The sequence below is a fragment of the Apium graveolens genome, chromosome 8, assembly GCF_009905375.1.
Source record: "Apium graveolens cultivar Ventura chromosome 8, ASM990537v1, whole genome shotgun sequence".
NCBI classification, from domain to species: Eukaryota; Viridiplantae; Streptophyta; class Magnoliopsida; order Apiales; family Apiaceae; genus Apium; species Apium graveolens.
In genome coordinates this window covers 108,862,924-109,439,639 of record NC_133654.1, presented here as the reverse complement: position 1 = coordinate 109,439,639, position 576,716 = coordinate 108,862,924, and the positions used below count along the sequence as shown (strand labels likewise).

General features: G+C 36.1%; 1 protein-coding gene and 1 non-coding gene across 2 annotated transcripts; both read right to left on the bottom strand.

Moving 5' to 3' along the window:
- Positions 1 to 416,684: 416,684 nt before the first annotated feature.
- LOC141679853 (uncharacterized) lies at positions 416,685 to 418,765 on the bottom strand. The gene is made up of 3 exons (XM_074486232.1): positions 418,378 to 418,765; positions 417,273 to 418,157; positions 416,685 to 417,139 (listed from the first exon to the last, which is right to left on the bottom strand). Exons 1-3 carry the CDS (start codon positions 418,763 to 418,765, stop codon positions 416,685 to 416,687), a joined length of 1,728 nt encoding a protein of 575 aa, XP_074342333.1.
- A 133,028-nt stretch (positions 418,766 to 551,793) lies between these two features.
- LOC141681360 (small nucleolar RNA R71) lies at positions 551,794 to 551,900 on the bottom strand. Its single transcript, XR_012558800.1, has one exon. It is a non-coding gene; the product is annotated as a small nucleolar RNA R71 (small nucleolar RNA).
- Positions 551,901 to 576,716: the final 24,816 nt, after the last annotated feature.

Below are 576,716 nucleotides of genomic sequence, written 5' to 3'. Positions count from 1 at the left end.
TCTTCGTCTTTGGACACTCATATGATGAATGTTTGAATAATCTGCGCGCCGTACTCAAAAGATGCGTGGAAACTAATTTGGTGCTTAATTGGGAGAAATGTCATTTTATGGTGCGTGAAGGCATTATCCTTGGGCATAAGGTCTCTAGCATAAGGTCTCTAGCAAAGGTCTGGAGGTGGACAAGGCCAAGGTGGGAGTCATTGAAAATCTTCCCCCACCTAATTCGGTGAAAGGAATCCGTAGTTTTCTCGGTCATGCGGGTTTTTATCGACGATTCATCAAGGACTTTTCAAAGATATCTAAGCCGTTGTGCAATTTACTTGAGAAAGATGTGCCTTTCAAATTTGATGATGAATGTTTGGCAGCATTCGAGACTCTCAAGGAGAATTTGATTATGGCACCAGTTATTACAGCACCAGATTGGACAGAACCGTTTGAGATGATGTGTGATGCGAGTGACTATGCGGTAGGTGCAGTTCTGGGACAGCGCAAGAAAAATCTCTTCCATGTGGTCTACTATGCGAGTAAGACTTTAAATGGGGCCCAATTGAACTACACCACTACTGAAAAGGAGCTTTTGGCTATAGTCTTTGGCTTTGAGAAATTTCGATCTTATCTGCTTGGTACGAAAGTGACAGTATTCACTGATCATGCAGCTATTCGCTATCTGGTTTCTAAGAAGGATTCAAAGCCGAGACTCATTCGTTGGGTGCTTTTACTTCAAGAATTTGAGTTAGAGATCAAAGATAGAAAAGGTACTGAGAATCAAGTAGCTGACCATCTCTCTAGGTTGGAGAATCCCGATTCTACTTCACAAGATAAGACGTTAATCAATGAATCTTTTCCGGATGAGCAGTTGTTTGCAATTCAGGAGGAAGAACCATGGTTTGCAGATATTGTAAACTATCTTGTTAGCAATATAATGCCGCTTAATTTGACATCCGCTCAAAAGAAGAAGTTTCTGCATGAGGTGAAGTGGTATATGTGGGATGAACCATATTTGTTTAGACAGGGAGCTGATCAGATCATCAGGAGATGTATCCCGTTCTGTGAGACGGAGGGGATATTACGAGACTGCCATTCCACGGTTTATGGTGGACACTATGGAGGTGAGAAGACGGCAGCTCGTATTCTGCAAGCAGGTTTTTTCTGGCCTACTTTGTTCAAGGATGCTCATCAGTTTGTTTTAAGGTGTGATCGTTGCCAAAGAGTGGGAAATTTGTCAAGGAAGGATGAGATGCCATTAAATGTGATGCTTGAAGTCGAGGTCTTTGATGTATGGGGAATCGATTTCATGGGGCCTTTTATCTCGTCTTGCAATAATCAGTACATCTTGCTGGCAGTTGATTATGTCTCAAAATGGGTCGAAGTTAAAGCTTTACCGACAAATGATGCAAAGGTAGTACTAAATTTTCTTCATAAGCAAATTTTCACAAGGTTTGGAGCGCCTCGGGTAATCATAAGTGATGAAGGATCGCATTTTTGCAACCGTAAGTTCACTTCTATGATGCAGCGTTATAATGTGAATCATCGAGTAGCTACTGCCTATCATCCGCAAACAAATGGTCAAGCGGAAGTGTCTAACAGAGAGATAAAGCGCATTCTAGAGAAGGTCGTTTGTCCGTCAAGGAAGGATTGGTCTTTAAAGCTCGATGAAGCTGTTTGGGCTTACAGAACAGCATACAAAACTCCACTTGGGATGTCACCGTTTCAGTTGGTGTACGGTAAGGGATGTCATCTACCGGCGGAGCTTGAGCATAAGGCCTACTGGGCATTGAAGAAATTGAACCTGGATTTAGATGCAGCTGGTAAGAAAAGAATGCTTCAGCTTAATGAACTTGATGAATTTCGACTTCAAGCGTACGAGAATAATAAAATGTATAAGGAAAAGGTGAAGAGGTGGCACGATAGGAAGCTACATCCTAAGTTATTTGTGCCAGGGCAACAAGTTCTGTTATTCAACTCTCGGCTCCGACTTTTTCCTGGGAAGTTGAAATCAAGGTGGTCTGGACCTTTTATTGTCAAAATTGTGTTTCCACATGGAGCGGTGGAAATTTTTGAGAATGATTCGGACCAAGCATTCAAGGTTAACGGTCATCGGTTGAAGCACTACTATGGGGACATGGCAAACCGAGAGGTGGTTAGTGCCATTTTGTTGACTACTTGAGAAAGGTACGGAACGTCAAGCTAATGACGAAAAAGAAGCGCTGCGTGGGAGGCAACCCATGAATTGTTATTACAGGAACCCTTAGAAGTTAATAACCTATCCAAAAACATAAAAAAATCAGAAAACAGGGGCTGAAATTTTTTTTTTCCAGAGACCCTCTGCGCGCCCGCGCAGCTATGCTGAGCGGTCGCGCAGCTTGCTGCGCGCCCGCGCAGAAATGCTGAGCGGCCGCGCAGGGGTCGAGTTCCAGAAAATTTTTTACAGTTCAGAAAAAAAAAAAACAAAACACAAAAACCCATCACAGCCCATAAACCCACGAATTCTTTTCCCATTACCCCATGATTTTATCCCTCAACCCCACTCCTAATCTAATTTAACCTACTCCACACCCTATATATACATACACCTATCCCACATATCTCCCACAAACTTCCTACACTTAAACCCTCTCATAAACATCAAAAATCAGTTCTTACACACTTTTATTCACAAATCAATGGCACCCAAGAGAGCACGCACTATTGACAGCAGCAGCACAGTTCCTACTGCTGATTCATCAAGGGGTACTGCTGCAAGGCCTCGGTTAACTGACAGAGCTGCGGAGGAGGAGTACACTAGGCTGTTGGGGAAGCCGATTCTGAAGGAGAGGGGGTTTTTACCATCAGGGAGGGATGGTGAGTTGTTGCCCATGATTGCAGAGAAGGGGTGGATAGCTTTTTGTGAGTCACCCGAAGCATTACCGATGAGTGTTGTTCGCGAGTTCTACGCGAACGCGAAGGCTGAAAAGAATGGGTTTTCTGTAGTTCGTGGGCTGACGGTTGATTATCATCCTGCGGTGATTCGCCGTGTGATTGGACAGCGAGAGAGGAAGCCCGAGGAGGAGAATTGGAATGAAAAGACTGCTGAGGATTTTGACTTGGATTTGATTTGTGCGACTCTCTGTCGACCGGGCACAGTTTGGAACCGCAGTCCAGCCAATAATGAGTATCGTCACTTTCCGACGATCGCCATGAACAGGTATGCCTGTGCATGGAATGTATTTATATGGGCTAATATTTTGCCTTCTTCACATGCACACGAGGTCACAGTTGAGAGAGCACAGTTGTTGTGGGGAATTCTGAATGAGGAATACTATGTGGACCTTGGTGAGTTTATCTACCAAGGAATTCTGAAGTTTTTGAGGGGAGCAAAGCATATGAACATCCCTTATGCATCCACGGTTACGAAGCTATGCCGAGCAGTAGGAGTGAACTGGCTGGCTCATGAGCAGTTGCAGTTGCCAGTAGCTCCGATAGATTCTGGCACTCTGAATGGGATGCAGGAGTGGACCGGTGGTGAGCCTGAGGAGCATGGGCTGGGTTATCGTCTTCCAGGAGGACGTCCAGCATGAGGTGCTACTATGGCTAGGCCAGGGCGTGGTGAGGCTGCTTCTTCGAGAGCTCAGGAGGGTGCTGGGATGGGTGATGCCCAGTATAGGAGGCTTTCACGGCGGATGGATGCCATGTATGAGACGCAGAGCAGGTTTGCTCAGGAGCTCACTCTTGCGTTAGGGACTGCTTTTCGAGGCCTTGGAGCTGATATCCAGTGGCCAGTTTTTGGTGAGGACTCTGCATACCCGCCGCCTGATACTCCACCCACTGAGGGTGATGATGATGATGACTCCGAGTAGGTATACCCTGTGTTCCTTTCTACTACCTTCACTAGGGACAGTGAAGATTTTAAGTTTGGGGGTGGTAGTTAAGGAATATTTTGTGTGTGTCATATAGCTGCATATTCATGATAGTTAGTTCATATAGTTGCATAATTTTTGCCATATAGTTTTTTTTATATAGCTTTATTTGTTTGTCATATCATATAGCTCATGCATATACCATGATCCCTTTTGCAATGATTTATCGACTGAATTGTGATATTGATGCGAGTGTAGTGATAGCATTAAAGTGATATTAAGTTGTGTAGGTTGATATGCATGCTAGAAGCACTTGTATTTTCACTAAGTCTTAGAGAATGCTTAAGGGCTAGATTGTTGTTATGATCTGATTATTTTCGAGGATAATCTATTTATTATGCTTAGAATTTGATAATAGGTTCTTAGTGGTAAAGGCATGAAAAAGAAAAAAAAGGAGTAAAAATGGAATTTGTTGCTAGTTGTGGCTAGGCGTCAAATGGCTAGTAGCCGGCTCGCATGTTATGCGAGTAGTCTAGGGTTGAGCAAGATGGAGCGAAACGCACTTGCTCAGAAAAGAAATTTTTTTTTTTTTGCATAATTGATCAAGAGTGGGCTCTTTGGTATTCGAGTTATTAAGTTCTTAGGGGACTTTGTGCCTAGTGACCTAAGGCTTTTAGAGTCTGGGATCCGCTAACCTAACGCTCGTTACATGGATACCATTGTATAAGTCTTTTGTGGACCTCACTCATTGCACGGTCAAATAAGCATTTGAGTTGTAAATAAAAAGCACGATTCCGTAGTAAGCTCCAGAGTTCTTGTAGTGTTGTATATCACTTTGTGCCTAGAATTTTTATTCTTTGTATAATCGTAGGATTGCCTTGAGGATAGTCTAGTCATAGTAATTGGTCTAGTTCCGAAGCATATATGTTAAGCATTTGCACACACCACGTTTCTGGCTGTATGTCCGTTTGCATGAGTTTATTGATCTTTAGTGTCTAACTGCATTCGTTGAGACGTGACAATTTGGTTGGTTAATTGTAGTAAGGGGGATCGTTGCATTTTCATATAGATTGCATTCATGCATATTTTTATTTGTTTTGAGTCTGTGATGCTTGAGGACAAGCATCGATTTAAGTTTGGGGGTGTGATAAGTGGCATTTTTTACCACTTAGAACGTCTTAAAATGGCTTAAATTGGTGTCTTGAAATCAAGTATTTTGTGTATTTGATGCGTTTTTCTAGTGTTTATGCATTTCAGGGTATTAGTTGCATTTCGGAGGAGGAATCATCAAGAATAAGCCTTGGCATGTGTTCACCATTGCGAGAGGAAAATAACGGGCAGATTACGGCGAAGAAACGGAGCAAACCTGGAATTTTTCCAGTAGGGTCCTGCGCGCCCGCGCAGCAATGCTGAGCGGCCGCGCAGCAGCCTTGCGCGCCCGCGCAGAAATGCTGAGCGGCCGCGCAGGGTCGGGGAAAAAGCTGAATTATTTTAGACTTCTACTTCTGTTTGGCTTCCAACTTCTATGTAATCTGAGTTTTATGGGACTATTATATAAGTAGATTTGAGACGTTTTCATAGAGAATATGAAGGAGATTATGTTTTAGATTGTGTTTGGCGCAAGAAGCGAAGGAGATAAGGAAGAAGACCGATTTAGCACACTGCAACGAAGAGGAAGCATATTTTCTTGTGATTCTTGTTTCGTTGTAACGTTGGATGCTAGTTTTCTTGCTTTGACTTATTTACTCTTGTGACGTACTCTGGTTTTAATATAATTAGTTTAGTTATTATTTTCTTGTGTTGTTTATCATGATTTCATATGAACCCATGATGGCGATAAGTTCTATTATAGGCTAATCGTGATCATGGGGTTGCAACGTATTTATTATGGAATTCTTTAGTTAATTGTTTAATACTTTAGTGTGTGATGATTGCATGATATCTAGTATTGGTTGTGCGTATTCGTCTTATGTGCGTCGCGAACATATAAGATAGGGTGTTAATCTCTTGTGAAGCGACGGTGGATCTTGAGATTTAGAACTTGCCATGCTAGCATAGGTTCATGTACGTTGTGCATGATTAGTGGGTAACTCTAACAGTTTTATTTGCCCTATGTAATCAAAAGGGATAACTTGTGCTTAAATCGTTGTGTTGTCAATTTCTGTAGACATATAGGAACTCAACATGATTGATGACTATTCAACTTCTATCTTAATTGTGGATGCTTGGTAGAATGGTATTAGTACAATGAAAGTTGGCTTTTATGAGTTTCGTGTTATTCGATTAATGTCATCACTGTCACATGCTAAAGGTAATAACAATGGCTATAGAAGGAAGTAATAATGAAGTTGTGATCTCATGAGTGTTTTATTATTGATAAATTGAAGTGTTAGTTAAGTGGTTAATTAAGTATTTAATTATAGTTAATATTTAATCAACAATTTTAAGTGTTATTATCTTAACATTGAGAAGTAGTCATACATTGGTGAGTGAGTTTAATTAGACAATAACTTAGTCCGAGTCTCTGAGGGAACGAACTAGAAAGTATTATATATTACTTGCGAACGCGTATACTTGCGTGAATATTAGTGCATGTTTTCGCCCTAACATTTCTTTTTGTTTTGTTTTTTTATTTTTTTGTTTTGTTTTCTTTTTCCTTTTTCCTTTTTCCTTTTTCCTTTTTCTATTTTCTTTTTTTCTTTTTCTCTTCTCCTTTTTTTTGTTTTCTTTTTGTTTCTTTTCTTTTTAAGTTTAAATTGTAATGAAATTAATTTATAAAATTAACTTAAATAGAACTTATATAAATAAACTAATTTAGATTTATAAAATAAACTTATTTAAAGTTTATCAAATAAATCATTTAAAGTTTATTAAGTTTATTAAATAAATTATATTAAAGTCCATTAAATAAATTTATTTAATTTAACAATTAAACTTTGAGCTTCGCCAGTCCCCTGAGCTGTTTAGCTGTATACCCCACACACCTCCTCTCGTACTTTAACAGATAAATATTCAATCCAAGTACGTTCCTCAACTTAACAATTCTTCTAAAAATAATACCCAGATTTCTTTCACGAGCTGTTGACGCCTAGTGCAACTGATCTGGTTCATAGACGACTAACCCCGATTTAGGTCTTCGTATTATAGCCTTGATTACGTTGTTAAGTTTGCCTAAACTTTATTGCTTCAGACACTGACTATCAATAAACAACTGTACTTTCACTGGAATCCTTTCTAGTACTTTAGACAACGTCTTCATTAACCTCTGTCTATACCCTGTATTCAATTCTTCAGATTCCTTTGCTTCAAACACTGTTTATCTTCAATGAATGCCAATACACAAAAATCTTCCGGTAACACTTGTATACAGAATCTTCAACATTTCCGAAACTCTTAAAGTCTTTAACCTTTGTTCTTCACTGAGGCATGATCATATTAATGAACTTCTTTTAGTGACCTGTAAACAGACTTTAGGCCTTCTTCTAATCTTCTGATTCTTTGTATTTGCCTAATCTTCATTCTTCCTGATTTCTTGTGTAGATGTAGTATTATTAACCTATCATGTTCTAGTGTTGTTATTGTGTTGAGTTATCACGTAACTGGTTATTCAGCTATGCAGTCTCACCAATATTTCTCTTTTCATATCTGGCCACCAATAATTCTCTTTAAAATCTCTATACATCTTGGTACTTCCTGGGTGGATGGAATACTTGAGTTGTGAGAATTTTATAGAATTTCATTCTTCAATTCTGCCACTGATGGTATCCAAATTCTGGATGAAAATATGAGTATACCTTGATTGTCCTTTTGAGTGCATAACTCTTCTCCAATCAAACAATTGATATCCTGATCCATTATTTCCTCTTTACATTTTCTTATCTTATATAGCAATTCTGGTTGAAAGGTCATACTATACATCTTTGCTTTATTAGGATTGCAAATTCTGACTTTCAATTCCAATTTCTGAAATTCCTTGTATAATTCTTCAGGTATCATCAGCATGTTCATTCTTTCCTTTCTACTTAACGCATTAGCCACCATATTCGCTTTTCCTGCATGATTGTTAATTGTGCAATCATAGTCCTTGATCAGCTCCAACCATCATCTATGTCTCATGTTAAGCTCCTTTTTCGTGAATATGTACTTTAAACTTTTGTGATCCGTATATATCTCGTATTTTTCTCCATATAAATAATGTCTCCAAATCTTTAAGGCAAATACTATCGCTGCTAGTTCCAAGTCATGAGTATGATATTTCTGCTCATGAGGTTTCAGTTGTCTAGATGCATATGCAATGACTTTATCATGCTGCATCAAAACACAACCTAATCCCTTATGAGAAGCATCATTGTATATTATGAAATTTCCTTGATCATCTGGAAGTGACAAAACAGGTGCCGTGATCAATCTCTTCTTCAATTCCTGGAAACTTTCTTCACACTTTTCGTTCCATATAAACTTCTCACTTTTCCTGGTAAGCTTCGTCAAAGGTGTCGCAATCTTCGATAAATCTTGAACAAATCTTCGATAATATCCTGCTAATCCCAGGAAACTCCTCACTTCTGTTGGTGTTCTTGGCCTTTCCCAATTTTTAACAGCTTCAATCTTTGATGGGTCCACTTTGATTCCTTCATGACTTACTACGTGTCCTAAGAATTAAACTTCTTGTAACCAAAATTCACACTTTAAAAACTTTGCATATAACTTCTTCTTTCTTTAAACTTCCAAAGATATTCTTAGATGCTCCGCATGATCTTCCGTTAATTTTGAGTAGATTAAAATATCATCAATAAACACAATTACAAACTTGTCCAAATATTCCTTAAAGATTCTGTTCATCAAGTCCATAAATGCTGCTAGGGCATTAGTCAATATAAAAGACATCACTAAGAATTCATAATAACCATACCTTGTTCTAAAAGCTGTCTTTGGTATGTCTTCAGGCTTGATCTTTAATTGGTGATATCCGGATCTCAAATCAATCTTAGAGAAATACTTGGCTCCTTTCAGCTGATCAAACAAGTCATCGATTCGAGGTAACGGATACTTATTCTTAATTGTAAGTTTATTGAGGTCTCGATAGTCGATGCATAACGTCATGCTTCCGTCTTTCTTCTTAACAAATAATACCGGTGCACCCCATTGGGATATACTGGGTTGAATCACTCATTTTTCTAATAACTCTTGCAATTGGTTTTCCAATTTCTTTATTTCAACATGCGCCATTCTGTATGGGGCCTTAGATATTGGTTCTATTCCGGGTGCTAAGTCGATCACAAACTCAATTTCTCTATCTGGAGGAAGTCCTGTTAATTCGTCTAAAAACACGTCTGTAAATTCATTTACCACCGGAATATCTTCCAGTTTTGCTGGCTCCTGACTTCTATCTATTACATAGGAAATTAAATGCTCGCATCCTTGTTGCAGCAGCTTCTTGGTTTCAATTATCGTCAAAAACTTCTTTGCTTGCTTCTGACCTTTAAACGTCACCACTTTCTCGTCTGATGTCTTGAAAATTACCATCTTGTTATGACAGTCTATCTGAGCATCATACTTAGATAGCCAGTCCATTCTTAAAATAACGTCAAACTCTACTAACTTAAATGGTATCAAGTCAGCGTCAAACTTATTGCCAAAAATTTCAACCTCACAGTTCTTACACACTTGGTTCACAGATACACGCTCCTGATTTGCTAATTCTACCGTCATAATTTCACTTAGCAATTCAATTGGACAATTCAGGTTATCAACAAAATCTTGAGAAATAAATGATCGAGTTGCTTCCGAATCTACTAGCACGTTTGCACATAAAGAATTCACAGTAAGCGTACCTGCCACAACATCAGTGTCCATGATAGCATCCTTCACAGACATGTCATAAACTCTAGCTCTAGGAGGTTCATTACTGTTGGAGGGGCTCCCATGATTCGTAGTGTATTATTGACTGTAACTGGTGCCTTGCAATCCCTGGCTATATGCCCTGGCTTTTCGCACCTGAAACAGGTATACCCCATTGCTGAAACTTTGCCTGCCTGATTCCTGGTAGGCTGATCCTTGTTGACTGGCTCCCTGGCTAGCTGATTACGGCACTCCCTTGAATAGTGCCCCATCTAGTTGCATCCGTAGCAGACCACATTTAACTTGTTACAAACTCCACCATGCTTTTTCCCGTAGATTTGGCAATCTGGTATAGCTGGCCTCTACTGGGTTGGCTGATTCCCAGTGGCTGGACGGTTACTCTGGCCTCCGTTGTTGGCATTCTGTTTGTTAAAATTTCTTCCGGACTGGAACTTTCCTTTACTCTGATTAAAATTTGGAAACTTCCCTGCTTGTGACTGTCCTTCATTCCCTTCAAACTTTCTTTTCTTACTTTCCCTCTCCTTCTGAGACATTTCACTTTCTATCTCCGTAATCATGGTTTTATGCATAACTCCCGCATACATGTCCAATTCAAATATGGCCACCTTCCCTCAGATCCATGGCTTGAGTCCTTGTTGAAACCTTTTAGCCTTGTTCCTATCATTGTCCATATAGGATGGCACAAACCTAGACAATTCCTCAAACTTGCTTTAATAATCTGCCACTAACATATTCCCCTGCTTGAGCTGCAGAAATTTCAATTCCATTTGATCCTGGAAAAACTGAGGGAAATACTTCTCTAGAAACAACTCCTTGAATCTATTCCATGCAACATCATCAATACCTTCCAACACTTTAACAGTTTCCCACTAGTAGGTGGCTTCATTCTTCAGATAGTAACTTGCAAACTCAGTCTTCTGTTCCTCCCTCACCTTGACTAAGGCAAATGCCTTCTCAATCTCCTTCAACCAGACCCTTGCCTCAATCGGATCTACAAAACCTTTAAACTCTGATAGATTCACCGCCTGAAAGGTCTTAAAGGTTACCTGAGGGTTAGTCTGCCTCTGTTGTTGTTGAGTTAGGTGGAATGTCTATTGGGCCAAGATCTGAAGAATCTGGGCTACAGTTGGGTCTATGGGACATTGATTCACATTCTGGTTATTGCTGTCTTGGGTATTGTTGTTATTGTTGTTGTTGTTGTTGTTGTTGGTTTCTTTATTTTGGTTGGTAGCGCGGGTGTTTCTTCTAGGAGGTATTTTATGTAAAGACCTAAACAACTTATTTAGCCTTTAAATCAAATCCCTTTTTTTGAAAAGATTTTTGTAAAACAGAAATATCTCTTTTTGAAAACATTTTCAATAGTCGAACTAAGTAAATTGCATGCTTCTTTACAGAATATAAACAGTTGGGGGAAAAATACAGGTTATCACAAGGGTTTTATAACTGATGCAATAAAATAAAACAGGTGTAGTAAAGTAGATGACCATACTGGAAAGGAAAGGTACTGGTGTATATTAAAGTTTGGTGGTACAAGCGTGAAATATTTTATTAAAGGAAAAGGTACAACAGGCCTATCAATTAGTCAGCAAGTCTTGTTTATTTATATTCCCACCAAAAATCTGATCTTACATATCACACATTATTATACATATATCAGCTGTCACATCATATCCGTCGTCTAGTTTCAAGTACTCTCCGGGTCACCTAAATCTCATTCTGAAATTCCTTCACATTCCTGCCGACATCTATAGTCCTAATAATGTGTTGTAGTTCCCGGATCTGTGCCCTACAGGGCTTCTCGCTCCAAAAGAAGAGCCTCATACCGGAGATTACTGAAGAAATTCATTATCATAGAATACCAAATGAAATTTCAAAATCAAGGAAATTGAATGAGAAGGAATAATGAAGAAGATGTAGGTATGACTGAGAGCAACCATACAAGTACAAAAGATGGCCAGTCTTAGTACCGCATAGTTCATAAAACATAATTCGATGGCATCCCACCAGACCCTTTTGTCACACATACAAATAGTGAACACATATGCATTATTTGCCTCAATCGTTCGATAGATCACCGAGGAAAGAAACAATGTTTAGATAGAAAATTTCACGAATAGGGAAGGAGAAAATCTGATTTATAATGGGATCAACAAAATTCTAAGATGCACCCATAGACGAATGTCCAATAGAGTCAAAATCAGCAGGTAGAGGTCCTTGAAGAGGTGGTCTCATACTTGGAGTTAGAATAGTTTGCATTGGTGCAACCGTCGCAACAGGTATTATGGCTGACACTGATGGAAGAGTAGGATGCGGATCAGATGACGGTCTTCCGACTGAAGGTTCCGAATAATCAGATGATATTGAGATAAAGGAATCTGCCATCGACGCTATCTGAAAATTACACTGCTAAGTAAGAATCTCGAATCTCGTCATGAATCATACTAAAATCTACTATTTAGTTACACTCAACCTCTCGACGTTCTATTTCTTTATTTCTTAATTCTAATCTTAACCCTCTACCCATTCCCGACAATCTAAACTTGTGGCAGTGACTTTAAACCGTAGCTCTAATGCCAAACCTGTAACGCCCTCCAAACCCGGGTCAGAAGTTTGGGGTCCACAACACACACACACATACCATATTTAGACCTGTTTATGAATATAATAATATTTAAAAAGACCTTACTTCCCATAATCCACAGATCGCCGCAGTTTAAAGTATGTCCACAAGCCACAATCTTATTTATTTTATAATCATACCAAACACCAGTTTATTTATCTTACAACTGAATTTTAAACTTTATTACGAAATATCAACACAACCAAGCCAAACATCATCTGCTAGTCTATTCCATTTCAACCTGGATATCTAGCTCACACACTTGTCTGGGGATCCTCGCTACCACCAGTTTCCTTTTTTACTGGAAAAGAATATAAACAGATTTACAAGAGTGTGCTAACTAGCTCAGCAAGTCACAATGACAACACTGAGACTAAACAATGATCAATTGAAATGGTATAAGTAATTAAGTTTACTGATAAGAAATGATTAGAATTAGATAATCACTTTTATTTTAAAAACCAAGGTGATAGGGATAAATAAGTCCTGATTTTATTAATAATGGGTTGCTGGACCCAATAAGAAGGTGTATGGTATTCAGACCAGAAAGGTTGAGCCTGATGGACCAGATCATGTCTGGTGGAATAAAAGAAACAGGCCCAAAAGCCCTGATTATTAATTAAATTCGTAATTAATCAATAAGGGAAAAATCAGCTATTGAGTAGAGTCCTGATAAGGATATAAATCCTTATAGATTAGCCTCAAGGGGACCTAAAAGGATAAGGAATCAGTTTCCTACTATCTAGGATCCCAAAGTCCATTCTAATTATGAGACTTGCCCACCAAGTCTCCTATACCAAGTCCAATTCAAGGACTCCCAACATCTATATAAGGGGTCTCACCCCCACCAATCAGAACTACGTTTTTTGGCTTGATTCTCTAATACACAGAGATACGTAGGCATCTCGTAAAGGCAGATCGAGCCACGAAACACGAGAGCAGCCATTAAAGGCCTTGAGCTCCCGAATCTTAGTAATAAATACAGCATATAATAACTTTCATTTTTTATCCATAACATTTGGCGCCGTCTGTGGGAAGTACGGAACAATAACCATGGCGAGAACACGGAGAACAACCAGCACTCTGGAGGAGGGAACACCATCAGGGGCAACTCAGGTGATTTCGTCAACCGTGGAGATTCCTCCCCACTCAACTTATGCATCTACTCAAGCGGAGGCCCAGATAAGGGCAACTCATCCTCAGCCACAAGGGACAACTCCCCCGACTATTCAAGGTACGAATCCTCAAGTTCAACAAGTACATATACCTGTGAATTCTCGACCCGTCGGGTATGAATATTCAACTATTGTTACTACTAACCCCCCTTATGGGATGCCCCTTCACCCTGAGGTTGGAGGAAGCGGATATGCTGGGCGAAGAGAAGCACGAGGGCAGTCGCCCCCCTACATACGAGGTTTGGGTCCTATCCCTGAGGATCGGGAATTTTCTGGTCCTTACAGTGAAAGAGACTCCGAATCTTCGGATGATGAAGTGGCCCCGAGAAGGAGGCGTCCTGAAAAAGAGCCAATGGTCGATGGAAGGCAACGCCCCCAAAGCACCCCAGGGGTGAATCCCCAAGAAGTGCAGGACAGGATCAGGGCTCATGAGGCTGAAATCCAAAGGCTGAGGCATGATTTGGAGGCTCACCAGGCCACCAGACCCCACATTCCTCCTAGGGGAAGAAATCCTCCTCCTATTATAGACCTGGATGGTCCGGTAGGAAGAAGGGCTGCTGTCCCAAGAACTGATCCAGGCAATCTCCTTCCCCTTGGAGATCCTGATGATCCAACTCCACCTTTCACAGAAGAAATAATGAATGCCCATATTTCAAGAAAATTCAAGATGCCCACTATCAAAGCCTACGATGGCACGGGAGATCCCGCTAATCATGTTAGGACATTCTCTAATGCACTATTGCTGCAACCCGTGAATGATGCAATAAAGTGTCGGGCCTTCCCTCAAACCCTGTCGGGTATGGCTCAAAGATGGTACAGTCGCCTGCCCCCAAATTCTATTGGATCGTTCAGAGAATTAAGTCAGGCTTTTATTAAGCAATTCATCAGTGGAAGAGTCCATGAGAAAAGCTCAGCATCTCTTATGAGTCTTGTGCAGGGAGCTAAGGAATCCTTAAGAGATTACCTGAATCGTTTTACAAAGGAGGCTTTAAAAGTCCCAGACCTTGATGATAAGGTAGCCATGATAGCACTGCAACAAGGAACTAGGGATGAGTTTTTCAAGATGTCTTTGGCCAAACGACCCCCTGAAAACATGTTGCAACTCCAAGAGAGGGCAGGGAAGTATATCAAGGTTGAAGAAAGCATGAGGAAGACCGTAGTGAGTAATGAGCCCACTGGAGGCAAGAAGCGAAAAACTGATCTGGAGTATATCGCTAAGGACAAATATCCTAGAACCGAACAAAACCCTGATTCAACCCCCAAGAAGGGAGGACCTGGGCAAAAGTTCACTGAATACGCTAAGCTGAATGCTCCCAGAAGTCAGATTTTGATGGAGATTGAGAAAGACAGAGATATTCGCTGGCCTAAGCCCTTGAAGGCTGATCCCGCCAAGCTAGATAAGGGCAAGTATTGCAGGTTTCACAAAGATGTTGGCCATGACACCGATGAGTGTAGGCAGTTGAAAGATGAAATTGAGTTTTTGATTCGAAAAGGACGATTGAACAAGTATACTGGAGATGGAGGAGACAAAAATAATAATGGAAGGAAGAACTTTAAAGATCGTAGGAGGGATCAAGATGATCAGGGGCGGAATCCCCAACCCAGAGGGCCGGTTATAAATGCAATTTTTGGAGGACCGCGACGCCCTCGAGGGCCAGTGATAAACACGATCTTTGGAGGTCCAACTGCTGCTGGATTGTCCAAAAATTCCAGAAAGGCATATACTAGGGAGGTTATGCATATTGTTGGAGAAGCCCCGAAGAGGGCCAGGACAGAAGTAACATTGGCTTTTGATGATTCCGACCTAGAGGGTGTGAAGTTTCCCCATGACGACCCGCTGGTCATAACACCGATAATAGGAAATAGCCCGGTTAAGAGGGTCCTTGTGGATAATGGTGCTTCTGTGGATATCTTGCTCCACGACACCTTTCTAAGGATGGGGTATAACGACTCCCAGTTGACACCAACCGACATGCCGATATATGGATTTGCTGGAGTAGAATGTCCTGTGGAAGGGATAATTAAATTGCCAACCACCATAGGTACGGAGCCAAGGCAAGCAACGCAGATGCTGGATTTTGTGGTGGTAAAGGCTAGTTCAACTTATAATGCTATCGTGGGGAGAACAGGGATACATGCCTTCAAGGCAGTCCCCTCTTCATACCATTCAGTCATGAAGTTTCCCACCCGAAACGGGATTGGAGAAGAGAGAGGAGATCAAAAAATGGCTAGAAGCTGTTATGTGGCCTCTTTGAGGGCAGATGGAGTCGGGGGGCAGGTTCTTCCTATTGAAGATATGGATGTTCGAGAAAATGATGAGAATAGAGGAAGGCCAGCAGAAGAATTGGTTTCGGTTCCTTTAGATCCCAAGAATCCTGAGAGGATGACTTTCATTGGAGCCACATTAGAGGAGCCCCTTAGAGGGAAGTTAGTGAAATTTTTACAAGAAAATAGTGATGTGTTTTCATGGTCAGCAGCTGATATGCCAGGCATAGACCCGGAGTTAATTACTCACAAGTTAAACGTGGATCCAAGCCGGAAGACAGTGAAACAAAAGAAAAGAAATTTTGCCCCGGAAAGACAAGAGGCTATAAAGCAGGAAGTGGAAAAGCTCTTAGAGGCTGGTTTCATTGAGGAGATTCAATTTCCGGAGTGGTTAGCAAATCCTGTAATGGTGAAGAAGGCTAATGGAAAGTGGAGGATGTGTATAGACTTCACCGATCTGAATGATGCATGCCCCAAAGACTGTTTTCCGCTGCCTAGAATTGATACTTTGATTGATGCCACCGCTGGACATGAGATGCTGAGTTTCATGGATGGGTTTAGCGGATACAACCAGATCAAAATGCATAAGGATGACATTCCAAAGGTATCATTTATCACTGACTTTGGTGTTTATTGTTATCTTGTTATGGCGTTTGGTCTCAAGAATGCAGGAGCCACCTATCAAAGGTTGGTGAATAAAATTTTTAAGGATCTTATTGGGAAGACTATGGAAGTCTATGTTGATGACATGCTAGTCAAGAGTCTAGTAAAGACTGATCATATAACCCATTTGAGGGAAGCTTTTGAGGTCCTGAGGTACCACAAGATGATGTTGAATCCTACGAAGTGTGCTTTCGGAGTAGGATCTGGAAAATTCTTGGGATTGATGGTCTCAAAGAGGGGAATTGAGGCTAACCCCGATAAAATAAAGGCAATCCTGGACATGGAACCCCCAAAAACTGTCAAGGATGTTCAGAAACTCACAGGAAGGGTTGCTGCGCTAGGACGATTCATCTCCAAGTCAGGAGACAAGTGCTTGTCATTCTTCAAGTCATTAAAGAACATTAAGGACTTTGTATGGAGTGAGGAAAATCAGAAGGCATTTGAAGAGTTAAAGAAGTATATGGGCCAGGCCCCGTTGTTGGCCAAGCCAGTTCTGGGTGAAGTTTTATTCTTGTACTTGGCTGTTTCAGGAAGCGCCTTGAGCGCGGTGTTGGTTAAGGAGGAACTGAAAGTCCAGAAACCCGTATACTATGTCAGCAAAATTTTGCATGGTGCTGAGTTAAATTATTCAGCCATTGAGAAATTCGCTTTAGCCTTGGTAATGGCTTCAAGAAAGCTGCGTCCTTATTTTCAAGCTCACCAAATTGAAGTGCTAACAAATCAGCCACTGAGAAATATCATTCACAGTCCCAAGGCAAGTGGGAGACTGATTAAGTGGGCAATAGAGTTGGGAGAGTTCGATCTCAAGTATAAGCCACGTACGACCATTAAAGCCCAGGCACTAGCTGACTTCGTGGTGGAATGTACCATACCCAACCAAGAAGTCAGGGGGCAGGAAGATATCATACCTCAAGACAAGGGAGTCGACAATGGGGACAAAGAGAAGGATGATAAAGAATATTGGGTTCTCTATTTTGATGGGGCATCAAAAACAAACTCCAGTGGAGCAGGATTGGTTTTGCAAAGCCCTGATGGATTCTTAATTGAGTATGCTATGAAGCTAGACTTCCCAACCACAAATAATGAGGCAGAGTATGAAGCCCTGATTGCTGGCCTTGGTCTAGCTGGGACACTTAGAGTCAAAAACTTAAAGGTCCGTGGAGACTCGAAGCTGATCATATCCCAGGTAAAGGGAGAATTTGAGGCAAGAGATGATACGATGGCTAAATATGTTCGCCTAGTAAGGGCTGTGATGACCCAATTTAATGAATGCCATGTTGAACACATTCCAAGGGAAGAAAATGCTAAAGCAGATGCGCTATCAAAGTTTGCTTCATCTGAGATTGAAGAAAGTTCAGGAAGTGTGTACTTCCGTGTTTTGAAGACACGAAGCATAGATGTTAAGCTTGTGGCTCCCATAGGCCTGGGGGCGTCATGGATCGATCCCATTAAGGCTCACATTCAAACTGGATGGTTGCCAAGCGATGCAACTGAAGCACGAAAATTAATTGTTCGAGCACTAAGGTACTCCTTGATAGATGGAATTCTGTATAAGAGATCTTTCGTGGTTCCTTACTTGAGGTGTCTCAGGCCCGATGAGGCACGCTTGGCTCTTGAAGAAGTGCATGAAGGTATTTGTGGACAACACTTGGGGGGCAGGGCCTTGGCTCATAAGATAACTCGTTTAGGCTTCTATTGGCCAGAAATGATGGCTGATGCCAAAGAATATGTAAAGAAGTGTGACCGCTGTCAGAAGCATGCACCAGTTGTTAGACAACCCCCCGAGATGCTGACCTCTATCAACTCGCCTATTCCCTTTGCCATGTGGGGGATGGATATTCTAGGGCCTTTTCCTATGGCCACGGCACAAAGGAAATTTCTGATTGTAGCCATTGATTATTTCACCAAGTGGATTGAAGCCAAGCCCTTGGCCAAAATCACAACTAAGCACGTTGCACAATTCCTGTGGGAAAACATTATGTGCCGATATGGAATTCCCCGTATCCTCGTCACTGACAATGGAACACAATTCAACAATGAGGAATTCAAGAAGTATTGTGAAGAAAATGAAATCGAGTTACGATTCACCTCTGTGGCTCACCCGCAAGCCAATGGACAAGCAGAGGTAGCAAATCGGATAATCCTGGATGGACTAAAGAAGAGGATCGAAAAGTCGAGAAATAATTGGGTAGATGAGATACTTCCCATATTATGGGCTTATAGGACTACCTGTAGAGTCACGACAGATGCAACTCCTTTCATGTTGGTATATGGGGCGGAAGCAGTAGTTCCTGTGGAGATATCACATTCCTCTCCAAGGATTCAGGCTTTCGATGAGAAAGAAAATGAGGAAGGGCAGAGATTAGCCCTGGATTTAATTGATGAAGTGCGAGATAAAGCACATGCAAAGATAGTAGAATATCAGAAAAAAGCTTCATTCTACTACAACTTAAGGGTTAAAGAAAGGTTTTTTAAACAAGGCGATCTAGTCTTGAGGAAGATAGAAGCATCTGGTGTAGGACAAAAAGGGAAGCTTGCCCCAAATTGGGAAGGGCCGTACAGAGTCAAGAGTGTTCAAGGTAGAGGAACCTACAAGCTCGAGACTATGGATGGTTTTGAAGTCCCGAGGACCTGGCACGCACAAAACCTGAAGGTTTACTACGTGTAAGATAGGCGAAGTACGATTCTCACTTGTCATTGTGACAAGTAGGTTTAAAAGCACCTGGAAGCTTTGCTTGCATAGGATTTTATATTCCAGTAGAATTTACATTGTCTAGTTATTATTGATTAGGGTCGAACCCATGCTATGTAAGGTTTTGAAAAACCAGACTTCAAACTGAAGAAATCGAAATTATTTCAACCTATGGATGTTTGAGTTGTGATAACACTGGTGTGGCCAATTAGTTCAAGCTTGAATGCATATTAAAGTATCGGAAAGATAAAGGAGAAAAATACGAATAAGGAAAGAAGCATATAAAATAACCCCGGAGGGTAATAAGATCTGATACAAACAAAAGTCCAGACATAAATTAAGGATCAAATTACAGAATAGAAAAACTACTCCTCCATGTGGGAGCCTTCATTCTCTTTCTCCTTATCAGCGCCTTCAGCGTCCTTCGCAGGAGAAGCGGGAGGAGAAGCAGTGTTAGGATCCAAGATGCGATCATCTGGCTGAGGGGAGTTAAAGAGGGCATCTATGCTGTCCTCCGACTCAGCCTGCTCAGGACTTATAAAGTCCTTAGGGTCGACTAAGCCCGGGTACTTCTCAGAAACCGCCTTCACGGCCGCGTCCCATCCCTGAGTAAACTGTAGGGAATAAAGACCCTCATCATGAATCTCCATGAGATTCTTAAACTTGTCAGAATCCATGTAGTCATCGATGAGCTTATCCTTATCGCTCCTAAGTTTCACCAGCTCGGAATGAGCCTGAGCCAGCTCCTCTTTCTTCGTGTCCAGCTTCTTCTCCAGGACCTTGGCTCTCTCCTCCCATTTCTTCATCTCTTTCTCAAACCCATCTGAGTTACCCTTCCAGGACCTAGCCTGATGGAGGGCCGCCTGGAAGTAGGTATTACTCTGCAAAGAAATATGTATGAGTTAGCACAAGTTCGTTGGAATACAAAAAAGTTGGGATTCAAAGAAGGAGAGAAAGAAAATTACCGCAGCTTGGGCTTGAGAACCCAGAAGCTCAATAGTCTCAATATCACTCCCCGTAACAATGTCAGTAAAGTCATGGGGAGTGACGGAGTGATAAGACCAATCTTTAGCGTGTTTGGTGGATCCAACCACCGTATCGCTCCTCCTGAAGCCCCAGTTAGGCCTGAAGGAATGTGCCTTAAGTGGAGGATCCACATCGTCCCCCAGCTCGACCACCGGGACGTGGGGCTTAAGAAAAGAAGGACCGTCAGGTTTGCTCCTAGGGTCCCTGTTTAGCTTGGCCCTTTTCTGACGACCTGACTCCCCCTCCTTAGGCCTGTTAACATTATTGATGGCCTCGCAAGCTGAAAGGAAAAGTAGAAGGAACATTAAAATCCAGAAAAAAAAAAGAAAAAGTGCGATTAAAGAGAAGGAAAAATAATTACGCAGGTATAAATTTACCCTTATCACTGGCCTGGGAGAGACCAACTTTCTTCAAGGAAAACTCCTCTAAAAGGGTCCAGGTATCCGTTTTCCCATCATCTGAAATTAAGGCCTGGTAGGCCACCTCCTCCTCATCAGTCAATCTGATACTACCAGGACTACCATCTGATACCTTGCAAAATGGCCTACGGAAGAGTGTGGCCCAATCACCCCCAGCCCAGGTCAGCCTCACAAACTCATCCCTCCATTTAGGGTTGTTCTCGACTATAGAGTTACTATCAAAGATATGGGGAACTTTGGGTCGTTGGCGAATTAAAACCCATCCCGGTTGACTCATGGAGCTATTATAGAATTGGAAAACTTTCCTAAAGACAGCTACGGAAAGAGGGAAGTTATTTCTGAGACAAAGGACCATAAAACAGATAATATTCCTCCAGGCGTTGGGAGGGAGTTGACAAGGGTTGATTTGTACATCGGCTAATAAACGAGGAATAAATTCGTGGAATGGGAACCTAAGACCTGCGGTCAGGGCTCCTCGATAAATGAACAGGGTATCCCCCTCCCAATTACAAGTCCTATCCCCAGGGGCGGCTGGAGTGATCCTAAGGTGGGGTGGAAGTCTGTACAGGGTGTTCATATACTCTATTCTACCATCTAACTCATGAAAAGTGTTACCATGATTATACGAATCTAACTCAGATAGAGAAGGATATTCATCACCTCTCGAGTTAATCATGTCAATGAGAGAAGTATATGGAGATTGAATTTGAATGTTTGTACCTCTCTTAGAGACATTCATCTTCTGCAAACGAGCCAAGTCGCGGTCCGCCATTGATATACTTCGTTTAAAAGCTTGAAACCCAGAAATACTTGAGAATGGTGGAGCTACGGTGGCTGTGTGCTCGCCGGAAATCGCCTACTCAAAGGGAGAACTCTAGAGAAGTTTGTAGAAGAAAATGAGAAATGAGAAGTGAAGTGAGGATTCTCACTTCACACTACACTTATATAGGCGAAAAGCTCGGAATACGAGGCGTTTCTAGGCCCATTTAGCCAGGCCCAACCTAAAAGCCCGTCTACTAGAAATATCAGGAATAATCTAGAAGCTCATATGGAAAATGAATGGTCAAAAATCGACCAGAGTTTTAAACTGGATCGATCGGAGTCCTGATCGATACAAAAAGAGAATCCTGGTCGATATATTATTCGAACAGAAGGGAAGAAATCCCCTAAGATCGATCAGAGTCCTGATCGATACAAAAGAGAATCCTGGTCGATATATTATTCGAACAGAAGGGAAGAAATCCCCTAAGATCGATCAGAGTCCTGATCGATACAAAAGAGAATCCTGGTCGATATATTATTCGAACAGAAGGGAAGAAATCCCCTAAGATCGATCAGAGTCCTGATCGATACAAAAGAGAATCCTGGTCGATATATTATTCGAACAAAAGGGAAGAAATCCCCTAAGATCGATCAGAGTCCTGATCGATACAAAAGAGAATCCTGGTCGATATATTATTCGAACAGGAGGGAAGAAATCCCCTAAGATCGATCAGAGTCCTGATCGACACAGAAGAAAATCCTGATCGATATTCCATTCGATCAGAATGATAGAAAATCACTTAATTCGATCAGAGTCCTGATCGAAATCGATCAGGAATCCTGATCGATTAAGCACGTGTAACAGTCGACTAGGGTGTCACTTTGAAGATCAATTCGATCAGAGCCCTGATCGAAATTGATCAGGAATCCTGTCGACCAGAGTGTAAGATCCTGAGTTAATTCGATCAGGATCCTGATCGAAATCGAGCAGGAATTCTGATCGATTTGGCTGAATCCTGATCAATTTCTTCTGCATCCTAATCAATTTTGTATGCATTTTAAACCAGAAATTACGGATAAATCCAGAAAATTGCGGATAAATCCAGAAAATTACGGATAAATCCAGAAAATTGCGGATAAATCCAGAAAATTGCGGATAAATCCAGAAAATTACGGATAAATCCCAGAAGTTAAGGGAAAATCCCAGAAAATTAGGGAAAAATCCCAGAAAATTGGGGAAAAATCCCGGAAATAAGGGAAAAATTCCTGGAAATTAAGGTAATTCCTGAATAAAAGGAAAATTCACTGTAAATGTGTAGGTCGCTCCACACTTTACGGAAAAACGAAACCCTGTAAGGGAACGAATAGATTTAACTTCTGTGAAACCTAATCAATGTTTCCCAAAAGTTGGGGGGCAAATGATAGGGATAAATAAGTCCTGATTTTATTAATGATGGGCTGCTGGACCCAATAAGAAGGTGTATGGTATTCAGACCAGAAAGGTTGAGCCTGATGGACCAGATCATGTCTGGTGGAATAAAAGAAACAGGCCCAAAAGCCCTGATTATTAATTAAATTCGTAATTAATTAATAAGGGAAAAATCAGCTATTGAGTAGAGTCCTGATAAGGATATAAATCCTTATAGATTAGCCTCAAGGGGACCTAAAAGGATAAGGAATCAGTTTCCTACTATCTAGGACCCCAAAGTCCATTCTAATTATGAGACTTGCCCACCAAGTCTCCTATACCAAGTCCAATTCAAGGACTCCCAACATCTATATAAGGGGTCTCACCCCCACCAATCAGAACTACGTTTTTTGGCTTGATTCTCTAATACACAGAGATACGTAGGGATCTCGTAAAGGCAGATCGAGCCACGAAACACGAGAGCAGCCATTAAAGGCCTTGAGCTCCCGAATCTTAGTAATAAATACAGCATATAATAACTTTCGTTTTTTATCCATAACACAAGGTTAGGCTGCTGATCAGTCACGCACTAACCCCGAGCAAAGCTCCCAGCTTTGCTCTATATACTGGATTCAAGGCACACATTGGCCTACTATGACCACGAATCTGGTCCATATTTAAAAACAATCCAATTCTAGAATAACAATATGATAAACAATGTAAATAAACTGAATTATAACAACATTTATCTCGAAGCATAGGGTGATTCAAGATTCCAAGAAGGTATAACAATGGAATCATAAAGGTTGGTTTTCAATCAAGGAAAGAATCAGAGAGTAGAAGACCAAGAGTTCAAGGGTTACAAGGATTGGTCTTCTGTTAAACAAAGCAAAAGGGTTGGTATATCAAGAAATTCAGTATTAAGAATCAGTATGTGGTATATATGTATTTGTGGAGTAGTATCGTATAGGTATGGTTTGTATTTGGGAATTCAACAATCAATAGTTTATGAATAATTTGGCTTATGGCTCAAGATTAATAAGAATCAGGATTTAGGGTTAAGTATTTCAAAGTACTTGCAATATTGAATACAGAATATTTGGAATGATTGCAACATAATGAATAGAGTTCAAAAGTATTTGCAATATAATACGAGAAAGTTTAGGGACACTTGCCTTATCAATTCGCTTTCCTTTTACTAGCACTTGTCAAGTGGTTCCCACTCACTGACTACCTACTTTCCCTACATCTTGCTTCCTCTGTTAAACATCACATGTACTTATCAATACTCATTCTCATCTCGTTCTATTCATTACAAGCTTCTAACTACCATTCGTTTCACCCAAATCTGATATACGGATTGAAAGTTATGAATAAAACAGTCAAACAAAGCACATACAATCACATTATGCATCAATCAGATCACATATAACACGTAACAAGATATTCAATTAAAATAATTTTAATCGAAGAAGATTTTGGGTTAAAATGATTTTCCAGGTATTTAATACGAATTTTTGAACATTTTTCGGAAATAAAACAGGTCTCCGAATCAATTTATAATCAAATAATAGGATTTAAACACCCGAATCTAACTTTAAAATAATTTTATAAAAAATTTTGAGCTTTGAAAATAATTTTAAATAATATTTTAAAGTTCGAAACTATTTTTTGAAATTTTTAAATCTAATTAAATGATTAAATCTAATTATTAAATCAATTAAAATAAATTAATAAATAATTAAATTAATTAATCAATTAATATTAAATTAATCGATTAATTAAAATAATTAAAAACTAATTAAAATTAATTTATAAAATAAATCATATTTGTTTTTAAGTTAATAAATGATTAAAACAGTTTTCTGATTTAAAAAAATAATTAAATTATCATTTTATGAATTTAAAATAAATAAATATACATTTTTTGATTTTTAAATTTAACCAAATATCACTTTTAAAATATTTTTAAACAGAATTCCATTTATTATAATTTTTTAAAACAGAAGGGACTAAACTGTAAGCTTTTGCAAACTACGGGGGTTGAAATTGTAATTTCACCCCCTCCTCCTTCTTCCCATCCATGGCCGGCCGGAACTCCATGGCCGCCGCCATGGAGCTTTTCCGGAGGCCGGAAATTCTCCAGGACCTCACCAAAATTTACGTATTTCAAGAGCTAATTACCAGGAACTCTATTATGCAAACAACATCAGCAAATACTTAACGAATAGGCCGATAATTGTTGGAGAAAATTCGCCGCTGTTAAAACATAATTTTCCGGCGACCTGCTATAGTTAACCTCCGATCAAACTACTAGTACCAATCGAATCCTTGAACAACGATCTATAATCTGATGTAACTCGTTTCAACCCAGAATCATCACAATAGAAACCCCCAATTTTAAATTAAGAACATTCAATCTATTAAAACCCAAATTTCAATTTCCAAAATCAAACATCATTTTTTTATGTTATTGAACTCTATTTTTGAAGTATAATATACCAAAATGACCAGAAAAAGATTATCTACATGATGGAATCATCAAATCATATCAACAACATCAAGAACAAATTTTCGTAATTTAATCTTTAACTAATTCGAACTAAGACAATTAAATAAGAAAAATACCTTGATTTCTGCACTTGAATAGATGGTGGATTCAGAAAGAGTTTTTCGAGAGCTTCAATTTGATATATTGCACGCTTGAATCAGAGTTCGATAATGTCTTCGTTTGTGCGTTTGATTTTCAAGAACGTAACGTGTTTAGGGTTTTTCTCTATAATTTAATAGTTTTAACTGACTGGTTATGATTGTACGACTAAAATGATATAATAAAAGGTCTATATATATTTATAGAATATTGGATTGTGTTGGATCGATAAATTAGTTGCTTAGCCGCTAATTAACTGCGAAAACGATCCGTTTTGATACCCGTATTGGATAATTATCCAAACCGGGCTTTTTATAATACACTTTATACAAAAATAATGTCATAATTTACCGTCTTTTAAGAATACGGGTTTTGTTGATATATCGAAATGTTTATCGTATCGAAAATTGTACGCCGGGAAAGTATGAGTCAAACTGTAATCCAGATCGAAAAAGTTAAAACACGAAAAATGTCCGGAATTACCAGATTAGGTTAGGAAGGAGTTTTAGGAAGAATTTCGGTTGTAAAAATGTAAAAACGGTTGAGGTCGGACGATTCCCGGTTTTATAAAATAGTTTTATAATTATTCAGAAAATAACTGTTAAATCTGTAAATTAATATAAAATCAAATAACGATCCAAAAATTACCAGAAAAATATCACAGTCATCTATATTTTATTCTGGACATAATATAATTAATATACTCACATTTAATCACATATATACATCTATTTATCAATATCAATCAACAAATAATTCACATAATAATCATATAATAATCATTTATTGATAAAATAATTACAAGCGATATTCCGGATATTACATTATGCACAGATTTCTCAGTAGAATCAAAAAGAAATGGCAAGTTAGCCAACAATTCAACTATAAGATGATGCTCACTTGCTTTGTATTTTGGCTCCTCCATGAGAGTTAAAGATGGAAAATCAGGAATTTATGTGTTTATCATGTCCACATCCAGTGAGTTTGTGGGAAAATTTTGTGTTTGAGGTGTTTCAATTATAAGAGATTTTGGCTGTGACTCCACATTTATTGGAGCCACATCAATCTGACTTTGAGATGGTGCAGTAACTGAGTCTTTGAGTGCAGTTCACACTGTGTGTGCACCTTGTGACTCCCCCATAGGTTTAGATTTCTTCTTTGTAATATAAGTTTGAGGTTGGTCTGTGACCCTTCCCCTTTTGGCATGTGCTCTTCGTTGAGAGATTGTTTCAATTGTCACGTCCTTTTGGGAGGATGCAACTAGTAAAGAGCTTATATCCTGATTGAGCACTGCAGTCTGTTGGGAAACTGTAGTATGGCTGGCTTAGGTCACACAAACCTCACTCTCCTTATCCTTAGGGTTTCTTTGATGTTCACCCTGTCCCTCACCAAATTTACTCCCCTTCACACTCCTCTATTTGGGTTTAGTAGTTTTTGAAACTAGTCCCTTTTAAGAGGAACGAGAGTGGGGTTTCTTAGACTTGGATTGTGAAACTTTTGATTTTGTGGCTTGGGTAGGCATCTATTTTGGTCATCGTCATAGATGCCATTGCCACAGAAGTTTGCAAAGAAACTGGTGGTTGGGAAGTAGTAGAGACAGAAGTGTTTACCTTACTTACCTGAGGTTCCTCCATGATTGGTAAATAGAAGAGGGGAACCTCATTGTGGTGATTTGCGCTGTTTAAATCAGCAATAACTCTCTTCTCTTGGACCCAACAATCAAGCTTGTTTGTTGGGTTCTCAATAAAGAGATCCTTAGAAACATGATTAGCTATCATCATAAAGAATCTAGCATAATAGATATTCTTATTTCTCTTCTTAATGTCTCCTAATATGAATCCTAACTCATACATGACAAACTCACTAAAGTTATAGTACTTATCACTAAGTAGCATATATAGAATGTTAACAAGTGAGTATGTAACTGTATCAAAACTGTTTATCTTACCAAAAAATGCCTTAACGAAGGAATCACAGAGAAAGCTCCATTTTTTTCGAAGGCCCATCCTCCTAACCTCACCTAACTTGGCAGGGTTAAAAGCATAGCCCATTGAACCAAGCATGGCACTGACATCTGTGCCTGTGTGTGGAACTAGTGTATTATTTCTAGGAAATTGTAAGAAAGCTTGAATTTAATCATTATTTATACAGTAATCATTACCTTTCAGAGTGAAGGCAATAATTTTATCTTTGGAGTTGTACACTTCCGTAGTCCATATCTCCTCCACAACTTCACAATAGATTACTGGTGATGCCTGAAGGGTTTCGAGCACATAAACGCAACAGAAACAGTAATTAAAAATGTAAAAAACCAGAATTTTCGAAACCCACCGCAAGATCCATGCAAAAAAAAGATACTTAATTCATAGATCCAATTGTTTACCTTAAGAAGCTTTACAAATTAGTTGAATAATGGAGATCCAAAGATTGTTCAATCACCACGCATCCCGCTCTCGCGATCTACGCTTTATCGGTATCCACACGAATGCTTGAACTCAAGGATTGGATGTGTACTAGCACAAACTCGTTTATTCTTGCTCTCTCCATCTTCTCTCTTGGTGGCCAGGGTTTTAGTAAAAGTCTTATCTTAAAAAATCAGCCACTAGAGATATTATATAGAGAGTAAAAAAATGAATTATAACTCTTAACTAATTAGGAGTTATTATTAATTCAAAATTTCTATTTGTATAATAGTCAAGTCATACTTAATTATTTAACAACTGAATTTCATAATTAATATTAGTAAATTCGAATATCAATATTTATCTAATTAATTAAGCCATACTCAATTAATATTATAAATAATTAGAATTACTTTAATATAATTTAAATCCAATTTAAATTAAATAATCCTTCAAACATTCTTTGTGTGTGACCCTATAGGTTATTATTACGTTGGCAACAAATTTTAAATCTAATTTAAAATCGTAAACAATGAGTGGCCTCTAGTAATACATAATTTCTATCCAAGTAATAATAATTCAATCGGTGATCGATTTAACCTTTCGTGAATAATGTACAATGTAATATAATCCCTTTAACCACATATTATAAATTAAACTAGAGGCATGTAATGTGTCATCCTCATCAATATTTAATTTAGGATTCCTTGATCAATGAGTAGACTATCATATCAAATTAATATTTGAGCGTGGCCACGCATTTCATAGTCTAGCTCACACAAGAGGCCAATAATATCACTCCTAAAATTAGGAGGGTTAAATCCTTTATAGGTCATTCATATTTCTCATACGATTCATAATATACCTGAAATACACTTTTATCATTACCCTGTCAAAGGTAACTTTTAATGTAATCAAAGTACATTAATTCTCGTATAAAAATATAATGATTTCAACTCTAAGGACCATTACATCATTATTACAGTGAGAATTACTTATGCCACAACATACATGTAGAATTTCACAATATTGGGTCTGTCCAGCACCATGTACATATACATCTTCCTGTGTTTTTTACTTTAGTATCACTATACCTATGATCAATGAGACGTGATCATCAGTCAACAAACACACCAGTCTTAATTCATTATTATTGTCCCTTAATAATAATACTTGACTAGGGACCTTTAGGAATATTGATATTATTCTCATAATCTCATTTTAAAGTCACGTACTTAGAGGTATATAATTCATATCATATTCCAAGGATATTTATTAATCTAACATTTATATCGCATTAAATTAAGAATTAATAAATTATAAAAAGAATAATCGATAGAAAATAAATATTAATAATCCAAATGTCTTAAACTAAAACATCATATTATTGTCTCTAGGGCACAAACACTAATAATCTCCCACTGGCACTAGAGCGAGTCACCCATGTATCTAACACTCATGGAACTAGTATGACCATCTTGCTTCTGCTACGACAAAGCCTTAATCAGTGGGTCTGAAGCATTATCATTACTATGAACTTTACATTTATATCTCCATGATCATTAGTCTCATTAATAAGGTGATATCGCCTATGGACATGCCTAAACAGTCTCCTTGGTTGTTTCAAAAATATCAATATATTCGGCTTCCATTATAGAATCATCAATGTTCTTGCTGTGAACTATTCCGGCTAACATCGGTTATATTTAGACAAAACACAAAATAGACATAAACACGTAATCATCCTTGTATGTCCAAAAATTAGGTTCAGGAACTAGCATCAGTGTAAACCTTTACAACTAGTTCCCTATCTTCTCCATACACCAAAAATAAATCGTTAGTCCTCTTTAAGTACTTAAGAATATTATTGAAAATTATCCAGTGACCCTGACCTGGATTAAACTGGTATCTGCTCGTCATGCTCAAAGCATATGAAACATCAGGATAAATACATATCATTGTACACATTTTAGATCCAATGCTAAAGCATATGGAACTTTCTCAAACGGCCCTTATCATCTAATGATTTAAGGGGCAATTATCTTTTGAAATCACTATCCCATAAGATATCAAAACATATCCTTTCTTTATTTCCTGCATCCTAAAATGATGCAATATTTTTCAATGTATGTACTCCGACTAGGTCGATTAATCTCTTTAATCTATATGTATAGAGTTTGATCCCTAATATATAGGTAGCATCGCCTAAGTCTTTTATCGAGAAATTATTTGTCAACCAAGTCTTAATAGCCTATAGAGAAGGTATGACATTCCATATATGTTATATGTCATCTACATATAATACTAGGAATGTCACATGGCTCCCACTAACCTTCTTGCAAACACATGGTTCATCTTAGTTTTAAATAAAGCCAAACTCTTTGACCGTTTCATCAAAATGAATATTCATTCTCCTTGAGGCTTGCTTCAATTGATAAATAGATAGAAGGAGCTTACAAACCATCTTAGTAAACTTTGGATCGACAAAACCCTCAGGCTGTATCATATATACATCCTCTTCAAGGCTCCCATAAGAAAGCGGTTTTGACATCCATTTGCCAAATCTCATAGTCAAAGTAAGAAACTATTGTTAACAAAATCCTGATGGACTTAACCATAGAAACTGGTGAAAAAGTCTTATCATAGTCTATACCATGAATTTATTTAAAACCTTTTGCCACTAGTCGCACCTTATAGGTCTGTACTTCACCATCCATGTCAGTTTTCTTCTTAAAAACCCACTTGCACCCTATAGGTGTTACCCCTTCGAGTGGATCAACTTAAATCAATACATTATTTTGATACATAAATTCCATCTCGGATTTCATGGCCTCTAGCCATCTCTCGGAGTCTAGACTGTTCATAATATCTTGGTAGGTAAGAGGCTTATCATTATGCGTAAGCCTCGCATTACCATCTTGAGTCAAAAGAAATCCATAATTTATCCCGGACTCATGGTGAATCATACTAGATTTACAAATAACCTGTGTTTCCTGAACATGGTTACTTTCAACATTTTGATGTACATCCTGATCTTATTCCAACTCCGGTTCAATGTTATCATGTGGTTCTCGATCTTCATTGATATGTATTGTCCTCCCACTAATTTTCTTAGAAAGTAGTTCTCCCTCAAGAAATACAGTGGCCCGAGCAACAAACACTTTATTCTCGGAAGGATTATAAAAACTATAACCTAGTCTCACTTGGGTATCCCACAAAATAACATCTATCTAATTTTGGTCCAAGCTTTTCAGAGGCTAAACGTTTTACAAACGCTTCACGTCCCTAAATTTTCACAAATGACATGCTATGACGTTTATCATTCTATATCTCTTATGAAGTATATTCAACCGCTTTAGTCAGAATTTGGTCAAGTGTATATGCAACCATTTCTAGAGCATAACTCCAGAAACTGAATGGAAGATCCGCTTGACTCATCATTGATCTCACTATGTCCAACAAGGTACGATTTCTCCTCTCAGAATCTCTATTCCATTGAGGTGTTTCAGAAGGAGTAAGTTGTGATACAATATCACACTCTTTCAAGAAACTCTTAAATTTGAGGCTTAAGTATTCTCCTCTATGATCTGATCGTAAAACTTTTATACTTTTCCCTTGTTTTCTTTTCTACTTCGGCCTTATATTCTATGAACATTTCAAAAGAATCGGATATATTCTTCATAAAAACCACATATCCATATCTATTGAAATCATTATTAAATGTTATGAAGTAGCATAAGCCACCCCTTGCCATCATATGCATTCGACCACATAAATCATTATGTATAAGTCCTAATCGTTCAGTGGCCCTTTCACCTGATCAGGTAAAAGAAGCTTTATTCATTTTTCCAAAAAGACAAAGTCCGCATCTTCCGTATGATTCAAAATTAAACTTATCCGAGTATCCATCTATAAGTAACTCAGAAATGCGTTTCTCATTAATGTGGCTTAACGACAATATTAGAGGTAATTTTTGATTTGAGTCATCTTAGAACATATAAATTATTAACTAATTGTGCAACATTATAAGCCTTGGCATTAAAATAGAATAAACAACTATTTTTTATTTAATTAAAATGAAAACCTTTTTTGTCTTGACAAGAAATTGATTTAATGTATCCACTAAAGGCAGTCACATAATAACAATTTATCAAGTTCTCAATCTCTCCTTATGGGCAAAATTAGGTATCGAGTTCCTTCAACTAGAGCAATAACTTTTGATCCAATTCTAACCCGATACCTAAAGCTTGACCATTGTTAGGCTTCTTCTTTAGATCTTCCAAACAAGCTCGATAATTTAACTTCAATCATCCAGTAATTTCCACAGAAGTGACAATCATCTCCTTTAGAAACACCACTATCAGGCTTCAAAAGCCCTTTGGGATTGAACTTTGATTTGGCACCGAATAAGATCAAATCTTCACCTTGCATGTCCACTTTCCTTTCCCATTTTCATTCCATGTGTTCATCATCAAAATGGAAGTAATTCATGCCTTTACCGTCTTATTTTCAGAAGTTTTAAACATGCTTAACAACTCAGTGAGTGTTCTGTCTATCTCATTTCTTTTATTCTTAACAAACTGATAATAGAAGTTGTTCAAAGATTGTTTGATCAAATCAAGCTGAGTCTCTAGACTAATCTTGAAACCCAAAATATCAAGGTACATATATCTATCGTCTTTAGAACATATGGTCCAACCGGATATCATTCTCCCATTAACGCAGAAGTATGGTGCCTTATTATTGTCAAATCTTTCTGATGAGCCTATCCTTCAAACATCCTTTGAAGGTGCTCAATCATACCATAAGCATCATTATGCTCTTGTTTCTTTTAAAGCTCAGCACTCATAATTACAAGCATGAGACATGAAACATCAGTTGCATAATTAATTTGCTTCTGGTAAGTATTTTGTTCAGCACATGTTTCATTCTCAGCTAAAAGAAATAAAGGACGGGTTTGAGTGACATCCTTGAACCTGAGGATAATCCTCAAGTTGCCATTCCAATTGAGGAAATTATTTCATGTCAGCTTGTCCTTATCAAGGACTATTACATAGAGAAGTCATTTATGTTATTTGTCATTTGATATCTATAATATTAAATTACACAAAATGAATTAGTCTATAGATGATCATTAAATTATGTTCAAGTGATTATTCATATATATATATATATATATATTCATAATATATAACTTCCACTATTTTTATCAAATAAATAGCACTAATGTAACACCCCCAAATCCGGGGTCGGGGATCCGGGTTGTCACGAGTTCCATTTCCCTTAATAACACCCAATCTTAATAAATAATCAACTACTCTGTACTGTGACCCCACAATAAACACACACACCACAAGTTATAGTCTCAGAGATGAAAACTCAAAAATAACACAAGTCCTTATATTCCACAATTATAAACCATTACACCTTAAAAAGGTTCTGAATAAATTTACATATTCCTTGCCATTATTATAATTCATATTATACATAAGTCTGGTTCATCAATAGTTGAAAACCTAGCCTATTGGTAGCTCCTACCTCAGCTACGGCGGCATCAACGCTTCCAGAAGACTGCGTAACGTTTTCTAACCGCTTGCGAATCGGGAGCTTGGTCCTGTTCATCTTTTCTATCTGTTGTTGTGTGATGAAAGAAGAAAGCAAGGGTGAGCAGCAAGCCCACCAAAATAATATGTATAATGATTAACAATATATGAGCCTTCTCATAGTACTCATGAAAGTCTTGGTCAAAAGAAATGGACCAAGTTTGATATCTTAATGCGATGAAGTCGCAAAATATTCAGTATATATACATATATACTTTTCAAAATCTTGGAAGTCCTCTTCCATGCATAATATACACAGAGTTCCAGTTTATAATTGTATAAAACTATCGTTGCAAGGTGATCTCATATATCTAACCTTGTCTCAACGTTTTTCTAAAAATCTTTGACATGCAAAAGATAATCATTTACTAGATATAAGTTTAAAAGATGTTAGGTCCCAATTTGTTTGTAGAAGGGGGGGTTGAATGCAAACAATACCGTTTCGACGAATAAAATGCGGAATAAAATTGTGAAACAAAATTCAAGTTAAATAAAACTTTTATTAAAATTGAAAGGTGTTACAACTACGGTATCGGTTACAAGGGATTAATCTCAAATCAATTATTACAAATTTAGAATAAATTCGACATGAACTTTTTCTATTTTTGTAATTGAAAGATCAAATGCTAAAAGCGATTTGAGATTAAGTTCTAGGGATTTTAATCCGCTAGATTGATATACAAGAACAAGATAAGTAATTCTAGTGGTTTGGATTTAACATTAACAAACTAGAATATTGATCTTGAATAAGCAGATGAATGATGAAATATTTTCCTTTTGTTTTCTGCTGTGTTCTCTCTTGTTCTGTATTGGTTGCTCTCTTGATTTTTGATGATATTTTCTTCTGCTTCTTTTTAATCAATCACAGCCGAAGTTGTTGAACTGGTGTGACAATCTTTTAGAGCTAGCAAGACAATTAAAATGAACTAGCAAGACTTTTGGTATGACTATTAATTGTCATACCGATTGTCATAGTAGTACAATTGAAATTGTTTTTCTGAATAAATAATTGATTTTAATCTAATTAAAAATTCTATCAATACAATCAACTGAATTAGCATGACATTCGGTATGACTATCAATTGTCATACCGATTGTCATACTAGTACAATCAGTTGTCTTTTTAGAATTAACACAGATTTTAATCAATTAACATTCTGAAAATCCTCATTATTAATTCTAAATTAATTAATCAATTTAATTCAATTAATCAATAAATTAATCCTTGCAGATATAATTTATTCTCTTAATTAAATTATATGACTTAATTAATTAATAGAGAATTAATACTATCCCTGAGCAGCATCCATTCTTCTGACAATCTTCTGAAAGTCTCTGAGACTTATGAATCAATTCCGTCACTTCAATGCTGACACTCGATGTACTGTCTGGTTCATGAGTGACTAACTTTCGTGACGTTTCTTCATGTCTTGACTTTGTTGTTCTGATTGAATCCTTGTAATAAATGATACCTTGACGAGATCTCTGTCACTTGATTAAATCCACGATCTTGATTTATATCACTGAGGCATGATCAAATTCTTGAACTTCTTCCAGTGAAACTTCAAGTCTGCAGATGAACAATGTTTCTTTATTCTTTGACAGATGTTACTTTGTGAGATCTCTCTGATGATTGATCCACTATTTACTTATTACATTCTTATTTGAGTTGAGTTAAATACTCGAATAAACGAGTAGGCTATGACATATGCCTTTCAATCTCCCCCTATTTGCTTGTTAGACAATAACAACAAATACCTAGAGGATAACTCAACTAACAAATAAGAAAAAGATATAAACAGTAATGTAAAGTAAATAGCAGAAAAGTTCTGGATTATATTTAACATTTTCCAGATTCCAAATGAAATTTACAAGTGAATACAAGATAGATGTTCCTCTAGCCTGAACATATAACTACATTAGTCTATCTTGATTCATAACGCTCTAATCATATTACATTGAGTTTTGAGCTAATTGACTTTAGTTGTCTTCTCTTCTGACTTCACCTTCTTCTAAATCTTGAAGCAATTCCTTGTCAAAGACACGATCTTTTTCTGAAGTGAAGCTTGCAGGTCTGACTGGTTGAACTCCAACTGACTTCAACTTATTCTTGAGTTGATTGTACCTTTTAACATTCTTTTCACAATAAGCTTGAATCAAGTCAGCAGCTTGAGTCTTCAACATGGATGAATATCCAGCAGTTCTCAAATGATGTTCCATCCAGACCAGATGCTTAGCTGAGTAGTCTTTAAGAGATTGTACATCTAGCTGACAGATTTGAAGACAATCAGACTTAAAGAATCTCACTTGATGAGGATTGTTGACCACTTGAGGACTAGCCCTTCTGGCAAACTCTTTAAGCCTTTCCCGAAGAACTTCATTCAACTCTGAGCTTCTTTTCACTTTGTTTAAAAGAACCCAAATCTCTGACAACGAACGATTCTCAAATAGATGAAGTGACACCTTGAATGATCCTTCACTCTGACAGTATACAAAAATGCTCATCTCATTTAGGGATCTATCAAAAGCAGCTGTGATCCTTGAGACTTCAGTCTTGATAGCATTCATGTACATGTCATTGTTAGGATTTGAGATTTCCAGCTTGTCAAGAAGATGTAAGAACTGCCTATCATTGTTAGTGCATAGCTGAGGCATATCGAGTACTCTCCTAGCTTCATCCCACTTTTCACCAATCTTTAGTCTGACATCTCTTCTCCTTTCTTGAGCTTTAATGTCATGAAGACGTTGCTTTTGAAGAGTTTCTGTTCTTTGTATGTCTTTTCTCCTGTCAATGATCTGTGAGACCTTCTTGAGTTCAGCTTCTTTTCTTTGCATCTCTGACTGCTCTTTCTGAAATTCTTTCTCAAACCTAGGATCCACTGTATCTTCTTCTTCCCAATCTTCAAAATCACTTTCTTCTTCAGCTTCAAATAACCCATCTTTATCTTCCTGAACTGGTTCAGTGGGAATGTCAAAAATATCGAAGTCATCTTGTTCTCCACTGTAGTAGGCATCATCAGCCTTTCCTTTATCTCCAGCAGAAGTATCTTTTTCTTTCCCTTTGGTACTACTCCCTTTCTTCTCCCCCTTAGTTGAGGGATCCTCTGCTGACTTTCCTTTGAAACCTCCACCACTTCCAGAGCCTGATCCTCCACCAGACGGTCCTTCAAAATAAGCTCTTTGTTCTTCATTAGGGCAATGAGAATTCTTGATCATGTAATATAAGTGCTTCATGCCTTCATTTAGATGTTCCATGCCCGTCTCTATCTTTAGAAATCTTGAGTTGTCCAGTGAATGATTCATCTCAACGAGGTCTTCAAGAGAAGTCATTCTTGTATGTAGGGAGCAGAAGTTGGATATGTCATCAGCTGATAAATTTGGAGTGTCCTGAATAGAATTGAGCTTTGGTATTACAGTAGTCTTTAAATCTGAGATGTCATTCCTTATGATTGCAAGCTGATTGTCGACAGAGGTGGAAGAAGAAGACCGTTCAACCACTTGTGCTTTGAATGCTTGAGCTTCAACTTGACTTTTAGCAAGTTCTTCTTTCAGGGCAGCAATCTGAGCTAACAGGTCGACAGTATCAGTGTCTGTGTGTGCTCTCACCTGAAGTTCACTCGTGTTTGGTTCACTCATCTCACGTGCATGTGTTTCTCTCAATATGATTGCTCGTGAGGAGTCTTCCAATTGCTGTTCTTGTGTACCTGCATTAAAAATCACCCTAGCCTCTTCAAGAGAGGTCAGTGGTGGTGCAATGGGAATTCGCGAGTCCCGATCCTCAGTCAATACTATCAAATCTTTTGGAATAGATGTCTGAATTGCTTCAGGGATAGATTGACCGAGTTGCCCTCCACTTTCTCCAGATAAATCTGTGAGTGGAGAATCCCATAAGGGAGCCAGAGGTGTTGGATCTGGGAGGGGAGAAAATGACTCTATTAAAGATGGCGGAGAGTCAGATTTTCCCTCTGAAGCATGTGACTGCTCTTCTGCCGTAACTATGGCAGGCACTGTAACCGACACTACGTGCACTCCTCGCTGTGTGTCCTGAGTATGATCTGGGGAAGTGTATGGTTCCATTGTGAGTAATGGAATTGTGCTTGACTCAGTACAAGATGCCATGGCCCTATGGCGAATTTCAATAGATGCATCCTGTTGAGAGAATGCCTCTAGTAACTGTTCATTGGCCATTTCAAAGTCCATGTCCTGTTGGGAGGACAAGGATGGGCTTTCAGATGCCTCAGAATAGGTTTTTCTTTTCTTAGGAGGAGGCAGAGCTGAGGGTTCACTCATATTTGACAATGTACTACTTCCTAGTAATCTCCTGGGTAACATTTTAGACAGTGGGGGAGAGGTTGAGATAGAATGAGACTCTGTGTTTGGCTCTATGACCTGGGATTGAAGCTGTGGTTCTACAACTTCATGGTCAGCCCTATCAACCACTGAGGGTCTGTCAACAGAAGTAGGAAGAGAGTGAGAGTGAGGAATTACTACCTGTAATGGAAGAGTCTGGGTGGCTTGTACCACTGGAGGTTGAGGTTGCTGTTCATGGCCGGGAAGATTAAAAATAGGTAAGGGTATATAATTGGCCATGAAAGCAGATACAAGTACTGGAATTTGCATAAATTTGAAGGTTGTGTCTTGGCGAGTGTAGATCTTTTTGCTAACTGGTGGGGGTTCGGTTACAGCAGAGTTAGCAAAAAGTGCTTTGTGTTCAGGGGTGAGTAGATGATCTGCTATAAGCATAAGAAAACGAGCATAGTAACATGATACCCTACGATTTGTAGAATGATCACGTAAAGCAGAAGTTAGACGTCTCAAGAGAATGGGAAAAAGTAGTTTGCCAAAATTGATCCTTTGATTGAAAACAACCGCAAGACCAATATACTGCAGGGTGGAAGTAATGTTATGAAAATTAGATTTTGTGCAGTTGGCAAACACTTTGGAAAGTGTATCGAAGAATATATCCCATTCAGACACCAAATTTGATTTAGAAAGTTTGGTTAAATTGATCACCCCCTGATAGTGAATAGCATTGAAAAAATTTGTGATATCATTTTCAGAGGGTAAATTACAGAAATTGTCTAGTGGAAAATTTAACGCTCGATTGACGACTGTTTCATCAACTACATACTGTGTGTTTGCGATGGTGAATGAAAAAGATTTTGAATCATCGACCACAGTAGAAGTTGTGCAAATCAGTCTAAGTAGATCGACGTTTAAAATCACATTTGATTTAATAGCAGAGCTAACAATCAAATGGTCATTTAAAAATCTAATCCATGGCTTAAATTTTTCAACATCACATTTTTCCGGATTAAAATAACCAACCTGATTATGCGCGACAATTTGGAAATTGAGAGCCATTTTTTTTTTAAAGAATAATAATAAGACACAAGCTTTTCAGAATTTTAAGAATAATATTAAGAAAATTCGAATTAATTAAATTAATTTAATAATTCGAATTAAATTAATTATAATCAAAAAATTTAGACAGAAATGTATCTCGTTAAAATTTTTAACTCACAAACACAGTTTTGACAAACCAAAAGACACAAATCAGAAATTCAAATAAAAATAAAAAGTTCAAATTCAACAACACAAATGGAATTTGAAGGGGCAAACTGATTTTTATTTGATTTTGCGTTTTTTATAAAAATTTTTATTTAAGAAAAATTCAACAGCACTTCTTTATGTATATACTTGTATGTATATATCACAAAGTGATGATTTTGTGTGCTGAGTAAAAACTCGAGCAAGGAAGGAGACAGATTAATGGTTTTTGTTCGAGGAGAGAGAAGAGAGAAAAATTAGGAGTGAAAAACTGTTCAATTTTTTTTTGAAATGAACTGTTAAGTTGAATTGGTGTAAAACAACACAGCAAAAAGCTTTATATAACAGCTGGTATGACAATCCGGGATTGTCATACCGATTGTCATACCGATTGTCATACCAGGCAAAAAGAAGGAAATGAAATACACGAATAAGTATTAAAATTATAACTGGTATGACAATCTGATAGTCATACCGATTGTCATACCAGGCAAAATAAAATAAAATAGATATATATATAATGTTTATAACTGGTAAGACAATCAATAGTCATACCGATTGTCTTGCCAGTATAAAACTAAACTGAAATAACAATTATATTCGCAAATGACTTTCAGCAAGACAATTTTAATTGTCTTGCCGATTGTCATTCTGGAAATAAAAGGTTTTCACACAGAATTAATATGAAAATAAGTATATATATATATAAGTACTGAAATGATTTTCAGCAAGACAATTCAATTGTCTTGCCGATTGTCATTGCAGTAGAAAAAACACTCAAATATGTACAGACTTCTATTTATGTACTGAAACTATATTTCAAAATAGTAAAACTGAAATAAACACTTAAAATTTTTACAGAAACAAAGATAATATATCAGAATTTATTATTTTTATTCCAAAAATAGATTTCTATTGAATTTTAGCAAATAAAATTCATAGAAAAATATTTTTAGAGGAAATAAAATGTTCTGAGATATTTTAAATTAACAAGTAGGGAAAATAAAAATAGATAAGATAATATATATTACATAGAAATAAGCAAGAAATATGATAAAATGATAAAATAAATTTGCAAGTGAATTTTTCATTTATGAAAAATTCATTTGTAAATTCATTCAAGAACAGATCCCAGATATTAACTAAATTAATCACTAAAACTATTCAACATGCCCAATTTACCAACTAATCCGGTAAATGTGGATTCGTCAAGTGGTTTAGTGAAAATATCTGCTATTTGTTCTTCTGTTGGAACAAAAAATAGTTCAACAGTACCATTCATGACGTGCTCTCTAATAAAATGATACCTGATGTCAATGTGCTTTGTCCTCGAGTGCTGCACAGGGTTATTGGTGATGGCTATTGCACTTGTGTTGTCACATAAAATAGGAATCTTGTTCAATACAGAGCCATAGTCTCGTAGTTGGTTCCTAATCCACAAGATCTGAGCACAGCAGCTTCCAGCAGCAATATATTCAGCCTCGGCCGTTGAGTTGGAAACTGTTTGCTGTTTCTTGCTGTACCATGAGACTAGCCTGCTTCCTAGGAATTGACAACTTCCTGAGGTGCTTTTCCTATCAACAACACTTCCTGCATAATCTGAATCTGTATATCCGACAAGGTTAAAACCAGATTCTTTAGGGTACCAAATACCTAGATTTGGTGTTCCCTTAAGATATCTTAAGATTCGTTTAACAGCAACGAGATGAATATCTCTAGGATCCGCTTGGAACCTTGCACATAAACATGTAGCATACATAATATCTGGTCTACTTGCAGTAAGATAGAGTAACGAGCCAATCATACCTCTGTAGCTTGTGACATCTACCTTAATGGAGTTTTCACATGGTCCAAGCTTGACAGCTGTAGTTGATGGAGTCCTTGCTGATGCAGAATCCTCTAGATTGTACTTTTTGAGGAGTTCCTTGAGATACTTGGATTGACAAATAAATGTTCCATCTAACCTTTAATTTACTTGTAATCCAAGAAAGAACTTCAGCTCTCCCATCATGCTCATTTCAAACTTGCTGTGCATTAACTTAGCAAATCTCTTACAGAGATTATCATTAGTAGACCCAAATATTATATCATCCACATAGACTTGGACTAATATAGTATCATTCTTATGTTTTTTAGAAAAGAGAGTTTTGTCTATGACACCTCTAATAAAGCTATTTTCAATAAGAAATTCAGAGAGAGTGTCATACCATTTTCTTGGAGACTGTTTTAGCCCATAGATAGCCTTGAAAAGAAAGAAGACAAAATCCATATGATCTGGATCTTCAAAACCAGGAGGTTGCTCTACATATACCTCTTCATCCAGCTTTCCATTCAGAAAGGCGCTCTTGACATCCATTTGATAAACTTTAAAATTAGAAAATGCTGCGAATGCCAGAAATATCCTGATGGCCTCAAGTCTAGCCACTGGAGCATAGGTTTCATCATAATCAATACCTTCAGCTTGAGAATACCCTTTAGCTACCAGTCTTGCCTTGTTTCTTGTAACCACACCATCTTCATCTAGTTTATTCCTGAGTACCCACCTTGTACCAACAGCTTTCTTGTGTACAGGCCTAGGTACCAATTTCCAGACTTGTTGACTTTCAAACTGATTGAGTTCATCTTGCATAGCAATCACCCAATCTGGATCAGTCAGTGCTTCCTCAATTTTCTTAGGTTCCATCTCAGAAAGAAATCCTGAGAACAGACACTCATTTTGAGTAGCACGTCTAGTTCTGACTCCAACATCTGGATCACCAATAATCAACTCAAAAGGGTGAGCTTTATTCCAGACAGTCTGTCTTGGAAGATTTGATCTTGATGATTCGCCTTGAAATTCATTGTGATGTTGTGTCCTACTAGATGATCCTTCAGCATCTCCCCCCCATGTTGACTTGAAGATTCTCCGTCAGTAGCAGTGGTATCTCCATTGTTGCCAGAGTTTCCATCACTATTACCTTGAGTATCATCAGGATTAACAGGTTCTTCACCAGCAACAACCTCAGGTTCTTGACCATGTTCTGACTCTGAATCTGACGTATCATCAAACTTCAGTTTCTCAGAAGGATCTTCAGTTTGGATACTAGGGAGTTTAGTGTCATCAAATGTAACATTGACACTTTCAGTTACTTTGAGTTGATCAATGATATACACTCTATATGATCTTCTTCCATATCCAACAAAAATACCCTCATATGCCTTTGCCTCGAACTTACCACGACGATCATCTCCATCCTTGAGCACGAAGCATCTGGCACCAAATACATGAAAGTATTTGATAGAAGGTTTCTGTTCATTCAAAATCTCATAAGGAGTTTTCATGAAGTCTTTGTTGATTAGAGTTCGATTCTGAGTATAATATGCAGTATTGACAGCTTCAGCCCAAAAGTACATTGGAAGACCTGATTCATTTAACATCGTTCTTGCAGCTTCAATCAATGTACGATTCTTCCTTTCTACCACTCCATTTTGCTGAGGGGTTCTAGGAGCTGAAAATTGTCTGGTAATCCCTTTGTCTGTACAGAATCCATTGAGAAGTGCATTCTTGAATTCTGTTCCATTATCTGACCTTATTGCTCTAACAGGGACGTTAGAATCTAACTCAATCATCTTGATATGATCAATCACAACTTGTGGTGTTTCATCCTTAGAGTGAAGAAATAAAACCCACGTATACTTGGAATAGTCATCAACTATCACAAGACAGTAACACTTCTTTGACATAGAAAGGATATTAACTGGACCAAATAAATCCATGTGCAATAATTGCAGAACACCAGTTATGGAAGATGTGTCGGTGCCTTTGTGACTTGCTTTCTTTGACTTTCCTTTCTGGCAAGCCTCACATAGTCCTTCTGGGGAGAATTCCAGCTGAGGCAGACCTCTTACCAATTCTCTTTTGACAAGAGAATTCATTGTTTTGAAATTGAGATGGGAAAGTCTCTTGTGCCATAGCCAACTCTCATCTGACGATGCCTTTGCATAGAAACAATTGACTTCAAGATTGCTTCCAGAGTTCATGTCAGCTACGAACAGATTTCCTTTCCGGATTCCCATTAAGGAGGGTTTTTCACTTTTCTTGTGCAGAATCTGACACTTCAGCTTGTCGAATAAAACATTGTAGCCGTTGTCACAGAACTGACTAATGCTAAGCAGATTGTGTTCAAGTCCTTGCACAAGATATACATTTTCAATGATAACATTTCCAGCTTGCAAACAGCCATATCCCTCCGTTAAACCTTTGCTGTTATCTCCAAAGGTAACCACTGGGCCAGCTTTCTCAACCACATTTGATAGCAGGGCTCTATCTCCGGTCATATGTCTTGACGATCCGCTGTCAAGAATCCACACTACCGGTTGTACCTGTTTAATGCCCTGCAATACAAATGGATTAGAACTTCTTCGGAACCCAAGCTTGGCTGGGTCCGGCATACTTGTAAAATTGGCCTTTATCAGGCAAAACAACATTCTTAATTTCACTATTCTCAACATTCTCAATGACTGAACATTTGACCTTTAAAACAGCCTTATCAGATTTATATTTAGGCTTAGGCACAAATGTCTCCTTTCTAGCTTTAGGAGGACTAGCAGTCTTAGACCTATCATGCTTTCTATTATTCACATGCTGACGAGGAGTAGTCTTATCATTAGAAACATGCTTACCATTAAAATAAGCAAACAACAGATTAAAAGCACAAGACATACAATCAGGAACACCACATGCTTTATGAGAAGGATTAACAATAGGCAACTTATGCATGGTAGACATGGCATTTGTGTTATCCAACTCATGTGTGTCTGAGTTAGTCTCAGTTGCTTTCACAACCTTGACTGGAACTTTTGACACACTTGTCTTGGAGACAGCTTTCCCATTAGCATTATCTTCAGCACGGATTTCTTCTTGAATAATAAAAGAGGTCTCATCAAATGGTTCAGCAATTGATTCCTTATAGAGGGGTTCATCAACACCCTTAAGCACATGTGGTACTTCCCTGCCTTTAGCACATACATGAGGAGGGGAGTTTATGCCTAATTTTCCAATAGCAGCATTGTAATCATAACCTATTCCATGTGTTTGATTAACAGCTTGCTTATTGTAAAACTCTTTGGACTTCGAACAAGAATTAAAGTAAGCTTTAACTTTAGCCTCAAGACCGGTGATCTTGTCTTTGAGAATAGTTTCGAGTTGTCTATAACAGTCAACTCTATTCTCTAGAAAAGATACTTGATCTTTAAGTTTATCTTGATTAATGTGCACAAGTCTTAATTCATTGACCTCTTTCTCAAGGTCTTTGATTTGTTGATTTAACAATTCATTATCACGACGAGCACAATCTAAGTTACCTCTTAGATGATAAACCATTTCAGCATCAGAAAGTTTTACCTCTTTTCTTGACGATGAGGTGCTTGCATCACTAGCCATGAGAGCAAGATTCCCAACTTCTTCATCTTCACTGTCAGTATCATCCCAGCTTCTTCCCTTTGCCAGGTACGCCCTTTCAGATTTACTCTTCTGATTAGAATCGTAAGAGTTCTTCCTTGCTTGTTTTGGCTTCCTGCATTCTGTGGCAAAGTGTCCCAACTCATTACAGTTGAAGCATCGAATGGTGCTTCGATCAACCATCCCTGTTTTATACCCACCACTGCTGGTGTTAGAGGATGAAGATCCACCTTTCTGGAATCTGTTGTAGTTGGACTTGTACTTGAACTTGGGATTCCTTTTGAATCTGACATTTGAGAATCTCTTGACAATCAGGGCCATTGACTCATCCTCCAATTGCTCCAGTTCTTCCAAGGAATAATAATCATCTCCTGATTGATTTGTAGTAGGAGAATCAAATTCTGCTACTATCACATTATCTTCAACCTTGGAAGACTGTACCATTCTATCTGACTGTTGAGATTGTTGTTCATATAGTGGTTGTTGTTGCTGTTCATCAGCTACTAGAGCAGTAGACGTGCTGACCACTCTTCCTTTCCCGTAAACTTCCTTCTGCTGAATCTGCTCCAACTCATAAGTCTTTAACACACCATAGAGCCTTTCCAAAGAAATCTCACTCAGATCTCTTGCTTCTCTTATGGCAGTGATTCTATGTTCGAGATGAGTTGGCAGTGTCAAAAGGAACTTTTTGTTGACCTCCCTGATGGAATAGTATTTACCATTAATGTTCAGGTTGTCAATGCATTGTACCTCTCAAACACTTCAGTGATTCCTTCTCCTGGATTGGATTTAAAGTATTCATACTCAGAGGTTAGGATTTCTAGTTTGTTCTCCCTAACTTCCTCTGTGCCTTCATTAATAATCTCAATAGTTTCCCAGATATGTTTGGAATCTTTACAATTCATCACATGTCTATTCATTAGGGGATTAAGGGAATCTACTAAGATTAATTGAAGGCTAGCATCCAGGGAAGCTTCTTCTATTTCAGCAGGAGAGAAGTCCTCAGGATCCTTCACATAAGTTCTCGCTTTGGTGATCACCACATCATTTTCTATTACCTCTGGTTCAATAACCATAGGTATTTTTGGACCCTTCTTCAACACTTGCAAATATTTGGGATTAGCAATCTGTAAAAACAGTAGCATCTTCTTCTTCCACATAACATAATTTTCTTTATCGAAAAGTGGAATTTTAACGGTTCCAACTTTTTGTGTAGTCATTATGAATTTTTTGAGTGAATAAAAAATTCAAGAAGTGAAAGAAACACAAAAGTCTAGGATCTAGATTTGTACGTTAATCAGAAGGCTCTGATACCAATTGTTAGGTCCCAATTTGTTTGTAGAAGGGGGGGTTGAATGCAAACAATACCGTTTCGATGAATAAAATGCGGAATAAAATTGTGAAACAAAATTCAAGTTAAATAAAACTTTTATTAAACTTGAAAGGTGTTACAACTACGGTATCGGTTACAAGGGATTAATCTCAAATCAATTATTACAAATTTAGAATAAATTCGACATGAACTTTTTCTATTTTTGTAATTAAAAGATCAAATGCTAAAAGCGATTTGAGATTAAGTTCTAGGGATTTTAATCCGCTAGATTGATATACAAGAACAAGATAAGTAATTCTAGTGGTTTGGATTTAACATTAACAAACTAGAATATTGATCTTGAATAAGCAGATGAATGATGAAATATTTTCCTTTTGTTTTCTGCTGTGTTCTCTCTTGTTCTGTATTGGTTGCTCTCTTGATTTTTGATGATATTGTCTTCTGCTTCTTTTTAATCAATCACAGCCGAAGTTGTTGAACTGGTGTGACAATCTTTTAGAGCTAGCAAGACAATTAAAATGAACTAGCAAGACTTTCGGTATGACTATTAATTGTCATACCGATTGTCATAGTAGTACAATTGGAATTGTTTTTCTGAATAAATAATTGATTTTAATCTAATTAAAAATTCTATCAATACAATCAACTGAATTAGCATGACATTCGGTATGACTATCAATTGTCATACCGATTGTCATACTAGTACAATCAGTTGTCTTTTTAGAATTAACACAGATTTTAATCAATTAACATTCTGAAAATCCTCATTATTAATTCTAAATTAATTAATCAATTTAATTCAATTAATCAATAAATTAATCCTTGCAGATATAATTTATTCTCTTAATTAAATTATATGACTTAATTAATTAATAGAGAATTAATACTATCCCTGAGCAGCATCCATTCTTCTGACAATCTTCTGAAAGTCTCTGAGACTTATGAATCAATTCCGTCACTTCAATGCTGACACTCGATGTACTGTCTGGTTCATGAGTGACTAACTTTCGTGACGTTTCTTCATGTCTTGACTTTGTTGTTCTGATTGAATCCTTGTAATAAATGATACCTTGACGAGATCTCTGTCACTTGATTAAATCCACGATCTTGATTTATATTGTAACACCCCCAGATCCGGGGTCGGGGATCCGGGTTGTCACGGTCTTTCTTTCCACAATATCACTTCACTTAATTAATAATAAATAACCTTATGCTGTGACCCCACACTAACACACACCACAACCCGTTATAGTCTCAGAGATGAAATTGAAATAAGTACAAGTCTTTGAATCCACAATTTAAAAGTTATTACAACCCAAAATGATTACTTGATAAATTTACAGTTAATTGCCATTATCTGCCACAAGTTATAATTATACATAATTGATTCTCAAAAGTAGATGGTCGGATCTACAATAGATCTACCTCTGCAGCTATAGCAGCTACAACATCAACAGGAAGACGCGGGACGCTTCCCACGCGCTTGCGCTGGGTCTGCTGGAGTCTGGCCATCTTTCCTAACTGTTGTTGTGTGATGAAGAAATAAAGCAAGGGTGAGCAGCAAGCCCACCAAAATAATATGTATAATGATTTACAATATATGAGCCTACTCATAATACTCATGAAAGTCTTGGTCAAAAGAAATGAACCAAGTTTGATATCTTAATGCGATGAAGTCGCAAAATATTCAGTATATATACATATATACTTCTCAAAATATTGGAAGTCCTCTTCCATGCATAATATACACAAAGTCCCAGTGTATAACTGTATAAAAAAATATCGTTGCAAGGTGATCTCATATATCTAACCTTGTCTCAACGTTTTTCTGAAAATCTTTGTCATTCATAAGACAATTATTAATTAGATATAAGTTTAAAAGATGAGGTTACCAAATACCCCAATATACTTATATCTTTCCCAATACTACTTGAACTACCACCGTTCAAGTTATAATCAGTTTCAAAAGTTCATCACATAGATGAGACTACAAGACAAGATTTGAATAGATTCAATCTTTGAAATATTATTGAATGAAATAAAGTTACGAGATACTTTATTTAGTCCCGATATATATATATCCACATATATATATCTCTTAAACATTTCCTGGAACCTCTGTTATGTAAAGTATGAACAGAGTTTAAAACATCCAATGAATTTTGGAAAGGAAAAGAATTTTGGCATAAACCCGATATCTCGCTGATCAGGCAAAGATACCAATAAGTAACCTTTTCTAATGTAGATGGATGAATTCCTCACCGGTCATCACCCTGACCGCATTAGGACCTCACGCTAGACCGTACCCCGGCCCCTCACGCGTTGATGGACTGCCACCCAGCCACTTACACAATAATAGACTGTACCCCGGCCTGTCGCTTATGCCGACTCAATGAGATGGGCTTACTTCCCGAACGTTGGGCAAGTAATCAATTCATTTACCAAATCTGCAACCTCGTTGCGAATATAAAATACACCACAGAGCCGGATTCCCCAGGTTTTGAGCGAGTATTTAAATCCCCTTTAAAAAGGAAGATCTTAAATATAAAAATGAGTTTTGGGATCCGCTCTGACTTTTAAAAATCATTTTGAAGACTCGAAAACACTTTAAAGAGTGTTTGGAGTAAGGCTGATTTAATGAAGTAAATCAGTCCCCAGAATATTTAGAAAATGACTGAATATTATTATTTAAATAATATTCCCATAAGAATAATCTTTATAAAAATAATTGAAGTAGAAGTATTAAAACTTATACTTGAAATAAACATTAAATAACCAAAGAAATACTTATATGAAAGTATTATCTTTATTTGAATAATCGAAAATAAGTTTGATTATTAACACCTTACTCTTTAATAAAATAAAAAATATATTACATCACATAATCGGAGTCATAGATCCTCAAATGAATATTCAAATAATATTCAAAAATACTATAAAAGAGTCATAAGCCTTCGAATGAATATTTAAATAATATTCAATAAATAATATAAAAGAGTCATAAGCCCTCGAATGAATATTCAAATAATATTCAAATAAATAAATAAAAGGAGTCATACGCCTTCGAATAATATTCGAAATAATATTCAATAATAAAATAAAGTTAAAGTTATCGAATAAACCTTATTCGATTAATAGTTTTGAAAACTATGACCATATATATATATAAATATATATATATATATATATCCATATCCATATATACAAAATCTACTCGGGATCCTCGACTCCCGGTTTTAGAAAATATTTTCACCTTTGGGTCCCTATACTAAGGGTATATGCAAGATACCGCTATCCTCTAGCATAGATATTATCAACTGAACCAACAGATATATATTTCAAGAATATGAAACAGGCATGCATATATACCATATCACATGCTACAATATATCGCAAGAATTTGCTAAATAACCAACATGCATCTATCGCAAGATAATGCATATACAAGTGTATACATCACAACAACAGTATAACGGATAGAATACTTGCCTGAGCGACTTGGGGGTTACGAATGGCTCGGGACGAGTCTGGTAACCTATAAACAACAAGTAAGTTGGAATTAAACCAAAGTCACTTGTAAATCTATAATTTAACTAACTTAGACTCTAACGCTTGTTTTGCGCTCACTGATTCGCTTAAGTCACTCGGGTACCCGCGGTTCCACCATTTTTAATAATTTAACCTTTACGAGTTTTAAGGCGATTCCTTCGTGAGTGTCTTACTAACTGCCTAGGACACTTACCATAAATGTTTCATACATTAATTAACCCTTTTTGGTCTTTAACCTGTGTTTCAAAGTAAGGCGAGGGAAAAAGTTTCGTTCGCGAAACGCCGTTACTTGAAACGGTCGTTTCTCCTAAACCGTGCATCGGAATCGAACGAACTACATATCAAAACGAAGCTCGTAACATGAACTATCTAATCATGGCAATGGTCAAAACCTAGCAGTGAGTTCAAGGGTTCTGATCTTAAGAACAAAAAAAGTCTACGGTAAATCGGGCATTACGACGGCTATGTTTACGCGATTTCCCAATTTTATACCATTCAATTCCATCACCCAACAACCCCAATCCCTTCATACAATCAAAGTCCATCCATATCACATCCTAACAGCCCCAAAACTCAATATTATGAACTTTATACTACCCTCAAACATGAACTAAAAGCTATACTTAAGTTCATTAACCAATAATCAAGATTTACAACTTCAAACTCATTACAAATCCAACCACACTCTAAGTATACAAGGATCATGCTCCTCATGAATTATAACAATCAAAACCATTCCTAATACTCAAAAGTAAAGCTAGGGTTTGAAGTTTTATACCTTCTTGAAGCTTTTAATCAATGAAAGATCCTTGGAAAGCCCATGGAAGCCTTGATCTATGCTTAAGCTACCTTGTCCTTACAAATAAAATCAAGAATCAAAAATTTGTTCTTGAAAGTTACTATTCACCCTAAACTTTTAGGAGTTGATTAACTAGGTAAACCTTGGATTCTTGGATCCAAACTTATAGCATAACTAAGTTATGAATTATGGAAGCTAAAGAAACAAACCTTATAATTTTTGAAGGTGTGTAGCTTGAGTTTTTGAAAACTCCTCCTTGTTTTTCTTGAAAAGGCCGAGAGCAAGATGAAGAAGAAAGAGAGATTTTTGTGGTTTTGCTTTGATTTGATTTTTGGTTGGTTGTTTTTGTTTTGTTTTAGGTCAATTACCCATTTACCCTTGATTTTGTGTGGCTAATATTCCACCACATTTCCTTCCCTCTTATGTCATGCTTGCATCACTTTGTGATGTCATCCCCCTCCTTTGTCCTCTTTCTATTGGTTGGATGACATCATTCCCACTAATCCCTTTGATTAACTTCCTAATCGTTTGCCTAATGACCGCTGATCTGTTATACGGTTCGCTTAACTTTCGTTTTCGTTTATCGTTTGAGGGATCATACCCGGGATCTTATTACTTAGGTTCCCTTAACCTTTCTCAATATATTATATTCCTTTTATGATCCTCTCCTATAATCCTTTAATTTAAATCCTTTTTATCCTGTTACCTTTTTCTCAAATCTTTCCGTATCTAGTGTATTTCCGGGAAAAATCAAAGTGTTCGGATTTGGATTCTGACGATCTTTACATACACTTATATCCCATATAAAGTACTAATAAAATCTCAGAATATCCTTATCAGAACCCCTACATAGTGTGGCATGAACAGTTTTCTCATTCAGCAAAAACACTATTCACAAGGGTTACAAAAAGTTGAAAAATTTTGGGGTTATTACAGTCTCCCCTCCTTAAAAGGATTCCGTCCCGGAATCAAACAGAAAACAAATGGGGGTACTTTCTTAGCATTACACTTTCTAACTCTCGAGTCAATTTTCCCACATTGTGGTTCTACCACCAAACTCTGCCTAGTTTGATAATCCTTCTCCTAAGCACTTGTTCCTTTTCACTCTATAACCCTTCCTGGTTGCTCCATATAGGTTACGTCGGGTTGCATATCTATGCGCTCCTATGCCTCTATTTATCTGGCATCTGAATTACACTTCCTTAACATTGATACGTGAAACACGTTACGACCTGCTACATGTTCGGGGTTAGGGCTAGCTCATATGCTAACTTCCCAAACGTCTCAATATATCCAAGGGTCCAACAAATTGTAGACTTAGCTTTCCTTTCTTTCCGAATCTCATCAATCTTTTCCAAGGGATACCTATAACATTACTAGGTCCCTTATTTCATACTCTTTATCCTTTCATGTCAAATCAACATACTTATCATGACCATCTTGGGCTACTACCAGCCGTCCTCTGATTAGATCTATCATATCCTTGGTCCTTTGGACTACTGCGGGTCCGAGCATCTTGCGCTCTACAACTTCATCCTAACATAAGGGAGATCGACATTGTCTTCCCTCAAGGATCTCATAAGGCGATACCTCAATACTGACATATGATCTATTGTCGTAAGATAACTTAATCCGCGTTAAATGATCATTCCAAATTCTTTCAAGTCTATTGCACAGACTCTCATTATAGCTTTTAGCATTAGAACTTTTGCTTCTCAATACCCATTCTTTCCCAGTTCGTAATCGCTATCACCTTTCGTTCCTAATATTATACTGGTTATACTTTTGCTCGCTAGCGTTCTATAACTTTTTAATAACCCCGTCAACCTTAGTATCATGAATGTGTTCCCATTCCGCATACTACCACCACTTTATTACTCCTTTTTCAGTTGTTTCTATTTTCCAAAGTTTGATTAATCATATAGAAGTAAAGGAATTTGTTGAGAGATCACTATGATCATGAACACTTGTTACATCGCATAGTTAGTACAGAAGGTGGCCAGCCTTTAGTACTTGACAAGCAATTAAACAACATGTGGTATCCTACTAGGCTTCTATCACAAAGATAGATAGTCATTCGGCAATACCTCCCCTTCTGGAAGGGTTGTTCTTCTCAGCTTACATGAAATGAAAAGAAGAGAAAAGAACGAACTGAAGAGAATTGTATATTCATAAAAAATTTTATTGCCATAAAATATCTGGCTTGGAATCTACCTCTGAACTATAGAGGTTTGTCATAGAAGAACAAAACATATATGTATTTATATCAACATCAAGTATTATAGCCTCGCATTTCACGTGCCTAAATATTTTCGCTATCCCGTCCATCATTCTATGGACCCATGCTCTTCCTCGAGCTTATACACAATCACCTTTGAAACTCCCTCGACATCGAAAATCGAATTTGGGATCTTATTCTATATATCACCGTTACTAGGATTCTATGCTCGCACCGCAACCTTCCTCGTATAATAATACGACTCTCTATTGATAAGAAAGAATAATTATTCACCAGGTAGATACTCTACTTAATTAGTCTATCAATGATAACTTATACACTACCACGACCCGATTAGTGGTACTCAATCTCAACACCCATTCCAATACAACTCTCACGGTTGTAATCAGCTCACTACTCGCAGAATCATTGCTGCCTTACTATGGTCCACCACTGACCCACTGTCATCATTCACTTTCCATGAAATCTTAATAGCTAACCATACGGAGTCCATACATGTCGTATCAAATCCTTCTAAGGAGGTAACATAATCACCATTTCTGATTCATGAAGAACACTCCTGATCCTGACATACATACATGACATGAAGCAGATAAAAGTGCAGAAGAGTTTTAATCAAAGCAACGATAGCAGGTTAATACCATTCGTAATCATATGCCTTCAATAGAAGACTTAACTCAAAGGTTTGTTTAGTCTTTTTTTTTTTTTGAAACATGGTCCTGGCTTATCTCAAGATAGGACCTCCTAAGATAGATAGCCCGTTCATGGCGATTACGCGAATTAAACCTTTACCAACTACTATTACGGTCGGGTATTGCACAGTCATCAGAAGGAATGTCAATCTTCCAAACCATAATACAACCTTCACAGCTTTAACCATCATCACTGTATTCCTCTCGCACGAGCGCCTATAATTATCCTCTTACCTTTAAAGTGTCGGCCACCTCTTTGGCCTTTCCTGATAGTAAAATTTCCTTACAGTCAATGTCACATTAACCACCTCCAATAAATTTCTACCTTATTTCAATCACAGCTTATGTGAAAATGCTTTCCTTAAAATCTGATGAGTAAAAAAAAAAATCACCATTTTTCCATAAGTTATTGCCTCAGTCTTTAGAGGCTAATCACTGTCAAGACTGACTCTCAATCATACTTAGAACATTTTTTTTTATCTTAAGTCCTAATTGCCCTGAACAATTTCGACCATTACTGGTTCGATCCATACTTTCTCGTGGTTTAACACGTGCCCCACTTGGCATCATTATAATTACGTCATATTTCCTTTATCCACATTTCTATTCTTGAGAATTTTGAATATTACCTTTTTCCTTATAAAACCTCTAAGGTTATCCTTCAATCGTTCCTCCTGTATTCCCTAGATACAGGGCATATCAAAATACCATTTACTAATACTAGAACCATTGTCTATATACTTCTGAAAAATTTCTCCACTGATTCTTAAAGGTTGTTGCTACCTTAACCCTTTCCCAATCATACTGTCAAAACTCATACTGTCCCTATTAAGGGTGAAATGCAAACCTTTATGCATTCCCCTAGGATTCATTTTAAGTTACCGATGTTCTAGCCTTAATTCCACCTTTAAAAGGTACCTGCATCCATCCATGGATAAATCAAGTCATATATCCTTGACAGATTATCTTATTCATCATTCCCACCTCGATAGTCGATACCTAATTTCATAATAGCATCCTTATTCAAATTGAGGTCAATCCATATGGCCTCCAAAAGATAACAATGGTCATCCGCTTTTCTTGCCTAATTTGGTAACGATAACAAGGATGTTCTGGAGGATATTGGTCGTGTTCAACGTGAACTTCTTCTTAATAATTCCTTATTTACTTTTGTTGTTTATCTCAACAGTCACCTCGATGTTGGGATATCTTTCATATCTGGCGTCTCCCTTTCTGGGTATCATGCCACCGGTCTTACACTTCACCTTCTTGAAGGTCACTTCCTTCATCCAATTTTCTTAATTTATTACTTTCTTGTCTCCTCAGTCTATCCGCGTCTCCTTATTTATCCTTCGAATTATCTCAAGGTTTCCTCGAATCTTCCCAACTTACGGGGGATAAAATATATGTATCTCTTATGCCCTCAACCATCAATTTTAACTCATGGTGAATCACCCTCATCCTGACGATTACATACTCTTCTATTTCTATTTCTACGAGTCTTTAGGGTTTCCTCATACCCAACTCCCTTATCATTCCTCAAACTCTATTGCCGTTATATTCATTTCTCTTATCATTATTTCATGAACCAACACAACATAAGCATTGATTCCAAACATTCCGTCATTCTGGATTCGTGTCTTCAGAACGAATCTTGACAACTTTTACAACTTAAATTCACAATTCATCATACTCGTCTGCCTTTGTTCTGGCTCTAAAGCTTTTACTCTATCTCTATAACCTTGGGAAGTACTTTCCTGAAAACAATTGACTGAACTTAAATCAGTTTATTATAATCTCTTGCTCCGTGCCTTCCTTGGTCTTTCACCAGCGGGTGGTCTCTCTCTTAGGAGGGTAAGTGATAAAAATAGTCTTTTGTGATTCGTCAATCATTTAGAATCTCAAATAATTCCTATATTTCCTTTAGCCAGGCTCTTGCCTCGACTGGGTCAGCTTGTTCCTTGGAACTCTGAGAGCTTAGCGATTTAAAGGTCCTAAAAGAATTTCTCACCGCACTGTCTCCTCAGGGTGGTGGTTGGGGATAATAGTCTAAGTTCTTTTTAGACAGGTCCATGAATTGCCGTATAGGAGTACCGTCTCGGGTCTCCTTTCCTTACTCGACTTTCTGTTTCCTTAGTATGAAATGTTTCATCCTACTCCCCATAATTGGGGTCATCTTTTAATTTAAAATCCTCATTTTCCACTCCATTATGTCATGGGTTCCTTCTATCTTGATGGTGACCTCCCTGACTATCACGTTCAGGGTTTGCTCTAAATCTTATTCCTCAAACTATGGCTCTCATCTAAATTCTCATCCTTACGCTCTTGAACTTTCGGAACCCAAATTCTATAGGAATACCTCATTATTCCCTTATCATCTTTCTCGATATTAATCTTTTATCTAATTGTTGGCTCTCTGCCTTCATTCATAACTTTTTCTGGCACAATATGATCTTTTCCAATAATTCGGGCTGTATTGCAATCTCAAACAGCTTTTCGGTACCGGCTCCGGTTACCTTCACTACTATTTCATTTTCTCAAAATCTCTTATCAACTCTCCCAAAGACATTATCATCTTGAGTCTCTCCTTTTTACTAATGGCATCAGCCACCACATTGGCTTTCCCCGAATGATAAAGAATCTCCCACTCATAACTCTTGATTAGCTCTAACCGCCTCCTCTGGCGTATGTTGAGCTCTTTCTACGTAAGAATGTACTAGAGCACTTATGGCTTAGGTAATTCTCGCACTTCTCTCCATACAAGTAGTGCCTCCAATCTTTAGGGTAAAACTATTGCCACGAGCCTAAGCTCATGGGCGGGGATATCGAATTTCATATTACCTTAATTGTCTTGACGCAGACGCGATTATCTTCCTGTGCTAAGAAGCACCCTAATTCCTTGTGCGAAGCGTCACTACACTTCACAAAATCTCCTTTTCCATCCGGTAATGCCAGCATAGGGGCCATCACCAACCTCTGCTTCAGTTCTTGAAAGCTGTTCTCGCATTTCTCTGTCCATTCGAACTTCTCAGTCTTACGAGTAAGCCGCGTTAAAGGGGTTACTATCTTTACAAACTTGAACGAACCTCCGGTAGTGACCGGCCAATCCTACCTCTGGTAGTCGACCAAACCATGGTCATCAATTCATCAGTGGTCCTTTATCCAATCCTGTCAGGATCCTCCATGGGGTCCTCCTCAACAACTATCCCTACTAGGACAACATCCTCAATATCAACATCATCTGGTCCTGCATTAGGACACTCTATCGGATCCACAATCCGATCTCCAATTAGTAATAAAATATCATCACGATGTTGCTCCTCAACCTCAGGGTTCGGAATCCCGCTACCATATACGATAACGAACTACGCTCCTATCACGATATTTATAAGGGTTCCCATAAGGGTTTTAACTGTCAGTGCTACGTTAGGTAGCCCGACTATGAACTTGGCAAGAGTTCTTATTATCTTAGTTAACTTATTATCTTAACGTCCCATCATCTCTGAGGTTTATAACGCTTAGCTCTGATACCATTTCTGTAACACCCCCAGATCCGGGGTCGGGGATCCGGGTTGTCACGGTCTTTCTTTCCACAATATCACTTCACTTAATTAATAATAAATAACCTTATGCTGTGACCCCACACTAACACACACCACAACCCGTTATAGTCTCAGAGATGAAATTGAAATAAGTACAAGTCTTTGAATCCACAATTTAAAAGTTATTACAACCCAAAATGATTACTTGATAAATTTACAGTTAATTGCCATTATCTGCCACAAGTTATAATTATACATAATTGATTCTCAAAAGTAGATGGTCGGATCTACAATAGATCTACCTCGGCAGCTATAGCAGCTACAACATCAACAGGAAGACGCGGGACGCTTCCCACGCGCTTGCGCTGGGTCTGCTGGAGTCTGGCCATCTTTCCTAACTGTTGTTGTGTGATGAAGAAATAAAGCAAGGGTGAGCAGCAAGCCCACCAAAATAATATGTATAATGATTTACAATATATGAGCCTACTCATAATACTCATGAAAGTCTTGGTCAAAAGAAATGAACCAAGTTTGATATCTTAATGCGATGAAGTCGCAAAATATTCAGTATATATACATATATACTTCTCAAAATATTGGAAGTCCTCTTCCATGCATAATATACACAAAGTCCCAGTGTATAACTGTATAAAAAAATATCGTTGCAAGGTGATCTCATATATCTAACCTTGTCTCAACGTTTTTCTGAAAATCTTTGTCATTCATAAGACAATTATTAATTAGATATAAGTTTAAAAGATGAGGTTACCAAATACCCCAATATACTTATATCTTTCCCAATACTACTTGAACTACCACCGTTCAAGTTATAATCAGTTTCAAAAGTTCATCACATAGATGAGACTACAAGACAAGATTTGAATAGATTCAATCTTTGAAATATTATTGAATGAAATAAAGTTACGAGATACTTTATTTAGTCCCGATATATATATATCCACATATATATATCTCTTAAACATTTCCTGGAACCTCTGTTATGTAAAGTATGAACAGAGTTTAAAACATCCAATGAATTTTGGAAAGGAAAAGAATTTTGGCATAAACCCGATATCTCGCTGATCAGGCAAAGATACCAATAAGTAACCTTTTCTACTGTAGATGGATGAATTCCTCACCGGTCATCACCCTGGCCGCATTAGGACCTCGCGCTAGACCGTACCCCGGCCCCTCACGCGTTGATGGACTGCCACCCAGCCACTTACACAATAATAGACCGTACCCCGGCCTGTCGCTTATGCCGACTCAATGAGATGGGCTTACTTCCCGAACGTTGGGCAAGTAATCAATTCATTTACCAAATCTGCAACCTCGTTGCGAATATAAAATACACCACAGAGCCGGATTCCCCAGGTTTTGAGCGAGTATTTAAATCCCCTTTAAAAAGGAAGATCTTAAATATACAAATGAGTTTTGGGATCCGCTCTGACTTTTAAAAATCATTTTGAAGACTCGAAAACACTTTAAAGAGTGTTTGGAGTAAGGCTGATTTAATGAAGTAAATCAGTCCCCAGAATATTTAGAAAATGACTGAATATTATTATTTAAATAATATTCCCATAAGAATAATCTTTATAAAAATAATTGAAGTAGAAGTATTAAAACTTATACTTGAAATAAACATTAAATAACCAAAGAAATACTTATATGAAAGTATTATCTTTATTTGAATAATCGAAAATAAGTTTGATTATTAACACCTTACTCTTTAATAAAATAAAGAATATATTACATCACATAATCGGAGTCATAGATCCTCAAATGAATATTCAAATAATATTCAAAAATACTATAAAAGAGTCATAAGCCTTCGAATGAATATTTAAATAATATTCAATAAATAATATAAAAGAGTCATAAGCCCTCGAATGAATATTCAAATAATATTCAAATAAATAAATAAAAGGAGTCATACGCCTTCGAATAATATTCGAAATAATATTCAATAATAAAATAAAGTTAAAGTTATCGAATAAACCTTATTCGATTAATAGTTTTGAAAACTATGACCATATATATATATAAATATATATATATATATATATATATATATATATATATATATCCATATCCATATATACAAAATCTACTCGGGATCCTCGACTCCCGGTTTTAGAAAATATTTTCACCTTTGGGTCCCTATACTAAGGGTATATGCAAGATACCGCTATCCTCTAGCATAGGTATTATCAACTGAACCAACAGATATATATTTCAAGAATATGAAACAGGCATGCATATATACCATATCACATGCTACAATATATCGCAAGAATTTGCTAAATAACCAACATGCATCTATCGCAAGATAATGCATATACAAGTGTATACATCACAACAACAGTATAACGGATAGAATACTTGCCTGAGCGACTTGGGGGTTACGAATGGCTCGGGACGAGTCTGGTAACCTATAAACAACAAGTAAGTTGGAATTAAACCAAAGTCACTTGTAAATCTATAATTTAACTAACTTAGACTCTAACGCTTGTTTTGCGCTCACTGATTCGCTTAAGTCACTCGGGTACCCGCGGCTCCACCATTTTTAATAATTTAACCTTTACGAGTTTTAAGGCGATTCCTTCGTGAGTGTCTTACTAACTGCCTAGCACACTTACCATAAATGTTTCATACATTAATTAACCCTTTTTGGTCTTTAACCTGTGTTTCAAAGTAAGGCGAGGGAAAAAGTTTCGTTCGCGAAACGCCGTTACTTGAAACGGTCGTTTCTCCTAAACCGTGCATCGGAATCGAACGAACTACATATCAAAACGAAGCTCGTAACATGAACTATCTAATCATGGCAATGGTCAAAACCTAGCAGTGAGTTCAAGGGTTCTGATCTTAAGAACAAAAACAGTCTACGGTAAATCGGGCATTACGACGGCTATGTTTACGCGATTTCCCAATTTTATACCATTCAATTCCATCACCCAACAACCCCAATCCCTTCATACAATCAAAGTCCATCCATATCACATCCTAACAGCCCCAAAACTCAATATTATGAACTTTATACTACCCTCAAACATGAACTAAAAGCTATACTTAAGTTCATTAACCAATAATCAAGATTTACAACTTCAAACTCATTACAAATCCAACCACACTCTAAGTATACAAGGATCATGCTCCTCATGAATTATAACAATCAAAACCATTCCTAATACTCAAAAGTAAAGCTAGGGTTTGAAGTTTTATACCTTCTTGAAGCTTTTAATCAATGAAAGATCCTTGGAAAGCCCATGGAAGCCTTGATCTATGCTTAAGCTACCTTGTCCTTACAAATAAAATCAAGAATCAAAAATTTGTTCTTGAAAGTTACTATTCACCCTAAACTTTTAGGAGTTGATTAACTAGGTAAACCTTGGATTCTTGGATCCAAACTTATAGCATAACTAAGTTATGAATTATGGAAGCTAAAGAAACAAACCTTATAATTTTTGAAGGTGTGTAGCTTGAGTTTTTGAAAACTCCTCCTTGTTTTTCTTGAAAAGGCCGAGAGCAAGATGAAGAAGAAAGAGAGATTTTTGTGGTTTTGCTTTGATTTGATTTTTGGTTGGTTGTTTTTGTTTTGTTTTAGGTCAATTACCCATTTACCCTTGATTTTGTGTGGCTAATATTCCACCACATTTCCTTCCCTCTTATGTCATGCTTGCATCACTTTGTGATGTCATCCCCCTCCTTTGTCCTCTTTCTATTGGTTGGATGACATCATTCCCACTAATCCCTTTGATTAACTTCCTAATCGTTTGCCTAATGACCGCTGATCTGTTATACGGTTCGCTTAACTTTCGTTTTCGTTTATCGTTTGAGGGATCATACCCGGGATCTTATTACTTAGGTTCCCTTAACCTTTCTCAATATATTATATTCCTTTTATGATCCTCTCCTATAATCCTTTAATTTAAATCCTTTTTATCCTGTTACCTTTTTCTCAAATCTTTCCGTATCTAGTGTATTTCCGGGAAAAATCAAAGTGTTCGGATTTGGATTCTGACGATCTTTACATACACTTATATCCCATATAAAGTACTAATAAAATCTCAGAATATCCTTATCAGAACCCCTACATAGTGTGGCATGAACAGTTTTCTCATTCAGCAAAAACACTATTCACAAGGGTTACAAAAAGTTGAAAATTTTTGGGGTTATTACATATATCACTGAGGCATGATCAAATTCTTGAACTTCTTCCAGTGAAACTTCAAGTCTGCAGATGAACAATGTTTCTTTATTCTTTGACAGATGTTACTTTGTGAGATCTCTCTGATGATTGATCCACTATTTACTTATTACATTCTTATTTGAGTTGAGTTAAATACTCGAATAAACGAGTAGGCTATGACATATGCCTTTCAAAAGATGAAGTTACAAGATACTCCAATATACTTATATCTTTTCCAAATACTACTTGAACTACCACCGTTCAAGTTATAATTAGTTTCAAAAGTTCATCACATAGATGAGACTACAAGACAAGATTTGAATAGATTCAATCTTTGAACATCATTATAAATAATGAAGTTACGAGATACTTCATTAAGTCCCGATATATATATACACCTATATATATATACATTTCATACACTCCTTGAAAACCTCTGTTATGAAAATTATAAACAGAGTTGCAATATCCAATGAATTTGGAAAGGAGAAAACCTTGGCATAAACCTGATTTCTTGCTGATCAGGCAAATATACCAATAAGTAACCTTTTCTACTAGTAGATGGACGAATTCCCCACTGGTCATCACCCTGGCCGCAATAGGACCTTATTTTGGACTGCCACTCAGCCACTTACGCATTTGATGGACTCTCACTGAGCTACTTACACTTTCATGGACGCCCACTGAGCCCATGTTGCTTATGCCGACTTAATAGATGGACTTACTTCCCGAACCTTGGGTAAGTAATCAATTCATTTATCAAAACAGCAACCTCGTTGCGAATATAAAATATACCACAGAGCCGGATCCCTCTGGTTTTGAGCGAGTATTTAAATCCCCTTTAAAAGGAAGATCTTAAATATATAAAAATGAGTTTTGGGATCCGCTCTAACTTTTAAAAATCATTTTAAAGACTCGAAAACACTTTAAAGAGTGTTTGGAGTAATGCTGATTGAATAAAGTAAATCAGTCCCAATATATTAGAAAATATCTGAATATTATTATTCAAATAATATTCCCATAAAGAATAATCTTTATACAAATAATTGAGGTAGAAGTTGTAAAACTTATACTTGAAATGAGTATTAAATAACCAAAGATATACTTATACGAAAGTACTATCTTTATTTGAATAATCAAGATAAGTTTGATTATCGACACCTTATTCTTTAATAAAAAAAAAGAATATATCTCAGCAAATAATCGGAGTCATAGATCCTCAAATGAATATTCAAATAATATTCATTAAATAATATAAACTGAGTCATAAGCCCTCGAATGAATATTCAAATAATATTCAATAAATAAAATAAAAGAGTCATAAGCCCTCGAATGAATATTCAAATAATAAAATAAAAGGAGTCATAAGTCCTCGAATGAATATTCAAAATAATATTCATTTAATAAAATAAAGAAGTCATAAGCCCTCGAATGAATATTCAAAATAATATTCATTTAATAAAATAAAGAAGTCATAAGCCCTCGAATGAATATTCGTAATAATATTTATTTAATAAAATAAAGGAGTCATAAGCCCTCAAATGAATATTCGTAATAATATTCATTATATAAAATAAAGTTATCGAATAAACCTTATTCGATTAATAGTTTTAAAAACTATATCAATATATATATATATAAATATATATTATACTCGGGAGTCTCGCCTCCCGGTTTTAGAAAAAGTTCACCTTTTGATCCCCTATACTAAGGGTATACGCAAATACCGCTTATCTCTAGCATAGGTATTATGCAACGAATAAGCATTTGAACCAACAGATATATAAATCAAGAATACGAAACAGGCATGCATATATACCATATCACATGCTACAATATATCGCAAGAATTTGCTAATAACAAATATGCATTTATCACAAGATCATGCATATTCACATATACATCACAACAACAGTATAACGGGTAAAAAACTTGCCTGAGCGACTGGGGGTTACAAATGGCTCGGGACGAGTTTGGTAACCTATAAACAACATATAAGTTGGAATTAAACCGAAGTCACTTGTAAATCTATACGTTAACCAAATTAGACTCTAACGCTCGCTTTGCGCTTACTGATTCTCTTAAGTCGCTCGAGTACCCTCGGCTCCACCATTTTTAATAAATTAACTATTACAAGTTTTAAGGCGATTCCTTCGCGAGTGTCTTACCAACTGCCTATTACATTTACATAAATGTTTCATACTCCAATTAGTCCTTTAAGGTCTTTAACCTATGTTTCAAAGTAAGGCGAGGGATAATGTTTCGTTCGCGAAACGTCGTTACTTAAAACGGCCGTTTCTCCTAAACCGTACATCGGAATCAAATGAACCACATATCAAAACGAAGCTCGTAACATGAACTATCTAAACATGGTAATGGTAAAAACCTAGAAGGGAGTTCTCGGGTCCTAATATTATGAACAAAAGCAGTCTAAAGTAAATCGGACCTTACGACGGCTATGTTTACGCGATTTCCAAATTTTTTACCATTCCAAATCATATCAATCCAACTACCAATCAACAACAACTCAAGATACACATCAATGCTACTGATTTCAGTCATAATAAGCTCAAGGATCTCAATCCAATCATATATTATAACATCTCCAAATTCAACTAAACTACTTAACAATTAAGCTCGAATTATGCTTATCATTCAAATTACTACTCATCCATCCAAACCATCTCCAAACTTCAACATTCAAACTTATTACTAAAGGGTGTGAAGATTTATACCTTTCTTGGAGGGTGGAAAGTTACTAGGAAGCCTTATGGAGCCTCCTACAAGCTTGATCTTTCCAAAGAAATCAAGAACACAAAGTTAGGCTTTGAAGTTTCTAAAAGTCCGATTTAAAGAACTGTAAAAATGAGGATCTTACCATACTTATTTGGAAGAGACTTATGAACAAGAGTTATAGGCCATCTCAATACCTTTCCAACGAGATATAGAACACAACATTTGAGTGAGTATTGAAGGAGATATGGCAGTTTGAAGTTTCTGGGTTTGTTTTAGCCGAGAGCTTTCTTCTTGAAATGGGAAAGTCAACTTTCAATTTGTATTTGTGTTATGATATTTGTTGGTTAGTAGCTTCCTTTTGTCTTGGAATTAAATTAAATTTTTACCATGGTGAAAAATGTGTGGCTCACAATCAACCAACCAATCCTTCCCACTTGTCATGCTTAGGTCATCAAGCTTAGGTCATCTTGTTACACTTGTCTTCTTCTTGTTGGTTTGATGACATCATCATCCCTAACCTCCTTGATTAACTCCTAATTGCTTGCCTAATGACCGCTGATCTGTTATACGGTTCGCTTAACTTTCGTTCTCGTTTATCGTTTGAGGAATCATATCCGGGATCTTATCACTTGGGTTCCCCTAAACCTTCCTCAATATTTTATATTCCTTTTTATGATCCCCTTTTAAAATCCTTGAATTTAAATCCTATTTATCCTGTAACCTTATACTCACTTCTTTCTGTATCTGGTGGATTTCCGGGAAAAATCAAAGTGTTCGGAATTGGATTCTGACGATCTTTACATACACATATATACCATATAGAGTACTAATAAAATCTCAGAATATCAATAACAGAACCCCTACATAGTGTGGCATGAAAAGTTTTCTTATTCAGCATAATCAGCAAAATCACTATTCATAAGGGTTTCAAAAATTCCAAAAATTGGGGTTATTACAACTAACTATTAATTCGGAAAGAATATCTTCTATATCCTTTCTAGTGAGCCAAGATCCATTTTTCACCATGCGTTATGTCAGCTTTGGCTTTCCTCCTAAAACATGATTATTTAGGTAGACAACATTTGTCAATTATATAAACTATATAACTCTTGGATAGCTTGGTGGAACAACATTTGTTCATATTTATCTAATAAATCTCGCCAAACTCTATGCCTCTAAGTTCATAATCCTATTGTGGTAACTTAGTTAAGTCAAACCCAATAGTCAAAAAGTATTAATATACTTCAACACATCTCCCACGATGGATGGGAGTACTTCGCTTTGACGAACCCACTCCTTATCGATCTATGGGTTAACGCATTGGACTCATTGGAAGACATCTGAACAACTTAATATTAAATTTAGGGTTTTTGTTAATTTTAAAACGATCATGATCCCATCATAAAGAGATTTCCAATTGTTCATTGAATAAAATACTTCAAATCAATATTCGTCAATGGTTTGATTTCCAGGTAGTGAGGGAGTCACAACAGTCTCGCTTAAAACCCACAACCTTACAAGTTCAATAAACTCGCTTTTGACAAAATCGCCCTATGTCAGGAATAAAGAAAATTTGTAATTTATTCCGTGTTTCATAAACACGAAAATCTCATAATTGTTTGTTCATTTTAAAATCTTAAGTCATTACAGATTTTATCTTGTTTAGAAAGCATGGCATTGGTGTCGTATCTAATACATACATCCTTAATCTAATTAAGCATGCATCTTTATAAACTACTCTACACATACATTTATCGTATGAGCATATATATGTAAAGTGTAATAAATTCAACATGGTTGGTTACGGCTTCATTTTATGTGATCTTTATCAAACTAATGACAAAGATCTAGGTCAATCTAAGGTGGAAAATATATACATGCTAATTATTACATGTCTTCTTTCTTATATTGCTTCCTTGGATGGCTTCCATGCAGGATTACCCTTCCTTGATCTTCAAATCTTTATGTGTTCGTGTACATTACGAGAATGAAATATAAAACTAATCTAATGAACTACAAGAAGAACTCAAGTTACATTCGAGATTTAATAATTACTAGATGGAACGGCATGCAAGCCGTATTTAAAAACCCAAAACCATTAACCTAAGGTCATAAGACATAACCATACACCATGCTCAATTAACACATGAGAACAAGTTGGAACATATAATATGATCTTAACATATCATACCCATCATGATCTAGTCATAAAAACAAAATATGGAAAAAATCAGAAAATTTGAAATTAAATTTGATAACATTAAATCGCATATTACAGGGTCTAAACGGCGTCAAATGCCTTAATATTTCAGCAAATCGGACAAAAACCCAGATTACCTATCGAATAGGGTATTTGTTTGTGAAAATCAGACACCATACCCAGATTTCAGCAACTCCGCTATATCCAATTCAGAATCGTATCAAATACGATTCTTATATTAAGAACAAAAATAAAACATGTATACATCAGTATATATATATAATATATAATCATTATATGATTATACAACTCTCATGAATATCATATATTCAAAACATATACATACATATGCATATATAAACATAACAACATGTAAAATATATAAAATCGTATACCTAACAGTCATGAAATATTGTATACATGTTATCATCATAAAACCAGTAAACACATAAACGAATTAAACACTTTTCGCAAGTAGCTCTGATGTCATTGAAGGGTTTCGAGAACATAAATACAACGGAAACAATAATTAAAAACGTGAAAAACCAGAATTTTTGAAACCCATCGCAGGATCCATGCAGAAAATAGATATTTAATTCGTAGATTGGATTGTTTACCTTAAGAAGCTTTACAAATTGGTTGAATAATGGAGATTCAAAGATTGTTCAATTACCACGCATCCCGCTCTCGCGATCTACGCTCTATCGGTATCCACACGAATGCTTGAACTCAAGGATTGGATGTGTACTAGCACAAACTCGTTTCTTCTTGCTCTCTCCATCTTCTCTCTTGGTGGCTAGGGTTTTAGTAAAAGTCTTATCTTAAAAATCAGCCACTAGAGGTATTGTATAGAGAGTAGAAAAATGAATTATAACTCTTAACTAATTAGGAGTTATTATTCATTCAAAATTCCTATTTGTATAATAATTAAGTCACATTTAATTATATAACAACTGAATTTCATAATAATTATTAGTAAATTCGAATATCATTATTTATCTAATTAATTAAGTCATACTTAATTAATATTATAAATAATTCAAATTACTTTAATATAATTTAAATTCAATTTAAATTAAATAACCCTTCAAGCATTCTATGTGTGGTTAATTACACTGGCAACGAATTTTAAATCTAATTTAAAATCATAAACAATGAGCGACATCTAGTAATACATCATTGCTACCCAAGTAATAATAATTCAATTGGTGATCGATTTAACCTTTCGTGAATAATGTACAATGTAATATAATCCCTTTAACCACATATTATAGATTAAACTAGGGGCATGTAATGTGCCATCTTCATCAATGTTTAATCCAGGTTTCCTTAATCAATGAGTAGACTATCATATCAAATCAATATTTGAGGTGGCCACGCATTTCATAGTCTAGCTCACACAAGAGGCCAATAATATCACTCCTAAAATTAGGAGGGTTAAATCTTTTCTGGGTCATTCATATTTCTCATACAATTTATAATATACCAGAAATACACTTTTATCATTACCCGGTCAAAGGTAACTTTTAATGTAATCAAAGTACATTAATTCTTATAAAAAAATAAAATGATTTCAAGTCTAAGGACCATTACATCATTATCACAGTGAGAATTACTTATGACACAACATACATGTAGAAACTCACATTGGGTCTGTCCAGCACCATGTACATATACATCTGCCTGTGTTTTGACTTTAGTATCACTATACGTATGATCAATGAGATGTGATCATCAGTCAATAAACACCACAGTCTTAATGCATTATTATTGTCCCTTAATAATAATACTTGACTAGGGACCTTTAGGAATATTGATACTATTCTCATAATCTCATTTCTAAGTCACGTACTTAGAGGTATAAAATTCATATCATATTCCAAGGACATTTATTAATCTAACATTTATATCGCAGTAAATTAAGAATTAATAAATTATAAAAAGAATAATCGATAGAACATGAATATTAATAATCCAAATTTCTTAAACTAAAACATCATAGTGTTGTCTCTAGGGCATAAACACTAACAATGCCAACATTGCATACTCAGTTTGCAGCCTTCAATGAAGTCCATCATATTTTGATAGGCCTCAGAAGCATCAATACCCTTATTCACCAGTGCTACAAAGTTGTTCTTTTCATACATGGATCCAGATTGAGATATTATCTTGACTACAGGTGCCATTGTCGTGAATGAAAACAGTTACAGAGAAGAGGGGTTTTGGTTTAGAGACGAAGAGATAGTAGAAATTGCTTTGAGAAAGATAAAAGTAAAATAGAAAATGAAAGGGGGCTTTTATACTTTCTCAGAAATAAACAAGTAAAAAAATTAAAAAGTACAATAAAGTACCCAATGAAATTTTTCCAAAATAGCCGTTTAAAAATAAGCAAATTGTAGAAATTCTAGAAATTATCCATCGAGATATACTTACAGACTATAAGTAAGTTCAACAGTTAAGGAATATAATTAACGACTATGATGAAAGCAATTCAACGAATATAGATTAAACAGATATCCTTCGAGATATAAAGTACACAGATTTTTTTTTGATTTTCAACAAATCATGAAATTCAATGGATATTCATTTTTAACGGACAATGAACATCCGTCGAGATGTTAATTTTGACTTAGCCAGAATTTCATCTTAATAAGAAAAATCAAATTTGATTCTGGCTGCAATACAAATTGCTTGGACATCAAAATAATTCATGAATAATTAAAATACCTAACCCACTTACCAACCTAGTGAAAGTGGACTCATCAAGTGGCTTGGTAAAGATGTCTGCAAGTTACTTCTCACTTGGAACAAATTGAAGTTCCACAGTACCATTCATGACATGTTCTCGAATGAAGTGGTACTGGATGTCAATGTTCTTTATACTTTAATGCTGCACATAATGGCCTACTAGGATCAGCTTGAAATCTAGCACAAAGACAAGTTGAAAACATTATATCTGGCCTACTAGCTGTTAAGTATAAAAGTGAGCCAACCATACCTCTATAACTTGAAATGTCCACAGACTTTTCAGTAGTGTTCAATTAAAGTTTGGTGGCAGTGGCCATGGGAGTTTTTGCAGATGTGCAATCCATTAAGTCAAACTTCTTTAAAAGATCATAAATATATTTGGTTTGACTAATGAATATTCCATTTCTAACTTTCTTAACTTGTAAACCAAGAAAGTAAGTTAGTTCTCCTATCATGATCATTTCATATTTACTTTGCATCAATTTGACAAACTTTTTGCAAACTTTTTCATCTGTAGAGCCAAATATAATATTATCTACATAAATCTAAACAAGTATAATAGAGCCATTAACATTTCTAAATAAAAGAGTTTTATCAACAGTACCTCTTGTTAATCGATTTTCTAAAAGGAACTTTGACAAAGTATCATACCAGGCTCTAGGTGCTTGCTTCAAACCATATAGTGCTTTTAAAAGATAGTAGACATAATCTGGAAAGTTGGAGTCTTCAAAACCAGGAGGCTGACTCATCATCACAGTTCATCTCATCATTGTCAAATTTGAGGCTTTCATGGAAACCCTCATCTTGTAGTCCTTCAATCTTCTTATCATCAAACATAGTATGTATAGATTCCATAACAATGTTGGTTCTAAGATTGTAGACACTGTATGCTTTTCCAATTGCATACCCAACAACGATAAGTTCATCTGCTTTGGAATCAAATTGTCCATGCTGTTCAGTTTGATTCCTTAGAATATAGCATTTGCAGCCAAAGACATGAAGAAATTTCAGTGTTGGCTTGTTGTTCTTGAACAATTGATAATGAGTCATGCATTTTGCTTGATTGACCAAATAAATATTCTGAGTGAAGCATGCAGTATTTATTGCTTCAACCCAAAAGTAAGTTGGTAACTTTGATTTTTCCAGCATTGTCCTTGCAGCTTCAATAAGAGATCTGTTCTTCCTTTCCACTACTCCATTTTTTACGAGTCCTTGCTGCTGAAAATTCATGCATGATTCTTCACAAAACAACCTCATAACATAATTCTTGAACTCGGTTCCATTGTCATTGATTCTTCTAACTTTGAGATTAGGATGATTATTGACTTGTCTTATATGATTGATAATGATTTCACTAGCTTCATCTTTAGTTTTGAGAAAATATGTCCAAGTAAACTTTGAGAAATCATCAACAATCACTAGGCAGTATCTTTTCTTTGAGATTGACAAAACATTGATTGGTCCAAACAAATTCATTTGTAGAAGTTGCAGAGGTTCTTCAATTGTAGATTCAAGCTTCTTCTTGAATGATGCCTTGATTTGATTTTCCTTTTGATAGGTATCACACAGTCCATCCTTCGAGAACTCAACTTGAGGAATGCCTCTAACAAGATCTTTCTTGAATAATTCATTCATAGTATTGAAGTTCAGATGGGACAGCTTCTTGTACCATAGCCAACTTTCATCTTGACTTGCTTTGCTGAAAAGACAATTATTAGAATTTATACTTGATGAGTTGAAGTCAGCTAAATACACATTTCCTTTTCTCACTCCAATGAGAACCACTTTGTTGTTCTTCTTATTTGTAACAACACATGCTTTAGAATTGAATGTTATTGAGTTGCCCTTGTCAATTAGTTGGCTGACACTCAAGAGATTGTGTTTGAGTCCATCCACTAGAGCAACTTCTTCAATGATGACATTGTCTTTTGAAATCAAGTCATATCCACAGTATACCATTTGCTGTCATCTCCAAAGGTAATACTAGGGCCAACTCTCTCCTTAAACTCAGTGAGCAAGGTAGAATCTCCAGTTATGTGCCTTGAGCAACCACTATCCAGATACCAAAGATTCTTTTTGTTTCCCTGCATATAACAAAATAAAATCAAGTTGATTTTGGTACCCCAAGTCTTCTTGGATTCTGCTTTATTAGCCTTTTTTAGGTTTCTTAGGCTTTTCCTCATTTGACTTAAGTTACTGAGATTCAACCTTAGTCATTAGAGTAGGGCTTTAAAAATCATTCATCACAACAGAATTATCATGAATAGGTTGGTTAACATGAAATGGCATACTTTGTGCAAACATGTTATTCCAATAAGGCATGTTAAATGCAGCATAGTAAGGATTTTGTGCAAATGGTATATTAGCAAATTGTGCATTCAGATTTTGTGCAAGCATAACATGCATGACATTCAAAGGCAATGTAGGCATGTTGGGAAATGAGGGGGTGCAGGCATGGATGCAGGCCTAACAAATGTTCAATTAAAAGACAAGTGATTAACACTACCACACTTAACAGATTTTTCTAGGAGCATATTTGCTAGGTGTGTAGTTGTTATATTTGTTAATGCCCACTTTTCCATTCCTATTATTTTTCCTTTTTGAGTCTGCTTTAACCTCAATTTTCTCCAATTTGTTATTTAATTGCTTAATTGACAGATGTCCTATATTAGCTCTTTTTTTTCTTTGACTTGACTTGTCTCTCTTATAACAAAGTTCTTGGAAACTGATCCATATTTTTCATTTAACTTATCTAGCTTGACTTTGTTAACTGGATTTCTTTCACTCGATGGATGTGGTTCTTTGTCTTTCGATGGATAATCTTCATTATCCATTGAATCCATATCCGTTGAAAGTCCTTCTACCAAACTAGGATCCAATTTCTCTTTACTCTTTTTCCAGGCTTCCTCACAGAAAGACTCTATACCTTGAACTCTAGTAATTTTAGCATGGACACATCTAGATGATTTTCAAGCCTTAATTAACTCATGTTCTCGTTCAAGTTGCTTTCTCAAAATCTCCTCTTTCTTTAAGGATTCAGTCAGTTCCTCCTTAGCAATTCTACACTCTAATTTCAGTTTCTCAAACTCAATAAATTGAGTTTTTAACACAGCATTTCTCTCACTTAAAAAGAGATTATTATCTTTAATTCTTGTGTTCTCTTTATTGAGTGATTTAAGTGTAACATGCAAATGATATAACTCTGTGGACATGTCATTTATAGCATCATTACACTCATCTTTAGAAAGATGTGATAGGTTAGTGGTGATTACCTAATTTCTTGAAGAACTAACTTCTGCTTCATCTGATTTAGCCATCAGGGCTAGGTTGACATCGCTGGTTTCTTCATCTTCATCTATCCCATCAGCAACCCAGTCATTTTCCTGAGTTAAGAAGGCCCTTTCCTTTTGTTTGAGCAGTTCAAAGTACTTCTTTTTGTAATCCACAGGCTCAAACTTCTTTTTCTCATTATCAGGCTTTCTGCATTTAATTGCAAAATGACCACTCAAGCCACATCTGAAATATTTGAATTTAGATTTATCCACCATGTTTCTATTTGGCTTTGTTGCTCCAAAATTCTTTTTGAATTTGAGCTTGGTAAACCTTCTTGACAGGAAAGCTAGATGCTCATCTATAACTTCCATTTTATCTTGAGTAAGATGATCTTCATGCTTAGCTAATAGCCCCTTTCCTTTTCCTTCACAAACCCTAGAGCTTGGTGTAGATTCCACAACTTCAACCTTCATCTCTTTCCCTCTCTCTTGCTCAGCCACCAGTGCTATAGATCCTCCCTTCTTCCTTCCCTTATTTATTTTCTCATCTTGTTCTAACTCAAGTTTATAAGTTTTTAGAATTCTATACAGTCTCTCCAAGGTGAATTCCTTGTAATCTTGTGAATTTCTGAGAGAGACAGTCATAGGCTTCCATTCATTTGGTAGAGATCTAAGGAATTTCAGGTTTGAATCTTTTTTCTGATAGACCCTTCCATGCAGCTTCAGTGCATTCAGTAGTTTTTGAAATCTACTAAAGATGTCACTTAAAGATTCAATGTCTTCACAATGAAAATGCTCATACTACTGGAATAAAAGTTGCATCATATTTTCCCCCACTTGTTCAGTTCCATCACATATGATTTGAATTGTATCCCAAATTTCTTTAGCAGTTTTGCAATGATGGCATTGTCATACATATCTCCATCTAGACCATTGAACAATCATAGGCTTCCATTCATTTGGTAGAGATCTAAGGAATTTCAGGTTTGAATCTTTTGTCTGATAGACCCTTCCATGAAGCTTCAGTGCATTCAATAGTTTTTGAAATCTACTAAAGATGTCACTTAAAGATTCAATGTCTTCACAATGAAAGTGCTCATACTGCTGGAATAAAAGTTGCATCATATTTTCCCTCACTTATTCAGTTCCATCACATATGATTTGAATTGTATCCCAAATTTCTTTAGCAGTTTTGCAATGATGACATTGTCATACATATCTCCATCTAGTCCATTAAACAGAATATTTGTAACGACCGAGAAAATTTCGCTTGTATTATATTATAATAAAGATATTTATGTGTATTATTATGTAATTAAATGTGTTAAGTCGTAAAACCCTAGTTTCTATGTGCTACGTGTTGTCTATTATGATCAGAATGTGATTCATATATTTATTAAGTGTTTTATCGTAAGTTATATGTTTTATATTAAAACCCGTATAGTTCAAACAGTATTTTAAAAGACATATTTCAAACTAAATTATTGGCCCTATTTTGCCAAAAACGACCTATACCATATCGCTATTTTGAACCCCTAGACGTTTTACAAATTTACCTTTTTCGCGAAAATTGACTTTTCCGGACCCCTTCGGGAGTCAAAAATCCCACAAAAAAATCATATTTTTATTTTTATATGATCATGAAATTATCAAATATCATTTTTCTTTGCATTTCTGTAATATTCATAATTTTTGGGAATTTTTGGCATTTATTTTATATTTATTGGATATTTAAAAATTCATTATTAATACCCAATAATTATAAAAATTGAGGCCAAATATTTTTATTAGATGTGTTATTAGCCCCTTAATTTTATTTAGGAGTATTATTTTCCATAGTATAAATAGCTTAATTAGTATTAATTTTGGTTAATTAATTATTAAAAAAATCAGATTATTAAAATTAGAAAGTGTGGGTGACATTTGTGTTCTTGGAGGAGGGAGATGATCAATCCATGATTTTGGGAGATTCACTAATCCACTGAAAAAGCTCGAGTAACCAATACAATCCTTGTGAAGAGACGAATCGATTGATATTAATATCATCAACTCAGGTTTGTTTAATCTTAAAATCGATTTTTGTGTTCTTGACATTAATTTCGGTTTTTAAGTTTGAAGAATCGTTTGATTGTTTGGTTGATTTAGTTAGTTTTGTTGTAGTCTCAGGAGTGATTGGGTATTTTTATTTTGATTTTATAACCCCTGGATCGATATGTCGAGTTCTTGGATTTTATTATTTTTGATTCGTTTTCTTTAAGATTTATAGATGTTCTTGCTTGTGTTTGAGGTTGGGGAATGATTATAGAACTCTGTAGCTTTAGTTTGGCATAAGAATCGCGTTGTTTGGTACCGGATTGAGCAAAATCGATGTTGCCAGATTCTGGATTGAAGCTCATCGGTGTTCATGGAAGTTTTAGCCGGAGAAGAAGACGGAAGAAACGGGGATGGAGGAGGATAGTGGCGTCACGTTTCTGGAAGGCTGAAGGATAAAACCCCCCAGTTAATTCGATCATTTCATCGCTGTGCCAGATTAAGTCGCCGGAAAAACCCACCGGAACGATGCCAGTGGGCTGCTCTTCGTCGACCCGTCGACCTGGTTGTTAACCCGAAAAACAACCCGGGTTTGATCCATGGAAACCCAAGATCAATTCTTGTTTTCTGTTTCTGATTAAATTATTATTTAATTTATATTTTATTAAATCAAAATTAGTTTTATTAATTCCAAAAATCTATTAAAAATTAGTTTTAAATTCTGAAAATTTCTATAATTAATTTCTAAATTATGTTATTAATTTAGAAATTCGAAATTGATTATTTATTTAATTATTTAATTACTTATTTAATTAATTAATTATTTATTATCTAATAATTAAGTAATTAATTAATAAATAAGATTAAAAATATATTGAATAATAAAATTAATAATTCGATAATTATCCGAATAATTCGAGTAACTCGTATTTATACGAGTAGTTGATCGATGAGTTGGATTATTATTCGAACGATAGTTTATTTATTCGAAGAGTGTTGTAATAATTATTCATATAGAATAATTATTCGTAAATAGCTGGTTTAGTCGTATAGTTGGTAATAATTTGTGATTAATTGTAATAATTTGTAATTAATTATAATAATTAAGGATTAATTATTTTAAAATACAATAAATATTAAATAATTATTTAAAAATATAATTAAAGTTTATTTAATTATGATTAATTATTTATAATTGATTTATAATTAATTAAATCTTGATTATTATGTAGTAATTAAACCGTTAGTCCGATTTGAGTGAAATGATGACCCTTAGACTCAGAAAAATGACCCGATTCCATTAGAAATAATTATAAATTATAATTTCTTCCGAAAGCGAGTCGTCTTGTGATAGTTAATTATTTGTAGGCCCTATTAGGGGTATAACCGAGCTTAATAAATTCCTAAAAATCAGGATTAGAACCAGATAGGGTTGGTTAATGCAGGTATAAGCTTAGTATCGATTCTAATAATAATTACGAGTCTAAAATAAACTATGTGCCTTATGTGCTATGTGCTTTATGTGATTATGTGAACCTTATGTGTTATATAATTTTATATATTTATATATACGAGTCTGACAGAATCGTATGGGTAGACGATTAGGGCTACGTGATATCAATTCGAGATACGCGTATAAAGTAAGTTATTTAAAAAAATGTCTTTCCATGATAGATTCTGTATCAACAAGGCAAATCAAGCAGGAGACAGAAGGAGGTGAGTCATACGAGGTTAAGTACGCGCCAGACAAGTTTTTCCCCTATTCTAAGTTCAGAATAGTGAAATATACCCTACTTTCCATACTAATTACACCTTGATAATTTTTGTTCATATACACTGATACACAATTATTGATTCTTGCTTCTAGTTCATTTTGATTCTTGTTTTTTCTTAATTTATTGAAACCTCCATTAATATTCTAATACTTTTACCCTTGTTACATATACTCTGATATATCCTGATGTTGGGATATATCATAAGTAAGCTGATTGTTCCGGATGATAAGCTATGGACTGGATGGTTACGATACGGGGTGGGTATTATCCAGACCTTTGATTATGAGGCCATGGTTACCTGGGTACCCCTTATGTTGGTTGGGTCTATGCAGTTGGGTATAGATCCGTACTGTATCCTGACTGATCAGCAGGTTATAGTGCATAGGTTAGTTCTTGTTTCCAGTTTTATTCATTTGGCACTCGCCAGTAATGGCAATTATTATTCTATAGAGATACAAATAGTTGTCAAACCAGCAGATTACCGGTTCATTTATTCTTCTCTCTTTACACTATATATATTGTTACAAGCTTGTTGAGCAATTTTGCTCAACCCTTTTTTTGTTATTCATATTATTTTTCAGTTAAGGTAGAGAATGAAACCCATCAGAACCCAAGTAGTCAAGAAGCGAGTCAAGCAGTGGGACCCTCTTATACCAAGGGTGTTCGTCCCTATCCCAGAAGAGAGCTTTGAGTTACCAGATCAGGTGTAGCAGGATAAGTAGTAGTGATGGTTGGAATAAAAGTTGTTTAGTGTAAAATGTAAATAGAATAAAGTTTTATAACAAAGTGAGTTCTTGAGACAGTTGATTTAGTTGGTTTGTAATAAAGTCAGTTTGTCGTTCTTATTTTCAATCCTTAACCTTGAAAAGATCCTGAGTAGTTGTAGTTAGGGTTAATTATTTTATTTATATTATACTTGTTCAGGTTTAATGAGTAGTTAGTGTTAATAATGCCCCAAATCTATACCCGGGATTTGAAGGGTGTTACAGTTGGCATCAGAGCTTAGGTCTTGGCCCTTGAAAACAAGAACATTAGCGTTAAGATAAGATAGGAAGATCACATGAGATAGGAGTATTGGTATTAGGGGTTTTTTGTTTATTAGACAAGGAGTATGTGAGTTCAACAAATGTGATTTGATTTTTCTTGTGTTATGGTTATTGTGTTAGATGGCTTCTTCAGCATCGTCCTCCGAGCGTACAACATCAGACCCAGTATTGCCCCCATCATCAGTTCTGGTGTTTCCACCAGTACCTCCACTATTGCCATAGGGACCCGCACCAGGGTAATTGCCAGTACCCCCTGCACCAGAGTGGGAGAAGTTACAGCGGCAGATTCCAGCACCACAGCCAGAGATTCCACAGTTACAGCCAGAGCCACCTATGTATGCACCTCAGGAGCAACCTGTCTTATTTCCCGCACCGTTGGCCATTTATGCCCCTGTACCTGGGATATACCAGTTTCCATAGCAGGAGTTTATAGATGAGGTAGTTGTGGACCAACCATTACCTACCTAAGGTTCTAGAGTGAGAGGGAGGATAAAGTGAGATGGCAGAATCAGTGCCGAGAGATCCTTGGATTATTTGAGACTAGAGAGGATGGACCAGTCAAAGCACTCCAGCCAGATTATATATTGAGGGAGAGACTTCGTCAGATATATTGAGCATGTTCTCAGGAGATTGTGGATTTGAGATAGCAGGATGTGCACACCGAGGCCGTATATCATAGGGCGATAAAATTGACCGAGGCCGTACCAGCGGCGCTACAGCAGGAGTTGAGCCGAGTGCCACCCGAATGTTGATTTTAGATGACAGTATAGTGTTGTACCACATATATTATATGTAGATAGATGAAGTATAGTATAGTATGAACTTCTTTCATGATCAGCTTTATAAGGTAATTGTTGAATCCCTTTCAAATAATTTCTTCTTCAAAATATTGTTTTCTAATTGGGACAAACAGTGACGTGGTGTGACGATTTGTCGAAATGACAAAGAGTCTGGTGGGACACCACCTAATCATGTGCTGTGTGCCATATGGTATGATAGACTGGCCATCTTGAGTACTAATATGGTTGTCTCATTCCTATTTAAATCATTATTCATTATTTCTTCATAAGATTTGTTTATTCATGAATCTTTCCGATTGTTTCCTTGTACTCTTATCCCTTACAAAAAGTTTCCAATCAGAATCATATACACAAATTCCTTCTTGTGTAAGGTCTATCTTTTGAATGTTTTAAAAAGAAAGTAAAATGAACCCGTGTAGCAGATAAAGTTACGTAATAAGTATGGACAATTACAAGCTGATGGATGGTGGACATTTACGTGCAGAGAAGAATCATTATGTCGATAACGGGATAGTTGCGAGGATATCAAATCAAAGGTGGGGATCTGCATGCATGATATGTTGCAAGTATGAGATTTTTGCGTAAATTAGAGTAATTAGCAAATCGCATAAGGTAAAGTAACTAGAGAAATAAGAAAGTAAAGCTGCATGTATCAGATGAGGCAAATGATCGATTGGACAACGGAGAAGAATGAAGAAATCCATAATAGTAACCAGATAATCAATTAACACGTTGTGAAAATGAAGAATACCTCAATCATGTGGGAGATATTTGCTATGAAGATTCAAGATCGAAGAAATGCTAGTTACGGATAAACTTTGAGTGCGTTCGTCAAGGAATGATTGGGCTTTCACATTCAAGTAAGTTAGTTATGGTAAAATTAATGCTTGTAGCTAGGTCGGTAAAGAAGGTTCAATGTGGAAAGACATAAGGGGAGATGAAAGTATGGTGGTTTGACTGCTACAATTTTTAAGATGTGAAGCTTTAACACTAAATGAACTCATTCACAAGATTATAAGAGGGTTGGTTGAGACCAGGTGTTGGTCATCAAAAGATGAACAAGTTAATTAATAAGAACAAGTGTATATTGCCAAGGATGGACGAATTGTTAAGTAGAGAGCTTGATTTGAAATATGAACTAGAAGAATTCTAGAATAAATTATAATTAAACTCAGTATTGATGTTCCGTTATAATCAGAAGATATGAGAAAGATCATGGTATCATCAGAATTGTTTGTTATAGTCCTAGATTGAACTAAAATACGAGTTGTACTGGTTAGTAGTATATGCGGTGATGACATAATAAGTTTAGAAGGTGGCAGTGAATTGGTATATTTGAAGGTTGATTGTTGTTTGTTTGAGTGACTGTTGGTTTCTTGATTAATTGTTGGGGTCGGCTTGAGCCCGACTGGTAGTCAATAATATAAAGGAGATGCTGCCCAAATTTTCAGAAATTACCCTACTTTTGAAGAGAGAAAGTATACTTTTGTGTGTTATTGATATTCATGCTAATACTCCAAACAATTGTGATATCGATTCTTGAAAGAGATTATTACAACCAATCCGACTATATATAATTGGTCTTTGATTTTGTTTAGCTAGTCATCACTTGGTGCAAATAATCAATTAAGTAAGTTAATTGGTTAATCTTACCAATTAATGGTTGGTTAGACGGAAATTGATTCCAATTAGATTAAGTCAAATTTTGATGTGACTTTCTAATCCAAAATCAAAGCAATGAGGAATTTGGAAATGGTATGAACACTAGTAGAATTCAGAAGTTGCTGCAAGTGCATAAGGCTTTACTTGGATGAATATGCCTTTGTAATAGACAAAAGAAATAAAACTTTGTTTGTATGGACAAGTGAGAATAAATGTTTTCAAGAACTAAAGATTGAAGATAGAGCAAAGAGAAGGAAGGAAATGAAGAAGGGAGGCGGACTAAAGAGGAGATTAATAATCGCACTAATATGGATTTTATAGCCAGTCAAAGAGATTTTATCATCCGTAACAAAGTTTTATCAAAGGACATCTTGTTTTTAAATTGTTTTGATAATCATACAATAAATGATTTGTCAAGTATTTCTATTTTGGATAAAGTGTGAGATATAGTTTTAATTCAGTTTCCGATTGATGTTGATACTTAGGTTGTTGTTAAATATCGAAAGTGGTCTTAATATAGATGATTGATGTTTACTTCAGAATGGGATGTTATGAGCATCAAAGTTCGTATTAATATCTAATTCGATATGACAGCAAAATGAGTATTAATGTCAAGAGTTCGGTTTGAAATGAGCTATGAGAATGAAAAACGAAAATAAGAAAGGAAGTGGAATCAAAAAGGGTGATGAAGAGACTTTATAAGATGTCAGGATTACCTCCGGATTGAGAAATCAAATTCACTATTGATTTGGCACCAGGGACTGAACCAATTTCAAAAGCTCCGTATCGAATGGCGCCTGTTGAAATGAAGGAATTATCAAAACAATTGCAGGATCTTCTCGACAAAGGATTCATAAGGCCCATTTTATCCCTATGGGTCGCACTAGTGTTGTTCATAAGAAAAAGAAGGACGGTAGCATGCGATTATGTATTGATTATCGTGAGCTGAATAAATTAACTATCAAGAACAAATATCCTTTATCCCGAATCAATGACTTATTTGATCAACTGAAAGGAACGACATGGTTTTCGAAAATTGATTTAAGATCGGGTTATCATCAATTGAAGATCAAGGCGGAAGATATTCCAAAGACTGCGTTCCGAACGAGATATGGACATTACGAATTTCTTGTGATGGCATTTGGACTAACTAATGCACCCGCGACAGTCATGGATTTGATGAATCGAGTATTCAAGAAGTACCTGGATAAGTTTATCATTGTATTTATTGATGACATCTTGATCTATTCGAAGACTGATGAAGAACATGCAGCACACTTGAGAATGACATTGGAGACATTGAGGAAGGAACAGTTTTGTGCGAAATTTTCAAAATGTGAATTTTGGTTGAAGGAAGTGCAATTTCTAGGATACATCATCAGTGTTGAAGGAATTCAAGTCGATCCAGGGAAGATTGAAGCTATTTTAAATTGGGAAAGACCGAAGACACCGACGAAAGTCAGAAGTTTCTTGAGATTAGCAGGTTATTACAGAAAATTTGTTAAAGATTTTGCAAAGATAGCCATGCCATTGACCAAGTTGACCCGGAAGAATGAAAAATTTGAATGGAAGATAAATGCGAAGAAAGTTTCCAAGAATTGAAGAATCGATTGGTAATCATGCATGTACTTATTTTACCTGATAATCAAGGAGACTTTGTCATTTATAGCGACGCTTCTTATCGAGGACTTGGATGTGTTTTGATGCAACATGGCAACGTAATCGTATACACTTCTAGACAATTAAAGCCTCATGAGCAAAAATATCTGACGCATGATCTAGAGCTAGCAGCAATCGTATTCGCATTAAAACTCTGGAGACATTATCTTTATGATGAAAGAAGTGAGATTTACACGAATCATAAAAGTGTGAAGTATATTTTCACACAGAAAGAGCTCAATATGCGACCGTGACGTTGGCTAGAGCTAATCAAAGATTACGACGTCTCAATTAATTATCATCCAGGAAAAGCTAATGTTATAGCAGATGCGTTGAGTCGAAAAGAAAGATTGAACCTGTTAACATCTTCAGAAGACTTGATCAAAGAATTCGATAAATTGGAAATTGAAGTTCGTGTGCCAGAAAGCTCTACTGAAATGATTTATGCCATGACTTTTCAGCCAGAATTATTGGAGAAGATAAGAAGATGTCAAGAAAAAGTAATGAATCACGAAATCGACAATTTGTCAGGAGAAGATTACCAATTCCAAAGATGCCAAAAGAATTTTTTGAGTTGCTTCGAGGATCTGGATACCTAATGTACCGGAATTGAAAGAGGAAATTTTGCAAGACGCTCATAGCTCAAGATATTCAATTCATCCCGGAAGCACCAAGATGTACAGAGATCTGAAAGAAAACTTTTGGTGGCCAGATATGAAGACAGAGATAACAGAATGGGTCAGTAAGTGTTATACGTGCCAAAGAGTCAAAGCTGAACATCAACGCCCGAGCGGATTACTACAACCACTAGATATTCCAGAATGGAAATGAGAGCACTTAGCGATGGATTTCATAGTGGGACTACCAAGGACTAAAGCTAATCACGATGCGATTTGGGTTATTATTGACAGATTAACGAAGTCAGCACATTTCCTTCCAATCAATGAAAGATTTTCGCTTGACAAATTAGTGCACCTATATCTCAAGGAAATAGTGATGCGTCATGGAGTACCTGTATCGATCATATCAAATCGAGATCCCCGTTTTAATTCGAGATTATGAAGATAATTCTAGGAGTGTCTAGGAACCAAGTTAAATATGAGTACCGCTTATCACCCACAGACGGACGGGCAGAGTGAAAGGACTATTCAGACAATTGAAGATATGCTACGTGTATGCGCGATAGATTTCGAAGGCAATTTGGACGAGCACTTACCGCTAGTGGAATTCTCTTACAACAACAGCTATCATGCGAGTATCGGAATGCCACCTTATGAAGCTTTACATGGAATAAAATGCAGATCACCTACATATTGGGATGAAGTTGGAGAATGCAAGATTCTAGGTCCAGAATTAATTCAGCAGACCAAGGAAAAGGTAGAACTCATTCGAAAATGACTCGAAGCAGCACAGAATCGACAGCGTAAATACGCAGATCCATCCAGAAAGGATATGGACTATCAAGAAGGAGAGCATGTACTTCTTTTCAGAAAAGTATCCTCAGTTATTTGCATAGCGTGATTTTGAGGACAGAATCCTATTAAGTGGCGGAGAATGTAACGACCGAGAAAATTTCGCTTGTAATATATTATAATAAAGATATTTATGTATATTATTATGTAATCAAATGTGTTAAGTCATAAAACCCTAATTGCTATGAGCTACGTGTTGTCTGTTTAGATCAGAATGTGATTCGGATATTTATTGAGTGTTTTATCGTAAGTTATATATCGCAAGTTATCAAAACCCGTACAATTCAAACAGTGTTTTAAAAGCCACATTTCAAACAAAATTATTGGCCCTATTTTGCCAAAAACGGCCTATACCATATCGCTATTTTAAACCCCTAGACGTTTTACAAATTTACTTTTTTTCACGAAAAATGACTTTTCCGGACCCCTCCGGGAGTCAAAAACCCCACAAAAAAATCACATTTTTATTTTTATATGATCATGAAATAATCAAATATCATTTTTCTTTGCATTTCTGTAATATTCATAATTTTTGGGAATTTTGGCATTTATTTTGTATTTATTGGATATTTAAAAATTCATTATTAATACCCAATAATTATAAAAATTAGGGCCAAATATCTTTATTAGATGTGTTATTAGTGTAATATCCGGGGAAATTATGTTAATATTATGTGTTAAATAAATATGTATTAGGTGTTTTATAAATTTAAAGTTATCATTGCCATGATATTAGATGTACAGGGATTATATATGTTTCGTGCGGGCCAGAAAATTTTTCGATTGATTAATATATGTTTAAACTGTAATTATATAAACTTATCTGCAATCGGGACGCGTATTTATCAGCGTATTTTATGCGCGTTTGAATGTACTTTACGTATTTTCGGGATTTTCTGGTAATTTAGGGATCGTTTCCGTTTTTCAAAAATCAACGGACCGGGACCCCACCGGGACGACAAACCCCACAAAATCGATGTTTTTATTTTTATAAAATTATTCATATTTTAAATACCTTTTAATTTTGCATTTTTAAATTATTCGTAATTTTTGGGGAATTTTGACATTAATTTTGTATTTTATCGTTTTTAAAATTATTCCCCCGTAATTATTATTTTGGGGCTTAATTATTGTAATTTAGGTATAAAAACACCCTTAAATAATTTATGGGATATAATTTGTTATAAGTATAAATAGCAGATTTATGGTATTTTAGTTTATTTTTATTTCAGAAATTATTAAAAATAAAACAAAAATCCAGAAATTCAATTTGGGGGTTAGGGTTCGTCCTTAAACAAATTCAATCGATTGATCCTTTTGTAGTGATCGTTTGTTGACGAAATTGATACCAAATCAACGAGCATCTCAGGGCCGATCTTTTGGTACTAATATCTTGATCTATCGTTGCGTATTGATAAAAATCGAAGTTTTAAGTTCTTCGTTTTAATTTCTTAATTTCTGGACTGTTGATTGATTGTTGGTTGATTTTGAAGATTCTAATAGATTCCTGAGCTTGGTTGTAATCGATTTGTGTATTTATTTCAATCGTTTTAGTTCGAACTTGATTAATCCGAGTTTTAAGTTTTTAGATTTTTTTATTCGAGTTTATGATTTTATCGTGATGTTCTGGGTGATTTTAATGATGGGGATAGTTTGTAATCGCTCTAAGCTTTATGTTGGTATGAAGAAAGTGATTTTTGGTTGAGGTTTTGGTGAATTCGAGTTTTCGCCGGTTTCTTGGCCGGAGGAGAGCTCAAATTCATCGGAAAGGAAGGAGCATCAGTGGTTTGTCGTTGTTGATGCTGTTTCTATGTTGCTGGGTTCGCGTCGAAGGATTACGGCTTGAAAAACTGCAGAAACCCCGTTGTTTTGGTCCTAACCGGAGCTTGGACGAAATCCCCGAGGTGGCCGGAAACCTCCCCGGTTTCTGGGTTTTCCAGAAATTCGGCGGGTTGTTCTTGGCGACCCGGCCGGTTCTTGGCAACCCGGAAGTCGACCCAACCCTGACCCGTTTTTAATCTGATTTCCCCTAAATGTAAAACCAAGAACCTGTTTATGATTTAATTCTTTTTACTTTATTTCAAAAATTCATTTTCTTATTTTAAAAATCATTTAATTTGTTTCAAAAATCATGTAATAATTATTTTAAATACCAAAATTATTTTCTTAATTATTTTAAATTCCTAAAATTATTTTCTTTAATTATTTTCAAAAATACAATTTGATTTAATTATTTATAGTTTATTTTAGTTAATTATTTATGAATTTAATTAATTGATTAAAAAAAATCAATTAATCAATTAATTTTATTTATAAATAGTTAAATAAATGTAAATTATTTATAATTAATTCAAATAATTCCTAAAAATTATTTTTAGGTTTTAAAAAATATATTTTGGTATTTAAAAATCAATTAATATTATTATTAATTGATTTAAATCTATTTATTTTTTATTTTATTCATAATAATTAAACCGTTCGTCCGTTTAATACGAAACGAACGCGTACAGACTTAGAAAAATATTGTGCTTCCAATAAAAATACTTTTGAGACCTAATTTCTTTTGTATTGCAATTCCATTTGATTTATGTATTAGTTTGAGTCAGTATTTGATCGATAAATGCTAATATTGACCTGATTTTCATTCTGAACGCACTGAGACGTATCTTTTAATAATCTGACATATGTATTACATGAAATATGTGATTACGTGATATACAAATTCATGATTATGTGTTATGTGATAATTATGCTATATGTTTACAGTTTAATATGCCATGCTTAGTTATAAACGGTCGGGTAGATGTCAAGACGTATAGTTACATCGATTGAGTTTAGTTCTGTCACTTAAGATAGTCCTTTTGTTTATAGAATCGAGTAGCAAGGAGTGTAGTCAAGTGTTAGACGAAGATAGTAGCCAGCAGTTAGAAGCAGAGTTAAAGTAAGAGGTTATTGAGCATACCAGGCAAGTACCCCTAACTTCACTTATCGTTCAAGTGATGTTTATTTCGAATTATATTATGCAAGTAACCCTAACTTCACTTATCGTTCAAGTGATGTTCATTTCGAATTATATTATGCAATTACCTATATCTTTATTTATCATTCAATTGATATTGACTCTGGACTTTATTCTTTCAATATCTATGCTATTCTAAGTTCAGAATAGTTAAACGTTTTATGTTTCGCTATAAATTACTCTATACAGCAAAGCTTTGAATTGAGATTAGCGAATAACTAATTGTTCTTGTTATTTCGCCATTGGGTGTTGAGAAAACTCCGGACCATGAGAAATGGGGAGTTATGTGGTTAAGGATGTCATTTGATTCGACTCCTTTGACGGAAAATTGTTTTTTTATGGGATGGATGGTTGCGTAGGAGGCCGTGGCGGTGGTTCAGTGTGAGCTATGTGTTATACAGGATATAACACCTTGCTAGGCCAATATGTGCCTTGGGTACCTTTTGTTTAGTTGGATATGCTTCGGCATACCGGTGTTGCTCCGCGGCTGATCACCGGCGGCAACACACCGTCGTTCGAGGATTCCAATCCCAAAACATAATATATTGAAAATATTGTTTATTAACAAATTTATATCAGTTTTGATACTGTTCAGTTATTGTAATTTGGTTTTGTTCATCAGATATACTGTTGTTATTCCAAATCATAAGCTATTTACTGCTTGCTGAGCATTTCTTTCTCTCATACTTGTTTCTTATTTTGATTCTTCCAGCTAGACCAGGGCAAGCTTGAGTTCCAGGTCGGACTAGAGGTTGTGTGCTTGTAGATAGTTGGTGTGTTTCCAGGTAGACAGTTTGGGTCACTTAATTAGTCTAGAGGTGTGTAATAAAAATTTGAATAAGTTGTAAAACTAATTAGACTATGGTTTGTAATATCAGTTGGTTTGTAATAGTGCCTGTTCCATACTATAACTTGTGATCGATCCAGTTGCATGCAAGGGGTCATATTTATTATATTATTCCGCTGTGATTATTTTATTTTGTTTTATTGGCGAGTGACCCCCAAATCTAGACCCCGGGTTTGAACGGCGTCACAATTAGCCCCTTAATTTTATTTAGGGGTATTATTTTCTATAGTATAAATAGCTGAATTAGTATTAATTTTAGTTAATTAATTATTAAAAAAAATCAGATTATTAAAATTAGAAAGTGTGGGTGACATTTGTGTTCTTGGAGGAGGGAGAAGATCAATCCATTATTTTGGGAGATTCACTAATCCACTGAAAAAGCTCGAGTAACCAATACAATCCTTGTGAAGAGACGAATCTATTGATACTAATATCATCAACTGCGGTTTGTTTAATCTCAAATCGATTTTTGTGTTCTTGGCATTAATTTCGGTTTTTAAGTTTGAAGAATCTTTTGATTGTTTGGTTGATTCAATTAGTTTTGTTGTAGTCTCAGGAGTGATTTGGTATTTTTATTTTGATTTTATAACCCCTGGATCGATATGTCGAGTTCTTGGGTTTTAGTATTGTTGATTCGTTTTTTTAAAGATTTATAGATGTTCTTGCTTGTGTTTGAGGCTGGGGAATGATTATAGAACTCTATAGCTTTAATTTGGCATAAGAATCGCGTTGTTTGGTACCGGATTGAGCAAAAACAATGTTGCTGGATTCTGATTGAAGCTCGCCGGTGTTCATGGCGGTTCTAGCCGGAGAAGAAGATGGAAGCAACGAGGATGGAGGAGGATGGTGGCGTCACTTTTCTGGAAGGCTGAAGGATAAAAACCACCAGTTAATTCGATCATTTCATCGTTGTTGTAGCCGGATTAAGTCACCGGAAAAACCCACCGGAACGACGCCGATGGGCTGCTCTTCGTCGACCTGTCGACCCGGTTGTTAATCCGAAAACAACACGGGTTTGATCCTTGGAAACCCAAGATCAATTCTTGTTTTCTGTTTTTGATTAAATTATTATTTAATTTATATTTTATTAAATAAAAATCTGTTTTATTAATTCTAAAAATCTATTAAAAATTAGTTTTAAATTCTGAAAATTTCTATAATTAATTTCTAAATTATGTTATTAATTTAAAATTCAAAATTGTTTATTTATTTATTTATTTATTTATTTATTATCTAATAATTAAGTAATTAATTAATAAATAAGATTAAAAATATATCAAATAATATGATTAATAATTCGATAATTATCCGAATAATTCGAGTAACTGGTATTTATACCAGTAGTTGATCGATGAGTTGGATTATTATTCGAACGATAGTTTATTTATTCGAAGAGTGTTGTAATAATTATTCGATATAATTATTCGTAAATAGCCGGTTTAGTCGTATAGTTGGTAATAATTTGTGATTAATTGTAATAATTTGTAATTAATTCAAATAATTAAGGATTAATTATTTTAAAACACAATAAATATTAAATAATTATTTGGAAATACAATTATGGTTTATTTAATTATGATTAATTATTTATAATTGATTTATAATTAATTAAATCTTGATTATTGCGTAGTAATTAAACCATTAGTCCGATTTGAGTGAAACGAAGACCTTTAGACTGAGAAAAATGACCCGATTCCATTAAAAATAATTATAAATTATAATTTCTTCCGAAAGAGAGTCATATTGTGATAGTTAATTGTCTGTAGGCCCTATTAGGGGTATAATCGAGCTTAATAAATTCCGAAAAATTAGGAATCGAACCAGATAGGATTGGTTAATGCAGGTATAAGCTTATCGATTCTAATAATAATTCCGAGTTTAAAATAAATTATGTGCCTTATGTGCTATGTGCTTTATGTGATTATGTGAACCTTATGTGTTATATAATTTTGTATATTTATATATACGAGTCTGACAGAATCGTATAGGTAGACGATTAGGGCTATATGATATCAATTCGAGATACGCGTATGAAGTAAGTTATTTAAACAAATGTCTTTTCATGATAGATTCTGTATCAACAAGGCGAATCAAGCAGGAGACAGAAGGCGGTGAGTTATACGAGGTTAAGTACGCGCCAGACAAGTTTTTCCCCTATTCTAAGTTCAAAATAGTGAAATATACCCTACTTTCCATATCAATTACACCTTGATAATTCTTCTTCATATACACTGATACACAATTATTGATTCTTGCTTCTATTTCATTTCGATTCTTGATTTCTCCCAATTAATTGAATCCTCCATTCATATTCCAATATTTTTACCCTTGTTACATATACTCTGATATATCCTAATGTTGGGATACATCATAAGCATACCGATTATTCCGGATGCTAAGCTATGGACTGGATGGTTACGATACGGGCTGTGTATTAACCAGACCCTTGATTATGAGGCCATTGTTGCCTGGGTACCCCTTATGTTGGTCGGGTCTATGCAGTTGGGTATAGATCCACACTGTATCCTGACTGATTAACAGGTTATAGTGCATATGTTAGTTCTTGTTTCCAGTCATATTCATTTGGCACTCGCCAGTAATGGCAAATTATTATTCAATACAAATACAAATGGTTGTTCAAACCAGCAGATTACCGGTTCATTTATTCTTCTCTCTTTACACTATATATATTGTTGCAGGCTTGTTGAGCAATTTTGGCTCATCCCCTTTTTTTTATTATTCATATTGTTTTTCAGTTATGGTAGAGAATGAAACCCATCAGAACCCGAGTAGTCAAGAAGCGAGTCAAGCAGCGGGACCCTCTAATACCAAGGGTGTTTGTCCCTATCCTAGAAGAGAGCTTTATAGTACCAGATCAGGTGCAGCAGGAAAAGTAGTAGTGATGGTTGGAATAAAAGTTGTTTAGTGTAAATTATAAATAGAATAAAGTTTTATAACAAATAGAGTTCTTGAGACAGTTGATTTAGTTGGTTTGTAATAAAGTCGGTTTGTCCTTCTTGCTTTCAATCCTTAACCTTGAAAAGGTCCTGAGTAGTAGTTCAGGGTAATTATTTTATTTATATTATACTTGTTCAGGTTTAATGAGTAGTTAGTGTTAATAATGCCCCAAATCTATACCCCGGATTTGGAGGGTGTTACAATATTCATAGCCTTTTTATCTTTATATACTTGCTCAATGTCTTTATCTGTCCATTCTGCTTGTGGCTTTGGAACAGTTTGCTCATTGCCTACAGCACCATCAGCATTTGTACCAGCTTTTCGAGGAACATAAGGGCATTTCTCAATACAATTAACATACCTTTCATCTTCAGAGAGAATATGTAGATGCATTTTCATCTTTTAATGGTGATAATTGTCTTTATCCAAGAACGGGATCTTTACTCCAACATCCTTCCTGCTTATGTTGTTAGTTGCTTTGATATTTAAACTCTTAGTGTGTTAAGAGCTTGCTCTGATACTAATTATTATTCCCAAACAATCTAACAACTAGAATTATAGAAGGGGGTTGAATGTAATTCTTGGTTTCTTTTCGATTTTAAGAACTTCTCACAAATATAAATATATCAGTGTTTGAATATGCAAACGTGCGAAATGAAAATATAGATGTATTCAAACACAAAGTAATTAAACACAAGGATTAAAAACTTTCTTATGGATTAAACTTATCCACCACATATATATATTGATGAGAACTCCGTGATGCAAAAATGAACACAGCTGCTTACAAGTATGATACACTTAAAACAGAGAAATTCTTAACATATACAACTTTTTCTATTTCTTAGTTCTTGCTTGCATAGTTTTTGACTTGCTACTCGTGGTTTATATATCACCAAGTTATATGATAAAAATACAAACTAATAAGAAAAAAGTGTCTTAGTCTAATTACATGCTGCTCCATTTCTCCATCTACCATTTTTGTATTTCTTCAAGTTAGCATGGAAATGGAAATGCTTCTTGGTTTTCTAAAACCTGTTAATAGGCTGTCACATTCCATTTACATACAATCAAGCCATGTGACTTTTAAGTCACTATCAACTGCTTTTTGAATTTGATCATCCGTTGAAACTCTGTTGGATCATCCGTTGAGACTTTGTTGGATCATCTGTTGAGAGTCTGGTTGATGATCCATTGAAACTTTGTGGAACATCCGTTGAGAGTATCTTCATAGTAGTTAGCTCTATTTTACTTATGCAAGATTACAAGGCATCTAATATTTATAATTAGCAAACATATTTTGTATATCAATCTAGTAGTCAACATGATTTAGAATATCCTACAACTTCTATTTCTCTAAGACATTACAATATGCAGGAATGTGCTATCAAAACATATTTAAACATAAGCTACTCTTTTAATGGATGATAGAGTACATTATCCGTTGAAAGCTACAATTACACTTAATCAAATCTACTAAGGAATTTTTGTAGCATATCATCAAGTTTACAACATAATCCTAACAAACTGAACAAGTAAATCATGAGAATGGAAACTCATCTCAAATACCTAAATTTGATAGCACAAACTCAGGGGGAGAAAGAGGAAAAGATTATGCAAGTCATGCTAATGGTGAAGAAAATGTAGAAAACTCAAGTCAACAAACTCACACCAGAAAATGGGGCAGAAGTCACACAAAAGAAGCAATTATTGGTGACCCAACTGTTGGAGTAAGGACTAGAAGTGCAACTGCAAATAAATGCCTTCATGCATGTTTTCTTTCACAAGTTGAGCCTAAGAAAATTGAGGAAGCTCTACTTGATCCTGATTAGATATCTGCTATGCAAGAGGAGCTAAATCAGTTTGAAAGAAAGAAAATTTGGGAGTTGGTTTCTGCACCAAATAACAGAAGTGTAATTGGAACAAAGTGGGTGTTCATGAATAAAATGGATGAAAATAGAATTGTTATCAGAAACAAAGCAAGGTTGGTTGCAAAAGGCTACTCATAGGAAGGAGGAATTGATTATGATGAGACTTTTGCTCCAGTTGCAAGACTTGAAGCAATAAGGATCTTTCTTGCATTTGTTGCACATTAAAATTTCAAGGTGTATGAAATGGATGTAAAGAGTGCTTTCCTTAATGGTGAGTTGGAAGAAGAAGTTTATATGCAACAACCACCTGGCTTTGAAGATCCATAATTTCCATATTTTGTATACAAATTACTCAAGGCTCTCTATGGACTGAAACAAGCACCTAGAGCTTGGTATGATACTCTGTCAGAATTCTTGATCAAATATGGTTTCACTAGAGGTACAATTGACAAGACTCTCTTCTACAAGCATCATTGTGTTGATATGATCCTAGTTCAAATCTATGTGGATGATATCATTTTTGTTTCTACTAATGAAAAGCTATGTCAAAGATTCTAAAAACTCATGCAGAGTGAATTTGAAATGAGTATGATGGGAGAATTAAGTTACTTTCTTGGACTTCAAGTTAGTCAAATGAGTGATGGAATCTTCATCAGCCAAACTAAGTATGTCAAGGATTTATTGAAAAAGTTTGGTATGGTTGATTGTTCACATACATGTACACCTAAGTCTACAGCTACTAAGTTGGATGAAGATAAGAAAGGAAAATATGTAGATATTTTATGTTATAAAGGAATGATTGGATCTTTGCTATGTTTAACTGCCAGTAGACCAGGCATTATGTTTGTAAAATGTCTATGTACAAAATTTCAAGCCAATCCAAAAGAATCAAATTTGATGGCTATGAAGAGAATTTTTAGATACTTAAAAGGGACTCCAAACTTGGGATTGTGATATCCTAAGGGAACAAGTTTTGAAGCTGTTGGATACATAGATGTAGATTTTACTAGATGCAGGGTTGACAGAAAGAGTACTAGTGGATGCTGTCAGTATCTTGGACAAAGACTTGTATCCTGGTATAGCAAGAAACAATAATCTGTGTCAACTTCCACAGTTGAGGCTGAGTACATAGCTGCTGGAAGTTGTTGTACTCAAGTGCTATGGATTAGAAATCAGCTAATGGATTATGGCCTAGTGTTATACAAAATTCCAATTATGTGTGACAATACTAATGCTATATCTATTATGGCTAATCCAGTTAATCATTCTAGAACAAAGCACATTGATGTAAGGTACCATTTTATTAGAGAACATGTTGCAAATGGTACCATCAAGCTAATTTTTGTTCCAATAGAAAAATAATTAGCTGACTATTTTTTGCTGATTCTCAATGATCAGAAGGAGCTCAGGATCTGACTGTGTTTAGATGTCATCAATATTTGATGTTTCATCATGATTTGATGCATCATCAGTATTTGCATGTCATCTGCATCTGAAGGCAGTCTGTTATGAAGATTGATTATGTTCCTTATTTTGAGAGATAGATATCTGTTACGTTCTGAGTGATAGGACTTTGTGTATTCAGTTAAAGATATTTATCAATTTCTGTTAGTATTTGATAATACATATCTTAGATTGATTTGTAGCAGCCGTGTAATATATAAACACAGTCTAGGTCATCACAAAGTGATTAACTCGAGTATTGTACGACCTAGCAGCTCTCAAGAATATCAGTATTTCTTGAGAGAGTTTGTAACAGTTTTTATCAGAAATATAAAGAACTTTTATATTTTTATACTTGTTCGAAACATCAATACAATTGTATCCAACCCCCTTACACAATTGTATTACTACCGGAAAACAATTGGTATCAGAGCAGACTGATAATTTACTATCAGAAATGATCTAAACATGTCTCTAAACAAGTATGAAAGTATCAAAATTCCCATTCTGAAAAAGACTGAGTATCTCACATGGAAAGTAAAGATGCTCATGCACTTGGAAGCTACAGATCCAGACTACCTCGACGTAATTAATGATGGACCCTACAAGCCAACAAAACGGGTGCCTGCAACTTCTACTGTTGCTGAACATCTTCAGTTGAAAATGAAGAGTGAGTGGTCACCAGAAGAAAAAGTTATTGTGCTGAAGGAAGCAAAGGTAAGAAACATTTTGCATAACAGTCTTGACTCCGTGATGTCAAACAGGGTTATAGCCTACAAGACTGCCAAGGAGATCTAGGATGCTCTTGAGTCTCAATGTCAAGGAATCATGGACATCAAGAAGAACAGAAGGGTTGTTCTAATTCAAGAATATGAACATTTTTGAGGCCAAGTCTGATGAAAGTCTCACTGGCATTTATAATAGGTTTCCCACTCTGCTAAATAACCTATCTTTGGGGGGAAAGGTGTACGATCTGGAAGATTCAAACACCAAGTTTCTGAGAGCTTTGAATGACGAATGGGAGACTCAGACTTCAATCATACGACATCAGTATGATTTGGAAATAGTCACTCTGGATGAAATCTATGGCATGCTGAGAACTCATGATTTGGAAGTTCAGAAAGAGAGGAAAAGCAAGAAGGGAAAATCAGTTGCTTTGAAAGTGAATGCTAAAGCTTCAAAAGATAGGTTTGTTGAAGCTGCAAGGAAAAAGAACAATCTGCCAGAATCAGATACTGATGATTCATAATCAAATCCTGATGATGATACTGATTCTGAAGCTGATGAGAACGTGACAGATTCTGATGTCATGCAAATGGCTGCATTACTATTTAAAGGCTTCAAGAGAATGCAATTTAAAAAGTCTCAGAAGAAAGGAAGCTTCATGAAGAAGTTCACTGGAGGAGAAAGGAAGTCATCTGGAAGAAGAGTAGGAAAGGACTCTAAATCTGGAAAATTCGACAGGTCAAAAATCAAGTGCTACAAACTATGATGAACCTGGTCACTTTGCTACAGAGTTCAAAAAGATAGAGCATGAAAAAGGAAGAACAAAGTCTTAATTACTTCAAGCAAGGATTGGATGGATTCCACTGACTCTGAAAATGAAGAAACATGCTATGTAGTGATGTCTAGCTTTGATGCTCCTGCTTCCTCTGATTCTAAGTTATCAACTTCCTTCCTCTCTCTTGATACTGAAGATATATCTGAATTAAAATCTATTCTTAAGTCACTACTAGAAATAGTGCCTATGACATCACCCCTTTAACATCGGTTAAAAATGTCACTAATGTTAAAAGTAGTTTTAACATCACTATCTTAACTAACCGATGTCTATAATCATTTTAAAAAAAACAAAAAAATCCCGCTTCTTACTTCCCCCATTAATACACCAAAAAATTCCCCCCTTAACCAAAATTTTTATTTCGCCCATCAGAACTAAAATTTACTTTTCCCTCTTCCTACTTTTTCATCGACTCTCTCTCTCTCTCTACTTCATCTTTACCTCTATCTCCCTCTGATATCTCAAACTTCATCTTTACTCTCTCTCTTTGTTCTCGTTTCTCACTCAACTCTGTCTCTGAATCCAAATTTCCTAAACCCATCTCAAACCATAAGAACCCTAATTTGAAGAAACACCTAATTAAGCTTGTAATTTTTGAAATCGAGCTTGTAATTTATCTGATTCTTGGTAAATAACCTTCAAAGGTATTGGATCTGTTCGATTACTGTGTGAACAATATATAAGCTTCTAATTTATTTTCAATTTTAATGTTTTGATTTTTTAATTGGGCTCTGTTCACATATTTGTAGATTTTTTTAGAGGTGGAATATATATACACACGCACTACTAGAAGATGGCCATGTCAATGTCCCAGAAGTTAACATTGGGTTATGCCGCCCTGGTTGGATTGGGTGGGCTAATGGGTTATGTGAAAAGTGGCAGTCAAAAGTCAACTTCCCACAAATCATGTTTTTGCATCATCAATTGGTTTTAGCATATCTGCTGCTCTTTTGGGAGTAATGGGTACTCGCTTTAAGAAGTCAGGTAAAATATTTCCAGCCGGTGTTGTGTCTTTGGTGTCCTTTGTTATGAGTGGCGGGTACCTTCATGGTATTTTGCCTGGTATGCACTGATGATGTTTAAAATTGCCCAGAATAATGGATTATATTTGGTTTGGGTATTTTGAATAAATGTAATGCTAGCAGTATTATCAATCTTTAATCTCTATATCTAAACTTTCTGCACAAGCATTTGTTTGATGCATTCTGTGGCGTTTCTTCTGTTCACCTTGTTTGTTGAAGAGCCTAGATTTTACTGTCAGGGCTACTTTTTATTGAGAACTACATTTGGCGATTAGGTTCTGTAATTGCAGTTAGAGCCTATTCTAGTTTTAAGAAGGAAGAATCATAAATAGTGTACAAGTTTATAAAGATTAGCTTGTTTTTCAGTAGCACTGTTGTGATATCCTCTCCTCACCACTGCTATGGTGCTCATGGTGCTGAACATCCATGGATCATGAGTGTCAGTTATACTATTTTCTGTAATCTGTACTATTATCACTAGAAATCATAGAGCATATTATTCAGGGTCCATAATTTTATTTATAGTGTACGTGACTTAAATTTATTGCACATCATATTATAAACACTATCAAGTTCCAATACAAGTGTGATGAATTTGTTGAATATAATTTGACGGTTTGACATTGGTTTATAATCGATGTCTAAGGGCATTTTTCTAGTAGTAAATCATGGGCAAAGTGGTGGTGATAGGTAAATGAACATGGTAAAAAATGACTATTTCATGCTTGGAAATGTTTGACATATGGAAACTTTTTATTGAAATAATTCATGTTTTGCATGGCTTCTCTAATTAAATATGCATCTAATACCAGGAGAATAGCTTTCAGGTCTGAGAGGTAATTTACAACTGTTGAATTCTATTTTGCTATAATCTCAGAAACTTCGATTGATTTGGTGTTTGGAATCTAGGTTACTTTCACAGTTACATTTCTGTCACTAGAGATTTCTAATTTTGGAATTACAACCTTATCAAATGAAAATTAAGAATATAGTGGTCCAGGAAATAAAGATTATTCCATATTAAGCTAAATATTTTAACAAAGGAATGCTTTTCTGGGTTGTGTGTTTTGTCAAGTAAAAAGACCTTGTTAGAACCATTTTATTTGCTTTTGCAAATGAATTTTGTTAGGATGGTTTGGTAATGGATTGTGCTTTTCTAATCGATATTAGTAGGTTTTAACCTCTCATTTCATTTTTATCAGTTTCAGGTGTACCATAGATGGCAGTCACAAGCTTTGTTATCTTGTGCCGCTAATCATTGCTGGCGACCTGCTTGCAGTTGTCATTGCTGTTAAACGTTCTAATGGAGGACTGGTGTGGTCGAGGATGATTGATCGACGTCCCTTTATTATTCTTACTTCATCTGGAATAGTTTATGCAGGGTTAGTAGTTGGTACATTTTAATTTTAGCATTCATCTATCCAGGCTAAAAAATGATTTGAGCATCTGACTTTTTAAATGAGTCCAGCAAGAGCTTAATTTTTTTAAAGACGAGTAGAGTATCAATTGGTTAATTTCTATAGTTCCAACAAGTTTGAGATCTCATTTTCTACTAAGTTCTTGAATCAAGTAAATTTATTTTTAGATTTTAATACCAGATACCAATTTATAAATGTTTAACGATATTTTCTTGGTGGTTGGACACCTTTTTTTGGGATTCTGTAAGGCCAGATTCGAGAGTATACTGTCGATTAAAATCCCATAATTTTGAACTTATAGTGTACTTAATCTAATACTTTAGGTGAAAGAATGCACATTAGTGTTAGTTCATTTTGCTGAGAAGACAAATATCCCTATGTTCATTGTAAGTCTTAAAAACTATTTGTTAGTTAAGCAATAGACTGACTGTGCGGTAATTAGATACCATAGCAGACGAGTTACATGCTTGGAATTTCACCCAACTAAATATAACATTATTTTATCTGGTGATAAGGTTGTAGTCTGGGATTTTGAAAAAGTTTATGAAAAGACAGTTTATGGGAACATACATAGTTGCATACTCAATCACATGAATTGAGTCATATTTTTCTCCTTACTTTTTTTATGATTATTCTTGTACAGTTTCTACATACTAGTGAATTTTTTATTTTTGACATACTATAAAGATGACTTTTATTTTAATATAAATAGGTTCAATCTAAGAAATGATAGTACAATATATGGGGCATCCTCAGATGAAACACTCAGTTGCACAGACTTGGAGAAAGGACTTTTATCATCATTGATGAATATTAACCCTAATGGATGGCAGGTTTGGCTTGATTCAAAACATATTTTTCTATTAATATTTAATACGACAGGCTTGGGCCTCCCTAGATGAATGTGAGTGCGGTTAGTTTTCTATGTTCCCTAAGTTCGGTCTTTGTGCAAACCATCTCCAATATCTTCATCTATAGACTGTTCTTCTATAGCAAAAAATCTCGGTTTATTTTCTTTTTTCCTAATTTTTAGTAGCTAGTTTTCTTCCATATACCCTAGTTTAGTGGCGTGTAACTTGTGTGTACTATGTAATGAATTACAATGCCATGGTTTTGATTGTGATGCGAAATTAAAGTTCCAGCCAGTCTACTACATATAAATTCAGGGATTTGTTAAATTTAACTTGGTATATATGGACATTTTGCATATCAAATATTTTTTACTTTGGACAAATTCAGGGATTTGTTAATTTTTTTTGTCTTTCTTGGTCTCTTGTTCATAATTGTAATTTCCAATGTAGTACTGAACAAAAAGATAGTGCTGAGAAATTATGGTGCAGAACCTCTTGACTGTTTTAATTTGATGAATATAGTTGCAAGAATTGTAATTTTTTGATTTGCTGAATTTGACCAACTTCATTATTTATGAAGATTTAAAAGAAGATGGCTCTGCTTTTTGGAGGAGTGATCAGGTCATTGCACACAAGGAATCAAATATGCAGGGAAATTTGTCTGTTCTTCCTGGTTCAGCATGGAGATCATTATCAATGGGAGAACGAGGCCCTTTGGCCTCGCCTGATTTGAGAGATCTTCCTTCTGATGGCCGGTCAAGAACATCAGATTTTGGCTGACAACAGTCGTGGAAGGACCTAACTAATGATTCAGGAAGTATACCTAAATGGATATTTGGTGATGAGCCCATCATTAAAAGGCAATTGTCTGCAGTTTTGGACAGGGAGCAGGAATAACATAATCTTTCTCAGCCCCCACCTGAAGAATTGGTCCTCTTGTACAAAGATCCTCACGGAGAAACACAAGGGCCTTTTTCTGGTATTAATATTAGAATGAATTTTCATATGTATGTATATACTTTTTTGGTAACAATAATTATATTACTAGCATTATTAATGACAATATCATTTTTTTTTATTTTTTTTTTGTTTTAAATGCTTCTTTTTATCTATGGTTTATATCACTTTCCACTCATGAATATATGTAATGAAAATGATGTCTAAAATGATAAAACACATCGACTTTTGCAAGTGAAATCGATGTCAAAAGTAAAAGTTTATATTAAAATAATTGAAATAAACCGATGTCTTTCACTATATTGCACAACAGTTCTATTGAAAAATGATGTTAAATAAGAACTTTGACATCGCTACATCAAGGAAAACCGATGTGATATATAACATATAACATCATATTTTGGAAGAGAACTGATGTCTAAGGTCCTCTTTAACATCGCTTCCACAGACCAACCGATGTACTATAGAATTTAAGATATCATTTTTTTAAGAATCTGATGTCTATCAGTTAAAAGTTCTTCCATGTTATATATTTATAGTGCCTTTTAACCTCCTAAATACCATTTTTCACAATCTAGTTTTAACATGTTATTAAAAAAAGGGCTAATTATACATCAGTTTGCTCAGAAAACCGATGTCTATGTTAATCTTTTACATCGGCTAAAAACCGATATTAAAGACCCCTGCCTTTCTCTACACATGCGAAGACATCGGTTTGAAAAAAAAAGACATCGGTTTATAACCGATGTCTAAGGGCATTTTTATAGTATTGAGTCTCTCCATGGAAATTTTAAAAGTAAGATTCTAGAGAACAATAGACTGTTGACTGAAAATAATGTTTTAAAATCTAGGAATGATTAGTTGGAGTCTGACTTAGTAAATCAGATTGAAACTCAAAAAGAATGTGAGAAACCTAAACATACAGCAAAGATATTGGAAGCTAAGTACAGTATGTTAGAAAATGAATTAGGAATGAGAGGAAAACCCTTAAATCCTGAACTGTTTCAGGCAAAAAGGTTCGTGAGATGATCTCTAAGAAAAGCTGAAAAGAATTTCTTGGTTATGTAGATGGAGTTAAGGATGTTGACACTGAAAATAAAATTAACATTAAGACTTCTGTTAAGTTTATCTCTTCAGAAGCTGATGAACCCAAATCTACCTTTGAGAAGGGTTCAACCTCAGCATCCCAAGAAAAGTTAGTAAGTGATAAATCTCAAATAAAGGAAAACAAGGAAATCATTAAGACTGTTAAGAAAGAAAAGAACATAGGACTTTTGTCTAAAAGACAATTGAAAAAGAAATTATCTGAGGTTACTAACAAACCTCAAGTAAAAAGTCCTAAAAGAAACAGGAATGGTAAGCAAGGTATTTCTAAGGATTCTAATTATAAGTTTGTTCCCAATGCTTCTAGAAAAACTTGTTTTAACTGTGGTAATACTAATCATCTTGCTATTGATTGCAGGAGGAGTAAGAAAATGAAAACTGCTATTCCTGAGTCTGATGTTAGGGGTAGATCAGTATTTTATAAACCACAAAATCCTTGTTTTCATTGTGGTAGTAGTTGGCATTCAATTTACACTTGTAGTTCCTATCATATGCTGTATCACAACTATTATGAACCTTTTCCTAAATTCAATAAAACTACTTATGTGCTTAATTCTTCTAGTTCTACTAAATCTACCTCAGATAAGACAAATCCTAACAAGGGAAAAACTGTCAGAAGTGATCCTGAATCACAAAGACTTAAGTTGTCCAAAAAGAGGGCCCAACAAGTATGGGTCCTTAAAAATCCTTCTAATTAATCACTCCTCTGATTGCAGGGTAACAGGAAACATACTCTTGTCTTGGATAATGGATGTTCAGGACACATTACTGTTAATAAATCCCCGCTATCAGAATTTGAGAGGAAGACTGGCCCAGATGTATCTTATGGGGATGGAAATATAGGATACACTCTGGGATATGGCAACTTGATAATTGGAAAGGTAGTAATAGAGAATGTAGCTCTAGTGTAAGGACTGAAGCACAATCTTCTAAGCATCAGTCAAACCACTGACAGAGGTTATCATGTGGTGTTCTATGACTCACACTGTGGAGTTATTCATAACAAGTCAAAGAAAATTTTCTTGATGGGATACAGACATGGAAACATGTATGAAGCAAGACTGCATAAAAGTCTTGAGCAAGAAGCTACTTTCCTTATCTCAAAGGCATCAGTAGATGAGAGCTGGAATTGGCACAAGAAGCTCTCATATCTTAACTTCAATTCAATTGATGAACTTGCCAAGAAGGAGCTAGTAAGAGGATTACCAAATATGCTATACTCATCTGATGGTCTTTGTGATGCTTGTCAAAAGTCCAAGCAAAGAAGAGTATCTTTCAAAAGTAAAATATAATTCTATATCACTGAGCCATATCATATGTTACACTTGGATCTCTTTGGACCAGTAAACATAATGTTTATCAACAAGAAAAGGTACACACTTGTAATTGTTGATGATTTCACTTGATACACTTGGGTTTATTTTCTACACAAGAAGGATGAAACTCCAGAAATTCTTCTGGATCATATAAGGCAAATTGTGAATGGATCCAACTGCAAAGTTAAAATACTGAGAAGTGATAATGTCACTGAGTTTAAGAACTCAAAAATGGAGGAAGTCTGCAAGTACAAAGGCATACAACAACAGTTCTCAGCTCCTAGCACACCCCAACAAAATGATGTTATTGAGAGAAAGAATAGAACCCTGATTGAAGCTGACAGGACTCTGCTAGAAGAAGCCAAACTACCCACTTACTTCGGGGCTGAAGTAGTAAATATAGCCTGTTATACTCAAAATATCACACTGATAAATAGACATGGTGTCACTCCTTATCAGATGCTGAAAGAAAAGAAGCCCAGTCTCAAACATCTTCATGTATTTGGATGTAAGTGCTTTGTTCTGAGAACTCATACTGATCGGCTAGGAAAATTTGAATCAAAAGCTGATGAAGGAATCTTTGTTGGTTACTCACTATCAAGAGCATACAGGGTGTTCAATCTGAGAACAAATACTGTAGTTATCTCTATCAATGTATTTTTTGATGATAAGAAGATTCCTGGCTTTGAAGAAGACTCTCATGAAAGTCTAATCTTTGCAAATGAAAAAGCACTGTTGGAATCTACATCAAACTTTAATGGACTGTCAATTACTGATGATTCAAATCCTGATACTCCTTCAGATCCTGAAGATGATCATTGTACTAATGAACCTGCACATGTTGATGAGGAGCAATAGCAAGGTTCAATTGGTAGTACTAACACTGAAGAATCAACTCAAGGTTCTTTTCAATCTGGTCATTCAGAATCTAATGCTGATTCAATATCAGATGTACATGAGTCAAGTCCTAATACTTCATCAGGAGATAACAACACTGATTCAGGGGGAGCCTCAGATATATTTGATGAGGCATATAATTCAGGGGGAGCATCTATCTCAAGAAGGACATTTCCTAGTGCCAGAAAATGGACTAAAGATCATACTTCAGATCTAATCATTGGACATCCTGATGAAGGTGTAAAGACAAGGAGTGAAACTCAAAATGAATGTTTGTATCACAATCTAATTTCAAAAGAAGAGCCAAAGAAAGTGGAAGATGCACTCAAGGATGCAGATTGGGTCATAGCTGCAAGAAGAATTGAATGAGTTTGAAAGAAATGAAGTTTGGAAGCTGGTGCCTAGACCCAAAAATAGGTCAATTATAGGCACAAAGTGGGTCTTCAGAAATAAGACCGATTCTGATGGAACCACTGTCAGAAACAAGGCAAGATTGGTGGCTAAAGGATATTCCCAACAGGAAGGCATTGATTATGATGAAACTTTTGCTCCTGTTGCTAGGCTAGAAGCAATCCGAATTTTTTTGGCATATGTTGCACACAAGAAGTTCCAAGTTTTTCAGATGGATGTCAAGAGTGCATTTCTCAATGGAGAACTTGAAGAAGAAGTCTATGTTGAATAGCCACCAGGTTTTGTGGATCCTAAACATCCTGACTATATTTATAGACTTGACAAAGCACTCTATGGACTAAAGAAAGCACCTAGAGCATGGTATGAGACCCTTGTTCAGTTTCTGCTTGAAAGTGAATTCAAAAGAGCTACAATACATAAAACTTTATTTAATCTAAATCAAGGTAAAGATCTGCTTTTAGTTCAAATTTATGTGGATGATATCATTTTTGTATCAACTAATCAAAACTGTGTGATAAGTTCTTAAAGTTGATGCAATCAAGATATCAAATGAGTATGATGGGAGAGATGAGCTATTTCTTGGGATTGCAAATTAAATAGACTAATAATGGCATCTACATTAATCAGTCCAAGTACACAAAGAATCTTCTGAAAAGATTTAATATGCAAGAGAGTGCAACTGCAACTACTCCTATGTCAACTGCTACAAAGCTTTATCCTCATGAAGGTACATCAGTTGATGTCACAAACTATAGAGGTATGATTGGTTCTCTTTTATACCTAACGGCTAGTAGGCCAGACATTATGTTTGCCACCTGTTTGTGTGCAAGATTTCAGGCAAATCCTAGGGAGCCACATCTTATTGCAGTGAACAGAATTTTCACTACCACAAGGGTACTGTATCACTTGGTCTCTGGTATGCAAGGGAAGCCGATTTTGGATTATGTGGATATTCGGATGCTGACTTTGCTGGCTGCAAGATAGACAGGAAGAGCACATCTGGAAGCTGTCAATTCTTGGGAGGATGAATAGTCTCATGGTTTAATAAGAAGTAGAAATCCATTTCTACTTCAACTGCTGAGGCTGAATATATTACAGCTGTGAGTTGATGTGCTCAATTGCTATGGATGAGGAATCAGCTCATGGACTATGGATTATCATTTTCTAAAATTCCTATTTATTGTGATAATCCAAGTGCTATTTCTATGATAGGAAACCCAGTGCAACACTCTCTTACTAAACATATCAACATCAGATATCACTTTATAAGAGAGCATGTCATGGAAGGAACGATTGAGCTTTATTTTGTTCCTACTGATCAGCAGCTGGCTGATATCTTCACAAAGCCTATACCTGAAGCAACATTTACAAAGCTTGTTAATGAACTTGGTATGGTTAGTTGGGATACATAATTTCTTTTGAATTTATATCTGATCAAATCCTGATGTATATTGATCAAATCCTGATGTGTCCTAAATGTTGTTGAAGATATTACATTGGGAATTTTTGATGTATTTTATTATATGCATGATAAATTAAGTGAATTTATATGTTAAATGTGCATGTATGAATATATATCACTGTCATCATTACAAATCAGTCTAGGGAGACGCGCTTCAATAAGATATTTTTGGTTAAATCATTAATTTAACTCCACACTTAATTATTAATCAAACCCCTAGTCATTAGATATCCCCTTTCTCTCTCGGTTATTTAAACCATCATTTATCATCAAGTCGAATCATATATTTCCCAACATAAATCGTTCTCATCACTCTCATTTCTCACATCTCCTTCTTCTCTCGATCAATGGCAAATTTTACTTGGTTCTATAGTGTTGGCACTAATATTGTGACACTTTTTCATGAGGGACTGCAAACTCAATATCATATCAATGCCATTCTACATAATATTTGGGTTCAACTTCCTGAAGTCACCAAAAATAATTTTATGGGGTTTCAAAGAGATCTTCATCTCTACATCCTTCTTCAGCAAGAGAGGATCATTCGTCTTGCTGTCCTCTCTGTTGAAAGCAAGAAGAAGTCCTGAACATCCTCTGGCTGTTTCTCTTCACCATCAGCTTTGTCAGGATTCTCAGACCAAGGCTGTTATAGCTGTTCTTCTCTATTAGACTATGATTCTCTTGTAATCACCTATGCATGTAATCAAAACTTTCATAAAATGTACTCTCTTGAACTATTTTTGAAATTTTGTTTGTTCAGTTTACAAGACCTAATCTATGTTCCTTAGTTGTGTATGCATGTGCTTGTTCTTAATTGTAGCCTGGTAATCTCTAAATCACACACTTAACATGTATCTTTTGATGATTCTTAAGATTAAAATTATGGTTTTCTAATAAATTTGAGTTGTTTTGACAAATCCTAATGAATTTGAATCGCCAAATCATGACATTGTCAAATCCTGACAGATAAGAGGTTCCAAATACTGACGATAGGTCAGCATGTTTTAATTTAGAATATTATTGAAAAATAAGTTCAGAATTATTTAGTGCTGAAAATTGAATTTTTCATTTAATTATTGTTTAATAGTGGATAATCTGTTGAACAAATTCACACAGTAATTTACTGAAAGAGCTGTGCGTATTTTGTTACGAATTTCGCACTTTCCTCCACTTTCAAATCCTGAAGAATTACCATATGTCAGAAGTCTAATTCACTAAGCTTCCTTCTTTATGTGTGTTAGATACAGCTCAGCTTTGCAAACTTATATATACACACGCACTTCTGTGATATAAATCATCATACACACAGCCTCACTATTCACATCTCACGCATATTCTTCCTCAACTCCTACAAACATCATGTCATCTTCTGAGGTTTCACCGTTCTTCAGTCAAACCACTATCATTCATGGAAACATATTTGGCACAAATAATTATTTAGCTCTACTTACACATTAGCAGTTTCCACAATCTTTTCATGATATACAGGATTTCTTACTCCAATGTCCAATTGGGTATGCTCTCACAAATCCTACTAAGGAGTCATACACGGCTGTAATGCAGGTATGGAATACAGCTCTAGTTAATGAAGCAAACACTGCTTTCACTTTTGAATATAAGGGATGCAGGTATGAGGTTGATGCTGATGTCCTGGTTCAAGCATTGAGATTGCCTACTTGTGATGGTGCTCCTGATAATTATGCAACTGAGCAGCTGTTTGATATGCTCCGAACTCTGAGCTATAAAGGTGAAATCAGAACAATTGGCAAATTGACAAGGACAAAATTGAAGAGAGAATAAGTTTCTTCTTTGACTACATCAACAGGTATTTCTTGAATAAAATAACAAATTGTGATGCTCTTCCATCTACTACTCTGAAAATTGGGTACTTGTTTTTTATGGATTAAAAACTAGGGTATATTAATTACTGTATTTATTACTAGATTTCGTGGGCTTTAAGGCTCGATTTGACTTCTCTTGTGTCTCGTGACTCGATCTGCCTTAACAAGATGCCTACGTACCTTGCTGTTTACCAAGGATCAAGTTAGAAAACGCCATTCTGATTTGTGGGGGTGAGACCCCTTATATAGGTGTTGGGAGTCCTTGAATTAGACTAGATCTAGGAGACTTGGTGGGCAAGTCTCAGAATTAGAATGGACTTTGGAGTCTTAGGAAGCAGGAAACTGGTTCCTTATCATTTTAGGTCACTTGGAGTCTAATCTACAAGGATTTATATCCTCATTGGGACTCATCTTAACAGCTGATTTCTCCCTTATTAATTAAATATGAAATTAATTAATATTCAGGTTTTTGGGCCCTTTCTAATTGGGCTTCGTTATTGGACTATATCAGGTCTAATTGATTTAACATTAATTATATTCCTAGGCTTATTTTTAGGCCCATATCATTTTCCCCCCAACTTCTGGGAAATCGTAAAAGATTTCACAGAAGTTAAGTTCATTTTTCCCTTACAGGGTATCGTTTTTGCGTAAAGTGTGGAGCGACCTACACAATTACAATGATTTTCCTTGCACACGGCTTTAGGGTTGTTTTAGAACTTCCCTATTATTTTCCTTACCTTTTTCCTTTTTTGGAACTTCCTGGTATTTTTCTAGGAATTTTCTCTTAATTTTTGGGATTTTTTCCTAATTTTCAAGAATATTCTGATACTCAACGGTATATATTTTTTAATATTTCAAGATTATTTTATCAAAAATAATATTTTTGACAATTATTAATTATTTTCTAGTTTTCCAGAGTATTCTGATTTTCAAGAATTTTTCTCAAATTTTCAGCTCTTTTCCAACCAGAATCCTAGTCGAAACTTCGACCTGAATCCTAGTAGAATTTTGGGCCAGCTCCTGAGCCCTGGTCGAACAATTTCGACTAGGATTCACGATCAGGATTTCGACCTGGATCCTAGTCGAGTTAACGACCTAGGTCCTGGTCAAAATTTTGGCCGCCACATGATTCCTATTCGTGAAACTTTGACTAGGATTCACGACAAGAATTTCGACCTAGATCATAGTCGAGTTTATGACCTGGGTCCTAGTCAAAATTCATGCCACCTTTTGACTCCTGTTCGTGAAGCTTCGACTAGGATTCACGACCTGGATCCTAGTCGAGTTTACGACCTAGGTCTTGGTCGAAATTCATGACCCTTTTTTTACCCTATTCAAAAGATTTCGAGCTTGACTCATGACCAGGATTTCGACCTAATTCGTAGTCTATCTGATGGGCGTTTTTCTGGCTCCTGTTCGAAAGATTTTGAACAGGATTCACGACCTCAAATACGACCTCAATCCTGGTCTTTTTGATGTTTTGATTCCATTGGGCTTTTCCTAATCCAACTTGGATTTGGGCCTCGTCTTTTTCCTTATTAAACTTTAATTAGGTCTTTTCCAAATTCAAATTGGATTTGGGCCATAATTTGGGCCTTTTCCAAATTCAACTTGGATTTTGGCCGTGATTTGGGCCTTTTTCAATTTCAACTTGAATTTATATATATATATATATATATATATATTTCCTCTAGAGTTTTTAAGAATGCTCGGGAATATTCTGGAATGTTCCAAATTTTTGGGCTTTTTCTTTGGGCTTCCAACTTATTAGGCTCTTCTTCCCTTTGTCTTCCCTCTTCTCCATATATAAAGGAGTGAGTGGAGTTGTCCACTCCTCACTTCTCATTTCTCAATTTTCTTCCTCTCTTCTTTTCTCAAAAATCTTGGAGGTTTAAGGATTACTGTAGGTCGGAGTTCTAGTTCCACGAAGCTTTCTTTCTAGCAGATCAGTCATTATTTTAGGTAATATAAATACTTCATTTATATGTAGGTCGGAGTTCTAGTTCCACGAAGCTTTCTTTCTAGCAGATCAGTCATTATTTTAGGTAATATAGATACTTTATTTATATTATTCATTTTTATGCACGCTTTACGTATAAAGTTTGTGTCTAAAAACTGTTTTCTTTTCTGCGCTCTTAGATGGCAGATAAGAAATTAGCCCGTTTGGCTAAGATGAATGTGGCCAAGAAGTTGAACGAATTCCCCATTCGAATAAGGTATACTTCCTTGATTGATATGATCAATACCCGAGGGGAAGAGTATCATTCCAATGCCCATCTAGACGCGTTTGATCATGTCCACATTTTTTGGGATCCAAAGGAGTTGGACAAAATGAAATCTTTCTTCAAGATCAAGGAGACCTACAAGCTGGTTCCCGAAGGTCCAGCCGACAGGGTCTGTCACTGGAAGAAGGACTCCTTATGTGTATTTAGGGACACTCTAAGGGCAGGTATCAGACTCCCTCTTCATCCTTTTATTCCAATTTTGCTAGCTGATGTGGGCATTAGCCCTTGCCAACTTCCTCCAAACTTCTGGAGGTTGATTCTCTGCTTTTTGTCACAATGTGCCAAACACGATGTATCTCCAACGGTCACCGTGTTTAGAAAGATTTTTCAGTTTAAGAACAGCCCGGACAAGAATCCGGGGTGGGTTTCTTTGAACCAACGCCCTACTATCCCCCACATAGTGAATGGGAAGTCCATTCCTAACAACAACTTGGGATGGAAAAAAGAGTTTCTTTATGTCCTCTAGGAAGGTGGCAACTGGGGGACTCTCTTTCGCTCGTACTTTGGGCAAGCTGTAGATGGAAGCTCGAATGACATTGTTTTGACTGAGGAGGAGACCAGGGCTTTCAATCTCCTTACTCAGGATAATGGAACGTCGCATTCCTGGGATCTCTTTAGAGAGACGGTTCTTGTTTAACGCGGTCTTTATCCTGTTTCTAAGCAAGGTATATTTCTTTATAGTGATTTTCTATTTTCCTTATCTTTTACTATCTTTCCAACTCTTTTTCCTTTAATTTATGCAGTGGCCGAGAGGATCGAAGAGGCTACCTAGCCCAAAGACCTGGAAATAACCAGGATGAAGTGTGTTGGAAAGGTCTTCAAGGACCCGCACCTCGAGGATCGCTTCCCTGTGTTTTTACTTCAAACAAGAGATGGGGATGAAGAAGGCCCCATCCAACCCCTGCGTACCAAACAGAAGCCCGGGGCCTTCTTTTAACCTGTATGGGGAATTCAGGGAAAAGACACAATCGTTGGCAATACTAAATACGCCAAAGAGTGGTTAATTCAGTCTATTTCCCCGGTAGACTACCAAGACTTTTTCCTCTAACAAGACTTGGAGGCTAATGAGCTTTTTGGTGCTCAGGCTCTAGCGACGGTATATTTCTTCTCTCTCTTTTTTTATTACTATTACCTTTTCTCATAATTTTCCTTATTTCTCACTTCTTTATCACTTATAGGCAAACATCCATTTTCAAGGGGCGCTTCACCAAGCTAAGGCTTAAAAGGTTGGCCTAGAGGATATGACTAATAATTTGGAAGAGGCCAACTAAGAAATTGAAAACCTCAAGGCCCAACTTGCCTCCTAAACTTCTGACTTGGAAAATTGAAGAACCACATCCATGAGTTCGTTTACTAATAGGAGGGAACCTTGAGTCACAGCTCGGGCAGAGATTGTGATTCTCAAAAATCAAAAAGATAAAGCCTTTGATGCCTAGATGGACACTCGGGAGTTCCAAGACCTGATGGTGGAGCATGACGCACTTACTTACCCCGTGAGCTACAAGGAGGGTTGGGATGCCGCGGTTGAGGCCATTCTGGCTGAGTACCCAGAAACGCTTGAGGCAGACTCCTTCCCCTGCCCTTTCAAGGTTCCAAGGTTGGGGGGAGTAACTGATAGGATTATGTAGCTTGTTCGGGAAGAGGAACGATCAGCTCCTTTTCTTGATCACAGAGCTTCTTCATCAAAGGCCCCGGTCATGAGCCAAAGTCAAAAAAGAAAGGAGCCTGAGTCCAGTTATGGGGAAGAGGAATCCTCCTCCGAGGAAGAGGCTGAGCCGAATGTGAAAAAGGTTAGAGTAGAGGAGCCCCCAAAGGCACCTGAGGCGACTGAGGATAGTTCCGAGGACACCTCCGCGGAGACTTTTGAAGAAACTTCTAAGGGGCCAACTCAGGAGACGTCTGAGGAGACTTCAGATAGTGGCTCTGAAGAATCTGAGCCTTCTAAGGCCTAACTCCATTATCTTATGTAGTTTTCTTTTGTTCAGAAGTTTTCAGACTTTGTAATAGACTTTGGATGTTTTTACCTATTTTCTCTTGTAATCCAATCTCAAATATTATCATAGTTCAACCTTTTGAGTTTCGGAACTCAAGTTTATAACTTGGTTTTGTCTTTCAGAATCTAATAATGCAACAAACTAGATTAAACTGAACGTTTTTTATTATAACTTGGCATTTTCAACACCTTACACGAGATGGATTCAACCTTGATAAAACTAAAACATATCTTCTATCGAATTTATAAAAATCCTAAGCAAGCAAAGCTTCAAGGTGCTTTTCAACCTACTTATCAACTTGACAAGTGAGAATCGTGCTTTATCACTTTACACATAATAAACCTTCAGGTTCTGTGCGTGCCAGGTTCCGGGAACTTCAAAACCATCTATGATCTCCAGCTTGTAGGTTCCTCTATCTTGAACATTTTTGACCTTGTATGGCCCTTCCCAATTTGGGGAAAGTTTTCATTTCTACCCTACACCAGAAGCTTTCGCCTTCCTCAGAACCAGGTCACCTTGCTTGAAGAACCTTCCTTTAACCCTTAGGTTGTAATAGAACGAAGCCTTTTTCTGATAATCCACTATTTTCGCATGTGCCTCTTCTCGTACTTCATCAATTAGATCCAAGGCTAATCTTTGCCCTTCCTCATTTTCCTCAGCATTAAAAGCTTGGATCTTGGGAAACGAATGTGATATCTCCACAGAAACAACCGCCTCAGCCCCATATGCTAACATGAAGGGAGTTGCTCCAGTTGTGACTCTACAAGTAAATCTATAGGCCCATAGTACTGGGAGTATTTCATCCACCCAGTTATTCCTTGATTTCTCGATCCTCTTCTTTAGTCCATCCAGGATTATTCGATTCGCCACATCCGCTTTCCCATTGGCTTGCGGGTGAGCTACGGAGGTAAACCGCAACTCGATCTCATTCTCCTCACAATACTTCTTGAATTCTTCATTGTTGAACTGTGTTCCATTATCAGTAATTAGGATACGGGGAATTTCGTATCCGCACATGCTATTTTCCCACAGAAATTGTGCAACCTGCTTAGTTGTGATCTTGGACAAAGGCTTGGCTTTGATCCACTTAAAATAATCAATGGCTACAATCAGGAACTTCCTTTGTGTTGTGGCCATGGGAAAGGGCCAAGTATATCCATTCCCCATATGGAAAAGGGGATGGGAGAGTTGATAGAAGTTAACATCTCGGGGGGTTACTCAACAACCGGTGCATATTTCTGACATCGATCACACTTCTTCATATATTCTTTGGCATCGGCCATCATCTCTGGCCAATAAAAGCCTAAACGGGTTATGTTATGAGCCAGTGCTCTACCCCCAGGTGTTTCCCACAGATACCTTCATGTACTTCTTCAAGAGCCAAGTGTGCCTCAACGGGCCTGAGACATCTTAAGTATGGAACCGCATAAGATCTTTTATACAAAATCCCATCAACCAAGGAGTATCTCAGTGCTCGAACAGCCAACTTTCGTGCTTCAGTCACATCATTTGGCAGCCAACCAGTTTGAATATGGGCTTTGATGGGATCTATCCATGACGTCCCCAGCCCTATAGGAGCTACAAGCTTAACATCAATGCTCCGTGTTTTCAAAATACGGAAGTATACACTTCCTGAACTTTGCTCTATCTCTGATGAAGCAAACTTTGACAATGCATCCGCCTTAAGATTTTCCTCCCTTGGGATGTGCTCAACATGGCATTCATTGAACTGAGTCATCACAGCCCGTTTAGGCGGATATACTTAGCCATTGTATCATCCCTTTCCTCGAACGCTCCCTTAACTTGGGATACGACCAACTTCGAGTCTCCACAGACTTTTAAGTTCTTGACTCTCAGTGTCCCTGCTAAGCCGAGGCCAGCTATCAGAGCTTCATATTCTGCTTCATTGTTTGTAGTTGGGAAGTCTAGCTTCATAGCATATTCAATCAAGAACCCATCGGGGCTTTGTAAAACTAGCCCTGCTCCGCTTGAATTTGTTTTTGATGCTCCATCAAAATAGTGAACCCAATATTCCTTCTCCTTAACTCCCTTTTCATTGTTTTCTTTATCACCTTCTGTGTTTTGAGGTATAGTATCTTCCTTCCCCCAGACTTCTTGGTTGGGTATGGTACATTCCACCACGAAGTCAGCCAATGCCTGGGCTTTTAGTGTCATTCGTGGCTTATACTTGATGTCAAATTCTCCCAATTCTATTGCCCACTTAATCAGTCTCCCACTAGCTTTGGGGCTATGAATAATATTTCTCAAGGGCTGATTCGTTAACACTTCAATTTTATGAGTCTGAAAGTAAGGACGCAACTTTATTGAATCCATTACCAAGGCTAAAGCGAACTTCTCAATAATTGAATAATTCAACTCAGCTCCATGCAGAATCTTGCTAATATAGTATACGGGTTTCTGGATTTTAAGTTCCTCCTTAACCAACACAGCACTCAAGTCATTTTCTGAAATGGCTAGGTACAAGTATAAAGTTTCATTCAGAACTAGCTTGCCCAACAACGGGGCCTGGGCCATATATTTCATCAATTCTTTGAATGCCTTCAAGCTTTCCTCAGTCCATACGAAATCCTTAACCTTCTTCAAGGACTTGAAGAACGACAAGCACTTGTCCCTAGATTTGGACATGAACCGCCCCAATTCAGCAACCCTTCCAGTTAACTTTTGAACATCTTTGATAGTCTTTGGTGGCTCCATATCCAAGATTGCCTTTATTTTATCGGGAGTGGCCTCGATTCCTCTCTTGGAGACCATTAGTCCCAAAAACTTTCCAGATCCCACTCTGAAAGAACACTTTGCATGATTTAGCATCATTTTTTGGTATCTCAGGTGCTCAAAAGCTTCCCTCAAATGGGTTTTATGGTCAGTCTTCACTAGACTCTTGACTAACATGTCATCAACATAAACTTCCATGGTCTTGCCAATAAGATCCTTGAAAATCTTATTCACCAACCTTTGATAGGTGGCTCCTGCATTCTTGAGACCAAACGCCATAACAAGATAACAAAAACCACTAAAGTCAGTAACGAATGATACATTTGGGATGTCATCCTTGTACATCTTGATCAGATTGTATCCACTGAATCCATCCATGAAGCTAGCATCTCATGACCAGCAGTAACATTAATCAATGTATCTATCCTTGGCAATGAGAAACAGTCTTTAGGGCATCCTTCATTCAGAACGGTGAAATCAACACACATCCTCCATTTTCCATTAGCCTTCTTTACCATCACAGGGTTCGCTAACCATTCCGGAAACTGTATTTCTTCAATGAAACCAGCTTCTAAGAGCTTCTCTAATTCTTGATTGATAGATTTTTGCCTCTTCGAAGAAAAGCTTCTTTTCTTTTGCTTCATAGTCTTTCAATTTGGACCATATTCAGCTTGTGAGTGATCAGTTCTTGGTCTATGCCTGGCATATCAGCTGCCGACCATGCAAACACATCACTATTTTTTTACCAAAATTTCACCAACTTCCCTTTAAGGGGCTCCTTTAGTGTTGCTCCAATGAAAGTCACTTTCTCAGGATCCTCGGGAGCCAAAGGAATTGGGGCCAATTTTTCTGCTGGCTTCCCTCTTTTCTCGTCATTCTCACGAATATCCAGATCTTCAATAGGCAGAACCTGTCCCCCAACTCCATCTGCCCTAAGAGAGGCCACATAAAACTCCTTGCCATCTTTTGATCTCCTATCTCTTCTCCAATCCCATTCCAGGTGGAAAACTTCATCACTGAATGATAGGAAGAAGGGACTGCCTTGAAGACATATATCCCCGTTCTTCCCATTATCGCGTTGTAAGTCGAACTAGCCTTCACCACCACAAAGTCCAACATCTGTGTTGCTTGTCTTGGTTCCTGACCTATAGTCGTTGGCAGCCTAATTATCCCTTCCACATGGCACTCCACTCTTGCGAATCCATATATCGGCATATCAGTCGGGGTTAATTGAGAATCATTGTAACCCATCCTTAGAAATGTATCATGGAGTAAGATGTCCACCGAGGCACCGTTATCTACAAGGACCCTCCTTACCGGGCTGTTTCCTATTATTGGTATTATGACCAGTGGATCATCATGAGGAAATTTCACACCCTCCAAGTCAGAATCATCAAATGCCATTGTCACTCCTGTCCTAGCCCTCTTCGGGGCTTCCCCAACAATATGCATAACTTCTCTAGTATATGCTTTCCTTGAGTTCTTGGATAATCCAGCAGCAGTTAGTCCTCCAAAGATTGTATTTATCACAGGCCCTCGGGGTCGCGGTCCTTTAAAGATTGTAATTATCACCGGTCCCCTAGGCTGGGGATTTCGCCCCTGATCGTATTGGTCCCTCCTATGATTATCAAATTTCTTTCTCCCATTGTAGTTCCTATCTCCTCCATCTCCAGCGTACTTCCTCAATCTTCCTTTTCGAATGAGGAATTCTATTTCATCTTTCAAATGTCTACACTCGTCGGTGTCATGACCAGCATCCTTGTGAAATCTGTAATATTTACTCTTATCTAGCTTGGTGAGATTAGCCTTCAGGGCTTTAGGTCAATGAATGTCTCTATCTTTCTCAATTCCCATCAAGATCTGGCTTCTAGGAGCACAGGTCCTCCCTTCTTCGGGGTCGAATCAGTGTTTTGCTCAGTTCTGGGATACTTGTCCTTAGCAATGTACTCCAGATCAGCCTTTCACTTCTTGCCACCAACGGGCTCGTTATTCACTACTGTCTTCCTCATGCTCTCCTCCACTTTGATGTATTTCCCCGCCCTATCTTGGATATGTAACATGCTTTCAGGGGGCGCTTGGCCAAGGACATCTTGAAGAACTCGTGCCTAGTTCCCTGTTGCAGTGCTATCATAGCTACCTTGTCATCAAGGTCCGAGACTTTTAAAGCTTCCTTTGTGAAATGATTCAGATAGTCTCTCAAGGATTTCTTCACCCCCTTCACAATGCTCATGAGGGATGCCGAACTTTTCTCATGCACTCTCCCGCTGATAAATTACTTAATAAAAGCCTGACTTAGTTCTCTAAAGGACCCAATAGAATTCGGGGGCAAACGGTTATACCATCTTTGAGCCATTCCCGACAGGGTTTGAGGAAAGGCCCGACACTTAATAGCGTTGTTCACGGGCTGCAACAACAGTGCATTAGAGAATGTCCTGACATGATTAGCAGGACCTCCGGTACCATCATAAGCTTTGATGGTGGGCATCTTAAACTTCCTTGAGATATGGGCACTCATTATTTCTTTAGTGAATGGTGGAGTAGGATCATCAGGATCTCCAAGGGGAAGAAGATTGCTAGGATCAGCTCTTGGGAAAATAGTCCTTCTCTATAGCGGACCATCCAGGTCTATGATTGGAGGAGGATTTCTCCCCCTTGGATGTAGTGGGGGTTTGGGGGCCTGGTGCGCCTCCAAGTCGCGCTTTAGCCTTTGAATCTCAGCCTCGTGAGCCCTGATTCTCTCCTGCACTTCATGGGGATTCATCCTTTGGGTGCTCCTGGGACGTTGGTTACCATCAGGCATCGGCTCTTTACCAGCACGCCTCCTTCTTGGGGCCACATCATCATCCGAAGATTTGAAGTATCTCTTAGTATAAGGACCAAAAAATTCCTGATCCTTCGGGATAGAAGCCAAACCTCGTATGTATGGGCTGTTTGCCCCCGTGCTTCACTCCATCCAGTATGTCCACTTCCTCCAACCTCGGGGTACAGGGGCATCTCGTAGGGGGATTAGTGGTAACAATAGTTGGATATTCATACCTTGCGGGTTGAGAGTTCACAGGTGCATGTATCTGCTGAAGTTGGGGATTCGTCCCTTGAGGAGTCGGGGGATTCGTCCCTTGTAGAGCCGGGGGATTCGCCCCTTGTGGCTGAAGCTCAGTTGCCCCTGTTGGATTTTAATCGCAGCGGAGGCATGGTAAAACACTTTTACATATATAAAATCTAAATAAAAGCATATAAATTGTGGTAAAAACATAGGGATCGATTACTAACCTTTAATATGCGATCCAAAAGCAACGTTCGGAGATCCTTAGCAGCTGCTCCTCAAACGTGAAGCACTCCACCGGTATCCACCAAGAAAACGACGTTAAGGAGGAGGAGGAGGTGGAGAGAATTTGGTTTTCTAAAACTTTTGGGTTTTTGGGTTCGAATGAAAATAGGGTTTATAATAGTATATTTATAGGCAAAATTTTCAGCTGAAATTTTCCCATAAATATTATTATTATTATCCCATTTATTATTCTCATTAATAATTAAAACACCTTTTAATTATTAATCCTTTTTCTAAACACTTTAGAAATAATTCTCTCTCTTGATTTAATTTCCAAAAATTAAATCCTTTAATTAATAATATTAAGAACTTTTCTTAATTAATTTATAATCAATTAAATCTCATTTAATCAATTATTAAATTTTCTAATTAATTATTTATTTCATAAATAAATAATTATTAGCAATTATTAATTAATTCCTCCACCATTAAATCATTCTCTTTTTATGGTGTGACCCTGTAGGTTCAATATTAAGCCCGTAGTAGAAATAAATAATAATAAAACTATTTTATCATTATTTATATAAATTCTCTAATTTATTAAATATGATTAATTAATTAATCACATTTATTCTACATCGTGAGGGATACTTCTCAGCATATCGCGACTATCCGGATAATATAAATTCATTGCTTAGAATACCAAGAACCTATTCAGTGAATAGTTACCGTACAATAAACTCCTTCTACCCTACAATGTCCCGATTAAATACAAGGCATGGATCTCGTGTCAAGCCTATCTAATTTAATCACCTGCTTACCATTTACTATGCTTAGTTCTATGCAAATTAGAAACTCCTTTCTAATTTCATTCACTCTGGCCAGAGATTCCTGAACTAGCATAAGTGGATTAGCCTTGAACATTCGCTTCCTTCACTGGAAGGGGTAGATCCTTTATTGATCATACACTATCTTCGTGTACAAATTCCTATACCCAGTAGAGCCCTAATAATTGTCCCTGGAGACTAAGAACTAAACCAAAGCATAGTTCAGTGTACACAAGATGACTATGATGACCTCAAGTCTAAGGATACTTGTACAACTATCACTATGTGAACAACTGCTAACACGTGAGTGAACTCCATCAGTTGTTCAGCTGGGCGAGTCATGTCCAGTGAACTTATTCTATAATAAGCACCTATATACTAGCTATAGTGTCACCACACAAATGTCTATGAGAACAGACATCCTTCATAATGAAGCAAGCGTAGTATGTACCGATCTTTGCGGACTATTAATTACCAGTTAGTAATCCTACGACCAGGAACTATTTAAGTTTAGAGTTATCATCTTTTATGTCTCACTATTATGATCTCATCATAATCCATAAAAAGCTTTACTCTAAACTATGGTATATCTTATTTAAACACTTAAATAGATAAAGCCCGTAATAAAAAAAACAAGTCTTTTATTAATATCAATGAAATCAAAACAGATTACATAAAAGTTATTCCTAAATCCTCATACATGATTGGACTTAGGACATATTCCTTTCAATCTCCCACTTGTACTAAAGCCAATCACTCTGGTATCTAATACCCATCTTGTCTTTATGACGATCAAAGTGACTTTCATAAAGTAGCTTTGTGAGTGGGTCTGCTATGTTGTTATGTGTGTCAACTCTAATTCAATACAATACAAGAAATGTTACCGCGCTCCCACTAACCCTTTTGTAGTCACATGGTTCATCTACGTTTTTCATAAAACCAAACTCTTTGATTGTCTCATCAAAACAGATGTTCCATCTACGAGAAGCTTGCTTTAAACCACATATGGTTCACAGCAGCTTACACACTAGGTTTTCATTTCCCTTGGAAAGAAAACCATCTGGCCATTTGCCAGATCTCATAGTCGTAGTAAGCAGCAATCGCAAGCAAAATCCGAACTGATTTTAACAGGGCTACAGTTAAAAGGTTTCATCATGGTCAATCCATTGCCTTTGTTTGAATCCTTTTGCCACAAGCCTGGCCTTATAGGTCTCCACCTGGCTATCTGCTCTAATCATTCTTTCGTATACCGTATACATAGATTCTATTCCGGATTTTATGGCACTATGCCATTTCTCTGAGTCAACACTACTCATAGCCTCATTATAGGTCACAGGGTCGTCATCATCAATGATCGACAACTCATTGTCATTCTCAATGAAAAGGCCATATTACCTCTTAGGTTGGCGAGACACTCTCCCTGACCTATGAATGGGCTGTTCCACAAAAGATTGTTCAGTCAGAACAGGTGTTTCCACTTGATCCGTAGTAGTTTGTGCTTCTTGAACTTCATCAAGTTCAATTTTGCTCCCACTGTTTCCTTCAAGGATAAACTCCTTTTCCAAGAAGGTAGCATGTCTGGAGACAAACACCAGATGATCGGTGTAAAAGTAATACCCTAAAGTCTCTTTAGGATATCCCACAAAACTACATTTTATGGATCGATATTCCAGCTTATCTGGGTCAACTTTCTTGACATAAGCTGGACATCCCCAAATCTTAACGTGTTTAAGACTCGGTTTCCTTTTTTTCCATATCTCATACGAAGTTTGAGGAACAGATTTTCGAAAGCACCTTATTCAGTAAATATGCTGAGGTTTCCAATGCATAACCCCATAGGAATACTGGAAGATTTGCATAGCTCATCATGGACCGAACTATGTCTAACAAAGTTTGATTTCTCCTTTCAAATACCAATCTGGAGGAGTCCACTGGGAGACTATACCATTTACTTTGAGATAATCTAGAAACACTCCATTAAAGTATTCACCACCTCGATCTGATCGAAGAGTTATAATACTATGTTTGGTTATTTCTCCACTTCATACTTATATTCTTTGAACTTTTCAAAGGCTTCAGACTTGTGTTTCATCAAACACATATCCGAATCTAGATCTATTATCCATGAAAGTAATGAAGTATGAAAATCCACCCATGGCTTGCTTAGACATTGGTCCACATACATCTGTGTGTACCATTCCTAGCAAATTTGCAGTCCTCTCTCCATGTCTACTAAATGGAGACTGCAGTGCCACTATGAAGTGAGATTTTCATCATCCCTTTTCTTTTATTAGTTTGTTCAATCTGAAGTAAATTATGTCACATTTATACAGACCATTATTTAAAGTACCACGTCCATAAAGAATATTATCTCTAAGAATAGAACATTCATTATTCTCAATAATAAATGAAAATCCAGCCAAGTCTAACATGAGAATAATATTCCTCACAATCGAGGGAACAAAATAACAATTATTTAAAATAATAGTCTTGCCCGTAGGCATATGTAAATGAAATGATTCTACATCTACAGCAACAACTCTTGCTCCATTTCCCATCAGTAGAATCACCTCCTCTTCTTCAAGAGTCCTACTTCTCCTTAGTTCCTGCAACAAATTGCAGATTTGAGAACCACATGAGGTATCTAATACCCAAGGAGAAATTTAATTTAATGACATATTCACTTCTATCATGAACATACCTGAATTAGAAGCGGTAGTCTCACTACCCTTCTTCTTCTTCAATTCTGTAAGGTAAACCTTGCAGTTCCTCTTCCAGTGCCCCACCTTGTTATAGTGAAAGCAAACAACTTTGCTCTTAGGGTCTTCAGCTTTTGGTGAAACCGGCATTTTCTCACCTACTTTCTTCTTCTTGGAAGGGTTCCTCTTCCTTTTCTTAGGATTGGAAACTTCACCAATTAGAAGAACAGAACTCTTCTTAGGGGGAAAATTCGATTCCGCAGTCTTCAACATGTTATGGAGTTCAGGCAGGCTGACATCCAACTTATTCATATGAAAGTTCACAACAAACTGCGAGAACGAACTTGGAAGCGATTGCAAGACCAAGTCTTGGCTCAGCTCCCCATCCATGGCAAAACCAAGTTGTCCAAGACGTTCAATCAAATTGATCATCTTAAGTACATGGTCATTCACAGATGATCCCTCAGACATCCTACAACCGAACAACTCCTTCGAAATCTCATATCGAGCTGTCCTCCCCGCCACATCATACAATTCTTGTAGATGCATGAGGATAGTGTGAGCATCCATATGCTCATGTTGCTTCTGTAGCTCAATGTTCATGGAAGCTAGCATGATGCATTGAGCAACATTTGCATCATCTATCCACTTACGATACACAACATGTTCATCATTATGTGCATCACTAGCAGGTTCAGTAGGCTTAGGTGAGTCAATCACGTATTCCAGCTTCTCAATCCTGAGAACAATTCTCAAGTTTCGAAGCCAGTCAGCATAATTAGGACCAGTCAATTGTGAGCATCTAGTATGCTCCTGAGTGATAGTGCAGAAGACATAACGTACAAAGTAAATCTGTAAATGATAAACACATAACAACACTTAGCAAATATTCGATTTCATTTTAAAACACTATATGAATTGGGTCTTTATTCATAAGTGGCTCCCACTAGTTTATCTAATTTATTCAACCCCCTACGTGAAAAATTAAGCATTCATAATGTTAGTGGGAATAGGGATCCTACATTCCATTACACAACCCCGGCTGTGGCACGAAATGCCATGTAATGTTCAATAGGCAGACAACTCTTATCAATTACATCTAATGTTATTCCCTAATCAAACTTTAGCCTCTTGAATAATTGAGTCTCGGCTGTGGCACGACAAACTCAATATTCTAAGTCAAGTCTAACCCAACATTCCGTACAGTTGAATCAGTCCCCAAAGGCCCACGGCTGTGGCACGTACCGACCTTTAGATTCTTATTCAATGTACACATCTCTATGTAATAGACAAGTATTTCTTATTTCGAAATCAAAGCCCCCGGCTGTGGCATGAAACGATAATGATTTAAAAATAAGAACTACTTTTCTATCATGTTGGAAGGCTATGACCGACACAAGCCCGTTGTGTCATTGGCCAATTACTACTCGATATTATTTAATTTTAGAGGGATTATATTACGTTACAATCATAATCATATTATAAAGAGATTCTTCCTTTTAAATTAAATATTTCAAATCAAAAATCAATAATCAGATGATTCCCAGATCGGGTGGAGCATTGTCAAGAGGCGTCACTTAATAACCCTTTCTTACAGATAGAAATCTGTTGTTGACAGAATCATCCTTTCTCTCATATCGAAAATTCATATTCAATTACGTGTTTCATAAACACAAGAATCTCATGATTGTATTCATAATATTATTATTAAGGTTATGAAACACTTTCACTATACTAGATTGTCTAACAAGCGCCTTATGTTCATTTAAGTTCACCTAAATCTATCATCGCATGATAAACTAAGCATATATCATATATATAAACATGAATAAACATCAAGGTAGACATGTTACATCATATAGCATATTAGTCTAAGCATTATACATCTCTGTGTATCACATGAAGCATTTAAAAGCAGTTAAAACAGTTAAAAACAGCTTTAAAACACTTTCGGAAATATAAACAGTTCAAAACTTTTATATAAACTAAAATTGATCACTCCATTAGATCCATCTCGGAAAAACGAATCCAGCGGTATATTGCACGCCTAAAACAGAGTTACGAAACTCCCAGAAAATCAATTTTAAAAATAACAGACGGGCTATAACGCATTACAGGAATGCGTTACAAGCCATGTAACGCATTCCGGTGATGCGTTACAACCATTTTAAGCCATTAAAAGGTGTAACGCATTCCGTGAATGCGCCACAGGGTGTAACGCATTCCTGGAATGCGCGACATCCCTTTTTTCCTGCCTGCGCTGCACGCGCCGTACTACCGCTTCTGCCACCTGCCTTCTGACATCTGTGCTTTGTCTTCTCTTTAATCTTTCCGTGCAGCAGTTACAGTACAGCAAGACAACAACAGATATATATATATACAGCCGATACAAACATATATATATACTTTAATATTTAATTACGAATTTAATTAAAACAACTTCAAAAATTCATAATAAAATATCTATACATCATAAAATTATGAAAAAAATACCGAGACGATCTACAACACTTGTAGAACCCAGATCAACATTCAAAATTATTCTGAGAAACGATTTCTCAACAGAAAAAATTAATCCATGATATAACTTATAAAAATCATAATTAATTCATACAAGCACATAAAATTCTGAAATTTTTACCACAGATCTATATGCATACAACCTATGCTCTGATACCATTGTTGGATTTTAATCGCAGCGGAGGCATGGTAAAACACTTTTACACATATAAAATCCATATAAAAGCATATAAATCGTGGTAAAAACATAGGGATCGATTACTAACCTTTAATATGCGATCCAAAAGCAACGTTCAGAGATCCTTAGCAGCTTCTCCTCAAACGTGAAGCACTCCACCAATATCCACCAAGAAAACGACGTTAAGGAGGAGGAGGAGGTGGAGAGAATTTGGTTTTCTAAAACTTTTGGGTTTTTGGGTTTGAATGAAAATAGGGTTTATAATAGTATATTTATAGGCAAAATTTTCAGCTGAAATTTTCCCATAAATATTATTATTATTATCCCATTTATTATTCTCATTAATAATTAAAACACCTTTTAATTATTAATCCTCTTTCTAAACACTTTAGAAATAATTCTCTCTCTTGATTTAATTTCCAAAAATTAAATCCTTTAATTAATAATATTAAGAACTTTTCTTAATTAATTTATAATCAATTAAATCTCATTTAATCAATTATTAAATTTGCTAATTAATTATTTATTTCATAAATAAATAATTATTAGCCATTATTAATTAATTCCTCCACCATTAAATCATTCTCTTTTTATGGTGTGACCCTGTAGGTTCAATATTAAGCCGGTAGTAGAAATAAATAATAATAAAACTATTTTATCATTATTTATATAAATTCTCAAATTTATTAAATATGATTAATTAATTAATCACATTTATTCTACATCGTGAGGGATACTTCTCAGCATATCGCGACTATCCGGATAATATGAATTCACTGCTTAGAATACCAAGAACCTATTCAGTGAATAATTACCGTACAATAAACTCCTTCTACCCTACAATGTCCCGATTAAATACAAGGCATGGATCTTGTGTCAAGCCTATCTAATTTAATCACTTGCTTATCATTTACTATGCTTAGTTCTATGCAAATTAGAAACTCCTTTCTAATTTCATTCACTCTGGCCAGAGATTCCTGAACTAGCATAAGTGAATTAGCCTTGAACATTCGCTTCCTTCACTGGAAGGGGTAGATCCTTTATTGATCATACACTATCTTCGTGTACAAATTCCTATACCCAGTAGAGCCCTAATAATTGTCCCTGGAGACTAAGAACTAAACCAAAGCATAGTTCAGTGTACACAAGATGACTATGATGACCTCAAATCTAAGGATACTTGTACAACTATCACTATGTGAACAACTGCTGACACGTGAGTGAACTCCATCAGTTGTTCAGCTGGGCGAGTCATGTTCAGTGAACTTATTCTATAATAAGCACCTACATACTAGCTATAGTGTCACCACACAAATGTCTATGAGAACAGACATCCTTCATAATAAAGCAAGCATAGTATGTACCGATCTTTGCGGATTATTAATTACCAGTTAGTAATCCTACGACCAGGAACTATTTAAGTTTAGAGTTATCATCTTTTAGGTCTCACTATTATGATCTCATCATAATACATAAAAAGCTTTACTCTAAACTATGGTATATCTTTTTTAAACACTTAAATAGATAAAGCCCTTAATAAAAACAAAACAAGTTTTTTATTAATATCAATGAAATCAAAACAGATTACATAAAAGTTATTCCTAAATCCTCATACATGATTGAACTTAGGACATATTCCTTTCAGCCCGTATCGGGGTTCCTCCTTGGGTGGAGGCATAGGATTAATGTGGGGGTATCTCCACCATCGGCGAAATTTTTTGAGTTGTCCCAGCTGGTGTTCCTTCAGGAGTGCTATGTCCACTTCGTGTTCTCGCCATGGTTGTTGTTATGTTTCCCACAGACGGCGCCAAATGTTATGGATTAAAAATTAGGGTATATTAATTATTGTATTTATTACTAGAGTTCGTGAGCTTTGAGGCTCGATTTGACTGCTCTTTTGTCTCATGACTCGATCTGCCTTAACAAGATGCCTACGTACCTTGCTATTTACCAAGGATCAAGTCAAAAAATGCAGTTTTGATTTGTGGTGGTGAGATCCCTTATATAGGTATTGGGAGTCCTTGAATTGGACTAGATCTAGGAGACTTGGTGGGCAAGTCTCAGAATTAGAATGGACTTTGGAGTCCTAGGAAGCAGGAAACTGATTCCTTATCCTTTTAGGTCCCTTGGAGGCTAATCTACAAGGATTTATATCCTCACTGGGACTCATCTTAACAGCTGATTTCTCCCTTAATAATTAATTACGAAATTAATTAATATTCAGGGTTTTGGGTCCTTTCTAATTGGGCTTCGTTATTGGACCGTATCAGGTCTAATTGATTTAACGTTAATTATATTCCTAGGATTATTTTTAGGCCCATGTCATTGTTATTCCCAAACAATGCAACAAGAATTACAGAAGGGGGGTGTTGAATATAATTCTAGTTTCTTTTTCTGATTTTAAAACTGTTCTTACTTAATAATATAACTGTGTAGATTTTCCAATGTTGCGGAATGATAAAGATATGAAAATCAAACATAAAGAAATAAAACACAAGGCTTTAAAACTTTCTGGTGGATTTAAACTTATCCACCAGAGATATATGTATTAAGATGAGAACTCTGTGATACTTGAATAACACAGCTGCTTACCAGTGAACTTGCAAAATTACAAAGAGATGCTTAACAGATACAGCTTTTTCTATCTCTCTGAAAATAATGCTTACTTTCTTAGTTGTTTGTTCTACTTGCTGCACTTGGTTTATATACCACCAAGTTACATAATAAAAAGACAAACAAGTAAAAAAAAATTATTTCTAGTCTAATTTCATGCTGCTTTATTACACTATCCAGTATCTTTGATTATCTTCAAGATTGCATGGAAATAGTAATGCTTATTTATTTTCTAAATCCTGCACTTAGGCTGCCACATTCCATTTGCAAACACCCGACACATGTGACTGTGTTGTCACTGTCAACTGCTCTTTTGAATATGATCATCCGTCAGGACTATGTTGGTCATTCGTCGGATTCCTTGTTAATTATCTGTTGGTAGCCTTTATAGATCATCCGTCAGGAGCCTTTTTGCCACTTGACTCTATTTCACTTATACAGAATTATAAGACATCTTATATTTATAATTAGCCACCTTATCCTACATATCAATCTAGTAGTTAACATGACTTAAAGAATCCTACAACATCTACTCAACTAATACATTGTTGTTTGCAGACATGTGCTAGAAGACTCATTATTACATAAGCTACACTCTCGATGGATGTTCAATGGTCATCCGTCAGGACTATAAAGTTCAACCGTCGGGACTATTATAGAACATCCATCGAAAGCTACAAAAACACTAAGTTAAATCTACCAAGGTGTTTTGTTCAACTTATCATCAAGTTCACAACATATTCCTAAAAATCTCCCCCAATTTATGTCTACTGGAATTGTAGCCATAAATTAAGAGAAACTTGATGAAAACAAAACACCCTAAATGTACAGATTGAATTATGGTAGATAAAACTAGTAAGTGATACATTTTATTTGAAAATTGAACAGAGTAAAGTGTAAAAGAGTTATCATAATCATTTTCAAGGTGCTCCTCTAGTCTGAGCAGAAGTGATCTATCTCCTTGATTGCCTTGATTTCTTCCCAAGCTTCCTGTTATTTTCTTCTATTTGATTTTGGAGTTGTCTGTGAAATTCAAGTTCTTCAACATTTGATAGATCCAGTTTTTCTTGCATTTCCAATAGAGTCTCATTGCTTGAGATGCTCAGTTGGTCATCCAGTCTAAAGAATCTCCTAACACCTTTTTCATCCTTGAATTCCATCAGCTAGTAAGGCATCAAGTGCACTCTATTTCATGTGAAGGGAATTGATAGAGTCCTTGGGAGTGCATCTGAGGCTTATCTGCTATTCATTAGTTCTTCTATCTTCCTTAGAACCATTTTCTTGGCAGTCATATTAAATCCAAAATTTTTCTTGAAAGATGAGAAGATCTTTATCAAAATTAACAACACTCTTGAAGAATCCTGTGAAGGGGCCATATGATCTCTTTCCCACCCTTGTATTTGAATACCAGTCTTTTAGGGAGATTTCTATGAGCATCAATTACTCTTACTTCTTCTTGTTCATCCATCAAGAGATTTATATCTAAAAATTCCTTGATGTCACTGATATATAGAAGATCTCCCTTGTTGACAGTTGGTTGAGTTTTGATTAAGGTTTTGGTTTTGAGACTCACAGGCTTAACCTTCTTGATTGCTCTTGTCTTTGTCTTCTTTAACTTGTTGAAGATTTGTAAATTGAGCTCAGGAAGAGGCAAACTATCCCAGTCTACTGGCTCATCTTTGGGAACTATTGGCTCACCATGATAATTCCTTATAGGATCCACCTTGAATTCCTCCTGCATCACTGAGGATTCGGATGTTTGATTTATAGATGTAGACTGGTTGGGAATGTAATCTTCCATCTCATCATCATTGAAGTCCAATCTTCTTTTGACCTTGACTTTGTATCTAAGCTTCTTTATCTGTTGAGGTTCCTTGTGCATTTTCTGATCCTGAGCTTTAACTATCACATGCCGCTTCTCAGAAATCTCAGTGCCGTTTTCACAGCTTGGAGCTTGGCTACAATAGCATCTTGCTTTTTCTTCTGTTTGAGCTTCTTAGCATCTAAAGCAGCTTGCTACTTTTCTTGTTTAATTTTCTCCTTTTCTTCCTTCTTAGCTTCTACAAACTGAGGGTGTCCAGACACCACACAGATTTATTTCCCATTCCTGTAGATCTTAGCTATTCTTCTCTTTAGTACAGAGTCAGTTGGATCTTTGAAGAATGCAATGGACCTTTCCAATAACTTCTTTTCATCTGACCTTGGAGTCTCAAATATAAGATCCAAGGGGTTCTTTTCAGATGACTTTGGATACTTTCTTTTGGGCTTCAAAACCAAGTTGGCTTTTGGAGACTTTATATATGAAGGTTGGCCCTTTTCCATATTACCCAGACTCATTTCATTTACTGAGATTTGCTTGACTTGAGAGAAGTGATGAAAGTTCTTGCCTGGTTTCTCTATTTGACCAAATTTCTGCTCAATCTTCTTGTCAAATTCCTCCCACTTTTCATTCAGTTCAGCTGCCTTGAGATTGATCAAATCTATACTGTCCATCACTGGTGGCTTAGTGAAGGTGATTTCTGGAACAATTACCTTGCTGACATTTATCTTCAGCACTGTCTCCCCCTCACCTGCAGCCCCTTGACTAACTGAGGTAATTGAGCCTTTCTCCTCCTTTTTGTTAGCATCAAGTTGAGAAGTATTAGGTTTGGTATGTGCAACTACCAGCTGTTGAAGAAGCATTGTTTGATGAGCTTGATTGAGTCTGATTTTAGTGAGCTTACTCTCTAGGTTAATCACCCTTCTGCTAACAGCATCAATTTTGGAGTTTATTTCAGACTCCCTCCCGAGTCTCTGATGAAGATCTCTCATTGTAGCTTCAGGAAGCTTAGACTCTAGTCTGTCAGATACATCCCACTTGATATTAGCTATGGAGGCTTTGAGTGCATCTACCTCCTGAGTCTGTTTGAGATTTGATATTTGATGTAATTGAAGGGAGTTAATATGAGCTTGTAGCATACTTTTGGTGTTGGCATCTGTGGAGGCTTGAAGAGCTGTATTAGTCTGTTTGATGAGAGAGATCAAGGTTGACTTGAAATGATGCTCACTGCATTCTTTGCAAAACATCCATGATGGAGTGTTTGCATTCCTGCTTGAACCAGCTTCTCCCCCTAAATCCATGGGCTCCTTCTCTTCAGCATCACCACCACTGTCTCCAAATTCACCACTGAGAGAATCAGAATCTACACCAGTTGTAGTAGGCAAGGCATTGACTCCATCCTTGGCCCTTTGCATAAAAGCAGTTGTGTGCACCAGATTCAAAATTCTCTCAGCTGCCTCATTGCCCTGTTCAGCTAGAAGTTGATAAGCTGGAACAGGATGAGTAAATGCCTCAGCATCAAAAGAAACAGAATCTAAGACATCTTGATAATCTTGCTGAAATAGCTGTTTCTTGTCAGCTTCATTGACATCCATTAACTCACTAATAATAGGCTCTTCCCAAACTTCAGTACCTGCATTTCTCTCATGATCTCTATATTCTTGCATCAAGGGCTCCCCTTGTCTCACCACCCTCACACTCTCACCTTCACCTACTAAGGTGGAACTCCCCTCACTCACTTTTTCCAGGCTGGAAGAAATAGCCTGCATATTTTATCTCTTTTCCTCTCCTTTTGTCTGAGAGCAACTCAGCCTCTCACTCTGTTCACTCCCTTCCCTCAATCCTAGGAGTGATTGTACAACTACTAGCTTATCTACACTTGTAACAATTGTTGAAAATTCAGCTTGTGTAGTGAGTACCGACGGATGAGGAACATCCATCGGGGTAGTAGGTAGGATAGCCGACAGATGGCTGCTGTTAGGCACATCCGCGAGATACAATCACTAGCCGATGGATTAACAATATCCATCGGAATAGAGGAAATAATAGAGTTTGGAGTAGAAACTAGTATGGACTCTGTGTGGATTGATGATAATTTAGGCACAAAAGTCTCAATAGTTCCTGAAAGAATTGGCAAGTGAGCCAACAGATCATCTAGAAGATGATGCTCACTTGCACTGAATTTTGGCTTCTCCAACACAGTTAAAGAAGGAGAATCAGGAATTGATGTGTGAATCATATCCACATCCAGAGAATTGGTGGGAGAGTTTTGTGTATGTAATGTATGTGAGATGTTTATAGTTAAAGATTTTGGTTGTGACTCCATATTTATTGGAGCCACATCAAACTGAGTTTGAGAAGGTGCAGTGACTGAGTCTTTAGCTGCAGTTTGCACTGTGTATGATCCCTGTGTATCCCTAAGTTTTCTAGACTTCATCTTTCTTATATAAGTCTGGGGTGAGTCTGTGTCCCTAACCTTTTTCGCATGTGCTCCTGGTTGGGAGCTTGTTTCAATAGTAGCATCCTTTTGGGAGGATGAAACTAGAGAAGTGCTAATTTCCTTATTAAGCCCCACAGTTTGTTGGGAAACTGTGGTGTGGCTAGGTTTGGGTACACTCACGTCACCATCCTTATTCTTAGGGCTTCTTTGATGTTTACCCTGTCCTTCACCAATCTCACCCCCTTCATACTCCCCTCCTTGGTTTTGGTAGATTTTGAAACTGGCATCTTTTGAGAGACACCAGAGTGTGGTTTCTTTGATTTGGATTTTGAAGTTTTGGATTTTGTGGCTTGGGTAGGCATCTGTTGGGTCATTGACACAGATGCCATAGCCACAGTCAATGGCAAAGAAACTTGAGAGGTAGAAGAAGTAGGGACATAAGTATGTACCTCACTTGCCTGAGGGCCCTTCATGATAGGCAAATAAACAAGGGGCACTTCCTTGTGGTGATTGGCTCTGTTTAAATTTGAAATTATTCTTCTTTCTTGAACCCAACAATCCAGTTTGTTGGTTGGGTTCTCAATCACAAGATTCTCACAAATATGGTTAGCAATAATCATAAAGAATCTAGCATAATAAACATTCCTAGATCTCTTTTTAATCTCCCCTAACTTGTAGCCTAACTCAAACATGATAGCATCACTAAAATTATAGTAATTATCAGTAAGCATCATGTAGAGCATGTTAAGCATAGCAGTATTGATAGAATCAAAGTTGCTTATTTTACCAAAAAACACCTCGATACCTACATCACACAGAAAGCTCCACTATTTCCTAAGACCTAGCCTCCAAATTTCACTTAATTTAGTGGTAGGAAGTGCATAGCCAATAGAATTAAGCAAGTTAACTAAATCAGCATCTGTGTGTGGTTTAGTATAATGCAATTTCGGTGGTTATATTCCATTACAGTTGGAAAATGCAGTCAGATGTGTTTTCAGAATTTTAAAGCATGCTTGGATAGTATCACTGTTAATACAAAATTCCTTACCTTTAATGGAGAGAGTTATAGTTTAGTCAGTTTCCTGATACACATCAGTGGTCCACATCTCCTCCACAACTTCACAGTAGATTGTGGGTGATTCCAGCATGGCATAGTTAAGCTTGCATCCCTTCACAAAATCCATCATTTTGTGATAATCTTCAGAGGTTGGAATCTCTTTGTTCACAAGACGAAGGTTCTTCTCATAAATGAATCCTGACTGAGACATGATCTTGACTACTGGTGCCATTGTTAAGCAAGGAAAGTTGTAGAAAGAAATAGGGTTTTGCTTTGAGGAAGAAGAGAGCAGTTAATTGCAATAGAGGAAGATAAAAGCTAAAATGAACTTGAAATTAGGCTTTTATATATTCTCAGATAAAATGGGATAAAAATTAAAGGAAAAAAAAATAAAGACCTAATGAAAATTGCCCAAAATAGCCGTTTAAAAGTAAAATAGACTATCAAAATTATGTCAGTTATCCATCATGATATACTTACAGACTGTAAGTAAATCCGATGGATAATGTTCAGAACTTTAACGGCTAATATGTAGACAATTCGACGGAGAGAATAAAGCAATTATCCGTCGGGTTAAAAATAATCCATAAAAGTAATTTATTTTTACCAAGCTATTCTATTTCGATGGATGATCAAACTTCATGGATAATGAACATCCGTCGAGATGTAGATTTTAAATTAGCCAAATTTTCATCCAAGACAGAAGAATCAATTAAGTTTCTAGCTGTATTTTAACTTGCAGAATTATCAAAAATGATTTAAGAATAATTACGCATACCTAACTCACTTAACAACCTAGTGAAGGTGGATTCATCAAGTGGATTGGTAAAGATATCTGCAAGTTGCTTCTCACTTGGAACAAAATGAAGTTCCACGGTATCATTCATTACATGTTCTCTAATGAAGTGGTACTTGATGTCTATGTGATTTGTTCTTGAATATTGTACTTGTTACACCCGGTATATTTTTAGTTGAATTATGTGCATATATGTTTATATATATATATCAAGAGCGATTCAATTATGTGCTTTTATGAGTCTTAAGGGTCATACTTTGTGAGTTGTAAATTTAATATTTATTTGGAATTTTTTTTTTGAGAAAAGAAATGCCTTTATTTGAGTAATTTGTGATATATTATTAAAGATATTAGTTTATGTAAATTCTTTATATAAAAACTTGTTTGCTTAAAATTTATGAAAGTGATCTCAAAAAGTTTTTAAAATCCTAAACTATTTTATGGTATGACTTTTGTGATTTATAGATTGATATTTTTATTTATAAAATTCTTTCTCTAAAATAATATTTGATTTATTTGATTAATAATTTTCCATTTACCATGATAACCTTGCATGCAAAAATCCACTCAATTGAAGGGAGGGGTATTGTTGTCAAATCCAACCCCACTAACTTCACTTTAACTAGTCAATTTCCTAAGTTGCCCTTGTATGCAAACCTTGTTATTTTTGGAAGAGGGATTAAAAGTTAAATATATATTCCACTATCATCAAACCACCACCATATCATCACCTTGTGTCATATTCACCACATACACACTCCAACTCACTCACCTCCCTCCTCTCTTCTATCTCTCGGCCGAAGCCAAGCCCCATTGTTCATGTTCTTTCATCTTTTCTTCAAAAGTTCTTGCAAGAAATCATTCTCGAAGCCTTGATCACTTGTTTAGTAAGTTAAATATTAAATGTACTACTTGGTTTAAGCTTGCATGTTGAGTTTTGAGTGAAGCCTAGTGTTGGAAACCTCGATTCTTGTGAGTTTAAGGTTCAAAACAAAGGCAAAGCATCAAGAGTGGAAATGATCAATGGTTGAGGGACTTCCTTGCCATTTTGTATGATAATTTCACTCCCTTCCGTTCGGAAATGACTCTTTAAGAGCCGAGTGGAGTAGAGTTTTGTATTCTTTATTTGTGATTAAATGTAATGTGAAGAAGTCTTGATTGCATGTCACTTTAAAGCTAAACTTTTGTTGGACCATGATCTTTAAAACCCTTTCATGTCATGAAATATTTGGGATATTGTATTTCAAATGATTGCATGTTGATTTTACACTCAAAATCTTAGAGTACTAGGAATGCATGTTGAAAACTAGACTATATATATGATTTTGGCTTTAAGTTCGATTGTATACCTTAAATGTAATTTGATTTGCTAAAAAAATGAGTATACTTTTCTTGATAAGTACTTTATTATGACAAAATATTGTTTTTTACAGTGGGTTAATAAGTATATTCAATTAGTATTGTGTTGTATGTTGTTATGAATATTCATTTTATGTATGAGTACTTGAAAATGTGGTTTAAGTGTTAGTCTTGCTACTTTGTTTGTATAAATTGGTCATGGTACATTAGAATATTAATGATCTCCACCAAGTGTTAGTAGGATAGATGAGAGTATTTGGTTAGCAATTATGCTTGGTTAAAGATTAGGTTCATGGTTTATAAGTGGGAGTTAAGGTGGAAGGGATAGTGTAAGGTTTATTTTTTCCAGAATATTGCACTAGTTTATAGTAGAGTTTTGAATGGGCATTCATTGGGCAATGGGAGGCCCAAGCCACCAGAAGTTAGGACTTGACCTATATTTGATTCCAGAAGCTTTAAATGTATGGAATCAACTCATTTAGTTAGGTGCACAAGTCGAATCATGACTTCTGGTCAGAATAGAGACAATTTGAGTGATGAGCACTTTTAAAATTAGAAAGTGGTGTCATTGGTAGGCCCCCATTAGGCCTTGCTTAGCATTGATACTAGAGAGTTTGTTGGAAGTTTTTCAGGCCATAGTTTGAAGGTTTATAGTTAAAACTAAGAGTATAAAGTGAGTTCAAATCAGGGCAATTTGAGTGTCACTAGGACAGGGGAGAGCCATCTTTGAGAATAGGCCCAAGGAGCCCTAGGTTGAGCCTTGATGTCATTTCAAGTGCACAAGTTAGATTTAGGACCTAGGATTCCACTGTAATAATTTTAATATCAAGCCTTGAGTGGAAGGGGTTCATTGTCACTTAGTACCATTTGGTATCACCTAATAGTTGCACTTAGGAACACATTGTCCTTACACTTAGATTTTTGCATTCTTAGAGATGAGGCCTGAGTTGATCATTGAGTCTAATTGTTAATAAGAGGTCAGTAGGAGGTTAGGCCATAGGTGTGGCTAAGTGAAATAGAGTTTGGCTAGTAAAGGCACTTCAAACTTGGAAAGCTAGTTGGGTTGCACTAGAGTAGGTAGCACTTCGAGTCAATCATGTTGGTGGAGTGAGATCATTCAATACTCAATAGTGCACAGTTATATCAAAGTTGTATATTATGTGATTAAATGTATGATGGGATCCTAAATGATTATTTGAGCACAATAAGTGATTAGTAAAGAGTCGATATAATTTGAAATCTTTAACTAGGATGGAGTCTTTGTGAGAGTGTGTCTTGATGAGGTCTAACATTTTGTGTAGGCTCAGGAGAAGGTAGTAAGCTTGCCGTCAAAGTCCAGCAGTGCTCCCGGTTGCTTCCACGATCAAGACGAGAGTTAGTCCAGCCTTCTTAAGGCAAGTGTTTTTGCCTTCGCTTATCATTCTCATGATGTTTTCCTTAAATTATGTTATGCAAGTGTTTCCGTACTTTCATGATATATTGCAAGTGTGCTATGACCCTCTCGAGATATATATTGAGAACTATTTTGAACTATTATGATATTGCAAATGTTCTGAGCCACTCATTTGAATTACGATAGTATGCTCGTAAATTGATCTCTTTTAATATTGTTGTCACCATGATATATTGTTGTAAATATTCTGATTTCAGATTGAGATTTTGCAAATATTGTGTATACGCTTATAAAAATCCTACCCATATAAACTATAAAACCTCATATGTGATCTCTCTTGATTAACCATTATTCTTTTCACTCTTACACCCCCGAGTTAACAACTCCTTACATAAATTCTTACAATCATATCCAAATTTTGCCACCAGAGATATCCCATATATAACCCTCAAATTTGAGACCTCTATCTTGTTACGACCGACATTTTATTTAATATTATTTGTGGATTGGGTATAATATTAAAGTCAAATGAAAATATATTCAATGATTGTACGCTAGTGTGAGTGAAAATTTCTGCATTATAAATTTGCTTTGTGTAGTATATGATTTTTCAAAGCAAGAGTTTATTTAATTTCTTTATTTTTGATTTATAAGGAATATTCTAAGCTTTGGAAAAATTTTCTTTTAAAAGGTATTTTGTTCACAAATTTTGAAAATGATTTGATAAAGTCTCTAAAAATCCAAGTTATTTTATGGTATAAATTTTATAATTTTTGAACTTGTATTTTATTTTATAAAAATAAATCTTTATAAATTTTATTTGTTATAATTAGCAAATTCCATGGCTACCCTTGCATGCAAATACTCTTCCAATTCAACTAAGGGGCAAGGAAGGTATTTCCAACCCCACTCACTTTCATTCTACTAACCAAATTACCACTTTACCCTTGCATGCAAATCTACCTAACTATATTGGAAGGTTACTCTTGTAAAATCTCAAATCTACTCACTTTTGGCCAAATAAAAACCAAACTAACATGATTATTACTCCACATTCACCCCACCATTTCCACACTCCTCCTTTCCTCCCCCTCCCTCTCGGCTTTTCCCCCTCCCCTCTCGGCAATTCCCAAAAACCGAGCCCCCATCCCCTTCTTTCTTCATTTCTCACTCAAACAATCATCCTATTATCAAGTAATCCTACTCCCTACATGTTGTTCTTGTATATCTTAAGAGTTTAGAGTAGAAAAACTTATGTGTTGACCTTGCATGGTGGTGTTTTGTTAAAATTCCAAGTGAATATCCTTGATTATTGTGAATTCAAGGCTTTCACCATGAGTTATAGTAGCAAAGGGTTGAGAATGGCTAGACATGAGTATGCCACACTCATGCAATTGTTGTTTTCACCCTAATCCATTCGGCCATAACTTGATAGGAGCCGAATGGATGGTGTTTTGGTTGTCATATTCCACTTTGTGTGTTTTTGTGATGATAATATGAAAATCTTAGTGAAGTCTTGATAAAACTCTTTGCATGTTAAGTGATCATCTAGGTATATCTTATTCTAGGCTTGCATGTCAATTTTATGATAGAACATATGTAGAAAATGTATTGTTTAGGTTTGAAAAACCCGAAGGCATGCATGCATGTGGATTTCTCTTAGAATGTTGTAAGATTTTGATCATTTGGTAAGATTTTGTTAGTGAGCCTTAATTTCAATAGGAATAATGTGTTAATATTGATTTATGCTTCTTGTTGCATGGTAATAATTCGTGGTTATCTTTTATAAAAATATATATCTTGTTGTTTCAAAAGCATGAAGATTTGTGATTTGTGAAGTGTAGTCTCTTTTGTTTTGCCATAATTGTACCTTAGGTAAGGATGATCTCACCAAGGTTATTTTGAGAATAAGGGAGTTAGTTCAGTAGAATACCATGTATAAGTCCTGCTTTAAGTATTGAGTTGTTGTTAGTTGAGTTGTCAAGTCAAAACCTTGGAAAATGAGAGTTATAGTTTCTGCAGAAAAATCAGTATAGCACCCTGAGGTTTAGAGTGAGTTTTGACCATGTAATTGGTGTGCACTTTGAGGCCCAAGATACCAGAAGTTAGTATTGGGAGTATATAAAAGGTTTTAGGAGTTGATTGGAGGTTTGCATGTCATTTGGTTAGGTGCACAAGTAGAATAACAAAATCTGTCCAGCAGGGGACAGTTTTGTTGCAACTTAGAAATAGGGAGATTTGACCATGTCATGGGTAGGCCCTCATCAGGCCCAATTGGGCCTTAGTTAGAGGGAGTGTCAGAGAAGTTTTTCCAACCATAGTTCATAAGATATGAGTTAGAACCATGTGTCACAAGTTAATTCAAGTCAGGGCATTTTCTGCCCAGAAAAACAGGGGAACCTTAGACTTTTAGCTTAGGCCCAAGAAGGCCCAAGCCAGGCCCTTGAGCCACATCAAGTTTGTGAGATGCCCTTAGGTCAGGAGAGTCTTGTGTAAAAGTTTTGAAGGAAAACTTGTAGTTTAAGAGTGTCTAATGTACTCAAGAAACCAAAGTTGTCATTCTGAAATTTGCACCAGTGAGCACTTTCACTTATCGCATAGTTTTAGAACACTTAGAAGTGAGTATTAGGTCGACCACCATAGTTGTAAGATAGTATAAGGTCAGTAGAGCAAAAGTCACAAGTGAGGGTCAATAGGTTTTGGATAATTTAGGAAAGGCACATCGAGTTAGGAAGCCAAAATTTGAAGATCTTGTCTAGTTTAGCGACCAAGTGACTTAAGTTGTGAGTCGAGATCATCCAAGCCTAGTGTTGCATTATGGTGTTATTTGGTATTAATATATGATATTTGATTATGTGGCTATGTGTGTGCTATTGTAATTTAAAAGTGAATATAAATTAAGTGCATATAGGCCTAAGTGCCATCCGTGTTTAATTTCGAGTTGTAAATAGGTTGAGATGGTAAGAATATATTATAATGAGGATTATTATTATTTACGTAGGATCTCGAGATGAGGGAAAACTTGCCATAAAGGTCGAGTGAAGCTCCAGTTATTGCTCCTACCAGTCAGACCAGACCAGCCTATCTCAAGGCAAGTGATTCAACTTGACCTTCATATTTACTATAAACAGTTCATATTTATCGATGCAATTATCCTGAGTCATTTTGATATGTTTAAATCAAGCGTATCTCTCGGTTATCTTTGAATTACATAGAGATGCCATGAACCCTCAAGTACATATTGCAAGTAGTTCAAAAGTCTTATCATGACAATAGATTAAAGTAATTCGAATGCCATGATAAAATAAAGAGTTGTTATAGCACTCGGTTGATCCTCTTGATTACCATGCTAATGATTCCTAAGTAATGATATCTCATCCTGATACTTGAATCCCTATAGAACCTTACCTTGATACCTGAAAGCCAAATATTTCTCAAAGTTGTCTCTAATTGATTGATACCCCTCTTTCTTATCCTAAAGCTTGTCAATTCTGATATATCCTGAGCTAAAAATCATTTCTTCATACCTTAACACCCTTAGTATTCATGAAGCTTACATTCTTGATGATCCAGCACTTGAACCTTGATGAGAAACCATTGCTTTAAGCCCAATTTGGCACTTCCTTTCATGATATCCAATAGCCTCACTAAATTCCCTTGTCCAAACTTTGATACATAAAAACCATTCAGTTACCCTAATAGAGTTTAGCTTTGTGAATCATGGCCCTGAGATTTAGTACCATATTTCCCGTGTTTCGAGTTGATCTATATTCCCTTAATAAAAATGTTTACTGTTAAAAGAGATTTTGTTACAATTCGGCATCAGCTTTTGAAATAAACAAAATGTGGGTTTTCAGTCCCAAAGGGGGATAAATGTTTTCTTGAATAGTGGATCTGGACTGAGACGCGAGTCATTTCCACACTTATTTTAGGCTTAAAAGTTGCCTAGGGATTCCCGTTAATGTTTTAGAACCCAGCGAGGTTCGGGATTACTTCGCGGCTGATCACCGGCTGTAATCCGTAGCGTCATAAAATGATTTTGATTAAGACATGATTTTTAAAATTGTTTTGATACAAGCAAAATGATGCCATCTCTCATAGTTTTATCTCTCGTTATCATTAGTTATGTCTTTCCATTGGCATTCTTAAAAGTATATCTCGATTTATGTTTTGTGTTGTGTTGTTAGCACTTGTTGAGCATTTGGCTCACTTCTTGCTTTACCCTGATATTACAGCTATCAGTTATGGTTAGATTCAAGCAGACTGCCCGTAAGACCTGTGATGCTGATGCTTATGTTCGAGCTCAGGTAGAATAAGTAATAATAGTTGTGTGAGGACTCGGTATTTGTAATCAGATGTAATAGTTGGTAGTGTTGGGCTGTTCCAAACCCTAAACTGTAAGATCTTGGATTTGGTTGTGTATTCTTCATTAAAATGATGTAATAGCTATATTTATTTTGCTGTTTAAGTTGGGGGTGTGACAGGTTTTGGTATCAGAGCTAAGGTTTAGAATCCCTGGACTGCCCAAATAGGTTATAGGATTTGTGTGTAGGTTATAGATATTATGCGAGAGAGTAGGTTAAGTAAATTATTATTAATACTCCTCTTATTGGTTGTCAGCAAAGGGCGCATTCCTCATCATCCTCTGGGTCGGACGACACTATTGCATTCACAGTGTATGCTGAGTTGAGGCACGAGTTCGACATGCTTCAGGGCAAGTACGACCGACTGATAGACCGACTGAAGAACGTGTATCCGGACAGCCGAAACTACGAAGGGAAGCCCAAGGAGCAGATGACTGCGAGACTTGAGACCTTGGTTCAGTACGTCAACACTAAGCTTGAGGAGATGCCAGTGCACCGGGACCGTACCAGCCAATATGTCATTCAGATGGTGGCAGATGAGCTCCAGACCATTGTGAAGACGCTTCGAGAGGAAAAGACTACCAAGCCCCATTCAGATGGAGTGGAGCCTTAGTTCTTTCCATTTACCTTTCATGTTGTTGTACTGTCAGACTCTGTGGAATCCCTAGTTGTTTCCGTTGTTTCCTTTAAATAAACCTGTTATTCCTAGAATCAGACCTTGTCCCAATCCTATGTACTGTGACCTTTAAAATTTCAATAATTATGTGCTATTGTTCCATTTGCTCTCAACTGTTATTTTATGTTTTTATCATCATATCTGCTTAATTTGGAAACTTGACCCCATATGTAAATGTGAATGCCATACGATACCCTCGAATCATTTTATCATTCATATATGTTTTGACACAACTCTTATTTCAGGATCATGCCTCCCAAAAAGAAGAACCCAACAACCACCTCCACCACAGACCCAAATATTCTTCGACTACTGGAAACCTTGCAACAACAAACCAATGCTATAGCTCAACAACAACTAACTCTTCAACAATGAACTGAAAACCAAGATAACCGTGAGCCACACCAACCACCTGAACCACCAGTACCACCTAGACAAATTGTCACTTTCAAGGCCTTTTAGAATGTGAATCCACCTATATTTCATGATACCACTGATCCAGTGATAGCTAACACATGGATCAAGGAGATGGAAAGGGCTTTTGAGTTGGTACAGTTAGGAGATGATTAGAAGACGCCATATGCTACTTACTTCTTGAAGGGAGAAGTCATCTATTGGTGGGAATCAGTAAAGGCTATGGAAGTCACTCAGCAGGTTTCTTGGGAGAGATTTAAGAAGTTATTTCTGGACAAGTATTACCCTAAGTACATGCAGAATCAGATGGAGCTAAAATTTCTTGAGTTGAAGCAAGGGAACATGACTATATTGGAGTATGAGAAGAAGTTCACTGAGTTGTCAAGGTTTGTGACAAAGTATACCAGCACTGAGGAGGAAAAAGCAAAGAAATTTCAGCAAGTATTGGAGCCTTGGATCAGAGATAGGGTGGCTATGTTTGAGCTTGAAACTTATGCGGGAGTAGTACAGAAAGCTGCTCTGATTGAGAATAATGGGATGCAGTCAAGGAAAGAGAGGGATAACAAGAAGAGGAAGTTTCCATTTTATGGAGAAAAGTCTGAAGCTGGAAGTTCGCAAGATTGGAATATAAAGAGGATTGGTTTCCAGAAGGGCGGAAATTTTCAAAAGAAGGGAAATTTGGGCAAAAGGCAAGAATCAAAAGGGAACAACCAGGCAAGCCAAGGGCAAGTTGGAGAAAACAGGTTCCAGAGATCGGAATGCAAGCACTGTGGAAGAAGGCACCCCGGAGTATGCAATAAGCTGAGCATGACCTGTTATAGGTGCAATCAGAAGGGACATTTGGCGAATGAGTGCAAGATGCCGAAGCCAGGAGTTACGTGCTACAAGTGTGGGAAGACTGGACACATGGCTAGGGAGTGTAAGGCAACCGGACCAGTCAAAGCTCTGATGAACGTGGCAAGTACCAGTGCAAGCGTGCCAACTGAGGTATTGGCATTACCTCCACCACCCGCACCAACCCCGCAAGCAACAGCAAGGACATTTGATTTGAAGATGAAGGATGCTGTTCAGAATTCTGAGGTGATAGCAGGTACACTTTTACTCAATAATGTCAAAGCTAAAGTATTGATTGATTCGGGAGCAACAAGGTCTTTCATATCAGAATCTTTTGTTGATAAGCTCCAATGTGATAAAATGGTTATGAGTGAGGTAGTAAATGTGGTAATTGCGAACCAAGAGAAGATTCCTGTGAATCAATTTTGTCCAAAGTGTGAGATTGATATTTCGGGGTATAAGTTCTCAGCCGACTTAATACTCTTCAAGTTGGGAGAGTTTGATATAATTTTAGGAATGGATTGGTTAGGAGAGAATAGCGCTCAGATAAATTGTAAGACCAAGAGAGTGTATTTAAAGATAAAGAGTGGAGAGAAGGTAGTATTTAAGGGGCAGTGGCAAGAGCAACTATTCCTTACAGTTGTTCAGGCTAAGAAGTTACTTAGAAAAGGTTGTGAGTCATTCCTAGCATATGTAGTGGATTCAGAGAGAGGCAGTCTCAGAATGGAAGATATTCCTGTAGTTAACGAGTTCCCCGATGTGTTTCCCGATGAACTACTAGGCTTACCACCAGATCGACAAATTGAGTTCGAGATCAACCTTGCTCCAGGCATGGAACCAGTTTCAAAGGCCCCATATAGGATGGCACCAGCAGAAATGAAAGAGTTGGCGAGCCAGCTACAAGAATTATTGGATAAAGGAGTGATACGACCAAGTACGTCGCCATGGGGAGCACCTGTTCTGTTTGTAAGGAAGAAAGATGGGAGTATGCGTCTATGCACAGATTACCGGGAGTTGAATAAGGTGATGATCAAGAACCGCTACCCGCTACCAAGGATAGATGACCTTTTTGATCAATTGAAGGGAGCAAAATGCTTTTCGAAGATTGATTTGAGATAGGGATACCATCAATTAAAGATCAAAGAAGAAGATATTCCTAAGACCGCATTCAGGACCAGATATGGGCATTATGAATTCCTAGTAATGCCGTTTGGATTGACCAACGCTCCGGCCACATTTATGGATCTGATGAATCGGGTATTTAAGAAGTATTTGGACAAATTTCTCGTGGTATTCAGTGATGACATCCTTATTTATTCTAAGTCGGAAGAAGAACATAAGCAGCACCTCTGGATAGCATTGGAGATACTCCGACAAGAGAAGTTATATGCCAAGTTTACCAAATGTGAGTTTTGGTTAAAGGAAGTTCAATTTTTGGGGATCCGGCAAAGATTGAGGCAGTTATGAGTTGGGAGAGGCCAAAGACTCCTACGGAAGTGCGAAGTTTTCTACGATTGGCCGGATACTATAGAAGATTCGTCAAGGATTTTTCGAAGATCGCCATGCCATTGACCAAGTTAACCAGAAAGAATCAAAAGTTTGAATGGAGTGTAGAATGTGAAGATAGCTTTCAAAAGTTGAAGCAGAAGTTAGTAACAGCTCCGGTGTTGGTACTTCCAGATGATCAAGGAAATTTTGTAATATTCAGCGACGCTTCACATAAGGGTTTGGGTTGTGTGTTGATGCAACACAGTAAAGTGATCGCATATGCGTCAAGACAGTTGAAGCCGCATGAGTTAAAGTACCCGACGCATGACTTGGAGCTAGCCGCCATAGTGTTCACACTTAAGATCTGGAGACATTACCTCTATGGAGAGAAGTGTGAAATCTACACGGATCACAAGAGTTTAAAGTACATTTTTACTCAAAAAGAGCTCAATATGAGGCAGAGGAGATGGCTGGAATTGATCAAGGACTATGACTGTTCGATAAATTACCATCCTGGAAAGGCGAATGTAGTGGCCGATGCTCTGATTAGGAAGAGAGATTGAATATGATGATAACATCAAAAGAGTTATCTGAAGAAATCGAAATATTGGAATTGGAACTTTGTGCTTATGAAAAAGTTGAGGAAGTTTGTCGTGCAATGACCTTTCAGCCAATACTAGTGGAAAAGATAAAGAAGTGTCAAGAGGAAGTAATGGAAAAAGAGAAGAATCAGTTATCTGGAGAGGAGATTAATACTCAAAGGGATGAGCAAGGGATACTAAGGTTTTCATCCAGAATATGCATTCCCCATGTACCTGAATTAAAGAATGAGATCCTCCCTGAAGCCCACAATTCGAAATTTTCAATCCACCCGGGAAGCACCAAGATGTATCGAGACTTAAAGAAGAACTTTTGGTGGCCAAATATGAAGCGAGACGTGGCGGAATGGGTTGCGAAGTGCTATACTTGTCAGAAAGTGAAGGCAGAACATCAACGACCAAGCGGATTAATTCAGCCCCTGAAGGTTCCAGAATGGAAATGGGAAAATATTGCTATGGACTTTATAGTGGGACTACCGTGAACGAAATCCGGGCATGACGCAATATGGGTTATAATTGATCGTCTTACGAAGTCGGCGCATTTCATTCCAATAAATGAGAAGTCGTCACTGGACAAACTGGTTCATCTGTATGTGCGCGAAATCGTACTAAGGCATGGAGTACCCGTATCAATAGTTTCAGATAGAGATCCCCGATTTAACTCAAGATTCTGGAAGCAATTTCAGGAATGTCTTGGCATAAAGTTGAATATGAGCACGGCGTACCACCCGCAGACTGATGGCCAGAATGAAAGGATAATTCAAACGATTGAAGACATGTTGCGCAGTTGTGCAATCGATTTTGCAGGAAGTTGGGACGACCATTTGCCGTTGATTGAATTCTCTTACAACAATAGCTATCATTCCAGTATCGGCATGCCACCATACGAAGCTTTGTACGGGCGAAAATGTAGATCACCAACAAGTTGGGATAAAGTATGAGAAGGAAGAATTCTCGGCTCGGATTTGGTACAACAGTTGCATGACTCGGTGAAGTTAATTCAGAAAAGGTTGCTTACTGCTCAAGATAGACAGAGGAAGTATGCGGATCCATCACGTAAGGACGTTCAATTCCAAATTGGCGAAGCTGTGTTGCTGAAGGTGTCACCTAGAAAAGGGTTGATGAGATTTGGCAAGAAAGGGAAGTTAGCACCTAGATACATAGGTCCTTTTGAGATTTTGAGTCAAGTGGGAAAGGTGGCCTATGAGTTGGCCTTACCACCTCAGTATCAGCATGTGCATAATGTGTTCCACGTGTCGTTGCTTAAGAAGTACAATCCTGAGGCTAGCCATGTAATAGAATATGAACCTGTAGAAATTCAGGCAGACCTGTCATTTGTGGAGCAACCGGTTAAAATACTCGACTGGCAAGTAAAGAGTCTTAGAAATAAGTCAGTAAAGTTAGTAAAAGTACTTTGGAGGAACCCTAAGGTCGAAGAGTCGACCTGGGAGTTAGAGTCTGATATGCGTTCCTGGCATCCTCATCCTTTCTCTTAGATTCTGGGGACAGAATCCCTTAAGGGGGAGAGGATGTTAGGACCGGCATTTTATGTAATATTATTTGTGGATTGGGTATAATATTAAAGTCAAATGAAAATATATTCAATGATTGTACGCTAGTGTGAGTGAAAATTTCTGGATTATAAATTTGCTTTGTGTAGTATATGATTTTTCAAAGCAAGAGTTTATTTAATTTCTTTATTTTTGATTTATAAGGAATATTCTAAGCTTTGGAAAAATTTTCTTTTAAAAGGTATTTTGTTCACAAATTTTGAAAATGATTTTATAAAGTCTCTAAAAATCCAAGTTATTTTATGGTATAAATTTTATAATTTTTGAACTTGTATTTTATTTTATAAAAATAAATCTTTATAAATTTTATTTGTTATAATTTGCAAATTCCATGGCTACCCTTGCATGCAAATACTCTTCCAATTCAACTAAGGGGCAAGGAAGGTATTTCCAACCCCACTCACTTTCATTCTACTAACCAAATTACCACTTTACCCTTGCATGCAAATCTACCTAACTATATTGGAAGGTTACTCTTGTAAAATCTCAAATCCACTCACTTTTGGCCAAATAAAAACCAAACTAACATGATTATCACTCCACATTCACCCCACCATTTCCACACTCCTCATTTCCTCCCCCTCCCTCTCGACTTTTCCCCCTCCCCTCTCGGTAATTCCCAAAAACCGAGCCCCCATCCCCTTCTTTCTTCATTTCTCACTCAAACAATCATCCTATTATCAAGTAATACTACTCCCTACATGTTGTTCTTGTATATCTTAAGAGTTTAGAGTAGAAAAACTTATGTGTTGACCTTGCATGGTGGTGTTTTGTTAAAACTCCAAGTGAATATCCTTGATTCTTGTGAATTCAAGGCTTTCACCATGAGTTATAGTAGCAAAGGGTTGAGAATGTCTAGACATGAGTATGCTACACTCATGCAATTGTTGTTTTCACCCTAATCCATTCGGCCATGACTTGATAGGAGCCGAATGGATGGTGTTTTGGTTGTCATGTTCCACTTTGTGTGTTTTTGTGATTATAACATGAAAATCTTAGTGAAGTCTTGATAAAACTCTTTGCATGTTAAGTGATCATCTAGGTATATCTTATGCTAGGCTTGCATGTCAATTTTATGATAGAACATATGTAGAAAATGTGTTGTTTTGGTTTGAAAAACCCGAAGGCATGCATGCATGTGGATTTCTCTTAGAATGTTGTAAGATTTTGATCATTTGGAAAGATTTTATTAGTGATCCTTAATTTCAGTAGGAATAATGTGTTAATATTGATTTATGCTTCTTGTTGCATGGTAATAATTCGTGGTTATCTTTTATAAAAATATATATCTTGTTGTTTCAAAAGCATGAAGATTTGTGATTTGTGAAGTGTAGTCTCTTTTCTTTTGCCATAATTGTACCTTAGGTAAGGATGATCTCACCAAGGTTATTTTGAGAATAAGGGAGTTAGTTCAGTAGAATACCATGTATAACTCTTGGTTTAAGTATTGAGTTGTTGTTAGTTGAGCTGTCAAGTCAAAAACTTGGAAAATGAGAGTTATAGTTTCTGCAGAAAAATCAGTATAGCACCCTGAGGTTTAGAGTGAGTTTTGACCATGTCATTGGTGTGCACTTTGAGGCCCAAGCTACCCGAAGTTAGTATTGGGAGTATATAAAATATTTTAGGAGTTGATTGGAGGTTTGCATGTCATTTGGTTAGGTGCACAAGTAGAATAACAAAATCTGTCCAGCAGGGGATAATTTTGTTGCAACTTAGAAATAGGGACATTTGACCATGTCATGGGTAGGCCCTCATTAGGCCCAATTGGGCCTTAGTTAGAGGGAGTGTCAGAGAAGTTTTTTCAACCATAGTTCATAAGATATGAGTTAGAACCATGTGTCACAAGTTAATTCAAGTCAAGGCATTTTCTGCCCAGAAAAACAGGGGAACCTTGGACTTTTAGCTTAGGCCAAAGAAGGCCCAAGCCAGGCCCTTGAGCAAAATCAAGTTTGTGAGATTCCCTTAGGTCAGGAGAGTCTTGTGTAAAAGTTTTGAAGGAAAACTTGTAGTTTAAGAGTGTCTAATGTACTCAAGAAACCATAGTTATCATTCTGAAATTTACACCAGTGAGCACTTTCACTTATCGCATAGTTTTAGAACACTTAGAAGTGAGTATTTGGTCGACCACAATAGTTTTAAGATAGTATAAGGTCAGTAGAGCAGAAGGCACAAGTGAGGGTCAATAGGTTTTGGATAATTTAGGAAAGGCACATCGAGTTAGGAAGCCAAAATTTGAAGATCTTGTCTAGGTTAGCGACCAAGTGACTTAAGTTGTGAGTCGAGATCATCCAAGCCTAGTGTTGCATTATGGTGTTATTTGGTATTAATATACGATATGTGATTTTGTGGCTATGTGTGTGCTATTGTAATTTAAAAGTGAATATAAATTAAGTGCATATAGGCCTAAGTGCCATCCGTGTTTAATTTCGAGTTGTAAATAGGTTGAGATGGTAAGAATATATTATAATGAGGATTATTATTATTTATGTAGGATCTCGAGACGAGGGAAAACTTGCCATAACGGTCGAGTGAAGCTCCAGTTGTTGCTCCTACCAGTCAGACCAGACCAGCCTATCTCAAGGCAAGTGATTCAACTTGACCTTCATATTTACTATAAACAGTTCATATTTATCGATGCAATTATCCTGAGTCATTTTGATATGTTTAAATCAAGCGTATCTCTCGCTTATCTTTGAATTACATAGAGATGCCATGAACCCTCAAGTACGTATTACAAGTAGTTCAAAAGTCTTATCATGACAATATATTAAAGTAATTCGAATGCCATGATAAAATAAAGAGTTGTTATAGCACTCAGTTGATCCTCTTGATTACCATGCTAATGATTCCTAAGTAATGATATCTCATCCTGATACTTGAATCCCTATAGAACCTTACCTTGATACCTGAAAGCCAAATATTTATCAAAGTTGTCTCTAATTGATTGATACCCCTCTTTCTTATCCTAAAGCTTGTCAATTCTGATATATCCTGAGCTAAAAATCATTTCTTCATACCTTAACACCCTTAGTATTCATGAAGCTTACATTCTTGATGATCCAGCACTTGAACCTTGATGAGAAACCATTGCTTTAAGCCCAATTTGGCACTTCCTTTCATGATATCCAATAGCCTCACTAAATTCCCTTGTCCAAACTTTGATACATGAAAACCATTCAGTTACCCTAATAGAGTTTAGCTTTGTGAATCATGGCCCTGAGATTTAGTACCATATTTCCCGTGTTTCGAGTTGATCTATATTCCCTTAATAAAAATGTTTACTGTTAAAAGATATTTTGTTACAATTCGGCATCAGCTTTTGAAATAAACAAAATGTGGGTTTTCAGTCCCAAAGGGGGATAAATGTTTTCTTGAAAAGTGGATCTGGACTGAGATGCGAGTCCTTTCCACACTTATTTTAGGCTTAAAAGTTGCCTAGGGATTCCCGTTAATGTTTTAGAACCCAGCGAGGTTCGGGATTATTTCGCGGCTGATCACCGGCTGTAATCCGTAGCGTCATAAAATGATTTTGATTAAGACATGATTTTTAAAATTGTTTTGATACAAGCAAAATGATGCCATCTCTCATAGTTTTATCTCTCATTATCATTAGTTATATCTTTCCATTGGCATTCTTAAAAGTATATCTCGATTTATGTTTTGTGTTGTGTTGTTAGCACTTGTTGAGCATTTGGCTCACTTCTTGCTTTACCCTAATATTACAGCTAGCAGTTATGGTTAGATTCAAGCAGACTGCCCATAAGACCTGTGATGCTGATGCTTATGTTCGAGCTCAGGTAGAATAAGTAATAATAGTTGTGTGAGGACTCGGTATTTGTAATCAGATGTAATAGTTGGTAGTGTTGGGCTGTTCCAAACCCTAAACTGTAAGATCTTGGATTTGGTTGTGTATTCTTCATTAAAATGATGTAATAGCTATATTTATTTTGCTGTTAAAGTTGGGGGTGTGACATATCTTGTGGAACAATGTTACGATTCTTTTTCTATACTTTCTTCCTTGGTTATCAAACTATTGCTGACTATCCTTGAAAACCCTGCTAGTGAAAAGTCACGTCATTCTAATAAGAGTTTCTTAACTCGAAATCCTTGATTGATGATTTAAACCCCTTTGTATAGGTCTTTGTAAAGTTCTCCTTGGCATTGATTTTATAAAAGTTAATTGCTCTTTAAATAAAAGAATGTTTTCTTGAGATTGGTGAATTGGACTAAGATGCAAGTCCCTTTCACACTTATTATGTTAGGCTTAAAAGATGCCTAGGGATCCTATTAAATTGTTAAGAACCCAGCGAGGTTCGGGATTGTTTCGTGGCTGATCACCGGCTGTAATCCATAGCGTCATAAAATGATTTTGAGAAATGATTTGGTTATAAATGTTTTGACTTGAATAACAATGCCATAAACCTCAATTTCCAGTTATAAATTGCTATGATGTTAAATTATGTCTTATGATATACCTTGCTGAGCGCTTGGCTCACTTCTTGCTTTTCATTTATGTCATTCCAGCTAGCAAGTATGGTTAGATTCAAGCAGACTGCTCATAAGTCTACCGGTGGAGATACTGAGGCTTATGTGAGAGCTTATGTAGTATAGTTGGCGTTTGTGTAAGGACCGATAGCTTTAAATATAAGTTGTAATAGTTATAGTGTTGGACTGTTCAAACCCTGAACCTTTGCGATCTTGGATTCTGTTGTTAACAGTCATTTATAATAACTTTGTATTTACTCAGTTATATTTTGTTAGTGTTATTTAGGGGCTATGACAGGTCTTGGTATCAGAGCTAAGGTTTAGAGTCCCTGAATAATCCATATAGGTTATAGGATATATATATATATAGGAAATGCGAGAGTGTAAGTAGATATTATTCAAGTAAGTCGCTAATATTTCCCTTCGTATAAATTGTTTCTCAGCAAATGATGCATTCTTCTTCGTCCTCGGCGCCATATGACACTATAGCATTCTCTGTGTACCCTGACTTGAGGCTCCAGTATGATAGGCTCCAAGGGAAGTACGGACGACTTATGGAGCAAATGGATGTGGCTTTCCAGGATGATACCCGGCTTAAGGAGGAACCTAAGGCACAGTTGATTGCGAGACTCGAGTCCTTGACACATTTCGTTAACACTAAGCTTTGGGAGATGCCAGCACACCGTGATCGCAGCAGCCAGTACACCATCCAGATGGTAGTAGATGAACTTCAGGGCATTGTGAAGGTGCTTCAGGGAGAGCAGTGGGAAGAGATCCCGATATCCCGAGATGCTAACGAGGAGACTTAGTTAGATGATTGTTAGGCTGAATTAGGAGCCAGACTTTCTATTCCCTTTCCATTGGCTACCCTTTATGTTGATTTTATTTCTCGAACTACGTAGTTTCTGTATTTCTTTTTAGCACTATGATGTCGTTGACTTTTAAAAATTTGAACCTTGACTGGTGGCGTTGTAAGATAACTTTGTGCACTATCGTTTCATTTCATTATCATTCAATTTAGCTTCGCTTTTACTTCTAGAATTGTATATCAACTCATTAATTAAATCCGAATGCATGTGATTCTCTTAATTTCTTGTCACCTTGGTTTTGATTGTGATACCCTTAACTATCTTGTTAAACCTGTTATATCAGAATCATGCTTGCGATTATCGTAATTGTTTCGAGCTTACTTATGTAATTATGTTGTCCCAATTTTGCCTATATTTTCACTTTCCTGCTTATAATCATGTATAACTTTGCTAAAATCTAGACATCATGTGATCAAATTAACCATGTGATAACCTAGCTTTGAAATATCTGTCATAATCATACCTTCTTGTTACCGATTTTCTTTTCAGAAATATGCCTCCTAAAAAGACAAAGCAAACCAGTACTGCTTCTGCAACCGACCCCAATATCCTTCGAATATTGGAAACTCTGCAACAACAGACTAATGCAATTGCTCAACAACAACAAAATCTTCAACAACAATTTCGAAACCAAGAAAATCATGATCAACACCAACATCAACCAGATCCACCCGAGCTTCCTCAACAAATTGAGACTTTCAAAACTTTTTAGAATGTGAACCCTCCAGCTTTTCATGTTACCACTGATCCCATAGTAGCCAACACTTAGATAAGAGAAATAGAAAGATCTTTCGAATTGGTTCGACTAGGGGAAGAACAGAAGACCATCTATGCCGCATATTTCTTGAAAGGGGAAGCAATTTATTGGTGGAATTCAGTCAAAGCTTTGGAAGACGTTCAACCGGTTACTTGGACTAGGTTCAAGGAGTTATTCTTGGAAAAGTATTACCCTCGGTTTATGCAGAAAGAGATGGAGATGAAATTCCTGGAATTGAAACAGGGAAGTATGACAGTCTTGGAATATGAGAAGAAGTTTACCGAATTGTCAAGATTTGTGACTAAGTATGTGAATATTGATGAAGAGAAGGCTCAGAGGTTTCAACAAGGGCTCGAATATTGGATTCGAGATAAAGTGTCGATGTTTGAGATTGGTACCTACGTTGGTGTAGTTCAGAAGGCAGCATTGACTGAATGTAATGGAGCACAATCCAGAAAGGAGAGAGATATTAAAAAGAGGAAAGTGTTTCATCAGAAGGAAAGGGTGGAATCAGGGTTAAGCGAATGATGACAAACAACCAAGGGTCGAATGTAGGCATTGTGGGAAGAAGAATTCGGGAATTTACAACAAGCTAAACATGACATGTTATCATTGTAATCAGAAGGGACATATGGCCAATGAGTGTAAAGTGCAGAAACCTGGAGTAACCTGCTACAAGTGCGGAAAAGTTGGACATATCGCCAAGGAGTGCAGGTCCACCGGATTAATCAAGAGCATGATGAATATAGCTAATACCGCATCACCATCAGAAATGTTGGCGTTACCTCCACCACATGCGGAGACTCCACAAGCATCATCAAGGACTTTTAATCTGAAGATGAAGGATGTTGTTCAGAATTTTGAGGTGATAGCAGGTAAGCTTTCGATAAATAGTGTTGAAGCTAAAGTATTGATTGATTCAGGAGCTACAAAGTCTTTTATATCAGAAACTTTTGCTAATAGATTAAACTGTGATAAGAAGGATATGAGTGAAGTGATTAGCATAGTAATTTCCAATCAAAAAAAGATACATGTGAGTCAATTTTGCCCTCAATGTGAGATTGACATCTCTGGGCATAAGTTTTCAGTTGACTTGATACTTTTCAAGTTAGGGGAGTTTGATATAATATAAGGAATGGATTGGTTAGGAAAGAATAATGCTCAGATAGATTTTAGATCTAAGAAGGTCTATCTTCGAGCAAGGAATGGGAGTAAGGTGATATTTAAGGGCCAGAAGCAAGAGCAGCTATTTCTCACCGCTATTCAAACAAGCAAGCTACTTAGGAAAGGTTGTGAAGCATATTTAGCCTATGTAGTAGATTCAGAAAAGGGAGTACCTAGAATGGAGAAGATTCCAGTACTAAGAGAGTTTCCCGATATGTTTCCAGAGGAACTACCAGGACTACCGCCAGATCGACAGATTGAGTTTGAGATTAATCTTGCCCCAGGCACTGAATCCGTTTCGAAGGCACCTTATACAATGACACCAGCAGAGATGAAGGAGTTAGTGAGTCAGATACAAGAACTTTTGGATAAAGGAGTTATAAGGCCCAATACATCTCCATGAGGAGCGCCAGTTCTTTTCGTAAAGAAGAAAGACAGAAGCATGAGACTTTGTATCGACTACCGGGAGTTGAATAAAATGACGATTAAGAATCAGTATCCGTTGCCGAGAGTAGACGATTTATTTGACCATCCGAAAGGAGCAAAGTGTTTTTCGAAGATTGATTTGAGGTCAGGATACCACCAATTAAAGATTAAACCAGAAGACATCCCAAAGACGGCATTTAGGATGAGATATGGACATTATGAGTTTTTAGTAATGCCTTTCGGATTAACAAATGCCCCTGCAGATTTTATGGACTTGATGAATCGAGTTTTCAAGAAATAATTGGACCAGTTTGTTGTGGTGTTCATTGATGATATTTTAATATATTCGAAGACGGAAGAAGGACACGAGCAACACTTGTGGATAGTTTTGGAGATTCTTAGACAAGAGAGGTTGTATGCAAAGTTCTCAAAGTATGAATTTTGGTTAAAAGAAGTTCAATTTTTAGGACATATAATTGGAAGCGAAGGAATTTGGGTGGACACTGCAAAAATTGAAGTAATTGTGAGTTGGGAGAGACCAAAGACTCCTACAAAAGTAAGAAATTTTCTAGGATTGGATGGATACTATAGAAGGTTCGTAAAGGATTTCTCAAAGATCGCTACGCCGTTGACCAAGTTGACAAGGAAGAATCATAAGTTTGAATGGAATGTGGAATGTGAAGAAAGCTTTCAAGAGTTAAAGCAGAAATTGGTGACCGCACCGGTATTAGTAGTACCCGGCGATAAAGGATATTTTTTGATATATTGCGACGCTTCACATAAAGGACTAGGTTGTGTGCTAATGCAACATAATAAGATGATTGCATATGCATCACGATAGCTTAAACCTCATGAATTGAAATACCCAACCCATGATCTGGAATTGGAAGCCATAGTGTTCACACTCAAGATATGGAGACATTACCTGTACGGGGAGAAGTGTGAAATCCACACGGATCATAAAAGCCTAAAGTATATTGTTAGGTCACACAACACTGTAGAAGGGGGTTGGATACAATGTTTATACAATCAAATCGATTTAACACAAGTATGTAAAAAAGATCAAGTATATTTAATAAACTCTGTTACAATATGAACTGCTGTTCTCTCTCAGTGATGAATAAATATCACTAAGAGCTGCTAGATTACAATGTATAATCTTCTCGATAATGATAACACATATAGTGTAAAACCTAAGTCTGTATTTATATAGTGCACAGTTACAAGATATATTCTAATTGATATGGAATACAGTTCTGTCTCCTAAAATATATTAATCAGATATCTTCTACAAGTCTTCCAGTCTTCTAACTCTTTCCATGCATATCTTCTTTTGTTTTAGTCTCGATCTTCTCCTATAAATTAGCTTAATTCCTTAACTGAAAGTCTTCCCGCACTTAAGTTCTGATATGACCTTAAGTTCTGATATTAAGTTCTGACTTCCAGTAAGTCCTGATTTCAGTAAGTCCTGATTTGTCCTGCTGTTAAGTTCTGAAAACTAAACACAAATCATATTAGACATGACATCTTAAATATATCTAACATATAAATTCACCCAGAAGGAACTTAACATGAGACAACGGAGATGGTTGGAGCTAATCAAGGATTACGACTGTTCGATACATTACCATCCAGGAAAGGCAAACGTAGTCGCCAATGCCTTGAGTAGAAAGGAAAGATTGAATGCGATAGCCATGTCAAGGGAATTATCTAAGGAGATGGAAGAGTTTTGACATTCTTTGTGACAAGTGCCTTGCCTTTGTCATTTTTTCCTTTCTTGCAGTCAGGAGATATGTGGCCTCTTTCACCATAATTGTAGCATTTGACATATGAGTTATCTCCTCTGTCAGACTTTCCTCATTTGCCTTCAGACTTTCTGAACCCTTTCTTATCAGAACTTCCACTTTTCCTGGAAAACTTCTTGCCTTTTCTGAATTTCATGTAGGCTATCTTTGTGATACCCTTTACCATAAGAGCATACAATTTCATCATCTCTTCATCAGCATCCATTTCATGTAAGCTTTCAGTTTCTAAATCATCATCATCAGAATATGATGACTCTGAATCAGACTTTATGATGAGAGCCTTTCCTTTGCTCCTCTTTGAGGCAACCACTTTAGGAGATTCCTCCTCAGCTTTAAGAGCAACTGTCCTTGACTTTCTTCCATGCCTCTTGCTCCTTTGATCCATCTCAAGTTCATAAGTCTTGAGCATACCATAAATTTCATCAAGAGTAGTTTCAGTAAGGTCATAGTTGTCTCTTATGGTAGTAGACTTCAAATCCCAATTTTTAGTAAGAGCTAAAAGGAATTTTAGATTTGAATCTTCAAGATTATATTCCTTGTCCACCAGTGACAGATCATTCAACCGTTTGACAAACCTGTCATATAAATCAGTTAATGACTCATCAGCATTTGAGTCAAAGTGCTCATACTCTTGAGTGAGTATAGTCCTCCTATTCTTCTTGATTGTATCAAATCTCTGGCATCTTATCTCCAAAGCATCCCATATCTCCTTTGCAGTCTTGGAAAGAATTACCCTGTTTGACATGACATTATCTATGGCACTATGCAGCAAATGCCTTACCTTTGTATCATTGGCAATAGATGAGATGTCTTCAGCTATGTAATCACCTTTCTCCTTTTGTATGGACTTTGTTGGTTGATCAGCAACTGCAACTGAGAGCTTGGTACGCTTATATAGTCCTTCATTAATCCTATCAAGGTATTATGGATCTGTAGCTTCCAGAAACATAGCCATCTTCACTTTCCATATGGGATACTCAGAAGGTCTCAGTATGGGAACCCTAATAGTCTCATATCGACTGTGGGTTTGTGTGTTTTGAGTTTCTCAAGTTTTGGTGGGCTTGGATGGAGTTTGTGCTTCTTTAGACATGATTGTTTGGATCTTTACTGTATGTGTGTTAACAGAAAAGCTCTGATACCAATTGTTAGGTCACACAAAACTGTAGAAGGGGTTGAATATAGTGTTTATATCAAATTGATTTAACACAAGTATGTAACAAGGATCAAGTATATTTAATAAACTCTGTTACAATATGAACTGCTGTTCTCTCTCAGTGATGAACAAATATCACTAAGAGCTGCTAGGTTACAATGTATAATCTTCTCGATAATGATAACACATATAGTGTAAAACCTAAGTCTTTGTGGAACTACCTCATCTAAATTCTGATCTTCAGGTTCCTGATCAAGAATTGGTGTGAATGGTATTTCAGCATTTAAGATTGGAGAATGAGTTAGAGATGTCTGAGCTGTTGTAGGAGCTTCCAGATAAAATACAGTAGAAATATTCAGATTGTGAATATTTATTTCAGAACTTGTTGCTTGTTCTTCAGCATTATCTGTAGCTTTTATTGGAGAGACAGGAGGGGTGAGCAGTCTATCAGGAACAGTGTCTGTTGTTTTGGGAAGGGATTCAATGATAATTGGCTCTTTTGAGATTAGAGATTCCTGATCCCCTTCCTCAGCTTCTTCAATATCTTCTGATGGATACTTAGCCAAATGCCTCTTAGCCCTCATTTTCTTCAATATCCTTGATAGTGAAGGATTTGCTTGAGCATCAGAACTAGTAGTTCTCTTTCTCTTCAAATTACCTGAACCCTCAGCTTCAGCATTTATCTGTTGGGTTGACCCTTTAGCTTCTGTTTCTTTCTGAAAACCACAGTTTCAGCTTCCTCCTCTTCACTATCAGATTCATCCCTGAGAATCATCTTCCTTCTCTTTTATGGATGTTGAGGAATAGACTTTGTTCTAGAAGGTTTGGATCTTGATGTTTTAGCAGATGGTTGTTGTTGTGAAGATTAAGCTGATGGTTGAAAGTTTGTTCTGATGGTAGGTTGAGTTGGTTGAGGTTAAGAGGTGGTTGGTTGTGTAGTGGTTGGAGGTGCTGATGGAGGTTGGGATGGCTGGACATCAGGATATAAGGTAGCATAGGTGACTGTATCAGAATTTACTAAGACTTGTTTGACAGATGTAGGAATTTGGAGGGGTCTCAAAATAGACTTCTTATTATCAGTAGATAATAAGTCAGTAAAGGCTCTCTTAGCAAGTTTAAATGGTTCAATTAACTCACTTGCTAGTTGGGGTGCATCAGAGCAACAAAAACTATAAATAAGCTGACAGAATCTAGAAAAGTAAACTGTATTTCTAGCTTCTGTCATCCTATCCCCAATAAATCCTAAAATAGCACTTACATAATCGAAATGAGTTTGATTAATGAGAGCATACCCGATTTTTTGACTGAGAATTGGGATTGCATCAAAATTAGAACATTTGTTGGCAAAGGCCTTTGTGATGCAGTCAAAGAAGAAACTCCATTCCCTCCTTATGTGAGGTCTCTTCAATTGACCCAGTTTTACCAAAGTCTTTTCATAGCCCAAACTAGCCATCATCTGCTGAAGGGCTGGCTCCTCAACTGTTGAACTGTAGACACAGTTTTCTGGAAAATGTAAAGCTTGTCGAACTGTAGCCAAAGTCACTACATGCTCAGCCTCCCCTGTTAAAAAGATAATACTTGGGGACCCATGAGCACCACCATCATCATACATGCCACTTCTCCAAAACTCCAGCACTTGAGTCCCAGAGATTGCTTCTGGTTGGGTCAAAGCATACCCAATCTCAGAGTTAGCAAGGAAGTCCTGAATGAAGTGAAGTTCTGATGGAGCTTCACCCTTGCTAAGAATAGCCAAGTAGTTGTTGGGAACAAACTAAGCTCCATTGAAAATAATGTCTTTTGGTACTGAAGGGTTTTTAGCACATAAACGCAATGAAAACGTAAATTTAAATCTTAAAAAAAAATTGAAACCCTCCGCAGGATCCATGCGAAAAATAATATTTAATTCGTAGTTCAGTATGTTTACCTTAAGAAGCTTTACGTTAATGAAAAGATGGAGGTCTTTAATTGCGATCCAAGAATGATGAACGGAAATCCCTAGCAGCTGCTCCTCAAGTGTGAAGCACTCTACCGGTATCCACCAAGAGTATAATGTGATGGAGGAGGAAAAGGTTGAGAGAATTAGTTGCCTCCCTCTTGTTCTACTTTAGAATTAAGGTTAATTATTTGGGGTTTGGCAAATAGGGTTTATAATAATATATTTATAGGCAAAATTTTCAGCTGAAAGTTTTGCATAAAATATTATTATTATTAACCCTTTAATTGATTATTCTTATCAACCAATTAACTAATAATTAAAACACCTTTTAATCATTAATCCCTTTTCTAAACACTTTAGAAAAATAATTCTCTCACTTGATTTAATTTCCAAAATTAAATTCTTAATTAATAATATTAAGAATTAATTAAATCTCATTTAATCAATTATTAAATCTGCTAATTAATTATTTATTTCACAAATAAATAATTACCAACCATTATTAATTAATTCCTCCACCATTAAATCATTCTCTTTTATGGTGTGACCCTGTAGGTTCAATATTAAGCTGGTAGTAGAAATAAATAATAATAAAACTATTTTATCATTATTTATATAAATTCTCTAATTCATTAAATATGATTAATTAATAAATTAATCATATTTATTCTACATCGTGAGGGATACTTCTCTGCATATCGCGACTATCCGGATAATACGAATTCACTGCTTAGAATACCAAGAACCTATTCAGTGAGTAGTTACCGTACAATCAATTCCTTCTACCCTGTAATGTCACGATTAAATACAAGGCATGGAACTTGTGTCAAGTCTATCTTATTTAATCATTTGCTTTCCCATTCACTATGCTTAGTTCTATTTAATGTAAATTAGAAACTCCTTTCTAATTTCGTTCACTCTGGCCAGAGATTCCTGAACTAGCATAAGTGGATCAGCATTGAACATTCTCTTCCTTCACTAGAAGGGGTAGATCCTTTATTGATCATACACTATCTTCGTGTACAAATTCCTATACCCAGTAGGGCCCTTATAATTGTCCCTGGAGACTAAGAACTAAACCAAAGCATAGTTCAGTGTACACAAGATGACTATGATGACCTCACGTCTAAGGATACTTGTACAACTATCACTATGTGAACAACTGCTGACACGTTAGTGAACTCCATCAGTTGTTCAGCTGTGTGAGTCATGTTCAGTGAACTTATTCTATAATAAGCACCTACATACTAGCTAAATATCACCACATAAATGTCTATGAGAACAGACATCCTTCATAATGAAGCAAACATAGTATGTACCGATCTTTGCGGATTACAAATTACCAGTTAGTAATCCTACGACCAGGAAATATTTAAGTTCAGAGTTATCATCTTTTATGTCTTATTATTATGATCTCATCATAATCCATAAAATGCTTTACTCTAAACTGTGGTATATCTTATTTAAGCACTTAAATAGATAAAGCCCGCAATAAAACCAAAACAAGTCTTCTATTAATATCAATGAAATCAAAACAGATTACATAAAAGTTATTCCTAAATCATCATACATGATTGGACTTAGGACACATCTCTTTCAATCTCCCACTTGTACTAAAGCCAATCACTCTGGTATCTAATACCCATCTTGTCTTTATGACGATCAAAGTGACTTTGAGAAAGTGGCTTTGTGAGTGGGTCTGCTACGTTGTTATGTTTGTCAACTCTCTTGACGTCTCCTCTTTCAATACAATAGAAGAAATGTTACCGTGCTCCCACTAACCTTTTTGTGGACACATGGTTCATCTATGTTTTTGATAAAACCAAACTCTTTGATTGTCTCATTAAAACGGATGTTCCATCTATGAGAAGCTTGCTTTAAACCATATATGGTTCGCAACATCTTACACACTAGGTGTTCATTTTTCTTGGAAAGAAAACCCTCTGGCTGTGTCATATACACTTCCTCTTCAAGTTTCCCATTGAGGAAGGCCGTTTTCACGTCCATTTGCCAGATCTCATAGTCGTAGTAAGCAGCAATCGCAAGCAAAATCCGAATTGATTTTAACAGGGCTACAGGCAAAAAAGTTTCATCAAAGTCAATCCCTTGCCTTTGTCTGAATCCTTTTGCCACGAGCCTGGCCTTATAGGCCTCCACCTGCCCATCTGCTCCAATCTTTCTTTTGTATACCCACTTGCACCCAATAGGCTTAACACCTTCAGGCGCCTCAACCAGAGTCCATACTTGGTTGGTATACATAGATTCCATTTCGGATTTCATGGAACTATGCCATTTCTCTGAGTCAACACTACTCATAGCCTCATTATAGGTCACAGGGTCGTCATCATCAATGATTGACAACTCATTGTCATTCTCAATGACAAGGCCATAATACCTCTCAGGTTGGCGAGACACTTTCCCTGACCTACGAATGGGCTGTTCCACAAAAGTTTGTTCAGTCTGAACAGGTGTTTCCACTTGATCAGTAGTAGTTTATGCTTCTTAAACTTCTTCAAGTTCAATTTTGCTCCCACTGTTTCCTTCAAGGATAAACTGCTTTTCCAAGAAGGTAGCATGTCTGGAGACAAACACCCGATGATCGGTGTAAAAGTAATACCCTAAAGTCTCTTTAGGATATCCCACAAAATTACATTTTACAGATCGAGATTCCAGCTTATCTGGGTCAACTTTCTTGACATAAGTTGGACATCCCCAAAACTTAACGTGTTTAAGACTCGATTTCCTTTCTTTCCATATCTCATATGGAGTTTGAGGAACAAATTTTGAAGGCACCTTATTCAGTAAATATGCTGAGGTTTCCAATGCATAACCCCATAGGAATACTAGAAGATTCACATAGCTCATCATGGACCGAACCATGTCTAACAAATTTCGATTTCCCCTTTCAGATACCCAATTCAACTGTGGAGTATATGGAGGAGTCCACTAGGAGACTATACCATTTTCTTTGAGATAAGCTAGAAACTCTCCATTCAAGTATTCACCACCTCGATCTGATCGAAGAGTTATAATACTATGTTTGGTTTGTTTCTCCACTTCATACTTATATTCTTTGAACTTTTCAAAGGCTTCAGACTTGTGTTTCATCAAATACACATATCTGAATCTAGATCGATCATCTATGAAAGCAATGAAGTATGAAAATCCACCCACGGCTTGCGTAGACATTGGTCCACATACATCTGTGTGTACCAATCCTAGCAAATCTCCAGCCCTCTCTCCATGTCCACTAAATGGAGATTTGGTCATTTTACCCAATAGACAAGACTCGCATGTAGGATATGATTCAAAATCAAAGGGGTCAAGTAACCCTTCCTTATACAATGTCCACAGTCTATTTTCACTAATAGGACCAAGTCCGCAGTGCCACAAGAAAGTGAGATTTTCATCATCCATTTTTCTTTTATTAGTATGTTCAATATGTAGTAAATTATGCTCTACGTCATATACATACAGACCATTGTTTAAAATACCACTTCCATAAAGAACGTTATCTCTAAGAATTGAACATTTATTATTCTGAATAACAAATGAAAATCTAGCCAAGTCTAACATGGAATAAAAATAATATTCCTCACAATCGAGGGAACAAAATAACAATTATTTAGAACAATAGTCTTGCCCGTAGGCATATGTAAATGAAATGATCCTACAGCTTCAGCAACAACTCTTGCTCCATTTCCCATCCATAGAATCACCTCCTCTTCTTCAAGAGTCCTACTTCTCCTTAGTCCCTACAACGAATTGCAAATATGAGAACCACAGGCGGTATCTAATACCCAAGTAGAAATTCGACTTAGTGACATATTAACTTCGATCATGAACATACCTGAATCAGAAGCGGTAGTCTCACTACCCTTCTTCTTCTTCAATTCTGCAAGGTAAACCTTGCAGTTCCTCTTCCAGTGCGTCACCTTGTTACAGCGAAAGCAAACAACTTTGCTCTTGGGGTCTTCAGCTTTTGGTGGAACCGGCTTTTTCTCACCTACTTTCTTCTTCTTGGAAGGGTTCTTCTTCCTTTTCTTAGGATTAGAACCTTCACCAATTAGAAGAACATAACTCTTCTTAGGGGGAAAATTTCATTCCGCAGTCTTCAACATGTTGTGGAGTTCAGGCAAGCTGACATCCAGCTTATTCATGTGAAAGTTCACAACAAACTGCGAGAACGAACTTGGAAGTGATTGCAAGACCAAGTCTTGGCTCAGCTCCCCATCCATGGAAAAACTAAGTTGTCCAACACGTTCAATCAAATTGATCATCTTAAGTACATGGTCATTCACAGATGATCCCTCAGACATCCTACAACCGAACAGTTCCTTCGATATCTCATATCGAGCTATCCTCCCTGCCACATCATACAACTCTTGTAGATGCATAAGGATAGTGTGAACATCCATATGCTCATGTTGCTTCTGTAGCTCAATATTCATGGAAGCTAGCATGATGCATTGAGCAAAATTTGCATCATCTATCCACTTACGATACAGAACATGTTCATCATTATGTGCATCGCTAGCAGGTTTAGTAGGCTTAGGTGAGTCAAGCACATATTCCAGCTTCTCAACCCTGAGAACAATTCTCAAGTTTCGAAGCCAGTCAGTAAAATTAGGACCAGTCAACTTGTGAGCATCTAGTATACTCCGGAGTGATAGTGTAGAAGACATAACGAATATAGTAAATATGTAAATGATGAACACATAAAAACACTTAGCAAATATTCAATTTCATTTCAAGACACTATATGAATCGGGTCTTTATTCATAAGTGGCTCCCACTAGTTTATCTAATTTATACAACCCCTAAGTGAAAATTAAGAATTCATAATGCTAGTGGGAATAGGGATCCTACATTCCATCACACAACCTCGGCTGTAGCACGAAACGTCATGTGATGTTCAATAGGCAGACAACTCTTGTCAATTACATCTTATGTTGATCCCTAATAAAACTTTAGCCTCTTGCATAATTGAGTCACGGCTGTAGCACGACAAACTCAATATTCTAAGTCAAGTCTAACCCAACATTTCGTATAATTGAATCAGTCTCCAACGGCCCATGGCTGTAGCACGTAACGACCTTTAGATTCTAATTCAATGTACACATCTCTATGTAATAGACAAGTATTTCTTATTTGGAAATCAAAGCCCTCGGCTGTAGCACGAAACGACAATGTTTTAAAAATAAGAACCACTTTCTACCATGTTGGAAGGCTATGACCGACACAAGCCCGTTGTGTCATTGGCCAATTACTACCTGATATTATTTAATTTTAGAGGGATTATATTATGTTACAATCATAATCATATTATAAAGAGATTCTTCCTTTTAAATTAAATATTTCAAATCAATAATCGATAATCAGATGATTCCCAGATCGGGGGGGAGCATTGTCAAGAGGCGTCACTTAATACCCCTTTCTTACAGATAGAAATCTGCTTTTGACAGAATCATCCTTTCTCTCAATATTGAAAATTCATATTTAATTACGTGTTTCATAAATACAAGAATCTCATGATTGTATTCATAATATTATTGTTATGCCAAGAAGCGATTCCTATTCTAGATTTTCTAGAGCACGCCTTATATTGATTTAAGTTCACCTAAATCTATCATCGCATGGTAAACATAGGCATATATCTCATATATAAAATTAAATAAACAAGTAAATGTTAAGTGCAATAAAGTAAATGTGTTTGGTTATGGCCCCATCCTATGTGATTGTAATAACCCCAATTTTCGGAAAATTTTTGAAACCCTTATGAATAGTGTTTTTGCTGAATGAGAAAACTTTTCACGCCACACTAGGTAGGGGTTCTTTCATTGATATTCTGAGATTTTATTGGCACTCTATATGACATATAAGTGTATGTAAAGATCGTCATAATTCAATTCCGAACACTTTGATTTTTCCCGGAAATCCACTAGATACGGAAAGAATTGAGTATAAGGTAACAGGATAAAAAGGATTTAAATTAAAGGATTATAAGAGAGGATCATAAAAGGAATATAATGTATTGAGAAAGGTTAAGAAAACCCAAGTAATAAGATCCCGGGTATGATCCCTCAAACGAGAAACGAGAACGAAAGTTAAGCGAACCGTATAACAGATCAGCGGTCATTAGGCAAACAATTAGAAGCTAATCAAAGGGATTAGTGGGGATGATGTGATCAAACTAATAGGAAGAGGACAAAGGAGGGAGGGTGATATCACTTGATGATGTAAGCATGACATGGGGGGAGGAAGTGTGGTTGAATGATAACCACACAAAATCAAGGTTAATTAGGTAATTAACCTAAAACAAATCAAAATTCAACCAACCAAGCCAAACATTTCATTTTTCACCAAACAAAACACAAAACATTTCATTTCTTCCAATCTTGCTCTCGGCTTCTTGCTTTTCCAAAGGAAGAAAAAAATCAAAATCAAGTTCTAAGCATTGTTAAATCACAAGGTAATTATCTAAGGTTCCTTGTACATAGATATGGATATCCTATAAGTTTAAGCTTCTAATTCCTTCACAATCTCTTCCAATAAATCATGAAAGAAGATGGTGAATAGTGTTTTTCAAGAACTAAAATTTTTGTTCTTGAAGTTTTGTTTAGTTTAAGCTTGGATAAGGACTTTAAGGGTGATTCCAAGCCATTCTCTTGATTCTCCACTCTCCAAGGAAGGTATAAACTCCAAACCCTAGCTTTAGTTTTAAGTAATTAGGAATGAATATGATTGATATAGTATATGTGAAGCATGATGCTTGTTTGTTTAAAGTTTGGTTGAGTTTGTAGAGATTAGTTTGTTTTGTGGTGTTTTTGGAGTTGTAAATCTTGATAATTAGTTAAAGAACTTAAGTAAAGCTTTTAGTTCATGTGGGGAATAAGTATAAATTGTTAATGTTGAGTTGTTGGGGCTGTTATGATGTAGTATGGATGGAGTTTTGATTTGGTTGTGATTGTGGATTGATTGGTGGTTGAATTGGAATGGTATAAAATTGGGAAATCGCGTAAACATAGCCGTCGTAATGCCCGATTTACCGTAGACTGTTTTTGTTCTTAACATCAGAACTCTTGAACTCACTGTTATGTTTTTACCATTGCCATGTTTAGATAGTTCCTGTTACGAGCTTTGTTTTGATATGTAGTTCGTTTGATTCCGATGTACGGTTTAGGAGAAACGGTCGTTTTAAGTAATGACGTTTCGCAAACGAACCATTACCCCTCGCCTTAGTTTGAAACCTTGGTAAAGGACCTTAAATGACTAATTGGGGTAAGAAACATTTATGTAAGGTGTAATAGGCAGTTGGTAAGATATTTGCGAAAGAATCGCCTTAAAACTCGTAATGGTAAATTTATTAAAAATGGTGGAGCCACGGGTACTCGAGCGACTTAAGTGAATCGTTAAGCGCGAAAGCGAACATTAGGAATCTAAATGGTTAAAGTCTAGTTTCTTAAGCGACCGGGGTCTAATTCCGACTTATGTTGTTATTCATAAGTTATCGGATCCGTTCTAAGCTTAAGTCTATCCGGGAGCACTCAGGCAAGTTTTCTACCCGTTATACTGTTGTTGTGATGTGTATGTGTATATGCATGATGTTGCGATAAATGCATATTTGTTATTAGCAAATTCTTGCGATATATTGTAGCATGTGATATGGTATATATGCATGCCTATTTCATATTCTTGATTTATATATCTGTTGGTTCAATTGCTTATAATGTTGCATAATACTTATGCTAGAGATAAGCAGTAGTTGTGTATACCCTTAGTATAGGGACCCAAAGGGGAAAATATTTTCTAAAACCGGGAGTCGAGGATCCCGAGTAGATTTTATATATATATATATTTATATATATATGGTTATAGTTTTCAAAACTATTGATCGAATAAGGTTTATTCGATAACTTTATATTAAATAATGAATATTATTTGAATATTCATTCGAGGACTTATGACTCTGTTTATTTTATTTAATGAATATTACTTGAATATTCATTCGAGGACTTATGACTCACTTTATATTATTTATTGAATATTATTTGAATATTCATTTGAGGACCAATGACTCCGATTATTTACTGAAATATATTCTTTATTTTATTAAAGAATAAGGTGTCGATAATCAAACTTATTTTTGATTATTCAAATAAAGATAGTACTTTCGTTTAAGTATATCTTTGGTTATTTAATACTCATTTCAAGTATAAGTTTTACAACATCTACTTCAATTATTTTTATAAAGATTATTCTTTATGGGAATATTATTTAAATAGTAATATTCAGATATTTTTTATATATTGGGACTGATTTATTTTATTAAATCAACATCACTCCGAACATTCTTAAAAATGTTTTGTGAGTCTTCAAAATGATTTTTAAAAGTTAGAGCGGATCCCAAAACTCATTTTTATATTTAAGATCCTCCTTTCGGAGGGGATTTAAATACTCGCTCAAAACCTGAGGGATCCGGCTCTGTGGTGTATTTTATATTCGCAACAAGGTTGCTGTTTTGATAAATAAATTGATTACTTACCCAACACTCGGGAAGTAAAATTCTTGGAACAAGTTAATCCATTAACAGGCATCGCCTGGGAAATATCGGTGAGTTCTCCTTTCCAACTAGATACGACTTCTTGGTGGAGCCGTATCAACAAGTTTCTACTTGGGGAAAGGGGGAACGAACTTTACGTTTCAGAGTCATGGATTTCATCTGAACTAGAAGTGGCGTAAGTGGTCGAGTGGCGCCGGCCCAGCCTTATTATATTGGCCCAAATGGCCTGGAAGTTCCGCTAAGACGGTACATTCCTTAGGAGTCCAGTGTTCGGTTGACAAGTAAATCCGACAGGTTCTCCTCTACATGTAGAAAATAGTGTGGTTGCACTACTACGACTGATCATCGTAAGTGGTCTTCCTGGCGCAGAAAACTCCCGTAATGAGTTCATCATCCAATTGGATATTTCTGCAACACTACCTAGAGCACTTCGATAGAAAGGCTACGGTTGGGCGATTGTTGAGTGTAGGCAGGGTCAAGTTTTCAAAATGATGTTTGCATCAAATGAAGTATCTCATAACTTCATTTTATTTTGATAATATTTTAAAGATTGAATCTATTCAAGTATTATCTTGTAGTCTCACCTATGTGATGAACTGTTGAACTAATTATAACTTGAACGGTGGTAGTTCAAGTAGTATTTGGAAAAGATATAAGTATATTGGAGTATCTTGTAACTTCATCTTTTAAACTTATATCTAGTAAATGATTATCTTATGCATGTCAAAGATTTTCAGAAAAACGTTGAGACAAGGTTAGATATATGAGATCACCTTGCAACGATAGTTTTATACAGTTATAAACTGGAACTCTGTGTATATTATGCATGGAAGAGGACTTCCAAGATTTTGAAAAGTATATATGTATATATACTGAATATTTTGCGACTTCATCGCATTAAGATATCAAACTTGGTTCATTTTTTTTGACCAAGACTTTCAGGAGTACTATGAGAAGGCTCATATACTGTAAATCATTATACATATTATTTTGGTGGGCTTGCTGCTCACCCTTACTTTCTTCTTTCATCACACAACAACAGATAGAAAAGATGAACAGGACCAAGCTCCCAATTCGCGAGCGGATAGGAAACATTCCGCAGTTTCCTATAAGCGTTGATGTCGCTGTAGCTGAGGTAGGAGCTACCAATAGGCTAGGCTTTCAACTTTTGATGTACCAGATTTATGTATATTTATGAATTGTAATAATGGCAAAGAAATGTAAATTTATTCAGAAAACCTTTTAAGGTGTATTGACATATAATTGTGGAATAAAATGACTTGTGATTATTTTTGGATAATCATCTCTGAGACTATAACTTGTGGTGTGTGTTTATTGTGGGGTCACAGTACAGAGTAGTTGATTATTTATTAAGATTAGGTGTTATTAAGGGAAATGGAACTCGTGACAACCCGGATCCCCGACCCCGGATTTGGGGGTGTTACAGAAATGGTATCAGAGCTAAGCGTTATAAACCTCAGAGATGATGTGACGTTAAGATAATAACTAAGATAATAAGAACTCTTGCCAAGTTCATAGTCGGGCTACCTAACGTAGTACTGACAGTTAAAACCCTTATGGGAACCCTTATAAATATCGTAATAGAAGCGTAGTTCGTTATCGTATATGGTAGCGGGACTCCGAACCCTGAGGTTGAGGAGTAACAGTGCGATGATGTTTTATTACTAATTGGAGATAGGATTGTGGATCCGATAGAGTGTCCTAACGCAGGACCGGATGATGTGGATATTGAGGATGTAGCGGTTGAGGATGTTGTCCTAGAAGGGATGGTTGCTGAGGAGGATCCCATGAAGGATCCTGACAAGAATGAATAAAGGACCACTGAGGAATTGATGACCATGGTTAGGGCAACTCCCAGAGGTAGGATTGGCCGGTCACTACCAGAGGTTCGTTCAAGTTTGTAAAGATAGTAGCCCCTTTAACGCAGCTTACTTGTAAGACTGAGAAGTTCGAATGGACAGAGAAATGTGAGAACAACTTTTAAGAACCGAAGCAAAGGTTGGTGACGTTCCCTATGTTGGTGTTGCCGGATGGAAAATGAGATTTTGTGAAGTGTAGTGACGCTTCGCATAAGGAATTAGGGTGCTTCTTATACAGCACAGCAAGGTAATCGCGTACGCGTCAAGACAATTAAGGGAATATAAAATTCGATATCCCCACCCATGAGCTTGGGCTCGTGGCAATAGTTTTGCCCTAAAAATTGGAGGCACTACTTGTATGGAGAAAAGTGTGAGATTTACACAAGCCATAAGTGCTCTAGTACATTTTCACGCAGAAAGAGCTCAACATGCGCCAAATGAGGTGGTTAGAGCTAATCAAGAATTATGATTGGGAGATTCTTTATCATTCAGGGAAAGCCAATGTGGTGGCTGATGCCCTTAGTAAAAAGGAGAGACTCAAGATAATAATGTCTTTCGGAGAGTTATAAGAGATATTGAGAAAATGGAAATAGAAGTGAAGGTAACCGGAGCCGGTACCGAAAAGCTGTTTGAGATTGCAATACAGACCGAATTTTTGGAAAAGAACATATTGTGCCAGAAAAAGTGATGAATGAAGGCAGAGAGTCAATGACTGGAGAAGAGATCCACACCGAGAAAGATGATAAGGGGATAGTGAGGTGTTCCTACAGAAATTGGGTTCCAAAAGTTCAAGAGCTTAAGGATGAGAACTTAGATGAGAGCCATAGTTTGAGGAATAAGATTTAGGGCAAACCCTGAATGTGATAGTCAGGGAGGTTGCCATCAAAAAAGAAAGAACCCATAACATAATAGAGTGGAAAACAAGGTTTTTAATGTATAAGATAACCCCGATTATGGGAGAGGGTTGAAACATTTCATACTAAGGAAACAGAAAGTCGAGTAAGGAAAGGAGACCCGAGATGGTACTCCTATACGACAATTTATGGACCTGTCTAGATAGAACTTAGACTATTATCTCCAACCACCACCTTGAGGAAACAATGTAGTGGGAAATTCTTTCAGGACCTTTAAGTCGCTAAGCTCTCAGAGTTCCAAGGAACGAGCTGATCCAGCCGAGGCAAGAGCCTGGATAAAGTAAATAGAGGAATCATTTGAGATTCTAAATGATTGACGAATCACAAAAGACTGTTTTTGTCACTTACCCTCCTAAGAGAGAGACCACCCGCTGGTGAAAGGCCAAAGAAGGCACGGAACAAGAGATTATAATAAACTGAGTTAAGTTCAGTCAATTGTTTTCAGGAAAGTACTTCCCAAGGTTATAGAGATAGTGTAAAAGCTTTGGAGCCAGAACAAAGACAGACAAGTATGATGAATTATGAATCTAAGTTGTAAAAGTTGTCAAGATTCGTTCTGATGACAAGAATCCCAGAACGATGTGATGCTTGAAGTCAATGATTAGTGGGTTCATGAAATAATGATAAGAGAAAGGAAAATAAAAAGAAACTGAAGGGGAAAGGAATATAAAGACAATAGAGTTTGAGGAATGATAAGGAAGTGGGGTATGAGGAAACCCTAAAGACTCATAGCAATAAAAATAGAAAAGTATGCATTCGTCAGGATGAGGGTGATTCACCATGAGTTAAAAATTGATGGTTGAGGGCATAAGAGATACATATATTTTATCCCCTGTGAGTTGGGAGGATTCGAGGAAACCTTGAAATAGTTCGAAGGATAAATAATAAGACGCGGATAGACTAAGGAGACAAGAAAGTAAGAAAGTAGGAAAATTGGATGAAGGAAGTGACCTTCAAGAATGTGAAGTGTAAGACCGGTGGCTTGATACCCAGAAAGGGAGACGCCAGGTATGAAAGATATCCCAATATTGAGATGACTGTTGAGATAAACAACAAAAGTAAATAAGGAATTATTAAGAAGAGGTTCATGTTGAACACGACCAATATCTTCCAGAACATCCTTGTTGTCATTACCAAATTAGGCAAGAAAAGCGGATAACCGTTGTTATCTTTTGGAGGCCATATTGATTGACCTCATTTTGAATACAGATGTTATTGTGAAATTAGGCATATACTATCGAGGTGGGAATGATTAAATAAGACACCCTTATCAGGGATATATGACTTTATTTATCCATGGAAGGATGCATGTACTTTTTTTTAAAGGTGGAATTAAGGATAGAACATCGGTAACTTAAAATGAATCCTAGGGGAATGCATAAAGGTTGGCATTTCACCCTTAATAGGGATAGTATGAGTTTTGATAGTATGAATTGGAAAGGATTAAGGTAATAACAACCTTTAAGAATCAGTGGAGAAATTTTCAGAAGCATATAGACCATGGTTCTGGTATTAATAAATGGTATCTTGATATGCCCTGTATCTAGGGAATTCATGAGGAACGTTTCAAGGATAACCTTAGAGGTTTTACAAGGAGAAAGGTAATATTCAAAATTCTAAAGAATAGAAATGTTGATAAAGGAAATATGACGTAATTATAATGATGCCAAGTGGGGCACGTGTTAAACCATGAGAAGGTATGGATCGAACCAGTAATGGTCGAAATTGTTCAGGGCAATTAGGACTTAAGATAAAAGATGTTCTAATTATGATTGAGAGTCAGTCGTGACAGTGATTAACCTCTAAAGACTGAGGCAATAACTTATGGAAAAAAAATGGTGATATTTTTTTTTTACTCATCAGATTTTAAGGAAAACATCTTCACAGAAGCTGTGATTGAAATAAGATAGAAAATTTATTTGGAGGTGGTTAAAATGACATTGACTGTAAGGAAATTTTACTATCAGGAAAGGCCAAAGAGGTGGCCGACACTTTAAAGGTAAGAGGATAATTATAGGTGCTTGTGCCAAAGGAATACAATAATAATGGTTAAAGCCGTGAAGATTGTATTATGATTTGAAAGATTGACATTCCTTCTGATGACTGTGCAATACCCAACTGTAATAGTAGTTGGTAAAGGTTTAATTCGTATAATCGCCATGAGCGGGCTATCTATCTCAGAAGGTACTATCTTGAAAATAATCCAGGACCATATTTCAAAAAGGACTAAACGAACCTTTGAGTTAAGTCTTCTATCGAAGGCATATGATTAAGAATGGTATTAACCTGCTATCGTTGCTTTGATTGAAACTCATCTGCAATTTTATCTGCTTCATGTCATGTATGTACATCAGGATCTAGAGTGTTCTTCATGAATCATGAATGGAAATTATGTTACCTCCTTAGGAGAATTCTATACGACATGTATGGACTCCGTATGGTTAGATATTAAGATTTCATGGAAAGTGAATTACGACAGTAGGTCAGTAGTGGACCATAGTAATGCAGCAATGATTCTGCGAGTAATGAGCTGATTACAACCATGAGAGTTGTATTGGAATGGATGTTGAGATTAAGTATCATTAATCGGGTCGTGGGATGTATAAGTTATCATGGAATAGACTAATTAAGTAGATTATTTACCTATTGAATATTTATTCCTCCTTATCAATAGAGGGTCTATGACTATACGAGGAAGGTTGGGATGCAAGCATAGAATTCTAGTAACGATGATGTCTAGAATGAGATCCCAGATTCGATTTTCAATGTCGAGGGAGTTTCAAAGGTGATTGTGTATAAGCTCGAGGAAGAGCATAGGTCCATAGAATGATGGACGGAATAGCAAAAATATTTAAGCATGTGAAATGCGATGCGATAATACTTGATGTTGATATAAATACATATATATTTTGTTCTCCTATGACAAACCTCTATAGTTCAGAGGTAGATTCCAAGCCAGATATTTTGTGGCAGTATATTTTATATATACAATTATCTTCAGTTCGTCCTTTTCTCTTCTTTTCATTTCATGTAAGCTGAGAAGAACAACCCTTCCAGAAGGGGAGGTATTGCCGAATGACTATCTATCTGTGTGATAGAAGCCTAGTAGGATACCACATGTTGTTTAATTGCTTGTCAAGTACTAAAGGTCGGCCACCTTCTGTACTAACTATGCAATGAAACAAGTGTTCATGAGCATAGTGATCTCTCAACAAATTCCTTTACTTCTATATGATTGATCAAACTTTGGAAAATAGAAACAACTAAAAAAGGAGTAATAAAGTTATGGTGGTATTCGGAATGGAAACACATTCGTGATACTAAGGTTGACGTGGTTATTAAAAGGTTATAGAACGCTAACGAGCAAAAGTATAACCAGTATAATATTAGGAACGGAAGGTAGTAGCGATTACGAACTGGAAAAGAATGAGTATTGAGAAGCAAAAGCTCTAATGCTAAAAGCTATAATGAGAGTCTGTGTAATAGACTTGAAAGAATTTGGAATGATCACTTAACACGGATTGAGTTTTCTCACGATAATAGATCGTATGTCAGGTATCGAGATGTCATCTTATGAGATCGTTGAGGATCTCCCTTATGTTAGGATGAAGTTGTAGAGCGCAAGATGCTCGGAACAGCAGTGGTCCAAAGGACCAAGGATATGATAGATCTAATCAGAGGATGGCTGGTAGTAACCCAAGATGGACATAAGAGGTATGCTGATTTGACTCAAAAGGACAAAGAGTATGAAATAGGGGACCTAGTAATGTTATAGGTATCCCTTGGAAAGGATTGATGAGGTTCGGAAAGAAAGGAAAGCTAAGTCTACAATTTGTTGGACCCTTGGATATATTAAGACATTTTGGGAAGTTAGCATATGACCTAGCCCTACCCCCGAACATGTAGCAAGTCATAACGTGTTCCACGTATCAATGTTAGGGAAGTATAATTCGGATGCCAGATAAATAGGGGCATATGAGCGCATAGACACGCAACCCGACGTAACCTATATGGAGCAACCAGGAAGGGTTATAGAGTAAAAAGGAACAAGTGCTTAGGAGAAGGGTTATTAAACTAGGCATAGTTTGGTGGTAGGACCACAATATGGGAAAATTTACTCGAGAGTTAGAAAGTGCAATGCTAAGAGAGTATCCCTATTCATTTTCTATCTGATTCCGGGACGGAATCCTTTTAAGGAGGGGAGACTGTAATAACCCCAATTTTTGGAAAAATTTTGAAACCCTTATGAATAGTGTTTTTGCTGAATGAGAAAACTTTTCACGCCACACTAGGTAGGGGTTCTTTTATGGATATTCTGAGATTTTATTGGCACTCTATATGACATATAAGTGTATGTAAAGATCGTCAGAATCCAATTCCGAACATTTTGATTTTTCCCGGAAATCCACTAGATACGGAAAGAATTGAGTATAAGGTAACAGGATAAAAAGGATTTAAATTAAAGGATTATAAGAGAGGATCATAAAAGGAATATAATGTATTGAGAAAGGTTAAGGAAACCCAAGTAATAAGATCCCGGGTATGATCCCTCAAACGAGAAACGAGAACGAAAGTTAAGCGAACCGTATAGCAGATCAGCGGTCATTAGGCAAACAATTAGAAGCTAATCAAAGGGATTAGTGGGGATGATGTCATCAAACCAATAGGAAGAGGACAAAGGAGGGAGGGTGACATCACTTGATGATGTAAGCATGACATGGGGGGGAGGAAGTGTGGTTGAATGATAACCACACAAAATCAAGGTTAATTAGGTAATTAACCTAAAACAAATCAAAATTCAACCAACCAAGCCAAACATTTCATTTTTCACCAAACAAAATACAAAACATTTCATTTCTTCCAAGCTTGCTCTCGGCTTCTTGCTTTTCCAAAGGAAGAAAAAAATCAAAATCAAGTTCCAAGCATTGTTAAATCACAAGGTAATTATCTAAGGTTCCTTGTACATAGATATGGATATCCTATAAGTTTAAGCTTCTAATTCCTTCACAATCTCTTCCAATAAATCATGAAAGAAGATGGTAAATAGTGTTTTTCAAGAACTAAAATTTTTGTTCTTGAACTTTTGTTTAGTTTAAGCTTGGATAAGGACTTTAAGGGTGATTCCAAGCCATTCTCTTGATTCTCCACTCTCCAAGGAAGGTATAAACTCCAAACCCTAGCTTTAGTTTTGAGTAATTAGGAATGAATATGATTGATATAGTATATCTGAAGCATGATGCTTGTTTGTTTAAAGTTTGGTTGAGTTTGTAGAGATTAGTTGGTTTTGTGGTGTTTTTGGAGTTGTAAATCTTGATAATTAGTTAAAGAACTTAAGTAAAGCTTTTAGTTCATGTGGGGAATAAGTATAAATTGTTAATTTTGAGTTGTTGGGGCTGTTATGATGTAGTATGGATGGAGTTTTGATTTGGTTGTGATTGTGGATTGATTGGTGGTTGAAATGGAATGGTATAAAATTGGGAAATCGCGTAAACATAGCCGTCGTAATGCCCGATTTACCGTAGACTGTTTTTGTTCTTAACATAAGAACCCTTGAACTCCCTGTTAGGTTTTTACCATTGCCATATTTAGATAGTTCCTGTTACGAGCTTCGTTTTGATATGTAGTTCGTTTGATTCCGATGTACGGTTTAGGAGAAACGGCCGTTTTAAGTAACGACGTTTCGCGAACGAACCATTACCCCTCACCTTACTTTGAAACCTTGGTAAAGGACCTTAAATGACTAATTGGGGTAAGAAACATTTATGTAAGGTGTAATAGGTAGTTGGTAAGACATTTGCGAAAGAATCGCCTTAAAACTCGTAATGGTAAATTTATTAAAAATGGTGGAGCCACGGGTACTCGAGCGACTTAAGTGAATCGTTAAGCGTGAAAGCGAACATTAGGACTCTAAATGGTTAAAGTCTAGTTTCTTAAGCGACCGGGGTCTAATTCCGACTTATGTTGTTATACATAGGTTATTGGACCCACTCTAAGCTTAAGTCTATCCGGGAGCACTCAGGCAAGTTTTCTACCTGTTATACTATTGTTATGATGTGTATGTGTATATGCATGATCTTGCGATAAATGCATATTTGTTATTAGAAAATTCTTGCGATATATTGTAGTATGTGATATGATATATATGCATGCCTGTTTCATATTCTTGATTTATATATCTGTTGGTTCAATTGCTTATAAAGTTGCATAATACCAATGCTAGAGATAAGCAGTAGTTGTGTATACCCTTAGTATAGGGACCCAAAGGGGAAAACATTTTCTAAAACCGGGAGTCGAGGATCCCGAGTAGATTTTATATATATATATATATTTATATATATATGGTTATAGTTTTCAAAACTATTGATCGAATAAGGTTTATTCGATAACTTTATATTAATTAATGAATATTATTTGAATATTCATTCGAGGACTTATGACTCTGTTTATTTTATTTAATGAATATTACTTGAATATTCATTCGAGGACTTATGACTCACTTTATATTATTTATTGAATATTATTTGAATATTCATTTGAGGACCTATGACTCCGATTATTTACTGAAATATATTCTTTATTTTATTAAAGAATAAGGTGTCGATAATCAAACTTATTTTTGATTATTCAAATAAAGATAGTACTTTCGTATAAGTATATCTTTGGTTATTTAATACTCATTTCAAGTATAAGTTTTACAACATCTACTTCAATTATTTTTATAAAGATTATTCTTTATGGGAATATTATTTAAATAATAATATTCATATATTTTTTTATATATTGGGACTGATTTATTTTATTAAATCAGCATCACTCCGAACATTCTTAAAAATGTTTTGCGAGTCTTCAAAATGATTTTTAAAAGTTAGAGCTGATCCCAAAACTCATTTTTATATTTAAGATCCTCCTTTCGAAGGGAATTTAAATACTCGCTCAAAACCTGAGGGATCCGGCTATGTGGTGTATTTTATATTCGCAACAAGGTTGCTATTTTGATAAATGAATTGATTACTTACCCAACACTCGGGAAGTAAAATTATTGGAACAAGTTAATCCATTAACAGGCATCGCCTAGGAAATATCGGTGAGTTCTCCTTTCCAACTAGATACGACTTCTTGGTGGAGCCGTATCAACAAGTTTCTACTTGGGGAAAGGGGGAACGAGCTTTACGTTTCAGAGTCATGGATTTCATCTGAACTAGGAGTGGCGTAAGTGGTCGAGTGGCGCCGACCCAGCCTTATTATATTGGCCCAAATGGCCTGGAAGTTCCGCTAAGACGGTACATTCCTTAGGAGTCCAGTGTTCGGTTAACAAGTAAATCCGACAGGTTCTCCTCTACATGTAGAAAATGGTGGGGTTGCACTACTACGACTGATCATCGTAAGTGGTCTTCCTGGCGCGGCAAACTCCCGTACTGAGTTCATCATCCAATTGGATATTTCTGCAACACTACCCAGAGCACTTCGATAGAAAGGCTACGGTTGGGCGATTCTTGAGTGTTGGCAGGGTCAAGTTTTTAAAATGATGTTTGCATCAAATGAAGTATCTCATAACTTCATTTTATTTTAACAATATTTTAAGGATTGAATCTATTCAAGTATTATCTTGTAGTCTCATCTATGTGATGAACTGTTGAACTAATTATAACTTTAATGGTGGTAGTTCAAGTAGTATTTGGAAAAGATATAAGTATATTGGAGTATCTTGTAACTTCATCTTTTAAACTTATATCTAGTAAATGATTATCTTATGCATGTCAAAGATTTTTAGAAAAATGTTGAGACAAGGTTAGATATATGATCACCTTACAACGATAGTTTTATACAGTTATAAACGGGAACTCTGTGTATATTATGCATGGAAGAGGACTTCCAAGATTTTGAAAAGTATATATGTAAATATACTAAATATTTTGCGACTTCATCGCATTAAGATATCAAACTTGGTTCATTTCTTTTGACCAAGACTTTCAGGAGTACTATGAGAAGGCTCATATACTGTAAATCATTATACATATTATTTTGGTGGGCTTGCTGCTCACCTTGCTTTCTTCTTTCATCACACAACAACAGATAAAAAAGATGAACAGGACCAAGCTCCCAATTCGCGAGCGGATAGGAAACATTCCGCAGTTTCCTATATGCGTGGATGTCGCTGTAGCTGAGGTAGGAGCTACCAATAGGCTAGGCTTTCAAGTTTTGATGTACCAGATTTATGTATATTTATGAATTGTAATAATGGCAAAGAAATGTAAATTTATTCAGAAACCCTTTTAAGGTGTATTGACATATAATTGTGGAATAAAACGACTTGTGATTATTTTTGGATAATCATCTCTGAGACTATAACTTGTGGTGTGTGTTTATTGTGGGGTCACAATACAGAGTAGTTGATTATTTATTAAGATTGGGTGTTATTAAGGGAAATGGAACTCGTGACAACCCGGATCCCCGACCCCGAATTTGGGGGTGTTACAGTGATCTTTATCAAGCTCATGATAAAGATCAAGGTCAATCTAATATGGTGATGGAAATAAATACAACTACTTATTATATAAGTCTTCTTCTTTGTTTAGATTTTTTGTATGCCTCGTCTTCTTCTTTGTATTACGTCCATTGGATAACCTTCTTGAGTCTTCAATTACATTACATAGATTGAAAGTAAAACTAATCTAATGAACTTACAAGAATAACTCGAGTTACATTCGAGATTTATGATTACAAAGATTGATGACATGCAAGTTATATTTAAAACCAAAACCAAAACCATTACACTAAGGTCGAATGGCCATAACCATCCACCATGCTCATACAACACATAAAATCATGTTAAAACACATAATCTGATCTTATCATATCATAGTATCCATGATCTAATCATAAAAAAAAATATGACAAAAATCAGAAAAATCAGAATCAAATCAGAAAAACAAGAATCACTGTTTACGGGCAGTAAATGACGTCAAACGCCTTACAGATGAGTCGTTGATAGATTTAGCTATCAGTTTTGTTCAGACGCTCGTTTACCTATGAAATAGGGTATTCGTTTGCGTAAATCATACACCAGACCCAGATTTCAGCAAATCTGTAGAGGCCAATTCAGAATCCATATCTAATATGATTCTCATAATTAGAATAAACATAAATCATGTATATATCAGTATATATACAGATTACATAATCATCTTATGATCATACAACTCACATGAATATCATATATTCAAAACCATACATATATAAGCAGATTATATCAACATCAAATCATGGAGAATCATGTACATGCTCATATATCGAAAACAGTTAAACACATAAATGAATTAAAAAATTTTCGCAAGTAGCTCTGATGCCATTGAAGGGTTTTTAGCACATAAACGCAACGAAAAAGTAAATTTAAATCTTAAAAAAAAAATTAAACCCTCCGCAGGATCTATGCGATAAATAATATTCAATCCGTAGTTCAGTATGTTTACCTTAAGAAGTTTTACGTTAATGGAAAGATGGAGGTCTTTAATAGCGATCCAAGAACGATGAACGGAAATCCCTAGCAGCTTCTCCTCAAGTGTGAAGCACTCCACCGGTATCCACCAAGAGTACAATGTGATGGAGGAGGAAGAGGTTGAGAGAATTAGCTGCCTCCCTCTGGTTCTACTTTAGAATTATGGTTAATTATTTGGGTTGAGGCAAATAGGGTTTATAATAGTAAATTTATAGGCAAAATTTTCAGCTGAAAATTTTCCATAAAATATTATTATTATTAACCCTTTAATTGATTATTTTTATTAACCAATTAACTAATAATTAAAACACCTTTTAATCATTAATCCCTTTTCTAAACACTTTAGAAAAATAATTCTCTCACTTGATTTAATTTCCAAAATTAAATTCTTAATTAATAATATTAAGAAATAATTAAATCTCATTTAATCAGTTATTAAATCTTCTAATTAATTATTTATTTCACAAATAAATAATTACCAGCCATTATTAATTAATTCCTCCACCATTAAATCATTCTCTTTTATGGTGTGACCCTGTAGGTTCAGTATTAAGCCGGTAGTAGAAATAAATAATAATAAAACTATTTTATCATTATTTATATAAATTCTCTAATTCATTAAATATGATTAATTAATAAATTAATCATATTTATTCTACATCGTGAGGGATACTTCTCAGCATATCGCGACTATCCGGATAATACGAATTCACTGCTTAGAATACCAGTAACCTATTTAGTGAGTAGTTACCGTACAATCAATTCCTTCTATCCTGCAATGTCACGATTAAATACAAGGCATGAAACTTGTGTTAAGCCTATCTTATTTAATCATTTGCTTTCCCATTCACTATGCATAGTTCTATTTAATGTAAATTAGAAACTCCTTTCTAATTTAATTCACTCTGGCCAGAGATTTCTAAACTAGTATAAGTGGATCAGCATTGAACATTCTCTTCCTTCACTGGAAGGGGTAGATCCTTTATTGATCATACACTATCTTCGTGTACAAATTCCTACACCCAGTAGAGCCCTTATAATTGTCCCTGGAGACTAAGAACTAAACCAAAGCATAGTTCAGTGTACACAAGATGACTATGATGACCTCAAGTCTAAGGATACTTGTACAACTATAACTATGTGAACAACTGCTGACACGTGAGTGAACTCCATCAGTTGTTCAGCTGTGTGAGTCATGTTCAGTGAACTTATTCTATAATAAGCACCTACATACTAGCTATAGTGTTACCACACAAATGTCTATGAGAACAGACATCCTTCATAATGAAGCAAGCATAGTATGTACCGATCTTTGCGGATTTCTAATTACCAGTTAATAATCCTACGACCAGGAAATATTTAAGTTTAGAGTTATCATCTTTTAGGTCTCATTATTATGATCTCATTACAATCCAAAAAAAGCTTTACTATAAACTATGTTATATCTTATTTAAACACTTAAATAGATAAAGCCCACAATAAAACCAAAACAAGTATTTTATTAATATCAATGAAATCAAAACAGATTACATAAAAGTTATTCCTAAATCATCATACATGATTGGACTTAGGACATATCTCTTTCATTTCCATGCTTGTTTATTAGTGTAACATTCTGTGTAAAACAAGCAGTCTGGACAACTTCAGCCCAAAAGTAGGTTGGTAGCTTTGCTTCATCAAGCATAGTTCGTGCAGCTTCAATGAGAGTCCTGTTCTTTCTTTTTATAACTCCATTTTGCTGTGGAGTTCCAAGTGCAGAAAATTTCTGCTTAATTCCATGCTCTTTGCAGAACTCTTCCATGATTGATGTTAGGAATATGTTGTGAACTTGATGATTTCATTAACAAAACAACTTAGTAGATTCAACTTAGTGAATTATGTAGCATTCGACGGATAAGGAATATAGTCTCGACGGATGACTTAATATAGTCCCGACGGATGATGATTTGATATCCATCGAGTGAGTAGCTTAAGTAACAATAAGTCATTAGCACATTTCTGCAATCACCTTTATATAAATTCTGTAGTAGCTTATGAATCATGTAGACTGCTAGTAGAAGTGCAGAATAGGTTGATTAAATGTAAATAGATGATGTCTTGTAATTCTGCATAAATGAAATAGAGTCAAGTTTTAAATGGTTACTCGACGGATGATCAACAAGGCTACCCGACGGATGATCACCAAGGCAACCCGACGGATGATCATGTACCCGACAGATGTTCAATTTAAACATTTGTTGACAGTGACAACAGAGTCACATGTGTCGAGTGTATGCAAAAAGGAATGTGGCAGCCTATTCACCTGGGTTTTTGAGAACAAAGAAGCATTGCCATTTCCATGCTATTATGAAGATATTCAAAGATTCCGGAATAGAGTAATGAAGCAACATAGTATTAGACTTGATAGGTTTTGTTTTATTATCTTGTCTTATTACTGTGTAATCTTGGAGATATATAAACCAAGAGTAGCAAGTAGAACAACAAAAAGACTAAGCATACATTTTTCAGAGAAACAATTGTAAGCTGAATCCTTTAGTATTTCTCTGTAAGTTTAGTTGTTCTTATTTGTAAGCAGCTGTGAGCTATTCAAGCTTCACATGGTTCTCTCGATATATATATATATATATATATATATATATATATATATATATATATATATATATATATCTGGTGGATACATTCAAATCCACCAGAAAGTTTTAAAGACTTGTGTTTTTATTACTTTGTGTTTTGATTCATATTTAACTTGTCATTCCGCACTTTTCAAATCAAAACACTGACATATATATTTTAAGTTAGAACATTTTATAATTCAGAAAAAGTTTCAAGAATTCCATTCAACCCCCCTTCTGTAATTCTTGTTGCATTGTTAGGGATTAACAATTGGTATCAGAGCAAGCTCTTGAAGAACAAAGAGTGTAAATATCAGAAAAAATAGCAAGATGAACAAGAAGAATGTTGGAGTCAAGATTCCTTTTCTGGACAAAGATAATTACCATCACTGGAAGGTAAAGATGCATCTTCGTTTACTTTATCAGGATGAGGCCTATGTGGATTGCATAGAGAGAGGCCCCTATGTACCAATGAGAGTTGCAACTGGAAATGAGCCCTCAGTTCTCAAGCTAATGCATGAATGGTCAGATCCTGATATTGAACAAGTCATGAAAGACAAGAAGGCCATGAATATTCTGTTCAATGGAGTTGATGGTGACATGTTTGACAACATCATCAATTGCAAAACTGCCAAGGAAGTTTGGGATACAATTCAGATTATCTGTGATGGCACTGAACAAGTTAGAGAAAACAAAATGTAGCTGCTAATTCAGCAATATGAGCACTTTCATTGTGAAGATAGTGAATCTCTCACTGACATTTTTAGTAGATTTCAAAAACTACTAAATGCTCTGAAGTTGCATGGAAGAGTCTATCATACAAAAGAATCCAATCTTAAGTTCCTTAGATCTCTTCCAAAGGAATGGAAACCAATGACAATCTCATTGAGAAACTCTCAAGATTATAAGGAGTTTACTTTGGAGAGACTGTATGGCATCCTGAAAACTTATGAGCTTGAAATAGAGCAAGATGAGAGGATGGAGAAAGGAAATAAGAAAGGAGGGTCCATTGCACTGGTTGCTGAGTTAGAGAAAGAGAATGAAATGAAGGTAGAAGCTGTTGAGTCTACTTCAAAGGTCGGTGAAAACAAGGGCAAAGGGCTGGTGGCAGAAAATGAAGATTCATTGAGCTAAGATGATATGGATGACATTGATGAATATCTAGCATTTCTTTCCAGAAGATTTTCCAAGCTCAAGTTCGAGAAGAACTTTGGAGCAGCTAAGCCAAATAGAAACATGGTGGATAAATCAAAATTCAAATGTTTCAAATATGGCTTGGCAGGGCACTTTGCCAGTGAGTGTAGAAAATCAGATTCCAGCAAGAAGAAGTTTGAGCCTGTGGATTATAAACAGAAATATTTTGAGTTGCTCAAACAAAAGGAAAGGGCTTTCATTACACAAGAAAATGACTGGGCAGCAGATGGTCTGGATGAGGATGAGGATGTCAGCTATGTCAATCTAGCCCTAATGGCCAAGTCTGATGAAACAGAGACAAGTTCTTCAAGTAATCAGGTAATCACCACTAACCTTGCATATTTATCTAAAGCTGAGTGTAATGATGCAATAAATGACATGTCTACAGAATTATATCATTTGCGTGTTACACTTAAGTCCCTCACTAAGGAAAATGCTAAAATCAAAGAAAACAATTTTTTTTAAGTGAGAGAAATAATGTGCTAGAGTCTCAGTTTATTAAATTTGAAAAACTGAGAATTGAGTGTAAGATTGCTAAGGATGAATTAACTGAGTCCTTGAAGAAAGAAGAGATTTTGAAGAAGCATCTTGAACGAGAACAAGAGGTGATTAAGGCATGGAAAACATCTAGAGATGTTCATGCTCAAATCACCAAAGTTCAAGGTATTGAGTCCTTTTGTGATGCAGCCTGGAAGAAGAATAAGGAGAAGCTGGAATCCAATATGGTTGAAATATTGCTAACAGATGCGGACTCGACGGATGATGAGAGTCATCCGTCGGATAACAAAAAGGATTATCCGTCGAGTGACATAAATCCTCATTCGTCGACTGTGAGCAAACCTGTGAGTAAATCCAAACTTGCCAAGTTAAATGAAAAATATGGATCAGTTTCCAAAAACTACATTTCAGGAGAATCTAGTCAAGTGAGGAAGGAGAAGAAAGTGAATGTTGGTCATCTATCTATCAAGCAATTGAATGACAGACTAGAAAAGATTGAGATTAAAACAGAGGCTAAAAGGAAAAATAATAGAAATGGTAAAGTAGGGATTAACAAACATAACAACTACACACCTGATAAGTATGCTCCAAAAAAAATATGTGTTAAGTGTGGTAGTGTAAATCATCTGTCTGTTAATTGCAAAACGTCCATGCCTACTTCCATATTTGTGCCACCTTCTTTTCCAAACATGAATGCCATGCCTTCTATGCCTATGAATGCTATGTCTACACAGAATATGAATGCACAATTTGCTAATATGCCATTTGCACCTAATCCTTATTACGCTGCATTTAGTATGCCTCAAATGCCATTTAGCATGCCCTACTGGAATCACATGTTTGCTAATAGCATGCCATTTCATGTTAATCAAAATGTGCATGATAATTCTGTTTTAATAAATGGTTTCAAAGGTCCAACTCAGATGACTAAGGATGAAACTGATATCCCCAAGTCAAATGAGATCAAACCTAAGAAACAGAAGAAGAAAGCTAACAAGGCAGGACCCAAGGAAACTTGGGAACCAAAATCAACTTGATTTGATTTTAATGTGTGCAGGGAAACAGAAAGAATCTATGGTACTTGGATAGTGGTTGTTCAAGACACATGACTGGAGATTCTACCCTGCTCATAAAATTCAAGGAGAGAGCTGGCCCAAGTATTACTTTTGGAGATGACAGCAGGGGTTATACTGTGGGATATGACTTGATTTCAAAAGACAATGTCATCATTGAGGAGGTTACCTTAGTGGATGGTCTCAATCACAATTTGTTCAATATCAGCCAACTTAGTGATAAAGGCAATTCAGTGACCTTCAACTCAGAAGCCTGTATTGTGACAAACAAGAGGAGCAACAAAGTGGTTCTCACTGAAGTGAGAAAAGGAAATGTGTACCTAGCTGACTTCAACTCATCAAATGAAGAATCTGTTACTTGTCTTCTCAGTAAAGCAATTCAAGATGAAAGTTGGTTATGGCACAAGAAGCTATCCCATCTAAATTCAAGACCATGAATGAAATTGTAAAGAAAGAACTGGTTAGAGGCATTCCTTAAGTGGAGTTTTCTAAGGATGGACTGTGTGATGCTTGCCGAAAGGGAAAGAAAATTAAAGCATCATTCAAAAAGAAGCTTGATTCAACAATTGAAGAACCTTTGTAACTGCTACACATGGACTTGTTTGGACCAGTCAATGTGTTGTCCATCTCAAGAAAAATATTCTGCCTAGTAATTGTAGATGATTTCTCAAAGTTCTCTTGGACATATTTCCTTAAGTCTAAAGATGAGGCTAGTGAAATCATCATCAATCACATAAGGCAAGTCAACAATCATCCTGATTTCAAAGTTAGAAGAATCAGGAGTGATAATGGAACTGAGTTCAAGAATTCTGTCATGAGAGCATTTTGTGAAGAAAATTGGATTTTGCATGAGTTTTCAGCAGCAAGAACTCCACAACAAAATGGAGTAGTAGAAAGAAAGAACATATCACTTATTGAAGCTGCAAGGACAATGCTTGAAGAATCTAAGTTACCAACATATTTCTGGGCTGAAGCTGTAAATACTGCATGCTACACTCAAAATATTTCTTTGGTTAATCAAGCAAAATGCATGACTCCCTAACAATTGTTCAAGAACAAGAAGCCAACTCTAAATTTTCTTCATGTCTTTGGCTGCAAATGTTATATCTTGAGAAATCAAACTAATCAGAATGGGAAGTTTAATGCTAAAGCAGATGAAGGAATTTTTGTTGGATATGCTCTTGGTAAAGCATACAGAGTCTACAATCTGAGAACCAACATTGTTGTGGAATCAATACATGTTGTGTTTGATGATAAAAGGATTGAAGGACTGCAAGATGGAGATCACCATGAGAGCCTCAAATTTGACAATGTGGAGATTGTTAGTGATGACAGTGATGATGAAAGTGATCAAGAAATATTATCAAAGGATAATGCAGAAAAATCTACTACCAATGAAGCACAAAATTCAACATCTGTCGAGAGACAATCTGCTTTATCCATCGGAAGACAACCAGCTTCATCCGTCGGTACTCAAAATTCACCATCCGTCGGGTCATCAAAAGAAGCTGAAAGTCAGAATAGATCACTTACAGAAAGCTCCCCTTTCTCAAATCAAAGATCCATAAACTCATGGGGAGTTTCTAACAATCAAAACTCAATCACACATCAAGACAACAATGAGGCCTCTTCATCTAGAGCTAATCTACCTCAACAAAGGAAATAGACAAAGGATCACCCCTTTGAGCTCATCATTGGTGATGTATCTTCTAGAGTTCAAACAAGGAGAGCAACTCAAGAAGAATGTCTATATAGCAGCTTCCTCTCTAAGGAAGAACCAAAAAAGGTAGAAGAAGCTTTGTTGGATCCAGATTGGATTTTAGCTATGCAGGAGGAGCTAAACCAATTTGAAAGGAACAAGGTATGGAAGCTGGTGCCCAAGCCTAAAGGAAAGAGTCCAATAGACACCAATGGGTATTCAGAAACAAGATGGATAAAAATGGCATAGTAGTCAGGAACAAAGCTAGATTGGTTGCTAAGGGCTACTGTCAACAAGAAGGAATAAATTTTGATGAAACCTTTGCTCCTGTTGCAAGACTTGAAGCCATCAGAATCTTCTTAGCCTATGCAGCCCATGCCAATTTCAAGGTCTATCAAATGAATGTCAAAAGTGCCTTTCTGAATGGAGATTTGGAGGAGGAAGTCTATGTCAGTCAGCCTCCTGGTTTTGAAGATCCATATTTTCCAGAATATGTCTACTATCTTTTGAAAGCACTTTATGGACTGAAGCAAGCACCTAGAGCCTAGTATGACACTTTGTCAAAGTTTCTCATAGAAAATCATTTCACAAGAGGTACTGTTGACAAAATTTTATTCTTTAGAAATGTTAATGGCTCTAGTATACTTGTTCAAATTTATGTAGATGACATTATTTTTTGCTCTACAGATGAAAAACTTTGCAAAAAGTTTGCAAAATTGATGCAAAGTAAGTATGAAGTGAGTATGATGGGAGAACTAACTTACTTTCTTGGTTTGCAAGTTAAGCAAGTTAGTGATGGAATATTCATTAGTCAAACTAAATACATTTATGATATTTTAAAGAAGTTTGATCTAATGGATTGCACATCTGCAAAAACTCTCATGGCCACTGCAACTAAGCTTGAATTAAACACTACTGAAAAGTATGTGGATATTTCAAGTTATAGGGGCATGGTATGATCACTTCTGTACTTAACAGCTAGTAGGCCAGATATAATGTTTGCTACATGTCTTTGTGCTAGATTTCAGGCTGATCCTAGAGAATCTCACTTAGTAGCTATTACGAGAATTTTCAGATATCTCAAGGGAACACCAAAACATGGCATTTAGTACCCTAGAGATTCCGATTTTGATCTAACTGGTTATTCAGATGCAGATTATGCATATTATGCAGGTTGCAGAATTGATAGAAAAAGTACAACAGGAACCTGTCAATTTCTAGGAAACAAGCTTGTATCCTGCTTCAGTAAAAAGTAAAATTCAGTTTCTACTTCTACAGCGGAAGCTGAATATATTGCTGCTGGCAGTTGCTGTGCACAGATTTTGTGGATGAAAAACCAATTGCTAGACTATGGTCTGCAAGTGGAAAGAATTCCTATTTTCTGTGATAACACAAGTGCAATTGCCATCACTAAAAATCCAGTATAACATTCAAGAACAAAGCACATAGACATCAAGTACCACTTCATAAGGGAACATGTAATGAATGGTACTGTGGAACTACATTTTGTTCCAAGTGAAAAGCAACTTGCAGATATATTTACCAAGCCACTGGATGAATCCACCTTTTCAAGGTTAGTAAGTGAGTTAGGTATGCTTAATTACTCTTGAATCTTTACAGATAATTTGCAAGCTGTAATGCAGCCAGAAATTTAATTGATTTTTGAGTCTTAGATGAAATTTTGGCTAAGTCAAAATTTACATCTCGACGGATGATCATTATCCATCGAGTATGCTCATCCGTCGGTATACAATTTGTTAATAAAATCAATTATTTTTCTGGAATATTTTATGTCTCGACGGATACTGATTTATCCTCATCCGTCGAATTGTCTTATTCTTAGCCGTTAATTCTCTGAACATTATGCATCAAGTATACTTATAGTTTATAAGCATAACACGACATATTATTGATGGAATTTTTACAGTTTATTTTTGAACGGCTATTTTGGGCAATTCTTATTGGTTACTTTATTCTACTTTATTATTTTTGACAGTTATTTTTGAGATAGTATAAAAGCATAATTCATTTTCATTGCTTTTCTTTTATAATTCTCAAATCATCTACTCTAACTTCTCTCTTTCTCGAAAGCACTTACTCTCTCTCTCTGCAAGTTTTTACTCTCTAACAATGGCACCAGTCGTCAAGATCTTGTCTCAAACTGAATTTATCTATGAGAAGAACTACTTCACGGCTTTAGTGAACAAGGGGATTCAGCAGTATGGCGACTACCACAATGATGAATTTTGTGAAGAACTGCAAACTCAACTATGCCATGCTGGAATCACCCACCATTTACTGTGAGGTTGTTGAAGAAATATGGACGACTGCAACATACAACTCAACTGATAAGACTATCACTTTTACTATTAAAGGTAAGGAATTTTGTGTTAATAGTGATATTATTAAAGCATGTTTCAAAATTCCTGATAACACTGTAACTTTACCACACACAGACACTAATATTGTTAATATGCTTAATTACATGGGCTATGCACTCTCTACTTCTAAATTAAGTGAAATTAGGAGGTGGGTCTTAGGAAGGAATGGAATTATTTGTGTGATGTCATTACTAAGGTATTTTCTGGTAAAATTAGCAATTTTGATTCAGTTAATATCTCTATGCTCAACATGCTTTACATGCTAGTAACTGATAAATTTTTCAACTTTAGTGATCTTGTCATATTTTAGTTGGGGTTTAAGTTAGGGGAGCTAAATAAGAGGGGTAAAAATGTTTACTATGCTAGATTTTTAATGATGCTTGCTAACCACCTCTTTGAGGATATTGTGCTTGAGAACCCAACCAACAAATTAGATTATTGGGTTCAAGAAAGAAGAATCATTGTAGATTTGAACAGGGAAAACCATCACAAAGAGGTGCCACTCTTATATTTTCCAGTTATGGAGGCACCTCAGGTAAGTGAGGTAATTTCAACTGTCTCTACTCTTCCAACCTCACAAACTTCTTTGCATTCTAGTGTAGCTATGAAAAATATGTCATTGAACCAACAGTTTCCTACCCAAGCTACCAAATCCAAAATTTCAAAAACAAAGACAAAGAAGGCCCCATCTAGTGTCTCTTAAAAGATGCCAGTTGCAAAATCCACCAAACTTAAAGAGGGGAGTGTGAAGGTGCATAAGAAAGGTGAGGGACAGGGTGAATATTAAAGAAACCCTAAGGATAAGGTTGGAGAGGTGAGTGTTTCCCAGCCTAGCCACACTACAGTTTCCCAACAAACTGCAGTGCTTAATATGGACATTAGCTCATTACTGGTTTCATCCTCCCAAAAGGATGTTACCATTGAAACAAGCTCTCAGCCAAGAGCGCAGGCCAAAAGGGTAAGGGACACAAGCTCACCCCAAACTTACACTAGAAAGAAGAAATCAAAGACCCTTGGGATGCACAGGGTTCACACTGTGCAAACTGGTGCTAAAGACACAGTCACTGCACCTTCTCAAAGTCAGGTTGATGTAGCTCCAATAAATGTGGACTCACAGCCAAAATATCTAATAATAGAAGCACCTGAAACACCAAATTCTCCCACACACTCTTTGGATGTTGACATGATAAACACATCACTTCCAAATTCTCCATCTCTAACTCTCATGGAGAAGCCAAAAATCCAAGCAAGTGAGCATCATCTTCTAGATGATTTGTTGGCTCACTTGCCATTTCTTTCTGAGACTGTTGAGACATTTGTGCCAAAATTTTCGTCAATTTACATAGAGTCCACAATAGTCTCCACTCCAAACTCATTTATTTCTACTCTCTCGATGGATATTGTTCATCCATCGAGTAGTGATTGTATCCCGACGGATGTGCCTAACAGCAGTCATCCTTCGGTTAACAAAATTACTACCCCGATGGATATTCCTTATCCGTAGAGTGTCTCTGCACAGCTTCAAATTTCATCCATTATTACAAGTGCAGAAGACTTAGTAGTAGTGCAATCACTCCTAGGACTGAGGGAAGGGAGTGAAATGAGTGAGAGTCTGGGTTGCTCCCAGGAAAAAGGAGAGCAAAAGAGTGAACCAATGCAGTCGATTTCTTCAGGACTGGCAAAAGTGAGTGTGAGGAGTCCCACCTTAGATGGTGAAGGTGAGGGTGTGAGGGTTGGGAGCCAAGGTGAGACCTTGATGCAACAAAAGAGAGATCATGAGAGAAATACAGGTACATGAGTGATAAGGATGGAAACCATTGTAAGTGAGTCAATGAGTGTCAATGATGCAGAAAGGGAAAGGCTATTTCAGAAAGAATATCAAGCTGTTATAGATTCTATTTCCTTAGATGCTGAGACATTTACTCACCCTGTTATAGCTTACCAAATTCTAGCTGTACAGGGCAATGAGGAGGCTGAAAGATTGCTGAACTTGGTGCATACTACACAATCTTTACAGAGAGTAAATGATGCAATCACTGATATGCCTTCCAACATTGGCAGTGATTTTGAACTGGATGAAAGCTCTTTTGGGGATGTTAGTGGGGATGATGAGGAAGATAGCATGGACATAGGGGGAGATGCAGATGTTCCTTCCTGGATACTAACAAAAGAATGCTCCTACTCACATCTCCAATCAACACTATTCAAGCTATTCATGACACCCAAGCAGACATTCAGGCATCTTTAAATGCCAGCACAAAGAAGCTACTCACATCACATCTTAACGCACTCCAGCTGCATAAAATTCAAGCCCTTCAACACAGTCAGAGTTTGGATGCAATCAAGCAAGAAATTTCTGAAGTAAAGCAGGATTTCATAGAAAGGTTGGATGCTAGACTTCCTGCAACCACCATGACTGAAATTTTTCAAAAGCTATGGAAGGAGGCTCATCTCAATAGGAATGTTAAGGCCATGGACTCAAGAATATTTGTTGTAGAGAAGTCAATGGCCAAGATACTTAACAATCAAAAAACTCAGACTGCTCTACTCCAACAGTTGGTGGCTGCTCAACTCCCTCCCACACAACTTGATGATAACAAAAAGGGGGAGAAAGGCTCAAGTGAGGGGGAACAACAGATTAATATTCAAGTTAGCAAAGTAATTGTGCCTACAATTTCTTTCACCAAGCCACCAACTAAGGACAACATTGATCTGATTAATGAAGCAACAACCACATTGAAAGTAGCTGAAAAGAAGCAGTTGAGTCCAATCAACTGGGAGAAGATTGATGAGGATATTCAAAAGAGGTTTGGGCTACCAAAGAAGCCAGAAAAATCAGTCATTCATCACTCTCAAGTCAGGAAAATCTCTGTGAATGATATGAGCATGAATAATGGACAGCCATCCTGCATCAAATCTCCAAAGGCTGAGCTAATTTTGAAGCCAAAGGTGAACTATCCAAAATCTTCACTAAAGAACCCTTTGGAAACAGTGTATGAGACAACAAAGCCTGATGAGAAGAAGCTATTGGCCAGGTCTATAACATTCTACAAGGATCCTGCAGATTCAGTTCTAAAAAGGAGAATAGCCAAGATTTTCAGAAATGGTAAGGAAATTTGTGTGGTGGCTGGACACCCTCATTTTGCTGAAGCAAAAAGGGAAGAAAAGGCTAGAATGAAGCAAGAAAAGAAGCAAGCTGCTCTAGATGCTAAAAAGATCAAACAAAAGAAGGAGCAAGCTGCTATCTTGGCCAAGTTACAAGCTGTGAAACCCACACAACAAATTTCTGCACAACCATTTGCAATTGCTGAATCTCAAGATCAGGTAATGCAAAATGAACCTCCACATACAAAGAAGCCAAGGTACAAGCAAAGAATCAAGAGAAAATTGGATTTCAGTGATGAGGAGATGGAAGGGTATTTTCCCGAAGAGTCTACTTTTACAACAACTCAAACATCCATGCCCTCTATGGCACATAAAGAATTCAAGATAGATCCATCCAAGAATTTTCATGGTGAACCTATCATTCCAAAGGATGAGCCAATAGATTGGGATAGTCTACCAATTCCTGAACTCAATCTACCTCACTTCATGAAGCCAAAGAAGACAAAGACCCGAGCAGTCAAGAAAGTGAAGCCCTCAACTCTCAGATCCAAGTCCCTAACCAAAGCTCAAACCAAAGTCAACAAGGGAAATATCATGTACATCTGTGACATCAAGGAATTCTCAGATCTAAACCTCTATCTAGATGAACTGAAAGAAGTTAGAGGGATTGATGCTTACAGGAATCTACCTGAAAGGTTGGTATTCAAGTACAAGGGAGGAAAAGAGATATAATGGCCACTTCACAGGATCCTTCAAGAAATCCAATTTGTGCTGATAAAGGTTTAATCATCATTCAAGAAGAACTTTAGATTCAATATGACAGCTAGAAGACTAGTTCTAAAGAAGATTAAAGAACTGAGGAGTATTAGAGCCAAAGATGCACTCCCAAAGACTTACACTGGACGTATAGTGCATCTAAGGCCCTACTGGCTGATGGAATTCATGGATGATAAGGGAGTTAGAAGATTCTTCAGATTAGAAGACCAGTTGAGCATCTCTAGTAATGAGACTCTTCTGGAAATGCAAGAAATGCTAAATCTCTCAGAATCTGATGAACTTGAGTTCCACAGACAGCTCCAAAATCAGATAGATGAAAACAACAGGAAGCTTGGAAAGAGATCCAGATCATCAAGGAAATAGATCAATTTGCTCAGGCTAGAGGAACACCTTGAAAAAGACTGTGAGCAAATCTTTGTACACTTTACCTTGTAAATTTTTCAAGTAATTATAGCAGCACTATTTAGTTTTATCTGCTACTTCTTAAATCTGTATTCTTAGAGTGTTTTTTTATCATCAAGTTTCTCTTAATTTATGGCTACAATTTTAGCAGACATAAATTGGGGAGATTGTTGGGAATATGTTGTGAACTTGATGATTTCATTAACAAAACACATTAGTAGATTCAACTTAGTGAATTATGTAGCACTCGACAGATAAGGAATATAGTCCAAACGGATGACTCAATATAGTCCCGACGGATTATGATTTGATATCCATCGAGTGAGTAGCTTAAGTAACAATAAGTCATGTAGCACATTTCTGCAAACACCTTTGTATAGATTCGGTAGTAGCTTATGAATCATGTAGACCGCTAGTAGATGTGCAGAATAGGTTGATTAAATGTAAATAAATGATATCTTGTAATTCTGCATAAATGAAATAGAGTCAAGTGTTAAATGGCTACTCGACGGATGATCAACAAGGCTACCCGACGAATGATCACCAAGGCAACCCGACGGATGATCAATTTAAACATCTGTTGACAGTGACAACACAGTCACATGCGTCGAGTGTATGCAAAAAGGAATATGGCAGCCTATTCAACTGGGTTTTTAAGAACAAAGAAGCATTGCCATTTCCATGCTATTATGAAGATATTCAAAGATGCTGGAATAGAGTAATGAAGCAGCATAGTATTAGACTTGATAGGTTTTGTTTTATTATCTTGTATTATTACTGTGTAATCTTGGTGATATATAAACCAAGAGTAGCAAGTAGAACAACAAAAAGACTAAGCATACATTTTTCAAAGAAACAACTGTAAGCTGAATCCTTTAGTATTTCTCTGTAAGTTTAGTTGTTCTTATTTGTAAACAGTTGTGAGCTATTCAAGCTTCACAGGGTTCTCTCGATATATATATATATATTTTTCTGGTGAATACATTCAAATCCACTAGAAAGTTTTAAAGACTTGTGTTTTTATTACTTTGTGTTTTGATTCATATTTAACTTGTCATTCCGCACTTTGCAAATCAAAACACTAACATATATATTTTAAGTTAGAACATTTTATAATTCAGAAAAAGTTTCTTGAATTCCATTCAACCCCTCTTCTGTAATTTTTTGTTGCATTATTATGGATTAATAATTGAATTCTTGAACTCAGTGCCATTATCACTTCTTATAATTTTGACAGAATCTTTGACCAATTTATCCAGCTATCTGATATGATCAATTAGAGTAGATGCAGTTTTATTCTTCTTGTGCAAGAAATACACCCAAGTGTACCTTGTGAACTCATCCACTATAACCATAACAGATTTCTTCTTTGCAATAGACATGACATTGACTGGACCAAATAGATCAACATGCAGAAGGTGCTAAGGCTCAAGAATTGAAGATTCAGTTTTGCTCTTGAAAGAAGATTTTCTTTGTTTTGCCTTTTGACATGAATCACAAAGGCCATCAGGAGAAAATACTGATTTTGGCAGTCCTCTTACAAGATCTTTCTTTACTAGCTCATTTATGTTGTTGAAATTTAAATGAGAGAGTCTTTTGTGCCAATTCCAGCTTTCTTCAATTGATGCTCTACTCAGCAGACAAATTACAGAACCATCAAAACTTGTTGAAAGTATGGCTTCATATATGTTACCATGCCTGTAACCTTTCAAACCACTTTGCCTATAGAATTGCTTACAACTTCACAGTGTTCATCAAAGAAATCCACATGATAACCTCTGTCACAGATTTGACTCACACTTAGAAGATTGTATTTAAGTCCTGAGACAAGAACTACTGTTTCAATGATGATATTCCCAAGTTTGATATTGCCATATCCTAGAGTTTTTCCCATGTTGCCATTTCCATGAGAAACTCATGGGTCAGCTTTCTCCACAAAGTCTGATAGCAGGGCTTTATTTCCAGTCATATGTCCTGAACATCCATGGTCCAAAACTAGGATGTTTCTCCTGTTGCCCTTCAATTCAGCAGTTTCAGTACTGCTATCAGCATTTTCCATCAAGGCACAGTTCACCTCATGTTCAGAATCTGAAGTGTCTGCCCAGCTTTTCTTCTTTGTGACAAGTGCCTTGCCTTTGTCATTTGTTCCTTTCTCGCAGTCAGGAGATATGTGACCTCTTTCACCACAATTGTAGCATTTGACATTTGAGTTGTCTTGTGACGGCCTCAACCCCAGGATCAGGAGTTGACGTCACTAACAACAATAATAACAATCATAATTCAGTCCAACTCATTAATAATACATAACTACGACCCCTTAACCAAGACCTTTTCCAGGTTTAAGTATGACTTAGGTTATTCAACTAACACAACCCAAATTACCTTACACAAACCTGACCACTAATTTAATGCAGCAACTCAACAGACCTCATCTGGTCTGAACACAACTAACTCAGAGGAGCCTGACACGAAAGGAGCTGGAACTCTGCCCTGACTATCACGCAAGAATCTCTTAGACATCTGCAATACATATAAAATATTCTGCAAGGGTGAGAAATTGCTTGCTCAGCAGCACCACTATATGAATAACAAGAAAAACAGTTTAAAGTAAAGCACTTATAGGAACATAATTCATATCTTTCCAGAAATGTGTAAAACAAATATAAACTGGATATCAAAACTAGCATGCTCTGTAAAATAATATCATCAGTCTGTGTGTTGTGCATAAAAACCATAGTTCAATTTTAGCATGCTATTTCCATTTTCAAACCTTCCGTTCCATTGCAGGAACCATAAAACCATCTATCCCGTTACGGGGACCCAAAATCATTTGTTCCGTTACGGGAACCATAAAACTTGTCCCATCACAGGACCTATAAAACCTGTTCCTCTCCGGGAATCTCAAAATCACTTGTTCCATTACTGGAACCACAACATCATCTATCCCAAACACATTGATTTGTTAAACAATTTCAAAACTAAATCAATCAAATCTGTTGAATGTTTAACGGGTGAAGATAGCTGATCAGTCTACCCTCACCGGACAGCGACTAGCGGCCATCCAGAAATAGAATGTGTACCGGAACTTAGGAAAAGACTAGCTAGGTATTTCCCCCACGATGGACTAATCGGTTAAACATAATGTCAATCCAATTAGCCACTTACGGAACCTCATGCTGGGCCGTTACCGAATAACGAGCCTCTTACGCAACTCCAATAGATCAACTGAATTCCCTTTTTGCCTCTTTCCAAAATTCCACGACATAGGTGGATCAAAACCTTCCACGACATAGGTGGATTAAAATAGTCTCCTTATCCAGTTTCCAAAATCACTGTCACCTATCTCTTTTTAATACCATTCTGTTACAGCACACTATTCAAAACTCTTTTCATTTAAATCACGTTTAGAGATAGGTGTTTTCAGAAGTTACTTTTCCCCAAAACATAATTTTAAACAACATTTTCAAATACAGGGGATACGTAACTTAAAGCGTGTCTATTCCATTACGAGATTAAAACATTAGCTATTCACATATACTGAACCATAAAAGAATGGGTAGGGGTACTTTCCTTGCAGAGCTTACGACTATCTCTGATTGACCTTGAACTAACTTGGACACTCGGCTTTATCGCCTTACTATCAGACTATCCTGGATCCGACTTCAACATTCAGGTCCTTTGCTTAGAACCTTACTACGCTTGTCGATTGATCACTAGGTTATCTTTAGTTCAACTTCACTTTTAGAGTACTTCAACTAGAACCTAGAGAGACGAAATACCCTACGTTAGACGTCTAGGTATGCTTGACATATCCTCGATATACATCTACCTATTCGATATCAAATCCCGACTCGTACTTATATATATTATTACAATACACGCATCAACTTAGGGTTCACATTCTCGAAAAATAGGTTCGGTGTTCATTTTCAGAAAATAAGCGTACTCGTCCTTGTACGAAAATAGGGTTATTGGTTTTGGCAAAACAATTTATCACTACATACAATCAGACTTCGCATAAAACATATGTATATACTTATTTATACTCGCTCGAAGTTTCGATAATTACAGGGTATGTCCCGAATTTCCGAATTTAATTTCCAAAAATTCGGCAGCACCTCCTCTGTTTATCGGCCTACCCGTCGAACAACTCGACGTCATATCACAACCAATCCATACAGCCCAAACCAGTCACGCAATCCATATTAAAAATTTCCCAACCACCGATTTGAACCAACTTATTATTATTTACATCTTATATTTTTATTTTATTTGCGATTTGCATTTTAAATCGTATTTTGTATTTTAAATTGTAGGACTCCGAAATGTTCATCATAGTCCACCGTCGGTTCGCCGAAACTCATCGCCGACGGCGATAAAATTTACGGGTACCCGATTAATTTCGGGTTTCCAACATAAATTTCATCGATAATTAAATTTCCGTTCGAAATTATTTTATTTTCATGAATATTAGTCAAATAATTTCCCTGCAAACATAGAATAATTCCGATCAATAATCGCACAACAATAATCGGAAAACACCATACACGGCCGGGTAACCGGCCGGAAAATAGAAAACCAGGCGACAACAACCTAGAAGAACAATCGAATACAAAATACGATCTAACACCACAACCATTCAACTAATACACACACACATACATGCGTGTATATGCGTGTGTGTATCAGCAAAACAGCAACCGAAGTAAGTAAATTGAAAAAAAAAAATAGAAATGGTGGCCGGAAAAACTCACCAAAATGTAGAGAGAAAACGGAAACAGAGAAAATAAATAGAAAATAGTGAGGGGGAGTGAGAGTAATCGAGAGAGATTGTGAGAAAAAGGAGAGCGTGAGAGATTGATTAGAAGAAGAAGGTGAGATCGAGAAACAACAGGGGTGAGGGTGGGTTTTTAGGTTTCTTTTCATTTTTTCTTATTTACAATTTATGAGTTGCTTCCACGAATCACCTGTTGTAGTAAAATTAGGACACCTGTATTTTAGTATGACACGTACCCCCTGTTGCCCTGCTCTGATCCACATTTCCGTGATTTAATGAACACTTGAAACTAAATATTAATCAAAATAATCCCAAAATAGTCTTAGAATTTTCTAAATATCCCAAAACTAATAAAATAAAATTTTCATTATTCTTTAAAGCATTTTTAAAATATAACTCGTACACGCATTTCACAATTAACGAACCGAGCGGCACTTAAAATAAATTCAGAAAATCACGAAAATAGTCTTAAAATGTTAGAAATATCCCGAAGTAAATAAAAACATGAATTTCAAAATTTTAAAATAATTTTCGAAACACAATTCATACTCGCTTTTATCAAATAAACGAATCAACGCGCGGGTGAAACTAACTCCGAAAATTCCCAAAATAATTTTAAAATTCTCAGAATAATATGAACTTAATAAAATATAAGTTTCATAATTTTTGAAGATTTCCATAATTAAATATGGATTTTACCATTAAACACACTCAGAAAATTATTTAAAAATAAATAATCAACGAAATATTGTTTTCTCAATTTTATAAAGTCCTAAAAATAATTATTGAAATTATAAAATTATAAAAACAATTTTAGAGACAATCCAAGTATTTATGGAAATAAAACTGCAATAATACCATCTTTAACAACGATACAAAATCATACCATTCATTAATTAACCTCGCAATTCAATTCCATATACTAATAATCACATACACATAGTGACAGAGTAATAACCCACTGACTGAACCCACACAAATATTTTATTTAATTATCTATTCCATAATTACACACTAAAATAATAATAAAAATATACGGGTCATTATATCCTTCCCCCTTAAAAAGATTCTATCCTCAGAATCTGATTTAACTAAATAAGTGAGGATATTTGTCAAACATATATGACTCTAACTTCCAGGTAAACTCTTCTACCTGGGAATTTATTCATCGCATACTCACCATAGACATAAATTCATTACTAAGGACTCACTCTTAACAATCTAGGATTTGGATCGATTATTCCACGCGGAACAAATTTGGATGAGAGCCTATTGGCTCCTAATCAATGGCTTGATTCAAATTAGAAACATATCACTTTAACATTGACACTTATGTCATATTATATATATATATATACTTTCAACATACTATATATTGTATAAATCGTCTTTTCACTTTGGCCCTTCATTTACGGATGATAGATGGTACTCTCTTTTAACTCAATTTCCAAACATTTGAACACTTTTTACTCATTTCCATTAATTAAGGCTGGAAAGTAATCTCATATCTTCATTTCTTCTTAGGTATTCGAACTTCACCTCCCACTCTTTCTAGTTCTTCTATTAATTCCTCAAAAATCTTAACCATATTCATTTCTTCTCTCCTATTCCAGACATCGGTCCCTAAATGGACCTTGCTTGGTTATTAGTTACTCAAACACACAGGCTCCTGACCAGCACCTCATACCTTTAAGGTTTAATATACAATTGCTATTGTGCAACCTTTCGCGGCATTTCTTTCGGTTTTCAACTTGGCCTTCCTTAGCCCTTAGATGGCGAGGATGTTATCAATAAATATGATTATACCATGCAAGTACTCCTGATATACCATATTCCTTATTTTTTTTATAGACAACTAATACACTTGTTACTCCGCCCATTATCACCAAAACTTACAGCACTCCGAACCCATTCTATGCAGGGTTACTTATCCTATTCGTCAACTTTTCTAACTTCTGATAATCAGCACATAACTTCATACATCCATCCTTCTTTCCTATAAATCACCTCAGTGCACAACATGGAATCCACCTTGTCTCATTATTATTTCATCCCACAATTCCGAAGTTTCCTTCTTAATATCCCTTATATGCACTAGTTACGCCTTATCTTCTTCCTTATGTCCTTGAATACTTATTCCAATATTAGCCTCCGCAAAGATTATCGTTTGCTTCTTCTGGTAATCAATTATTTCCCTGGTTCCTTATCAGGGTCCTGAGTAGCTAAACTTTTAATAATATTACAAGTCTTAGCCTTAGCTGTACTGGACATCAAACCTTTTGATGCACTACCTCCAATGCTATCTCCGGAAGTACTTCTATAATTCTTGGCAAAATGCCCTACCTTACCACAGTTATAACAGACGACTCCTGGATTTTCCACCTTACATTCTGACGCATAATGTCCCTTCTGACTACACCTAAAACATTCAGTATTTGCTTTACACCTTTCACCATGCCTTTTACCGCATTGCTTACATTCCGATATAGGCGATTTAACCGAATTGGCCTGATTAGAGCTGGCTGAGGTGTTACTAATTCTATTTAAAGAAATACATTTCTCTCTAAATTCTTTATTCTTACTCCTTCCGACCTTTTTATGAGACTTCTAACTGGATCCTTCTTGACCTGACGCTTCTTCCATATCATCAATCTTTCGCTTCTTATCTTCTTTTTCTCTAGCGGCTAACTTCTGATCAAATTCAATTACTAAGGCGGCCTGAACTATGGAAGGATACGTCTTGAGTTGCAATGCCACCACTCCACTACGAATTTCAGGCTTCAATCCTTGTTGAAACCTCCTTGCCTTCTGAGCTTAAGAGCACACATAATCTGGTACAAATGTAGCCAACTCTGTGAACTTAGCCTCATACTCAGCTACACTTCTGTCACCTTGCTTCAGTTCTAGGAACTCAATCTCCATTTGATTCTTTACGCAGTCAGGAAAATACTTTTCCAAAAATTACTCAGTAAATCTAGCGCATGGAACAGGGCCTTCTCCTTCTAATGCACTGGTTGACTCCCACCAATAATTCGCTTCATTTTTCAAGAAATAGCTTGCATAATCAGTCTTAAGATTCTCACTTACTTGAACAAGATTGAAAGCTTTCTCCAATCTCTTTTAACCATACTCCAGCAGCTACCGAATTAGGCTCACCTTTAAATTCAGGAGGGTTAACATTCTGAAAAGATTTAAAACTAACACTTCGGTTCACTCCTTGTTGTTGCTGCTGCAACAGTAGTTGCTGTTGCTGAACCTGTTGGATTAACTGCAACTGTTGTTGCTGCTGCTGACGCAACAAGTCTAGAATTTCATTTATAGCTGGACTCTCCGTAAAACTACTACTATTTCCTTTAGACTGGGTAGCTTTCTTGCGTGGCATCTTCCTAAAATATATAAATGAGTTTATTCAATAACAAAAATATTTGACAAAAGGTATCACCGTTTAAATGATGCACCTGTATCAGGAAAATGATGCCCAATCACAGTACCCATGTCTTTAATATCGGGGTCCATTTACAAAAGAAATTTAGATTAGCAGCATTAGCAACAATAACAACAATGACAGTAGCAGAATCAACAACAGTACAGAAAAATGAAAATATAAATAACTAGTCACCATAGCACGGTTCCTCAATCTAATAGCAACTGACCAACTTCACATCCCTACTCAGGTACAACAGCTAAATTTATCCAACATACCACAAAAGTCGGCTGAATATATTAGTCACACGCTATGTAGAACAAGCCGATAAATCGAGTCAAGCTTAAGGGACACTGACTCTACTAAGCACCATCGTTCATGTTTCAATTAACCCTTCTTCTAAGGATGATTTCCTTATCACTGCAAGTAACCCATCAGCCATTGATTCACTTTTCCTAAGGCTATAATTCCATCATTAAGTCCTGAACTCTCGCGGTTACCATTCTTCTTAAATGATATACTGATATAGGACTTTCGTTCTTCTCAATAGTCGCTTTTACTTGCTTTTAATAACGAGGACCATTTAATCGCATAAATTCGTTTCCATAGAATATCCAATGAAATTTCCAGCTCAAGGAAATCGAATAAGAAGAAACAGTGAAGAAGAAAATGTAGGTATGACTGAGAGCAACCATACAAGTACATAAGATGGCCAGTCTTAGTACCATACGGTCACAACATATAATTCGGTGGCATCTCACCAAACCCTTTTACCACACAGACAAATGATCAATTCATATGCATTGTTTGCCCCAATCAACCAATAAAATTTCCGAGAGAAGAAACAAGGTTCGAAAGAAAATTCACAAATATGAAGAGGGGTGAATCTGATTTGTAATGAGATCAACAAAACCCTAAGTAGCTTACTTTGGGTTCACAACTTTCTCACAGAAAAATAAGTAACTTATGGAACATGAAACAATTAATCTGGAAACAAAGTAGGTCTCAAGAAAGAAGTACAAGGAATCAAAATATACACCTCCGTACTGATACACATTCACTTTGAGACTTGACTGTTATAGCAGCCCCTGACTATTATCATGTTATCCGAACTCACCAAGGTCACACAATCGGGCCAATAACATTCCTTGATATAGAAGAGGTAATATTTGGGAATAACGCTGGCATCTTCTCAACTGCCAGAACAAGGGCCCGCTCAACACTGAATCCTCGCAACCAGACTCGTGTTCTCGAGAAAACTAGAAATCTCTATCGAACATTACTAATAACACATATATGAAGGGAACGTACTCTAGGCTAGGGTAGTTCCAGTCAACCATTAACAAACGTCAGGGTTATGCTTCCGAAACCCTTGGCTAAACTCATAGACTCGCTCCTCTGATTGAGTTGTTGACTCACATCTACACATAAACCTTCTTGCACTCTTTTGACTCCATTCCTAACCTAAATCAGGGACTCAAACCTGTAGCTTTGATACCACCTGTGACGGCCTCAACCCCGGGGTCAGGAGTTGACGTCACTAACAACAATAATAACAATCATAATTCAGTCCAACTCATTAATAATACATAACTACGACCCCTTTAGCAAGACCTTTTCCAGGTTTAAGTATGACTTAGGTTATTCAACTAACACAACCCAAATTACCTTACACAAAACTGACCACTAATTTAATGCAGCAACTCAACAGACCTCATCTGGTCTGAACACAACTAACTTAGAGGAGCCTGACACGAAAGGAGCTGGAACTCTGCCCTGACTACCGCGCAAGAATCTCTTAGACATCTGCAATACATATAAAATATTCTGCAAGGGTGAGCAATTGCTTGCTCAGCAGCACCACTATATGAATAACAAGTAAAACGGTTTAAATTAAGCAGTTATAGGAACAGAATTCATATCTTTCCAGAAACATGTAAAAAAAGTATAAACTGGATATCAAAACTAGCATGCTCTGTAAAACAACATCATCCGTAGTGTATTGTGCATTAAAACCATAGTTCAATTTTAGCATGCTATTTCCATTTTCAAACCTTCTGTTCCATTACAGGAACCATAAAACCATATATCCCGTTACGGGGATCCAAAATCATTTGTTCCGTTACGGAAACCATAAAACTTGTCCCATCACAGGACCTATAAAACCTGTTCCTCTCCGGGAACCTCAAAATCACTTGTTCCATTACTCGAACCACAACATCATCTATCTCAAACACATTGATTTGTTAAACAATTTCAAAACTGAATCAATCAAATCTATTGGATGTTTAACGGGTGAAGATAGTTGATCAGTCTACCCTCACCGGATAGAGACTAGCGGCCATCCAGAAATAGAATGTGTTCCGGAACTTGGGAAAAGACTAGCTAGGTCTTTCCCCCATGCTGGACTAATCGGTTAAACAGAATGTCAATCCAATTAGCCACTTACGCAACCTCATGCTGGGCCATTACCGAATAACGGGCCTCTTACGCAACTCCAATAGATCAACTGAATTCCCTTTTTGCCTCTTTCCAAATTTCACGATATAGGTGGATCAAAACCTTCCACGACATAGGTGGATTAAAACGGTCTCTTTATCTAGTTTCCAAAATCACTGTCACCTATCTCTTTTTAAAACCATTCTGTTACAACACACTATTCAAAACTCTTTTCATTTAAATCACGTTTAGAGATAGGTGTTTTCAGAAGTTACTTTTCCCTAAAACATAATTTTATACACCATTTTCAAATACAGGGGATACATAACTTAAAGCATTTCTGTTCCATTACGAGATTCAAACATTAGCTATTTACATATACTGAACCATAAAAGAATGGTCAGGGGTACTTGCCTTGCATAGCTTACGACTATCTCTGATTGACCTTGAACTAACTTGGACACTCGTCTTTATCGCCTTACTATCAGACTATCCTGGATCCGACTTCAACATTCAGGTCCTTTGCTCAGAACCTTGCTACGCTTGTCGACTGATCACTAGGTTATATTTAGTTCAACTTCACTTCTGGAGTCCTTCAACTAGAACCTACAGAGCCGAAATACCCTACGTTAGACGTCTAGGTATGTTTGACATATCCTCGATATACATCTACCCATTCGATATCAAATCCCGACTTGTACTGATATACATTATTACAATACACGCATCAACTTAGGGTTCACATTCTCGAAAAATAGGTTCGGTGTTCATTTTCAGAAAATACACGTACTCGTCCTTGTACAAAAATAGGGTTATTGGTTTTGGCAAAATAATTTATCACTACATACAATCAGACTCCGCATAAAACATATGTATATACTTATTTATACTCGCTCGACGTTCCGATAATTACAGGCTATGTCCGGAATTTCCGAATTTAATTTCCAAAAATTCGGCAACACCTCCTCTGTTTATCGGCCTACCCGTCGAACAACTCGACGTCAAATCACAACCAATCTATTCAGCACAAACCAATCACGCAATCCATATTACAAATTTCCCAACAACCGATTTGAACCAACTAATTATTATTTACATCTTATATTTTTATTTTATTCGCGATTTGCATTTTAAGTCTTACTTTGTATTTTAAATTGTGCGACTTCGAAATGTTCATCATAATCCACCGTCGGGTCGCCGAAACTCATCGCCGACGGCGATAAAATTTACAGGTACCCGATTAATTTCGGGTTTCCAACATAAATTTCATCGATAATTAAATTTCCGTTCGAAATTATTTTATTTTCACGAATATTAGTCAAATATTTTCCCCGCAAACAAAGAACAATTCCGATCAATAATCGCACAACAGTAATCGGAAAACACCACACACGGCCGGGTTATAGGCCGAAAAATAGAAAACCAGGCAACAACAACCTGGAAGAACAATCGAATATAAAATACGATCTAACACCACAAACATTCAACTGATACACACACTCATACACGCATGTATATGCGTGTGTATATCAGCCAAACAGCAACCAGGGCAAGTAAACTGAAAAAAAAAACAGAAATGGTGGCCGGAAAAACTCACCAAAACAGAGAGAGCAAACAGAAACAGAGAAAATAAATAGAAAATAATGAGGGGGAGGGAGAGTAATCGAGAGAGATTGTGAGAAAAAGGAGAGCGTGAGAGATAGATTAGAGGAAGAAGGTGAGATCGAGAAACAACAAGGGTGGGGGTGGGTTTTTGGGTTTCTATTCCTTTTTTTTTATTTTTTTTATTTACAATTTATGAGTTGCTGCCACGAATCACCTGTTGTAGTAAAATTAGGACACCTGTATTTTAGTATGACACGTACCCCCTGCTGCCCTGCTCTGATCCGCATTTCCGCGATTTACCGAACACTTGCAACTAAATATTAATCAAAATAATCACAAAATAGTCTTAGAATTTTCTAAAATCCCAAAACTAATAAAATAAAATTTTCATTATTCTTTAAAGCATTTTTAAAACACAACTAGTACCCGCATTTCACAATTAACGAACCGAGCGGCTCTTAAAATAAATTTAGAAAATCACGAAAATAGTCTTAAAATGTTAAAAATATCCTGAAGTAAATAAAAACATGAATTTCGAAATTTTAAAATAATTTCCGAAACACAATTCATACCCGCTTTTATCAAATAAACGAATCGACGCGCGGGTGACACTAACTCTGAAAATTCCCAAAATAATTTTAAAATTTTTAGAATAATACGAACTTGATAAAATATAAGTTTCATAATTTTTGAAGATTTCCATAATTAAATATGGATTTTACCATTAAACACACTCAGAAAATCATTTAAAAATAAATAATTAACGAAATATTGATTTCTCAATTTTATAAAGTCCTAAAAATAATTATTGAAATTATAAAATTATAAAAACAATTTTAGAGACAATCCAAGTATTTATGGTAATAAAACTGCAATAATACCATCTTTAACAACGATACAAAATCATACCATTCATTAATTAACCACGCAATTCAATTCCATACACTAATAATCACATACACATTATGACAGAGTAATAACCCACTGACTGAACCCACACAAATATTTTATTTAATTATCTATTCCATAATTACACATTAAAATAATAATAAAAATATACAGGTCGTTATATGTCTCCTCTGTCAGACTTTCCTCCTTTGCCTTCAGACTTTCTGAACCCTTTCTTATCAGAACTTCCACTTTTCCTGGAAAACTTCTTGCCTTTTTCTGAATTTCATATAGGCTATCTTTGTGATACCCTTCACCATAAGAGCACACAGTTTCATCATCTCTTCATCAACATCCATTTCAGGTAAGCTTTCAGTTTCTGAATCATCATCATCAAAATATGATGACTCCGAATCAGACTTTATGATGAGAGTCTTTCCTTTGCTCCTCTTTGAGGCAACCACTTTAGGAGATTCCTCCTCAGCTTTAAGAGCAACTATCCTTGACTTTCTTCCATGCCTCTTGCTCCTTTGATCCATCTTAAGTTCGTAAGTCTTGAGCATACCATAAATTTCATCAAGAGTAGTTTCAGTAAGGTCATAGTTGTCTCTTATGGTAGTAGACTTCAAATCCCAATTTTGAGGAAGAGCTAAAAGGAATTTTAGATTTGAATCTTCAAGATCATATTCTTTGTCCACCAGTGACAGATCATTGAACAGTTTGACAAACCTGTCATATAAATCAGTTAATGACTCATCAGCTTTTGAGTCAAAGTGCTCATACTCTTGAGTGAGTATAGTCCTCCTGTTCTTCTTGATTGCATCAGTTCCCTGGAATCTTGTCTCCAAAGCATCCCATATCTCTTTTGCAGTCTTGCAATGAATTACCCTGTTTGACATGACATTATCTATAGCACTATGCAGCAAACGCCTTACCTTTGTATCCTTGGCAATAGATGAGATGTCTTCAGCTGTGTAATCACCTTTCTCCTTTGGTATGGACTTTGCTGGTTGATCAGCAACTGCAACTGAGAGCTTGGTAGGCTTATATGATCCTTCATTAATCCTATCAAGGTATTATGGATCTGTAGCTTCCAGAAACATAGCCATCTTCACTTTCCATATGGGATACTCAGAAGGTCTCAGTATGGGAACCCTAATAGTCTCATATCGACTGTGGGTTTGAGTGTTTTGAGTTTCTTGAGTTTTGGTGGGCTTGGATGGAGTTTGTGCTTCTTCAGACATGATTGTTTGGATCTTTACTGTATGTGTGTTAACAGAAAAGCTCAGATACCAATTGTTAGGTCACACAAAACTATAAAAGGGGGTTGCATACAGTATTTATACAATCAAATCGATTTAACACAAGTATGTAACAAAGATCAAGTATATTTAATAAACTCTGTTACAATATGAACTGTTGTTCTCTCTCAGTTATGAACAAATATCACTAAGAGCTGCTAGGTTACAATGTATAATCTTCTCGATAATGATAACACATATAGTGTAAAACCTAAGTCTGTGTTTATATAGTACACAGTTATAAGATATATTCTAATTGATATGAAATACAGTTCTGTCTCCTAAAATATATCAATCAGATATCTTCTACAAGTCTTCCAGTCTTCTAACTCTTTCCATGCATATCTTCTTTTGTTTTAGTCTCGATCTTCTCCTGTAAATCAGCTTCATTCCTTAACTGAAAGTCTTCCCACACTTAAGTTCTGATATGACCTTAAGTTTTGATATTAAGTTCTGACTTCCAGTAAGTCCTGATTTTAGTAAGTCCTGATTTGTCCTGCTATTAAGTTCTGAAAACTAAACACAAATCATATTAGACATGAAATCTCAAATATATTTAACATATAAATTCACCCAGAAGGAACTTAACATGAGACAACGGAGATGGTTGGAGCTAATCAAGGATTACGACTGTTCGATACATTACCATCAAGGAAAGGCAAACGTAGTCGCCGATGCCTTGAGTAGAAAGGAAATATTGAATGCGATAGCCATGTCAAGGGAATTATATGAGGATATGGAAGAGTTTTGTCAAGGCGTGACTTTTCAGCCAGAACAATTGCAGAAGATAAAGAAATGCCAAGAAGAAGTGATGAGTCAAGAGAATAACCAACTGACGGGGGAAGAGATATGTACGAAGAAGGATAAACAAGGAATATTAAGATTTACATCAAGGATTTGGATCCCTCAAGCGATTGTATTGAAGAACGAGATACTACAGGAAGCGCATAACTCGAAATTTTCGATCAACCCGGGGAGCACAAAGATGTATCAAGTTTTGAAAAAGAAATTTTGTTGGCCAAACATGAATAGAGAAATTGCAGAATGGGTCTCTAAGTGCTACACTTGTCAAAAAGTAAAAGCGGGACATCAAAGACCGAGCGGATTGATTCAACCATTGAAGATTCCTGAGTGGAAATGGGAAAATATCGCCATGGACTTCATAGTAGGATTGCCTCGAATAAAATCCGAACACGACGCCATATGGGTTATAGTTGATCGCCTTACGAAATCAGCACATTTATTATCCATCACCGAGAAGACTTCATTGGGTAGGTTGGTTCATATGTACGTGCGTGAAATTGTGTTACGACACGGCGTACCGGTATCAATAATTTCAGATCGAGATCTGCGATTCAATTCGAGATTTTGGAGACAGTTTCAGAAAAGTTTAGGCACAAAGTTAAATATGAGCACCGCATATCATCCTCAGACGGACGGTCAGAGTGAGCGTACTATACAAATAATTGAAGACATGTTGTGCACCTGTGCAATCGATTTCGCTGGGAGTTGGGATGATCACTTACCACTCGTAGAGTTCTCGTACAACAATAGTTACCATTCCAGAATCAGAATGCCTCCATATGAAGCCTTATACGAAAGAAAGTGCAGATCTCCGACAAATTGGGATGAGGTAGGAGAAAGAAAAGTTCTCGGCCCTGAATTGGTTCAAAAAATGAAGGAAACAATCGCCTTAATTTGGAAGGACTAATTACTGCTCAAGATAGACAAAGGAAGTACTATGATCCTGCCCGAAAGGATGTGAGTTTCCAAGTGGGTGAAGCTGTATTGCTGAAAGTGTCACCATGGAAGGGTTTGACTCAATTTGGGAAAAAGGGGAAATTGGCACCGCGTTATATTGGTCCTTTTGAAGTTCTAAATTAAATAGGAAAAATAGCCTATGAGTTGGTACTACCGCCTCAATATCAACATGTTCATAATGTATTCCACATGTCTTTGCTCAAAAAGTATAATCCAAATGTCAATCGTGTGATAGAGTATAAGCCGTTAGAAATTCAAAAAGATTTGTCTTACGTGGAGCAACTTGTCAAGATACTCGACTGGCAAGAAAGGAGTCTTAGAAATAAGTCAGTAAAATTGGTAAAAGTGCTTTGGAAGAATCCCAAGATCGAAGAATCGACATGGGAGCTAGAGTCTGAAATGCGTAATCGGTATCCTCACTTGTTCTCCTAGATTCTGAGGACATAATCCTTTAAGGAGGAGAGGATGTTACACCCGATATATTTTTAGTTGAATTATGTGTATATATGTATATATATATATATATATATCAAGAGCGAGTCAATTATGTGCTTTTATGAGTCTTAAGGGTCATACTTTGTGAGTCATAAATTTAATATTTATTTGGAAATTTTTTTTTAGAAAAGAAATGACTTTATTTGAGTAATTTGTGATATATTATTAAAGATATTAGTTTATGGAAATTCTTTATATAAAAACTTGTTTCCTTAAAATTTTTGAAAGTGATCTCCAAAAGTTTCTAAAATCCTAAACTATTTTATGGAATGATTTTTCTGATTTATAGATTTATATTTTTATTTATAAAATTCTTTCTCTAAAATGATATTTGATTTATTGGATTAATAATTTGCCATTTACCATGATAACCTTGCATGCAAAAATCCACTCAATTCAAGGGAGGGGTATTGTTGTCAAATCCAACCCCACTAACTTCACTTTAACTAGTTAATTTCCTAAGTTTCCCTTGCATACAAACCTTGTTAGTTTTGGACGAGGGATAAAAAGGTAAATGTATATTCCATTATCATCAAACCACCACCATATCATCACCTTGTGTCATTTTCACCACTTACACACTCCAACTCACTCACCTCTCTCCTCTCTTCTCTCTCTCGGCCGAAGCCAACCCCCTGTTCATTTTCTTTCATATTTTCTTCAAAATTTCTTGCAAGAAATAATTCTTTAAGCCTTGATTACTTATTTAGTAAGTTAAATATTAAGTGTACTACTTGGTTTAATCTTGCATGTTGAGTTTTGGGTGAAGCCTAGTGTTGAAAACCTTGATTCTTGTGAGTTTAAGGTTCAAAACAAAGGCAAAGAATCAAGAGTGGAAATGATCAATGGTTGAGAGACTTCCTTGCCATTTTGTATGATCATTTCACTCCCTTCCATTCAGAAATGACTCTTTAAGAGCCGAGTGGAGTAGAGTTGTGTGTTCTTTATTTGTGATTAAATGTTATGTAAAGAAGTCTTGATTGTATGTCACTTTAAATCTAAACTTTTATTGGATCATGATCTTTCAAACCCTTGAATGTCATGAAATATTTGGGATATTGTATGTTAAATGATTGCATGTTGATTTTACACTCAAAATCTTAGAGTACTAGCAATGCATGTTAAAAACTAGACTATATATATGATTTTGGCTTTAAGTTCGATTGTATACCTTAAATGTAACTTGATTTCTAAAAAAAATGAGTATACTTTTCTTGATAAGTGCTTTATTATGACAAAATATAGTTTTTACAGAGGGTAAATGAGTATATTCAATTAGTATTATGTTGCATGTTGTTATGAATATTCATTTTATGCATGAGTACTTGAAAATGTGGTTTAGGTGTTAGTCTTGCTACTTTGTATGAATAAATTTGTCATGGTGCATTAGAGTATGAATGATTGCCACCAAGTGTTAGTAGGATAGATGAGAGTATTTTTTTAGCAATTATGCTTGGTTAAAGACTAGGTTTATGGTTTATAAGTGGGAGTTAAGGTGGAAGGGATAGTGTAAGGATTGTTTTTTTCCAGAATGTTGCACTAGTTTTTAGGAGAGTTTTGAATGGGTATTCGTTGGGCATTGGGAGGCCCAAGCCACCAGAAGTTAGGACTTGACCTATAGTTGGTCCCCGAAGCTTTAAATATAAGAAATCAACTCATTTAGTTAGGTGCACAAGTTAAATCATGACTTCTGGTCAAAACAGAGACAGTTTGAGTGATGAGCACTTTTAAGCTTATAAACTGGTGTCACTGGTAGGCCCTCATTAGGCCTTTCTTAGCATTGATACTGGGGAGTTTGTGGGAAGTTTTTCAGGCCATAGTTAGAAGGTTTAGAGTTAAAATCAAGAGTATGAAGTGAGTTCAAATCAGGACAGTTTGAGTGTCACTATGACAGGGGAGAGCCATCTTTGAGAATAGGCCCAAGGAGGCCTAGGTTGAGCCTTGGTGTCATTCTAAGTGCAAAAGTTAGATTTAAGACCTAAGATTCCACTGTAGTAATTTGATTATCAAACCTTGAGTGTAAGGGGTTCATTGTCACTTAGTACCATTCGGTGTCACCTAACAGTTGCACTTAGGAACACATTATCCTTGCACTTAGATTTTTGCATTCTTAGCGATGAGGCCTGAGTTGACCATTGAGTTAATTGTTAGTAAGAGGTCAGTAGGAGGTTAGGCCATAGGTGTGGCTAAGTGAAATGGAGTTTGGCTGGTAAAGACACTTCAAACTTGGAAAGCTAGTTGGGTTGCACTAGACTAGGTAGCACTTCGAGTCAATCATGTTGGTGGAGTGAGATCATTCAATACTCAATAGTGCATAATTATATCAAAGTTGTATATTATGTGATTAAATATGTTATGTGATCCTAAATGATTATTTGAGCATAATAAGTGATTAGTAAAGAGTCGAATGTGTAGTTAGGCCTAAGTGCCAATATGATTTGAAATCATTAACTAGGATGGAGTCTTTGTGAGAGTGTGTCTTGATGAGGTCTAATATTTTATTAGGCTTAGGAGAAGGTATTAAGCTTGCCTTCAAAGTCGAGTAGTGCTCAGCCTTCTTAAAGCAGGTGTTTTTGCCTTCGCTTATCATTCTCGTGATGTTTTCCTTAAATTATGTTATGCAAGTGTTTCCGTACTTTCATGATATATTGCACGTGTCCTATGACCCTCTCAAGATATATATTGTGAACTATTTTGAACTATTAAGATATTAAAAATGTTTTGAGCCACTCCTTTGAATTACGATAGTATGCTCGTAAATTGATCTCTTTTAATATTGTTGTCACCATGATATATTGTTGCAAATATTCTGATTTCAGATTGAGATTTTTCAAATGCTGTGTATACGCTTATAAATATCCTACCCTTATAAACTATAAAACCTTATATGTGATCTCTCTTGATTAACCGCTATTCTTTTCACTCTAACACCCCCGAGTTACCAACTCCTTACATAAATCCTTACAATCATACCCAAATTTTGTCACTAGAGATATCCCATATATAACCCCCACATTTGAGACCTCTATCTTGTGGAACAACGTTATGACTCTTTTTCAATACTTTCTTCCTTGGTTATTAAACTATCGCTGACTATCCTTGAAAACCCTGCTAGTGAGAAGTCACGTCATTCTGATAAGATTTTCTTAACTCGAAATCCTTGATTGATGATTTAAACCCCTTTGTATAGGTCTTTAAAAAGTTCTCCTTAGCATCGATTTTATAAAAGTTAATTGCTCTTTAAATAAAAGAATGTTTTCTTGAGATTGGTGAATTGGACTAAGATGCAAATCCCTTTCACACTTATTATGTTAGGCTTAAAAGATGCCTAGGGATCCTATTAAATTGTTAAGAACCCAGCAAGGTTCGGGATTGCTTCGCGGCTGATCACCAGCTGTAATTCGTAGCGTCATAAAATGATTTTGAGCAATAATTTGGTTACAAATGTTTTGACTTGAATACTGATGCCATACACCTCAATTTTTAGTTATAAATTGTTATGATGTTAAATTCTATCTTATGATATACCTTGTTGAGTGCTTGGCTCACTTCTTGCTTTTTATTTATGTCATTCTAGCTAGAAAGTATGGTTAGATTAAAGCAGACTGCTCGTAAGTCTACTGGTGGAGATGTTGAGACTTATGTGAGAGCTCAGGTAGTATAGTTGGCGTTTGTGTGAGGACCGGTAGCTTTAAATATAAGTTGTAATAGTTGTAGTGTTGGACTGTTCATACTTACTTTGTATCAATTTGGCAAACTTTTTGCAAAGCTTTTCATCTGTAGAGCCAAATATAATATCATCTACATAAATATGAACAAGTATGCTAGAACCATTAACATTTCTAAAGAATAAAGTTTTGTCAATAGTACCTCTTGTGAAGTGATTTTCTAAGAGAAACTTTGACAAAGTATCATACCAGGCTTCCTCCTCTAACTTTCAAAAGATAGTAGACATATTGTGGAAAGTTTGGATCATCAAAACCAGAAGTCTGATTGACAGAGACTTCCTCCTCTAATCCTCCATTCAGAAAGGCACTTTTGACATCCATTTGATAGACTTTGAAATTGGCATGGGCTGCATAGGCTAAGAAAATTCTGATGGCTTCTAGTCTTGCAACAGGAGCAATAGTTTCATCAAAATCTATTCCTTCTTGTTGACAGTAGCCCTTTGCAAACAATCTAGCTTTGTTCCTGACAACTATGCCATTTTTATCCATCTTCTTTCTGAATACCCACTTGGTGTCAATTAAATTCTTTCCTATAGGATTGGGTACCAGCTTCCATATTTTATTCCTCTCAAATTGGTTTAGCTCTTCTTGCATAGCTAAAACCCAATCAGGATCCAATAGAGCTTTTTCTACCTTTTTAGGCTCTTCCTGAGATAGAAAGCTGCTATATAGACATTCCTCTTGAGTTGCTTTTCTTGTTTGCACTCTTGAGGACACATCACCAATGATCAGTTTAAATGGGTGATCTCTAGTCCAGTTTCTCTGTTGAGGTAGATTAGCTCAAGATGAAGAGGCCTCATTGTTGTCTTGATGTGTGACTGAGTTTTGAGTAGAAGAAACTCCCCTTGAGTTTGTGGATCTTTGATTTGAAGAAGGAGTTCTTTCTATAAGTGATCTATTTTCACTCTCAGCTTCTCTGATTATTTCGACGGATGATGCACTTTTTATCCCGACGGATGAGGCTGATTGTTTCCGACGGATGATGTATTTTGTACCTCGACTGATGCTAAATTTTATGCATCATTGGAGATAGACTTTTCTGCATTATCCTTAACCACTATTTCTTGACCACTATCATCATCACTATCATTACAAATTATCTCAACATTGTGAAATTTGAGGCTATCATGGAAACCTTCATCTTTTAGTCCTTCAATCTTCTTATCATCAAACACAACATGTACATATTCCATAACAATGTGTGTTCTAAGATTGTAGACTCTATATACTTTTCCAACAACATATCAAACAAAAATTCCTTCATCTTCTTTAACATCAAACTTTCCATGTTGTTCAGTTTGATTCCTTAGAATGTAGCATTTGCATACATAGACAGGCATCACACAATCCATCCTTTGAAAAATCCACTTGAAGGATACCTCTAACCAAATCTTTGATGACTAGCTCATTCATGGTCTTGAAGTTTAGATGCAACAGCTTCTTGTGCCATAGCCAACTTTCATCTTGACTTGCTTTACTCAGAAGACAAGTTACATATTCTGTATTTTTTGAGTTGAAGTCAGCTAGATACACATTGTCTTTTCTCACTCCAGTGAGAACCACTTTGTTGCTCTTCTTGTCAGACATAACACAGGCTTTTGCATTAAAAGTAACTGAGTTGCCCCTATCATAAAGTTGGCTGATACTCAACAGATTGTGCTTGAGACCATCCACTAGCGAAACTTCCTCAATGATGACATTATCCTTTGAAATCAAGCCATATCCCACAGTATAACCCTTGCTGTTATCTCCAAAAGTAATACTTGGGCCAGCTCTTTCTCTAAAACCAGTGAGTAGGGTAGAATCTCCAGTCATGTTCCTTGAGCAGCCAGTATCCAGATACCAAAGATTCTTTCTGTTTTCCTGCACACATCAAAATCAAATCAAGTTGATTTTGGTACCCAAGTTTTCTTAGGTCCTGCCTTGTTAGCCTTTTTCTTTGGTTTCTTAGGTTTGACCTTATTTGACTTGGGTATTTCATATTCATCCTTTGTCATTTGAGTTGGACCTTTGAAACCATTCACTGAAGCAGAATTGTCATGCATATTTTGATTAACATGAAAAGGCATGCTATGTGCAAACATGTTATTCCAGTAAGGCATGCTAAATGGCATTTGAGGCATACTAAATGCAGTATAATAAGGATTAGGTGCAAATGGCATATTAGCAAATTGTGCATTCAGATTCTGTGCAGGCAAAACATTAACAGGCATTGCAGGCATGTTAGGAAATGAAGGTGGTGCATATATAGGAGCAGGCATAGCAAGTTTGCAATTAACAGACAAGTGATTAATACTACCACACTTAACACAAATTTTTCTTGGTGTATATTTATCAGGTGTGTTATGTTTGTTAATCCCTACTTTCCCATTTCTATTGTTTTTCCTTTTTGACTCTGCTTTCACTTTAATTTTCTCCAATCTGTCATTCAATTGCTTGATAGATAGATGACCTACATTGACTCTTTTTTTCTGTTTCACTTGACTTGTTTCTCCTGGAACAAAGCTCTTAGAAACCGATCCATATTTTTCATTCAACTTAGCTAGCTTAGATTTACTAATTAGTTTGCTTACACTCAACGGATGTGGCTAATTGTCTTTCGATGTATAATGCTTTTGATCATTCGATGGATAATTTTCATCATCCATCGAATCCACATCCGTTGAAAGTCCTTCAACCAGATTGGAATCAAGCTTCTCCTTGTTCTTTTTCCAGGCTGCATGACAAAAAGATTTTATACCTTGAATGTGACGCCCTCCAAACCCGGGGTCTAGATTTGGGTGTCACTATACGAAAAACTACAATATAATAGGCACAACGGAATAAAATAATAAATATGACCCCTTGCATGCAACTGGATCGATCACAGGTTATAGTATGAAATCGACACTAATACAAACCAAATGTTATTACAAAATATAAGTCTAATTAGTTTTACAACTTATTCAAATTTTATTACAAACCTCTAAACTATTCAAGCGTCCCAAACTGTCTACCTGGAAAACACGCTAAAATATTTACAAGCACTCGAATTCTGATCAACTTGGAACTCAAGCCTGCTCTAGCTTAGCTGAAAGATTAGAATAATAAACAAGTGTGAGCGAAAAGATGCTCAGCAAGTGGTATGAAGTTTATAAGTGAACATTAATAACAATATCTGAGTAAACTCAAAAGCTGATATAAACTTTAAAGTTTAACCGACATTTTAACCAAACACAATTATGCACTATGTTGTTCCTGATGATCAGTCATGAAACAACAACAGTATCTCGCAGCCATACCGTAAATATAGGTATCGATATCCCGCAGCCATATCGTACCTATTGGATATCCATAAAAAGGCATATACTCGCCTTGCAAGATATTACACTTTCGTATGATACCTCACGCTGGACCGGTGCCTCGGCCTCTTACACTAACCAATAACCAATTCACAAAACAATTTTGATTAAAGGAGTCATATAAATGACATCCTTATCCATTCAACTCCCCATTTCACATGGTCCGGAGTTATCTTAACAACTGATGGAGAAATAACTAGAATAATTAGTTATTCGCTAATCTCAATTCAACGTTCCACTGAATAAAGTAATTTGTAGCGAAATTTAAAATAGTTAACTATTCTGAACTTAGAATATGAATGAAGTAATCGTAGTATGTTACGAGAAAAGTAAGGAATACTTGCATAACAGGATTCATAATAAATATCACTTGAACAATAAGTGAAGGTAGGGATACTTGCCTGGTATGCTCAATAACTTCTTACTATAACTCTGGCTTACGACTGCTGGCTACTGACTCCGTCTAACACTTGACTGCACTCCTTGCTATTCGATTCTCAGATCAAGATATTGATACCAATAGAAAGCTCTCACCGAGAGGATGATTTTGACTACTAGAACGTCTGATTTGGTTCCCTAAATCGTTCAAAAACAGTGATCAAAGTTGCTGCAAAGATTTTCACCCCCAAAGTTGTTCTTGGTTATTCTTTCTACTTTCTGAAGTTTAATGAATTAAAAATGAATAAAATAAAATCAATACAGCTATTTATATTTACAGAAATTATATCCCCAAAATAAATTAAGGGTGTTTTTATCCCCAGAATTAAAATAATTATGCCCCAAAATAATAATTACGGGGAATAATTTTAAAAATGATAAAATACAAAATTTATATCAAAATTCCCCAAAAATTGCGAATAATTCAAAAATGCAGAAATACTGGGTATTTGAAATACGAATAATTTTATAAAACAAAAACGCGGATTATGTGGGGTTTGATGTCTCGGTGGGTTCTCGGTCCGTTGATTATTGAAAAACAGAACTGATCCCTAAATTAACAGAAAACCCCAAAAACACATAAAATGCATTCAAATGCACATAAAATGAGATAAAACGAGTACCTTGATAAAGATGCAATTAAATACGAGTCTAAATTACAGGTTGATTCATATAATTGTAGTTTAAACACATATTAATCAATCGAAAAAATTTCTGGTCCGCACGGGAACACAAATAACAGTTACAACATTTTTTTTATCGTAGGTAACCCACAGCCGGTACCCTTAGGGTGCGCACTGGGTAAACCCTACGGGCTCACGCAATAGCCTGCAAACCACGTGAACCATGGTAAACCGCATTTAAGCGACAGGCTCTGGCTCAGGAGGCATAATTATAAATTCTCCTCCCGTGGGATTCGAACCTATGACCAAGAGGATAGTTTTCCTCTCTTTAACCAATTGAGCCAACCCTTGCGGGCATAGTTACAACATTTAATATCATGGAAATAAACATTTTAACTTATATAAACACATAATATTTATTCATTTAACACAAAAATATTCACATAATTTTCCCGGATATTACATCATTCCCCCCTTAACAGGATTATGTCCTCAGAATCACCTTAGGAAAATAAATGAGGATACTTGGATCGTATTTTTCTTTCCAACTCCCAAGTTGATTCTTCAACCTTGGGATTCCTCCACAAGACTCGCACTAAAGATACAGACTTATTCCTAAGCACTCTTTCTTTCTTATCTAAATTCTGCACTGGTTGCTCGACAAAAGATAAATATGGTTGAATCTCGATTGGCTCGTATTCTATCACATGATTGGAATCAGGAAAATAACGCTTCAACATTGACACGTGGAACACATTGTGGATATGCTGCATGTGAGGTGGTAACGCTAACTCATAAATAACCTTTCCCACTCGCCTCAAAATCTCAAAAGGGCCAACATAGCACAGACTCAGCTTCCCTTTCTTCTCAAATCTTGATAATCCTTTCCAAGGTGAAACCTTCAATAACACTGCTTCACCAACTTCAAATCCCATTTCTTTTCTGGTAGGATCAACATATTTGCGTTGACGATCTTGAGCTGCCACTAATCTTTTCTGAATGATATCTATTTTCTCTTTCGTCTCCTGGATCAATTCTGGACCCAAAATTTTTCTCTCAACCACTTCATCCCAACAGATTGGAGATCTGCATCTTCTCCCCTAAAAGCTTCGTAAGGCGGCATTCGAATACTAGCTTGATAATTGTTGTTATAGGAGAATTCAATTAATGGCAAATGTTCATCCCAACTTCCTTCAAAATCTAGCGCACATACCCTTAGCATATCTTCGATAGTCTGAATCATCCTTTCACTTTGACCATCTGTCTGCGGATGATACGCGGTACTCATACTTAGCTTCGTTCCGAGAAAATCTTGAAAACTTCTCCAAAATCTTGAATTAAACCGAGGATCTCTGTCTGAAACTATGGACACTGGAACTCCATGGCGTGTCACAATTTCCTTCATATATAACCAAACCAATTTATCCATTGAAAATCTCTCGTTGATTGGAAGAAAATGCGCTAACTTCGTTAAACTGTCAATAATAACCCAAATAGCATCATGATTTGTCTTGGTCCTTGGTAATCCAACTACAAAATCCATCACAATATGTTCCCACTTCCATTCTGGAATGTCCAATGGATGTATCAATCCACTGGTTCTTTGATGTTCCGCTTTGACTCGCTGGCAAGTGTAACACTTAATTACCCATTCCGCAATTTCTTTCTTCATATTTGGCCACCAAAAGTTTTCTCTTAAATCTGTGTACATTTTCGTACTTCCGGGATTAGTTGAATATCTGGAGTTGTGAGCGTTTCGAAGAATTTCATCTTTCAGCTCAGCTACATTGGGTATCCATATCCTGGAAGAAAATCTTAAGATTCCTTTATCATCCTTTTGACTCCCTTTCTCTTCTCCTGTCAACTCTTCTTGCTCATGGTTTATTATTTCTTCCTGACATCTTCTTATCTTCTCTAATAGTTCTGGTTGAAAAGATATTGCACACAATATATCCGTAGACATACTTACAATACTGACTTTTATCTCAAGCCTCTCAAATTCCTTGATCAAGTCCTCGGATGAAGTGATCATGTTTAACCTTTCTTTCCTGCTCAACGCGTCGGCCACCACATTTGCTCTACCTGGGTGATAGTTGATAGTGAAGTCGTAGTCCTTGATCAATTCTAGCCATCTTCTCGGCCTCATGTTTAATTCCTTCTGGGTGAAGATATATTTCAAACTCTTGTGGTCCGTGTAGATCTCACACTTCTTTCCATACAGATAATACCTCCATATCTTGAATGCAAACACTATAGCTGCCAATTCTAGATCATAAGTTGGTTACTTCTCTTCATGTGGTTTCAGTTGTCTTGAAGCGTAGGCTATCACTTTGTCATGCTGCATTAAAACACATCCCAATCCTTTGTACGACGCGTCACTGTAGATCACAAAGTTTACTTGATCATCTGGCAAGACTAGCACTGGTGAAGATACTAATCTATTCTTTAATTCTTGGAAACTCTTCTCGCACTTCTCATCCCATTCGAACTTCTGGTTCTTTCTGGTGAGCTTTATCAATGGCATAGCTATCTTTGAAAAATCTTGCATGAATCTTCTGTAGTAACCTGCCAATCCCATGAAACTTCTTACTTCTGTTGGTTTTTTTTGCCTCTCCCAGTTGATTATATCTTCAATCTTGGACGGATCTACTTCCACTCCTATATTGCTAATCACGTGCTCAAGAAATCATACTTCTTTTAACCAAAATTCACACTTGGAAAACTTTGCGTATAATTTCTCTTGTCGCAGTATCCCCAGAACTATTCTCAAATGCTCTGCATGCTCTTCTTCTGTCTTGGAATATATCAGAATGTCATCTATGAACACGATCACGAATTTATCCAAATACTTCTTGAATACTCGATTCATCATTTCCATGAAAGCTAATGGTGAGTTGGTTAATCCAAATGCCATCACTAGAAACTCATAATGCCCATATCTGGTTCTAAATGCGGTCTTCAGAATGTCTTATGGCTTGATCTTCAGTTAATGATATCCGGATCTTAAATCAATCTTGGAAAACTATGCAGCACCTCTCAGTTGATCAAACAAATCATCGATTCTTGGAAACGGATACTTGTTCTTAATAGTTAGCTTATTCAATTCTCGATAGTCAATACACAATCGCATACTTCCATCTTTCATCTTGACAAACAACATGGGTGCGCCCCACGGGGATACACTGGGTCTTATAACTCCTTTTTCCAAAAGATCTTGTAACTGAGTTGCCAATTCTTTCATCTCCACTGGTGCCATCCGATATGGAGCTTTAGAAACTGGTTCTGTTTCGGGTGCTAAATCAATCACAAACTCAATTTCTCTGTCAGGAGGTAATCCTGGAAAATCGTCTGGAAAGACATCTGGACACTCATCGACAACTGGAATTGCTTCGAACACAGGAACTTTTTTGCTGGTGTCTACCACATGGGCTAAATATGCTTCACAATTCTAACGTAATAACTTCTTCGCTTGAACTATCGTTAAGAACTTCTTTTCTTGTTTACTCCCTCGAAATATCACCTTGTTCTTATTATCCAAAATATGAAGTTTCACTTTCCTATTCTTACAATCAATCTGAGCATTATTCTATGACAACCAATCCATTCCTAAGATAACATCAAATTCTCCCAACTTAAAAGGTATTAAGTTGGCATAAAAATGATGTCCCGCTATCTCAATATCACACCTCGGGCACACTCGGTCGACAAGAACTTGATTCTTATTAGTTAATTCTATCATTAATGCTTGTTCTAACAAATTAACTTCGCAATGCAGCTTGTCGAAAAAACTTTGAGAAATAAATGACCATGTAGGTCCAAAATCAAAGAAAACTTTAGCATCTATGTAGTTGACTAGAAGCATACCTACAACCACATCAGAACTCTGAACAGCATCCTGCATAGTCATATTGAATATTCTGGCTTTTAGATGGTTCTTTGCTGGTAGTCCTTCAATCCTTGCCACACCCTGAGATGATGGTCCTGCAATCCTTGGAACATTTACACCTTGCGCTTTCTCCTTATAGTTGTTGGCATAATGCCCTGTCTTCTCGCATCGGAAACATGTAACTTCTGACATCTGATTACAGCACTCATATGCATGATGTCCCTTCATATTACACTTGTAGCACACAGAATTAGCTTTGCAAACCCCAAAGTGTTTTCTGCCACAAAACTTGCAATCTGGCATTGGTGGACGACTAGGCCTCTGCTAATTTGAATTCTAAAAATAGTTGCCTTATCCTCCATTCCCTGATTTTGGTCTTCTGAATCCCACATTCCTATTACCTTGAAACTCTGGCCTTTTATTGAAATGTCCCTGGAAATTACCTTGCTATTGGCCTCCTCCTGAGGTTTCCATTTTTCTTTTCTTCCCATCATTTCCTTTCCGAGACATGTCATTTCTACTTTCAATCACCATCATTTTCTGAACCACTGTCACATATGAAGTCAACTCAAACATGGCCACTCTATTCTGAATCCAAATTTTAATCCCTGTTCAAACCTTCTTGCTTTCTTTTAATCTGTATCAACCTGGTCTGGCACGAACCTCGCCAATTCAGTAAACTTAGCTTCATATTCAGCGACAGTAAGATCACCCTGTGTTAAGTTCAAGAACTTGATCTCCATTTGATTCTTCATGTACCTCGGGAAATACTTCTCCAGGAACAGCTCTATAAACCTCTCCCAAGTTATAAACTCACCTCCTTCCAATACTCTCGTGGATTCCCACCAATAGTTTGCCTCACCCTTCAGAAAGTAGCTTGCAAACTTGGTCTTCTGTTTAGCTCCTACTCCGACTAAGTCAAAAGCTTTTTCAATCTCTTTAAGCCATGCATTGGCTTCCACGGGGTCAGCACTTCCCTTGAACTCAGGTGGTTTCACAACTTGAAATTGCTTAAAAGTCACTGCAGGTGGTGATGCTGTTGCTGCTGTTGCGTAAGATGCAACACCTGTTGCTACATCAGTCCCAACATCTGGATAATCGCTGGATCCGTCCGACTCTCAGTACGATCCTCTCCTGAATTACTCCTCCTCTTTGGTGCCATTACTCTGGTAAGAAACAAGTAACATATATAATAATCTGTCAAGCATTGTGTCAAATATGTAGCAATTCTTTAGCATATTAAAATTCTCAAACATTATCTCTTCCCCAAAATATCACAAACTTGCTACCATATGAACACATGCGACATGATTATCACATAATCCTGCTTGTTATCTCGGGAATAATAACACAAAGAAAAATTAACGAAGAATTATCCAAACCTTTTAAACCCTTGCTCAAAATCTCAAATAAACCAACAAACGGTGGATAGGTTTGTAACACAACCTCCCAACCTCTTTCATCACATCATAATGTTCTCAGAAGTCATCAAAACAGCAAGGAAATGGCACAAAAGCCAAGAGCCAAACACAAAATAGGGAACCTGAACAACCTGACTATAACCCAGCCCAATAACCTAAATTTAACCCTATAAGAGCTAAACTACACACGCCTATCTTATGTGATCTTCCTATTACTCACCTATGACAATCCTAAGCCTATTTCAGTGACCATAACATGTGGCTCTGATATCAACCTGTGACACCCTCCAAACCCGGGGTCTAGATTTGGGGGTCACTATACGAAAAACTACAATATAATAGGCACAACAGAATAAAATAATAAATATGACCCCTTGCATGCAACTGGATCGATCACAGGTTATAGTATGAAACAGACACTAATACAAACCAAATGTTATTACACACTATAAGTTCAATTAGTTTTATAACTTATTCAAATTTTATTACAAACCTCTAGACTATTCAAGCGTCCCAAACTATCTACCTGGAAAACACACCAAACTATTTACAAGCACTCGAATTATGATCAACTTGGAACTCAAGCCTACTCTGGCTTAGATGAAAGAATAGAATAATAAACAAGTATGAGTGAAGAGATGCTCAACAAGTGGTATGAAGTTTATAAGTGAACAACAATAACAATATCTAAGTAAAATCAAAAGTTGATATAAACTTTAAAGTTTAAGCGATATTTTAACCAAACACAATTATGCACTATGCTGTTCCTGATGATCAGTCATAAAACAGCACCAGTATCTCGCAGCCATACCATAAATATAGGTATAGATATCCCGCATCCATACCGTACCTATTGGATATCCATAAAAAGGCATATACTCGCCTTGCAAGATATTACACTTTCGTATAATAGCTCACGCAAGACCGGTGCATCGGCCTCTTACGCTAACCAATAACAATTTCATAAAACAATTTTAATTAAAGGAGTCGTATGAATGACATCCTTATCCATTCAACTCCCTATTTCACTATATAGAGTAATTTGTAGTGAAATATAAAACAGTATAAAGTAATTGGTCTGGAGTTATCTTAACAACTGATGGCGAAATAACTAGAATAATTAGTTATTCTCTAATCTCAATTGAACATTCCACTGTATAGAGTAATTTGTAGTGAAATATAAAACCGTTAACTATTCAGAACTTAAAATAGGAATGAAGTAATTGCAGTATATTACGAGAAAAGTAAGGAATACTTGCATAACAGGATTCATAATAAATATCACTTGAACAATAAGTGAATGTAGGGATACTTGCCTGGTATGTTTAATAACTTTTTACTATAACTCTAGCTTACGACTGCTGGCTACTGACTCCGTCTAACACTTGACTTCACTCCTTGTTATTCGATTCTCAGATCAAGATATTGATACCAATAGAAAGCTCTCGCCGAGAGGAAGATTTGACTACTAGAACATCTGATTTGGTTCCCTAAATTGATCAAAAACAGTGATCAAAGTTGCTGCAAAGATTTTCACCCCCAAAGTTGTTCTTGGTTATTCTTTCTACTTTCTGAATTTTAATGAATTAATAATGAATAAAATAAAATCAATAAAGCTATTTATATTTACAGAAATTATATCCCCAAAATAAATTAAGGGTATTTTTATCCTCAAATTTATAATAATTAGGCCCCAAAAAAATAATTACGGGGAATAATTTTAAAAATAATAAAATATAAAATTTATATCCAAATTCCCCAAAAATTGCGAATAATTCAAAAATGCAGAAATACTGGGTATTTGAAATATGAATAATTTTATAAAAATAAAAACAAGGATTTTATGGGGTTTGATGTCCCGGTGGGGTCCCGATCTGTTGATTTTTGAAAAACAGAACTGATCCCTAAATTAACAGAAAACCCTGAAAACACAGAAAATGCATTGAGCTGCACATAAAACGAGATAAAACGAGTACCTAGATAAAGACACACTTAAATACGAGTCCAAATTACAGGTTGATTCATATAATTGCAATTTAAATACATATTACTCACATAATTGCAGTTTAAACACAAATAACAGTTACAACATTTAATATCATGGCAATAAACATTTTAACTTATATAAACACATAATATTTATTCATTTAACAGAAAAATATTCACATAATTTTCCCGTATATTACATTGAACTTTGGTAATTTGAGCATGGACATCTCTAGATGATTTCCATGCCTTAATTACTTCATGTTCTCGTTGAAGTTGCTTTCTTAAAATCTCCTCTTTCTTTAAGGATTCAGTTAGTTCATCCTTAGCAATCTTGCATTCTATTTTCAATTTCTCAAACTCAACAAATTGAGTTTCTAGCACATTGTTTCTTTTACTTAAAAGCACATTGTTCTATTAATTTTATTGTTTTCTTTAGTGAGATACTTGGGTGTAACACGCAGGTGATATAATTCAGTAGACATGTCATTTATGGCATCATTACACTCAGCTTTAGATAAATAAGCTAGGTTGGTAGTGATTACCTGATTGCTTGATGAACTAGTTTCGGTTTTATCTAATTTGGCCATAAGTGCTAGATTAACATAGCTTGTATCTTCATCCTCTTCCAATCCATCTGCAGCCCAGTCATTTTTTTGTGTAATAAAAGCCCTTTCCTTTTGCTTCAGCAACTCAAAGTATTTTTGCTTATAATCAATATGCTCAAACTTCTTTTTCCTAGAATCAGGCTTTCTACACTCATTAGCAAAATGACCTGCCAATCCACACTTGAAACATTTGAATTTAGACTTATCAACCATGTTTTTATTAGACTTGACTGCTCCAAAATTCTTCTTGAATTTGAGTTTGGAAAATCTCCTGGATAGAAAAGCAAGATGCTCATATATGTCATCCATGTCATCTTAACTAAGCTGGTCTTCATGTTTAGCTACTAGTCCCTTTCCTTTGCCTTCACAAACTCTAAAGTTTGGTGCAGATTCAACATCTTCAACCTTCATCTACTTCTCCTTTTCTTGCTCAACAACTAATGCAATGGACCCTCCCTTCTTTCTTCCTTTCTCCATCTTCTCATCTTGCTCTATTTCGAGCTCATAGATTTTTAGGATACCATACAGTCTATCCAAGGTGAACTCCTTGTAATCTTAAGAATTTCTAAATGAGACTGTCATAGGATTCCATTCCTTTGGCAGAGATCTACGGAATTTGAGGTTTGAGTCTTTTGTTTGATAGACCCTTCCATGCAGTTTTAGAGCATTTAGTAGTTTTTTGAATCTACTAAAAATATCAGTGACTGACTCACCTTCTTTATTATGGAAATGCTCATATTGCTGAATCAAGAGTTGCATCTTGTTCTCCCTTACTTGCTCAGTTCTATCACATATAACTTGAATTATATCCCAGACATCCTTAGCAGTTTTGCAGTTTATGAAGTTGTCAAACATGTCACTGTCAACAACATTAAACAGAATGTTCATGGCCTTTTTATCATTTTGAACTTGTTCTTTATCTGGATTTGACCATTCTGCTTATGGTTTTGGGACTGATGCTTCATTTTCTGTAGCAGCTCTCATAGGGACATGTGAACCTTTCTCAATGCAGTCCACATATGCTTCATCTTGAGATAGGAGATGCAGGTGCATCTTCACCTTCCAATGGTGATAGTTGTCTTTGTCCAGAAATGGAATAATTACTCCAACATCTTTTATGTTCATCTTGTTAGTCGTTGAAATCTTTAAATTCTTTGTTCTTCAAGAGCTTGCTCTGATACCAATTTTTATTCCCAAACAATGAAACAAGAATTACAGAAGGGGGGTTGGATGTAATTCTGGTTTCTTTTGCTGATTTTAAAACTGTTCTTACTTAATAATATAACTGTGCAGATTTTCCTATGTTGCGGAATGATAAATATATGAAAATCAAACACAAAGAAATAAAACACAAGGCTTTAAAACTTTTTGGTGGATTTGAGCTTATCCACCAGAGATATATGTATTAAGATGAGAACTCTGTGATGCTTGAATAACACACAGCTACTTACAAGTAAACTTGCAGAATTACAAAGAGATGCTTAACGGATACATCTTTTTCTAACTCTCTGAAAATAATGCTTACTTTCTTAGTTGTTTGTTTTACTTGCTACACTCGGTTTATATACTACTAAGTTATATAATAAGATGAAAAACAAGTAAAACAAAAATTGTTTCTATTCTAATTTCATGCTACTTCATTACACTATCCAGCATCTTTGAATATCTCCATGATTGCATGAAAATAGTAATGCTTCTTTATTCTCTAAATCCTGCACTTAGGCTGCCATATTCTATTTACAAACACCCGACGCATGTGACTGTGTTGTCACTGTAATAACCCCAATTTTTGGAAATTTTTGAAACCCTTATGAATAGTGTTTTTGCTGAATGAGAAAACTTTTCATGCGACACTATGTAGTGGTTCTGATATGGATATTCTGAGATTTTATTAGTACTTTTTATGGGATATAAGTGTATGTAAAGATCGTCATAATCCAAATTCAAACACTTTGATTTTTCCCAGAAATCCACTAGATACGAAAAGAATTGAATATAAGGTAACAGGATAAAAGGATTTAAATTAAAGGATTATAATAGAGGATCATAAAAAGGAATATAATGTATTGAGAAAGGTTAAGGGAACCTAAGTAATAAGATCCCGGGTATGATCCTTCAAACGATAAACGAAAACGAAAGTTAAGCGAATCGTATAACAGATCAGCGGTCATTAGGCAAACAATTAGGAAGTTAATCAAAGGGATTAGAGAGAGTGATGTCACCCAACCAATGAGAAGAGGACAAGGAGGGAAAGATGACATCACCACATGACATGGGCATGACATGGGAAGGAAGGAGATGTGGTGGCTTTTTAACCACACAAAATCAAGGGCAACTAGGTAATTTACTAAAACAAACACAAAAACAAACCAACCAAGCCAAGCAAATCATTTTTCATCAAAATCAAAAAGAAACCAAGGCATTGTTCATCTTTTGCTCTCGGCTTTTTAACTTTTTAAAGGGCAAGAAATTCAAAACTCAAGATCCAAGCCTCCTAAATTGGTGAGTTAATTCCCTAATCATCTTTATGCTTAGTTAGGGCTATATCATGAGTTTAAGCCATCAATTCCTTCTCAATCTTCTTCATTTAATTAAAGAAGAAGACAATGAATAGTGTTTTCAAGTTTTTAACTTGAAATTTTTCTTGATTTCCTTGAAGATCCAAGCATTCCTAAGACTTCCCAAAGCTTCTTAAGGCTTCCTAGCTCCTCCCACCACTTCAAGGAATGTATACCATCTCCAAACCCTAGATTCCTATGTATTATAAGATGATTTTGATTAGTAGGGTGATATTGTAACTTAATGTTTGTGATTTAGAGTTTGGGATTGAAATGGTATTGAAATGGAATGGTAAATGTTGTTATTTTGGTTAAAAGATTGTAGTATAGTTAAATTCAAGCTTAGGCATAAGTATGAATGTTAAAATTGAATTGGTTGGGGTTGTTATGATGTGATAAGGATGGATGTTGGTTGTATGTTGGATTTGAGGTTGAATTGGGTTGGTTTGAATGGTTTTAAAATTGGGAAATCGCGTAAACATAGCCGTCGTAACGTCCGATTTTCTGTAGACTGTTTTTCTGCATAACATTAGGACCCGAGAACCCCCTGCTAGATTTTGACCATTGCCATGTTTAGATAGCTCATGTTACGAGCTTCGTTTTGATATGTAGTTCGTTCGATTCCGATGCACGGTTTAGGAGAAACGACCGTTTCAAGTAACGGCGTTTCGCGAACTAAACTTTTCCCCTCGCCTTACTTTGAAACATAGGTTAAAGACCAAAAAGGGTTAATTAATGTATGAAACATTTATGGTAAGTGTGTTAGGCAGTGGGTAAGACACTCGCGAAGGAATCGCCTTAAAACTCGTAAAGGTTGAATTATTAAAAATGGTGGAGCCGAGGGTACTCGAGTGACTTAAGAGAACCAGCGAGCGCAAAACGAGCGTTAGAGTCTGAGTTGGTTAGAGTATAGATTTACAAGTGACTTTGGTTTAATTCCAACTTACTTGTTGTTTATAGGTTACCAGACTCGTCCCGAGCCATTCGTAACCCCCAGTCGCTCAGGCAAGTTTTCTACCCGTTATAACTGTTGTTGTGATGTATATATGTATATGCATTATCTTGCGATAGATGCATGTTGGTTAATTAGCAAATGTTGCAATATATTGAAGCATGCTGCTATGGTATATATATATATATGCATGCCTGTTCCGTATTCTTTCCATATATATCTGTTGATTCAGTTGATAATACCTATGCTAGAGGATAGCGGTAATTTGCATATACCCTTAGTATAGGGACCCAAAGGTGAAAACATATTTCTAAACCGGGAGTCGATGTTCCCGAGTATATTATATATATACATATATATATATATATATATATATGGATATAGTTTTTAAAACTATTGATCGAATAAGGTTTATTCGATACCTTTATTTTACTTAATTGAATATTAATTCGAGTATTCATACGAGGGCTTATGACTCAGTTTATTTTATTATTTGAATATTATTTGAATATTCATACGAGGGCTTATGACTCAGTTTATTTTATTATTTGAATATGTTTTGAATATTCATACGAGGGCTTATGACTCAGTTTATTTTATTATTTGAATATTATTTGAATATTCATACGAGGGCTTATGACTCAGTTTATTTTATTATTTGAATATTATTCGAATATTATTCGAGGGCTTATGACTCTTTTATATTATTATTGGATATTACTTGGATATTCATTTGAGGATGTATGACTCCTTTATTTTATGAATATTATTTATAATATTCATTCGAGGTATTATGACTCCGCTTATTACTGCAATATATTCTTTATTTTATTAAAGAATAAGGTGTCAATAATCAAACTTATTTTCGATTATTCAAATAAAGATAGTACTTTCATATAAGTATATCTTTGGTTATTTAATACTCGTTTCAAGTATAAGTTTTAATACTTCTACTTCAATTATTTTTATAAAGATTATTCTTTATGGGAATATTATTTAAATAATAATATTCAGACATTTTCTAAATATATGGGGACTGATTTACTTCATTAAATCAGCTTTACTCCAAACACTCTTTAAAGTGTTTTCGAGTCTTCAAAATGATTTTTAAAAGTTAGAGCGGATCCCAAAACTCATTTTTATATTTAAGATCTTCCTTTTTAAGGGGATTTAAATACTCGCTCAAAACCTGAGGGATCCGGCTCTGTGGTGTATTTTATATTCGCAACAAGGTTGCAGTTTTTGGTAAATGAATTGATTACTTACCCAACGTTCGGGAAGTAAGTCCATCTATTGAGTCGGCATAAGCAACATGGGCTCAGTGGGCGTCCATGATAGTGTAAGTGGCTCAGTGGGAGTCCATCAAATGCATAAGTGGCTGAGTGGCAGTCCATCATAAGGTCCTATTACGACCAGGGTGATGACCAGTGGGGAATTCGTCCATCTACTAGTAGAAAAGGTTACTTATGGGTATCTTTGCCTGATCAGCAAGATATCTGGTTTATGCCAAAATTCTTTTCCTTTCCAAATTTATTGGATATTGCAATTCTGTTCATACTTTACATGGCAGAGGTTTTCAGGAAATGTATAAAGGAAGATGTATATGTGGATATATATATATATATCAGAACTTAATGAAGTATGTCATAACTTCATTTCCTTTAATAATATTTTAAAGATTTAATCTATTCAAATCTTGTCTTGTAGTCTCATCTATGTGATGAACTGGTGAAAGCTCATTATACTTTGAACAATGGTAGTTCAAGTAGCTTTATAAATGATATAAGTGTAGTGAAGTATTTGGTAACTTCATCTTTTAAACTTATATCTAGTTAATAATTGTCTTATGAATGACAAAGATTTTCAGAAAAACGTTGAGACAAGGTTAGATATATGAGATCACCTTGCAACGATATTTTTATACAGTTATACACTGGAACTCTGTGTGTATTATGCATGAAAGAGGACTTCCAATATTTTGAAAAGTATATATGTATATATACTGAATATTTTGCGACTGCATCGCATTAAGATATCAAACTTGGTTCATTTCTTTTGACCAAGACTTTCATGAGTACTATGAGAAGGCTCATATTGTTAATCATTATACATATTATTTTGGTGGGCTTGCTGCTCATCCTTGGTTTCTTCTTTCATCACACAACAATAGATAGAAAATATGAACAGGACCAAGCTCCCGATTCGCAAGCGATTAGGAGACGTTCCGCAGTTTTCTAGAAGCATTGATGTCGCCGTAGCTGAGGTAGGAACTACCAATAGGCTAGGCTTTCAACTAATAATGTACCAGACTTATGTATATTATGAATTGTAATAATGGCAAAGAAATGTAAATTTATCCAGAAAACCTTTTAAGGTGTATTGACATATAATTGTGGAATAAAACGACTTGTGGTTATTTTTTTGATGTTCATCTCTGAGACTATAACGTGTGGTGTGTGTGTTTATTGTGGGGTCACAGTACAGAGTAGTTGATTGTGTATTAAGATTGGGTGTTACTAAGGGAAATGGAACTCGTGACAACCCGGATCCCCGACCCCGGATTTGGGGGTGTTACAGTCACTGTCTACTACTCTTTTGAATATGATTATTTGTCGGGACTATGTTGATCATCCGTCGGATTCCTTGTTAATTATCTGTCAGGAGCCTTTGTAGATCGTCCGTCGGGAGCCTTTCTGCCACTTTTACTCTATTTCACTTATACAGAATACAAGACATCTTATATTTACAATTAGCTACCCTATTCAGCATATCAGTCTAGTAGTCAACATGACTTAAAGAATCCTACAGCATCTACTCAACTAATACATTGTTGTTTGCAGACATATTCTACAAGACTTATTATTACATAAGCTACACTCTCGATAGATGTTCAGTGGTCATCCGTCAGGACTATAAAGTTCATCCGTCGGGACTATTATAGAACATCCGTCGAGAGCTACAAAAACACTAAGTTAAATCTACCAAGGTGTTTTGTTCAACTTATCATCAAGTTCACAACATATTCCTAACAGTACTCTCTCCTTTACTCTGGTAATTTTGACTATGGTAATACTATTCTTCAATTCATAATTTCTAGGAGAGCAGATACATCAGGAGTAATAGGGTATACTAGATTTTTTCAACTGATTTTTAATTTTCTATTCCCTAATGCTGAATTTGATAATGATAAACTGCTTCCTGTGTTTCAAATTTCTGAGAAGGCTATCACTAATTATATTAAAAGAGATGAAACGAATAAGTTTTCAGGACCTCCTTTCCTGCCTCAGGAGGTCAGGAAATTTTTGTTGAGAAATAGACCTACTCCTTCACAAGTGCCTGCAACTCCTGATGCTGGCACCTCTGTAACATTTCCTAATGATGTGGAACAAGACACTACCCATCTTGTTTCTAACCCAAGCATTCCTTCTCCTACATAGAACTCTAATCTAGCTCCTTAATTAGCCTCCTCTGGTGTCTCCCAAAAGGCATCAGTTGTACCAAAGAAAAGGCTGGTTAAGAAATCTGTTAAATATGAACAGAGAGCTCAACAGGCCTTACTGAGTGAGAGTGAGAAGAAAGAAGAATGTTTTCCAGTCCGGAAAAGAAGGCTGATCATGCAAGATGATTCTAACTCTGATGATCAGATGCCCATTGGGTCAAGGATGAAGATAAAGAAATCAAAGTTGCAATTCCTAATGACTCTGTTGACACAACTGGAACCAAGGAGCCAACTACTGATGTTAGTGCTATGATAAAAAAGATTCTAGTGATCAAAGAAATTGTTGTGCCCAAGACAGCTGACAAGAGCAAGTTGAAAAAAAAAGCTGCAGACGTGGTTAGGTACATCAGAAAGAAGAACAAGGCTCGATTTTCTGCTATGGATGTCAGTCCACAAGAACCTAAGTCTCAAAGAGATTTAGCAACTGAGACACATCTACTCACACAAGAACCATATTCTCAAAGGGAAGATGCAAATAAAGAAGTTGCACAAATCATTGTTGATTTTGCTCAAGGTGAACTTCTTGCTGACTCTGAACAACTTTTGCAAGAAAAGAAGGCTCATCAGGATGTATTGTCAAAGGTGGATGGAGTTATTAATGATATTATGTTTGAGGAGAGTATACAAGAACCTTCACCAATACTTGCTGAAGCAGCTCATATTCCTCAGGCCCCACAAGAACCATCAATTCAAAGTACTGATGCTGGCCTATTTCATTCTCCTGAGAAATCAAATCCTGATGCTACAACAAATCCTGATGTTGATCAACTTTTCATCCAAGCAGCTACTACTGATGATTCCTTACTGCTGACTAGCTTGTTAAAGCATCCTGATGTGTTGCTAGTTCCCCCACTATCTTCACTTCCACTTGAGGACTCACCTTCAGGTATTGCTCATTTTCTTCTGTTGTTCCTCACGTTTGTATGATTATAAATAGTCTCTTGTTTGAGGTTACCTCTATTTTTATGATAAGCATACTACTCCTCTCAACCATCTCTTATTTCTTTGCAAAATGTGTGACTGTGCTTTTCTGTGAGACTATGTAAAAATACTATGAGAGAAAATTAAATTTTTGAGTGGCAGTCTCCTGTACTGGCAAAAGGAGAGGTAGCTTTGAGAAAAGAATTGTATAAGTGTTTCTTTACTTATAAACTTTCTTCTGTGAGAAAAATATTACTCTTAAAAGTAATATATTATGTGAGAAGTGATGAGATCACTTGAAAAGAAAAGAGAGATTTAGGTGTTACCTTGTTTATATTTTAGGATCTTATCGGGAACAAACACCTATTGCTAAGGATCCTCATAAAAGCAAAGCAATTCTGCCTAGCTCTGAAAATTCGTCCGAGGGACTGTCAAGTTCTGATTCTGATGAAGATAGTGATTATGATGATTCTGACACAGCTCATTTTCAGACTGCTATTGATGTATCTAAGAAGTCCACTGTTGGTTCTTCTTCACCTTTCAATACAGATCCTTCTTATTACAATGTTGATGCTGAGCATTTTCGAAACACTGAATGGGATTTTGCATGGAGAGATGCATATAATTCTATCTCCTCTACTGTTGGTATGCAACATGTTCACAGGGCCAATGATGAACTTTAAAATCCTGAACTTAAATTGCATTTTAGGGCCTCTACCATTTCTGTTAAAGGAATTCATTCTGAACTTGCTTATATGAAGAAATCTCATGCTAGTTTACAGAACAAAATTGATGTATTTATGATTAATCCACTTACTTCCGCTAAACTCATAAGTGTGAAAAATGCTGTTAAAGCTGTGGTTCAATCTCAACAAAACATGGATTCTTGATTTTCTTCTTTGGAAGATAAAGTATCTTCTATGGCTGATAAACTGGATGCTATGTTTTCTCTTCTTTCAAATACTGATGCAAAAAAGGGGGAAAGATAGCTGTCATAAAATGTACACCTGACTCTATTCAGTTGAAAGATAAAGATACTGATGGTGATGGTGTTAAAAAATCCGGTTGCAAATGTTCAAATTGCTCCTACTACTCAACAACCTCAACATTCTAAAAGATCTGGTTCTTCAGGACAAGGAAAGTCTACTGGTGCTCATAAAGCTAAGCACAAGACTAATGTTGATGCTCCTGAAACTGGTGATGTTACAATCTCTAACTTGGTAGATGATAAAGGGTTATTCTTCCTTACAGACACAAGGAAACATGTGAAGAGATTATTCTGTACTACAAAGATAAAAGGTTTGAGCAAAAGAATGCTAGGAGTGCTCTTGGATTGATAACTGAAGAATTTCCTGATCTAACAACTGAAGAAGCAGTTATGCAACAGGAGGAGTTAATGCCTCAAATTGAAGCTGAAGCCAACACCTCTAAAGGAAGAGGAAAAAGAGGTGGAAGATCTACAAGAGCTAGAGGAAAAAGAAGAAGATGAATGATTTCTAAACCAAGTCAAATGCTTGCAATTGATTCTGCATTTCTGAATGTCCTATCCAGAGAAGGTTATGCTCCTGTACAAGGACATGATTTAGCAGAAGAAGTTGAGAATACTGAAGAGATGATTGTTCAAAGGAAGAAGAAATCAACCGCTGATATTACTCAAGTTGATATAATTAATGCAAATATATCTCTTGAAGTAGACACAAATCCTGAGGAAAAAGCAGATCCTGATGCTGTGAACCTGATAGGTGATTTTGACTCTAATGAAAAGGTGATCAAAGCATTGGATGAGTCAATTCTTACTACAGTAGTTGCTTCTCATAATTTAGATGTTGATGAACGAGAAAGAATTGACAGAAGGAAAGCTGATCAAGCATGCAATGACTATGTGTAGAGAATTCTAAATTTAAGGAGATAACTATGTCATAAAACAAAAGGAAAGATTTATGATTTATCTACAGGCTATGCTCCTCTTAGCAAGAGGAATAAAAGATGGAAAGATGTTTATTCATTCAATTATCCTAAAGGGTTCAAGCATATTGAATTTGTGTCAGCAGGATTAAGGGATCCTATTTCAGAACAGGAGGATGTTGACAAGTCCATCAGGAAACCTTCTTGGGTGGAACATAATAAAAAGCTAAAGCTTATCAAAACTTGAACTAGAGGAGGTATTGGTCATTCTGGAATGGAAATTCTGAAGTCTGATTTACTGGACACAAATATTCTGGCTGACAATCTTGGTGAAAGAGTTACTCCTTCACATCTTGATAATGTTGAAGCTGTAAAGATTGTATATAGAAAGATAAATCTTGATGATGTCAGAGAGGAGATTCTGTACTTTTTGAGAGATGGTAAAGTAAAGAGTTTTACTTAGCAGCAATTCTTGATGAAGACTGTGACAGAATTGAAATACATTCACTATCTTCTTAGAATTGAGGACAGTGTCACCAGAAATTGGTCTTCTATGATACTTGAAGTTATCAAAAAAAGAGTCATGACCAAGGATGACAAATACAATGGTGATTATGTCCCTATTTACAGAACTTATACTGGTCAAGAAATGAAGATAAAAAAGGGAGTTGCAGTTTTAAATGTTTTTCTCAACAATCCTCAGTTATCTTTCAGTCCTGATCATGAAGATGTTAGTTTAAGCTTTATGCTAATTGGTGATCTTGAAATAACTAAAAGCTCGATTTCTAAACTAAGATCAGCCATCTATCAGCTTGGAGAAGATACTGAAGAGAAGAAAAAGTTGAAGAAAAAACTTGTTAAAGTCCTTCAAGATGAGGAGGAAGAAAGGTTGAACAACTATCTGGAAACAACTGTCAGTTATCTTAGGATACTGAAGTAAGCTTTACTCCTTATACATTTTGTAATTGGTTTTGGCATCATTGAGAATGGAATTTGTGCTTCATTACATTAAGCATAAATTGGGGGAGATTATTACGTGCTGATTCTCAATGATCAGAAGGAGCTCAGGATCTGACTATGTTTAGATGTCATCAGTATTTGATATATCATCAGGATTTGATGTATCATCAGTATTTTCATGTCATCAGCATCTGAAGGCGGTCTGTTATGAAGATTGATTTTGTTCCTTATTTTGAGGGATAGATATCAGTAACGTTCTGAGTGATAGGACTTTGTGCATTCAGTTAAAGATATGTATCAATTTCTGTTAGTATTTGATAATGCATATCTTAGATTGATTTGTAGCAGCTGTGTAATATATAAATACAGTTTAGGTCATCACATAGTGATTAACTCGAGTATTGTATGACCTAGAAGCTCTCAGGAATATCAGTATTTCTTGAGAGAGTTTGTAACAGTTTTTATCAGAAATATAAAGAACTGTTATATTTTTATACTTGTTCGAAACATCCATACAATTATATCCAACCCCCTTAAACAATTGTATTACTACTGGGCAACACAGACATTTTTCTAAACCTTTGGATGAAGCTACTTTCACTAGACTTGTAGGTAAAATTGGTATGCTTAATCTTCATTCTAAATGTAAGAAGTCAGCTAATCTTTTGCAGTAGATTAATTTCTAGTAAAATAAAATTAATTTCATTTAATTGGAAATTAACTAAAATATGAATTATAAATATTTCAGATTTCTCTGCATATTTATTTTTCATTTTACTTATTGTCAACTTGGAATTTTTCAAATTCTAAGTAAATAGTCTCTTTGGTAATTCATATTGTCAATATATGAAGTTAATAAAATATAGATCTCAAAAGCAGCAAAAGTATATAGAGAACTGAGTTCTCGATAAGTATAAATGACTTCTCGATAAGTCATTTTGAGACTTCTCGAAGTAGTTCTCGATAAGTCAGTTTTGGACTTCTCGAGTCACACTTCTGGATAAGTCATTCTGACTTCTCGATAAGTCCGTGTTAGACTTCTCGTGGACATCTCGATAAGTTATTATGACTTCTCAAATGACTTCTCGAATAAGGTTATTACTATACTTCTCGTATGAACATCTCGATCAGTCACTCTATGACTTCTCGATAAGTATTATCGAGTTCTCGAGTAATCTACTTTGAGTTCTCTGTAAGTACAATTTAAATTTATCTTTATCTCAGACTGAAATAATTTAATTTAATAAATTATTTTGAGTATGATACTTTTGATAAAATATATTTTGATTTTATTATGATTTATTCAAATAAAAAAATTGGAAACATTTCAGTCCATTCAGGATAAACTAGGTATTTGTTTGACATCTCGACAAGTCATTTTGTAGTTCTCAATAAGAGTCAGGAAAATGACATATCGATATGTATCTACTCTCTCAATATGACTTCTCGATAAGCAAATTCCAAATGTCCATTTTTAGTTCTCGATAAGTATAACGACTCGTATATTCCTATTATTTAAATGTGCAATTATTGAATAATTAAATAAATAAAATATGTGTATGGGTTCAGTTAGCTAGATATTATTTTATTATTAATCATATGTGATTATTGGTGTTCGAGGATTATTGTGTAATTAGTTGTGAAGCTGTGTTGTTTTTTTTTGTATTTAAAGGCGATTTTATTCAAGAGTTATTTTCATAAATACGTGGATTATCTCTAAAATCATTTTTATCGTTTCATAATTTTATTTATTATTTTAAGGGGTTTATAAAGTTTAGAAATCAATATTTTATTATTTACTTATCTTTAAATGATTCGTTGATTTCATTTAATTGTAAAATACGTATTTAATTCTAGAGTTCTTCAAAAATTATGAAATTTATATTTTATTAACTTTGGAATATTTCGGGAGTTTTAAAATTATTTTGGAGATTTTTAGAATTTATTTGACCCGCGCGTTATTTTGTTTATTTGTAAAAATGTGGATTCAGGGTACGCCTTAAAAATGAGTTAAAATCTTAAAAACTTTTTTTAGTTAATTGTTAATTATTGCGATAATTTTAAGGTTATTTTGGTAAAATTTTACATTTTTTTTAGTAATTTGCTCGTTAAGATATGAGCTCGTGTTTATTGTGAAAATTGCAGAGTAATTGTTGTACAAACAAAAACACACACAAAAAAATACTACCTACCCCCGTAACCCCCCGTCTCCCATCACTATTGCATCTCTCTCTCTCTCTCTGTTTTTTTTCCTCTCAATCTCTCAATCAATGTCTCTCTCGTTATCCCTCCCTTTTGATTTCTCCCTTTCTCGATTAAACATCTCCCCTCTCCACTCCTCTCACCTCCCCCGTCCTTCCTCCGTTTTTCTCTCCGACCGTTGCCGCAGCCATCATCTCCGGTATCTCCGCCTCTTTATTTTTCTTTAACCCCCAATCTTTTCCTTGTTTTGCTTGTGCAAATGGTATTAATTTGTGTGTGTGTGTGTTTACTGTGTGTGTGATTGTATCTGTGTGTGTTGTGTTCTCCGATTCTGGTTTCGCTCCGATCGCCGCCGGGATGTTTTCCGGCTGGGTGATGGGGCGCGTGTCCTTCACGCGGCTTATTTGCTGTTGCCCTGTGTTGTCTTGGTTCGAATAGTGCTAATTAAAATTTTATTGTTTTAATTTTATTTGCAGGAAAAATTATTTGATTGATGCGTGTAATAAAATATTTTTGGTGCGAGAATTAAAGTAATTAATCGATGGAATTTACGTAGGATGCCCAGTAATTACGGGAACCCATGAATTTTATCGCCGTCGGCGATGAGCTTCGGCGAGCCGATGGTGGACTATGATGATTCGATCTGAGTCCTACGATTTAAAATATAAAATACGAATAAAATTATAAAATACGATTAAAACATAAAAATGTGGATAATAACGATTAATAATTATATTTAATTGGTGTTTGTGAATTGCAAATTGACTGGAATCGGTGGTTGGGAATTGGATTGTGGTTGGTTTGAATTTGGTTATGATTGATTTGACGTCGGGACGTTCGACGGGTTAGCCGATAATTGAAGGAGGTGTTGCCCAATTTCCGGATAATTAAATTACGGAAACGTGAGGCCGTATCCAATGACTATCAGAACGTTGATCGGTTATATATGAGTACTCTATACGGAACCTGATTATGTGTTGTGGGAAAATGCTTTGCCAAACTAATAACCCTAATTTCATATAATAATGAGTATACGTATTTTCCAAAAATGAACACTGAACTGACTTTCGAGAACGTTAACCCTAATTGATACATGTATTATTATATGAAGTATGTTACGAGTCGGATTTTGTTAACGTTCGGGTAGATTGTTAGCGAGGATATGTCAAGCATAATCGAATGTCTAAGTTAGGATATTTCGACTTTATAGATTCTAGTCGGAAAGCCCAAGAGTTGGAGTTGGTCTAAAGATAGCCTAGTGGACAGTCGATGAGCTCAGTAAGGTTCCAATCGAATAACCTGAGTGTGAAAGTCATATCCAGGGTGATCTAGTGGTTAGGCGATAAAGCCTGAGCGTCCGTGTCGGCTCAAGGTCAATCGTTAATATTTGTAAAGCTCTGCAAGGCAAGTACCCCTGAACAAATCTTTTATAGTTCAGTAATATATGAATAATTGTTGATTTAAATTTACGTACTGGAACAGAATGATTTAAGTTACGTATCCCCTGGGTTTCAAATTATTTTGTTAACTTGTGTTTTTGGGGAAAAGTAACTTCTGAAAATGCCTATCTCTAAATTTTGAATAAAATGAAAATGTTTTGGAAAGTGTGCTGTGATAGAATTGTTTTGAAAAGAGATAGGTAAGTGGTTTCGAAAACTGGATAAAGTTGATCAAATAATTAGATGAGTGTGCGCAGGGGGCCCGTAACGGCCTGGAAGATATCGTAAGAGGCGAAGTGGTTGCGCACCCTATTATAACCACCAGCCCGGCGTGACAGGGACCTAGCTAGTCTCTGAGTTCCGGAACAAGTTTTCATAGGATAGCCAAGATAGAGTTGTCCTATGGAGATAGCCTGATCAGCTGTCTCACCAGGGATCATCCCATACTTTTATATCTGAGCAAGTGATTTTGAGGTTCCCGGGGAGGAACAAATGATTTCATAGGTCCTGTGATGGGACGGGTTTTATGGTTCCCGTAACGGAACAAATGGTTTTGGGTCCCCGTAACGGGATAAATGGTTTTATGGGTCCTGTGATGGGACGAAAGATTTTAAAATGAAAGTAGCATGCTAAAATTTAACTTTGGAATTTACACAATACAGTTAATGAAATGTTTTGTAGAGCATGCTAGCTATTGATAATCTAGTTTTCATTAGTTTTCATCAGTTTTTACATGTTTACTTGTTTTATAAACGAGTTATGACTCCTGTTCCTATAAATGTTTAGCATAAATTGTTTTTGATTATTATTCATATAGTGGTACTGTTGAGCAATTGATTGCTCACCCTTGCAAATATTTTATATATGTATTGCAGATGCCTAGGAGATTCTTCCGCGGTAGTCAGGGCAGAGTTCCAGTTCCTTCAGTGTCAGGCTCCTCTGAGGTAGTTGTGTCAGACAAAAAATGGTCTGTTGAGTTGCTATATTAATATAGTATTGTCAAGGTGGTTGTAATGAATCAGTTTTGTGGTAAATCATAACCTAAGTCATACTTAAACCTGGAAAAGATCTTGGTAAGAGGGGTCGTGATTATGTTCTACCATTGAAATGAATTATATTATGTTAGTTGTTGTATTGTGAATGACGTCAACTCCTGACCCCGGGGTTGAGGCCGTCACAATAAGTCATTTAACTTTTACTATAAATACCCAGACATCTCGATATATACCTTTTTACGCCTTCGAGATCTCTATGTGACCTAATTTTTCCAATTCTCAATCGCTCTCTCTCGTTTCAAACTCTTTCTATCTACTTGTTCTTACCTACTCAAATTCAGACTATTCCAATAGCATCAAACATAGTTAGACCTTTCATCCCAAAGGAGGGCACCAATTACCTCACTTTTACTGATGCAAATCAAGCTCCTGATACTTTCAAGAGTTTTGTGAAGTTTCTCTCTGAAACTTACTTTGCAGGTGCTCTAACAAGAAATCCAGACTTGTACTTGGATGTGATAAAAACAGTGGTGCATGAGAACCAAACTGCTTCCATGGTTGTTAATTACTCCATTCAGGGTCAACAAGTGGAATTTTCAGAAACTGATGTGAACATGGCTTTGGGCATGCCAACTGAAATTTTTATGGAAGTGCTTACTCAGGATGAACTAGCAGAATTCATGGACTTCATCAACTACATTGAAAGGATCAACCTAGCCAGTCTCAACAAGAAGAATTTGAGAAAGGAAGTTTGACTCCATTGTGAGAGCATTCACATATAGGAAGAGAGGGTATGATAACATTTCTAGTGTAGTTCATAAACTGGTATTCTCTATGGCTTATAACAGACACATCAATGTGGGGATGATAATTCTGCAGGAACTCAGCACAAGGCTAAATATGCCTTTGTCTTCAAGAGGTAAGGAAACTTTCTTTCCTAGGTTTATAATGTCAACTTTAAATTATATAGTTCTAGACATTCATTTACATAATGGTATAGATAGGACAAAAAGAGGCAATTGTAAGCAAGTGTCCTAAATCTTATTTGGTTCACTTACTACAAAGAACAAGGTAAGTGTGAGTCTTATAGTCACTCCATTTATGTTGGAGAGATTTAGGACTTACCCTTACCCTATGCCTGACATGAGATCTAATATTAAACCTAGTATAGCCTTGGCTCCTCTCCCTGTGGAAGTACAAATATAGGAAAACCAATAGGGGCCTTCCCAAGATGAAACCCTTTCTTCTTTACCACTAGAATCTAGGAAACCAACCACTTCATCCTCTCAAAAGGGTGAAGTGAGTAAGAAGAAGAGAAAGAAGGAACCCTTAACAATAGTCAATGAGAGTGCTGAGGACCAAACATAACAAGAGTCACCATTGGTCAAGAAAACAAATAAGGTGAAACAAACTGAGCTGACCACTCAAGCCACCTATGCATCCTCTCAAAAGGATGTGGTTGTAAAATAAGGATTAAAACAGACTCTAGGGGCATCCTCTCAACAGGGTGTCTCTATTGAACAAAGTATCCACCCTAATGCACCCTATACAGAGTCTGCACCATCACTTGAACAAATTCAAGTATATGAAAGGAGAAATAAGGATGGCATACACAAAGAGAACACATCTCTTGAAGCTCCCTCATTCATTCAGGGGGAGCTTCCAAAACTCAACTCTGAAATTCAAACTCTAATTTCTCAAATTATTTCTTCATATAATGAAGCACTTGAATCTGATTCTCAAGTGTTGCAAACTTCAAGTGACATAATTCATGAAACTATGCTCATTACCCGGGACCTAAATTTTGTTGGTGAGAGACTACATGCTGGGGTAGACCTTGATGATACCAACACAAACACAGGGGTTTTATCAGTTTTAACTGAAGACCCTATGGTAGTTTCAAATTAACCTTCATGTGCAAATCAACCTTCATAGGTTGTAAGGTTTGAGGGTAGTACTCATGAAGGGGAGCTATCTAAATCCTCTCCAATTCAGTTGGAGGTTCCTTTTGGAGGAACAACTCCCCTCAAAACCCTAGCTGAGATTGCATTCACAATTGAAGCTAGGAGTTCAATTGCCAAAGATCCTGCTATGGGGGAGGCAAGTACATTACTTTCAAGTGATTGTGTTTTGAAAGAAACACAAGGGTTTGATACTAGAGTGCATGACAGTAACCTAGTTAACTCCCCTCCAATTCCAATGGAGGTTCCCACTACAAGTGGAGAACAACAAGTCAAACCGTGACATATATCACATGTGCTTCTATTACAGATGTACCATCAACTTCACAACCTACAGACATTCCTTCAACATCCAACCCTTCACAGCAACCATCTCACCCAATCCAACATTGGTTACAAAATGCTCAATCCCAACCAACCATAGTAGATGACCTTCTAGCTGATCAACTTTCAGTTCTTGCTAACATCACACAACATCTTCTCCCAACAGATATGAAAAATCAAGACTATCAGACAATTTTGCTCACTTATAATGAATATGTTGAGAAGCAAAAGCAGAAGATAGTAAATGAAGCTTAGCAGGATCGCAATGTGGATGCTTGGCTTTCTAAAGACTTCACATTTGAGATGGATCAGGTCTTGGCAAGATTCAGGGAGTAATATGTCACCATTTTGGGGCGTAATGCCAAGGTCCTCACTCCACAAGAAGTGTATGATGCAGTCAATGAAGTCTACAAGGTTCAAATCAAAGCTTTTCACCTATTTGGTAAAGCACTCCAAGTGACTTTGACTGGTCATCAAGATAAGATCAGAAAGATTGTAAGGGAAAAGATGGATGAGATTATCCCTTCATAAGTTGAGATCAAATCAAAATTCAAGACTTTTGCACTACAGAATACAAGGTTTGAATTTCAAGTCTCTACTTTACAGTCAGCAAATGAGTCTCTCACAACTTAAGTCTCCCAACTCATAACAATGGTAGCAAGTCAACAGGCTGATATCCAAACCCTGGTGGACTCTCACAAGAACCTATAAATGCAAAATTCGGTATATTTGGAAGCCATCATGGGTGCACTCAACATTCCTCTTCCTGCACTTCCAAAATTTGTGAGGCGTGAAATCCCTACACCTCTTATTCTGCCTGCTAACAAACCTAATGGGGAGATTGAGGCTAGGCTACTAAGATCATCCCAAACATCTACATATGTTCAAGCTCAAGCTGCTAATAAAGGAAAATCTCAAGTAGTTGAAGTTGATGTTGGAATGGAGAGGCTTATCAAAGCAGCTGAGGGACCTAGTCTGTAATATCCGGGAAATATAGCGTGTAATTATTTTTATCAATAAATAATTAGTATATGATTATAATGTGAATTTTGGTGAATTATCTTATGACTGATATTGATATTTGGATGTTTATATGTGATAAAGCGTAATTATTTTGATTTTTGATATGTCGAGAATAAAGTATATATACTTATGGTATTTTTTATGGTAATTTTTGGATTGTTATATGATTTTATAAGGATTTATAGTATTATTACTTATTTTCTGTATAATTATAAAACTATTTTATAAAGCCATGAATCTTCCAACTTCAACCGTTTTTGCGTTTTACAACCCGAAACTCTTTGGAAAACTCCTTCCTAACCTAATTTGATTATTTCTGAACATTTTCCGTATTTTGAATTTTTCAATCCGGAGTACGGTATGACCCGTACGTGTCCCAACGCAAAAATTTTCGATACGATAATCATTTTTATAGATCAATAAAACCGTATTCTCAAAAGACGTGATATTATTACATTATTTTCGTATAAAGTGTCTTATAAGAAGCCCGATTTTGATAATTATCCAAAGCAGGTATCAAATTGGATCGTTTTTGTAGTTATTTAGCGGCTAAGTAACCTATTTTTCGATGCAATATGATCCAACAGGTAGTTTTATTTTATTATTTTTTTTATTTTTTATAAAACTGTGGGATTATCAGATATTCGATATTTCTGCATTTTTGGATTATTCGTAATTTTTTTTTGGAATTTTGATATAATTTTTGTAATTATTGGATTAATATTATTCCCCGTTAATTATTAATTTTGGACGAATTATTTTTATTAAATGATATAATTATGCCCTAAATAATTTTGGTAGTATTATTTTTATAACTATAAATACCATTTATTTATTAATTAATTATTATTTTATTATATAAAAATTATAAAATAAAGAAAAATACTGCAAATTGTTCTTGAGGTGTTCTTGAAAATCAAGGATGATATCAACATGATTCTGATCTCCAAATTTCAAGTATAAGTAACCAAAATGAAGCCCAGATCATCCTCTATCTGTTTACATCATCAAATTATTTCGAGGATAGGTAAAATTTCAATTCATAATTTTAGGGTTTATAGCCGATTTGGGGGTTTCTTGTTCTTGAATCGTTTGATGATTTTGATGTGTAAATAAGCTTTATTATTGAATTTGCAATTGAATGGTATTTTTAATCGATGATTATAACCCCTAGTGTAGTTAAACTGAGGTCTTGGGTTTTGATGTTTTTATATTTTGATTTTCCGGATTTGATATTAATTGTTAGATGTTTATGATTCCACGAACATATTAGACGTAATTAGAGCTTTAATTTTGTGTATACCATGTTGAGTTTGGTTGAGAAATGATCGGTTTCCACAAATCGCCGGAAGGTCGCGGTGGCGGCCGGAATTCTAGGTCGATTCTTGTCGAAATCGACGATTTGCTGATCGTTTGTCACGGTTGTTGTTGGATTGCTGATTCTCTGAGATCATTTGATTGAAAACAACTCGAAATGATCGAGTTGAGACCTGTTTCGAGATGGATAGGCGGTGACCGGTGTTTTTCGCCGCCGCCGGAATCTAGGAACGGACCGGAGCTTCAAACCTGGTTGTGTTCTTCACAGCCCGGGATTTAACCCGATTTTGATCCACAGAACCCCCAACCAAATTCCTGAATCTTGTTTCTGGATTTTCCTATTAATATTAATTTAAAAATTATTTATAAATTCTAAAAATTATTTTTAAATTCAAAATGAATTTAATTAATTATTTTAAATAATTAACTAAATTATTTTAAATCTATAAAACTATTTTCTTTATTATTTTCAAAAATCTAAATTTGATTTAATTATTTATAATTTATTTTAGTTAATTATTTATGGGTTTAATTATTTAATTCATTCATTTAATTAATTCATTAATTCTATAAATAGTTAAATAAAATGTAATTATTTATAATTAAGCCAAATAATAATTTAAAAAATATTTTGAGCTTTTAAAAATTGTATAAAGATATTTAAAATACAATTAATATTATAATTAATTGAATTATTCTTATTTTATTCATAATAAATAGACCGTTCGTCCGTTTAATACGAAACGAACGCGTCTAGACTAAGAAAAATATTTTGCTTCTATTAAAAATACTTTGAAGACATAAAATTTTTTCGTTTTGAAAGGTCTCTTTATTTCGTAACGATTCTGAGTCATATAATTATCTAAAGGGCGTATTTTGACTTGTTTTTAGTTTTAAACACATCGAGTCGAATATTTTGACGAACTGAATCATATGTTACATAAAATATGTGATACGTGCCTTATGTGTTTACGTGTTATGTGACTTCTGAGTCTACGTGTCTTTTTAAATGTTATCTGATTAAAATATAATCCTTATCTGTTATCAACGGTGGGTAGACGATAAGGATGAGCGTATAGATTAGAAAATCGCATATTATCGTTTAATTGAAATAATATCTTTTATGATAGATACTCCTAGTTCGAGACATTCAAATCCAGACAATGGTAGTAAAAGGAAAGTCTGATTATGTGTGGTGAATAAGACGAGTAGATAAAGAGTAGAGATGCACTTAGAATGGGGATTAACAAATAAGGATCCGATACAGATGCTCCAGAATTGAGTTGTATGGAAGATGCATAAAATTTAGAAAGCAGATCAAATGAGGCAAGTATTCCTAAATTTTCTTATGATATACTGCAAATATTTCTTCCCAATTCAGAATTCAGAATAATTAAATGTTTTTATTTTCGCTGCAATTACTCTTAATTATGCAAGTACCTTTTTATTCTTGTTCCTTAGTATGAATTGTGATCTCTTGAGCAAATACCCATTATTTCGGGTTATTTGTGAACCCTGAATCAGGATGTTTTGAAATCAAAATGATTTGACATCAAAATACTCTATGGACTGGATGGTTATGATGAGGGCCAGTGTTGGACTGGACCCTAAGGGCCAGAGATGGATGGACCCTTAATTACGGAGGCCATAGTGCCTGGGTAGCTTAAATGTTGGTGGGTCTATACAGATGGGTATAGATCTGCACTATAGCTTGACTGATCAGCAGGTTATAGTGCATATGTTGATTTTTGTATCCAGTCTAATTTATTGTTGATTGCCATTAATGGCATTCCTTATGAAAAGTTTATGATTACAAAACCAAACAAGATTTGATTTAAGAGATGAATCTGAGAATTGTACGAAGTTCTTATCAAAGAAATGTGATTTATGTTTAAAGGCCAAAGAAGGCTGATGTGTTATTCGCTCAACTCTTTTAAATAAATAGAGATGTTTTTGTAATCATTTAAAGATTGTTTTACAGTAGCGGCTTTGATATGATACCTGGAAACCTATTATGATACTTGCAGGGCATTTTCGGTTCACTCTTGCTTTATGAATTCTTATTTCTTTCAGCTTCGAATGAGGATTAAAGTGAATAGCTTTTGATAGACATCAAAATTTGGATAAATCCCAGCTGCGAGAAGTTGGAGATGTTAGAATGAATAAGACGAGGAAGTTAGTAAAAAGGTACTAAAACTGTATTTAGTTGATATAAATTTTAGAAGGTTAGATTCTTGTTTCATACCATAACCTATAAATGATCCAGAATTGAGGGGTAATCTGTATATATTATTTTAATATACAGGTTTATATTGTTTAAAGTTGTTTGGTGACTGTAACACCCCCAAATCCGGGGTCGGGGATCCGGGTTGTCACAAGTTCCATTTCCCTTAATAACACCCAATCTTAATAAAAAATCAACTACTCCGTACTGTGACCCCACAATAAACACACACACCACAAGTTATAGTCTCAGAGATGAATATCCAAAAATAACACGAGTCATTTTATTCCACAAATATTTTCCATTACACCTTAAAAGGGTTTCTGAATAAATTTACATTTTCCTTGCCATTATTACAATTCATAAATATACATAAGTCTGGTACATCAAAAGTTGAAAGCCTAGCCTATTGGTAGATCCTACCTCAGCTACAACGGCATCAACGCCTACAGGAAACTGCGGAACGTTTCCTATTCGCTCGCGAATTGGGAGCTTGATCATGTTTATCTTGTCTATCTGTTGTTGTGTGATGAAAGAAGAAAGCAAGGGTGAGCAACACGCCCACCGAAATAATATGTATAATAATTAACAATATATGAGCATTCTCATAGTACTCATGAAAGTCTTGGTCAAGAAGAAATGAACCAAGTTTGATCTCTTAACGCGACCAAGTCGCAAAATATTCAGTTTTAATGTACATATACTTTTCAAAATCTTGGAAGTCCTCTTCCATGCATAATAAACACAGAGTTCCAGTTTATAACTGTATAAAAATATCGTTGCAAGGTGATCTCATATATCTAACCTTGTCTCAACGTTTTTCTGAAAATCTTTGACATGCATAAATCATTTACTAGATATAAGTTTAAAAGATGGAGTTAAAAGATACTCCAATATACTTATATCTTTTCCGAATACTACTTGAACTACCACCGTTCAAGTTATAATTAGTTTCAAAAGTTCATCACATAGATGAGACTACAAGACAAGATTTGAATAGATTCAATCTTTATAATATCATTCAAAAGAAATGAAGTTACGAGATACTTCATTAAGTCACGATATATATATATATCCATATATATCTCTCATACATTTCCTGAAAACCTCTGTCATGTAAAGTATGAACAGAGTTTGTAACATCCAATGAATTTTGGAAAGGAAAAGAATTTTGGCATAAACCCGATATCTTGCTGATCAGGCAAAGATACCAATAAGTAACCTTTTCTACTGTAGATGGATGAATTCCTCGCCGGTCATCACCCAGGCCGCATTAGGACCTCGCGCTAGACCGTTACCCGGCCACTCACGCGTGGATGGACTGTCACCCAGCCTCTTACACCTTCATAGACTGTATCCCGGCCTGTCGCTTATGCCAACTAAATTAGATGGACTTACTTCTCGAACATTGGGCAAGTAATCAAATTGTTTTCTCAAAACAGCAACCTCATTGCGAATATAAAATACACCACAGAGCCGGATCCCTAAGATTTTTGAGCGAATATTCAAGTCTCCTTCGAAAGGAAGATCTTAAATCTGGAAACGAGTTTTTGGGATCCGCTCTAACTTTTAAAATCATTTTGAAGACTCGAAAACATTTTTAAGAATGTTTGGAGTAATGCTGATTTAATGAAATAAATCAGTCCCGATATATTAGAGAATATCTGAATATTATTATTTAAATAATATTCCCATAAGGATAATCCTTATAAAAATAATTGAAGTAATAGTTTTAAAACTCATACTTGAAATGAATAATAAATAACCAAAGATATACTTATACGAAAGTACGATCTTTATTTGAATAATCGAAAATAAGTTTGATTATCGAAACATATTCTTTAATAAAATAAAGAATATTATTTAATAAAAGAAGCGGAGTCATAAGTCCTCGAATGAATATTCAAAATAATATTCATTAAATAAAATAAGCGGAGTCATAAGTCCTCGAATGAATATTTAAGATAATATTCATTAAATAAATAAGCGGAGTCATAAGTCCTCGAATGAATATTCAAAATAATATTCATTAAATAAATAAGCAGAGTCATAAGTCCTCAAATGAATATTCAAAATAATATTCATTAAATAAATAGGCCGAGTCATAAGTCCTCGAATAAATATTCAAAATAATATTCATTGAATAAAATAAAGTTATCGAATAAACCTTATTCGATTAATAGTTTTGAAAACTATATCTATATATATAAATATATATATATATTATACTCGGGAACATCGACTCCCGGTTTAGAAAAATGTTCACCTTTGGGTCCCCTATACTAAGGGTATACGCAACTACTGCTTATCTCTAGCATAGGTATTATGCAACTTATAAGCATTTGAATCAACAATTCGATATCAAGATTACGAAACAGACATGCATATATACCATATCAGCATTCTCCAATATATCGCAAAATTTGCTAATAACAATCATGAACTTATCACAAGATAATGCATATACATATATTAAATCACAACAACAGTATAACGGGTAGAAAACTTGCCAGAGTGTTCCTGGATAGACTTAAGCTTAGAGTGGGTCCGATAACCTATGAACAACAACATAAGTCGGAACTAAACCCCGATCGCTTAAGAAACTAGACTTTAACCAATTGAACCTTAACCTTCGCTTATGGTCACTTCTACGCTTAACGAATCACATAAGTCGTTCGAGTACCCTTGGCTCCACCATTTTTAATAAATTAACCGTTAAGAATTTTAAGGCGATTCTTTTGCGAGTACCCTACCAACTGCATAATCCACTTTACATAATTGATTCATACTCCAATTAGTCATTTAAGGACCTTAACCAAGGTTTCAAAGTAAGGCGAGGAGTAATGGTTCGGTCGCGAAACGCCGTTACTTAAAACAGTCGTTTCTCCTAAACCGTACATCAGATTCAAGCGAACCACATATCAAAACGAAGCTCATAACATGAACTATCTAATAATGGCAATGGTCAAAACCTAACAGTGAGTTCACGGGTCCTGATGTTAAGAACAGAACAGTTAAGGAAAATCGGGCATTATGACGTTTATGTTTACGCGATTTCCAATTTAATTAACACTCTAAATTATCATCAATTCACTCACAACCACCAATACAACAATATTCAACCATCATACTACAAACTCAGTCCCCAACTCCAAATTTTACCAATTTATCCAATCAATCAAAGACCCAATATTCAAAACCAATACAAATCCACCAAAACTACTTATAATCAAAGATCAAGCCTTAATACTAACAATGCTTCAATAAAACTTAATGGAATCATAAAATCAAAGCTAGGTTTTGAAGTTGATACCTTCCTTGGTAGGTGTTAAGTTGCTAGGAAGCCTTAGAGGGCCTTAATCTAACCTCCTACAAGCTTGATCTTTCCAAAGAAATCAAGAACACAAAATTAGGTTTTGAAGTTTCTAAAAGTCATATTGAAAGAACTGTCAAAACGAGGGTCTTACCATGCTTATTTGGACGAGACTTGTGAACAAGAGTTGTAGGCCATCTCAATACCTTTCCAAAGAGCTATAGACCATACTAGTTGAGTGAGTATTGAAGGCGATATGGTAGTTTGAAGTTGCTGCTCTGGTTTTGGCCGAAAGCTTTGTTCTTGGAAAGCAAAAGTCAACTTCTAATTTGTGTTTTGTGATTTGTTTTGCCTTGGATTGGTTGTTTTGTTTTTGTTTTGATTAATTAACCTTTTAACCATGGTAAATTTTGTGTGGTTTATAATCAACCAACACTTCCTTCCCTTTTTGGTCATGCTTATGTCATCTGCTTATGTCATCTTGTTACACTTGTCTTCCTCTTGTTGGTGTGATGACATCATTATCCATTAACCTCTTTGATTAACCCCTAATTACTTTGCTAATGACTGCTGATATGTTATACGGTTCGCTTAACTTTCGTTCTCATTTATTGTTTGAGGGATCATACCCGGGATCTTATTACTTAGGTTCCCCTAAACCTTTCTCAACATTTTATATTCCTTTTATGATCCTCTCTTATAATCCTTGAATTAAATCCTTTTAATCATGTTACCTTATACTCAATTCTTTCGGTATCTGGTGGATTTTCGGGAAAAATCAAAGTGTTCGAATTTGGATTCTGAAGATCTTTACATACACTTATTTACTTTATGGAATACTAATACGATCTTAGAATTTCCATAACAGTACTCCTATATAGCGTGGTCTGATAATTTTCCTTAATCAGCATCATCAGCAAAAGTTACTATTCATCCGTGTTTCAAAAATTCCAAAAATTGGGGTTATTACAGTCTCCCCTCCTTAAAAGGATTCCGTCCCGGAATCAGATAAAAAAGAATAGGGATACTTTCTTGGCATTGCACTTTCTAACTCTCAAGTCAATTTTCCCACATTGTGGTTCTACCATCAAACTCTGACTAGTTTGATAACCCTTCTCCTAAGAACTTGTTCCTTTTCAATCTATAACCTTTCTCGGTTGCTCCATATAGGTTACGTTTGGTTGCATGCCTATGCGTTCATATGTTAACTTCCCAATATGACTTAATATGTCCAAGGGTCCAACAATTCGTGGGCCTAGCTTTCCTTTCTTTCTGGACCACATCCCTCATTATCATGGGAATACCTATAACAGCAATAGGCCCCCTACTTCCTACTCTTTTTCATTTCATGTCAAATCAATATACTTCTTATATCCATCTTGGGCTATTACCAGCCGTCCTCTAATTAGATCTATTATATCCTTGGTCCTTTGGACTACTGCGGGTCCGAGCATCCTGCGCTCTACAACTTCATCCTAACATAAGGGAGATCGACATTGTCTTCCCTCAAGGATCTCAGAAGGCGATATCTCAGTACTGACATATGATCTATTATCATAAGAAAACTCAATCCGTGTTAAGTGATCGTTCCAATTTCTCTCAAGTCTATTGCACAGACTCTCATCATAGCTTCTAGCATTATAGCTTTTGCTTCTCAATACCCATTCTTTTCCAGTTCATAGTCATTACTATCATCCGTACATAATACTATACTGGTTACACTTTTGCTCGTTAACATTCTATAACCTTTTAATAATTGCGTCAACCTTAGTATCACGAACGCGTTAGATTCGGAATACCACCGCACTGATACCACTCCTTCCTAGCTGCTTCTATCTTTGAAAGCTTGATCCATCATATAGAAGTAAAAGAATTTATTGAGAGATCACTATGATCATGAACACTTGTTATCGTATAGTTTGTACAGAAGGTGGCCAGCCTTTAGTACTTGACAAGCAATTAAACAACATGTGGTATCCTACTAGGCTTCTATCACATAGATAGATAGTCATTCGGCAATACCTCCCCTTCTGGAAGGGTTGTTCTTCTCAGCTTACATGAAATGAAAAGGAGAGAAAAGAACGAATTGAAGAGAATCGTATATATATAAAAATACTGCCACAAAATATCTGGCTTGGAATCTACCTCTGAACTATAGAGGTTTGTCATAGGAGAACAAAACATATACGTATATATATCAACATCAAGTATTATAGCATCGCATTTCACATGCCTAAATATTTTTGCTATCCCGTCCATCATTCTATGGACCCATGCTCTTGTACGAGCTTATACACAATCACCTTTGAAACTCCCTCGACATCGAAATCGAATCTGGGATTTCATTCTAGACATCATCGTTATTAGAATTCTATGCTTGCACCGCAACCTTCCTCGTATAGTAATACGACTCTCTATTGATAAGAAGGAATAAGTATTCAATAGGTAGATAATCGACTTAATTAGCCTATCAATGATAACTTATACACCACCATGACTCGATTAGTGGTACTTAATCTCAACATTCATTACCATACAACTCTCGCGGTTGTAATCGGCTCATTATTCAAAGAATCGTTGATGCATTACTATAGTCCACCACGGACCTACGGTAGTCATTCGTTTTCCTTGGAATCTTAATAGCTAACCATACGGAGTCCATACCTGTCGTATCGAATTCTTCTAAGGAGTTAACATAATCACCATTCATAATTCATGAAGAACACTCCAGCTCCTGACGTACTTTCATGACATGAAGCAGATAAAATTGCAGAAGAGTTTCAATCAAAGCAATGATAGCAGGTTAATACCATTATTAACCATATGTCTTTATTGGGAGACATGCATCTCAAAGGTTCATTTAGTCATTTCGTAACATGGTCCTGGCTTATCTCAAGATAGTACCTTCTAAGATAGATAGCCTGCTCATGGCGATTACACGAATTAAACCTTTACCAAACTACTATTACGGTTGGGTATTGCAAAGTCATCAGAAGGAATGTCAATCTTCCAAACCATAATACAACCTTCACGGCTTCAACCATCATCACTGTATTCCTCTGGCACGAGCGCCTATGATTATCCTCTTACATTTAAAGTGTCGACCACCTCTTTGGCCTTTCCTGATAGTAAAATTTCCTTACAATCAATATCATTTTAACCACCTCCAACTAAATTTTCTACCTCATTTCAATCACTGCTTATGTGAAAATGCTTTTCTTAAGTCCTGGTGAGAAAAGAAAAAAAAATCACCATTTTTCCATAAGTCATTGCCTTAGTCTTTAGATGTGAACATTATCACGACTGACTCTCGATCATACTTAGGACGTCTCTTATCTTGGGCCCTTCTCGTTTTCACCAATCTCGACCTTCATTGGGTCGATCTATACTTCTTATGGTTTAACACGTGCCCACCTGGCATTATTATAATTATGCCATTTTTCCTTTATCAAATTTCTATTCTTGAGAACTTCGAATAATACCTTTCTCCTTATAAAACCTCTAAGGTTATCCTTGAATCGTTCCTCATGTATTCCCTAGATACAGGGCATATCAAAATACCATTTACTAATACTAGAACCATTGTCTATTTACTTCTGAAAAATTTCTCTACGGATCTTTAAAGGTTGTTGTTACTTTAGTCCTTCATTCCATACTACCCAAACTCATAATGTCCCTATTAAGGGTGAAATGCCAACCTTTATGCATTCCCCTAGGGTTCATCTCAAGTTATCGAAGTTATATCCTTAATTCCACCTTTAAAAAGGTATTTGCATCCTTCCATGGATAAATCAAGTCATATATCCTTGATAGATTATCTTATTCAATCATTCCCACCTCGATAGTCTATACCAATTTCACGATAGCATCCTTATTCAAAATAAGTTCAATCCATATGGCCTCCAAAAGATAACAACGGTTATCCACTTTTCTTGCCTGATTTGGTAATGATAACAGGGATATTCTAGAAGATATTGGTCATGTTCAACGTGAACTTCTTCTTAATAAATCCTTATTTACTTTTGTTGTTTATCTCAACAGCCATCTCAATGTTGGGATATCTTTCATACCTAGCGTCTCCCTTTCTGGGTATTATGCCCCCGGTCTTACACTTCACTTTCTTGAAGGTCACTTCCTTCATCCAATTTTCCTAATTTCTTACTTTCTTGCCTCCTCAGTCTATCCGCGTCTCCTTGTTTATCCTTCGGACTATCTCAAGGTTTCCTCGAATCCTCCCAACTTAAAGGGGATAAAATATATGTATCTTTCATGCCTTCATCCATCAGCTTTAACTCATGGTGAATCACTCTCATCCTGATGATTATATACTTTTCTATTTCTATTGCTATGAGTCTTTAGGGTTTCCTCATATCTAACTCCCTTATCATTCCTCCAACTCTATTGCCTTTATATTCCTTTCCACTTCAGTTTCTTTTTATTTTCTTTTCTATTACAATCATTTCATGAACCCACTACTCATTGACTTCAAACATCACGTCATTCTGGGATTATTGTCATCAGAACGAATCTTGACAACTTTTACAACTTAGCTTCATAATTCATCATACTCGTCTGCCTTTGTTCTGGCTCTAAAGCTTTTACAGTATCTCCATAATCTTGGGAATTACTTTCTCGAAAACAATTGACTAAACTTTAATCAGTTTATCATAACCTCTGGCTTCGTGCCTTTCTTGGTCTTTCACCAGTGGGTGGCCTCTCTCTTAGGAAGGTAAGTGACAAAAACAGTCTTTTGTAATTCGTCCATCATTTAGAATCTCAAATGATTCCTATATTTCCTTTAGCCAGGCTCTTACCTCGACTGGGTCAACCTGTTCCTTGGAACTCTGAGAGCTAAGCGACTTAAAGGTCCTGAAATAATTTCCCAATCATAATTCTTGATTAGCTCTAACCACCTCCTCTGGCGCATGTTAAGCTCTTTCTGCGTGAAAATGCACTAGAGCACTTATGGCTTGTGTAAATCTCGCACTTCTCTCCATACAAGTAGTGCCTCCAATCTTTAGGGCAAAACTATTGCCACGAGCCCAAGCTCATGGGTGGGGATATCGAATTTTATATTCCCTTAATTGTTTTGACGCGTACGCAATTACCTTGTTGTGCTGTATAAGAGCACCCTAATTCCTTATGTGAAGCGTCAATATAATTCACAAAATCTCCTTTTTCCATCCAGCAATGCCAACATAGGAGCCGTCACCAACCTTTGCTTTAGTTTTTAAAAGATTTTCTCACATTTCTCTGTCCATTCAAACTTCTCAGTCTTACGAGTAAGCCGCGTTAAAGGGGCTACTATCTTTACAACCTTGAACGAACCTCCGGTAGTGACCGGCCAATCCTACCTCTGGTAGTTTCCCTAACCATGGTCATCAATTCCTCAGTGGTCCTTTATTCATTCTTGTCAGGATCCTCCACGGGATCCTCCTCAGCAACAATCCCTTCTAGGATAACATCCTCAACCGCTACATCCTCAATATGAACATCATCTGGTCCTGCGTTAGGAAGCTCTATCGGATCCACAATCTGATCTCCAATTAGTAATAAAACATTATCGCGCTGTTGCTCCTCAACCTCAGGGTTCGGAGTCCCGCTACCATATACGATAATGAACTACGCTTCTATCACGATATTTATAAGGGTTCCCATAAGGGTTTTAACTGTCAGTACTACGTTAGGAAGTCCGACCATGAACTTGGCAAGGGTCCTTATTATCTTAGTAAACTTATTATTTTAACGTCACATCATCTCTGAGGTTTATAACGCTTAGCTCTGATACCATTTCTGTAACACCCCCAAATCCGGGGTCGGGGATCCGGGTTATCACGAGTTCCATTTCCCTTAATAACACCCAATCTTAATAAACAATCAACTACTCCGTACTGTGACCCCACAATAAACACACACACCACAAGTTATAGTCTCAGAGATGAATATCCAAAAATAACACGAGTCCTTTTATTCCACAATTATTTGCCATTACACCTTAAAAGGGTTTCTGAATAAATTTACATTTTCCTTGCCATTATTACAATTCATAAATATACATAAGTCTGGTACATCAAAAGTTGAAAGCCTAGCCTATTGGTAGATCATACCTCAACTATAACGGTATCAACGCCTACAGGAAACTGTGGAACGTTTCCTATTCGCTCGCGAATTGGGAGCTTGATCATGTTCATCTTGTCTATCTGTTATTGTGTGATAAAAGAAGAAAGCAAGGGTGAGCAACACGCCCACCAAAATAATATGTACAATAATTAACAATATATGAGCATTCTCATAGTACTCATGAAAGTCTTAGTCAAGAAGAAATGAACCAAGTTTGATCTTTTAACGCGACCAAGTCGCAAAATATTCAGTATATATGTACATATACTTTTCAAAACCTTGAAAGTCCTCTTCCATGCATAATAAATACAGAGTTCGAGTTTATAACTGTGGCGCCCTCCAAACCCGGGTCAGAAGTTTGGGGTCCACACACCTTATTAATAACCTGCTTATAACAATATAAAGATAATAATAATATATGCAGTGACCCTACTTACCAACTACCATGGATCGCAACAGGTTAAAGTATGCACACAAGCCAAACACACTAATATATTATAAACCGTTCAAATCCCAACTATTCCAAACTCAAACTGAGTATTAAACATTATTACAAACTTTTACAAACTTGAATTATCCCAAAAGAAGCCTACTAGCTCAGCTTTCTCAACCTGAACCCCTAGCTCTCGCGCTGGACTGGGGATCCTCTTTACCAACTGGTTCCTTTTTAACTGGAAAGAATATAAACAACATCGCACAAATGAGCTAAATAGCTCAGCAAGTCACAATGACAAAACTGAGAATAATGATCATCAGGTGAATATGATTATAATATCAAGTGAACAATGGATTATGATTTAGAATTGGATATTATACTTTTAATTTAAAAACCAAGGTTAGGCTGCTGATCAGTCACGCACTAACCCCGAGCAAGGCACACAGCATTGCTCTAACTACTGGATCCAAGGCACACATTGGCTTAACTTGACCATTATATGGTCTGACCACGAATCTGGTCCATAATTTTATAAAAACAATCCAATTCTAACATAATAACAGAATATGCAATAATAAACAATAACTGAAATCATTAACAACAATAAATGTTTAACAATGAAAGGGTTTCAATCCTTGTAAGGATCAATAAGGCAATTTAAAAGCTTGGATGTTGGGTAATGAAAGAATTGGATAACAAAGGAATCAACATTTCAGGGTTTCAAAGATTTGGGCTTTCAATGCATAGGATACAATGATTGAATGTACAAGTAATTTTGTTCAGTGTTTGGGATTTTGTTTGCATGTATTTGTGGAGTAGTATCGTATACTTGAGATTTGTGTTTAGGTATACAACAATCAATGGTCTAGAAAGAATAAGGTTTATGGCTCAAGAACAATAACTGAAATCAGAGTTTAGGTTTCAGTGCTTCAAAGCACTTGCAGTATCAATCTGACTATCAAATACTACAATATCTCGAGAAAGTTCAGAACACTTGCCTGATATTAGCTTACTACACTGCACTCGCTTCCAATCACAAGCGTCTTACTCCTCAACTATCTGTTTCCCTTTCCTACATCTTGCCTCTTCTGCTCACATATCATAAGCATCTATCAATAATTTACTCATGGAATTCTATTCAACACATACTTCTATCTACCCTTCGTTTTACCCAAATCCGATTAACGGATTGAAAGTTATGCGATAATCAAGTAAACACCGAATATATAGACCGATAGTCAATTAACAAGTCACATATAGCACATAATACATCACGTAATCAATGATATATTATTTATAAAGAAGTCTCGGGTCATAAATAGGCTTTCTGGTATTTAAAATGATTTTTAAAACATTTTTCGGAATTAAAACGGGTCGTTGGATCAACTTCGGGTTAATAAACAGGGTTCGGTTGGCCAATTCTGGCTCCGAAATAATTTTAGAATAATTATCGAGCCTTGGAAATAATTTAGAATAATATTTTAAAGCTCGAAATTATTTTTCGAAATTTTTAAATCATTTTTAAATAATTAAATCTAATTAAATAATTAATTAAAATCAATTAATAATTAATTAAATCAATTAATCAATTAATTTTCGAATTAATTGACCAATTAATCAATTAGAAATTAACTGAAATTAATTAACTAATTAATTTAGATTTATTTTGGAATTAAAAATAATTTTCGGAATTAAAATACTAATTTTTAGAATTTTCAGAAATTAAAAATGAATTTTTATAATAAAAATAAATAGGAAATATGATTTTTAAACATTTTTAAAACAGAAATCCAATTTTTGCAAAGTCTGGAAACTTCAGGGACCTAACTGTATCGTCCCCAAAAGTCCAGGGACCAAACTGCAATTTTTACATCCCGTCGCCGGAAAACACAGAGGTGGCCGGAGAATACGTTCCCGGCGTCCTCACCCCACCAACACCTCCAGATCACATCTACACAACACCAGGAACACAACCATGCAATCAAAACAACCCAACAATCCCTGAGTTGGCCGGAATTTGGCCGTGAAATTTTCCAGTTTCCGGCGAACATCTGAAAACTTCAAAACACAACTCCCTTCTCTACCGACCTCGTTGGTTCATGAAACTTATACGACTAGATTGCAAATTTCACAGAGAACACAACCCACTATAACACAACATCAATCTATCACAGAATAAGAAACCCCCAAATTTCAATTAAGAACATTCATACGGGTTATAAACCCTAATTTTGAAATTCGAAAATTAAACCCACTTTTGAGCATGTTATTGAACTCCAAATCAGACGTATGACATATGAAAATCATCAAGAAAACAAGCTCTACAACATGCAATCATCAAATCATACAAACAATCATCCGAACAAAAATTCATATTTTTAATAAAATAAATTTGAAAATAAATAAATTTTCAGAAAATAAACCTTTGATTCTACAGTGAAACAAAGCTCAGAATCTGATAGAACACTTCAAATCCTTTGTTTTGGTTACTCAAGCTTTGAAAACAGAGATCGGTAACGCCTTCGTTTTGCTATTTGATTCTTAGAACAGTTTTAGGAAATTAGGGTTTTTCTCTGAAAATTATATAATTATCTGTCTGCAAATGATTTTGATACGAAATAAAATACGGTAAAAGGCTATTTATAATTACGGAAAATTAGTATCCCGTTGGATCATTCCGTATATAAAACGGTACGTTTATTTGTAAAAACTGATCCAAACGGTATCGGTTTCCGGGATAATTATCCAAATCAGTACAATTTGTACTGCGGTCTTGGTCTCAGCGCCTGGTTACACGTATTACGAAGTGATAGTTTAATAAAAAGCTCCCGTTTATCAAAAATACGGGTTTTATTAATTTACCGAAATAAATATTGTATCGAAAATTTTGCGCCGGGACCCGCGCATGACAAACCGTACGCCGGATCGAAAAAGTCGAAACATGGAATATGCTCGGAATATTACAATTAGGTTAGGAAAGAGTTCTCGAAAGAGTTTCGGGTTCCAAAAAAGTAACAACGGTTGACGTCGGTTGGTTCCCGTTTTTATAAAATAGCTTTTAATTACCCGGAAAAAGATTTTAGAAATTTCATATGATTATTATAAATCCATAAACCAACCTAAAAATAATTAGGAAGATATGATAATTATCTATATTTTATTTTGGACTTATAAAAATTAAAGTACTCAGTTAATATTATTTTTGAATATTCAAGTACATATAACACTTAACAATTAGCTCACAGAATGGATACTGAACACACATAATAATTATATAATAGCAAAAATAATTACACGATATATCCCGGATATTACATCCTTCCCCCCTTAAAAGGATTCTGTCCTCAGAATCTCTAAGAAAACAAATGAGGGTACTTTTCTCTCATATCACTTTCTAACTCCCAGGTTGACTCTTCAACCTTTGGGTTTCTCCACAATACTCTTACTAACTTTACCACTTTATTTCTCAATACTTTCTCTCTTTCCTCTAGAATCTCTATCGGACTCTCTACATATGATAAATCTGCTTGCAGTTCTATTTGCTCATATTCTATTACATGCCTGGAGTCTGGATTATATTTCTTAAGCATTGATATGTGAAAAACATTGTGAATGTGCTTCATGTACGGAGGTAACGCCAACTCGTTAGCTACCTTGCCAATACGCTTTAGGATTTCAAAAGGTCCGATATATCTTGGGTTTAGCTTCCCTTTCTTCCCAAACCTCGTTAGTCCTTTCCACGGTGATACTTTCAATAATACCAAGCTTCCTTCTTCAAATTCCATGTCTTTTCTTGACTGGTCTGCATATTTCCTTTGACGATCTTGTGCGGCTATTAATCTTTTCTGGATAATTTCAACAACTTCCTTTGTCTGCTCTACCAATTCGGGTCCGAGTATTTTGCGTTCTCCTACTTCATCCCAATATACCGGAGATCTACATTTGCATCCATAAAGGGCTTCATAAGGTGGCATCCCAATGCTGGCGTGATAACTGTTGTTATAAGCAAACTCTACCAGGGGTAAATGCTCGTCCCAACTTCCTTTGAAATCAATAGCACAAACACGTAGCATGTCCTCGATTGTCTGGATCGTTCTTTCACTTTGGCCATCCGTTTGGGGGTGATAGGCCGTACTCATATTCAATCTTATTCCCAAACATTCTTGAAAACTCTTCCAGAATCTTGAATTAAATCTTGGATCTCGATCAGATACAATAGACACTGGAACTCCATGACGAACTACGATCTCTTTCAAGTACATATGAACTAACTTGTCGAGCGAAAATCGTTCATTTATAGGCAGAAAATGAGCTGACTTGGTAAGTCTATCTACTATAACCCAAATGGCATCATGATTAGCCTTTGTCCTTGGTAATCCAACTATGAAATCCATGGTAATATGTTCCCACTTCCACTCTGGAATCTCCAATGGCTGTAGCAATCCGCTTGGTCTCTGATGCTCTACTTTAACTCTCTGACATGTATAGCATTTACTAACCCATTCTGTAATTTTCCTCTTCATATCTGGCCACCAATAATTCTTCTTTAAATCTCTGTACATTTTGGTACTCCCTGGATGGATGAAATATCTTGAACTATGTGCCTCTCGTAAAATTTCATTTTTCAGCTCCATCACTGGTGGAATCCAAATTCTTGAAGAAAACCTAAGAATACCTTGTTCATCTTGTTGCGTGCATAATTCCTCACCTACCAAACTATTTATATCTTGATCCATTACCTCTTTCTGGCATTTCTTTATTTTCTCCAATAACTCCGGTTGGAAAATCATACCATACACTTTTGCTTCCTCGGGCTTGTAAATTCTAATCTCCAATTCCAATTTTTGAAATTCTTTATATATATCTTCAGGTACGGATAACATATTTAACCTTTCCTTCCGACTTAACGCATCTGCTACAACGTTTGCCTTACCGGGATGATAATTAATCGAGCAATCATAATCCTTGATCAATTCTAACCATCTCCTTTGTCTCATATTAAGTTCCTTCTGGGTAAATATATATTTCAAACTTTTATGATCCGTGAAAATCTCACACTTTTCTCCATACAAATAATGTCTCCAAATTTTCAAAGCGAAAACTATAGCTGCTAACTCCAAATCATGAGTAGGGTACTTCTGTTCGTGTGGTTTCAATTGCCTTGACGCATACGCAATCACCTTGTCGTGCTGCATAAGAACACATCCTAATCCTTTGTAAGAAGCATCGCTATAAATTACGAAATTCCCTTGATCGTCTGGAAGTGACAAAACAGATGTTGTGATTAATCTCCGCTTCAATTCCTGAAAACTTTCTTCGCACTTGTCATTCCATAAAAACTTTTCATTCTTTCGTGTAAGCTTTGTCAATGGTGTTGCAATTCTTGAGAAATTCTGAACAAATCGTCGATAATATCCTGCCAATCCCAAGAAACTTCTTACCTCAGTGGGTGTTCTCGGTCTTTCCCAATTCGTAATTGCCTCGATCTTTGCCGGGTCCACTTTGATCCCTTCATTACTGACTATGTGTCCTAAGAACTGAACTTCCTGTAGCCAAAACTCACACTTCAACAATTTAGCTTATAACTTCTTTTTCCTTAAAATCTCCAAAGTTGTCCTTAAATGTTCCGCATGATCCTCCTCCGTCTTCGAATAGATCAAAATATCGTCTATAAACACAATAACAAACTTATCCAAATACTCCTTAAAAATTCTGTTCATCAGGTCCATAAACGCTGCTGGGGCGTTGGTCAATCCAAAAGACATCACTAAAAACTCGTAATGTCCATACCTTGTTCTGAAAGCTGTCTTTGGTATATCTTCTGGTTTGATCTTCAGTTGATGATATCCCGATCTTAAATCAATTTTGGAGAAGTACTTGGCTCCCTTCAATTGGTCAAACAAATCATCAATTCTAGGTAATGGATACTTATTCTTGATTGTCAACTTGTTGAGATCCCTATAGTCGATGCACAGTCTCATGCTTCCATCTTTCTTCTTGACAAATAATACCGGTGCACCCCACGGGGATACGCTGGGTCTGATTACTCCTTTCTCTAACAATTCCTGCAATTGCTTTGCTAGCTCTTTCATCTCAACAGGCGCCATTCTGTACGAGGCCTTGGATACTGGTTCGGTTCCAGGTGCTAAGTCGATTGCAAATTCAATTTCTCTATCTGGAGGAAGTCCTGGTAACTCATCGGGAAATACGTCTGGAAATTCATTCACTACTGGAATATCTTCAAGTTTTGCTGGCTCCTGACTTCTATCGATCACATATGCTACGAAATGCTCACATCCTTGTCGTAGTAACTTCTTGGCTTGAATCATCGTTAAGAACTTCTTTACCTGCTTCTCTCCCTTGAACGTTACTATTCTTTCGTCTGGCATTTTCACCATTACTTTCTTATTTCGACAATCTATCTGAGCATCATGCTTAGATAACCAATCCATCCCTAATATAACGTCAAATTCTCCTAACTTAAACGGTATCAAATCTACACAAAACTTACTACCAGAAATCTCAATCTCACAATTCCCACAAACTTGGTTAACAGTTACACGTTCTTGATTTGCTAATTCCACAATCATTATTTCATTTAAATACCCAACTGGACAATTTAACTTACTAACAAAATCTTGTGAAACAAACGATCGAGTTGCTCCCGAATCTATTAACACTTTGGCATATAAAGAATTCATATTAAGCATACCTGCCACGACATCCGCATCCTGGATCGCATCCTTCACCGACATGTCAAAAACTCTAGCCCTCGGAGTCTCATTCACTGTTGGGGTAGATCCCATAATCCTTAATGCATTACTAACTGGGGCTGGTGTCTTACAATCCCTGGCCATATGTCTTGGCTTCCCACATTTAAAGCATGTAAATCCAATGACTGGAACCTTCACTGCTGGATTCCGGATAGGCTGATCCTTATTTACTGGCTCTCTTGCTGGCTGATTTCGGCACTCCCTCGAGTAGTGCCCTTTCTGGTGGCATTTAAAACATACCACATTCAACTTGTTACAAACTCCTCCATGCTTCTTTCCACATACTTGACAATCTGGAAAAGTTAATCTCAACTGATTCGGCTGATTCACATTAGCTGGACGATTGCCCTGGCCTCCGTCTCCTGTATTTTTTCTCCTGAAATTAAAATTTCTCCCTGGCTGAAACTTGCCCTTCTTAAAATTTGGAAACTTCCCTGTTTGTGATTGACCCTCACTTCCCTCAACTTTCCTTTTCTTACTTTCCTTATCTTTCTGGAACATCTCACTCTCTGTCTCTGCGATCATAGCTTTCTGTACAACTCCGGCATAGGTATCCAATTCAAAAATAGCTACCTTCCCCCTGATCCATGGCTTCAAGCCTTGCTGGAATCTTTTAGCTTTCTTTCTATCAGTATCAACATACGACGGCACATACCTTGACAATTCCTCAAATTTACCCTCATAATCTGTTACCGACATGTTCCCTCGCTTTAATTCTAAAAATTTCAGCTCCATTTGATCCTGAACAAACTGAGGAAAATACTTTTCTAAAAACAATTCCTTAAACCTTTCCCAAGTAATAACATCTGTGCTTTCCAATGTCTTCACCATCTCCCACCAATAGGTGGCCTCATTCTTCAGATAGTAACTTGCAAATTCAACCTTCTGCTCCTCTTTCACTTTTACCAAGGCAAATGCCTTCTTTATTTCCTTTAACCACACATTTGCTTCAATTGGCTCTAAGGAACCCTTGAATTCTGGTGGGTTTACTGCCTGAAAAGTTTTGAAAGTTACCTGGGGATTGGTCTGTCTCTGCTGTTGTTGTGCCAGGTGAACTGTTTGTTGGGCCAAGATTTGAAGAATCTGGGCTATTGCTGGGTCCATGGGTCCTTGGTTCACATTCTGGTTTGTATCATCTTGGTTGTTATTATTGTTGTTGTTGGTTTCTTCATTCTGGGTGTTGGTGCGGGTATTTCTTCTGGGAGGCATTTTCCGTAAAGAATCAATCAATTTATTTAGCTTTTGAATCAAATCTTTGTATAAAAGAAAAGTTTTGTAAAATAGGAATATCTCTTTTTGAAAACAGTTGTAACTAAGTAAATTGCATGCTTCTTTACAGAATATAACAGTTATGGAAAACAGGGTACATGGTATCACAGGGTATACTGGTGCAATAAATAAGGTAAAGTAAAACAGGTGCGATAAAGTAAATGACAGTGTTGGAAAGGAAAAAGGTACTGATATATATAGATCAAAAGTTTTAGGTAGTACAAGTGTAAAGACGCTTCAGAAGTAAAAGCAAAAAGGGTACAACAACCTACTCACTCATCAGCATAGCTAGTCTATAAAGACAACTCAAAAGTCTACTGATACACACTACACACTACTGTACATACTACATAATCATAACAACACTGCTCAGCATTTCCATCTCAGAATCTCTGGCTCATGGCAAATCTGGACCTCCTATCTCCTCAAGCTCCTCTAGAACCCACTTAGCCCACTCCACTAGGAAATCAGGGGGGATGTCCTCATGTGTAGCCTCAGCAATCCTCACAGCAGCTGCTCTATGAAACGCCTGGAGCCTCTCCCTAAGTTGCCTCTCACCACTTCCCATTTCTCTGGTACGCATGATATGCAATAACTCCTGGATCTGACCCTGTAGGAATCGCTGCTCCATAAGGCAAGCCTCAAACTGATGATATGGGACAGGATAAGAAGAGAACTGGAAAGGTACTCCTGTGACTGAATGACTAGTAAAGCCTGAATCAGCAGGTGGGGGTCCTCTAACAGGTGGCCTCATGCCTGGAGGTGGAATAACCTGCAATGGTACGGGCTGCAACACCGGGGGAGGTAGAATAGCCAATGCTGGTGGAATAACATGATGTGGATCCGATGCTGGTGCTCCAACTGAAGGCTCTGAGTGATCAGCTGATACGGGAATAAAAGAGTCGGTCATCTCTGCTATCTGAAATCATATCGCAATATAAGAATCTTGTACCACGACGCAAACTATACTAATACTGGTTATACCATAACACTCAACCTCTCGACGTTCTATCATCCTATACCTTACTTCTAATCCTATCCCTCTACCCATTCCCGTCAACCTAGGCTTGTGTCAGTGACTTATAACATGTAGCTCTGATACCAAACCTGTGGCGCCCTCCAAACCCGGGTCAGAAGTTTGGGGTCCACACACACACCTTATTAATAACCTGCTTATAACAATATAAAGATAATAATAATATATGCAGTGACCCTACTTACTAACTACCACGGATCGCAACAGCTTAAAGTATGCACACAAGCCAAGCACACTAATATATTACAAACCGTTCAAATCCCAACTATTCGAAACTCAAACTGAGTATTAAACATTATTACAAACTTTTACAAACTTGAATTATCCCAAAAGAAGCCTACTAGCTCAGCTTTCTCAACCTGAACCCCTAGCTCTCGCGCTGGACTGGGGATCCTCTTTACCAACTGGTTCCTTTTTAACTGGAAAGAATATAAACAACATCGCACAAATGAGCTAACTAGCTCAGCAAGTCACAATGACAAAACTGAGAATAATGATCATCAGGTGCATATGATTATAATATCAAGTGAACAATGGATTATGATTTAGAATTGGATATTATACTTTTAATTTAAAAACCAAGGTTAGGCTGCTGATCAGTCACGCACTAACCCCGAGCAAGGCACACATCATTGCTCTAACTACTGGATCCAAGGCACACATTGGCCTAACTTGACCATTATATGGTCTGACCATGAATCTGGTCCACAATTTTATAAAAACAATCCAATTCTAACATAATAACAGAATATGCAATAATAAACAATAACCGAAATCATTAACAACAATAAATGTTTAACAATGAAAGGGTTTCAATCCTTGTAAGGATCAATAAGGCAATTTAAAAGCTTGGATGCTGGGTAATGAAAGAATTGGATAACAAAGGAATCAACATTTCAGGGTTTCAAAGATTTGGGCTTTCAATGCATAGGATACAACGATTGAATGTACAAGTAATTCAGTTCAGTGTTTGGGATTTTGTTTGCATGTATTTGTGGAGTAGTATCGTATACTTGAGATTTGTGTTTAGGTATACAACAATCAATGGTCTAGAAAGAATAAGGTTTATGGCTCGAGAACAATAACTGGAATCAGAGTTTAGGTTTCAGTGTTTCAAAGCACTTGCAGTATCAATCTGACTATCAAATACTACAATATCTCGAGAAAGTTCAGAACATTTGCCTGATATTAGCTTACTACACTGCACTCGCTTCCAATCACAAGCGTCTTACTCCTCAACTATCTGTTTCCCTTTCCTATGTCTTGCCTCTTCTGCTCACATATCATAAGCAACTATCAATAATTCACTCATGGAATTCTATTCAACACATACTTCTATCTACCCTTCGTTTTACCCAAATCCGATTAACGAATTGAAAGTTATGCGATAATCAAGTAAACACCGAATATATAGACCGATAGTCAATTAACAAGTCACATATAGCACATAATACATCACGTAATCAATGATATATTATTTATAAAGAAGTCTCGGGTCATAAATAGGCTTTCTGGTATTTAAAATGATTTTTAAAACATTTTTCGGAATTAAAACGGGTCGTTGGATCAACTTCGGGTTAATAAACAGGGTTCGGTTGGCCAATTCTGGCTCCGAAATAATTGTAGAATAATTATCGAGCCTTGGAAATAATTTAGAATAATATTTTAAAGCTCGAAATTATTTTTCAGAATTTTTAAATCATTTTTAAATAATTAAATCTAATTAAATAATTAAATAATTAAATAAAATCAATTAATAATTAATTAAATCAATTAATCAATTAATTTTCGAATTAATTGACCAATTAATCAATTAGAAATTAACTGAAATTAATTAACTAATTAATTTAGATTTATTTTGGAATTAAAAATAATTTTCGGAATTAAAATACTAATTTTTAGAATTTTCAGAAATTAAAAATGAATTCTTATAATAAAAATAAATAGGAAATATGATTTTTAAACATTTTTAAAACAGAAATCCAATTTTTGCAAAGTCTGGAAGCTTCAGGGACCTAACTGTATCGTCCCCAAAAGTCCAGGGACCAAACTGCAATTTTTACATCCCGTCGCCGGAAAACACAGAGGTGGCCGGAGAATACGTTCCCGGCGTCCTCACCCCACCAACACCTCCAGATCACATCTACACAACACCAGGAACACAACCATGCAATCAAAACAACCCAACAATCCCTGAGTTGGCCGGAATTTGACCGTGAAATTTTCCAGTTTCCGGCGAACATCGGAAAACTTCAAAACACAACTCCTTTCTCTACAGACCTCGTTGGTTCATGAAACTTATACGACTAGATTGCAAATTTCATAGAGAACACAACCCACTATAACACAACATCAATCTATCACAGAATAAGAAACCCCCAAATTTCAATTAAGAACATTCATACGGGTTATAAACCCTAATTTTGAAATTCGAAAATTAAACCCACTTTTGAGCATGTTATTGAACTCTAAATCAGACGTATGACATATGAAAATCATCAGGAAAACAAGCTCTACAACATGCAATAATCAAATCATACAAACAATCATCCGAAAAAAAATTCATATTTTTAATAAAATAAATTCGAAAATAAATAAATTTTCAGAAAATAAACCTTTGATTCTGCAGTGAAACAAAGCTCAGAATCTGATAGAACACTTCAAATCCTTTGTTTTGGTTACTCAAGCTTTGAAAACAGAGATCGGTAACGCCTTCGTTTTGTTGTTTGATTCTTAGAACAGTTTTAGGAAATTAGGGTTTTTCTCTGAAAATTATATAATTATCTGTCTGCAAATGATTTTGATACGAAATAAAATACGGTAAAAGACTATTTATAATTACGGAAAATTAGTATCCCGTTGGATCATTCCGGATATAAAACGGTACGTTTATTTGTAAAAACTGATCCAAACGGTATCGGTTTTCGGGATAATTATCCAAATCAGTACAATTTGTACTACGGTCTTGGTCTCAGCGCCTAGTTACACGTATTACGAAGTGATAATTGTGATAGTTTAATAAAAAGTTCCCGTTTATCAAAAATACGGGTTTTATTGATTTACCGAAACAAATATTGTATTGAAAATGTTGCGCCGGGACCCGCGCATGACAAATCGTACGCCGGATCGAAAAAGTCGAAACATGGAATATGCTCGGAATATTATAATTAGGTTAGGAAGGAGTTCTCGAAAGAGTTTCGGGTTCCAAAAACGTAACAACGGTTGACGTCGGTTGGTTCCCGTTTTTATAAAATAGATTTTAATTACCCGGAAAAAGATTTTAGAAATTTCATATGATTCTTATAAATCCATAAACTAATATAAAAATAATTAGGAAGATATGATAATTATCTATATTTTATTTTGTACTTATAAAAATTAAAATACTCAATTAATATTATTTTTGAATATTCAAGTACATATAACACTTAACAATTAGCTCATAGAATAGATACTGAACACACATAATAATTATATAATAGCAAAAATAATTACACGATATATCTCGGATATTACAATAACTGTATAAAAATATCGTTGCAAGGTGATCTCATATATCTAACCTTGTCTCAACGTTTTTCTGAAAATCTTTGACATGCATAAATCATTTACTAGATATAGGTTTAAAAGATGAAGTTAAAAGATACTCCAATATACTTATATCTTTTCCGAATACTACTTGAACTACCACCGTTCAAGTTATAATTAGTTTCAAAAGTTCATCACATAGATGAGACTATAAGACAAGATTTGAATAGATTCAATCTTTATAATATCATTCAAAAGAAATGAAGTTACGAGATACTTCATTAAGTCACGATATATATATCCATATATATCTCTCATACATTTCCTGAAAACCTCTGTCATGTAAAGTATGAACAGAGTTTGTAACATCCAATGAATTTTGGAAAGGAAAAGAATTTTGGCATAAACCCGATATCTTGCTGATCAGGCAAAGATACCAATAAGTAACCTTTTCTACTGTAGATGAATGAATTCCTCGCTGGTCATCACCCAGGCCGCATTAGGACCTCGCGCTAGACCGTTACCCGGCCACTCACGCGTGGATGGACTGTCACCCAGCCTCTTACACCTTCATAGACCGTACCCCGGCCTGTCGCTTATACCGACTAAATTAGATGGACTTACTTCCCGAACATTGGGCAAGTAATCAAATTGTTTTCTCAAAACAGCAACCTCATTGCGAATATAAAATACACCACAGAGCCGGATCCTTAAGATTTTTGAGCGAATATTCAAGTCTCCGAAAGGAAGATCTTAAATCTGGAAACAGGTTTTTGGGATCCGCTCTAACTTTTAAAATCATTTTGAAGACTCGAAAACATTTTTAAGAATGTTTGGAGTAATGCTGATTTAATGAAATAAATCAGTCCAGATATATTAGAAAATATCTGAATATTATTATTTAAATAATATTCCCATAAGGATAATCCTTATAAAAATAATTGAAGTAAAAGTTTTAAAACTGATACTTGAAATGAATAATAAATAACCAAAGATATATTTATACGAAAGTACGATCTTTATTTGAATAATCGAAAATAAGTTTGATTATCGAAACATTATTCTTAATAAAATAAAGAATATTATTTAATAAAAGAAGCGGAGTCATAAGTCCTCGAATGAATATTCAAAATAATATTTATTACACAAAATAAGCGGAGTCATAAGTCCTCGAATGAATATTTAAGATAATATTCATTAAATAAATAAGCGGAGTCATAAGTTCTCGAATGAATATTCAAAATAATATTCATTAAATAAATTACCGGAGTCATAAGTCCTCGAATGAATATTCAAAATAATATTCATTAAATAAATAAGCCAAGTCATAAGTCCTCGAATGAATATTCAAAATAATATTCATTGAATAAAATAAAGTTATCGAATAAACCTTATTCGATTAATAATTTTGAAAACTATATCTATATATATATATAAATTATACTCGGGAACATCGACTCCCGGTTTAGAAAAATGTTCACCTTTGGGTCCCCTATACTAAGGGTATACGCAACTACTGCTTATCTTTAGCATAGGTATTATGCAACTTATAAGCATTTGAATCAACAATTAGATATCAAGATTACGAAACAGACATGTATATATACCATATCAGCATTGTCCAATATATCGCAAAATTTTCTAATAACAATCATGCACTTATCACAAGATAATGCATATACATATATTAAATCACAACAACAGTATAACGGGTAGAAAACTTGTCTGAGTGTTCCCGGATAGACTTAAGCTTAGAGTGGGTCTGATAACCTATGAACAACAACATAAGTCGGAATTAAACCTCGGTCGCTTAAGAAACTAGACTTTAACCAATTGAACCTTAACGTTCGCTTATGGTCACTTCTACGCTTAACGAATCACATAAGTCGTTCGAGTACCCTTGGCTCCACCATTTTTAATAAATTAACCATTAAGAATTTTAAGGAGATTCTTTTGCGAGTACCCTACCAACTGCCTAATCCACTTTACATAATTTATTCATACTCCAATTAGTCATTTAAGGACCTTAACCAAGGTTTCAAAGTAAGGCGAGGGGTAATGGTTCGGTCGTGAAACGCCGTTACTTAAAACAGTCGTTTCTCCTAAACCGTACATCGGATTCAAGCGAACCACATATCAAAATGAAGCTCATAACATGAACTATCTAATAATGGCAATGGTCAAAACCTAACAGTGAGTTCACGGGTCCTGATGTTAAGAACAGAACAGTTAAGGAAAATCGGGCATTATGACGTTTATGTTTACGCGATTTTCAATTTAATTAACACTTTAAATTATCATCAATTCACTCGCAACCACCAATACAACAATATTCAACCATCATACTACAAACTCAGTCCCCAACTCCAAATTTTACCAATTTATCCAACCAATCAAAGACCCAATATTCAAAACCAATACAAATCCACCAAAACTACTTATAATCAAAGATCAAGCCTTAATACTAACAATGCTTCAATAAAACTTAATGGAATCATAAAATCAAAGCTAGGTTTTGAAGTTGATACCTTCCTTGGTAGGTGTTAAGTTGCTAGGAAGCCTTAGGGAGCCTTAATCTAACCTCCTACAAGCTTGATCTTTCCAAAGAAATCAAGAACACAAAGTTAGGTTTTGAAGTTTCTAAAAGTCAAATTGAAAGAACTGTCAAAACGAGGGTCTTACCATGCTTATTTGGACGAGACTTGTGAACAAGAGTTGTAGGCAATCTCAATACCGTTCCAAAGAGCTATAGATCATACTATTTGAGTGAGCTATAGTTTGAAGTTGTTGCTCTGGTTTTGGCCGAGAGCTTTGTTCTTGGAAAGCAAAAGTCAACTTCTAATTTGTGTTTTGTGATTTGTTTTGCCTTTGATTGGTTGTTTTATTTTTGTTTTGATTAATTAACCTTTTAACCATGGTAAATTTTGTGTAGTTTATAATCAACCAACACTTCCTTCCCTTTTTGGTCATGCTTATATCATCTGCTTATATCATCTTGTTACACTTGTCTTCTTCTTGTTGGTGTGATGACATCATCGTCCATTAACCTCTTTGATTAACCCCTAATTACTTGGCTAATGACCGCTGATCTGTTATACGGTTCGCTTAACTTTCGTTCTCGTTTATTGTTTGAGGGATCATACCCGGGATCTTATTACTTAGGTTCCCCTAAACCTTTCTCAACATTTTATATTCCTTTTATGATCCTCTCTTATAATCCTTGAATTAAATCCTTTTAATCATGTTACCTTATACTCAATTCTTTCGGTATATGGTGGATTTTCGGGAAAAATCAAAGTGTTCAAATTTGGATTCTGAAGATCTTTACATACACTTATTTACTTTATGGAATACTAATACGATCATAGAATTTCCATAACAGTACTCCTATATAGCGTGGTCTGATTATTTTCCTTAATCAGCATCATCAGCAAAAGTTACTATTCATCCGTGTTTCAAAAATTCCAAAAATTGGGGTTATTACAGTGACACCCAATCCTGACCTCGGATTTGGGGATGTTACAAGTTTGTATTAGAGCTACAGGTTATTGGTCCCTGAAATAAGAATAGAGGAGAGTAAGATAGGAGTAACGGGTCATATAAGATAAGAGAGACCCTAGATATACACATTTTGAGTTCAAATTGAGTGCGAATTAAGATTAGCAGATCCGATATGGAATAATAAGATAAGATATTGTTAAGATAAGTGGAAGGAGAATATATTGATGTTATAGATATATTAAGTTCCTAGATCATATAGCTGCGAAGAGACCACAACTCGACGGAGACTGAGTAAATTACCCTGCTTTTTATGCGGTTTTAAAGAAAAAGAAGATTTATTCTTGTAAGAACTTCGTATAAGGAAAGATAGATGAGTTTTAGTATGATTTAACTTAGAAGTATGTATTAGGACAAGCTCCAGGCTGGAGGTAACGAGTCGATTGAAGTTGACGAAGAGCCAATGTTGCAACCTTTAAAGGCACCATCGTTGCAAGAGATTTCTTATCATTTTTCTTATGCAAAGTCGATTTGATCGAATAGAATGTATTAGATCTCAGACCTTGTAACAGGAACATTGTTTGCATTAGTGACAGTTTTTGTAAATTGTGATTGAAAATTATGTATGCTAGAATGTCAATCACTAAGGAAGTATTTACATGAATTTTGGTCTTTAAAGATTGAACAAAGGCTTAAATCCAATTTTTCTAAAGCTACATGAATTCTATCAAACTGAAAAGAACTTGCTAAAACTAAATTGACTGATCATTGATTTAAGTATAGTTCTATCAGACGAGTAAGTCACACCATCATACTTATCAAAACTATTTTTAAACTGCAATCTTTGGTAATCAATAATAGTGAAAAAGGACTCATCATAATAGATATAATCAAACACTGGATTTTGTACAAACAATATGCTATCTTTTCGGTCAAACCATGCATATCATTTTATTAATTTCTACATGCTCAAATACATGTATTTGACTAGAAATATTAATCAAAATGCCATGTTTTCTAACATTAATGCTTTTTAGATAAAATTCTACATATTCTTTTGGCATGTACCAAACAAAAGGGGAAGAGAAATTTGACCCCTTAATGCCTTAATGTTCAATTTTTTTTCAAAATTTTTGAATATTGATATCTTTTTGATATACAAGGATCTATATCTGTGCTTCTATTATTGTACGATACATCTAACAGAGTATTTTGCAGGATCTCAAAAAAGATATTTAATCTATAAGTATATAAATACTTTATGTGCAAAATATTTTTCAAAAATTCATGCATACACCAAGGGGAAGCACACACCATTAATTTTATGTTTGTTTGGCAAATACCAAAAAGGGGAAGATTGAAAGGATATCTTCGATATATTATCTATTTTGGTATTTGTATGATTAAACATAAAATTAAGAACACGTAGATCCTCTCCATTAGGACATGAATTTAATTGATCCAAATCAAACAAACTAGCAAAATCATGTCTTTTAAACAGATAAAAGAGATATTCCATTCTTACAAAATATAAAAACTATATCCTTATGGAATATATCTCTAAGGCAATATGATCAAAGAAGAAACATCAAGATATGATATTTCTTAGATTTGTGTTGCAACAGGAATATGGCAACAAGCTCGAATAAGGAATATTGTAGAAATACTCTTTAGAGATCTCGTGCTATATCAAAAATATTTTACACTTTGCTCCTAAATAGACTGGATAATGAAAATACATAGCCCGAAAATGGCCAACTCAACCGATCACACATTTTCCCAAACAGTCAATTGTTTTTTACATCCTTCAAAAGAGTTTTTACTCAAAGTTTATTAATATTCATGGTTGAAGTATTAATATCCATTTTTACACCCATTCTGTGTGTTGGTAAAGTAATTTTCTCCCGTTTCGTAAAATCAGTATTTTTCGGAGAAAATTATTAAAAAATACTAAAAAATATTTCCTACCACTCAAATTATTTTATATATTAGGAAATATATTTTAAGTATTTATAAAAGTCAAAACTTTGGTCAAAAGATCCATCTCCTTTATTTCAAGACCAACGATATTTTTATTCGGAAGAAAGGCTGACAGAACAGTTTCATTTTTAAATAAAATACTTCCACATGCTATAATGACTTGAGATTTGGTATGGATCATTTAAATGGTATTTTATAAGTATGGTAAAAATTTCGTAGTATTCAGACAATTTTTGTCTGGGCACAAAAATCGAGGTAGTTGGTCCCACAGTTGACCACATTTGACCTAGTTACCATTGACTAAAGTTGACCAAAACTTGTAGGACATCATTTTATAATATTTAGGTAATTATCATATTTTTATGATATTTATTTAAGAGTTTTTGGGTGGTCATAATTAATGGTGCTTAATCTTTAATTAAAGTAATAAAAGAATGATTAAAAGAAAAGGAAAATATATATTTAATATATATATATATATATCAGTTGAGATTTGAATGGATACTAGCTTGTGCTTCGTTCCCACTTGAAAAGGAACACAACCTACTTTCCATGTCATCAATCCATCCACCATTCATTTCTTCTCAAATCTCAACCATTCAATCCACCCACTCCTCCTATAAATAAACCCCCACCCCAACCCATTTTCTTCAAGCAAAAGAGCCACAAAGTTGCTGGGATTTTTTCAAGAAGTGCTTCTCTTCATCTCTTTTAAATTCTATACACACACTTCTTCTCAAAAACCTTCTCTCTTCTATATACTTACATATATACAAGGTTTTTGAAACCCAAGCTTAGCTTCACCAAACCAAGCTTTATCCCACCAAGTAAGCTCATCCACTACCACTTCCCGGCCTTCCGAAGGGCTGCCCAAGTTCGACCAAAGTACCAAAATCCGGCTGAACCTCCGGCGAATTTTTCCGGCGAACTTTTCCGACCGTTTTTCAAAAGTGGTTAGTTTTAGCTTCTTATTTATGTTCTTTGTATTTAAGCCTTGTACTTAACTTCTCTACTTCATCTTAAGCTCTAATATAAGTTCTCTTATAAAGGAAGTTCTCGGGGAGAACTTAGATTCGAACTCGGAATTCGAATAAGTACTGGATCTTCATAAAAATCATTCCAACAAGAAAATCTAAAAATAAAAGTACTTTATCTCCAAGGGGAGATTATATTTGACATAAGTACGAGTTAGCCAATTATTTCTTGCACTTTAATTTGATCTTGGCTAACACTCATTCGTGCTCATATAATTATTACGAAGTTTAAGTGTAATCCCTTCTAGCATCTTTAGTGCTCTCCGGGGGATTATTACTTGTCTCATATAAACACTTCAGAATTTGTCAAATCTTAAAACGGATCGTACGAGTTAGACAATTACTTAATGCTCTTTAATTGGATCTTGTCTAACTAATAACGTACATATAAAATATTACGAAGTAAAAGTGTAATCCCTTCTAACATCTTTAGTGTTCCGGGGGATTATAGCTTGTTTCATATAAACTACTTCGTAATCATCCGTTATTTAAAGACGAATCAAATCCACGAGTTAGCCAATTATTTTCACGCTCTTTAGTTGGATCGTGGCTAACATATATCGTGTATATAAACAATTACGAGACATATCGTATAAGCCCCTTCTAACATCTTTTAGTGTTCCGTGGTGTTATTATTCGATATATATAAACTACTCATAATTATTTGTCAAACTTCAAAAGCACGATCTTACGCCAATTACTTGCACTTCTATTATTTGGATCTTGGCTAAGAATCATAAAACTTATACAAGTGCTTGAAGTTAAAAGTATACTTTGACCACATAAGTGTCAAAACAGAAGTATACTAAAATCCTTAAGCCTACGAGCATAAAGGATAAGTTACAATTCCGAGATTGTAACTAAAGTATTCTTCGATTTATAAATACGTAATCGAAAGAAGAAGAATACTAAAGAAGTCATAAGCCATAAGTGCTTAACATAAACAGGGACTTCTCATATTACTCCACAACTTTATTAAATCTATAAAGGAGTAATTATAAATATACTTGACCAACTTGTATTATTCTTAAGTCAAGTATTGTTATTTAGTTTTAATATTCTTATTTGAATATTATACTAATTATGGGCTAATACAGTAACATACTAGTTCAAACCATCTTTTCTATACTTCGTTTGTTTTGTGGATTGTCTTGTTAGTTTGGTAGTGAGGTGAAGTGATGTGAGGTGATTCTCGTTCTAAGACCCAAGTCTTAGACGTACTAATGGGGAGTTAGTAGTCTTCACACCGTGAAGAAGAGGAAAGACCCAAGACCGGATCACTAAAATCCAAGACCGATAAAATCTAAGCAAGCCAAGTCCACTCAAAGGCTCTACAACAACTTTGAAAAAATAGCGGGGAGTTATTGTCTAAGATAAGTTATGTAGGTATTACATTGTGGTGACCCTTGTGTTACGTACCAAGACAAACACTTGTAAAGGGTGTAAAGGCTTCTCCACCTACTAAAGGAGAGAGTTTATTATAAGGGAAAATCCCGAGTCCGGGAGAGGAGCTCGGGGACTGGAGTAGGGGTGAGCGAATATATTAGAGGTTGCGCCATCGCGAACCAGGATAAAATCACCGTGTGGTATTTTCTTTCCTTGCACTTTATCTTCCGCACATATAAATTGCATAACCACTTGGTAAAGTTTTAGGAAGGGATAAAATATTTTTAAAATGCCACAACAATTTTTAAATTGGTAATTAAGCTATTCAACCCCCTTCTAGCTTAAAATAGCCCTCTTACGGGACCTTACAGAATGACATCTACTATATTAGGTATACTTAAAGAAGATGCAACCTTATCTTCCGACAGACCGTTGAATTACATTAATTGGTGGTAAGCATGACATCAAGTACGACGATGAGAATTTCAAGGATAGTGCCAGACGCCATCATTGGAGTTAAAGTTATGACTAAAATGGTATGCAACGGTAAATGCAGTTTTCGTCGACTATTGAATGTAAAATGAACGTGAGGTGGAGTAAAAGACATATCAAGGTGGATGGACCCTTATGTGGTTGTTCCTTTAATTAGGTACCTCAGTAACTGGATTATGAAAATAAGAAATGACTCATATAGTAATGATGACCACTTGTGCGATTTTCAAAATTTTTAAAATAAGTTTCCAAGAAAAGATTTTCTTAATAAATTCTTAAAAGATCCTTACAAATTTGGTTGTCGAATTACTACTTGAGTTTTGGTTGTTATAAGCAATAAATTACCTGGAATAATAATGGAACTAGATTCTATATTGTTAGTTAAGAAGACCAAGTAAACCTGATAATACGAAGTAGTATGAAATTTCTAGAAGAAGAATGCAAACCTTGTTTAATAGTATCAACCATTGAATCAATGTGCGGAAACAATATTTATGCAATGTATGAAATTAGTTGTTGACCCAATAGAATCCCGAGGATGATTAAAGAAAATGGGGGAATCTTCAAGATGATTGAAGAAGAATAATATTCTTATCGACGGAGTCGACGTGTTGCATGATCGATGGTTATCCTACACGGCATAGACGAGATTAAAATGACGGTAAATTCTGTAAGAACGCGATTATGGTCAAATTATCAAAAGTATCGAAGGTGAAAGCAGGACGCTATAGCAGGTAGGTGGTATAGTAGGCGAATTTACGAGGGCATTTCCCAAGGACTTTCCGAAGTTATTTTATGAATTGGATTTGGACCTATTGATCAAACGAGCCCTGAAGGTACATGTAAGTGAAGCGTGGATGACGATCAATGGTATCATTCTTTTCTATAACACGATAGAGTATGTTCTTCTTAATTCTTGAACAAGTATAAGTTTCTTTCATTACTCTATTCAATGAGGCAATAGAGAGGAATAGGTTATGGTATCCCTTTTAAAATCGTTCTTTCTTCAAAATACTTCCTTCTCATTGAGACAAGTAGTATTATCGTATGACGTTTTGTCAGGATGATGAAGAGTCTGGTGGGATGCCACTAAATCATGTGTTGTATGCCATATGGTACGAAAGACTGGTCATCTTGAGTACAAATATGGTTGTCTCATTCATATATAGATTATCACTCATTCTTCTTTCTTAAATTAATATTTATTGACCTATGGATTCTTCCAGTTATTTTGTTGCGCTGTTGTTCTTTACAAAACTTTTTAATCACAATTATATACACACATTATCTTCTTGTGTAAGGTCTATTCTTTGAAGATTTTAAAAGGAGTGGAATAGTTCCGTGTAATAGATGGAATTACATATTGATTATAGATATGATTGCAAGCAAATAAATGATGAACAATTACGTGCAAAGAGGAATTAGTATGTAGATAGCGTGGTTGTTACCAAGACACCAAATCAAAAATGGGTATCTGCTAAACATGGTTGTTCTTGTTATGAGAATTTCATCGGTATATTAGACTATATTAACACGATACACTTCAAGTTAGAAAATTTTGACGTGAAATGGATTGGTTAGCAAACCATATTAGGTAAATTGACCATAAATAAGAAAATTAATGTTGCATACACGAGACAAAGCAAATGGGCAACAAAAGCAGAGGAAGGAAATTTTTATTAATCTCAGACAAGCGATTAACACGTTGAGAAGGTGAAGTATGCCCAACTATGGAGGGATACTTGTCATAAAAGTTTGAGAATCGAAGATATTTTGAGTACATATAAATCCCGAGCGTGTACTTCAATGAACTGTTAAGCTTCCCAACTTAAGTAAGTTAGATATGGAAAAATTTAATGCTTATAATTGAGTCAGCAAAGAAGGTTCTATACGGAAAGACATAAATGGAGATGAAGAAATGGTGATCTAATTGCAAAAATTTTTAGGAGGTGACACTGTAAAACCAAATGAATTCTCATAGGTTTTAATGGGATTGGGTGAAATCACGTGTTAGTTATCAGTAATTAAACAAGTTAATCAATAAGAATAAGTATATAGTGTCACAAATAGGGGTGGCTCCATTAGTTGAAAAGTGATGTATAATTTCTTAAAAGTATTTATATAAGTATCAATGGTAGAAAATACGACCAAAATATATGCTGTAAACGGGTTTATGAAAGGATATAAGTAATATGAATTATTAATAAGAAAGCTTGAAGTGAACAATAAACTAGAAGAATCTTGGAATAAAATTTGTGAGAAATAGTAGAATAATTTTATATTCATCACTGGCATTCTGTGATGTTCTGAAAGAAGTGAGGAAAGGTATGGCTATAATAATTAATTATTGTTTATGACTTGAGTTTGATTAAAAGATGTATGCTATATCAATTAATAGTATATGTGGTTATCAGTATGATATCTTCTGAAGTATGATGAAATGATGAGATTTGAAGAATGATGGTGGGGTGATATGATTGCTGATGGTTTGGTTAATTGTTGGTGTCAGTTTGAGTCCGACTGGTAGTCCATAATATAGGGGAGATGGTGCCTAAATTTTAAGAAAATACCCTACTTTTAAAGGTGGAAAGTATACTTCCATATGTTAATGATATTCTTGTTATTACTCCAAATGATTGCGATCTCGGTTCCTGAAAAAGGTTGTTATGACCAAACTGACTTTATTTAATTGGATTTTAATTTCATTTAGCTAGTCATCACTTGGTTCAATTGATCAATTAAATGAGGTAATTGGTTAATTTTACCAACTTATGGTTAGTTAGATGAAAAAAATCGATTCCAATTAGATTGAGTCAAATTCTAACATGATTTTCGGGTCCGAAGTGAAAGAAATTAAAAATTTGGTGGAAGTAATGACATCGGTAGAATTCAGAAATTTAGTGGAATAAGCGCGATGTTATGACAAGCGTGCGAGACCTTATCTAGATGAATATGACCTTTTGCAATGGACAAGAGAATTAAAAAGTTTTTTATGCATGCAAGTGAGAAGAAGGTTTTCAAGAACTTAAGGTTCAAGATAAGAACAAAGGAAAGGAAAGAAAAGGATGAAGAAGGGAGGTTGAATAAGGAAGTGATTATTAATTAAGCCAATATGGATGTTGCTAGATAATTAAAGAAATTTTATCATCTGCAATAATGTTTTGCTAAAGGACTTAAAGATATACCAATATAGAGTGATAAGGTAATGAGAATTATTCCAAAATACCAGAAAACTTGCAAATACAAGTATTCGATATATGGTAAAAGTTTGTAGTGCTAACATGTGAACTAGAGATGATGAGGTAATTTATATGCAGGAAAGGAAAGCAAATAAATTGCACAATCCCAATAATGTGAAGCATATTTTTAAAATATGAGACAGAGAATAGTTGGAGTTGATCAGAAATAAAAGTTGCGTGATTTGTGATTATTTGAATAAGGCTAAGGACGTAGCTGTCAATGAATTTTGATAATTCCGTTAGCAAAAAAAATCAAATATTCATGAATTGAAAGCTTTCATTCCAGTATTAGTCACAAAAATGGCTTATCTAATGATGAACAAATCAATACCATTATGAAGAAGACATCAATTATGTTAAGAAGAGACAATAAGTCATGAGAATGGAGAACTTAACTAGGAAAGGAAGTGGAATAAAAAGGATGATAAAGAAATTTTATAAGATTGTCTAGGATATAAGTAAGTTATGAACATCAGGTGTGCCAGAGCTAAAGTAAAAGATAGAGTGAAGCACCGATAACTGGAAATAGGAAATTCATTCTTAGAATACGATTAAATATGGAGAGTTAAACAAAGGTATTGATTGATATGGCAAAAGAATGGAAATAGAAGGACATGTAAGTAAACGTCATTCCTACTGAAGAATCAAAGCTAGCATCAATGGATAAATATACTATTATAATTGTTTCAAAAATGAGTATAGTTCGCTAAGGAGCTATATAGTATAATCACTTGAAAACTAAAGCCGAATGAAACATTACTTGAATTATCAAGGATAGGTTAACCAAGCCTAATCATTCTTTTATTATGAATACTTTACCCAAGAAATAAATTCGATACTACTTCAAGGAGATAGTGATATGTGATCAAATTCAAATATAGATATAATCGATCGATATTATTATTTGATTTAATATGTTGGTAGAAGTATGAAAAACACTATGAATCGTGCTGAATCGAAATAAGATATACCATTCATGAATAAATGATATGAAGTAGGACAGAATTAAGATATATGAGTTGGCTAAACATCGCTAACTTAAGAGATTCAGGTCACTCTAAGAATATGATGCAAGACACGGATGTGAAATGAGACTTTCTAATAATATGGCGTGAAGATGAGAACGAACGTCACAAGTGGCGGAATGTCAGAGAAGAACCTTGTAATGGATTTTATATCTGGACTTCCTAGAACCGAAATAAATGACCATTTGGGTTTTGAATATGCGGGTAATATCTCCAGATTAGTATGTTCTTTTCAATAGTAAAGGAATTTTGCTCGACAAATATATTAGATTGTGATTCAAAGGGACATTATGGAAAGCCAACAAATTCGTACGTCAATCATATTCCGTTGAGATTCTTTTCTCTTTAATTCTTAATTCTGGAGCTAATTTCGAGAACGTGTAGAAATCGAATATGCCGTGATCTCAGTAAATGAAAGTCGCAGATGAACGAAAAAAGTACGGAAAAAATTACCGAGATTCGAATGCGATTGGAAGGGATTATAAGCTAAGCTAGTTGAACAAAAAAATACGTGGAAAATGAAGTGAAATAATCAGCAAAAGAAAAAGCGTTCACAAACATGAATTATTAGAATAGAAAGAAAAGAAGATTAATATATATTACTGGTCCTTTGAGACAGTAAGATAGTGTTAGGTCACACGACACTGTAGAAGGGGGTTGAATACAGTGTTATTACAACCAAATCGATCTTGAACACAAGTAACAGGATTTACCTTTGGCTTAGCAGTCTGTTTAACAACATTGGCTTAATTTGTTCAGTTCCTTTTTTACTTTTATCATCTCCATAACCTAAGCCCTCTTTCCAGTTTCCACTACTTAATAAGTTCTGAGTTGTTCTGCCAGAGTTAGTCCAAATCCTAATAATCTCTCTTTCTTTTTCTAACTCAGTTTTTAGAGATTGATTCAATTTGAGCAATTCATCTCTAACATAAAAAGCATCATCTCTTGCTTTCTGAGTTTGATGGAACATAACTAACTCTTTTCCAAATATTCATTCCTTTTCTTATAAGAAAGATTTTCAGAAGTTAATCTTTCACATGTTAAAGTTTGATCTCTGTAACTAATAAACATGGTTTTAAGATATAATCTCAACTTAGTAATATCATCAGTATGAAAAGCATAAGTTGTTTGAGGTACCTTCAATTTAGCAGTTTCAGGGCTACCATCAGCATTTGCCATTAAAGCATAATTCACCTCATCTTCAGAATCTGAAGAGTCTGTCCAGCTTTTCTTCTTTATGACAAGTGCCTTGCCTTTGTCACTCTTTCCTATCTTACAGTTAAGAGATATGTGGCCTCTTTCACCACAATTGTAGCATTTGACATTTGAGTTATCTCCTCTGTCAGACTTTGCACTTTTTCCTTCATACTTTCTGAACCCTTTGTTATTAAAACTTCCACCTTTCTTGGAAAAATTCTTTCCCCTTGTGAATTTCTTGTAGGCTATCTTTGTGATACCCTTCACCATAAGAGCACACAATTTTATCATCTCTTCATCAGCATCTATTTCAGGTAAACTTTCAGTTTCTGAATCATCATCATCAGAACTTGATGATTCTGAATCAGACTTTATGATGAGAGCCTTTCCTTTGCTTTTCTTTGAGACAGGCACCTTGGGGGATTCCTCCTCAGCTTTAAGAGCAACTATCCTTGACTTTCTCCCATGTCTCTTGCTCCTTTGATCTATCTCAAGTTTATAAGTCTTGAGCATACCATAAATTTCATCAAGAGTAGTTTCATCAAGAGCATAGTTGTCTCTTATAGTAGTAGACTTCAAATCCCAACTTTCAGGAAGAGCTAAGAGGAATTTTAGATTTGAATCTTCAAGATCATATTCCTTGTCCACCAGTGACAAATCATTCAAGAGTTTGACAAACTTGTCATATAAGTCAGTTAATGACTCATCAGCTTTTGATTCAAAGTGCTCATACTCTTGAGTGAGTATAGTCCTCTTGTTCTTCTTGATTGCATCAGTTCCCTGGCATCTTGTCTCCAAAGCATCCCATATCTCCTTTGCAGTCTTGCAATGAATTACCCTGTTTGACATGACATTATCAATGGAACTATGCAGCAAATGCCTTACCTTTGCATCCTTGGCAATGGATGAGATATCTTCAGCTATATACTCAATTTTCTCCTTTGGTATGGTCTTTGCTGGATGATCGGCAACTACAACAGAGAGCTTGGTTGGCTTATGTGGTCGATATGAGACTATTAGGGTTCCCATACTGAGACCTTCTGAGTAACCCATATGGAAAGTGAAGATGGCTATGTTTCTCGAAGCTACAGATCCAGAATACCTTGAAGTTGCCGACCAAGCTCTCTGTTGTAGTTGCAGATCAGCCAGCAAAGACCATACCAAAGGAGAAAAGTGAATACACAGCTGAAGATATCTCATCTATTGCCAAGGATGCAAAGGTAAGACATTTGCTGCATAGTGCCATTGATAATGTCATGTCAAATAGGGTAATTCAATGCAAGACTGCAAAGGAGATATGGGATGCTTTGGAGACAAAGTGTCAGGGAACTGATGCAATCAAGATAAACAGGAGGACTATACTCACTCAAGAGTATAAACACTTTGACTCAAAAATTGATGAGTCATTAACTGACTTATATGACAGATTTGTCAAACTCTTGAATAATTTGTCACTAGTGGACAAGGAATATGATATTGAAGATTTAAATCTAAAATTTCTTTTAGCTCTTCCTGAAAGTTGGGATTTGAAAGCTACTATTATAAGAGATAACTATGCTCTTGATGAAATTTATGGTATGCTCAAGACTTATGAACTTGAGATGGATCAAAGGAGCAAGAGACATGGGAGAAAGTCATGGACAGTTGCTCTTAAGGCTGAGGAGGAATCCCCCAAGGTCGCTGTCTCAAAGAAAGGCAAAGGAAAGGCTCTCATCATAAAGTCTGATTCAGAGTCATCAAGTTCTGATGATGATGATTTAGAAACTAAAAGTCTACCTGAAGTAGATGCTGATGAAGAGATGATGAAGTTGTGTGCTCTTATGGTGAAGGGTATCACAAAGATAGCCTACAGGAAATTCAGAAGAAGAAAGAAGTTTTCCAGGAAAGGTAGAAGTTCTGATAAGAAGGGCTTCAGAAAATCTGAAGGAAAAGGAGGAAAGTCTGACTGAGGAGATTACTCAAATGTCAAATGCTACAACTGTGGTGAGAAAGGCCATATATCTCCTGACTGCAAGAAAGGAAAAAGTGATAAAGGTAAGGCTCTTGTCACATAGAAGAAAAGCTGGACAGACACCTCAGATTCTGAAGATGAGGAGAACTATGCCTTGATGGCAAATGCTGATACCAGTTCTGATGTTGCTGAGTTAAAGGTACCTCAAATAACTTTTGCCTTTCATACTGATGATATTACTGAGTGAGATTATATCTTAAAACCATGTTTATTAGCTATAGAGATCAAACTTTAACATGTGAAAGATTAACTTCTGAAAATCTTGCTTTTAAAAAGAGGAATGATTATTTAGAAAAAGAGTTATTTATGTTCCATCAAACTCAGAAGGATAGAGATGATGCTTTCTATGTTAGAGATGAAGTGCTAAAGATGAATAAATCTCTAAAAACTGAGTTAGAAAAGGAGAGAGAGATTATCAGGACTTGGACTAACTCTGGTAAAGCAACTCAGGATATACTAAGTAGTGGGAATTGGAAAGAAGGCTTAGGTTATGTAGATGAGAAAAGTGAAAAAGGAACTGACAAGTTAAGCCAATTATTGTTAAACAGACTACTAAGCCAAAGATCAATCATGTTAAATTTGTAGCTAAAACTGTTAATTCTGATTATGAAAAGATGAAAGATATTGAGACAGAAGTGATAGCAAAGTCAACTTCTGACAAATTAGAACAGGATAAACCAACTGAAGTTAACATAGGCTTAATGATGAAGAAGCAGCTTAAACATAAGCTGAAAGAGATTACCAGTGTAAACAAGGTAAAGGCAGCTAGGAAAAATAGGAATGGAAAGGAAGGTGTGAATAAAAGTAACAAGTATTTGCCTGTTCCTAATGCTCCTAGAAAGAAATGCTATAACTGTGGAAACTCTAACCATCTGGCTTCTTTTTGTAGGAAGAATAAGAATATAAACTCCTTACCTTCTAAGTCAGGAGTTAAGAATCGGTCTATTTGATTTAAGCCACAAAATCCTTGTTTTCATTGTGGTAGTATATGGCATTCCATTTATACTTGTAAGAAATATCATAGTTTGTACTATGATTATTATCAGATAAAACCTTCTTTGAAGAAAGTTGCTTTAATCCCTTCTAGTGTAAAGTATGATGCAGAGTCTGATACTGTTAATACTGATAAGAAAATTGTTAGCATAAACTCTGATGTTAAATCTGCTGCAAATGTTAACAAACTTAAAAAGGCCAAAGGATCCAAGCAAGTCTGGGTCCTTAAAACTAACCTTCAGTGGTCTTTGTGATTGCAGGGCAACAGGAAGAACATCCTAGTTCTGGACAGTGGATGTTCAGGACATATGACTGGAAATAAAGCCCTGCTATCAAATTTTGTGGACAAAGTTGGCCCAGAAGTTTCTTATGGAGATGGCAAGATTGGAAAAACTCTGGGATATGGCAAGATCAATCTTGGGAATGTCATCATTGAAAAAGTAGCTCTTATCTCAGGACTTAAACCCAGTCTGTTGAGTATAAGTCAAATCTGTGACAGAGGTTATCATGTGGATTTCTTTGAAGAACACTATGAAGTTATAAGTAATTCAATAGGCAAAGTGGTTCTGAAAGGATACAGGCATGGTAACATTTATGAAGCTAGACTTTCAACAAGTACTGATAGTTCTGTAATCTGTCTGTTGAGTAGAGCATCAATTGAAGAAAGATGGAATTGGCACAAGAAACTCTCTCATTTAAATTTCAACAATATAAATGAGCTTGTAAAGAAAGATCTTGTGAGAGGTCTTCCAAAAATAGTATTTGCTCCTGATGGCCTTTGTGATTCATGTCAGAAGGTAAAACAAAGAAAATCTTCTTTCAAGAGCAAAACCGAGACATCAATTCTTGAGCCTTATCACCTACTTCATGTTGATCTATTTGGCCGAGTCAATGTCATGTCTATTGCAAAGAAGAGATATGCTATGGTTATAGTGGATGAGTTCACAAGGTACACTTGGGTGTACTTCTTCCACAAGAAGAATGAAACTGCATCTACCCTAACTGATCATGTCAGACAGCTGGATAAATTGATCAAAAATTCTGTTAAAATCATAAGGAGTGATAATGGCACTGAGTTCAAAAATTCAATCATGGAAGAGTTCTGCAAAGATCATGGAATCAAACAGGAATTTTCTGCACCTGGAACTCCACAGCAAAATGGAGTTGTAGAAAGAAAGAACATGACTCTCATTGAAGCTGCACGAACAATGCTTGATGAAGCAAAGCTACCAACCTATTTTTGGGCTGAAGCTGTGCAGACTGCTTGTTTTACACAAAATGCTACACTTATAAACAAGCATGGAAAAACACCATATGAGATGGTGAAGAAGAAGAAGCCAAATCTGAAATACTTTCATGTATTTGGTTATAAGTGTTTTGTTCTTAAGAATCATCCTGAACAGCTGTCCAAATTTGATCTAAAAGCTGATGAATGAATTTTTGTTGAATATCCACTTTCCACAAAAGCCTTCAGAGTCTACAATTTGAGAACAAGAGTTGTCATGGAATCTATCAATGTCTCTTTTGATGATAAGAAGATTACTGGACTTGAAGATTTCGATGATCATGATCAGCTGAGATTTGAGAATGAAGATTTAAATTCTGATTCTGGAAATTCTGATGACTTAAATCCTGATCCTGTAAGTTCTGATGGTTTAAGTTTTGATGTCATTGAATCTGTGGTAACAACTCCAAAGGAAAATGCACATGTCCAGGGGGAGCACGCTGAAGAACCTACCACATCTCAAGACTCTCGAGAAGCATCATAACCTGTCACTGGCTCTTTAAGTTCTGATTCATCTAGTTCTGATGAGCCAATTTATGATAATTCTAGAAGCTCTGATTCTTCAACTCCTGAAAAATCAAATTCAAATTCTGAAATCTCAGAGAGCATAACTACAGGGGGAGCATCAGAAAATGCTGATGGAGACATCATGGATCATGGGGGAGGATCCAGTTCTAGAGATCAACTTCCATCTGCAAGGAAGTGGACTAAAGCACATACACCTGATTTAATCATTGGAGATCCTGAAGCAGGTGTCAGAACTAGAACTACAACTTCAAATGAATGTCTCTATCATTCTTTTCTATCTCAGACTGAACCAAAGAAAGTGGAAGAAGCTCTTCAAGATGCTGATTGGGTGTAAGCAATGCAGGAAGAGTTAAATGAATTTGAAAGAAATAAAATCTGGACCCTAGTGCCAAGACCAAAGAACATATCAGTTGTTGGTACAAAATGGGTGTTCAAAAACAAAATTGACAGTGATGGCATAATTATAAGGAATAAAGCAAGACTGGTTGCTAAAGGCTACTCTCAACATGAGGGTATTGATTATGATGCAACATTTGTACCAGTTTCTAGATTAGAACCATAAGGATCTTTTTGGCTTATGCTGCTCAGAAGAAGTTTAAAGTCTTTTAACTGGATGTAAATGGGGCTTTTCTCAATGGAGAATTGGATGAAGAGGTATATGTTGAACAACCTCCAGGATTTATAGATCCTAAATTTCCCAATCATGTCTATAGGCTTGACAAAGAACTTTATGGCCTTAAGCAAGCTCCAAGAGCATGGTATGAGACTTTAGCTCAATTTTTTCTGGAAAGTGGATTTCACAGAGGCACAATTGACAAGACCTTATTCTACCTCAACCATGGAAAGGAATTGCTTTTGGTATAGATATATGTTGATGATATCATATTTGGTTCTACTAATTCCAAACTGTGTGAGAAGTTTGCAAAGCTAATGCAGTCAAGATATCAAATGAGTATGATGGGATAACTCAGCTATTTTCTGGGCCTTCAAGTCAAGCAAACTGCAGAAGGCACTTTTATCTGTCAATCCAAGTATACCAGAAATTTACTGAAGAAATTTGTAATGCAAGATTGTTCAACTACATCCACTCCCATGGCCACTGCAACCAAGTTAGATAAGGATACTGGTAAATCAGTAGATATTACTAACTACAGAGGTATGATTGGCTCCTTACTTTGTCTAACTGCAAGTAGACCTGATATCATGTATACTACCTGTCTTTGTGCAAGATTTCAGGCTGATCCAAGAGAACATCACTTATTAGCTGTGAATTTTTTTTCCAAGTATCTTAAGGGTATAGCTGATCTAGGATTGTGGTATCCTAGGGAATCAGATTTTAAGCTAATTGGTTACTCAGATGCAGATTTTGCAGGATGCAAGATAGACAGGAAAAGCACTAGTGGAAGCTGCCAATTTCTTGGAGGCATATTGGTTTCTTGGTTTAGCCAGAAACAAAAGTCAATTTCCACATCAACTGCAGAAGCAGAATATATTGCTGCAGGAAGCTGTTGTGCACAGATTCTTTGGATGAAGAATCAGTTACTGGATTATGGAGCACATCAGCATTTGGTACCATTTCATAAGGGAACATGTGGATGAAGGTACAGTGGAATTACATTTTGTTCTAACAGATCAACAGCTAGCAGATATCTTCACAAAACTATTATGTGAAGCTACTTTTATAAGATTGGTAAATGAACTTAGAATGGTTTCAGGTTCTTTCTCTAAATCTGCTTAGTTTTTGTTCTCATGCATCAGACTTTATAATCAGTGTTTACAGATTGTATTATCTATATGTAATATGTGCTTAATTTGAAAATTCATTAAATGCTGATTGTTATCTGATATGGATTTATATAATCTGATAAGTGTTTTGAATGTTTTGTGGCTATTCAATCCAATGAGGATAACTGTGCTAGATGCTGACCTAGTAGTCTTTAACACACTAGAAATCCCATGTTTGAATTAGTTGTTTATGTGGAAACTCATTAACACAAGCAGATTCTGATATTGAGCTTAGTCAAGTTTACTTTGTGTATCTTATTACTAAGTCACAAACTAGATTCTTGTTTCTTATCTGTCAAATTCTGTTGTCAGTAAATCTTAAGAATGAACTAAGTGTTGATATGCCTCACTTATCAAAAGAAAAAAAAAAGAAAAGAATAGAAGTCAGGTACTCCTTTGAGATCTAGAGCAAAAATATGGAAGGGAAGACCCAAGTGCATTGCTGGTTTTAAGTAATATGTATTAGAAAAGAAAAAAAAATCTTGGTGACTTTTCACACTCTATAATTATTGGAGAAATACTCTGATTGCAGCATAAATTCTGATAAGCAGTCGTGACTCACTTACACTGAGAAGCCACTGTAAAAAGGAATTTCAAAAGATGCATAAAATGAGCACAAACAGTTGAGGTGGACTCTTACATAAATTTGTTCTATAGTAGACATCATGACTGATGACAGATTTTAAGCATTTTTCTGAGTTATGCCTTATTTCTAAGATGTACTAAAGTTTATCAGACTTTAATCTCTATCTGATATTTTGCTGAATGCACACACTTTCACTCCATATGAATGATAAAAATTACTGTGGTGATTAAGTTGTTTTTGACAAACAGTTAAGTGTCATTTGCATACTTTCTGAGGACAAGTTCTGATGATTAAACTCTGAAGAAAACAAGTCAGTATTTGTATGAAGAATCACATAAAAAGATATTCACTTTTTGAGTATAGAAGCCATGTTCTGATGACTGTTAAAATCTGATATATGTTAAGTTCTGATACTAAATCCTGATGGAATCTTTGATGTTTACGTGACATTTTTCTTTACTTATCTTATTTGTGGTAAAATCTGAAATAGTCATATTTAAATCAGAATAAATTTGGGTGAGATAAAAATAGTCATAATCATTATGGGTTAGTGGTTAACGTGTATGTCTTGAAAAACTGCATGTGCACAGTAATTGTTAATTATTTCCCGTGCCCATTAACTCTTGCTTTAGATCTTTTATTGACTGTTATTATTGCACATCAGTCTAGGAAGTCGAGGGATCATTATTTTTACTTGTAATTATTAACCAGCCCTCGCGTCCTTTTGTATTCCATTGCCTATTTAAATGACTGATCATTCATCAGTAAAATCACATCTTTTCATTACTCTCAATCAATGGCACACTATAGTTGGTTTAACTTTATCTTGTGATGAATGTTTTAATTCAATAATGGTCAATAATAAATTTTGATGATTTGAGGAAATAATTGAAGCACGAGTTCATGCATCTGAACCTGTGGTAGTTGAAGCTGAGAATAATATTTCTCAGACAAAGAAAGCAGCTCAAAGTTCTGATACTTTGAAAAGGAAATCTGTAAATTCAGATGCTGCTGAAGCAACTCCTTCATTGGCAAGGAAATTGAAGAAAATGAAGGCAAGGAAGTATTTGGCTAAGGCTATGTTAGAAGATACTGAAGAAGCTGAGGAAGGGGATCAGGAATCTCTGATCTCACAAGAACCAATTATCATTAAAGCCCTTCCAGCTCAAGCCAAAGACACTGCTAATGACACAGTTGTTGAAAGGAATATGTCCTAAGTCCAATCGTGTATTAGGATTTAGGAATAACTTTTATGTAATCTGTTTTGATTTCATTGATATTAATAAAGACTTGTTTTGTTTTTATTACGGGCTTTATCTATTTAAGTGTTTAAATAAGATATACCATAGTTTAGAGTAAAGCTTTTTATGGATTATGATGAGATCATAATAGTGAGACCTAAAAAGATGATAACTCTAAACTTAAATAGTTCCTGGTCATAGGATTACTAACTGGTAATTAATAATCCACAAAGATCGGTACATACTATGTTTGCTTCATTATGAAGGATGTCTGTTCTCATAGACAATTGTGTGGTGACACTATAGCTAGTATGTAGGTGCTTATTATGGAATAAGTTCACTGAACATGACTCGCCCAGCTGAACAACTGATGGAGTTCACTCACGTGTCAGCAGTTGTTCGCTTAGTGATAGTTGTACAAGTATCCTTAGACTTGAGGTCATCATAGTCATCTTGTGTACACTGAACTATGCTTTGGTTTAGTTCTTAGTCTCCAGGGACAATTATTAGGGCTCTTCTGGGTATAGGAATTTGTACATGAAGATAGTGTATGATCAATAAAGGATTTACCCCTTCCAGTGAAGGAAGCGAATGTTCAAGGCTGATCCACTTATGCTAGTTCAGGAATCTCTAGCCAGAGTGAATGAAATTAGAAAGGAGTTTCTAATTTGCATAGAACTACGCATAGTAAATGGTAAGAAAGTGATTGAATTAGATAGGCTTGACACGAGATCCATGCCTTGTATTTAATCGGAACATTGTAGGGTAGAAGGAGTTTATTGTATGGTAACTATTCACTGACAGGTTCTTGGTATTCTAAGCAGTGAATTCATATTATCCGGATAGTCGCGATATGTTGAGAAGCATCACTCACGATGTAGAATAAATGTGATTAATTAATTAATCATATTTAATAAATTAGAGAATTTATATAAATAATGATAAAATAGTTTTATTATTATTTATTTCTACTACCGGCTTAATATTGAACCTACAGGGTCACACCATAAAAAGAGAATGATTTAATGGTGGAGGAATTAATTAATAATGGCTAATAATTATTTATTTATGAAATAAATAATTAATTGGCAAATTTAATAATTGATTAGATGAGATTTAATTGATTATAAAATAATTAAGAAAAGTTCTTAATATTATTAATTAAAGGATTTAATTTTTGGAAATTAAATCAAGAGAGAGAATTATTTCTAAAGTGTTTAGAAAAAGGATTAATGATTAAAAGGTGTTTTAATTATTAATGAGAATAATAAATGGGATAATAATAATAATATTTATGGGAAAAATTCAGCTGAAAATTTTGCCTATAAATACACTATTATAGACCCTAATTTTATTCCAGCCCCATCAAAACCCGAAAACTCAAAAAGTTTGGAAAACCCAATTCTCTCCACCTCCTTCCTTCTCCTTAACATCGTTTTCTTGGTGGATACCGGTGGAGTGCTTCACACTTGAGGAGCAACTGCTAAGGATCTCTGATCGTTGTCTCCGAATTATTTTAAAAGGTTAGATTCGATCCCTCGAATTTTTATTCAAGATTTATATGCTTTTATATGGATTTTATATGTATAAAAGTGTTTTGCCATGACCCCGCTGCGTTAAAAATCTAACATGGTATCAGAGCATAGGTTGTATGCATATACATCTGTGGTAAAAATTTCAGAATTTTATATGCTTGTATGAATTAATTATGATTTTTACAAGTTATATTATGGATTAATTTTGTCTGATGAGAAATCGTTTCTCATAATAATTTTGAATGTTGATCTGGGTTCTATAAGTGTTGTAGATCGTCTGGGTATTTTTTTCATAATTTTATGATGTATAGATTTTTTATTATGATTTTTTGAAGTTCTTAAAATTAAATTTATAATTAAATAAGTAAATATATGTATATAAAGTATATATATATGTTTGTACAATCTGCTGCTGTAAAAAAAAAAAAACATCTGTTGAATGCTTTTTGCTGACTGCACGGATAGAAAACAGACAAGCAGACTGAGTTGACAGGGAGACAGGCACGAATTTCGAGGAAAGCTGCGGCTGCTGAGAAAGAAAAGGAAAAAAAATTATAGGGGTGTAACGCATTCCGGGAATGCATTACACACCTGTGGCGCATTCACGGAATGCGTTACACCCTTTAATGGCTTAAAAGGGGTGTAACGCATCACCGGAATGCGTTACAGCCCGTCTGTTGATATTAAAATTGATTTTCTGGGAGTTTCGTAACTCCATTTTGGGTGTGCAATATACCGTTGGATTCGTTTTTTCGAGACGGATCTAATGGAGTGATCAATTTTAGTTTATATAAAAGTTTTGAACTGTTTATATTTCCATGAAGTGTTTTTAAGCTGTTTTTGACTGTTTTAGTTGCTTTTAAATGCTTCATGTGATACATAGAGATGTATAATGCTTAGACGAATGTGCTAGATGAAGTAACATGCCTACCTTGATGTTTATTCATGTTTATATATGTGATATATGCTTAGTTTATCATGCGATGATAGATTTAGGTGAACTTGAATGAACATAAGGCGTTTGTTAGACAACCTAGTATAGTGAAATTGTTCATAACCTTAATAATAATATTATGAATACAATCATGAGATTCTTGTGTTTATGAAACACGTAATTGAATATGAATTTTCGATATGAGAGAAAGGATGATTCTGTCAGCAACAGATTTCTATCTGTAAGAAAGGGTTATTAAGTGACGCCTCTTGACAATGCTCCACCCGATCTGGAAAACATCTGATTATTGATTATTGATTTGAAATATTTAATTTAAAAGGAAGAATTTCTTTATAATATGATTATGATTGTAACGTAATATAATCCCTCTAAAATTAAATAATATCAAGTAGTAATTGGCCAATGATACAACGGGCTTGTGTCGGTCATAGCCTTCCAACATGGTAGAAAGTAGTTCTTATTTTTGAATCATTGTCGTTTCGTGCCACAGCCGAGGGCTTTGATTTCGAAATAAGAAATACTTGTCTATTACATAGAGATGTGTACATAGAATAAGAATCTAAAGGTTGTTACGTGCCACAGCCGTGGGCCTTTGGGGACTGATTCAATTGTACGGAATGTTGGGTTAGACTTGACTTAGAATATTGAGTTTGTCATGCCACAGCCGTGACTCAATTATTCAAGAGGCTAAAGTTTGATTAGGGAATAACATAAGATGTAATTGACAAGAGTTGTCTGCCTATTGAACATTACATGGCGTTTCGTGCCACAGCCGGGGTTGTGTAATGGAATGTAGGATCCCTATTCCCACTAGCATTATGAATGCTTAATTTTTCACATAGGGGGTTGAATAAATTAGATAAACTAGTGGGAGCCACTTATGAATAAAGACCCGATTCATATAGTGTTTTAAAATAAAATCGAATATTTGCTAAGTGTTGTTATGTGTTTATCATTTACAGATTTACTTTGTACGTTATGTCTTCTGCACTATCACTCAGGAGCGTACTAGATGCTCACAAATTGACTGGTCCTAATTATGCTGACTGGCTTCGAAACTTGAGAATTGTTCTCAGGATTGAGAAGCTGGAATACGTGATTGACTCACCTAAGCCTACTGAACCTGCTAGTGATGCACATAATGATGAACATGTTGTGTATCGTAAGTGGATAGATGATGCAAATGTTGCTCAATGCATCATGCTAGCTTCCATGAACATTGAGCTACAGAAGCAACATGAGCATATGGATGCTCACACTATCCTCATACATCTACAAGAGTTGTATGATGTGGCGGGGAGGACAGCTCGATATGAGATATCGAAGGAGCTGTTCGGTTGTAGGATGTCTGAGGGATCATCTGTGAATGACCATGTACTTAAGATGATCAATTTGATTCAACGTCTTGGACAACTTGGTTTTGTCATGGATGGGGAGCTGAGCCAAGACCTGGTCTTGCAATCGCTTCCGAGTTCGTTCTCGCAGTTTGTTGTGAACTTTCACATGAATAAGTTGGATGTCAGCCTACCTGAACTCCACAACATGTTGAAGACTGCGGAATTGAATTTTCCTCCTGAGAAGAGTTCTGTTCTTCTAATTGGTGAAGGTTCCAATCCTAAGAAAAGGAAGAGGAACCCTTCCAAGAAGAAGAAAGTAGGTGAGAAAACGCCGGTTCCACCAAAAGCTGAGGACCCCAAGAGCAAAGTTGTTTGCTTTCACTGTAACAAGGTGGGGCACTGGAAGAGGAACTGCAAGGTTTACCTTGCAGAATTGAAGAAGAAGAAGGGTAGTGAGACTACCGCTTCTGATTCAGGTATGTTCATGATAGAAGTGAATATGTCATTAAATCAAATTTCTACTTGGGTATTAGATACCGCCTGTGGTTCTCAAATCTGCAATTTGTTGCAGGGACCAAGGAGAAGTAGGACTCTTGAGAAAGAGGAGGTGATTCTACTGATGGGAAATGGAGCAAGAGTTGCTGCTGAAGATGTAGAATCATTTCATTTACATATGCCTATGGGCAAGACTATTGTTTTAAATAATTGTTATTTTGTTCCCTCGATTGTGAGGTATATTATTCCCATGTTAGACTTGGCTGGATTTTCATTTATTATTGAGAATAATGAATGTTCTATTCTTAGAGATAATATTCTTTATAGACGTGGTACTTTAAATAATGGTCTGTATATATGTGACATAATTTACTTCAGATTGAACAAACTAATAAAAGAAAAGGGATGATGAAAATCTCACTTTATAGTGGCACTGCAGTCTCCATTTAGTGGACATGGAGAGAGGGCTGCAGATTTGCTAGGAATGGTACACACAAATGTATGTGGACCAATGTCTATGCAAGCCATGGGTGGATTTTCATACTTCATTACTTTCATAGATGATAGATCTGGATTCGGATATGTGTTTGATGAAACACAAGTCTGAGGCCTTTGAAAAGTTCAAAGAATATAAGTATGAAGTGGAGAAACAACCAAACATAGTATTATAACTCTTCGATTAGATCGAGGTGGTGAATACTTGAACGGAGAGTTTCTGGATTATCTCAAAGTAAATGGTATAGTCTCCCAGTGGACTCCTCCAGATTAGTATCTGAAAGGAGAAATCGAACTTTGTTAGACATAGTTCGGTCCATGATGAGCTATGCAAATCTTCCAGTATTCCTATGGGGTTATGCATTGGAAACCTCAGCATATTTACTGAATAAGGTGCCTTCCAAATCTGTTCCTCAAACTCCATATGAGATATGGAAAGAAAGGAAACCGAGTCTTAAACACGTTAAGATTTGGGGATGTCTAGCTTATGTCAAGAAAGTTGACCCAGATAAGCTGGAATATCGATCCGTAAAATGTAGTTTTGTGGGATATCCTAAAGAGACTTTAGGGTATTACTTTTACACCGATCATCGGGTGTTTGTCTCCAGACATGCTACCTTCTTGGAAAAGGAGTTTATCCTTGAAGGAAACAGTGGGAGCAAAATTGAACTTGATGAAGTTCAAGAAGCATAAACTAATACGGATCAAGTGGAAACACCTGTTCTGACTGAACAAACTTTTGTGGAATATCCCATTCGTAGGTCAGGGAGAGTGTCTCGCCAACCTGAGAGGTAATATGGCCTTGTCATTGAGAATGACAATGAGTTGTCGATCATTGATGATGATGACCCTGTAACCTATAATGAGGCTATGAGTAGTGTTGACTCAGAGAAATTGCATAGTGCCATGAAATCCAGAATGGAATCTATGTATACGGTATACAAAAGATAGATTATAGCAGATGGCCAGGTGGAGACCTTTAAGGCCAGGCTTTTGGGAAAATGATTCAAACAAAGGCAATGGATTGACTTTGATGAAACCTTTTACCTGTAGCCCTGTTAAAATCAGTTCGGATTTTGCTTGCGAATGCTGCTTACTACGACTATGTGATCTGGCAAATAGCCAAATGGTTTTTCTTTCCAAGGGAAATGAAAACCTAGTGTGTAAGCTGCTGCGAACCATATATGGTTTAAAGCAAGCTTCTCGAAAGATGGAACATTCGTTTTGATGAGACAATCAAAGAGTTTGATTTTATCAAAAACGCAAATGAACCATGCGTCTACAAAAGGGTTAGTGGGAGCGCGGTAACATTTCTTATATTGTATTGAATTAGAGTTGACACACATAACAACATAGCAGACCCACTCATAAAGCTACTTTATGAAAGTCATTTTGATCGTCAAGATGGGTATTAGATACCAGAGTGATTGGCTTTAGTACAAGTGGGAGATTGGAAGGAATATGTCCTAAGTCCAATCGTGTATTAGGATTTAGGAATAACTTTTATGTAATCTGTTTTGATTTTATTGATATTAATAAAGACTTGTTTTGTTTTTATTACGGGCTTTATCTATTTAAGTGTTTAAATAAGATATACCATAGTTTAGAGTAAAGCTTTTTATGGATTATGATGAGATCATAATAGTGAGACCTAAAAAGATGATAACTCTAAACTTAAATAGTTCCTGGTCATAGGATTACTAACTGGTAATTAATAATCCGCAAAGATCGGTACATACTATGCTTGCTTCATTATGAAGGATGTCTGTTCTCATAGACATTTGTATGGTGACACTATAGCTAGTATGTAGGTGCTTATTATGGAATAAGTTCACTGAACATAACTCGCCCAGCTGAACAACTGATGGAGTTCACTCACGTGTCAGCAGTTGTTCGCTTAGTGATAGTTGTACAAGTATCCTTAGACTTGAGGTCATCATAGTCATCTTGTGTACACTGAACTATGCTTTGGTTTAGTTCTTAGTCTCCAGGGACAATTATTAGGGCTCTTCTGGGTATATGAATTTGTACACAAAGATAGTGTATGATCAATAAAGGATCTACCCCTTCCAGTGAAGGAAGCGAATGTTCAAGGCTGATCCACCTATGCTAGTTCAGGAATCTCTGGCCAGAGTGAATGAAATTAGAAAGGAGTTTCTAATTTGCATAGAACTACGCATAGTAAATGGTAAGCAAGTGATTGAATTAGATAGGCTTGACACGAGATCCATGCCTTGTATTTAATCGGAACATTGTAGGGTAGAAGGAGTTTATTGTACGGTAACTATTCACTAACAGGTTCTTGGTATTTTAAGCAGTGAATTCATATTATCCGGATAGTCGCGATATGTTGAGAATCATCACTCACGATGTAGAATAAATGTGATTAATTAATTAATCATATTTAATAAATTAGAGAATTTATATAAATAATGATAAAATAGTTTTATTATTATTTATTTCTACTACCGGCTTAATATTGAACCTACAGGGTCACACCATAAAAAGAGAATGATTTAATGGTGGAGGAATTAATTAATAATGGCTAATAATTATTTATTTATGAAATAAATAATTAATTGGCAAATTTAATAATTGATTAGATGAGATTTAATTGATTATAAAATAATTAAGAAAAGTTCTTAATATTATTAATTAAAGGATTTAAATTTTGGAAATTAAATCAAGAGAGAGAATTATTTCTAAAGTGTTTAGAAAAAGGATTAATGATTAAAAGGTGTTTTAATTATTAATGAGAATAATAAATGGGATAATAATAATAATAATATTTATGGGAAAATTTCAGCTGAAAATTTTGCCTATAAATACAGTATTATAGACCCTAATTTTATTCCAACCCCATCGTAACCCGAAAACCCAAAAAGTTTGGAAAACCCAATTCTCTCCACCTCCTTCCTTCTCCTTAACATCGTTTTCTTGGTGGATACCGGTGGAGTGCTTCACACTTGAGGAGCAACTGCTAAGGATCTCTGATCGTTGTCTCCGAATTATTTTAAAAGGTTAGATTCGATCCCTCGAATTTTTATTCACGATTTATATGCTTTTATATGGATTTTATATGTGTAAAAGTGTTTTGCCATGACCCCGCTGCGTTAAAAATCCAACAGTTGTTACCCGTCCTGTCTCTCCTATTAAAGCTACAGATGATGCTAAAGAACAAACTGATAATTCTGAAATTGATATTCATAATTTGAATATACCTAAAGTTCTTTATCTGGAAGCTCCATCTACATCAAAGACACCAGCTCTGGAGAAAAATTCTGTTGATCAGAATTTAGATGATGGTATTTCTGAATCTCCAGTTGCTTCACATACTGTTGAGCTGTCAGAACAGAATGAGTCTTCCTCAAGTTCTGATGACAGTATTTCTGTTGAGACTCCAGTACCTACTCTGGGCAAGGAAGAATTGGTGAAGAAATTTGTTGAAAAGGAAGCACATATTCCTTAAGAGGATACTCACAGAGTTGTTGAATGGACCAAGAAGTGATATGAATCATATTTTATTCCATGATCTAAAATTCTGACAGATCATATTGCAAAAGCTGATGAGTTGCTTACAAATGATGATTTCAAGACACAACTCAAGATCACAGCTCTGTCTATAAAACATCTTTAAGGTCTACATACTTCTACTTATGAAAAGGTTGATACACTCAGGGAACAAGCTGATAAGTTCAATCTACAAATCAAGCTTGATAAGAACATGTATATCAGACCTATTTCTGAAAAAGTTGCAACCATTGATTAAACTCAAGAGAAGCAACAGGCCCAAATTGCTGAGGTTCTGGCTAATCAAGCTTCTCAGAAAGCTCAATTGGATGAAATCCAATCTTTAGTTGAACTTCTTCTTTCTCTCTTACTTCCTGATGATGCCAAAAAGGGGGAGAAGGTAGTTAATTCCAAATGCTCACCTACGCAAGAACTGAAGAAAAAAGATGATAAAGGTGATGACCAGGGAAACTCTGAAAAGAGCAGAGGTCAAAGAAAAGTTCAAGGAAAATCTTCTATTCGGAACAAGTCAAGTTCTGATGCTGTGAATGCTCAAAGATTGAAGTCAAGTGGTGATAAGCAAAGTCTGATGTCAAGTTCTGATATTCTGATTCAGTCAGAATCTGAAGACTCTCAGAAGATCTTGCAAACTCTGAAGTTAAAGGGGAAGCAGACTACTGTTTATTACAAAGATCCTAAAATCCAGACACTTGATGAGGAGATAGCAAGAAGATTACTTTTGAAACACAATCCAGGAATGGATTTAGAAACTCTCAAGGAGGAAGAAGCTAGATTTGCTGCTGAGAAGACAAATCCTAAGTCTAAAGCTTCTGATGCAAAGAAACCTCCAAGGCCTAAGGAAAAAGGCATTGTGATCAAGGAAAAGTCAAATTCTGAAACTTCAAAGGTCAAGACTAGATCACAGACTGAGAGTGATCCCAAAGACAAAGGGAAAAGAAAATTTTTTGAACCAACCAAGTCACTCTACTTGAAAACTTCTCAAGCTCTGATGAAACCAGTGTGTAAAATGGTTCAAGTAACTGATGATAATCTTGTTGAAGATGAAACTGTTCAAATTCTGAAAAGAAGAAAGATAATTGAAGATTCTAAAACAACCTCTGACACTGCTCAAGTTGTTTTTCAGAATAAAGGACAGGAAGGTACAGAAGAAACAACAAATTTTGATCAAGCTATCAAGACATCAACTACTGACAATGCTCAAGTTGATTTGGATAAAATGACAATTGCTGATAAGAAGAAGCTGTTATGGAAGAAAGCTACTCCAGTGGAACCAAAATCCAATCTCATGATTAATCAACTTGCTACATTTGGGTTGAAAGCCAAGCAACCTAGAGATAGAGCTGGATTAGGTTCTGACAAAGAGAAGATTCAAACAGGAGTAGAGGTCACTCTAAGAGATCCTTTCATATTGACAGACAAACCATATGAACAAATCAAATAAAGGCACCTTGACAAGGTGTTGTCTGCTCAAGTTGTGATAGATGCTCATGATAAGGAGATTCTAAAAGAGAAATTGATCTTATTTCTCAATGATGGAAGGACTTACAGATTAGCTAATACTGATGTATTAAAGAAGTCTATCAGAGAACTTCAACATATTCACTATCTTCTGGAAGTAAAACCTAATGTTGCAAGAAGATGGTCATAATACATTTTGAAGGCTATAAGAGATCTATTCAGAATCTCTGGTACAAAGACTTCTCATTACACTCCAATGATTACTGAAGGTGATGGAAGAGAAATTCCTATGCTGAAGAATTCTGCTAAGGTGGAAGTTATTTTGAAAGGAAGATGCTTATGTTATAATAAAAACTCTTCACATCCTAAGGTTATTAGACTTGGTGATGGACTTGAAATAACATCCATTCAGGCTCTCAGAACAACCATTTATCAAATTGGTGATAATAAAGAAGAAGAACTGATGCAGGTCAAAGCACAGTTAGCAGAAGTTCTGAAGAAAGCTAAAGATAATCTGATAAATGATTTTGTTAAAAATCATTATGGATTCAGGTTGATTCAGTGATGTTGGTAAAGCAGGATGTTTTGTAAGTTGTAATTAATAGTCTTATTAAAATCTTATTACATTTGAACTTAAATGTTTTTGACATCATCAAATTTATTAACTTATACATTATTGCATAATTACAAGTTGGGGGAGATTGTTGGATATATTTGAGATGTCATGTCTAATATGTTTCATGTTTAGTTTTCAGATCTTAACTAAAAGGAAATATCAGTTCTTACTGGAATCAGGACTTACTGGAAGTCAGGACTTAAGGATATCAGGACTTAGATTATCAGAAGATAATATCAGAAGATGGATATCAGAACTTAAGTACTGAAGGAGATCGAGACTAATACAAGAAGAAGATATGCATGGAAAGAGTTAGAGGACTAGAAAAATTATATAAGATATCTGGTTGATATATTTTAGGAGACAAAATTATATTCCATATCAACTAGAAGTTATCTTGTAACTGTGTGTCTATATAAACATAGACATAGGTTTACTCTATAAGAGTTACGATCATCGAGAAGATCATATATTGTAACCTAGCAGCTCTTGTGATATTTGTTCATCACTGAGAGAGAACAGTTCCATTGTAACAGAGTTTATTATATCGAATACATCTGTTTTCTGTTACTTGTACTTTAAATCGATTTGATTGTCTTCTACACTATATTCAACTCCCTTCTATAGTGTTGTGTGACCTAACACACAGTTACAAGATAACTTCTATTTGATATGGAATATAATTCTGTCTCCTAAAATATATCAATCAGATATCTTATACAAGTCTTCTTATCTTCTGACTCTTTCCATGCATATCTTCTTTTGTTTTAGTCTCGATCTTCTATCCTGTAAATCAGCTTCCTTCCTTAACTGTAAGTCCTCCCGCACTTAAGTTCTGACATACCCTTAAGTTCTGATATGACCTTAAGTTTTGACTTCCAGTAAGTATTGATATTTCCTGTTTGTTAAGATCTGAAAACTACACATGAAACATATTAGACATGACATCTCAAATATATCTAACAGATAGGTAGAAAGATTATGGGTGAGTTGGCTTTATCGCCACAGGTATAGCGAGTTCATAGGATGTTTATATGTGTATAACCAGGAAGGGTAATTTTGCTCCATTATGTATAAAATGGAGACTTGAGTAAGGTGTATGAATCATTCATAGGTTATGATATCAGCAAGAGGCTGTTGAATAATAATTGATACTGTGAGATGAATTCTATGAAAAGTTGTAAGGTTGAGAGGTCAACCCGAGAAATTGTATATGAGATACTTGAAAAGTATCAGTATTTGTTCCTTAGCGTGATTCCGAGGACAGAATCATTTTAAGGGGGTAGGATGTAATATCAGGGACATATAGCGTGTAATTATTTTTATCAATAAATAATTATTATATGATTATTATGTGAATTTTGGTGAATTATCTGATGACTTATATTGATATTTGGATGTTTATATATGATAAAGCGTAAGCATTTTGATATGTCCAGAATAAAGTATATATACTTATGTATTTTTCTGATAATTTTTGGATTGTTATATGATTTTATAAGGATTTATAGAATTATTAATTATTTTATGTATAATTATAAAACTATTTTATAAAGCCAGGAATCGTCCAACTTCAACTGTTTTTGCATTTTACAACCCGAACCTCTTTGGAAAACTCCTTCCTGACCTAATCTGATTATTCTGGACAATTTCCGTGTTTTGACTTTTTCAATCCGGAGTACGGTTTGACCCGTACGTGTCCCAGCACCAAATTTTCGATACGATAATCATTTTATATATCAATAAAACCCGTATTCTCGAAAGACACGATATTATTATATTATTTTCGTATAAAGTATCTTATAAGAAGCCCAGTTTTGATAATTATCCAAAGCAGATATCAAATTTAATCATATTTATAGTTACTTAGTAGCCAAGTAACCTATTATTCGATCAAATACTATCCAACGGGTATTTTTATTTTTTTTTTTTTTTTATTTTTTATAAAACTGTGGGATTATCAGATATTCAATATTTCTGCATTTTTGGATTATTCGTACTTTTTTTGGGAATTTGGATATAATTTTTGTAATTCTTGGATTAAAATTATTTCCCGTTAATTATTAATTTTGGGTGAATTATTTTTATTAAATGATATAATTAGGCCCTAAATAATTTTGGGAGTGTTATTTTTATAACAATAAATACCATTAATTTATTAATTAATTATTATTTTATTATATAAAAATCAAAAAATAAAGAAAAATTATTCAAATTGTTCTTGAGGTGTTCTTGAGAATAAAGGCTGATATCAACATGAATCTGATCTCCAAATTTCAAGTATGAGTAACCAAAATGAAGCTCGGATCATCCTCTATATGTTTTATGGTTTATAGCCGATTTGGGGGTTTCTTGTCCTTGAATCGTTTGATAATTTGGATATGGAAATAAGCTTTATTATCGAATTTACAATTGAATGGTATATCTAATCGATGATTATAACCCCTACAGTGGTGAAACTGAGGTCTTCGGTTTTGATGTTTTTATATTTTGATTTTCCGGATTTGATATTGATTATTAGATGTTTATGATTCTAGGAACATATTAGACATAATTAAAGCTTTAATTTCGTGTATACCATTTTGAGTTTGGCTGAGAAACGATCGGTTTCCACCAATCGCCGGAAGGTCGCGGTGGCAGCCGGAATTTCAGGTCAATTCTCGTCGAAATCGACGATTTGCTGATCGTTGGTCACGGTTGTTGCTGGATTGCTGATTCTCTGAGATCGTTTGATTGAAAACAACTAGAAACGATCGATTTGAGGCCTATTTCGAGGTGGATCAGCAGTGACCGGCGTTTTCTGTCGCCGCCGGAATCTGGGAACGGACCGGAGCTTCAAACCCGGTTGTGCTCTTCACAACCCGGGATTTAACCCGATTTTGATCCACAGAACCCCCAACCCAATTCCTGAATCTTGTTTTTGGATTTTCCTATTAAAATTAATTCAAAAATTATTTATAAATTCTAAAAATTATTTTTAAATTGAAAATGAATTTAGGTAATTATTTTAAATAATTAACTAAATTATTTTAAATCTATAAAATTATTTTCTTTATTATTTTCAAAAATCTAAATTTTATTTAATTATTTATAATTTATTTTAGTTAACTATTTATGGGTTTAATTAATTAATTAATTAATTAATTTAATTCATTAATTCTATAAATAGTTAAATAAAATGTAATTATTTATAATTAATCCAAATAATAATTTAAAAATTATTTTGAGATTTTAAAAATAGTATAATGATATTTAAAATTCAATTAATATTATAATTAATTGAAATTATTTTTATTTTATTCATAATAAATAGACCGTTCGTCCGTTTAATACGAAACGAACGCGTCTAGACTCGGAAAAATATTTTGCTTCTATTAAAAATACTTTGAAGACAAAAATCTTTCATTTCTAAAGATCACTTGATTTTGTAAACGATTTTGAGTTATTTAATTATCGAAAGGTCGTATTTTGACTTGATTTCAGTTTAAAACACATCGAGTCGAATGATTTGACGAACTGAATCATATGTTACATGAATTATGTGATATATGCCTTATGTGTTTACGTGTTATGTGAATTATGAGTCTACATGTCTTTTTAAATATTATCTGATTAAAATATGATCCTTATCTGTTATTATCGGTGGGTAGACGATAAGGATGAGCGTATAAGTTAGAAAATCGCATATTGTCGGTTAATTGAAATAGTATCTTTTATGATAGATACTCCTAGTTTGAGACATTCAAAGCCAGACAGTGATAGTAAAAGGAAAGTCTGATTATGTGTGGTGAATAAGACGAGTAGATACAGAGTAGAGATGGACTTAGAATGGGGATTCACAAATAATGATCCGATACAGACGTACCAGAATTGAGTTATATGGTAAATGCTTAAGAGTTAGAAAGCGTATCAATTGAGGCAAGTATTCCTAAATTTTCTCATGATATACTGCAAATATTTCTTCCCAATTCTGAATTCAAAATAGTTAAATGCTTTTATATTTCGCTACAATTACTCTTAATTATGCAAGTACCTTTTTGTTCTTGTTCCTTAGTAGGAATTGTGATCTCTTTAGCAAATACCCATTATTTCGGGTTATTTGCGAACCCTGAATCGGGATGTTTTGAAATCAAAATGATTTGACATCATAATACTCTATGGACTGGATGGTTACGATGAGGGCCAGTGTTAGACTGGACCCTAAGGGCCAGAGATGGATGGACCCTTAATTACGGAGGCCATAGTGCCTAGATACCTTATATATTGGTGGGTCTATACAGATGGGTATAGATCCGCACTATACCTGACTGACAACAAGTTATAGTGCATATGTTGGTTTTTGTGTCTAGTCTAATTTATTATTGATCGCCATTAACAAGGTTCCTTCATGAAAAGTTTATGATTACAAAACCAAACAAGATTTAATTCAAGAGATGAATCTGAGAATTGTACGAAGTTCTTATCAAAGAAATATGATTTATGTTTAAAGGCCAAAGAAGGCCGATGTGTTATTTGCTCAACTTTTTTAAATAAATAAAGATGTTTTTAAAATCATTTAAAGATTGTTTCCAGGAGCGACTTTGATATGATACCTGGAAACCTATTATGATACTTGTTGGGCATTTTTGGCTCACTCTTGCTTTATGAACTCTTATTTCTTTCATCTTCGAATGAGGATTAAAGTGAATATCTTTTAATAGACAGCAAAATTTGGAGAAATCCCAGCTGCGAGAAGTTGGAGATGTCAGAATGAATAAGACGAGGAAGATAGTAAAGAGGTACTAAAATTGTATCTAGTTGATATAAATTTTATAAGGTTAGATTCTTGGTTCATACAATAACCTGTAAATGATCCGGAATTGAGGGGTAATCTGTATATATTATTTTAATGTATAGGTTTATATTTTTTAAAGTTGTTTGGTGACACCCAATTCTGACCCCGGATTTGGGGATGTTATATAGTTTGAGCAAGAAATTTGAATATTTGCTAAAGGCTCTCAGGGATTCTCTCAACAATAACTTCATCACTTATAAGAGGGCTTTGAACAAGACCATAAACTTTATAAGGGTGATTTTGGTGACCAAGGGTAATTTTAGGGAGAAGAGAGTTATGATAAACATAAATGACTCAGGTATAGACAGATGCATGCAGGTGTCTCTGAATTTTCTTACGTCAAGAAGGGCATCTAAATTGGATGTCTTCATTGAAACAGTCAACAAAGTAATTAATAAAGATAATCTCTTGCTTAGGGGATTACAAAAAGCTTAAGAAGCTGCTTTTCCAGAAGCATATCTCTATCCACATAAGGGAGTGGCTTATATCTGTCCAAACACCAAGGAACTCAAGAACTTTCTTGTTCCCAAACATTATTTCATGGAACACAAAAAGCTTATAATGACTCCTAAAACTGGATTAAAGACCATGAAGAACAAAACTGATGAAGATATAAAGACGATAAAGATTTTGAGGAGATACTTGAGAGATCCTGAAGCCAAGTTGCCCAAAACACAATTCAATAAGGATGACTTGGATGATGATGAGCAGAAGAAAGATGATCAAAAATCTTCTAGCTCAAATCCAAGTCAATCCTCCAAGGCAACTGGCATCAAGGAAGTTGCTAAGAAGAAGGTAAATGATGAGAAGAAAGGAGATGAGAAAAGAAGAAAGAAGAAGGAGGATGATTTAAGTACAAAGAAAAATGTCCAGTCAATCCAAATCCAACCTGCTCAAACCACTAAACCTATAAGCTCAAACAATCAACTATCTTTGAACCCTAAGCCAAAATTCTTGTACAAGCCAACTGCAAACACCTTACTCAAAATACCAATCACTTCCAGCCAATCCACCTTGAAGAAAATCACAAACCTACCATCAATCAAGCCACCAGTCAAAACTCATTACAAATCTGTTGGAAGAAAACCAAAGAAATTGCAAGTTACTGAAAAGGCTATCTGGAATTGTTATAATTAATTTGATTTTTTGCCACTAAATTGGTGCATCACAGATGAAGAATATTTTCAACAGCTAGCTGAAGAAATAGTTAGAGTCTGGGTTGTATCTTTTACAAAAATCAGGATATATTACGATGATGGTACCTTCACTCTACTTGGAAGTAACCTAATGGACACACTTTCAACCACAGAATTCAAAAGAGTGATTAGTTTGATGAGAGATAAGGACACTATTACAGGGGCTTAGAAGGTTGTATTATGTGTATGGGTGAGAGAAAGGGATGAAAGAAATGCAAGAGCAAAGGCTGAAAAGGAAGAAATATATAGAAAATATGCAGAAGAACTTGTAAGAATTGAACAAAAATCAAATGAGCTCAAGGAAAAGAGGATGAACAGACTTTCAAAGGATGGACACTTTCTAAATATAAAAGCTGGCAGACTTTCAAGATTCAGAGCTGGTTACCTGAATGGTTATTCATTAGATGAGTGGCTCACACTTTTGGAAGCTCTAAGAGGTACTGAAATCATAGAAGAACTTCAAGTGCTAGTAAATCTTAAGGACCTCATTAGAAAGGAGCCAGGCTATGAGGATTTCATGTAATGAATGTATCTATCAAACTCATGTAATCATTCAATGTATATAAGTTGTACTTGTATTTCTATCAATTTCTATGTAATCTGTATTGTTTCATTGTAAATTGGGGTTAGTCTTATTACCAGGCATGAATTTATGATAATCAATCTTCTCACAAATTGGGGGAGATTGTTGTGCAAGACATGCATGTACTATAACAAGACTAAGTCAAATTAACAACCCTAAGAATAATTGTATGATAATCTAAATTTGTATTTTATATTATGTTACTTGAGTCTATAAAAATGTCAAAGGTTTGACTGGAGTATTTTTCTGTAAACAGTCTTAAGCCTAAAAATAAACTCTGGAAGAAGATTAAGAAGATCATACCTCAGAGAAATTGTGAAGAAGCTTGGAGTTGAATAAATCTATTTTAGAAAAAATGTTCTAAGTCAAGATATCTACAAGTCACATATCAAGTCATATAGAGAAGTCATTCGAGAACTCCAGAATGACTTATCGAGAAGTCCAAATTGGTCTATCGAGAAGTCCCAGAGATATCGACAAGTCAAATAAAGATATGAAGATTGGAGATATTGACAAGTCGTTTATGCATATCGAGAACTAAGAGATATGGACAAGGCAAATGAAGATATGAAAATTAGAGATATCGACAAGTTATTTCCACATGCAATGATTTGGAGACCTCGACAAGCCAAGCTCACGTATAGAGAACTCAGAGATCTCGACAAGTAAAAGTTACCAATCGAGAACTCAGAGACCTCGACAAGCCAAATTTCCTTATAGAGAACTTGGAGACCTCGACAAGTCAAAACACTTATAGAGAACTAAGAGAACTCGATAAGCCATTATACTTATCGAGATGTCAGTTTTCTACAGATCAAATTAGAGATCTCGATATGAAGCTCAAGTACAGAATGCAGACAAGTTATATATTCAAGATTATCAATCAACAAACGATCTAATCACCTTAATTGAAAAGGGCTTTTTTATCCCTCATCTTAAGTCATATTTTGACAAACCTAACACATATATTAACTACAACACTCTTCTAGCCCATTCCTACAAATTTAAGAATTTCAAACTTCTTAACCCCTCCCTATAGATTTAATAGTTTCAAAACTTTCCTCTTTATTAAGTCGCATATAATGTCTTCTAAAGGAATTTTATACTAGCATATATTAGTGTCCTTATATTATGTGGTCACCATTTAGCTTCAGGTGCTACATCAGACTTGTAGTAAAACATACATAATCGTTTAAAAACAAATAGAGATAGTTGATGAGTATTGTTAGAGTTAAGTCATGTTAAATGATTAAGAAGTCTATATTATAATAGTTCTTTATAATAGTTTACAAAAAACTCTAGAAGTTGCTCTAAGTATTTGAGTAAGAGTTATGAGGCTTTTGGAGCTTTTTTTTCCAAAAATATCCTCAATATTTAACTTAGGAACTTGAAATGAGCATTTGTTGTAGATTCTCTTGTGAACAAAACTATAAAGTTTTCTCTTATTTGTCATGCTTCTATTTCCATCAAACAACAATCATACGAGGACTAGTCATCCTCACGTATGTAGGGATACCTACTGTTCTTATTATGTACAAGAAGTATAATGCAAATGCAACTTGAGACCAATTTATTTATGCTAATGAATGGGGGCACTCAAAAATTTGTGTTTTTAGAGGCACGTTTTTTTATATGCATGAAGGAATAAAAGAAAAAAATTAAAAAATATAGGCACAAAATAAATTCTGGAGGAAGATATTTTTAATTTTTTATTATAAAAAATAACTAGATATTTTAGTCCCTTAGTTGGACCGACATAAACACATTATATAATTTATTTCTTATAATTCTTTCAATTTATTGATTGGAATAAAACAATATTTTCCCTTGCGGCCTTATGCATATCACGGCCGACCCTGATTGCTGGTGCAGACAGCAACAATAGGTTTTTGCTGAAAAATACTTAAAATATTATTTAGTAAAATTTAAAATTATTTTTTCTGAAAAGTACTTTAGCCATAAAAACTATTGTTGGAGAAAGCAAGTCATCCATATTTTTGAAAAAAAACTGCTTTTCAGCTTTTGCAAGAAGCTGATTTTATCATCGAATCCCACCAAAATCATTTTTTTTACATCAAAACGTATACCTGTCAAAATATTTATTATCCACTAACCATCAACTTAGGTCAATTTTTAGAAAGGGGTTGAATACAAATTAAAATTTTCACATTAATCTGTACTTGGGAGATATAATTTGAACATATAAATTCAAAATTTTCAGGTGGTTTAATTTTCACAACTGTGTTTTACAGTGTTTCACTCAGAGGAAGATCTCTATCTCTCTTTTGCTCTCTGAAAATATAAAACCTATTTCTTACGTGAAACATCTGCTTCTACTTGGTTTATAAATCACCAATTTACAATATTTGCTAGACAGTACATGACACAGTCTTCGAGGTCCAGCAAGGTTGCTTCTTCATTCTCTTTCCCGTGAGGCTTGACAAATGAGGCTAGATTATATCTTGATATATTCTTTTGAATATCCCTTCAATTTGTCATGCATGGAAATGGAATACTTTTCTTCTTCAAAATCCAAGATCACATGCAAAATTTGTCTTGGTTTCCATTTTCTTCACTAAGATTCTTGTCAGCCTGTGTGATGTATCAGACTCACTATCACCAGCTATGTGAGTTCTCTTAGTCGTTGACAGTTACTTGATTAGCCGTTGGTGGGTTGGTGCAGTTAGACATTGTTGTTCTAGCTTCATGTAGCAGTTGGTCGCTCACTTTCATTTAATCAGAATTACATGGCATCGAATAATTACAATTAGCCACCCTATTCTATATTATACATTGAGTCAACATGACTTCTGAACGAATAACAGCATTTATATCCATAACAAAGAATCTCATATAAAAGTGTGACAAAAATCTCATCAGTTGATGTGCAACTCGTTCAACGGCTATCCCTTAGGATGACTAGCCGTTGAAGGCTATAGTTTATCTTAACATAATTATACAATGTGATTTGCTTATCATCAGGATTTAGGCTTGATTCCTAATAATCTCCCCCAATTTATGACTGATAGAATAACAACAATAAATTAAAGCCTTGATGATAAAACATATTCTGACTTATAAATATTAAAATGCATAATTATGTTATGTTAAGCTACTGATAAATACAGTGTACAAGGAAATAATTTTAAGAAAAAAAATGTTACTCTGAAAGTAGCTCCTTCAGTCTGAGCAGATGAGAGAATAGTTACTTCCAGATTTCTCTGCTTTTTGATATTCTAATATGTCTTTTCAGGAAAGATCCCCTCATCCTTCACCTTGACGATTAGCTTCTTCAAAAGAATTATTGAATCTTTATTAATTCTCTAGAAGTATTAGACTTCTGGAAGTAGAAGTAATATTTTCAGCTTTTGTTAAGCCTAAGCATGTCTTCATGTCAAGAGTGCATATCCTTCTTTCAAGATTTAATGTAAAAGTTATATGTTGTTGATTTATTTCTTGAGGTCAAACACTGGTTTTCCTGACAGTTTTGAGGCGGAATGCAATTTTCTAACTTCATGGATCTTGTTTGGATGAAGTTTGTTTAGGATAGTGCTCATATGTTAGCTGGATACATGATTGAGCCATTGTCCTCGGCCATCTTCATTGGATTAAGAGATTTTATCTTTGAAGATTGATTTGTCTGGAACTTTCTCATTCTTTATGGCCCTCAAGTCCTTTTTGGAAAAGAGAATTATAATACACTTTTCTTAAGATTAACATACTCTGCATTAGACAAAATTGGATCGTCAATAAATTTAGTAGTTAATATGATTGATTCATTCACCACTGAATGATGTATAAGTTGAAGGGTTTTGAGCACATAAACGCAACAGAAACAGTAATTAAAAACGTGAAAAATCAAAATTTTCGAAACCCACCGCAGGATCTATGCGAAAAACATATATTTAATTCATAGATCAGATTATTTACCTTAAGAAGCTTTACCAATTGGTTGACTAATGGAGATCCAAAGCATGTTCAATCACCACGCATCCTGTTCTCGCGATCTACGCTCTATCGGTATCCACACGAATGCTTGAACTCAAGGATTGGATCTGTACTAGCACAAACTCGTTTCTTCTTGCTCTCTCCATCTTCTCTTATGATGGCTAGATTTTTAGTAAAAGTCTTGCACACAAAATCATCCAGATAAGAGATATTATATAGAGAGTATAATAAGAATTATAACTCTTAACTAATTAGGAGTTATTATTAATTCAAAATTCCTACTTGTATAATAATTAAGTCACACTTAATTATTTAAAAAATGAATTTCATAATTAATATTAGTAAATTCGAATAACAATATTTATCTAATTAATTAAGTCATACTTAATTAATAATATAAATAATTTGAATTACTATAATATAATTTAAATCCAATTTTATATTATATAATCCTTCAAACATTCATAGTGTGTGACCCTATATGTTATTATTACGTTGACGGCGAATTTTAAATCTAATTTAAAATCGTAAACAATGAGCTACATCTAGTAATACATCATTTCTACCCAAGTAATAATAATTAAATCAGTGATCGATTAAACCTTTCGTGAATAATGTACAATGTAATATAATCCCTTTAACCAAATATTATAGATTAAACTAGAGGCATTTAATGTGTCATTCTCATCAATTTTTAATCCAGGTTTCCTTGATCAATGACTAGACTATCATATCAAATTAACATTTAAGGGTGGCCACGCATTTCATAGTCTAGCTCACACAAGAGGCCAATAATATCACTCCTAAAATAGGAGGGTTAAATCCCTTCTAGATCATTCATATTTCTCAAATTATTCATAATATACCCAATGTCCACTTTTATCATTAACCGGTCAAGGATAACTTTTAATGGAATCAATGCATATTAATTCTCGTATAGAAATATAATGACTTCAGGTCTAAGGACCATTACATTATTATCACTATGAGAATTACTTATGACACAACATACATGTAGAATCTCACATCGGGTCTGTCCAGCACCATGTACATTTACATCTGCCTGTGTTTTTGACTTTAGTATCACTATACCTATGATCAATGAGATATGATCATCAATCAACAAATACACTAGTCTTAATGCATTATTATTGTCCCTTAATAATAATAATCGACTAGGGACCTTTAGGAATATTGATACTATTCTCATAATCTCATTTTTAAGTCGCGTACTTAGAGATATAGAATTACATATCATATTCCAAGGATATTTATTAATCTAACATTTATATCGTAGTGAATTAAGAATTAATAAATTATAAAGGGAATAATCGATAAAACATAAACATTAATAATCCATATGTCTTAAACTAAAACATCATAGTGTTGACTCTAGGGCACAAACACTAACATAAGTAACAACTGAATTTTATTTCTTCCTTGCAGCTGTTCTTGTCCTCTTTCCCTTGGGCTTTTTGACTGCTTCTCAATTTCCAGTTGTATCCCTAGCTCTGTGGCCAGCTTCATTTGAGTGGTTAGAGATAGAATTGTCAACAACTCAATGTGTTTATAAGTACACAAGTCTTCAGCTTAAGCTAGTTCGTAGCCTCCAAGTTTTAAAAAGATCTTGATCTTTACTCCCCTTTTTGTTGATGCTTTGCTCCCTCTTTGGTTGATGAACTTGCTTATTAGAGCTGCAGGCTTCTTTTTCCCCCTCAGTTGGATAGGAGTTGTAGACTTCTATTGCTCCCCCTTAGTTAGAGCTATAGACTTCTCCCCTTTTTTAGCATCAAGGGTTTGAATATGCATCAAGATTTTTGTGTTCACTTGAGGATCTGAGAATATGTACTTCTGAAATAGAGTCCATATTGTGTTCAGCTAGAGTGTGACAGGCTTTCATGGGATTTACATCATCCTCATTGATGTGAACACCAAGAATATTCATATTGATTTCAGTTTTATACCTGCATTTCTCTCATGTTCTCTATTTTCTTGCATCAGGGGCTCCCCTAGCTCACACACCTTACACCCTCACCATCACCTTCTAAGGTGGAACTCTCCACCTCACTGTCAAGGCTGAAGTAAATAGCTTGCCCCTTATTCAAACTTCTATCCTTTTACCTACTTTAAAAGTAGCCTTTGGTCATCTTCAGAATTGGTGCTGAGTGTACCCCTATCAACTGCTATAAGATAATTGTTGATGTAACAATAAGAGTTACTAGTGGTTTTGATGCAAATCTATCCATTGATGAACTAATACTTATCAATGGCTGATAAATAGCCATTGATCGAGAAAATGAGATAGCAATTGAAGATGTCAATGTAGTTGAAATCTGTAAAGATTGATTAATCATTTAAGAGCATAGTTTAACTACTAGAGACTGGGATAAGAGACTAATACTGCAACAAATCATCTAAAATATGAAGAGTATCAGTTTTAGAGTGTGACTTCTTCATGAACTCAAGAGTTAAAAAAATCATTGTAGGAAGGTTAACATTAAAACAACATTTAAGAGGAGAATGGATGAGCTGTTTGTGTGTTTGTGTGGCTATTTTTCAAGATTTATTTGCACAAGCTGGGGATGTGACTCTATATTTATAGAATTCACATCAATTTGAATTTGAGAAATGCATAGATTCAGAAGATGAGATGCCTCTTGTTCTGAGATGAACTGTTGAACTCATAAGATGAGTGATTTAGAATCAAAGCAGTTTTGTGGATCTGTTCTTCACTTTCATGAAGCTCCAGTAAACTGGAGGGGATTTGAATGTATCTTCCACTCAGATAGCATTCTCAAACCCTGGTTTCTTTTGAAAGAGACCACCATATTTATGGATTTCCTATCATTGATAAATCAAGATAGTTTGATATTTTGTCTCAACATTTCAAGGAAATGTATCTTAGACAATAGTTGTGAGGGTTATTTTTCAATCAAGATGAACCTCAATTTGAATTGGAGTGGATTTGAATGATTTCCCCTCAGAAGTATCATTCTTAAACTATGTAGCCATTGCAGGTCTACTTGCACTTAAGATGTGCTAAATCTCCAAGGTCTTCACTAAAGAATGATGAAACCCTTGAGTTTGAATTGGCATCATCAAGGTGTACCTCAACATGTAGCCTCTAACCAAAACTGAATGAGGGTTCTGAGTTGGAAAGCACAATGCAAACACCGTGTTTCATGAAAGCTTGGCATAACAATGAAAGAGTTTTATTGCTAATTTTGGTGCAAGCAACTCAATCAAGTTGAGCTCCTTGATTACAAAGAAATTTGGACATTCAGAGGAGAATTTAATAGCACTGAGTTTTGGCAACTTCTTCTGAAAAATAGAAGATATTTCAAGTGATGTGCTCTCATTTTTGCAAGTAAGAACTTCGCAGTTAACTATTAGTTAGTGAAGTATTCCATAATGCAAGTGTAAATGTTCAATATAATCACTGGTTTTTTTAGATAGACAATTAGTGTTTGCACTGAGGAATTAAGTACCAGCTATTTTGGCTCAAAGAGGCTGATTGTTTCACTAAACTCATAGGTTCTGTTTTTTGTCTAGTGTTTCTTTGTAAAATGATCATTTATGGTTCAAATTGAAATCAGAAGGTGGTTAACAACTTGTGGGATGCCTTAATGTTACTCTTTTAAGGTCAAGTTATTTACTTCTGATGGTCATAAGTGATAAATAACTGTTTAGCTTTTTTATCTTTCATCAGCTGCTTGTTATGGTTCACTGTTGACTAGAAATGATTATTGGCATAAAGATTTTCGAGATTGAAGTCCCATTAACTTTTTATTTGAAAATTGAGGAGAGTGATAATCTAAAATAGTTATAACAAGAATAACAGGAAAATAAAATACTCAATGAAAAATGCATGAAACACAGTCAATCAATCAATAAAAGTTTATTTAAAAAGAACTAATTACAAAGAAAAGTTCTTTTACAAAACAATATAAATCTTCCTACTCTACTTAACTCTAGTATCTATAAGCCTAGACCCTAATGTTGGAAGAGGAAGAAGCACCGCCTTGGCCAGCACCACAATTCATAACCCCTTCGAGGATTGGTATGAGCAGTAGTAAAAGTAGAAGCAGTAGCCTCCCGGGCCCTTTTGGCCTCGATGGCTGCTTAGATATGAGCCACGACAGTTAGCATTTCTTCTTCAATTATAGGAACATTTAGGATCATGCCCTCAACGATGACTTTGTTGATGTCATGGAAGAAAATGATAGTCATTTTGTTGAAGAAGAATAGAAATTGAGAGTTAAAGATGAAATAGAGGAATATTTATAGGCTAAGAAAACGTATGACTGAATAATAAAGTTCAGGATTGCCTTAAATATTTCATTCAAACCAGAAGAGTGCATTAAATGGCACAGAGAATTTACAAGTGAACTGAACAATATTTCAAACTAGAAGAATGTGAAGTCTAAACATTGATAACATTAATTATAATATTCAAAATAATGTAATACTGTGTTAATTCATTCAACAAAGTGGACAAATTCATAAGTGCAAGTCACTTTATAAAAATAACGAAAAGCATCCAAGACCTGATTATGTAGATCCATCCTAGATTAGCTAAAATTTAATCACAATCACGAATTTAAGTCTCATCTTTTGGTTGCAAAATCAAATTCAAGATATTTTGTCCATTGATGTACATATATATTTTAGTGGCTAACACATAGGCAAATAGCAGAAATAATATCTATACGTTGGGTGCACAACTCATATCAATGGACAAATAGTTATCAATATAAATGAGAGAATAAGAGTGGTAAACAGGATGTTTGAAAGATAAGATAAATGTAGGTAGAATTTTGAAAAGAAAATAATTGATCTAATTTATTAGAGAAATTAAATTACGTACTCCTTTTTCAAAACTAGGTGACATTGATGATAAACTCAAAGCTATGCTAGTGCACAATAAAAAAATCAAGAATGATTAAACAATCAAATAGCATGCAAGTACTTTTATCTAGTCAAACACTGTTAATCTCATCCTCATAACATAGTAAGATGTGTAAAGGAGAAATTATCTGAGCATGATTTTAAATTTTGATTAACTTTTCTGAGAAAAATCTTTTTTATAAGACTTTTCCACTTTTCTTCTTTCTGGACTTCTTGTTCTATCATCCGTGCATCATTTTCTAAAGCAAACTTTAACCCAACTATAAGTGAGTAGCATTGTAAAATCAAGAGGATAAACAGTAAGGGTAATTGATTAAACAATAAAATTTCATTTATTCAAGAGTAACATTTTGTAAAGAGTTGATCTTGAACAAATGATTATTGTGCATCAGATGTAAACTATGTAATCACATAATTATCACTGAGCAAGGATGTCAAGGCACGTTGTGAGAGAATTAACTAATTTAAATAGTGTTAGGTAAAAATGCTCCAAGTAAAATCAGGTTCTACTGGGAGAACAAAGGGCGTCAGAATATGCAAAGTGTCAGGATCTTCCTAGAGTCAGGAACCAACAAATCAATCTATCGTAAAACATTGGAACTATATAAATTAGTAGATACTGATTTATTCTGAATATCCTGATACGCACACATATCCTGACGTCTGTCTTCATCCTGACTCCAGGCAGATCCTGACACTCTGCATATCCTGATGCCCTTTGTTCTCCGAGCAGATCCTGATTTTACTTAGAGCATTTTAACCTAACAATCTCCCCCAATTTATGCTTTGTGGAATTAGCATAAATTATTTGCTCTAATTGATGCCAAAAAATGAGAAGATAAAATGTTGAGTAGAGATATTGAGCATACTTAGTAACTATTATTGATTTGAATTCATTGGCTCCTCATATACCTTTTAGTACAACCTGACAAAATCCTTTAATCTGTCATTTATCTTCTCTTTGAGAAGTTGCTTTAGTTTGTTCTTCAAATTTCTTCCATAATTAGTTTTCCCAGATAACTGATATATACCAGCTCTCAAGTTTCTAATTGGAGTTCTTTCAATCATCATATCATCAACAATCATATAACTAGCCCTCAGACCATCAGGATTGAATGTCAATTGTCTTGAAGTAAGAACTATTTCAAACACAGCTGCACCCCTTCTCATTTGCACTTCCTGATATCTGTAGTTCATGTACATAGGACCATTGTAACCAAAATATTCAAAACCTCTATCTTGAATTTTTCTTCTGATTGAATAGAAGACCAAATCAAACCATTCTTTGGATGATGGATTCTCAACTATTACAAGATAATGTATATATTTTAATTCTTTGGTTGACATCATTAGGAGTTCATCAGAAGAAATAATTTAAACTTGACCACCCTCCATTATCAGCATTATTTTCGCCTTTGGTTCTAAACCATCATGTTTATCAATAATGATCTTTACAGCTTCAAGCCTACTTAGATTGTAACACCCCTGACTTAAAAATAAATATTAGATGGAATGAATGAAATAAATATTATAATTATGTGTTACTTGACATATGTGTTCGATGTTTACATGCGATAAAATTTGCGAATTTTACATAGTTATATTTTAAATAAAGTTTAGATGATTTTGATATTATTCTAGCAATTTATATTTCATTATATGATTTTATAAATGATTTATAGATTTAATTACTTATTTTTCAAATTAGATATTAATTATTTTGAATAATTGGGAATCGTCCAATTTAACGATTGGGAATTTTCGCGAATTAATTATGCGAGGAAAGTGTAATTACGTGAATTATGTGTTATTATGTGAGAATGGAAATATTTAAATAAATATTATATTCCAGTTTGATGTGTCAGCTGGTATAAAGAGAATGATTGTGAAGCGTAGTTGAAAACGCTCAGCGTCGGGCCGTCAGTCAGGACGCGACCGGTTACGCGAAGAATGAATATTAGGAAAAAGGAAAATTTTATGATTAAGTATATTTCATTACGATACGTGATATGTGAATCTATGTTAAGGTGCATGATTATGTGATTATATGCTTATATGATATTATTTGGAATTTTAGAAAATAAGAAGTGCGTTAATTGCTATTTATATAGGTTATAAATGCATTTTTATTCTTAAAAAAATATTTTTTTAATTATTTTTATTTATAAATTTCGAATTTGATTTTATTAAATTCCTAAAATTTCAAGTTATTTTATGATGCCACTCTTTTAATTTATAGATTTATGGTTTTATTTATAAAATGTATTCTTTGTAATTAATTAGATTAATAATTATTAGATTACCTAATCGCCCTTGCATGTATTTCCACTCACAATATAAGAGAAGGGTAGTTGTGTCATTAACCACCCCACTAGCTCATTTCAACTTAGCCAAATGACTATATCATCCTTGCATGCATTTTTGTGCTAGTAGTGAAAGAAGGGTAGATTGGTAATTTCAAAACTCCATTAACTTGTGTATATGGGAGAATCAAACAAAAGGCTTGTTATTTCTACCACCACTTCATTCACATCATTTTTCATCTCTCCCCTCTCCTTCTTCTCTCTCGGCTCTCTCTCCCTCTCTTCTTCTCTCTCTCACCGAGCTCTCTTTCTCTCTCTCTCTCTCTCTCTCTCTCTTAATATGCATAAATGATTGGATTTATGCATATTAAGATTTAGTTCAAAAATAATGTTTTGGTTCGGTTTTTGATTTAAAAGAAATGATTTCAAGAAGTGTTCTGATTTGGAATGGATTAAAATAGGTTTAAATTCTAAATGGAACCTTCCATGTCGATATTTGATAAATTATTTATGTTTTATTGAAAAATCCGAATGGTTTATGGTATTAAAAAGTGTTGATTCAAGTTGTTTTGTCAATTTGATTTTAGAGTCTAATTATATGGTTTGTGTAAGATTAATTTGGTGTTTAAAAGATGTTTGGTTTATTGCATGTCATGTTAAGTGGTTGCATGTTGATTTCTTGGCTTGGTACCATCTGTTTTGGTTCGAATTTTATAATTAAAAATGAAGGAATGGTTGTTTGGTTGTCGAGTTATTTAGATCGTGATTTTTTTGTTAAGATAAAGATTTAAGTATACAAGTATATAATCTCTATGTGTTATATGAGTACTTTGTGATTATTCTGTGATTATACTCGTGTATATAAGTTAAGCTTTAATGCGAGTTGGGATAATCGTTAGACGTTTAGGGAACGTCAATTGCGAATAAGTATCTAATTATGGATTCTGTTTTGGATTGTAGATTTAGATAGCGGAGGCATTCAGGATTGTAGATTCAAATAGTGGAGGCATTCAGGCTAGAAAAGGGAAAGGAAACTTAGGTGGCAGTAGTTCAGCTTCAGTAGTTCAGTTTCAATTTCAGTAAAGCAGGAAAATGATTTAAGGTAAGTAACTCTACCTTGTCTTATGAATTGATATTGCTAATGCCATGATCAAGTAGTGATTCTTTTTTTAATATACTTTTGATAAACCTATTATTGATTTCTGAGAAACCCTAATATTGATTCTTATGATAACTTGTTATTGAATCCTGTTCGACCGTTTACAACCACTTGATTGATTCATACCCAATTACATTGTCTATTTCCTTTATCACCCTATGATCTCGTAAACCCTAAGAGTACCTTTATGAATTCCCTTGCGAAATGTCTTGAGTAACCTAAATTCTTCATTAACTTGAATACCTTTGCCTTGATGATTAATTCTCTTGAATACCTCAAATTTGATTTCTAGTATTGCTTCAATAATTCCCTATATTGATCATGGCCTATAATTCAAATTCCTTGAACTACATTTATTTGATAACTATCCTTTCTTTCCATATCCAAACTTTGTAACCAGATGTACGCCATGTACTACACTTCATATCAAACACCCCTACCTTTGTTGATTATCGTTATAACTCTTTTTCAATACTTCTTCCCTAGTTGTTGAATCATTTATATTCATCCTTGATGACCCCTCTAGTATGAGGATAGTTCTTCTTTTGATAAGAATCTCGTAATCCTAATCCTTTGATTGTTGATCGTAATCTTATTGTTTGGAATCCCTTAAAGATTGATATGATTCTTTCGTTGTTAGGTCACACACACTATAGAAAGGGGGTTGAATACATTGTATAGCACAATCAAATCGAATTCAAAGAACACAAGTAACAGAAAACAAACTTTATTAAACTCTGTTACAATGTAGAACTGTCCTCTCTCAGTGATGAACAAAATATCACGAGAGCTGCTAGGGTTACAATGAATATTATTCTCGATAATGATAACACTTATAGTGTAAACCCTATGTCTGTGTTTATATACTACACTGTTACAAGATAATCGCTAATTGATATGGAATATAATTCTCAAATATATCTAACAATCTCCCCCAACTTGTAAATTAGCATAATATACAAGTTTAACAGATATTTAATGATGTTAAAAACATTAAGTACAAATGTATGAGAATTTGACTAGATAACTACAACTTACAGTCCTTAAAGCTTTACCAACTTTAACTTCCGATAACAACTTTAGTCTGTATACACATCAAAATTTGAGCAGCTGTAGATCTTGACTTGGCTTCAATTACTGATCTCTTCAATGTCAAGAGTTGTTCTGAGATTGTTTTTTAACAAACATCTCTCAGCATATTTGAGTTCATCAATCATTCGCCTTTTAGCATTCTTCAATTCAACTGTATCATCACCAATTTGAAAGATAGTGTAACACCCCCAAATCCGAGGTCGGGGATTCGGGTTGTCACGAGTTCCATTTCCCTTATCAATACTTAATCTGAACAGTCAACCAACTACTGCGTACTGTGACCCCACAATATACACACACACCACAAGTTATAGTCTCAGAGATGAATACCAAAAATAAGACAAGTCATTTTATTCCACAATTATAAGTCATTACACCTCAAAAGGGTTTCTGAATAAATTTATATATTCTTTGCCATTATTACAATTCATAATATACATAAGTCTGGTACATCAATAGTTGAAAACCTAGCCTACTGGTAGTTCCAACCTCAGCTACGGCGGCATCAATGCCTACAGGAAACTGCGAAACGTTTCCTATCCTCTCGCGAATTGGGAGCTTGATCCTGTTCATCTTGTCTATCTGTTGTTGTGTGATGAAATAAGAAAGCAAGGGTGAGCAACAAGCCCACCGAAATAATATGTATAATAATTAACAATATATGAGCATTCTTATAGTACTCAAGAAAGTCTTGGTTAAGAAGAAATGAACCAAGTTGATATTTTAACGCGACCAAGTCACAAAATATTCAGTATATACATACATATATACTTTTCACAATCTTTAAAATCCTCTGACATGTATAATATACACAGAGTTCCAGTTTATAATTGTATAAAAATATCGTTGCAAGGTGATCTCATATATCTAACCTTGTCTCAATGTTTTTCTGAAAATCTTTGATATGCATAAGATAATCATTTACTAGATATAAGTTTAAAAGATGAAGTTACAAGATACTCCAATATACTTATATCTTTTCCGAATACTACTTGAACTACCACCGTTCAAGTTATAATTAGTTTCAAAAGTTCATCACACTGATGAGACTACAAGATAAGACTTGAATAGATTCAATCTTTGAAATATCATTATAAATAATGAAGTTACGAGATACTCCATTAAGTCCTGATATATATATACATACCTATATATATATATACATTTCATACACTCCTTGAAAACCTGTGTTATGAAAATTATAAACAGAGTTGTAATATCCAATGAATTTGGAAAGGAGAAAACCTTGGCATAAACCTGATATCTTGCTGATCAGGCAAAGATACCAATAAGTAACCTTTTCTACTAGTAGATGGATGAATTCCCCACTGGTCATCACCCTGGCCGTAATAGGACCTTATGCTGGACTGTCACTCAGCTACTTACGCATTTCATTGACTCCCACTGAGCCACTTACACTTTCATGGACGCCCACTGAGCCCATGTTGCTTATGCCGACTCAATAGATGGACTTACTTCCCGAACGTTGGGTAAGTAATCAATTCATTAATCAAAACAGTAACCTCGTTGCGAATGTAAAATACACCACTGAGCCGGATCCCTCAAGTTCTGAGCGAGTATTTAAATCCCCTTTGAAAGGAAGATCTTAAATATAAAAATGAGTTTTGGGATCCGCTCTAACTTTTAAAATCATTTTGAAGACTCGAAAACATTTTTAAGAATGTTTGGAGTAATGCTGATTTAATGAAATAAATCAGTCCCGATATATTAGAAACATCTGAATATTATTATTTAAATAATATTCCCAAAAGGATAATCTCTATATAAACAATTTGAAGTAGAAGTTTTAAAACTCATACTTGAAATGAATATTAAATAACCAAAGATATACTTATACGAAACTACTATCTTTATTTGAATAAACGAAAATAAGTTTGATTATCGAAACATTATTCTTTAATAAAATAAAGAATAATATTTAGTAAATAAGCGGAGAATAATAAAATAAGTTAGACTCCGCTTATTTACTAAATATTATTCTTTATTTTATTAAAGAATAATGTTTCGATAATCAAACTTATTTTCGTTTATTCAAATAAAGATAGTAGTTTCGTATAAGTATATCTTTGGTTATTTAATATTCATTTCAAGTATGAGTTTTAAAACTTCTACTTCAAATTGTTTATATAGAGATTATCCTTTTGGGAATATTATTTAAATAATAATATCCAGATATTTCTAATATATCGGGACTGATTTATTTCATTAAATTAGCATTACTCCAAACATTCTTAAAAATGTTTTCGAGTCTTCAAAATGATTTTAAAAGTTAGAGCGGATCCCAAAACTCATTTTTATATTTAAGATCTTCCTTTCGAAGGGGATTTAAATACTCGCTCAGAACTTGAGGGATCCGGCTCAGTGGTGTATTTTACATTCGCAACGAGGTTGCTGTTTTGATTAATGAATTGATTACTTACCCAACGTTCGGGAAGTAAGTCCATCTATTGAGTCGGCATAAGCAACATGGGCTCAGTGGGCATCCATGAAAGTGTAAGTGGCTTAGTGGGAGTCCATCAAATGCGTAAGTGGCTGAGTGACAGTCCAGCATAAGGTCCTATTGCGGTCAGGGTGATGACCAGTGGGGAATTCGTCCATCTACTAGTAGAAAAGGTTACTTATTGGTATCTTTGCCTGATTAGCAAGATATCAGGTTTATGCCAAGGTTTTCTCCTTTCCAAATTCATTGGATATTACAACTCTGTTTAAATTTTCATAATAGAGGTTTTCAAGGAGTGTATGAAATGTATATATATATATATGTGTGTGTATATATATCAGGACTTAATGAAGTATCTCGTAACTTCATTATTTATAATGATATTTCAAAGATTGAATCTATTCAAGTCTTATCTTGTAGTCTCATCAGTGTGATGAACTTTTGAAACTAATTATAACTTGAACGGTGGTAGTTTAAGTAGTATTCGGAAAAGATATAAGTATATTGGAGTATCTTGTAACTTCATCTTTTAAACTTATATCTAGTAAATGATTATCTTATGAATATCAAAGATTTTCAGAAAAACATTGAGACAAGGTTAGATATATGAGATCACCTTGCAACGATATTTTTATACAATTATAAACTGGAAATTATACATGTCAGAGGATTTAAAAGATTGTGAAAAGTATATATGTATGTATATACTGAATATTTTGCGACTTGGTCGCGTTAAAATATCAACTTAGTTCATTTCTTCTTAACCAAGACTTTCTTGAGTACTATGAGAATGCTCATATATTGTTAATTATTATACATATTATTTCGGTGGGCTTGTTGCTCACCCTTGCTTTCTTCTTTCATCACACAACAACAGATAGACAAGATGAACAGGATTAAGCTCCCAATTCGCGAGCGGATAGGAAACGTTCTGCAGTTTCCTGTAGGCGTTGATGCCGCCGTAGCTGAGGTAGGAATTACCAATAGGCTAGGTTTTCAACTATTGATGTACCAGACTTATGTATATTATGAATTGTAATAATGGAAAAGAATATGTAAATTTATTCAGAAACCCTTTTGAGGTGTAATGACTTATAATTGTGGAATAAAATGACTTGTGTTATTTTTGGTATTCATCTCTGAGACTATAACTTGTGGTGTGTGTGTGTATATTGTGGGGTCACAGTACGCAGTAGTTGGTTGACTGTTAAGATTAAGTATTGATAAGGGAAATGGAACTCGTGACAACCCGAATCCCCGACCCCGGATTTGGGGGTGTTACAGAAATGGTATCAGAGCCAAGCGTTATAAACCTTAGAGATGATATGACGTTAAGATAATAAGTTTACTAAGATAATAAGAACTCTTGCCAAGTTCATAGTCGGGCTACCTAACGTAGTACTGACAGTTAAAACCCTTATGGGAACCCTTATAAATATCGTGATACAAGCGTAGTTCGTTATCGTATATGGTAGCGGGACTCCGAACCCTGAGGTTGAGGAGCAACAGCGCGATGATGTTTTATTACTAATTAGGGATCGGATTGTGGATCCGATAGAGCGTCCTAACGCAGGACCGGATGATGTTCATATTGAGGATGTAGCGGTTGAGGATGTTGTCCTAGAAGGGATTGTTGCTAGGGAGGATCCCGTGGAGGATCCTGACAAGAATGAATAAAGGACCACTGAGGAATTGATGACCATGGTTAGGGAACTACCAGAGGTAGGATTGGCCGGTCACTACCGGAGGTTCATTCAAGTTTGTAAAGATAGTAGCCCTTTAATGCGGCTTACTCGTAAGACTGAAAAGTTTGAATGGACAGAGAAATGCGAGAAAAGATTTTAAGAACTGAAGCAAAGGTTGGTGACGACCCCTATGTTGGCGTTGCCGGATGGAAAAGGAGATTTTGGGATGTGTAGTGATGCTTTGTATAAGGAATTAGGGTGCTTCTTATAGAGCACAACAAGGTAATCACGTACGCTTCAAGACAATTAAGGGAATATAAAATTTGATATCCTCACCCATGAGCTTGGGCTCGTGGGAATAGTTTTGCGCTAAAGATTTGAGGCACTACTTGTATGGAGAGAAGTGCAAGATTTACATTAGCCATAAGTGCTCTAGTACATTTCACGCAGGAAGAGCTCAATATGCGCCAGAGGAGGTGATTAGAGCTAATCAAGGATTACGATTATGAGATTCTTTATCATCCAGGGAAAGCCAAAATTGTGGCTAATGCCCTTAGTGTAAAGGAGAGACTCAAGATGATAATGTCTTTGGAGAGTTGATAAGAGATTTTGAGAAAATGGAAATAGAAGTGAAGGTAACCGGAGCCGGTACCGAAAAGCTGTTTGAGATTGCAATACAACCCGAATTATTGGAAAAGAACATATTATGCCAGAAAAAGTGATGAATGAAGGCAGAGAGCCAACAAATAGAAAAGAGATTAATACCGAGAAACATGATAAGGGAATAATGAGGTAATCCTACATAATTTGGGTTCCAAATGTTCAAGAGCTTAAAGATGAAATCTTAGATGAAAGCTAGTTTGAGGAATAAGATTTAGAGCAAACCCTGAACGTGATAGTCAGGGAGGTCGCCATCAAGATAGAAGGAACCCATAAACATAATAGAGTGGAAAATGAGGATTTAAAACATGTAGGATGACCCCGAATATGGGGAGAATGAGGGAACGTTCAGACTAAGGAAATGGGAGCCGAGTAAGGAAAGGGGACCCGAGACGGTACTCTTATACGACAATTTATGGACCTTTTTAGACAGAACTTAGACTATTATCCCCAACCACCACCCTGAGGAAACAATGCGGTGAGAAATTCTTTCAGGTTCTTTAAGTCGCTAAGCTCTCAGAGTTCCAAGGAACAAGCTAACCCAGTCGAGGCAAGAGCCTGGCTAAAGGAAATACAGAAATCATTTGAGATTCTAAATGATTGACGAATCACAAAAGACTGTTTTTGTCACTTACCCTCCTAAGAGAGAGACCACCCACTGGTGAAAGACCAAGAAAGGCACGGAGCAAGAGGTTATGATAAACTGATTAAAGTTCAGTCAAAACTTTTTTTCGAGAAAGTAAATTCCAAGGTTATAGAGATAGTGTAAAAGCTTTAAGAGCCAGAGTAAAGGCGAACGAATATGATGAATTATGAATCTAAGATTGTAAAAGTTGTCAAGATTCGTCTGGAGGACAAGAATCCTAGAACGACGTGATGTTTGAAGTCAATGATTAGTGGGTACGTAAAATGATTGTAAGAGAAAGGAAAATAAAAAGAAACTGAAGTGAAAAAGGAGCATAAAGGCAATAGAGTTTGAGGAATGATAAGGGAGTCGGGTATGAGGAATCCCTAAAGACTCGTAGTAATAGAAATAGAAAAGTATATGATCGTCAGGATGAGGATGATTCACCATGAGTTAAAGTTGATGGTTGAAGGCATAAGAGATATATATTTTATACCCCCTTCAAGTTGGAAGGATTCGGGGAAACCTTGGGATAGTTCGAAGGATAAATAATGAGAGGCGGATAGACTGAAGAGACAAGAAAGTAAGAAATTAGGAAAATTGGATGAAGGAAGTGACCTTCAAGAATGTGAAGTGTAAGACCACTGGCATGATACCCAGAAAGGGAGACACCAGGTATGAGAGATATCCCAATATTGAGATGACTGTTGAGATAAACAACAAGAGTAAATAAGGAATTATTAAGAAGAAGTTCACGTTGAACATGACCAATATCTTCCAGGACATCCCTGTTGTCATTACCAAATTAGAAAAGAAAAGCGGATAACCGTTGTTATCTTTTGGAGGCCATATTGATTGACCCCATTTTGAATACAGATGTTATTGTAAAATTAGGCATATACTATCGAGGTGGGAATGATTGAATAAGACACCCTCATCAAGGATATATGACTTGGTTTATCCATGGAAGAATGCATGTACTTTTTCTAAAGGTGGAATTAAGGATAGAACATCGGTAACTTAAAATGAATCCTAGGGGAATGCATAAAGGTTGGCATTTCACCCTTAATAGGGATAGTATGAGTTTGACAGTATGAATTGGAAAGGATTAAGGTAACAACAACCTTTAAGGATCAGTGGAGAAATTTTTCAGAAGTATATAGACAATGATTCTGGTATTAGTAAATGGTATTTTGATATGCCCTGTATCTAGGGAATACAGGAGGAACGATTCAAGAATAACCTAAAAGGTTTTACAAGGAAAAAAGTATTATTCAAAGTTCTCAAGGATAGAAATTTTGATAAAGGAAATATGACATAATTATAATGATGCCAGGTGGGCACGTGTTGAACCATAAGAAAGTATAGATCGACCCAATGAAGGTCGAGATTGGTGAAAACATGTAGGACCCAAGATAAGAGACGTCCTAAGTATGACCGAGAGTCAGTTGTGACAATGTTAACCTCTAAAAGACCGAGGCAATAACTTATGGAAAAATGGTGATATATTTTTTTCACCAAAGTGTAAGGAAGAGCATTTTCACGCAAGTAGTGATTGGAAATGAGGTAGAAAATTTAGTTGAAGATCATTTAAAAGACATTGATTGTAAGGAAATTTTACTATCAGGAAAGGCCAAAGAGGTGGCCGATACTTTAAGTGTAAAAGGACAATCATAGGCGCTCGTGCCAGAGGAATATAGTGATAATGGTTGAAGCCATGAAGGTTGTATTATGGTTTGGAAGATTGATGTTCCTTCTGATGACTGTGCAATACCCAACCGTAATAGTAGTTTGGTAAAGGTTTAATTCGTGTAATCGCCATGAGCGGGCTATCTATCTTAGAAGGTCCTATCTTGAGAATAATCCAGGACCATGTTTCAAAAAGGACTAAACGAACCTTTGAGTTAAGTCTTCTATTGAAGGCATATGATTAGGAATGGTATTAACCTGCTATCGTTGCTTTGATTGAAACTCTTCTGCAATTTTATCTGCTTCATGTCATGAAAGTACGTCAGGATCTGGAGTGTTCTTCATGAATTATGAATGGTGATTATGTTAACTCCTTAGAAGAATTTTATACGACAGGTATGGACTCCATATGGTTAACTATTAAGATCCAAGGAAAACGAATGACTACAGTGGGTCAGCGATGGACCATAGTAATGCAACAATGATTCTGCGAGTAATGAGTCGATTAAAACCGTAAGAGTTGTATTAGAATGGATGTTGAGATTGAGTACCACTAATCGGGTCGTGGTGATGTATAAGTTATCATTGATAGACTAATTAAGTCGATTATCTACCTATTGAATATTTATTCCTTCTTATGAATAGAGAGTCATATTACTATACGAGGAAGGTTGCAGTGCAAGCATAGAATTCTTGTAACGATGATGTCTAGAATGAAATCCCAGATTCGATTTTCGCTGTCGAGGGAGTTTCAACGGTGATTGGTTATAAGATCAAGCGAGAGCATGGGTCCGTAGAATGATGAACGGAAGAGCAAAAAAAAAATCTTTAAGCACGTGAAATGCGATGCTATAATACTTGATGTTGATATATATACATATATGTTTTGTTCTCCTATGACAAACCTCCATAGTTCAGAGGTAGATTCCAAGCCAGATATTTTGTGGCAGTATATTTTTTTCATATATACAATTCTCTTCAATTCGTTCTTTTCTCTTCTTTTCATTTCATGTAAGCTGAGAAGAACAACCCTTCCAGAAGGGGAGGTATTGCCGAATGACTATCTATCCGTGTGATAGAAGCCTAGTAGGATACCACATGTTGTTTAATTGCTTGTCAAGTACTAAAGGCTGGCCACCTTCTGTACTAACTATGCAATATAACAAGTGTTCATGATCATAGTGATCTCTCAACAAATTCCTTTACTTCTATATGATGGATCAAGCTTTCGAAGATAGAAGCAGCTAGAAAGGAAGTAGTATCAGTACAGTGGTATTCTGATTCTAACACGTTCGTGATACTAAGGTTGACGTGGTTATTAAAAGGTTATAGAACGCTAACGAGCAAAAGTGTAACCAGTATAGTATTATGTATGGAAGATAGTAACGACTACGAACTGGAGAAGAATGGGTATTGAGAAGCAAAAGCTATAATGCTAGAAGCTATGATGAGATTCGGTGCAATAGACTTGAAAGAATTTGGAATGATCACTTAACGCGGATTAAGTTTTCTCACGATAATCGATCGTATGTCAGTATCGAGGTATTGCCTTATAAGATCCTTGAGGGAAGACAATGTCGATCTCCCTTTTGATAGGATGGAGTTGGAGAGCGCAAGATGCTCGGACCAGCAGTGGTCCAAAGGACCAAGGATATAATAGATTTAATCAGAGGACGGCTGGTAGTAGCCCAAGATGGGCACATGAAGTATGTTGATTGTAATATCCGGGATATATCGTGTAATTATTTTGATATTAAATAATTATTATGTGTGCTCAATATCTATTCTGTGAGTTAATTGTTAAGTGTTATTTGTACTTGAATATTCAAAAATAATATTAATTGAGTATTTTAATTTTTATATGTCCAAAATAAAATATAGATAATTGTCATATCTTCCTAATTATTTTTATGTTGATTTATGGATTTATAAGAATCATATGAAATTTCTAAAATCTTTTTCCGGGTAATTAAAATCTATTTTATAAAAACGGGAACCAACCGACGTCAACCGTTGTTACGTTTTTGGAACCCGAAACTCTTCCGAGAACTCCTTCCTAACCTAATTGTAATATTCCGAGCATTTTCCATGTTTCGACTTTTTCGATCCGGCTTACGGTTTGTCCTGCGCGGGTCCCGGCGCAACATTTTCGATACAATATTCGTTTCGGTAAATCAATAAAACCCGTATTTTCGATAAACGGGAGCTTTTTATTAAACTATCCCAATTGTCATTTCGTAATACGTGTAACCAGGCGCTGAGACCAAGACCGCAGTACAAATTGTACTGATCTGGATAATTATCCCGAAAACCGATACCGTTTGGATCAGTTTTTATAAATAAACGTACCATTTTATATCCGGAATGATCCAACGGGATACTAATTTTCTGTAATTATAAATTGCCTTTTACCATATTTTATTTCGTATCAAAATCATTTGCAGACAGATAATTATATAATTTTCAGAGAAAAGCCCTAATTTCTTAAAACTGTTCTAAGAATCAAACAGCAAAATGAAGGCGTTACCGATCTCTGTTTTCAAAGCTTGAGTAACCAAAACGAAGGATTTGAGGTGTTCTATCAGATTCTGAGCTTTGTTTCACTGCAGAAATCAAGGTTATTTTTCTAAAAATTTATTTATTTTCGAATTTATTTTATTAAAAATATGAATTTTTGTTCGGATGATTGTTTGTATGATTTGATGATTGCATGTTGTAGAGCTTGTTTTCCTGATGATTTTCATATGTCATACGTCTGATTTGGAGTACAATAACATGTTCAAATTTGAGTTTAATTTTCGAATTTCAAAATTAGGGTTTATAACCCGTATGAATGTTCTTAATTGAAATTTGGGGGTTTCTTATTCTGTGATAGATTGATGTTGTGTTATAGTGGGTTGTGTTCTCTGTGAAATTTGCAATCTAGTCGTATAAGTTTCATGAACCACCGAGGTCTGTAGAGAAGGGAGTTGTGTTTTGAAGTTTTCCGATGTTCGCCGGAAACTGGAAAATTTCACGGCCAAATTCCGGCCAACTCAGGGATTGTTAGGATGAATTGATTGCATGGTTGTGTTCCTGATGTTGTGTAGATGTGATCTGGAGGTATTGGTGGGGTGAGGACGCCGGGAACGTGTTCTCCGGCGAACCCGACTGTTTTCCGGCAAAGAGCTGGAAAATTACAGTTTGGTACCCCAACTTTTGAAAACGATGCAGTTAGGTCCCTGAGGTTTCCAGACTTTGCAAAAATTGGATTCCTGTTTTAAAAATGTTTAAAAATCATATTTCCTAATTATTTTTATTATAAAAATTCGTTTTTAATTTCTGAAAATTCTAAAAATTATTATTTTAATTCTGAAAATTATTTTTAATTCATAAATAAATCTAAATTAATTAGTTAATTAATTTCAGTTAATTTATAATTGATTAATTGGTCAATTAATTCGAAAATTAATTGATTAATTGATTTAATTAATTATTAATTGATTTTAATTAATTATTTAATTAGATTTATTATTTAAAAATGATTTAAAAATTCTGAAAAATAGTTTCGAGCTTTAAAATATTATTCTAAATTATTTTCAAGGCTCGATAATTATTCTAAAATTGTTTCGGAGCCAGAATTGGCCAACCGAACCCTGTTTATTAACCCGAAATTGATCCAACGACCCGTTTTAATTTCGAAAAATGTTTTAAAATTTATTTTAAATACCCGAAAGCACATTTATGACCCGAGACTTCTTTATAAATGATATTTCATTGATTACGTGATGTATTATGTGTTATACGTGACCTGTTGTTTGACTATCGGTCTATATATTCGGTGTTTACTTCGTTATTGCATAGATTTCAAACCGTTAATCGGATTTGGGTAAAACGAAGGGTAGATAGAAGTGTGTGTTGAATAGAATCTTGTGAGTTGATGATTGATAGATGCTTATGATATGTGAGCAGAAAAGGCAAGACGTAGGAAAGGAAAACAGATAGTTGAAGAGTAAGACGGTTGTGATTGGAAGTGAGTGCAGAGTAGTAAGCTAATACCAGGCAAGTGTTCTGAACTTTCTCGAGATATTGTAATTCTTGATAGTCTTGTTGACATTACAAGTGCTTTGAAGCACGGAGACCTAAATCCTGATTTCAGTTATTGTTCTTGAGCCGTGAACCATATTCTTTCTAAGCCATTGATTATTGTATACCCAAACACGAACCACAAATCTACGATACTACTCTACAAATACATACCAACTAAATACTAGACACTGAACTGGATTACTATGTACTCAATCCATGATATCTTATGCTTTGAAAGACCAGATCCTTGAAACCCTGAAACGTTGTTTCCTTTGTTATCCAATTTTTTTCATTACCCAGCATTCAAGCTTTGAAAGTACCTGGTTGATCCTTACAAGGATTGAAACCCTTCCATTATTAAACATTTATTGTTGTTAATGATTTCATTTATTGTTTATTATTGCATATTCTGTTATTATGTTAGAATTGGATTGTTTTTATAAAATTGTGGACCAGATTCGTGGTCAGACCATATAATGGTCAAGTTAGGCCAATGTGTGCCTTGGATCCAGTAGTTAGAGCAATGATGTGTGCCTTGCTCGGGGTTAGTGCGTGACTGATCAGCAGCCTAACCTTGGTTTTTTTAAATTAAAAGTATAATATCCAATTCTAAATCATAATCCATTGTTCACTTGATATCATAAACATATTCACCTGATGATCATTATTCTCAGTTTTGTCATTGTGACTTGCTGAGCTAGTTAGCTCATTCGTGCGATGTTGTTTATATTCTTTCCAGTTAAAAAAGGAACCAGTTCGTAAAGAGGATCCCCAGTCCAGCACGAGAGCTAGGGGCTCAGGTTGAGAAAGCTGAGCTAGTAGGTTTCTTTTGGAACAATTTAAGTTTGTAAAAGTTTGTATTAATGTTTAATACTCAATTTTGAGTTTGGAATGGTTGGGATTTGAACGGTTTGTAATATATTAGTATGTTTGGCTTGTGTGCATACTTTAACCTGTTGCGGTCCGTGGTGGTTAGTAAGTAGGGTCACTGCATATATTATTATTATCTTTATTATTGTTATAAGCAGGTTATAAATAAGGTGTGAGTGTGGACCCCAAACTTCTGACCCGGGTTTGGAGGGCGCCACAGGTTTGGTATCAGAGCTACAGGTTATAAGTCACTGACACAAGCCTAGGTTAACGGGAATGGGTAGAGGGTTAGGATTAGAAGTAAGGCATAGGATGATAGAACGTTGAGAGGTTGAGTGTTTCAGTATATCAGATATTAGTATAGTTCGTGTTATGGTACGAGATTCTTATATGGAGATATGATTTCAGATAGCAGTGATGGCCGACTCTTTTATTCCCGTATCAGCTGATCACTCGGAGCCTTCAGTTGGAGTGCCGTCTTCGGATCCACGTCCTGTTGTTCCACCAGTGTTGGCTATATTACCTCCACCTGTGTTGCAGCCTGTACCACTGCAGGCAATTCCACCTCCAGGCATGAGGCCACCTGTTAGAGGACCCCCACCAGCTGATTCAGATTCCACTGGTCATTCAGTTGCGAGTGCCCCATTCCAGTTTACATTGCCCCCAGTTCCTTATTACCGGTATGAGGCTCTTCTATTGGAGCGTGATTCCTTGTTGGCTCAGATCAGAGAGTTACAGCATATCATCAGGACTACAGATGTTGATCGTGGTGTGAGGGAGCTTGGAGAGGAGATTTATGTGACACGGAGGGTTCTTGAAGCTAGGCTACATGGAGCTACACTACCTGGCAGAGGTCCTGATGCACTGATGGGCTGGGCTACTGAGGTGATGGAGGACTTTGAGAGGCTGGCAGGACCAGAGTTTCCTTGGAGCTGAGTTAAAGATTCAGAGATGGAGATGTTGAGCAGTGTTGTTATGGTTATGTAGTATGTACAGTAGTGTGTAGTGTGTATCAATAGACTTTTGAGTTGTATTTATAGACTAGCTATGCTGACTAGTGAGTAGGTTGTTGTACCCTTTTTGCTTTTACTTTCGAAGCATCTTTACGCTTGTACTACCCTAAAACTTTTGATCTATATATATCAGTACCTTTTTCCTTTCCAACACTGTCATTTATTTTATTGCACCTGTTTTACCTTACCTTATTTATTGCACCAGTTATACCCTGTGATACCATGTACCCTGTTTTCCATAACTGTTTATATTCTGTAAAGAAGCATGCAATTTACTTAGTTACAACTATTTTCAAAAAAAAAAAGATATTCCTGTTTTACAAAACTTTTCTTTTATGCAAATATTTGATTTAAAAGCTAAATAAATTGATTGATTCTTTACAGAAAATGCCTCCTAAAAGAAATACCCGCACCAACACCCGGAATGAAGAAACCAACAACAACAATCAAGATGATACAAACCCGAATGTGAACCCAGGACCTATGGACCCAGCAATAGCCCAGATTCTTCAAATCTTGGCCCAACAAACAGTTCACCTAGCACAACAACAACAAAGACAGACCAATCCCCAGGTAACCTTCAAAACTTTTCAGGCAATAAACCCACCAGAATTCAAGGGTTCCTTAGAGCCAATTGAAGCAAATGTTTGGTTAAAGGAAATAGAGAAGGCATTTGCCTTAGTGAAAGTAAAGGAAGAACAGAAGGTTGAGTTTGCAAGTTACTATTTAAAGAATGAGGCCACCTATTGGTGGGAAATGGTGAAGACATTAGAAGGCACAAATGTTATTAGTTGGGAAAAGTTCAAGGAATTGTTTTTAAAAAAGTATTTTCCTCAGTTTGTTCAGGATCAAATGGAGCTGAAGTTTTTAGAGTTAAAGCAAGGGAAGATGACGGTAACAGATTATGAGGGGAAGTTTGAGGAATTGTCAAGGTATGTGCCGTCGTATGTTGATACTGATAGAAAGAAAGCTAAGAGATTCCAGCAAGGCTTGAAGCCATGGATCAGAGGGAAGGTAGCAATTTTTGAATTGGATACCTATGCCGGGGTTGTACAGAAGGCTATGATCGTAGAGACAGAGAGTGAGATGTTCCAGAAAGATAAGAAAAGCAAGAAAAGGAAAGTTGAGGGAAGTGAGGGTCAGTCACAAACAGGGAAGTTTCCAAATTTTAAGAAGGGCAAGTTTCAGCCAGGGAGAAATTTTAATTTCAGGAGACAAAATGCAGGAGACGGAGGCCAGGGCAATCGTCCAGCTAATGTGAATCAGCCGAATCAGTTGAGATTAACTTTTCCAGATTGTCAAGTTTGTGGAAAGAAGCATGGAGGAGTTTGTAACAAGTTAAATGTGGTATGTTTTAAATGCAACCAGAAAGGGCACTATTCAAGGGAGTGCCGAAATCAGCCAGCAAATAAGGATCAGCCTATCCGGAATCCAGCAGTGAAGGTTCCAGTCATTGGATTTACATGCTTTAAATGTGGGAAGCCAGGACATATGGCCAGGGATTGCAAGACACCAGCCCCAGTTAGTAATGCATTGAGAATTATGGGATCTACCCTAACAGTGAATGAAACTCCAAGGGCTAGAGTTTTTGACATGTCGGTGAAGGATGCGATCCAGGATACGGATGTCGTGGCAGGTACGCTTAATGTAAATTCTTTATGTGCCAAAGTGTTAATAGACTCGGGAGCAACTCGATCGTTTGTTTCACAAGATTTTGTTAGTAAATTAAACTGTCCAGTTGAGTGCTTAAATGAAATAATGACGGTGGAATTAGCAAATCAAGAACGTGTAACTGCGAACCAAGTTTGTGGAAATTATGAGATTGAGATTTCTGGTAGTAAGTTTTGAGTAGATTTGATACCATTTAAGTTAGGAGAATTTGATGTGATATTAGGGATGGATTGGTTATCTAAGCATGATGCTCAGATAGATTGTCGAAATAAGAAAGTAATGGTGAAAACGCCAGACGAAAGAATAGTAACATTCAAAGGTCAGAAACAAGTAAAGAAGTTCTTAACGATGATTCAAGCCAATAAGTTATTACGACAAGGATGCGAGCATTTCGTAGCATATATGATCGACAGAAGTCAGGAGTCAGCAAAACTTGAAGATATTCCAGTTGTAAATGAATTTCCAGATGTATTTCCCGACGAGTTACCAGGACTTCCTCCAGATAGAGAAATTGAATTTGCGATCGACTTAGAACCTGGAACAGAACCAGTGTCCAAAGCCCCGTACAGAATGGCGCCTGTTGAGATGAAAGAGCTAGCAAGGCAATTGCAGGAATTGTTAGAGAAAGGAGTAATTAGACCCAGCGTATCCCCGTGGGGAGCCCCGGTATTATTTGTCAAGAAGAAAGATGGAAGCTTGAGACTGTGCATCGACTATAGGGAGCTCAACAAGCTGACAATCAAGAATAAGTATCCGTTACCCAGAATCGATGATCTGTTTGACCAATTGAAGGAAGCCAAGTACTTTTCCAAAATTGATTTAAGATCGGGATATCATCAACTAAAGATCAAGCCAGAAGATATACCAAAAACAGCTTTCAGAACAAGGTATGGGCATTATGAATTTCTAGTGATGTCTTTTGGATTGACCAACGCCCCAGCAGCATTTATGGACCTGATGAACAGAATTTTCAAAGAGTATTTGGATAAGTTTGTTATTGTGTTTATAGACGATATTTTAATCTATTCCAAGACGGAAGAGGATCATGCGGAACATGTGAGAACGGCTTTGGAGATTTTAAGGAAAAAGAAGTTATATGCTAAATTCTCGAAGTGTGAGTTTTGGCTACAAGAAGTTCAGTTCTTAGGACACATAGTCAGTAACGAAGGGATCAAAGTGGACCCGGCAAAGATCGAGGCAATTACGAACTGGGAGAGACCGAGAACAGCCACTGAGGTAAGAAGTTTCTTGGGATTGGCAGGATATTATCGACGATTCGTTCAAAATTTCTCAAGGATTGCCACACCATTAACAAAGCTTACACGAAAGAATGAAAAGTTTGTTATTCCTAGTGGACTAACAATGAGATTTACAGAAGGGGGGTTGAATGTAAATCTCAAAACTTTTTCAAGTTTTGAGCAGTTTATGAAAGTTGTGTGTTCAAGAAGAACAAGTGTGTGAATTGCTTTAAGCTAATACAGACAGATATATATTCAAGCACAAATGTAAAGAACACAACAGACCTTAAAAACTTTTCTGGTGGATTTGTTGTTCCACCAGAGATGGTATTTTAGAAAATCTGTGATTAAACAATGTTGATCACAGCTGCATCCTAGTACAAACTAGATGAATTTTCTCTCAATATTTTTCTAAACAGCTCTGGAAAATCTCTCTTCTAATTACTAGCTTCTACTTGGTTTATATATTACCAAGTGTACAAGTGAAGAACAATATAAAATACAGTAATAAAATAAGATCTTCACTTGCTTCTTTTCCTGTTCACTCCAGTACTTTGTTGACTATTGCATCTTTGTACTAGAGAAGAACGACTGCTTTTTCTGTTGTTCCTGAAATTCGGCTACCACATCTCAGTTGTCTCTATCAACCCATGTGCCTCTGTTTGTAGGTACAACTACCCCTTATCAACGGCTAATCATCAGAACATCCGTTGAAGCTTTCATCCGTTGATGCACTCATCCGTTGAAGGATGTTATCCGTTGAAGCTTTCATCCGTTGATGCACTCATCCGTTGAAGGATGTTATCCGTTGATGACTTTATCCGTTGAAGCTTTAGAGACATCCGTTGAAGCTTAGCTTCTCATCCGTTGAAGGTCTTTAAGTCATCCGTTGATACCACTTCACTTATACAAAATTACAAGGCATGAAGTATTTACAATTGGCCTTCCTATCTGCATATCATCTAGTAGTCAACATGACTCATAGTTTCTCTCAACTTCCAAGAATTACATTTTAAATACAGAGACTGAAATATGCTACAACACTAGACTTATTTCTAAGTAAAGCTACACCATCAACGGATAGCCAAAGTGGTCTTATCCGTTGAGGCTACAGACACTAAATTTCTACTTAAGTATTTTGTTAAACATATCATCAAACTAATGCACATACATTCCTAACAATCTCCCCCTATTTATGTCTATAAGAATTGTAGGCATAAATTCAGGGTTAACTTGATGATAACAAAACACTTAACAGATATATGAATTGAAACTAAGTAGAAATTTAAAAATGCTGCAAAAGTGTATGTACTAGGAGATAATTGAAGATTTACAGTGTTTCCAAGGACACTCCTTTAGTCTGAGCAAATCATCTTTTTCTTCTTTGTTCCCTGGTTTTCTTTCCTAGCCTTTTGTCATTTACCTCAATTTGGAGTTGGAGTTGTCTGAAGAATTCAGCTTCATCTTCAACACTGACATCCAACTTAGATTGCATTTCTTTGAGAGTTTCATTGCTGGCAATCTTGAGTTGGTCTTCAAGTCTGAAAAATCTTCTGACTCCTTTATCATCTCTAAATTCCATCAACCAATGAGGTGATTTGAGAATTTTCATTTCCCTTTCTTGAATGAGTAAAGTCCTGGGTAAAGCATTGGGCTCCCTCCAAGTTTTCCTTATATTGGCTATCTTGTTGAGAATTTCAGTCTTGGCAGTTCTGGTAAAGCCAGAATCCTTTTGTATAGCTGAATAGACTCTAATCAAGGTAGAGTAGCCTTCATCCAGAATCCTGTGGAGAGGCCATGTTCTTTCCCCAGCTCCTTTATATCTGAACACTAATCTCTCTGGTAACTGTCTGTAGGCAGCTATTCCCCTTACATCCTCCAGCTCATCCAGATAGAGTTCAATGTCTGAAATTTCTTTTATGTCACAGATGTGAACATAATCATCTTTAGAAATGGGTGACTTAGGCTTAGGTTTTTGTTTTTGAGTGAATTTCTTAGAGGTTATGGGAGGTGTAGATTTTGGTTTTCTTTTCTGTTTCTTTGGTAGTGGAAGAGTGGTTAGAAAGGTAGGCAATTTGATAGTGTCCCAATCAATAGGTTCCTCTTTTGGAATGATTGGTTCACCATGGATGTTTATTGTGGGATCAGCAACAAGGGGTTCAGGTATGGAAGGTAGTGGTTTAGATATAGATTTGGTTACTTCAGTGTTATCTCCACTCCTTCTATGTGCCTTGGCCTTTCTTCTGTTTTCCTTCTGCCATTCCTCTCTTTCTTCCACACTCTCACCAAATATACTCCCTAAAACCTCATCTAGGTTTGTAGTCTTGTCTTCACCCCTGACTTCAATCCCTTTTTCTTTTTCAACTAGACTTGACTTTAGCTGTTGTTCAAGCTTTGCTTGTGCTCTTTTGTCAGCCTTTAATTGCTTGTCTTCTTCCTTCTTGGCTATTGAGAATTTGGGATGTCCTTGCATCACACATATGCTCTTTCCCTCTCTAATGATAATAGCTCTATTTCTCCTTACAGCCTCATCCATGGTCTTTTTGAGATAAGCAATACTTCTGCCTAAAATCTTGTTCTCATCAGCTTTTGGAGGAGGAAAGTCCACTTCTTTTAAAGGATTCTTTGTTGAGTCCTTATTGGATCTTTCATTGGGCTTGAGAATTATAGCTTGTAGTTCTTTGGAAGAAGCTTCTCCATCCTTATGACTCCCTACTGGCATGAGCTCCATGTTGATTGGTTCAATTTTTGTGCTGTATTTCACAGATGTTGATTTGTCTTGTGTAGAACCAAACAACAGTTGCAACCTTTCATCAATTCTCCTCCTTTGCTCTTTCACTTGAATTTCAGCTGCTGCTAGCTGAATCAAATCAATTCCATCAGGCTTGCCCTTGATTTGAATGATTGGAGAAGTAGTGATGGCAGGAACTAGCACTTTAGATATGTTGACTTTTGTAGATGGCTCTCCTTCCCCTTCCCTTTTACTCTCCCCCTTTTTGTTATCATCAAGGAGAGGGGTCAAGCCTTGTGCTTTTGCCAGCTGCATTAGGAGACTGGTTTGAGATTGTTGATTGTGAAAAATGGTGGCCACAGAATTTTCAATAACTTGAACTCTGTCTTCTAACTTGGCCAACCGTTTTTCAGTAACAGATTCTTTTTTCAATCTCAAAACCAAGTCCTGCAATGTACCATAGGGCATGACTGAATCCAATTTTTCTGAAGTATAGGTTTTCAAGTCAGCAATATCCTTCCTGAGATCATCCATACTCAGATTCTGCTTCACTTGCTGCAGCTTCATGAGATGCAGTGAGTCCAGGTGAGCTTGAAGGATAGCCTTGATACTTGCATGTGAAGTATTCTGAATGGCCTGTTGAATAGTGTTGATTTGTTTGACTAAAGAGACATTGAATTCCCCTGATCTGTACTCCTTAGTCAAGGCCCATTCAGGTAGATTTGGAATTGAACTAGGGCCTTCATCTCCCCCTAAGTTCATGCTTCCATCAAAAGAAATAGAGTCATCATCATCAGAATTTGCTCCAAATTCCTCAGATGGCTCACCAGCTGTAGAAGGCATTTTGTTAATGGCAGCTTTATCCCTTTGAAGAGATTCTGTTGTGTGCACTAGATGTAGTGACCTTTCTGCTTTCTCATTGCCCTGAGCAGCCAACAGTTGATAGGCTGTCACAGGATGAGTAAAAGTGTCAGCATCCAAGGAAATGTTATCAATTACAGCTTTGTAATGTTGCTGAAATTGTCTTTCCTTTTCAGCATCATCCACAATCATTGACTCATTAACAATGGCTGGTTCCACCCTTGTATCTACTGTACCTGCTTTTCTCTCTTTTTCTCTATGTTCTTGCATCAGGGGCTCCCCCTGGCTCACACAACTCACTCCCTCACCTTCACCTACTAAGGTGGTACTCCACTCACTTACTTTTGCCATGCTGGAAGAAATAGCATGCATTTTTGAGCTCTCAATCTCTCCTTTTGCCTGGGAGCAACCCAGCCTCTCACTCAAATTGTCACTCCCTTCCCTCAATCCTAAGAGTGATTGCACAGTATTCATGTCTTCTACACTTGGGATTAATTCAGTTATTTGTGTAGAGACTGTCAACGGATGTGGAATATCCGTTGAAGGTGAAACTGATGTTATCAACGGATAACTGCTGTTAAGCTTATCCGTTGAAGAACAACCACTTGTCAACGGATGAGTGATATCCGTTGAAGAAGGAAAAGAAGTTGAAATTGAAAGTGATATAACTGTTGAATCTGTGTAGATTGATTTGAGATGTGGTGACACAGATCCTTCAATTATATCTGAAAGAATTTGCGGGTGATCCAACAAATCATCCAAGAGATGATGATCACCTGTATTTGAGTGGGGCTTCTCCCTGAGTTGTAAAGAGGGAGAATCAGGAATTGATGGGAATAACATATCCACATCCAGAGATGGTGATGAAGTGTTTGGTGATTGATGTGTGATTATTGTGAGAGAATGGGGCTGTGACTCCACATTTATTGGAGTCACATCAAACTGAGTTTGAGAAGGCATAGATACAGATGGATGTATCTGTGCAGTGTGTGCACCCTGTGTAGAAGATTGGGTTCTAGCCTTCTTTCTTCTAATAAAGGCTTTTGTTGGTGAGTGTTTGGCTTTAGTGTCCCTCCCTCGTTTGTTCTGTGTTCCTGGTTTGGAACTATTTTCAATAGTAACATCCTTTTGGGAGGATGCTACTAGGGATGTGCTAGATACCTTTTCAACCACCACAGCTTTTTGAGAAACTGTGGCTTGGCTAGCTTGGGAAGCACTCAACTTTCCTTCCTTATCCTGGGGGTTTCTTTGATGTTCACCCCTCCCCTCACCACTCACACCCTGTTCACTCACCTCAGGGTTAATAGTTGGTGTTACAACTGTTGTCTTTTGAGAAACAACAGAGGTGGATTTCTTTGTCTTTGATTTTAAAAGTTTAGTTTTGGTGACCTTGGTAGAAATCTGTTGGGGCATCACAGATTTCATGGCCACACTAGAAGATAAAGAAATAGAGGGGTTGGAAGAAGTAGGAGTTGTAGAAGCAATTACCTCACCTACCTGAGGTGCATTCATGATTGGTAAATATACCAATGACACACTGCTGTTAAGATCCATTCTCATCAAGTCTGCAAGAACTCTTTTCTCTTGTGCCCAGCACTTGAGTTTATTATTCTCATTGATTATGACTAAACCTTCAGCAACATGGTTAGCCAATAACATAAAGAATCTAGCATAATAGATGTTATTAGGTCTATTAGCTTTGTTACCTAATCTAGTACCTAATTCTAGCATCACATAGTTGCTAAAGTTAAAATACCTATCAGAAACAAGCATATAGAGCATATTAACCAGAGATGAAGTTATGGCATCAAAATTACTAATTTTCCCAGAGAAAACCTTTATAAAGGCATCCCCAAGGAAACTCCATTCTTTCCTAAGGCCTTTTCTTCTAATACTCCCTAAATTAGCAGAGTTAAGAGAATAACCTATGGAATCTAACATGCTGGATACATCACTATCAGTGTGTGGTGTCATGGCATTGTTCTCAGGCAATTTAAAACATGCTTGTAAATCATCACAGTTAATACAGTGAGTTTTACCTTTGAGAGTGAAGGAGATAGTCATATCCATGGAGTTAAACTCAGCAGTTGTCCAAATCTCCTCAACTACTTCACAGAAAATTGTTGGGGCTTCCAGCATTGCATAGCTAAGTTTACAGTTTTTGATGAAGTCCATCATTTTGTGATAGTCTGAGTGGGCTTCATTCTTTTCTACCAAAGCTATGAAATTGTTCTTTTCATAGATGAACCCAGATTGAGACATAATCTTCACGACTGGTGCCATTGTTGTGAGTAGAAATTGCAGAGAATAACTTGAAGTTTTTTGCAGAGAGAAAATGGTAAATGCTTGAAATTTTAAGAAAGCGTAAAGTAAAAATGAACAATCAGAAGGACTTATATGCTTTCTCAAATTAATAAACAAAAATATAAAATAAAGATTTATCAATAAATATGCGTTAGTGAATTTCAGCCGTTTTAAGAATAAACTGTAAGTATTCTAAAAACTACCTTTAAAACCAATACATACAGATGTATGTATGAGTATCAACGGTTAAGAGAATAGAATCAACGGCTGTTAAACACCTGAATCGATTGATGTGACATTTCAACGGATAAGGCAAATTGTCATCCGTTGAAAGGTACTTCAGTTTTATCCGTTGACGGATAAAAATTCCAGAAATGTATTTGTCTTTCAACGGATAATGATTATCCGTTGATAGAGCAATTTTGACTTTCAACGGATAGGGAACATCCGTTGATGGAATAAACTATGTTAAAAGTCAAATTTGTTCTTAGCAACTAATATATTTCAGGCTTCAATTCAAATTGCAATAAAGACATGAATTTTAAGAGTAATTAAGCATACCTAGCTCACTTACCAATCTTGTGAATGTTGATTCATCAAGTGGCTTGGTAAATATGTCAGCAATTTGTTGTTCACTTGGAACAAAATGTAGTTCCACTGTACCATTCATGACATGCTCCCTAATGAAGTGGTACTTGATATCAATGTGCTTGGTCCTTGAGTGCTGCACAGGATTCTCTGTTATGGCTATGGCACTTGTGTTGTCACAAAAGATAGGAATTCTATCAACATGAAGTCCATAGTCAAGGAGTTGGTTCCTCATCCATAACACTTGAGAACAGCAACTTCCAGCAGCAATGTATTCAGCCTCAGCTGTAGAAGTAGAGACTGAATTTTGCTTTTTGCTAAACCATGATACAAGCTTGTTTCCCAGGAATTGGCAGGAGCCTGTTGTACTTTTCCTATCTATTTTGCAACCTGCATAGTCTGCATCTGAATAACCAATTAGATCAAAGCCAGATTCTCTAGGATACCAAATACCTAAATTTGGTGTACCCTTGAGATATCTGAAAATCCTTTTGATAGCAATTAAGTAAGACTCCCTAGGATCAGCTTGGAATCTAGCACATAGACATGTAGCAAACATTATATCTGGTCTGCTAGCAGTTAAATATAAAAGTGAACCAACCATGCCTCTATAACTTGTAATATCCACAGACCTTTCAGTCTTATTTAATTCAAGTTTGGTGGCAGTGGCCATGGGAGTTTTTGCAGATGAACATTCCATTAAGTCAAACTTCTTTAAAAGATCATAAATATATTTAGTTTGACTAATGAAAATTCCATCACTAACTTGTTTAACTTGTAAACCAAGAAAATAGGTTAGTTCTCCCATTAGGCTCATTTCATAATTACTTTGCATTAGCTTAGCAAACTTTTTGCAAAGTTTATCATCTATAGAGCCAAATATTATGTCATCTACATAAATTTGAACAAGTATACTAGAGCCATTAACATCCCTAAAGAAGAGAGTTTTATCAACAGTACCTCTAGTGAAGTGATTCTCCAAAAGAAATTTTGATAAGGTTTCATACCAGGCTCTAGGTGCTTGCTTCAGTCCATAGAGTGCTTTCAACAGATAATACACATAGTCTGGAAAATTTGGATCTTCAAATCCTGGAGGTTGACTTACATAGACTTCTTCCTCTAATTTCCCATTTAGAAATGCACTCTTGACATCCATTTGATAGACTTTGAAATTGGCATGGGCTGCATGGGCTAGAAATATTCTGATGGCTTCAAGTCTTGCAACAGGAGCATATGTTTCATCAAAATCTATTCCCTCTTGCTGAGAATAGCCTTTAGCAACCAGTCTGGCTTTATTCCTTATGATAATGCCATTTTCATCCATCTTGTTTCTGAATACCCACTTTGTGTCAATAGGACTCTTGTTCTTTGGTTTGGGTACCAGCTTCCATACTTGGTTTCTCTCAAATTGGTTCAGCTCTTCCTGCATAGCTAATATCCAATCTGGATCCAATAGAGCTTCTTCTACTTTCTTAGGTTCCTCCTGAGACAGAAAACTACTATACAGACATTCATCTTGAGTGGCTTTTCTTGTTTGCACTTTAGATGATGCATCACCAATGATCAGTTCAAAGGGATGATTCTTGGTCCATTTCCTTTGTGGTGGAAGATGTGCTCTAGATGAGGTGGCCTCAGTATTGTCATGATGTGAGACAGAGTGTTGACTAGTTGAAACTCCCCCTGAGTTGTTGGTCCTTTGCAGGGAACTTGGAGTTCTATCAACTGATGATGTAAATCGATTATCCGTTGATGAACTATGATCAACGGATGCTTCATTTTGTACTTCAACGGATGATGCACTATGTCTTTCAACGGATACTGCATTGCCTCTATCAACGGATGCAGTATTTTGTGCATTATCCAAGGGCATGTTTTGAATCCCTTTTGAAGTGTCATCTCCATCAGTCTCCTCTTCACTATCATCACAATATATCTCAATGTTGTCAAATTTGAGTCTCTCATTATGTCCCTCATCTGTTAGTCCATCAATCTTTTTATCATCAAACACAACATGCACAGATTCCATAACAATGTTGGTTCTTAGATTGTAGACCCTATAAGATTTTCCAGCTGAGTAACCAACAAATATCCCTTCATCAGCCTTTGCATCAAACTTCCCTTTATGGTCAGATTGATTCCTCAGTATAAAGCATTTACATCCAAAGACATGAAGAAAGTTTAGAGTTGGTTTTCTTCTCTTGAACAACTGATAAGGAGTCATGCCTTTAGCTTGATTGATCAAAGAAATATTCTGAGTGAAGCAGGCACAATTAACAGCTTCAGCCCAGAAATATGTTGGTAACTTTAATTCTTCAAGCATTATTCTGGCAGCTTCAATTAAAGATCTGTTCTTTCTTTCAACAACCCCATTTTGCTGAGGTGTTCTTGGAGCTGAGAACTCATGCATGATTCCATTTTCTTCACAGAACAGCCTTAATGTCAAATTCTTGAATTCAGTTCCATTGTCACTCCTGATATTTCTAACCTTCAAGTCAGGATGATTGTTGACTTGCCTGATGTGATTGATAATGATTTCACTTGCTTCATCCTTTGATCCAAGAAAATAGACCCATGAGAACTTTGAGAAATCATCTACAATCACTAAGCAATATCTTTTTCTTGCAATAGACAATACATTGACTGGTCCAAACAAATCCATATGTAGCAGCTGTAATGGTTCATCAATTGTTATTTCAAGCTTCTTTTTGAATGATGCTTTCCTTTGTTTGCCTTTCTGACAAGCATCACACAAACCATCCCTTGAGAATTCAACTAGAGGGATTCCTCTAACTAAGTCCTTTTTGACTAGATCATTCATTGTCTTGAAATTCAAGTGAGATAGCTTCTTGTGCCATAGCCAACTTTCAACTGTGCTTGCTTTGCTGAAGAGACAAGTAATGGATTCTGCATCTGTAGAGTTGAAGTCAGCTATGTACACATTTCCTTTTCTAACTCCAGTTAGAACCACTTTGTTGTCTTTCTTACTAGTGACAACACAGGCTTCAGAATTGAAGGAAACTGTATTCCCTCTATCACATAGTTGACTGATGCTCAGTAAATTGTGCTTGAGACCATCAACTAATGCAACTTCATTAATGATGACATTCCTTGTTGAAATCAAGCCATATCCCATAGTAAACCCTTTGCTGTCATCTCCAAAGGTTATGCTAGGGCCAGCTCTCTCCTTGAACTCTGTGAGCAGGGAGAAATCTCCTGTCATGTGTCTTGAACAACCACTGTCCAAGTACCATAGATTTCTTCCATTTCCCTGCACACCATAAAATCAATCAATTTGATTTTGGTACCCAAGTTTCCTTGGGTCCATTCTTGTTAGCCTTTCTCCTAGACTTCATTCCTCCTGCATCTTTAGACTTAGGTAAGTTTGAGTCAACCTTGGTCTTAGATGTAGTTGGTTGAGGTGTAGGGTTAGTCACAGAATCATTTAGCACATTTGTAAAATTATTAGGCATTGATTGTGCAAACATGTTATTCCATATGGGCATATTGTATGGCATTTGAGGCATACTAAATGCAGCAAGATAAGGATTGTTAAAATATGGCATGTTTACAAAATGTGCATAAGGATTTTGTTGAGACATAACAGGCATAGCATGCAGAGGTGATGCAGACATATTAGGCATAGAAGAAGGTACATTTATGGGAGTCTTCTTAATGGATTTACAACTAGCAGATAGATGATTAACACTACTACAATGCACACAGCTTTTTCTAGGAGCATACCTATCAGGTGTGTAATTGTTGTGTTTATTAACTCCTACCTTCCCATTTCTGTTGGATTTTCTTTTAGATTCCTTTTTATCCTCAACCATCTTGAGCCTATTATTTAACTGTTCTAAGGTCATGTGCCCTACATTCACCTTACTGACATCTTTGGATGTGCTTGCTTCTTCTTTGACAAAGTTCTTTGAAGTTGAACCAAACTTTTTGTTGAGTTTCTTTAGATTCTCTCTTTTAGAAACATCTGCCTGTTTTGATTGAGGAACCTTCAACGGATGCTCCTTTTCTTCCTTCAACGGATAACTTTCATCATCCGTTGATTCCACATCCGTTGACAGCCCATCAATTAATTCCAGTTTCTTTTTATTTTTATCCCAGGCAGTTTTACAGAATGATTCAATTCCTTGGACCTTAGCAATTTGAGCACTTACATCCCTAGATGTCTTCCAGGCTTTAATCACCTCTTGCTCTTTCTCTAATTGATTGGAAAGTATTTCTACTTTCTTAACAGATTCAGCTAGTTCATTTTCAACAGATATACAATGCAACTTTGTTTTCTCTAGGTCAATCATCTTATCTTCTAACAAAGCATTTCTATTACTTAAAAACAGATTGTTCTCTCTAATCCTACTATTTTCTTTAGCAAGAGATTTAAGAGACACACGTAAATGATACAATTCGGTAGACATGTCATTAAAAGCATCATTGCACTCTTCTTTAGTAAGCTGTGTTAAGTCAGTAGTGATTACCTGATTGCTTGATGAACTAACTTCATTTTCTTCAGAATCAGCCATGAGAGCAAGGTTGACATACTCCACATCTTCATCCTCTTCATCTCCATTAGCTGCCCAGTCCCTTTCTTGAGTAATGAAAGCCCTCTCCTTTTGCTTGAGTAGATCAAAATATTTCTTTTTGTAATCTACTTGTTCAAATTTCTTCTTTTCAGAAGTTGGCTTTCTGCACTCACCTGCAAAGTGTCCACTTATACCACAATTGAAACACTTGAACTTGGATTTGTCCACAGTGTTTTTGTGAGGTTTAGTGGCTCTAGTGTTTTTCTTGAATTTCATCTTTGCAAATCTTCTGGACAGAAATGCAAGATGCTCATCAATACCATCTGAGTCATCTTGGCTGGAGTTGTCTTCATTTTCAGCAACTTGCTCTTTCCCCTTGCTTGATTCCTGATTTCTTATACCATCTTTGGAGTTTGATGTAGATCTCGCAGTTTCTTGTCTGCATTTCCTCTCATCTTCAACTACCAATGCAACTGAACTTACTTTCTTTCTCCCCTTCTCCAATACCTCATCCTGTTCCAGCTCTAGTTCATAAGTCTTCAAGATTCCATACAATCTTTCAAGAGTGAAGTCCTTATAATCTTGAGAGTTTCTTAAGGAGACAGTCATGGGTTTCCATTCCTTTGGCAAGGATCTTAAAAATTTAAGATTTGAATCCTTCACCTGGTACACTCTTCCATACAGCTTCAGTCCATTCAACAGCTTTTGGAACCTATTGAATGTTTCATTTAAAGATTCATTTTCTTCAAAATGAAAGTATTCATACTGTTGAATGAGAAGCTGCATTTTGTTTTCTTTCACTTGTTCTGTACCTTCACACAGTAGTTGAACTGTGTCCCAAACCTCTTTGGCAGTTGTGCAATTTATCACATTATCAAACATATCCATGTTAAGACCATTAAACAAAATGTTCATAGCCTTCTTATCCTTGTGGACTTCTTCTGTGTCTTCCATTGTCCATTCTGCTCTAGGTTTTGGAATGGATTGACCAACAGCAACTGTGGCTGTAGCAACTGTTGCTACTTTGTGGGGAATGTGAGGACCATTCTCAATGCAGTTTACATAACCTTCATCTTGGGAGAGTAGATGAAGGTGCATTTTCACCTTCCAATGGTGATAACTGTCTTTGTCAAGAACTGGGATCTTTACTCCAATATCCTTCTTACTCATCTTTGTTAGATTCCAAGATCTTTAAACTCTTTGTATGTCAAGAGCCTGCTCTGATACCAATTGTTATTCCTAGTGGACTAACAATGAGATTTACAGAAGGGGGGTTGAATGTAAATCTCAAAACTTTTTCAAGTTTTGAGCAGTTTATGAAAGTTCTGTGTTCAAGAAGAACAAGTGTGTGAATTGCTTTAAGCTAATACAGACAGATATATATTCAAGCACAAATGTAAAGAACACAACAGACCTTAAAAACTTTTCTGGTGGATTTGTTGTTCCACCAGAGATGGTATTTTAGAAAATCTGTGATTAAACAATGTTGATCACAGCTGCATCCTAGTACAAACTAGATGAATTTTCTCTCAATATTTTTCTAAACAGCTCTGGAAAATCTCTCTTCTAATTACTAGCTTCTACTTGGTTTATATATTACCAAGTGTACAAGTGAAGAACAATATAAAATACAGTAATAAAATAAGATCTTCACTTGCTTCTTTTCCTGTTCACTCCAGTACTTTGTTGACTATTGCATCTTTGTACTAGAGAAGAACGGCTGCTTTTTCTGTTGTTCCTGAAATTCGGCTACCACATCTCAGTTGTCTCTATCAACCCATGTGCCTCTGTTTGTAGGTACAACTACCCCTTATCAACGGCTAATCATCAGAACATCCGTTGAAGCTTTCATCCGTTGATGCACTCATCCGTTGAAGGATGTTATCCGTTGAAGCTTTCATCCGTTGATGCACTCATCCGTTGAAGGATGTTATCCGTTGATGACTTTATCCGTTGAAGCTTTAGAGACATCCGTTGAAGCTTAGCTTCTCATCCGTTGAAGGTCTTTAAGTCATCCGTTGATACCACTTCACTTATACAAAATTACAAGGCATGAAGTATTTACAATTGGCCTTCCTATCTGCATATCATCTAGTAGTCAACATGACTCATAGTTTCTCTCAACTTCCAAGAATTACATTTTAAATACAGAGACTGAAATATGCTACAACACTAGACTTATTTCTAAGTAAAGCTACAGCATCAACGGATAGCCAAAGTGGTCTTATCCGTTGAGGCTACAGACACTAAATTTCTACTTAAGTATTTTGTTAAACATATCATCAAACTAATGCACATACATTCCTAACAAAGTTTATATGGAATGACAAGTGCGAAGAAAGCTTTCAGGAGTTGAAGCGAAGATTAATTACGGCACCTGTTTTGTCACTTCCAGACGATCAAGGGAATTTCGTAATTTATAGCGATGCTTCTCATAAAGGATTATGATGTGTTCTTATGCAGCACGAAAAGGTGATTGCGTATGCGTCAAGATAATTGAAACCACACGAACAAAAGTATCCTACTCATGACTTGGAGCTAGCAGCTATAGTTTTTGCTTTGAAGATTTGGAGACATTATTTGTATGGAGAAAAGTGTGAGATTTTCACGGATCACAAAAGTTTGAAATATATATTTACCCAGAAGGAACTTAATATGAGGCAAAGGAGATGGTTAGAATTGATCAAGGATTATGATTGCTCGATTAATTATCATCCCGGTAAGGCGAACGTTGTAGCAGACGCGTTAAGTCGGAAAGAAAAGTTAAATGAGTTATCAGTACCTGAGGATATATATAAGGAATTTCAGAAATTGGAATTGGAAATTAAAGTTTGCAAACCCGAGGAAGCGAAAATGTACAATATGACTTTCCATCCGGAGTTGTTGGAGAAGATAAAGAAATGTCAGGAAAATGTAATGGACCAAGATATAAATCGTTTGGTAGGTGAAGAATTATGCACGCAGAAGGATGATCAAGGCATTTTGAGATTTTCATCTAGAATTTGGATTCCACCGGTGACGGAGTTAAAGAATGAAATTTTACAAGAAGCACATAGTTCAAGATATTCCATCCATCCAGGGAGTACCAAAATGTACATAGATTTAAAGAAGAATTATTGGTGGCCAGATATGAAGAGGGAAATTGCAGAATGGGTTAGCAAATGTTATACCTGTCAGAGAGTTAAAGCAGAGCATCAGAGACCAAGTGGATTGTTACAGCCATTGGAGATTCCAGAGTGGAAGTGGGAACATATTACTATGGATTTCATAGTTGGATTACCAAGGACAAGGGCTAATCATGATGCCATTTGGGTTATAGTGGATAGACTTACCAAGTCAGCTCATTTTCTGCCTATAAATGAAAGATTTTCGCTTGACAAGTTAGTCCATATGTACCTGAAGGAAATCGTAGTTCGTCATGGAGTTCCAGTGACTATCGTATCTGATCGAGATCCAAGGTTTAATTCAAGATTCTGGAAGAGTTTTCAAGAATGTTTGGGAACAAGACTGAATATGAGTACAGCTTATCACCCTCAAACGGATGGCCAAAGTGAAAGAACGATCCAGACAATCGAGGATATGTTACGTGTTTGTGCGATTGATTTCAAAGGAAGTTGGGACGAACATTTACCTCTGGTAGAGTTTGCTTACAACAACAGTTATCATGCCAGCATTGGAATGCCACCCTATGAAGCCCTTTATGGACGCAAATGTAGATCTCCAATATATTGGGACGAAGTAGGAGAACGTAAAATACTTGGACCTGAACTGGTACAGCAGACAAAGGAAGTTGTTGAACTTATCCAGAAAAGATTAACAGCCGCTCAAGATCGTCAGAGGAAATATGCAGACCAATCAAGGAAAGACATGGAATTTGAAGAAGGAAGCTTGGTATTACTGAAAGTATCACCATGGAAAGGACTAACGAGGTTTGGAAAGAAAGGGAAGCTAAGCCCAAGATATGTCGGACCTTTTGAGATCCTAAAGCGCGTTGGCAAAGTAGCTTACGAATTGGCATTACCTCCGCACATGGAGCACATTCACAATGTTTTTTATGTATCGATGCTCAAGAAATATAATCCAGACTCCAGGCATGTAATCGAATATGAGCCAATAGAGCTTCAGGCAGATTTATCATATATAGAGAGTCCGATAGAGATTCTAGAGGCAAGAGAGAAAGTATTGAGAAATAAAGTGGTAAAGTTAGTAAGAGTATTGTGGAGAAACCCAAAGGTTGAAGAGTCAACCTGGGAGTTAGAAAGTGATATGAGAGAAAAGTACCCTCATTTGTTTTCTTAGGAGATTCTGAGGACAGAATCCTTTTAAGGGGGAAAGGATGTAATATCCGGGATATATCGTGTAATTATTTTGATATTAAATAATTATTATGTGTGCTCAATATCTATTCTGTGAGTTAATTGTTAAGTGTTATTTGTACTTGAATATTCAAAAATAATATTAATTGAGTATTTTAATTTTTATATGTCCAAAATAAAATATAGATAATTGTCATATCTTCCTAATTATTTTTATGTTGATTTATGGATTTATAAGAATCATATGAAATTTCTAAAATCTTTTTCCGGGTAATTAAAATCTATTTTATAAAAACGGGAACCAACCGACGTCAACCGTTGTTACGTTTTTGGAACCCGAAACTCTTCCGAGAACTCCTTCCTAACCTAATTGTAATATTCCGAGCATTTTCCATGTTTCGACTTTTTCGATCCGGCTTACGGTTTGTCCTGCGCGGGTCCCGGCGCAACATTTTCGTTATAATATTCGTTTCGGTAAATCAATAAAACCCGTATTTTCGATAAACGGGAGCTTTTTATTAAACTATCCCAATTGTCATTTCGTAATACGTGTAACCAGGCGCTGAGACCAAGACCGCAGTATAAATTGTACTGATCTGGATAATTATCCCGAAAACCGATACCGTTTGGATCAGTTTTTATAAATAAACGTACCATTTTTTATCCGGAATGATCCAACGGGATACTAATTTTCCGTAATTATAAATAGCCTTTTACCGTATTTTATTTCGTATCAAAATCATTTGCAGATAGATAATTATATAATTTTCAGAGAAAAGCCCTAATTTCTTAAAACTGTTCTAAGAATCAAACAGCAAAACGAAGGCGTTACCGATCTCTGTTTTCAAAGCTTGAGTAACCAAAATGAAGGATTTGAGGTGTTCTATCAGATTCTGAGCTTTGTTTCACTGCAGAAATCAAGGTTATTTTTCTAAAAATTTATTTATTTTCGAATTTATTTATTAAAAATATGAATTTTTGTTCGGATGATTGTTTGTATGATTTGATGATTGCATGTTGTAGAACTTGTTTTCCTGATGATTTTCATATGTCATACGTCTGATTTGGAGTTCAATAACATGTTCAAATTTGAGTTTAATTTTCGAATTTCAAAATTAGGATTTATAACCCGTATGAATGTTCTTAATTGAAATTTGGGGGTTTCTTATTCTGTGATAGATTGATGTTGTGTTATAGTGGGTTGTGTTCTCTGTGAAATTTGCAATCTAGTCGTATAAGTTTCATGAACCACCGAGGTCTGTAGAGAAGGGAGTTGTGTTTTGAAGTTTTCTGATGTTCGCCGGAAACTGGAAAATTTCACGGCCAAATTCCGGCCAACTCAGGGATTGTTAGGATGAATTGATTGCATGGTTGTGTTCCTGATGTTGTGTAGATGTGATCTGGAGGTATTGGTGGGGTGAAGATGCCGGGAACGTGTTCTCCGGCGAACCCGACTGTTTTCCAGCGAAGAGCTGGAAAATTACAGTTTGGTACCCCAACTTTTGAAAACGATGCAGTTAGGTCCCTGAGGTTTCCAGACTTTGCAAAAATTGGATTCATGTTTTAAAAATGTTTAAAAATCATATTTCCTAATTATTTTTATTATAAAAATTCGTTTTTAATTTCTGAAAATTCTAAAAATTATTATTTTAATTCTGAAAATTATTTTTAATTCATAAATAAATCTAAATTAATTAGTTAATTAATTTCAGTTAATTTATAATTGATTAATTGGTCAATTAATTCGAAAATTAATTGATTAATTGATTTAATTAATTATTAATTGATTTTAATTAATTATTTAATTAGATTTAATTATTTAAAAATGATTTAAAAATTCTGAAAAATAGTTTCGAGCTTTAAAATATTATTCTAAATTATTTTCAAGGCTCGATAATTATTCTAAAATTGTTTCGGAGCCAGAATTGGCCAACCGAACCCTGTTTATTAACCCGAAATTGATCCAACGACCCGTTTTAATTCCGAAAAATGTTTTAAAAATTATTTTAAATACCCGAAAGCACATTTATGACCCGAGACTTCTTTATAAATGATATGTCATTGATTACGTGATGTATTATGTGTTATACGTGACATGTTGTTTGACTATCGGTCTATATATTCGGTGTTTACTTCGTTATTGCATAGATTTCAATCCGTTAATCGGATTTGGGTAAAACGAAGGGTAGATAGAAGTGTGTATTGAATAGAATCTTGTGAGTTGATGATTGATAGATGCTTATGATATGTGAGCAGAAAAGGCAAGACGTAGGAAAGGAAAATAGATGGTTGAAGAGTAAGACGGTTGTGATTGGAAGTGAGTGCAGAGTAGTAAGCTAATACCAGGCAAGTGTTCTGAACTTTCTCGAGATATTGTAATTCTTGATAGTCTTGTTGACATTGCAAGTGCTTTGAAGCACGGAAACCTAAATCCTGATTTCAGTTATTGTTCTTGAGCCGTGAACCATATTCTTTCTAAGCCATTGATTATTGTATACCCAAACACGAACCACAAATCTACGATACTACTCCACAAATACATACCAACTAAATACTAGACACTGAACTGGATTACTATATACTCAATCCATGATATCTTATGCTTTGAAAGACCAGATCCTTGAAACCCTGAAACGTTGTTTCCTTTGTTATCCAATTTTTTTCATTACCCAGCATTCAAGCTTTGAAAGTACCTGGTTGATCCTTACAAGGATTGAAACCCTTCAATTGTTAAACATTTATTATTGTTAATGATTTCGTTTATTGTTTATTATTGCATATTCTGTTATTATGTTAGAATTGGATTGTTTTTATAAAATTGTGGACCAGATTCGTGGTCAGGCCATATAATGGTCAAGTTAAGCCAATGTGTGCCTTGGATCCAGTAGTTAGAGCAATGCTGTGTGCCTTGCTCGGGGTTAGTGCGTGACTGATCAGCAGCCTAACCTTGGTTTTTTTAAAATAAAAGTATAATATCCAATTCTAAATCATAATCCATTGTTCACTTGATATCATAAACATATTCACCTGATGATCATTATTCTCAGTTTTGTCATTGTGACTTGCTGAGCTAGTTAGCTCATTCGTGCGATGTTGTTTATATTCTTTCCAGTTAAAAAAGGAACCAGTTGGTAAAGAGGATCCCCAGTCCAGCGCGACAGCTAGGGGTTCAGGTTGAGAAAGCTGAGCTAGTAGGTTTCTTTTGGAATAATTTAAGTTTGTAAAAGTTTGTAATAATGTTTAATACTCAGTTTTGAGTTTGGAATGGTTGGGATTTGAACGGTTTATAATATATTAGTGTGTTTGGCTTGTGTGCATACTTTAACCTGTTGCGGTCCGTGGTGGTTAGTAAGTAGGGTCACTGCATATATTATTATTATCTTTATTACTGTTATAAGCAGGTTATAAATAAGGTGTGAGTGTGGACCCCAAACTTCTGACCCGGGTTTGGAGGGCGCCACATTGATTTGACACAAAAGGACAATGAATAGGAAGTAGGGGACCTAGTGCTGTTATAGGTATTCCCTTGGAAAGGATGGATGAGGTTCGGAAAGAAAGGAAAGCTAAGCCCACGAATTGTTGGACCCTTTGAGGTATTAAGACGTATTGGGAAGTTAGCATATGAGCTAGCCCTACCCCCGAACATGTAGCAAGTTCATAACGTGTTCCACGTATCAATATTAAGGAAGTATAATTCGGATGCCAGACAAATAAGGGCATATGCGCGCATAGACATGCAACCCGACGTAACCTATATGGAGCAAACAGGAAAGGTTATAGGTTGAAAAGGAACAAGTGCTTGGGAGAAGGGCTATCAAACTAGTCAGAGTTTGATGGTAGAACCACAATGTGGGAAAATTGACTTGAGAGTTGGAAAGTGCAATGCTAAAAAAGCATCCCTATTCATTTTCTATCCGATTCCAGGAAGGAATCCTTTTAAGGAGGGGAGACTGTAATAACCCCAATTTTTGGAATTTTTGAAACCCTTATGAATAATGATTTTGCCGATTATTCTGAATAAGAAAACTTTTCATACCACACTATGTAGGGGTTCTTTGATTGATCTTCTGAGATATTATTAGTACTCTATGTGGTATATAAGTGTATGTAAAGATCGTCAGAATCCAAATCCGAACACTTTGATTTTTCCCGAAAATCCACCAGATACCGAAAGAATTGAGTATAAGGTAACATGGTTAAATGGATTTAAATTCAAGGATTATAAGAGAGGATCATTAAAGGATTATAAGATATTGAGAAAGATTTAGGGGAACACAAGTAATAAGATCCCGGATGTGATCCCTCAAACAACGAAAGAAAACAGAGTTAAGCGAACCGTAAAACAAATAAATGACCAAGGGACAAGCACATACAAGTAGAATGGGAAGGAAGCTTCCAATAAAAGCTAAAACAAGTGGTTAAAAGAGAAGGTGACATCATCAAACCTTAAGGGAAAGACATGTGGCTTGGAGGTGAGGTCATCCAATTGATGTCATCACTTTATCAAAGCAATCTCCACCAAGTATTCATTTCACAAACACCAAAATCAAAAGCAACCAAAACAAACTCATTTCTCTTCTTCCCCCGTCTATTGCTCTCGGCTTTTCCATGAAAAGCAAAGGAAAAATTTCAAAAATCAAGCTACACACCTTCATAATTCAAGAGGTTTGTTTCTTTAGCTTCCATAATTCATAACTTAGATGAGCCATAAGTTTAAGCTCAAGATTCCACGTTTAATATAGCTAATTAATTCATCAAAGTTCTTGGTGAATAGTGTTTTTCAAGAACTAGAAATTTTGTTCTTGAGTTTTTGTTTAGATTAAGCTTTGGTAAGGACTTTCAAGAGTGATTCCAAGCTCCTTAGTTACTTTTACTCACCATGGAAGGTATAATCTCATACCCTAGCCCTACTTTTGTATATTTAGAGTTTTTGTGTTTGGAATGGTTCATGAGAAGCTTGATTATTGTGTATTTAGAGATGTGTTGGTTTTGTGATGTGTTCGGAGTTGTAAATCTTGTTGATTAGTTAAAGAACTTATGTAAGCTTTTAGTTCATGATTGGGAAGTAGTGTAAATTGGAAATATTGAGTTGTTGGGGCATTTGTAGCATTGTATGTATGGAGTTTGGTTGTATGGTTAAATTGTGGTTGATTGGTGATTGATTTGGAGTAGGATAAAAATTGGTAATCGCGTAAACATAGCCGTCATAATATCCGATTTATTTTAGACTGTTTTGTTCTTAACATCAGCACCCGAGAACTCACTGTTAGGTTTTGACCACTACCATGATTAGATAGTTCATGTTACGAGCTTCGTTTTGATATGCGGTTTGTTTGAATCCGATGTACGGTTTAGGAGAAACGACCGTTTTAAGTAACGGCGTTTCGCAAACGAACCATTACCCCTCGCCTTACTTTGAAACCTTGGTTAAGGACTTTAAATGACTAATTGGGATATGAAACAAATATTTTAAGTGGATTAGGCAGTTGGTAAGGTACTCACGAAAGAATCGCCTTAAAATTCTTAATGGTTAATTTATTAAAAATGGTGGAGCCGAGGGTACTCAAACGACTTAGGTGATTCGTTAAGCGTAGGAGTGACCATAAGTGAACGTTAGGGTTCAATTGGTTAAAGTCTAGTTTCTTAAGCGACCGGGGTTTAATTCCAACTTATGTTGTTGTTCATAAGTTATCGGACCCACTCTAAGCTTAAGTCTATTCGGGAGCACTCAGGCAAGTTTTCTACCCGTTATACTGTTGTTGTGATGTATATATGTATATGCATTATCTTGTGATAGATGCATGATGGTTATTAGCAAATCTTGCGATATATTGGAGCATGTGATATGGTATATATGCATGTCTGTTTCGTAATCTTGATATCTAATTGTTGATTCAATTGCTTATAAGTTGCATAATACCTATGCTAGAGATAAGCAGTAGTTGCGTATACCCTTAGTATAGGGGACCCAAAGGTGAACATTTTCTAAAACCGGGAGTCGATGTTCCCGAGTATATTATATATATATATATATTTATATTTATATATATATTGATATAGTTTTCAAAACTATTAATCGAATAAGTTTTATTCGATAAGTTTATTTTAAATAATGAATATTAGTTGAATATTCATTCGAGGACTTATGACTTTGTTTATTTTAATTAATGAATATTATTAGTTGAATATTCATTCGAGGACTTATGACTCCGTTTATTTTATGAATATTATTTTTGAATATTCATTTGAGGACTTATGACTCCGCTTATTTACTAAATATTATTCTTTATTTTATTAAAGAATAATGTTTCGATAATCAAACTTATTTTCGATTGTTCAAATAAAGATAGTACTTTAGTATAAGTATATCTTTGGTTATTTAATATTCATTTCAAGTATGAGTTTTAAAACTTCTACTTCAAATTGTTTATATAGAGATTATCCTTTTGGGAATATTATTTAAATAATAATATTCAGATATTTCTAATATATCGGGACTGATTTATTTCATTAAATCAACATTACTCCAAACATTCTTAAAAATGTTTTCGAGTCTTCAAAATGATTTTAAAAGTTAGAGCGGATCCCAAAACTCATTTTTATATTTAAGATCTTCCTTTCGAAGGGGATTTAAATACTCGCTCAAAACTTGAGGGATCCGGCTCAGTGGTGTATTTTACATTCGCAACGAGGTTGTTGTTTTGATAAATGAATTGATTACTTACCCAACATTCGGGAAGTAAGTCCATCTATTAAGTCGGCATAAGCAACATGGGCTCAGTGGGCGTCCATGAAAGTGTAAGTGGCTCAGTGGGAGTCCATCAAATGCGTAAGTGGCTGAGTGGCAGTCCAGCATAAGGTCCTATTGCGGCCAGGGTGATGACCAGTGGGGAATTCGTCCATCTACTAGTAGAAAAGGTTACTTATTGGTATCTTTTCCTGATCAGCAAGATATCAGGTTTATGCCAAGGTTTTCTCCTTTCCAAATTCATTGAATATTACAACTCTGTTTATAATTTTCATAATAGAGGTTTTCAAGGAGTGTATGAAATGTATATATATAGGTGTGTATATATATATATCAGGACTTAATGAAGTATCTCGTAACTTCATTATTTATAATGATATTTCAAAGTTTGAATCTATTCAAGTCTTATCTTGTAGTCTCATCAGTGTGATGAAATTTTGAAACTAATTATAACTTGAACGGTGGTAGTTCAAGTAGTATTCGGAAAAGATATAAGTATATTGGAGTATCTTGTAACTTCATCTTTTAAACTTATATCTAGTAAATGATTATCTTATGCATATCAAAGATTTTCAGAAAAATATTGAGACAAGGTTAGATATATGAGATCACCTTGCAATGATATTTTTATACAGTTATAAACTGGAACTCTGTGTATATTATACATGTCAGAGGATTTCAAAGATTGTGAAAAGTATATATATATATATGTATATACTGAATATTTTGCGACTTGGTCATGTTAAAATATCAACTTGGTTCAATTCTTCTTAACCAAGACTTTCTTGAGTACTATGAGAATGCTCATATATTGTTAGTTATTATACATATTATTTCGGTGGGCTTGTTTCTCACCCTTACTTTCTTCTTTCATCACACAATAACAGATAGACAAGATGAACATGATCAAGCTCCCAATTCGCGAGTGGATAGGAAATGTTCTGCAGTTTCCTGTAGGCGTTGATGCCGCTGTAGCTGAGGTAGGAACTACCAATAGGCTAGGTTTTCAACTATTGATGTACCAGACTCATGTATATTATGAATTGTAATAATGGAAAAGAATATGTAAATTTATTCAGAAACCCTTTTGAGGTGTAATGACTTATAATTGTGGAATAAAATGACTTATGTTATTTTTGGTATTCATCTCTGAGACTATAACTTGTGGTGTGTGTGTATATTGTGGGGTCACAGTATGCCATAGTTGGTTGACTGTTAAGATTAAGTATTGATAAGGGAAATGGAACTCGTGATAACCCGAATCCCCAACCCCGGATTTGGGGGTGTTACAGATAGCAGCCCTGAGATCATTTATTTTAGCTTTCCTCATCTCCTGATCCAGTCTGATCAAATATGCCTTGTCAGACTCAAGATTGAATTCTACAGCCTTATAACCCAGAAAGGTAGTTATAATCTTAGCAGAGTTAGGCTTCATCTCGACAATATCACCCTTGTGATCTCTGTACTTAGGACAGTATGTGCTGTCAGACCTTACAGAATAAAGCTTCTTCTGTCTCTGAATTTGAGTCTTCAAATAATTTGCAGCACTATCTGTTAATCTGTTCTTCATTTGAAGTAAGAATAAAACATGTTCTAGTTCCTCATAGTACTTCAGTGGTATAGCATTCTGCCTAATATGGTAAACCCTTCCATCTGTCATGAAGTATAACAAGATGTGTTCTTTCAAGAAGGTATGGTAAACCATCTGTACAGATTCAAGCTGATTCAATCTTTCAGGAGTTTCTCCAACACCTGGTTCACTTAAGGAAATTGGATCATTGGTTGTGTTCTGCACTCTTCTTTCATCAGCACTACCCAATCCAGATTTATCTCTTGCTTCCTTTCCAGTAACCACTCTTGCTTCAAAACCACTTGCTGCGGTCTTCAAAGGTTGAGTCTGTTTGGCTTTAGTGAATCCCGGTAGGAGTACCTTTGAGGATTTAACATGAGCAATGTCAGAGGTTTCCTTTGACTTATCTTCTGATATCAAACCAACTTGAGCTATGTCAGAGGTTGCTTACTTCAGTGTCATATCAGAACTTACTATATCTTGACTCTGAACAACTTGAGCCATGTCAGAGGTTATTTGAGAAATATTCCTTAAAACTAGAGTAAGATTAGCATCTTCATCAGATATTTCTTCATCCATAGGAGGCACATAAACTATTACAGGTTCTCCAACATTTTCTTTGCCCTTAGACCTTGAATCTATCTGCAATTGTGATTTGGCCTTGGTTACCACAGGATTTGTCCTTTCTTTTATCACAATGCCTTTAGCCGTAGGAAGTTTCTTTTCAACAACAGAAGCTTTAGATTTGGAGATGACTTTTTCTAATTTAAGTCTAGCTTCTTCTTCCTTTAGACTCTCAAAGTCCATTCCTAGATTTTCTTTCAGAAATAACTATCTTGAAATTTCCTCATCAAGTTCCAAAAGTTCATCAGAACTTATCCTTTTACCAGTATCAGAAGTTATTCTTCTCCCAGTATCAGAACTTGTTCTATGACTTGTAGTTCCAGCTTTACTTGATGAATGATCTTTACCTTGACAATGACCTCCACCCATTCCAGAGTTTCCCGGGTCATTACCATCATCCTTTCCCTTCAGTGTCTTAACAGGTTTGCATTTGGACTTAACTACTTTCTCCCCCTTTTTGGCATCAGCAGGTAAAAGAAGAGAGACAAGCAATTCCACTGAGGATTGGATCTCATTGAGTTGAGATTGCCGAGAAGCTTGATTTTTCAAAATTTTATCAATCTGAGACTGTTGCTTCTCTTAGGTTTTCTTAATGTAGGAAATTCTGTCAAAGGTAGGTTTGAAAAACATCTTCTTGTCCAGCTTGACAACTATATCTTGCTGATTCAAGGATTCTTGAATCTTGTCCATCTTGGCCTGAGTTACAGATTGTTGACCTTGAAGGTGCCTTGTACTAAGTGCAGTAACTCTTAGCTGTGTCTTGAAATCATCATTGACTAGCATCTCATCAGCTTTTGCCAAGTACTGAGCAAGAATCTTTTCGGAAGGAACAAAACTGACGGAGTTCCATTCTTTAGTCAACTCATGTCCTCTAGGAGTTTCAATCCAAGGGACTGGTGCTTCCCCTGTAACAAACTTCTTGACTATCTCAGCTTTTGAAGGAGCTTGTAGAGGTGCATGTCCAGAAGGACCAGCTGCATCAGCATCTGTATTTGTAGCAACATTACCAGTATCATCAACATTTGCAGCATCAGAACTTACAGAGTCAACATCTTCAGTATCCTCTGATAAAAGAACAGTATGAGAGGCTATGGAGGCTTCAACATCATCCTCTAAGTGCTGATCTCCAATAAGTTCTGATCAACAGCCATATTTTGATGCTCACCTAAAATCTGATCTTTAGTATCTAGATGTAGAGAAGGTGTTACAGGCAATTCTGGATTAAAATCAGCATCAGGAATTGCTGTTGTTAGTAGAGTGACTTGAGTTGGTGGAGCTTCTAGATTCAAAACCTGAGGCACTTCCAAGTTATGGATGTCAATTTCATCACTTGGCCCCTGGTTATTAGCATGTACTGGAGATACTGAAGGTGTGGGAGTAGTTTCTGGCTCATGTAGTGGAGAGAGATGAGTTACATGAAGGTCTGGATCAGCACAAGGAGAATTGTGAGCTTCAACAGGGTCTTGTGAGATCAGAGATTCCTGACCCCCTTCCTTAGCTGCTGCTTTCATTCCTTTACCAGAATCTTCAAGCCTTTTTGCCAATGATTTGAATCTTTTAGCTTTTGAGGAGTCTTTAGGAGCTGTATCATCAGAATTACGCTTTTTAAGCCTTTTTAGGGGCCTAGAACTCCCAATATCAACATCCTTCTGAGAAGAGACCTTCTCAGCTTCTAGAACAACAGGTTCTGATACAGGAACCTGTTCCTCAGCATCTGATTCATCTCACAGAATGAATCTCCTTCTCGTCTGTTGTGTCTGAGGTACTTTCTTAGTCCTCTTAGGTTTGGAAGATGAAGCCTGCACTGTAGGATCTAAAGGTTGAGGTTGAGAAGTTTGAGGTGGTTGAGTAGAGGTGGTAGGTGCTGATGGATGAGGTTCAGATGGTTGAACATCAGGATATAGTGCAGTGTATTTAACTGGATCGTAGATTATTAAGGCTTGTTTGACAGATATAGGAATAGGAGGGGTCTTAACACAGCCTTCTTATTATCAGTAGATAATAAGTCATTAAAAGCTCTTTTAGCTAGTCTAAATGATGAAATTAATTCACTAGCAGATTGGGGCTTATTATCACAACATAAACTATAGATAAGCTGACAGAATCTAGCAAAATAAATAGTAGTTCTATCTTCTGTCATTCTATCCCCAATAAAACCTAAGACAACACTTGCATAGTCAAAATCAGTTTGATTTATGAGAGCATACCCGATTTGTTGGCTGAATATGGGAATTGCATCGAAATTGGAACATTTGTTTGCAAAAGCCTTGGTTATGCAATCAAAGAAGAAACTCCATTCCCTCCTTATGAAAGATCTCTTCAACTGGCCCAGCTTTGCGAATGTCTTCTCATATCCCAGACTGGCCATCATGTTTTGAAGAACTGGCTCTTCAACAATAGAATAGACAAAGTTCTCAGGTAGTTGCAGTGCTTCTCGAACCGTAGACAATGTCACAACATACTCATCCTCCCCTGATGAAAAAATAATACTTGGGGACCCTTGAGCACCACCATCATCATATACACCGCTTCTCCAGAACTCCAGTACTTGAGTACCAGAGACTGCTTCGGGTTCAGTCAGAGCATACCCAATATCAGAACTAGCAAGAAAGTCCTGAATGAAGTGAAGTCCAGATGGGGCTTCTGACTTGCTAAGAATAGCGGAGAAGTTATTAGGAACAAATGTAGCTCCATCAAAAATTATGTCCTTGGGTTCCATGAGAAATACGTGAGAGATAAAATTGCTTGTAAGGTGTTTGATAAAATGTCTGTGTGAAAAATTGTCAGTAGATGTGAGAGAGAATAAAAGTAAAAAGAGATAGATAAAATTTGAAGGTAAATAAAAGATTTTACAATCTTTTCTCTCTTTTACTTATACACGGTAAAAAAATAGCCGTTTGAGACACCTGTCAGACATGCAGCAGTAAAAGATAATTAATGGGCACGGGTATTTTAGCAAAATGGTTTTTCTTTATAAAAAATTTCCTTAAACTTCAATTTTACAGGATTACATATCTAGGATAAATAAGGAGAATTCTTCGTTAAAGCAAAATTTGGTAAGCTTTGATGTGTCTCTTATCATTTTATTTCTGCTCATACTTCATGTAATGTTTGACTACTTAAAAACTAAAAGCTTGATTTACTGATCTATTGCCGAATTTGTAGTTTAATACACTCAATGATAATTTATTCGATTAATCAGTGAACTTGAATGCTTTTACTCCAAATATTTGTTAAAAAAATTGATTTGACTTCATTCCTAGAACTTGTTGTATATTGTTTGTTTTATTTCTGATTATTGAAGTATCCTTGATTCTTTCTGTTTCAAGTTTGGATGCACTATCATAACTTGACAGCCATTATATGTAGTAATGTATGTGTTCATGTTCTAACCTTTTAGCTAAATAAGCAAAGTCACAAACCGATGCTCAAGTACGTAATGTAAAATAATTCCAGAGAACAATTTATTGTTCATGTTATATCTATTCTTTTACAATTTATAAAGGAAGTTGCACTGACATTGTTTATAAGCATATATGCGACACTTGTTCTATTTTCTGCCTTTACTCACGCCTCTTTTTTTGTGTTAAACAGGAAATAAGTGAAAAAGCAAAATTAAGTCAACAACATAAAGAACATGTACAATATCTTGGACCTAGTGGATATGCGGCAAGGAGGACAAAGTGGTGTGTTGATGACCCCATAGCTTTTTTGACTGGTTATGAATCCACTAATTCATCAACTTTATCGAGTGAGCTTACTGGACGTAGCTATGATTAGATTAGAGCACGTACAAAACCTCAGGAGGGCGGAGGTTATTACTTTTCAAATGACAAGATGAAGGAAGTGTTTGAAAAAATGGTAAATTACTAAACTATTCTTGTGTTAAATTACATATAGTACTGATGGCTAATGTTGCTTCACTTTCTAATGAATATTATGAACAGAGAAAGTTGCAGAGGCAGGTTTCAAATGGTTTATGGACTCCAGAAGGCCACGATGACATTTTGTCACGTGCACTTGGTCAGAAGGAGCATGGAGGACGTGTTAGAGGGGTTGGTGGAGGAGCCAAAATTAAAGATGTATTTGGATCAGGGAAAACTAAACATAGTGGCCTCGTCTCGGTGGATGAGTTGGCCACAATTACACAAGAAATTACTAAGAAATTTCATAAGGAGTTTAAGGAGAAGATGAATGAAATGATGAATTCAAAGCTTGAAGGTATATTTAATCAATTCAAGCAGATGGGTATGTCAATTTCAGGTGATCAGTTTGTGAATAATTTTGGTACACCAAAAAATGAAATTGTTCGAAGCAGTTGTCAATTGGTACATAATGTATTGTTCTAATTTCATAGTAAATGTGAATAATGATGTATGCTTAATTCGCAGGGCGTATAAATTATACGTACGAGAAGGTGGATTAATGAATAATTGAAAAGAATTTCTCAGGCATCATTCTGAGGTTCAGGTATTACTTGTTTACATGTTTGATCTTTTTTTTTGTTTTTTATTCATAACTTGAAAAATGATGTTGCTTTATGCGTAGTTTCCTCAACAAGAAGGAGGCGCGGAGTATGGTTTTTTTGTTATGAGGTACATGCACGACATAATCATGCTTTCTCAAAAAAATTCCACCATAAATTGGAAAGTGGTAAGAAAAATAATCTCAACATTATTTTACAAATATTGATCAAATAGAGCTTTTTTTAATACTTTATCTTTCATATTTTGAAGGGTCTTGGTTCAAGGAACTATACTAAAAAGGAAATTAAAGAGATAGGAGAGCTTTGGGCATAATTTTTTACTTTAGAATGTTTCTAACAAGGTAATTTCTTTTAAATATTTAGATCCTCCATTTGTGCTATAAGTACTTGATAGAAGCATATAACCATTTTATAATTGGATGTGTTTGTTGATTTTATTTGTTTACAATATGTGTGGAGAAGCATAAAAGCATTTTTTACCTTTCTATTTCAAACATTTAACTGAAATATAGAATCTTCGTGTTGGTTATAATTTGCATGATTGTGAATTTATTTTTTATTGAACATTTCAGAGAAAAATGAGAACGGATGGTCAAGCATTTAAAAGCATCTCATGTTCGTGTCAAAAGACAACATGTAGTTTTGCGATCTCGATTTACAGAAAGAAAAAGGGGAGTTGAAGATTTTGAAGTACTTGTTAGGGGAGAAACATTATGTGTTATTTTATCTGTAAGAGAACCGTAATAGAAAGAGTTGGATGGTATTTGTAATTCAATATATACTTTTCTTCCAAGATTGGTATATTTAAATTTTCTAAATTTATTGTAATATATAATTTTTAAGTTGTACAATTTAATTTTTTGTTGTATTGTATTTTTGGTATTTTAGTATTGATTGTATAATGAAACAGGTTTATAGAAAATATATAAAATATCAATAGAAGACAGGAAAAAAAATTAATTTTTCAGTGACAAAAAGCGTCGGCATTCTAGCTAACCGACGCTATTGATGAGAAGCAAGTGTGTCGGCATTTCAGCTAACTGATGTATTTGGTGAAAAGCAATAGCGTCGGTTAACAAACAGATGAGAACCAGCGCAACAGGTGACAAGCAAGTGCATCGGCATTTTAGTGAACCGACGCAATTGGTGAGAACCAATAGCGTCGGCATTGGATATAACCGACGCAATTAATCAAACCAAAAACGTCGGCATTTTGTCCAACCGACGCATTGCATGGCGACAAACAGCGTCGGTTATAACTATAACACCGACGCTATAAGTCAACCTACAACATCGGTTAATTAACCTATGACGTGTGTCATTTAACCGACGCAATTAATGTTTTTGTGTCGCTCGTTTAACCGACATTGTAGGTCCATACCTAGAGCGTCTCCCACACTTACTTCGCCACTTGACCGACGCCTTAGTGCTATTTTAACCGACGCTAAAATAGTTACACACGATATCCCGGATATTACATCTTTCCCCCCTTAAAAGGATTCTGTCCTCAGAATCTCCTAACAAGTGAGGGTATCTTTCTTGCATATTACTTTCTAGTTCTCGGGTTGGCTCTTCAACCTTTGGGTTTCTCCACAATACTTTTACTAACTTTATAACTTTATTCTTCGATATCTTTTCTCTCGTCTCTAGAATCTCTATCGGATTCTCTACATATGATAAATCTTCCTAAAGTTCTATCGGCTCATACTCGATTACATGTTTAGAATCTGGATTATACTTCTTAAGCATTGATACATGAAAAATATTATGAATGTGCTCCATGTGCGGGGGTAACGCTAATTCATATGCTACCTTGCTGACATGGTTCAAAATTTCAAAAGGTCCGATGTATCTAGGAATCAGCTTTCCTTTCTTTCTAAATCTTGACAATCCTTTCCATGGTGACACTTTTAATAACACTAGATCTCCGGCTTCGAATTCCATATCCTTTCTGGATTAATCTGCATACTTTCTTTGATGATCATGTGCTGCAATTAGCCTTTTCTGGATGACTTCCATAACTTCTTTTCTCTGCTGCACCAATTCAGGTCCAAGTATTTTACGCTCTCTGACTTCGTCCCAATATACTGGTGATCGACATTTGCGTTCATAAAGAGCTTCATAGGGAGGCATTCCGATACTGGAATGATAACTGTTATTATAAGCAAATTCCACTAAGGGTAAATGCTCGTCCAATTTCCTTTAATAGCACAAACACGTAACATATCTTCAATAGTCTGAATTGTTCTCTCACTTTGGTCGTCCGTCTTCGGATGATAAGCCATACTCATGTTTAACCTGGTTCCCAAGCATTCCTGAAAACTTCTCCAAAATCTCGAATTGAATAGTGGATCTCGATAAGATACAATAGACACAGGGACTCCGTGACGAACTACTATTTCCTTCAAATACATGTGAACCTACTTATCTAGTGAAAATATTTCATTGATAGGCAAGAAATGAGCTGATTTGGTTAGTCTGTCCACTATGACCCAAATAGCATCGTGGTTTGCTTTCGTTCTTGGTAATCCGACTATGAAATCCATAGCAATATGCTCCCATTTCCACTCAGGAATCTCTAATGGTTATAATAATCCGTTGGGTCTCTAGTGCTCTGCCTTAACTCTTTGACACGTATAACATTTGCTGACCCATTCCGCAATTTCTCTATTCATGTCTGGCCACCATTAATTTTCTTCTAAATCTCTGTACATCTTGGTACTTCCCGGATGAATTGAATACCTTGAATAGTGAGCTTCGTATAGATTTTCATTCTTCAATTCTGTTACTGGTGGAATCCAAATTCTGGAAGAAAATCTAAGAATACCTTGATCATCCTTCTGAGTGCATAATTCTTCTCCTTCCAAATTATTGACATCTTGATCCATTATTTCCTCTTGGCATTTTCTTATCTTTTCTAGCAATTCAGGTTGAAAAGTCATACTATATATCTTTGCTTCATGAGGCTTACAAATTCTGACCTCTAATTCCAATTTCTGAAATTCCTTATATAATTCTTCTGGTATTGTTAACACGTTCAGTCTTTCCTTTTTGCTTAACGCGTCTGCTACTACGTTCGCTTTTCTTGGATGATAGTTAATCGTGCAATCATATTCTTTGATCAGCTCTAACCATCTTTTATGCCTCATGTTGAGTTCCTTTTGCGTGAATAGGTACTTCAAACTCTTATAATACGTATAGATCTCGCATCTTTCTCTATATAGATAATATCTCCAAATCTTCAAGGTGAATACTATTGCTGCTAGTTCCAAGTCATGCGTAGGATACTTCTGCTCATGAGGTTTCAGTTGTCTCGACGCATATGCAATAACTTTATCATGCTGCATCAAAACACAACCTAATCCGTTATAATAATCATCACTATAGATAATAGAATTCCCTTGATCATCTGGAAGTGTCAAAACATGTGTTACTGTTACTGGTGGAATCCAAATTCTGGAAGAAAATCTAAGAATACCTTGATCGTCCTTCTGAGTGCATAATTCTTCTCCTTCCAAATTATTGACATCTTGATCCATTATTTCCTCTTGGCATTTTCTTATCTTTTCTAGCAATTCAGGTTGAAAAGTCATACTATATATCTTTGCTTCATGAGGCTTACAAATTTTGACCTCCAATTCCAATTTCTGAAATTCCTTATATAATTCTTCTGGTATTGTTAACACATTCAGTCTTTCCTTTCTGCTTAACGCGCCTGCTACTACGTTCGCTTTTCCTGGATGATAGTTAATCATGCAATCATAGTCTTTGATCAGCTCTAACCATCTTCTCTGCCTCATGTTGAGTTCCTTTTACGTGAATAAGTACTTCAAACTCTTATGATCCGTATAGATCTCGCATCTTTCTCCATATAGATAATATCTCCAAATCTTTAAGGCGAATACTATTGCTACTAGTTCCAAGTCATGCGTAGGAGACTTCTGCTCATGAGGTTTCAGTTGTCTCGACGCATATGCAATAACTTTATCATGCTGCATCAAAACACAACCTAATCCCTTATAAGAATCATCACTATAGATAATAGAATTCCCTTGATCATCTGGAAGTGACAAAACATGTGTCGTGATCAATCTTTTCTTTAATTCTTGAAAACTTTCTTCGCATTTCTCGTTCCATATAAACTTCTCACTTTTCCTGGTAAGCTTTGTCAAAGGCGTCACAATCTTCGAGAAATCTTGAACAAATCGTCGATAATATCCCGCTAATCCCAAGAAACTTCTTACTTCTGTGGGTGTTTTTGGTCTTTCCCAATTCGTAATGGCTTCAATCTTTGTTGGGTCTACTTTGATTCCTTTATTACTTACTATGTTCCCTAAAAATTGAACTTCTTGTAACCAAAATTCACACTTCAAAAACTTTGCATACAATTCCTTCTTTCTCAAAATTTCCAAAGCTGTCCTTAGATGTTTTGTTTCTGAACACCCATTTTGTGCCAATAATTGATATGTTCTTTGGTCTTGGCACTAGGGTCCGGACTTTATTTCTTTCAAATTCATTTAACTCTTCCTGCATTGCTTGCACCCAATCAGCATCTTGAAGAGCTTCTTCCACTTTCTTTGGTTAGTCTGAGATAGAAAGGAATGATAGAGACATTCATTTGTTGTTGTTGTTCTAGTTCTGACACCTGCTTCAGGATCTCCAATTATTAAGTCAGGTGTATGTACTTTAGTCCACTTCCTTGCAGATGGAAGTTGTTCTCTAGAACTGGATCCTCCATCATGATCCATGCTGTCTCCATCAGTATTTTCTGATGCTCCCCCTGAAGTTATGCTCTCTGAAATTTCAGAATTTGAGTTGGATCCTGCAGGAATTGAAGAATCAGAGTTTCCAGAATTATCAGAATTTGGCTCATCAGAACTTGAAGAGCCAGTGACAGGTTCTGATGTTTCTTGAGAGTCTTGAGTTGTGGTAGGATCATTAGCTTGCTCCCCCTGAACAGGTGCATTTTCCTTTGGAGTAATTACCACAGTTTCAATAACATCAGAACTTAACCCGTCAGGACTTACAGGATCAGGATTTAAGTCATCATAATTTACAGAATCAGAATTTAAATCTTCATTTTCAAATCTCAGCTGATCATGATCATTGAAATCTTCAAGTCCAGTAATATTTTTATCATCAAAAGATACATTGATAGATTCCATGACAACCCTTGTTCTTAAATTGTAGACTCTGAAGGCTTTTGTAGAAAGTGGATATCCAACAAAAATTCCTTCATCAGCTTTCAGATCAAATTTTGACAGCTGTTCAGGATGAGTCTTAAGAACAAAACATTTACATCCAAATATATGAAAGTATTTCAGATTAGGCTTCTTTTTCTTCACCATCTCATATGGTGTTTTTCCATGTTTATTTATGAGTGTAGCATTCTGTGTAAAACAAGAAGTTTACACAACTTCAGCCCAAAAGTAGGTTGGTAGCTTTGCTTCATCAAGCATAGTTCGTGCAGCTTCAATGAGAGTCCTGTTCTTTCTTTCTACAACTCCATTTTGCTGTGGAGTTCCAGGTGCAGAAAATTCCTGCTTTATTCCATGCTCTTTGCAGAACTCTTCCATGATTCAATTCTTGAACTTAGTGCCATTATCACTTCTTATTATTTTAACAGAATCTTTGACTAATTTATCCAGCTGTCTAACATGATTAGTTAGAGTAGATGCAATTTCATTCTTCTTGTGCAAGAAATACACCCAAGTGTATCTTGTGAACTCATCCAAGTTTTGATAATTTCTCTTTCCTTTTCTAATTCAGATTTAAGAGATTTATTCAGTTTTAGCACTTCATCTCTAACATACAAAGCATCATCTCTTTCTTTCTGAGTTTGATGGAACATAACTAACTCTTTTTCTAAATAGTCATTTCTATTTCTAAGAGCAAGACTTTCAGATGTTAATCTTTCATTTGTTAAAGTCTGATCTCTAAAACTAATGAACATGGTTTTAAGATATAATCTCAGCTCAGTAATATCATTAGTATGAAAAGCAAAAGTTGTTTGAGGTACCTTCAATTCAGCAGTTTTAGGACTGCTATCAGCATTTGCTATCAAGCCATAATTCACCTCATCTTCAGAATCTGAAGTGTATGTCCAGCTTTTCTTCTTTGTGACAAGTGCCTTGTCTTTATCACTTTTTCCTTTCTTGCACTCAGGAGATATGTGGCCTCTTTCACCAAAATTGTAGCATTTGACATTTGAGTTGTCTCCTCTGTCAGACTTTCCTCCTCTGCCTTCAGACTTTCTGAATCCTTTCTTTTCAGAACTTCCACCTTTCCTGGAAAACTTCTTGCCCTTTCTGAATTTCCTGTAGGCTATCTTTGTGATACCCTTCACCATAAGAGCACATAGTTGCATCATCTCTGCATCAACATCCACTTCAGATAAACTTTCGGTTTCTGAATCATCATCATAAGAATCTGATGATTCTGAATCAGACTTTATGATGAGAGCCTTTCCTTTGCCGCTCTTTGAGACAACCACTTTAGGAGATTCCTCCTCAGCTTTAAGAGCAACTGTCCTTGACTTTCTTCCATGCCTCTTGCTCCTTTGATCCATCTCAAGTTCATGAGTCTTGAGCATACCATAAATTTCATCAAGAGTAGTTTCAGTAAGGTCATAGTTGTTTCTTATGGTAGTAGACTTCAAATCCCAATTTTCAGGAATACCTAAAAGGAATTTTAGATTTGAATCTTCAAGATCATATTCCTTGTCCACCAGTGACAGATCATTCAAGAGTTTGGCAAACCTGTCATATAAATCAGTTAATGACACATCAGCTTTTGAGTCAAAGTGCTCATACTCTTAAGTGAGTATATAGTCTTCCTATTTTTTTTAATTGCATCAGTTCCCTGGCATCTTATTTCCAAAGCATCTAATATCTCCTTTGCAGTCTTGCATCCAATTATCTTGTTTGACATGACATAATCAATTGCACTATATAGCAAATGCCTTACCAATGCATCCTTGGCAATAGATGAGTTATCTTCAGGTGTGTATTCACCTTTCTCCTTTAGTATGGTCTTTGCTGGTTGATCAGCAACTGCAACAGAGAGCTTGGTAGGCTTATATGGCCTTTCATTAATTCTATCAAGGTATTCTGGATCTGTAGCTTCCAGAAATATAGCCATCTTCACTTTCCATATGGGATACTCAGATGGTCTCAGTATGGGAACCCTAATAGTCTCATATCGACTATGGGTTTGAGTGTTTTGAGTATCTTGAATTTTGGTGGGCTTAGTTAGAGTTTGTGTTTCTTCAGACATGATTGATTGTTTGGATCTTACTGTATGTGTGTTAACAGAAAGGCACTGATACCACTTGTTAGGTCACACAACACTATAGAAGGGGGTTGAATATAGTGTTTATACAATCAAATCGATTGCGAACACAAGTATGTAACTGTAATCAAGTATATTTAATAAACTAACTTATGTTACAATAGAACAGTTGTTCTCTCTCAGTGATGAACAATATCACTAAGAGCTACTAGGTTACAATGTATAATCTTTCTCGTGAATGATAACACATATAGTGTAAACCCTAAGCTGTGTTTATATAGTATACAGTTACAAGATATCTTCTAATTGATATGGAATATAATTATGTCTCCTAAAATATATCAATCAGATATTATCTTCTACAAGTCTTCTAGTCTTCTAACTCTCCATGCATATCTTCTATTGTTTTAGTCACGATCATTTCCTGTAAATCAGCTGATTTCCTTATCTGAAGTATCCGCACTTAAGTCCTGATATAATCCTGACGGCCTTAAGTTCTGATATAAGTTCTGACTTCAGTAAGTTCTGATTTCCAGTAAGTCCTGATATTAAGTTCTGAAACTAAACACAACAGATTAGACATGATATCTCAAATATATCTAACAGACTGTCTGTTGGGCCAAGATCTGAAGAATCTGGGCTACCGTTGCGTCTATGGGACCCAAATTCACATTCTGGTTATTGTTGTCTTGGGTATTGTTGTTGTTATTGTTGGTTTCTTCATTTTGGTTGGTAGCACGGGTGTTTCTTCTGGAAGGCATTTTCTGTAAAGAATCAAACAACTTATTTAGCCTTTAAATCAAATCCTTTTTATGAAAAGATTTTGTAAAACAAAAACATCTCTTTTTGAAAACATTTTTAATCATTGAACTAGGTAAATTACATGCTTCTTTACAGAATGTAAACAGTTAAGGGAAAAAGGGTACATGTTATCACAAGAGTTTATATCTGGTGCAGTAAGATAAAACAGGTATAGTAAAGTAATGACAATGCTGGAAAAAGGAAAGACACTAGTATATATCAAAGTTTGGTGGTACAAGCACGAAATGTTTTAATGAAGGCAAAGGTATAACAGGCCTATCCACTAGTCATCAAGTCTTGTTTATTTATATTCCCACCAAAAGTCTGATTTTATATATCACATGTTATTATACATATATCAGCTGTCACATCATCTCCGTCGTCTAGTTTCAAGTACTCTCCGGGTCACCTGAATCTCATTCTGAAATTCCTTCATAAATTTGCCAATATCTATAGTCCTGATAATGTGTTGCAGTTCCCGGATTTGTGCCAACAGGGCTTCTCGTTCCAAAAGAATAGCCTCATACTAGAGATTACTAAAGAAATTCATTATTATAGGATACCAAATAAAATTTCAAAATTAAGGAAATCGAATGAGAAGGAATAGTGAAGAAGATGTAGGCATGACTGGGAGCAACCATACAAGTACATAAGATGGCCAGTCTTAGCACCGTATAGCTCACAACACATAGTTTGGTGGCATCCCACCAGACCCTTTTGTCACACAGACAAATAGTCAACACATACGCATTGTTTGCCCAAATCATCCAATAGAATCACCGAGAAAAGACACAATGTTTAGATAGAAAAATTTACTATTAGGGAAGGAGAGAATCTGATTTATAATAGGATCAACAAAATCCTAAGACGCACCCGCAATGGAATGTCCAATAGAGTCAGAATCAACAGGAGGAGGTCCTTAAATAGGTAGTCTCACACTTGGAGGTGAAATAGCTCGTATTGGTGCAACCGTTGGAACATGTATTATGTTTGACACCGGCGGAAGGGCAGGATATGGATCAAATGACGGTCCTCCAACAAAATACTCCGGGTAATCAGATAATATCAAAATAAAGGAGTCTGCCATCGTTGCTATCTAAAAATCACGTTGCTAGATAAGAATCTCAAATATCGGCACGAATCATACTAAAGCCTACTATTTAGTCGTACTCAACTTCTCGACGTTCTATTTCTTTATTTTTTAATACTAATCTAAACCCTCTACCCAATCCCGACAATCTAGGCTTGTGGCAGTGACTTTAAACCGTAGCTCTGATACCAAACTATAACGCCCTCCAAACATCGGTCAGAAGTTTGGGGACCACAACACACACACACACACACACACCATATTTAAAACTGTTTATGAATATAATAATATACATGAAATGACAATACTTACCAAAATCCATGGATCGACGCAGGTTAAAGTATGTCCACAAACCACAATCTTATTTATTACACAAACATACCAAATCCCAGTTTATTTTATCTTACAACTGAACTTTAAACTTTATTACAAATTATTAACACAACCAACCCAAACATCATCTGCTAGTCTATTCCATTTCAACCTGGATTGTAACGCCCCCAAATCCGGGGACAGAGAATTTGGTCGTCACGATGAAACCTCAATTCAAATTAATCTGCTTAATCAATAAATAAATGCCAGCGGAAGATATTTATCATTTATGACCCCAAATTAATCCAAGATCTTTTAAGGTTACAGTTCTAGAAACAAGAAATCCAAATACCACAAAAAAAATTCACTTTCTTTTAAAACTCTTTTCAACAAATTCCAAGTCAAAACTAAACCCACTATTATAGCTTCGAAATGAAGTATACTAGTCCCAAATAAAATACACAATTATAATATAATATAATATAAACAATTTTACACAATAAAACTTACAGTAGTTCGCAAACCCTGGACCAACCACCTTTCAAAAGCTTCTTCTTTGCTTCCTCGAATTACGCAGTTAAACTACACAAGCTAGTCCTCAGTGGAGGTTAAATTTAAAAAATAACATGCAAGTATGAGCAAAAGAAATGCTCAGCAAGTTCATTGTAATATATATATATGGTCTTTTAATATAAAACGGACATCTGCATTAAAGCAGAACATTTAAAATCATATGTTACGACCGGCATTTTATGTAATATTATTTGTGGATTGGGTATGATATTAAAGTCAAATGAAAATATATTCAATGATTGTACGGTAGTGTGAGTGAAAATTTCTGCATTATAAATTTGCTTTATGTAGTATATGATTTTTCAAAGCAAGAGTTTATTTAATTTCTTTATTTTTGATTTATAAGGAATATTCTAAGCTTTGGAAAATTTTTCTTTTAAAAGGTATTTTGTTCACAAATTTTGAAAATGATTTTATAAAGTCTCTAAAAATCCAAGTTATTTTATGGTATAAATTTTATAATTTTTGAACTTGTATTTTATTTTATAAAAATAAATCTTTATAAATTTTATTTGTTATAATTAGCAAATTACATGGCTACCCTTGCATGAAAATACTCTTCCAATTCAACTAAGGGGCAAGGAAGACATTTCCAACCCCACTCACTTTCATTCTACTAACCAAATTACCACTTTACCCTTGCATGCAAATCTACCTAACTATATTGGAAGGTTACTCTTGTAAAATCTCAAATCCACTCACTTTTGGCCAAATAAAAACCAAACTAACATGATTATTACTCCACATTCACCCCACCATTTCCACACTCCTCCTTTCCTCCCCCTCCCTCTCGGCTTTTCCCCCTCCCCTCTCGGCAATTCCCAAAAACCGAGCCCCCATCCCCTTCTTTCTTCATTTCTCACTCAAACAATCATCCTATTATCAAGTAATCCTACTCCCTACATGTTGTTCTTGTATATCTTAAGAGTTTAGAGTAGAAAAACTTATATGTTGACCTTGCATGGTGGTGTTTTGTTAAAACTCCAAGTGAATATCCTTGATTCTTGTGAATTCAAGGCTTTCACCATGAGTTATAGTAGCAAAGGGTTGAGAATGGCTAGACATGAGTATGCTACACTCATGCAATTGTTGTTTTCACCCTAATCCATTCGGCCATGACTTGATAGGAGCTGAATGGATGGTGTTTTAGTTGTCATGTTCCACTTTGTGTGTTTTTGTGATGATAACATGAAAATCTTAGTGAGGTCTTGATAAAACTCTTTGCATGCTAAGTGATCATCTAGGTATATCTTATGCTAGGCTTGCATGTCAATTTTATGATAGAACATATGTAGAAAATGTGTTGTTTTGGTTTGAAAAACCCGAAGGCATGCATGCATGTGGATTTCTCTTAGAATGTTGTAAGATTTTGATCATTTGGAAATATTTTGTTAGTGAGCCTTAATTTCAGTAGGAATAATGTGTTAATATTGATTTATGCTTCTTGTTGCATGGTAATAATTCGTGGTTATCTTTTATAAAAATATATATCTTGTTGTTTCAAAAGCATGAAGATTTGTGATTTGTGAAGTGTAGTCTCTTTTGTTTTGCCATAATTGTACCTTAGGTAAGGATGATCTCACCAAGGTTATTTTGAGAATAAGGGAGTTAGTCCAGTAGAATACCATGTATAAGTCTTGGTTTAAGTATTGAGTTGTTGTTAGTTGAGTTGTCAAGTCAAAACCTTGGAAAATGAGAGTTATAGTTTCTGCAGAAAAATCAGTATAGCACCCTGAGGTTTAGAGTGAGTTTTGACCATGTCATTGGTGTGCACTTTGAGGCCCAAGCTACCATAAGTTAGTAATGGGAGTATATAAAAGGTTTTAGGAGTTGATTGGAGGTTTGCATGTCATTTGGTTCGGTGCACAAGTAGAATAACAAAATCTGTCCAGCAGGGGACAGTTTTGTTGCAACTTAGAAATAGGGAGATTTGACCATGTCATGGGTAGGCCCGCATTAGGCCCAATTGGGCCTTAGTTAGAGGGAGTGTCAGAGAAGTGTTTCCAACCATAGTCCATAGGATATGAGTTAGAACCATGTGTCACAAGTTAATTCAAGTCAGGGCATTTTCTGCCCAGAAAAACAGGGGAACCTTGGACTTTTAGCTTAGGCCCAAGAAGGCCCAAGACAGGCCCTTGAGCCACATCAAGTTTGTGAGATGCCCTTAGGTCAGGAGAGTATTGTGTAAAAGTTTTGAAGGAAAACTTGTAGTTTAAGAGTGTCTAATGTACTCAAGAAACCATAGTTGTCATTCTGAAATTTGCACCAGTGAGCACTTTCACTTATCGCATAGTTTTAGAACACTTAGAAGTGAGTATTAGGTCGACCACCATAGTTGTAAGATAGTATAAGGTCAGTAGAGCAAAAGGCATAAGTGAGGGTCAATAGGTTTTGGATAATTTAGGAAAGGCACATCGAATTAGGAAGCCAAAATTTGAAGATCTTGTCTAGTTTAGCGACCAAGTGACTTAAGTTGTGAGTCGAGATCATCCAAGCCTAGTGTTGCATTATGGTGTTATTTGGTATTAATATACGATATGTGATTATGTGGCTACGTGTGTGCATTTTGAAATATAAAGGTGGATATAAACTAAGTGCATATAGGCCTAAGTGCCATCCGTGTTTAATTTCGGGTTGTAAATAGGTTGAGATGGTAAGAATATATTATCATGAGGATTATTATTATTTATGTAGGATCTCAAGACGAGAAAAAACTTTCCATAAAAGTTGAGTGAAGCTCCAGTTGCTCCTACCAGTCAGACCAAACCAGCATATCTCAAGGCAAGTGATTCAACTTGACCTTCATATTTACAATAAACAGTTCATATTTATCGATGCAATTATCCTGAGTCATTTTGATATGTTTAAATCAAGCGTATCTCTCGCTTATCTTTGAATTACATAGAGATGCCATGAACCCTCAAGTATGTATTGCAAGTAGTTCAAAAGTCTTTTCATGATAGTTAAATGCCATGATAAAATAAAGAGTTGTTATATTACTTGATTGATCCTCTTGATTAACATGATGATGATTCCTAAGTATTGATATCTCATCCTTATACTTGAACCCCTATAGAACCTTACCTTGAACTCTGATAGTCAGAAACTTACCAACATGATTCCTCATTGATTGATACCCTCTTTCCTATCCTAAAGCTTGACAATTCTGATATATCCTGAGTTAAAGATCATTTCTTCATACCTTAACACCCTTAGTATTCATGAAGCTTATCTTCTTGATGTTCTAGCACCTGTACCTTGACGAGAAACCATTGCTTTAAGCCCAGTTTGGCATTACCCCTTCATATTACCCATTAGTCTCACCATATTTTCCTGTCCAAGTTCTGACATATGAAAACCTTTTGGTTACCCTAATAGAGTAAAGTTTTGTGAATCATGGCCCTGAGATTTAGTACCATATTTCCCGTGTTTCGAGTTGATCTATATTCCCTTAATAAAAATGTTTACTGTTAAAAGAGATTTTGTTACAATTCAGCATCAGCTTTTGAAATAAATAAAATGTGGGTTTTCAGTCCCAAAGGGGGATAAATGTTTTCTTGAATAGTGGATCTGGACTGAGACGCGAGTCCTTTCCACACTTATTTTAGGCTTAAAAGTTGCCTAGGGATTCCCGTTAATGTTTTAGAACCCAGCGAGGTTCGGGATTACTTCGCGGCTGATCACCGGCTGTAATCCGTATCGTCATAAAATGATTTTGATTAAGACATGATTTTTTTTAAAATTGTTTTGATACAAGCAAAATGATGCCATCTCACATAGTTTTATCTCTCGTTATCACTAGTTATGTCTTTCCATTGGCATTCTTAAAAGTATATCTCGATTTATATTTTGTGTTGTGTTGTTAGCACTTGTTGAGCATTTGGCTCACTTCTTGCTTTACCCTGATATTACAGCTAGCAGCTATGGTTAGATTCAAGCAGACTGCCCGTAAGACCTGTGATGCTGATGCTCATGTTCGAGCTCAGGTAGAACAAGTAATAATAGTTGTGTGAGGACTCGGTATTTGTAACCAGATGTAATAGTTGGTAGTGTTGGGCTGTTCCAAACCCTAAACTGTAAGATCTTGGATTTGGTTGTGTATTCTTCATTAAAATGATGTAATAGCTATATTTATTTTGCTGTTAAAGTTGGGGGTGTGACAGGTTTTGGTATCAGAGCTAAGGTTTAGAGTCCCTGGACAGCCCAAATAGGTTATAGGATATGTGTGTAGGTTATAGATAATATGCGAGAGAGTAGGTTAAGTAAATTATTGTTAATATTCCTCTTATTGGTTGTCAGCAAAGGGCGCATTCCTCGTCATCCTCTGGGTCGGATGACACTATTGCTTTCACAGTGTATGCTGAGTTGAGGCGCGAGTTCGACATGCTTCAGGGCAAGTACGATCGACTGATAGACCGACTGAAGAACGTGTATCCGGACAGCCGAAACTACGAAGGCAAGCCCAAGGAGCAGATGACTGCGAGACTTGAGACCTTGGTTCAGTACGTCAACACTAAGCTTGAGGAGATGCCAGCGCACCGGGACCGTACCAGCCAGTATGCCATTCAGATGGTGGCAGATGAGCTCCAGAGCATTGTGAAGACGCTTCGAGAGGAAAAGACTACCAAGCCCCATTCAGATGGAGTGGAGCCATAGTTCTTTCCATTTACCTTCATGTTGTTGTACTGTCAGACTCTGTGGAATCCCCAGTTGTTTCCGTTGTTTCCTTTAAATAAACCTGTTATTCCTAGAATCAGACCTTGTCCTAATCCTATGTACTGTGACCTTTAAAATTTCAATAATTATGTGCTATTGTTCCATTTGCTCTCAACTGTTATTTTATGTTTTTATCATCATATCTGCTTAATTTAGAAACTTGACCCCATATGTAAATGAGAATGCCATGCGATACCCTCGAATCATTTTATCATTCATATCTGTTTTGACACAACTCTTATTTCAGGATCATGCCTCCCAAAAAGAACCCAACAACCACCTCCACTACAGACCCAAATATTCTTCGACTACTGGAAACCTTGCAATAGCAAACCAATGTTATAGCTCAACAATAACTAACTCTTCAACAATAAATTGAAAACCAAGATAACCGTGAGCCACACCGACCACCTGAACCACCAGTACCACCTAGACAAATTGTCACTTTCAAGGCTTTTCAGAATGTGAATCCACCTGTATTTCATGATACCACTGATCCAGTGATAGCTAACACATGGATCAAGGAGATGGAAAGGGCTTTTGAGTTCGTACAGTTAGGAGACGATCAGAAGACGCCATATGCTACTTACTTCTTGAAGGGAGAAGTCATCTATTGGTGGGAATCAGTAAAAGCTATGGAAGTCACTCAGCAGGTTTCTTGGGAGAGATTTAAGAAGTTATTTCTGGACAAGTATTACCCTAAGTACATGCAGAATCAGATGGAGCTAAAATTTCTTGAGTTGAAGCAAGGGAACATGACTGTATTGGAGTATGAGAAGAAGTTCACTGAGTTGTCAAGGTTTGTGACAAAGTATACAAGCACTGAGGAGGAAAAAGCAAAGAAATTTCAGCAAGGATTGGAGCCTTGGATCAGAGATAGGGTGGCTATGTTTGAGATTGAAACTTATGCGGGAGTAGTACAGAAAGCTGCTCTGATTGAGAATAATGGGATGCAGTCAAGGAAAGAGAGGGATAACAAGAAGAGGAAGGTTCCATTTTATGGAGAAAAGTCTGAAGCTTGAAGTTCGCAAGATCGGAATATAAAAAGGATTGGTTTCCAGAAGGGCGAAAATTTTCAAAAGAAGGGAAATTTGGGCAAAAGGCAAGAATCAAAAGGGAACAACCAGGCAAGCCAAGGGCAAGTTGGAGAAAACATGTTCTAGAGACCGGAATGCAAGCACTGTGGAAGAAGGCACCCCAGAGTATGCAATAAGCTGAGCATGACCTGTTATAGGTGCAATCAGAAGGGACATTTGGCAAATGAGTGCAAGATGCTGAAGCCAGGAGTTACGTGCTACAAGTGTGGGAAGACTGGACACATAGCTAGGGAGTGTAAGGCAACATGACCAGTCAAAGCTCTGATGAATGTGGCAAATACTAGTGCGAGTGTGCCAGTTGAGGTATTGGCATTACCTCCACCACCCGCACCAACCCCGCAAGCAACAACAAGGACATTTGATTTGAAGATGAAGGATGCTGTTCAGAATTCTGAGGTGATAGCAGGTACACTTTTACTCAATAATGTTAAAGCTAAAGTATTGACTGATTCGGGAGCAACAAGATCTTTCATATCAGAATCTTTTGTTGATAAGCTCCAATGTGATAAAATGGTTATGAGTGAGATAGTAAATATGGTAATTGTGAACCAAGAGAAGATTCCTATGAATCAATTTTGTCCAAAGTGTGAGATTGATATTTCAGGGTATAAGTTCTCAGCCGACTTAATACTCTTCAAGTTGGGAGAGTTTGATATAATTTTAGGAATGGATTGGTTAGGAGAGAATAGCGCTCAGATAAATTGTAAGACCAAGAGAGTGTATTTAAAGACGAAGAGTGGAGAGAAGGTAGTATTTAAGGGGCAGAGGCAAGAGCAACTATTTCGTACAGTTGTTCAGGCTAAGAAGTTACTTAAAAAAGGTTGTGAGTCATTCCTAGCATATGTAGTGGATTCAGAGAGAGGCAACCTCAGAATGGAAGATATTCCTGTAGTTAACGAGTTCCCCGATGTGTTTCCCGATGAACTACCAGGCTTACCACCAGATCGACAAATTGAGTTCGAGATCAACCTTGCTCCAGGCACGGAACCAGTTTCAAAGGCCCCATATAGGATGACACCAGCAGAAATGAAAGAGTTGGCGAGCCAGCTACAAGAATTATTGGATAAGGGAGTGATACGGCCAAGTGCGTCGCCATGGGGAGCACCTGTTCTGTTTGTAAAGAAGAAAGATGGGAGTATGCGTCTATGCATAGATTACCGGGAGTTGAATAAGGTGACGATCAAGAACCGCTACCCTCTACCAAGGATAGATGACCTTTTTGATCAGTTGAAGGGAGCAAAATGCTTTTCAAAGATTGATTTGAGATCAGGATACCATCAATTAAAGATCAAAGAAGAAGATATTCCTAAGACCGCATTCAGGACCATATATGGGCATTATGAATTCCTAGTAATGCCGTTTGGATTGACCAACGCTCCGGCCGCATTTTTGGATCTTATGAATCGGGTATTTAAGAAGTATTTGGACAAATTTGTCGTGGTATTCATTGATGACATCCTTATTTATTCTAAGTCAGAAGAAGAACATAAGTAGCACCTCTGGATAGCATTGGAGATACTCCGACAAGAGAAGTTGTATGCCAAGTTTACCAAATGTGAGTTTTGGTTAAAGGAAGTTCAATTTTTGGGTCATGTTATTGGAAATGGGGGAGTTAAAGTGGATCCGACAAAGATTGAGGCAGTTATGAGCTGGGAGAGGCCAAAGACTCCTACGGAAGTGCGAAGTTTTCTAGGATTGGCCGGATACTATAGAAGATTCGTCAAGGATTTCTCGAAGATCGCCACGCCATTGACCAAGTTAACCAGAAAGAATCAAAAGTTTGAATGGAGTGCAGAATGTGAAGATAGCTTTCAAGAGTTGAAGCAGAAGTTAGTAACAGCTCCGGTGTTGGTACTTCCAGATGATCAAGGAAATTTTGTAATATTCAGTGACGCTTCACATAAGGGTTTGGGTTGTGTGTTGATGCAACACAGCAAAGTGATCGCATATGCATCAAGACAGTTGAAGCCGCATGAGTTAAAGTACCCGACGCATGACTTGAAACTAGCCGCCATAGTGTTCGCACTCAAGATCTGGAGACATTACCTCTATGAAGAGAAGTGTGAAATCTACACGGATCACAAGAGTTTAAAGTACATTTTTACTCAGAAAGAGCTCAATATGAGGTAGAGGAGATGGCTGGAATTGATCAAGGACTATGACTGTTCGATAAATTACCATCCTGGAAAGGCGAACGTAGTGGCCGATGCTCTGAGTAGGAAGGAGAGACTGAATATGATGATAACATCAAAAGAGTTATCTGACGAAATCGAAAGATTGGAATTGGAACTTTGTGCTTATGGAAAAGTCGAGGAAGTTTGTCGTGCAATGACTTTTCAGCCAACACTAGTGGAAAAGATAAAGAAGTGTCAAGAGGAAGTAATGGAAAAAGAGAAGAATCAGTTATCTGGAGAGGAGATTAATACTCAAAGGGATGAGCAAAGGATACTAAGGTTTTTATCCAGAATATGGATTCCCCATGTACCTGAATTAAAGAATGAGATCCTCCATGAAGCCCATAATTCAAAATTTTCAATCCACCCGGGAAGCACCAAGATGTATTGAGACTTAAAGAAGAACTTTTGGTGGCCAAATATGAAGCGAGACGTGGCGGAATGGGTTGCGAAGTGCTATACTTGTCAGAAAGTAAAGGCAGAACATCAACGACCAAGCAGATTAATTCAGCCCCTGAAGGTTCCGGAATGGAAATGGGAAAATATCGCTATAGACTTTATAGTGGGACTACCGCGAACGAAATCCGGGCATGCCGCAATATGGGTTATAATTGATCGTCTTACGAAGTCGGCGCATTTCCTTCCAATAAATGAGAAGTCGTCACTGGACAAATTGGTTCATCTGTATGTGCGCAAAATCGTACTAAGGCATGGAGTACCCGTATCAATAGTTTCAGACAGAGATCCCCGATTTAACTCAAGATTCTGGAAGCAATTTCAGGAATGTCTTGGCACGAAGTTGAATATGAGCACGGCGTACCACCCGCAGACTGATGGCCAGAGTGAAAGGACAATTCAAACGATTGAAGACATGTTGCGCAGTTGTGCAATCGATTTTGCAGGAAGTTGGGACGACCATTTGTCGTTGATTGAATTCTCTTACAACAACAGCTATCATTCCAGTATCGGCATGCCACCATACGAAGCTTTGTACGGGCGAAAATGTAGATCACCAACAAGTTGGGATGAAGTAGGAGAAGGAAGAATTCTCGGCTCAGATTTGGTACAACAGTTACATGACTCGGTGAAGTTAATTCAGAAAAGATTGCTTGCTGCTCAAGATAGACAGAGGAAGTATGCGGATCCAGCGCGTAAGGACGTTCAATTCCAAATTGGCGAAGCTGTATTGCTGAAGGTGTCACCTAGAAAAGGGTTGATGAGATTTGGCAAGGGAAGTTAGCACCTAGATACATAAGTCCTTTTGAGATTTTGAGTCAAGTGGGAAAGGTGGCCTATGAGTTGGCCTTACCACCTCAGTATCAGCATGTGCATAATGTGTTCCACGTGTCGTTGCTTAAGAAGTACAATCCTGAAGCTAGCCATGTGATAGAATATGAACCTGTAGAAATTCAGGCAGACCTGTCATTTGTGGAGCAACCGGTTAAAATACTCGACTAGCAAGTAAAGAGTCTAAGAAATAAGTCAGTAAAGTTAGTAAAAGTACTTTGGAGGAACCCTAAGGTCGAAGAGTCGACCTGGGAGTTAGAGTCTGATATGCGTTCCCGGCATCTTCATCTTTTCTCTTAGATTCTGGGGACAGAATCCCTTAAGGGGGAGAGGATGTTACGACCGGCATTTTATGTAATATTATTTGTGGATTGGGTATGATATTAAAGTCAAATGAAAATATATTCAATAATTGTACGCTAGTGTGAGTGAAAATTTCTGCATTATAAATTTGCTCTGTGTAGTATACGATTTTTCAAAGCAAGAGTTTATTTAATTTCTTTATTTTTGATTTATAAGGAATATTCTAAGCTTTGGAAAAATTTTCTTTTAAAAGGTATTTTGTTCACAAATTTTGAAAATGATTTTATAAAGTCTCTAAAAATCCAAGTTATTTTATGGTATAAATTTTATAATTTTTGAACATGTATTTTATTTTATAAAAATAAATCTTTATAAATTTTATTTGTTATATTTAGCAAATTACATGGCTACCCTTGCATGCAAATACTCTTCCAATTCAACTAAGGGGCAAGGAAGACATTTCCAACCCCACTCACTTTCATTCTACTAACCAAATTACCACTTTACCCTTGCATGCAAATCTACCTAACTATATTGGAAGGTTACTCTTGTAAAATCTCAAATCCACTCACTTTTGGCCAAATAAAAACCAAACTAACATGATTATTACTCCACATTCACCCCACCATTTCCACACTCCTCCTTTCCTCCCCCTCCCTCTCGGCTTTTCCCCCTCCCCTCTCGGCAATTCCCAAAAACCGAGCCCCCATCCCCTTCTTTCTTCATTTCTCACTCAAACAATCATCCTATTATCAAGTAATCCTACTCCCTACATGTTGTTCTTGTATATCTTAAGAGTTTAGAGTAGAAAAACTTATGTGTTGACCTTGCATGGTGGTGTTTTGTTAAAACTCCAAGTGAATATCCTTGATTCTTGTGAATTAAAGGCTTTCACCATAAGTTATAGTAGTAAAGGGTTGAGAATGGCTAGACATGAGTATGCTACACTCATGCAATTGTTGTTTTCACCCTAATCCATTCGGCCATGACTTGATAGGAGCCGAATGGATGGTGTTTTGGTTATCATGTTCCACTTTGTGTGTTTTTATGATGATAACATGAAAATCTTAGTGAAGTCTTGATAAAACTCTTTGCATGTTAAGTGATCATCTAGGTATATCTTATGCTAGGCTTGCATGTCAATTTTATGATTGAACATATGTAGAAAATGTGTTGTTTTGGTTTGAAAAACCCGAAGGCATGCATGCATGTGGATTTCTCTTAGAATGTTGTAAGATTTTGATCATTTGGAAAGATTTTGTTAGTGAGCCTTAATTTCAGTAGGAATAATGTGTTAATATTTATTTATGCTTCTTGTTGCATGGTAATAATTCGTGGTTATCTTTTATAAAAATATATATCTTGTTGTTTCAAAAGCATGAAGATTTGTGATTTGTGAAGTGTAGTCTCTTTTGTTTTGCCATAATTGTACCTTAGGTAAGGATGATCTACCCAAGGTTATTTTGAGAATAAGGGAGTTAGTCCAGTAGAATACCATGTATAAGTCTTGGTTTAAGTATTGAGTTGTAGTTAGTTGAGTTCTCAAGTCAAAACCTTAGAAAATGAGAGTTATAGTTTCTGCAGAAAAATCAGTATAGCACCCTGAGGTTTAGAGTGAGTTTTGACCATGTCATTGGTGTGCACTTTGAGGCCCAAGCTACCAGAAGTTATTAATAGGAGTATATAAAAGATTTTAGGAGTTTATTGGAGGTTTGCATGTCATTTGGTTAGGTGCACAAGTAGAATAACAAAATCTGTCCAGCAGGGGACAGTTTTGTTGCAACTTAGAAATAGGGAGATTTGACCATGTCATGGGTAGGCCCTCATTAGGCCCAATTGGGCCTTAGTTAGAGGGAGTGTCAGAGAAGTTTTTACAACCATATTTCATAGGATATGAGTTAGAACCATGTGTCACAAGTTAATTCAAGTCAGGGCATTTTCTGCCCAGAAAAACAGGGGAACCTTGGACTTTTAGCTTAGGCCCAAGAAGGCCCAAGCCAGGCCCTTGAGCCACATCAAGTTTGTGAGATGCCCTTAGGTCAGGAGAGTCTTGTGTAAAAGTTTTGAAGGAAAAATTGTAGTTTAAGAGTGTCTAATGTACTCAAGAAACCATAGTTGTCATTCTGAAATTTGCACCAGTGAGCACTTTCACTTATCGCATAGTTTTAGAATACTTAGAAGTGAGTATTAGGTCGACCTTCATAGTTGTAAGATAGTATAAGGTCAGTAGAGAAAAAGGCAAAAGTGAGGGTCAATAGGTTTTGGATAATTTAGGAAAGGCACATCGAGTTAGGAAGCCAAAATTTGAAGATCTTGTCTAGTTTAGCGACCAAGTGACTTAAGTTGTGAGTCGAGATCATCCAAGCCTAGTGTTGCATTATGGTGTTATTTGGTATTAATATACGATATGTGATTATGTCGCTACGTGTGTGCATTTTGAAATATAAAGGTGGATATAAACTAAGTGCATATAGGCCTAAGTGCCATCCGTGTTTAATTTCGGGTTGTAAATAGGTTGACATGGTAAGAATATATTATAATGAGGATTATTATTATTTATGTAGGATCTCGAGACGAGGGAAAGCTTGCCATAAAGTCGAGTGAAGCTCCAGTTGCTCCTACCAGTCAGACCAGACCAGCCTATCTCAAGTTAAGTGATTCAACTTGACCTTCATATTTACTATAAACAATTCATATTTATCGATGCAATTATCCTGAGTCATTTTGATATGTTTAAATCAAGCGTATCTCTCGCTTATCTTGGAATTACATAGAGATTCCATGAACCCTCAAGTATGTATTGCAAGTAGTTCAAAAGTCTTTTCATGATAGTTAAATGCCATGATAAAATAAAGAGTTATTATATTACTTGATTGATCCTCTTGATTAACATGATGATGATTCCTAAGTATTGATATCTCATCCTTATACTTGAACCCCTATAGAACCTTACCTTGAACTCTGATAGTCAGAAACTTACCAACATGATCCCTCATTGATTGATACCCTCTTTCCTATCCTAAACCTTGACAATTCTGATATATCCTGAGTTAAAGATCATTTCTTCATACCTTAACACCCTTAGTATTCATGAAGCTTATCTTCTTGATGTTCTAGCACCTGTACCTTGACGAGAAACCATTGCTTTAAGCCCAGTTTGGCATTAACCCTTCATATTACCCATTAGTCTCACCATATTTTCCTGTCCAAGTTCTGACATATGAAAACCTTTTGGTTACCCTAATAGAGTAAAGTTTTGTGAATCATGGCCCTGAGATTTAGTACCATATTTCCCATGTTTCGAGTTGATCTATATTCCCTTAATAAAAATGTCTGTTAAAAGAGATTTTGTTACAATTCGGCATCAACTTTTGAAATAAATAAAATGTGGGTTTCAGTCCCAAAGGGGGATAAATGTTTTCTTGAATAGTGGATCTGGACTGAGACGCGAGTCCTTTCCACACTTATTTTAGGCTTAAAAGTTGCCTAGGGATTCCCGTTAATGTTTTAGAACCCAGCAAGGTTCGGGATTAATTCGCGACTGATCACCGGCTGTAATCTGTAGCGTCATAAAATGATTTTGATTAAGACATGATTTTTTTTAAAATTGTTTTGATACAAGCAAAATGATGCCATCTCACATAGTTTTATCTCTCATTATCATTAATTATGTCTTTCCATTGGCATTCTTAAAAGTATATCTCGATTTATGTTTTGTGTTGTGTTGTTAGCACTTGTTGAGCATTTGGCTCACTTCTTGCTTTACCCTGATATTACAGCTAGCAACTATGGTTAGATTCAAGCAGACTGCCCGTAAGACCTGTGATGCTGATGCTCATGTTCGAGCTCAGGTAGAATAAGTAATAATAGTTGTGTGAGGACTCGGTATTTGTAACCAAATGTAATAGTTGGTAGTGTTGGGCTGTTCCAAACCCTAAACTATAAGATCTTGGATTTGGTTGTGTATTCTTCATTAAAATGATGTAATAGCTATATTTATTTTGCTGTTAAAGTTGGGGGTGTGACATCATAATTGCCTAATCATAAAATTTTAGTTGAGGAACCCCAGAATTGGTTCCTTAATTCTATTCAAAACCATTTTGATATTTTTGAGCAAAATGCTTCAGCAATACTTTGAATCTTGACGAGAACAACACTCGTAAGATAATGTTTACGGAAATATCGTAAACAACAATAACAAGAAGCAATGATTATGGAATGAATCATAAACTTTACTCAAAATCGAACTCTTGATATTAATACCTATTTTGTTGTCATATCAAATTAGATATCAATACAAACTTTGATGCTCACAACATCCCATACTGAAGTCAACATCAATCATCTATACTAATACCACCTTTGATATTTAACAACAACGTAAGTATCAGCATAAATCAGAATCTGAATCAAAACTGCATTTTACCATTATTCCAAAATAGAAACAATTGATAAATCATTTATTCTATGAATATCAAAATGACATGATAATTTAGATTGGGATCATTCTCCAATGGACGTACTATCACATGCTGATCAGCCCGTGTGATATCACAAGGTCATGATTCGTAGAAACATGTCCCCAAAACACGAGTACTCAAACAAAAGGCAATATACCTGCCTGTGGCAAAAATTGTGTCATAATATTACATATGACACTTAGAAATAGCCCTCCGCTGGACCGTCCGTCCCGGTCACTTACAAAATTATGATCCAATCTTAAAAACTTTTATTGAGAAGGGGTCATAATAATCGACACCCGAAATAATTTTATTCCCCCATTTACCTGGGCAGGAATATTCGCAACCAAATCACTTTTCTCAAAATCCAAAACATTTATAAATCTAGTAAGTTGATAAGTAAAATCACTTAGCTATTCTGAACATAGAACAATAGAAGAATACTTGTATAAACAAAATTATTTAATTCAGCGATATGTAAAACATTTATCGATTCTAACTGAGAATAGGGAAAACAATACTTGCATGATAAGATTCAAAATAAATATCACTTGAACAATAAGTGATGATAGAAATACTTGCCTTTGGGTTTTTAGCAGTTAGTCACACTCGCAAAGACGCATTTATCTCAGTCTGGCATCTCAAGGCATCACCGTCTTTTACTTTGCTAAATCTTTGATCTGCTGCTCATGCAGTTGTTGCACTCCAATATTCCATACCATTTAACTCCAGTCTTCATCCATTTCATCTGATCCTGATTGTCTTGAAAGACTCGCATCTATAATTAAAAGATACACTTTAATCATCTAAACGATAATTACTCAACAAACTGCGAGTCAAAATCCTATCGTCTACCCATCCGATAGCCCACACATAATTATAACAGACAATCATAGGACTTTTGATCTACATACACATAATACACATAGCACATAAGCACATAACTCATGTATAACATAATTCATATCACATATGACTCGGTTCATCAAAAGGTTCGACTCGGTACGTTTAAAACTGAAATCGTGTCAAAAATATGATTTATCGATCAATAATTCACTCAGAATGACTTATAAAACAAGCGACCTTTCTAAACAAAAGGATTTGGGTCTCGAAAGTATTTTTATTGAAAGCGGAATATTTTTCTGAGTCTGTACGCATTTTTTTCGTATTAAACGGACGAACGCTTTATTTTCTACGAACAAAATACGAATAATAAGGCATAAATCAATTAATAATATTATTTATTGATTTTCAAAAACCAAAATATAATTTTTTAAATCTTAAAAACAATTTTTAAGAATTATTTGAATTAATTAAAAATAATTTATATTTTATTTAACTATTTATAAATAAAATTAATTTTTTAAATGAATTAACCAATTAATTAAATCCATAAATAATTAATTAAAATAAATTATAAATAATTAAAACAAATATGGATTTTTGAAATTAATAAAAGAAAATAATTTTTGAAATTTTAAAAAAAATTCAGTTAATTATTAAATAATTAACCAAATTAAAATTGGAATTTTAAAATAATTTTAGGAATTAAAATAAAAGATTTTGAATTAAAATTTAAAAGAAAAATACCAAAAACGAATTCTGGAAAACAGGGAAGGGACTTTCAGGATTAAAACTGGGTCAGCCAAAATAGTAACAGGTCGGGTATGAATATAGGAACGGGTCGGGAGGAGTGTAACCGGAATTTCCGCCGGTTTTTGGGGATTTCCCAGATTCCGATCGATGGAAATTTTCTGGCGAGCCTCCCTCACCCCTCTTTAGCCCCGACCTGGGCCTGCTTTCAGTCCGAATTGATTCAGTAATAACCCAGAAATGAGACTATATCAGTAACAACCACAACCCAGTCGCCAATCTCAGAATCCGACCACTATCTCCATTAACGCCGGCGAACGTTCGACGTTTTCCGGTGACAATGCGAATTCGGTCATTTTCTAACCAATTTCAAAGATTTTTTTACTAAAATCAAACCTGTATAACCTACAATCGATTACTAAGATCAAATCCTACAAACAATTCATCAATAACTAAAACAAAATCAAGATAAACCAACCAAGAAACAAGAACTCGACTTTGACAATTCCAAACTCAAACAAATCGGGTAAATATATAAATCGATTCACTGAATCATTATAAAGTTGTTTGTAACTTCAAAAACAATCAATAATCAATAGAAATCCAAGAACGATTTTAGGCCAAGAACACTAAAATTCGATATTTATAACCACTTCACCTCAGATCAAGATTCTGGTATGGATAGAAAGAGCTTGATGAGAGGATTGATTTGCTTCAAGAATTATCAGAAACGGTTCATTCAATCTCCCAAAATCATGATTCATAGTTCAAGCTTAAGATTTCACCCCCAAAACTATGATTTTATATTTTGTTTTTAATAAAAAAAATGAAATAAAATAAGTATTTAGGCTATTTATATTTTCTGAAATTTTATACCCCAAAATCAATTAAGGGTGTTTTTATCCCCTAATTATAATAATTAAGCCCCAAAATAATAATAATTACGGGGAATAATTTTAAAAATGATAAAATATAAAGTTCGTATCAAAATTCCCCAAAATTTGCGAATAATTCAAAAAAATGCAGAAATACTGGGTATCTGAAATACGATTGATTTTATAAAAATAAAAACACGAATTGTGTGGACTTTGACTTCCCGGTGGGGTCTCGGTCCATTTGTATTGAAAAACAGAAACAATACATAAATTAACAGAAAACCCGAACACGTATAAAATACATTCAGATGCATATAACCGAGATATAATGAATACCCCGATAAAGATGCTAATAAACACACGTCCAAATTACGGATCGATTCATATAAATGCATTTTAAAACACATAACCAGTATCCCATTAGATCATATCGGATCCGAAAATAGAATACTTAGCCGTTACGTAACTATAAAAATGATACAATTTAATATCAGATTTGGATAATTATTAAAACCGAGCTTTTCATTAAACACCATATACGGAAATAATGTAAAATATCCCGTCTCTCGAGAATACGGGTTTTATTGATCTACCGAAATGATTATCGTATCGAAAATTGTACGCGGGACGCGTACAGGTGAAACCGTAATCCGGATTGAAAAAGTTAAAACACGGAAAATGTCCGGAATTACCAGATTAGGTTAGGAAGGAGTTTTCGGAAAAGTTTCTGGTTGTAAAAATACAAAAACAGTTGAAGTTGGACGATTCCTGACTTTAAAAAATAATTTTGGTAATTATTCAGAAAATAATTATCAAATCTATAAATCATTATAAAATCATATAACACTACAAAAAATTACTTGAAAAATACCTTAATTATCTATATTTTATTCTGGACATATTAAAAATTCAAAAACTCAAATATAAACATCCAAACATCAATTCCAATTATCATATAATTCACTAAAATTCACATAAAATCACATAAACAATTCCAAAGAATAATAATAATATATTTGATAATATGGGATATTACAATCTACCCCCTTATAAGGATTCCGTCCTCGGAATCAGCAGAAGAGAGCACTAAAGGTTTTCTAACCAACTTCCCAATGTTGCATATGCAACTTTTCTAAAAATCTCAAATAAAACTTTGATTCCTTGTATAACATAATAATCACAGGAGCTTCACTCCGCACCACTGTTCCATCCACAGCCTTTGATCAATTTCTCAATAAAATCACTTTTACTGATTGCGAGAAAGAAGAATAGAGAGAAAGATAGAGAGAAAAAAAAAGAGGGAATCAAAGAGAGAAATAAAAAAACAGGCTGACTTCGGTATACGCCACTGATATTTACATCTATTGCAATTCACCGCTGGTGTTGGTAATCCCATCACATAACCCTGCTTTGACTTGATCAAGATAACTCAGCCCAACTTGATTGGCATACCTTCGAATGTTTGGGATGATAAAATCATTGAATTTCAAAAAGAAAAAAAATTGATACCATAACGGAACCAAAATCTGAATTTGAAAAAAGGTATTGTTGAAATAAAAGAATAACTGAGAGATCAATATGATCAAATGAACTTGGTATTGCGTGCCCCAATCAAGACACTACTAAAGGTTGTTAACCTTCATGTATTCACAACACACACAGGTGATGGCGCCCATCCAACTTCTATCACACAGACAGGTATACCTTGTGTCCCCTATAGTTAGGGTTGTTCATCTCAGTCAGAATAAAAGAATATCAAAGGAATTCAAATGAATAAAACTGAAAAGATTCAAAGCTAATATTTCTGAAGAAAAATGAAATTCAGAAACCAGGATTGTGGCACAAAATAATTAAACAAGTGTTAGGGAATATATCCTTTAACAGATACCTCTTTGCGAGAGATGTCAAAAGAATTTATAGAAAGAGAAGGTATTTCCAAAGTCTTAATACTTATCTTCTATTTGAACTCTTATGTTGACTCGTCGTCCGATTCTAGACACTTCTTCATGTTTTAAGGATATTGATAATCTTCATCGTCGTCAAATCGTAGTAGCCTCGAAAGATTCCACAATAGAAGTTTACAGCTTCCCGGAGTTCTATCCAGCTCAGCATAACCATCTCAAACGAATCTGCCTTATCTTAACTTAATCGTTGGTACTATATCTGATAGTCAAACACGAACTCGATATGAGCTCAAACGTTCTCACATAGCTATACACACTCCTACACACTCTCGTTTCTAGTTTACTATAACCTCAGCTCTGATACCAACCTGTATTGCCCCCAAATCCGGGGTCAGATGATTTGGTCATCACGATGAATCCTCAATTCAAATTAATCTGCTTAATCAATAAATAAATGCCAGCGAAAGATATTTATCATTTATGACCCCAAACTAATCCAAGATCTTTTAAGGTTACAGTTCTAGAAACAAGAAATCCAAATTCCACAAATAAATTTTCACTTTCTTTTAAAACACTTTTCAACAAATTCCAACTAAAAACTAAACCCACTAGTATAGCTTCGAAATGAAGTATACTAGGCCCAAATAAAATACACAGCTATAATATAATATAATATAAACAACTTTACACAATAAAACTTACACTAGTTTGCAAACCGTGGACAAACCACCTTTCAAAAGCTTCTTCTTTGCTTCCTCGAATTACGCAGTTAAATTACGTAAGCTAGTCCTCACTGGAGGTTAAATTTAAAAAATAACAGGCAAGTATGAGCAAAAGAAATGCTCAGCAAGTTCATTGTAATATATATAGGGTCTTTTGATATAAAACCGACATCTGCATTAAAGCAGAACATTTAAAATCATAATTGCCGAATCATAAAATTTTAGTTGAGGAACCCCAGAATTGGTTCCTTAATTGTATTCAGAACCATTTTGATATTTTTGAGCGAAATGCTTCAGCAATACTTTGAATCTTGACGAGAACAACACTCATAAGACAGTGTTAAAGGAAATATCGTAAACAACAATAACAAGAAGCAATGATTATGGAATAAATCATAAACTTTACTCAAAATTGAACTCTTGATATTAATACCTATTTTGTTGTCATATCAAATTAGATATCAATACGAACTTTAATGCTCACAACATCCCATACTGAAGTCAACATCAATCATCTATACTAATACCACCTTTGATATTTAACAACAACGTAAGTATCAGCATAAATCAGAATCTGAATCAAAACTGCATTTTACCATTATTCCAAAACAGAAACAGTTGATAAATCATTTATTCTATGAATATCAAAATGATATGATAATTTAGATTGGGATCATTCTCCGACGGACGTACTATCACATGCTGATCAGCCCGTATGATAACACAAGGTCATAATTCGTAGAAACATGTCCCCAAAACATGAGTACTCAAACAAAAGGCAATATACCTGCCTGTGGCAAAAATTGTGTCATAATATTCCAAATGACACTTAGAAATTGCCCTCCACTGGACCGTCCGTCCCGGTCACTTACGAAATTATTATAAAATCTTAAAACCTTTTATTGAGAAGGGGTCATAATAATCGACACCCGAAATAATTTTATTCCCCCATTCACTTCGGCAGGAATATTCGCAACCAAATCACTTTTCTCAAAATCCAAAACATTTATAAATCCCATAAGTTGATAAGTAAAATCACTTAACTATTCTGAACATAGAATAACAGAAGAATACTTGTATAAACAAAATTATTTAATTCAGCGATATGTAAAACATTTATCGATTCTAACTGAGAATAGGGAAAGCAATACTTGCATGATAAGATTCAAAATAAATATCACTTGAACAATAAGTGATGATAGAAATACTTGCCTTTGGGTTTTTAGCAGTTAGTCACACTCGCAAAGGCGCATTTATCTCAGTCTGGCATCTCAAGGCATCACCGTCTTTTACTTTGCTAAATCTTTGATCTGCTGCTCATGCAGTTGCTGCACTCCAATATTCCATACCATTCAACTCTAGTATTCATCCATTTCATCTGATCCTGATCGTCTTGAAAGACTGGAATCTATAATTAAAAGATACAGTTTAATCATCTAAACGATAATTACTCGACGAACTGCGCGTCAAAATCCTATCGTCCACCCATACTATAGCCCACACATAATTATAACATACAATGACAGGACTTTTGATCTACATACACACATAATTCACATAGCACATAAGCACATAACTCATGTATCACATATGACTCGGTTCATCAAAAGGTTCGACTCGGTACGTTTAAAACTGAAATCGGGTCAAAAATATGATTTATCGATCAATAATTGACTCAGAATGACTTGTAAAACAAGCGACCTTTTGAAACAGTAGGATTTGGGTCTCGAAAGTATATTTCTGAGTCTATACGCGTTCGTTTCGTATTAAATAGATGAACGGTTTATTTTCTACGAACAAAATATGAATAATTAGGAATAAATCAATTAATATTATTATTAATTGATTTTTAAATACCAAAATATAATTTTTGAAAGCTTAAAAACAATTGTTAGGAATTATTTGAATTAATTATAAACATTTTATATTTTATTTAACTATTTATAAATAAAATTAATTAATTAAATGAATTACCCGATTAATTAAATCCATAAATTATTAATTAAAATAAATTATAAATAATTAAAACAAATATAGATTTTTGAAAATAATAAAAGAAAATAATTTTTGAAATTTAAAAAATTAATTCAGTTAATTATTAAATAATTAACCAAATTAAAATTGGAATTTTAAAATGATTTTGGGACTTAAAATAAAAGATTTTGAATTAAAATTTAAAAGAAAAATACGAAATACAAATTCTGGAAAACAGGGAAGGGACTTTCAGGATTAAAACTGGGTCAGCCAAAATAGTAATGGGTCGGGTATGAATATAGGAATGGGTCGGGAGGAGTGTAACCGGAATTTCCGCCGGCTACTGGGGATTTCCCAGATTCTGATCGATGGAAATTTTCCGGCGAGCCTCCCTCACCCCCCAACCTGGGCCTGCTTTCAGTCTGAATTGATTCAGTAATAACCCAGAAACACGACTATATCAGCAACAACCACAACCCATTCGCCAATCTCAGAATCCGACCACTATCTCCATTAACGCCTATGAACGTTCGATGTTTTCCGGTGACAATGCGAATTCGGTCGTTTTCTAACCAATTTCAAAGATTTTTATACTAAAATCAAACCTTTATAACCTACAATCGATTACTAAGATCAAATCCTACAAACAATTCATCAATAACTAAAACAAAATCAAGATAAAACAACCAAGAAACATGAACTCGACTTCGACAATTCCGAACTCAAACAAATCGGGTAAATATATAAATCGATTCACTGAATCATTCTAAAGCTGTTTGTAACTTCAAAAACAATCAATAATCAATAGAAATCCAAGAACGATTTTAGGCCAAGAACACTAAAAATCGATATTTATAACCACTTCACCTCATATCACGATTCTGGTATGGATAGAAAGAGCTTGATGAGAGGATTGATTTGCTTCAAGAATTATCAGAAACGGTTCATTCAATCTCCCAAAATCATCAATCAAAATTCAAGTTTAAGATTTCACTCCCGAAACTATGATTTTTTATTTTGTTTTTAATAAATTAAAATGAAATAAAATAAGTATTTAGGCTTTTTATATTTTCTGAAATTTTATACCCCAAAATCAATTAAGGGAGTTTTTATCCCCTAATTATAATAATTAAGCCCCAAAATAATAATAATTACGGGGAATAATTTTAAAAATGATAAAATATAAAGTTCGTATCAAAATTCCCCAAAATTTGAGAATAATTCAAAAAAATGCAGAAATATTGGGTATCTGAAATACGATTGATTTTATAAAAATAAAAACACGAATTTTGTGGACTTTGACGTCCCGGTGGGGTTCCGGTCCATTTGTTTTGAAAAACAAAAACGATACATAAATTAACAGAAAATCCGAACACATATAAAATACATTCAGATGCACATAACCGAGATATAACGAATACCTCGATAAAGATGTTAATAAACACACGTCCAAATTACGGATCGATTCATATAAATGCATTTTAAAACACATAACCAGTATCCCATTAGATCATATCGAATCCGAAAATAGATTACTTAGCCGCTAAGTAACTATAAAAACGATACAATTTAATACCAGATTTGGATAATTATCAAAACCGAGATTTTCATAAAACCCCATATACGAAAATAATGTAAAATATCCCGTCTCTCGAGAATACGAGTTTTATTGATCTACCGAAATGATTATCGTATCGAAAATTGTACGCCGGAACGCGTACGGGTCAAACCATAATCCGGATTGAAAAAGTAAAAACACGGAAAATGTCCGGAATTACCAGATTAGGTTAGGAAGGAGTTTTCGGAAAAGTTTTGGGTTGTAAAAACGCAAAAACGGTTGAAGTTGGACGATTTCCGACTTTATAAAATAATTTTGGTAATTATTCAGAAAATAATTATCAAATCTATAAATCATTATAACATCATATAACACTCCAAAAAATTACCAGAAAAATACCTTAATTATCTATATTTTATTATGGACATATTAAAAATTTAAATACTCAAATATAAACATCCAAACATCAATTCCAATTATCATATAATTCACTAAAATTAACATAAAATCACATAAACAATTCCAAATAATAATAATAATAATATTTAAAAATATGGGATATTATATGGATACCTAGTCCGTACACTTATCTGGGGATCCTCGCTACCATTAGTTTCCTTTTTCACTGGAAAAGAATATAAACAGATTTGTAAGAGTGAGTTAACTAGCTCAGCAAGTCACAATGACAATAACTGAGATTATCAATGATCAATTGAAATGATATAAGGAATCAAGTTTATTGAGAAGCAACGATTAGAATTGGATATTCCCTTTTATTTTAAAAACCAAGGCTAGGTTGCTGATCAGTCACGCACTAACCCCGAGCAAGGCTCCCAGCTTTGCCCTGTATACTAGATCCAAGGCACACATTGGCCTATTATGACCACGAATCTGGTCCAACCACGAATTTGGTCCATATTTAAAAACAATCCAATTCTAATTCCAAAATCATAATATGATAAGCAATGTAAATCAATAGTTGAATCATAGACAACATTTATTTTAAAGCATAGGATGATCTGTGATTTCATGAAATAACAAGGAAATCAAAAAGGTTGGGTTTCAGCCAAGGAAAAAATCGGGAAGCAGAAGACCCCAAGGGTTCAAGAGTTACAAGAATTGGTCTTCTATTACACAAGATATAAGTATTGGTATGTTAAGAAATCTTGTATCAAGGATTAGTATATGGTAGATGTGTATTTGTTGAGTATTCTCGTATCGGTATGGTTTGTATCTGAGGATTCGACAATCAACGGTTTATGAAAAAAAATCAGGCTTATGGCTCAAGATCAATAAGAATCAGGGTTTAGGTTAAGTACTTCAAAGTACTTGCAATATAGAATAAGAACGGTTTGGAATGGTTGTAACATAATGAAGAGAGTTCACAATACTTGTAATATCATCAAGAAGAATAAGAACACTTGCCTTTTCAATCCGCTTTTACTTTCCTAATACTTGTCAGTTGGTTCCCACTCGTCAATCACTTGCTTTCCCTTTCTACATCTCGCTTCCTCTGTTAAACATCGCATGTACTTATCAATACTACATCTCATCACATTATATTCGTTGCAAGCTTCTGACTACCCTTCGTTTCACCCAAATCTGACGTACGGATTGAAAGCTATGAATAAAATCATCAAATAATGCACATATTTTCATATTACACAGCAATTGGATCACGTATAACACATAGCATGCAAGATATTTAATCCAAATAATTTTTCAAAGAAGATTCGGGGTTAAAATGATTTTCCAGGTATTTAATACGAATTTTTGAACATTTTTTAGAATTAAAACTGGACTCCGAATCATTTTATAATTAAATAATAGGGTTCGAACACCCGAATTTGACTTTAAAATAATTTTATAATAATTATCGAGCCTTGAAAATAATTGTAAATAATATTTTAAAGCTCGAAACTATTTTTTGGAATTTTTAAATCAATTTTAAATAATTAAATCTAATTATTAAATCAATTAAAATTAATTAATTAATAATTAATTAAATTAATTAATTAATTAGTTATAAATTAATAAATTAATTAAAATAATTAAAAACTAATTAAAATTAATTAATAAAATAAGTTCGATTATTTTTAAATTAATCAATAATTAAAACAATTTTCTGAAATTAAAATAATTAAATAAATGTTTTTCTTGAATTTTAAAATAATAAAAATATCATTTTTAAAATAAAAGTAAACAGAAATTCAATTTCTGTCAGTTTTTAAAATCCGAGGGACTAAAATGAAAATATACTGAAAACCCAGTGGCCTAATTACATTTTGGCGACGTTGTCGTCAAGACGATGTGCCAAGAACTCGAAGAAAATGTGCAGAGTAGAAGCTCCGGGTACCAGGAATCTCGTCGTCATTTTATATCCTTCAATTAACACTCTAGTTGGCCGGATTTTTGACCGGAAATTTACGGTTCCGGCGAACTTCGAATATCCGGCGAAGTACATGAATCATTTCGTCTTGGCACGATCTTTATATTGGTACCCTCCAAATTTTCCCAGAATCAACAAATAATAATACCCCAAATTTGATTTAGAACATTCAAACCCTAATTTCAGTTTTCCAGAATCAAACACACTTTTCTACATGTTATTGAACTCTATTTTTGGCATATAATATACCAAATTGACCATAATAATATTATCTACATGATAGAATCATCAAATCACATCAATAACATCAAGAACAAATTTTTTATAATTTAATCCATAAATAATTCAAAATAAATTAATTAAATATGAAAAATACTGTGATTTCTGCACACAAATAGATGGTTGATTCAGGTAGAGTTTTTCGAGAGCTTCGTTTTGATATGTTGCACGCTCGAATCGTAGTTTGATAACGCCTTCATTTGTACGATTGATTCTGAAGAACATAATATTTTTAGTGTTTTTCTATGTATTTCTTATATGGTTACTGATCGATTATGATTATTAAGAATAAAATGAAATAATAAAAGTGCTATATATATTTATGGAATATTGGTTCGTGTTGGATCATTTTGGATCGTTAAATTAGTTACTTAGCCGCTAAGTAACTGCAAAAACGATCTGATTTAATACCCGTATTGGATAATTATCCCAACCGGACCTTTTATAAAACACTTTATACAAAAATAATGTAATATTATCCCGTCTTTTGTGAATACGGGTTTTGTTGATACATCGAAACAATTATCTTATCGAAAATTGTACGCCCGAATGCTTACGGGTCAAACCGTAATCCGGATCGAAAAAGTCAAAATACGGAAAATATTCGGAATTACCAGATTAGGTTAGGAAGGAGTTTTTGGAAGAGTTTCGAGTTGTAAAAATATAAAAACGGTTGAGGTTGGACGATTCCCGGCTTTATAAAATAATTTTGTATTTATCCATAAAATAATTGTTACATATGTAAATCATTATAAAATCAAATAACGATCCAAAAATTACCAGAAAAATATCACAATTATCTATATTTTATTCTGGACATATTAATATTAACATACTCACATTTAATCATATATACATCTATTTATCAATATCAATCAATAGATAATTCACCAAAAATTACATAATAATCATATAATAATCATTTATTGATAAAATAATTACACACGATATCCCGGATATTACATATGCCATGCTATCGTATTACTAAATAATTGCTCAATCAGGATTGTAAAGAATGGTCACATCACCAAACCACCAATCAAAAACTCAAACCCAAGACCAAGAACTAAACCAAGATTCTCCTATGATGAACCGACTTGTTCAACTTTTGCAACAACATGTAGCCCCTAAACTCGGAAACTTCAAACATTTTTCGTCCGTGCATTCCCCATAGTTTGTAGGATTGCCAGAACTGATTAAAGCTCAGTCGTGGTTGAGAGAAATGGAAAAGCATTCGAGTTAGCGGAAGTTAAGGATGAGAAAAAGGCGTAGTACGCAAGTTATTACCTTTAGATTGAGGCAAATTATAGGTAGAAATCTTCAAAGGCGCTGCTTGAAGGAAAAGTTATAATCTGGGAGAAGTTTACGGAGATGTTTTAGAGAAGTATTTTCCAAATTATATGCAAGACTAGTTGGAGATGAGGTTTATGAATCTGAGACAAGAAGATGTGATTTGTTTTAAGTACAATCAAGAAGGTCACTATTCGACGGAGTGCCTAAGTGAAGCAGGGAAGCTGAAATTGACTAATTTTAAATATGGAAAGGTGGTCCATATGGCAATGAACTGTAAGGAGCCTGTTCAGAAGGCGAATGTGCTTAGGATTACTGGACCATCACCCTCTGCAGCACCAGCAGCTCAGCCAAGTGAAAGAACGTTCAACATGACAATGAAAGATGTTGTGTAGAATGCGGATGTGGTGGCAGGTATGCTTAATATAGACTCCGTAGAAGTTAAAGTGTTAATGGATTCTGGAGCAACTAGATCATTTATTGCTGAAAGTGTTATTTCTATATTAAAGTGTGTTGCATACCCTCTCGAACCTAATTTAATTAGAGAAGTAGCGTATCAAGAAAGAGTTACTGCCAAGAGAATCTGTCCCATTTGCGATAGGATTATAGAAGGTCGACACTTTTTCGCTGACTTAATTCTTTTCAAGTTATGAGAATTCGACGTTCTATTATGGATGGATTGGTGTTCAAACCACTATGTTCAAATCGAATGTAGAAGTAAGAAGGTGAAATTAGAGATCAAGGATGGTATTGAAGTGATATTCAAAGGAAATAAGCAAGAGAAGAAGTTTCTAATGGTTATCCAAATGAAGAGATTGTTATGACAAGGGTGTGAAGCGTATTTAGCACATGTGAAGGATATTGAAAAGGAGTCCTTAAGGATTGAAGATATTCCAGTAGTTAAAGATTTTTCCGATGTGTTTCCAGATGAATTACCTGGACTACCTCCTGATCGAGAGGTCGAGTTTACGATTGATTCCGGGAACAGAATCAATATCGAAAACTCCCTATCAAATGGCGCCTGTCGAGATAAAAGAGTTAGCGATGTAGTTACAGGAATTTCTGGATAAAGGCGTTATTTGCCTGAGTGTATCCCTGAGGGGTGCACCAGTGCTATTAATTAATAAGAAAGATGAAAGTCTGAGGCTGTGTATCAATTATCGTGAATTGAATGAGTTAAGGAATAAGAATAAGTATCCTCTACCGCGAATCGATGACTTGCTTTGATAAATGGGAAGGAGCTACTTGTTTATCAAAAATTGACTTAAGATCTATGTATCATCAGCTGAAGATTAAGCGGATTATAAACCCAAGACAACGTTTCGAACAAGATATGGACACTATGAGTTCTTGTGATGGCGTTTGGATTGACAAATGCACCAACTGCATTTATGGATCTCAGGAATAGAGTATTCAAGGAATATTTGGATAAGTTCATGATCGTATTATTTATTGACGATATCTTGATATACTCCAAGACGGCGGAAAAATACATGGAACATTTGAGGATTTCTTTGGAGATTTTGAGGAAAGAGAAGTTATATGCAAAGTTTAGAAGCGTGAGTTTTGGTTAAAGGAAATTCAATTTCTTGGACATGTAGTTAACAATGAAGGTATTAAAAGTAGACCCCGCCAAAATAGAAGCTGTGACGAATTGGGATAGGCCTAAGACTCCTATAAAAGTCATAAGCTCTCTTGGATTAGCAGGGTATTATTACAAGATTTTTCTAAGATTGTTGTCCCATTGACTAAGTTGACAAGGAAGAATGTAAAGTTTGTCTGGACGGATAAGTGCGAAGGAAGCTTTCAAAAGTTAAAGAAAAGATTGGTAACCGCATCAGTGTAGGTTTCACCCGACGAAAAGGTAAGTTTGTGATCTACAGTGATCCTTCGTATAAAGGGCTAGGTTGTGTGTTGATCTAACACGGGAAAGTGATAGTATCTGTGACAAGGAAATTAAAGCCACACGAGCAAAAATATCTTATGCATGATCTAGAATTAGCAGCGATTATATTTGCCCTTAAGATTTGGAGGCATTATTCGTATGTTGTAAAGTGTGAGATTTATACGGACCACAAAAGCTTAAAGTATATTATTACGTAGAAATAATTGACAATGTGGCGAAGGAGATGGTTGGAATTGATCAAAATTATAATGGTATTATCAGTTATCCTCCCGGAAAGGAGAATGTTGTAGCAGATGCGCTAAGCTGTAAAGAAGGGTTGAATGTGTTAAACTTCATCTGAGGAATTAATCAAGGATTTTGGGAAGTTGGAAATAGAAGTGCGAATTCCAGAATTGGGAAGTGAGGTAATGTATGCAATGACTTTTCAGCCGGAAATTTTAGAAAAGATTCGACGTCATCAAGAACAAATGATGAACCACGAGAAGGATAAGTTATCTGGAAAAGAAGTTAAGGCTTAAAAGGATAATAAAGGAATATACTAAGTTGCTCGTGTATCTGAAATTTTTAGTGTTATGGAATTGAAACACGAGATTCTTCATGAAGCGCATAACTCAAGATTATCGATTCACCATGGAACTATAAACTTAAAAGAAAGTTATTGGTGGCCATATAATTGCTATACGTGCCAGAGAGTATAAGTGGAACATCAGTGACCGAGTGGATTGCTTTAACCACTAGACATACCTAAACGGAAATGGGAACTTATCGTGATGAATTTCGTGGTAAGATTACCAAAGACTAAGTCTAATCATGACGCAATATGGGTAATAATTGATCGATTGACAAAGTCAGCACATTTCTTGCATATCAGTGAAAGATTCTCATTGGAAAATTTTAGTTAAGATGTATGTGGACGAAGTCGTGATGCGTCACGGAGTTCCAGTGTCTATCGTATCCGGTAGAGATCCGAAATTTAACTCGATATCTTGGCGAGAATTTCATGGTCATTTGGAACCTAAATTGAAAAATGAGTATGGCATATCATCTCCAGAACATCGGAAAAAGCGAAAGGACTATTTAAACAATCGAAGGTAAGTTGCAAACTTGTGCATTGGATTTCAAAGGGAATTGAGGCGAACTTTTTCCTTTGATTGAATTCTCTCAAAACAATAGTTATCACACAATTATCGATATGCCGCCTTAAGAGGCATTGTATGGAAGAAAGTGCAGACCCCCTACCTACTGGGACGATGTTGACAAACGCAAATTATTAGCCCATAATTGATATAACAGACGTAAGAGAAAATGGATGTGATTCGCAAAAGGCTGATTGCTACTCAAGATCGACAGAAGAAAGATACAGATTAAAACAAGAAAGGATGTGATGTTCGCACCCGCAATCAAAGTATTATTAAAGATCCCTCCATGGAAAGGTCTATCCAGATTTGGGAAGAACGACAAGTTGAGTCCTAAATATACTGGACCATTCGAAGTGCTAAGGAAAATCGAAAAAGTAGCATATAAGTTAGCGTTACCTCTGCAGATACAACATCTTCATAACATGTTCCATGTGTCTCTATTGATGAAGTATAATGCTGATGCCAGTCATGTGACTGAGCTAGGACCCGTGGAAATTCAATGAGATCTATCATATGTGGAGAATCCAGTATAAATTCTAGATTCTAATAACTCAAATTTTTGAGACCTTGTAAAATGTTTAATGAATAGTAACCCTGACAGAAGGGAAAAACTTTTGAGCCCACACTATGTAGTGCATGAGAAAATGAGTTTCGGAGTTGATATTATGATTATGCGTACCAAATGAGTGTATGTAAACGCTATTAGTTTTCGAAGAAAACGAACTTTGAAAAACGACCATATTGACGAATCATCGAGGATTATGGGAATCATAATATAATTACGAATATAAAACCCTACGGATTTATACCCAAGTAGGATAATTCAAAATATAAGGAATAAATACGAAAGGAATTACGCCGTCAACCATTTACGAGGAAGTATTACGAAAACGTTTAAGCGACCGAGCGAACGCGTAAACGATTAAATAAATGTAACGCACTAACTAACCATGGTAAGAAAGTAACCATGGTTACTTTATCAAATAGTGAGCTAGAGATAGGATGATCAACCAAGGCTAATGGAATAGTAAGCTAAGGAAGCTTAGCAAGTGGCTTAGCTTGTAATCTACCACAAGCTAGTTAGATTTGTCCATGGATTTGGCAACAAGAATAAACCTAGGATTCTAAACTAGGAGAATATCAAATCAATATAAGATATCACCAAAATCATTTCCAAGAAGCAACCAAGGAAGCAAGCATAAAAACACTCTCTCTCCCAAAGAAGCTCCATTCAGCTTCTTCTTCAAAACCAAGGAAATCAAAACCAAATCTTCAAGTTCTAGCCATGGATAAATCCTCCCATTAATTCTCAAGATTCCTAACAACCAAAATAAGGTAATATAAATCTTTGATCTCTTTTTATTAAGGATTGATGGGTGAAATAAAATCAAGAAAGTTGCTAATGAATAGTATGAATAGTAACTCTTCTTTGGTTTTTTGATTTCAATGGTGGTTTTAGGTTCCAAAAACTATACCAAGCACTCCAAAGACTTCACCATCATCAAGAAAAAATCTCAAGCTTTCAATAAAGGTAAAAATCTTTGACCCAACTTTATTTAAGATTTAATTTCAAGATCCTTTTAGTATGTAGTTGTAAACCTAGTTTTAGTGGTGACATTGTTGAGATCTTGATGTTTAGTTAAGTAGATTTAAGGATGATTGTTTTTGCCTCAAGAACATGATGTTCTTGAGAGTATTTAGTGTGTTGATGATTATATGATGATTGTTGGTGGTAGTATAAAGATTTAAGGCGTAAACGAAACTGCAATCGTAAACGTAATCTCGTCAAAACGAACAAAACTTTAAGTTTCTGCAGAAAGTCCAGAAGAGATAAACTGTAGTTTCTCGAAAATTAACCCTTATTTATTAAGACAATATTATAAGGATCGTTTAGGCGCTTGAATCGCTTGATTCCGATTTACCGATCAAAAGTTATGGATGTTTTACTAAAAGTGATTTACGCAAACTGCTATGAATTACGAACTTTGAAAATATAAAGGATCGACTTAAGAAGGTTCATAAATCATTAATTTTTTACAGAGATTAGAATATTGAGTTTCCTAACTTCCATAAAAATTTCAAGTGAGAATAATGATATTTCCATTTTATAAAAATATCGGAGCCGAGACCACTCGATTAGAAACCGTAGAATCCATAAGCGGAGCCGACGGTGAAAATGAAAATGAACTTAAGTTACTTAGAAAAAGGAAGCGACCATAATATACATAAGGACTTAAAGAAATAATAAGGGTAAAATAAGTTGATAGGGTGCGTAATAAGTAGCACATGAGTGCGAGTCGCCGTAAATTAGAACGGGACCTAACAAAATGAATTGTGTTCATGATTATAGATTTCCGAGCGGAACCTAGAGCATCCTCCACCTCGAGATACCCAGGAAAGTTTATGAACCCAACTCTATGATACGTAGTAATTGAACTTTTCACAAAATGTAGCGATGTTGTACGATAAGTATATATCGTAAAATATTTAATTCCGCTTTAAGCGTGAAGTATGATTATAAGACCGAGAGTCGGTCGGGATTTAAAGATGAAAACCCGGGAATCATTCCGGTGATATTATAGGACGATTACAAGTCCATAATAGTACATTTTAAAGGGACTCAACGTCCACTTACGAAACATTAAAATACCTCGAACTTTTGTTAAAACGATTTCCCAACGATCATATTCCCTCAACTATATTTTATTATTCGAATAATAAATATCTTATACCTATTCCTTTATTATGGGAGAAGTATACTCCAACGATTATTTATTTCAAACCTGATTAAACATTAAAGATTATTAATTGCGTAGACATAAACTAGTTGAGGAATATTATTTTAAATATTCTTTTAAAGAATAAACTCATTCGAGGTTTAATTATTTATCGATTATAATTTAATTAATTATTATTTATTAAAGGGGTTTTTTATGATTTAAAATCATAAAACCTGATTTAAAATTCTTTCTGATTTTCAGAAAATCATTCGAATAATTTCAGATCGTCGGATAATATTATCTCGACTTATTTTTATATTTTGAATATAGTTCCAAAGAGAAACTCCCCCTTATTTAATTATCTGTTGACAACGGTCAACTCACATCCTTAGTACTTCCTCCGAAAACTTTTGGAAGTACTTATATATATATATATATGAAGTAAGACTATGCCTATCAACAAGCAAAACACTTGGGGGAACTTCGATGTGGTTCGAGTTCTCGGGATATGATAGGATCTCCTAAAGGACAAGGGAGGGGTAGGATCCAAGTACTTCGTGTATTGGATAGACTACTGGTACCGTATGAGATGATACAACATGTACCTAAGGACCTACGAAGTGTGTGTATACCTGAAATGAGGACACATAGCCCGTATGCGGCAAGGGTGATAACCGGGATACGAAGGTGTCGTCCTTCTACTAGTAGAAAAGGTTACTTTTATCGTAGTACGACTGATCATCGTATGCGGTGGCTCCAACGAATGCCCTATTCTTCCAATTGGAATTGTGATGCAATACCGTAACCCAAGCCTAGGTGCTGGGTTTACTATTAAGGTATTCGAAGGTTAATAAAATCCACTAAAGGATTGTTTTCATAAAAGGTGTGTATCACCAAGGGAAACTATTTTCGAATAAAACGTAATTATCATATATGATGTTTTACGTAAGTTTATCATATAGTCATTTTCATACTGTACATTATCATGCTGGGAATTATAGCTCACTCTTGCTTTCTTTTAAATGACACAACAGGGAGATGGCGTAGGTTGGAGGGATGTAGAAATGTACCCTCACCCGACTATTCGCTCTCCTACACCACACCCAGGGATGCAGAGCCCTTTGCCCTATACTGATGATGATGAGGAGAATGGGATATATGCACAGGTCTACGAGGCTTATGACATATCCTCTAGCGACCCAGACTCACCTCTACCACCCCCGGTGACCATACATGTAGTTGTACACGACTGGATGGTGGCTCAGCTTAACACTGATATCACTGCAGCATATGCCCGCATTACGGAGTTACGTTAGGCACTGACAGCTGAGAGAGCCATTCGACTAGGATACCTAGGGGATTTCAGAGCTGCTTCCCCAGCCATAGCCCGCAGAGAGATTGATGGGATGGAGCTCCGTACCCGGGTTCAGATGAGGATGACGGCGATTGGAGGATACATCCCGGTAGTTGATGTAGAGCTGATGTTAGCAGGAGCGATAAGGAGGGTGTGTGACCTCACGCATAGTGACAGTGAATGAGGGACTAGTGACTATTTATGGACCTTGAAGAAGGCTGGGTGACTTGTCACCAATTTTGATAGGGTAGCTAGTAGTAGATAGCGTTCCTAGCCCTTCAGGGTATACAGTTTATGTATTTGCATTTCAGATTTTCAGGACAAGTAATGATGTATTATAATCAGGCATGTATGAACTCGGCTAGTTATTTTGTACCCCACATATAAGTGGGAGACCCTATGGTATATATATCTAGCAGTTATTTAGAAATGGATTTCCATATTATTGCACCTAATAAAAACATGCTAGATAATAGATGACATGCTTACATATGAATAAATTAATCCAATTGTAAAATATTACAACTACATTGACAATTTTTCCTTATCAGAATAATGCCACCCCGTAGAAGAGGAACCAGGGAACAGCTCGCAGAATCTGTTAACCAATAACGGAATGAACCTGATCCTGTAGTGAATGAAGAAAATGAAGAGGACCTAGAGTATAATGAATATGATGAGGAAGAATATGTAGAAGAAGAGGCTGAGGATACCCATCAGGGAGGGAACCCCATGAATGAATTTATAGAACTGTTAAGAGCAAATCTAAACCAACAGCCTATTCCATCACAGCCACATGCTGCCCAACAGACTGCAGCCACTGCCTTTAGGGCCTTCAAATCTCTCAAACCCCCAGAGTTTCTAGGATCTACCGACCCCGGTGAGGCACGGGCATGGCTCAAAGAGATAGAAAAGTCCTTCTAGATACTAGGTGTAGAGGAACGACACAAGATCATTTTCGCTTCTTACATGCTGAAAGGAGAAGCTAATCACTGGTGGGAGTCCAAACGAAACCTAGAGACTGGTGCTTTGATTCAATGAGATTGGTTTACTCGACTGTTCTTAGATAAGTATTTCCCTAGGTTTATGGAAACCCAGATGGAGATTAAGTTTCTGGAATTGAAACACGATAGGATGATTGTGGCAGAGTATGAGGCTACGTTTACTGACCTATCATGATTTGTGCCTGAATTTGTGAATACCGAAGAGAAGAAAGCGTGAAGGTTTCAGCTTGGTCTGAAACAGTGGATCCAAAACCGAGTGGCGGTACTAGAGCTGACCGATTATGCCACCTTAGTGCAGAAAGCCTCGATTGTTGAAGCTGGCAGTGAGCAGAGTGTGAAGGAAAAGGAAAATAGGAAGAGAAAGATAGCAAACTAAGGAAGAGGAGGAGGAGTAGGAACCGGGAATAGGAGCCTTCCAAGCAGGTTTGTCAGGGGAGTGGTGTCCCAACCTGCGCGAGGCCCTGGATTCAGAAAGGCCCCAAATGAGAGTGTTGGCCAGGGCGACGGACAATCTAGGGTAAAATTTCATAGCCAACCACGTGCCCCAATACCAGAATGTCAGACATGTGGAAAAAGACACTTTGGGGTGTGCATCCAGGCAAAAGCCCCTCTGAAATGTTACAGGTGCGACCAACCCGGACACCTTGCCAACAACTATCCCCAATATATCAAGACATGTTTCCAATGTGGGAAAGTAGGAGATATGAGGAAGGATTTCCCGACATTGAAGCCCCCAGCCTCAGGGATGAGCAGAGCTGTATCGAACCGACCCCAAGCTACTAGGACCTTTAAAATGACCGTTCCGGATGCTGTCCGAAATACTGACGTGATAGCATGTACCCTTCTATTAAATTCCGAACATGCAAATGTCCTATTTGACTCTAGAGCAACCAAGTCATTTATATCTCAAGATTTTGCTAAAAAGTTAAAACTTAACGTCATACCCTTACGTGAGATATAACAAGTGAAAATAGCAAACAAAGAAATAATTCATGTGAATCAAGTACACCCTAAGTGCAAGTTAAAATTAGAAGGGAAGGTCTTCGAGGTTGACCTAATCCCATTTGCGTTAGGAGAATTTGATGTAATCTTAGGAATGGATTAGTTATCCAGTAATGGAGCGCAAATATATTGTGAACAGAAGAGGGTAAAGATAAGAGTGCAAAATGGAAAAGAAGTAGTGTTTAGAAGTCAATGACAGAACCATAAATTTCTGACCATGCTACAGGCAAAAAGATTATTAAGGAAATGTAATGAGGCCTATTTGGCTTATGTGGTAGATACCAAGAAGGGAGTCCCTAATATACAGGACACACCCGTAGTGAACGAATTCAAGGATGTGTTTCCAGAGAACTTACCAGGGTTACCACCTGACAGGGAAATAGAATTCGCTATAGAATTAGCACCAGGAATGGCACCAGTATCCAAGGCCCCATATAGGCTAGCCCCAGTTCAGATGAAGGAACTAGCTTCTCAACTGTAAGATTTATTAGATAATGGAATGATAAGACCCAATGTGTCGCCATGGGGAGCGCCAGTACTGTTCGTAAAGAAAAAGGACGGCGTTATGAGGTTATGCATAGACTATCGAGAGCTGAATAAGCTGACTAATAAGAATAGGTACCCTCTCCCTAGGATTGATGACCTATTCGATCAACTCAAGGGAGCTGTGCATTTTTCCAAAATAGATTTTAGGACAGGATATCACCAGCTGAAAATCAAACTGGAGGATATACTGAATACTGCTTTTCGCACTAGGTATGGACACTATGAGTTCTTAGTCATATCATTTGGCCTAACCAATGCACCTGCAGCCTTTATGGATTTGATGAATAGAGTGTTCAAAAAGTACCTAGATATATGTGTGATAGTTTTTATAGATGATATTCTAATCTACTCAAAGACAGAGCAAGAAGATGCAGAATAATTGAGGATAGTCTTATAAATCTTGAGGAACGAGAAATTAAATGCCAAGTTCTTAGGACAGTTCAGTTCTTAAGAGAAATTCGGTTCTTAGGACATGTGGTGAGTAACAAAGGATTTTTAGTTGACCCCGCCAAAATAGAGGTCGTATCCAACTGGGAAAGACCAACTACCCCAACAGAGGTTATGAGTTTTGTGGGTTTAGCAGGATATTACCGAAGATTCGTGCAAGACTTTTCTAAGATAGCTGGTCCACTGACTAGACTTACCCGGAAGATAGAAAAGTTTGTATGGACAGAGAAATGTGAGGAAAGTTTTCAAGAACTGAAAAGGAGACTGGTGTCAGCACCAGTGCTCGCTCTTCCCGATGGAATGGGGGAGTTTGTGATATACAGCGACGCATCGCTTAAGGGATTAGGATGTGTGCTTATGCAGCACGACAAAGTTATAGTGTATGCCTCTCGAAAATTGAAGGAGTATGAGAGTAGATACCCGATGCATGATCTAGAATTAGCAGCCATAGTGTTTGCCCTAAAAATTTGGAGACACTACCTATACGGTGAGAAATGCGAGATCTACACAGACCATAAAAGCCTCAAATATATTTTCACTCAGAAGGAACTGAACATGAGACAGAGGAGATGGTTAGAGTTGATTAAGGACTACAACTTTGAAATTTTGTATCACCCGGGTAAAGCCAATGTGGTGGCTGACGTCCTTAGTAGGAAGGAATGACTCAAGATGATAATGACATCAGAGGAGTTAATTAAAGAATTTGAGAAAATGGAAATCGACGTGAGAATGACCGGTAAAGGAACGAAAGGATTATTTGAGATTAAGCTAGTGCTGGAATTGACTGAAAAGATACAAGTATATCAGGAAAAGAAGATGAGTAAAGAAAGAGGAACATTGACCGGTGAGGAAGTGAGGTGTGAGAAAGACGAGAAAGGGATCATGAGGTATGCGTCCCGAATTTGGATACCAAATGTACAAGAGTTAAAGGACGAGCTGCTGCACGAGGGGCACAACTCCATATATTCAATCCACCCAGGAAGTACGAAGATGTACCGTGACCATAAGGAATATTACTGGTGGCCTAACATGAAGAGAGAAGTAGTGGAGTGGGTCAGCAAGTGCTTGACATGCCAGAGAGTGAAGGCTGAACATCAGTGACCTAGTGGACTATTACGGCCCCTGGAAATTCTAGAATGGAAATGGGAGCATATAGCCATGGATTTTGTGACGGCCTACCAAGGACAAAGAACAATCACGACGCCATATGGGTTATCATAGATAGATTGACCAAGTACGCACACTTCCTACCAATCAACGAAAGGTACACCGTAGACAAGTTCGTGGACATTTACTCGAAAGAAATTGTAGTGAGACACGGCGTTCCTGTAACCATAGTGTTAGATAGAGACCCAAGGTTTAATTCCCGATTTTGGAGAAGCTTCCAAGAATGTGTAGGCACCAGACTAAACATGAGTACCGCTTACCACCCCTAGACTGATGGACAAAGCGAAAGGACTATTCAGACCCTAGAAGATATGCTGCGAGTAAGTGCCATTGATTTTAAAGGAAATTGGAATGATCACTTACCCCTTATCGAATTTGCTTACAATAATAGCTATCACGCTAGCATAGGAATGCCTCCGTATGAAGCTATTTATGGAAAGGGATGTCGCTCTCCCCTATGTTGGGATGAAGTAGGAGAACACAAGATAATAGGACCAGAGTTGGTCCAACAGACCAAGGAAATGGTGGGACTCATCCGAAAAAGCCTGGTAGCAGCTCAGGACAGACAAAAGAAGTACGCCGGCCAGACCAGGAAGGATAGGGAATATGAGATAGGAGATTCAGTGCTATTAAAGGTATCTCCGTGGAAAGGGGTGATGAGATTTGGGAAGAAAGGGAAGCTGAGTCCCAGATTTATAGGACCCTTTGAAATTTTGAGGAGAATAGGACCTCTAGCTTACGAGCTCACCTTCCCCCTAATCTGCAAAAAGTGCACAACGTGTTCCACGTGTCCATGTTAAGTAAGTACCATACAGATGTACGACACGTAATAGAATACGAGCAGGTAGATTTACAACCAAACCTGACCTACATCGAGCAGCCAGTAAGGATAATGGACCAAAAAGAACAAGTGCTGAGGAACAAGACTGTGAAGCTGGTTAGAATCTTATGGAGGAATCAAAATGTCGAAGAGTCAACTTGGGAACTTGAAGATGCAATGAGGAATAGATACCCCCACTTATTTTCTAATTGATTCCGGAACGGAATCCTTGTTAGAGGGGAATACTATAATAACTTGAATTTTTGAGACCTTGTAAAACGTTTAATGAATAGTAACCCTGATAGACGGGACAAACTTTTGAGCCCACACTATGTAATGCATGAGAAAATGAGTTTTGGAGTTGATATTATGATTATGCGTACCAAATAAGTGTATGTAAACGCTATTAGTTTTCGAAGAAAACGAACTTTAAAAAATGACCATATTTATGAATCATCGAGGATTACAGGAATCATAATATAATTACGAATATAAAACCCTACGGATTTATACCCAAGTAGGATAATTCAAAACAAAAGGAATAAATACGAAAGGAATTATGTATCGAACCATTTACGAGGAAGTATTACAAAAATGTTTAAGCGACCGAGCGAATGCGTAAATGATTAAATAAACGTAACGCACTAACTAACCATGGTAAGAAAGTAACCATGGTTACTTTATCAAATAGTGAGCTAGAGATAGGATGATCAACCAAAGCTAATGGAATAGTAAGCTAAGGAAGCTAAGCAAGTGGCTTAGCTTGTAATCTACCACAATCTAGTTAGATTTGTCCATGGATTTAGAAACAAGAATAAACCTAGGATTCTAAACTAGGAGAATATCAAATCAATATAATATATCACCAACATCATTTCCAAGAAGCAACCAAGGAAGCAAGCATAAAAACACTCTCTCTCTCCCAAAGAAGCTCCATTCGGCGTCTTCTTCAAAACCAAGGAAATCAAAACCAAATCTTCAAGTTCTAGCCATGGATAAATCCTCCCATTAATTCTCAAGCTTCCTAACAACCAAACTAAGGTAAGATAAATCTTTTATCTTTTTTATTAAGGATTGATGGGTGAAATAAAATCAAGAAATTTGCTAATGAATAGTATGAATAGTAACTCTTCTTTGGTTTGTTGATTTCAGTGGTGGTTTTAGGTTCCAAAAACCATACCAAGCACTACCAAGACTTCACCATCATCAAGAACACATCTCAAGATTTCAAGAAAGGTAAAAATCTTTGACCCAAATTTATTTAAGATTCAATTTCAAGATCCTTTTAGTATGTAGTTGTAAACCTAGTTTTAGTGGTGATGTTGTTGAGATCTTGATGTTCAGTTAAGAAGATTTAAGGATGATTGGTGTTGCCTCAAGAACATGATATTATTAAGAGGATTTAGTGTGTTGATGATGATATGATGATTGTTGGTGGTAGTATAAAGATTTAAGGCATAAACGAAACTCCAATCGTAAACGTAATCTCGTCAAAATGAACAAAACATAACTTTAAGTTTCTGCAGAAAGTCCCGAAGAGGTAAACTTTCTTGAAAATTAATCATTTTTTATGATAGACAATATTATAAGGATCGTTTAGGCACTTGAATCGCTTGATTCCGATTTACGGATCAAAAGTTATGGTCGTTTACTAAAAGTGATTTACGCGATAAAAACTGCATCGAATTATGAACTTTGAAAATATAAAGGATCGACTTAAGAAGGTTCATAAATCATAAATTTTTTACACAGAGTAGCATATTGAGTTTCCTAACTTTCATAAAAATTTGAAGTTCGAATAATGATTTTTCCATTTTATAAAAATATCGGAGCCGAGATCGCGCGATTAGAAACCGTAGAATCCATAAGCGGAGCTGACGGCGAAAATGAAAATGAACTTAAGTTACTTAGAAAAAGGAAGCGACCATAATTTACATAAGGACTTAAAGAAATAATAAGGGTAAAATAAGTTGAGAGGGTGCATAATAAGTAGCACATGAGTGCGAGTCACCGTAAATTCGAACGGGACCTAACAAAATGAATTGTGTTCATGATTATAGATTTCCGAGCGGAACCTAGAGCATCCTCCACCTCGAGATACCCAGGAAAGTTTATGAACCCAACTCTATTTACTGTTGTGTTGTGAAAGGATTGTTTTATTATCATTCCATAAATACCATGCTTGCCATGATACGTAGTAATTGAACTTTTCGCAAAATATAGCGATGTTGTACGATAAGCGATGTTGTACGATAAGTATATATCGTAAAATATTTAATTCCGCTTTAAGCGTGACGTATGATTATAAGACCGAGAGTCGGTCGGGATTTAAAGATGAAAATCTGGGAATCATTCTGGTGATATTATAGGACGATTACAAGTCCATAATAGTACGTTTTAAAGGGACTCAACGTTCACTTACTAAACATTAAAATACCTCGAACTTTTGTTAAAACGATTTCCCAACGATCATATTCCCTCAACTATATTTTATTGTTTGAATAATAAATATCTTATACCTATTCCGTTATTATGGGAGAAGTATACTCCAACGATTATTTATTTCAAACCCGATTAAACATTAAAGATTATTATTATTTTTTTGCTAAATTATGTATATATCAACAGAAAAGGAAACAAAGGGATCAACCCTATGCTCTATGACAGGCCATAGAGAGACTATCTATAACCAATCTAAGCAAAGATTGGAGATAGAAAGCAACAGAAAACAAAAGAAACCCTACTACAGTCTAGTGTAGTGAATAAAATCAGGTCTACTATCTAAGACTTTGGAGAACCAAATTGAACTGTCAAGCCTGGCAATAAAATCCTTCTTGATGCCTTCTAGCAGCTTTCTCGGGCCAAAAATCCCCATTCCATGAAGTCTCGCATTGCGTTCGCGCCAGATATGGTAGCAGAAGATTTGACTAACACAAAGAGCCAAGGTGCTCTTAGAAGAATCTTGGAGTTGGACAAGAGAAACTGTTCCAAGAATCTCCGTGAATATCGATATCCAATGATGACATAAGTCTTCTAATAACCCAATTACTGTACGAGCAATGCAAAAACAGGTGGGATTCTGTTTCTCGGCCACAAATACACAAAAAGCATTGTTGTGTTTCCACCATACCGAATCTGTGAAGACGAGCAAGGGTATAAAGTCTGCCGTGGCAAGCAAGCCATTGATGGTGTGCATACCTGTTCACTCGTAATTTATGCCAAATGCCCTGATACCAAGAAACTCTTTCTGCTTTAAAACGAATAGAATTCCAGATATGCCATGTTTTAATTTTCTTAGCATCAATACCATTCCAAAGAAGTAAGTCAGTACCTGCATGCAACTGAGGGAACTCAAAGTTTGCTAGCCAAGATAAAAGCAAAGGATCGAGGTGATGGCTTCGGGGATTTGCTGTTGGAAGAGACCAGACCCCGTTACGGATAAGAGCAGCTAGAGTATCTCTATGGTGCAGACCACTCTGAGAGATTATAGGCGAAGACACCGAAGAGGCAAGGCAAGTGTGATGCCACCAAGGATCAAACCAAACAGAAATAGACTCACCAGTCCCAATCTTGTAGGACAAGAAGCTCATAGCTAAGGGACGAAGCTTTAACAATTTTTTCCAAATCCAGGAACAATCTGAGGGAAGTTTAGTAACCCAGAAATGCTTACCTTTGAGCACTGTTTTGTTTACCCATGAAGCCCATAGGGTGGGTGATTTCGTGACTACCTTCAAAAGATGGCCAATAATCTGAGATTTATTCCATTCGCACATGTTTTTCAGTCCCAGACCTCCTTCTTCTCGAGGAAGGCACACAGTTTGCCACGACATTTTTGCACCACCTTTTTGGTTTATGTTGCCACGCCAAAGAAATTTTGTAAGAAGGGACTGAATGTTTGCATGGACAGTGGCTGGTAAAAGAAAATGATTACACCAGAAAGACTCAAGGGACAAAATAACTGATTTTATAAGCAAGGTTCTCCCAGCAAGAGAAAGCAGCAAAGAAGTCCACGAGTTCAATTTACTCGTTATTCTGTTAATAAGAGGCATACAATCATTTACACAAAGTTGTGTTGTGATTAAAGGAACACCCAGGAAGCGGACTGGAAGAGTGCCTCTAGGAATTAACAGTGTATCAAACCAGGTTGTGAAGTTGCTGTCACAATTGCACAAGTAGTTGTGGCTCTTGTTGATGCTCGGGGATAGACCACTCCATGCTGAGAATTTTCCAATGGAATTCATAATATGCATAACTGACTCCTGAGAACCGTGACTAAAGAAGAGCACGTCATCAGCAAAAAATAGATGAGTTAACCCCATTTCTTTGCATCGCCAATGATAACGAAACTCTGGGGGGGACCTTGTTCAGTAGGCTAGAGAGAATTTGCATGCATAGAGTGAAAATATAGGGTGACAAGGGGTCCCCCTGTCGAATACCTTGGGTCCCTTTGAAATAGCCATGGATAATGCCATTCAACTTAACAGAGAACTTGGTTGTAAAAAGGCAAGCTTTTAGCCATTTAATCACAATGTCCGGAAATTTGAAGCGAACCAAAACAGCCAAGATGAAATCCCAATGCAAGGAGTCAAAAGCCTTATGAAGATCAATCTTTAGAGCACATTTAGCAGTCCCTGTTTCCCTTTCATAACCCCGGAATAATTCCTGAGCCAGCAAGATGTTATCTGAAATAGATCTTCCAGGAATGAAAGCAGATTGAGCAATATCTACAACGGTAGGCATTATCAGCTTAAGACGAGATGCCAGGATCTTAGAGATGCACTTATACATGACCGTACAAAGTGAAATGGGGCGAAAGTCAGCCATTCTAGTGGGTGAGCTCACTTTAGGGATAAGAGAGATGAGAGTAGAATTAACTCCCGAAGCAAGGAATCCTGTTGCAAAAAAGGACTTGATAGACATAAACTAGTTGAGGAATATTATTTTAAATATTCTTTTAAAGAGTAAACTCATTCGAGGTTTAATTATTTATCGATTATCATTTAATTAATTATTATTTGTTAAAGGGTTTATTTATGATTTAAAATTATAGAACCTGATTTAAAATTCTTTCTGATTTTCGGAAAATCATTCGAATAATTTCAGATCGTCGGATAATATTATCTCGACTTATTTTTATATTTTGAATATAGTTTCAAAGAGAAACTCCCCCTTATTTAATTATCTGTTGACAACGGTCAACTCACATCCTTAGTACTTCCTCCAAAAATTTCGAAAGTACTTATATATATATGAAGTAAGGATATGCCTATCAACAAGCAAAACGCTTGGGGGAACTTCGATGTGGTTCGAGTTCTCGGGATATGATAGGATCTCCTAAAGGACAAGGGAGGGGTAGGATCCAAGTACTTCGTGTATTGGATAGATTATTGGTACCGTAGGAGACGGTACAACATGTACCTAAGGACCTGCAAAGTGTGTGTATACCCGAAATGAAGACACATAGCCTGTATGCGGCAAGGGTGATAACCGAGATATGAATGTGTCATCCTTCTACTAGTAGAAAAGGTTACTTTTATCATAGTACGACTAATCATCTTATGCGGTGGCCCCAACGAATGTCCTATTCTTCCAATTGGAATTGTGATGCAATACCGTAACCCAAGCCTAGGTGTTGGGTTTATTATTAAGGTATTCGCAGGTTAATAAAATCCACTAAAGGATTGTTTTCGTAAAAGGTGTGTATCACGAGGGGAAACTATTTTCGAATAAAATGTAATTATCATATATGATGTTTTACGTAAGTTTAGCATACAATCATTTTCATACTATACATTATTATGCTGGGCATTATAGCTCACTCTTCCTTTCTTTTAAATGATACAACACAATAGTGAATCAAGATGCCTAACATGAGAACCACAGCCAGGAAACGGGTAGGAAATGACCAGCTGTTCCGTAGATTGTTTGGTGCTGTACCGCATGTAGTCCAAATAAGCTGGATTGGTTTTCAGTTGTTTTTAGTTCGACTTATTTATAAGTATGACTTATGTAAGGTAATAAATAAGAAACGTATATTTGGCCGACGGACTAGCCTTACTTAAAGGTTATTCCCCGGTAAGACTTAATTACTTTTGGGTTGTAATAATTATCACTTTATGGTTTAATCTACTCTAGTAATGAATGATTTCGTTCCAAGACAATAACCTGTAAGTGTATGTGTGTGATAAGTGTGGGGTCGTAAAGTGTGATTATTTATATATTGTGGTGTGAGGTATGTGGTTTATAGTGGTTTAGATGGCGTGGCCTCCGAGATTCCCGACCCCGGCTTTTGGGGCGCCACATAGATCGTAAAGAAAAAGAACTTAGAAATAAAGTGGTTCCACTAGTTAGAGTTTTGTGGAGAAATCTCAGGATAGAAGTGTCAGCTTGGAAATTAGAAAGTGAATTGCGGGAGAAATATCCGCATTCTATTTGTTTAGATTAGATTCTGAGGACAGAATCCTTTTAAGGGGGTAGAATGTAACGACTGGGAATTTCCGTGAATTAATTATGCGAGTAAAGTTTAATTATGTAAATTATGTGTTATTATGTGAGAATGGAAATATTTAAATAGATATTATATTCTAGTTTGACGTGTCAGCTGGTATAAAGAGAATGATTATGAAGCGTAGTTGAAAACGCTCAGCATCGGGCCATCAGTTAGTACGCGACCTGTTATGCGAAGAATAAATATTAGTAAAAAGGGAAATTTTATGATTAAGTATATTTCATTACGATACGTGATATGTGAATCTATGTTAAGGTGCATGATTTTGTGATTATATGCTTGTATGGTATTATTTGGAATTTTAGAAAATAAGAAGTGCATTAAATGCTATTTATATAGGTTATAAATGCATTTTTATTCTTTAAGAAAAATATTTTTTAAATTATTTTTATTTATAAATTTCGAATTTGATTTTATTAAATTCCTAAATTTTTAAGCTATTTTATGATGCAACTCTTGTAATTTATAGATTTATGGTTTTATTTATAAAATATATTTTTTGTAATTAATTAGATTAATAATTATTAAATTACCTAATTGCCCTTGCACGCATTTCCACTCACAATATAAGAGGAGGGTAGTTGTGTCATTAACCACCCCACTATCTCATTTCAAACTAGCCAAATGACCATATCATCCTTGCATGCATTTTTGTGCTAGTAGTGAGAGAATGGTAGATTGGTAATTTCAAAACTCCACTAACTTATGCACATGGGAGAATCAAACAAAAGGCTTGTCATTTCTACCACCACTTCATTCACATAATTTTTCATCTCTCCCATCTCCTTCTTCTCTCTCGGCTCTCTCTCCCTCTCTTCTTCTCTCTCTCACCGAGCTCTGTTTCTCTCTCTCTCTCTCTCTCTCCTACATGCAACACCAAAATCTACTTAGAATTTAAAGATCTTGCCATTGATATTCATCATTTTCAATCCCCTATTCATATATTCTTTGCATGCAAGTGTTTAAGAAAGTTTTTGCATCAACATCTCTTGGTTATATTTAAGAAAACACAATTTCTTAGTGTATGATCTTAAGAGAGAGTATAGTACATAAGTTTTGTGATTTTCTTGGATTTGTTTTGGAGGTAGGTTTGACTTTTTGCTATTAAAAAGGGATTTTGATTCAAAGTTTACAAAGGGTTTTAGTTCAAAGATTTGGTTTTAGGTTCGAATGAATGAGTTTTGCAAAAAGGTTTTAATGTTCGATTGGTTTTGATGATATATATATATAAACCTTTGTTTTTGAGTTGTTTTCCTTGCATGCATGTAAAGTCCTAAGTGTAATCAAGTTATATTTTGTTTATTTCGGAAAGAAGATGGGTTAAATGATTAGATCATGGGTTTAATTAAGTTGGATTTATGATTTAAAGTATTGCATGTTTAGTTGATTATTTGCATGTCGATTCTACAAGTTGTTTTGTTGTTAATTGGGTTATTGTTTAATTTGGAAATAGAATTTGGTTTATATTGGATATGTGAGTAGATAAGTATGAATAAGTTAAGTTTTGATTATTAAAAGCATGGATTTCATTCGGTTTTCAAAGGAATAAATGACTGGATTTATGCATGTTAAGATTTTGTTCAAAAATAATGTTTTGGTTCGGTTTTTGAATTAAAAGAAATGATTTCAAGAAGTGTTCTTATTTGGAATGGATTAAAATAGGTTTAAATTCTAAATGGAACCTTGCGTGTCGATATTCGATAATTTTTTTGTGTTTTATTGAAAAAACCGAATGGTATATGGTATTAAAAAGGGTTGATTCAAGTTGTTTGGTCAATTTAATTTTAGAGTCTAATTATATGGTTTGTGTAAGATTGATTTGGTGTTTAAAAGATGTTTGGTTAGTTGCATGTCAAGTTAAGTGGTTGCATGTTGATTTCTTGGCTTGATACCATTTGTTTTGGTTCGAATTTTATAGTTAAAAATGAAGGAATAGTTGTTTGGTTGTCGAGTTATTTAGATCGCGATTGTTTTGTTAAGATAAAGATTTAAGTATACAAGTATACACTCGCTATGTGTTATGTGAGTACTCTATGATTATGCTTGAATATATGAGTTAAGTATATAAGTATATACTACTAAGTGCTATGTGAATATTCTGTGATTATACTCGTGTATATAAGTTAAGCTTTAATGCGAGTTGGGATAATCGGTAGACGTTCAGGGAACGTCGAGTGCGAATAAGTATCTAATTAGGGATTATGTTTTGGATTGTAGATTCAGATAGCGTAGGCATTCAGGATTGTAGATTCAAATAGTGGAGGCATTCAGGCTAGAAAAGGGAAAGGAAACTTAGGTGGCAGTATTCAGCTTCAGTTGTTCAGTTTCAATTTCAGTAAAGCAGGAAAGCGATTTAAGGCAAGTAACTCTGCCTTGTCTTATGAATTGTTATTGCTAATGCCATGATAAAGTAGTGATTCTTTTTTTAATATACTTGTGATAAACCTGTTATTGATTTCTGAGAAACCTCAATATTGATTCTAGTGATAACTTGTTATTGAATCCTGTTCGACCGTTTACAACCACTTGATTGATTTATACCCAATTACATTGCCTATTTTCTTTGTCACCCTAAGATCTCGTAAACCCTAAGAACCTTAATGATTTCCCTTACGAAATGTCTTGAGTAACCTAAATTCTTCATTAACTTGAATACCTTTGCCTTGATGATTAATTCTCTTGAATACCTCAAACTTGATTTCTAGTATTGCTTCAATAATTCCCTATATTGACCATTTCCTATAATTTGAATTCCTTGAACTACATTTATTTGATAACTATCCTTTATTTCCATATCCAAACTTTGTAACCAGATGTACGCCATGTACTACACTTGATATCAGACACCCCTACCTTTGTTGATTATCATTATAACTCTTTTTCAATACTTCTTCCCTAGTTGTTGAATCATTGATATTCATCCGTGATGACCCCTCTAGTACGAGGATAGTTTTTCTTTTGGTAAGAATCTCGTAATCCTAATTGTTTGATTGTTGATCGTAGTCTTATTGTTTGGAATCCCTTAAAGATTGATATGATTCTTTTGTGCCTTAAGAACTTTTGAAATTTTATTCTTTCTGGCATCTAATTCTTATAAAAATGCAAAGTTTTTAAAAGTTGAATTACCAAAGGGGCAGAATGTTTTCTTGAGAATTGCAAAAGGAGCAAAATATTTTCTTAACTTAGTGGATTGAACCTAGATGCAAGTCCTTTTCACACTTATTGATAGGCTTACATATAGCCTAGGGATCCCATTATATTTGAGAACCCAGCGCGGTTCGAGATTACTTTGCGGCTGATCACCGGCTGTAATCCGTAACGTCCTAAAATGTTTTTGAGCAATGATTTGGTTAAAATGTTTTGATTTGAATAATGATGCCATTACCATATATTTTGTTCCATGATATTATTATGCTTTTCTGATATGATTTCTGTTATTGAATTGCGATGAATGTCGGCTTTCACCCTATCTTGATCCTTGATTCTTGAAAGCCCAAACCTTTCTTCATAACCTTTGTACAGCCAAAGATAGAAATCTGCCACGTAGAGATTTAAACGTAGAATGCCTTAGATTTTGCTATTGTTATTATTATTGCTTTATAGAACTGTTGTGTAGTTACTTATTTAGCTTTTGTGCTCATTTATATTTGCTTTGCTCTAACCATGGCAGTTAAGAAAAAAGATGGCCAGACTTAGGCGTTCAGCTCGCATGAGCATTCCTGGCAGTCCCTACCGTGTCTTAGGTTTCCAGATGCCAGAGCAGGTAGTAGTGAGTGTGAGCATGCGTAATAGATGGAAGGATTTTTTAAGTTGGTTCAGATACAATGGGTTATTTGTCGGTTCCATTTAGGAATCGAATGAAATTTAATTCATTAATATTTTGGGTTGTAATATATTTATTCTGGTTGGTAGTTGTAATCTTGTCTCAAACTTAATCCTGTTTAGATCCTGTTATTAGTTAATCGGGGTTTATGCTTATTTATTGTTAATTTAATGGTGTGTGAGTCCTCATTTCCTAACCCCGAGATTGAGGTCGTCATATCCAACTTCAACGGTTTTTACATTTTCACCACCCAGAAGTTTCGGGAAAACAAATTTTTATCTTAATTTGATTATTTCAAACATTTTTCGTGTTTTGACTTTTTCAATCCAGAGTATGGTTTTACCCATACGGTTCCCGGTACAAATTTTACAATACTATTTTCATTTCGGTAAACCGATAAACCAGATTTTTTTGATATACGAGATATTTTGATTAAAATCCTATCTTATCTTTTCGTAATACGTGCAATCCTATCTTATCTTTTCGTAGTACGTGCAATCATATATGATCTTTTCATAGTACGTGCAATCCTATCTTATCTTTTCGTAAAATGTGCAATCCTATCTTATCTTTTCATAGTACGTGCAATCCTATCTTATCTTTCTGTAACTATAAATAGCCTTACAGTACCTTGTTCAGATAACAAAAACAATCAGTAAAATCTTATAATTACCCAGAGAAAATACGTATATTCATAGTGTTCTTCATAATCAAACGAGGATTCGAAGGCGTTATCGAACTCCGATTTTAGCGTGCAAGTAGTCGAATTGAAGCTCGTAACAAGTAGAATCAATTTTTATCAACCATATTAGTGTAGATTCAAGTGGATGAAAGATTAATAGTAATATCAATTGGAAGTCCGGGATTCATAGAGAATAAATTAAGTGATACACTGTAAGTATATATTGTACTATTTGATTTGACTGATAATTCACTATTGAAAAACAAGTATTCTTGCACTGATACTTGATGAACTGATGATGATGCTTGCTTTTTGGAATTAACCAATTATATAGCTAGCCGGGATCCCAACTTAGTTGAATGTTCTACTAGCTAAACTTGGTTTATATATCACCAAGTTTACATGATAATAAGACAAGATAATAAAACAAACATATCTAGTCTAACTTCATGCTGCTTCACTACTCTATTCCAGCATCTTTTAATATTTTACAATTGCATGGAAATGGTAATGCTTCTTTATTCTCAAATCCCTGCTTAACAGGCGGCCACATTCCTTTTGCAAACACCCAACGCATGTTACTGTGTTATCACTGTAAATAGATATTTGAATTTGATCATTCATCGGGTACATGTTTGTCATCCGTCGGGTAGCTTTGTTGATCATCCGTCGGGTACATGTTTGTCATCGGTCAGGTAGCTTTGTTGATCATCCGTCGGGTAGCTTTGTTGATCATCCGTCGGGTAGCTATTTATCACTTGACTCCATTTCACTTATATAGAATTATAAGACAACTTATATTTACAATTAATCAACCTATTCTGCATATCCACTAGTAGTTAACATGACTTATATACTCCTACAGAATCTACACAAAGTTGTTTGCAGAAATGTGCTATAATACTTATTTGTTACTTAAGCTACTCACCCGGTGGATGTCAAATTGTCATCCGTCGGGACTATATTAAATCATCCGTCGGGACTATATTTGATCATCCGTCGAGTGCTATAAAATTCACTAAGTAAAATCTACTAAGGTGTTTTATTTAATTTATCATCAAGTTCACAACATATTCCTAAAAATCTCCCCCAATTTATGTCTACTGGAACTGTAGCCATAAATTAAGAGAAACTTGATGATAAGAAAACAGCCTAATGATACAGATTGAAAAGTAGTAGATAAAACTGATAAGTGCTGCAATATTTATTGAAAATTAAAAAAACAAAATGTACAAAGAAGTTGCTCACAATCATTATCAAGATGCTCCTCTAGTCTGAGCAGATAAGTCTATTTTCTTGATTGTCTAGATTTCTTCCCAAGCCTCATGTTGTTCTCTTCTATCTGATTTTGGAGTTGTCTATGGAATTCAAGTTCATCAGCTTCAGATAAATCCAACATTTCTTGCATTTCCAAAAGAGTCTCATTGGTAGAGATACTCAGTTGGTCATCCAATCTGAAGAATCTTCTAACTCCCTTATCATCCATGAATTCCATTAGCCAATAAGGCCTCAAATGCGCTCTCTTTCCTGTGAAGGGAATAGACAGAGTTCTTGGAAGTGCATCTTTGGCTTTATTGCTCCTTAGCTCCTCTATTTTCTTTAGGACTATCCTCCTTGCAGACACTTTAAATCCAAAGTTCTTCTTGAACGATGAATAGACCTTTATCAATACAAATTAGCTTTCTTGAAGAATCCTCTGAAGTGGCCATGTGATCTTTTTCCCTCCCTTATACTTGAATACTAGCCTTTCAGGAAGATGTCTATAGGAATCAATCCCTCTTACTTCTTCCAATTCTTCCAAGTAAAGGTTTATTTCAGAGAACTCCTTGATGTCACAGATGTATAAGAGATATTCCTTGTTATTTCAGAGAACTCCTTGGAGAAGTAAAGGTTTTTTCTTTCCTAATTATTTCCTTCTCTTCATTCTTAGCTTCTAGTAACAAATAGTGTCCATCCACCACACAAATTTCTTTACCATTTCTGTAGATTTTGGCAATTCTTCTTTTAAGTGCTGAATCAGTAGGATACTTGAAAAATGCAATTGACCTAGCCAACAGCTTCTTCTCATCTGGCCTAGGTTTCTCATACACAATATCAATAGGATTTTTATCTGAAAACTTTGAGTAGTTTCTTTTAGGCTTCATGACCATATTTGCTTTTGGAGATTTGATGCAAGATGTTTGACCCTTTTCCAGATAGTTCAACTCATTTCATTCAAAAAAAATATGCTTGACTTGAGAGTGATGATTAAAGACTTTGTCTGGTTTCTGAATTGATCCAAATTTCTGTTGAATTTCTGTATCTATTTTTGTCCATTTTTCTTTTAATTCCTTCTCAGCTGCTGCTACATCAATCTTTAGCAGTGTGTCATTTGATTCCAGTTTTGCTACTGCCAGATTGATGATGTCAATGCTATCCATGGTTGGTTGCTTTGTGAAAGCAATTGTTGGCACAATTACTTTGCTGACTTGGATGTTAAGCTATTTCTCCCCCTCACTAGATGAGCCTTTCTCCCCCTTTTTGTTAGCATCAAGTTGGAGAGTGGAAGGGAGTTGAGCAGCCACCAACTGTTGGAGCAGAGCAGTCTGAGTTTCTTGATTAGCAAGTATCTTGGCCATTGACTTCTCCACATCAGATAGTCTAGAGTCCATGGCCTCAACCTTTCTATTGAGATCAACTTCCTTCCTTAGCTTCTGAGCTATCTCAGACATGGTGGTTCCAAGAAGTCTAGCATCCAACCTTGCTATGAAATCCTATTTTACTTCAGAAACTTCCTGCTTAATTTCATCCACACTTTGACTGTGTTGGAGAGATTGAATCTTATGCAGCTGAAGAGCTTCAAGATGTGTTGTAAGTAGTCTCTTTGTGCTGGCATTTTTAGATGCTTGAATGGCTGTTTGGGTGTCATGAATCAGCTTGCAGAGTGTTGATTAGAGATGTGAGTAGGAACATTCTTTTATTAGCATCTAGGCAGGAACATCTGCATCTCCCCCTATGCTCATGTTGTCTTCCTCATCATCCCCACCAACATCCCCAAATGAGTCTTCAGCCAGTTCAAAATCACTGCCAATAGTTGAAGGCATAGCAGTGATTGCATCATTTGCTCTTTGTAGAGATTCAGTAGTGTGCACTAAGTTGAGCATCTTTTCAGCCTCCCATTGTCCTGTACAGCTAGAGTTTGATAAGCTGTAACAGGATGAGTAAATATCTCGGCATCTAGGGAAATAGAATCTATGACAACTTGATATTCTTGCGTAAATAGTCTTTTCCTTTCTACTTCACTGACATTCATTGACTCACTAGCAATAGTGTCCTTCCTTATCTCTCCAGTACCTGTATTTCTCTCATGATCTCTCTGTTTTTGTATTAAGGGCTCCCCTTGGCTTCCCACCCTCACCTTCACCATCTAAGGTGAGACTCCCCTTACTCACGTTTTCCAGTCCTGAAGAAATGGACTGCATAGGTTCACTCATTTTCTCTCCTTTTGCCTGAGAGCAACCCAGTCTCCCACTCAGTTCACTTCCTTCCCTCAGTCTTAAGAGTGATTGTACTACTACTAAGTCCTCTGCACTTGTGATAATTGAAGAAATGGCAAGTGAGCCAACAAATCATCTAAAAGATGATGCTCACTTGTTTGGATTTTTGGCTTCTCCAATAGAGTTAAAGATGGAGAATTTGGAAGTGATGTATTGATCATGTCAACATCCAGTGAGTGTGTGGCTGAATTTGGTGTTTCAGGTGCTTTAATTGTTAAATATTTTGGCTGTGACTCCACATCTATTGGAGCCACATCAATCTGACTTTGAGATGGTACAGTGACTGGGTCTTTAGCTCCAGTTTGCACTGTGTTTTTTTCCTGTGCATCCCCAAGGTTTTTTTTATCTTTTCTTTCTAGCATAAGTCTGTGGTGAACTTGTGTCCCTAGCCCTCTTGATCTGTGCTCCTGGTTGGGAGCTTGTTTCAATATTAACATCCATTTGGGAAGATGAAACTAGAATTGAGCATATTTCCTTATTAACAACCACAGTTTGTTGGAAAACTGTGGTGTGTCTAGGCTTAGGTACACTCATCTCACCAGCCTTATCCTTAGGGTTTCTTTGATTTTCACCATGTCCCTCACCTTGCTCACTCTCCTTCACACTCCCCTCTTTGTGTTTAGTAGATTTTTCAAGTGATTTCTTTTAAAAGAAACCAGAGGGGGCTTTCTTAGATTTGGATATTGAAATTGATGATTTGGTAGCTTGGGTAGGCATCTGTTGGGTTATTGACACAGATGCCATAGCTACACTTGAAGGCAAAGAAATGGGTGAGGTTGGAAGAGTGGAGACAGTGGTGCTTACCTCACTTACCTGAGGTCCCTCCATGATTAGAAAGTAATGGAGGGGAACCTCTTTATGGTGACTTGCCCTATTGAGATCAGCAATGACTCTCCTTTCTTGAACCCAACAATTTAGTTTGTTGGTTGGGTTCTCAACAACAATATCCTCAATAAGATGGTTAGAAAGCATCATAAAGAATCTAGCATAGTAGACACTTTTACCTCTCTTATTAAGTTCTCATAACTTATAATATAACTCAAACAAGAACACTTCACAGAAATTAAAATACTTATCAGTAACTAGCATGTAAAGCATTTAAGCATGGAAATGTTAACAGAGTCAAAATTGCTAATTTTACCAAAAAATACTTTAGTTACCACATCACACAGATAGCTCCATTCCTTTCTAAGACCTAGCCTCCTAATTTCACTTAACTTAGAAGTAGAGAGTGCATAGCCCATAGAGTTTAGCATGTTAACTATATCAGTGTCTGTGTGTGGAACAGTAGCAGTGTTATCTGGAATTCTAAAGCATGCTTTGACAATGTCACTGTTAATGCAAAATTGTTTACCTTTGAGAGTGAAAGTTATGGTCTTGTCAGCACAGTTGTACATGGCAGTTGTCCATATCTTCTCCACAACTTCACAGTAGATTATGGGTGATTCCAGCATAGCATAACTGAGTCTACAGCTCTTCACAAAATCCATCATCTTGTGAAATTCTTCAGATGGAGGATTCTCCTTATTCACAAGTGCTGCAAAGTTGTTCTTTTTATAGATATATATCCGGATTGAGAAATGATTTTGACTACTGGTGCTATTATTAGAGAATTAGAAATTTGTAGAGAGAATATTTGCTTTGGAGAAGAAAGGAAGTTAGAGCAATTGATTTGAGAATGATAAAAGAGTTGAATAAAAATGAATTCTGATTTTATACTATCTTAGAAATAAACTGTCAAAAATAATAAAGTGAAGTAAAGTAACCAATCAAAATAGCCCAAAATAGCCATTTAAAAATAAATAAACTGTAAAAAAATTGTCACTTATCCGTCGTGTTATACTTACAAACAGTAAGTATACTTGATGGATAATGTTCAGAGTTTTAACGGCTAAGATTGAGACTATTCGACGGATGAGGATAAATCAATTATCCGCCGGGTTGTACAATAATCCAGAAAAGTAATTTATTTTTATTAACAAATAATATTCCGATGGATGATCAAACTCGATGGATAATGAACATCCGTCGGGATGTAAATTTTGACTTAGCCAAAATTTCATTTAAGACAGAAAAATCAATTAAGTTTCTGGCTGCATAATAACTTGCAAAAATATCTGATATAATTCAAGAATAATTAAGCATACCTAACTCACTTACCAACCTTGAAAAGGTAGATTTATCAAGTAGCTTGGTAAATATATCTGCAAGCTGCTTTTCACTTAGAAGAAAATGAAGTTCCACAGTATCATTCATCACATGTTCCCTAATGAAGTGGTACTTGATGTCTATGTGCTTTATTCTTGAATGCTGTACTGGATTTTCAGTGATGGCAATTGCACTTGTGTTATCACAGAAAATGGGAATTTTATCCACTTGTAGACCATAGTCCAACAATTGGTTTTTCATCCACAAAATCTGTGCACAACAACTTCCAGCAACAATATATTCAGCTTCAGATGTAAAAGTAGAAACTGAATTTTGCTTTTTACTGAACCAGGACACAAACTTGTTCCCTAGAAATGACAGGTTCATGTTGTACTTTTTCTGTCTATTTTACAACCTACATAATCTGCATCTGAATAACCAGTTAGATCAAAACCAGAATCTCTAGGGTACCAAATGCCAAGTTTTGGTGTTCCCTTGAGATATCTGAAAATTCTCTTAATAGCTACTAAGTGAGATTCTCTTGGATCAGCCTGAAATCTAGCACAAAGACAAGTAGCAAACATTATATCTGGCCTACTAGCTTTCAAGTACAAAAGTGAGCCAACCATGCCCCTGTAGCTTGAAATATCCACACAATTTTTAATAGTGTTTAATTCAAGATTAGTTGCAGTGGCCATGAGAGTTTTTGCAGATGTGCAATCCATTAGATCAAACTTCTTTAAAAGATCATGAATATATTTAGTTTGACTAATAAATATTCCATCACTAACTTTCTTAACTTGTAAACCAAGAAAGTAAGTTAGTTCTCCCATCATGCTCATTTCATACTTACTTTACATCAATTTGGCAAACTTTTTACAAAGTTTTTCATCTGTAAAGCCAAATATAATATCATCTACATAGATTTTAACAAGTATACTAGAGCTATAACATTTCTAAAGAATAAAGTTTTATCAACAGTACCTCTTGTGAAGTGATTTTCCAAAAGAAACTTTGATAAAGTGTCATACCAGGCTCTAGGTGCTTGCTTCAGTCCATAAAGTGCCTTCAAAAGATAGTAGACATATTCTGGAAAATTTGAATCTTCAAAACAAGAAGGCTGACTAACATAGACTTCTTCCTCCAAATATCCATTCAGAAAAGCACTTTAGACATCCATTTGATAGACCTTGAAATTGGCATGAGCTACATAGGCTAAGAAAATTCTGATGGCTTCAAGTCTTGCAACAGGAGCAAAGGTTTTATCAAAATGAATTCCTTCTTGTTGACAGTAGCCCTTAGCAACCAATCTAGCTTTGTTCCGGATCACTATGCCATTTTCATCCATCTTGTTTCTGAATACCCACTTGGTGTGAATTGATTTCTTTCCTTTAGGTTTGGGTACCAGCTTCCATACCTTGTTCCTTTCAAATTGGTTTAGCTCCTCCTGCATAGCTAACATCCAATCAGGATCCAACAAAGGTTCTTCTACTTTCTTTGGTTCTTCCTTAGATAGGAAGCTGCTATATAGACATTCTTCTTGAGTTGCTCTCCTTGTTTGAACTCTAGAAGATGCATCACCAATGATGAGCTCAAAAGGGTGATCTTTGGTCCATTTTCTTTGTTGAGGTAGGTTTGGCTCTAGATGAAGAGGCCTCATTGTTGTCTTGATGTGTGACTGAGTTTTGATTATAAGAAACCCCCCCTGAGTTTGTGAATCTTTGATTTGAGAAAGGGGAACTTTCTGTAGATGATCTATTCTAACTTTCAGCTTTTCTTAATGTTCCGACGGATGATGCACTTTATGTCCCGACGGATGAAGCTGATTGTCTCTTGACGGATAAGGCAGGTTGTCTCCCGACAGATGAAGCATTTTGTAACTCGACTGATGTTGAGTTATGTGCTTCATTAGTTGTAGAATTTTCTGCATTATCCTTATTCATTATTTCTTGATCACTTTCATCATCACTGTCATCATTAACCATCTCCATATTATCAAACTTGAGGCGCTCATGGAAATCTCCATCTTGTAGTCCTCCAATCTTTTTGTCATCGAACACAACATGTACTGATTCCATAACAATTTTGGTTCTTAGATTGCATACTATGCATGCTTTTCCCACAGCATATCCAACAAAAATTCCTTTGCATCAAACTTCCCATATTGATCAGTTTGATTCCTTAAGATATAACATTGACAGCCAAAGACACGAAGAAAGTTTAGAGTTGGCTTCCTATTCTCGAACAATTGGTAAGGTGTCATAAACTTAGCTTGATTAACCAAAGAAATATTCTGAGTGTAACAAGAAGTATTCACAGCTTTAGCCCAAAAATATGTTGGTAACTTTGATTCTTCAAGCATTGTCATTGCAGCTTCAATGAGAGATCTATTCTTTCGTTCCATTACTCCATTTTGTTGTGGAGTTCTTGTTTTCGAGAACTTATGCATAATCCCATTCTCTTCACAAAATGATCTCATCACACAATTCTTCAACTCAGTTCCATTATCAATCCTGATTCTTCTTACTTTAAAGTCAGGATGATTGTTAACCTGCCTTATGTGATTGATGATGATTTCACTAGCTTCATCTTTAGACTTTAGGAAATATTTACAAGAGAACTGTGAGAAATCATCCACAATTACTAGGAAAAATATTTTCCTTGAGATGGACAACACATTGACTGGTCCAAACAAATCCATATGTAATAATTGCAAAGGTTCTTCAATTGTTGAATCAAGCTTCTTTCTGAATGATACTTTGATCTGCTTTCCTTTCTGACATGCATCACACAATCCATCCTTAGTAAACTCCACTTGAGGAATACCTCTAACCAGTTCTTTCTTGACAAGCTCATTCATGGTCTTGAAGTTTAGATGGGACAGTTTCTTGTGTCATAGCCAACTTTCATCTTGATTTGCTTTACTGAGAAGACAAGTGACAGATTCTGCATTTAATGAGTTGAAGTCAGCTAGATACACATTCCCTTTTCTCACTTCAGTGAGAACCACTTTGTTGCTCCTTTTGTTTGTCACAATACAGGATTCTGAATTGAAGGTTACTGAATTGCCCTTATCACAAAGTTGGCCGATACTCAACAAATTATGCTTGAGACCATCCACTAGGGAAACCTCTTCAATGATGACATTTCCTTTTGAAATCAAGCCATATCCCACAGTATAACCCTTGTTGTCATCTCCAAAAGTAATACTTGGGCCAGCTCTTCCCTTGAACTCAGTGAGCAGGGTAGAATCTCCAGTCATGGCCTTGAGCAACCATTATCCAGATACCAAAGATTCTTTCTGTTTCCCTACACACATCAAAATCAAATCAAGTTGAATTTGGTACTCAATTTTCCTTGGGTCCTGCCTTGTTAGCTTTCTTCTTTGGTTTCTTAGGTTTGATCTCATTTGACTTGGGAATTTCTGATTCATCCTTAGTCATCTGAGTTGGACCTTTGAAACCAGTCATTAAAATAGATTATCATGTACATTTTGATTGACAGGAAATGGCATGCTATTTGCAAACATGTTATTCCAGTACAGCATGTTAAATGTCATTTGAGGCATACTAAATGCAGCATAGTAAGGATTATGTGCAAATGGCATTTTAGCAAATTGTGCATTCATATTCTGAGTAGACATAGCATTCATAGGCATGGTAGGCATGGCAGTCATGTTGGGAAAAGGAGACGGTGTAGACATAGAAGTAGGCATGGCAAGTTTATAATTAACAGACAAATGATTAACACTACCACACTTAACACAGATTTTTCTTGGTGCATATTAATCAGGTGTGTAGTTGTTATGTTTGTTAATTCCTACTTTCCCATTTCTGTTGTTTTTCTTTTTAGTTTGTATTCTAACCTCAATCTATTATAATTTTTCATTCAATTTCTTGATAGACAGATGACCAACATTGACTTTCTTCTCCGTCTTTACTTTACTTGATTCTTTTGGAACAAAGTTTTTGGAAACTGATCCATATTTCTCATTCAGCTTGGCAAGCTTAGCTTTGCTTACTGGTTTACTCACAGCCAACGGATGTGGCTCTTTGTCACTTGACGGATAATTCTTTTGATTATTTGAAGGATGATTTTCATCAATCGTCGAGTCCACATCTGTCAATAATCCTTCAACCAAATTGGATTCCAGCTTCTCCTTACTCTTCTTCCAGGATGCATCACAAAAGGACTCAATACCTTGAACTTTAGTGATTTGAGCATGGACATCTCTAGATGATTTCCATGCCTTAATCACTTCCTGTTCTCGTTCAAGCTGCTTGTTTAAAATCTCTTATTTCTTCAAGGACTCAGTTAATTTATCCTTAGCAATCTTACACTCAATTCTCAATTTTTCAAATTCAATAAGCTGAGACTCTAGCACATTATTCCTCTCACTTAAAAACAAATTATTTTCTTTAATTTTAGCATTTTCTTTAGTGAGGGACTTAAGTGTAACACGCAAGTGATAAATTCTGTGGACATGTCATTGATTGCATCATTACACTCAGCTTTAGATAAATGTGCTAGGTTAGTGGTGATTACCTGATTACTTGAAGAACTTAAATCTGTTTCATCAAATTTGACCATCAAGGCTAGGTTGACATAGCTTGTTTCTTCATCTTCATCCAATCTATCAGTTGCCCAGTCATTTTCCTGTGTAATGAAAGCCCTTTCCTTTTCCTTGAGCACCTCAAAATATTTCTGTTTATAATCAGCAGGCTCAAACTTCTTCTTGATAGAATCTGACTTTCTACACTCACCGGCAAAATGCCCTGTCAGGCCACATTTACAATATTTGAATTTGGATTTATCCACCATGTTTCTACTTGGCTTGGCTGCTCCAAAGTTCTTTTTGAACTTGAGCATGGAAAATCTTCTCGAAAGGAATGCTAAATGTTCATCAATATCATCCATATCATCTTGACTCAAATGATCTTCATTTTAAGCTACCAGCCCTTTACCCTTGCTCTCACAGACCTTTGAAGTAGATTCAACGGCTTCTACCTTCATCTCTTTCTCTTTCTCTAACTCAGCAACTAGTGCTATGGACCCTCCTTTCTTCCTTCCTTTCTCAATCCTCTCATCTTGCTCAATTTCAAGCTCATAATTTTTTAGGATGCCATACAGTCTCTCCAAGGTGAACTCCTTGTAATCCTGTGAATTTCTCAATGAGACTGTCATTGGTTTCCACTCTTTTGGAAGAGATCTAAGGAACTTGAGGTTAGAATCTTTTGTTTGATAGACTCTTCCATTCAACTTTAGAGCATTTAGTAGCTTTTGAAATCTACTAAATATATCAGTGATAGACTCACTATCTTCACAGTGGAAGTGCTCATATTGCTGAATTAACAGCTGCAACTTATTCTACGTTACTTGCTCAGTACCATCACAAATAACGTGGATTGTGTCCCAAACCTCTTTGGTTCTTTTGCAGTTAATGATGTTATCAAACATATCACCATCAACTCCATTAAACAATATATTCATGGCCTTCTTGTCTTTCCTGACTTGCTCAATATCAGGGTCTGACCATTCATGCCTTGGTTTTGGAAAAGATGGCTCATTGCCAGTTGCAGCTCTCATTGGTACATAAGGACCTCTCTCTATGCAATTCACATAGGCCTCATCTTGGGAAAGAAGATGTAGGTGCATCTTCACCTTTATCTTGCTATTTGTTGTGAACTTTACACTCTTTGTACTTCAAGAGCTTGATCTGATACCAATTGCTATTCCCTAACAATACAACAAGAATTATAGAAGGGGGTTGAATGTAATTCTGGCTACTTTTTCAAGATTTAAAACAATTCTAACTCGATAAATATATAACTGTTTGATTTATAGAGTGCGGAATAAAAGAGTTATATAAATCAAAATATAAAGTAATAAAAACACAAGCTTTTAAAACTTTCTGGTGGATTTAAAAGTATCCACCATATATATATATATATATATATATATATATATATATATATATATATATATATATATATATATATATCGAATGAGAACCCTGTGAAGCTTGAATAGCTCACAACTGCTTACAAGAACAAACAAACTACAGAGAAATTCTTGACAAGTACATCTTTTTCTATCTCTCTTTAAAAATGTGTTTGCTTAGTTGAATGTTCTACTAGCTACACTTGGTTTATATATCACCAAGTTTACATGACAATAGGACAAGATAATAAAACAAACATATCTAGTCTAACTTCATGTCACTTCACTACTCTATTCCAGCATCTTTGAATATCTTCATAATTGCATGGAAATGGTAATGCTTTTTTGTTCTCAAATCCCTGCTTAATAGGCTACAACATTCCTTTTGCAAACACCCAACATATATGACTGTGTTGTCACTGTCAACAGATATTTGAATTTGATCATCCGTCGGGTACATGTTTGTCATCCGTCGGGTAGCTTTTTTGATCATCCATCGGGTAGCTTTGCTGATCATCCGTTGGGTAGCTATTTGTCACTTGACTCCATTTCACTTATACAGAATTATAAGACATCTTATATTTACAATTAATCAACCTATTCTGCATATCCACTAGTAGTCAACATGACTCATATACTCCTACAGAATCTACATAAAGTTAACTGCAGAAATGTGCTACAATACTTATTTGTTACATAAGTTACTCACCCGGTGGATGTCAAATTGCCATCCGTCGGGACTATAATAAATCATCCATCGGGACTGTATTTGATCATCCGTCGAGTGCTACAAAATTCACTAAGTTAAATCTACTAAGGTGTTTTGTTTAATTTATCATCAAGTTCACAACATATTCCTAACAATCATCGTAAGTGGTCTTCCTGGCGCAGAAAACTCCCGTAATGAGTTCATCATCCAGTTTAGATATTTCTGCAACATTACCCAGAGCACTTCGATAGAAAGGCTACGACTGGGCGACTGTTGAGTGTTGGCAGGGTCGAGTATTCAAAATGATGTTTCCATAAATTGAAGTATCTCATAACTTCATATTTTGTTAATGATCAAAGATTTAAGTTTCCTTGAGCGGATAAAAGCCCTTAAGAGTATTTGCCAAAATGAGTTATATACAAGTCTTACTTTGTAAGTTCATTGATATATGATGTACTTTGAAACTAATTATACCTTGAACGGTGGTAGTTCAAGAAATATTCGGAAAAGATATAAGTATATTGGAGTATCTTGTAACTTCATCTTTTCAACTTATATCTAGTAAATGATTATCTTATGCATGACAAAGATTTTCAGAAAAATATTGAGACAAATTTAGATATATGAGATCACCTTGCAACGATATTTTTATACAGTTATAAACTGGAACTCTGTGTATATTATGCATGACAGAGGATTTCAAAGATTTTGAAAAGTATATATATATTGAATATTTTGCGACTTCGTCGTGTTAAGATATCAAACTTGGTTCTTGTTTGCTTGACCAAGACTTTCATAAGTACTATGAGAATGCTCGTATATTGTTAATTACTATACATGTTATTTTGGTGGGCTTGTTGCTCACCCTTGCTTGCTTCTTTATCACACAACAACAGCTAGACAAGATGAACAGGACCAAGCTCCCAATTCCAGAGCGGATAGGAAACGTTCCGCAGTTTCCTGTAGGCGTTGATGTCGCTGTAGCTGAGGTAGGAACTACCAATAGGCTAGGCTTTCAACTTTTGATGTACCAGACTTATGTATATTTATGAATTGTAATAATGGCAAAGAATGTGTAAATTTACTCAGAAAGCCTTTAAGGTGTAATGACTTATAATTGTGGAATAAAATAACTTGTGTTATTTTTGGTATTCATCTCTTAGACTATAACTTGTGGTGTGTGTGTATATTGTGGGGTCACAGTATGCAGTAGTTGGTTGTTTATTAAGATTAAGTGTTATTAAGGGAAATGGAACTCGTGACAACCCGGATCCCTGACCCCGGGTTTGGGGGTGTTACAGAAATGGTATCAGAGCTAAGTGTTATAAACCTTAGAGATGATGTGTCATTAAAATAATAAGTTCACTAAGATAATAAGAACTCTTGCCAAGTTCATAGTCGGACTACCTAACATAGTACTGACAGTTAAAACCCTTACATGAGCCCTTATAAATATCATGAGAGTAACATAGATCGTTATCGTATAAGGTAGCGGGGCACCGAACCCTGAAGTTCAAGAGCAACAACACGATGATGTTTTACTACATATTGGGGATCAGATTGTGGATCCAATGGAGCACCCTAATGAGGGACCATATGATATTCATATTGAGAATGTAGTAGTTGAGGATGTTATCCCAGAAGGGATTGTTGTTGGGGAGGATTCCATGGAGGATCCTGACGAGAATGAAGAGAGGACCACTAAGGAATTGATGACCGTATTCAGGGAAACTACCAGCGATAGGAATGGCTGGTTACTGCCGTAGTTTCATTCAACATTTTACAAAGATCACAGCCCCTTTACCGCGACTTACTCGTAAGGCTGAGAAGTTCAAATGGACAGTGAAATGCAATAACAACTTCCAAGAACTAAAGAAAAGATTGGTGATGACCCCTGTGTTGGCATTGCGGGAAGAAAAAGAAGATTTGTAATTTATAGTGACGCTTCATACAAGGGATTAGGGAGCGTGCTTATGCAGCACAGTGAAGTAATCGCGTCCGCGTGAAGACAATTAAGGGAATATGAAATTCGATATCCCACCCATGATCTTGAGCTCTCGGAAATAGTTTTTTCCCTAAAGATTTTGAGTCACTACTTGTATGGAGAAAAGTGCGAGATTTAGAGACATCCTAAGTATGATCGAGAGACAGTCGTGATAATGTTAGCCTCTAAAGACCGAGGCAATAACTTATGGAAAAATGGTGATATTTTTTTTTTATTTCTTACCAAATCTTAAGGAAGTGCATTTTCACAAAAGCAGTGATTGGAAATGAGGTAGAAAATTTAGTTGGAGATCGTTCAAAAGACATTGATTATAAGGAACTATTACTATCAGAAAAGGCCAATAAGGTTACCGACACTCTAACTGTAAGAGAGAAATTATAGGTGCTCGTGCCAGAGGAATACAGTGATGGAGGTTAAAGCCATGAAGGTTGTATTATGGTGTGAAAGATTGACATTCCTTGTGATAATTGTGCGATTCTGAACTGTAATAGTAGTTTGGTAAAGATTTAATTCATGTAATCGCCGTGAGCGGGCTATCTCTATTAGAGGGTCCTATCTTGAGATAAGCCAAGACCATGTTTTAAAAAGGACTAAACAAACCCCTGAGTTTAAGCCTTCTATTGAAGGAATATGATTAATAATGGTATTAACCTGCTATCGTTGCTTTGATTGAAACTCTTCTACAATTTTATCTCCTTCATGTCATATATGTACATCAGGATCTGGAGTGTGCTTCATGAATCATGAATGGTGATTATGTTACCTCCTTAGAAGAATTTGATACGACAGGTATGGACTCCGTATGGTTAGCTATTAAGATTCCAAGGAAAATAAATGACTACCGTAGGTCCATGGTGGACTATAGTAAAGCATCAACGATTCTTTGAATAATGAGATGATAACAACTGTGAGAGTGGTATTGTAATGGATGTTAAGATTGGGTACCACTAATCGGGTCGTGGTGATGTATAAGTTATCATTGATAGACTAATTAAGTCGATTATCTACCTATTCAATATTTATTCCTTCTTATCGATAAAGAGTAGTATTACTATATGAAGAAGGTTGCAGTGTAGCAATGGATTCTAGTAACGATGATGTCTAGAATGAAATCCCAGATTCGATTTTCGATGTCGAGGAATTTTCAAAGATACTTTTTTAAAGCTCGCGCAAGAGCATGGGTCCATAGAATGATGGACGGAATATTAAATATTCAGCCACATGAATTGCGATGCTATAATATTTGATGTTGAGATATATACATATATGTTTTGTTCTCCTGTGATAAACCTCTATAGTTCAGAGGTAGACTCCAAGCCAGATGTTTTGTGGCAATATTTTTATATAATTCTCTTAAATTCTTTCTTTTCTCTTCTTTTCATTTTCGTGTAAACTGAGAAGAACAACCCTTCCAAAAGGGGAGGTATAGCTGAATGACTATCTATCTGTGTGATAGAAGCCTAGTAGGATACCACATGTTGTTTAATTGCTTGTTAAGTACTAAAGGCTGGCCACCTTTCTGTACTAACTATGCAATAGAACAAGTGTTCATGATCATAATGATCTCTCAACAAATTCTTTTACTTCTATATGATTGATCAAACTTTGGAAGATAAAAGTAGCTAGAAAAGGAGTAGTATGAGTATGGTAGTATTCGGAATGGAAACGCATTCGTGACAATAAGGTTGACACGTTTATTAAAAGGTTATAAAACTCTAGCGAGTAAAGGTATATCCAGAATAGTATTTTGTACGAAAGATATTAACGACTACGAACTGGAAAAGAATAAATATTGAGAAGAGAAATATGTAGAGCTAGATGATATAATGAGAGTCTGTGTGATAGAATTGAAAGAAATTTGGAATGACCACTTAGCACGGATTGAGTTTTCTTACGACGATAGATGATATGACAGTGTCGGAATATCGCCTTACGAGGCCCTGTACGAAAAAAGAAGAAGATGCCGATCTCCCTTATATTGGGATGAAGTTAGAGAGTACAAGATGCTTAGGTCCAAAGTAGTCCAAATAACCAAGGACATAGTAGATCTAATCAGAGGACAGCTGGTAGCAGCCCAAGATCGACTAGAGAAGTATGTCGGTTTGGCCCAAAAGGAGAAAGAGTATGAAGTAGGGAACCTAGTATTATTAAAGGTATTCCCTTGGAAAGGATTAATGAGGTTCGGAAAGAAAGGAAAGCTAAGTCCATGATTTATTGGACCCTTGGAGATATTAAGACGTATTCGGAAGTTAGCATATAAGCTAGCCATACCCTCGAACCTGTAGCAAGTTCATAATGTGTTCCACGTATTAATATTAAGGAAGCATAATCCGAATGTTGGACATATAGGAGAATATGAGCGCATAGACATGCAACCAGACTTGACCTATATGGAGCAACCAGTAAGGGTTATGGATTGAAAGGAGCAAGTGCTTAGGAACAGGGTTATCAGACTAGTCAGAGTTTTATGGTAAACCATAATGTAGAAAAAAAATTTGACTTGAGAGTTAGAAAGCACAATGCTAGAAAAGCATCCCCAACTGTTTTCTATCTGATTCCGGGACGGAATCCTTTTAAGGAGGGGAGACTGTAATAACCCCAATTTTTGGAAATTTTTGAAACCCATAATGAATAGTAACTTTTTGCTAATGATGCTGATTAAGAAAAATTATCAAACCACACTATATAGGAGTACTATTATGGAAATTATGAGATCGTATTAGTATTCCATAAAGTAAATGAATGTATGTAAAGGTCGTCATAATTCGGATTCGAACACTTTGATTTTTCCCAAAAATCCACCAGATACCAAGTATAAGGTAACATAATTAAAATGATTTTAATTCAAGGATTATAAGAGAAGATCAAGAAAGCCCAAGTAATGAGGTCCCGGATATGATTTCTCAAACTATTGACGAGAATGAGAGATAGGCGAACCATAAACCAAATAAGCGACCAAGAGACAAGCTTGTACAAGAAGCCGGGGATTATGACATCATCAAACCACAAGGTGTGGACAAGTGGTAGCAAGATGACATGATCAAGGTGACATAAGCATGGTTAATTAGATAATTGTCAAGAATGAAGTCTAGCCAAACATTTAAACTATAGCTAAACCAAGGTTGTTAATCAAGCAACAAAACACCACACAAACTCCAAGGCAATCAAAGAAGCATTTCCATTTCTTCAATTTGCTCTCGGCCAAAATAATACTAGCAACTTCAAACTGCCATGTCTCCTTCAATACTCACTCAAATATTGTGTTCGATAGCTCGTTGGAAAGGTATTGAGATGGCCTAAGACTCTTGTTCACAAGACTAGTCCAAATAAGCATGGTAAAACCATTATTTTTACAGTTCTTTCAATCGGACTGTTAGAAACTTCAAAACCTAACTTTGTATTTTCTTAATTATTTGTGAGATCCAAGCTTGTATAAGGATTAATCAAGATTTTAAGGCTTCATAGAAACTTTCCCCTCACAAATAAAGGTATAAAAATTCTGGACCTTTAGGTACTAAGTTTGTTTGCTTGAATTTTGGGATGGTTTGGATGGATGAGTAGTTGTTTGAATGATTAAGTTTGACTTGAACTTTGATTGTTAAGTAGAGTATTTGATTATGGAGATGGTATAATATTGAATTGGATTGAGGATATTGAACTTGTTTTGGCTAAGATCAGTAGCCTAGGTTTGAATCTTGAAGTTTTGGATGGATTGTAGTTGGAAGTTATTGATTTGGAGTGGTAAAAATATTGGAAATCGCTAAGTTCTAGGCGTCATAATGCTCGATATTCCTTAACTGTTTCCGTGTTTAACTTTAGGACCCGTGAACTCACTGTAAGATTCTGACCTTTTCCATGTTTAGATATTTCATGTTACGAGTTTTGTTTTGATGTGTCATTCTCCTGAATACGAGTTACGAGCGATGAGAAACGACTGTTTTAAGTAACGGCATTTCACGAGCGAACCCCGAAACCTTGAGTAACTTTGAGACCATAATTGAACCCTTAAATGATTATTCGAAACACGAAACAATTATGTAAGGTGTATTAAGCAGTTGGTAAAGTACTCACGAAAGAGTCGCCGTAAAACGTTTACTGGTTAATTTTAGAAAAATAGTGGAGCCCAGGGTACTCGAGCGACTTATGTAAATTGTTAAGCGGAAAAGCGAACGTTAGGGTCTAAGTGGATAAAGTCTAGTTTCTTAAGCGACCGTGGTTTAATTCCGGCTTATATTGTTGTTCATAGGTTACCGGACCCACTCTAAGATTAACTCTACCCCGGAACACTCAGGCAAGTTTTCTACCCGTTATATTGTTGTTGTGATGTAAATATATTGATGCATTATCTTGAGATAAGTGCATGGTTGTTATTAGCAAGTCTTGTGATATATTGGAGCATGTTGATATGATATATATAAATGCCTGTTTCATAATCTTGATATCTCATGGTTGATTCAATTGATTATAAACTGCATAATACATATGCTAGAGATAAGCAGTACTTGCGTATACCCTTAGTATAGGGGACCCAAAGTTGGACATTTTTCTAAACTGGGAGGCGATGTTCCCGAGTATATTATATATATATATAAATAGTTTTCAAAACAATTAATCGAATAATGTTTATTCGATAGTTTTATATTATAAGTGAATATTATTTTTTGAATATTCATTCGAGGACTTATGACTCCACTTATTTTATCAAATGAATATTAGTCTGAATATTCATTCGAGGACTTATGACCCCGCTTATTTTATTAAATGAATATTAGTCTGAATATTCATTCGAGGACTTATGACTCCGCTTAATTTATTTAATAAATGAATAGTAGTCTGAATATTCATTCGAGAACTTATGACTCTGCTTATTTTATTAAATAATATTCTTTATTTTCTTAAAGAATAATGTTTCGATATTCGCCAAGTATTCAAGAAATGATTGATATCGTCAATCATTTTTACCTTAAATATTTTCATAAAGTTATTTTCAAAACTTTTATTTCATTTACTTTCAAAAAAACCATTCGTTATTGGAATATTAATTATAGCGTAATATTCAGATATTCTTTGATTATCTTGGAATTGATTTATTCTATCAAATCATCCTTATTCCAAACACTTTCAAAAATATTTTTGAGTCTTCAAAATGATTTTAAAGGCTAGAGCGGATCCCAAAACTTGTTTTCAAATTTAAGATCTTTCTTTCGAAGGGGATTTAAATACTCGCTTAAAAATCTGAGGGATCTGGCTTCGTGATGTATTTTTATATTCACAACAAGGTTGATGTGTTGATAAAAGAGTTTTTGATTACTTACCCAACACTTGGGTAGTAAATTTCTTGGAATGAGTTTAATCCATTAACAGGCATCGCCTGGGAAATATAGGTGACTTTTCCTTTCCAACTAGATACGACTTCTAGGTGGAGCCGTATCAACAAGTTTCTACTTGGGGAAAGGGGGATGAGCTTTACGTTTCAGAGTCATGGATTTCATCTGAACTAGGAGTGGCGTAAGTGGTCGAGTGGTGTCGGCCCAGCCTTATTTATTGGCCCAAATGGCCCGGAAGTTCCGCTAAGACGGTCGATTCCTTAGGAGTCCAGCGTTCGTTCGACAAGTAAATCCGACTGTTCTCCTCTACATGTAGAAAATTGTGGGGTTGTACTATTGCGACTGATCATCGTAAGTGGTCTTCCTGGCACGGAAAACTCCCGTAATGACTTCATCATCCAATTTGGATATTTTTATAACATTACCCAGAGCACTTCAATAGAAATATCCAAACTGGATGTTAATTACTATACATGTTATTTTGGTGGGCTTGTTGCTCACCCTTGCTTTCTTCTTTTACCACACAACAACAACTAGACAAGATGAACATGACCAAGCTCCCAATTCGCGAGCTGATAGGAAACGTTGATGTCGCTGTAGCTGAGGTAGGAACTACCAATAGGCTAGGCTTTTAAATTTTGATGTACCATAATTATGTATATTTATGAATTGTAATAATGGCAAAGAATAAGTAAATTTACTGAAAAACCCTTTGAGGTGTAATGACTTATAATTGTGGAATAAATTGACTTGTGTTATTTTTGGTATTCATCTCTGAGACTATACTTGTGGTGTGTGTGTATATTGTGCGGTCACAGTATGCAGTAGTTGGTTGTTTATTAAAATTAAGTGCTATTAAGGGAAATGGAACTCGTGACAACCCGGATCCCCGACCCCGGATTTGGGGGTGTTACAACCATGTTCCTTCTTCTTCCTTCTCTTCTCTTCTCCTTTCTTCTCATCATTCCCATTTTTCTTTGCATCTCTTTTCTTATCTCCTTCTTTGCTTCCAGTTGCCTTAGAGGATTGACTTGGATTTGAGCCATAAGGTTTTTGATCATCTTTTTTCTTCTCATCATCATCCAAGTTATCCTTATTGATTTGAATTTTAGGCAAATTGGCTTCAGGATTCCTCATATATCTCCCCAACAGTTTAATCATTTGCTCATCCTCAACAGTTTTGTACTACTTAGTCTTTAAGTCAGTCTCCAAGGTCATAATGACATTTTTGTTTTCCATGACACATTTTTTAGGAATCTAGAAGTGTTTTCAATGTTTGGTGGTAGGACAGATGTATGCCACCCATTTTCTTGGCTGTAAGTACGCTTCTGGAAAAGCAGTTACTTGAGCTTTCTTCAATTCAGTTAGCAAGAAAGTGTCTTCTTGAATCACTCTGTGGACTTTATTTATCAGAATATCCAACTTAGATGCCCTTTTAGATGTGAGATAGTTAAGGGACACCTGTATACATCTGTCTACCCCAGAGTCATTAATGTTGACCATAATCCTTTTCTGCTGAAAACTGTCCTTAGTCACCAAGATCACCCTTATAGAATTTATTGTCTTGTCTAAAGTCTTCTTGTATGTGAATTAATTATTTTTTAGAGAAGCCCTGAGAGCCTTGAGCAATTCATCAAGTTCTCTTCTCAAACTAGGTCCCTTAGCTGCTCTGATAAGCCTCTTCATTCCAATATCAACTTCTTGAGATTTTCCTTTATTAGCAGCTTGGACCGTTTACCTGGATGATCTTAATAACCTAGTCTATATCTCCCATTTAGTCTTGTTGGCGGGCATGATAAGAGGTGTAGGGATTTCAGACCTCACAACTTTTGGAAGTGCATGTAGTGGAATGTTAAGTGCACCCATGATGGCTCCCAAAGAACAGAATTTTGAATTTGCTAGTGCTTGTGATAGTCCACTAAGGTCTGGATATCTGCCTATTGACTTGCTACCATTGTTGTGAGTTGGGAGACTTGAGATGTTAAAGACTCATTTGCTGACTGAAGAGTAGAGACTTGACTTTGGAGAGCTTGAATATGTAAGTTTGTAGAAGTAGAGATGGGTTGTTGAGAGATTGCAGGAAGAAAGATACCAAAGGTGTCTTGCACAACCTTCTTGATGCCTTCCATCAAAAGAGCAGATGGCTCATATCTGCTTTGATGAACTTGGTCTAGCTTGAGTCGTGTGTCATTAGATTTAGCAATATGATGCTGAACCACTTCATGCAAGGCCACAAAAGATTGCCTGAGATTCTTGATGTTTGTATCTTCATAAGTGAGATCAAATCTTAACATTTGTTCTGCAAAAGTCTGGAATCTTGATTGAATCTTGACTTGTAAAGGTATAAACTTATCCATCTTGTCCCTTACCATCTTTCTAATCTTGTCTTGATGACCAGTTAAAGTCACTTCTAGTGCTTTACCAAATAGGTAAAAAGCTTTGAGTTGAGCTTTGTGGACTGTAATAACCCCAATTTTTGGGAAATTTTGAAACCCTTATGAATAGTGTTTTTGCTGAATGAGAAAACTTTTCATGCCACACTATGTAGGGGTTCTGATATGGATATTCTGAGATTTTATTAGTACTTTATATGGGATATAAGTGTATGTAAAGATCGTCAGAATCCAAATCCGAACACTTTGATTTTCCCGGAAATACACTAGATACGGAGAGAATTGAGTATAAGGTAACAGGATAAAAAGGATTTAAATTAAAGGATTATAATAGAGGATCATAAAAAGGAATATAATGTATTGAGAAAGGTTCAGGGAACCTAAGTAATAAGATCCCGGGTATGATCCCTCAAACGATAAACGAAAACAAAAGTTAAGCGAACCGTATAACAGATCATCGGTCATTAGGCAAACAATTAGGAAGTTAATCAAAGGGATTAGAGAGGATGATGTCACCCAACCAATGAGAAGGGGACAAGGAGGGGAGGATGACATCATGAGGATGACACAAGCATGACATGGGAAGGAAGGAGGTGTGGTTGAATGAGAACCACACAAATTCAAGGGCAACAAGGTAATTGACTAAATCAAACACAAAAACAAATCAACCAAGCCAAACAAAATCATTCTTCATCAAAATCAAAAAGAACCAAGGCATTGTTCATCCTTGCTCTCGGCTTTTTAGCTTTTTAAAGGGCAAGAAATTCAAAACTCAAGATCCAAGCCTCCTAAATTGGTAAGATAATTCCCTAATCATCTTTATGCTTAGTTAGGGCTATATCATGAGTTTAAGCCATTAATTCCTTCTCAATCTTCTTCATTTAATCAAAGAAGAAGACTATGAATAGTGTTTTCAAGTTTTTAACTTGAAATTTTTCTTGATTTCCTTGAAGATCCAAGCATTCCTAAGACTTCTCAAAGCTTCTTAAGGCTTCCTAGCTCCTCCCACCACTTCAAGGAAGGTATATCATCTCCAAACCCTAGATTCCTATGTATTATAAGATGATTTTGATTATTAGGGTGATATTGTAGCTTGATGTTTGTGATTTAGAGTTTGGGAGTGAAATGGTATTGAAATGGAATGGTAAATGTTGTTGTTTTGATTAAAAGAACTTAAGTTTGGTTAAAGTTAAGCTTAGGCATAAGTATGAATGTTAAAATTGAATTGGTTGGGGTTGTTATGATGTGATAAGGATGGATGTTGGTTGTATGTGGGATTGAGGTTGAATTGGGTTGGTTTTGAATGGTTTTAAATTGGGAAATCGCGTAAACATAGTCGTCGTAACGTCCGATTTTCTTTAGACTGTTTTTGTGCATAACATTAGGACCCGAGAACCCCCTGCTAGATTATGACCATTGCCATGTTTAGATAGCTCATGTTACGAGCTTCGTTTTGATATGTAGTTCGTTCGATTCCGATGCACGGTTTAGGAGAAACGACCGTTTCATGTAACGGCGTTTCGCGAACGAAACTTTTCCCCTCGCCTTACTTTGAAACAAAGGTTAAAGAACAAAAAGGGTTAATTAATGCATGAAACATTTATGGTAAGGGTGTTAGGCAGTTCGTAAGACACTCGCGAAGGAATCGCCTTAAAACTCGTAAAGGTTAAATTATTAAAAATGGTGGAGCCGAGGGTACTCGAGTGACTTAAGTGAATCAGTAAGCGCAAAATAAGCGTTAGAGTCTAAGTTAGTTAAAGTATAGATTTACAAGTGACTTTGGTCTAATTCCAACTTACTTGTTGTTTATAGGTTACCAAACTCGTCCCGAGCCATTCTTAACCCCCAGTCGCTTAGGCAAGTTTTCTACCCGTTATACTGTTGTTGTGATGTATATATGTATTTGCATTATCTTGCGATAGATGCATGTTGGTTAATTAGCAAATGTTGCAATATATTGAAGCATGCTGCTATGATATATATATATATATATATATGCATGCCTGTTTTGTATTCTTGCTATATATATCTGTTGATTCAGTTGATAATACCTATGCTAGAGGATAGCGGTAACTTGCATATACCTTTAGTATAGGGACCCAAAAGGTGGAAATATTTTCTAAAACCGGGAGTCGAGGATCCCGAGTAGATTTTGTATATATGGATATAAATATATATATATGGTCATAGTTTTCAAAACTATTAATCGAATAAGGTTTATTCGATAACTTTAACTTTATTTTATTATTGAATATTATTTCGAATATTATTCGAAGGCGTATGACTCCTTTATATTAAATGAATATTATTTTGAATATTCATTCGAGGACTTATGACTCCTTTTATTTTATTATCTGAATATTATTTGAATATTCATTCGAGGGCTTATGACTCTTTTATATTATTTATTGAATATTCATTCGAGGGCTTATGACTAGTTTATATTATTTAATGAATATTTTTGAATATTCATTTGAGGATCTATGACTCCGATTATTTGCTGAGATTTGTTCTTTATTTTATTAAAGAATAAGGTGTAAATAATCAAACTTATTTTCGATTATTCAAATAAAGATAGTACTTTCATATAAGTATATCTTTGGTTATTTAATACTCGTTTCAAGTATAAGTTTTAATACTTCTACTTCAAATATTTTTATAAAGATTATTCTTTATGGGAATATTATTTAAATAATAATATTCAGTCATTTTCTAAATATTCTGGGGACTGATTTACTTCATTAAATCAGCTTTACTCCAAACACTCTATAAAGTGTTTTCGAGTCTTCAAAATGATTTTTAAAAGTTAGAGCGGATCCCAAAACTCATTTTTTATATTTAAGATCTTCCTTTTTAAGGGGATTTAAATACTCGCTCAAAACCTGAGAGATCCGGCTCTGTGGTGTATTTTATATTCGCAACACGGTTGCAGTTTTGGTAAATGAATTGATTACTTACCCAACGTTCGGGAAGTAAGTCCATCTATTGAGTCGGCATAAGCAACATGGGCTCAGTGGGCGTCCATGATAGTGTAAGTGGCTCAGTGGGAGTCCATCAAATGCATAAGTGGCTGAGTGGCAGTCCAGCATAAGGTCCTATTGAGACCAGGGTGATGACCAGTGGGGAATTCGTCCATCTACTAGTAGAAAAGGTTACTTATGGGTATCTTTGCCTGATCAGCAAGATATCTGGTTTATGCCAAAATTCTTTTCCTTTCCAAACTTATTGGATATTGCAATTCTGTTCATACTTTACATGACAGGGGTTTTCAGGAAATGTATAAAGGAAGATGTATATGTGGATATATATATATATATATCAGAACTTAATGAAGTATGTCATAACTTCATTTCCTTTAATAATATTTTAAAGATTTAATCTATTCAAATCTTGTCTTGTAGTCTCATCTATGTGATGAACTGTTGAAAGCTCATTATACTTTGAACAATGGTAGTTCAAGTAGCTTTATAAATGATATAAGTGTAGTGAAGTATCTTGTAACTTCGTCTTTTAAACTTATATCTAATTAATAATTGTCTTATATATGACAAAGATTTTCAGAAAAACGTTGAGACAAGGTTAGATATATGAGATCACCTTGCAACGATATATTTTTATACAGTTATACACTGGGACTTTGTGTATATTATGCATGCAAGAGGACTTCCAAGATTTTGAAAAGTATATATGTATATATACTGAATATTTTGCGACTTCATCGCATTAAGATATCAAACTTGGTTCATTTCTTTTGACCAAGACTTTCATGAGTACTATGAGAAGGCTCATATACTATTAATCATTATACATATTATTTTGGTGGGCTTGCTGCTCACCCTCGCTTTCTTCTTTCATCACACAACAATAGATAGAAAGGATGAACAGGACCAAGCTCCCGATTCGCAAGCAATTAGGAGACGTTCCACAGTTTTCTAGAAGCATTGATGCCGCCGTAGCTGAGGTAGGAACTACCAATAGGCTAGGCTTTCAACTTCTAATGTACCAGATTTATGTATAATTATGAATTGTAATAATGGCAAAGAAATGTAAATTTATTCAGAAAACCTTTTAAGGTGTATTGGCAGATAATTGTGGAATAAAATGACTTGTGGTTATTTTTGGATGTTCATCTCTGAGACTATAACGTGTGGTGTGTGTGTTTATTGTGGGGTCACAGTACAGAGTAGTTGAGTAATTATTAAGATTGGGTGTTATTAAGGGAAATGGAACTCGTGACAACCCGGATCCCCGACCCCGGATTTGGGGGTGTTACAGAAATGGTATCAGAGCTAAGCGTTATAAACCTCAGAGATGATGTGACGTTAAGATAATAAGTTAACCAAGATAATAAGAACTCTTGCCAAGTTCATAGTCGGGCTACCTAACGTAGTACTGACAGTTAAAACCCTTATGGGAACCCTTATAAATATCGTGATAGGAGCGTAGTTCGTTATCGTATATGGTAGCGGAACTCCGAACCCTGAGGTTGAGGAGCAACAATGCGATGATATTTTATTAGTTATTGGAGATCAGATTGTGGATCCGATAGAGCGTCCTAACGCGGGACCGGGTGATGTTCATATTGAGGATGTAGCGGTTGAGGATGTTGTCCTAGAAGGGATAGTTGCTGAGGAGGATCCCATGGAGGATCCTGACAAGAATGAATAAAGGACCACTGATGAATTGATGACCATGGTTAGGTCGACTACTAGAGGTAGGATTGGTCGGTCACTACCGGAGGTTCGTTCAAGTTTGTAAAGATAGTAGCCCCTTTAACGCAGCTTACTCATAAGACTGAGAAGTTCGAATAGACAGAGAAATGCGAGAACAACTTTTAAGAACTGAAGCAAAGGTTGGTGACGGCCCCTATGTTGGCGTTGTCGGATGGAAAAAGGAGATTTTGTGATTTGTAAGTGACGCTTCGCATAAGGAATTAGGGTGCTTCTTATATAGCATAGCAAGATAATCACGTCTGCGTCAAGACAATTAAGGGAATTTGAAATTCGATATCCCCACCCATGAGCTTGGGCTCGTGGTAATAGTTTTGCCCTAAAGATTTGAGGCACTACTTGTATGGAGAGAAGTGTGAGATTCACAAACCATAGGAGCTCTAGTACATTTTTACGTAGAAAGAGCTCAACATACGCCCGAGGAGGCGGTTAGAGCTAATCAAGAATTATGATTGGGAGATTCTGTATCATTCGGGGAAAGCCAATGTGGTGGCTGATGACCTTAGTAAAAAGGAGAGACTCAAGATGATAATGTCTTTGGGAGAATTGATAAGAGATTTTGAGAAAATGGAAATAGTAGTGAAGGTAACCGGAGCCGGTACCGAAAAGCTATTTGAGATTGCAATAGAGACCGAATTATTGGAAAAGAGCATATTGTGCCAGAAAAAGGTGATGAATGAAGGCAGAAAGCCAACAATTAGATAAAAGATTAATACCGAGAAAGATGATAAGGGAATAATGAGGTATTCCTATAGAATTTGGGTTCCGAAAGTTCAAGAGCTTAAGGATGAGAACTTAGATGAGAGCCATAGTTTGAGGAATAGGATTTAGGGCAAACCCATAATGTGATAGTCAGGGAGGTTTCCATCAAGAAAGAAAGAACCCATAACATAATAGAGTGGAAAATAAGGTTTTTAATGTATAAGATAACCCCGATTATGGGAGAAGGTTGAAACATTTCATACTAAGGAAACAGAAAGTCAAGTAAGGAAAGGAGACCCGAGACGGTACTCCTATACGGCAATTCATGGACCTGTCTAAACAGAACTTATATTTCATTCCCAACCACCACCTTGAGGAAACAATATGGTGTGAAATTCTTTCAGGACCTTTAAGTCGCTAAGCTCTCAGAGTTCCAAGGAACAAGCTGACCCAGCCAAGGCAAGAGCCTGGCTAAAGGAAATATAGGAATCATTTGAGATTCTAAATGATTGACGAATCACAAAAGACTGTTTTTATCACTTACCCTCCTAAGAGAGAGACCACCCGCTGGTGAAAGACCAAGGAAGGCACGGAGCAAGAGATTATAATAAACTGATTTAAGTTCAGTCAATTGTTTTCAGGAAAGTACTTCCCAAGGTTATAGAGATAGAGTAAAAGCTTTAAAGCCGGAACAAAGGCAGATGAGTATGATGAATTATGAATCTAAGTTGTAAAAGTTGTCAAGATTCGTTCTAAGGACACGAATCCAGAATGACGGGATGTTTGAAATCAATGCTTATGTTGTGTTGGTTCATGAAATAATGATAAGAGAAAGGGAAATAAAAAGGAACTGAAGTGGAAAGGGATATAAAGGCAATAGAGTTTGAGGTATGATAAGGGAGTCGGGTATGAGGAAAACCTAAAGACTCATAGCAATAGAAATAGGAAAGTATGTAATTATTGGTATGAGGGTGATTCACCATGAGTTAAAGTTGATGGTTGAAGGCATACGAGTTATGTACATTTTATCCCCTTTAAGTTGGGAGGATTCAAGGAAACCTTTAGATAGTTCGAAGGATAAATAATAAGACGCGGATAGACTAAGGAGACAAGAAAGTAAGAAAGTAGGAAAATTGGATGAAGGAAGTGACCTTCAATAATGTGAAATGTAAGACCGGTGGCTCGATACTCAGAAAGGGAGACGCCAGGTATGAGAGGTATCCCAACATTGAGATAACTGTTGAGATAAACAACAAAAGTAAATAAGGAATTATTAAGAAGAAGTTCACGTTGAACATGACCAATATCTTCCAGAACATCCATGTTATCATTACCAAATCAGGAAAGAAAAGCGGATGACCATTGTTATCTTTTGGAGGCCATATGGATTGACCTCAATTTGAATAAGGATGCTATTATGAAGTTAGGTATAGACTATCGAGGTGGGAATGATGAATAAGATAATCTATCAAGGATATATGACTTGATTATCCATGGAAGGATGCAGGTACCTTTTAAAGGTGGAATTAAGGATAGAACATTGGTAACTTAAAATGAATCCTAGGGGAATGCATAAAGGTTGGCATTTCACCCTTAATAGGGATAGTATGAGTTTTGACAGTATGAATTGGAAAGGATTAAGGTAATAATAACCTTTAAGTATCAGTGGGGAAATTTTTTAGAAACATATAGACAATGGTTCTAGTATTAGTAAAGGGTATTTCGATATGCCCTGTATCTAGGGAATACAGGAGGAACGATTTAAGGATAACCTTAGAGGTTTTACAAGGAGAAAGGTAATATTCAAAATTCTCAAGAGTAAAAATGTTGATAAAGGAAATATGACGTAATTGTAATGATGCCAAGTGGGGCACGTGTTAAACCACGAGAAAGTATGGATCGAACCAGTAAAGGTCGAAATTGTTCAGGGCCATTAGGGCCTAAGATAAAAGATGTTCTAAGTATGATTGAGAGTCAGTCGTGGAAATGTTCACATCTAATGACTAAGGCAATGACTTATAGAAAAAAAATGGTGATTTTTTTTTCTTCTCACCAGGACTTAAGAAAAGCATTTTCACATAAGCAGTGATTGAAATGAGGTAGAAAATTTAGTTGGAGGCGGTTAAAATGACATTGATTGTAAGGAAAGTTTACTATCAGGAAAGGCCAAAGAGGTGGCCGACACTTTAAATGTAAGAGGATAATTATAGGCGCTCGTGCGAGAGGAATACAGTGATGATGGTTGAAGCCGGGAAGGTTGTATTACGGTTCGGAAGATTGACATTCCTTCTGATGACTGTGCAATACCCAACCGTAATAGTAGTTGGTAAAGGTTTAATTCGTGTAATCGCCATGAGCGGGCTATCTATCTCAGAAGATCCTATCTTGAGAATAATCCAGGACCATATTTCAAAAAGGACTAAACGAACCTTTGAGTTAAGTCTTCTATTGAAGGCATATGATTAAGAATGGTATTAACCTGCTATCGTTGCCTTGATTGAAACTCTTCTGCAGTTTTATCTGCTTCATGTCATGTATGTATGTCAGGATCAGGAGTGTTCTTCATGAATCATGAATGGTGATTATGTTAACTCCTTAGAAGAATTCGATAAAGTAGGTATGGACTTTGTATGGTTAGATATGAAGATTTCATGGAAAATGAATGACTACAGTAGGTCAGTGGTAGACTATAGTAATGCTCCAATGAGTCTATGAATAATGAGACAATGACAACTGTGAGAGTTGTACTGTAATGAATGTTGAGATTGAGTACCACTAATCGGGTCATGGTGATGTATAAGTTATCATTGAATAGACTAATTAAGTAGATTATTTACCTATTGAATATTTATTCCTCCTTATCAATACAGGGTCGTATGACTATACGAGGAAGGTTGCGATGCGAGCATAGAATTCTAGTAACGATGATGTCTAGAATGAGATCCCAGATTCGATTTTCAATGTCGAGGGAGTTTCAAAGGTGATTGTGTATAAGCTCGAAGAAGAGCATGGGTCCATAGAATGATGGACGGAATAGCAAAAATATTTAAGCATGTGAAATGCGATGCGATAATACTTGATGTTAATATATATACGTATATGATTTGTTCTCCTATGACAAACCTCTATAGTTCAGAGGTAGATTCCAAGCCAGATATTTTATGGCAATATTTTTTACATATATACAATTCTCTTCAGTTCGTTCTTTTCTCTTCTTTTCATTTCATGTAAACTGAGAAGAACAACCCTTCCAGAAGGGGAGGTATTGCCGAATGACTATCTATCTGTGTGATAGAAGCCGAGTAGGATACCAGCTATTGTTTAATTGCTTATCAAGTACTAAAGGCTGGCCACCTTCTGTACTAACTATGCGATATAACAAGTGTTCATGATCATAGTGATCTCTCAACAAATTCATTTACTTCTATTTGATTGATCAAATTTTGGAAAATAGAAACAACTGAAAAAAAAAGGAGTAATAAAGTGGTGGTAGTATGCGGAATGGAAACACATTCGTGATACTAAGGTTGACGTGGTTATTAAAAGGTTATAGAACGCTAGCGAGCAAAAGTATAACCCGTATAATATTAGGAACGGAAGGTAGTAGCGATTACGAACTGGAAAAGAATGGGTATTGAGAAGCAAAAGTTCTAATGATAAAAACTATAATGAGAGTCTGTGCAATAGACTTGAAAGAATTTGGAATGATCACTTAACGCGGATTAAGTTATCTTATGACAATAGATCATATGTCAGTATTGAGGTATCGCCTTATGAGATCCTTGAGGGAAGACAATGTCGATCTCCCTTATGTTAGGATGAAGTTATAGAGCGCAAGATGCTCGGACCCGCAGTAGTCCAAAGGACCAGGGATATAATAGATCTAATCAGAGGACGACTGGTAGTAGCCAGGAAGGACATAAGAAGTATGTCGATTTGATACGAATGGACAAAGAATAGGAAGGAGGCAACCTTGTATTGTTAAAAGTATTCCCTTGAAAAGAATTAATGAGATTCGGAAAGAAAGGAAAGCTAAGTCCACCAATTGTTGGACCCTTGGATATATTAAGAAGTATTGGGAAGTTAGCATATGAGCTAGCCTTACCCCAGAAAATGTAGCAAGTCATAACGTGTTTCATGTATCAATGTTAAGAAAGTGTAATTCGGATGCTAGACAAATAGGGGCATATGAGCGCATAGACATGCAACCAGACGTAACCTATATGGAGCAACCAGGAAGGGTATAGATTAAGAAGGAATGAGTGCTTAGGAGAAGGGTTATCAAACTAGTAAGAGTTTGATGGTAGAATCACAATGTGGGAAAATTGACTTGAGAGTTAGAAAGTGCAATACTAAGAAGGTATCCCTATTCATTTCTATCTGATTCCGGGATGGAATCCTTTTAAGGAGGGGAGACTGTAATAACCCCAATTTTTGGGAAATTTTGAAACCCTTATGAATAGTGTTTTTGCTGAATGAGAAAACTTTTCATGCCACACTATGTAGGGGTTCTGATATGGATATTCTGAGATTTTATTAGTACTTTATATGGGATATAAGTGTATGTAAAGATCGTCAGAATCCAAATCCGAACACTTTGATTTTCCCGGAAATACACTAGATACGGAGAAAATTGAGTATAAGGTAACAGGATAAAAAGGATTTAAATTAAAGGATTATAATAGAGGATCATAAAAAGGAATATAATGTATTGAGAAAGGTTAAGGGAACCTAAGTAATAAGATCCCGGGTATGATCCCTCAAACGATAAACGAAAACGAAAGTTAAGCGAACCGTATAACAGATCAGCGGTCATTAGGCAAACAATTAGGAAGTTAATCAAAGGGATTAGAGAGGATGATAAGTGTATGTTTGGATAGCTCATGTTACGAGCTTCGTTTTGATATGTAGTTTGTTCGATTCCGATGCACGGTTTAGGAGAAACGACCGTTTCATGTAACGGCGTTTCGCGAACGAAACTTTTCCCCTCGCCTTACTTTGAAACAAAGGTTAAAGAACAAATAGGGTTAATTAATGCATGAAACATTTATGGTAAGGGTGTTAGAAAGTTGGTAAGACACTCGCGAAGGAATCTCCTTAAAACTCGTGAAGGTTAAATTATTAAAAATGGTGGAGCCGAGGGTACTCGAGTGACTTAAGTGAATCAGTAAGCGCAAAATAAGCGTTAGAGTCTAAGTTAGTTAAAGTATAGATTTACAAGTGACTTTGGTCTAATTCCAACTTACTTGTTGTTTATAGGTTACCAAACTCATCCCGAGCCATTCGTAACCCCCAGTCGCTCAGGCAAGTTTTCTACCCGTTATACTGTTGTTGTGATGTATATATGTATTTGCATTATCTTGCGATAAATGCATGTTGGTTAATTAGCAAATGTTGCAATATATTGAAGCATGCTGCTATGATATATATATATATATGCATGCCTGTTTCGTATTCTTGCTATATATATCTGTTGATTCAGTTGATAATACCTATGCTAGAGGATAGCAGTAACTTGCATATACCCTTAGTATAGGGACCCAAAAGGTGGAAATATTTTCTAAAACCGGGAGTCGAGGATCCCGAGTAGATTTTGTATATATGGATATAAATATATATATATATATACTTATATATATATATATGGTCATAGTTTTCAAAACTATTAATCGAATAAGGTTTATTCGATAACTTTAACTTTATTTTATTATTGAATATTATTTCGAATATTATTCGAAGGCGTATGACTCTTTTATATTAAATGAATATTATTTTGAATATTCATTCGAGGACTTATGACTCCTTTTATTTTATTATCTGAATATTATTTGAATATTCATTCGAGGGCTTATGACTCTTTTATATTATTTATTGAATATTATTTAAATATTCATTCGAGGGCTTATGACTCAGTTTATATTATTTAATGAATATTTTTTAATATTCATTTGAGGATCTATGATTCCGATTATTTGCTGAGATTTGTTCTTTATTTTATTAAAGAATAAGTTGTAAATAATCAAACTTATTTTTGATTATTCAAATAAAGATAGTACTTTCATATAAGTATATCTTTGGTTATTTAATACTCGTTTCAAGTATAAGTTTTAATACTTCTACTTCAATTATTTTTATAAAGATTATTCTTTATGGGAATATTATTTAAATAATAATATTCAGTCATTTTCTAAATATTCTGGGGACTGATTTACTTCATTAAATCAGCTTTACTCCAAACACCCTATAAAGTGTTTTCGAGTCTTCAAAATGATTTTTAAAAGTTAGAGCGGATCCCAAAACTCATTTTTTATATTTAAGATCTTCCTTTTTAAGGGGATTTAAATACTCGCTCAAAACCTGAGGGATCCGGCTCTTGGTGTATTTTATATTCGCAACACGGTTGCAGTTTTGGTAAATGAATTGATTACTTACCCAACGTTCGGGAAGTAAGTCCATCTATTGAGTCGGCATAAGCAACATGGGCTCAGTGGGCGTCCATGATAGTGTAAGTGGCTCAGTGGGAGTCCATCAAATGCATAAGTGGCTGAGTGGCACTCCAGCATAAGGTCCTATTGAGACCAGGGTGATGACCAGTGGGGAATTCGTCCATCTACTAGTAGAAAAGGTTACTTATGGGTATCTTTGCCTGATCAGCAAGATATCTGGTTTATGCCAAAATTCTTTTCCTTTCCAAACTTATTGGATATTGCAATTTTGTTCATACTTTACATGACAGGGGTTTTCAGGAAATGTATAAAGGAAGATGTATATGTGGATATATATATATATATATATATATATATATATCAGAACTTAATGAAGTATGTCATAACTTCATTTCCTTTAATAATATTTTAAAGATTTAATCTATTCAAATCTTGTCTTGTAGTCTCATCTATGTGATGAACTGTTGAAAGCTCATTATACTTTGAACAATGGTAGTTCAAGTAGCTTTATAAATGATATAAGTGTAGTGAAGTATCTTGTAACTTCGTCTTTTAAACTTATATCTAATTAATAATTGTCTTATATATGATAAAGATTTTCAGAAAAATGTTGAGACAAGGTTAGATATATGAGATCACCTTGCAACGATATTTTTTTATACAGTTATACACTGGGACTTTGTGTATATTATGCATGGAAGAGGACTTCCAAGATTTTGAAAAGTATATATGTATATATACTGAATATTTTGCGACTTCATCGCATTAAGATATCAAACTTGGTTCATTTCTTTTGACCAAGACTTTCATGAGTACTATGAGAAGGCTCATATACCATTAATCATTATACATATTATTTTGGTGGGCTTGCTGCTCACCCTTGCTTTCTTCTTTCATCACACAACAATAGATAGAAAGGATGAACAGGACCAAGCTCCCGATTCGCAAGCGATTAGGAGACGTTCCGCAGTTTTCTCGAAGCATTGATGCCGCCGTAGCTGAGGTAGGAACTACCAATAGGCTAGGCTTTCAACTTCTAATGTACCAGATTTATGTATAATTATGAATTGTAATAATGGTAAAGAAATGTAAATTTATTCAGAAAACCTTTTAAGGTGTATTGGCAGATAATTGTGGAATAAAATGACTTGTGGTTATTTTTGGATGTTCATCTCTGAGACTATAACGTGTGGTGTGTGTGTTTATTGTGGGGTCACAGTACAAAGTAGTTGAGTAATTATTAAGATTGGGTGTTATTAAGGGAAATGGAGCTCGTGACAACCCGGATCCCCGACCCCGGATTTGGGGGTGTTACATGGACCTTATTAACTGCATCATAGACTTCCTCAGGAGTTAAGGCTTTTGCATTGCTGCCCAGTAAGGTCAGATATTCTTCCCTGAATTTGGCCAAAACAACATCCATCTCAAGATTATAGTCTTTGTTCATCCAAGCATCACAATTTCCATCATGTTCTGCTTCATTGACAATTTTAGCATGTTGTTCTTGGACCTCTGTTTGATATTTGAGCATTATGGCCTGATAATCAATGCAGGACATGTCTGAAGTTAGTAGCTGTTGAGAGATTTGAGCAAGTCTAGATAGCTGATCAACTAGAAGATCATCTATAGCTGTTGGTTGAGCTTCAGCTATCTATAACCATTTGGGAGATGGGGTGTGGTTGATGTCAAAGGTATTTTAGACATCAGTTATTTCTAAAGCGATGTTACTGCGTTGATTAGACATCGGTCAATAAAATAACAGATGTTAATAGTTATTTTTAAAAAATAAGAAACATGAATTAGACATCGGTCTGAAACATAACCGTTGTCGATGTTTTTTAGACATCGGTCTAAATAATAGCCGATGTCTATGATTAATTTAAAAAAAATAAAAAAAGACCTGGGCTTACTTCCCCGCTTATTTCACCATTATTTCACCCTTCCCCCTTAACCAAAAAATTATTCCCCCATTTCCACTTTCCTCTCACTCCTTCTGTCTCTTGCACAGCTCTCACTCTCTCTTGGCGCGCTCTCTCCCCTCTCACATCTCTCTCTCTCACCATCTCCTTGTAACTAATACTTAATTATTTATCACCATCTTACTGTGTCTATGAAAGAAGTCTGAATTAAAACCCTAATTAAAGAGTATCTTCAATTAATTTAACCCCATTTTTGAGAAACTTCAATTTCTTGACAAAGCTTGGTGGTTTGATTTTTTGATTTTTATTTGTTTTCTACTTGATTTTGTGAGTGACTCGAGTTTGATTGTGTTGTTTGTTTGTTCTTATTTCAACAGATCTAGAACTTACTAAAGCTTTAAAGGCAATGCTTATTATTTTATGGATACAGGTCTGGCAAATCTGTTGAATTCTTCGGTATTGGTGGTTGGTGGGGGAGGTTTGGGCTCGCCTGCTCTTTTGTATCTTGCCGCCATTGTGATTTTTAAGCCTAAGAAACACTCATCAAAACATTCAAGCAAAAATCCAATAGACCTAGTCTATGAAACTCCTAAACTTGATGAAAAGAAGCTGCTAGGTCACTCAATTGCAAATCACAAAGATCCAAGAGATCCGTTTTGAAGAAAAGGGTAGCAAAGATCTACAGGAATGGCAAACTGATTTGTGTGATGGCTGGACATCCTCAATTTGAAGAAGACAGGAGAGAAGAGAAATTGAGGCTCAAGTCTCTGAAAAGGCAGGCTGCCTTAGAAGCAAAGAAACAAGCTGAAAAGCCTGCTACCAACTCAGAAACTGAGAAGCCTTCCACCATAACTAAACTAAAAAGCATGAGGAACCAAAGAAGAAATCAGGAAAAGGATATAGGAAGGAAAGAGCCAAAAGGAAGCTGGTATTTGAAGAAGAAAAGGAAGAACTAAAGCCAACTCAGTCTATTGTCACAAATCAACCAACTATGCCCACAATGGAGCAAGCTGAAATCAAGGTCCATCCTGATGTGGACTTTTATAGTGAGCCAAATATTCCGAAGGATGAACCAGTAGACTGGGAAAGCCTACCTATTCCTGAGCCGAACATCCCAATCACAACCACTTCAAAGAGAAGAAAAATAAACCAAGAAAGCCAGTCAAGTCTGTCCCATTCCAATCCAAAATCTTATCCAAACCCAAACAAACAGTCAACAAAGGAGATCAACTCCTTATCTCTGACATAAAGTGTGATGCCCTCCGAATCCGGGGTCTAGATTTGGAAGTCACTGACCGATAAACAATAACATAATAGACACAGTGGATTAAAATAATAAATATGACCCCTTGCATGCAACTGGATCGATCACAGGTTATAGTATGAAACAGGAACTAATACAAACCAAATGTTATTACAAGTTATAAGTCTATTTAGTTTTACAAACTATTCAGAATTTATTTAAAACCTCTAGACTAGTTGAATATCCCAAAACAGTCTACATGGAAAACACACCAAACTATTTACAAGCACATAACTCGGGGTCAAACCTGGAACTCAAGCCTGCTCTGACTTAGCTGAAAGATCAGAATAACAAACAAGTATGAGCGAAGAAATGCTCAGCAAGCAGTATATGGCTTATAATTGAACAACAACAATAATATCCGAGTAAAACCAGAAGCTAATATAAGCTTTTATGTTTAAGCGACATTTTTACCAAAACACAATTATACACTATGCTGCTCTTGATGATCAGTCATGAAACAGCACCGGTATCCCGCATCCATACCGTAAATATAGGTATCGGTATCTTGTAGCCATACCGTACCTATAGGATATCCATAAAAAGGCATATACTCGCCTTGAAAGATATTACACTTTTGTATAATAGCTCACGCTGGACCGGTGCCTCGGCCTCTTACGCTAACCAATAACCAATTCACAAAATAATTTTGACTAAAGGAGTCATATCAATGACATCCTTATCCATTTAACTCCCCATTTCACATGGTCCGTAGTCACCTGAACAACTAATGGCGAAATAACTAGAACAATTAGTTACTCGCTAATCTCATCGCAAAGTTTTACTGTATAGAGTATATCTGGATAACATAGTTATTCACTACCTATTGAATCAAAAGATTTATTCTAGCAGGATGATTGCTAGAATAAAAGAATTCCAATAAATAAATGACTATTGGTATTTAATGCGCTACCAGAATGTTTATAAACAGTTCTAATATTTTGAATACGTAAAATAATAAACTATTCTGAATTTAGAATAGGGGAGAAAACTTGCCTGGTATGCTCAATAACTTTTCACTATAACCTTGGCTTATAACTGCTGGCTACCAACGCCGTCTAACACTTGACTGTGCTCCTTGTTACTCGATTCTATAAACAAAATGACTATCTTAATTGACAGAACCAAATTCAATCGACGTAACTTTACATCTCGACATCTACCCAATCGTTTAAATAATTTTTAGGAATTATTTGAATTAATTATAAATAATATATATTTTATTTAACTATTTATAGATAAAAATAATTAATTAAATGATTTAATCAATTAATTAAATTCATAAATAATTAACTAAAATAAATTATAAATAATTAAATCAAATTGGATTTTTGAAAATAATAAAAAAAATAATTTTTAGAATTAAAAAAAATTAACTAAATAAATAAAAACAATTTTTGAAATGAAAATAAAATCAAAAATGAATTTTTTAAAAACAAGAAAAAGAATTTTGAATTAATTATAAAACGAAATTACCAAAAAAAGTTTTTGAAAAACAGGAAAGGGAGTTTTAGGTTTAAAACCGGGTCGTTTCCGAGTTTAAAAACGGGCCAGGGAATCCAATCCGGGTCTTCAAGAACTCCCAACCAGAAACTAGAAAAATCTAGAATCCGACATCGGGTTCTGGCCACCGGATAGGATTCCGGAGAGGTCTTAACAGCCTTAACTAGCCCCGATTCGAATGATTTCTGTATGCGGTTCAGTCCTAAACAATCAGATAAATACATAAAAACTACCAGCCACCAGAATCATTGATTGAATCATCGATTCCGACGATTTGCAGACCACTATCGGTGACAAGTCTGGCCAAACTCCGATAATACCCATTTCTCAACCAAAAATTACGATCTATACATGGAAATGAAGCCTAGAAAACCCTGAATCTATATATATAATCATAACTAACAATCAAATCAAAATTAACTCCAAAAATCGATATTAAAAATATTAAAAAAATAAGAACTCGGTTGAACAATTCCTGAAATCAAATGATGTCAACAAGTACTGTAATAACCCCAATTTTTGGAAATTTTTGAAACCCTTATGAATAGTGATTTTGCAGATTATGCTGAATGAGAAAACTTTTCATGCCACACTATGTAGGGGTTCTGTTACGGATATTCTGAGATTTTATTAGTACTCTATATGGTATATAAGTGTATGTAAAGATCTTCAGAATCCAAATTTGAACCTTTTGATTTTTCCCGAAAATCCACCAGATATCAAAAGAATTGAGTATAAGATAACAGGATAAAAAGGATTTAAATTCAAGGATTTTATTAGAGGATCATAAAAAGGAATATAATGTATTGAGAAAGGTTAAGGGAACCTAAGTAATAAGATCCCGGGTATGATCCCTCAAACGATAAACGAAAACGAAAGTTAAGCGAACCGTATAACAGATCAGTGGTCATTAGGCAAACAATTAGGAAGTTAATCAAAGAGGTTAGGGATGATGAGGTCATCCAACCAATAAGAAGAGGGCAAGTAAGGGATGATGACATCACAAAGTGACATAAGCATGACATAGGAGGGAAGGAGGTGTGGATGAATGATAACCACACAAAGTTTAAGGTTAATAAGGTAATTAACCAAAATCAAAACAAAAACAACCAAGACAAATCAAAACAAATCATAACAACAAAAAACACAAAACACTCCATTTCTTCAAGGAAGCTCTCGGCTTCTTTTATCAAAAATGAAGATCCAAGCTCCACCACTTACTATTTGGCAAGGTATTTATCTAAGCTTCCCCATGGATAGTTACATACTTCCTATAAGTTTAAGCTTCTAATTCCAAGCCAATCTTTTTTTATAAATCAAGGAAGAAGATGGTGAATAGTAACTTTCAAAAAATAACTTTAGTTTTCTTGAATTTTTATGAAAGTTTAAGGTTATACAAGCAAGGATCAAGATTCTTTTAGGCATTCAAAGCTCTTGTGTTGTGTTAAGAAGCTTCAAGAAGGTATAAACTCCAAACCCTAGCTTTTAGTTTTGAGTATTTAGGAATGGTTATGATTGATATAGGATATATGAAGCATGATGCTTGTTTGTTTAAAGTTTGGTTGAGTTGTAGAGGATGGTTGGTTTTGTAATGTTTTGGAGTTGTAATTCTTGGAGTATTGATTAATGAACTTAAGTATAGCTTAAATTCAAGTTTAAGAATAAGTAAAATTGTTAAATATTTAGATAGTTCATGTTACGAGCTTCGTTTTGATATGTGGTTCATTTGATTCCGATGTACGGTTTAGGAGAAACGGCCGTTTTAAGTAACGACGTTTCGGGAACGAAACATTTCCCCTCGCCTTACTTTGAAACATAGGTTAAAGACCTTAAAGGACTAATTGGGGTAAGAAACAATTATATAAAGTGGATTAGGCAGTTGGTAAGGTACTCGCGAAAGAATCGCCTTAAAACCCTTAATGGTTAATTTATTAAAAATGGTGGAGCCGAGGGTACTCGAGCGACTTAAGTAAATCGTTAAGCGCGAAAGCGAACATTAGGACTCTAAATGGTTAAAGTCTAGTTTCTTAAGCGACCGGGGTCTAATTCCGACTTATGTTGTTGTTCATAGGTTATCAGGACCCACTCTAAGCTTAAGTCTATTCGGGAGCACTCAGGCAAGTTTTCTACCCGTATAACTGTTGTTGTGATGTATTTGTGTATATGCATGATCTTGCGATAAATGCATATTTGTTATTAGCAAATTCTTACAATATATTGTAGCATGTGATATGGTATATATGCATGCCTGTTTCATATTGTTGATTTATATATCTGTTGGTTCAAATGCTTATAGTTGCATAATACATATGCTAGAGATAAGCGGTATTTGAGTTTACCCTTAGTATAGGGGATCAAAAGGTGAACTTTTTCTAAAATCGGGAGGCGAGGCTCCCGAGTATAATATATATATATATATATATGAATAGTTTTAAAAACTATTAATCAAATAAGGTTTATTCGATAACTTTATATTAATTAATGAATATTATTTGAATATTCATTCGAGGACTTATGACTCTGTTTATTATATTTAATGATTATTAATTGAATATTCATTTGAGGATGTATGACTCACTTTATTTTATTTAATGAATATTATTTATAATATTCATTCGAGGTATTATGACTCCGCTTATTATTTAATAATATTCTTTATTTTATTAAAGAATAATGTTTCAAAAATCAAACTTATTTTCGATTATTCAAATAAAGATAGTACTTTCGTATAAGTATATCTTTGGTTATTTAATATCCATTTCAAGTATGAGTTTTAAAACTTCTACTTCGAATATTATTTTTTTTATAAAAATTATTCTTTATGGAAATATTATTTAAATAATAATATTCAGATATTTTCTAATATATTGGGACTGATTTACTTCATTAAATCAGCATTACTCCAAACACTCTTTAAAGTATTTTCGAGTCTTCAAAATGATTTTTAAAAGTTAGAGCGGATCCCAAAACTCATTTTTATATTTAAGATCTTCCTTTTAAAGGGGATTTAAATACTCGCTCAAAACCTGAGGGATCCGGCTCTGTGGTGTATTTTATATTCGCAACAAGGTTGCTGTTTTGATAAATGAATTGATTACTTACCCAACGTTCGGGAAGTAAGTCCATCTAATTGAGTCGGCATAAGCGACAGGCCGGGGTACGGTCTATCAAAGTGTAAGTGGCTGGGTGGCAGTCCATCAACGCGTAAGAGGCCGGGTGGCGGTCCAGCACAAGGTCCTTATGTGGCCAGGGTGATGACCGATGGGGGATTCATCCATCTACTAGTAGAAAAGGTTACTTATTGGTATCTTTGCCTGATCAGCAAGATATCGGGTTTATGCCAAAATTCTTTTCTTTCCAAAATTCATTGGATATTGCAACTCTGTTCATACTTTACATGACAGAGGTTTTCAGGAAATGTATGAGAGATATATATATGGATATATATATATATATATATCGGGACTTAATGAAGTATCTCGTAACTTCATTTCATTCAATAATATTTCAAAGATTGAATATATTCAAGTCTTATCTTATATTCTCATCTATGTGATGAACTTTTGAAACTAATTATAACTTGAACGGTGGTAGTTTAAGTAGTATTCGGATATAAGTATATTGGAGTATCTTGTAACTTCATCTTTTAAACTTATATCTAGTAAATGATTATCTTGTGCATGTCAAAGATTTTCGGAAAAACGTTGAGACAAGGTTAGATATATGAGATCACCTTGCAACGATATTTTTATACAGTTATAAACTGGAACTATGTGTATATTATACATGTCAGAGGATTTCAAAGATTGTGAAAAGTATATATGTATATATACTAAATATTTTGCGACTTCATCGCATTAAGATATCAAACTTGGTTCATTTCTTTTGACCAAGACTTTCATGAGTACTATGAGAAGACTCATATATTGTTAATCATTATACATATTATTTTGGTGGGCTTGCTGCTCACCCTTGCTTTCTTCTTTTATCACACAACAACAGATAGAAAAGATGAACAGGACCAAGCTCCCGATTCGCAAGCGGTTAGAAAACGTTCCGCAGTCTTCTGGAAGCATTGATGCCGCCGTAGCTGAGGTAGGAGTTACCAATAGGCTAGGTTTTCAACTATGGATGAACCAGACTTATGTATAAAATGAATTGTAATAATGGCAAGGAATATGTAAATTTATTCAGAACTCTTTTAAGGTGTAACGGTTTATAATTGTGGAATATAAGGACTTGTGTTATTTTTGGGTATTCATCTCTGAGACTATAACTTGTGGTGTGTGTGTTTATTGTGGGGTCACAGTACAGAGTTGTTGATTGTGTATTAAGATTGGGTGTTATTAAGGGAAATGGAACTCGTGACAACCCGGATCCCCGACCCCGGATTTGGGGGTGTTACAAGTACTCAAATCGATTGTTCAAGACATGGTAAAGCTAATTATAACATCCAAAATCATCCAACAACTATCACAAATCATAAACCGAATTCGACTCAAGAACACAAAATATCGATTTTAGTCAATAACCCACCTCAACTGCTGAAATTGATATCAAAATGAAGGGCTCGATGAGAGCTTCAAATCGGTTACTAGAACATCAGATTTGGCTTCCTAAATCGCCCAAAATTAGTGATTCTTTGTTCTTGAATGAATTTCACCCCAAAATGTGTTCTTGATTTTTTTTTCTATTTTATGAAATTTTAATGAAAAAAATGAAATAATAAAAATTCTGCAGCTATTTATATTTACAGAAAATTAATACCCTAAAATAAATTAAGGGTGTCTTTATTAAAATAATTGGGCCCACAAATCATAATTATGAGGATAATTTTTAAATCAAATAAATACAAAATTTATGTCAAAATTCCCCAAATATTATGAATAATTCAAAAATACAAAAATAATGGGCATTTGAAATATGAATGATTTTATAAAAATAAAAAACATGAATTTTGTGGGCTTTGACGTTCCGGTGGGGTCCCGGTCCGTTGACTTTCGAAAAACCGGAACGATTTCTAAATTACCGGAAAATCCCGAAAACACATAAAATACATTCAAATGCACATAAAAAGAGATAAAATGAGTACCTCGATAAAGATGCTAATAAACATACATCCAGATTGCAGATCGATTCATATAAATGCATTTTAAAATACATAACAATTATTCAAAAATATTTCTGGTCCTTGCGGGGCCACTGGATAACAACTATAACACCTAATCTCATGGCAATAATCATTTTAAACTCATATAAACACATTATATTTATTTTTTTAACACAAAATATTCACATAATTTTTCCAGATATTATATAAAGGAATTTTCAGATATTAATCTTTACTTGGATGAGCTAGATGAAGTGAGAGCAATAGATGCCCATAACAGACTTCCAGAAATATTAGTGTTCAGGTACAGGGGTGGAAAGAAAATCACTTGGCGTCTTTATAGGATTCTCAATGAAGGTTACTCTCTTTAGGTTAAGATATTCTCTGAAATCAAGAAAAACTTTGGATTTACCATGGTGGCCAAAACAAAGATACTTAACAAAATTTAATAAATACAAAGAAACTGGAGAGACCCAAGTGCACTACCAAGAATCTTAACTATTCCTTACACTGGAAGTAGAGTGCCCCTTGAGGCCATATTGGCTGATGGAGTTCAAGGATGAAAGAAATGCCAAAAGATTTTTTAGACTAGAAGACCAGCTAAAAATTTCAAGCATTGAGACTCTCAAGAAAATTCAGGAGATGCCGGATATATTTAATGAAGATGAATCTGAGTTCTATAGACAACTCCAACTCCAGATAGAAGAAAACAATGAGAAGCTGCGAAAGAAGTCTAGACACTCAAGGAAAAATGATTAATTTGCTCAGTCTAGAGGAGCACCTTAAACAAGGCTTGTGAGATTCCTGTGAACTTTCTTTTAACAACTTTCAATAAAATTGCAGCACTTATCATTTTTATCTACTTTTGAATGATCATTTTTTATAAGGTGTTTTGTTATCATCAAGTTCTCCTAAATTTATGCCTACAATTCTAGTAGACATAAATTGGGGGATGTAACGACCGGGAAATTTACGTTGTATTATATCATATTTATAATAAAATATGTGTATTAATATGTCATTTATGTGTGATTATCTGTTAAACCCTAATTGTTATGTGTTACGTGTATTCCATATCATTTCTGTATTTTTAAGGTATTTTTCAAATGTTTTATATCGTATTCATAGGTTTCATTTCAAACGTTTTACGACCTAAACAATGATTTTAAAGCCAGTATTTCAAATAAAATAATGGGCCTTATTTTTTATCAAACGGCTTTTACAATCGCAATATTATGAACATCTAGATATTTTATAAATTTTCTCGTTTTACGAAAAATGACTTTTCCGGGCCCCATTGGGTGTTAAAAACCCCACAAAAATCACATTTTTATTTTTATAAAATTAGAGGACTTTTATTTATACCATTTCTTTGTATTTTTGAATTATTCACAATTTTTGGGAATTTTTGGAATATATATTGTATATATAAAATATTTATAAATTAAATTTTAATACCCAAATATTATAAAAATTAGGGCCAAATATTTTTATTAAATGTGTAATTAGCCCCTTAATTTTATTTAGGGGTATTAATTTTTCAGCTATAAATACCCTAATTATTATTAATTTAATTAATTAAATCAGAAAATTAAGCAAATATTCCCAATTTTCCAGAATTAGGGTTCTTGAGTTCTTGTGTTGATAGGGGGTTGATCATAGAGGTTATTGTGTTGATAGGGGATTGATCATAGATGTTTTAAGCTTTATTTTAAGCTATAGAACAAAAATTTTCATGTACGAAATAGTTGATTTGGTGTTTGGCCGGAAAATGTTTGATTTTAGCCGGAGGATTTGATATAGATATTGTTAGGATTAGATCATGATATGGTTGAATTGCTGGGATGATTTTGAATGGAATGGAGGGTCGAATCGAATCAAACGGCTCTGTTTTGATGCTGAATCGCACTCGCCAGATTCGGGTTTCAAGTTCACCGGAAACCACCGCCGTTGACGGCGTTTCACGGCTTCGTCGGCTCCAGCCACAACGGGGACGAGGGAGAACGACACATGGGTGACAGAGGGATGAGTACGCGCAGCGAATCAAACAGAAAACCCCGCGTTAGTGGTCGTCGATCCACTGGGAAGTTCACCGGTGATGGTTGTTGGCGTTGTTCTTCCCGACCCGATTGGGTTGGGGAAGACCCGGTTTCCACCCCAGTTTCGACCCGGTTTCAATCCTAAAAACCCAAACCCTAATTTTTGTTTTTGTGTTTCTGATTAATTAATTAATTATTTATATTTTAGTATATTAAAATCAGTTTTTAATAATTCTAATAATTATATAAAAATTAGTTTTAAACTCTGAAAAATAGTATTATTAATTTCTGAGTTATTTTATTAATTTAGAAATTCGAATTTAATTAATTATTTAATTACTTAATTATTTAGCTAATTATTTATTAGTTATCTAATTAATTAATAATTAGGTAATTAATTAAAAATTAGATAATTAATTAATAAATAAGGAGTAAATAATACGATTAATAATCTGATAATTAGTTAATATTACGTGTAACTCGTATCTATACGAGTAGTGATTCGAAAATTAAAATTTTTATTCGAGTGATAATTATTCGAATAATATCGTAATAATTATTCGTATCGAATAATTAAATACAGTTAATTAATTTTAAACGTATACGTGTAATAATAACATGAATGTTGCGATAATTATGCGAGAAATGTTAATAACTCGTAGAAATACGAGTAGTGGATCGTTACGTTGAAATATGATTCGAATAATAACTCATTTATTCAATAATTAACGTACCAAATAATGATATCGATTATTTATAATCGATCTAATTGAATAAATAACGATAAGTTATAAATATTTGTAATAAATTGTGATTAATCCTAATAATTAGGGATTAATTATTTTAAATTAGTAAATAATTATCTATTAATTATTTATTAGTTATTTATTTATTAAATATTTAAAAAGTGATTAATTATTTCGATAATTAATCACATAATTTTCGATAAATCATAACTTCTTCATTTTAACTCCAAAAATTATAAAAAAAATATTTCTGACTTTGATTTTTCTTAAATAATTATTTAAAAATTATTTTGGGATTTATAAATTAGCAATAATTATTTATATTGAATAATAAATTGAATTATCAGTGTTTAATTGATAATAATTCAACCGTTAGTCCGAATTGAGCGAAACGAAAGCCTGTTGACTCAGAAAACTGAATTCTTTTCACTAAAAATAATATGAAGACCTAATTTCTTATCAAAATTAGTTGACTTTATTGATTTCTTGATTATCAGTCGAAATGCGTGCCGAGACGAGTTTGAAAAATTCTGGAAAAATGGGAAATGAAGTAGAAGGTGATCAACGGAGCAATCAGCGAGTCGATTTCGATTCTAAAAATTATTTTAACTATAAAAACGATTATATGCTCATGTGCTTATGTGTATTATGTGGTTAATCGAGTCTTACTTTTTTATATGTAATATTCGAGTCGGTGATAAGCGTATGGGTAGATAGTAGGAACAAAATGAAGTCGATTTAAGGTGCAACCGAAGTACAAAATGAATTAACCAGTCTATTTTACTAACATAAACTAAGCCAACAACGCAGGTCAAGTAGGGGATAGACGGAAGTGATTTAATTACAGTAAGTCGCATAGAAGGCAAGTTTCTCCTCTATTCTATTTTCCAGAATAGTGATATTTTCTTCAGATTCTTATTATATTTGCATTACATTGTTCCGGTTGCTATTCCAGGGACTGGATAACATTACTTTTGGGGATTAAGTTTACTTAATCCTAAGGACCGGGACATAATCGGATTCTGGAGATGGGCCGTAGTGTCTGGGTGCCCGACGGGATCTATATAGTGAGATATAGATCTGCACTGTATCCTGGCTGATCAGCAGGGTATAGCTACGAACTTGAGTCCAGTGTAGTTCATTTGTATTCGCAAGCAATGGCCTTCTTTTGATTTTTATGAGGTTATATCTTTGCAGATATACCTGGGATACGGATTCAGTTATATTACTTTAACATTGTGTATATTTTGTAGACTTGTTGAGCAATTTTGGCTCACCCCTTTTTGTTGTTATTCACCTTATTATTTCAGTAAAAAAGGAATATGAAACCCGTCGGGACACGAGTGGTAAAGAAGCGGGTCAAGCCTCGGGATCCTCTTATACCCAAGGTGTTGATCCCAATCCAGGAAGAAAGCTTTGAGTTGCCCGAGCAGGTGGAGTGTTGATAGATAGTATGTGTATTTGAATAAAAGCTGGACTTATTTTAAAATGAATTAGACAATGGTTTGTAATAAATAAAGTTTGTGAGATTTTGAATGTTGGTTTGTAATAAAAGTAGTTAGTGGTTCTTGTTTTCATACTTCAACCTAAAAAGGTCCTGGTAGTTGTTAAGGGGTTTAGTTTCATTTCTTTATTATTTATTAATAAGCTTGTACAGGTTTGGTGATTAGCTCGTAACCCCCAGACTTATACCCCGGGTCTGGAGGGCGTTACAGTTTGGTATCAGAGCTGTAGGTTTAGTCCCTGAAAACAAGAACATTAGGATTAAGATAAGATAGGGAGATTACATAAGATAGGAATAGTCAAATAGGAAGAATAGTGTTAGGATTGAGGTCAGACTAGAATAGGGAAATATAAATCTGAGGATTGTCTAGTGAACTTTTCTTTTTTTTGGTGTATTATCTGATGGCATCTTCTGGTTATTTTGCATCTTCCGAGAGGACAGTCACTGGACTAGAAGCACCAGTCATACCTCCAGTATCTGAGCATATGTTTCCTCCTCTACCACCTCCACCACCATTGCCACAGGAGCCGGTACCCCCAGTTCAGGGGATAGTTCATGACCCCATAGAGATGTTTGATCTTTTTGAGTTCTTCGAGCCGATAGTTCCTTTACCTAATTGAGCATCAGTTTATACCGGGTATTGAGCAGGAGTTACCACCACCACCATTGTTACCTCCTATACCAGTGCATGCCCCAGAGCCGGACATAGTTCAGATGATTCCAGTCGAGGGAATGGGAGAGCATGATGTGGATCTACAGCTAGGCTTACCACAGCCGGGTGCAGGTATTCCGAGGGTTCCTTCTCAGGAGTCAGTAGGTCAGGTTGCTCAGCCGCACATGGTACCATACCATGAGTATAGAGTTATGAGGGATGATATGGAGTATTGGCGAGCATAGTGTCGAGAGATTATGCATCTGTTTGATCAGAGGGACAGAGGACCGTTAGCGACCCTACATCCAGATTACTATATGAGGCAGCGACTGCAGTCGGTGTTGATGAGCGCTACTTGGGAGCTTGATGATTTAACCCATGATGGACCTCCTTCTTTTGCAGAATTTTATTGGATACTTCGCTTGGCACAGACTTTGGTCCAGGCACTTAGAGAGGAGCTTAGGCGTATTTCGCCTGGGTTCTGAGACAGGGACAGTTGAGACAGTGACTTCAGAGTATAGATGTATATAGAGGCAGCATAGTATAACCTAGTGAGTAGTGTGTATGTGTGTACTAGTAGTTTAACCTGTAGTAGGTTTTGACCTGTAGTAGTAGTATGACTTGTAGCCCCGATGACTTCCAGCGGAGCGAGACTTTTTGTATCAAGCATTTACACCTGAGGCTGGTGTCATATATATATAAACTGAACTTTTCAAATTTCTTTTATTTAAATTTCAGTCTTTCCATTTTTACAATATTTACTTTCATTTTATTGCTTTACAGTCTGGTATACTATAATTCATGTTGAAAAAAAAATGAAAATGAAATGAATGAAAGGACAACCATTTTATTTAACTGCTTACATTTCTAGTTTTTATATTCAGTAACTGTTTTCCTTATATAACTCATGTCATTAATACATGATAAATTGTTTTCTTACCTACTGTCAATTGTTTATTTAACCGTTAAATAAATATCACTTGTTTTATTATCAGAAGAAGATGGCACCAAAAAGAAAGACTAGGGCTGAGACCTCTAACAGCAATTCCGAGAGTCAGACTAATGAAACCATGAACCAAATGTTCCATCTGATGCAACAACAGATGGTAATGATGCAGCAGCAGATGCAGCATCAACAACAGCAGATGCAGCATCAACAACAGCAAATCCAACAATAAATGTTACAACAGCCACCTCGTCTTGAGCCTCAATTACCACCAGCATTACCTGTTGTTACTTTTAAGCAGTTTCAGTCAGTTAAACCTCCAGAATTTGATGGGTCTACTGATCCTATTAAAGCTACCACCTGGTTAAAAGAAATAAAGAAAGCGTTTGCACTAGTAAAGATAGGTGAGGACCAGAAGACTGATTTTTCTAGTTACTTGTTGAAAGGAGAGGCAAATTATTGGTGGGAATCTAAAAAGGCTTTAGAGGGTGAAGATGTTATTGCTTGGGATAAGTTTAAAGAGTTATTTTTAGAAAAGCATTTTCCTCGCTACATAAGGAATCAGATGCAGATAAAGTTTTTAGAGCTGAAGCATGGAAGTATGACTGTAACAGAATATGAAGCCAAATTCAATGAATTGGCTAGGTTTGTTCCGGAACAGGTGGACACTGAAGAGAAACGAGTGCAGAGATTTCAAGAGGGATTACGACCATGGATATGCGGACATGTTGCAGTTTTTGAATTAACAACATACTGCTGTAGTCCAGAAAGCTTTGATCATCGAAGGGGAAAGTGAAAGGTCTCAACGAGACAGAGGGCAGGGGAGTTTCCAAGACCGTTTCAACAGGAATCCGGGATTTCAAGCCCGGGCAAATATGAATTTCAAAAGGATAGGACAGGGTACACAAAAAGCAGGTAATCGTTTCCAAGTCTCCAACCAGCATGGAATTGTTAAGGTTCCAGTGCCGTATTGCAAAACTTGTGGACGTAAGCATACGGGCGTATGTATTAAAGTAGATGTGACATGTTTCAAATGCAAGCAGAAAGAGCACTACTCTCACGAATGTCCGACAGGAAAAACAGCAGAAATCATTTGCTATCAATGCGGAAGGAAAGGGCATATCGCTAGGAATTGTAAAGGACCAGCAATGGCAGCCAGTATTCCGAAAGTATTGGCATTACCTCCGCCACCACCGCCAAATCAACCCAGAGCAAGGACTTTTAACATGACAATGAAAAAGGCAGTGCAGAATCCAAGTGTAATTGCAGGTACGCTTTTGGTGAACTCCGTAGATTCAAAAGTATTAATTGATTCTGGAACTACCCGTTCATTTATTTCTGAAGAATTTCTTGATAAGTTATATTGTGAAATTGAATGGTTGGGCGGGACGTTAATTATAAAATTAGAGAATGACGACCAAGTTCCGATAAATCGAGTATGTCATGCGTGTGATGTAGAAGTAGCCGGACATCATTTTTCTGTAGATTTAGTTCCTTTTAAGCTAGGAGAATTCGATATCATTTTGGGAATGGATTGGTTAGCATGTCATAAAGCTCAGATAGATTGCGCGAATAAGAAAGTTGAATTGCGAACTGCGGAAAATGCAATGGTAATATTCAAGGGCGAAAAGCAGAAGAATAAATTTCTCACTGTAGTGCAGACCAAACGATTGCTTCGACACGGATGTGAGGCGTACATAGCTTACGTGTTAGATACTGAAAAAGGAAGTCCTAGAATAGAAGACATTCCAGTTGTATGTGAATTTCCAGACGTCTTTCCAGATGAGCTTCCAGGGTTACCACCAGATCGAGAAATCGAGTTCACGATTGATCTAGCACCAGGCACAGAACCAGTTTCGAAAGCTCCGTATCGAATGGCTCCAATCGAGATGAAAGAATTGTCAACGCAACTGCAAGATCTTCTAGACCGAGGCATCATAAGACCTAGTGCATCCCATGGGGTGCACCAGTGTTATTTGTGAAGAAGAAGGATGGCAGCATGCGATTGTGCATTGACTATAGGGAATTGAATAAACTCACTATTAAGAACTAGTATCCTTTACCGAGAATCGACGATTTGTTCGACCAGCTAAAAGGGGCTACATGGTTTTCAAAGATAGATTTGCGATCAGGCTATCATCAATTAAAGATTAAAGCTGAAGATATTCCCAAAACTGCATTCCGTACGAGATATGGACATTACGAGTTTCTGGTAATGGAATTCGGTTTGACAAACGCGCCAGCCGCATTCATGGATTTGATGAACAGGATATTCAAGAAATATTTGGACAAGTTCGTAATTGTATTCATTGATGACATCTTGATTTACTCCAAGACAGAAGAAGAGCATGCAGAACACTTGAGGATAGTTTTGGAAATTCTGAGGAAAGAGCAATTATACGCAAAATTCTCAAAATGTGAATTCTGGTTTAGGGAAGTACAATTTCTAGGACATATCATCAGTAGAGAAGGCATCCAAGTCGATCCAGCAAAGATTGAAGCTGTGTTGAATTGGGAAAGACCGAAGACACCCACAGAAGTTCGAAGTTTCTTGGGATTGGCAGGGTATTATCGAAGATTTGTCAAAGATTTTGCAAAGATAGCAACGCCGCTGACCAAGTTAACTCGAAAAAGTGAAAAGTTTGAATGGAATGATAACTGTGAAGAAAGTTTTCAAGAGTTAAAGAATCGGTTGGTGACCGCACCAGTATTGGTATTGCCAGACGAACAAGGAAATTTCGTCATTTACAGTGACGCTTCGTATCGCGGGCTAGGATGTGTATTGATGCAACACGGTAACGTCATTGCATATGCTTCGAGACAACTTAAACCTCATGAACAGAAATATCCTACGCATGATCTGGAATTGACAGCGATCGTATTTACATTGAAGCTTTGGAGACATTATCTCTAACGGTGAAAAATGCGAAATCTACACAGATCATAAAAGTCTGAAGTATATCTTTACGCAAAAGGAACCGAATATGCGACAACGTCGATGGCTGGAATTGATTAAAGATTACGATGTCACAATCAGTTATCATCCAGGAAAAGCAAATGTTGTAGCGGATGCGCTAAGCAGAAAAGAAAGGTTGAATCGGTTAACTTCATGCGAAGAATTGGCCAAGGAATTCGATAAATTAGATATTGAGATTCGCATTCCCAATGAATCTGCAGGAACTATTTACGCTATGACCTTCCAACCGGAGTTACTAGAAAAGATTCGCCGTTGTCAAGATGAAGTGATAAGTCAAGATGACGACTTAATGGGAGAAGAGATCACAACTCAGAAGGATAATGAAGGAATTTTACGCTTTGCATCGAGAATCTGGATCCCTAACGTGGCAGAATTAAAAGAAGAAATAATGCGGGATGCGCACAATTCGAAGTATTCCATTCATCCAGGAAGCACAAAAATGTATCGCAATTTGAAGGAAAACTTTTGGTGGCGGAATATGAAGAAGGAAATAGCAGAATGGGTGAGTAAATGCTACACCTGCCAACGAGTTAAAGCGGAACATCAACATCCGAGCGGATTATTACAACCGTTAGACATTCCAGAATGGAAATGGAAACATCTAGCGATAGATTTTGTAGTAGGACTGCCAAGGACTAAGGCAAATTATGATGCGATATGGGTAATCATTGACAGACTTACGAAGTCGGCACATTTTCTACCAATTAATGAAAGATTTTCGCTCGACAAATTAGTGCACATGTATCTCAACGAAATTGTGATGCGACATGGAGTTCCAATATCTATCGTGTCTGATCGAGATCCCCGTTTCAATTAAAGATTTTGGAGATAATTTCAAGAATGCTTTGGAACGAAATTAAACATGAGTACTGCTTATCATCCGCAAACCGACGGGCAAAGTGAAAGAATTATTCAAACGATCGAAGACATGCTACGAGTTTGTGCGATCGATTTTGAAGGCAGTTGGGATGATCATCTACCTCTACTGGAATTTTCTTATAATAACAGTTATCACGCCAGCATTGGAATGCCACCGTATGAAGCACTATATGGGAGAAAATGCAGATCACCAGTACACTGGGATGAAGTTGGAGAACACAAAATTTTAGGTCCAGAATTAATTCAGCAGGTGAAAGAAAAGATTGAACTTATTCGGAAATGACTCGATGCAGCGCAAAATAGGCAACGCAAATATGTAGATCAAGCTAGGAAGGATATGGACTATCAAGAAGGAGAAAATGTATTACTCAAGATATCGCCATGGAAAGGATTGACCAGATTTAGCAATAAGGGTAAATTGAAACCACGATACATCGGACCATTTGAAATTTTGAAAAGAGTAGGAAAACTTGCATACGAATTAGCTTTACCGCCTCATATGCAACATATTCACAATGTGTTTCACGTGTCAATGCTTAAGCGATATAATCCTGATTCTAGGCATGTAATAGAGTATGAACCGATAGATATCCAACCTGATTTGTCTTTTATAGAACAGCCGGTAAGAATTTTAGATCGGCGAGAGAAAGTGTTGGGAAATAAGTCTGTATATTTAGTGCGAGTGTTGTGGAGAAATCCTATGGTTGAAGAATCAACCTGGGAACTTGAAAGTGAAATGTTAGAAAAATATCCTCATTTGTTTTCGTAGAAGATTCTGAGGACAAAATCCTATTAAAGGGGGGAGAATGTAACGACCGGGAAATTTAATTTGTATTATATCATATTTATAATAAAATATGTGTATTAATATGTTATTTATGTGTGATTATCTGTTAAACCCTAATTGTTATGTGTTACGTGTATTCTGTATCATTTCTGTATTTTTAAGGTATTTTTCAGATGTTTTATATCCTATTCATAGGTTTCATTTCAAATGTTTTACGACCCCAACAATGATTTTAAAGCCAGTATTTTAAATAAAATAATGGGCCTTATTTTTCATCAAACGGCTTTTACAATCGCAATATTCTGAACATCTAGATATTTTATAAATTTTCTCGTTTTACGAAAAATGACTTTTCCGGCCCCATTGGGTGTTAAAAACCCCACAAAAATCACATTTTTATTATTATAAAATTATAGGACTTTTATTTATACCATTTCTTTGTATTTTTGAATTATTCACATTTTTTGGGAATTTTTGGCATATATATTGTATATATAAAATATTTTTAAATTAAATTTTAATACCCAAAAATTATAAAAATTAGGGCCAAATATTTTTATTAAATGTATAATTAGCCCCTTAATTTTATGTAGGAGTATTAATTTTTCAGCTATAAATACCCTAATTATTATTAATTTAATTAATTAAATCAGAAAATTCAGCAAATATTCCCAATTTTCCAGAATTAGGGTTCTTGAGTTCTTGACTTCAAGCAGCGATTTCATCGTGTTTCTGATCTCCAAATCAAGCATGTGAGTAGTCGTTGCAAAGCTCTTGATCTCTACTTTCTAATTCTATTGTCAATTTTGTGTTTTGTTGTTTCGATTTTCAATTAAATTTTTAGGGTTCTTGAACTGGAATTGGGGATTTTTTAATGTGGGGTTATGGGTTTAATTTGATGATTGGAATAGCTTTATACGCTTGTTTGCAATTGATTTGTGCTATTTATTTGATCAAACGATGGCTCTAAGTGTTAGTCCTTATATTCAAGTTTGTACTAATTTGATTTTAGTTCGTTTTTGATCTTGCACGAACCTGAGGTTATTGTGTTGATAGGGGATTGATTATAGATGTTTTAAGCTTTATTTTAAGCTATAGAACATAATTTTTCATGTACGAAATAGTTGATTTGGTGTTTGGCCGGAAAATGTTTGATTTTAGCCGGAGAATTTGATATAGATATTGTTAAGATTAGATCATGATATGGTTGAATTGCTGGGATGATTTTGAATGGAATGGAGGGTCGAATCGAATCAAACAGCTCTGTTTTGATGCTGAATCGCACTCGCCGGATTCGGGTTTCAAGTTCACCGGAAACCACCGCCGTTGACGGCGTTTCACGGCTTCAGCGGCTCCAGCCACAACGGGGACGGGGGAGAACGGCACCTGGGTGACAGAGGGATGAGTACGCGCAGCGAATCAAACAGAAAACCCCGCGTTAGTGGTCGTCGATCCACCGGGAAGTTCACCGGCGATGGTTGCCGGCGTTGTTCTTCCCGACTCGATTGGGTTGGGGACGACCCGGTTTCCGACCCGATTGGGTTGGGGATGACCCGGTTTCCAACCCGGTTTCGACCCGGGTTCAATCCTAAAAACCCAAACCCTGATTTTTGTTTTTGTGTTTCTGATTAATTAATTAATTATTTATATTTTAGTATATTAAAATCAGTTTTTAATAATTCTAATAATTATATAAAAATTAGTTTTAAACTCTGAAAAATAGTATTATTAATTTCTGAGTTATTTTATTAATTTAGAAATTCGAATTTAATTATTTATTTAATTACTTAATTATTTATCAAATTATTTATTAGTTATCTAATTAATTAATAATTAGGTAATTAATTAGTTATTATGTAATTAATTAATAAATAAGGAGTAAATAATACGATTAATAATTCGATAATTAGTTAATATTACGTGTAACTCGTATCTATACGAGTAGTGATTCGATAATTAAAATTATTATTCAAGTGATAATTATTCGAATAATATCGTAATAATTATTCGTATCGAATAATTAAATACAGTTAATTAATTTAAAACGTATACGTGTAATAATAACAGTAATGTTGCGATAATTATGCGAGAAATGTTAATAACTCGTAGAAATACGAGTAGTGGATCGTTACGTTGAAATATGATTCAAATAATAACTCATTTATTCAATAATTAACGTACCAAATATTGATATCGATTATTTATAATCGATCTAATTGAATAAATAACGATAAGTTGTAAATATTTGTAATAAATTGTGATTAATCCTAATAATTAGGGATTAATTATTTTAAATTAGTAAATAATTATCTATTAATTAGTTATTAGTTATTTATTAATTAAATATTTAAAAAGTGATTAATTATTTCGATAATTAATCACATAATTTTCGATAAATCATAACTTCTTCATTTTAACTCCAAAAATTATAAAAAAAATTATTTTTGACTTTGATTTTTCTTAAATAATTATTTAAAAATTATTTTGGGATTTAAAAATTAGCAATAATTATTTATATTGAATAATGAATTGAATTATCAGTGTTTAATTGATAATAATTCAACCGTTAGTCCGAATTGAGCGAAACGAAAGCTTGTTGACTCATAAATTCTTTTCACTAAAAATAATATGAAGACCTAATTTCTTCTCGAAATTAGTTGACTTTATTGATTGCTTGATAATCAGTCGAAATGCGTGCCGAGACGAGTTCGAAAAATTCCGGAAAAATGGGAAATGAAGTAGAAGGTGATCAACGGAGCAATCAGCGAGTCGATTTCGATTCTAAAAATTATTTTAACTATAAAAACGATTATGTGCTCATGTGCTTATGTGTATTATGTGGTTAATCGAGTCTTACTTGCTTATATGTAATATTCGAGTCGGTGATAAGCGTATGGGTAGATAGTAGGAACAAAATAAAGTCGATTTAAGGTGCAACCGAAGTACAAAATAAATTAACCAGTCTATTTTGCTAACAGAAACTAAGCCAGCAACGCAGGTCAAGTAGGGGATAGACGGAAGTGATTTAGTTGCAGTAAGTCGCACAGAAGGCAAGTTTCTCCTCTATTCTATTTTCCAGAATAATGATATTCTCTTCAGATTCTTATTATATTTGCATTACTTTAATTCCTTTATTCATATCTCAGTTCGATTCTTGAATTATTCTTTTCATTTTAATTTATTATTCATATTCCAATTGGTACTCACAATTATTGATATATTCTGGTGATTAGAATATATCAAAGTATATCGATTGTTCCGGTTGCTATTCCAGGGACTGGATAACATTAATTTTGGGGATTAAGTTTACTTAATCCTAAGGACCGGGACATAACCGGATCCTGGAGATGGGCCGTAGTGCCTGGGTGCCCGACGGCATCTATATAGTGAGATATAGATCTGCACTGTATCCTGGCTGATCAGCAGGGTATAGCTGCGAACTTGAGTCCAGTGTAGTTCGTTTGTATTCGCCAGCAATGACCTTCTTTTGATTCTTATGAGGTTATATCTTTGCAGATATACCTGGGATACGGATTCAGTTATATTACTTTAACATTGTGTATATTTTGTAGACTTGTTGAGCAATTCTGGCTCACCCCTTTTTATTGTTATTCACCTTATTGTTTTAGTTAAAAAGGAATATGAAACCCGTCAGGACACGAGTGGTAAAGAAGCGGGTCAAGCCTCGGGATCCTCTTATACCCAAGGTGTTGATCCCAATGCAGGAAGAAAGCTTTGAGTTGCCCGAGCTGGTGGAGTGTTGATAGATAGTATGTGTGTTTGAATAAAAGTCGAACTTAGTTTAAAATGAATTAGACAATGGTTTGTAATAAATAAAATTTGTGAGATTTTGAATGTTGGTTTATAATAAAAGTAGTTAGTGGTTCTTATTTTCATACTTCAACCTAAAAAGGTCCTGGTAGTTGTTAAGGGGTTTAGTTTCATTTCTTTATTATTTATTAATAAGCTTGTACAGGTTTGGTGATTAGCTCATAACCCCCAGACTTATACCCCGGGTCTAGAGGGCGTTACAGGGGAGATTGTTAGGAATATGTTGTAGGCTTGATGATATTTTACCAAAACACCTTAGTAGATTTAATTAAGTGTATTTGTAGCTTTCAACGGATAATCTTACTTTGTTATCCGTTGAAAGAGTAGCTTGTATTTAAATAAGTTTTTGTAGCACATTCTTGTATACTGAAATGTCTTAGAAAATTAGAGGTTGCAGGATATCTTAAGTCATGTTGTCTACTATAATGATATATAAAATACTTTGGCTAATTGTAAATATTAGATGCCTTGTAATTTTACATAAATGAAATTGAGTCAATTGCTATGGAAACACTTTTAACGGATGTTTCTACAAAGCTTCGATGGATGACCCAAGTCACTCTCAATGGATGATCCAATAGAGACTCCACAGATAATCTACAAAGTCTCGACGGATAACAAATTCAAATAGGATTCGATAGTGACTTGAAAGTCACATGGGTTGATTGTATACAAAAAAATGTGGCAGCCTATTAACAGGATTTTGAGAGCAAAGAAGCATTTCCATTTCCATGCTTACTTGAAGAATACAAAGATGCTGGATAGAGAAATTAAGAAACATGTGATTAGACTTAGATATTTTTGTTAGAAGTATTTGTATTTTCTTCATGTAACTTGGTAATATATAAACTAAGAGTAGCAAGTAGATAATTATCAATTAGAAAGAACTGAGAAATAAAAAAGGCTAAATATGTTAAGAATTTCTCTCTTATTTTATAAATGTACTTGTAAGCAGCTGTGTGCATTATTGCATCACAGAGTTCTCAATCAATATATATCTCTGGTGGAAAGTTCAATCCACCAGAAATTTTTTAAATCTCTGTGTTTAATTACTTTGTGTTTTGAATACATTTATATTTCATTCCACACACTTGCATATTCAAACACTGATATATTTTGGTAAAGAAGTCTCTTAATTTCAAAAAGAAATCAAGAATTACATTCAACCCCCATTCTGTAATTCTATTATTATATTGTTCGGGAATAACAAATGGGAGGTCGGAATGTTACTGAGATTAAAGAAAACAAGGACACGTCTACGGCAATGGCAGTAACCTATGCGATGACAACTCAGGATGCCAAAGAACCGTATGATGTAGTGTTAGGTTCGCCTTAACTACATGCTCAATATGTTAATTATGTTTAGATTTATTCGAGATCATTCCATTCATTTATGAATACGAAATACGTACATAATTTAAACGTACTCGTGCAAAGTATAGATAATGAATTATTAGTACAACACCAGAAAATAGGAGTTTATTAGTAGATAAATTTTTTTAAAGTTGTCTTTTAGAGATGGGTGGATGGGCCTATTGAGATAATCTTGTACATCTAAGAGTAGAACTACCATTTTCATAGAAGAAATATGATATACCAAATCCGCAAAATGTGAATATTGGTCGAATAGAATATATTTAGTGAACATGTAACTTCAAGAGAAGAAATTTTGGATGATCCTACAAACGTTGAGATGATTGTGAGAAATGAAATGAGAAGATGTGCTAAGTTCTTTTTATATTAAATATTTTAAACGTGTTGGGAGTAGTAACATATGCTAGCAAAAGGTACGTATTGAGTTTCGAGGATGAAATTATTTTAAGGGGGGAGAATGTAACACCCCCGACTTAAAAGTAAATATTAGATGGAATGAATGGAATAAATATTCTAAATATGTGTTACTTGACATTTGTATTCGATGTTTACATGCAATAAAATTTGTAAATTTTAATTTTTATATATCTAAAATTAATTATGGATAATTTTGATATTTTTCTAGCAATTTATATGTCGTTATATGATTTTATAAATGATTTATAAATCTAATTACTTATTTTTCAAATTAGATATTAATTATTTTGAATAATCGGGAATCGTCCAACTTCAACGGTTTTTACGTTTTTGCTACCCAAAAGTTTCGGGAAAACTCATTTCTATCTTAATTTGATTATTCCGAGCATTTACCGTGTTTTGACTTTTTCAATCCGGAGTACGGTTTTACCCATACGGTTCCCGGTACAAATTTTATGATATTATTTTTGTTTCGTTAAACCGATAAACCAGATATTTTAGATATACGTGGTATTTTGATTAGAATCCTATCTTATCTATTCATAATACGTGCAATCCTATCTTATCTTTTCATAGTAAGTGTAATCCTATCTTATCTTTTCGTAGTACATGCAATCCTATCTTATCTTTTCGTAGTACGTGCAATCCTATCTTATCTTTTCATAGTATGTGCAATCCTATCTTATCTTTCCCTAACTATAAATAGCCTTACAGTACCTTGTTCAGATAACAAAAACAATCAGTAAAATCTTATAATTACCCAGAGAAAATACATATATTCATAGTGTTCTTCATAATCAAACGAGGATTCGAAAGCATTATCGAACTCCGTTAATAGCGTGCAAGTAGTCGAATCAAAGCTCGTAACAAGTAGAATCAAGTTTTAGCAATTATATCACTGTCGATTCAAGTCAACGAAAGATCTATAGTTAAATCAATTCGAAGTTCAGGATTCATAGAAAATAAATTAAGCGGTGCATTATAAGTTTATAATGTACTATTTCACTGTTGATGTTTTGACCTTTAAATGATGATTTATTTGATTTGACTGATGATTCACTGATGAAAAATGAGTATTCTTGCACAGATACTTGATGAACTGATGATGATGCTTCCTTTTTGGATGTAAGCTAAACCAATTGTTTAGCTAGCCGAGATCCCAACTTTATGAACTTGATGAATTGATGAACTTATCATGCTTGAATACTTCGTTTTAATCTTGTGAGAACTATTATGTTATGATGAACTTTTTATGATCATGATAAGATTTTGATAACTCTTTTGTTTAAAGTTGTTTTATTTTATTTGATGATTTGAAACTCTGGTTCTAGATAACCCTCAATTGAAATGTTTGATATATGCGTACTGAGCTTTATGAGCTCACTCTTTTATGTCACTAAAATGTGATGAACTGAGGTTTTTGTGGACAACGAGAAGTATGTAGTATTATAATGAATGAAGGTTGTGTAATAGACTTATGTTTGTACCCGGTTAGGATCTTATGATGTATCGTACCTTTTTGGGAAATTCAAGATTGTTGTACGAACTTTATGTTATTAAATAAATTTTAGATTTTGTAAGCTTTTATTGAGTTGTTTAGTTAATTGGCATTCCCGGGTTAGGTTTTCTGAGAGCATCCCGAGGTCGGAAGCGTCACATAGATGATCAGTAGTAACTTCTTGACCAGGTCTATCAACCAAAGTAAAGTTTATCATTCTTGGATTTATAAATTCAGCTTCCTCATGTCCAATTTCTGGTCTAGTATGCGACCCCAAAAATCTGAGACTTTGTGCTTGTCTCAACCAAGAAGGTGCAGCTGAATTATTGTTTACTACATGCTCAATTTGATTTATTTCTCTCATTCCACCAAAAACAAATTTCATCTGTCCAGAACAATCTATGTCATCTATTCTTTTCTATTTTCTTTCCTCTTTTTTTTGATTCGAAAGTGACTTCTTGACAATTCCACCTCTTCAGGATTTTGAAATCGGTACCTTTACTTTCCAGACTTCCTGAGCATAGCATCAAAGTCAGCATTTGCCTTGTTTACTGCTTTCTAATTTATTGCTTCTTCTCTCTTTTCTTCTTGATCAACTTCAAAATTATGAGAGTTAACAAAGATAGAAAGAATCATGATATTTAGCTGATCTAGAAACTCATGATCCTCTTCTAAGTTAATATTTTTCATTTCAGCTTCGGAATCAGGATTTCTAGAAATAGGTCTTGTGTCAGAATCAAAAGTAGGGTTGCCAAGATGACTTGTGTCAGGATCAGGAATAGAAACATCAGGATTATGATTTGAAGGTTGCTCAGAACTTGTTACCTGCAGCTGTCTTGGTCTTCTAATTAATAGAATTTCTGATTCCTCGAAAGGTTCTTCCACAAAGGGATTCATATTCTTCATTGCATATGCTCTTGGCTCGGGATTAAGAAATTTTGGATCAATGAGAATTTTTGGAACCTGAGACTGAGAGGTCTCATGAATTTCTTCAATCATGATACCATTTGACCTTGTCCTTCTTTGAGAGGGAACAATGTCTTGACTTGTCCTAGGAGTGCTTTCTCTTCCTCCTCTTCTAGTGCTTCTAAAACCCCTAGCTCTTCCTTTTCCTTTAGAGGAACCTTCACTTCCAGTTGGAAATTGTTTCAGAATTTCCTCCTGTTGCTTTAATATTTGTTCTTCTGTCATGTCAGGATATTCATCCATCAGATAAGTAAGAGCTTTTCTATCAAACAAATCTTTAAATATTTTGTACTTTTGACAGATTGTAACAATATCACCCTTTTTGGTTTTATAAGACCTTTAGGATTTCTGTGCATCTTCAAGATTTGTAATGATCACTTGATCTTATTCTATAATTGTAGACAAGGTTTGATTTTCCATCGATATCTGAGAGTGATTTACTAATTGAGTTCTCACCGTCTTCTTACCATCAGTGGTAACGTGAGTTGACTGTGTGGTTTGTGTTTGAGTTCTTATTCCAGTTCTTGATTGTACCACAATAACATAAGAGGTTCATGTACCTTGATTGATACCATCATCATGAGTATTAACATCATCAATCCTTAATACTGACTCAGGTGTACATTTTTTCTGACTTACTTTCTCTCCTTCCTTGGCATCAAGACCCTGTAGCAAGGAGAGAATAACATCCATCTTTAGATTAGTAGAGTTTTGATTGTTCTCCAAGACGGACAACCTTTATTCCATTGATTCTTGATTTCTTTCTACAACGACAAGCCTTTTTCTTAATCTTGGATATTTGTTAGTATCACTGATGGAAGTAGTTAATTCATCTGCTAACCATGTAAAATACACTATGCCATAAGTGGGTCATTATAATGCCTAAATGGTGTTACAATAAACCCAAAAAATGTTACATTAGTTCTATTGTAACACTAGGGGGCGTTACGTATACGAGCATTACAATAGACACCCTAATGTAACACTTCAGTGATCTATTATAACAGAGAAGAAAACGTTATAATAGGCAACTATTGTAACACTAAAATGCCCAAATGTAACACAAAATGACTGATATATTTGGTTCAATCAAGATCACAAAAATGGGCCCACCTATGGGTCCCCTGTAACTTATTGTAACAGTCTGTTCTATCAATTGTAGCACTAATCTTTTTAATTGAGTAATAGTAGCATTTTTAATGTAATACTACATTAAAACATATATTACACTATAATACTCATATGTAACGATTAATTTCAAAAAATTTGAAATACATGTTCTGTGTAAAATCTACAATACATATCCAAAATGTTATAAAAAACACATAAAATTACCATAATATGATCGACCAATTAACCATACTCCAAGCACATGCAAACTACGATAAAGGTTATTAATACTTTGTAGCTATAATTGTCCAAACAGCTACCAGGACTGTATGCGAGAACTTTACGATGCCTTTAATTGATAACCGTTTTTCTGCTTTCTGTAGATTCTTGATCTTTATAGCAATATCAAGTGCTTCTTGATTAGACATGACCTTTAAAACCTAAAAAAAAAGAAAAAATCAAATTAACCTGGTCCAAGTCACTAAGAAACAAATATAATTAAATATATATGATATAAAAGTTGTAACACCCCCAGATCCGGGGTCAGGGATCCGGGTCGTCACGGTCTTTCTTTCCACAATATCACTTCACTTAATTAACAATAAATAACCTCATGTTGTGACCCCATACTAACACACACCACAACCCGTTATAGTCTCAGAGATGAAATTGAAATAAGTACAAGTCTTTGAATCCACAATTTAAAAGTTATTACAACCCAAAAATGATTACTTGATAAGTTTACAATTAATTTCCATTATCTACCGCAAGTTATAATTATACATAATTGATTCCCAAAAGTAGAAGGTCTGATCTATAAATAGATCTACCTCTGCAGCTATAGCAGCTATGATCTCAACGGGAAGGCACGGGGCGCTTCCCACGCTCTTGCGCTGGGTCTGCTGGAGTCTAGCCATCTTTCCTAACTGTTGTTGTGTGATGAAGAAATAAAGCAAGAGTGAGCATTACAGCTCGCAAGATAATATATAGTGTAAACAATAACGCAAGCATCTAAATGGATAACTTGCTGGAAACCTTTATGTTAGGAATATGTGTATTAGTTTGATGATAAGTTAAACAAAACACTTAAGTAGAAATCTAGTGTTTGTAGCCTCAACGGATAAGACCATCTTGGCTATCCGTTGAAGGAGTAGCTTTACTTAGCAATAAGTTTAGTATTGTATCACATTTCATTCTCTGGTTTCAAGTTGTAATTCTTAGATGTTGTAGGAAATTATCAGTCATGTTGACTACTAATGGATATACAAATAGGAGGGCTAATTGTAAATATTTCATGCCTTGTAATTTTGTATGAGTGAAGAAGTATCAACGGATATTGAAGACCTTCAACGGATAAGAAACAAAGCTTCAACGGATGTCTCTAATGCTTCAACGGATAATATCCATCAACGGATAAGTGCTTCAACGGATAAAGACTTCAACTGATAATGCATCAACGGATAAAGCTTCAACGGATAAAGCCTCAACGGATAAGGCATCAACGGATGAAAGCTTCAACGGATGCTTGGTTCATTAGCAGTTGATAGTGACAATTCACAAGCTGACAGAGGCACATGGGTTGACAGAGACAAACTGGAATGTGGAAGCCTCTAGGAGGAATCAAGAAAATGCAGCATTCCCATTCTGATGCAAACAAGGAAGTATTCAAAGATTCACAGATTATCCTAGATTGTATTGGATAGAGAAATGATGAAGAAACATGTGAAGAATCCTTTCAATTGTATTTTATAGTTTTGTCTTCACTTGTAAACTTGGTGATATATAAACCAAGTAGCAGCTAGTAATTAGATAAGAATTTTCCTGAGCTGTTTAGAAATATCAAGAGAGAAAATCATCTAGTTTGTACTAGGAAGCAGCTGTGATTTAATTCTTTGAATCACAGATTTTCTGAAATAACACATCTCTGGTGGAACAACAAATCCACCAGAAAAGTTTTTAAGTTCTTTGTGTTCTTTACATTTGTGTTTGAATATATATCTGTCTGTATCAGCTTCAAGCAATTCACACACATTTGTTCACTTAAACACTTAGCCTTAGAAACTGCTCAAAACTTGAAAAAGTTTTGAGATTTACATTCAACCCCCATTCTGTAAATCTCATTGTTAGTCCATTGGGAATAACAATTGGTATCAGAGCGAGCTCTTAACATACAAAGAGTTTAAAGATTTATTCTGCTAACATCATGAGTAAGAAGGATATTGGTGTAAAGATTCCAATCCTGGAAAGAGATAACTATCATCACTAGAAGGTGAAGATGCATTTACATCTTTTCTCTCAAGATGAAAGCTACATCAACTGCATTGAGAATGGTCCTCACATCCCACACAAGGTGGCCACAGCTGCTACTGCTACAGTTGCTGTTGGACAGTCTATTCCCAAGCCAAAGGCAGAATGGACTGTTGAAGATATTGAAGAGGTCCACAAGGACAAGAAAGCCATGAACATTTTGTTTAATGGCCTGGATCAAGATATGTTTGACAATGTCATCAACAACCAAACTGCTAAGGAAATTTGGGATACTGTGCAGCTTATCTGTGAATGCACTGAGCAAGTTAGAGAAAACAAAATGCAGCTTCTCATTCAACAATATGAATATTTTCATTTTGAAGAAGGAGAATCATTGAATGATACATTCAACAGATTTCAGAAACTATTGAATGGATTAAAGCTGTATGGGAGAGTGTACCAAGTCAAGGACTCCAATTTAAAATTTCTAAGGTCTCTACCAAAGGAATGGAAGCCTATGACTGTTTCTCTAAGAAATTCTCAAGATTATAAGGACTTCACACTTGAAAGATTATATAGAATTTTGAAGACTTATGAACTTGAGATGGAGCAAGATGAGCTGTTGGAAAAGGGAAAGAGAAAAGGAGGATCAGTTGCACTTGTAGCTGACAGTGAAAAAGTTGAAGCCAGAAATGAGGAAAAGACAATGCCAAGTCTCAAAATTGGCACAAGCAAATCAGAATCAAGCAAGGGTAAAGAGCAAGTTGCTGAGGATGAAGACAATTCCAGTCAGGATGAATTTGATGATATTGATGAACATCTGGCCTTTCTGACCAGGAGGTTTGCAAAGATGAAGTTCAGGAAAAACACAAAGTTCACTAAGCCAAACAAAAACATGGTGGACAAGTCAAAGTTCAAATGTTACAACTGTGGCATTAGTGGACACTTTGCAAGTGAGTGTAGGAAGCCAAATTATGAGAAAAAGAAATTTGAGCAAGTTGATTACAAAAAGAAGTATTTTGATTTGCTCAAACAAAAGGAAAGAGCTTTTCTCACTCAAGATGATTGGGCAGCAGACGGGGTAAATGAAGATGATGATGTGGAATATGTCAACCTAGCCCTAATGGCTAATTCTGATGAAAATGAAATTAGTTCATCAAGCAACCAGGTAATTACTACTGATCTCTCTCTCAGCTTTCTAAACATGAATGCAATGAAGCCATAAATGATATGTCCAATGGATTATATCATTTGCGTGTTTCTCTTAAATCACTAGCTAAAGAAAACACTAGGATCAAAGAAAATAATGTGTTTTTAAGTGATAGGAATGCTGTGTTAGAGAGTCAGGTAATTGAGCTTGAAAAGATTAAACTTAAATGCTTGACTGTTGAGAGTGAACTAGAAGAAGCTGTTAAGAAAGTAGAAATTCTTTCTAAACAGTTAGAAAGTGAGCAAGAGGTAATCAAGGCCTGGAAAACATCTAGGGATGTTGGTGTTCAAATTGCCAAGGTTCAGGGAATTGAATCATTCTGTGAGGATGCCTGGAAGAAAAACAAAAAGAAGTTAGAATTAATTGATGGATTGTCAACGGATGTGGAATCAACGGATGATGAAAGTTATCCGTTGAAGGAAGAAAAAGAGCATCCGTTGAAGGCTCATCAATTAAAACAACCAAGTAATAAAAATCTTAATAAGAAGAATGATTTAACTCTCAAGAACTTTGTCAAAGAAGGAGCCAGCAGTAAGGTGAATATAGGACACATGACTTTAGATCAGCTGAAAAATAGGCTTAAGTTGGTTGAGGATAAGAAGGAAACTAAAAGAAAATCTTAAAGAAATGGGAAGGTAGGGATTAATAAACATAACAATTACACACCTGATAGGTATGCTCCTAGAAAAAGCTGTGTGCATTGTAAAAGTGTTAATCACCTATCTGATAATTGCAAATCTGTTAAAAATGCTCCCATGCCTTCAAATCCCTCCATGACTAACATGTCTATGTCACCTCTGCATGTTATGCCTGTTATGTCTCATCAGAATCCTCATGCACATCTTGCAAACATGCCATATATTAATAATCCCTATTTTACTGCATTTAGTATGCCTCACATGCCATACAATATGCCTATGTGGAATAACATGTTTGCACAATCTATGCTTTATCAATCAAATGTGCTAAATGATTATGTGACTAACCCTATACTTCAACCAACCACATCTGAGATCAAGGTTGACCCAAAGTTACCTAAATCAAAAGATGCAGGAGGAATGAAGTCTAGGAAAAAGACTAACAAGGCTGGACCCAAGGAAACTTGGGTACCAAAATCAACTTGATTGATTTTGTTGTGTGCAGGGACAAAGAAGGAATCTATGGTACTTGGACAGTGGTTGTTCAAGACACATGATAAGAGATTTCACCCTGCTCACAAAGTTTAAGGAGAGAGCTGGCCCTAACATAATCTTTGGAGATGACAACAAAGGATTCACTATGGGATATGGCTTGATTTCAAAAGGAAATGTCATCATTGATGAAGTTGCATTGGTTGATGGTCTCAAACACAACTTATTGAGCATCAGTCAACTTTGTGATAGAGGGAATACTGTCTCCTTCAATTCTGAAGCCTGTATTGTTACAAGTAAGAAGGACAATAAAGTGGTTCTAACTGGAGTTAGAAAAGGAAATGTGTACCTAGCTGACTTCAACTCTACAGATGCAGAATCCATTACTTGTCTTTTCAGCAAAGCAAGTGCAGTTGAAAGTTGGCTATGGCACAAGAAGCTATCCCATTTGAATTTCAAGACAATGAATGATCTAGTCAAAAAGGACTTAGTTAGATGAATGCCTCTAGTGGAATTCACAAGGGATGGACTGTGTGATGCTTGTCAGAAAGGAAAGCAAAAGAAAGTATCATTCAGTAAGAAGCTTGAATCTGCAATTGATGAACCATTACAACTGCTACACATGGTTCTTTTTGGACCAGTCAATGTATTGTCAATTTCAAGGAAAAGATATTGCCTAGTGATTGTTGATGATTTCTCTAAGTTTTCATGGGTCTATTTTCTTGGATCAAAGGATGAAGCTAGTGAAATCATTATCAATCATATCAAGCAAGTCAACAATCATCCTGATTTCAAAGTAAGGAATATTAGGAGTGACAATGGAACTGAGTTCAAGAATTCAACCATGAAGTTGTTCTGTGAAGAAAATGGGATCATGCATGAGTACTCAGTTCCAAGGACTCCACAACAAAATGGTGTGGTGGAAAGGAAGAACAGATCACTAATTGAAGCTGCAAGGACAATGCTTGAAGAGTCAAAACTCCCAACTTACTTTTGGGATGAGGCTGTTAACTGTGCATGTTACACTCAGAATATTTCTCTAATCAATCAGGCAAAAGGCATGACTCCCTATCAACTATTCAAGAGAAGAAAACCAACTTTAAACTTTCTGCATGTCTTTGGTTGCAAATGTTACATCTTAAGGAATCAATCTGATCACAAAGGGAAGTTTGATGCAAAGGCTGATGAAGGAATATTTGTTGGTTATTCTACTGGAAAATCTTAAAGGGTCTACAATCTAAGAACAAACATTGTCATGGAATCTGTGCATATTGTGTTTGATGATAAAAAGATTGATGGACTAACAGATGAGGGACATCATGAAGGGCTCAAATTTGACAACATTGAGATATATTGTGATGATAGTGAAGATGAGAATGATAAAGAAGGCATCTCAAGAAGAATTTAGAATCTGCCTTTGGATAATGCACAGAATGCTGCATCCGTTGAAAGTCATAATTCAGCTTCCGTTGAAAGAAGCAATGCAACATCCGTTGAAAGACAAAGTGCATCATCCGTTGAAGTTCATAATGAAGCATCCGTCGATCACAGTCTGTCAACGGATAATCAATTCACTTCATCAGTTGATAGAGCTCCCAATTCCTTTCAAAGGAACAGCAACTCAGGGGGAGTTTCAACCAATCAATATTCTATCTCACATCATGACAATACTGAGGCAACCTCATCTAGAGCTAATCTACCACCTCAAAGGAAATGGACCAAGAATCACCCTTTTGAACTGATCATTGGTGATGCTACATCTAAAGTGCAAACTAGAAGGGCTACTCAAGATGAATGTCTGTATAGTAGCTTTCTATCACAGGAGGAACCTAAGAGAGTGGAAGAAGCTCTATTGGATCCAGATTGGATTTTAGCAATGCAAGAAGAGCTAAACCAATTTGAGAGAAACAAAGTATGGAAGCTGGTACCCAAGCCAAAGAACAAGAGTTCTATTGACACAAAACGGGTATTCAGAAACAAGATGGATGAAAATGGCATTGTCATAAGGAATAAAGCCAGATTGGTTGCTAAAGGCTACTCTCAACAAGAGGGAATATATTTTGATGAAACATTTGCTCCAGTTGCCAGACTTGAAGCCATCCGAATCTTTCTAGACTATGCAGCTAATGCTAATTTCAAAGTCTATCAAATGGATGTCAAGAGTGCATTTCTAAATGGGGAATTAGAGGAAGAAGTTTATGTAAGCCAACCTCCAGGATTTGAAGATCAAAATTTTCCAGACTATGTGTATTATCTGTTGAAAGCACTCTATGGACTAAAGCAAGCACCTAGAGCCTGGTATGAGACTTTGTCAAAATTCCTTCTAGATAATCACTTCACAAGAGGTACTGTTGACAAACTCTCTTCTTTAGAAATGTTAATGGCTCTAAAATACTTGTTCAAATTTATGTAGATGATATTATATTTGGATCTACAGATGATAAGCTTTGTAAAAAGTTTTCTAAGTTAATGCAAAGTAAATATGAAATGAGCATGATGGGAGAGCTAACTTATTTTCTTGGTTTACAAGTTAAACAAGTTAGTGATGGAATTTTCATTAGTCAAACTAAATACATTTATGATCTTTTAAAGAAGTTTGACTTAATGGATTGTTCATCTGCAAAAACTCTCATGGCCACTGCCACCAAGCTTGAATTAAACAAGGCTGAAAAGTCTGTGGATATTTCAAGTTATAGAGGCATGGTTGGCTCACTTTTATATTTAACTGCTAGTAGACCTGATATAATGTTTTCTACATGTCTCTGTGCTAGATTTCAAGCCGACCCTAAAGAATCTCACTTAGTGGCTATTAAAAGAATTTTCAGATATCTCAAAGGGACTCCAAATCTAGGAATTTGGTACCCTAGAGAGTCTGGTTTTGATCTAATTGGATACTCAGACGCAGATTATGCAGGCTGCAAAATAGACAGGAAAAGCACAACTGGTACCTGTCAATTTCTAGGGAACAAGCTTGTGTCATGGTTCAACAAGAAGCAGAATTCTGTTTCCACATCAACAGCTGAAGCTGAGTACATTGCTGCTGGTAGTTGCTGTGCACAGATACTATGGATGAGGAATCAACTATTTGACTATGGTCTGACTGTTGACAAAATTCCAATATTCTGTGACAACACAAGTGCCATTGCCATTACTGAAAATCCAGTACAGTACTCAATAACCAAGCACATTGATATCAAGTACCACTTTATTAGGGAACATGTGATGAAAGGTACAGTGGAACTTCATTTTGTTCCAAGTGAAAAGCAGATTGCAGACATATTTACCAAGCCACTTGATGAATCAACATTCACAAGATTAGTAAGTGAGTTAGGTATGCTTAATTATTCATAATTTATGTCATCTATATAATCTGCCTTGAAGCCTGAAATGAATTTGCTACAAGAATAAAGTTGGCTTTAAGTAAGACTTATCCTATCAACGGATGTTCATTATCCGTTGAAAGACAAATACATTTCTGGTAATTTTATCCTTCAACAGATAAAATGGTGTTGATCATCAACGGATAACTATTTACCTTATCCGTTGAAGTGTCACATCAGTTACTATAAGTGAGTCACAGCCGTTGATTCTTTTACTCAACCGTTAATACAGATATACAGTGTTGTATGTCTTTGTATTTAAGGTAGTTTTCAGAATTTCTACAGTTTTATTTATTCTTGAACGGCTGTAACTTACTTAAAAGTATCATTTAATCATTTTATTTATGTTTTAATTCAAGAAAGTATAAAAGCCCAATTGAACTCTTATTTTCACTTTACGCTTTCTTGCAATTCTTATTCTCCTTCTCTCCCAAAAATTCTCAAGTTTTTCTCTGCAACCTCTACTCACAAAAATGGCACCAGTAGTCAAAATTATGTCTCAAACATGATTTGTTTATGAAAAGAATAATTTCGTAGCCTTGGTTGAAACGAATGAAGCCCATTCTGATTATCACAAGATGATGGACTTCATCAAAAACTGCAAACTAAGCTATGCAATGCTGGAAGCCCCAACCATCTACTGTGAGGTGATTGAGGAGATTTGGACAACTGCAGAGTTCAACTCCACAGATATGACTATTGCCTTCTCTCTCAAAGGTAAGGACTATTGCATTAACTGTGATGATATACTATCTTGCTTTAAGTTGCCTGAGAATAATGCCATGACACCACACACTGATAAAGATGTATCTGCTATGTTAGATTCCATAGGCTATGCTTTTGATTCTGCTAGTTTAGGTAGTATTAGAAGGAAAGGCCTTAGGAAAGAATGGAGTTTTCTTGGAGATGCCTTCATTAAAGTTTTCTCTGGGAAGATTAGCAATTTTGATGCCATAACTTCTTCTCTTATTAATATGCTCTATATGCTAGTTTCTGATAGGTACTTTAATTTTAGCAACTGTGTTATGCTAGAATTAGGATCCAGATTAGGTAACAAAGCTAATAGACCACATAACATCTACTATGCTAGATTCTTTATGTTATTGGCTAACCATGTTGCTGAAGGTTTGGTTATATCAAATGAGAATAATAAACTCAAATGCTGGGCACAAGAGAAAAGGGTCCTTGCAGACCTTTTGAGAATGAACCTCAACAGCCAGGTGCCATTGGTATATTTGCCAATCATGAATGCACCACAGGTAAGTGAGGTAAACACTTCTATAACTCCTACTATTTCCAACCCCATTGTTTCTTTGCCCTCTAGTGTGTCCATGAAATCTGTGTCTTTGTCCAAACAGGTTCCTGCCAAAGCCACCAAAACCAAAGTTTCAAAACTCAAGTCAAAGAAACCTACCTCTGTTGTTTCTCAAAAGACAACAGTTGTAACAACTACCATAAACCCTGAAGGGAGTGAACAGGGTATGAGTGGTGAGGGGAGGGGTGAACATCAAGAAACCCCCTAGGATAAGGTGGGAGAGGTGAGTGGTACCCAAGCCAGCCAAGCCACAGTCTCTCAAAAGACTGTGGTGGTTCAAAAGGAGACCAACACATCCCTAGTTGCATCCTCCCAAAAGGATGTAACTATTGAAAATAGTCCCCAACCAGGGACACAGAACAAAAGAGGGAGGGACACTGAAGCCAAACATTCACCAATTAAAGCCTTTTCAAGGAAGAAGAAGGCCAAGACCCTAGTTTCCACACAAGGGACACACACAACACAGATACATCCACCTGTATCTGAGCCTTCGCAAATTCAGCTTGATGTGATTCCAGCAAATATGGAATCACAGCCCCATTCTCTCATAATAGAAACACACCAATCATCAAACTCTCCATCACCCTCTCTGGATGTGGATATGATATTCACATCAATTCCTGATTCTCCCTCATTAAAACTCAGGGAGGAGCCCCATTCAAAACCTGATGATCAACATCTTTTAGATGATTTGTTGGATCATTAGCCAATTCTATCAGATGTAGTTGAAGAATCTGTGTTACCTCACTTAAAATCAATTCCCACAGATTCAACAATTATGTCACTTTCTATATCTACATCTTTTCCTTCTTCAACGGATATCTCTCATCCGTTGACAAGTGGTTGTTCTTTAACGGATAAGCTTAACAGCAGTTATCCGTTGATACCATCAGTTTCCACTTCAACGTATACTCCCTATCCATTGATGGTCTCTACACACATAACAGAAACAATACCAACTGTAGAGGACATGGCTACTGTACAATCACTTTTAAGTTTAAGGGAAGGGAGTGATCTTTTGAGTGAGAGGCTGGGTTGCTCCCAGGCAAAAGGAGAGGTTGAGAGTCACCATATGCACGCTATTTCTTCCAGCATGGCAAAAGTGAGTGAGGGGAGTGCCACCTTAGAAGGTGAGGGTGAGGGTGTGTGTGAGCCAGGGGGAGCCCCTGATGCAAGAAAATAGAGAAAAAGAGAGAAAGGCAGGTACAGAAGCTATAAGGGTGGATCCAGCCATTGCTAGTGAGTCAATGAAAGTGGATGATGCAGAAAAGGAAAGACAATTTCAGCAACATTTCAAAGCTCCAATTGATAACATTTCCTTAGATGCTGACACTTTTACTCATCCTGTTTCAGCCTATCAATTATTGGCTGCTCAGGGCAATGTGGAGGCAGAACAGACATTACACATTGTACACCCTTCAGAATCTCTTCTCAGAGACAAAGCTGCTGTTAACAGGCTGCCTTCTCAAGCTGGTGAGCCATCTGAAGAATTTGGAGTGAATTCTAATGATGATGACTCTAATTCTTTGGATGAGAGCATGAACTTAGGGGGAGTAGCAGGCCCAAGTTCTGTTCCTGATCTTCCTGAATGGGCATGGGCAAAAGCCTCAACACCAAGAGAGTTTAGTGTCACTTTGATTAGATAAGTCATGACAATTCAGCAGGCCCTTCAAGAGACTACAGATGCTGGTACCAAGGCAATTCTTCAAGCTCATCTGAAATCTCTGCATCTCTTGCCGTTGCAGCATTTCCAACAAAATCTAAGTATGGATGAGCTCAAACAGGACATTGCTGATCTGAAATCCTACAATGCTGAGAAGTTGGATTCAGTCATACCTTATGGTGTTATGCAAGATTTGTTGGGGAGACTGAGGAAAGAATCTGATGCTGACAAGAGACTGGCCAGATTGGAAAACAGGGTTCAAATCATTGAAGATTCTATGGTCACAATTCTTCAGAATCAACAAACTCAAACAAATCTACTCATGCAGCTGGCCAATGAACAAGGCTTGACTCCTACCCTTGATGATAACAAAAAGGGGGAGAATAAAGGGAAAGGGGAAGGAGAGCCATCAACAACAGTTCAAATTTCTCAAGTGCTAGTTCCTGTCATCACCACTTCTCCAATTATTCAAATCAAAGGAAAGCTTGATGGAATTGATCTAATCCAGATAGCAGCAGCTGAATTGCAAGTCAAAGAGCAAAGGAAGAAGATTGATGAAAAGATGCAACAAATATTTGGTTCTACAACTTCTCAATCACAATCAGTGAAGCACAGCACAAAAGTGGAATCAATTATTATGGAATTCAAGCCAGTAGGGAGGAATAAGGTTGGAGAGACTTCTTCCAAGGATTTGAAACCTATGGTCCTCAAGCCCAACAACAGATCCAATAAGGACTCTACAAAGAATCCTCTGAAAGAAGTGGATTTTCCTCTTCCAAAGGCTGATAAGGACAAGCTTTTGGGTAGAAGTATCTCATATCTCAAAGAGACCATGGATGTGGCTGTAAGGAGAAACATGGCTATTATCTTCAGAGAGGGAAAGAGCATATGTGTGATGCAAGGACATCCCAAATTCTCAATAGCCAAGAGGGAAGAAACTAGAAGGTTGAAGGAAGAAGCCAAACAGCTAGACAAAAGAGCACAAGCAAAGCTTGAAAAATAGCTAAAGTCAAGTCAGGCTGAAGAACAGAAAGAAATTGAAGACAAAAGTGAAGATGAAGCTATGGGGGACATGGTTGGTACTGAGATGGAGGAAAGAAGTAAGGGAAGAGAAGAATGGCAGAAAGGGAACAGAAAGAAGGTCAATGCAAAGAGAAAAATGGTAGATAAGACTGAAGAAACCCAATCAATATCCACACCACTACCCTCTATTCCTGAACCCATTGTGCCTGACCCCTTCATTAACATTCATGGTGAAACAATCATTCCCAAGGAGGAACCAATTGATTGGGACACCATCAAATTGCCCACCTTCCTAACCTCTTCTCCCCCATCAAAGAAGCAGAAAAGAAGAATCAAATCAACACCCTCTAGAGCCTCAATCAAATTCACACAGAAGCCTAAGCCTAAACCTCAAGCCTCTAAAGATGATTATGTTCACATCTGTGACATAAAAGAATTTTCAGACATTGAACTCTATCTGGATGAGCTGGAGGAAGTAAGGGGAATAGCTGCCTACACACAGCTACCAGAAAGACTAGTGTTCAAATACAAAGGAGATGGGGAAAGAACCTGGCCTCTTTACATAATTCTGAACGAAGGCTACTCTACCTTGATTAGAGTCTACTCAGCCATACAAAGGGATTCTGGCTTTACCAGGACTGCCAAGACTGAGATTCTCAACAAGATTGCCAACATAAGGAAAACTTGGAGGGAGCCCAATGCTTTGCCTAGAACTTTACTCATTCAAGAAAGAGGAATTACAATTCACAAATCACCTCATTGGTTGATGGAGTTCAGAGACAACAAAGGAGTCAGAAGATTTTTCAGAATTGAAGATCAGCTCAAGATTGCCAGTAATGAAACTCTCAAGGATATGCAATCTAAGTTAGACATCAATAAAGAAGATGAAGCTGAATTCTACAGACAACTTCAACTTCAAATAGAGGAGAATGACAGGAGGCTAGGAAAGAAAACAAGGAATCAAAGGAAAAGAAACTAATCTGCTCAGGCTAAAGGAGCACCCTCGGAAACAATGTAATTCTTCAATACCATCTCAGCATATACATTTTTGTAGCACTTTTTGAATTTCTGCTTTATTACAGTTTATATATTTGTCAAGTGTTTTGTTATCATCAAGCTAAACCCAAATTTATGCCTACAGTTCTAGTAGACATAAATAGGGGGAGATTGTTAGGAATATGTTTATTAGTTTGATGATAAGTTAAACAAAACACTTAAGTAGAAATCTAGTGTTTGTAGCCTCAACGGATAAGACCATCTTGGCTATCCATTGAAGGAGTAGCTTTACTTAGCAATAAGTTTAGTATTGTAGCACATTTCATTCTCTGGTTTCAAGTTGTAATTCTTAGATGTTGTAGGAAATTATCAGTCATGTTGACTACAATATCACTTCACTTAATTAACAATAAATAACCTCATGTTGTGACCCCATACTAACACACACCACAACCCGTTATAGTCTCAGAGATGAAATTGAAATAAGTACAAGTCTTTGAATCCACAATTTAAAAGTTATTACAACCCAAAAATGATTACTTGATAAGTTTACAATTAATTGCCATTATCTACCGCAAGTTATAATTATACATAATTGATTCCCAAAAGTAGAAGGTCTGATCTACAAATAGATCTACCTCTGCAGCTATAGCAGCTATGATCTCAACGGGAAGGCACGGGGCGCTTCCCACGCTCTTGCGCTGGGTCTGCTGGAGTCTGGCCATCTTTCCTAACTGTTGTTGTGTGATTAAGAAATAAAGAAAGAGTGAGCATTACAGCTCGCAAGATAATATATAGTGTAAACAATAACGCAAGCATCTAAATGGATAACTTGCTGGAAACCTTTATGTTAGGAATATGTGTATTAGTTTGATGATAAGTTAAACAAAACACTTAAGTAGAAATCTAGTGTTTGTAGCCTCAACGGATAAGACCATCTTGGCTATCCGTTGAAGGAGTAGCTTTACTTAGCAATAAGTTTAGTATTGTAGCACATTTCATTCTCATGGATATATAAATAGGAGGGCTAATTTTAAATATTTCATGCCTTGTAATTTTGTATGAGTGAAGAAGTATCAACGGATATTGAAGACCTTCAACGGATAAGAAACAAAGCTTCAACGGATGTCTCTAATGCTTCAACGGATAATATCCATCAATGGATAAGTGCTTCAACGGATAAAGACTTCAACTGATAATGCATCAACGGATAAAGCTTCAACGGATAAAGCCTCAACGGATAAGGCATCAACGGATGAAAGCTTCAACGGATGCTTGGTTCATTAGCAGTTGATAGTGACAATTCACAAGCTGACAGAGGCACATGGGTTGACAGAGACAAACTGGAATGTGGAAGCCTCTAGGAGGAATCAAGAAAATGCAACATTCCCATTCTGATGCAAACAAGGAAGTATTCAAAGTTTCACAGATTATCCTAGATTGCATTGGATAGAGGAATGAAGAAGAAACATGTGAAGAATCCTTTCAATTGTATTTTACAGTTTTGTCTTCACTTGTAAACTTGGTGATATATAAACCAAGTAGCAGCTAGTAATTAGATAAGAATTTTCTTGAGCTGTTTAGAAATATCAAGAGAGAAAATCATCTAGTTTGTACTAGGAAGCAACTGCGATTTAATTCTTTGAATCACAGATTCTCTGAAATAACACATCTCTGGTGGAACAACAAATCCACCAGAAAAGTTTTTAAGTTCTTTATGTTCTTTACATTTGTGTTTGAATATATATCTGTCTGTATCAGCTTCAAGCAGTTCACACACATTTGTTCACTTAAACACTTAGCCTTAGAAACTGCTCAAAACTTGAAAAAGTTTTGAGATTTACATTCAACCCCCCTTCTATAAATCTCATTGTTAGTCCACTGGGAATAACACTTTATCAGGTGAAAGATAATTACTTACTGGATATAAGAAAAAACAAGGGATGAAGTTACCAATTACTTCACTATACTTATATCATTTATAAGGCTACTTGAACTACCACTGTTCAAAGTATTATAGGTTTCAAAAGGGTCATCCCATAGATGAGACCACAAGTTAAGACTTGAATAGATTCAATCTTTGAAATATTATTGAATGAAATAAAGTTACGAGATACTTTATTTAGTCCCGATATATATATCCACATATATATCTCTTAAACATTTCCTGGAACCTCTGTTATGTAAAGTATGAACAGAGTTTGTAACATCCAATGAATTTTGGAAAGGAAAAGAATTTTGGCATAAACTCGATATCTTGCTGATCAGACAAAGATACCAATAAGTAACCTTTTCTACTAGTAGATGGATGAATCCCCCACCGGTCATCACCCTGGCCACATAAGGACCTTGTGCTGGACCGCCACCCGGCCTCTTACGCGTTGATAGACTGCCACCCAGCCACTTACACTTTGATAGACCGTACCCCGGCCTGTCACTTATGCCGACTCAATTAGAGGGACTTACTTCCCGAACGTTGGGCAAGTAATCAAATTGTTTTCTCAAAACAGCAACCACGTTGTGAATGTAAAATACACCACAGAGCCGGATCCCCCAGGTTTTGATCGAGTATTTAAATACCGTTCGAAAGGAGGATCTTAAATATAAAAGAATGAGTTTTGGGATCCCCCCTAACTTTTAGAAATCATTTTGAAGACTCGAAAACATTTTTAAGAATGTTTGGAGTACTGCTGATTTATTAAAATAAATCAGTCCCGATATATTAGAAATATCTGAATATTATTATTTAAATAATATTCTCATAAAGATAATCCTTATAAAAATAATCGAAGTAGAAGTTTTAAAACTCATACTTGAAATGAATATTAAATAACCAAAGATATACTTATACGAAAGTACTATCTTTATTTGAATAATCAAAAATAAGTTTGATTATCGAAACATTATTCTTTAATAAAATAAAGAATATCATTAAATAATAAGCGGAGTCATAATACCTCGAATGAATATTATAAATAATATTCATTAAATAAAATAAACGGAGTCAAACATCCTCAAATGAATAGCCAATTAATAATCATTAAATAGAATAAACAGAGTCATAAGTCCTCGAATGAATATTCAAATAATATTTATTAAATAAAATAAAGTTATCGAATAAACCTTATTCGATCAATAGTTTTGAAAACTATATCCCTATATATATAAATATATATATAATATACTCGGAAACATCGACTCCCGGTTTAGAAATATGTTCACCTTTGGGTCCCCTATACTAAGGGTATACGCAACTACTGCATATTTCTAGCATAGGTATTATGCAACTATAAGCATTGAAATCAACAGATAGATAACCAGATTACGAAACAAACATGCATATATACCATATCAGTATGCTCCAATATATCGCAAAATTTTCTAATAACCATCATGCACTTATCACAAGATAATGCATATACATATATTTACATCACAACAGTATAACGGGTAGAAAACTTGCCTGAGCGACTGGGGGTTATAAATGGCTTGGGACGAGTCTGGTAACCTGTAAACAACATATAAGTTGGAATTAAACCAAAGTCACTTGTAAATCTATACTTTAACCGATTTAGACTCTAACGCTCGCTTTGCGCTTAATGATTCTCTTAAGTCGCTCGAGTACCCTCGGCTCCACCATTTTTAATAAATTAGCCATTACGAGTTTTAAGGCGATTCTTTCGCGAGTGTCTTACCAACTTCCTAACACACTTTAAATAAATTTTTCATACTCCAATTAGCCCTTTTAGGTCTTTAACATATGTTTCGAAGTAAGGCGAGGGGTAATGATTCGTTCGCCAAACGTAGTTACTTAAAACGGCCGTTTCTCCTAAACCGTACATCGGAATCAAACGAACCACATATCAAAACGAAGCTCGTAACATGAACTATCTAAAAATGGCAATGGTCAAAACCTAGCAGGGATTTCTCGGGTCCTAATGTTATGAACAAAAGCAGTCTAAAGTAAATCGGACATTACGACGGCTATGTTTACGCGATTTCCCAAATTTATACCATTCCAAATCAACCACCAATCAATCCCCATTCATTCATACAACCAAAATCCATCCATATCACACTACAACAGCCCCAACACCTCAAGTTCTCCAATTTATATTATTCTCAACATGAATTTAAAACTATACTTAAGTCATTTACTAATCAACAAGATTCAACATTCAATACACTACAACTCCAACCCAAACTCTAAATCTACAAGCATCAAGCTACTCTTTTACCATAACAATCAAAATCATCCTAATATACAAAGTAAATCTAGGGTTTGGAGATGTTATACCTTCCTTGAAGTGATTGGAGTAGCTAGGAAGCCTTAAGAAGCCTTGAGATGTCTTAGGGATGCTTGGATCATAAAGGAAAAACAAGAAAAATCAAGTTAAAAATCTTGAAATCACTATTCATTATCTTCTTCATTGATTTCTTGGAGAAGATTGTGAATGATTTGGAGGCTTAAACTTATAGGATAGCTATATCTATGCATAAGGAGTACTAGATAATTATCTTACCAATTAAGGAAGCTTGGAACTTGAATTTTGAAATTCTTCTTCTTGAAATGGAGAGAAAAGCCGAGAGCAATGGTTGAAGAAATGAAATGATTTTGTGTTTGTGATTTGTTTAGCTTAGATTGGTTATTTTTGATTAGATTTTGGTTAATTACCTTATTAACCTTGAACTTTGTGTGGTTATCATTCATCCACACCTCCTTCCCCCCTATGTCATGCTTATGTCACCTTGTGATATCATCATCCCTTACTTTCCCTCTTCTTATTGGTTGGATGACCTCATCATCCCTAACCTCCTTGATTAACTTCCTAATTGTTTGCCTAATGACCGCTGATCTGTTATACAGTTCGCTTAACTTTCGTTCTCGTTTCTCGTTTGAGGGATCATACCCGGGATCTTATTACTTGGGTTTCCTTAACCTTTCTCAATACATTATATTCCTTTTATGATCCTCTCTTATAATCCTTTAATTTAAATCCTTCTTATCCTGTTACCTTATACTCAATTCTTTCTGTATCTAGTGGATTTCCGGGAAAAATCAAAGTGTTCGGAATTAGATTCTGACGATCTTTACATACACGTATATACCATATAGAGTACTAATAAAATCTCAGAATATCCATATAAAAACCCCTACATAGTGTGGCATGAAAAGTTTTCTTGTTCAGCAAAACCACTATTCATAAGGGTTATAAAAAGTTCAAAATTTTGGGGGTTATTACAGTCTCCCCTCCTTAAAAGGATTTCGTCCCGGAATCAAATAGAAAACAAATGGGGGTACTTTTCTAGCATTGCGCTCTCTAGTTCCCAAGTTGATTCTTCAACATTATGATTCTGCCATAGCACTCTGACTAGCTTGATCACTTTGTTCCGAAGCACCTGCTCCTTCTTATCTATAATCCTTACTGGTTTCTCCACGTAAGTCAGATCTGGTTGCATATCCACATGCTCGTACTTCACTATGTGTCTGGCATCCCGATGATACTTCCTTAGCATTGACACATGGAACACATTATGAACTTGTTGTAGGTTCGGGGGTAAGGCTAGATCGTAAGCCAACTTCCCAATCCGTCTTAGTATCTCAAAAGGTCCAATGTATCTTGGGCTTAGTTTTCCTTTCTTTCCGAACCTCATTAATCCCTTCCAAGGGGATACTTTTAGTAGTACTAAGTCCCCTACTTCATATTCCTTGTCCTTTCGGGCTAGGTCTGCATATTTCTTCTGTCTGTCTTGGGCTGCTACAAGCCGCCCTCTAATAAGATCCACTATGTCTTTGGTCCTTTGGACCACTTCGGGTCCGAGCATCTTCCGCTCCCCTACTTCATCCCAGTATAAGGGAGATCGACACCTTCTTCCGTACAGGGCCTCATAAGGCGGCATTCCGATGCTAGCATGAATGCTATTGTTATAAGAAAACTCGATCAACGAAAAGTGATCATCCAAACTTCCTTTAAAGTCTATTGCACAGACTCTCAACATATCCTCTAGTGTCTGGATGGTCCTTTCACTCTGCCCATCCGTCTGGGGATGGTACGCGGTACTCATATTTAACTTGGTCCCCGCACATTCTTGAAAGCTCTTCCAAAATCTAGAGTTGAATCTGGGGTCTCGGTCTGAGACAATGGACGCTGGGACTCCATGTCGCGTCACTATTTCCTTAAGGTAAATGTCCACCAGTCTATCGACTGTGTATCTCTCATTGATAGGAATGAAATGAGCTGACTTTATTAGTCGGTCTATAATTACCCATATGGCGTCATGATTGGCTTTCGTCCTTGGCAAGCCTACAACAAAATCCATCGCTATCTGTTCCCATTTCCACTCGAGAATCTCCAGGGGTCGTAAAAGTCCACTGGGTCTCTGGTGCTCTGCCTTTACTCTTTTGCAAGTTAAACATTTGCTTACCCATTCTGCTACGTCCCTCTTCATGTTGGGCCACCAGTAATATTCCTTCAAATCCCTATACATCTTGGTGCTTCCCGGGTGAATGGAATACCTTGAACTATGGCTTTCATCCAAAATCTCATCTTTAAGCTCTTGAACGTTCGAAACCCAAATCCGGTAGGAGTACCTCATTATCCCTTTATCATCTTTCTCAGTATGGATCTCTTCTCCAGTCATTGACTCTCTGCCTTCATTCATTATTTTCTCTTGGCACAATTTTATCTTTTCCAATAACTCTGGCTGCATTGAGATCTCAAAAAGCTTTTTAGTTCCGGTTCCGGTTACCTTTACTTCTATTTCCATTCTTTCGAAATCCCTGATTAATTCCTCCGAAGTCATTATCATTATGAGCCTTTCCTTCCTACTGAGGGCGTCAGCCACCACATTGGCTTTCCCCGGATGATAGAGAATCTCACAATCATAGTCCATATTTAGCTCTAACCATCTCCTATGGCGCATGTTGAGCTCTTTCTGCGTGAATATGTACTTGAGGCTCTTATGGTCTGTGAAAATCTCGCACTTCTCTCCATACAAGTATTGCCTCCAAATTTTTAAGGCAAAAACTATTGCCGCTAGCTCAAGGTCATGAGTAGGATATCTAATCTCGTATTCCTTCAGTTATCTCGATGCATACGCAATCACCTTACCGTGCTGCATAAGCACACACCCTAATCCTTTGTGCGACGCGTAACTATATATCACAAAATCTCCTTTTTCGTCTGGCAATGCCAACACCGGGGCCGTTACCAACCTTTTCTTTAATTCCTGAAAACTGTTCTCGCATTTCTCCGTCCATTAAAACTTCTCTGTCTTACGAGTAAGTCGTGTCAAAGGGGCTGCGATCTTCGCAAAGTCCTGTACAAATCTACGATAGTAGCCGGCCAATCCTATGAAACTCCTTACCTCTGTGGGTGTGGTTGGCCTTTCCCAATTTGAGACAGCCTCTATCTTGGAGGGGTCGACCAATACTCCTTCTTTATTGATCACATGTCCTAAAAACTATACTTCATTCCGCCAGAATTCACACTTCGTGAATTTGGCAAATAAATGTTCCTCTCTGAGTATTCCTAGAGCTATCCTCAAATGCTCTGCATGATCTGCCTCAGTCCTTGAGTAGATTAAAATATCATCGATAAAAACTATCACACACTTGTCCAAGTACTTCTTAAATACTCTATTCATTAAATCCATGAAAGCCGCTGGGGCGTTCGTTAATCCAAAGGACATTACCAAGAACTCATAATGCCCATACCTGGTACGGAACGCTGTCTTGGGAATATCTTCGGGTTTAATCTTTAGTTGGTGATATCCAGTTCTCAGGTCAATCTTGGAAAAATAAACAGCATCCTTTAGCTGGTCGAACAGATCGTCTATTCTAGGTAACGGGTACCTGTTCTTTATGGTTAGCTTGTTCAACTCTCGATAGTCGATGCACAGCCTCATGCTCCCATCTTTCTTCTTAACAAATAAAACTGGTGCTCCCCACGGAGACACACTGGGTCTTATCATACCCTTATCCAAGAGTTCCTGCAATTGGGTAGCTAATTCCTTCATTTCTAACGGGGCTAACCGGTAAGGTGCTTTTGAAACTGGCGCCGTCCCTGGGGCCAACTCAATAGCAAATTCAATCACTCTATCGGGTGGTAATCCCGGAAGGTCTTGTGGAAATACATCTTCAAATTCGTTGACTACTGGAATATCTTGTAAGTTGGGCACCTCCTTTTGCGTGTCTACCACATAGGCTAGGTAAGCCTCGTTTCCTTTTCGTAGCATCCTTTTGGCCTGGGCCATGGTCAAAAATTTCTGCGTCTGCCTCTTTCCCCTAAATATGACTTCTTTCTTTCCTGGAATATTCAACTTAACTTTCTTTCCTTTACAGTCTATCTGAGCATCATTGCTAGATAGCCGGTCCATTCCCAAAATTATATCAAATTCCCCTAACTTAAAAGGAATCAGATCAACACTGAAAGATTGTTCCCTTATGCCTAACTCACAGGCGGGGTGAATCAGATTAACAAGAATAACTTCATGGTTGGCTATTTCTACTTGTAAGGGCTCTATAAAGGGTTCAGCTTTAAGTCTTAATTTACGCGCAAAGTCCCTTGATATAAAAGATTTAGTTGCTCCTGAATCAAATAAAACATTTGCACTGACTGAATTTAGTGAAAGGGTACCTGCTATCACATCTGAATCTTTCATAGCATCCTAGACTGTCATGTTGAAAGTCCTTGTAGTAGGTGGCTTATTAGAAGCAGCCCTGCTTGCTCCCGAAGCTGCTGGTTTGTTCATTGGGCATTCCCTCTTCCAATGACCCGGGCGTCCACACTGATGACAAGTGGTGGTTGGGCGGGTAATGGGGGTTGGCGAAGTGCACTTGTCCGAATAGTGACCCTCTCGACCATACTTGAAGCAGATTACCGGCTTTCATTTACACTCCCCAGAATGCATCCTTCCACAAGTGTTACAGGCTAGCAATGGGGGTCGAGACTGGTTGGAATAGGACATTCTTGACTTGTGGCCGCTCTGGCTCACATTTACACTCATTGGCCGCTTAAACCCAATGTTCTTTCCCGGTAGGGACACTGCTCCCCTATTAACTCTAGTTGGGAAGTTCCTTCCTGCGGAACCTCCACCCATGCTCATACTTTTCCTCTTTATTCCCTTCTTCTCTCTTTCCTTCTGCATCTATTCATTTTCGGCTTCTACAATTGTTGCCTTTTGCACCAGAGTGGCATAATCAGTAAGCTCAAGGATTGCCACCCTATTCTGAATCCACGGTTTCAGTCCCTGCTGAAACCTCCTAGCTTTCTTTTCCTCGGTGCTCACAAACTCCGGCACAAACCTTGATAACTCAGTAAATTTCACTTCGTACTCTGCTACAGATAAGTTATTCTGCTTTAGCTCCAAGAACTTGAGCTCCATCTGGTTTTCCATAAACCTCGGGAAATATTTTCCCAGAAACAACTGACAGAATCTTTCCCAGGTTATAATAGCATCTGTCTCCATGTTTTTCTTGGCCTCCCACCAGTAGTTAGCCTCTCCTTTCAGAAGGTAGGTAGCAAATGCAGTCTTTTGTGCCTCATCGATACTCAGAATCTTAAAGGATTTCTCCATTTCCTTTAACCATGCCCTTGCCTCAACTGGGTCGGCTGATCCGTGAAACTCAGGGGGCTTAAGGGACTTAAAAGCCCTGAAAGAGTTTGCCCCAGCATTGTTATTTACTTGAGGGGGTGGGGTGGGTTGACGTTCCAAGTTCTGCCTTAGTAGTTGCATGAACTGGCCCATGGGATCCATGCCTGGGTTTGGTATTGGTTGCTCGACATCAGTTTCTCCTTCCTCGGCCTCTATCTCAAATCCTTCAACATCATATGTTTCCTCTTCCTCTTCATACAGGGAGTCATCCTGTTCCACATAATCCTCATCTTCCTCTTCATTGTGTTCCTGGTTCCTATCGTCCTGGTTATGGCTTCCCTGGTCCTCAGATCCAGGGTTCGCCCTAGTTCCAATCTTTCTTGGCGGCATGATACTGATAAAAAAAAATTATTGGTAAATTCAACGTTAGGTCACAATCATACTCAACATTGTGCCTTGCACAGCTCTATAATGGGGAGAATGTATCTCGTAATTCTAATGTTTTATGATAGTTCTAATAAGAAGTGCAGTAATAATAATGATAAAAATAGTGATCTCGTCACTAAGGAACTGAACTGAAAGGAAACAAATATATACATAATGCGAGAAATACATAGTTTGATCTGGTCAAAAGTGCAACAGTGCTACAGCCATCTGTCCCAAAAGTGATACACAAGAGTCTATCTGTCTAGTCAGAAAAAGGGATGCTATATACAAGTCAACTATCCCGGAAAATTGGCTCTTACTAAGGCCTCGACTAATTAGGCAACTAGACTATCCCATCGTCAGTCCTGAATCACACATCGGAGCGGGTCAGCTCCCATACCCTTTCCATCGCACGACGGAAGATATAGTTGGCCTGCCGCCTGGAGATCCTACCATGCTTGTCCCCCTGGAGCGATCTGAGTCTCGCTCGGGACGTGAGCTCTATCCCCGTCAGCTCCTTCCTCAAAGATCGGGGTATAGCAGCCCTAGTCTCATAAGGTCGGGTACGCCTACCCGCCCTCTTCGCATCCAACTCCCTCCTGGCCTCATCCAGCCGGGCCTCAGCAACAGCCACTGGGGTCCTCAGCACATCCTGAACATAGCCGTGGGCTAACAAATACTGCCTATGGGCAGGGTCGAGAGGTGGTGAATCTGGAGCCGCTGGGGGTGCCTCCTCGGTCTGCCTAGGCTCGGAAGTATGGGTCTCTGAGCTGTCATCATAGGGGATCCAAGATAGTGGTGGAAGGGTAGGAGCTCTGACCATCGGAAGTGTGGGTAAAGGGGTACCAGTGTACACTACCATAGGTCCGACACGCTCCTCAGCTACTGGGACCTCATCCGGATCCTCCTCATCTGAAATAGCAACAGCCTTTGTCTCTGACTCCTCTGAGGGGTCCTCCTCGTCCTCCTCCATCTCAGGCTCCTCCTGATCCTTGACATCTAGCAGTGCCTCATCATGCTCACGCTCGAACATCTCAGGGTCCTCTATCTCATGCGCCTACACATTAAACGAGCTAAGTTACTATCATGATACTTATAAGGGTTTCCGTAAGGGTTTTAACTGTCAGCACTACTTTAAGTAGTCCGGCCATGAACTTGGCAAGAGTTCTTATTATCTTTGTGAGTTTATTATTATATCGTCGCATCATCTCTGAGGTTTATAACGCTTAGCTCTGATACCATTTCCGTAACACCCCCAGATTCGGGGTCAGGGATCCGGGTCGTCACGGTCTTTCTTTCCACAATATCACTTCACTTAATTAACAATAAATAACCTCATGATGTGACCCCACACTAACACACACCACAACCTGTTATAGTCTCAGAGATGAAATTGAAATAAGTACAAGTCTTTGAATCCACAATTTAAAAGTTATTACAACCCAAAAATGATTACTTGATAAGTTTACAATTAATTGCCATTATCTGTCGCAAGTTATAATTATACATAATTGATTCCCAAAAGTAGAAGGTCTGATCTACAAATAGATCTACCTCTACAGCTATAGCATCTATGATCTCAACGGGAAGGCGTAGGGCGCTTCCCACGCTCTTGCGCTGGGTCTGCTGGAGTCTGGCCATCTTTCCTAACTGTTGTTGTGTGATGAAGAAATAAAGCAAGAGTGAGCATTACAGCTCGCAAGATAATATATAGTGTAAACAATAACGCAAGCATCTAAATGGATAACTTGCTGGAAACCTTTATCAGGTGAAAGATAATTACTTACTGGATATAAGAAAAAACAAGGGATGAAGTTACCAATTACTTCACTATACTTATATCATTTATAAGGCTACTTGAACTACCACTGTTCAAAGTATTATAGGTTTCAAAAGGGTCATCCCATAGATGAGACCACAAGTTAAGACTTGAATAGATTCAATCTTTGAAATATTATTGAATGAAATAAAGTTACGTGATAGTTTATTTAGTCCCGATATATATCCACATATATATCTCTTAAACATTTCCTGGAACCTCTGTTATGTAAAGTATGAACAGAGTTTGTAACATCCAATGAATTTTGGAAAGGAAAAGAATTTTGGCATAAACCCGATATCTTGCTGATCAGGCAAATATACCAATAAGTAACCTTTTCTACTAGTAGATGGATGAATCCCCCACCGGTCATCACCCTGGCCACATAAGGACCTTTTGCTGGACCGCCACCCGGCCTCTTACGCGTTGATAGACTGCCACCCAGCCACTTACACATTGATAGACCGTACCCCGGCCTGTCGCTTATGCCTTAATCAATTAGAGGGACTTACTTCCCGAACGTTGGGCAAGTAATCAAATTGTTTTCTCAAAACAGCAACCACGTTGTGAATGTAAAATACACCACAGAACCGGATCCCCCAGGTTTTGAGTGAGTATTTAAATCTCCTTCGAAAGGAGGATCTTAAATATAAAAGAATGAGATTTGGGATCCTCCCTAACTTTTAGAAATCATTTTGAAGACTCGAAAACATTTTTAAGAATGTTTGGAGTACTGCTGATTTATTAAAATAAATCAGTCCCAATATATTAGAAATATCTGAATATTATTATTTAAATAATATTCTCATAAAGATAATCCTTATAAAAATAATCGAAGTAGAAGTTTTAAAACTCATACTTGAAATGAATATTAAATAACCAAAGATATACTTATACGAAAGTACTATCTTTATTTGAATAATCGAAAATAAGTTTGATTATCGAAACATTATTCTTTAATAAAATAAAGAATATCATTAAATAATAACCAGAGTCATAATACCTCGAATGAATATTATAAATAATATTTATTAAATAAAATAAACGGAGTCATACATCCTCAAATGAATATCCAATTAATAATCATTAAATAGAATAAATAGAGTCATAAGTCCTCGAATGAATATTCAAATAATATTCATTAAATAAAATAAAGTTATCGAATAAACCTTATTCGATCAATAGTTTTGAAAACTATATCCCTATATATATAAGTATATATATATAATATATACTCAGGAATATCGACTCCCGGTTTAGAAATATGTTCACCTTTGGGTCCCCTATACTAAGGGTATACGCAACTACTGCTTATTTCTAGCATAGGTATTATGCAACTATAAGCATTGAAATCAACAGATAGATAACCAGATTACGAAACAGACATGCATATATACCATATCAGCATGCTCCAATATATCGCAAAATTTGCTAATAACCATTATGTACTTATCACAAGATAATGCATATACATATATTTACATCACAACAACAGTATAACGGGTAGAAAACTTGCCTGAGCGACTGGGGGTTATAAATGGCTTGGGACGAGTCTGGTAACCTATAAACAACATATAAGTTAGAATTAAACCAAAGTCACTTGTAAATCTATACTTTAACCAATTTAGACTCTAACGCTCGCTTTGCGCTTAATGATTCTCTTAATTCGCTCGAGTACCCTCGGCTCCACCATTTTTAATAAATTAACCATTACGAGTTTTAAGGCGATTCTTTCACGAGTGTCTTACCAACTGCCTAACACACTTTACATAAATGTTTCATACTCCAATTAGCCCTTTTAGGTCTTTAACATATGTTTCAAAGTAAGGCGAGGGGTAATGATTCGTTTGCGAAATGTCGTTACTTAAAACGGCCGTTTCTCCTAAACCGTACATCGGAATCAAACAAACCACATATCAAAACGAAGCTCGTAACATGAACTAGAAGGGAGTTCTTGGGTCCTAATGTTATGAACAAAAACAGTCTAAAGTAAATCGGACATTACGACGGCTATGTTTACGCGATTTCCCAAATTTATACCATTCCAAATCAACCACCAATCAATCCCAATTCATTCATACAACCAAAATCCATCCATATCACACTACAACAGCCCCAACACCTCAAGTTCTCCAATTTATGTTATTCTCAACATGAATTTAAAACTATAGTTAAGTCCTTTACTAATCAACAAGATTCAACATTCAATTCACTACAACTCCAACCCAAACTCTAAACCTACAAGCATCAAGCTACTCTTTTACCATAACAATCAAAATCATCCTAATATACAAAGTAAAGCTAGGGTTGGGAGATGTTATACCTTCCTTGAAGTGATTGGAGTAGCTAGGAAGCCTTAAGAAGCCTTGAGATGTCTTAGGGATGCTTGGATCTTAAAGGAAAAACAAGAAAAATCAAGTTAAAAATCTTGAAATCACTATTCATTATCTTCTTCATTGATTTCTTGGAGAAGATTGTGAATGATTTGCAGGCTTAAACTTATAGGATAGCTATATCTATGCATAAGGAGTACTAGATAATTATCTTACCAATTAAGGAAGCTTGGAACTTGAATTTTGAAATTCTTCTTCTTGAAATGGAGAGAAAAGCCGAGAGCAATGGTTGAAGAAATGAAATGATTCTGTGTTTGTGATTTGTTTAGCTTAGCTTGGTTGTTTTTGATTAGATTTTGTTTAATTACCTTATTAACCTTAAACTTTGTGTGGTTATCATTCATCCACACCTCCTTCCCCCCTATGTCATGCTTATGTCACCTTGTGATGTCATCATCCCTTACTTTCCCTCTTCTTATTGGTTGGATGACCTCATCATCCCTAACCTCCTTGATTAACTTCCTAATTGTTTGCCTAATGACCGCTGATCTGTTATACGGTTCGCTTAACTTTCGTTCTCGTTTCTCGTTTGAGGGATCATACCCGGGACCTTATTACTTGGGTTTCCTTAACCTTTCTCAATACATTATATTACTTTTATGATCCTCTCTTATAATACTTTAATTTAAATCCTTCTTATCCTGTTACCTTATACTCAATTCTTTCTGTATCTAGTGGATTTCCGGGAAAAATCAAAGTGTTCGGAATTGGATTCTGACGATCTTTACATACACTTATATACCATATAGAGTACTAATAAAATCTCAGAATATCCATATAAAAACCCCTACATAGTGTGGCATGAAAAGTTTTTTTTCTCAGCAAAAACACTATTCATAAGGGTTACAAAAAGTTCAAAATTTTGCGGGTTATTACAAAAGCTTAATTTAAAAATAGCTCATGTTGGTCCCTATCATCCAATATATCCAAAATGCTGGATTTTTTATGACCCTGCTGCAAGAATCTACATGGAGAACTTTCAGTGCTCCTACTTAATGCCCAAACTTTTGTTGATCCTCTTCTTCCCATAAAAAAATCTTGGTTTTGGCTTCTCCTAATAATCATTTTTCTCTGCTTCACCACCTCTTCCAATAAATTTCTATCCTTGGGAGAAATCTCATTCATAACAAAAACAGATGAAAGTAGGTTAGGGAGTAATCAGACTACAAGGGACTTCAGAAGAATGCACACCTCTGCCTTCGCATCAAATATAGGACGACATGCCTATATTCATATTAATAAAAATAATTACAATACATCAGCTCAGCTCAATCACAGAACACCTACCACAAGCAGCTTACTAAAAAAATTAAAATTAAAAACAACGGAATGGAGTAGCCACACAATGTGTGTATGAATCTATATAGTCGAACAATCATATATAAATGTTAAATTAGTGAATAAGAATTCATTTTTTAAACATGGCATCTTTATATTTTTTTGTTATTGACTTGTACCATATTATAATTAAATAAAAGAATATAAAAAAAGAAAAGATAAACAGCATTTCAAGCAGGGAATATGAGGTGCTTTACCATATTATACTTGAATGAACTAGTGGATAATTTGAGTGTTTAGAATGTAACATTTTTTAAGAAAGTAAAATTCCATCTCTAAACACAATACATAGATACAGAACCTGCGGATGAACTTGTAAGGTGAAAGAAATCCAGAAGGATCTCTAGCTGCATATCCAAGGCAGTTTCCATCATTCACATTGTCACCAATTGAAGTCATTGTATCTACTTCATCGAACAAAATAAGCTACTGGTATTAATAACTACATATACTTGTACCAACAAACTTGAAATAGAGAATGTTTTAACTGAATAAAGAAAGACATCAACATATATGTTAAACAAATAACCAATTCCCAAAATATATATTCAAGTTTTAAATGTTGGTATGATTAATATTAGGCTAAAAAAGCCAGTACAGCGCCAAGTTGGTGCTCCAGGATAAAAATCATAACTTGGTGAAGCTAGCCAACAATCACGTTAATACAAAACATACTACAGTGAGCCGGGTTACATTAATTACTCATTTATCCACTTCTCTATTCCTTTTATTTTTTTGTAGTGATATTACAGACATACTGCTAAATTACAAACTATGGATGGGATGTAAACCAATGGACCTGCTTACAGAAGGCAAGTATATATAATTCATATTCAGAGGTATTCCTGAATCAGTGTTAATTGTTATATTAAGCAGAAAATAATGTTAAATCTTTTCATATTTAACAAAACCACCATCCTAATAATAAACCTAAAATTCATCCAGACACACCAATTACACTTGTGTCCAGCAGATACTATTACTATCTCAATAACAGAATTCCCATTGCAAATTTTATCTATTATTTGAAAAACTAAAAAATCTGATTAACTAAAACAACACATTACAAAGGTATAGGCCAATCTGCCAGTAAGGCATGAATAACACCACAGGGAAGAATTTCCATTTTAATTGTAAACATATTAAATAAACAAACAATATTACAAAAATTGAATAAACATTATTTCTAAAAAACATAAAAATCCAATTTATCTTAGCATGTACCTTGACTTCATCGAAGGATCATGAAAAAATTCACAAGCTGCGTCTGGACCCAAACTTATCAATGATCCAATCTCCATGGGAGATAAAGCAAAGAGCTACACGCCTTATAAACAATCAGTTGAGTAAATTAAAAAAAACAACTACAAGCGTATAGGAATTAGATAAAGCTAAAGATAACAAACAAGAAGTCTTGTACAAGGAACAAGAGTTTGTCGAAGAAAAATTAAAAGACTATCGGAAGCAATAGGAACAACTAATTTAAACCTTTTTGCAAGAACACAAGATACTAAGTTATATATACACCACATTTTAACGAGAAATCAATCCGACTATGATATAAAGCCTAATAGATTACCTTTTTAAATTGAAGCCCTATTTTTCTTTGTTTGGTTTGTGCAACCTCAATGTGGTTAGATCTGATCAATGGAGACCAAACCTTATACAATGCATTTTTGTTTGTCCTTTGAACAATCATCTAGGCAAATCAGATACTAAGAACCTTGTCTAAAGCAAAATGGGATTTTTTCTAAAGAAATTATTAACAAAATTATGGTCGACTTCTTAAAAATGCAAACCCCTGATATTTAAAAAGAAGCATCTCACCTTATAGAAATGTTTATATTCCACTAAAAAGGGCAGCCACACAGAAATAATACATGCCACTTTGTTGAACATTTATAACAAAAATCCACTTAAGTTTGGTCACTATGTTGTCAGATCAGTTTCATATGACTCAGGATCTCCCTCCCACTTCTTTATACAAAATTCATATATAACATATCAATCAACAATTAAAAACTCAGCCTCATATACTCAAATGAAATGAGAAATGTTAGCCAACCTCCAAACTGCCTGAAATAGGCTTGTATTAGTTCTAGAGTTCTTCATTATCTCCTCAGCCGCATCATTGGCTTGCATTACTTTATCACTGGAAGGTTGTCAAAATACGAAAAAGGCAGTAGAACAAGTGCGCCAATGCATCAGGTCTCTTTCATTGATGCCAATGCGCTCTCTCTCTCTCTCTCTCTTGATAGTTCACTCCACATTGTAAATTGAAGTGTGCAGAGGTTTAAAGGCATACATGATAGATACCAGAAATATAGAAGAATCTGTTACAATAGGAGAATAATAAATTTAATATATAATCTTTGTGATTAAGGCAAGAACCAAGAAAATAAAATATCCCAAGTGTTTTATCACAAAATTAAAATGTCAATATTATAGATACAAAAATAATGTGTATGCATATGATGTTTATCCTACCAGGAAGATCTTAATCCAGAAGCTCAGAGCACTCTTCAAGATGCTATGTTGTGTCGACTTTCGGTATGTGCCCGTTTCAAGATCTGTTTTAAATTTTCAATTGAATTTGTGAAGAAGAGGGGAAATTAGGAGGCTAATTGGGGATCTAGGGTTATGTGGATGAACCCTAAAATATGATTACGACAAGGAATTTTTTAAATTGAAGCCATAAACATGTGTTTTCAATTAGGAAGACTTCAATTTATTCTTGAAATGGTGTGTGGTGAGAGAGAATTTTCCAGAGATAGTGTTATACATACTAGATTCTAAGTGTTTTGTGAGGATACTAACGCATGTCTATTTTTACTAATGTCTATTTTTTAGTCTTTTAATTTTTATTTTTTTGTCTAATTAATAATGAAAACTAATTATTTAATAAATGTAAAATAGAAAAAATATTTTATGTCTTAATTTATAGTAAGTGCTATTTTTTTTAATTTTATTACATGATAAATTTTAGAGTTATGAATAATCTAAAATATAATTTTAATTATAGTTTTTGATAAAATATTCACTCTCTAACTTTCAAAAAATAAAAAAATAACTAATGTAACACCAAGCGCTGGTGTTACACGTCGTGTAACACCGACATCTGGCTGCAACACTAACTTTATAACTATTGTAACACTAATTGAGAGGTGTTACAATAGGATAAAAATTTCTTAACTAATGTAACGCTCCTCGTAACACTTCCATTACAGTAGCCCACTTATGGCGTAGTGATAGAATTTGTTTTCATGATTCCGGATATACCAGAGTGCAATCCCTTGATTAGAACAATAGTAGTCTTGACAAAATTCTTGAGATGAGGATTCCTGATGAAATTCACAACATGATCAGTTAAGGTGTGAGAAGCCTCATAAGAGATTGTCTCATTTTCAAATCTCCGATAATTGTTCCATTCATGGTTTCTATGATGATTGAGAGATGGGATGTCATAAACTGGTGCATGTCTTGATGAAGAACCAAAAGCAGAGTGCTTAGAAGCCTCCAAGACAAATTTAGGAATTTGTGCATTAGGATCATCATCTTTATCATCATTATCACTATCATCATCACCATTAGATTGTGGAAACCTAAGATCAGTATCAGGAAATGGTTCTTCAACTATACCTTTAAGCTTTTGACCAGCTTTGGAAAATGTAGGTACAATATACTGATCTGTTCCTTTCGAAGCTGAATCTATAGGTAATGGAGAAAGATGACTAACCATGATAGATCTAGTATTTTGCTTCTCAATAATGATGACAGCATCAGGACCAGTATTGGCATTGTCAGGATTTGATGCATCAGGAATTGACTGTATGTCAGGATCAGGAACTGAATGTGAATCAGGAATTATATATAGGTCTTTATCAGTACTTTTAACCGATGGTTCTTGTGGGATTGAGGTTTTGAAGCTAATTCAACCCTTTGAGATGAAGATTCTTGTGGACATCCCTCAAATAATGGATCATTTATTAGTGCATCCAACTTAGCTAAATGTTCCTAATGATCTTTCTTTTGTTGTACATGTCTTATTACGTCACTATTCACAGAATGAGGACCCCATTGAGCAATGTTAGGAACTGTCCTGTGAGTTTGAATATCTACACTTTCACTTTGAGAAAATGATTCTTGTGTGATTGGAGCCTTAAGAGCTGTTAAATCCCTTTGAGAATCAGGTTCTTATGAGTTGTGCTCTTTTTGTGGAGACTGGAACTTGGATTTCTTCCTCATAAAAACTGCTTTCTCATCAACTTTCCTCTTCCCTGGTGTATCAAGGTCAACTTCCCTTGCATGTTGAGCCATTCTCTCAGTAGAAACTTTAATTATCTTCGCTGGAGGGGTGTCAGGAATAGAAGCAGTATCTAGAATAAGAATTACCCTGTCAGGAGAGCTGGTCAATCTAACAGGAGTGTCAATTTTCTCACTGTCAAGATAGAGAGTTGACTGATCAGGAGTAGCATGAAGCTTTGTTTGCATCTAGACATTTTCTTTTTGTGCTTCAAGCTTATCAGCAAGCTTGACTAACTTTCTTTTTTTTTCTTTGGAGTAGCCTTCTCAGTGATTGACTTATCTTCTTTTTCAACATTAGAAACCTCTAGTGGTTTAACATATAGCTTAAATACCAGTGCTACTTGTTCATTATCAGAATCTGATTCTGAAATAACTGTCTCCCTCATTGCTCTTTTCTTCTTTTCCTCGGCAAGTGCATATCTTAGCCTTTTTCCATGAGGAGTTTTTTTCTTAGGTCCAGAAACTCTCATTTTTCTACCTTGTGCCTCATTTTTTGTGGGTGAATGTGGAACAATCCTTGAAACTGATTGTCTTCCAGACACAGCAGTTCTAGCTAATTGTTTAGATTTTATAATGGATTCCTTTTGAGAAGAACCAGAGGTGAATATGTGTTTATGTATCTATTTGGAAAGTGAAATGCTTGGGTCAGGAATATGACATGTTGTGTAATGTTCTATAACATCAAGATTTGTAACCACATACTTATTTGGCATAGTCCTTTACATGAATTACCAAATTTGAATAGGAAAATCAGTTTTTCCTGGAAACTTACCAAATTCATCCCTATGGCCTAGGCCAGTCATAGATTTAGCAGAAATTTTAAATATTGAAATTAACTCATCATCTTTAAAAGTGACATTAGAAAAAAATGAGTATAAATTAAATATAAAATCTAGTATAACCTATAACACCATCTTTATCACTTAACCTAGTCAAAAACATGATAAAAAATCAGGGAGTAACTGCGAAACCCTCCAAACCTTGGTCAGAAGTTTGGGGTTCACATCATACACACAGAGAGAATATATAAACATGTTTATGAAAGTAATATATGCAATGACCCTACTTACCATAACCATGGATCGCAACATGTTAAAGTATGAAACAAGCCACAACCTTAACGTTGATTACATCGTACCAAATCCCAACTAGTTCATCGTACAACTGATAATGGAATCATTCTTACAATCTTGCATAACTCGACTACAATTTAGAGCTCCTTCTAGCTCAATCCAAGTTGACCTGAAATCCTTGCTCACACACTGGACTGGAAATCCTCGCTACCAACAATTCCCTTTTTAATTGTAGAATCATATAGAAGATTCACAAGAGTGAGCTAACTAGCATCAGGTCATAATAACAATAACTGAGGTTAAACAATGATCAATTGAAATGATTCAGAGGAATCAAGTTTCTTGTGAAATAATTATTAGAATTGGATATTCATTTTAACATTTAAAACCAAGGTTAGGTTGCTGATCAGTCACGCACTAATCCCGAGCAAGGCACACAACTCTGCTCTCTATACTGAATCCAAGGTACACACTGGCCTAATATGACCATGAATCTAGTTTGACCATGAATCTGGTTCATATTTATAAAACCATCCAATTCTAAATCAATTCAATATGATAATTATTATAATTTAATAAAACATAATCATAATTAGCATTGATAAAGCATTTATCTCGGATCATAAAACATTTCATAAGTATCACCAGCGTATATCAAGGTAATATATGAAGAACGGCTTCAAGCCTGTTGAAGAATCAGGTATCTGATGAACAATGGTTCAATGATAATACAAGGTATAGATCTTTGATGTCAGAGGGTATTATAGGGTAAATAAGTTTCTGTATGCTCAAGTAATTCTATTTCAGTATTTCATTTATGGTGTGTATGTATTTGTGGAGTAGTATTGTATTTGTATGTTTTAATATCTGGGAAATCAACCGTCGGTGGTTTACAAAGAATAAAGCTTACAACTCAAGTTCAATGATGTGATCAAGGTTCAAGGTTGAATAATTTAAAGCGCTTACAATATAAAATAGGACTTATTTTGAATACTAGCAACATGTTATGAGAAAGTTCAGAAATATTTGCAATATATCTCGAGGAAGGTTCAGAAGTACTTGCCTTATCACAGATGATTTCCAACTTTACTTGCATTCTTCTAACATTTCTACTCAACAACCACTTATCTTCTTTTTATATGCCTCTCTTCTTCACACTGATCACTTGCATTCCTTTTCTATATCTCGGCTCTATTTATTGTTCACCTGGTTTCCTTTTCTATGCTTTCTTTCCTCTGCTAGGCATTATAAGCTTTTATTAATACTCAATCTCATATTATTCTAATCATCACATAAACATTACCAGCTTTTATCTACCCTTTGTTTTACCCAAATTCGATTTACGAATTGAAAGTTATGACCAAAATAATCAAATAATACACGCATATGATATAACAAATTTATCAGATAGCATATAGCATATAGCATGCAAGGTATTCGGTAAAAACAATTTTTCAAAGAAGATTCGGGGTTAAAATGATTTTCCAGGTATTTAATACAAATTTTTGAATATCTCTCGAAATTAAAACGGGTCAACGAATCATTTTATATTTAAATAAGAAGGTTCGAACGCCCAAATATGACTTTAAAATCATTTAATAATAATTATTGAATCTTGAAAATAATTTAAAATAATATTTTAAAGCACGAAACTATTTTCGGAATTTTTAAATCAAAAGATATAATTAAATCTAATTAAATAATCAAGTAAAATTAATTAATAATCAATTAAATCAATTAATATTTAAATTAATTGACTAATTAAATAATTAATTATCAACTAAAATTAATTAATTAAATAATTCAGATTTATTTTCGAATTAAAAAATAATTTTCAGAATTAAAAATAATAATTTCTGAAATTTTCAAATAACAAAAATCATTTTCTGAAAATAAAATAAAAAGAAATATGATATTTAAAAATTTTTAAAACCGAAATCTGGTTTTTGAAACAGCGCGTACCCGCGCGCAAGGCGGGGCGGTCGCGCAGGTCGTGATCAGCAGAATCCTGTTTTGACTTGATTTTTGAGAGATTTGAAGCCCTGTTGATCTTGAAGCCTATATATACCTATAATAAGACGTTTTTAACAACAAGGAGACCAGGGAGAGCCATAAGAAGACCTAGAGAGCACGAGACATCTACGGAGAAGAAGACTTTTATTTTCTTTAATATAGTTGATACTTGGAACCCATAGTGACAATGAGTTCGATCATGAACTAATCGTTGTCGTGGGGTTCTAACTTATAGATTTCTATAGATAATTATTTCGATACCTAAGTGTGTGGTGGTTGATTAATATCCTAGTATTGGTTATGCTTATTCGTCTTATGTGTGTAGCTAACATATAAGATAGCACGTTCATCTTTATTAAAGCGAAAATGAATATAGAGATTTAGAACTTGTCATGCTAGCACAGGTTTATGTAATTGTTATGCATGATTCGTAGGTATTTTTAACCATCTTACTTGCCCTATATAATCATGATAGATAACTTGTCCATTAAATTGTTATGTTGTCAAATTCTATAGACATATAGGGTCTCAATATAATTGATGTCTATTCAGCTTCCAACTCTTTTTTTGATGTCTGGTAGTAAGGTATTTGTACAACGAAAGTTGGCATTAACTAGTTTCGTGTTATCTGATTAGTTGTCATTTTTGCATGGTAAGGTTAAGAACAAGAGGCTATTGAATGAAGTAGCAATGAAGTTAGAATCCCATGTTTGTGTCATATAAGTAATATAACCTAAATTCTCTTAGTTAATGTTATTTAGTGTATTCTCTTAGTTAATCGTAGTTATAAACAATCTCAACTTGTTATCATCTTAGCATTGAATAATAACCATACCATTGTTGTATAAGTGCATAGATTAAAATTAACCTAAACCAGTCCCTATGGGAATGAACTAGAAATAATTCTATATTACTTGTGAACGCGTATACTTGCGTGAATATTAGCGTGTGTTTTCATCTTAACACCAAACATTCTTGAAAACTTTTCTAAAATCTTGAATTGAATCGTAGATCTTGGTCTGATAAAATAGACACGGGGACTCCATGACGAACTACTATTTCCTTCAAATACATGTGAACCAACTTATCCAGTGAAAATATTTCATTAATAGGTAGAAAATGAGCTGATTTGGTTAATCTGTCCACTATTATTCACATGGCGTCGTGGTTCACTTTCATCCTTGGTAATTCAACTATAAAATCCATTATAGTATGCTCCTATTTCTATTTTGGAATCTCTAAAGGTTGCAATAATCCACTGGGTCTCTGATGCTTGGCTTTACTTCTTTGACATATATAACAACTACTAACCCAATATGAATTCTTCCTTTTCATTTCTAGCCAACAATGATTCTCTATTAAATCTCTAATTCTCTATACATCTTGGTACTCCCTCAAGGGATTGAATACTTAGAATTATGAGCTTTCTATAAAATTTCATTCTCCAACTCTATTTATGATGTAATCTAAATTTTGGAAGAAAATCTGAGAATACCTTGCTCATCTTTTTGAGTGCACAATTCTTCTTCTACCAAACGATTGATATCTTGATCCATTATCTTTTCTTGACATCTCTTTATATTTACAAACAACTCTGTCTGAAAGGTCATACTATACACCTTCGCTTTATTTGACTTATAAATTCTGATTTCTAATTCCAAATTCTGAAATTCCTTATATAATTCTTCTGGTACAATTAATACATCCAATCTCTCTTTTTTTCTTAATGCATCTTCCACTACATTTGCTTTTCATGGTTGATAGTTAATCAGGCAATCATAGTCCTTAATCAAATCCAACCATCTTCGTCGTCTCATATTAAATTTCTTATGTGTGGATATATAATTTAAACTCTTATGATCCGTATAAATCTCACATTTTTCTCCATATATATAATGTCTCCAAATCTTCAAGGCGAATACTATTGCTGGTAATTCCAAGTCATGAGTAGGATACTTCTGCTCATGAGGTTTCAGTTGTCTAGATGCATATGCAATAACTTTATCATGATGCATCAAAACACAACCTAATCCCTTATGAGAAGCATCACTATAGATTACAAAATTTCCTTGATCGCCTGGAAGTGACAAAACAGGTGTCGTGATCAATCTCTTCTTCAATTCCTGGAAACTTTCTTCACACTTCTCGTTCCATATAAACTTCTCACTTTTGTTGGTGCTTTTGGTCTTTCCTCATTCGTAGTAGCTTTAATCCTTGCTGGATCCACTTGGGTTCCTTCATCACTGACTATTTATCTTAATAATTAAACTTCATGCAACCAAAACTCACAGTTTGAAAACTTAGCATAAAACTTCTTCCTTCTCAGAATTCCTAAAATTATCTTTAAATATTTTGCATGGTCCTCCATTGACTTTGAATAAATTAAAATATCATCTATAAGCACAAATACAACTTGTCCAGATACTCCTTAAAGATTGTGTCCACGAAATTTAAATGTGTCTTGTGTATGGGTCAAACCAAAAGACATTACTAGAATTTCATAATGATCATACTTATTTGAAAGCTGTCCTCGGTACGTCCTCAGGTTCAATCTTCAATTTTGAACCCAAATCTTAAATCAACCCTAGAAAATGCTTTGCTTCTTTCAACTGATCAAATAAATCATTAGTTCGAGGTAACATATACATGTTCTTGATAGTAAACTTATTGAGCTTCCTCTAGTCGACACATAATCTCAAGCTTCCATCTTTCTTATTAACAAATAATACCAGTGCACCCCATAGGGACATACTGAGTCTAATTATTCCTTTCTCCAATAACTCTTGCAATTTCTTTGCTAGTTCCTTCATTTCAACTGCCACCATTCTGTATGGGACCTTGGGACACTAGTTCTGTTCCTGGTACTAAGTCGATCGCAAACTCAATTTCTCTATCTAGAGGAAGTCCTGGTAACTCGTCTGGAAGCACGTCTAGAAATTCATCGACCACTAGAATATCTTCAAATCTTTACTAACCTCTGGATTCTATTTATCACATAAGCAATATAATACTCCTATTTTTGCCACAATTACCTTTTATCTTGACTAATCTTTAAAAACTTCTTTACTCGCCTTCGATTTCTAAATGTCATTACCTTCTCTTCCGGCATCTTCAGACTTACCTTCTTCTTACAATGGTCTATCTGGACATTATGTTTAAGTAGTCAAACCATTCCTTGAATAACGTCAAATTTTCCTCTCTTAAATGGTATTAAATCAGCACAAACTTATTGCCAGAAATCTCCATCTCACAATAGATACACATTTTCTTAACATATACACATTCATAATTTACTAATTTTATAGTCATGACCTCATTTATTAATACAGTTGGGAAATTCAACTTATTAGCAAAACTCAGAGAAATAAATGATCGAGTTGCTCCCGAATCTAAAAACACTTTAGCAAATAAAAAATTCGCAGTAAGCATACCCGCCATCACATCCGTATTCTGAATAGCATCTTTCACCAACATATTATAAACTCCCAATCTTGGAGGCTCATTCACTATCGGAGTAGATCCTACGATTCTTAGCGTATCACTGAATGGGGCTGATGATTTACAATCCTTGCCACATGCCCTGGTTCCCATATTTGAAACATATAAATCCAATAGCTGGAACTTTAACCGCTTGGTTCTTGGCAGATTGATTTCATTTGGAAAACTTTCGTAAAGAACAACAGTGCAACAAAACAATTAGAAGGATTTATGATTCAATAAATTTATAGTAGAAAAGGAAAGAATGAGTAACAATTTCAATATAAATGAGTCAACCACATTGGTACTTAAGATGGCCAGTCTTCCGCACCATATAGAATACAACACATGATTAGGTAGCATCCCGCTAGACTCTTCGTCATTCCGATAAAGCGTCATACCATAACACTATTTATCTCAATCAAAAAGCAACATTTAAGGGGAAAATGATTTTGAAAGGAATACAACAATCTTCCTTTTCTTATCGCTTCATAGAACTTATAATGACTATTTAAGAATCATGAAAAATTGAATACAGGAGTATTGTAGAAAAGAATGATGCCATTATTGACCATCCTCATTTCACTTATATACACCTTCAGAGCTTGTTCGATCAATAGATCTTATTCGAATCATATAATAACTATGAAGTCTTGTGTCTTTAGAGTCGTACCCGCACGTGTAATACTTTCATAATTCGACCATAATTGTGTTCATACGGTATTTACAATCATAATTTCAGATTTGTTCTATCCGACTTAGAATAATTACTAGTCATTCAATATATTGACACTTTTGTTAGTACTATTCTTCCTTTAGAAAAGTCTGAAAATCTTCTCAATCTTCTTCGATCAAACTTGGGCTTCTTTTAAACCAACAAATTCTTTGAACTCTAATAGTCTCAGAAATTGGATGAATAGTTTATCCGAATGTTGATTCTGTTATTAACCTTATCAAACAAAATTTGCACACTTCTATTAGGAACAGTCGAAACCTCTCTGTAATAGCGGGTCCACTTGGCCCTTTAAATTAACCATACTAATTTTTGGAACACGTATTTTCTAAGTAATATGGGTCTTATAACAAATAAGAAACTCAAGTAGTAACTTGACAACCATTTTTTTAAAACTCATTTTATTCAAAAGACTTTTGGAAATTTTGTTAAGAAAATCTCTTTCGAAAACTTTTTGCAAAATTTTAAAAATCACACATTTGGTCGTCATTACTACATGAGTTGGTTGTTGTCTTCCTTAAGCATAACAAGGTACCAAATTAAAGAAAAAAATTTGCAAAGGTCCATCCACTTCACTCTAACTTCTACCCCTTATTGCGTTTATCTTGCCTGTATTATTCGATGAAAACTTTAGTTACCGTTGCATATTACCTTATTCGTAACTTCACTTCAAAGCTTCTATCCTGATAACACTCCCATCATCATTTTTGCTATTGCTAGGTACACCAGGTCTACCCAATAGTCAGCAAATCTATATTTTATATAACAAGACAAAAATCTTATAATATCCAACCACATAACATCCATTATAACATCGTTATCTAGTTCCAAGGAAACTCAGGATCATTAATCTTCTCAAACTCCTTCGAAACTCATCTAGTCTACTCCACAAACTAAGTAGGGTGGTATGCTCACAAGTAGCTCCATTTAACCTTGTAGCAGCAATCCTGCGGAACACATGAATCCTCTTTCTAAATTCCTTCTCATCTTTTTCAGTACCTCGAGTACTCACAACATGTTGTATCTCTCGAATCCATCCTCATAGGTGCTTTTGCTCCATAAGACAGGCCTTAAACTGATGGTATGAAATAAGGTGGGGACAAATTGAAAAGATGCACACACGACTGAATGTCTGATAGAACCAGAATCAGCAGGTGGAGATCCTCGAATAGGTGGTCTCTTCCATCAGGGGGTGGTAGAATAGCTTGAAGAGGTGTAGCTGTCACAACAAGGGATAATACAGCTAATACTGGAGAAAACAAGGTGTGGATCAAATCTTGGTGGAGATGACAATCCTCAAACAAAAGGCTCTGAATGATCAGATGATACAAGGAAAATAGGATCTGCCATTGCCGTTATCTAGAAATCACATTATATGATAAGAATCTCAAATCGTAACAAGAATCATACCAAAAAGCTACTATATAGTCCCACTCAACCTCACGACGTCCTATCTTTCTATTTCTTATTCATAATCCTAACCTTCTACCCACTACCGATAATCGAAGCTTTTTTCAGTGACTTATAACTTGTACCTCTGATACCAAACCTGTGACGCCCTCCAAATCTGGGTCAGAAGTTTGTGGTTCACATCACACACACACACACATATAATATATAAACATGTTTATGAAGGTAATAAATATAATGACCCTACTTACCATAACCATGGATCGCAACAGGTTAAAGTATGAAACTAGCCATAACCTTAACGTTTATTACATCTTACCAAATCCCAACTAGTTTATCATACAACTGATAATAAAATCATTTTAACTCAACTACAATTTAAAGCTCCTGCTAGCTCAATCCAACTTGACCTGAAATTCTAGCTCGCACACTGGACTGGAAAAGCTCGCTATCAACAATTCCCTTTTTAATTGTAGAATCACATAGAAGATTCGCAAGACTGAGCTAACTAGCTCAGCAAGTCATAATAGCAATAACTGAGGTTAAACAATGATCAATTGAAATGATTCAGAGGAATCAAGTTTCTTGACAAATAATTATTAGAATTGGATATTCATTTTAACTTTTAAAACCAAGGTTAGGCTGCTGATAAGTCACACACTAACCCCGGGCAAGGCACACATCTCTTCTCTCTATACTGGATCCAAGGCACACATTGGCCTAATATGACCACGAATCTGGTCTGACCACGAATATGGTCCATATTTATAAAACCATCAAATTCTAAATCAATTCAATATGATAATCATTGTAATTCAATATAATAGAATCATAATTAGCATTGAAAAAGGATTTATCTCGGAGCATAAAACATTTCATAAGTATCACCAGGGTATATCAAGGTATATATATGAAGAACGGCTTCAAGCCTGTTGAAGAATCAGGTATCTGATGAACAATGGTTCAATGATAATACAAGGTATAGATCTTTGATTTCATAGGGTATTATAGGGTATATAAGTTTATGTATGCTCAAGTAATTCTGTTTCAGTATTTGGTTTATGGTGTGTATGTATTTGTGGAGTAGCATTGTATTCGTATGGTTTCATATCTCGGAAATCAAGTGTCGGTGGCTTACGGAGAATAATGCTTACAGCTCAAGTTTAATGATGTGATCAGGGTTCAAGGTTGAATAATTTAAAGCGCTTACAATATAAAATATGACTTATTTTGAATACTAGCAACATATTATGAGAAAGTTCAGAAATATTTGCAAATATCTTGAGGAACGTTTAGAAGTACTTGCCTTATCAAAGATGATTTCCAACTTTACTTGCATTCGTCTAACGTTTCCACTCAACAACCACTTATCTTCTTTTTCTATGTCTCTCTTCTTCTCACTGATTACTTGCATTCTTTTTCTAAGTCTCGACTCTATTTATTGATCACCTGGTTTCCTTTTCTACATCTCGTTTCCTCTGCTGGGCATCATAAGCATCTATTAAAACTCAATCTCATATTATTCTAATCTTCACATAGACGTTACCAGCTTTTATCTATCCTTCATTTTACCCAAATCCGATTTACGAATTGAAAGTTATGACCAAAATAGTAAAACAATACATACATAGGCATATAACACAGTTATCAGATAGCATGTAAGGTATTTGGTAAAAACATTTTTTCAAAGATGATTTGGGGTTAAAATAATTTTCCGGGTATTTAATATAAATTTTTGAACATTTCTCGGAATTAAAACGGGTCAACGAATCATTTATAATTAAATAACAAGGTTTAAACACCCAAATATGACTTTAGAATTATTTAATAATAATAATCGAATCTTGAAAATAATTTAAAATAATATTTTAAAGCTCGAAACTATTTTTTTGGAATTTTTAAATTAAAAGAAACAATTAAATCTAATTAAATAATCAATTAAAATTAATTAATAATCAATTAAATCAATTAATCAATTAATATTTCAATTAATTGACTAATTAAATAATTAATTATCAACTAAAATTAATTAATTAAATAATTCAGATTTATTTTCAAATTAAATATAATTTTCAGAATTAAAAATAATAATTTCTGAAATTTTTAAATAACAAAAATCATTTTCTGAAAATAAAAAAAAACAGAAATCTGATTTTTAAAAATTTTAAAACTGAAATATGGTTTTTGAAAGTTTTCGAAATAGAAATCAGATATTTGAAAGGTTGGCAAAACTTCAGGGACCTATTTGCATTTTTGACTTCTTCTCCAGCCTTCGTCGCCGTTGGCCGTCCGGTCGCCAATAACGGCGACCGTAGAGCTTTCCGGCGACCTGCAACACGCCCAAAAATGCTTCAAATCAACAGAAAATAATCTTCGTTGTTCCATGTTAGATATACTTGAGATGTCATGTCTAATATGATTTGTGTTTAGTTATTCAGAACTTAACAACATGACATATCAGGACTTACTGAAATCATGACTTACTGAAGTCAGAGCTTAATATCAGAACTTAAGATACATATCAGTACTTAAGTGCGGGAAGACTTTCAGTTAAGGAATGAAGCTGATTTACAAGAGAGAAGATCGAGACTAAAACAATAGAAGATATGCATGGAAAGAGTTATATCTAATTGATATATTTTAGGAGACAGAATTATATTCCATATCAATTAGAAGTTATCTTGTAACTGTGTACTATATAAACACAACTTAGGGTTTACACTATATGTGTTATCATTATCGAGAAGATTATATATTGTAACCTAGCAGCTCTTAGTGATATTTTTTCATCACTGAGAGAGAACAACAGTTCATATTGTAACAGAGTTTATTTGAATATACTTGATCTTTGTTACATACTTGTGTTGAAATCGATTTGATTGTATAAACATTGTATTCAACCCCCTTCTACAGTGTTGTGTGACCTAACAAGTGGTATCAGAGCCTTTCTGTCAACATACATACAGTAAAGATCCAAACAATCATGTCTGAAGAAACACAAACCCCAACTAAGCCCACCAAAACTCAAGAAACTCAAAACACTCAAACCTACTGTCAATATGAGACTCTTAGGTTTCCCATACTGAGACCTTCTGAGTATCCCATATGGAAAGTGAAGATGGCTATATATCTGGAAGCTACAGATCCAGAATACCTTGATAGGATTAATGAAGGACCATATAAGCCTACCAAGCTCTCTATTCCAGTTGCTGATCAACCAGCAAAGTCCATACCAAAGGAGAAAGGTGATTACACAGCTGAAGACATCTCATCTATTGCCAAGGATGCAAGGGTAAGGCATTTGCTGCATAGTGCCATTGATAATGTCATGTCAAACAGGATAATTAATTGCAAGACTGCAAAGGAGATATTGGATGCTTTGGAGACAAGATGCCAAGGAACTGATGCAATTAAAAAAGAACAGGAGGACTATACTCACTCAAGAGTATGAGCACTTTGACTCAAAAGCTGATGAGTCATTAACTAATTTATATGACAGGTTTGCCAAACTCTTGAATGATCTGTCACTGGTGGACAAGGAATATGATCTTGAAGATTCAAATCTAAAATTCCTTTTAGCTCTTCCTGAAAATTGGGATTTGAAGTCTACTACCATAAGAGACAACAATCACCTTACTGAAACTACTCTTGATGAAATTTATGGTATTCTCAAGACTCATGAACTTGAGATTGATCAAAGGAGAAAAAGGCATGGAAGAAAGTCAAGGACAGTTGCTCTTAAAGCTGAGGAGGATTCTCCTAAGGAGGTTGCCTCAAAGAGGGGCAAAGGAAAGGCTCTCATCATAAAGTCTGATTCAGAGTCATCATATTCTGATGATGATGATTCAGAAACTGAAAGTTTACCTGAAATGGATGCTGATGCAGAGATGATGCAACTGTGTGCTCTTATGGTGAAGGGTATCACAAAGATAGCCTACAGGAAATTCAGAAAGAGCAAGAAGTTTTCCAGGAAAAGTGGAAATTCTGATTAGAAAGGGTTCAGAAAGTCTGAAGGCAAAGGAGGAAAGTCTGATAGAGGAGACAACTCAAATGTCAAATGCTACAATTATTGTGAAAGAGGCCACATATCTCCTGACTGCAAGAGAGGAAAAAGTGACAAAGGAAAGGCACTTGTCACAAAGAAGAAAAGCTGGACAGACACTTCAGATTCAGAACATGAGGTGAACTATGCCTTGATGGCAAATGCTGATAGCAGTACTGAAACTGCTGAATTGAAGGTACCTCAAGCAACTTATGCTTTTCATACTGATGATATTACAACCATGTTCATTAGTTATAGAGATCAGACTTTAACATATGAAAGATTAACATCTGAAAATCTTGCTTTTAAAAACAGAAATGACTATTTAGAAAATGAGTTAGTTTTTCTTCATCAAACTAAGAAAGAAAGAGATGATGCTTTGTATGTTAGAGATGAAGTGTTAAAGTTGAATGAATCTCTAAAAGCTGATTTAAAAAAGGAAAGAGAGATTATCAGAACTTGGACTAACTCTGGTAGAACAACTCAGAATTTACTAAGTAGTGGAAACTGGAAAGAGGGCTTAGGTTATGGAGATGATAAAAGTGAGAAAGGAACTGTGCAAATTGTTGTTGTTAAACAGACTGCTAAGCCAAAGGTAAATCCTGTTAAGTTTGTAGCAAAAAACTGTAAAGTCTGATTCTGAAAAGATGAAAGAGTCTAGGACAGAATTCAAAGAAAAGTCAACTTCTGACAAATTGAAACAGGATAAACCAGCTGAAGTTAACATAGGCTTAATGACAATGAAGCAGCTTAAGTATAAGCTGAAAGAGATTAGAAATGTGAACAAGGTACAAGAAGCTAGGAAAAATAGGAATGGAAATGAAGGTGTGAATAAAAGCAATAATTATATGCCTGTTCCTAATGCTCCTAGAAAGAAATGTTACAACTGTGGAAACTCTAACCATCTTGCTTCTTTTTGCAGGAAAAATGAAGAAATAAACTCTTTACCTCCTAAATCAGAAGTTAAGAGTCGGTCTGTTAGGTTTAAACCACAAAATTCTTGTTTTCATTGTGGTAGTTTGTGGCATTCCATTTATACTTGTAAGGAATATCATAGTTTGTACTATGATTATTATCAAATAAAACCTTCTTTGAAGAAAGTTAGTATTATTCCTTCTAGTGTAAAGTCTAATGCAAAGTCTGATATAAATTCTGATAAACAACATGTTAGCATAAACTCTGAAATTAAATCCGCTGCAAATGTTAACAAACTTAAAAAGGCCAAAGGATCCAAGCAAGTCCGGGTCCTTAAAACTAACCAATAGTGGTCTTTGTGATTGCAGGGCAATAGGAAAAACATCCTAGTTCTGGACAGTGGATGTTCAGGACATATGACTGGAAATAAAGCCTACTATCAGACTTTGTGGAAAAAGCTGGCCCAGGAGTATCTTATGGAGATGGTAACATGGGAAAAACTTATCATCATCAAAACAGTAGCTCTTGTCTCAGGACTTAAACATAATCTGCTAAGTGCGAGTCAAATCTGTGACAGAGGTTATCATATGGATTTCTTTAAAGAACACTGTGAAGTTGTAAGCAATTCTACAGGCAAAGTGGTTTTGAAAGGTTTCAGACATGGTAAGATATATGAATCCAGACTTTTAACAAGTTCTGATGGTTCTGCAATATGTTTATTGAGTAGAGCATCAGTTGAAGAAAGCTGGAATTGGCACAAAAGACTCTCTCATTTAAATTTCAACAACATAAATGAGCTAGTAAAGAAAGATCTTGTGAGAGGACTGCCAAAATCAGTATTTGCTCCTGATGGCCTTTGTGATTCATGTCAAAAGGCAAAACAAAGAAAATCTTCATTCTAGAGCAAAACTGAATCTTCAATTCTTGAGCCTTATCTCACCTACTGCATGTTGATCTATTTGGTCCAGTCAATGTCATGTCTATTGCAAAGAAGAAATATGCTATGGTTATAGTGGATGAGTTCACAAGATACACTTGGGTGTATTTCTTGCACAAGAAGAATGAAACTGTATCTACTCTAACTGATCATGTCAGACAACTGGATAAATTGGTCAATGATTTTGTCATAATTATAAGAAGTGATAATGACACTGAGTTCAAGAATTCAATCATGGAAGAGTCCTGCAAAGAGCATGGAATTAAGCAGGAATTTTCTGTACCTGGAACTCCACAGTAAAATGGAGTTGTAGAAAGAAAGAACAGAACTCTCATTGAAGCTGCACGAACTATGCTTGATGAAGAAAAGCAACCAACCTGCTTTTGGGCTGAAGCTGTGCAGACTGCTTATTTTACATAGAATGCTACACTCATAAACAAGCATGGAAAAACACCATATGAGATGGTGAAGAAAAAGAAGCCAAATCTGAAATACTTTCATGTATTTGGATGTAAGTGTTTTGTTCTTAAGAATCATCCTGAACAGCTGTCAAAATTTGATCTAAAAGCTGATGAAAGAATTTTATTAGATATCCACTTTCCACAAAAGCCTTCCAATTCTACAATTTAAGAACAAGGGTTGTCATGGAATCTATCAATGCATCTTTTGATGATAAGAAGATTAATGGACTTGAAGATTTCAATGATCATGATCAGCTGAGATTTGAAAATGAAGATCTAAATTCTGATTCTATAAATTCTGATGGCTTAAATCCTGATCCTGTAAGTTTTGACGGGTTAAACTCTGATGTTATTGAAACTGTCGTAACTACTCCAAGGGAAATTGCACCTGTTCAGGGGGAGCAAGCTGAAGATCCTACCACAACTCAAGACTCTCAAGAAGCATCAGAACCTGTCACTGGCTCTTCAAGTTCTGATTCATCAAGTTCTGATGAGCCAATTTCTGATAATTCTGGAAACTCTGATTCTTCAAATCATGAAGGATCAAACTCTAATTCTGAAGTCTCAAAGAGCATATCTACAGGGGGAGCATCAGAAAATGCTGATGGAGAAAGCATGGATCATGGGGGAGGATCCGGTTCTAGAGAACAACTTCCATCTGCAAGGAAGTGGACCAAATCACATACACCTGACTTAATAATTAGAGATCCTGAAGCAGGTGTCCGAACTAGAACTGCAACATCAAATGAATGTCTCTATCATTTCTTTCTGTCTCAGACTGAACCAAAGAAAATGGAAGAAGCTCTTTAAGATGCTGATTGGGTGCAAACAATGCAGGAAGAGTTAAAGGAATTTGAAAGAAATAAAGTATGTACCCTAGTGCCAAAACCAAAGAACAGATCAATTGTTGGCACAAAATGGGTGTTTAGAAACAAAACTGACAGTGATGGCATAATTAAAAGAAACAAAGCAAGGCTGGTTGCTAAAGGCTACTCTCAACAGGAGGATATTGACTATAATGAAAATTTTGCACCAGTTGCTAGATTGGAAGCCATAAGAATCTTTTTTGCTTATGCTGCTCACAAGAAGTTTTAAGTCTTTCAAATGGATGTGAAAAGTGCTTTTCTCAATGGAGAATTGGAAGAAAAGGTATATGTTGAACAACCTCCAGGATTTGTAGATCCAAAATTTCCTAATCACGTCTACAGACTTGATAAAGCACTTTATGGCCTTATGCAAGCTCCAAGAGCATGGTATGAGACTTTAGCTCAATTCCTTCTGGAAAGTAGATTTAACAGAGGCACAATTGATAAAACATTGTTCTATCTCAACCATGGAAATGACTTACTTTTGGTACATATATATGTTGATGATATCATATTTAGTTGTACTAATGCCAAACTCTGTGAAAGGTTTGCAAAGCTAATGCAGTCAAGATATCAAATGAGTATGATGGGAGAACTTAGCTATTTTCTGGGACTTCAAGTCATGCAAAATGAAGAAGGTACTTTCATAAATCAATCCAAGTACACCAGAAATTTACTAAAGAAATTTGGAATGCAAGACTGTTCAACTGCATCCACTCTCATGGCTATTGCAACCAAGTTAGATAAAGATACTGGTTCATCAGTAGATATTACCGACTACAGAGGTATGATTGGCTCTTTACTCTATTTAACTGCAAGTAGACCTGATATCATGTATGCTATATGTCTTTGTGCAAGATTTCAGGCTGATCCAAGAGAACCTCATCTAATAGTTGTGAAAAGAATTTTCAAGCACCTCAAGGGTATAGCTGATCTAGGATTGTGGTATCCTAGAGAATCATATTTTAAGCTAATAGGTTACTCAAATGCAGATTTTGCAGGATGCAAAATAGATAGGAAAAACACTAGTGGAAGCTGCCAATTTCTTGGAGGCAGATTGGTTTCTTGGTTTAGCAAGAAACAGAAATTAATTTCCACATCAACTGCAGAAGCAAAATATATTACTACAGGAAGCTGTTGTGCACAGATTCTTTGGATGAAGAATCAGTTACTGGACTATGGGTTAGAATTTTCTAAAATACCTATTTACTGTGATAATCAAAGTGCTATTGCTATGATAGGTAATCCAGTTCAACACTCAATGACAAAGCACATCAGCATTAGGTACCATTTCATAAGGGAACATGTGATGGAAGGTACACTGGAATTGCATTTTGTTCCAACATATCAACAACTAGCAGATTTCTTCACAAAACCACTATATGAAGCTACTTTTACAAGACTGGTAAATGAACTTGGAATGGTTTCAGGTTCTTTCTCAAAATCTGCTTAGTTTTTGTTCTCATGCATCAGACTTTATGATCAGTGTTTACAGATTGTCATATCTACATGTAATCTGTGCTTAAATAGTAATACATTAAATACTGATTATTATCTGATGTGGATCTATATACTCCGATAGTGTTTGAATGTTCTGTGACAATTCAATCCAATGAGGATTACTGTGCTAGATGCTGACCTAGTAGTCTTTAACATATTGGAAATCCCATGTTTGAATTAGTTGTTTATGCGGAAATTCATTAACACAAGCAAATTCTGATTTTGAGTTTAGTCAAATTTACTTTGTGTATCTTATTACTAAGTAACAAACTAGATTTTTGCTTCTTATCTGTCAAATTCTGATGTCAGTAAATCTTAAGGATGAACAACATGCTTGATAAGCCTCACTTATATGAAGAAAAGAAAAGAAAATTGAAGTCAGGTACTCCTTTGAGATCTAGAGTAAATATATGGAATGGAAGACCTAAGTGCATTGCTAGTATTAAGTTATATGCATTAGAAAAGCAAATAATTTTTTCATGGTGACTTTTCACATTCTCTGATTAATGGAGAAATACTCTGATAATAGCATAAATTCTGATAGCAGTTCTGACTCACTTACACTGAGAAGCCACTGTAAAAAGAATGTTAAAAGATGCTGTTAGATATATTTTTGATGTCATGTCTAATGATGATTTGTGTTTAGTTTTAAGATCTTAATTAACAGGACAAATCAGAACTTAACTGGAAATCAGTACTTATACTGAAGTCAGAACTTAAGATATCAGAACTTAAGTTATCAGAACTTAAGATATCAGAAGATATTTATCAGGAGATAATATCAGGACCTAAGAAGACATTCAGATGAGGAAGACGACTGATTGAAGGAAAGAAGATTAAGACAAACACAAGAAGAGATATGCATGGAGAGGAATTCTATGAAGAATAGAAGATTTGGAAGAAAAGATAACTAGTTGATATATTTTAAGATGCAGACTTATGTACGATATCAATTAGAAGTTTATCCTGTAACTCTGTATCTATATAAACACAGCATAGGGTTTACACTATAAGTGTTATCATAATCAAGAATATTATTCATTGTAAACCTAAAAGCTCTCGTGATATTTGTTCATCACTGAGAGAGAACGGTTCCATAGTAATACTATTTTATTAATAATATTATTTTGTGTTTCATACTTGTGTTCTTAATTCGATTTGATTATAGTATACACTGTATTCAACCCCCTTCTATAGTATGTGTGACCTAACAAGTGGTATCAGAGCAATCTGTTAACACATATACAGTAAAGATCCAAAACAATCATGTCTGAAGAAGAGAAAACTCCAACCAAGCCCGCCAAAACTGAAGAAACTCCAAAGACTCAAATCCATAATCGATATGAGACTATTAGGGTTCCCATACTGAAACCTTCTGAGTATCCCATATGGAAAGTGAGGATGACTATGTTTCTGGAAGCTACAGATCCAGAATACCTTGACAGAATTAATGAAGGTCCACATAAGCCAACCAAGCTCTCTGTTGTAGTTGCAGATCAGCCAACACAGACTGTACCAAAGGAGAAAAGTGAATATACAGTTGAAGATATCTCATCTATTGCCAAGGATGCAAAGGTAAGGTATTTGTTGCATAGTGCCATTGATAATGTCATGTCAAACAGGGTAATTAACTGCAAGACTGCAAAGGAGATATGGGATGCCTTGGAGATAAGATGTCAGGGAACTGATTCAATTAAGAAGAACAGGAGGACTATACTCACTCAAGAGTATGAGCATTTTGACTCAAAACCTGATGAGTCATTAACTGGTTTATATGACAGATTTGTCAAACTCTTGAATGATCTGCCACTGGTGGATAAGGAATATGATCTTGAAGATACTAATCTTAAATTTCTTTTAGCTCTTCCTGAAAGTTGGGATTGAAGGGCAACTACTATAAGAGACAACTATGCTCTTGATGAAACTACTCTTGATGAAATATGTGGTATGCTTAAAACTCATGAACTTGAGATGGATCAAAGAAGCAAGAGGCATGAGAAAAAGTCAAGAAGAGTTGCTGTTAAGGCTGAGGAGGAATCCCCCAAAGTGGCGGTCTCAAAGAAAGGCAAAGGAAAGGCTCTCATCACAAAGTCTGATACTGAGTCATCAAGTTCTGATAGTGATGAGGATTCAGAAACTAAAAGTCTATCTGAGATGGATGTTGATGAAGAGATGATGAAATTGTGTACTCTTATGGTGAAGGGCATCACAAAGATAGATTACAGGAAATTCAGAAAGGGAAAGAAGTTTTCCAGGAAAAGTGGAAGTTCTGATAAGAAGGGATTCAGAAAATCTGAAGGCAAAGCTGGAATGTCTGACAGAGGAGATTACTCAAATGTTAAATTCTACAACTGTGGTGAGAAAGGCCACATATCTCCTGACTACAAGAAAGGAAAAGGTGACAAAGGCAAGGCACCTGTCACAAAGAAGAAAAGCTGGACAGACATTTCAGATTCTGATAATGAGGTGAACTATGCCTTGATGGCAAATGCTGATAGAAGTTCTGAAGCTACTGAGTTAAAGGTACCTCAAACAACTTATGCTTTTCATACTGATGATATTACTGAGTTGAGATCTTATCTTAAAACCATATTCATTAGTTATAGAGATCAGACTTTAACTTGTGATAGGTTAACTTCTGAAAATCTGGCTTTTAAGAAAAGGAATGACTATTTAGAAAAAGAGTTAGTTATGTTCCATCAACCTCAGAAAGAAAGAGATGATGCTTTTTATGTTAGAGATGAAATGTTAAAATTGAATCAATTTCTAAAAACTGAGTTAGGAAAGGAAAGAGAGATTATCAGGACTTGGACTAACTCTGGCAAAACAACTCAGAATTTATTAAGTAGTGGAAAATGGAAAGAGGGCTTAGGTTATGGAGATGATAAAAGTGAAACAGGAACTGAACAAATTAAGCCAATTATTGTTAAACATACTACTAAGCCAAAGTTAATCATGTTAAGTTTGTAGGTAAATCTGTAAAGTCTGATTCTGAAAAAATGAAAGATACTGAGACAGAAGTTAAGGCAGAGTCAACTTCTGGAAAATTGAAACAGGATAAGATAATTGAAGTTAACATAGGCTTAATGACTAAGAAGCAGCTTAAGTACAAGCTGAAAGAGATTAAGGATGTAAACAAGGTAAAGCCACCTAGGAAAAATAGGAATAGAAAGGAAGGTGTGAATAAAAATAATAATTATATGCCTGTTCCTAATGCTCCTAGAAAGAAATGCTATAATTGTGGAAATTCTAACCATCTGGCTTCTTTTTGCAGGAAGAATAAGAATATAAACTCGTTACCTTCTAAGTCAGGAGTTAAGAGTCAGTCTGTTAGGTTTAATCCACAAAATTCTTGCTTTCATTGTGGTAGCTTATGGCTTTCCATTTATACTTGTAAGGAATATCATAGTTTCTTCTATGATTATTATCAAATAAAACCTTCTTTAAAGAAAGTTAGCATTATTCCTTCTAGTGTAAGTTCTGATGCAAAGTCTGATACTGTAAATTCTGATAAGAAAAATGTTAACATAAACTATGATATTAAATCCGCTGCAAATGTTAACAAACTTAATAAGTCCAAAGGATCCAAGCAAGTCTGGGTCCTTAAAACTAATCATTAGTGGTCTTTGTGATTGCAGGGCAACAGGAAAAACATCCTTGTTCTGGACAGTGGATGTTCAGGACATATGACTGGAAATAAAGCCCTGCTATCAGACTTTGTGGAGAAAGCTGGCCCAGGAGTTTCTTATGGAGATGGAAACATGGGAAAAACACTGGGATATGGCAATATCAATCTTGGGAATGTCATCATTGAAAAAGTAGCTCTAGTCTCAGGACTTAAATACAATCTGCTGAGTGTTAGTCAAATCTGTGACAGAGGTTATCATGTGGATTTTTTTATAGAACACTGTGAAGTTGTAAGCAAATCTACAGGAAAAGTTGTTCTTAAGGGATACAGGCATGGTAACATTTATGAAGGCAAGCTTTCAACAAGTTCTGATGGTTCTGCAATCTGTCTGTTAAGCAGAGCATCAATTGAAGAAAGCTGGGATTGGTACAAGAAACTCTCTCATTTAAATTTCAATAATATAAATGAACTAGTCAAGAAAGATCTTGTGAGAGGACTGCCAAAATCAGTATTTGCTCCTGATGGCCTTTGTGATTCATGTCAAAAGGCAAAACAAGGAAAATCTTCATTCAAGAGCAAGACTGAATCTTCAATTCTTGAGCCTTATCACCTACTACATGTTGATCCATTTGGTCCAGTGAATGTCATGTCTATTGCAAAGAAGAAATATAATATGCTCATAGTAGATGAGTTTACCAGATACACATGGGTGTATTTCTTGCACACAAAAAGTGAAATTTGACTGCAAGGGAGGCATGGGGATTACGCCTGCATCTATCTTGATTGATCATGTCAAACAACTGCATAAATTGGTCAAAGACTCTGTGAAAATCGTTAGAAGTGATAATGGCACTGCGTTCATGAAAGGCATATGTCATAGCCTATTTGTGTATTCGAGGATTTAACTCAACTCAAATAAGAATGTAACAAGTAAATAGTGGTTCTATCGTCAAAGAGATCTCTCAAAGTAACATATGTCAAAGGATTAAGGAACATTGTTCATCTACAGACTTGAGGACTTAATTCACTGGAAGAAGCTCAAGAAATTGATCAAGCCTCGGTGATATAAATCAAGCTTGTGGATTTAATCAAGTGACAGAGATCTTGTCAGGGTATCAATTAATTACAGGGATTTAATCTGAAGAAAATCATGTTATCAAAGTCAAGACATGAAGAAACGTCACGAAAGTTAGTCATTGATGAACCAGACAGTACATCGAATGTCAATATTGAAGTGGTGGAATTGATTCATAATTTACAGTGATTTTCAGAAGATTGTCAGAAGAGTGGATGTTGTTCAAGAATAGTATTAATTCTCTATTAATTAATTAAGTCATATAATTTAATTAAGAAAATAAATTATATCTGCAAAGATTAATTTATTGATTAATTGAATTAATTGATTAATTAATTCTGAATTAATATTATGTATTTTTAGAATTGATTTTGAATTAATATTCAATATTAATTCAGCAAGACAAACATTTGAACTGGTATGACAATTGGATTGTCATACCGAAAGTCTTTCCAGTTCTTTTAAATTGTCTTGCCGAAAGTCTTTCCAGCTCAAAGGATTGTCTTGCCGAAAGTCTTTCCAGCTCAAAGGATTGTCTTGCCGAAAGTCTTTCCAGCTCAAAGGATTGTCTTGCCGATAGTCTTGCCAGTACAATTCAATTGGATTGTTTTGATTACTTAAAAATAGAAGCAGATCATTCAAGAAAGCATTGAATATTTCAACCAACTCAAGAACACAGAAACAAAAAGAAAGCAGAGAACTTATTATCTTCAACTGCAATATTACAGGACATTAATTTCTAGTATTTATTGTTAAATCTAAACCACTAGAAATCCTTCTCTTGTTCTTGTGTAACTATCTAGCGGATCAAAATCCCTAGAACTTAATCTCAAATTGCCTTTAACCTTTGATCTTTTTATTTCAAAAATAGAAAAAGTTCATGTCGAATTTATTCTAGATTTGGAATAATTTATTTGAGATTAATCCCTTGTAAACGATACCGTTGTTGTAACACCTTTAAAGTTTAATAATAGTTTTATTTAACTTGAATTTTGTTTCACTTTTTTATTCCGCATTGTATTCGATTAAACGGTATAGTTTGTATTCAACCCCCCTTCTACAAACATATTGGGACCTAACAATTGGTATCAGAGCCTTCTGATTAACGAACAAATCAAGATCCTAGACTTTTGTGATTCTTCAACTTCTTAAAGTTTTATTTACTCAAAAATTCATAATGACTACACAAAAAGTTGGAACCGTTAAAATTCCACTATTCGATAAAGAAAATTATATTATGTGGAAGAAGAAGATGCTCTTGTTTTTACAAGTTGCAAACTCCAAATATCTGGACGTGTTAAAGAAGGGTCCAAAAATTCTGATGGTTATTGAACCAGAGGTTATAGAAAATGATGTTGTAATTACCAAAGCTAGAACCTATGCAAAAGAGCCTGAAGATTTTACTCCTGCTGAAAAGAAAGAAGCCTCCTTGGATGCCAGCCTTCAATTAATTTTAGTTGATTCCCTTGATTCCTTGTTGAACAGACATGTGATGAACTGCAAAAATTTTCAAACACATCGGGGAAACTATTGAGGTGATTAATGAAGGCACAGAGGAAGTTAGGGAGAACAAGTTAGAGATCCTAACCTCTGAATATGAACATTTTAAATCCAATCCAGGAGAAGGAATTACAGAAGTGTTCGAGAGGTACAATTCTTTGATCAACAACCTGAACATAAATGGAAAATACTATTCAATCAGGGAGGTCAACAAGAAGTTCCTTTTAACACTGCCAACTCATCTTGAACATAGAATCACTGCCATAAGAGAAGCGAGAGATCTGAGTGAGATTTCTTTGGAAAGGCTCTATGGTGTGCTAAAAACCTATGAGTTGGAGCAGATTCAGATTCTAATTCTGGGTATAGTCAGCATTCTTGAATATCGAAGCTGTAGATAACACTTGAGATAATTCCTTACAAATGGTAAAAAATGACTGAAAGGCAAAAAGGGGGTTGCTTCTCTCCTAGGTTCAGCATCCGATAAGTATCCCTTGGTCTGAGCAGCTTGTTCTTTTGGAACGTTAGCATCATATTTGTATTTCAGTCAAACAAGGGATATATTAGACTCCATGTTGTTTATGAGTTCATGATCAGGCTGAGAGATAATAGGCATAATAGCCTGAATACTCTAATTATTAACGTTGGAATTGTTAGCAGTCAGAGATGAGTCAATGGCATCTACTATTACCTGATGAGAAGAATCAACCCTCAACTCAGAATCATGAGAAGCAGTACTGCTTGAAGGATCGGCAGAAATCTGTATGTGCTGAGAAGTTTATTTATTAAAAAAGATTCTGCTCCGTCTGATTGCCCGAAGTATTGTTTGGAAGAGAATATGTATTATCAAAAGGATGATTGGACGGTGTTGCCCGTTGCCCTGTAGACTTGACATGGGGGAGCTTTTCCTCTTTGTGACCTTGTGCAGATTTTTTCCTAGAGGCATTCGAGTTAGGAGCTGACGGCTGCTGGTTGGACTTCTCTTTGTTAGCTGCATCATTTGCACTGGAGGTTTTCGAATGAAGTTTGTGGTTTTACTTTGCATGATCTTGTTTGGAACAAGACATACAATACCTTAAGTCCTTCTCATAGACGATTTTCTGCCATCTTCCTTCGTTTTGTCCCATGCCTAACCAGACCCTATTAGTATAGTAGGGTTTTCTTGAGAAGATCCACCTCAACGCATACTCTTGTGACACCGGGTCGAGAAAGCCTGGGGGCCGGACCCTCGATTAACAGCACTTCGCCTACTACGTTAGCAATATATCTAAGGTAGTAGTATTGAAAAAAACAGATCGGAAGATTCGGAAACCGAATCCACATAGGAACGATTAAAGGTTCAGTCCCTGATTTGAAGTCCGCAGACCATTTAACGAATCTGAAGAGATAATCTTTGATGCACGTTGCATCTTTCAACCAAAGCTTAATGTAATCCTCTGTAAATGTTGGAATATAGATCTCACGATTAGTAAAAAAAATTACATTTTTGCTATGCAAATAAAAAATTTATTGTACTTTTTGTTTTGTTTACCGTTTTTATATAAAATAAAAACTCGAAGGAAAGATCAGAGAGCTTCCCATTCCGGAAATGCCAGAAAGCCTCCAGGGAGAAGAGGAATTTGATACTTCTGTCTCCCCTTCCAGTCATCAAGGAAGAACTCGAACAAGAGCTCAAAGGCATTCTTCTTTTTGTTGGTTCATAGTCCATACGGGGTTCTGGTCTTGTTTGTTACTTTATGTTCCGGAGTCAATTGATCCCTCGATCAAGTCCTAACTATAAATCTCTTCATAGAAGAAGAGAAATCATTTTGATTCGAGGCGAAACCCTTCTCCGCCGTTACGGAGTTCTTCTGCTCTAATCTCCGAAATCGAAGGTCAGCTGACCGAGGAGTTAGTATTGATTCATGCAAAGATGCTCCTCTAAAGCTGGAATAAGGGATTGTCCACCTCACCGCCCCGAAGAGCAGTGGCTCTGTTGTTTTGCATTCCTACAGAGAGAGACTCAAAAAGTACCGACGCTCAATCGAAAGAAAGAGCAATCTACTAGATTCTTAACTCATGCCCCAGGAATCCCTAGACACAGGGGATACGAGCGAATCTTTTACTGAAGGAAAAGCTGGGGAAAAGCATAGAGCGTGCGGGCTCAGCTCTCGCCCTCCTCCCATCCACGAAGCTGAGGCGGGAGAAAAAGCGTAACTCCCCGATGTCATAGGTTACCCTTCTATCTTTTTCCCCCGTGACGCTCCCAAACCAATCGATACCCTTTTCTTGCTTTCTTGTTGTCTTGACTTGTTATAGAACGACTTTCTATCAGGTATAGTTGGTAGGATGAAGTGGGATGAAGCGTTAGTGGATATAGATATAGCAAGTGTGCCGGGGATGCGGCTCGGGCGTAGTGGGTGTGGACGCCTAGCATGAAACAGCCTTCTCTGGTAGCGGCACTATACCTTAGTATCTCTCTAGCTTCCAGTCTATATAAAACGTAGTTGGCAGAGGTAAGTCTGTCTGACGTTCCCTCACGTCAAGGGCTATACTTTTGCATCGGCTCTCTCGTTAGGTAATTCCGAGGTGAAAGCAGCTCTCTCGGAAGTAAGTTTTCCCCGCCATCTTAGTGGGACTAGTCTAAGAAACTTTCACTTGAACTGACAAGACTCAGTTTTTTGTGGTAACGCCCTTCTATAATTACGTTTAATGCCCCTTTATGACTCGGCGCCTCGGGTCGGTAGCCGAGCTCCGGGACATTACTACCACGGCTACTATCGACCCGAACCCAAAGAAAGAATGAACGGACTAAAGCGAAGAGTTCATTGGCTGTACATAATTAAGGAGGATGGGGGTCAACCTCTTTCATGACCCATGGCTGGTGTGTCACTTGGTTAGCATTTCTAGAAAAAAAGGAGTAGGGTTTGTTGGGAAAGAGACAGGGGAGTTGGCTGTAATTGATACACCTTTTTCGGAGGGACGATATGGATTTCTTTGAGACAGGTTAACCACTTTTAAACCATGAGAGGGAGGTCATTTAGAACCCGCTGGCTCCAGAATGGGGGGCCAGCACCGACGGAAGTAGCCCACCCCGCTACCGATCAAAAAAAGAGCGTGCAGCACTTCGAAGGGACATTCAAACTTTGATTCGTGAGCAACTTCACGAACATTGTGAAAAAGGGAAAGGACGGCTGCCCGTGCACTTTCCGGAAATGACAGAAATATACTCAAGTGCCGCGAGGGCGATAATGTCTTATGATCTGCAGATCCCCGCGGAGACGGATACAGAAACCCCCCGCGGATGAGCGGAGAATCTAAGGGGGGACCTTAATCTCCTAAGGCCACTAATTAGGGAATACCGGTAAAATGAGCCCGTCTGCCGCTTTGTTTCATAACAGAGCCATTTTTCCCGGCTGGCATAGACGTATCTTGCACAGGCGAAGGAGATGCGTTTATGGTACTGGTGGTATTGGACAAGCTCTAAGGGAATAATCTCTTTATTATTTCTGCCTTTCTTTCCCATGACGACTAGGAACGAGCAAATCAAAAATTTCACTTCGAATTTCGGACCTCAACATCCTGCTGCTCATGGTGTTTCACGATTAGTATTGGAAATGAACGGAAAAGTGGTGGAACGTAATTGGATCACTCCAGTGCGGCACGAAGCCGCTGATGCCGAGTCGGCTCCTATGCCGCTAGCTATTGCCTGCTTGGTCCCCCGGTACGGTGGAGGTTCCGTAGCGCGTCATGAGCACCAGGCTAAGGGGCGGTTGAGCAACTCAAGCAAACCACCCTACCTTACTACAACATAGGGACAGAAGGGAGAAGGTTGTGAAGGTGGCTCCGTTATCCACATCTCCGGTCGGACGAATGGAGGGCCGACCGACCCGGGTTTTCACGAGCGTTGTCGGTTTCTGGAGTGCCTGTCAAGGGCCGCTAGCGCATACCCCGGGGTGATCATCACCACCTACACCTCATATCTCGGCACAGTGGAATATGTAACCGGCCTGCTGTTCCATTCAATTACATTTGTTCCTGTAATCCATAGCCTAACAGAACATAGCAGCGAGGGACAACCCACCTATACAGCCAGCGGGGAGGATGGTACTACTGGCATAGGCCGTCTGGCGAAAACGCCGCAGGCATGAAGCGTGGTAGGCCCGCGCTGGGGGAATATAGGGAGGAGAGGGGGCCCGGATGGTGGAAGCGCCAGGGGAGGCCGGGTCATTTGACGGAAATGGAGGGCTTTTCCCTATTAGAGAAGTCCCTATGGAGTAAAGGGAAGTGCATGAATTCTTGGAAAAATAGGGGGCAAGCCTCCATAAAATAAAAAAATGTAAGACAAATTCTATGAATAGAGTCAACGGTACGACATACAGCGCTGCCTACACGCGAATTAGTTTCCGAGATCGAGCAGTCTCAATTTCACTACAGGATTTGTGAATGAATGCTGGACTGGGCCACCTCGAATGGCGTGAGCCGCATGCGGGGAGACCCGCACGTACGGTTTTTAGGGGGATCTGGTCGAAAGACCGGCCGGCGCCCACCCGACTAGAGGGACTGAGAAATTAATAGAGTACAAAACTTATCTTCAAGCTTTACCTTATTCTGATCGTTTAAAGGGCGATCGCGGGGTCACTGAATGAAGTCCTCCGTTTCTTTCGGAGGTGCTGACCCGCAGTGAGGCAGAGATGACTAAGTGACATATGGAATATGGCGACGACAACAGCATGTCGTAGAAGGAGATAACAAGTTGAGCCAACGACCCACTGATAAGTGGCATTTTATACCACTTAGAGCGTCTTAAAATGGCTTAAATTGGTGTCTTGAAATCAAGTATTTTCTGTATTTGATGCGTGTTTCTAGTGTTTAAGCATTTCAGGGTATTAGTTGCATTTCAGGGGAGGAATCATCAAGAATAAGCCTTGGCATGTGTTCACCATTGCGTGAGGAAAGAAATGGGCAGATTACGGCGAAGAAACGGAGCAAATCGGGATTTTTTCCAGTAGAGGTCTGAGCGCCCGCTCAACAATGCTGAGCGACCGCGCAGGAAGCTGAGCGCCCGCTCAGCTATGCTGAGCGGCCGCGCAGGGTCGGGAAAAAAGATATATTATTTCAGGACTTCTACTTCTGTTTGGTTTCCACTTCTATATAATCTGAGTTTTATGGGACTATTATATAAGTAGATTTGAGACGTTTTCATAAGGGTGGATTGAAGAAGATCGTGTTTTTACGCAAGGAGCAAAGGAGATAAGGAAGAAGACCGATTTAGCACACCGCAACGAAGAGTAAGCATATTTTCTTGTGATTCTTGTTTCGTTGTAACGTTAGAGGCTAGTTTTCTTACTTTGAACTTATTTACTCTTGTGACGTACTCTGTTTTAATATAATTAGTTTAGTTATTATTTTCTTGTGTTTGTTTATCATGATTTCATATGAACCCATGATGACGATAAGTACTATTATGGGCTAATCGTGATCATGGGGTTGCAACGGATTTACTATGGAATTCTTTAGTTAATTGTTTAATACCTTAGTGTGTGATGATTGTATGATATCTAGTATTGGTTGTGCGTATTCGTCTTATGTGCGTCACGAACATATAAGATAGGGTGTTAATCTCTTGTGAAGCGACGGTGGATCTCGAGATTTAGAACTTGCCATGCTAGCATAGGTTCATGTACGTTGTGCATGATTAGTGGGTAACTCTAATAGTTTTATTTGCCCTATGTAATCAAAAGGAATAACTTGTGCTTAAATCGTTGTGTTGTCAATTTCTGTAGACATATAGGAACTCAACATAATTGATGACTATTCAACTTTTATCTTAATTATGGATGTTTGGTAGAATGGTATTAGTACAATGAAAGTTGGCTTTTATCAGTTTCGTGTTATTCGATTAATATCATCACTGCCACATGCTAAAGGTAATAACAATGACTATTGAAGGAAGTAGTAATGAAGTTGTGATCTCATGAGTGTTTTATTATTGATAATTTGAAGTGTTAAGTAAGTGATTAATTAAGTAGTTAATTGTAGTTAATATTTAATCAACAATCTTAAGTGTTAGTGTCTTAACATTGAGAAGTAATCATACATTGGTGAGTGAGTTTAATTAGACAATAATTTAGTCTGAGTCTCTGTGGGAACGAACTAGAAAGTATTCTATATTACTTGCGAACGCGTATACTTGCGTGAATATTAGTGCATGATTTCGCCCTAACAAGTTTTTGGCGCCGCTGCCGGGGACTCGGCGTATTTGTTTAGTTTATGTACTTACCATCATTGGTCATTAGGACTCAGTGATTAGGACGTAGTAGTTAATTATTATTTCCGGTTGTGTTTCAGGTACTTTAGCAAGTGTTTATGCAAACTCGTTCTCGTGCTCGTAAGAGGACTTTAGATACAGCTGAGGAGACAGACGAAGTTCTTGATATTCCGGAGAAGTTAGATTTTGAGGATTTGGATTTAGGAACTGAGCGGAAAGAACCAGTAAACATGGGAGATCGTATTGTTCAAGCTGATCCAGCTCTTATGGATTTTTCTCGGCCTAAAATTGATGACATTCAGTCAAGCATCCCTCATCCGGATATTCAAGCTAACACCTTTGAAATCAAGCCGGGCACTATTCAGATGGTACAGAATTCTGTTTCTTTTGGAGGAGCGGCAACTGAAGACCCCAACATGCACATAAGGAATTTTGTCGAGATCTGCATCACTTTTAAGTATAATGGCGTGACTGATGAGGCTATCAAGTTGAGGCTTTTCCCATTCTCACTGAGGGACAAGGCTAAAGACTGGTTACATTCTGAACCAGCTGGGTCCATCACTACGTGGCAAGATCTTGTGCAAAAGTTTATGGTGAAGTTTTATCCGATGACAAAGACTGCTGCTATGAGGAGTGCTCTTACTCAGTTTGCGCAGCAACCTACTGAATCTATGTGCGAGGCTTGGGAACGCTACAAGGAAATGTTGAGAAAATGTCCACATCATGGAATGCCGGATTGGATGGTGATCACTGGTTTCTATAATGGTTTGGGGGCCCAATCTCGGCCCATGCTCGATGCAGCAGCTGGAGGTGCCTTATGGGCTAAAAGCTATACTGAGGCGTATAATCTTATAGAGACGATGGCTGCAAATGAGCATCAAAACCCAACTCAGAGGATGACGTCAGGTAAGGTAGCAGGTATTCTGGAAGTTGATGCAGCCACCGCTATTGCAGCCCAGCTCCAAGCACTATCAATGAAGGTTGATTATTTGGCTACATATGGAGTTAATCAAATAGCTATGGTTTGTGAGCTTTGTGCAGTTTCTCATGCTATGGATCAGTGTTCTCTTGTCAACGAATCTGTTTAGTATGTGAATAATTATCAGCGACAACAGCAGCCTGTGCCAGCGACCTATCATCCTAGTAACAGAAATCATCCAAATTTCAGCTGGGGGAATAATCAGAATGCTATTCAGCCTCCATATCAGCAAGGAGTGAGTAAACAGTTTAACCCACCTGGATTCCAGCAACCACAGCAGTATGCTACGAGGCAATCATATCCTCAACAGGGAAGTACAGCTACACCTACTAGTGCTGATTTTGAGGAACTTAAGCTGTTATGCAAGAGTCAGGCGGTTTCTATCAAGACCTTGGAAAATCAAATCGGTCAATTAGCCAATGCAGTGCTCAATCGTCAACCTGGCACTCTTCCCAGTGACACGGAAGTATCAGGCAGGAAGGAAGCTAAAGAGCAAGTCAAGGCTATTACCTTAAGGTCTGGAAAAGTTGCTGATGCTGAAAAGGCAAAAGAAGGAGAAGCTGAAATTAGTGATGAAGAATCTAAGCAAAAGGAGAAAGCGGCGGAACCAAGGAAGACTATTGTTGAACACACTCTGCCTGAGGCTAATACAGGGGAGAAACAACTCTATCCTCCACCACCTTTTCCTAAGAGATTGCAGCAACAAAAGCTGGATAGACAGTTCAGGAAGTTTCTGGAGGTGTTCAAGAAACTTCACATCAATATACCTTTCGCTGAAGCTCTGGAGCAAATGCCTAGTTATGCGAAGTTTATGAAGACTATTCTTTTAAGGAAGGTGAAACTGGATGACCTTGAAACCGTTGCTCTCACGGAAGAATGCAGCGCTGTTCTGCAGCAAAAGTTACCACCAAAACTGAAAGATCCAGGAAGCTTCACCATTCCTTGCACCATTGGCAAATTGACTTTTGACAAGTGCCTTTATGATTTGGGAGCAAGCATTAATCTGATGCCGTTATCGATCTTTAAAAAGTTGGATCTGCCTGATCCAAAACCCACATACATGTCTCTATAATTGGCTGATCGTTCCATTACTTACCCAAGGGGCATAGTGGAGGATGTGCTCGTCAAGGTGGATAAGCTCTTCTTTCCTGCAGATTTTATTATTCTAGATTTTGAGGAAGATAAGAAGATTCCCATAATCTTGGGAAGGCCTTTCTTGGCTACTGGTCGTACCTTGATAGATGTGCAAAATGGTGAACTTACTATGCGGGTACAAGATCAGGATGTGACCTTCAACGTATTCAAGGGAATGAAATTCCCTACAGAAGATGAGGAGTGCTTAAAAGTGGATGTGATTGATTCTGCGGTTACTTCGGAACTCGATCGCATGCTAATGTCTGATGCATTGCAAAAGGCCTTATTGGGGGATTTTGACAGCGATGATGAAGATGGAAATGAACAATTATAATATCTGAACGCTTCTCCCTGGAAGCGAAAGCTGGACATGCCGTTTGAATCTCTTGGTACTTCTGACCTCAAGAATGCTGAAGGAAAGCTCAAACCATCAATAGAGGAAGCACCTACCTTAGAGCTCAAGCCATTACCTGAACACTTGAGGTATGCTTTTTTAGGTGATTCATCTACGTTACCTGTTATTATTTCATCTGACCTTTCAGGTAGTGAGGAAGACAAGCTCTTAAGGATTTTGAGAGAATTCAAATCGACTATTGGATGGACCATAGTAGACATCAAGGGGATAAGTCCTTCATATTGTATGCATAAAATTCTGCTAGAGGAAGGTAGTAAGCCAACTGTGGAATAGCAGCGAAGATTGAATCCCATCATGAAGGAGGTGGTGAAGAAAGAAATTCTGAAATGGCTGGATGCAGGCATCATTTATCCTATTTCTGACAGCTCGTGGGTGAGCCGCGTACAATGTGTACCTAAGAAATGAGGTATCACTGTGGTCGCAAATGAAAAGAATGAGCTCATCCCCACTCGAACAGTTACAGGATAGAGAGTATGCATGGATTATAGAAAATTGAACAAAGCCACAAGGAAGGATCACTTCCCTCTTCCATTTATTGATCAGATGCTTGACAGGTTGGCGGGTCATGAGTATTTTTATCTTCTGGATGGTTATTCAGGGTATAATCAGATTTGTATTGCACCAGAGGATCAGGAAAAGACTACCTTCGCTAGTCCATTTGGCACGTTTGCTTTTCGCAGAGTTTCGTTTGGGTTATGTGGCGCCCCAGCCACTTTTCAGAGATGTATGATGGCTATATTCTCTGACATGATTGGAAATAATGTCGAAGTGTTCATGGACGACTTCTCCGTCTTTGGACATTCTTATGATGAATGTTTGAATAATCTGCGCGCCGTACTCAAAAGGTGTGTGGAAACTAATTTGGTGCTCAATTGGGAGAAATGTCATTTTATGGTGCGTGAAGGCATTATTCTTGGGCATAAGGTCTCTAGCAAGGGTTTGGAGGTGGACAAGGCCAAGGTGGGAGTCATTGAAAATCTTCCACCACCTAATTCTGTGAAAGGAATCCGTAGTTTTCTTGGTCATGCGGGTTTTTATCGGCGATTCATCAAGGACTTTTCAAAGATATCTAATCCGTTGTGCAATTTGCTTAAGAAAGATGTGCTTTTCAAATTTGATGATGAATGTTTGGCAGCATTCGAGACTCTCAAGAAGAATTTGATCACTGCACCAGTTATTACAGCACCAGATTGGACAGAACCGTTTGAGATGATGTGTGATGCGAGTGATTATGCGGTAGGTGCAGTTCTGGGACAACGCAAGAAAAATCTCTTCCATGTGGTCTACTATGCGAGTAAGACTTTAAATGGGGCCCAATTAAACTACACCACTACTGAGAAGGAGCTTTTGGCTATAGTCTTTGGTTTCGAGAAATTTCGATCTTATCTACTTGGTACGAAAGTAACAGTATTCACTGATCATGCGGCTATTCGCTATCTGGTTTCCATGAAGGATTCGAAGCCGAGACTCATTCGTTGGGTGCATTTACTTCAGGAATTTGAGTTAGAGATCAAGGATAGAAAAGGTACTGAGAATCAAGTAGCTGACCATCTCTCTAGGTTGGAGAATCCCGATTCTACTTCACAAGATAGGACGTTAATCAATGAATCTTTTCCGGATGAGCAGTTGTTTGCAGTTCAGGAGGAAGAACCATGGTTTGCAGATATTGTAAACTATCTCGTCAGCAATGTAATGCCTCCTAATTTGACATCTGCTCAAAAGAAGAAGTTTCTGCATGAGGTGAAGTGGTATATGTGGGATGAACCATATTTATTTAGACAGGGAGCTGACCAGATCATCAGGAGATGTATCCCGTTCTGTGAGACGGAGGGGATATTACGAGACTGCCATTCCATGGTTTATGGTGGACACTATGGTGGTGAGAAGACGACAGCTCGTATTCTGCAAGCAGGATTTTTTTGGCCTACTTTGTTCAAGGATGCTCATCAGTTTGTTTTAAGGTGTGATCGTTGCCAAAGAGTGGGAAATTTGACAAGGAAGGATGAGATGCCATTAAATGTGATGCTTGAAGTCGAGGTCTTTGATGTTTGGGGAATCGATTTCATGGGGCATTTTATCTCATCTTGCAATAATCAGTACATCTTACTGGCAGTTGATTATGTCTCAAAATGGATCGAAGTTAAAGCTTTACCGACAAATGATGCAAAGGCAGTGCTAAATTTTCTTCATAAGCAAATTTTCACAAGGTTTGGAACACCTCGGGTAATCATAAGTGATGAAGGATTGCATTTCTGCAACCGTAAGTTCACTTCTATGATGCAGCGTTATAATGTGAATCATCGAGTAGCTACTGCCTATCATCCGCAAACAAATGGTCAAGCGGAAGTGTCTAACAGAGAGATAAAGCGCATTCTAGAGAAGGTTGTTTGTCCGTCAAGGAAGGATTGGTCTGTAAAGCTCGATGAAGCTGTTTGGGCTTACAGAACAGCATACAAAACTCCACTTGGTATGTCACCATTTCAGTTGGTGTACGGTAAGGGATGTCATCTACCTGCGGAGCTTGAGCATAAGGCCTACTGGGCATTGAAGAAGTTGAACCTGGATTTAGATGCAGCTGGTAAGAAAAGAATGCTTCAGCTTAATGAACTTGATGAATTTCGACTTCAAGCGTACGAGAATAACAAAATGTATAAGGAAAAGGTGAAGAAGTGGCACGATAGGAAGCTATATCCTAAGTTATTTGTGCCGGGGCAACAAGTTCTCTTATTCAACTCTCGGCTCCGACTTTTTCCAGGGAAGTTGAAATCGAGGTGGTCTGGGCCTTTTATCGTCAAAATTGTGTTTCCACATGGAGCGGTGGAAATTTTTGAGAATGATCTGGACCAAGCATTTAAGGTTAACGGTCAGCGTTTGAAGCACTACTATGGGGACATGGCAAACCGAGAAGTGGTTAGTGCCATTTTGTTGACTACTTGAGAAGGGTACGAAATGTCAAGCTAATGACGAAAAAGAAGCGCTGCGTGAGAGGCAACCCATGAATTGTTGTTACAGGAACCCTTAGAAGTTAATAACCTATCCAAAAACACAAAAAAATCAGAAAACAGGGGCTGAAAAAAAAAATTCCAGTGACCCCCTGAGCGCCCGCTCAGCATTGCTGAGCGACCGCTCAGCAAGCTGAGCGCCCGCTCAGCAACTCAGCTTTGCTGAGCGACCGCTCAGGGGTCGAGTACCAGAATTTTTTTTAACAGTTCAGAAAAAAAAAATAGTTGTAGCCCATAAACCCACGATTTGTTCCCACTACCCCATCATTTTAACCCTTAATTCCCAAACCCTAATCTAATCCACACCCTATATATACATACACCTATCCTACATATCTCCCACAAACTTCCTACACTTAAACTCTCTCCCAAGCACAAAAACTCAGTTCTTACACACTTTTATTCACGAATCAATGGCACCCAAGAGAGCACACATTATTGATAGCAGCAGCACAGTTCCTACTACTGATTCATCGAGGGGTACTGCTGTAAGGCCTCGGTTAACTGACAGAGCTGCGGAGGAGGAATACACTAGGCTTTTGGGGAAGCTGATTCTGAAGGAGAAAGGGTTTTTACCATCGGGGAGGGATGGTGAGTTGCTACCCATAATTGCAGAGAAGGGGTGGATAGCTTTCTGCGAGTCGCCCAAAGCAGTGCCGATGAGTGTGGTTCACGAGTTCTATGCGAACGCGAAGGCCGAAAAGAATGGGTTTTCTGTGGTCGGAGGGCTGACGGTTGATTATCATCCTGCGGCGATTCGCCGTGTGATTGGATAGCGAGAGAGGAAACCCGAGGAGGAGAACTGGAATGAAAAGACTGCTGAGGATTTTGACTTGGATTTGATTTGTGCGACTCTTTATAGACCGGGCACAGTTTGGACCTTCAGGACCGGCACTAATGAGTATCGTCACTTTCCGGAGATCGCCATGAACAGGTATGCCCGTGCATGGAATGCATTTATTTGTGCTAATATTTTGCCTTCTTCGCATGCACACGAGGTCACAGTTGAGAGAGCACAGTTGTTGTGGGGAATTCTGAATGAGGAGTACTATGTGGACCTTGGTGAGTTTATCTACCAAGGAATTCTGAAGTTTTTGAGGGGAGCGAAGCATATGAACATCCCTTATGCATCCACGGTTACGAAGCTATGCCGAGCAGTGGGAGTGAACTGGCCGGCTCATGAGCAGTTGCAGTTGCCGGCAGCTCCGATTGATTCCGGGACGCTGAATGGGATGCAGGAGTGGACCGGTGGTGAGCCTGAGGAGCATGGGCTGGGTTATCATTTTCCAGGAGGGCGTCCAGCACGAGGTGCTACTATGGCTAGGCTAAGGCGTGATGAGGCTGGTTTTTCGAGAGCTCAGAAGGGTGCTGGGTTGGCTGATGCTCAGTATAGGAGGCTTTCACGGCGAATGGATGCCATGTATGAGACACAGAGCAGGTTTGCTCAGGAGCTCACCCTTGCGTTAGGGACTGCTTTTCGGGGCCTTGGAGCTGATATCCAGTGGCCAGTTTTTGGTGAGGACTCTGCATACCCGCCGCCTGATACTCCACCCACTGAGGGTGATGATGATGATGACTCCGAGTAGGTATACCCTGTGTTCCTTTCTACTACCTTCACTGAGGACAGTGAAGATTTTAAGTTTGGGGGTGGTAGTTAAGGAATATTGTGTGTGTGTCATATAGCTGCATATTTATGATAGTTTAGTTCATATAGTTGCATAATTTATGCCATATAGTTTTTTTTGTTATGTATGTCATGTAGCTCATGTATTTACCATGATCCCTTTTGCAATGATTTATCGACTGAATTGTGATATTGATGCGAGTGTAGTGATAGCATTAAAGTGATATTAAGTTGTGTAGGTTGATATGCATGCTAGAAACACTTGTAATTCCACTAAGTCTTAGAGAATGCGTAAGGGCTAGATTGTTGTTATGATTTGGGTGTTTTCGAGATCAATCTATTTATTATGCTTAGAATTCGACAATAGGTTCTTAGTGATAAAGGCATGAAAAAGAAAAAAAATTTGGAGAAAAAAAAAATGGAATTTGTTGCTAGTTGTGGCTAGGCGTCAAATGGCTAGTAGCCGGCTCGCATATGGTGCGAGTAGTCTAGGGTTGAGCAAGATGGAGCGAAACGCACTTGCTCAGAAGTTATAAAAAAAAATTATTTTATGCATAATTGATCAAGAGTGGGCTCTGTGGTATTCGAGTTATTAAGTTCTTAGGGGACTTTGTGCCTAGTGACCTAAGGCTTTTAGAGTCTGGGATCCGCTAACCTAACGCTCGTGACATGGATACCATTATATAAGTCTTTTGTGGACCTCACTCATTGCACGGTCAAATAAGCATTTGTGTTGTGAATAAAAAGCACGATTCCGTAATAAGCTCCAGAATTCTTGTAGTGTTGTATATCACTTTATGCCTAGAATTTTTATTCTTTGTATAATCATGTGATTGCCTTGAGGATAGTCGAGTCATAATAATTGGTCTAGTTTCGAAGCATATCTGTTAAGCATTTGCACACACCACGTTTCTGGCTGTATGTCCATTTGCATGAGTTTATTGATCTTTAGTTGTCTAACTGCATTTGTTGACATGTTACAATTTGGTTGGTTTATTTGTAGTAAGGGGGATCGCTGCATTTTCATATAGATTGCATTCATGCATGTTTTATATTTGTTTTTGAGTATGTGACGCTTGAGGACAAGCATCGATTTAAGTTTGGGGGTGTGATAAGTGGCATTTTATACCGCTTAGAGCGTCTTAAAATGGCTTAAATTGGTGTCTTGAAATCAAGTATTTTGTGTATTTGATGCGTTTTTCTAGTGTTTATGCATTTCAGGGTATTAGTTGCATTTTGGGGGAGGAATCATCAAGAATAAGCCTTGGCATGTGTTCACCATTGCGTGAGGAAAGAAATGGGCAGATTACGGCGAAGAAACGGAGCAAATCAGGATTTTTTCTAGTAGAGGTCTGAGCGCCCGCTCAGCAATGCTGAGCGGCCGCGCAGGAAGCTGAGCGCCCGCTCAGCTATGCTGAGCGGCCGCGCAGGGTCGGGAAAAAAGATATATTATTTCAGGACTTCTACTTCTGTTTGGTTTCCACTTCTATGTAATCTGAGTTTTATGGGACTATTATATAAGTAGATTTGAGACGTTTTCACAAGGGTGGATTGAAGAAGATCGTGTTTTTACGCAAGGAGCAAAGGAGATAAGGAAGAAGACCGATTTAGCACACCGCAACGAAGAGGAAGCATATTTTCTTGTGATTCTTGTTTTGTTGTAACGTTTGATGCTAGTTTTCTTACTTTGAACTTATTTACTCTTGTGACGTACTCTGTTTTAATATAATTAGTTTAGTTATTATTTTCTTGTGTTTGTTTATCATGATTTCATATGAACCCATGATGACGATAAATTCTATTATGGGCTAATCGTGATCATGGGGTTGCAACGGATTTACTATGGTATTCTTTAGTTAATTATTAATACCTTAGTGTGTGATGATTGTATGATATCTAGTATTGGTTGTGCGTATTCGTCTTATGTGCGTCACGAACATATAAGATAGGGTGTTAATCTCTTGTGAAGTGACGGTGGATCTCGAGATTTAGAACTTGCCATGCTAGCATAGGTTCATGTACGTTGTGCATGATTAGTGGGTAACTCTAACAGTTTTATTTGCCCTATGTAATCAAAAGGAATAACTTGTGCTTAAATCGTTGTGTTGTCAATTTCTGTAGACATATAGGAACTCAACATAATTGATGACTATTCAACTTCTATCTTAATTGTGGATGTTTGGTAGAATGGTATTTGTACAATGAAAGTTGGCTTTTATCAGTTTCGTGTTATTCGATTAATATCATCACTGTCACATGCTAAAGGTAATAACAATGACTATTGAAGGAAGTAGTAATGAAGTTGTGATCTCATGAGTATTTTATTATTGATAATTTGAAGTGTTAAGTAAGTGATTAATTAAGTAGTTAATTATAGTTAATATTTAATCAACAATCTTAAGTGTTAGTGTCTTAATATTGAGAAGTAATCATACATTGGTGAGTGAGTTTAATTAGACAATAATTTAGTCTGAGTCTCTGTGGGAACGAACTAGAAAGTATTCTATATTACTTGTGAACGCGTATACTTGCGTGAATATTAGTGCGTGATTTCGCCCTAACACCCACTAAGACTAATGTATCTATAACTACATCCCCGAGCGGTAGTCAAAGGGGGGGCGTGAATGCGAGATGCCAGCGGAATAATCGGCCGGACAGAGGCTAGGGTTGCTTCCTTCCCACCACGTCCTTCCTTGTGTATCGGAGATATAAAGTGAGTGCACCAAAATAGAAAAGGGAACTGGGTTGATCTATTCTATGGCGAAGCATCCGAAGCATAACTGCACACTCACACGATCTTTGCCGAGAGATTAGGAGCATACGGTGGAACCGGTGAACTACACTTGCTTCTGGTTAGATGTGTGGTACAGAGGGCTCGTGGTACCTCCTGCCCAACCTTCCTCCTCTTCTTTGAGAACCGTGTGAACGGAGAGTGGGTAGAAGGGAAGGAGGTCCTCATACGGAGTCGCACACTTACTTGAGCAGTGCGGGAGACTAGAGAGTGGGTCAAGTAAAGTCCCCTGGAGCCGGAAAAAGAACAGACGAAGCTTTACTTAGATAGGGCTTTTATTGGTCTTTTTTTTATTAGTGATTGAAAAGGAGAGCGCCTGGGTATGTTATAGAAAGGGAAGGCAGAGGCATCGAATGGCGAAGAGAGGCGGGGAAGGAATGGGAAATCGTCAAGGATGACTTCTTTGTTGGCGAAATGAAGGGCTAAATAGCGCCAGTGATTCTCTGAACCGGTCTAGATTTCCGACGCCTCAGGAAACTAGTCGAAATAGATGACAACACTATTTTCTCCTCTTCCTTGCCGGGAGGGCAATCTTCTCTTATGGCCTCACCTCCTGCCCGACCCAAAAATCGAGAACCCAGCCCCCTTCTGATCCATTCATTTCCGCAAGCAGGGGGGACCCGGAGCTAGAGCTAGGCCCCCGCCTATTCGAGGCCGGGCGGCCTCGCCCCACAAGCACCCAACCTTTCTTTTGCTCTTCCTTCGGTTTGCCTCCACGAACGCGCCACCTAGGAGCCCTACTCATATTCCAAAGGCGACCTGCTTTCAATACTAGTTGTTACCTTACGCCGACATTTTTAAAAAATTATTGAATAGCATGGCCTGGGGCTAAGATAACTCAAGTGAGAGAGCCGTGTTATGGGTGACCTTATTGCACGATTCAGAGAGCACTTGTGTATGTAATTCAAGTGAACGTGTAAGAAAAAGCTGTCGTAAAGTTTCGTTGTTCGTTCCGTCGTTGACCCTTCCTATGTTTCTATGATGGCCCAAGAACACGCTCATTCTTCAGCCGTAGAGAGACTTTTGAATTGCGAGGTACCATTACGAGCTCAATATATACGAGTCTTATTCCATGAAATAACTCAAATTTCAAATCATTCACTTGCTTTAACTACTCATACTATGGATGTGGGAGCATCAACCCCATTCCTATGAAATTGTTTTTGAGGAGCGGGAGAAATTGTTGGAATTCTATGAAAGAGTCTCGGGAGCCAGGATGCATACCAGTTTCATACGACCAGGTGGAGTGGCACAAGATCTGCCTCTTGGCTTATGTCGAGATATTGATTCCTCCACACAACAATTTGTTTCTCGTATCGACGAATTAGAAGAGATGTCAACTGGAAACCGTATCTGGAAATAATGATTAGTGGATATTGGTACTGTCACTGCACAGCAAGCAAAGGATTGAGGATTCAGTGGTGTAATGTTAAGAGGTCGTGCGACATAAATACATTGATAGCAATATGGGGGAGTTCCAATCAGGTAACAACGGTTCTGCCTGACCCTACTAAAGCACGCATATTATGTCAGTGAAGACTTGGAGCTTACGTTAGAAAAGCAAAAGGCCTGGTGGGGCTAGGGTGAGATGAGGGGGGACATCGTAAGTGAGCGAATGTGTGTAAGCCCAGTCAAACATGACTGTTCTGGGCGGGGCGGGCCACCCACCATCGAATGGTGTTGGTCCTACGGACCGTGAACGGATTCGCCTCTGGTCTCTGGGCACGTCGAAACCGCATGAGTTCACCGGGGTGGAGCACGGTCCGCCAAAATCGGCATAGGTTAGGTGCTATTGATGGAACATGGTAAGCCTATCTTTCTCCATATGGAAGTGCTGCGGACACATAGAGATGTGGGTAGAGGAAGCCTCAAAAAGCGAAGGCCAAACTGTAGGTCACGTGACCTGCACCGAGTTGGTGGCTGACTGGGCTTTTATGTGATTAAAGCGGAGAAGCTCGCCTTCTTGTTATCCAAAAGTAGGTCGAATCGGGCGGGCCCCCGCCCCGAAACGTCGAATAAAATAGGCGGCCGGGTTCTCTTTCTACGACCCTTTTGATATGATAGGCATGGACTCCGCGAACATCCCGCGCCCCTTTACTAATAAACTAATAAGGGAAAGAAAGCCTCAACCAGAACCACATTCCTTTTACGTGCGGGTGTAGCTAAGTGTCTTACTCTATTGGTCATAGTTTCCTGCTGTTGCGGCCGGTGCTTGTTTGCGCGTGCGTGAACCAATCCAACAAACAAGGAAAGGACGCCTCTCGGGGCTTCTGCGAATGATTCCAGCCGTATGAAGGGAAACTCTCACGTATAGTTTATTTTTTTTAGGGGGGGAGCCCGGCAAGGTCCCCAACTTACTTGGCCCGGGCCTAAGTGAAAGTTAAGTGGTGGGCCTACCAATCCTAACCAGGGGTATGCTGGGATTCGCGAAGAGCAGCACCTTACGATGTTCATGACCAATTGGATCTTGACGTACCAGTAGGTACCAGAGGAGATCGCTATGATCGTTACTGTATTCGTATTGAAGAGATGAGATAAAGTGTTCGGATCATTGTGTAATGTCCTAATAAAATGCCTATTGGCATGATCAAAGCCGATGATCATAAGCTATGTCCTCCATCACGATGTCGAATGAAACTATCCATGGAATCGTGCACCGTGTGAAACGTGGATCATCGCCATTCTTAACCGAGACTCAGGTTAAGCTCCGTCTCGGAACCTTATGGGGTTAGGAGTAAAGCATCCCGAGGTTGGCGCATCTCGTTGAGCGTGGAGAAGTATTGGGAACCCCAATTTCTTTCTTCGAAGCCGTTTCTTTTCCCGTCTCCCCGCCCCGGCATAGCGCTTCGCTTCCGATTCTTCGGAAGAATCAACTGACTTCTACCTTATTCATTCATCTGGGGCAAAAGGAACCGCCTACCAGTTGGGAAGCTAGACATCAAGTAAGTGGCTTGATGAGGATAACTAAGCGGACATGCCGGAATTGGCTACTGGCACAATAGGGTGGTGCCTTACCGCACCGCAGGCGGGCGCGCGGTAGCGTTCGTGGTGGTACTTCAGGATTCCAATGTACTGCGTCCAAGATCAGAACGAGCTTGCCGGTGGACCACTGCCGTCCCATTCTTGAGTGAGCTGGAGCGCAACCATCTTATCCACTGAATTAGCTAGAAGCTATCGCTTCAGGTCGAAGCACTAAAAGAAAAGGACCGGGAAGGGCGGCGACATAGGAACCACGGGACCCCCTACTAGTAAAGGGAAAGTGGAAGTGCGCTCATGCACATCAGCTGAAAAGGCCCTTTCCTTTTTTAAGAAAAAGAGCGTCAGCTTCATAGCTCCAACCTATACAAAGGGCTTTGATGCCCTTTGTATAGGTTGCTGGATACGGGATACTCGTAGTAGGCTGGACCAACATCCAGCCGAGAGAGGGCAGTCTTTAGAAGTAACAGGTTAGGAAACCAAGAGAACGCCTCATATTTTCTTCTCTTCTTCCCGCCCTAGGAGTAGCACAAAAAGAAGGATTCACGTTATGGACCCAATGATAAACCACTAAAACCTTACTCGTTGGGGCTCCGTGCACTGGGAAAATGCTCTAGCGGCGGGAACCCAGTCACTAGTTACAAAGCTCCAATAAGGTAAGGTTTCGAGAGGGCTATCACAGTCAGGTGGGAAGCAATTAGCCCTGTTTTTAAAGTTTTTAAAGTCCCCCTTCCTATTTAGGGAGTTGAGGCAAAAATGTTCTTGATGAATTGTTCCGTTCGCCACGCACCGGGCCCATTCACTTGCTTATCGTAGAGGTTATAAGTACACAGTGCCCCCACAACTATGAATAGTATAGTGGAGTTGAAAGACAGGAGTGCCCGCCCCTCAACTCAAGTAGGCTACTTTTTCCGGAATGCAGTCCGAGATAACCGTAACTGTGTATAGATATAAATCTATCTTCAATGCTGTCATTTCGAAATGTCCGCCTCAACCGCTGTTTCACCTCCCAAAGAGCAAAGCTGGCTTGATGAGCGTAGATGAGGAAGCGGAAGGAAGAAAACCAATAACATCTTTCTTGTCCTTCTACTTAAGGGGCAAAGAGAAGCGCTTTTGCTACTGAGAAAGCGAACGGTTAGCGCGAAGGTTCAAGACTTAGCCGAGCGTTAGTGCGAGGCTATATTCTCATAGCGAGGCGCTTCGAGTTAGGAAGCGCTGTAGTAGCGCCAAAGCCCTATACGCTAGAATGCTGAACCAAGGATAAGAACACTCCGCCTTATCTATAGAAGCAGTCAACTGAGTTCTGAATGAATGAAACTAGCTCTTTGGTAATGGCTCAATCTATAGATAGAAAGCCCTATGATGGGAAACTACCACGTTAGGTTTGGAAAGAGATGGGACCGGTTATATAATAGGGGGAGCAGATGCAAGCTTTTTCTTTCAATAGCCGGCCAAATGACTACAAGATCATCGGTCTACTCTACCTCAATTCACCATTTCGAACCTTATACAAAAGGTTTTTCCGTACTAGCTCCTTCTACCTATACCGCAGTTGAAGCACCTAAAGGAGAATTTGGTGTCTTTCTGGTCAGTAATGGAAGCAATCGTCCCTACCGTCATAAAATAAGAGCACCTGGCTCTGCCCATTCACAAGGACTCGATTCTATGTCCAAATATCACATGCCAGTAGATGTGGTCACCATCATAGGTACTCAAGATATTGTGTCTGGAGAGGTGGATAGATAGGACTACTAGTTTCTCGATCAGGACCCTAGCTTTATTACGAGCCAAAAACCTTGATGGATTCCCCTTCCCTTTCGATTCTCAGTACTAGAGATGAACGAATTCCATACGCCCGAAATTAAGATCGAAGAATTTGCTTTATGTTGTTGATATTGGAATTTCATGAATGCGGAGCCAACGAGTCAGTCGAACAGCTTATATAGTAAATAAATAGAAGTGGAAGAGCCTTTCGTTAATACTATTCTATTGTTGCGGCTTTTGGTTGTTCATGCTATACTATTCATTAAAAAAACTAAGAGTAGCCCAAGGAATAAGGCCTATTTATGAGTTCTTGGATTGCTTTCGCCACTCCTTGGTCGCCAATGTTGTCATTATTTCCTATGACAAAGTAGTATGGTCAATTTCCCGTATCTCACCTTATAGGTGATAAATAAACTATAAGCTTTGCAAAGAAACGAGTATCCACAGGAAGTAAGAAAACAAGCAAGTTATCAAGGTTTAAAAGAGTTATGTCAAAGGCCACGCGAATCAAAGTGTTGATTCTCGTTACCGCGGCCTCTTTGAATCACACCTAAACGTGAATGGGCGATCGGATCGAAGACGAACTACTTTTAGTCCCTTATGACTACGCCAATGCCAACGAGAATGTTGCTGTAGCTAGGAGGTCATTCCCACCTCAGCAGCAAATTCAGGTGCATCAACAGCAACAACAGGCACAAGTGGCTAAATCCTTCACAACGCGCAACCGCCTGCGTAGAACCTTGAAACAATTCGATCAATTTGAAGTTTGAAATGAAAGAAGACGACCAAAGTGGTAGCTCTCACCGTCTCCCGAAATTCAATAAGTTTATAACCAAACTGCCGATACAATCCATCAATAATGAACTAGACGGTGGATACGGAAGCAGAGGTTCTTCGTGAGTGGATTAACCACGCATAAAAGAAGATACAAGGCTATTATCCTCTATCTATAAAAGGGTACCTGGTAAATAGTAAGAAGGGGCTACACGGTAAGGGGGGAGGCGACGAAAGGAACTTCTTGCATTGAGTCGGAATATCCCCCTTTCGTACATGAGTAGACTGCTCGTTACGCCCCTTTCTTTTTTTGCGGACTGAATAGACGTGAAAAATGCTTTTCCGGGGAGTGCAGGCTATGGCTGGAGTTACACAACGCACACCTGGCGATTAGGAGTCGATAAGTGCACTACAACTACTCAGAAACCATATCAGGACATCCCGGCCAGAGAAAAAAATAGACCAGTTAGTTGAAAGGTAATGCTAGAGTACGTAGAAAATAAGGAATGAATTTGCCAAGATGGAACCCTTGATTGAACTGACCATCAACCTCCTATTGCTCTATAGCTCAAGAAAAGAAAAGGAAGTGAGCTAACTCGATGAGAGTAAAATTCAAAAAATCGTAGCACCTCACCACAAAGCAACCTTTATAGGAGTACAAACATCCGCATAGAGGGTATGAGATCTCACAGGAGATTGAGGTGTGAATTGAAAGCCTCTCAAGGTACCAGTAGCAATCTTCTCCTTTCTAATAATTTAGATCCCCTCTGATCCCATTATGAACAAGTAAGGTGACAACGGGCACCCTTGCCTCAGTCCAATGGTTGATTTGAACCAGCTGGTAAGAGTTTCATTCAATTTCATTTTTCTTTTAAAGAGAAATGTCCTGAGAATTCAGTCTAAGTCTGAGTCACCTGAGTCTAATTCGGGGTCTGATAATGAGAGGTGTAGAAAGAGAGCAGAAGACTCTACCATCTCGTGAATCTTTCTTCAAGATACTTTCTTTCAAGTCAAGACAAGCAAGGAAGGGTAAATCATAGATAGTAGTTCCACTGGTACCCCTTCTCGGATAATGAAAAAATAAAGCAGCTTCGCCTGGAGATAAAGCATCTTCGCCTGGAGGGACATGTCTTATGTTTGTTGTACTTCTGCAGGTAAGCTTGCTTCCCACTAATGCCATGTTTTAGGGTTACGACGAGCCGGCCTCTGATGGACTCAAACTCTAGGTGAAGGTTCATAAGGAACTAAAATAGATGTTGCTGATCTCGGGCCTTCTGCTTTCAAGAGGGAATCGGTCAGCCCTTACGTGACTAATTACCTAACACACTGTGGATCCCCGCCACTGTAATTTAAGGGACAATTCCATTCCATCTCCCAAACTACTCATGTCACCGGGGCATCACCAACTCCATAAGCTAGGGCAAGGGAGTGGATCCAGTAACGAATGAAAGCCCTATTATTATGTCAACCTTGAACTTGAACCTTCCTATTCTATTCTGTATGTGAGGCACAATGATCATGATCATATAGACAAGGTCTGGAACTTAGAGAAAAGGCTGTTGTTCCAAACAAGCCGCGGGACCGATGCTATACTTACCCACTGGTCTTGCTCTTGCTTGCGGCTTCTGGGGCACTTATGACTAGTGTACTCATCCCGCTCTTATGCTCTCGCTTTCTCCTTGTCATAAACGTCTCCTTCATCACTCTTTGGTTGTTCTTCTTTCTCGTATCCCGCTCTTACACCAACTCCACCTGCCCGTAGAAACCTTCTTTGGGAGTCTGCTTCCTCTTAGGCTGGTAGTTCTGCTAGAATAAGTCCTTGTTCAACCAAACTCCATTGATTGGTCCTTCGCTACCACTCTATTATCTATTAGGAGCCATCCCATTCCCAAAAGTGTATGATACTCATAAAGTAAACTATGTTGGTCAAGATCTTTCAGAACTAAAGCTTTTGCTCTATATTATCCCTTCTTAGTGCCCAAAACGGACATAAAAAGAGTTTCAACACTAGATTCAGTGAGATAAGAGGGTCTTGTCACCGTCAGCATTAGCATGTCTTGATTTCATTACCAATAATAGAATATAATTCCCAGAACGGGTTAACTCTTCAGAGTAATTCTTTCTAATAGCTCCTACACCTGTAACCAAACCAGAGTCATAGGAAGACTAACACCTATTATCACACGGACGGGAAATATAATATTGCTTCATATTTGAGAAAGACTTCCCTGATATAAGGTGCATCTATGATCAAGCAATGGTAGCTCTGTTCTTATTCTCTTGTTGTTGCCCTCTTGTTTGGCAACTAACTAGTCGAGCAACACGGGCTCTTTACTTCATATAAAGAGAATGAGGATCCCTACTTGACTGAAAACTTACTCGAAGGTGCATTTGATCTTGCTGTCCTGGGTCGAAACTGCAGGATCAATAGCAGTCAATCTTTCTTCTGGGTGGCATTCTCTATAGACTCAAGTCTTCTATCGTTTGTATACTGTATATAGGTCTACTCACTTGCTAGCACTTCTTTTTTACCATTAGAGAACTTTTTCTTTCTTTTCAGCCTTCATGCCACCATCCTTGACATCTTGATATTGAAAATCAATAACCAGCTTAAAATTATGAAGACTCAAACCAAATTCTTCTTCTACATGTTTGGCATCTTTTGGCCATTTTTGATCTTTATAGCATATTTTAGCTTTATCAGAGTCATAGCCAGTATCAGAATAAGCTTCTCCATCATCAGAACTAGAGCTATCAGAGTTTACAGTATGATTTCCTGAAACAAGAACAGAACTAGTAACACCTAACTCTCCTTATGTTTCTTGAATGATCTCATCATTCCTCACCTCCCCCTTACATTGACTTTCAATAGTCAATTTCTCAGCCTCACAAGGAACCTCTAGGTTCTGACTCTGATCTACCTCTCCTTCTGCCAGGTCAGGAGCCTGCCTCTCACTAGATATTTTCTCAATTGTGCTCTCTAGCTCACTAGAAAGGCTCAGTGCACTCATACTTACAGAAACAAGAGGTGGCTGAGAAGGTATTTTTGTGGTCACATGAAGAGGGGAATCCTCCTTAGAGGGGCTCTCCATGGTCATCCCATCAGTGTATGTATTTTAAATAAACCCTGATGAAATATTTTAAGCATATGTACCTTCTTGTAGATCATCCTCTCCTGCTAGATTTTAAGTGGCTTCATAATCAGAGACTGAAGCATCAAATGGAATGGCAGCAAGAGGTTGAACATCAAGAACATCAGAGTTTAAGTTGTCTTCATTTGGACTTTGACCAAATGGTTCTTGTGCGACATGGACTACAAGGGCTGCTTCATCCCTTTGAGTTGAAGGTTCTTGTGTGCTCTGTCCAGCTTCTTCTTGGCGTGCACCTGAACTTTGAATAGGTGGTTCTTGTGTGCTTAACCCATGTAGAGGATCATTAGCTATTAAGTCAGCTTCAGCTCCAGCTGCCTCTGTAGCTTGTTGATTGGCAGAGTTTAAAGCTTCTTCATTTGTTGAGTACCAATCAAATTCAAGTACTTTTGCAGTCTTCTTTTGCTGCTATAGCAGAGCTTCATCATCACTAGACAAATGCACAGGCTCATCAACCCTATCACTCCAAGGTTGCATTTCTAGAGCTTGTTGCACTGTCTCCTCAACAAAAAGAACTTTCTTTAATATCCTCTTTTTCTTGAAGATAAATTGATTGAAGATAGTGCTGATGCTGAGAAGTTCATGCAAACTGTGAAGTTTGGTAAGAAGTCTGTCAGTATATATTACAAAGATCCTAAATTGATGAATCTTGATGATTATGCTTCTTTGAAGCTATTTGCTAAAGAGAATCCAGGAGCTGACCTTGAGGAAGCAAGAAAAGCATTAGAAGAGTTTAGCAAGGCTAGAGCTATTAGAAAGCATTACTCTGAAGAGGATCACTTGCTTACATACGTTATTATGCAGCCGGCCCATTAGTGAAAGGAATATGTCCTAAGTCCAACCATGTATGAGGATTTAGGAATAACTTTTATGTAATCTGTTTTGATTTCATTGATATTAATAAAAGACTTGTTTTGTTTTTATTACGGGCTTTATCTATTTAAGTGTTTAAATAAGATATACCATAGTTTAGAGTAAAACTTTTTATGGATTATGATGAGATCATAATAGTGAGACCTAAAAGATGATAACTCTAAACTTAAATAGTTCCTGGTCGTAGGATTACTAACTGGTAATTAATAATCCGCAAAGATCGGTACATACTATGCTTACTTCATTATGAAGGATGTCTGTTCTCATAGATATTTGTATGGTGACACTGTAGCTAGTATGTAGGTGCTTATTATAGAATAAGTTCACTGAACATGACTCGCCCAGCTGAACAACTGATGGAGTTCACTCACGTGTCAACAGTTGTTCACATAGTGATAGTTTTACAAGTATCCTTAGACTTGAGGTCATCATAGTCATCTTGTGTACACTGAACTATGCTTTGGTTTAGTTCTTAGTCTCCAGGGACAATTATTAGGGCTCTACTGGGTATAGGAATTTGTACACGGAGATAGTGTATGATCAATAAAGGATCTACCCCTTCCAGTGAAGGAAGCGAATGTTCAAGGCTGATCCACTTATGCTAGTTCAGGAATCTCTGGCCAGAGTGAATGAAATTAAAAAGGAGTTTCTAATTTGCATAGAACTACGCATAGTAAATGGTAAGCAAGTGATTGAATTAGATAGGCTTGACACGAGATCTGTGCCTTGTATTTAATCAGGACATTGTAGGGTAGAAGGAGTTTATTGTACGGTAACTATTCACTAAATAGGTTCTTGGTATTCTAAGCAGTGAATTCATATTATCCGGATAGTCGCGATATGCTGAGAAGTATCCCTCATGATGTAGAATAAATATGATTAATTAATTAATCATATTTAATAAATTAGAGAATTTATATAAATAATGATAAAATAGTTTTATTATTATTTATTTCTACTACCGGCTTAATATTGAACCTACAGGGTCACACCATAAAAAGAGAATGATTTAATGGTGGAAGAATTAATTAATAATGGCTAATAATTATTTATTTATGAAATAAATAATTAATTGGCAAATTTAATAATTAATTAAATGAGATTTAATTGATTATAAATTAATTAAGAAAAGTTCTTAATATTATTAATTAAAGGATTTAATTTTTGGAAATTAAATCAAGAGAGAGAATTATTTCTAAAGTGTTTAGAAAAAGGATTAATAATTATTAATGAGAATAATAAAAGGGATAATAATAATAATATTTATGGGAAAATTTCAGCTGAAAATTTTGCCTATAAATATACTATTATAGACCCTATTTTCATTCGAACCCAAAAACCCAAAAGTTTTAGAAAACCAAATTCTCTCCACCTCCTCTTCCTCCGTAACGTCGTTTTCTTGGTGGATACCGGTGGAGTGCTTCACGTTTGAGGAGCAGCTGCTAAGGATCTCCGATCGTTGCTTTTGGATCGCTATTAAAGGTTAGTAATTGATCCCTATATTTTTACCACGATTTATATGCTTTTATTTTGGATTTTATATGTGTAAAAGTGTTTTACCATGCCTCCGCTATGATTAAAATCCAACAATGGTATCAGAGCATAGGTTGTATGCATATAGATTTGTGGTAAAAATTTCAGAATTTTATGTGCTTGTATGAATTAATTATGATTTTTACAAGTTATATCATGGATTCATTTTGTCTGATGAGAAATCGTTTCTCTGAATAATTTTGAATGTTGATATGGGTTCTACAAGTGTTGTAGATCATCTGGGTATTTTTTTCATAATTTTATGATGTATAGATTTTTTATTATGAATTTTTGAAGTTCTTACAATTAAATTCGTAATTAAATAATCATATATATATAAATTTTAAGTATATATATATTGCATCTACTGTACTGCTGTTGCTTGTCTGTCTACTACTGCACGGAAGAAAAGTATAGAGAATGACAGATCAGGCGGCACGTTATTCGAGGAGGGAAAAAGACGGCGGCTGCAGCAAGAAAAAAAAAGGGTGTCACGCATTCCGGGAATGCGTTACACCCTGTGGCACATTCACGGAATGCGTTACACCTTTTAATTGGTTAAAAGGGTTGTAACGCATCACCGGAATGCGTTACAGGGCTTGTAACGCGTTCCTGTAATGCGTTACAGCCCGACTGTCCACATTAAATTTGATTTTCTGGGAGTTTCGTAACTCCGTTTTGGGCGTGCAATATACCGTTGGATTCGTTTTTCCGAGACAGATCTAATGGAGTGATCAATTTTAGTTTATATAAAAGTTTTGAACTGTTTATATTTCCATGAAGTGTTTTAAAGCTATTTTTGACTGTTTTAATTGCTTTTAAATGCTTCATGTGATACATAGAGATGTATAATGCTTAGACCAATATGCTAGATGATGTAACATGCCTACCTTGATGTTTATTCATGTTTATATATGTGATATATGCTTAGTTTATCATGCGATGATAGATTTAGGTAAATTAAATGAACATAAGGCGTTTGTTAGACAACCTAGTATAGTGAAATTGTTTCATAACCTTAATAACAATATTATGAATACAATCATGAGATTCTTGTGTTTGTGAAACACGTAATTGAATATGAATTTTCGATATGAGAGAAAGGATGATTCTGTCAACAACAAATTTCTATCTGTAAGAAAGGGTTATTAAGTGACGCCTCTTGACAATGCTCCACCCGATCTGGGAATCATCTGATTATTTTTTTTTTTTGAAACTGGGAATCATCTGATTATTGATTATTGATTTAAAATATTTAATTTAAAAGGAAGAATCTCTTTATAATATGATTATGATTGTAACGTAATATAATCCCTCTAAAATTAAATAATATCAAGTAGTAATTGGCCAATGATACAACGGGTTTGTGTCTGTCATAGCCTTCCAACATGATAGAAAGTAGTTCTTATTTTTGAATCATTATCTGTTCGTGCTACAGCCGAGGGCTTTGATTTCGAAATAAGAAATACTTGTCTATTACATAGAGATGTGTACATTCAATAAGAATCTAAAGGTCGGTACGTGCCACAGCCGTGGGCCTTTGGGGACTGATTCAACTGTACAGAATGTTGGGTTAGACTTGACTTAGAATATTGAGTTTGTCGTGCCACAGCCGAGACTCAATTATTCAAGAGGCTAAAGTTTGATTAGGGAATAATATAAGATGTAATTGACAAGAGTTGTCTGCCTATTGAACATTACATGGCGGTTCGTGCTACAGCCGGGGTTGTGTAATAGAATGTAGGATCCCTATTCCCACTAGCATTATGAATGTTTAATTTTTCACGTAGGGGGTTGAATAAATTAGATAAACTAGTGGGAGCCACTTATGAATAAAGACCCGATTCATATAGTGTTTTAAAATGAAATCGAATATTTGCTAAGTGTTGTTATATGTTTATCATTTACAGATTTACAATATACATTATGTCTTCTGCACCATCACTAAGGAGCATACTGGATGCTCACAAATTGACTGGTCCTAATTATGCTGACTGGCTTCGAAACTTGAGAATTGTTCTCAGGATTGAGAAGCTGGAATACGTGATTGACTCACCTAAGCCTACTGAACTTGCTAGTGATGCACATAATGATGAACATGTTGTGTATCGTAAGTGGGTAGATGATGCAAATGTTGCTCAATGCATCATGCTAGCTTCCATGAACATTGAGCTACAGAAGCAACATGAGCATATGGATGCTCACACTATCCTCATGCATCTACAAGAGTTGTATGATGTGGCGGGGAGGATAGCTCGATATGAGATATCGAAGGAGTTGTTTGGTTGTAGGATGTATGAGGGATCATCTATGAATGACCATGTACTTAAGATGATCAATTTGATTGAACGTCTTGGACAACTTGGTTTTGCCATGGATGGGGAGCTGAGCCAAGACCTGGTCTTGCAATCGCTTTCGAGTTCGTTCTCGCAGTTTGTTGTGAACTTTCACATGAATAAGTTGGATGTCAGCCTGCCTGAACTCCACAACATGTTGAAGACTGCGGAATCAAATTTTCCCCCTAAGAAGAGTTCTGTTCTTCTAATTGGTGAAGGTTCCAATCCTAAGAAAAGGAAGAGGAACTCTTCCAAGAAGAAGAAAGTAGGTGAAGAAAAGACGGTTCCACCAAAAGCTGAAGACCCCAAGAGCAAAGTTGTTTGCTTTCACTGTAATAAGGTGGGGCATTGGAAGAGGAACTGCAAGGTTTACCTTGCAGAATTGAAGAAGAAGAAGGGTAGTGAGACTACCGCTTCTGATTCAGGTATGTTCATGATAGAAATGAATATGTCATTAAATCAAATTTCTACTTGGGTATTAGATACCGCCTGTGGTTCTCATATCTGCAATTTGTTGCAGGGACCAAGGAGAAGTAGGACTCTTGAGGAAGAGGAGGTGATTCTACTGATGGAAATGGAGCAAGAGTTGCTGCTGTAGATGTAGAATCATTTCATTTACATATGCCTACGGGCAAGACTATTGTTTTAAATAATTGTTATTTTGTTGCCTCGATTGTGAGGAATATTATTCCCATGTTAGACTTGGCTGGATTTTCATTTATTATTGAAAATAATGAATGTTCTATTCTTAGAGATAATATTCTTTATGGACGTGGTACTTTAAATAATGGTCTGTATAAATGTGACATAATTTACTTCAGATTGAACAAACTAATAAAAGAAAAGGGATGATGAAAATCTCACTTCATTGTGGTACTGCAGTCTCCATTTAGTAGACATGGAGAGAGGACTGCAAATTTGCTAGGAATGGTACACACAGATGTATGTGGACCAATGTCTAAGCAAGCCATGGGTGGATTTTCATACTTCATTACTTTCATGGATAATAGATCTAGATTCGGATATGTGTTTGATGAAACAGAAGTCTGAAGCCTTTGAAAAGTTCAAAGAGTATAAGTATGAAGTGGAGAAACAACCAAACATAGTATTATAACTCTTCGATCAGATCGAGGTGGTTAATACTTTAATGGAGTGTTTCTAGATTATCTCAAAGTAAATGGTATAGTCTCTCAGTGGACTCCTCCAGATTGGTATCTGAAAGGAGAAATCGAACTTTGTTAGACATAGTTCGGTCCATGATGAGCTATGCAAATCTTCCAGTATTCCTATGGGGTTATGCATTGGAAACCTCAGCATATTTACTGAATATAGTGCCTTCCAAAATATGTTCCTCAAACTTCATATGAGATATGGAAAGAAAGGAAACCGAGTCTTAAACACGTTAAGATTTGGGGATGTCCAGCTTATGTCAAGAAAGTTGACCCAGATAAGCTGGAATATCGATCCGTAAAATGTAGTTTTGTGGGATATCCTAAAGAGACTTTAGGGTATTACTTTTACACCGATCATCGGGTGTTTGTCTCCAGACATGCTACCTTCTTGGAAAAGGAGTTTATCCTTGAAGGAAACAGTGGGAGCAAAATTGAACTTGATGAAGTTCAAGAAGTACAAACTACTACGGATCAAGTGGAAACACCTGTTCTGACTGAACAACCTTTTGTGGAACAGCCCATTCATAGATCAGGGAGAGTGTCTCACCAACCTGAGAGGTAATATGGCCTTGTCATTGAGAATGACAATGAATTGTCGATCATTGATGATGACGACCCTATAACCTATAATGAGGCTATGAGTAGTGTTGACTCAGAGAAATGGCAAAGTGCCGTGAAATCTGGAATGAAATCTATGTATACGGGATATAAAAGAATGATTAGAGCAGATGGCCAGGTGGAGACCTATAAGGCCAAGCTTGTGGCAAAAGGATTCAAACAAAGGCAATGGATTGACTTTGATGAAACCTTTTACCTGTAGCCCTGTTAAAATTAGTTCGGATTTTGCTTGCGATTGCCACTTACTACGACTATGAGATCTGGCAAATAGCCAGATGGTTTTCTTTCCAAGAGAAAAGAAAACCTAGAGTGTAAGCTGCTGCGAACCATATATGGTTTAAAGCAAGCTTCTCGTAGATGGAACATCCGTTTTAATGAGACAATCAAAGAGTTTGGTTTTATCAAA

Excerpts from the sequence above, each read along its gene's own strand:
- LOC141679853 (XM_074486232.1), bottom strand. The coding sequence starts at position 418,765 with ATGGCTGACTTTCGCCCCATTTCACTTTGTACGGTCATGTATAAGTGC. Across the intron at positions 418,158-418,377 it reads CTATTTCAAAGGGACCCAAG|CATGGAGTGGTCTATCCCCG; the intron begins GTATTCGACAGG and ends GAAAATTCTCAG. Across the intron at positions 417,140-417,272 it reads GTTCCCTCAGTTGCATGCAG|GTATGCACACCATCAATGGC; the intron begins GTACTGACTTAC and ends ACGAGTGAACAG.